The 475,920-nt window shown below is 46.1% G+C and overlaps 3 protein-coding genes across 5 annotated transcripts; 1 reads left to right on the top strand and 2 right to left on the bottom strand.

The window, feature by feature from the left end:
• Positions 1-5,266: 5,266 nt before the first annotated feature.
• Positions 5,267-428,308, bottom strand: MBP (myelin basic protein). 3 transcript variants are annotated; one of them, XM_082853265.1, is made up of 9 exons: positions 116,718-116,858; positions 92,660-92,735; positions 66,738-66,825; positions 39,717-40,138; positions 33,103-33,180; positions 16,078-16,185; positions 14,778-14,813; positions 11,068-11,187; positions 5,267-5,629 (listed from the first exon to the last, which is right to left on the bottom strand). In XM_082853265.1, the coding sequence occupies exons 2-9, from the start codon at positions 92,708-92,710 to the stop codon at positions 5,585-5,587; spliced, it is 948 nt and encodes a 315-aa protein (XP_082709391.1). In that variant the 5' UTR covers positions 92,711-92,735; positions 116,718-116,858; the 3' UTR covers positions 5,267-5,584. The 3 variants fall into 3 exon arrangements, with proteins under 3 accessions (XP_082709391.1, XP_082709390.1, XP_082709389.1); XM_082853264.1 differs by lacking the exons at positions 5,267-5,629; positions 11,068-11,187; positions 14,778-14,813; ... (1 more) ...; positions 33,103-33,180; positions 116,718-116,858 and adding an exon at positions 428,299-428,308 and having other exon boundaries at positions 35,810-40,138; XM_082853263.1 differs by lacking the exons at positions 5,267-5,629; positions 11,068-11,187; positions 14,778-14,813; ... (1 more) ...; positions 33,103-33,180; positions 116,718-116,858 and adding an exon at positions 98,123-98,142 and having other exon boundaries at positions 35,810-40,138.
• Positions 202,217-213,684, top strand: GALR1 (galanin receptor 1; the record flags this gene model as incomplete). The annotated part of the gene is made up of 3 exons (XM_082853792.1): positions 202,217-202,882; positions 206,359-206,424; positions 213,367-213,684. 3 exons carry the CDS (start codon positions 202,217-202,219, stop codon positions 213,682-213,684), a joined length of 1,050 nt encoding a protein of 349 aa, XP_082709918.1.
• Positions 332,883-333,961, bottom strand: LOC309970467 (RNA-binding motif protein, X-linked 2-like). Its single transcript, XM_082852890.1, has one exon. The coding sequence runs from the start codon at positions 333,947-333,949 to the stop codon at positions 332,966-332,968; it is 984 nt and encodes a 327-aa protein (XP_082709016.1). The 5' UTR covers positions 333,950-333,961; the 3' UTR covers positions 332,883-332,965.
• Positions 428,309-475,920: the final 47,612 nt, after the last annotated feature.

Genomic DNA, 475,920 nt, shown 5'->3' with positions numbered 1-475,920 from the left:
CGGCTTCAGGGGAAGAAATTCTTACGGATTAACTCGAAGTAGCTCATCTTGATGTGATCTCAGCCGGAGGTGGACGACAGGTGGCCATCTGCACCCTCATCACCACGCATTGTTTTCTAGGTTGTCTCTGAATTATCTTTCTCAAGTTTAATAATCCGAAATCTTTATCCTTCTTGTGTAAACTCTTCGAAGCAGTTTCAGATTTACAGAAAAGTTGTGAGAGTGGCACAGAGAAATCTTCATACTCTTCACCAAAGACCCCTTTCCGGTATTGCCGAACCTGTGAAGGATAAGATCTTTGTGCAGCAGACCCGGTGCAGGGTCGTGCCGGCACCTGCACCCTCTTCACCCGGGACGCCCCTCCCCATGTCGCCGTGGTTCCCGTTACCCTGACGTCTGAGAGCGAGTTCAGCAGCCGCCCCCGCCCTGCCGTGCCTTCCGGTTGGGCCGGGTCCTGCGTCACAGAGGTGGTGCTCTTCTCGGTGCGTCTTATCAAGGTGACACGCAGTGTCCACGTGTCCCATGACTGATGCTGTCGGTGTCAACCCTGTAACCATTTCCCCTCTGTAACCGGTGAGTATATGTGAGAGGCTCTGCGACCACGCGGCCAAGTGCCTCATCCCGCCGACAGCCTCTGTGTGGTACCCCGGCGTCTCCCTGCTTGCAGGTCCCTTCATTCCCTCTGTCATCAGTAGCTGGTATTCCACTTTGAGGACGGGCTTCCTGTTCTCCCTCGGTGGTTTATTCTTGTGTTTATGGTGGTTTGGGCTTGTGGCTTCCTGTTTTATTTAATGGCTGCATCCATCAGGATCCTTCCTTATTTTGACTCTCAAATAGTCCTGGATTTGGCCAGTAGGGGCTCCTTCAGGTAGCTTTGAGTCCTTTTGACATGCCCGCGTTACTCTGAGCGCTTTCTTACTTTCTGGCCCAATAAATTGTTCCCTTTCCCTGTCCCAGCGCTGGAACCAGCCATTTCTTCCCGAAGCCCTGGCTCCCTCTAGTGGAGCGTGGTATTCAGAAGCCAAGAGCTGAGTGGTGGGGGTGGGGGAGGGAGGGAGAGAGAGTGTGTGTATGTACGTGTGTGCGTGTGTGCGCGCGCGCACTCATCATCGATCTGAGACTTTTCACCCGTCTACACGTGAAACCATGGGGTCACATAGATGCTCCAACACTGCAGGCTTCATCCCCTCCCCCTCCAACAGTGAGAGCCCCGCCTCCGGACGCACAACCACCTCCTGCAGCTTGGCTGGCTCCTGGCTGCCTGCAGGCCCTGCCCTCGTTTCCTCCCTCCTCCGCGGGGGAAGCGAGCATCCACACGGACTCGCAAGCGCTCTGGGGTCCCCCCGCCTCGGTCACTGCAGCAGCCTGTGTTGCTTGTTTTGCTCTGAGGTTTGGCTGCCAAGGTGCAGAGACAGGCGTCCCCGAGGAGGGCAGGACGTTGCCCACCTGTGCAGCAGACCCGTTATCATAAGTGATTTTGCCATAATTCATGTTAAGGGAGGTGAACCGGTCACTGACCTCTGGGTCCAGTGGGTGTCTTCCACGGGCAACGTCCCCACCTCCCCGGGGGGCCTTCCTCAGAGGCCAGGTTCTGCCCCCCGAGGTGGGCGGGGCCTCCCAGGGCTACCGTGCTGCTGGTGCAGGTGCCATGGGCACAGCCGCCAACCCAGCGCCTCCCGGGCCACTAGGACACCCCCTCAGGGGCTGTTGTGCACCCTGTCAGTCGCTGTGCGCGCTCTGCTCCAAATCTCTCCTTAATTTAGCACCAGCATCTGGAGCTAGGCTGCGAGCAGCAGGGGCCCCAGCTGGTCTGGATGCGGTTGAAGGGCTGGTCATCTTAGGCGTGCTCTCGGGTCTTGACCGAGCAACGAGTTTCTGGAGTTGGTGAGGTTCAGGTGCTGGGCGAACCCGTGTTCTTTCACGGTGCGGGGGGGTAGTCGAGCTGAGAAGAGGCTGTGAGAGGAGGAGCTGTCACCCTCCCCCTGGGGACAAAGTTGAGATTGTCTGGGGGGCAAGGGAGAGCCCGACTGAAATCAGCATGTTTCTCGAAAGTTAGGTGGTTGATTCTGCTTCCAGGGCAAATGCTGTCAAAGGGCGTTGCTCCAGGGTCGTGCACTGGAGTGAACAGCCCGCGGTGGTTACCCGTCCCTCGGCTTCACCGGGCTGCGATTGCGCACCCCCTCCTTACGCCGCTTTGCCCAGGATTCCCTGACTCTTCGCTACTTACAAGAGAAAAATCGCCACAGAAAATGCACTGAGATGCTTCACTTCATGTTACCTTTTTGGGGAAAGAAGGCAGCGTACTCCCTGCAAAGTCCTGTGGTTTAATTAAAACTCTTGCCAGATGGGGGTCTAGGACATACTTGTCGCTGCACGAGAAACACACACCTGCTGTGGATTGACTGGTGCCCCTCCCCACACAAATCCATCTGTTGGAGCCTTCACTCCCAGTGTGACAGGACTTCTAGGAGCTAATTAGGGTTTAAGGGCGGTCTCAAGGGTGAGGACTGGTGCCCTCATAAGGAGCAACACCAGCAGTGTGTCACGTGCCCAGAGGAGGGGCCGCGGGGAACCAGCAGGCAGGTGGCGTCTGGAGGGCGGCCTCCCCAGAATCCCCCTGCCAGCACCTTGGCCGTGGGCTTCCAGCCTCCAGAACCCCGAGCAAAGAAAATATCTATTGTTTCAGCCGCCCAGTCCGTGGTATAGTGTTACGACAGCCCTAATAGACTCAATTAAAGGCTTGGCTCTTCTCGTTTTCAGATGCTACAAGAAGGCTTTTCTTTCCCTATTTCAGTGTTTTCCTCAGGCCCCAGTTCTCTTTCCTCCCAAAATCCCAATTCCAATTTACAGCCCGCACCCGATTTATGAAGCCAGCCCCACGGATTGAGCCGACATCCTCTCTGCTAACCTCTGACCTGCTCCCGACCTCAACCCTCCCTCCAGAGGTTGTTCCCGCCGGGCTGGGCACCCTGGACCAGCTCCTCGGACCATCCTCCGCCCAGATGGACAGGAGGCCACATACGTTTCTCGGTCTGGACCGAGTGGCGTGGAGGTGGCTGTGCAGATTGATACGATATCTTGGAAAGCGTGATCATTGTGGTTTCCTGTGCTGGTGGGAAGAGCCTTTCTCGGTTCAGTAGACCCTCCCGATACCTCTAGACCCTGCGAGCGATGGTCCTCGGGGTGAGCACAGTGAGATGAGGAAGAGTGTCCCGGCTGGGGTTCCAGCACCCACTTCTGTTGGAGCTCCGCCTGGTAAACTAATTTCCTTCAACTTGAGGGGGGTGATGCAGACCGCTTTGGATAAATGCTCAGTGAGAACACCCCTTCCATGGTTCATTTCCTATTTTGCGTCATTTTATTTTAGTATCACATTATCATGGTAAGCGCTGTGTTATTCTAGGACACCCCTTGGTTTACCACTTAATGCATTTTCTATATATGTAACATTAAAATAGACTTGCCAACTGGAAGAGCAGAATTGAAAAGATGTGATGTCTTTGCGTGCTTTTCCAAATCCCTTGGTCTGAAGGGGTTTGGGGGTTGGCATGGCTTGGAGTCTATCTACCCCGTGGATGGGGCCTCAGGCTACTGGGCGGGCCGGCTTTTATTGTCGGATTGGATGCGCACAGCACGCTTGAGCCTGGGTGCTCCCTGAGGACGGCCGGTGTCACCCTGCAATCGACGGGGAGGGCGCTTCCCTTGCTGGCATTTGTGAGTTTCTCAGGGCTGCTCCTGAGACGGAAGGGAACCAGTGGTTTGTTAAAAGCAAAACATAAGATTTCCGTTTACCTTTTTGAAAGATAATTCTTGTAACCAAAAGCAACTATACATAAAATTTCCAGTATCAGTTATCTTCGTCATCGTCTCTGCGTGGCAAAAGTCATTTTTCAAAGGTTCTTCAGTTCAAGTTAACGGGGACTGGTATGCTGGTAAGATAGTGAAATGTAAATATACTCTAAAGGATTGTTTAAAGATAAATTAAAAATTACTTTCCTTGTGAGTCAGAGACTCAGTGCCCTCACAGCGGCCCCTACTCCACTTTCTCTTATTGATACACAAACCATCTGATGATAACTCGCCTCCTCAAACAGGTGCCGAGAGGCAGCTCTGTCCTGTGACAGTGAGATGCCTACTCACATCAGCTCTGAGTTTTGCTCTACTTGGGCTCGCATTCCACAGACCAGAATAAAAGCCAAAGAAGACGGCCATGCAAATATCATTAAAAGTGTATTTTATTTCAATATTCAAGAACAGTGCATACTTTCCACGAGACCCAGGGTCACAGCTCTTGCTGTTGTGTGTAGCCACGAATGGAGGTCACTCAGTCAACAGTCAGCTCAAAGATGCAGTGTGTGTGTGTGTGTGTGTGTGTGTGTGTGTGTGTGTGTGTGTATAGCAATTTGGAGGTTTTGTTTCAGAAATTTTCTTCCTTTTTTTTTTTCTTATCCTCTCATCATTGAGGCTATATATTAATAGACATTATATTAAACCCACACGAAACATTCAAAATTAGAAGGGGATTAGAGTCGCGTTTGGGCGTTATGTTGACTAGGTCCTCATCTCCGTCCTAGGGGGGCTGACGCCAGTGTGCGGGGCTCCTTGGAGGGCTTGTGGGAGAGATGCTGAACTCAAAAGGCGAGAATCAGTAGGTTACGGGGAGCAGGGGGAGCGCAGGAGATGTCAGCTCGCGTTAGGAAACAGCGGGATTGGAGGACCTCTGCCCATCCCCACGTGCTCGGCCGGCGATTCGGGAAAGGCCAGCGTACTCGTCGTCAGTGGGTTTCCTGGAGGAAGCGGGCGGGACGGTTACGTTTCCGCGGGGGTGGGGGAGAGTTTAGTGTTTGCCGTGTGCACCGCCGTGCTGAACTACGCCACCTGTCACCTTCGCGCTCACGGTGACCAGCCTGCCACCGCGAGGCTCCCCGGAAACTCCTGCCACCGCTCCGAGCTGCGCCACCTCCCGGCCGGCCGCCGGGCTCGGGTGGAAACAGGTCGTGGCGAGGCCGCTCTGCTGCCCGCCGAGCCTGTGCCGTCGCCGCCCGGTTTCCCAGAAGAGCCCGGCCCGACTCTGCCCCCGCGCGCCCTCTCCGCCCGCGCCGATCCGGCTCATCCGGGTGTGTGAGCCGCGGCCACCACGCGGGACAGTCCCCGCTGCCCGCCCGCCTGTCACGTACCAAAGCGCCCGCCGCCAAGCCGCTCCGCGCCCAGCCGATTGGTTAGAAGGGGAAAGGCTTCGCGGGGTGAGCGGCGGAAAGAAACCAAAGGAAGCTCGGAGCCGCACGGTCTGCGCGCCCCGCGCGGTGGTCCCCAGGGCCGCGCCCCGGGCCATCGCGGGACGGGGGCCGGCGACGGGGGAGGGTCGCCGGCCCCGGCTCTCGGGGGACGTCACTGATCTCCAAGGGCGAGGGGACAGAGGGGCGGCCGGCCAGAAGCCGGCAGGCCGCGCGCGGGGCCTGCTGTGCGCTGTCGCCAAGGTTAGGGGGCAGCGGCTACGTTAGGGATCTACGGCTCGCGGTTAACTTCCAGGCAGTTGTGTTAAGAAGCTGGGGACGGACGGGATTCCGCGACACGGGGCAGGGCTTCAGCGTCTCGCCATTGGGGACCCCGAACGGCCGTCTCGTCCTCCCTGAGAAAAGGAAACAGAGGATTAGGAGGGCCGGGGCCGCCCGGCCGCCCTGCGTCCTTGCGGTCACTGGGTCGCCAGCCACGGGGCCTCTTCTGGGTCTGTTGCTGGAAATGATGCCGCACGGAGCAAGTCTTTGACCCCGTGTCTCCAGCATCCTTTAGCCCGTCGGACCTCCAAGTGCCTCAGGGCAAATAGGACGCAGAGAGTTGGGGGTCTCGTCTGAGAACGTTGCATTTTCCGGGCGTGAAAAGCGCAACTGATATATTACCAGGTTTTGAAGGAGCTCGTTTCCTCGGCCAAGATTCCCGGGGACTGGGGGAAGCGGCCCGTGAACGATGACAGGGACAGGCTCCTCTGTGGGAGCTGAGGTGCTGATGTGACGGGCACACCCTTGCTTGGGCTGCCAGGGAGGGGCCACTGCTCAGCTGGTCTCCCCGGGGACAGTCCCCTCCCATGAGCCCTCTTCTGCGTCACCAAGAAAACCAGCCTCCCAGAGGGGCCGGCCACTAACTCCGACCTCAGGGTCTTAAAACATGTGAATTGACATGTTTTCTGGACAAATACAATTTGCAATAAAAAAAAAAAAGAGTTGGCAGTCGTGGAGGTGGAGACGGCTGGGCGGGGACAACTGCTTCCAGGGAGCATGGCTGGGCATCGGCTCTGAGAAGGTGGCACTTGTCACCCCAGATGTCACTTAGATTAACTTGGAAAAGGGCGCTTTTTTTTTTGCCTTTGAATTTTCATTCAAATTTTAGTCTCTTTGGATTTCCCTTTTCTCTTAGGTTATGGATGAAAAATTGACCTCTCAAAGATTCCCTTGAGACTGTGAGCCCTCAGAGAGCAAGACAGACATGAAATACCCTGTTGACCAGATGACAGACGGGCACCTATTGACCTGACCTCGGCCATGCCTCCATCCCTCACGTTACCAGAAATAAGGTGACGGAAGCACGAGGGCCCCAGATCCTTATAATGAACGCAGTCAGCCAGAGAGATGGTAGTTCTGATTTCTTGGGGTTTTGCTTTTTCCAGAAACATCCCTATGTTGCTGAACAACTCACCAGAGGAATTTTATTTTCACAAGCGAGAAGGTTTGTGGAATTCTAACCTCTGAAGGTACCAGGAATCACCCAGAGACGCTCCCTCCCAGGGAAGGGGCTTTGTCACCTCTGCCTCAGGGCCACCCTCCTCAGCGGGGATTCGGGTCCGGTCCCGTGTGAGCCCGGCTCAGCTTTGCGTGCTCCGTCCTCAGAGCCGCTGCCGGAGAAGCCCTGATCCAGTCTGCCCTGGCCCACCGTGCCCTGAAATTCCCGCAGATCACCCTGTTAGGGCTCCCTCGAAAGTGTGATTTATTCCTACGCAGGAGCAGAGTCACGGCCCCATCTGACAAAGTACACCTGTGCTGAGACGGAGTCAGCTCCCTACGCCCTGGGCCAGACAGTTCACGGGAGACGCCACTGAATGTCCTCGGGGCTCCTTGTGAAATGATAAATGGCACATTTGGGGGGTTTATTTTCTATCATCGTGCCTACAATTTATTGAGCATCTCCCGCGAGCTAAATCCGTGACGTCTGTTTCCTCTTGTGAACGAGCAAGCCAACATGGAGGGAGGTGTTGTTAGCATCCCCCTTGCCTGGTCGAAGGAGCTGAAGCTCAGAGAGCAGAGAGCTTGAGTAATTTCCCCAAAGTCAGCCAGCCAAAGGGGTTAGAACCCCAGATGAGGAGGGAAATCGTCCTAACTGCAGACGTCTGGGTTCAGCCCTGGGACATTCTTGTTCAGAAGTCTTGGGAGACCCAGAAATGGTCTGGGCATTGCAGGCAACCTCCCGGCCAGGCTTGGGCCACTGGTGGAAACCCTGCAGTTCCGGGTTTAGACCCAGAGCTCCTCCGGGGTCTGTATCCTCGCCGTCTCGCTGCTATGTTTCAGAATCGAGACACGTATATCGTGATGGTCTCTGTTGCTTGGACGTTTAGGTAGAACTTATTTTCTTATCTGATTTGCCTCAGAATTGACATTTTGAAGAGTGGGTCCTGCCTCTGTTTTTTTGGCTTGTTTGTTTGCTTTTGTGTTTCTGTTTTTTGGCTGCGTTGGGTCTTCATTGCTCCGCAGGCTTTCTCTAGTTGCGGAGAGCAGGGGCTACTCTTAGTTGCGGTGCGCGGGCTTCTCGTTGCAATGTCTTCTCTTGTTGCGGAGCACGGGCTCTAGGTGCGCGGGCTTCAGTAGTTGTGGCATGTGGGCTCAGTAGTTGTGGCTTGCGGGCTCTAGAGCACAGGCTCAGTAGTTGTGGCGCATGGGCTTAGTTGCTCTGCAGCATGTGGGATCTTCCTGGACCGGGAATTGAATCTGTGTCCCCTGCATTGGCAGGCGGATTCTTAACCACTGCACCACCAGGGAAGTCCCTGCATTTTATCTGACATTAACCAACTTAGCCACGGTTTACCCACCACTCACTTCATGTATTTAAGGTTTTTCTTGAGGAGACTAAGGGTCCTCAAAGCTGAGTCCTGCTTCATATCACCCACGAGTGTCCAGCATCTTCCAGAATCTGGGTCATGGGGTCCATCTGTGCCGTGTGTATATCCCGACCACCAAATACACCACACATGGGACTCGATATTGAATTAAAGATTAGGTGACCAATCAATGAGTCTTTGGGTTCCTGACCAAATCTTTCCACCATAAATTGTAGAATCTCGACGTTTTAATGAACCAAGTAGGAAGCCCGCTTCTTCAGGTCAGAGGTCAGAGGTGATTCAGGTTGAGGGGCTGCTGTGCTTTGCTGGTGGTGACTGAGCCCTTGAGACGGGGCACACGGGGCTGTCAGATCTCCTGGTGACACGACCACACCACGTCTCACGGGACCTTCTCATGTTAAATCACGTTGTGACCTGCTGTGATCCCAGCAGGTGTTCCCCAGGAGACGCTCCCATTCTCATCCGAGCCCACGAACACCTGGGACAGGAGTCCGTGGAAACTCCCGCCTCCCCCAGGTGGCCGCGGGACTGAGGACACGGGGGGAGGAAGCTGCCACACGGGGTGAGAATTGGGCTGCGTCTGCCTGTGATGCTGACACCATGATGCTCGAGAACGCAGGACGGTCCAAAGTCCGGGGACCGAGCAGCTGGCTCCCCTCCTGCGGCCGGATCCCGGCTTTCCTTTATCCGCAGGGAGCATCTGATGGTGCTGAGGGCATCGTGGGTGTCGTGTCCTTACAACGCCGCTCCCGTCCGTAACAAATGGACTCTGTCTTTTCCTCACTGGCGTCCGTCTTCCGTATGACGTTTCTTCCAGCTGGAAGAGGAGTTGACTGGACCCTCTTAGCAGTCAGGGCTTTGGTCGTAGTTGGATGTCGGCAGGGAAGTGATGGCCTGTTTGGATGAAGAGTCAGCGGAAGTGATGGCTGGGCTGTTACTCTGACGAGAAAACATGGGACCCGAATATGGTGAAGTTTGTCCCTGCCCAGCTGCCCTGTGAACACGGTTCTGTGCCAGGGATGGCAAGTGCCCTCCTGGAGCCTCAGATCTGCGTGGACACGGCCCCAGTGGCACGGTAGGCTCGCCGTGGCTCCACGGGGTCATCCCAACTCCCAACTCCCTTCCAGGTTTAAGCCTGAAAAGCTGACACGTGGTTAGAACCTGGGCTCTGCCGTCAAAGCCCCAGATGGGCAGCCGCGGAAATCCACAGGGTCTTCCTTGCTCTCCAGTCCAGGAAGTGCAAAATCCGGTCCCGTTTTTGTTAGTTTTTGCCAGATGGTCTTTCAACATTAGAACATAAGTCACACCGTGTCACTAGATCCCGGGGACCTCCCCATTCAGGGCCAGGGTCAGAGCGCTCAGGAGGGTCCCGGGACCCTCTATGGGGGGAGCCCCTTACCCCTCCCACCGGTCACCCGGTGCCGCTGCCGCAGCCGCCTCCCTCCTCCGGGACCCGGCCAGGCCTCCCCATGCTCCGTCAGCGGTCAGCCGGGAGCCCTGTCCCCGTGCCAGGCCAGCCCCTGCCCCCCTTCGCGCCCCTGCGCCCGCCACCCGCTCCGCCGGGCCGTGTCTGGCGCCCCTTCTGGAATCCCGATGGCCTGGAGGGCACAGGGGGGCACGTTCGCGCTCAGCCCATCCCGCCTCCCCGCCAGCATGCACCCTGTGTTTTCTGTCGCCCGCCCGACAGGATGACACGGCTCCTTTAAGACGCGGCGGCCTGCGCGTAAGGCTTCGCCGGCACGTGACGACGCACCGAGCATGCGCTCAGCAAAGCCCGGCGCAGAACGCGCGGGGCCGCAGCGCTGCCGCCGGGCCGGGGCCCCCGGCGCCACGCCCGGAGCGAGCCCGTCACTGTGTTAGTCCCGAGGCCTCCGCCGCCGCCGCGAAGCCCCTTCCCAAGGCTCTCGGGGCCCCAAGCCTCAGGCGGTGGCGGCATGTTTCCGAGGCTGCGCCTCGTGCCCCAGGGTCTGTGACCTTCCTACGAGGAGCCGTCAGCGGGCCCGGGGCGCTCCTGCGACCGGCAGAGGCTGAGCGAACGGAGGCCACACACGTCTCTCCTGCCACCTGGAAGTCGCCTCGGCGTCGGGCGGCCCGCGGCGCAGGACGCCGGGGCGGAGCCCGCCGCCCTCAGCCCGTCTGCTCCAGGCCCAGCCCGGCTCCCGGCCCTCCCGTCTCCGGGCCGTCCGCGTCCTCACAGGTGAGCTTGGCCTCGGTCAGAAGGCAGCCCTGGACGTGGGCGCCCCCGACCTCCCCCGGGAGGGAGGCTCTGAGAGGCCTGGGGGGAAGGGCCACCGCCGGCCCCCGTCCGAGTCCAGAACCTTCCTTTCCCGCTTCCGTGCGGCTCAGGCCCGGGGTGATGGCGCCCGTCCCCCGTCGGAGCCCCTCCTGAGATGTCGGGTGCTCCGAGCGAGGCCGTCTTGTCGCCAGCGGGGGGTGGGGGGCCGGGCAGAGGGCGTTGTGCCCGCTCCACCGTCACAGCGGCTTCGGCCACGCGTCCGTCACCCCGTCGTCCGGAGGACAAGCCGAGCCTCAGGGAGCCCGGGGGCCCAGGTCACGCACTGACGGACGTGGCTCCGACGCCCGGGTTAACCGACGGGACGGGTGCCCGCGGTCCCCGGGGCCTCTCGGCCATCCAGCCGTCTTCCCCTCGTGTCCCCATGGCTGCCGCCGGTTCCCTCAGGGACGGAGGTGCTGCTGTCTGACCTTCCAGGCCCCCGCGCCTCCCGGGCCGGCTGTAACCATGGCGACCCCGGCGTCCGCAAGCTCCCCGAGGGGCCCCGGCCTGGCGCCCAGCGCCGCCCCTGTTCAGGCGGGCCCTGGAGGAGCGCTTGGGGGGGGGGGGCAGGGATGGCACGTGGGGCGCTGACTGCAGAGAAGCGGCGCAGGGACGAGCCAGAGGCCGGCAGTCCCAGCCCTGTCCCCGAACCTGCCCCCGCGCCGTCCGCCTTAAGAAGGTGCCTTACCAGCTTGAAGATTCTGGAAAGCGTGCCCTGGGCGTCATGCCCCTTGAGGCCCTTGTGACCCGATTTGTAGTCGGAAGCTCTGCCCCCGTAACCGAATCCTGGCTTCTGGCCCTCGGCTCCCTGCAAGAGAGGACGGCCGCTCTCAGTCTGTCCATGCGGCCTGGGCAGCACAGACCCTTCCCATCTGCTTCCCTGGAAGCATCAGCAGCCTTCAGACTTGGTGAAATTTGGGGGCTCCTACCTTTCTAACGTGCACAGACAAAATTCCCAATTCTCCAGCCTGGAGGAGCCTCTCCAGGACGACCAGGACCAGCTAGCTCCCCTGGCCGCGGCCTGGGTGCCCTGAGTGTGGACAGTGAACCGGGACCAGGGTCCTTCCAGGGGCTCTGGGCTGGGAGCCGGTCACCGTAGAGGGGAGGGGGCGGGTCCCGGCTGGGAAGCCCTGTCCCCCAGGCCGTGCACCTGGGCACAGCCCCAGAGCCAGCCACCTGGACGGGTCTCAGCAACCCCCCACCCTGGCTGTGTGACCTTGGGCAAGTGTTGGAACCTCTCTGAGCTTTGGTTTCCTCTTCTATAAAATGGGGATAATGGATGCTCTGCTCTGAGAATGGAGCCTGCGGCTCTGAACTTTCGAGCTTGCTGTTGTTATGGGGCGGGGGGTTCCCCTGGCAGCTCCCAGCCTGGTCTGCAGCTGCCCCAGGAGCCCCTCTCACTTCAGGGAAGATGGAGAAAAATTGCCTTCGTGACACGTAGCAATGACAAGTGATTACTGAAATGTAAGGATATGTGTGTCTCTAGGACCAGTCTGCATTCTAATGCGCTTTAGTTTCAAAGGGAAACTTCCACTGTGAACACAAGAAAGGAATGGGGGAAACTCTGATGCTCAGACATAAGGAATGTTAGCCTTTGGGGGTAACGGGTGTCCAGCCTGGGGTGCGACATTCCTCCAGGGGTGAACCACTCATCCTGTCTGCGTCACGGATCTTATGCAACGGACAGGCTCTGAGGTCTCACTTCAGGTTTCGCCAGCAAGAAGTAGGAAGCTCTCTGTCTGGCCTCTCCTGAGAATTCTATACACAAAATAAAACCGTCTCCTGATCGAGACCCCAGAACCCTTTGCCTCAGGCTGCAGCGCTTTCCAGTTTCACGAGGGTGCCTTAGGGCTGGAAGGAGCTTGGGAAACCATGGGATCGATCCCTCTGGTTTAGGCTCCAGAAGCTTCCAGATTCCTCCAGTCCACCCCTCTCGTGTTGGAACTGAAGCTGGACCAGGGCCATCTGTTCAGGCACACCCCCTGCCCTGCACCCCAAGCTGCTTCTCTTCAGCCCAGGTTTGGGAACAGACATTGGCCGCTCAGCTACTTTCACGTGAAGGTTTGGTTTCAAGGGTTATCAAGTGTGCAAGGGACAGGGGCAGCGAAGATCCAAGACCGCATACGAGCGGAGCCCAGAACTGCCCTGAATCGCAGAGGTTTCCATGGACACGCTCGCGGCATCATGGTCCAGGGTCGGGGGGTGGTTAAAGAGGACTGAGCCAAAGGACAGACACAGAAGTTGTCGAGATCCACGCCTTCCCGTGCAAGTGCTAAATCGTTCTCTTACTCTGCTGTTTTCTCCAAAAATAAAGAGCTTCTGAGAATTAAATTCAGGGATTGGTTTTCAGATTAATAATCTGCTTAAATTTTCTCCTTTCAAACTCTTGGTCACTTATATCTTTGGACAACCTAGAATTTACCAAAAAACATACAACATAGTTTAGAAAACTGGTGGGACTTTCAGGAACTCCAAACGGGAAGACAGTCGTGTGGCTCTAGGAAACCTACAAACCAGCTCACGGAATGCGGAGCAGGATTTTACTTTGGAAAAAAAGAGAAAATTAACAGACATTAGTGGGACCAAACACAGAGACGTGAGAGGCATGCAAAGGCCGTGCTGTTAGCTGCCGGGCTGAAGTGGCCTTTAAACGACTGGAAGAAACATGGTCTTTCCCCCTCCCATCACTCCACGTTCGCCGACGGCTTCGCCCTGGTTCACGCCTAGAAGGTTAGAGGCAGCTCAAGCGGTTACTAAAATCAGATTTCTGGGTCAAAAGTGGGTCCCATTCTTCAGCATCATCTTTGTCTCCTGCTGGCACAGAAAGTCAATCATTAATTGTCCCTGAGGGCTGGCCCGTGTCGATTCCCTACGTTATCATCACCTTTTGGCAAATTCATGAGGTCAGGAAAACGCTCACGCGTATTTGTATAAAACGTTCCAGCAAATATCTCAGTTCATACTTCAATGTAATGATGCGTTGGGGCAGTTTATGGAAGCCTCCCCTGCCTTTTCTCTGAGGGTGGCTCCCCCCTCCCTCCTCCCTTCCTTTTCTTTCTTTCTAAAGTCATTCATTGATTTCTATGATGCTTGTTAATTGGGTATCAAGGATATGTAGGCTCTGCACTAGCGATATATTGTGTCTCCAAGGACATTGGAGGATGTGTTTCTAAGGATACTGTGTCTCCCAGACAGACACAGTTCCTGGCCCATAGATTAGTGGTTCTCTTTTTATTCTGGAGATTTTATAAAGTAAGAACTCTATCTAATATTTGCTAGTAAGTATGGTCGATAGATTTAGTTAAAATATAGATAGGCATTTAAAGTTGGTTCAGACACAAAATTTTACTAGAAAGTGAACAAATCAGCCATTTAAAATCTTCATGGGTTAAACGAAGATTTTAATCTTCTTTAAAATCTTCTCAGAAACTCCTAAAAAGGTTTTTTCCTGGATGGCTTGATATCCAAGCTTTAGTTATGACTAAATCAAAACCCAAGCCAAAATCTTTTGGATCACTTAGGTTATAAACTGAATGACTGAATTTAGCATCTTTTTGTCTCGTGAGCAGAATCCTTTTTTTCTCCCCAAAATGTCAACATCTGGCAGGGGAGGGAGTGCGGGCTATTTGGACAGGCCCACACGCAGGCTGCAGGGACCCATTTTTCCTCATCTGCCCTTTTGGAAGGAAATCAGGAATTTTCTCATACGTGGAGTCACTCCTTCCCTGGGGAGGAGCCCAGGGGAGTCTCCTAGGAGCCCTTTGGTGCCTGGGCCCTGGGTCATGAAAACAGGAGTGTGAACCCAGCTGGAAGGAAGGACCGGCTGCGGCGGAAGCAGCGGGGGACAAGCTGGGTGGGATGGGAAGGAAGGTGGGCCCAGAGAGCAACTGAAGCAGAACAGAACAGAACAGCTGAGTGGCCGTGAGGAAGGAGAGGCAACGGGTAGACGTGCATTTGTCACCTACCCAGCTAAATCTGCTGAGGGACAGTCCTCGCCCCTGTGTGAGGAAAAGAAAAAGAGGGACATGGTGATCAGTGTGGGAAAAACGTTCTCTGCATGAAACAGGAAACACAGTCAGGACAACACAGTGCTGAGATGGCAAACAGGTTTTGGCACACGTGCCCTATCCTGAGGTTGGCTGTGGCCCCGGGGAGCTGCCCAGGGAGGATTTCAGATTGGGGTTGAGAGGGAAGGGAGCTGGGATGGTGAGCGCTGTCTGCACGGCAGCAGGCGGGAAGGGGTGTCACGTGCGGCTCAGCCTGTCCTGCATGGGCTCCACGTGACAAGACATTTTGGGGTGCAGTCAGGGAGCTCTGAGTCCAGCCCTCCTTTTGATCCGTTTAGGGATTTCAGGGAAGGGCTGTAAAGTGATGACTCAACACATTGGGAGGTCTTACCTTTCCTTGTGATGGAGGAGGTGTGCGAGGTGTCACCTGCAAAGACATGGGAGAATGGTGAGCGGGGGTGGGGTCCCTGCTTCACAGTAGCCCTGACCCTCCTCGTGAGAGCCTCCTGTTGTCACCATGTCACCTCGTGTTGTCACCTGGCTTGTTGCTAGTTCCCTGCTAGCTCCTGCTTGCTGGGAGGGTCTGGTATCTATTGGTATAAGAAGCCACCCACTCAGTCTCTGCCCGGCGTCCCCATTCTGTTTTAGTTGAGAGAGAAATATACGATTTGAGAATGTGAAAGTATCCAGTGCTACCTCGATCTTCCAGAGCACACAGAAAGTGTCTGAGAGGATGGGAAACACGCCAAAGGCTCTGCAGCCACAGAGGCGGTTCCTCTTGGCGTGTGCGCCCATGACACACCCCCTCTCGCAGGTGATGGAGACGGTGAGCGTCACCACCATCCTCTCTGGGGTGGGCAGTCAAGGGCCCCTGGTATTCGAGCCTCAAACAGGACACCCTCAGGTGTGCGACTCCTCAAGCCCCCTGATCAACATGAAAATACCACCTTAGATGCCTGCTGCCCAGAAAGTTTATAATTAGAGCCTGTGGGTTTGTTTTTAAGATGTTATTTTTTAGAGAAGTTTTAGGTTTCTAGAAAACTTGCACAGCAATTGCAGACAGTTCTCATGACCCCTCTGCCCTGTGCACAGCACCCCTGGCTCTCGTGTGGTCCACTTGTTACAACTGAGCCAATGTCAATACATTAACCAAGGTCTGTGGACTCTGTGTTGTACATTCTGTGGATTTTGACAAATGTATGAGGTGTCTCCGCTGTCACGGGATCATTCAGAGGAGACTCGCTGCCCCCAAATCCCGGGCACTCCTAGTCTATTCATCCCTCCTGTCCCCGCACCCCTGATCTTCTTACCGTCTCCAGAGTTTTGCAAAGCTTGTATTTTTGAACTAAGCATCTCCTACTAGCTTAGTCTCAAAAGGAGTGAGTTCTTCGGTAGAACTCAAAGTTTTAACACAAAGTTAAGCGGCAGATGCAGCTCAGACCTTGGGACCAGGTGCTGGCCCTGGGCTCCCGAGGCCAACCTCACCCTGAGGAAGTGGGAGGCGTCACCTGGGGATATACTCAGAGCCCCCATCATGGATTACAGCTGTGTCACATGGAGATATACTCAGACCCCTTGTGGATCAGAGCTCAGTGTCACCTGGGGACTTACTCGGGCCCTCGTGGACTGGGGCAGGGCCGGAAGCCCCTCACCCCTCTAATCAGTCCCCTCCCACCGTGGCTGCCACTCACGATGTTCTTGAAGAAGTGCACTACGGGGTTTTCATCTTGGGGCCGCCCGTGCTGCGCCTTCTGGGGCAGGGAGCCATAGTGGGTGGCTCTGGCCGCGTGGTGTCCATCCTGAAAGACAGGACGCGTGGTCTCAGGGCAGGCTGGACCCTCTGCTGTCTGGGGAAGCTGCCTCTGCTCCTCTGTGGATCCGGATACTTTTGGAGACCTGATGCTAGGAAGCTGCTGACGTCACAGGATGCAGCCAGGCGGGTGGGGTCTGGGCGGTGCTGTCCCCACGGGTCCCTCCTCGGCTGACCTCCTGGCCACTGCAAACGCCCCGTCGGGAGCCCTCCCGACGGGAAGGCCAAGCTCAGGGGGGAGCATCGCCAGCCTCCCCGGACGTGGGCTCCACCTTCAGAAGCGCTGACAGAGCCTGCGAGCTGGTGGTCCCAGGAGGAGGGGGCCTCGCCTGGAGCCCTGGCAGAGAGGACGGTGCTTGTGCACACCCCCTGCTATGGGAGTGTGGGAGGTCGTGAGAATGAGGGGATCAGGAAACGTCTGGAAGGTCAGAGGAATCCCCTGAAAGCCCGTCAGGTAAATGCGCCAAAGCCTCGTGCACACCTCCTCCATCACCAGCTCGGTGCCCTTACTGTTCAGAAGACACTGTTGCCACCGAAAGTCTAAATTGGGCTTCTCGGGAATTTAATGCATTTAATGGGCTTAGTTTCACTGGTGATACCTGCACCCCTGACTGGACTGTCACTGGAGTAACAAGTGCATCGTCCCTGGCACTAGTTATAGGTACACTGTACCTGGTACTAGTTACAGGTGCATTGTCCCCGGCACTAGTTACAGGTGCATTCTCATTGGTACTAGTTACAGGTGCATTATCTCTGGTACTAGTTACAGGTGCATTATCTGTGGTACTAGTTACAGGTGCATTATCTCTGGTACTAGTTACAGGTGCATTGTCCTTGGTACTAGTTACAGGTGCATTATCTCTGGTACTAGTTACAGGTGCATTATCTCTGGTACTAGTTACAGGTGCATTGTCCTTGGTACTAGTTACAGGTGCATTATCTCTGGTACTAGTTACAGGTGCATTATCTCTGGTACTAGTTACAGGTGCGTTATCTCTGGTACTAGTTACAGGTGCATTCTCCTTGGTACTAGTTACAGGTGCATTATCTCTGGTACTAGTTACAGGTGCATTATCTGTGGTACTAGTTACAGGTGCATTATCTCTGGTACTAGTTACAGGTGCATTGTCCTTGGTACTAGTTACAGGTGCATTGTCCTTGGTACTAGTTATAGGTGAATTCTCCTTGGTACTAGTTACAGGTGCATTGTCCCTGGTACTAGTTACAGGTGCATTGTCCTTGGTACTAGTTACAGGTGCATTATCTCTGGTACTAGTTACAGGTGCGTTATCTCTGGTACTAGTTACAGGTGCATTGTCCCTGGTACTAGTTACAGGTGCACTGTCCCTGATACTACTTACAGGTACATTGTCCCTGATACTCGTTACAGGTGCATTGTCCCTGATACTCGTTACAGGCACATTGTCCCTGATACTCGTTACAGGTGCATTATCTCTGGTACTAGTTACAGGTGCATTATCTCCGGTACTAGTTACAGGTGCATTGTCCCCAGTACTAGTTATAGGTGCATTGTCTCTGGTACTAGTTACAGGTGCATTACCTCCGGTACTAGTTACAGGTGCATTGTCCCTGGAACTAGTTACAGGTGCACTGTCCCTGATACTAATTACAGGTTCACTGTCCCTGATACTAGTTACAGGTGCATTATCTTTGGTACTAGTTACAGGTGCATTGTCCCTGGTACTAGTTACAGGTGCATTATCTCTGGTACTAGTTACAGGTGCATTATCTCTGGTACTAGTTACGGGTGCATTATCTCTGGTACTAGTTACGGGTGCATTGTCCCCGGTATTAGTTACAGGTGCATTATCTCTGGTACTAGTTACATGTGCATTGTCTCTGGTACTAGTTACAGGTGCATTGTCCCCGGTACTAGTTACTGTTAATGTCTATGCCTGTCTCCAGCTGGCGGTCCTCCTACCCCCATCCACCAGGGCTGAAGCCCTATGGTCACGCTGGCTCCTTCTCTGCTCTATTTCCCCCACTGACTCAGTTCACAAACCTTGTAGGTTTTTCTTTAAAATATTCCTTACATTTGTCCTCTGCCCACATTGACGTTAAGGCCAAGGCTGGGGTAGCCCTGTTCGGGCTCCTCCCTTTCCAGCCAAGACGGGTTTGCAAAGGATGCTCTCCTCCTGTCCTTCCCCACAACCGTTCCCTGCCCCTGTTTCACAAACTGAACATCTTTTCTCCAGCCGGGGGGCCCCCGAGACCTGGCACCACACGGCATGGCCTGGTTTTGTCCACTTGCTGAGACCTCGTCTTGGCTCTGAGTAGACCAGCCACCTCGATGTCCTTTGAACGAGGTGTCCACGTGCCCTCCACGCCTCCTGCTTCCCTGTGACTTTTCGTGCCCTGCTCAGCCTTCGAGCTCAAAGTCCATCCTTCTGCAGGTCCTGACTGGAGTCAAGGCCCCCTCCCACTTCCCTGTGGCTCTCTGCCTCTCCCAGGCTCTCCCCGCTGCCTGACACCCACCCTCCCGACGTCGCGGCCGCGCGTTCTGCTGCTGCAGTGCCCTTACTGCGGCCTCTGCTGGACACAGCTTTCTCAGCTCACCTGGGGCGACTCAGCACGTGATCTGCTTTCCGTGTGGCACATTCACAGCCTCCCAGAAGGGCAGAGGGTGAAGCGGAGGGCTGGTGGCCACGGGCTGAGTCTCCCTCTCCTCCACCAGGTCGGGGACCTCACAGGATTCTGGTTCCCCACAGAGGAAACCCGGGGGATTGAGTTATGATGTGGGTACGATGGCGTGGGCAGAAGCGGACGCCATGCGCATTTGAACTTGAAGACGTCAACCTCAAGGGGAAGCGCTGGAGCGTTTCAGGAACTGGTGACCCTCCCTCCCCCGTCCTTACTCTTATTCTCTCTGCTGGGGTTGCCAGAACATAAATAATCTGGTTCTCCTTGTGCTGTGTTGTCTCTCAGCCAGCGCCTTTCTGAGCTCACAGACCAATCAGATTCGCTCACCGCTGGCCCACCTTACACATGCTTCTCCAATAAAAGAGAGTATAAAACTAAGAATGAAAAAAGAAAACAGATGAGCTAGGAAACTGTTTAAATTACTTATTTTAAGAAAAAATATCTTTGTGTCTAATGTATCTGCCAAGTGAAGTTATTTATTAGGTTCCACCCTAATGGCCAAAAATAATTAAAGCAGCTCAGAACTTAGTACAATTTGCCCTGACTTTGGGTTTTTTTTTTGTTTTTGTTTTTTTTTTTTTGGCCGCACTGCACGGCATGTGGGATCTTAGTTCCCTGACCAGGGATCGAACCCACGCCCCCTGCAGTGGAAGTGCAGAGTCTTAACCACTGGAGAAGTCCCTTTACTTTTGTTTTTATATACCATTTTTCTGCAGGCTGTGTTGGATTTTGAGTCACAGAAACATCGTGCACTTTGATTCACCCATTCTGTGGTTAAACTAGAAAAGTTTCTTAAACTTTACAAAAAGGTTTTTAAATAAATGAACGTTCAGTCCTATATGCAGTTCTGATATTATTAAAACTTATTTATGCTCTGACATAGTTAATGAAATATTGTGTAGATAATAATAATGTTTCACATGTTTATCATGCGTACCAGCTTTGAACGCTAAAAGAAAGAGCATATATTTTGGTGATTTTTATAATGAATACATTGGTCGCCAATCTTTTGAGGGAAAAGTAATTTAAATCTTTTAAGGAACACATGAAGTTGGTAAGTTGTGTTCTACCTCTCAGAATCTGGGGTCAGAACTGTTCATGAAAAAGTCAATTAGTGTATTTATGGCCCTCGGCACAGAACTAAGCATGCAATGAGCATTAACTGTTGAATTAACGCATCGACAGTTTAGATCACTTTTAATACAGAGCCCAACACATGCAGTAGATCTTAAGTAAATAGAACAATCATCATGGAATCCTTTTGTAACATATGCATTGAAGAGTGACTGAACTAGGACTCTGACTTGGAATTTTGGCTATAAGTTGTCACAGATAATTTAATGTAGAGTTATAGCTATCTTGTTGTAGTTGTCTGTTGCTGAAAGAACGTTTAGTCAATCATATTTCTATATATTAGCAATGAACAGTTAAAAAACCCCAAATTTAAAAGCACCACCATATATAATAGCGTCAGAGAAACAAAATATTAGTTATAAACTTAGCAAAGCTTGTATAGGATCTTTATGCTAAAAACTAGAAAATGCTGGTGGAAGAAAATCAAAGAAGACTTAAGTGGAGAGACATACTATCTTCATGTGTCAGAAGACCATGAATAGTACAGATGGCAGTTCTTCCCAAACTGATCTACAGATGTAATACTCCGCCACTCAGAATCCTAGCAGGATTTTGTTTAGATATAGAAAAACTAACCTTGAAACTATATGTAACCAAAATAGCCAAACAACTGTGAAAAAGAAGAATAAAATCAGAGGAACCGCATCACTTGATTTAAAGATTTCCTATGTAGCTATAGGCAGTGTCGTACTGGAGAAGGTGTAGGTATATAGTTCAGTGGAACACAGTAGAGTCCAAAAGTAGACCCGCACAAATAGGACCAGGTGACTTTTGACAAAGGTGCAAAGACAACTCAATGGAGAAAGCACAGTCTTTTCAACATATGGTATTGGAACCACTGGACATCCACTATCCAAAAACATGAACCTCAATCCAAAGTCACACCCTATACAAAAATTAACCCCAAATGGATCATGGATCTCTATCTACACTGTAAAAGTACAGAGTTTTAGAAGAAAACAGGAGAAAATAGAAGAAAACCTTCATGACGTGAGGGTAGCCAATAAATTTATAGACCTGACACCAAAAGCATGATCCATAAAAGAAACAAAATTGATAAACTGAACCTGATCAATATTTAAAACCTTTGTTTTGCAAAAGACAGTTTAAGAGAATGAAAAGACAAACTACAGATGGAGAAAATATTTCCAATCATATATGTGACAAAAGACTTGAAACCACAAGTCCTTCTTGTAAAGAACTCTCAAAAACCAATGGTAAAAAAACAAGCCACCAGGTTAAAAAATTGGACAAAACACTTGACTAAACACTTGACTGCAGAGGATGAGGAGAACACAAATAAGCACATGAAAAGATGCCCAGCATCATTAGCTATTAGTAAGATGCAAATCAAAATCATCAGGAGACACCACTACACCCCTATTAGAATGGCTAAAATAAAGGATACTGACAATACTAAGTGCAGACTAGGATGCAGTTCAACTGGAACTCTCATGCTTTGCTGGTGGGAATGCAAAATGGTACCCTCACTCTGGAAAACAATTTGACAGTTATTATAAAGCTAACCATGTATCAATACTTACTATATGGCCCAGCAATCCCACTTCCTGCTTTGAATGATAAAAGAAAAACTACATATTTTTGGATGAGATTTTTGTAATGAATATATTGGTCTCCAATCTTTTGATGGAAATAATTTGAATCTTGAATGAAAACTTATGATCACACAAAAACCTCTACATGAATGTTTATAGCAGCTCAATTCGTAATCACCAACTCTGCAAACAACCCAAATGTTCGTCACTGAGTAAAGGGATCAACAGACTGTGGTATGTCCATGCAACAGAATACCATGCAGTAGTAAAAAGGAGCAACAACTCAGAGGCATCTCCAAGGCATTGTACTGAGTGAAAGAAGCCATTCCGAAAAGACTTCATACAGTATGATCTCATACATGTGACTTTCTTCAAAAGAGTACACTACAGGGAGGGTGACCAGAGCAGTGGTTGTCAGGGGTCAGGAATGGGGAAGGGAAGGGTGTGGTGTGAAGTGGGAGGGAGGTTTTGGGGTGATGTACCCTTACTGTGGTGGCAGCCACGTGAAACTACATGTGTGTTAAAATTCACAGATGTGTACACCAGAAACCCAATTTTACTGTATGTTAATTTATAAAATAAAATAAGTCCATTTAACACGATCTATCATTATTTGTCCCAAGGTTGGTGATGGCAACATTACGTCGTTCCATGAATTTACTGGTTGGAGATCTCCGCATAGGTGAGTCTGGCCTTCTCCCTACATCCATCTTATGTCTCCAGGTCTCCAGCTAGATTTTAAGTTTTTGGAGGAAAAAAGAAAAACTTCTACTTGATTCCCCAAAGCTTCTGGCTTTGGTTCAGCAAACAGAAGTGGACAAAGGAACAAAGAAACCCTCTTTCTACTGGGGCCTCCTGGAAAGAGCAAGCCTCTGGGGGGCTCTGGTCGTGACACAAAAACCCCTGCGAACCGAGCACGCCAAGCGCTGGGGCTTCTGTTTCCCCACATGTAAAAGCACGGGGTTGAAACCGAGACTCGCTGAGAGAGTTTTTAGCTCTCAGCTTCTACTAAGGGGCCACCTCTGAGTAGCAGGCAAGGAAAGAAAGGTAATTCTGCAGCTGGTTTATGTATTAGGGCGTTTCCTAAGACTCTAGGGCTGCTGCGTAATCTGTTTATTTATGTATCACTAAAAAGTTCTGTGGTGAGCACAGGAAGAAGAGCTAAGAAACGTGCCTCGGTTGCCATGGTGATGACACCTTTACACAGTGGCAGGGGAGGGGAGTGCTGTATCTGTCACCCTTAATTTTTTTTTTTATTGTGGTAAAACATACGTAACGTGAAACCTACCATTTTGCCGTCGTTAAGTGCACAGTTCAGTGGCCATAAGTATATTCACAATGTTGTGTATCCATTACACCATCCACCTCCAGAACTTTTCCATCTTCCCAAACTGAGACTGTACCCAGTAGACACAAACTCCCCATCCGCTGCTGCGGCCCCTGGAAAGCCCCATCCTACTCTCTCTATGAATCTGACGGCTCAGGGGACCCCATACAAGTGGAATCACACAGTGTTTGTCCGGTGGCAACTGGCTTCTTTCACTGGTGTAATGTCCTCAGGGTTCAGCCATGCTGTAGCTTGGGTCAGAATTTCCTTCCTGTTAAGGCCGGGCCATATCCCGCGTCGCCTGTGTAAGCCACATTTTGTTCACCCTTTCATCCACTGATGGACACTTGGGTTGTTTCCACCCTTTGGCTCTTGTGCTGAGTCACCTGCTCTGACTCGGACCCTGTGATGCTGATGTGGTCCGGCCTCCGACAGGTGGCTGAGGGGATGCAGGCTCCCAGCTTCCTCCCCACAATCTGAAGAGCATCCTTTATTCTTTGAAGGAACATGGGGTGGGGGGGTGGGTTGTGACTCTGAGGCCATATTGAAGGCCAGCCTGCGCTGAGGAAAGGGGTCCACACCCAACTTGAGGGGTGCCGGGCGGGGAGGCCCCGGCCGTGCAGGACATCTCTGCTGTCAATGCTCAGTTCACGGTCAGAGCAGGGCCAGCCTTTGTCTCCCGGGCAGCGGTGGGAGCCCCTGGCAGGAGTGGCAGGGTACTTAAAAACAGTGGGTTTGGGCTTATTTGTTATATTTCACAATTTATAGGGAGTGGGTACTTATTTCCATGCCTCACTGTAAACAAGGGGGTCCCTTTCTGTCCTGGAGGAAACAGTCTGGGGAGGGAACGGGCCGCAGGGGAAGGGGGATGACGGCGGGGCCGTCTGGGTGCGAAGGTGACCCCAGTGGGGGGAGGACGGGGCGCAGGTCCTCCTCCCTCCACCCCTGTGTCCCCAGCCTCTGCCCCCAGAGCCTGGGACACACAAGTTTCCCTTTAAGGAGCCCCCTGGACTCAGCTCCCTAACTCAGGAAGGGTTCGTGATTCTCCAATGCAGCCCTTCTTATCTGTGTGCAGAAAGGATAGAAGAACCATTCACATTTTACAGAAGAACTGTTCACATTTTACAGTTATTTGCCAGGAATGGTGTCTCTTTGTCCATGTCTATCCGGATCCAAGTAGCTCATCTATTTGTAAGTGATTAAAAGGCAAAGGAGGAATTCGAAGGTCAGTCCTACCGGAAAATCAGAACCGGACACCCCGAAGGTGGGGCGGGGCGGGTAGCGGTCGCCCCTCTCAGTGTGAGCAATCAGAAAAGGAAACGGGGCCGGAGACAGGGCCCCCGCCCCACGTGCCGGTCTAGACCTGAGGTTAGGACGTTAACACGCTATCTCCAAAATACGTGGAGCTGAATATTTGGGACAAGTGAAATTAGAAAATTAGTCCAGTTTTTTAAAAATGAAAACTCAAGTTGTTTAGAAAAATAGTGCTTATTACATAGGGATTTCAAATAACAAGAAGTCTGTAGAAGAAATCCTACCTGTTAGGGGTGACTTGGTTCACACTCTGATGAACCACATGGAGACCTGGCTGTCTGCACACGTGAACACGTGAGTCGTGTAGGGGCCTCGGCACGTGATCACAGCACTCGCAGGGTTAAGTGGCACTGATGTGTTACTCTTTTTTGGCATCGTGATTAACAAAACAACAATAAACTTCTTGGTGGCAAATAAAATAACATTATGCTAAAAAATTTAAACCCTACTGGAGGAAAGCCATGGGATAAAGGACAACCATTTCATGGATTTTTTAACATAAACTGCTTTTTCCATTAGCCTGTTTCATTGTACTGGTTTTGAAAAATTGGGATTCATTTTCCCTCCACTTGTGATAATGTCCTTCACCAGCAGGGGGGGCTCGTGCACTTGGCTTCCCGGCTGCTTTCCAGTCCCGTCTCCAGATAACGGGAAGGATTTTATAACTGTTTTTCCAACTTGCTGGAGAGCTGTGAGTCCTTAAACTTGCAAGTAATAACGGGGGATTGGTTTTTGCCTGACACATCTGAAGATCAGTGGTCATCAGATTGGGTAAAGTTTCATTCCCTTGACTAGCGGCTGTCTTACGAAAACGGGGATGAGGTATTTGCCAGCATCATCATTTGCATTTGCATTTGATTAGAAACAAACGGATATAGAGTCAGTCCCTCTCAGAAGAAAACGCTGCCTCTTGAAAAAATTAGTATTCACTGTGCCTGGGGTTTTGTGCTTAGGGGGGAAAAAAAGAGTTCTAGCGCTTGCTTTATTTCTTGTCTGTGAGAGGAATTTAAACTCTTTCCTGAATCCACCATCAGAATTCCAATGATGGAAATCAGAGTGAATCCATGGCTCTGGGACGTTTCCCGCCTCTGCGTCCACCCCTCCCGGGCTCTGCACCTGAAAGGCACCTGTGTGCTCCCTGTTGGACCCTATGAGCCCAGGCGGTCTCCCCTCTCTCTGCCCAGGCTTTAGTTTGCTTGCCTCTCTCCTCCAGATGAATGACATTGGATGAGTGCAAAGGAGGGACCAGGAGAATAACATCATTAGATACACAAGCGTAAGGAAAAGCATCTGAGGACCACCCAGGTGTAGACGCATGGCTTATAGTAGCTACACAGGAGACTACGAGCCTGTTATAGGACCAGCTCTCTCCCTGGTACTTTAAAACCCGGTGTGACGATTTGAGGTTCGTTACAAGATGAGAACATCTTTTAAATATCATAACTGTGTTCTGGCTTCCCTCAGATCATAGGCATTAACAGGAAGCATGTTCTCTTCCTGCGCTGTTACTCTGTCTTACTGTGTGCTAGTTTGGGAGAAACTGGTCCTTCAAAGACAATGTGTGTCTGATAACTAGTGTTGCTAATACATGCTCCGTCTTTTCTATGTGATATGAACAGACATGAGGTCTGTGTGGAGCTGCTATTTGGAAACTGCTGCCCTTTTTAAACTTGAAGTCGAGCATTTTCACAGAGGTGACTGACGCAGGTGCCCTCATGCCAGGACACCTCCACCCACCATCTGTCGGGGTCTGGGGCTACGGGTACCTCCGAGGTGCCCCAGGTCTGGCCCATCAGCAAACTCCTAACCCTGTGAAGGGAAACCTGAGGCGGCCAAGGCCCTGTGCAGCCCGCCTCACTCAGTGAGAGGTCCTGGTGCCGTGTCAGAATGACACAGCCGGAGTGGCCTCTCTGTGGATCTGTCTCGAATATGTCCGGATGGTCATATCCAGTGGCTAAAAGCACTGACTATTTTCTTACTGGTACTTTCTTAGTCAAGTCAATCATACAAGTTCCAGGAGCGCACGTTTCTCCCTGTGTCCCTAGAAGGATCCAATATAAAAAAAGGAGCAAAGAAAGTGGCTCTACTTGCTTTGAAAACACGGGGTGGACACATGATTATTTTCACCCCAGCTGGTCACAGACCAGAAATGTTGCTCTGTGTGGCCACCTCTTTTTGCAGATGTGGAAGTGGATACTCAGAGGGGTTAAGTGAAGAGCCTGTGGTCTCCTTTCGGCCCCAGCTCCATGTTTTAATCTGCTGCGTCATCCGAGATTCCTGTGGATTCCACGTGCACGAGAAGGAATGTCCCAAACCGAACCCTAGCAGCAGGTGGAGAAATCACGGGCCAGCCACGTGACCAAAGGGAAGGGAGAAGAACTTTTTCCAAGTTTGCAGACTTACCTCCTGTTAAGCTGTGAAGGCGTGGTGCGCTAGAAACAAAAATGTGCTCAGATATAAGAAAAACAAATTAGTGTCTCTCGGTGGCATCAATCAGAGATGTCGGTTAATATCTAGAGAACTGGAAAAGCTGTAATCACTGCTCTACTAGGAAACGAGTTCCTACTTATCTTGGTAAATACTGGTAACTAGATACAACAAATGTGCGGCACGTCTAGTGAGAGAGATGAGATTTTTCAGGTTCATTGTTATTTGGAAGGATGCAGTTCTACGTAATTAAAACGGGCTCGATCAGCTCCCACTTTCAATGGAAAAGTTATGCCTCAATCCAAGCAGACTGTACTGTCTGCAACGTTCTATTTTGTTCATGTGGTTAAAAGCATCCAACTAACCAGCCATCCAACGAGCAAACGTCTTTGATACTTAATCCTTCAATTTACACGTTGAACACGACAGAATTGTGCACATATCCGCCACGTGGCATTAAGGATACACGCCTTTAGTAGATGGTTTCACCAGTGCTCCAGAGACACGGGGAGCAGAGGAACTTGCATTCTCCTTTTTACCGCCAGAGAAATCTTTGATTTTGTGGCACCCTCAAGAAACCCAGATCCAGGCAGCTAAGCGGTTCATTTCTTTAACCTGTTTGGAACCACAGACCATAACGGTGTCGCTGTTTTTCTGAACTGCCGACAATAAGGGAGAACAGCAGAGTAAGACTTGGGATCAATAAAATGATTTGTTTCCTTGTGAAAGTGGTAAGGAAACCAAATATGCTTCTTGCGTATTGTTTTCTTTATATTTAAGAACCATGACACGTAGTTCACTGTGAAACGGATATACTTTTTCTGCCCTTTTCCTCTTGCTTCACACTTCTTTCGATGGTTTACAAAAATCCTTCACTGCCCTCAGAAATCTTGTTGCGGTGATTTGTCCTCCTTAAGGACTTACTGAAAGAGGCAGCAGCATATCTTGTGCTGAATGACTCTTATCCGTGGCTGCCCTGTCTGGCTGCCCTTCTAGCCCTTTGGAAGGACGGGTTGTGGCAGCTTTATGCCCCTGTGGCGACTGGCCCAGGTGCTGAGCTAGTTGCCAGTAAAGTAAGTACTCTGGACTAGAGCATGTGACCCAAAGGTCACAGGCCTGTGGAAGACATGACACATCTGGCTGGAAACTCTTCGAGCTATGAGTCTCCCCCTTTCAGAGCCGGTCTTGATGAACACGGCATGTTTTAATCCCCACACCCTGACCGCACGGTGCTCTCTGGCCGTTCCCAGAAATCACTGGATCACGAGGTTATCTTGGGCCTTCTGGGCACGCTCCTAGTTTTGTGTATATATGTTTTTCAGAGGAAGCAATTGCTCCATTTCTGGTCAAACAGCTTCTAATACGCCTCAAGAGAGAGCATTAGATTTTTTCTGGCAAGGTCAAGGCGTTTAGATTTTGCAATCTGGAGAGAATTCTTTTCTGTCTGAATGACCTACGCAGTTTTGCCCTACGTTTTTGCCCTTGGCAAGGTTAAGAATATGTTTGTTCCTGAATCATTGACTCGAAGGAGTTTAATTAAAGCCGTGGGCTTTTTCTTTCTTTAGAGAAAGCCATGCAGTATCAGCAGCGGGCTTTTCTCAGTTACGGGAGAGATTCACAGGCAGACCTTCGTTGAGGTGGAGATTTTCGGTGACCTGCTGCCTGTTCTGATGACACGTTTCTTCTCAGATACTGGCATGTGAGAAGGCTGGCGGGGCGCGGTCTGTGCGGAGGTGTGGGTCATCCCTGGTCCTCCACTCAGCTGGGGCTGTTGCCTGGCCCGTGGTTAGAGGGGCCGGTTTCCAAGCTGGAGAGTTGACCCTCTTAGCAGCCTGTGAAGCCGAAGGCAGCGGGCTGCGGGAAGCACGGCGGCTTCTGGTTTCCTCTGTGATGTTTCACCGGAAACGAGGAAAGCGAAGCCCCCGGCCTCCTCTGCACCGATGGCTTTGCCTCCACGGGACGGCCGTCCAAAGATCGGGGTCAGAGGCCTCCTGGCAAGGACAGAACGAAACCTGGGATGTGGTCATGAGGTCACCCTGGACACTGGCACACAGGAAGTCGGTGTCACATGTCACGGCCGGCGCGTCCGCTCCTTCAGTGAGCGTGTGGTGGCTGCGTGGCCCCCGAGGGGGGTTAAACTCGGGTGGAGCTCCGAGGCCTGGCCTCCACTGTCACCCCGGTGAGCGGGCCAGGATGGTGGAACAGGAGGCAGTGCAGTGGACAAGGGCCCGGCCAGAGCTGGGAGCTGCGGCCACGTCGGCGAGGACGCCGCAGACCGTTGTGTTCTCCACCCACAGCTCCGTCTTCTCGTCCAGACAGGATGCGCGGCTGCCCCTGGGCCGTCCCGCCAGGGACGTGAGGCTCCCTCTGCGGTGCCCAGGCCACCCTCCCTTGTCCCATAAGGCAGCTCCTCCCTCCTCGTCTCGGGCAGCCCTGGAGAGCTCATAGCCGGAGGCCTGGGGTCGTCGTCCCCGCAGGGAAGGCTCACCGCTATTTCCCGAACTCAGGGCGCCTGGGCTGGTGCTGAGAGTGACGCTCTTGAACGTGGGTTTGGAGGCCTCCATGTCTCCTTCCAAAACGGTGGGAGGACAGGTTCGATGTCGGCCTTAACCGCTCCGACTGTTTTCCTTGCTCCCAGGCACCCATTTTTAAAGGCCTCAATGTGTCCGAAGTACGCAGAAGACTTCCCGCGTAAACATCAAACAGCTCAGCAGAGGCGTAAGCCCGGATGCCTCGGCTTAGAATTCAGGAGTCTCCTCGCGCAGAGCGCTAGCAAGTGCTTTAAGGGATGCGGAGTCCGGAAGATGATTTTGGAAGAAAAGCCAAGTTGCAACAGTCTTTCCTGCAAGTGAAGGCTGCAGGCCCGGGCACAGCTGCCCTAGGGGGCAGCCCGTCGGGGGTGGGGGGAGTAGACCATGGTTCCCCAGGAGGGGCCCGGCCCCACGACTGCCAGTCGGCCTCCGCCCAGGTGGGCAGGGCCCCACTCGCTCTGCTCTGGGTCCCCATGGCCAGACCTCCAGGACCCATCAAAACCACCCAGCTCTGGTCAGAGCCATTTGCTTGGGCATCATGAAGCAATCTATTGAGAAAACCTGACGACTAAATACGGGGGAAGCCTCTGGAAGGCCTTCCATGTGAGTGATGCCTGGGGTCTGGGGGCTGTGCTTCCCGGGAGCAGAACAAGAGCCCACAAGTCTAAGGCACGGAGTCACCCTGAGCACCTCGGGGTTGGCGGGGCTGGGCTTACGGCAGGTCCCTGGAGACTTGAGGAAATAACCATGGAGTCTCAGTCTTCAGAGAGATGTTTGCAGTCGCCGACTCTGACCCCTTTGCTTTCTGGGTGAGGAAGCTGAGGCCTGAGAGCAGGAACCCAGGAGCTGACGGCCAGAGCTGGGGCGGCCTCGCAGGGTCCCTGTGGGAAGGAGGCCTGACGCACCCTTGATGCGCCGGCAGCTTCCGGATGTTTCTCTCCATCAGCACGGGGGCCCGGGGCGTCGGCAGGACAGACGGTTATTTCTGACGTTGGTGTGCTTTTCAGGCCAGGAAAGGAGGCTCAAAGCAGACACACGGAGGCTGGGCAGTGGACTCAGACCTCCCACGCGTGTTTCCATCCTTACCCTGTGCTTGTCCAGGTGCTAAGAGTCCGACTCCTTACCCCCCGAGCATCCTGGGGACGGTTGGTTGGGGGGTCACAGCGGGCAGGGCGGCTCTGGACAAACCTCTGGGCCCCTCCCGGGCCAGGCGTCCAGGCAGTGTCCTCTCCAGGCCGCGAGGACCGGTTCCCGGGGTTTGTGGGATGCAGGCAGAGGGGCTTAAGGAAGCCAGTGAGAGCTGCTGACGGGCGTGGGAACAGGGGCTTTCCCCTCTGTTCTTCCTGCATCTCCAGGGCCCAGACGTGCAGGTGTGGGTGGGACGGGGTTTACTCGGGCGAGGCACTTGCTCTGCGCTCCCCGCCCTGGGCACCTTTCCAGCTCCTTCCATCTGCAGGCGCCAGGCGCTCTGGGTCATGCATTTTCCAGAGGCCCAGCCTTGCGGAGCCAGGGTGACATGATGGAGAAACCAGAGGAAAGGCTCTGCCTGTCTCCCCACGGAGCTGTCTTCCCTGTTGTATATTTGCTCCTTGATTCTGCCTTGGAATTCGTGCTTTCCCAGCTTGCTTTTGGGTATCAAATATTATTTCATGCGTGGCCTCAGGCTTCCCACCTTCCATGGTCCTCTTCCAGCCCTCAGGGTCAGCCCTGTGTCAGAATCAAGAGAAGTGTTCAGGCTCCTGGAATCAAGGGATTCCTCGCAGGGGACCCAGTCCTGGAAGCGCAGCCACAGTGCTGAGCCCACTTGTTCCTTGACGTGTAGTAGGTGGGGCTCTCCCACCCTTCCTGGTGTGTTTGTTCGGAGAGACAGACAGAGAGAAGGAGGTCCGGGTGCAGGATGCCAGCCTGACATCGCTCACCGACTTTAAGTTTCTGAACCACAGGGGAAGAAGGAGGAAGCTTTCGGTCCCGAGCCGCCCGGTGGTCCTGCACCGCCATCCCCAGCCCCTGCGTCAGCCCTCCGGCCGTGGCCTCACCCCACAGCTCCTGTCCCCTCCGCAAGCCCACTCCACGTGCCCTTTGTCATATTTTCAAACCACTTCGTGCCACCTGGCCCTTCAGTGCTCTCCTGTGTCCGGGGCCGTTAACGCTCTGAGAAACATAAGCTCTTTCTTGAAATACTGAAGAATGCAGCGTGCCGGAGGAAGACACAGTGAACAGACAGCAAAGGCAAAGGCCGCGGACGCCCGGCCCCCATGCTGCGTCCCTGGGGCTGCTGTGTGGACCTCGTGCATTTCTGGCCAGTTGTGTACGTGCGGGCACAGAGGTCTGTCTGGGATGAAGCTGTGGAGGGCGGGGCTGCGGCCCTTTTTCCACCAACAGAGAAAAATCGTTCTGCTGTAAGTTTCCTAATATCCCCAAATGCCAAAGCCCTGGCCTCTGGCCCTCTCTGCCCTGCACTGCATCTGGGGTTTCTGGCAATGTCTCTGCCTCTTGGTGGAGCAGGGCTGCTTTCTGACGGCGACGTGTCCCATGGAGGAGAGGACAGGGGTCCCAGTGGCTTCAGGCACAAGGAGCATGTGGGTCCCCCCCTGCGTGCCCGCATCCCCGCTGCCAGAAAACAGGGAGCGTCTGCCCCAGCTCTCCGCACTCGGCCTGGGAGCCCAGGGCCCCCCAGAAGGCCTCTGGGGCCCAGCCCTGGCTTCCTCGAGGCTGAGTCTGGACCAGGCAAGGCCCGAGGGCCCCAGAGGTCATGTGCCTCCAGGGGGACGGGGCCCTCTCGACCTTCCCGGGGATGGGGCTGTTTGCTTTGAGGGCCACCGAGGGGCCCTCTGCACCGGTGAGCACGATGGTCACAACTGAAACGCGATTCCCGTGAAACCCGGGCTCGGCGGCAGCACCCCTCTAGCCCCACTGCAGCTGTCACCTGGAGATGCGCCCCTGCCCACCCGAGGGGGCTTGACGGCAAGCCCCTCCCGGCAGCCAGCAGCCAGCAGCCCCGGCACCGCTCCCGTGGCTGGGTCCTACGACGGGCTCGGGCCCTGGGCTCTGTGGCCGCTCTGCCAGCCTCCCCCGGACCGACGTCCGGGAGCCGACCCTTTACGTCGTATGGATCCGCTCCTCCCCTGGGACCAGCCGGTCCCGCAGGCCCCTGTGGTCACACCGTCCGGTGCGGGGCAGAGGGCTCCGCGGTGGGTCTCAGCTGCGGGCACAGCTCCCGGCTGCCCGGGTCCCGCTCCCCTGGCCCCCTCTGCTTCGTTTGAAGAGGAAGATCCCCAAGCGGGTCTCCTGGGGCCCCATCCTCACCCTCGGGGCTCAGTCAGAACTAGCTTTCCTGTCGCGTGCCACGTGGTTTCAACCTCCTGTGCTTTCCCGAGGTTGGTAAGGCCGGTCGATGCCCAGGCACAGCGCCTGCTGGGGTCCCAGAGCAGAGGTCGGGGCGGGGCTGTGCCCCCCCGCGAGCTGAGTCTGACCCGGGCTGATCGCGCGCCTCCCCCGGGGTCGCCCCAGCCCGCCGTCCACGTGAGGGGCAGCCGGGAAGGAGGTCCTCCCCCGGGGAAGCCCAGCTGGGCTGGCGCCTGGAAGAGCTCACTCACCTCGTACTCGGCGGGCGCTCCGTGTCCGCTAGGCGCCGGTTTTCGGAGGAGACGGGACCACAGGCGGGTCAAGGCCATGGCTGCCGGCCACCTTGGGGGCCAGGCTCGCTCCAGGAGCTTGTCCTCACCCTGGTCCCACCTCCGTCTGGGCGGGACCCCCAGTCGAGGCCGCGCATCCCTCGCGAGGACCCCCCCCCTTCCGTCTTTGCACATTTTCCTTTGCTCGCTTCCCCTCAGGAGCTGCCCTGCTCGGTCTGGCAAACGCGACTTTCCAAGGCTCCCGTGGGGGGGAGCGAGGCCCTGGCAGCGCCTGCGCCGTCCCCGCGGTATGGCCGCGGCCGCCGGGCGGAGCCGTCTTACCTGGTGCACGTTGCACAGCCCGGGCGGGCTGCGGGCATGAGGGGGCAGAGGGTTCCCGCTCTGCTTGAGCCACGGGACCTGCCAGAGGGACAGAGCGGCCACTGAGTCCATGTCCTCCAGCGGGTGAGCTCCTGGCGGCAGGGAGGAGGGCAGGCGAGCGGAGGGTGAAGATTAGAGGATGAGGCACGTGACGGTGATGGAGGATGGACCAGCCAGTGGCCGGGGCTCAGGGGACACGGGGAGGGCAGATATCAGGGGACAGCCCCTGAGGGCTCGGGGGCAGGAGGAGGGACGACAGAGAGAAAGGAGGAAGGAGAAAGGTTTAGGAAACAGTTATTTCCCGGAGTCTATTCTGGGGGCCTGTAGCTCATTATGTGACCAAATTTCCTTAAAAATGTTGCCAGCACCAGACATGTAAGATTTCCAAGGCAGCTTCATGTGAAGAGCTGAAAGGGCTTTTCCGAGTCTGTAATGGAATAGATTTTACACTCTGGGGTGTTTTATTTTATTTTATTTTTCTTTTAGAGCAAGTGTGTTAGCTTCTGCTCTGGGTTTACAAGTAGAAGTCTTTCCTGCTCTGTGCGGTTACCTGTGGCTCTCAGTTGGGTCCCCTCAGTCTGTTCCACAGTAGAAGGGAACCACTTCAAGAGCAACAGAGCGCTCAGAAGGCATCCTAGCTGACCACTGGGAGTTAGGCTTTCTCACGGCCGTTCTTCTTTGCTGTCGGTGGCATTTAGGAGCTTAATAGTAATATTAATAGGGACCTGAAGTTGCTTCATGAGCTGTGAACGAGCCTGAACTCTAGTGTTATAAATCTTCCTGAATAGTATTTGCTCCTAACTGAGCGTGCTTTCCCTGTTCTATCGGCTACGAGACAGTTTCTGCCGAATCAACCAACGTTGAGGGATGTGGTGGAGAGAATATTATTACAGGACCAACGTAAGGGGCCTGCAAGAAGTTCCTCTCTTTTGACCTGCCATAGCAAAATGGCAAGAGAGAAAGAGGGAGAGAGAGAGAAAGAGAGACAGAGACAGAGAGCCTCATAGGGGTCAAGAGGTGAAATCAGTGTAATAGGTTTCAAGGGATGTCTTATATTGGCTACAGGTGAAATGGAGTTTTAAAAACCAGGTTAATAGTTGGTTATGCATGGAAATAAGCAGTAGTTATGACACAGGAAAATATTATGCATTCTAGAAATATTACTGTAAAGTGAACACACTAGGGTTTCCAGAGGCAAATCCGTGGTGAGCGTGTACTTAGCTGTGCACCTCACAATCAATTGTCTCCGCTTGGGAGAGGCTATTTCAATACTAGCAAGAAGTACTGGCGACTTTGATGCATGGTATTGGGTACTTAAATAAGACCACTGAGTACCTGTTTAGAAGCACACCTCAGTGGATAAGCCTGTGGATTCTCTGCCTTGATGAGGCCAGGCTGTCCCCACTGAGGGTGAAAACCCTCAAAAATGGCCTGTGGTCCATGCCTACACTTGGTCCAAAGGCAAAGAATTTTCTAGTCCTCTATTTAAGACCACATCCCTTCTTAATGAAGAGGTCAACCTCTCTGCGACATTTTCAGGCAGCTCTGGGGGCTGGTGTTAAGGCCCCTCTACTGCCACCCCGGCTTCCTGGGCGCTGGCCACGCAGCCTGGGGCAGGGATGGCCCACGGCTCTGAGATGGGGTGGCCCCCTGGGCGACAGACTGGCCCACAGATGCCTCCTTGACGGCTTGCCTCTCCTGCGGCGGCAGGAGGACGGAAGACAGCTCTGTCTGTCTGTGTGAGAGCAGAGGAAGGTTCTCCACCTCGCGTCCAGACATGCTCAGGATCAAAGGGAGAGCATCTCCAGCAGAAGGAGTGGGGCACCCGCAGGGCAGGAGGAGAAAAGGCAGAAGGGCCTCTTCCGGAAGCCGCGTGTCACCCTGTCCGCCTTCTACTGTTTCTCATGAAGCAGGACGCTTCCCGAGTGCTTAAGAGTGTGGTGATGTCCATAATGGAAAAACTCTAAGATAACCTATCAAACCAGAGTGTGAGAAGAGATTTCTCCAATTCTGGGATGCTAAATCCATACTTAGTGATTTCCACGAGAGATCGAGGGAGTGTTTTCTTCCCCTAATGATGAGATATTTCCTCAGATGTCAAGCTAAGCTCTCCACCAACCGGTAGGAATTGCCTGTTCCTTCTACCAAAAGGAACATCAGCGATGATGGAAAGCAACACCATAACATGGAAGTGAGTTTAACAGGAGATGAGTTAGGACAGGGTCTGGTGGCAGGATACGGGCACAGACGAATGGGAGACAGATCGAAAATTAATCCCATGTCTTTGCACTTATTTCTAGTTCACCAGCAACCCCGAACTTACCCTCAATTTCACAAACTACCTGTCATCCTTAAAAGAACCAGCCTGCCTCTACGTTCAGATTCTCCACTGTTTCTTCTACCCCCTGGTATGTACCCTCCCAGGGAGCCCAGGCGGGGGCCGTCTTTCCTGTGCTCAATCACTCAGTAAATGCTATTGAGGGTCCCGTGTCCCAGGCACAGGGGAGAATACAGTCATTTCCCCCAACATGTACAGGACGGTGCTTTGAGAGAAACAGTAAAAGCCTCAGGCAGAACGAGAACAGTCCGCAGAAGGGTGTGCTCGGGCCCCCAGACTCACCTGTTGGTTGGCTGCTGTGTCAGAAGGTCATGAAAATACCAGTTAGTAAAGGGAGGGTCACCAAAAAAGACAACTTAAAAAAATCACATGCAATTAGTCTGTTAAAATGTTTAATAAATGCATAAAAAGGAAGAAATATATAAAAAGCAAAAGGTCATCACAAAATCAAATCGGAATACAATCACAGAAGGCAATCAGCATTAAATACATCAACATAATCTACAAACGTTTCACTCAGAGGACGCAGCCAAAGGCCGCCAACACAGGGACGCACCATTCCGATTTCTCTCTCGCCTGGTTAAAGACAGCGGAGGAGTGAGGCCACAGGAGGACACAGCAAAGCGCTGGGAGCCGATCAGTAATGGCTCCCTAACTGATCAGGGGAATGACACGTCAGAAGGAATTCCTGTAGGAAATCTCAACAAGTGTTTGGGCGCAGAAACACATATACCCAGCATACAGGGATCTTTCTCTAGAAAGACTCTTGGCAAACTGATGTACTGAGTGGCTGGGTCGTGGCCACGTAGACGCACGTTAGCTGAGATCCGTGTTTCGTGCTTCGCTGCATCGTGAGTGGACACACTCTCGGCTGAAATGAGCGAGTGCAGCTCCGCCGGCCCCCGACTTCAGGGCTAGGCTCACACGGGGGGGGGGGGCACCCTGCTCAGACACTGCCTGCCGTGTCCTTCCTGTCACCTCCAACTGTCACCCTCCCCGGGGGGTTACAGAATACATCTCTAACATTAGGGTGCCATGTTAACGGTGAGGAGTTCAGTTACCGTAGAACTAAAATGTGTTCAATGAAATTGAAATGCAGTGGAAAAAAAGGCAGGAAACAGAACATTGTGATTAATTTGCAAGACCACTTAGACCCCAGGGCACTGAATGACAGCAAGTGTTCTTATCCCACACAATCAAGGTTAGAGGCAGGGAGGTCATGCTGCATGCTGACGACAGACGGATGCTGAGAGCAGCAGGTTGTAAATGCAGCTCTGACTGCAGTCAACAGAGGAAAACAGGGATAACCACCAGTACAGAAACCTGCTGTCAAACACCTGTAGGAAAGTAGACTGATGCGGAGGACGGCGATACAGGCCTGTCCCCTTGCATCCCTACTGGGGGGTGTCCGGGTGTCACATCACTGCGGCCACCCTGGCTATTGCCCAAGCTAATGGGTCACGATGTTGCTGTTAAGCCTGAGGGTACAGCGCTGGCCCCGGAGCGGCGGGTCTGACGGGTGGGTAGGTGGGGCAGCTTAGGGGACCCCCTCCACTCGCTAAAACTGACCAAACGCAGTGGCATCTCCGTCCTGACCACCCGCCCATTCCTCACAGGGCCCCAGGTTCCAGGGACTTGGAAACCTGGTTCTTAAAGGCAACAACTCCGCCTTTCTTTCTTCCTGCCACAAAGGCGCGTGGTCTCGTGAATGCACTTTTCATGTACGGCTCTCTCAAAAGTATATGCCGCCTCAAGGAATTTGTGAGCGCTTTGCTCGAATGTCAACTCCCGGCCGCACAGAGGGTGGGTGTGCTGGTGCATTCCCAGGGCAGGGGGTGCTGCCGCTGCTCACCCAGGGGCCACCCCACGTGCCCTCGGAGGAGGGGGGCAGGCGACAAACAGCCCCTGTTCCGGGAGCCAAGGGCTCCCATCAGTTTCACACGCTTCGATCCAAAGGCCCTTTCTAGCACCTAATACAAGGAGGGCTCTCCTGATTTATAAACAGAGCAAAGCAAAAATAAGATCAAAACCAAAAAATAAGCCCACACCAATAAATACCGCAGGCTTCTAGGCCATTGCGGGTGTGTCACTGGGTGTAGAGTGTGTGATGCTTACACCTCCAGTGTTTAAAAGTGAACAAAGAGTCCACAGTAAGACAGATGAGCTGAGTAAGGCTGCCAGTGAGGCCCACTGCGCATTTCCAGCAAAGATACTCGACAGGAATGTATCCCTAGCCTGGGTTTGCAATAAGCAACTACGGGTATGATTTTGCATTCGAACTCTAATGGATTTCTTCGGCGTCAAAGGGCAAGGCTGCTCATTCGAAAATCTTCTTTACTCAACATCCAGTAGTGAACAGAATTGATACTTCAAAAGTTCTAAATCCATTATTTAAACATTGTTTTTATGTTTAAAAATCCTGTGAAAATGTTTTGATTTCTCTGAATCCTTGATAACCTAGCAAGACTAGTTTGTGAAGTGGATGCCTACTTCTGAGGCTGGAATCTTTTCTTTGAAAATGTTGAAGAATATCAGACTTGATGCAATCAAAGTTGTACTTTTACATAAAGGAAGAAAAACAGGTATGTCTAATATATATTCATTTGAGATGAGGTCACAACAGTCGACATAAACGCTTTCACGATTTTATTTTAACCCATTACCACCGAAATGAAGCTTGTTTTGCAATATATGCTATATCCAACTGCTTCATCTCTTCTGCACAGTTTAAATCTATTTTTCCTGTTCTTTGGGTTAAGCAGAATAGTTTAAGGTTTCAAAACTGTCGACGCAGCATGCATACGGGGTGCTTTGCATAATAACAAGACTTGATTAGGCAGTCAGGGTCTGGTGTGGTTTGATAGCCGTGCTTGATAAAGCATCTCGGATGGAAATCGGCATTAGAAATAGGTGAGAGGACCCACATTTCAGGGTGAGGGAAGACTGCCCCCAAGTACAGGACACTGAAGAAGCCAATCAGAAAATGAATTCTATAAGCACAAAAGGTACATGGAGTTATTCACAGGAAGTCCTGCCAAGTGTCACGTGACAGATCTCAGCTCCCAGCAGGTCCCCGAAAGCTCAGCGCTCCTTTAACACCACACAAAAGGCGCAGCTGACATCTGTGTTTATCTCCAACCATTTCAGGATCGTCACTAATTTTAAGAACTGTAGTTAGAGACTAAAGCAAATTCGAGAAACTCCTGCACTCCCAGTGCCCCAGTGTTGATGATGTTATAGGACCACGATGAAAGGGCCTCTGCTCCACACTCGACTCAAAGCCCCTTACAACTTCCCAAAGGCCTTTCAGAATAAGCACAGGGCACAGCCAGAAGCAAAGCTGCATCTTAGGTGTTTTGTGAGCACACCCAATAAACCAGGGGCTTTTTTGAAAAACCTCACTCCTTCCAAAATCACCCAGCTATCCAACACTCTAAACTCCAGGTGGCGCGCATGCGATGTGTTTGCTATCGGAATGCCACTTGGGGATTAGCTTTTCAATGAAGCGTCAGCCACAGATGATCTCTTCACAGTCTAGTCCAGAAGCCACTTTCACAAACCGGACCACAATAGGAGCAATTTTCTCCTGTGACACATTTTTATCTACAGAACATTTAAATAATGAAACTTCACAAATTCTACATTCAAATGAATGGAATAACAAACTAATACAGTTTTGATTCACAGACGCACTCATTTAATCCCTCACACTCATTTATTTCCCTAAACAACTCAGACAAAAGAGAACGTCTGCTCAAGGCGAATTTAAATTTCGAGTTTGTTCCAAAGTCCTCAATCACATCATTGTTGCAAAGCAACACGAAGCTAGCGGCACTGAGTCCAGGAAAGCGTTGGCAATAGCCCAATGTGGAGCCCCGAAGCGGGGGCAGCAGAAGCCACGTCAGCCCTAAAGCCCCCAAGCGTAAGACACAAAAGACCACCGTGCCCACGCCCACACCACCCTGGAGATGTGAATTCAGAGCGTCGTCCTTGCCCGGACCGCATCCTGACCGCATCCCTGGTGAGCAGGGGAGAGAGGGTGGAACAATGGAAAGCCGCGACCCAGGCCCCCCCCCAGGGACCCGTAAGCACCTCCAGCAAGGACAGCACGCTTCCCCAGACAGCACGGGGGCTGCACTCCCTCTGACGGCTGAGTTCACCTGCAGAGCCCCTTCCTGTTCCGCTTACACCACCTGGGAGGCACGACCTGCATGCGCCTCTACTCCTCAGAGCTCACCTTGCCTGAGCCCCGCTTGGGTGCACCCCTGTCCGCGCCAAAGAAGCGGCCGAGGGAGTCGAGGATGCCCGTGTCCCTGTGTCTGGGGAGGAAGCCGTGCCTGGCGTGGTCCATGGTGCTTGCCGAGGCCAGGTACTTCGATCTCTGGGAGGGTCTCTTCTGAGCCGCCATCACATCCAGGCCCTCGGGAGCAGCTGCGCTGTCTTCTTGGATGGTCTGGAGCTCGTCTGACTCTGAGGGCCGGTCTTTGAAGGTGTTGTCCTCCCTCCCTGGGGCATCTCGGGAAAAGAGGCGGATCAAATGGGGGCGGCCCCCGGGGTCAGCTGGGTTGGCATCCGGCCAGGCATTCTTTGGGCCCGCTGTGCGCTTGGAGTCTGTCACCGCTGTGTCCTGCAATGGGGTCCCATTGTTCTGGTCCACATCTGCAAACAACAGTGAGATATGAATACGGCTGTGCAAAGCGGGGCACGGACAATGCTGCTTTCTTCCCGGGCTGGGGAACCGGCCGTCTCCTATCAAATCCACAGGGTGCGCAGGCGCCAGGAGCTCCACGCGACCCCGGACTGCCTTGGGCAGAGCCCATCCGGCCCCAGCATCCTGGCGGCGGCTCTGTGTCTCAGAGGCCCTGGGAATTGTCTCAGGTGCTCCAGATCCGGCACTGGGCCTTCCCGGGCAAACAGGGCCAGGCACACAATCTCCCCTAGGTGCTGCCACGCCTGCCCTGGGGGGCTCCAGGGTTGCAGGTGCCTTGACGGCACGTTTGTCATCTAAAAGGCTACTGGTGCCTAAGCAAAGCGTGTTGGGAGCACTTATTTGACAAAAGGTATTTTTAGCATTCTTGCTAAAAGTGGAACTGCCCACACCTTTTGCAATTCATGCCTTAAAGAAATGGGGCATTTAGAACTCTTTAGTACCCAGAGTCCACAAGAGGCCTCTTGCGTGAGAGAGCGCTGCTTGTTCAGGACACTTTGGTTTGGCTTCTCCTCTGTAAGCAGCAGCAACCAGAAAGTTTAAGTGGAGACGGGGTAGTTCACGTGGCGCACCATCCTCCCTTAGCTTTTTACAAAAATACACAGGATTTCTCTCGAGAATGACAATCCCTCCATCTTGCTCTCAGTTACCACGGGTGGGTATAAATGAATGTCATGTAGTTAGGTTCTTCTCCAAAGTTTATTACTTACCTACGGCAAATGTGGCTTTACTCTCCATAACTATCCATCCATCAAACTGCCCAGAAATCTGTGTACTAGCATTTACCAGCAGCATCCGACCACCCATCCATCCATCCATCCATCCACTATCCACCCGTCCATCCACTTATCCACCCGACCATCTGCTAACCACCCTTCCATCCACTTATCCACCCGTCCATCCGCCCACCCAGCCACCCATCCTTACCAAGCACCTAGCAAGTGTCATGTCCCCTGCACTAGGCGAACAAGATGTGGTCGTTGTCGCATGAACACAGATGAAAACGAACGTTATGGGTTGAATAATGTGCCCCCCAAATGGTGTGTCTACATCCTCGTCCCCAGTACCTGTGAATGTGAACTTACTTGAGGGTTAGGTCTTTTGCAGATGTAATCCAGTTACGATGGGGTCTCACTAGAGTAGAGTGGGCCCCGACCCAATGACCAGTGTCCCTGTGAGAAGAGGGGGATTTGGACGCAGACACACACACACACAGAGGCCACGTGGCATGGAAGCAGACCGTGGCCTGGTGTGTGTACAAGACAGGGTTGCTGGGAACACGGGGAGGCGGGTGACCCGGGGCAGACCCTCCCCCCGAGTCTTCGGGGAGAGCACTGCCCTGCCCACACCTGGGAACCGAGAGGGTAGAAATTCCTATTGTTTTCAGCCACCCAGTTTGCGGTCATTTGTGTGGCTGCCACAGGACAGACACAATGCGTAGTTTCATGTTGAGTAATGGTGTGAAAGGAAACAGCAGGATAAGGGGCATCAGGAAGGCCCCCTGAGGGGACCGCTGGATGACACGGGAGTGTGGGCCAAGGACGGGGCTGGGGGTGGCGGGGTGGCCGGGGGGTGGGGGGACGGACTTCTGCAGAGAAGGACGCCCAGGACAGGGTTCTCGGGAACGAGCTTGGCCTGTTCCCTGGGGAGAAGCAGGAAGGCCTGGAGCCCGAGTGTGCAAGGCTTAAGGTGCTGAGCGGGAGGGGGGGTAGATGGGGAAGGGGGATGGTGGGGGGAGGGGGCGAGGGGATGATGGAGGAAAGGGGAGGGGATGGTGGAGGGAAGAGGTGAGAGGAGAAGGATTCAAGACAGGCCAGCCAGACTATGCAGGGCTTCAAGGCTTGAGGCAAAGGGTTTTCTTCGCAGAAAGTGCCCAGAGACGGCCAAGGATTGGGGTGTGGGTGGGACCAGACTTCAAGGGAGGAGAAGGCTCAGCCTGCAGGGGAGCACAGGTGCGGGTGAGTACAGGTGGGAGGGGCTATGGTCAAGGGAGAGATAGGGCGCAGGGCCAAGGTCATGTCCTTGGGGTGCCAGGAAGGAACGGCACGTGTCTGGGGGATGATTGCAACGAGGGTCTTTCCTTTTGTTACATGTATGCGGGGGAGTTTTTATATCTACAACCCCTACTTCCACAAATATATAAATAACAAAACCCGAGGGATTCCACACTCCTTTAACAAAGTCACAGGGGTCATGAGACTGTCCCGTGGGTGACACTCATCGTGCAGTCAGTATATTGACTTCTGTTTCCAAAGCAGAGTAACTGGCTATCAACGGGTATCATAAACGTTTGCCGGAGACCAAGTACCAGGCAAACAGCCAGACCCTGTGATCCCGGGGTCTTTTTTCTGCTGCTAAGAGGGTGCACACAGCTCTCAGGTGTGCGTAATGCCGGCCACGCTACAGGCCTTACAAAATATGCCACGTCTTTTATGACCACTGGTTACTTGAACCACATGAGAACACCGATATTTATCACATATCCAATCCCTCACTGTATCGCAGCAACGTGAAAAAGCACCATGAAGAATGCTCTGGCCGGCGCAAAGCTGTAGATTTTTGCAGGGATGCAATCCTGATTTATAGGTTGCAACAGAAAGAGCCTGATTTTCAAGCTGTGCTTTAGATTCTGTGGCTGACATAAATTAATGCAAATGTAAAGGGGAAACAGTCGCTATATTGTACATGATTAAATGCATTAACGAAACACAAGCGCCTCTGAATGCTAATATTTTTACAACAGTTGGCTTTTGTGTCTCTGAATATGGGTGTTTGTGAGGCACAGAGAAGGGCGTTTGTGTCCTGAAAGTAGCTTCTCCCAGGACGCAAGGAGCACAGGGAGAAGCTAAAATCTGTGGATCTGCAGCATTTTGGGTTAGGACAAGGGCAGTTTCAATTTGTCAATTAATAACAGCTTTAATCGAGTTAAAGCCCAGGGCAGAGTTCTCCTTTAGACTCTGTCTGGAGCAAAGCCTCTACTGCACAATGTGGGAGGCACAGGTCTGGCTCTACTGCCCAAACATGCACTTATAGTCCTCTATTACTCTACAAATTCTACAGGGAGTTGCACAAATGTCTTAAAAAAACCCACCTCCATCTAATGGCTAAAATGACCTCAGGAAACTTAGGGAAGTGCACTGGACTTCTGGGGGTGGAGACATTAAATCACGAATTGCTCCCTGGACCGTCTCTGAGGAGCAGAGGATGTTACCGGCTGGAGGGTGGCTTCTGGGGCCTTCAGAGACCCCCCCCCCCCCACAGAGCAGGATGGCGACCTTGGGGCGGTGTTTACTCTTTAGAGCAACTCACAGGTGTCACCACCCGAGGGAGGCTCCAGCCCAAGGTCTCGGCAGCATCACTTGGGCCTGTGGGTCCTCAGCGTCCCACCTGCCCAGAGACAGGGCTTGCAGGGCGTCACCGAGAAGGGCCCTGGAGGCTGAGCTTGACCCCCGAGCTCCGCAGCAAGGGCCCCGAGCCGCCTTTGGTATCTGCGGTCCTGAACGGGGAGGGACAGCCACGTGCTGGCCTCCGGCACCTCGAGCCCGTTTCAGCAGCACACGCAGGGATCAGGCGTGCTGGGTGCGCCCCAGGGCCACCCCTCCGGTAAATGCAGTGTCCGGTCACAGCCCACAAGGAAAGCTGAGCGCTCGCTGATGCTCTGGGCATACCAGCAACCCCGCGAGGCAGGTCGTTTTACAAGCCCTTTTACTCATGTGAGGAAACCGAGGCAGAGAAAAGTGAAACAGGACTCGACGGAGGCGGTGATGTTCATTCTGGGTCCCCAGCTGCCGTCTACGTTCTGCCGACTGCAGACCATCCCCAGCTCTGGGCGCCCCGCAAGCCTGCGCCAGCCCCTGCTGGCTTGAACTGGCACTAGGTCTTGCCTCCCAGGGTCACATGTAACTGCAGATGACCGATGGCTAAAACGTTTCTGTTTAACAGAGGGACTGACCGGGAGAGATGGAGGGACATCCTAGAGCGCTGCCATCCTGAGCCAAGAGCCCAGCCTGGGCCCTTCCTGCAAGACACAGGGCCCTGGAAGCCCCCCGCACTCTGCGGGGCTCCGTTCCCCCCCCTCCCCCTGACCTGCACGCATACATCTGCCCACAATTTACTACATCAGCTGCCCTTGGCAGAATATGTTAATGACTGTTAACACCCAAAAAAGCTGAGTTGAGGAAGCCTGAAAATCATCATTTTCTATGATTCCATATCATTTTTGCTATAACCAGAAAACGACACACATCACATATTCATATAAGATCATCTCAAATTGTGATGATGAAGTGAATCTTGTTCTATATTTAAATACGACTGTTTTTACCTAGACTGTGTGTCTTATGCTTTTTTCCATCACAGCCATGGAAATCATATTCCATCACCAACTTTCATCAAAACCACATGTATGCGTGCACGCGTGTGTGCGTACAGACGTGAGGACACACACAGATGCCGAGGCGCACCCCAGACCCAGAAAGTCAGAAACCATAGGATGGCCCCCTGTTCTGCATTTTTTTTTTTTTTTAACGGGCCGGGGTGGAGTGGGCAGTGAGTTATTCATTCTCCCAGTAACTAGGTTTGCCCTTTAACCGAGCAGTGTACGCGGTCAGTGACACCTCCTGTTCACCCAAGCTCAGAGCACGTAATTATCAGGGAAGTTCACTGTCAAAGATGCTGATGACCTGGAGCCCGTGGTGGTGTCGGGTGTCCTGTGGCCCTGAGTGCTCTCGTCGGGAAGCCGCGCCTGCGGGGACAGCACTTGTCCCGCTGGAACTCAGGGCTTTTCCCAGCTTTGCGCTGACCCGGGCGGGCAGCTCTGTTCCCACCACCATGGGAACATCCTGAGTCTATCGGGGGGGGGGTCAGCGTGAGCAGGGGCTGCGGCTTCACCTTCTGAGTTTGCCCGTTTCTCCAAATGCCACAGGCTCTCAGGTCAACAGGAATAGAAAGGATGTATTCAGTTTCTCAGAGCAGGGCTGTATCGCTCATCAAACCAGAACAGCACATAATACAGAAATCCCCTCCGTGAGTGTGTCAGTCTGTTAAAGTTAACAACAAAATGAAAACCTTCTATCAATAAGATAGAAGTGTTCTTCTCTTCACTACAATTAATTTAACATTTCTTCCTATGATTAGAGAGGGATCGATTGTAAGGGATCATCCTTCCATAAGGAATCGTCAGGGAAGTTCAATAAAATTTCATCTTCACGGCTGATCAGATCTTTAATGAGACTGGAAACGATAAAAATGATCATCTCTCACCCAATTAGAGGTTTTGCCAATAACAGACTTTAGAAATGTGTGGTAGAGGCTTAGCCCTCTGCAGATCATCACTGTGGGTTTATTTACAGGCATCATTCCCATCTCAACAGGAGGTTCCCAGACTTCACAGACCAGTAAAACAGTAAAAGTTAGGGGTGAGGTCTTCACACTGGCATATCCAGAGCTTCGAGAAGCTTTTATTTTATTTACAGCTAAGCTATAAAGAGAAAACAAGTAACTACCACGTACTAGCCTACATTTCACTAAAGAAAGAAAGGGAATTTGGGTATCAAAAGAACAGGAAAGGCATCATCTCAGAATAAAGGGCCGGGCCATGTCTTCAGGTCACTTTTTGACCCAAGAGGCTGCATCTGTCCACAGACGCCTCACAGGCCCACCTCGAGTGGAGGCTCTGGGTCCAGCGCTGCTGATGGCCTCCTGGGAGGGGCAGGGCTGGGACGCGCCAGGGTTCCAACAGACTCCCCCCGACCCGCGCAGAAGTCCCAAAACCCGAACACCACACCATGCTGCCTCTACTGAACCCCTCAGAGCTTCTTGCTTTGCCACCGACCTCTAACAACCTCCCACAGAGGCGCTTTCAGTATATATTATACATATACACTTCTCCCCCGCATGACATCCATTCAGATATTTTGATAGAAAATAAAATCTGTTTCTTCATTTTGAGGGATCAAACTCACTGGTTGTACCTACATTTTTTTGGCTTGGTTTTAAAAACAATTGTTTTTGGTGGCCTATCTAATTAGGTTTGTAGCCCAGACGATAATTTTAGTTGACTATTTTAAATTACAGAAAGAAAAAAAATCACCCAGAAACTAAAGTCACAATTGAACTGATTTGCTAGGTCTGTCCCCCATCACAGGGATTTTTCCTGGCTCAAAACCATGGACTTCCAGTTTACTGTCTCTGCCACTTCTTCCTGGTGGGTCTGACAAAGACAGTGTACCCGGCTACAGTCTCCTATAGACGCCCCATAGAAGCCCACCGCAAGTTGCTTCCTGGTTACCTTTTATAGGGCCTGAAGTAGAGACGACTGTCTAACGAACTGCTGGGGTTCGTACAGTTCACGTCCAAGCTGCCGGCACCAGGGCTCCTAGGAGCTCAGGCAGTGCTCAGGAGGTCACCGGGACCCCGCCGTCCCAATCCTTTCCCTGCTGTAACGTCGTGTGATACCCGAGGCAGAAATCACCCAGAGCCTGAGCACCCCAGCGACCTTGCATGGAATGGGGTGGTCACCCTCCTGGGTGGGGAGGGCACTGAGCCACAGTGGGGACGGGGCTCCGGGGCACTTGCGCACTTTCCGCTAGATGCACAGGGGCAGAAGTTAGGGCGGCTGTGAGCCCCGCTGCCCTGGCGCACTGCACAGCTTTCCCCCAAAGTGATTCGCAACCTGGTTTCCCAGCTTATAGTTGCTTTAGCAAGTATTACCCAAAGAGAACTCCGTAAGCCCGGAAGCACCAAAGGTGCTACTTTCATAACTGTTCATAGGAGTCCTTCGTTTCTAAGGAGCAGATGGAAGGAACTCTCACTGTGGAATCCACAAATGGGGAAATCTTCAGTGTTTTGATCTTCGATTTGCTGTTTTTAAACTCATGCTTTATAACTTATATTGTTCTTCCGCATTCTTCCCATCAGATGTCATCTTAAAGATCATTGAGACCATCGACACCACTGTAAAATTAGCACGACTGACACTACTTCAGGCCCTCTCTCACTGGGACCAGTTGACCTGGCAAATGTGTGACCCCAAGGTCAAGCCCTTCAGGGCGGGTGACCTGAATCAGAAGGGGAGAGGAAATCTGAGGTCACACGGCCTTCTTGAGAGTCAAGAAGAACTTAAGGGATACAGAGATGGTTGTAAGAACGAAAGAAAAGTTATCCAATACTTCAGCCCATTGCAGAAGAGGTCTTATTTCCAAAAAACCACGAGAAGGTGATTGGGTTTTCTACAGCTCAGGAACAAGGAGGCAGGAGCTCAGAACTCCAAACTGAAATAGACAACACAACTGTCCTCCAGTGGCCTTTGTAAATTTCGCTTCTCAGCTGGCTCCTGTGGTGGGGAGGTGGTTTGGATCTGCTGCTGCAGGATTCTTGCCTGAGGCAGCTTTGCGGACACGCAGTACCGCCGCAGAGCCTCCTGCCCTGCCCGTCCCTGCCTCGCCTGCCCTGCCCGTCCCCTCCCGGCCCATCAGTGACCACGCAGAACCTTGGCCTCCTTCTGCAGAAACAGGCTCCAGCTCCACCCACCCACCCCCCACCCCCACCCCCCACTGCCCGCCAAGCAGAGATTCTGTATCAGGGAAGCTACAGAAAAAGGAGGTGGACATCGTTTCATCTGGTAGGCCTGAGTCCTGGCCGGGATTCTCATTTTTGGTTGATGGTATGAAGTTGGTCGAGTTTCCACGTAACTTTTCTCTGGGCCTGTTGATACGTGTTACCTGACAGAAGAACATCTTGGGCCATCTCACGTGACCACCCACATAAGAAAGCACCGTGCCTGTCCCGTCTGTGGACCGTCAGCCCCTCTCCATCCTGCGGGTGGAGGTACCGCACCGGCCGCCAGGCATGGGGTCTGCTGGGCTCGGCCTGAACGCGCACCCAGCGTCCTTCCTCCCGAAGCAGCCCGCCCGGAAAGGCCAGGCATCGGCTGCGGGGAGCAGCCCGCAGGCTCTGCAGCGCCTGTCCTTCAAGGGGCTCCTTAAACCGACGGCCACAACCAGGCTGTGAGCTCAGGGCCTTGGGCAGAACCTAACGTTAACGCGACAGGGACAGGCGTGCGGTCCGGGGGGTGGGGTGGGGGGAAGGGCAGGAGGGAGCCGCCCCTTACAATCACCCGCTGCCCTTGGCCTGCGACCCTCTGAGCAGGGCCGGGCCCCTCTCTGCAGGGGAGCTGGCCACGCCCCTGGGCCCGTGGAGCCCTGGAATTTGCCAGTGTGGGCCAGGGGGAAGAGGACCCTCCTTGTGTGTGGAATACTTCTGTTCCTGGCACGCTGCACTCGGGGTCACCAGGGAGGGCGAAGGAACAAAAAGGCCCATGGTTGTGGCCTGTGGATCTGCTCCGGCAGAAATTCTGCATCTATGAGAGGTATGCGGCCGCCCGCAGCTGCCTGCAGACATTTCTTTAAAACTTTGCCACAAACGAATCTCGCCAACCCACACATCTCACACGAATGCCTCCTTTGTGGACCCAGAACATATAGTTTTTATTTGCTCTAAATAGCTGGCCCCTCAAACCCTCCCACAGCAGGGACGGGGTCACGGGCGAGGCAGCCCCGCGCAGAGCCAGAGCCGGAGCCGGAGCCGGAGGAGGGCACCCCTCCCCCCCGAGTCTGCACCTTCTCCATTGCACGACGGTACCCAGCTGGTGTCAAGGTGATGAGATTCCAAAGAGCCCGGTATTCACACGGTTCTGTTCCCTGTGCAGCCTCTGGGGATTCTCACAGTGACTCTGCACAGACTCGCAGAGGCTGCAGGATCCCCCCGAGAAGGTGGCATCACAGGCACCACTAACACTTGCTTTTCAGTGGGGAGCAAATAAGCTGAAACAGGTACTCCTACCTCTAGGCCAGTTTTACACAGTGGTGCTCAACCAATGCTGGTAGCGTTAAACTGAACTTGGACTACAGGACCAGAGTCTGCTGCAGTCACACCCAGCAGACTTTGATTTGGTTCTACCACCTGCTATGTGACCTTGACCACATGGTCCAATCTCTCAACGCCTTGGGTGCCTCATGGGCAAGGCTGAACGAACACGTGGAGCTCCCCCAGGTCACTGTTGTGACAAGCACTTGAGGTGCACGTAATAGAGTGTTCTTAGCACCGGGGTACAGTGAACATGCAGTGGGGGCTTTTGTTACTGTTGCTATTATGATGTTTATAAAACTAGTTTGGGAATACCTTGTGTAAGAACCCATACATTTTCCGTCCACCCCCCCATACACCTACCCATCCATCCATCCACCCACCCATCCATCCATCCAATATTCACTTCATGCCTGTGTAGGCAGAACTGTAAGAATGGGTCCCAATAGTCCTCACCCCTTGTTCCCTCTTCTCTCAGTGTGTGGAACCTGTGAATATGAGGAGGTATCACTTGTGATCGTGTTATGTCTTATGGCAAAAGGGAGACTCTCTGGGACTGTTTCACCAACCACAGGAGCCTCTGGAAGGCACGGTTTTCTCCAGCTGGTGGTCAGGGAGACTGTCATCCAGGTTTGAGAAAGATGGGAGCGTGCTGCTGTTTTTAGAAACGGAAGGACCATGCGCAGGGTCTGGAGACTGGCCTCTAGGAGCTGAGGGGACGGTACAGTCCACGGCTCACAATGCAAAAACTAATCGATACATTTGCTATCGTCTTAGTAACTGAGAACGTTATTTTTAGATCTTTTCTTGGGCACAGTTGCAGATCTGTCCTGCAGCACTGTCTGTCCCTGGAAGCCGCAGGAACAATGGTGTCAAATGTCTAGCAGCAGAGATGGGGGCCGCTTCACACAATGTCTGCTTTTCACAGGCGGCCTCCCAGCGCTGAGACAGTGCCCACGCAGTGCCAGTCCAGTACCAGCTAGTGTCAGCTACTGCTCTTTTTTAAGGATAAAAATAACTTGAAAACTCTGTAAGTGAAGAAATATTCAGTGAAATACTTAAAAAAAAACCCTCAGGCAGTAGAACATGATTGTTCAGCTTAAGAAAAGGTAACGTAACAATTAGATAAATGGAAATAAAGGAAACACTCCAAGCACCAATTATAGAAATGTTCTCAGGTAAACTCTCTTTATCTGCTGTTTTAACTGTTCCCAGATATATATTGCTTTAGTCAAGTGCCTGCTAATATTTTCATGATTTTTTTGGTTTATTTTCTTTTTTAGAAATCGTTCTGAGACCGTTTATCATGATCATATAATCAGACACCATTTACATTTTAGAAGGTATCCGACTGAAGAAATGGAAAATATTCCCTATCTTCTCATGCAGTAGAAGTAGACACTTTAAAAGACTGATTTATGAAATTTCTAACTTAAACACAATGGGTGCCTCTAATAATCTATTTTGAGGTTTTGTTGCATGAACCTTGAATAATCAGATAATTTCATAAGGAAACTATCAAACGTAGAAAGTCAGCATTTCCACATCATGAAAATAAATCCGTACACACATACATGGATGTGTGAATATTACAGAGTTCTCCAAAGTTGAAGAAGATCTGATCTCCTTGAGTCTCACTGTCACATTTTACATTTTTATCCCAGAGACAATTTGACATCATTTGCTACAGGTCCTGGTTTATTTCCGAGGGACCGTGGTTTGAGGAATCTGAAGGATGCAACTGCACGGTGTAACCTGCCAGGTGCTGGAGCAGGTCCTGGGCACTGAGGCGGTGTCGCTGCGTTGCTCACGTGTGATCACTCAAGGCCAACATCGCTCACAGCAGGGCTGGAGCAGGTTGCAAAGTCCCTTCTGGCCTGAAGGTCTACACATGTCGAAATGCAGGGCATGAAATGTCCTTAGACCGTGGTTGCTTGGGGATAAAGCTTTTAATCCCTGCGAACGCTCTTGCATTGTGATGCCCTGAGCTACTGCTCAGTGCCGTGGTGTGAGGGGTATTAGTTCATCCCAGGGCTTTCCAAGAGCACCGAGAGCACAGTGAGAAGGGATGTCGGTCCCGCGGAGGCGGATCTATCCACATGTGTCTAAAGCCCGTGTTCACGTGTGCCACCTGATGCCCAGACATTTGGGGCGGGAATCTCACAGGTCAGCCGGCCCAGCTTCCAAGGGCTCCCAGATCTGGATCCGGATCTCAGTCACTCTACCTGACCTTCCCTGACCCCAACTCCTACTACCATCGTGGCAGCCCGCTCGCATCAGGTGCGTCCGTATTTCTGCATCTTTGACTCTGCTGCTCTTCACCTCTGCCCTTGTGGCCAAGGAGACCCCACCTCCTTCAGGATGTGAGTCCCCTCCCTGGACGCTGGCAGCCGGGGCTGATCTCTAGATACCAACTGTACTTGCTATTCCATCCAGTTTCAAGTCGAGGTGACGGAAGGGTTTCAGGGTCTTAACGTTGACGACCCGCCTGTGACCTCCTCGGGACAAGGTGCCTCCCCCTGGGCCCTGTGGACGCTGAGCTGGGCCGATGCCCACGCAGACCAGCAGGGGGGCAGCTGAAGGAGGCAGGGAGGGAGGGAAGGTCCCGGACGGGGGTTCTGTGTGGCCTGAGAGCACGGGGGCTTGGCCACGACCCGGGAAAATGTCTGCAGAGGCAAGTGTGGGAGCCAGGGCCGCCCCTGCCATCCCACCTCCTCCAGGCCTGAGAGCCCTGTCTCGGACGTGCTGCATCCCGAGGGCTGTCCGCTCAGAGCCTCGAGGACGGGGTACCGTCCGCCGTGCTCAGGACCCTCGGTGCCTGCCCACTGCTGATGGGCCGAAGGCGAAACTCGCCCTGCGGGCAAACTCCCCTTTGGTGCTTTCCAAGTGTCAGCTCCACTGCTGCCCTGCCGCCCTGCCGCCCAGCCCTCAGGCCCAGGGACCCCACACAGCCTGCTGGCCCCAGGCAGCTCCGCGGGGACACGCAGTAACGGCCGCGCTGGTCTGACATTCTAGGGGCGGCTCAGGCCCCCTGGAGCCTCCAGAGGCCGGGCCCTGCTCAGGACTCTCACTGGCCGGTGGCCTCCGCACCGCCGGGCTGTGCTCACCTTCCCACCCGGTCTGCAGCTGACTGTCCCCAGTCTGTCCCCACCGAGGGGCAGTTCATTTACACCTTAGGGCACCCAGGGATGATGTGCCGTGTGAACAGACAAAACCAGATCCGTAAGGCTAAAATCAAGTTAAAAAGCAGAAGAAAAACATTTGTTAAAAACAATTGTGATTTTTTTCTTTTTCAATAAATTTACTTCTAGGAAATGGAAATGTCTGTTTCCTTAACAACGATGGTTAGGATGGCTGTAGGGCTCTTTGGTTGTCATCTTGTGTTCGTGTGTGTGCGTGTGCGTGTGTGTGTGTGTGCGCGCATGCGTGTGTGTGTGCAGGCACTCCCGCGGTTAAAGGCTGCCCTTTGCAACAAGACACCTCCGGATAGACGGATCAGTGGATGAATACGATCTTGATATATTATGACTGAGGTTTGCTTTCTAAGTAATCAGGTCATGCGTCTGGAGTTAATCTGCTTATTCTTTCCCATTAGAAAAGGAACATTGCGTTGGCTGGAGAAGGCGGATGACAGACAGTGACAAAGCAGCCTTTGAGAATGGCAAATGGACAGAGGGCACTGCCCTGGCCTCCCTAAGCTCCACGTAAATATCACAGACCACGGGTAATGCGACACTGATTACGAATTAGCACCACTGCTCCCTAATCTCCACGTAAATATCACAGACCACGGGGAATGCGACACTGATTACGAATTAGCACCACTGCTTGAGGACAGCCGCCCAGCAGACATTTTTAAAGGACAGGTTTCCTAACAGGAAGCGCCTGCAGCATCACCGCCGACCTCCGCAAAGCACCGCAGGTTAGAACGTTACCCCCAAGGGCTGGGATCACTGGTGATAAGTCATCACAAATTCCCACACTTTTCAGAACGTTCCATCTCCTGTACCAAAGGTATTTCCAAAGTTAAAAATTACTATTATGAATCTAACCTCTTTTTCCTTCTATTAGAAAAAGTGCTACTTAGTAGTGAGACTGCTTGAATAATGGCAAGTAGGCGACACACAGGAAGGAGAACCACGCCTCCCGCACGACCGTGAGACATGAAAGCGACCACACACTGGTTCTGAGGGAGCATTTCTCGGAACACACGGGGCAGGAAGGCACCATTTGAAAAATTCAGCTGCAGCGTTGAAGCCTGGGTCAGTGGCCAGCCTGTGAGTAGATCTGACGTCTGTGTCAGGGACGCACAGGAGGGAGAGTGTTTCACTGATGTAAGCTATTAACTGAATGTACAAAATACTTAATGATCTACACACCACACTGCAGGTTAACTACAGATAACAGTGTGTGTGTGTATCTGTGAAATATCACACTTTTATTTAGTGGTAATGTGGAAACCCATGGTCCCTTCGAGTCTTAGGAGCGTCAGAGATGTCTGCTAGTGAGGCTGGCATGACGGCTCCTTGGGAACATTCGCAGAGATGGAAACGTACCCCTGCACAAGCAAAACAGCCGGTTCTGCTAGAGCACTTCAGATCACCGCCCCCCTTTGTCCCCAACTGAGTGCGTCCTGCTCTGCAAACGTCCTGCATCCTGAGGAAAAGGCTCAGGATGAGGGTCAGAGGAACACGTGCTGGGCCTGCAGGGTCATCCTGTCAAACCCTTGCCTCTGAGCTCTCCCTAAAAGCCACGCTCCCCCGTGTACCGGGAGGCCGGGCGGAGCGGCTGGGGCAGGCCGACCCTCCACACGGTCCCCGGGGGAAGCCGAGACTTTCAATAACCGTCGGTCTTGTTCTGTGGTTCCTTCCAGTCTCGGGGCCTCTCTTTAGAATTCCCACCTTTCCTTCAGTTTAGGGAGAGGCAGCTTCTGGAAGATGGGAGTCGGGGGAGGGCTGCTTTAGTGCAGGTAAGTACGGGCTTGGGGACATGAACTTTCAAGGTAGGTCAGTGGACTCCGGTTTGATTGCTAATCCAGACCACAACGGTCTGCAGAGGCAGGAAAAGAAATCTCGGATGCAGCGAAATGCCGAGGGTCTCCCATGCCTCGGCCAGCAGCAAGCCTGCCTGCGTCACGGACTAAGTGAATCAGGCACTCGGATGGATTTCAGCTCTGGGGGGTGATGTTTACTAAACACCCAAATGCAAAGGACAGACATAAAACCGAAGGTCTAGGCAAACAGCCCTGCCCTCTGCAGCTCAACAGACAAAATAATGCCAGCCTGGCAGGCGTCTGCCCCCCGAAGCCCGGAGCACCGGGCTCCTGGTGGTACCACTCGCAGCAGCCAGGATGCGGAAGCAACGCGAACGGCCAGCAGTCGATGCGTGGACAAGCAAAACACGGACCACCGTAGGAAGGAACGAAGCACTGACACACACACACCACACAACGTGGATGGACCTCGAAAAGGCGGTGCTCGGTGAAAGAAGCCGGCCACCGAAGGCCACCTGTCACGTGTGGAGTCAGCAAATCCACAGACAGAGCGTGGCTTTGTGGTCGCTGGGGGCCGAGGGGGGTGGGCTGGAGGGCAGAGAAGGACCAACAAGGGGACAAGTTTTCTTATTTAGGTGAAAAAATGTTCTAATGTTAGATTACAGTGAGGGTCGCACAACTCCATGAAAAGACTAAAAACCATTCCTCTCTACACTTAAAACGGGTGAGCTTGACGGTATGTAAATTATACCTCAAAAAAGGTGTTAAAAATAAAAGCAATTAAGGAAGTCTTCATTTTACTCACGTGTTGCTTCAACAGAGCTTTTCAACCAAACAGAAAAGAAAGCAGAAGATGCAAGGGGATGTATTCAATCATATTTTTAAGGCAATTGGGAGAAGCAAAGAGACGTTTAATACTTAATGCCAAATGCCAGAGAATTAATGTATCTCTGATGATTACATATCAGAACATCTCAATGAATAATGTATATACGATGCCATAAAGGAATTAGGTGTATCACTCTCCAGAGGAAAATTCTGTGCAAACACTGCAATTATAGTGCTGATGAAAACAATGAACTGAAAAGCTGGAAGTCTAAAAATTAACTTTCTAACACGTGACCGTTAAGCAATGCCAGTACGAAATATGCCAGCCGCAAAGTGCAGAACTATAGATTAAGGGTCACAGGTGCCTCTTCTCTCTTTAAGCCCCTTTGACTCTGCACGTGGACCAGTGGCCCTTCCACGCGTGTCAGCGCCCCTGGGGGGACGTGCTATTTGCCTAAGAAGCTGATGTAAGTTTCGCTCGACGCTCTCTGGTTTCACAGCGTCGCTCACCTGGAAGAGTCCCTTGTGTGTCCTGCCTCCACAGTCGGGGGCTGACACATCAGTAAAGGAAAGACAGGGACAGAATCCTCGGAAACTTTGATTCCTGGTTAAGGAAGTGTGGGTGAAACACAGAGGCTCCACGCCAAGCGGAAGAAGACGGAAAGGAGGAAAAGGGAGCTTCATCCTTACGGACTCTTGTGTGAGGTCTTTTACTGGTACTTGTCTCTACTGGACCCCCTGCGCCCGCCCCCGGGCCCCGGCCCCCCATCGCTACATCACAGGCATCACAACCCCCATCTTACAGCTGTAAATGCCGAGGGTCAGCGAGGTCAAAACAAAAGCCACACATTTGCTAAGCAGTAGAGTCAGGATCCGAGCCCAGGTCAAGAGGGTTTCTCTGCTTGGCTCACTGCTGCACCCCTGCACTGAGACCTCGCCTGGCACATAGAAAATGGCTCAGTAAATATTTGTGGAATGAGTAATTCTTATTTCAAAAATAAGAAGACAGTCCCTGTGCCATGCCTTACGGAGATGGAGGGTTTAATAGTCTGGTGTCTGCTCAAACCCTAACAAAGCAAAGGCTGGTTTTCTTTTCTGTCTCTTGACGTTCCTGCAAGTTTCGAGGAAAGACCATGTGAGGTGGCTCAGCGGGGCCTGGGATGTGTTAGAGTTACTGTCACTGGGTAACTCGCGACCAAAGGACGCTCTCTTGTGTAGCCATGGAAACGAGTGCTGTTCTGCCCTCTTGCTAAGGGCAGGGTTTGTCCTTGTTGACGTTCTTTAGTGGAGTTAACAGCAGCAACGACGCGAGCGACAGACTTTGATGAGCAACAGTGTCTCCATCTTCCAGCTCCTCTCTTGGCCTCCAGAAGTTACACGTCCCCAAGGCACTACTGTCCCAGGGAGATACTTCCAGACTTGGGAGTTACTCACTGACATGGACCTGGGACAGGAGACTCCTCTCCTGCCTCAAGCATCGCGCTGAAGAGAGAAGCGGTGGCAAAAATAAAAGCGATTTGAAAACTGTAGATAATATTTTATAATTGGAAAGACACTGGCTTTCTGAAGCACAACGAGTTTTCACACGTCCGCTTGCACACTACCCCCTCTCTGAGCTGTGCTGAGTACTAGTCTCTGTTCAGAGGCAGCTGTCTTGGTCCTGGAACCCGGCTGCACATACACCTCCCAGTGTAAATGCTCCTGTTTGAATGGTTTAGAAATTCCAACGTAGGAGGAACTTACGCCAGTTCCGTACCGGATTTCAAGGGATGTCTCTGTGAGCGAGTCAGAGCGCAGCTGAGCATTCCAGGTGCCTGATCCTTTAAAGAGTAAGTGTGGAACCCACAGTGCTCCTGGGGTCAGTCACGCCCTTCACCGCCCAGGGGCCTGGGGCCACCTGCGACCCCGAGGCTCAGAGCCACACCCATGCCTCCCTCCCTCCCTGCACTGGTTTTGAAACTTTCCTTTTTGTTCTCCCGCTGCCCCCGGCCTGGCGTCCCACCCCTCATCATCTCAGGGGGTCCCTTCTTTAATTCAATGTCACTGAAGGTGAGTGAGAACGACGCTGAGGACCGGACAGCAGCCCCGAAAGCGCGAGGCAGACCCCCGGGGACCGGAGGGGCCAGGACCGGGAACTGCGGCCCCAGGCGATGCCGCACTCCCCACTCCCTGACGCCCACCCTCGGGAGATGGCTCCCCGGGTCCTCCTGAAGGCACACAGCCCTCATCTTCAGTTACAAGCGAACAACTGCCCACGAGGAAACTGCCAGGAAGATCCTGCCAACACCACCCCGCTGGGCGCGGCTGTCCCGACCTTCCGCATGTGGTCCCCACCGCGAGCCTGCAACCGAGCGGCGCGCCCACCCCGGGGCTCGGACGTGGGGCCGCCCCGCCCTCCCTCCCTCCGGTGCTGCCTTCCCCTGTGCGCGTGTGAGAGTGTGCCTGACCGAGTGTGCGTTAGCATGAGCGTGAGATGGAGTGTGTTTACGGGAATGAATGTGAGTGGACGTGGACGTGAGTCAGATTCCGTTTCTCTGTGGCTGGAACTGCAGTTGCTTTCCAGAAAGACCGTTCACAGGCCTACCCTGGAGGCCGTAAAGCACTGGGGCAGCTGCTGTGCAAGTGCGGCATCACGAGTCACGCATCACCTGGAGGCAAGGCTCCTGTCACCCTGTCCCACCACCTGCGGCAAATCAGATGCTGGTACAGAGTTGCCTTCCAGTTACGGGACCGCCGCTTATAACCCTGGGCCACAGTGTCTTTGGTTCTTATCAAACATTCCAGAGAGAGAAAGGAAACATTAAGACACGATTTTTTGAAGCAACTTAAATACAGAATTTCAGCTAGAGGCAATTTTCAAGTTAATTAAGATAGTGTACAAAATTCAACTATCCGGGTAGGGTCCTGGCTGTTAGAGAGACAGGAATGAAGGCAGAAGGAGTACCTTCCTACCTAAGTTTTTTTTTTTTTGCGGTACGCGGGCCTCTCACTGCTGTGGCCTCTCCCGTTGCGGAGCACAGGGTCCGGACGCTCAGGCTCAGCAGCCATGGCTCACGGGCCCAGCCGCTCCGCGGCATGTGGGATCTTCCCGGACCAGGGCACGAACCCGTGTCCCCTGCATCGGCAGGCGGACTCTCAACCACTGCGCCACCAGGGAAGCCCCTTACCTAAGTTTTATATAACTTGGAAAATGATTATATTGTAGCCTTGAAATAAAAACGGCCTGGATGCAAAAAGTCTGCTAACAAAACATTCCCATATTCATGTGCCTAAATCCCACCAATTTACCTGGAGTTCACCTGCTGGGGAATGACAGGAACACCTCTCTAATGACACCATGAGAGCTGCCCGACCGAGTCATGTCCAGGCTCTATTGTACAAGCCCACCTGCCAGCGTCGTCCCAGCTCAGGTACGGCTAGGTCACCTGCAGGAACAGGTGTGGGGCCGCGCCTCCACCCCTGGATCTGGGCTCGTACGGGGAGGGTGACACAGGACATGGAGCCTGGGCCGAACCCAGGGCCGGTTTCCCCTTAACCCTCAGGTGCCGAGGGGCAGGGCGGCCACCACGGTCCCCTCACCCTGGGAGACAGAGGTGAGCAGTGACGGCCAGTGACAGCCTTCCTGGTCTGTCACACCTAACATCCCCGGGGCAAACCGCACGTGGCCAGCAGGACTCAGCCATGCGGGTGTGGACGGGACAGGGCCAGTTCTGGTTCGATGGATAAGGGCTGGGGGAGGTGAGGGAGCGGCTCGCGCTTGGCCTGCGGCGCCCGTAGGACCAGAGCACGGCAAGAGGCCTCACGCGCCTTTCGGAAGACCTTCTTCAGTTAGACAGCGTTCACAGTAATGGCCTTGGTGGGAATGAGGGAAGGGGAGGCTCACCCTTCAAAGCTTCCTGAAGGACGCAGGCGCCCCTCCCCCACTGGAATAAGTCCAAGCAAGGCCACGGCCACCTCCTGAACCGGCCAAAGGAGGAGGGTCCGGCTGGGAAAGGTGCCTTCGACCTGCTCCGCCCTCGAGGCGGACTGTTCGGGTTTGCCGGGGCCACTGGCCGGGGACTCGGAGGTGACAGCGCCCCGGCCACACGCCAGCTCCCAGGGCCACGTTACAAATTCAGGCTGGCTTGAGGTGGAAATCGGAAACGGTCACTTTTCCTGATGGAAGCCAATATGGGTGCTTTCAAGCTGGGGACCCAAGACCAGCAGGCTCGCCTGTGGCAGTGGGTGAGGGGAAGGGTCCACGGGCGGGGTCCCGGGTGGGACACGGCGCCTTCTGCTGGCCAAGCCCGTCACAGCTGCGGTCTGTGCCATGCTACGGCCTGTGTTCCCCTTTTGTTCTGGAAATGGTTCTGTTGCCCTATTGTGACTCTGCTGGCCTCAAGTGGCTCTCAGCAGCACATTCCAGTTTGAAGGCCAGGACCAGTGGGGGACACGCCTGGACAGCCAGCTGTGGCCTCTGCGACTCTGATCGCCGGCGCCGGCTGATGCCCTCCCAGCTCGCCGTGCACTGGGAGCCTCACCCCCTCCCAGACCACAGCGTTCATCCCGGTCTTGGCGTTGCGGGTCCCCAGGGGACATGCTCAGCCGTCCCAGGAGACACCAGGCAGCCACCTGGACGCCGGGCTCCTCCCACCCGCCTGGCCCTCTTCCGTACACCTCTCGCTCAGCAGCGGCCCAGAGGCAGAACTTCTCAGGAAGAAAGAGCTCAGGCCTGAGGTCACACGATCCGGGGGGCGCTTCTGGTGAAAATCAGCAGTTTGCAAAGGTGTCTTAGTGAGAGGAGGGGACGGGCTGCAGGGGGAGGTGGCGTCCCACCCATCCCTCCATCATCGGCAGATGCTGACGAGCTCCTGCGAGGGCCTTGGATCGGGGCAGTCGGGGGGCAGACAACACGCAAGCTGCAGACGCCCGTTCGAGAGCCACGGCAGGTGGTGGAGCCGAGGCCTCCACTCCCCTCCTCTCGGTCCCTGGCAGCCAGACTGGGTCGTGCGATGGGGCCCGTGGAACCTCAGCGGATGTGATGGATGCTGTCCCCCGCAGGGGACGTGCCTCTGGCTCCCCACCCCGCAGATGGAAGCAGCCCGGGCTTCCGAGTCACTGCTGACAGGGGGCCTCCTGCCTGTCCTTGCTGGGGCGGGACACGGGCGAAGTTATGACATGGAGCTCTGAGGCCTGGGAGCCCGTGTGAGAGGTCGGCACAGCCTAACTGTCCCAATGCAGCTCTCTTCTAAGTGGGCTGGTCATTTGGGTGCGGCATCCCAGGAGGAGGGGACAGCCCGTGCAAAGGCCCTGCGCTCCAGGAACAGCGAGCAGGCGGGGGAGGAGACAAGAGAGGGTGCGAGGTGCCGTCAGACGGGTGCCGGCCTGCGGGGAGGGCGGGAAGGGCTCTGAGCAGGGGCGTTGAGAACAGACGGGCGGGCGCACGGGCAGCAGTCGGGATGGAAGCCGGGGCTCCTGAAGGAATCCAGGTGAGCCCTGATGGTGGCTTGGACCACACGACGTGGCAGGTGCCGGCTCAGTGAGCGAGGCGAGCTTGTTCAGGTGCTGGGACACAAGGGACCCGAGCACCACAGTGGCAACACCCCCCATCGTGTCCTCGTGGGAGAGGGGCCGGGAGACACTAGCGCTCAGATTCCTGAGACATCGGTAAGTTTTCACTGGGCCCTTCCCTTCTGCCGTTTCCCTCTGATGATCTATTTCACCTTCAGGAAAATGAGGCTCAGAGCAGAAAATCCAGAAAAAGAGGAAACCGGCACGCAGGTGCGCAGGTACGCACATTTAATTTAAACATTGTATGTAAAATCGAATACCGTATATGTATGTGGACTATTAAAGGTCACCGGGGGCTTCACTTGAGAGGCCGGGCCCTTGGGAGAAGGCAGCATTCCGGCAGGCACCCTCCGCCCCCGGCCGCGACGGAGGGGCTGAGGGCAACGCCGCCCGCCCCGCCCTGCACCTGCCCTGCTCACCTGCACCGCCATTCCCTGGACTGTTTAACTCCGATGCTCGCTCACGACAGCCCGGAGCTCAGCGGTACTGGGATCCCCACCCACACAGGGGAACCTGAAGCATGGAAAGAAAGGCTGAGGACCCGGCCCGGAAGTCTGGGTCCACACTCCCATTTACCAGATGATATGGCCTCACTCAAGAAACAAGATAATCCTAGATGCCAAGACATCTGTCCAGCAGCTCCTGCCGTGGTAGAGGCTGCCGAGTAGAGCCGACGTTCCGCTGGCCGTGAACACGCCTCGCCTCACCACGGGAGCATCACCTGAGCACCTCTGGGAGCAGGGGGGCTTCGGCCAGAAATACACACACTGAGAGCGGGAAGAGCGCGCCCCCAGAGGGCTGCCCGGGAACTACAAGCAGGCAGCACAAACAGGCAAACGCGTACTCGGAAGACACAAAGCATCATATTCATTCTCACTCAAACGCGCAGAGAAGTAATAACGCGTTACGATGTGTCACTGTTTTAACCTATCTGTCAAATGAGAGGCGTCTCTGTTCCCCAAGGACCATCCAGGACAAGCCACCGTTTTCCTGGTGGGGCTCAGAGCAGGGCCAGGGACGCTGGGCGGCAACCTTGCCTTTCGTGTCCCCAGGCCTCTGTCTTAACTGTCCTGGCTGTCAGACCCTCATCGACACAGTGACCGGGTGGACGAGATGGACTCTAATATTCCTTCGAGTTCTCAACTTGCGGTTTTGATTCTATGATTTTTATCCACCCCAAAGACGCCCTTATACAGCATCGATTCTATCACTTGTCTAGATAAGAATAAAAGACCTCAGGCAACAGCTGAATCGCAATTAGCAATACATTAAGGCTACCATCAAACATTCTCAGGAAAAAGGCTGTGCAATGATCATTTCTGAAGGGCATTGATCATATCTGGGGAGGGACAGTTAAACAGGAGTCTGCAGGGCAGGACAGAGTGGGTCCCTCGCCTACGTTCGTTACTGAGTTGAGATAGAATTTTACATCAGTAAAATTAAGTAGTAATGTAGTAATTAAGTAGTAATTAAGCAGTAATGACTGCTACTTACTGACTTTGTAACTTAATCCAATAATCAGAATATATTAAATAAAATATTACCTAAAATAACATCTCAAAGAGATTTCCTTGTGGAAGGTTCTTGGAAACAAGCAGACAAACAAAAAATGCACCTTCTTTTTCTTTTTTAAACGCTGCATGAAAATTCTCAGGGAAAAGACCTGTCTGTGGCCGAGTCTCTTCCAAACCTGGCCGAGCACTACCTCAGGCCACACACGCTCTCCCAGGCCCTCCCCATCGGAGGGGCGCCCACTCCCCCCCCCCCCCCCCCCCCGGGCGCTGAGCTGCCTGGGGTGTGGCGGGAATGAGACACAAGGCCCCAAGGAGAGAAGTGAGCCTTGAATGGGCTCCGAGCTGCAAGGAAGCTCATTATTTCAATTAAGCTCAGTTTATTTCAATTTGCACATGAAACGAATCACCAATATGCCCTAAAAACGCCTTGAGGTCCTTGACGACCACCTGATCATCTGTGATAAAAATTTAAGCAAGGAAAAATTCTGACAGTGTGTTAACTACAGCTTTGCTTCCTTTGAGGAGCACATGTAGGCACCTGTCTGGTAACAACAGCTGTCACGTGGCAGACGGGAGTGACACACAGGTGCCAGCTCCTTCATTTCTCACGGGCAGCTCTGTTATCACCCTACGTGCTGGGGAGGAAACCAAGACACAGAAAGATGAGGGAGTACACTGCCCCAAACCACAGAGCTAAAGCATGGGGGTAGGCGGAGGGAGGCTACGTCCTGTGTAAAAGGAAAAGCTGACGAGGTCTCACTTTCCATCGGGCAGCTGGGAAACTACAGGTTGAGGAAGTGCAACACAGCAACCGCTGTGCAGTCAACAAACGTACGTGCCGACTTACTTCATCTCTGCGTTATGTTTTTGTATTTTGTTTCTTTTTCTTATTGCAAGTTAACTCAAGCCTTGTGAAATAAAGACACACATATATGCACACATATATATATTTGTATCCACTTAAAAATATATAGTTATTAATAATATATATACTTTATAATTATATACTTAGACATACACGCAAACGTTTCTAATATGAATGCTTTCCCCCTAAACATTAAACATCGACAACTCTCTCTCCATTACCTGAGCAGTGAACTAGTGATTTTCACAGGATTTTGCCCTTCCCTGCAACGCGCACGTGGCTTAGCTGCGTAAAGTGCTCTGACCTGACGCGCGGCCGCGTTCTCACGATCCTATGACCCTGTGGAGCTGCACTAGCGTTCGCCCAACGTGACAGGCACTCACCCCTCTGCTCTGACTTTTGAGAGGAGGGTCGCATCTGGGAGGATCCACAGTTGCTCTGGAAAGAGCAGGGGTGCCCTCTCTTGGAGACCTCTCTACTTCGTGGGTACAGTTAGGGAGACCTAGGGCTTCTGCTCACCTCGGCTGAATTACCTGCCCCTGCTTTAGCTCTGGGGCACGGGGGTGGCGGCGAAGGCCCACCTTCCTTCCTACCTGGATTCCAAATGACAGGGCTAGCTTGTGCCACGTGTGTGGCCGTGAGGTTCCAAAAACAGCTCAGCAACTGTCCCACCACAAAACACCCTGCTTCCCCAAAGCCGAGACAGCACGTGGTTCTTGTGGGGCTCCCGAGCCCTAAGATGCTTCCTTCCTCTTTGGGTGACCAGGCAAAACTCCCCACGTGTAACGCCCCACCGTCAGGGAAGAAATTACAGGAGATTTACAAGTGCGCTCCAATGAGTTATTACTTGGATCTAAATCCTTCAGTGAAACTCTCCCAGAGAATGAAAAAGTAAATAGAACTCTTCAGCGCGTTGCCAAGTCAGTCCTAAGCGTTCACCACACACGGAGGAAGCTGCCCTGGTTTAAGTTGTGCAGCTCATGCATCAGACACGTGAGCCAGTGACTCAGGCGCCTGCGTGGGGGCAGCGCCGGCCAAGGAGCCTCTGGACTCCCGCGCAGGACACTCACAAAGCTGGCCTTCCCAACCTCCACCGAGCGTCCTGAAGACGCGGGTTAGGGGAAGGCTAAGGGCCTCCCCCACACCCCTCACCGGCCCCCAGTTCTGCTGACACATGGACAGAACGACGACCAGGAGCCTGAAGAGAATCGCTAAGTGGCTGCTGCGGACGCGTGGCTCAGGGACCATCACGAAAGCGTGGTTTCTTCTTAGATTCGGGGAATTTCTGTCTAGTCAGCGAAAGACCTTTTTTTTTTTTTTTGCGGTACGCAGGCCTCTCACTGCTGTGGCCTCTCCCGTTGCGGAGCACAGGCTCCGGATGCGCAGGCTCAGCGGCCATGGCTCACGGGCCCAGCCGCTCCGCGGCACGTGGGATCCTCCCGGACCGGGGCACGAACCCGCGTCCCCTGCATCGGCAGGCGGACTCTCAACCACTGCGCCACCAGGGAAGCCCAAGGGAAAAAGACCTTTTTGTAAAGTGGGAGGGAGCTGCTGATTTCACCTCGAGTGACATTTGTACACTTCAGGATTTAAAATCGTACATATTTCCTCCAAAAGTAGATTGTCAAGATGGATAGCCAAGATTATTTCAGCCTCTTTTCCCCCCATCACTCTGCACCTTTAGACTGGGGTGGCTTTGGACCCCAGGAAAGCATTAGGACTGGGAGACTATGAAGTTCAAAAGCAGACGCCCGACGGCTCTGTAGCGCCCACGTCCGTGTGACTCAGGACGGCAGAGCACAGAGCAGTGGAGCCCAGGAGGTGTCCTGGGTCCCCCTCACTCTCGGTCACGCTTCCCCTCTGCTGTGACTCAGCGGCGTCAGCTGCAATGCCCTGAAGGTGACAATTAGGGAACTACTCCCTAATCGCGCTGATGGGCTGAGAGCTTGGCCCGGGACCGGTACCTCCAATCAGCAGATACTCCAGCCTGTCTCCGCGGTCAAGGCACCACAAAGTCACAGCAGACAAGACAGGCAGAAGCTGGCTTGTGGCATTATTCTTCCGGTAAAAGGCAAATCTAACTTTGTGACAGGACTGAAATATTTGCATTTCCATTGGCTTTCACATTCAACTCCAGATAATAAAACAATTCTCCAAATTGAGTATGCATTTGAGAAGGTTCAAAAGGGCTGCCTTTTAAAGTTATCCAGGAATTACACCATGTTTATAACTTAAGGAAAAGACTTATTATAGATCTTTTTCACGCTATGTCATACAGGTATTATATACAGGCAATATATTGCGTTGTGTGTGTGTGTGTGTGTGTGTATCTGACAGTAAAAGACCGGCTGACGTTGTTTCAAATAATCCTAAAAGCGCTAAACCTGGGTAATGGTAAATACGTGCTTGCTTTAAAAATAAGTGAGCTGAGCCGAAAAGAAATTCTAAAACTTACTCTTATTCACATATAGAACCCAACTATGGACATTTCTACTCTGTCATTCTCTTTTATGTGTTTATACACATATGTAGTTAGAATACAGGCCTACAGACACCTTTATCTTAGAGGTTTACAGGCAGATTTAGCGTTAAAGTCACTGACAGTCAGACGTGCCTCCCTCTGTAGTCCAAAGGCCACACCCTACTCTCCAAGCCAGGATGCCATCCTCTACTCCTTCCTCTGCCCCTAAGGAGTGGAAACCCCACTACCTAGAGGCGCTGGACTGTGTTCAGGTCCAAAAACTCCCTATGGGAATCATCGTGGAGCAGGGCAGAATCCGGGAGAGAGTAACAAGTACTGGCCTCCTGTCTGATCTCCATTTAACTAATCCTCGGTGTTTTGTCTCTGGGCCTTTGGGTTACATTGATTTTCATGGAAGCCTGTGATACTGAAAAAGTGGGCAGCGGTACTTCTGTAATTACGTGTCCTGCTCAAGAAGGAAGGAATTATAGAGAAGGAAAGGATTTTTCAGAATGAGCGGGTAAATCAGGAACAAAGAAAATCGGGATGGATTTTCCTGCCTGACAAGGGAAGCGTAAAGAAACCCTTTCCAGAAACGAGCAGAGACCAGGCCAGGAAGACGGTGGGGAGGCCTTGTTCCTGGAGTGTCAGACCTGCAGGCTGGGCTGACTGTGGCTAAGGCTCATCTTAGCAGCTAGAACACCGGGCCCTCTTGTTTTGATAAAGGAGACCTCAGGATCTGGCTTTCAGCCCTCACACTCCAGGAATGTGAATACGTGGAGAAAAGAGCGATGCCCCCGGGGCAGGTCTGCCCGTGTTCCAGTTTGGCCTGTGATGCTGGGAAAGTAATCCACGGTCACTGTCACGCGGCAGAGGCGGACCCAACAGCGTTAATACAGGAATGGGTGGGAGCCTGCCCGTTCACTCCTGGGGTGAGAGGCAACCTCTATCTCTAGGGTGACGAAAATGTAAACTCTTACAGAAAACACATTTCCCAACACCTCCTGAGTCACTCTTTGTAGTTAAAATAAACACCACCGTATCCAGGCTCTGGGACTATTTCCCTTCCTTGTTAGCTATTTTTTTTTACCAGAACTGCTTGGCCTCCCAATGCCCACACCCAATTGATCAAGGAGATGACTAGAGAAATAGCATATAGCAAGGGAAACTCTGGGAAACTTCCGGTGTCTGTGGGTACAAAAAGGCATGCGAAACAAAACCAAAAGCAAAACAAGATGAGGACGGCTACCATGGGCGGCCAGGGCAGCCCCATCCGGGAGACGGATGGATGTTCCCAAGAGGCTGATGAAGCGGGCTCGGCCTCCAGGTTTCCACAGAGGCCGCATTTCTAATAATGAGAACAGATTCACGGATTACTCACGTAATTAAAAAAATTAAGACCTTCTCCAAATGAGAATGTGTTTGCACACGATTCTCATATGAAATCCCATCTTCTAATTTTTATATTACGTACCAAACACGTCACTGTCTTCTGAGGTCTCCCGGGAAAGGTTACGAAGGTTTCTCTTTTTTTCAGATTCTCCTCCGTTAGTTTCACCATCCTGGAAAAAACAACACAAAACAACCCTTTCTTAAGATATAGTGTCTTATCAACAAGAAGCTTTAATGCGTTTTTCTCTTGATACATTTTGGAGCCAATAAACACATTTTCATGTCTGTCTTCAAGGTATGAGATGGAATCTCAATTCAGGGTGTGTTTCCTGCGGAGGAGTCTGAATTCTGGTTTGTTTTCTCTGCCTGAGCACGCAAGCATTCCCTTGCTCCAGCGGATATGCCTTCATACAAAAGAAACTGAAGTTACTAGACTAAACGAGCTAAACATCATCCCATGTATTTCAGGAGCCTGTCCACTTGGTCGCTGTTCTGGGCTGTGAGTTTAAAGCACGGGATGAAACTGACACCAAACCTGACTCCCCTGAATTCCAACTTTGCTCAATGGTAGCCGGGCAGGACAGCCCTGGGGGAGAGCCCCTTGCAGGGGTAGGAACGGTGCAAACGTCCTCGGCCCACCTGGCCAGCTGAGGGGAGTAGCAGGCGCCATGCGGGCTGGGCTGGGCTGGGCACCCACCTCCGCCCTCGTTCCTCTGGGAATCTGCACCCTCAGAGGTGAGCTTTCTTCACTCCCTCCCACCCGACTCCCTTCTGCTTTTTTATGGAACCCCAGGGTGCTTTTTGAGTTTCAAACTGTAAGTGCACAGAGTAGATACGGTTCAGTTTCTACTCTAAATCAAGCTTATTTAATGATTTTCATATGGAACGCGTGCACCTGACATCAAATTCAGAGGGCACTGCGAGGGTCACGGTGAGAAGGGTGGGATCCCCAGGCACCTCCCCTGTGGATGTGCTTCCAGCTTCTGTCTTCCTCCAAAACAGTCTGGGCACAGTTCAGCCACTGCACAAGCTCACTCCCTTCTTCCTCCTTTTTACCTTTACGTAAATGCCAGCACACTCTGGACGCTGCTCTGCTCCTTCTTTGTCACTTAAGCAGGAGCCCTGGAGATCGTGTCCCCCAGGACACGCAGCACTGCCCACGCTGCCCTGGTCGACAGGGATCTGGCACCTCTCTCCATCTCTCTTGCCAGGTGACCAGGCTCCCGCTGGGGACCCTGTACCCCGCTGCCTCGTCTTCAGTTATGCCCAGTGCTGCCTTAAGCTTTGCTCGCCTACTCAACGTTGTACGAGATACATTTCTGGAGGCTGAACGAGTCACACCATAATCTTTTAAAGACAGTGCCTAACTTGGGGAGATCCGCAAGGGGGTCCGCCGCTCCGGACTCTGGTCTCCACGCTTACTTTGCGTCACTTTTTTTCAGACCAATCTCTCCGCCTGGACCACACCCTACCTCCTGACCTGGGGGTGGGGGTGGGGGTCCAGGCAGAGGTCAGAGCCTCTGGGAATTCTGACCTCACCCAGCCCCCAGCCCCGCCTCAGTGGCTTCCCTGCCCCCAGTCCCCTTCCTGTCCCCCAGCCATAGATCTGAGCTGGTCTCTACTGCAGACACCATCACAAACGCCCTGTCTGTGTATCACTCTGTCTCCCCACCACACTGTAAACTTCTTGAGAACGGGGACCTTGCCTGATAAATCTTTCTAGCCCCAAACCTGGCACAGTGCCTGGTATCTAGCAAGTGCTGGAGAGAAAACTTCAATTTTATGCTGTTTAAGAATAGTTTAAAATAGATAACTTCTGTTTCAGCAGAGGGAGCCAAAGGTGGTGTAGTATATAATTTTTCATGTCTACCTATTTATTTTTAGAGGAGACTAAAACTTGGAAGAGAAGGAATTTCTTGGTAGATTCTTTCATCATCATAAATTCCTATCATATGTGTTTGTTTCACATCTCCCTTCTAGGCTGGTGTCAGTATCATATCCTTCACTAACTACAAAATAATAAGCTTTATTGGAGAAGTAATTAATTAAATACAATTTAGCTGCCATCGTAAATCGCTGTGGATATGTTTTTTCACATTTTAAAATCAGGATTCTCCTTACAAATCGATAGCATCTTCTAACTAGAACTGGCAGTGTTTTCCTTCTCGGTGGTTATAGGGAAACAACGTGGAGTGTTCAGGGATGATGGTGCTTCAGGTGCAGAGGAAAAGCTAGATCTTTAAAGCAAATCACTTTGCTTTCAGTGAGTGGAGGTTGACAGCATGGTCACACAACTTCCCCATATCCACTGCTGAGGCTGGAATGGCATCACGGTGAAGAGACATCTTGCGTCTTACATCGCCGTGGCACTGGGACATAGGAAAGTGCAACAGGTGACAGAGAACCACATCCTTAAACTCTTCCAGAGCAACCTGGTGCCCGCCGACCCTGAGTGAACGCCATCTGCCAGGGACTCAGACGCTCAGGGAACAAAAGGGTCGACCCAGAGCTGGGGGGACCCAGAACCGGCTTCAAAGGCAGCTCCTGGACAGACGGTGGGAGGGGGCCCTTTCCGAGAGGAACCAATAAACCTTCTGTGCAGAACTTGAAAAAAAAAAAAGGCTGGAATGGCATCGTGGCGAAGAGACATCTTGCGTCTTACGCCCACGCCCTCCACAGCCTTCCGGGCTGAGGCGACAGCACATCCGCACGGTAAAGCGGCCATAGATGCAGCCCCGCGTAGTGATAAAGGCAGGACCACAAACCTCACCCGCTCCCATCTTCTCCCTTCTCAGTACCAAGCCTCTAGCTGAGTAAACATCTGTCCCCCACATCATGGTGCACGAGGCTGTGCGGAAAGTACATGGTTGCCCTGGGAAATTTACGGACTAATTTACGTCCAAATACAAAGCTTGTTTCTGAGACCTGATACTGTTGCTATTCCACGAATATAAAAAACATCCTTGGGACTTCCTTGGTGGCGCAGTGGTTAAGAATCCGCCTGCCAATGCAGGGGACACGGGTTCGAGCCCTGGTCTGGGAAGATCCCACATGCCGTGGAGCAACTAAGCCCGTGCACCACAACCACTGAGCCTGCGCTCTAGAGCCCACGAGCCACAACTACTGAGCCTGCGTGCCACAGTTACTGAAGCCCGTGCGCCTAGAGCCTGTGCTCCGCAACAAGAGAAGCCACCGCAATGAGAAGCCCGCGCACCGCAACGAAGAGTAGCCCCCGCTCGCTGTGACTAGAGAAAGCCCGCGCGCAGCAACGAAGACCCATAAATTTTTTTAAATCCTCATAAATAACACATTTTCAATAAGCAAAATGTCCAAAAGCAACACAAACAAAATCAAGGTGATGTGTGTCCAATGTAATGGAATTTTCATGATAACGAAATACGAGCGTCCTGTAAATTATAAAACGTAATAAAATCCTCAGACATACAAGACAGTCAGGCCTATGACCTGGACCCTCCCTGAGTGTCCTTGTCCCAGTGTGTTCTGATTTTTAAACTGTGTCCGTGACTATAAGTATCTGAGTGCATTTCAAGCCGTTATGATTTCTTCATAATATCTGTGCCCATAAACAAGAAGAAAAGACAACCCTCAGAATGGGAGAAAGTATTTACAAATGAAGCAACTAACAAAGGACTAATCTCCAAAACTTACAAGCAGCTCATGCAGCTCAATAACACACAAACAACCCAATCCAGGAATGGGCAGAAGACCTAAATAGACATTTCTCCACAGAAGATATACAGATTGCCAACAAACACATGAAAGAATGCTCAACATCACTAATCATCAGAGAAATGCAAATCAAAACTACAATGAGGCATCACCTCACACCGGTCAGAATGGCCATCTTCAAAAAATCTACAAACAACAAATGCTGGAGAGGGTGTGGAGGAAAGGGAACCCTCTTGCACTGTTGGTGGGAATGTGAATTGGTTCAGCCACTATGGAGAACAGTATGGAGGTTCCTTAAAAAACTAAAAATAGAACTACCATATGACCCAGCAATCCCACTACTGGGCACATACCCTGAGAAAACCATAATTCAAGAAGAGTCACATACCACAACGTTCACTGCAGTTCTATTTACAATAGCCAGGACATGGAAGCAACTGAAGTGTCCAGCAACCGATGAATGGATAAAGAAGATGTGGCACATATATACAATGGAATATTACTCAGCCATAAAAAGAAACGAAATTGAGTTATTTGTAGTGAGGTGGATGGACCTAGAGTCTGTCATACAGAGTGAAGTAAGTCAGAAAGAGAAAAACAAATACCGTATGCTAACACATATATATGGAATCTAAAAAAAAAGGTTCTGAAGAACCTAGAGACAGGACAGGAATAAAGACGCAGACGTAGAGAATGGACTTGAGGATATGGGGAGGGGGAAGGGTAAGCTGGGACGAAGTGAGAGAGTGGCATGGACATATATACACTACCAAACGTAAGGTAGATAGCTAGTGGGAAGCAGCCGCATAGCACAGGGAGATCAGCTCGGTGCTTTGTGACCACCTAGAGGGGTGGGGTAGGGAGGGTGGGAGGGAGGGAGACGCAAGAGGGAGGAGATATGGAGATATATGTATATGTATAGCTGACTCACTTTGTTATACAACAGAAACTAACACACCATTGTAAAGCAATCATACTCCAATAAAGATGTTAAAAAAAATATTTGTGCCTGTTTTCCTTTCCATCAGCCTAAATATATAAGAATCCACTTACTTCTCCCTATGAATTTTAGAGGTAAATACAACAAGCAAAACTCCCATAATTATTGATGTCGACTTTAAAATACTTCTTAGTATAAGTGAGCTTCATTATCCACCAGTATTTGGCAGAATATTAACTATGACTTAAGCAATTTGCTGCACTTTCTAACCATCTTGTCCAATTCTCTGGCAACAGACCCCATCATTCAGGTGTATCACTGCCATTTTTAGAGATTTTCTTCTACTTGGTACAGCTATTTACACACACACACACACACACACATGAGTACAGAGGACAATATGATCTTAATCAGCCTTGATTTTTTAAAACACTGAAGGTCTCAAGGTAGCAATTTTAGGAGGAATGGCCCAGAGGATAAGTTTCTAATCGTTGTAGAAACTTCTGAAAAATAAAAAGAAAGCTCTGGGAGAGGAAAAGAAAACACTGCAGGCACATTTCTAAAAAGTTAAAAAGTTTTCAAAAGTTCTGATTCAAACTAGAAAACACGTATCAGGAGAGGAAAGGTGTGAACCATTTAAAAAGTGACATTCTAAACTGAAAAAACAGTTACATGTTAGTATTTGAGACACGGTCCACCATAGGTTGCTTAACAAAAAGAAGAAGGAGAAGTGAGAACTGATTTAGAGAAGTTTGCCACACCTTAAAAAAAAGACATTTCGTGAGATGCCATAAAACTTGAGTGGGACATCCTGCGTTTAGACGCAGGGTCAGTCTTATCTGGTTCTATTTCCTTAATTGTATTCCCATTCACTCATTGATTCCCATGCGGACCTTGTAGTAGGAGCTGAGGATGCAGAGAGCCGTGGGGCCTCCTTGGGATGCTCACACGAAGTAAACACAATGGATGTTTCAGAAAGAAAATCAGAGAACCACCAAGCCAACCCCTAACAGATCAGTGCCATTTAAACCAGTACCGGGTGAGCCAGCTTCCTGAGCCGGCGTCACACTTACTTCTTCTGAGACACCCTAGGAAAAAAGTACATAGTGATTCACCGCTTTTAATTCTTAGGATATTTATTTAGCAAGATAAGCTGCACTGCTCACGGCCCTCTGTCCTCCCGCACTGTGCTCCTTCTGCATCTTATAAGTCCTTGACTGATGTCCTCTTAAAGAGGAAAGAAGAAACCCAGCGGAGCTTTCATTACGGCTTCACCAGTGACACATTCACCCATCACCCTCCCCAGCCACGTTTCAGCCTCACGGGCTTGCTTTACAGAACACAGGCTGGTCAGATGCTCTGGGTACCGGTCCCCGTCTGGCCTTATGACCCTCATCTAAGTGCCACGTAAGTCTGCTGTTTCTCAGGGCACCACACGTATCTTCAACCTGAGGTCACCGTGGAGGGGATGTTACTAAAAGACAAATATTTATTTTCCTTTATCTTCTGCCATATTCACGTAGCTGATAGATTTAATCCACCTAGAAGTTTGCTGAAAATGGTTTGGGGCACAGGATCAGCGGCCCACATGGTACACTGCACCAAACTGTTATCTGCACAAAAGCTTAAGAACTGGGTCTCTAGGCCCATTTCCTGGACTTGAATCCTGCTGCCCCACCTGCTAGCCGGGTAACTGTGGGAAAACAACTGAAGTTTCCTCTACTCCGTTTGCCGAAGTGTGAAATGAGCGGCATAACTCAGAGGTTCTTGCTGTCTGATTAGGACATTCCTGTGAATTGAAGATATTTTTAAGATTCTGGTTTCATCAGAAGAAAGGTAGACAAGCCTTCGCATAACGCTGGGGAGATAATTCCCAGAAGAAACGGAAGGAGCGACGGCAACAAGTGAGCATCTCTGGACATCTTTTGTGGACTCGTTGCTCTGATACACGCTTTGTGACACAGTCCTTCTTCCCACTCATTTCTCCCTGGAGGTGTCAACCCGGGGACTCAAGCAGAGGGTGGACAGCAGCTCCAGAGTCGGAAGGCAGAGTGTCCCCGATGGGAATGCTGACGGGCTGACTCGCATCCACGGTGCTGGAATGTCGCCCATCTCTGGTGTGGTCACCCCCTCGGCTCCCGGCACTGCCCATGGCTCCCGGGAGCTAGCATGGGCTCAGCCACTGGGGTCGCCGGGACACCCCAGTCCAGCGTCTTTCCAGGAAGGAGATAAGCCAGCGGGAGACCTGAGGTGTGGGCACCTGGGGTGGAGGCCGGGATGCTAACCGGTCAGTTCCTCGCTCTGGGAGCACTTTGTGCTTTCAAGGAAAATTGTGGAATCTCTCTAAGGGAAACTCTCTCTCTCTCTTTTGTTTTAAGAAGCAAGTCATTCCTTTCACGCTCAGAATAAATCCGGGCCCCATATGGGCTGGCTGTACGAGTTTAGCTTAAATTCCTACAGCACTGCTCTCTAATCACATCTCAGAGATCTCAGCTGCCACCGGAGGGGGAGCGGGAAGCAATGAGACTGTCCCCGCCAACAGCCCATCAGCCCACGGCCGTGCGGGTGCTTCAGGGACCAGTACGCATGCGGGGAGGATCGAATCTACTGGTATTTTCTGTGGCTGAAAAAAATCCTCCTGCATGTTCTTGTTATTTAAATCTGGTGATAAACTTTGTTTGAAACTGTTAAAGTACTAAAGTATCAACACCAGAAAAAATCGTGTGTGTGTGTGTGTGTGTGTGTGTACACGTGCGTATGTCTATGAGTGTGTGTGTGCCTGTGCGTATGTATGTGTAAGTGTGTACTGTTTGTACAAAGTAATAAGAAGTATATAAAAATAGCTCTTATTACTTTGCACTTATTGTTCAGCATTTTTGGTTTATTTCTTAAACAAGGATCACAGTTTTGCTCTTGGCTGGATCTGGACAAGTAACAGACGATACTAGCAAAACACTGAAAGCTTATGGGATCAATGCAAAGAATACGAAGAAACATGACAATCAGACTCACATAAACCGACTCATCTCAATGGCATGTCCCTTTTTATGCAGCATCAGAACAGGATGGAGACATTCAGGCAAAAGTGTGACCTTAGCCCATCTAGACCAGGGCTTCTCAACGCTACATTATTGGTATTTAGGGCTGGATAAGCCTCGTTGTGGGGCAGAGGCTGTCCTGCGTGTCATGGGACGTTTAGCTCCTTCTTTGTCCTCCACCCAGGAGACGCTAGTAGCCCCTGCAGTTGTGACAAGAAATGTCTCTAGACATTGACAAATGTCCGGAGGATGGGGGGGGGGTCCCCTGGTTGAGAGCCACTGGTCTAGACAAAGAGAAGCAACAGAGACGGGGTGAAAATCGTGAATCTGTTCACAAACATATAGGACGGTGATGAGTTTTTCATGAAGACATTCTGTGAGACATCAGAACTCCACTTTTAAAGAATAATTTGAAAGCAGGGCCACATGACAAGGATTAGAGAAGGACTGAGAATCAGACTTAACTTAGTCATTAAAGCAGGTGCTGCCTCGGCAACAGTTTCTTAGACGTGACACCAAAAGAAATCATGGATAAACTGGACTTCATCAAAATTTGAAACTTCTGGGCTGCAAACAGTGTGATCAAGAAAGTGAAACGAGGGCTTCCCTGGTGGCGCAGTGGTTGAGAGTCCACCTGCAGATGCAGGGGACACGGGTTTGTGCCCCGGTCCGGGAAGATCCCACATGCCGCGGAGCAGCTGGGCCCGTGAGCCATGGCCGCTGAGCCTGCGCGTCTGGAGCCTGTGCTCCGCGACGGGAGGGGCCACAACAGTGAGAGGCCCGCGTACCACACACAAAAAATAAATAAAGTGAAACGACAACCCAGAGAATAGGAGAAAATATTTGCAAATCATTTATCTGATAAGGGTCTAGTGTCCAGAATACATAAAGAGCTCCTACAACTAAACAACAAAAAGACAAATCACCCAATTAAAATAACTGGCCAAGGATCTGAACAGGCACTTCTAGAAAGAAGGCATATGAATGACCAATAAGCCCAGGAAAAGATGCCCATCATTGTTATCCATTAAGGAAATGCAAATCAAAACCCACACGACACTGCTGGATACAATAAAAAACCTGAAAACAAGAATTGCTGGGCGGATGTGGAGGCCCTCGTATGCTGTAGTGAAATGGTGCAGCTGCTGTGGAAGAGACTCCGATGGCCCCTCGGAAACAGAGTCGCCATTTGACCCTGCAGATGCAGCTTCAGTACATACCCAAGAGAAATGAAAACATACGTCCGTGCAAAAACTCATACACAAATGTTCACAGCAGCATGATCTGTGATACCAACAGGTGGAAACAACCCAAATGTCCACCAGCTAATGAACGGGTAAGTAAAACGTGGCATTTTCCTACAATGGAATGTTATTCAGCAGTAGAAAGTAATGAAGTATTGACATATTCTACAACACGGGTGAACCTTGAAAACATTATGTAAGTGAAAGAAGCCACACACACACACACACACACACACACCTGTTGTATGATTGCATATTTAAGAAATGTCCGGAAGAGACAAATCTGTAGAGACTGAAAGTACATTAGCGGTGGCCTGGCGTTGCGGGTAGGGTGGGGTGGGAGGATGGTTAGAAAGAGTAACTTGAATAGATTTATGACTAAAGTCAGTGAAAATGCTTCCCACTCAACACTGTGGACTCCAGAGGAAAAGAACCATGATGTTACAACTCTCAATGAGATGAGATTTCAAATCCAGGACTCCTTTTCTAGATTTGTCTGGAAAACACAGGAAGCATTTTTGATGATATGAGTATATGAAAATCCAGGATTTTTAAAATTCAGAAGGTATATAAGAGAAACGAAAACATATGTCCACACAAAAACTTGTCGATGAGTTTTTGCTTATAGCAGAGTTCTTTATAATAGCCAAAAGGCGGAAACAACCCAACTGCCCATCAACGGACGAATGGATACACAAAATGTGGCATATCCATACAAAGAGATACTACTGACGTTAAAAAAGAAGGAAGCACTGACACAGGCTACAACATGGACGACCACTGAAAACATTACGCTACGTGAAAGAAGCCAGACAGAAAAGACCACATGTGACATGACTACATTCACACAGAATGTCCGGAACAGGGAAATCTAGAGACAGAAAGTCGATGAGTGGTTGCTTAGGGCTGCGGGCTGGGAGGCTGGTCCCGGGGGCGCGGGTGACGGCAGAAGAGCGCAGTTCCTCTGTGAGGTGATGAAAATGTTCTAAAATTGATTGTTGTGACGGTTCCGCGTATCTATGACTAAACTGAAAAAGCACCAAATTGTACACGTTAAACGGGTGAACTGTACGGCATGAGAATCACACCTCAATAAAGACATTTTAAAAAACATAAATGCTCAGTTCGCAGGTAGTTAAAATGAAACGTTGTAGCGTCACTAAAGGGAGTTTAGAGCTACGTGCTCGAGGTGCTCGTGAAGCCGTTATCTTGGATTAGGAAATGGTCCTTTCACTACTTAGTTCAAAAGCCACACTCTCTGCAAGACCATTTGGCGGTGTAATTAAGATCGCAGTGTTCTTTAAATAATGAACGCAAAGAAAGGAGCTCAGGACTTTATTTCAACACTGGTCACAGCAAAGTTAAGTATTAACTAGTGTCACAGTAAAACTGTTTATCGAGACCTGTTATGTAACTGGACGTTCTAACATCTATTTTAGGAACACAAATATCCTATTTATTCCTGGAAGTTTCTGCTCCATCAGCTGTTTAAGTAGAACAAGAAGGACGGTGACAAAGGCAGGGCGTGGGGTGGTGGGAGAGAGGGAGGGAGGCTTTGTTCCGTGTATCTCTTTTACTAAAAAGAGTCTGATGGTCGTGTGAATGGCAAGTTTAAATAAAATGCACTTAAAGCTAATTCACAGAAGGGCATTCATTCAGTTCAAAAAGATATTCTACATTACTGAAAACAGAAGAAGGCAGTGGAGAACTCTGCTTAATTTGAAATTTCCTTTAGTTTTATAGAATGAAAACCTCTCCTACTAATCTCCCTGAACACATCACCCTACGCCTGCACATGGGTTTTAACCGCTTCCTGTGATGCAGACAGGGCGGAAGGGGCCAAAGTCTAGTAATGGAAGATGAATCTTTGCTCAAAGGAAAAACATGTTGATATATCAGAGTCTGACCATTTTTCTGAATATATACCTCAGCTCTGCCAATCTCTTCAACCTCCTCCGTTTCCTGTTTCACTGTAAAATGGGCATAATGATACCGTCTATCTCACGGGGTTATTCTGAACGAAATGGGTCCATACGTGTGCTGACTGTAACAGTGTCTGACCCTCAGCTAGCACCGTCCGTGCTGGACATCATCACGATTTATTTTACTCTTATGCGTCTTCTGATTACTTTCCACATTTTAGTAAAGGTGGAAATAAAATCTTCTTCAGTGAAAATCAGGTTTGAAGGTGCAGGTCAATGCAATCAGGTCGAGAAGTGAAAGAAAAAAGTGGTTTCACAGCAAACTCCGATTGCACCTGAGTTCTGGGTCCCTTGCTCGAAAGGAACAAACTCGTTTTGCAAAATGGAACTGTCACTTGCCTCTGCAGGTGCTTTTCTTCGTAGCTGAGTTCTGTACCTGTGACCACCTGCTCGGACTCGTTCCAGGAGCTAGAGAAACAGTCAGGCCAAAGCTGGTTTCCACCCGTTCAAGGTCGGGATGAGCCACTGGAACTTGATTAAGAGACCAAGGGCATCTCAAGAATGTCATACACGCAGTGCCGACAGATGCCGACCACCAAGACCAATACGATCAATTCCTCAGAAGCGTGCATGCGCCATTCTCTGCAAACGCACACGCAGGGGAAATTTGGTTTTTCAGGCCACAGACCTTCTCTTGTTCCATAATTGACAATAAAATCAAGTCAGAGTATAGTTAGGAGAAGATACAAAAAATATTTTGAAAAACCTCTTTATGGAAGGTCAGGTGGCAACTAAATTGTCCAGGAAAACGCAGATCGAATGGGTTTCCCTGTATATTAATGAAACCATCCTTCTGTTTTAAGTACCATAGGAATTGTGGCCTAAAGCACGCATGGTCAGCCTCCTGGCGTTTTAGAGCACGCTTATGTGCTCTAGAACAAAGTCATAAAATCGAAGATCGATTTTCCCTTAAACACTGGAGAACCGGCAAGAAGGCGAAAGACAGAATGTCCCTACGCAGAGTGAGTGACTAAAGATCTCGTATTCCGACAATGAAGCGAGAGGGGTCTCTTAGTAAGAACGGCTCACCAGAAAGCAGTATTATAAACTCCTGGACTGTATTCTACAAATACCACGTCATATTTCACCTTGAAAAACATTGCAATAAACCTCTTTTAAAAGGACTAAAATTGTCACAAAGTAGAATAGAATAAAATAAATATTTTCTGTGGGAAGCTCCCCACCAGCAGCGGGAAGCGGCAGGAAGGACTCCTCCCTGGAGCCTCCAGAGGGAGCACGGCCCAGCCGACACCTTGATTTTAGACATCTGGCCTCCAGAACGGTGAGAAAATGAGTTTCTGTTGCTTTAAGCCGCCCCGTGTGTGATGATCTGTCACGGCAACCACAGGAAGCCAGGACGATGCTCCTGGAAGCTGCACTATCTTTCAGGCTGGAAGGTACCAGCCCACCGTGCCTCTCAGGAATACTTTCCTTGTGGCCCGGGTGCAGCTTGGAGTCTAGCTGCGGCACCTGCCTGAAGCACCTACAGCAGGTGACTACCGGACCGGTCCAGGCCCTCATCCCTTCGCACCTGACCCTGGACACCGCCTGCAGGGCAACGTGATTCCCCAGGTGTGGGGGGCAGCTGCTTAGCTGGGTCTCTGGCGTCCACCCTACAGCCAGGTATTTCTTTCCAGACACAACAGCACGGCCAGCATGCTTCCAAACGTCGGTAGGCTTTCCTGAATACGGGCTGCAACTCTCCTGCAGCAGCTGAACACGAGGCAGTGCGTCCGGGTGGCCGTAGTGCTGTCCCACCGTCTCCCACCTCACGGGACGCTGCGGTGGCGGCTGGCCAAGAGGCCTTCGCCATTGCAAAGGAGGCTGCAGACATGGGGTCAGATCGTAAAGCTTGGCCTGCGCTTGCCTGAGGCTGAGATGAACCACTTCTCTCCTTTTCCAAAGAAGACCACCATATATCAGAGCAGGCATCCCTTGCCACCCTCGGCGATGGCCCCCTCTCCAGAGGACCATTTGCATCAGCTGACGAACACGCTCTTAAAACTCCACCATCAAAAGCAAAACGGCCCCGACTGGCTTCCACGCCCTTGCCAGCTGCGCCCTGGGTCCGGTTCCTTCTCCACACAGCTTCTCAAGGAGGTTTCCGGGCCACTGTTGCCAGTCTCCTTCCAATACTAATCGGGTCTCACTGCCACCATGCCACCAAAGCATCTCTGGTCCCGGGCAGCAGGGACCCCGGGCTGCTTCATCCAGTGGTTGACCCTCCATCCTTTTCTGACCTGGACTCAGTGCTATTTGACCGGTGAAATGCTTCTAACACTCCCTGCCGGACCCAGTGACTCATGTCCATCCCCCCACCTTGTGGCTGCCCCATCTTGGTCTCCCTTGCAGGTGCCACTCACCCTCCTGGTCCCAAATGTTGAAGTCCAGGGCTCAGCCTTGGATTCCTCTCTAAACCCGTCTCCTTAGCTGATCTGAGAGTTATGAATCTTGGACGTCTCTGCCGGCGCTTTTTGCAAGGTGAGCACCTAAGGGGCACCTCAAGCTCGCGGTGATTTTTCACCTGTTTCGCTAACCTACCCTGCCCATGCTTCCTCACCTGTGCACAGGTGTACCCCCGACGCCCAGGCCCCAACCCTTCATTCCCTTCTCTCTCTGACTCCCAGTTCATCGGCAAATCCTACCAGCTCTCGCTTCAAAGGTAACTGGAACTTGACCATTTCTCAAGGCATCTACCTTCGCCCCCAGCCGGGCACCGTCATCTCTCAGAAGGACAGTTCCCAGGGCTACCTGACAGCCAGCTAGGCCCTCCGCGATCTAGGCCTTTCCCTGCCTACCTGGCCTCCTATCTTACCCCCTCCAGCCCTGCCTCTCCGATGCAACAAGGCAGTGGCTGGCTCAGTTTCTGCACGTGTGAGATCCTCCACCTGGAACACCTGTCCCCAGAGAGCCGCGTGGCTCCCACCTTCCACTTTCCCAGCCTTTGCTCTATGTTGTCCCATCGCGGTGGCTCCCCGGCAGCCCTCACCCCTGCCCTCCTGAGCCCCCAACCCTACATATTTCTTCTGAGCCCTAACACCATCTAAAGTACCTAATTCCCACGTTGATTTCTTTATTATCTGTCTCCCCAGTGAAAATACCTGCCGGTGTGGGCAGTCACCGCCGCGGGGCCCTGGTGAGCAGATACGACCGATGGGACCTGCTTTCGACATTCTAGATACTTGCCTGGTTCCTGGGAGGCACCGGCGTTCCAGAAAAGCGACTTAATGCAGCTCTGCAACAGCAGAGTGTGAACGCACGCACGTCTGTGAGTAACCCAGGCTGCAGTCACCCTCGCTCGCCATGGGTAATTAACGTAACTACCAAATTGCCTTGTCTATTTACTGAGGGCTTGTGTTTGGTTACATATGACTTGTGCTAAAGCATAATTTAGGACGTATCGAATAACAGAGTCTGTTTTGCAAGTATCAAAAGCCACAGAAACAATAATGAATTTTATCGAGGCTTTTGTTTAACTGTATGATAATCAAATTAATGGGGGTACCAAATCTCAATTAGGAGAGTGGTGTGTTAGAATCATATAAGTGCAGAGCGTGGGCTGAGCCTGAGAACGTGTCCACACAGCTGCCGATGGGCATTTTGCAGGGCTGGAGGCTGGCGGGTGAGAAAAATGCCACACGTTCAAACACACACACACACACACACTGACAAACACAGAAAGATAAATTTTCACAAATGTATTCCAGCCTATAAAATCTCCCACTTCCGAATTTAAAGTTTTAAAACCATACTGCCTTAGGACTCCCCTGGTGGCGCAATGGTTAAGAATCCGCCTGCCAATGCAGGGGACACGGGTTCGAGCCCTGGTCCGGGAAGATCCCACATGCCACGGAGCAACTAAGCCCGTGCGCCACAACTACTGAGTCTCTGCTCTAGAGCCTGTGAGCCACAACTACTGAGTCCGCGAGCCACAACTACCGAAGACCACGTGCCTACAGCCCGTGCTCCGCAGCAAGAGAAGCCACCGCAATGAGAAGCCCGCACACTGCCACGAAGAGAAGCCCCCGCTCGCCGCAACTAGAGAAAGTGCACGTGCAGCAACGAAGACCCAACGCAGCCAAAAATAAATAATAAATAAATAAATAAAAGAAACCATTTTTAAAAAATGTTAAAAAAAACCATATTGCCTTAGTAATGAGTCAGAAAAGACAGGAAGCATCATTCTGAAACCTGGATTTTTAGGTTTTGTTTCATTTAAAACATTGTAAGAGGGTTTGAATAAATATAAAAAAAGTTCTTCCTTAATAACAAAACAAACACAGGGTTTTCATACGCAATGACACGCTTTTCACTCTCAGAGTCTGAAATAAACTTGTCTTCAAAGATAAAATTACATGGTGGCCTTTCTGAAATTACCTGGCAGCGGATGAGAAATGGCAGCTCAGGGAGGCTTCACGGGCACACCTAGTGGCAAGCCCCAAACCGACTGGAGATTAAAACAATCTACCACCGAAGCCCTTTCCCCAGCCCGTCAACTGAACCACCTACAGGAGGGCACTGCTCTCCACTCCCAGGAAATCTAACTCACCCACCCTCTGCAAAGGAGAGTTTCCATCTAAACACTTTCATTCAAGTCAGGAGGAATTCAAGAATACATATCTGCTGTGTCACCCCTGGAATCATGTTCTCAATCAAATGTAAACCCCAAACGGAGCCTGAAAACTATTTCACGTAACGCGTATCCATCGTGAGCTCAAACGCTTCCCCACCTTAAAAAAAACCTATTCAATGAAGTCAGCGCTGCCTCTGCTTGTTCTGTGCTGCGCATCTGATGACAGGCCAACATTTCTGGCCTCCCTTCCCCCATCCTGTCAGCTCTCATAAATGATTTAGCGTTACAGATGCAGGGACAGAGGAATTAGGGGCTATGACAGGGTGAGGGAAGGAATGCGGAAGGAACGGACGATAAACGGGTGTGTTCCAGGGTCACCGGGCTCCGGATTCCACGTGATCAGCTGCCCAAGGCCCAGGAACATGATCTTAAGGATAGAAGCCTTGTGTGGGGGTGGCCTGAATAGAGCCGTCTATTCAAGCCGTCCCCTCGGGGGCACGGTCCACTGTTGCTGTAGTTTTACCCAGAGAATGATTTTATTGTCACATCATTTATAAAGTTAATGACCAGTGTTAAACATATCACTTCTACTGAACGATCGTGGCCCAAAGTCAGCTGCTTGCAAGGTTGGTCACAGTTTCTGATAAAAACTAAGCTTGCGAACTAACTCGCAACCCTAATAAACCCTATAATAGGGTGAAAGGACACAGAAGGTGCGCATCTCATGGGGTCCGAGGCCCCTGGGGTGTACAAGCCCTGAACCCTAAGTCGGAGGCCTCGAGGTCCCCGCAGCCTGACTCCTGGGGCCCTTCCCTTAGCAGCTGAGCCGGGAGAGGCGCCCGAGCAGGGGTCCCCGAGGCCATCCCTAGGATGGGGAGGGGCTGGGCCTGGGCCAGGGACGGGGCCAGTTCCTAAATCACGTGCTGCCGCGTGGCCTGCCCGCTGGATTTATGCTGCCTGGGGCACCACTGCATCATCGCCCCATTATTTTTATTAAGGGTTGTTGAGGGCCCAGGGTCTGCTGGCTAATTACACCCGTCTTTACCACTCACTCACATGTGTGTCTGTGAGGCCTGTTGCCACCTGACTGACAGAGCTGTGAGTGTCCTCAGTCTATCAGAGGAAACAAAATGCTCACTCACAGACCTTAGAGATCAGAATCAAGCTAGGGTTGTGCTTTCCGTGCAAAACCGTGATGGGAGACTTGGTCGTTAGTACCTTCCAAGAGCAAATCAGTGCTGACTCAGAACATTCGCGAACCTGCTGTAAAGGCGGACTTAGGAAGACGGCGCTCGCCTGCGGGTGGGAGACGCTGCATCTCCAACACGGCAGTCTTCACCATCCCTCGGGGCACGGACAGCCCCCCTTCAGAGGCGGCCCTGGGGTCTTAAATACAAATGTGACTTCACAAACCAGCCTGGAATGAGATGTTTCATTTTATATCCTCGTGGCTCGACTCTCAAGTCAGGGACAGATCCCATGTTGATTTCTCCATGACCGTAATCAGAAGGCTACTGATTCTGGGAACCTCTCTAAAAGGATGCATTTTCTACACTATTTTATTTCTCTTTTTAGAAGCTTGCTGAAGTTCTTTTGGAGGCACTAAGCAAGGCAGGTGGGTAGGCATCTGTGTGTGCAGGAAACTCAGAGGCACTTAGATAAATGCATGCTGTTTGCAATGCGAGTTTCCCAACCCTGCAGCAGGTGGCCCCCTTCGGAGGGAGCCGTAAGTAAGCAATGGGGCCCGTGAGACCCTCCCAGCCAAGGGAGGTGAGTGAGGACAAGACCTGCCCCACCTGCTGGAGCTCACGGCTCACAGCGCTGTCCTCTGCAGTTGCTGGTATTTATAAGGGTGTGTTTCCAGAGGATTTCACCTTCTGAACTCGGTGCTCACTTTTGTACGCAATCATATGACTTTGAGAAAGACCCAGTTTTTGTCCTTAACGAGAATTGGGGCTGATGTCTCTCAGGCAGGGTTCTGGGGACCCCAGAACTAGGAGGACACGCCAAGCACCCAGTGGAACGGCATGTGCCTCAAAACACACGGCTATTTAAATCTGAAGTTTAAAGGTTTGGTTCCTCTGTTGTACCAATCACAGTAGCCATGTGTGTCACGTGACCGCCCTATTGGCCAGCAGGGGCACAGGGCAGAAGGTCCTGCTGGACGGGGCTGCAGCGGGGCGTCTGCAGTGAGCAGCAGACGCAAGGCAGCTATTGGTACAGTGCACCATCGGCCTATCGGAAGGTGGTTTAATGCTGTGCAGCTGAGGCGAAGGGGAATTCTTTATGGGTGTGTGCGAGAGATAGAGATGGAGATACAAACAGAGATGGAGAGACAGACAGACAGACAGACAAAGGACTCTGGGACTGTTGAAGACAGATACAAGGGAAAGACCGCCTGTACCTCGCACTCTAAGGCCTTACTTGATGCTGACTAGGTCTTTCCATGTATCTGACTAGATTGGTGAGTGTCTGCAGGGAAATACCGTCTACTTTTCAGCCCCCTAAACTTTGAAACGTATATTATGTGATTAACTTAACTACCTGAGTTCTCAAAAAAAATTGTTCATGGAACCGGCCTAAGAAAATGGAATTACGCATGTATGGGTCTTACAGTTGCCAACACACTGCAAAATCAAATCAGAAACGTGAACTTTCCAGGCGGACTCCCTGCTCGAAGACACGGCAGCCCCATCGAGCGGGCCTGGGTGACTGGGCGGAAGTGAGTTCCTTGGCAAACCCGCTTCCCACTCTGCGCAGTAGCCGTGGTGACGGCGGTCGGTTCTAACAAGGAACTGCAGGAGGAAGCGTGATGTGGGGCGAAAGCAACGCTGGATTTGGGGTTTGAAGGGCCCACCTGTGCCGTACGCAGCGCGGGGCGTGTGGACGACTCCCTGCCCTGGGCTGGGGCCCACAGGTGAAGGCTGCCAGCATCCACCCGGCCTGGAGCCGGCGGTGTCGGGGGCGCCCTGGACACCCGTATGGGCTGTGCAGTTAGGGTCCCCCAAACAGCAGCACTGGGGGCGGTGGGGGACAAGCACAGCCCTCACAGCACTTAATTTCCAGGTGGAAGAAGACAGGATGGCACGGAGCTGGCCGTGGTTTAAAGTAGAAAGACTCCTCCTTCCCGAGGCTGGCGTGAAAAGCACGGGGCCTCCTGAACAAGCGACACTGCTGACAACATGCCCCACTTGGGACAAGACGATGCAGGACTGCGGTTCTGCAGAGTCAATGAACCCCCGGGGGAACATGTCAGCCTGTCCCACAGCTGGGACGTCAGACGTTTTGAAGGAAACGTATTTTCCCGTCAAATCCATGCTGGTGGGCGGGGCTGAGCTGCTGAGCGCCTCTGTGTACACGTGCAAACTACACCTCTCATTTCTCAGAGCGTCGCCGGTACAGCATCCCAGCGGCTCATCAGACAGTGGGGTCCGTGATGATTAAATACGCGAACGGCTTCCCCAGGGGTGTGAGTATCCCTGGAGAGGCGGCCACACACCCTGGGCTTTGAAGAACAGCTGAGACAGCGCATCAATTTAATCGGAAACACAAAACAGACTAACAAGTCACTCCCCACCGTAAAATCAGACACGAGTCTACATTCTAAAACTGCTCTCAGACCTTGTTTTTCAGTGTGGTATCGTTTTTCTTAAGCTGATTAAATAGAAAACCCCAGAAACATGGCTGGGCGCCTTGGGAGAAACTTTGTAAGCCAGATGCCACTGCCAAGAAAAGTATAGAGATCCCACAGGTGAAAAGCAGGCTTTCAAAATGATTATTGTTAGATTTTCGAAAATTGTAATAGATCATCGCTTGATTTCACTCATTTTGGAAAATCTGTGGGGATGCCGATATAAACTACTCTTTGTTTCTTATGTTTCCTGGTAGTAATGCTTCTGACTAGCAATGGCCTCACTAGTTTCGTATGAAAACTTCTTGAAGTTCATTCCCATGTGGACTGAGGTCAGTGCTCAAACAAGAAAATTAAACAAAGCTGAAGAATTCAGGTGAGAAGAAATAGTTCAGGGACGCTGGAAATCCCACTCGCTCAAGGTCAGTAGAAAATTTGGAAGCAGGAGAGGCAGAGTCCCCAGGGACCGGCCCTGTTCCAGAACCTTCCACCGACACCTGCCAGGCAGCCCTAGTAAGCCCCAGGTGACAGGTGTTGAGGTGGATTCTGAAGGTCCTGGTCTGTAGGTGCTGGGAGCCCCGGTTCTCCACACTTGACGCTTGGGCGGGGCCTGAGGGTCCAGCGGGGCAGCCGTCAGCTCCGCCCGCCTCGGACCCCTCCCTCTCCCTGAACCCTTCCCACCTGCGGCTCTCCCGATTTTCCTCTTGCCTCTGATATCAGTCTCTGCCGGGGAATCTTTTTCCTCTGCACAACAAAAAATGGCACAAAAGCTCTTTCCCACAGGACGTTCACTGCTGCTCTGGGAGATGTTGTCAGAAATCACAGTGTTTAGGGCACCCACGGGTTCGGGAGGGAAGCCGCTTACAACTGCTGAGCACAGGCGACAGGCCTGGGGCCAGGGCCGTCCTGCTGAGCCAAAGTTATCTCTACGTAGCCAGAAGGTATTCTGACTTGTGCCAGTAAGTTCCAAGGCCGCCCAGCACGGTGTCAGAAATGGAAACACCAATGGAATGTCTAAGGGGCCACTGGCCCTGCCCTCAGCGACGCAAATTCATCAAAAAGGATGCCTCCTCCCAGCAATCACTGTGAGGGGACGCTTTGACTGACAGGCAGCGTCAGGCTGCGGAAATGGTGGGGCTGCTGCTTGGGGGACTCAGAATCCACAGCGCTTGGAGGGGCCGAAACTGGGAGAGATTTGCAGAAAGGGATGGTACAATGGGTGCCCCAGGTCAAATCCTGTTTGCAGTACTTAAACATTTTGCCTGTGTTTCCCTGAGCCCGAGGACACAGGGAAGGACCACTCCTGGGCTTTCCCTCTGCTCTTTGTAGCCTGTTCTCCACGCTGGTTAAAGGCCATCAGGCAGGCCAGGGCCCCCGGTCCCCATGGTTTCCCTCCTGTATCCCGTCATTGCGCTGGGCAGAGGGTCAGAGTTCTGCTGGTCTCTCCAGTCACACTGGGAGCTGTTCTGACAGAAGATGCACGCCCGTTTCTCTTAAAACAACAGCAAGAATAAGAGCATTAGGAACAGAAGCAGCAACGGCACACAGGACTTGCTGGGCACCAGGCAATGCTCTGTGTGTCACATCCTTCGGCTCACGTAACGTTCACCATCTTCTCATCTCCGTAACCAACGAGGGAACCGAAGCCCAGGGGCGTGAAGTAACTGCCCCAGGTCGCCTGACAGTTGGTGGGGAAGCCAGGCTTCCGTCACTGAGTCCAGCCCAGTCCTACGCAGGGGAGGTGCTTAATAGAAGTCTGCACCTGCCTATGGATGGGTGAATGGATGTAGGAATAAGTCAAGATTTGAGACACTTTCAGTGCTAAACAGCTAACTTACTTGTGAACTCTGAAGGGACAGAGTCCACACACGAGTTAGAACAGCCTGCCTCTTGTTAGAGAAAACTGGGGGCAACGCAAAGTGCCAAGTGTCCTCACGTGTCTGTGGCAGCACCACGACGCACCTGGTGCGGAGTCCGGGGCTGATCCCAGGTCGGACCCTTCAAGCTGCCCCAGAGGCTTGGGGGTGATTCAGGGGAGGGCAGACGAAGCCACGAGACCAGAGGCACTCCCGATGCCCTAAGCGGTCTCTGGATTCGGGCAGATTTAAAAAGGACGCTCCTGCTTTCTCCTCTGCACCGGACTTTCACTCATCACTGCCCTTGCTCTGCGGTTACTGGTCCAGCCAGGGGACAGAGGGCAGCCACTCATCCACACCCCTCCCCAGCCCCTCCCTCCCCCTCCGGCTTCTCCTCTTCAACCCCAGCTCCCTCCCTCCGAGGGCAAAATCAGACCCATCATCATCTCTCAACGGACAATACTGATCATTCACAATTTCTCTTTCCTCTTCATCAGGCAACGGATGAGATGCACGGTGGGCAGGGCGGGGGGCGTGAACTGGATGGAGGACACCATGAAGGTGTCCGGGACACTGCCTGGCGAGGCAGCAGGGCCCACAGGGATGGGCCTGGCTGTGGAGGCTGCCGTCCGGTCTGGAGCTGCCAGCCACATGTGGCCACTGAGTGCCAGAAGAGCGGCCAGGCCATGTTGGGATGTAAGCTAAATATACCCCCGAGTTTGAAGGTTCACTGAGACGGAAAGAACAGTAAAATACTTCACTGATAGTTGTCATACACTGACATGATATTTGGAGTATATTAAGTTAAAGAAAAGATATTAACGTGAATTTCTTCCTGTCTCTTTACTTTTTTATGTGGCTACTAGAACGTTTAAACGTCCTCCTGCGGCTCTCCTTCCATTTCTGCTGCCTGGTGCCGACCTAGAGGGACAGAGAGCCGCCCCACAGCCCAGCTCCTGCGTTCGCTCCCCACCTGGCCTTGGGCCAACCTCGCAGGCACTCTGAGAGTCCACCACGGGTAAAATGAAGATGATACTCAGAGGGTCAGAGCGTGGAGGAGGGCTGAACGCATGAGGGCAGCACATGGAGGACACAATCTCAAGGCCGCTGTGCCATGTGGACAGATGGTCACGGGCAACAGACGGGCATGGAAGGTTCTGGACAAGCCCCACGTCCTAGGGGCAGCGGGGGTGTTGGCTTATGAATCTGGGGCCTGGAAGGTTAAGGGGTCTGCGAGGGAGGCGTTAACAGGACAGCAGCGAATGCCGAAATCTCATGATGGGGAGAGGCCAGGGCAACGGCAGTGCCCACTGAGGGTGAGGGTCAGACTCTGGTGGCAATCACCAGGCAGGGCTGGGGTCACTCCTCTCTCTGGCCTCTCAAACCTCACAGTCACTTCTCGCCTGCATCAAATAACACGGACATTGTGGACTGACGCGTGTTCCCCAAGGAGCCACGTGTCGAAGTCCTAGCCCTCCAGGAACGCGGCATACGGCTGCATTTGAGGGTGGGGTCTCCACAAAGGTGATTAAGGTAAAATGAGGTCACGAGGATGGGCCCTAATCCTATAGGACTGGTGTCCTTATAAGAGGAGATCAGGACACAGACACACACAGAGGGACGACCACTTGAAGACACAGGGAGAAGACAGCCGTCTACACACCAAGGAGCAAGGCCTCAGGAGGACCCAGCCCTGCCGACACCTGGATCTCAGATTCCAGCCTCCAGGACTGAGAGCGAATACACGTCTGCCGTTCAGCCCCTAGGTGTGCGCTGCTTTGTCACAGCAGCCCGGGCAACCACACAGCCACGGCGTGGATGCCTGGAGCACGGCAGGCGCTAATAGCAGCTGGTGTGTCCAAAAGAGAATCACCAGAAAACCCCAACGAGCAAACCCATAGGTCAGAGACTGACAACAGTCAGAGCAACGCCGAACGAGACAGAGCCCAGCACAGCCTCAGTAAAGGGTGTGGGCACCGTCCTAAGGCCCAGCTGGTTCTCCTGCAGAAGAAGTGCTCCAGCTTCACTCCTGTGCAGACCTGGAAACGAACCCTCCCCTCCAGGAGCCAGAGGGGCCAAGCGTGTCATCCACCTGTGCAGGGTCCCCGGCTCCCAGGGCTGCCCGGGCACAGCCTGCCCAAGGGCGGGGCTCTTTGAGAACCATGTGTCCCGGGGACGTGGCAGCTGGTGTGTGTCCTTCCCCGGTTCTGCCTTGTGAAATTGTGAAAACGCACTGCCTGACACGGAGCTGGTAAGTTAGTGAGCGGGGCTTCCTGGAAACCAAATCCACCAGGATGCTCAGAAAAACAGGGAATCGGAGGCCAGCAGGGATTTCTTTGTCTGAGAAGGAGGGCTTCCCTGAAGGCCACTGGTTCCCCTTGTGGATGGGGCCTCCACCAGGCACACTCTGCTCTCTGACGGGGCCCCGAGGTCGGGCTCACAGCTGCATCACTGCCTGGACGTGCGTCTGTTTCCACATCAACACGCAAGGCTGGAACAGGAACAGAGACATGCCAGAGCTGTCCCTTCCATCACAGGCTCCTTCCTACATCGTGACACGCCTTCTTCGGGAGGAGAGAGAAGCCAGTGAGAGAGCAGTGGGGCGCCACGGGGAGGAACCTGGCAGCAGGCGGCTGTGCGCTCCTGGCCACCGCGGCTCCCTCCCCAGCTGGGCCGAGCGCGGGGGTGGGGTGGGGGGTGGGGGAGAGGGCGGCAGAGCAGGGGGTCACGACACAGGGCCACTGCCTCCTAACGTCCTCCGCGGGCCAGCGGGTTCCAGGAAGGCAGCAGGCGCGGGCGTGAGGACACGGGGCTGATGGGGGACGCGAGTGGAGAGCAGAGGAGGGCTCTGAGCCCCCTGTGCGGTACGGGGGGAGCCGCAAAGAGGCAGAGCTGGGGAGATGAGTGGGTGACCGGTCCCTGCAGCCCCCTGCCTGTTAGCAGGTCAGCAGTCAGCCCCCGGACACAGGCAAACGCTTTCTGTCCATTCCCTCGTAAGTGAAGAATAAGCTTCCCAGAATGACCACAGAAACGTGCAGATGCGAAACTACAGGGCACGAGCTCATGTGGTTTTTCTCTATTCTGGTTTCAGCTGACACTCCACGTAACACCACAGGGCAGGGGCCCCCAACCCCCCGGGGCCGCAGACCGGTACCTGTTTGCGCAGCCTGTTAGGAACCGGCCGTACAGCAGCAGGCGAGCGGCGGAGAGCGAGCGAAGCTTCATCTGCGCCTCCCCTTCGCTCGCATCACCGCCTGAACCCCCCCATTTCTCCCACCCGCCTCCGTGGAAAAATTGTCTTCCATGAAACTGGTCCCTGGGGCCAAAAAGGTTGCGGACCGCTGCCCCAGAGCACTCCCTCCACAAGGCCTCAGATATTTTCTGTCAAGTGACAAACAATTAAAAGAAGACAGCTGTTACTTGTAACAACTCCCTACAGGAACCAGTGGTCTTAAACGCCCAATTTCAAAGAAACATCAGCAGAATGTTAAAAATTAGCTTTCAGAAAACAGAAGCGTCACTGTGGCTGTACCACCGCTCAGGAATCTGACGTTGGTAAAAGTAAACCAGTGAGAACTACGTTTTGGTGCTTTACAACGTCCAACAACAAGAAAGACACTGCAAGCCACAGAGAGGTTTACAGAAGCAGACTTGCAAATCAGTCACTTAAATCAGCAGTGCCTTAAAATACCACGTGCTAACAGGATGGGGCTCTCTGAGAAGAGCTGTTTCTCCACTTTCACTCTCAGCTGAGACTCTATCCTCCTGGTGCAGATGCCACCAGACCCACGGTCTTTAGAGTAACTGAACACATTTACAGCTCAGAGTTACTAGTATCTTCACAGGGAGATTACCAGTAATACAATTCACGCTCGAGTTGTAGAAAACACTGCGTGATTCCCCATTCAGCATTCACTAGAACACTTTACACACTTAGAAAATTGGTCCTCCTTTCAACAATGAGAGAATTCCAAATCAATAATAACATTATAAAAAGGTAAACCCCTTCTAGTTGACCTTGGGCCTGACATCATTAGGAAAGAAACTCCGTAACATTGTTTTAGATAAAACAATGTTTTCTCAAAACACTTTGTAAGATAAGATATGAACAAAAACAGTATGTAATCACTCATTTACATGAATGGCTTGAAAGCAAATTATGGAAAATTACCCACCTGGCTGATATGCAAATTGAGTCTAAGTACAGATCAGAGAAGGGCTCATGGCTGCAAAGTTCATTATTATTAAATAAAACCCATAGCACAGAAGCTCAGCAAAGAGGTCCTGGGGCTCAAATGTAATGTCATTCAATCCGGTGGACATTTATGAAGCACTTCTGCGCGCATGTGGGCTGGTGGAGGTCCATCCTCAGCACTGTGACGTTCTGATGAACTGTCATTTGTCTTGAGTTAAAGGACCAAAGAACTGGAATAATTAACCTTTCCCCCCTACAAATTAGGGTGGATTCACAGTTCTGCGCACAGCATCAGGCCTATTGCCTCATAATCTGGAATGATTCTTCATGGGCAGAGAATGAGGCCAGCAGGTGCCCTGGTGACGGGCCATCGGTTTGAGCGGCTCAGGGGGAGACAGGCTGAGAACCACTTTCCCAGTCACCCTGGGGGAATCAAAGGTGACGCAGAGAATCATCGTCGAACAGGGGAAGCTGACGTCCGTGGAATAAGGTGGAAAGGGGCGAATGTGAGGCTAGAAACACCCGGAAGATTCATGCTGGGTCACTGGAGGGATCTGGATGACTTTTATTTGCGTTTTTCCCATTTGCTCTCCTGTATCTTCCAAGCTCCCTGTGATGAGGGTGGGGGCAGGGACGTTGGGCCGGTGGCACTGGCAAGGCCAGTCACAGTGAGACCGTAGTGGGCCTGGAGTCCTGGCCGAGGAGTTCGGGTCTTGGACTAGCATTCTAAGCCCTAGAAGTTTCTAAGGTAGGAGGATAAGAAGCCAACTGTTTTAGCGGAAAACCCTGGTAGCCACAGGGTACCTGAGGAGGGTTCGCGCGTTTGCAGGATTTTTGAGCCCGTTCACTTCTTACCTTATTTCCCTTCTCGGCACCTAAGTCTCGCTTCCCTGCGTGGTTCCCCATCCTGAGCCGTTGAGGTCTTCAGATGCTGAAAGACAAAGAGAGGCTGTTAGCCTTGAAACTGGTACTCTCAGAGTTTTCTACGCTAGTTTTCAATCAGCACCATCCCGTTCCACATGCGATACCCATTTCTGAGAAAAGAAAACGAAAGCCCCCAAACTCAAGAGGCACCCAAAGTCTCATGAGTGAGTGTCACTGTCCTCTGAGCCCTGGCAGAAAGCCAGAAAGCGGGACGGCTGCCCAAACCCGGATTCTGTCCAGTGACAACACTGTTCAGTGTGTTTCCTCATCCATAAAGAAGATGAACTCATCTCCAGAGATCTCACAGACTGTGCACAAGTCCAGATGGACGGACGGAGGTACACCTCATGTTCAGTAACAAGAGGCACAGAGATGCAGAAAAGTGCCGACGCGCCTCAAAATAAAAACAAGCCTGATGCTTCGGGAATCGTGTGAGCACAGAAACAGCAAGACCCGACCAAGGGTTGCTTATGGGACAAGCATTCCAAGAACCCGCGGCATTTGTAAGGAAGATAAAGCTGGATTTTAAAAAGCACATGTTCCTCATTTGTATTTTCTAACCCAAACTTTAGCAGCAAATTTATTTTTTTTCCTCCAGAAAGGCACAGAGCTGAAGAATTTAGCCAAACTCATTCCACACAGATTCCCTCATCCCACACACATCCCTGGACCTGCCTGAACCACAAGGACCACTTGCACCATCACCGTACACTTGTCAGCTGGCTCCAGGTGACCTGTCTTTAAGGGCCGTCGCAAAATTCAATCATCCACGATGTATCCTTCTCAAAGAACATGTGAGTAGTAGCTCCCTGCTGAACAAGGAGTGGCTCTCCTTGAAAGGCAACAAAATGAATCGTCTTCTAAAAATGGGAAGGGTTTCTAAAATATCACACATGCCTGACGAAAGGCAAGTTTTGTTTCCCCAAAGGCACTCCTTTCCAAAGAAGGAATTGCCCAGTATCTGAATTTCCCCAAAGTCTCCCATATCACGGGGTGACTCCTCGGTGATTATGAAGGATACCCATGCCCTTCCCCAGGCAAATTGGTGAGAAAGGGAGTGACGGTGTCTTAGAGCATCACCTCCAGTGTGTGGGGTAGAGTGAGCTGTTACCTGGTGGAGACCAAGCACCTGAGGAGTGGAAACCCTTCCCACCTTTGTATTTTGTAAATGGAAACTGGACCAGAGCCCCACGCAGAGGGAGATTTAGTTAAAAAGTGCTGCACTTCAAACGACTTGGATCGAAGTGGGGATTATGTGCTCTGGTGAATCAAAGACACGGTTCTAGTGGTGATAAAAACGCTGCTGACTTAGAAGAATCATGTGAATACATCATGTATCAGGACATGAAGGTGAAAATACCAATACTTTAACATGCATGCTTTTACAGGGTGACTATAGTTAACGATACTGTGTTGTACACCGGCAGGCCTCGTTTCCTAGTTAACGGTACTGTGTTGTACACCGGCAGACCTCGTTTCATAGTCAACGATACTGTGTAGTACACCGGCAGACCTCGTTTCACAGTTAACGGTACTGTATTGTACACCGGCAGACCTCGTTTCCTAGTTAACGGTACTGTATTGTACACCAGCAGACCTCATTTCCTAGTTAACGGTACTGTGTTGTACACCGGCAGACCTCGTTTCCTAGTTAACGGTACTGTATTTATACCGGCAGACCTCGTTTCACAGTTAACGGTACTGTGTTGTACACCGGCAGACCTCGTTTCACAGTTAACGGTACTGTGTTGTACACCGGCAGACCTCGTTTCACAGTTAACGGTACTGTGTTGTACACCGGCAGACCTCGTTTCACAGTTAACGGTACTGCGTTGTACACCGGCAGACCTCGTTTCCTAGTTAACGGTACTGTGTAGTACACCGGCAGACCTCGTTTCACAGTTAACGGTACTGTGTTGTACACCGGCAGACCTCGTTTTATTGTGCTTCACTTTATTGCTCTTTGTGGATATTGCATATTTTATAAATTGAAGGTCTGTGCAAACCCTGCATTGTCTGATGATGCTTAGCATTTTTTAGCAATGAAGCATTTTAAATTAAAAAATAAAATCTATGCTTAAAAAAATAATAAAATGGGGGCTTCCCTGGTGGCGCAGTGGTTGAGAGTCTGCCTGCTAATGCAGGGAACACGGGTTTGAGCCCTGGTCTGGGAGGATCCCACATGCCGCGGAGCAACTAGGCCCGTGAGCCACAACTACTGAGCCTGCACGTCTGGAGCCTGTGCTCTGCAACAAGAGAGGCCGCGATAGTGAGAGGCCCGCACACCGCGATGAAGAGTGGCCCCCGCTTGCCACAACTAGAGAAAGCCCTCGCACAGAAACGAAGACCCAACACAGCAAAAATAAATTAATTAATTAATAAACTCCTACCCCCAACATCTTCTAAAAATAAATCAATTAATTAAATTAAATTAAATGTATGCTTTTAAAAATGCAAGTCGACCTTTGCAGATAATATCAGTATTCAGTGCAATTCTATCATCCACCTTCCCAATTTACTTACATGGGACCACCCCCTAAAAAACCTCTTTGGGGTAACCTCACTGGGAAAATGGAGGTTTGGGGGCACATATGGTAGTTTACTTGATAAGAGTGGGCACAAAAGGGCAAAGAGGGGACTTGTTTTTGTCCTCTTGGGGTCTGAACTGCAGTTGGAGAACATGACTGCACGTTCTCTGTGCAGGACGACGGTCTGAACTCTGGGAGTAGAGGGGGTCACTCTGAACTGCGATCTCTCTGTGGTCCCATGCGGGGTTCTGAGGAAGTACTGATAACTTGCACTGCGTATGCAATACACAGAATAACAAGGCATCAAACATCCCTGTTTAAGAAATAAGAATTGGTGTATTTGGTTGGGGAAAGATAAATTAGGAGGTTGCGATTAGCATATACATACTACTATATCTAAAACAGATAACCAACAAGGATGTACTGTATAGCACAGGGAACTCTACTCAATATTTTGCAATAACCTATAAGGGAAAAGAATCTGGAAAGAAATATATGTACATATAAAACTGAATCACTGTGCTGTACATCTGAAACTAACACAACATATAAAAATAAAAGTTACCTCCAAAAAAAAAAAAAGAATTGGTGTATTTGAAACTAAACACAGGCAAAAATAGATAACTTCTTTTCAAGTTCACAGCTTGGACTCTTGGGGTTTTCCAGCCCCGACACAGAGAAGCGAACGCTACCATCTCTGTTCTCACCTGGACAGTATCTCAAGCCCAGCATCCCTTACCTCCTCCCGTTTCCATCTTATTCTCACCCTTCTCAGTCACCTCCCCCCCAGGTATTAGGCAAATCCCAACACAACGGTCCCCCCTTCCAGAAAACAAATCTCTAAGGATTTAACCTAAATCAAAATAGCGTGGGACGTGTGAATATTCGGGGGGTTGCTTGTGGACAAAAGGAGAGCTGATTTTGGAGCAAGGGCTTTGAGGCACAGCTGATCTAATCACAAGTTGCTTGCCCTGCTCCTTGGAGAGGGGACGCGTCTTCCAAGCCAGCGTGTTCTGATCAGAACTTTATCACGCCTCAAAGCGCAACTTGGGGGTATACTTGGGAAGACTGTTCATGAACTATTTTAATCACTATTAAAAAAACTCAAGACTACTGGACACAGAATAGATTGAAATAACAAAAGTCCGGGTCAGACTTTTGAGTGTGTACAGACTTTTTTCCCCTTCTGTCTCAGATTAACGGAATGAGAATTTATATGTGAGATTTCGAGTAGGCAGATTCTAGCCTTAAGTGCACAGTTTGCGCACCAGCAGGAAAAGAACGACAAGAAAATCAAAGTGACAATTCTCAGATTAGGGCCCCTCGTTAGAGGGATCATCAGTCCTTGAGGTGTGTGGCACAGTCCTGTGGTGAAAATGATGGGCAGTGGACTTGTCTGGGGGTAACTCTGCCCCATTCCGCCGTGGAGAGACGGGAGGGTTGCGTTACGGAAAGAAGGCTGCCCTGGCGGCTGGCCTCCATAGCGAGCTGAAAAGAACCTTCTGCAGACAGAAGAGTTGGACATTTGGAGGTCATCTTCATTTCATTTTTTGCAATTAGTCAAATAGAGAGAGCAAGAGGAACCTTCACGTGGAACGCTCCTGGAACTCAGGTTGACTCTGAAGCATCTCCAGGTTCTTAAGAAGCTTTTCGTGAAATAATAAGACAGGAGATTGGTGGAAGGGGAAGTGGAGGGCCAGGGCTGGGAGCCTTTAGGATAGATTAGGTTATATCGGGCCTGCCCCATACTCCTCAGGTTGAAATTCAATCCCAGATGTGATTTCGGAACAGCCATTGGGATTATTGAAAATTTCCATGTTTTCGTGACCATCCATACTTTGTGTTATTGGCGCGGGGCGGGGGGGGGCAGTAAAAATTAAGCACGTGAGTGCGGGTTAGTAACCCAGATTCACTGGAATGCAATCCAGTCTCAGCTGCTTGGATCTGTTTTCAACAATGTGCAGCTAAGACCACTCGTATCACTTTGGTGGACACTGTGAAGGAGTCACAGATAAAACCCACGTTGGGTGGAGAGGAGTGTGTGTGAATGGGGAAGCTGAAATGCTGGGGGCATGCAGGTGAAAACACCTTGCTCTGAGCATTTTAACCACCTGCTTTCTACTGGAAGTCCTGACATCTAGAGTGAACACGGCAGATGAGACCTCGGTCCCAATCCAGGCTCCTGTGGGGTGACCTGGGGCAAGTCACTCCACTTCTCTGAACCTCAGTTTCCTGTCAAGCGGAAGCAATAGAAGCTCCTTCACTGTGCTGGCTGCGGTGAGAACGAAGTAGGGGCTGGTCAGGGTTGGCTGGGGTCAGGGTTAGGGCCTGGGTTGGGGTCAGGGTTGGGGGTCAGGGTTGGGGTCAAGGTTGGGGCCAGGGTTGGGGTCAGTGTTGGGGTCAAGGTTGGGGTCAGGGGTTAGGATCAGGGTTGGGGGCAGGGTTGGGGTCAATGTTGGGGTCAGGGTGAGCTCTAGGGCTGACGGCTCCTGCCTCTCTCGTCCCTTGCACAGGGTGCCCAGGGTGGGTGGTGATCAGCTGAGAAAACATCTTCTAGCCGTCTAGCTATCTATGATTGCACACCTATTGCAGAGAACTTTACGTGGGTTCCCCTGTGTGTGGACATCTGCTCTTAAACTCCCAGGTCAAGAGAGGAGAAAGGGGTGAGCACACCGGTGCCTGAGAAGCCCAGAGGTGACGTCCTACACGAGCCCATAAGCAACCGCACAGGAAGCAGCGTGACTTCTCCTGTTTCCAGACTAGAGCGGGTGGGGGATGGGCGGCGAGAAGGGAAACGTGAGGCGGAGACTCGAGACCGTCGGAGGCTGCAGACACTAACAGGCTAAGCTGCCTATTCCTCCAGTACCTCCGGGTGCATTTTCACAGGCAACGGGATTCTCGTGACATCTCTGCCTCAGTAGGTTTACTGTGGGAGAGAGAAGGCCTCAATTCAAGTCTCCCTAGATAGAGCTGTGGCCCCCAGAGCATCCTACCGCCTCCCAAAACCCTCGGAAATGGGAGGGGATCACCGTGGGTAGTGCTGACCTCTGGGCTGGGAGGAGCATCAGGGCGGTAACCCGCGTGGTCCCACGCGTGGTCATACGCGTGATGGGGCGGGTTCATCACAGTGTCTGCACTCACTGATTAGGAACCAAGCTGTCTGGCTGTATTTATGTCCATGTTCTAAGAAACGGTCACAGGTGTACTTTTCTCACAGACTTATAGTTCTTCAGGCTTTGGTTTCATAAGATTCTGCAGATCGTACAAGAGTTTTGCTTTTTATTTTTCGTGCTCAGCGTCCGTGTTCCTAAAAGCAACCCTAAAATTAATGTTTTTATGGAGATACGGGGTTAGTTTTACAGTGATTTGCTTTATCCCTTGAGTTACGGAATTACAGGAATAACCCTGTATGCTTTATTCCCATTTTACAGTAGAGAAAGTAAAGTTTAGAAGACTCATCTAGGCATGAATATAACACTGCCTCTAGGAATATATCATAGGTAAAAATAGGGATCAGCTGGACGTTTTTTACATTATGAGTATGCCTTACGTGGAAACAAGTGTTCCAGTAGGTCTAAGATGTCACCCATTTCTAGATTATTAATCAACACGATAAAGAGAAGCCTTTGCTCTAACAAGCACCCTTGAGAAAACAGCTGCATTACAATAACTTATTCTTCATAAACATCTGTCCGTGGATACACAAGTTTAATAAGGAAAATGACAGCGACTCTCTTAATTTCCTGCCTCATGTCTTGCCATAACGGCTGGTGAAAAGTGTATGCAAGGAATTATTTGGGTTTTAATTCCATGCCTGCCAATTACTATTTACTGAAGAGCTTAGAAATTTAGTTCTCCAAGCTTCTGACTCCTCATCTGTAAAATCAGATGATAATACCTGCAGTGCATTCATTCATATTGAGGCGTTCAATAAGGTAACAGACTCGAAATCCCCCGGCCCTTGACAACCCGTCCACAACATAAGGGCCTTCTCTTCCCTTCCTTAGAGGACGGCTTGTATGTTACATAAGGCACCCACCGCAGAAGGAGACGAATAAGGAGTTAATTATGATCCCGAAGGGCTAATCGTCCACAGATATCACAACTGTCAACGTTCAACTTTCTTGTAATAAAAATGTTCAGTGAATATATTGCTTCATGATCAGCGGAGAGCCAGAGGGCAATCTGTCTTTCTCATCTGTCTCGGGTGCAATGTTTCATGTACAGTAGCTCAGAGTAATTTTTTTCTCTGTCCTGTTTGCACTTGTGTATGTGTGAATATTGACAGTACAAACACCAGCGGGATGGCATCTGTGGGGAGGGGCTGAGAAGGATCCAGGGGCTGAGGTCACCCTGGGTCACAGAGACGGGTCAGGTGAGAAACCTTAGGAGCATTGAGCCCATGGTTAGTGTTTTAACATCTACCCACTGAATCCATGTACAGTCATCCCAGCCAAGAGGTGGATTAATGTGTACTTTTGGCAGCAGAATTAAAATTCTGCTACTACCAGGGTGGTAACTTTTGCTTCTCTGCTTTTGCAAATCACTAAAGCGATGTTTTCAAAATTCCATGTACTTTGCCATTAACCCTTAACAGAGTCGTAGCTTTTTACCAGGCTTTAAAGGTAAATGAACTTCACTGTTATTACTTCTGTTACATTTTGTACTTAACCCCTTAGCTGGACCCAAATGGCTCTCAGCCTCTAGTTACTGGTGAATTACATGCTGAAGGGGCTCCGTGGGACCTTGGGGATGAAATATACCAACTGCCAGGGTCGGCTGAGGAACCACCAGGCACTTATGAGCATGGTTTATGTTTGGAGGTGGCCTAACCATACCTTCCAGAAGGATGAACAGTAAGACAGAGACGCTTGGGGATGTGCACCAGCCAGAAAGGGTTACTTTAACCTCTGAGCGGAGGGGAACCTGGAGAGTTTGACTGATCGAGGGAGTGAGACAGGGTGTCCCCGGAATGGAATAACTGAACAAGGTAATGAAACAGGAGATGGTGAACATTCCAAAGGGGCGCCCTCATTTCCTTCCTGGGAGCCACCAAATGCGAGACAGAATGAACCTGCCGCTGAGCTGCTGAAGGGCGCTACCTCCCCACCCCCAGACCAGCCGGGGAACCCACAACTGGCGGCCGATCGCTTCCTCCGGGCCGCCCTTCCGTGGCGGGTATGGTTTGTCACGGGGTGTGGCCCCTGCCCATCCTCCCCGCAGAGACCAAACTGATGCCACCAGCCCTAAAAGGCAGGCGGGGGTAGCACAGAGCTGGAAGGACAGACAGTGGGACTCTGCTGCTTTGACCTTTAAACAAAACCCAGAGAGCAAATGTGAAAGAGCAAGGAACTCGCATCTAAAAAAGGACCTGAGAGAGAAGCATGAGACTACATGAAAGACCGTCCCTTCAGCCTCCTCGCTCTGTTTCTCTCCCCCTTCCTCCCCCACCCGCCTCTATTCTTCTGCCTCTTTCTCCGCCAGGGCCCAAGCGTTTACGCCTGGTTTCTGTAGACAATCATTTTTATTTCTCAGGTCAAAAACGTTCTTGTAACACTCTGTGTTCAGAACATAGTAAACGGCTACCAACATCACCAAAACAACCACCCCCAAAATAAACACACACACACATACACGCACGTGCACAAGCCAAAAAGAAAGATTATTTTACGGCTGGAACAGGAGTGGGAAGCTCAGGAAGTCACACCGAGTTTCAGGAACGCGTGTGACAGCTGACCTCGGAGGTCCTCAGGCTCTCCCCAGGCTCCCTCCCGGCCTCGGGCTTACAGCACACAGACCACCCACGTCACACGCCACAGTTCACCGGTCGGTCGGTCGATACGGCCAACTCGACATTGAACCTGAAGAAAGAGCCTGATTTCCTGTCCCACCCAATGTACCTCACACACCTTATCGCAGTTCTCTGAAAGCAAACCATCCCTTCCCCACATGAGGACACAGTGCAGAGATGCTGGCTGCGATCCAGGAACTGGGTTCCCACCAGACACTGAATCTGCCGGCACCTGACCTTGGACTCGCGCCTCCAGAACTGTGAGGAATCAACGTCTGTCGTTTACAAGCCCGCGGTCGTGGGTTTCTGTTACAGCAGCCGGAGTGGCCTAAGACAGCTCATACTGCACTGAGAAGGACGGGGTGGAAGTTCACTTCAGAAGTCTATGTCTATCCTAGGAAAAGCTTCTCCAAGACAGTGAGGTGGGATCTGGCCCCCCAACAGTCCTCAGGACCCCAAGCTGCGCTGGTGTCCTGATGGCGTTTACAAACAGACCCAAACACCCAATCTGGACTCACACGGAAAGCGTCAGAAGAAATCAGCCTCTAGATTTTGGGGGCCGGGAATTTCTGCTTTGGGTTATCACATAATATTCATAAGCTAGTCATCACCATCCTTTGCTTTCCCCAGGCTTATCAGATTTACAGTGCAGAAGAACACTGCCTTAAAGTTCTCAGAAATCATTTAGAAAGAAAATTACAGAACTGCAGATGGATGGAGCTGGCTGGAGTCTGACTGTGGTCCCTTGAGCCCGGTCCTCGGGGCATCAGCTGGCTTTGCAGATAAAGCCATCACCAAAGGGGGCAGCAAATGATGTTCTGGAGTTCCAGTCCGGGCTTCACCTGCTTTGAGGGATGAATGAACACCCCCCTGCCTCTTTCCTCTCTGCGTTTCTATACATGCCTCCCCGGGGTCTCCATCATGTACCCTAGAACATCTGTAATTAGTCACGAAACCCACACCAGCTCTGTGCAGAAAACTCCAGAGAGTGGCTGGGAAGGTTAGTCTAAGAAAAGGACAGGGAAATAGTGGGATCTGAACCACCCTCAGAGCCCCGCTGGATTACGGGCATTACGGTAACTAAGGGCAGCTCTGTGGAAAGAGGTCAGGAGCAAACGCTGGATTGAGTCCAGGGCACATTTTTCAAACTCTTCTTCAGCACAAGTCATGAAACCAACTGAAGTTAGGTCTCAGAGATTTCGGACTCTGTGATGATTGTACCACATCACATGAGCCCACACGGAAATGACACCTGGGACCTTTTCTACCTTCATGAACAAAGGTGTGTTTTTGTTTTTGTTTTCACGGTACGCGGGCCTCTCACTGCCGTGGCCCCTCCTGCCGCGGAGCACAGGCCTCGGACGCGCAGGCTCAGCGGCCATGGCTCACGGGCCCAGCCGCTCCGCGGCATGTGGGATCCTCCCGGACCGGGGCACGAACCCGTGTCCTCTGCATCGGCAGGCGGACTCTCAACCACTGCGCCACCAGGGAAGCCCCAAATATGGTTTTTTAAAAAAGGGTGTGAGGGCTTCCCTGGTGGCACAGTGGTTAAGAATCAGCCTGCCAATGCAGGGGACATGGGTTCTAGCCCTGGTCTGGGAAGATCCCACATGCCATGGAGCAACTAAGCCCGTGTGCCACAACTACTGAGCCTATGTGCCACAACTACTGAGCCTGTGCTCTAGAGCCTGCGAGCCACAACTACTGAGCCTGCGCGCCTAGAGCCCGTGCTCCGCAACAAGAGAAGCCACCGCAATGAGAAGCCCCCGCTCGCTGCAACTACAGGAAGCCCACGCGCAGCAACGAAGACCCAACGCTGCCAAAAATAAATAAAATTTCTTGAAAAAAAGGGTGTGAAAATTTGTCCAGGTTTTAACCTACCTTCACGTTAAAATTTACTTTAATTTCTCATCCCACATTTTATTTTGGTGTTACTAATCCTATGTAAAAAATATCTGTGTAAATAGTGTTAGGACTACTATGTAATGTGGCTTTAAACGCGGCATTTCACTGCCTTTTCAGAAAGGCTGTCTGCCAGGTCAGCACCTCTATGTCCTCTTTCCTTTCACATAACAATTTCCAAACAACGTCTGAAATGAATCAGGCTAGCTTTTTTTTTTTTTTTGCTGAGCCACACAGCATGAGGGATCTTAGTTCCCCAACCGGGGAACAAACCCAGGCTCCTTGAAGTGGAAGGGCGGAGTCTTAACCACTGGACCGCCAAGGAAATTCCAGGCTAGCTTTTAATATCTGGTTTAAAGCCTTCTCTCTTCAAAAATAAGTCTTGGGGCTTCCCTGGTGGCGCAGTGGTTGAGAGTCCACCTGCCGATGCAGGGGACACGGGTTCGTGCCCCGGTCCGGGAAGATCCCACGTGCCGCGGAGCGGCTGGACCCGTGGGCCATGGCCGCTGAGCCTGCGCGTCCGGAGCCTGTGCTCTGCAACGGGAGAGGCCACAACAGTGAGAGGCCCGCGTACCGCAAAAAAAAAAAAAAATAAGTCTTGACATACAGAGATAATGACGGAATAAAAGAATCATCGTCTGCCTTTTAAAGGGACAGCACCTTCCCTAGAGCTGCATAAAACGATGCATCGAAGGCAGAGATGCTTAGGCCTGGCTCTGAAATACATTTTATCCTCTTTCTATTTCTAGGAAGACAATGGCAGCTGGGGATTCCACTTCATAAATCCCTGGTCTCAGCTAGGCCAAGGCTATCACGTTTTCAGACATCCGAAAGAACCAGAATGAAAACAACCAAAGCACGCCCTGCCCTCCTACCACATCAAGAGAAACCTAGTTCCTGAAATATGAGTCATTTTTGTTTATTTTGTTAAGTTCCTGCTTTATCTGGTCTTGTAAGGCAACACAGGGAGCTGAATAAATCATGTCCCACGTTCTCCTGGGTGCTGAAGAACAGACTTGGGCAAATGACTTCGGCAAAGTTCAGACTCTCAGGTCCATCAGCTGGATGGTGATGGTTAGGGTCAGTGGAAGCAGCCATCTGGGGGTGCAACACACACCCCCCCTGAGCACCACACAGATGACATGAGGCGAGTAAAACTTATTCACCTGTCCCAGAACGGAAGTGCGGAATGGAACATTTAACCACTGATAAACTGAACGTGATCAGAACCAGAGAACAGAGCTAGTGCTATGAAAAGCCATGTGGGGAAGGTGGGCATCCTGGAAACAGGGTGAGGGAACTGCCCTGAAGGAGCCATCCATCCTAACCCTAACCCCAGCCAGGAATTCTGGGAAGAGCCCAGAGAATTCCCAGACAGGCTGCAGGGGAGGCACAGGGCTGCTGGGGGGATTCGAAGCAGCTACTGAGTCCCCTCCCCTCTGCCAGCACAGCCCCCTCATCGGGAAACCTGAGTTTTGTTTATACGTCTAGCAGCGTGTTCAGCAAATGTTGGGCCTTGGGAAACCTATCTGTGGATCCCTGAGCTCCCTAATAATACTATACAGCACTTTCAGGGCCCCACACGCGTCTGTTTTATGTGGGTGCTTTGGAAAGGCACGGTGTGGCCTTCTGCCCATCCTAGAGAATGAGAGAATTTTAAAGAATCAATTGTGCGTTTGCTCTATTTGGGAAGCCTGCCACACAGCTCTGTGTTTTTTGCTTTCAAAGCAAGTTTAGCAAAAATGTTAGGTTCCAACTAACCAAGAAACCAGGATGGAGACGATGCATATCCCTAAATATTCCTTGTCAGATACGCTAGTGCTCACAGGCAGGAAAGAAAATGTCATCCTCTAAATGGAGTATCAAAAACAAACGATAATACAGTGTGAAGTAAGTCAGAAAGAGAAAAACAAATACCGTATGCTAACACATATATATGGAATCTAAAAAAAAAAAAGTTCTGAAGAACCTAGGGGCAGGACAGGAATAAAGACGCAGACGTAGAGAATGGACTTGAGGATATCGGGGGGGAAGGGTAAGCTGGGACGAAATGAGAGAGTGGCATGGACATATATACACTACCAAATATAAAGTAGATAGCTAGTGGGAAGCAGCCGCATAGCACAGGGAGATCAGCTCGGTGCTTTGTGACCACCTAGAGAGGTGGGATAGGGAGGGTGGGAGGGAGGGAGACGCAAGAGGGAGGAGATATGGGGATATACGTATATACATATAACTGATTCACTTTGTTATACAGCAGAAACTAACACACCATTGTAAAGCAATTATACTCCAATAAAGATGTTTAAAAAAAAAAATCCGCCTGCCAAATGCAGGGGACACGGGTTCGAGCCCTAGTCCGGGAAGATCCCACATGCCGCAGAACAACTAAGCCCCGTGCGCCACAACTACTGAACCTGCGCTCTAGAGCCCGCGAGCGACAACTACTGAAGCCAGCACACCTAGAGCCCGTGCTCCACAACAAGAGAAGCCACCGTAATGAGAAGGCTGTGCACCACAACGAAGAGTAGCCCCCGCTCACCGCAACTAGAGAAAGCCCGCGCGCAGCAACGAAGACCCAATGCAGCCAAACATAAAAATTAATTAAAAAATAAAAATAATAAAAAAATAAGAACATATCATCAGTATAGAACGTTATTTTCCGTGAGTCATTCTTCAAACATAAAGTCAGTTTATCAGTGAAGTATAGTTTCTTGATCGTGTTAAAGTGGATGTTTGTGAGCACGGGCAGGTGCATTCAGGTAAATCTGTGTCACCGAGACACACATCGGGCACTCGGCACGCATTTCTGTCTTTCACTGAGCAGTGGGCCTCACCACTTGGAGCTCACTAGACTACACACTCGTGGGCCTGGGCCCCGAGGGTGCGGTGTGGCGTCCAGAGCCCCGGGCCTAGGACTCTGCATTTTACGAGTATTCTGGACAACACGCATGCAGGTGGCTGGCAGACCACCGGGGGACCGTTAGGCGCCATCCCAGTCCACAGCCCCGTGGAAGGCTCGGAGCCAGGCACTGGCCACGGCAGACACTTCGCTGGGGCGCTGGGTATCCTGCCGCCCAGCCAATCCGGGCCCTGCAGCCGTCTGCACTGACTCGGGCAGGTATCCAGTCAGACTCCGTTTGGAGGTGGGCGCCGTCTAGCTTTCCCTCCTCGCTGGTTAGTCTGGTGGCTGGTGTAGGCGAGGCCGAGGAACGTTCTTGCACCTGGCTTTTTACTCCTGGGCTGCGGCGACAGAGGCTGCTAACTGCAGGGGCGGGTCGGATGCGGCCTGCGGGGAGATCCTCTGTCGCCTGACACCCCAAAAGGCGGGGCCGACACTTGTGGGCGCTGCTATCAGTGGTGAACAAGGCCAGCACAAGCGCTCTCTTTACTCGAAACATCGAGGATGCGGCCACCAGGCTCCCCACCCTCTGACAAAAATCAAACCCTCACCTGCTTCCACCCTCCTGCCCCCAGGTCCCATGAAACAAAGGGAAATCTGACTGCAGGAGTCACTCTCTGAAATAAACATTTCAGAAAACCAAATGACAGTGAGGCATGTCACCCCAGTGGCTCTGCCTGCCTCTCCAGCCATGACTCACAGGAAGCCGCAGTCCAGCCGGGGAGCCGCTGGTCATAGGGCCGGGCAGACCCCGGGGGGCCCCCGCGCTGAGCTGCAGCCCTCACCAGCGGGGACCCCGGGCTGCCACGGAACCCTCAGCACTCAGATGGCGCCTGCAGGGCGCAGGGCATGGCCTGGCACACCCGCGGGTCACTCAGAGCTGCCGTCAGCGTGGTCAGCACTGAATGCTGGCCACCGATCAGAGCAAAACCTGATGTAAAATGCAACCAAGTCAACTCACTTTCAGAAGAAGCGTCAACACCAGTCTCTGTTTTCTAGATGGTTTTAACCGTGGGGAGGCATAAACCAAACCCAAGCCTCATTACTACGTAGTCAGAATCAGCATGATGTTAAAAACCCGTGTGTTCAGTGAAACATACTGAATGGCTCCTGCAACTCTTTTTGCATTTCAAAATTTACAACACCTACCAAGGAAAACAACTGCCGAGGGGCTCTGAGCAGAAACTCATTTCCTGTAAAAAGCTGCGGTTTGGGGCCTCAGAGAAGCTCCCTCACACTCTGGAGGGCGTCACCCCCCTCGTCACCAGCTATCAGCCACTGACCCCTTTTCAAAACCAGCATCAGTTTTGATGTGCGGCATCACAACACCACTAAAAGAAACGCCGTTCTTGCATCTTTTCATACCAATTCTTTCCTTTAAAAAGGAGCTCATTTTAAAACAAAATCCCCTGGGCTTCCCTGGTGGCGCAGTGGTTAAGAATCCTCCTGCCAATGCAGGGCACACGGGTTCCAGCCCTGGTCCAGGAAGATCCCACATGCCGCGGAGCAAGTAAGCCTGTGCGTCACAACTACCGAGCCTGCGCTCTAGAGCCCGCGAGCCACAACTACTGAGCCCGTGTGCCACAACTACTGAAGCCCACACGCCTAGAGCCCATGCTCTGCAACAAGAGAAGCCACCGCAATGAGAAGCCCACGCACCGCAACAAAGGGTAGCCCCCGCTCGCCGCAACCAGAGAAAGCCCGCGCTCAGCAACGAGGACCCAGTGCAGCCAAAAATAAAAATAAAAATAATAATAATAAAAAGCCCCTGGTTTCTGATTGGTCCCCAGAACTCGTGACCAGCTTGGGGACAAGGCCTGGGGCTGGCCGGGGCCCAACGCCCCTCCCACCCGTGGGACACTGACTTGAGACAGTGCAGCCTGACACAGGTGTAGGGACGACTGCATTTGGAAATGTGCTCTGAGAGCTCAGGAGCACAGGGTGAGCGTCGCTGGCCGTCACACATGTCGCTGGACAGAGCAGAGGACGCCCTGGGCTTCACATGCCCCCCCAGATCTGCTGAGTGCCGAGAACTCACGTTTCCTCGCCTGTAACAGGGTGAGGATGTCGTTCGATTCAGAGGGTTGCTGGGGAACAGACCTTACCTGGCTCCCCAGCTGGCGGGGGCAGGAGGGCCTCCACCTTCTGGGCAGACTCTTACCCCAGGATGCTGACAGGGCCTGTCCAGACATCATCACTGCATTTATTCTGTGTTCCTTTAGAAAATGAGTCTGTCTGGAAACAGGCTCACAGACAGAAAACAAACTTACGGTTACCAAAGGGGAAAGAGGGTGGGGAGATAAATTAGGAGTTTAGGACGAGCAGATACACATGACTATATTTAAAATAGGTAAACAGCAAGGCCCTACTGTGTAGCACAGGGAACTCTCCTCAATATTTTTTAATAACCTATAAGGGAAAAGAATCTGAAAAAGAATATGTCTATATATGTATAACTGAATCACTTTGCTGTACACCAGAAACTAACACAACACTGTAAATCAACTCTACTTCAATTTAAAAAAAAGAAAGAAACTGAAAACCGTATAAAGAGAAAGAAAGAAAATAAGTCTGTCTGAGTGGTGGGAGAGATCAGTTAGGCTCCTTAGTGGGTTTTAGATACGTCATTATATACATATATATATGCACGTTTGAAACAACAGATATCACATGGAAATAAACTCCTGGGTTGAGAAGTTCAGAGGATTAAACCTCAGGCATAATTGCATTCAGCGAAGGAGGGGTAGTTCTTACTGTACAAGATGCTGCCCTAATGTGCAAGGCTGCCAACCCCACACCAGCCGTCACGTGTGGACTCCAGCCATGAGCACGTGGGGTGTGTGTGTGTGAGTGTGTCGGGGTGACCACCTTCCAGGCCCTCAGCTGCCTCTGTGACCTGTCTTTCCACACTCTGTACATTAGTCTCTAATATAGAACGAAGCATGAAATTTGGTTAATCACTTACTGTGAATAAAACCTCATTTTCCTTCTCTTACCTTGGAAAAAGGGTGAGCTGAATGTTAATCTCCTCACTCTTAAAGAAAGTGAAATAATTCTACAGGAAATCAATTACAGACCTTTGCTCGGCCACCGCAGCGTCCTTGCACTTGCCTGTAGCCAGTGGCCCCTGCAGACCAGTCGCTGGCCCGCAGACACTGGTGCCGACACCGCGAGTCTGGAGGGGGTGAATGGAAGGGAGCAGAGGGCCCCTGGGCCAGGGAGGCTGTCCGGTGCCCACGGGAGGGGGACCTGTGGACTTGCGGACGCATCCAGGGCCAGGGAGGAGCGAGAAGGAGGGCCCTGGTTTGCTGACCTCTATTTAAAACACGCTGGACGGTACTTAGAGGCCAAACTTATGCACATGAGGGACTCAGGAAAAATTCAGGCAGCAAAGAAGGAAAACCAGCTGGGTCCCAATGCGCTAGTTCCCCCTCACGTCCTTCATGTTTACGCAGATGTAAATGGTTCTTAAAAGAAAGACAGCTGATCGCAAGTTGAATTCACAGGCTGAAAGCAGGGCCAGGCGTGGCGCCCACCTTCCCCCTCCCCCCGCCCCCCGAAATCTCAGCCCGTGGCTGGTTCACAGGGCACAGCCCTTCTTTTAAGATCACCCTACTTAACTCCGCTTCTAGTTTTCCTTGTTTGTACCCCGTTTACAAATGATGATGGGGACAAGGGAAGTTCCCCAACTCTCTTTTGCTCTGCTCTTGCTTCTACCTAATTTTAGTAACTTCACCCCAACCTACGTCCAGGTTCTTCTTTGAGGCTATTAATCTCCCCAGCTTTTCCACCATTTCATCTGCTTTAGTGTCACACCCCCAAACTTGACATTGGCTTCTTTATTGTTAACATAAGTGATTCATTATTACAAACAAAAGGTACAGAAAAAAAGTACACAGCTGGCGTACCTTTTCCCTCAAAAAAAGTGACACATTCCTTTCTTCGTCTAAAATCTCAAAATGTTTCAGAAATAAAACAAATTCCCTTCCCTTCATACAAACCCATCCTTCCTTAGACACAGGTAAGCAGCTTCCTGAGGCTGATGGACAGCCCACTTTGCGTGATTTCTGTATTTATTTCATCTCTGTGTGATCACGACAGGTAGTGTGTTCTTTCGTGTATTTAAAATTTTTCAGTAAATAGGACGATACTGTATTTATTCATCTGTAACTTGGCTGCTTTCCATTCAATCTATTGCTTTGATTTTGACCTGTATTGAGACCTGACCCCACACCGCACAGAGCCTGGCAGAGCTCCACCTTGAACCTCAGCTCTCATTTTGGGAGCCGTCAACCAGCCAACCCTTTCCACATTTTGTTCACATTTTGTTTATTGAATCTCGATTCAATAAACATTTAAACCATTTGAAAAAAAATACGTGGGCACAGCTAAAATAGTGCTGAGAGGGAAATTTATAGGATTAAAATGGTGACATTGAAAAGAGGAAAGGTACTGAAATCAATAATCTAAGTTCTGGGCTTCCCTGGTGGCGCAGTGGTTGAGAGTCTGCCTGCCGATGCAGGGGACGCGAGTTCGTGCCCCGGTCCAGGAAGATCCCACATCCCGCGGAGCCTGTGCGTCCAGAGCCTGTGCTCCGCAACGCGAGAGGCCACAACAGTGAGAGGCCCGCGTACCGCAAAAAAAAAATAATAATAATCTAAGTTCTAACGGATGAAACTAAAAAACCAAACCAAACCAAAAAACCTAAATATATCCAAAGAAAGTAGAAGGAAGCAAAGAGTAAAGATAAGAACAGAAACCAATGAAACCAAAAACAGGAAAATAGAGAAAAATCAATTAAACAAAGAGCTAGTTCTCTGAAAAAAAAATCAGTAAAATGGATCATGCTCTAGCAAGATTCTCACATAAAAGGAGAGAAGACAGAAATCATCACTATCAGGACTAAAACTAGGGATATCGCTACAGATCCTGCGGCGTTAAAAGGATAATAAAGGATTCTGTGAACAGTAGTGCACTCATAAATTCTACGGTTGACAAGAAATGAACCAATTCTTCGAAATCCACAAACTACCAAGATTCAACCAAGATGAAATATATAACTTGAATAATCTTACAACTATTCATGAAACTGTATGTGTAATTAGAAAATGCCCCTCCAAAGAAATCTCCAGCCCCAGATGGTTTCACTGGAAATTTCTACCCAACATTTAAAGAAGAATTAATGCCATTTTTACATAAACCCTTTCAGAAATTAGAACAGGAGGGAACACTTCCCAGCTTATTTTTATGGGGCTCATATTACGCTGATATCAAAACCAGCAAAGACTGTACAAAGCATGAAAACCACAGACCAATCTCTCTCATGAACTTAGAAGCAAAAATCCTCAACAAGATACTAGCGAAGTGAATCCAGCAACATATAAAAAAATTATACACGTGACCAAGTGGAATTTATTTCAGACATGCAAGGGTGGTTCAACACCGACGTGAACATTAATCAGTTTAATCCATCATACTAACAGGTTAAAGAGGAAAACTCACAGGAGCCTGTCAACTGACTGAAAGAATATCTGACAAAATCCGAGACCCATGCATGACAAAACCTCTCAGCAAGTTAGGAACAGAGGGGAACTACCTCAATGTCATGAGGAACTTCTACAAAAACCCTAAATAAATAAAGCTACGTCATACTTAGTGGTGAAAAAGTGAATGCTTTACCCCTCTGATCAGGAACAAGGCAAGGATGTCCACTCCTGCAGCTCTTCTTCAACAGAGCACTGGAAGTTCCAGTGCAACACAACAAGAAAAAGAAACTAGAAAGGATAGAGGTTGGAAAGGAAGAAATAACACTTTCCCATTTACAGGTAACATGACGGTCTGCATGGATAGCACAAGGAATCTACCCCTGAAATCTAGACACTTAGTGAGGGAGTTGGGCAAGGTCTCAGGACACAAGGTCAGCACACAAAAATCATCCACATTTGTGTAAACTAACAACACACATGTAGAAACTGAAGTTAAAAACATGACAGTATTTAAAAATAACTCAAAAAAAGAGAAATATTTAGGTATACTCTTAAAAAAAAACCCAGATTCAGAATCTATACGCTGAAAATTACAAAATACTGATGAAAGAAACAAAAGCACATCTAAATAAACAGAGACAACCTGTGATCACAGCGTGGAAGACTCCACACGGTAAAACCGTTAATTTTCCCCAAGTCCATCTATAGATTTGATGAAATTCCTATAAAAATTCCACCAAGGGTTTTGTGGACACAAACAAGCTTATTCTAAAATGTATGGAATGGTGCAGGAGCCAGCACAGCTAACAGGATTTTGATAAAGAAAGAAGGGGAAGGACTCACGCTACCTGATGGTAAGGTTCACCCTCCAGCCACAGAAACCAGCACAGTGTGGTCCTGGTGCCGCAACAGACACCTCGATCAAGGGAACAGATCAGGGAAACCAGAAATAGACCCACACAAACATGGGGACACGATTTTTGACAAAGATGCAAAAGCAATTCTATGGGGGAAGGATCATCTTTTCAACAAACAGTCCTGGAGCAATTCGACATTCCTAGATAGGCACAAAAACCAAACCAAACCAAAACCCTCCACCTAGACCTCACTCCTTATACAAAATTAACTGGAAATGGACAACAGACTTCAGTGTAAAATGTAGAACCATAAAGCATGTAGGGGGAAAAAAAAAAGGAGAAAATCTTCCAGACTCAGGCTAGGTGACGGGTTCTTGCATTTCACACCCAAATCACAATCCATAAAAGGAAAACATTAATAAACTGGATCTCATCGAAATGACAAACTTTCTTCCTGCAGAAGACTCTGCAGAGGTAGAAGTCAAGCTAAACTGACAGTAACTGCAAACCACAACCAGGAGCCGTATTCAGAACATACAAGGAACTAACGAGACGGAACAACCCCATCAGAAAAAGGGCAAAGACGCGAACAGGCTGCTCGTTGAGAGGACGTGCAGAGGGCAGACGCACACACGGAAAGACGGGCATCATTATCCGTGAGAGAAACGCAGACTAAAATCACGGTGAAGTATCGCCGCACACCTGTTAGAGGCTCAAATAAAAAACAGTGACGGTGCCAAAGGCCGTCGTGGAGATCCTGGATCACTCACACCTGGCTGGTGGGATGCAAAACGGTGCAGCCGTTCTGGAAGAGGGGAGGGCAGTTTCTTGCGAAATGGAATACGTGTTTGCTATCTGACTCAGCAATGGCACTCTTGCTTGGGCATTTATCCCGGAGAAATGAAAACTGTGTTCACACAAAAACCTGTACGTGGACGGTCACAGCAGCTTTACTCAAATAGCCCCAAACTGGAAACCCTCAAAGGGCAAATGCTTAAAACCAAAACACTACGGGAGCAGGGTGGGCATCCATTCCACGGAATACTACTCATCAATAAAAAAAGAACAAGCTATCAGTATACTCCACGACTTGGAGAGATCTCAGGAGAATTGCAGTCAGTGAAAAAAGCCAATCACAAAAGATTGCATAACTCTACTTAAATAGCATTCTTGAAATGATGAAATTATAGAAAATGGGGAACGGATTAGTGGTTGCCAAGGGCATCGGGAGGGAGAAGGGGGAAGTTGGCTGTGGCCATAAAGGGCAGCCCTAGGGAATTTGTGATGGAGCTGTCCCTGCCTGAGGTGGGTGGTCACACGACTGTACATGTGTGATAAAATTACATAGAACTACACACAGACACACACACGTAAACTAGCGAAATCTGACATCTCAACACAGCTGATGGATTGTACCAATGTTAATCTCCTGGATGTGATACTGCCTATAGTTTTGCAAGATGTTCTGAAGCATGTATGGATCTCTCTCTATTATTTCTCACAATTGCATGTGAATCTACAATCATCTCAAAATAAAAAGTTTTAAAAAATTGCTTCCATGAGCAACCTTTGTATGTGCCCTATGCACTCAGACCAGGTTCTCCCTAGAGGGTGAACTTTGGAGTGAAATCACGAGGTCATAGGGAATGTCCGTCATCAGCTTTCCTGGATTCTTCTCTAAAGTGTCTGTTTTTATTTACACTCCTACTCACAATAATGTGAGTTCTCACTTCTCTACATCTTCCTCGGTACTTGGTATAGTCAGAATTTAAAATTTTTACCAGTATGATGGATACGAAAAATTATCCCATCTGATGTGATTTTTGACTCCCTGGGAACTAGTGGGTTAAACATCTTTTCATATTTTACTAGCCCATCTGGGTTTTCTCTTCTAGGCCAGGTTGTTCAGGCACATCTTTTTCTATTGGGCAGTTTGTTTTATATTGCTGAATTTTAGAATGTTTGATACATTCCAGATACCTCACCTAAGTCTGTTTATCCTCATTCTCTAGGCATCCATCTTTTTTTTTTTTTAATAATAGAGCCTCACACTTACTCAGAGGTGTTCACAGAGTCCAGATCCATATTTATGAATTTGTAGAAATTACTGACTCTGAGACTTTGCTAAAAGCTTCAGGATATGCACTGTTCCCTATTCCTGGTTGCAGCGTGAGCTCTGGATGTGGCCTCACCTCACGCCTGAGAGCTGCAGCCTCCTGTCTGGTCGGCCTCTCCAGCCCCAATTCCTTGCGATAAGTCACTCTTGTGCATCTCCCATTGATTCCGTGTCTCTGGCTAAAGCCTGACAGCTACATGTTTAGGTGGAGTTTGAATTCTGCTCATCTCTGCTGAATGGGACCACCAGGGTCTCCCTGTGTATAATTACTGTTGCTTTAAACTCACCTCCTGGGGCCCCAAACTCAGGCTGATTTAAGCTTCCTTCAGTGGCTCTCACGGACCAGTAGAAGTGTCTTCCTGCTTAATGACTACTTACTAAAAAGCGTACTGAGGAATTAAGAGAACGGTCTTTCCTTCTTTACTGTCAACTTTACTGAGGAAGTTAAGGAAAAGATGACTAACAGAGACCTGACAGCAGCCTTCGAGGCTAATCACCCTGAAGAGGAAGCATATTTTGTTGGGCGTGGCCGCTCATCAGCGGTGGAATTTTAACAGACAGAGAAGTGCAAGGTAGCCCTGTGGGTTTTTTAAGGCGTCCTACCTGCCCTGCAGGGCAGCAACAAAGGGCTGGTGGCAGGTTCCCAGAACTGAGTCCTGGGCACCCTGGGTGTCTCCATGCCTTGGTTTCCTAGTCAGTAAAAATGAGGGTACTGATAGGGTAGTTATATCAAATGAGGGGATCCCAGGGCACCCCGCCTATCAGTGAGGTGATGCATTGCCCTAAGAAGACAGCCTGGCAACTTGTAAGTGGTCAAAAATGCTACCTGGACACGTGGGTGGAAAAGGCACAGAGACGGTGGCTGACACTGTCAAATTTTTAAAGAATCTAAAGAGAAACTAAAAGTCAAACAACAAAAGGTTTCTAAAGTGGATTTGAACCAAACAGCTTTTGTTTAACCCTGAGTTAATAAAAGGAGTTATTTCAGAACAGGTAAACCGTTGGGAGTGACTGTTAGCCAACACCTTACAATAATTTTGAACTGGATTCCCTCCCTTCAGGTTTTGGTTTATCCCACTTAAAAAAAAATACGACTGATGAGCACTTCTCCTGGGTTGGGAGAAACACAGCTGTGAGGCTGCGGCCCACCTGCTGGTTCTTTGGGCCCATCCCTCCCTGAAGAGCTGCTCTGTCCCAGGCTCCCGCTGGCTCTGCACCTGGGTCACCTCGTCCGAGGAGGCCCCCAGCACTCAGAGGTGGTCCTGCCAGGGAGAAGGGGGGTCAGGACTGAGCCCGATTCAGGGGGGGTCCCAGACTTGTGGGTCACTCTGTAAACTATCTCCCTGAGCTGGGGGGCTAAAATCTTCTCCAAAACCCACAGGTCTTAAATAGGACGCACCCTAAAGTTCCCTCCACCTGAAAATCTCTCTTTCTAGGCCAGGTGTGGGTATCCCTGGCCAGAACAGCCAGGGGCACCCCTGCACCGTGTTTACACCTCTCCCAGCACATCCCGGCTGTGGCCCGTGCCTTCCACAGCTGCAGAGGCAAACTGAACAGACGTTGTCGATTCTCACGTTGTAGCATTTGGAAAACAGAGAACCAGGAACCAGAAAGCGCTTATTTCCTGCCAGACTCCTACTGAGATCACCAAAGAAACGCAAACGTGGTTCCCAGCCCCACTCTGCCTTCTGAAAGGAGGTGAAAGGAGACGCTAAAAGAAACGAGGCAGTGCCACCAGCAGCCCAAAGGACCCAGAGCCACTGAATGTCAGGGAATCGTGCAGATCACAGGGCACCCTAAGGGCCACCCAACCCGGCGCCGGGCCCAGGGGGCTTCGCGCCCGGGGGCGCCAGGCGCACAGGTGGGCGCAGGTGGGCGCAGGCGGCGCGGCCCGAGCCGGGACGGGCCCCCGGAAGGCGGAAGCCCGGAGAGTCGCCTGTCGCCGCCCTCGGCGCTCAAAAGGAAACTGGTCTTCGGCTCGAGGGGCGGGAGGGGACAGGGGGGGCGGCAGGAGTCGTCCGCTCGGCTCCAGGTGTGTCATTAAGAAGCACTTTAGGCTGGTGGGGACCCCTGCCTGGCCGAAAGCTCGCCAACAGCGCGCGTTCCCAGCCCGCCCGGGGCGGCCTCCTTGACCTCTGTCACCTCTCACCCGAAACTCTACCCTCACCCCCTCCCACGCTCTGCCCGCGACCCCGGCCGCCGGGCCCGGCCGAGCCCACACCTGGACACCCGTTGGGGACAGCCCCGCCGCTCTGGCTCGGCGTCTACACCCGCGCCCACCTCTCGCAGGGCGGCCGCCCGGCTGCCACCTGCCGCCACCTGCGCCGCCGCCCGGGGGAGCCCCGCGGCCGGGTCCCAGCTCCGAGGGCGCATAGGGGCCCTCCCGCCCCCGGCGAGGGTCACCCACCGTGCTGCGCTCGCCGCTCCCCGGCCGAGGGCGCCGCGGGGTCCAGGCCGCCTCCTCGCCGCGCGGGCCCCAAGCGCGCGGGGTCCCGGGGCGCCGGCGCCGCCTTCCGGGTCGGGCACGCGGGCCGCCGGGGCCGCAGGCTCGTCCTCGCTGGCGCGCGGCGGCGACTGACGGCGGCGGCTCCGAGCGCCGGGCGCGCCCGCCGCCCCGCCCCCGCCCCCCGGGCTTCCTGCGAGCCAGGTAAACACGGCCGGGCCGGGCTGAGCCGCCCCACCTGTTGCCCGCCGGCCGGGACCACCTCCGGGCGGCTCTGCCACGCGGGCTTGCTGCACTCACGGGCCCCGCGCGGGGGCAGCCCTTGGAGGCGGGCGCGGACTCCGGCCGGGGCTGAACTGCGGCTCTTTGAGCCTCTGCTCGCGGCTGAGCCTCCGAGTCACCCCGCCCGAGCGCGCAGGGAGGGAGCCCTGAGAGCAGCTGCTCCACAGCCCGCTCCACGGCCGCCAGCGCCGGCTCCAGGGGCCCCAGCAACGCCTGGCCCCTGGAGAGCACCCGGGGAGCTCTCGTGCATCCCAGCACCCGGACAGGTGCTCCGCTGGAGAACACAGGCTTCCCGAAGGAGGCCAGCGAAGAGCGCTCGCAAAGCAGACCAGAAGACGCGCATTTGGAAGGGCGGCCCTGGGGCCTGCGGCCTGAAGCATCTACTGGCTTGTGGTCAGTGTCATCCTCTTGGTCCGGAGGAAGCCTCTTGTTTGGACCTTAGTCACCTGCACACAGTCTGGTGGTCCTTTCCCCTGCATTCTCACCGTCCTCCTGATGGTGGAAAAGTAGGATGTTGAGGGGAGACACAGACCAGACCGAGACCCTGGCGTCCCCCATGGCTTAGATTCCAGGTCAGGGAATTGAATCTGACGCTTTCCCGGAGCCCTCAGGGACCCAACCTGGTTATTAGGGGGAGGGGAAGTGTGGTGCTTGGTGAGACCCAGCTCTGGTCCCCCCGGGCCGGCCAGAAGGGCCCCAGCTCCCAGTGTGGTGTCAGGGCTGTCTTCCCCAAGCATCCGCCCTCACAGGCCGGGCGTCTAGCAACCACGTTCCAATGCTGGTGATTCTAAGAGAAATGTGTCCACTGTCCCAGAAATATTTGATCCTTTCCTCAGAAAAGGTTGGCCAGGGGGTTTCAGGAATTAGAGAGGGGAGGTCAGCAGGGCTGCGGAGCAGGGATGCTGGCTGTGCCGAAGACAAAGTTTGCCTGTTCCCAGTTCTCCGTCCAAGCCTTCAGCCCACTTGCAGCAGAGGGTGGACGGGCGGGGCTAAGGGGGCCAGAGGAGCCCAAGGGTGTGCGGGGCAGTGACTCTGACCCGGGCCGCTTCCGGGTCCCCGACTCAAGTCACTCTTCCCCCCCAACCCCGATATTTCTTAAAGCTCAAGCCATAGTGCGTTCCATTTGGATGCCGGTTTTAGGATCACAAAGCACTTCTTCTCCCCGCAGATGTCTCCTTGCTTCTTCCTAGGGTCACTGGGATTTGGGAAGAAGGGCTCCTGCCCTGCAGACATCAGTGAAGACTGGATATTGGGGAGTCCAGGCCACAGGGAAGCAGCAGGGTTTGTCCCGCCTCATGCTGTGTAGAAACCTCGCATAAGCCAACAGCCGTCTCTGCAAATGTCAGGCTTGCCAAGCTCCAGTTAAGTGCTTTTTAAAGTATTTATAAGATCCCACCATGCCTATATTTGGGGGATATAATGCCCCCAAATGCATGGGAACTTCAAGGAAAATGTATATGAGGGAACGAGGAACACAATTTAATAAAGTGACAGATGGACTTCCCTGGTGGCACAGTGGTTAAGAATCTGCCTGCCAATGAGGGAACACGGGTTCAAGCCCTGGGCCGGGAAGATCCCACCTGCCGCGGAGCAACTAAGCCCGCGAGCCACAACTACTGAACCTGCACGCAGCAACAAAGACCCACCCAGCCAAAAATAAATACATTAAATTAATAAATAATTTATATAAAAAATTAAAAAAATAAAGTGACTGGTGGGCATTTGGAAGGTCCGTCATGCCAGGGAAAGGACCCAGGGAGTAGGAAAGCAAGCGCTTCCCTGGGAGGGGTGTCACGCTTCACATGAAGATGGCCTTGCATCTTTGAGCGCAATGACGGAGATTGATTTTATTCAAAATGGGTCTTTTGACAGGTAAAAGATAAATGATCCAAACTTCATTGTCTCTGATATTTCTAAGAAAAATATGGCCGTTCCCTCCACCTCTTACTGCTTTTCACGTAACGAGGGCAACAGCCTTCAGCATTTCGTGTCGTAGCGGGGAGCACAAAGTTTCCTGCATGATACACCTTCAGTTCGTTTTTTCAGTTCGTTTTTTCAGTCCTATTAAACTGCATATTACCCAAACTGAAGGAAGAGAGGAAGCTAAATAATTTCCAAGAGACCACACTGCATGCATTTTGAGTTTCTAAAGAATTTTCTTCATCGACAGATTTACCTTTGTAATTATATTTTTGCTTACAAAAGCCCTGAAATCACTTTCATCTCTGGTTTGTAATTAACAGTTTGCTGGTGATATCCACAAACTGTTAATCCACTTAATTTCCAGTTAATCCACTTAAATTCCAGTTAATAACTGGACAGGTTCTGCTGTGATCATGATTGCAAGAAATTAGGTGCATGAACTCCACAAAGTGCAACATAAAAAATTATGTAAACAAGGAAAGCGTTTGAGGGAGGCTTCTAGACTACAACCAGACACACACACATTCACACACACAACCACACACATACAACCACATACACACACACAAGCCACTTCTCACTTCACTTCTTTTTATCCAGGAAAAAAAAGAAAGGAAAGGAGATTTGTACACGTTTGACTGTGTGGGAAAAAACAAAAAAACTTTCACACATTTTCTACCATCAATTTTTTGACACTGCTGTTTACAGTGTCAAAAATACAGTGTCAAAATACAAACTGTTTTACAAAGGGTACACACACACACACATATAGTATTTTTCTTTAACCATAGCTCCCTAATTTTATTAATAAAAATAAAAGCAAACAGCTTTCCGTAAGATCCAAGTCACTCTTCAACTGCAGAAGTAGATTCTGGATTCAGTGTATTTTTGAAGGAACTCTGTACACGTTCAATAGATATCATCCTCCCACTCTAATTGCTTCTAGAATTTCTTCTCCCAGGGAGCTCTCAACCCTGAATGGCCTGTTGTCAACCCGCCTGGTGAGCTCGGGGGCTCATCTGCGCTGACAAGCAGAGGCTTGACGATCCTGGGTGTCGTGTGGCAGGTGTAGCTTCCACACGTGGCCCCAACGCCATCCCAATCCCACAAATCCCTCGTTCTCCTTCCTCTGTGCCTTCGAGGCCGGTGCCATGGAAAAGGAGGAGGTGAGTCTCTGCCCTTGAACCTGGGCACATCCCTGTGACGGCCCCAGCCGTGGAGTCAGGCCCTGGATTTCTGGGGCGAGGTCACAGCAGTGCCGAGCACATCTGCTTTCCTCTTCAGGGCCAGCGCCCTCGGAACCCAGCCACCGTCCTCTAAGGACAGCCTGTGCCAGCCCAGGAGACACCAGCGGCTTTCAGAAGGGACCCCGCCTGAGTCGCTGTGGCCTCTGGGTCCCCCCAGCTGAGGTCCCAGGCCTCACGGAGCAGGAATTGTCTGCCCTTCCTGTGTGCTCCCCGCACCCCTGACCCCCCGAATCTGCGAGCACGGTGACACGGTTGCGCGGTGACACAGGCCAAGGAGCCTGGGCCCCCGGGCCCAGAAGACATGGGGAGGACCCGGCCCTGGAGACTCGAGAGGGAGCGCGCCCGCCCCTTCATTCCGGACTTCAGCTCCAGGACAGCGACAGAGGCTCTTTCCGTTGTTTTGAGCCACCCGGTTTGTGGCACTTTGATACGGCTGCCCCTGGAAGCAAACTCATGGAGTCACAGAAGGAAAAATAGAGGACCAGCCGTTCGCGTAAAGAAACCTCACGTGAACGGGGACAGGACAATTTGATGATAGAAACGGTGGGGCGTGGGATGAAGGAGGGAAGGGGAGGCCAGAGGGAGGCACCCTGGGGCCTGATCTGGGACTTCGATCTGGGACCCCGGCCACCTGGGCCCCGAGAGTCTTCCCCACCTGCCGTCCTCCTGGTTCAGGCAGGTGGGCTGCAGCTTCAGGCCCCCAAGGCTGGGCCAGCCCCGGAGCATCTACCTGCGCACCTGGAAGGCCCAGCAGGCGGGTGGGCAGGGAGCCAGCCTGAGGTCCGAGAGGACCCGAGGGTCTCCCTGCTGTGCTTCTTGGGGTGCAGGGCCGCGGGGGAAGGGGGAGGGCAGGGGCACCAGCCCGGGCAAGCACGGAGGTGCGAGATGCTGAGGAGCTGCGGGTTTCAGGGGTGTGACCTTGTGGAGGGGCTGTGAGGCCAGGCTGCCCTGGAGCAAAGGGTTGAGGCCGAGGAAGCTTCAGGACGGTCATTCCACAGCTCTGCGGAGTGGATTCCCAGGAGAGATTGGGGCGGAGAGAACCCTCAGGAGAAGAATAGTGACCATAAAAGTGAGCTGACCGCTGGAGGCGTCACCTGCTTCCAGCAGCACTGAGGCAACTCCCTGCATCAGCCCTGGGTCCTCACGGCGCCTCTGGGATGAGATCCCCGATTCCCATGGTTCCCAGCGTCCGGGGCTGCCCGCGGCGCCCGCTGAAGGGGACACTGCTCGGGGGCCTGCGTCTCTGCTGTCAGGACCACCTGCCCGTCAAGCCCTGGGAAGGGGCCTGGCTGGTGGACCCGTGGTCCATACCTGCTGCCGTCGTCAGAAGGACTGGGGTCAGACTTCAGAGGCTGGTGGGCCGGCTGCAGAGCCCACGGGCTTCCCTCTTTGCTAAAGGCAGAGAGCAGGCAGTCCCTGCTGGACGGGGCGGGGGAGGGGGGCTGAGGAAGAGGGCGAGGTCCCGGTGACACTCAGACCCCTGGCAGGATGGCCGAGATGGGGAACATCGGAGGAAGAGCAGGTCTGATGGAGACACGGGGGAGGGTGGTTCTTGAAGGGCAGGCCGGATGCCGGGGTCCTGGCGGCTCAGATAACACACCCAAGTTCTCTCGCTCCCAGGCACGCAGGGTGTCACCTTACACACATTCCCAGCCGGGCTCACAGCCCTCCGTCTCCCAGCGGCTGGCCGTGGGCACTCTGTGAAGCCCCCTCTGCAGTGCCACGCCCCCCATGGGCTGGGACACGTCTCCTTGGGGTCCCGATGTCCCCATGATTGCCCCACTGCTGTGTGTGCTGGGGGGGTGGGGCACACCCAACAGAAAGACCACAGGAGGGAGGGCCTGCCTCTGTGTCAGTTAGTAACAAACAGCCAGTGTGAGTGGGCAAGTGCCAATAAGGGGGCCACAGGGGGTGGGGGACGCAGGGGACCGGGATAGGAAGTGCTGGATGGGGGGGCGGATTCTTTCAATCCAAATGGAAGGGAGTGAGGGAGCATATCTCGGGGTGTGGGGGTGGGGGAGTGCATTCTGGGACACATCAGTGGTAAGTGCAAAGGCCCCGGGGTGGCAGGTGCAAAGGCCCCAGGGTGGCAGGTGCAGACACCCTGGGGCGGCAGGTGCAAAGGCCCCAGGGTGGCAGGTGCAAAGGCCCCAGGGTGGCAGGCGCAGACACCCTGGGGCGGCAGGTGCAAAGGCCCTATGGTGGCAGGGATGCCTGTGTATTCAGAGAACCGTGGGAGCCACCGTGCTGGAGGGAGCGTGTTAAGAGGCAGGTCGGCTATTCGGGGCGGGGGTCACACAGAGGGCCTTGCCGTCCACTGCAGCTGCTCTGGGTCTTGCTTGGAGGGGGCTGAAGTTTGGGGATAGACTGGAGTAGGGAAAAGCAGAAGCAGGAAGTCAGTTAGAACCTGCTGCAGTGGTCCCGGGTGGAGGTGGAGCCGGTGCTGGGTGTTCGTACGGGTAAGAGCCAGGGTGGGCTGACAGATTACAGGCGGGGCGAGGGCCAGGGAGGAGGGTCCGAATGGCCCGGGCTCGGTCTGAGCAGCTGCAGGATGATGTCAGCACCAACGAGGGGGTCAGGAGCTCTCTTTTGCTCGTGCCTCTTAGGAGTCCAAGGGAGATGGGGTGCGTGTTTGATTCGGAGGTCCTGATGGGAGCTACAGTTTGGGGGAGTTGTCTCTTACATGGGCACCTTGTGAGTCTGGAGACCGGCTGAGGTCACTTGGGGAGTGAATCAACTGGAGAACAGAGCATCCGACAGCTCATCCCAACACTGAAGACCAGGCAGATGGGGGACCGGGGTGGGGGGCGCGAGAAGGGCGTGCAGAAGGGGCCTCTGGAGGAGAGATGGCCGAGGGCTGATGAGGTGACGGGCTTTTGTGCATGGACCAGACCGGGGTGTGGAGGGGGGACATCCTGACTGGAGTGGGGTGGCATCCCCTGCCCCAGGGAGTTTTTGTAAAGGGAGGAAAGAAAGGGTTCTATTTTAGGATGAGAGAAAGGACAGCATGTTTGAACGCTGGTTGGAATCTTCCAGACAGAAGGATCTGCTGTTCCCTGTGTTCACATTCGAAAGTGCTTCTTAAAGATAGTAAGTGTCTGAAATTAACATCCGCCCTTTAACCTTCTTTTTTGCTTGTGGGCACAAGGGTACCTCCAAGTTTGCTGGGGCGCAAAGCCTATAAAATTTGGGAGCCCTTTTTAAGAAACAGAACCCAGGACTATGAACGCACAGTGAGGTCCCAGTGTGGGAGGGACCTTGACCTTGAAGCTCATCAGCTCCCGGCCATCCGCCTCTGACAGCTCTGTGGTCCCGGCAGGTAAAGCACTGATGAAAAAAGTAGGGCCCGAAACCCTCCTGTTGCTCCCTCCTTGGCCGCACGTGTATGTCTCTCCCTGGACCCAGTGTCCAGGGTTCCTGTGACCTCACTCCTTACAGACCAAGTGACGTGGGACTGAGGGTTACGTGACACTTTACAAATTCCATCAGCCTTCAGGGAACACCGCCACTTCCAAGTATGTTTTATAAATCGTTCACCACCACCAGTTATGGGAAAAGGATTTTGTATTTGAAACTTTCGGCCAAGTCCTGCAAGGTAAGTGGAACCCAGGAGTTTTTACTGAATGAGGGTTTTTTCTGGCTTTCAACTCTGCCACCTCTTAAAGTACTTGATGCGAATTGGTGAAAGTGGAAGAGGACAGGCTGGTTCAGAGAATCTGCGTATCTGTGTTACTGCTTCTGGGACTGAACATTTAAATATAACTGTTCTCATGGCAACCAGAAACTACAACTTCAGAGTTTTGTTTGGTTAGGGAAATAGAATTTGCTTGTGTGTTTGCAGAAGTACCTGCAGCCAGGCTGTTAAAATAAATGTAAATGAGCATGGATTATATGGTATTATCAGTGATTTTTATCTCTCGGTGGTACAATATGTGAGCAGGTTTGCATAACTGTTACAGAGTCCTGGCACAATATATGAGCAGGTTTGCATAACTGTTACAGAGTCCAAGTTCCACTCTGCTCGCCGCACGACAGGCCAATGAATCAGAGACGAGGTGTTGAGGTCAGGAATACGACTTTGTTGAGGCCAGGAATACAAGCCGGCAGACCGAGAAGATGGCAGACTAGTGTCTCTGAAAAACCATCTTATGGGGGTCTGGGTGCCGGTTTCTTTTATAGAATCAGAGAGGGAAGTAGAGTAAAAAGAGAGAATAGAGAGGGAGAGACAGGGAGGAAGTAAAGTAAAAGGGCCACCAGTCTTGCAAAACATCTCCTGGAATGGCCAGCCTCCGGGAGGGGATGTGTTAATTTCTTCTTTCTTCCAGCCATTCACCAGTGGGTAGGGTTCCCTGAGGCAGGCCATTATGTACGATTGTAATAAAAAGAAGCAAGGAAAAGCAAAGGCTAAAGTCAAAGAAACAGATCCAACCTGGGGTCAGAATTGGCCCTTTCCTGTTACACTGCAGCCAGACATTGTTCAAGTGTCAACACACAGCTGGAGGAACTTAGCCGTATGTTTACCTTTAAAATGTCACAGATGGCCCATCACTGCCCTGTCTTCAACTCAGCCAAGTCCATCTTTAAAAGACCGTGTGTAATAAACATCCCACCCTGGACCAAATTAGTTACTAGATGCAAGTACAAGAAAACCAGCGTAAGCGGCGACTTAAGCAATAAAAGGATTCCACTGCATATGTTACTAGAAAGTTCAAAGGGAAAGGCAGCTTCAGGTACGGCTTGTTCTCGCAGCTCAGATGACCTGGTAAGGGTCCCCTTCACTCTCTCCGCTTTGCAGCTCTGCTACCTCAGGGCAATTTCATCCTTGGCAGGATTCTCTCATTTCCCCAAGGGCTAATGGCAACTCCTGCTTCTCATTTAGATTCAGTCTTCAAACTGAAGTCTGGGGCTTTAGTCCAGTGGGGCCAGCCGAGGCTGTGTGATCGCCTCTGGGACAACCATGAGGATGAGAACAGATCGAATCACTCTGGTTAGTTTGGGAAGGAGCTTCTAGCCCTGCCAGCAGCAGGGAGCAACTTCGAAGGTGGAGCTCATGTTTACATGTGGATACTCATGTGAGAATGATTTTTGTCACTGTGACATACGGAATAGAGGTTTATCATAGTGAAAGCATGGACACAGGAACCAGACAGCCTGGCTTTAACCTTGGCACTGCACCTTACCAGCTCTGTGACCCTGGTGAGTTGTTTAACCTCCATGGGCCTCACTTTCTCCGTTTGTGAAAGGGTGATAGTAATACTTCCTTATCTCAGAATTGTCCTGAGGGTTAAATGAGCTAGTGTGTGGGAGATTCTTCCACAGGGCCCGGTACATAGTAAAGACTAGGTACATGTTTGCTCTGTGTCTATGTGTTTTTCATATGTAAAAGGAGGTAAATACTATTCGTTTAAAGGGCATGGGATAATCACCAGCAGGGAAACAGATCATAGCCAAACAGAGGCCTTAAGGGAAGGGCCTTGTTAACCACGAATAAACATGAGTAGTAGAGACAGTAGCTACTTCTTATTACCTAGGGTGCGTGCAAAGGAGCACCAGAGCAGGTTTAAATAGAGCTTAGTCTCTAAAGCAGGTGGAACACTCTGCTTGAAACACTGCATACCATTTGCACATGAATTCAGAGCTGATGACATTTGAAATTACATGGATTTCAAGCGAAAGCAAAGCGATCCCTGTTTGCAGAGTTCCGGGAGCTTTTGCTCTGTGGGTCAGAACCACGTGATGAGTACAAATTCTTCCCTAAGCTGAGTCAGGGCCTCTGCTGGGCTGCCAGCGGCCCTTGGCCAGGTCATGGGCAGGTGGTTGATGTCACCTGCAGACGGAAGAGAAGGAGCTTGCGGCTCTCCTTCCCTTTTCCCGCACAGGCTGCCTCCAAGGTCACACACCTGACGTAGGACAAGGCCACTTGCTGCTTAGAAAGAAGCTACAGCCTTCACACTTAGTGGAGAGATGAAGCTGGCTACACCCCGCCTTCAAGTATTTTCTGGTCCCTTTTCCTTTCTCTCTCCATGCATCTCTCTCTGTGCCTACATAGCTGTGAATATAGCTACCCGCCTTACAAACGGGCCTGAGTGAGTGTGGAGCCCACGGGTGGGAACTGGGGGCGGTTCTTTGCTGCTGGCAGTGTCACCAGAGGCTGTCAGCTTAGGAGAAGGTGCCCTCCCCATCCTGAAGAGGTCAGAAGACAGTTACCCCGCAGCCAGGAGCAGCTTTAGAAGTGGAGAAGAGAAGCTTGGGTGCATCCTAGGGAACGTCCCAGCCTAGTCCGTGCTCCGCCCGGGGCCTCCAGGGTTCACCCAGCCGCTCATGACCTGACCCCCGACCGGGACGGGGGGACCTTGGCCTTAGAGTGGTTGGTAAGGCCAGTAACCTACATATGACTGATTAGAACTGATTAACTTCACATGACTCTTTTTTTGTGTGTGATATGCGGGCCTCTCACTGGAGTTGTGTTGATTAATCTACCCAAGAGTCCCGGATGAAAGTCTCACTCTGAAAACAGGTAAGTGCACTCATGGTGATTTTGGTAATAATCACAGAATGAATATTGCTAGAATGATCAACTAGCTTGAATTTGATATCCGTGGGCTCAGAGAAAACTAAAGTCACACATTCTATTAGAATACACGTGCCCCCAGCTTTGAGCACAGCCAGCAAAAGTCCAGACTGACCAAGAGAATTTTAAAAAATGACTCTTTTGAAATGAAAGGTCCCTTCATTCATTCTAAGTGAATTATGTGTAGTTCCAGCCTGGCTTTGTAAAATCATGGATACCGTGGATTTAAGCGCAGAGATCACAGTATCTTGTAACATGTCACACTGTAGGAGGTTAGGAAGGTGAGAACTCTATGAGGGGTAAGAGGCTGATGGAGAAACCACCTGTCAGATGTGTTGGTTTATCTTTATGAGAATATCTGGTGCTTCCATCTTCTAGAAAATGGAAGGTTAATCTCCTGGGAGACGATCCACAATTCCCCCTTTTCATTTAGAATGTTTACAGGCATTATTAGCTAAAGAGAAGTTATTGGCAGAGAGTAAAAGCTGTTTAGGCAGAGCTCTTCCAAAGAGTAAATGAGGCTGTTTCACTGGCGCATCTGAATTTAACTCCTGTGATCTAGATCGGGAAATGAGACAAATACGTGATAATCAAGGTGGCAGAAAAGCGTAATTCAGGCTGATGAAGTATTAGGCACGTATCCCCACTCTCCTTGGAAACATCAAGGAAAGTATATAAAGGTTAACCTGGCGCCCTTGTGATGTGTCTGTAGTATGTAAATTCCATTTGCGCGGCTCTAACTTCTCCAGCTAAAGCACACAGCACCAGTAACAGTGAATCAGAGCTTTCGAGTTCATCCTGGCAATGACAAAGGATCATTTAGAAGCTGTCCTTCTCCTTCTGGCCACTTGAGTCACTCAGGCAACTTGTTTACGACTCTGGGATCATGGCTTGAAAAAGCTGATTTAAGGCAGTAAATAATCTATTCGCTAAGATGATATATCTAAATATATTCACAGAGCTCTTATCCTTGCAAAAACCATCAGATGTGGCATGTAAATTAATCAGTATGATGGCATGGGAAGGTGTATTAGTCAGGGATCTCCAGAGAAACAGAGCCACGAGGAGAAGGAGATGTTTATCTATCAGCTGATCCGTCCGTCACCTATAAAGAGATTTCCTTCAAGGACTGGGTCACAAGACCGCGGGCACTGGTCAGTCTCCTGGTCAGCAGGCTGGAGCCAATGCTGAGGTCTCAAGGCAGAATTCCTTTTTCTCCAGTAAACCTCAGTGTTTGCTCCAAAGGCTTCTAACTGATTGGATGAGTTCCACCCATATCATCAAGGGTAATCTCCTTAAAGTCAACTGACTGAAGATATTAATCATGTCTACACAATATCTTTACAGCCACATCTAGGTTGGTGTTTGATGGAAAAACTGGATGCTCTAGCCTGGCCAAGGAGACATGTATTTACCCACTATGGAAGCACTGACTGTGTCTCAGAAGGAAACGTGAGGATTTGTGCAGACTTGACTAACGTGGATTTCCTAAAGTCATTGACTACGGTTATCCACGGTCCCTTTTTCCTTACAGCTTTTAGAGTCATAGTGCAATTTAATGCTTAACTTCTGTTGCCGGGGGACAAACGTACAAATGTTAAAATGTATTTTTCCTTTGTCTCCGACTCTCTATGAACTTTAAGGAAATAATTGCCTTTAGGATAGACATCTGGACGCTTTTAAAAAATACCATTTGGAAAAGCTGAAAGATAAAGTACCTGAAGAGGCCTCTAAGAAGTGCGTGCCTGACATACTGAGCGGGATGCGTTTTTTGTGCTAATGTGTGCCTCAGGACTTCTTTAAAATGCCAGATTATTCTTTTCTTGGAGGGATGCAATCCGTTCTCTGTTGACTATTATCAAACATATAGATAAAAGCAAAATTTCAAATGCTGTTCTACAAAAATTATTTAATCATCTCTGGCCTACTGTGGAAATTCATTTGAGATGTGTTGATGGGTAGCTCTGCGGCCCTGCTTCGGCAGATGCAATCACGGCCAGCTTTATGAGAAAGTCAGTGTACTCATCTGTGCGATATACACTTTCTTGACAACCAGAGTACAGCCAAGGTCAGCCTTTTATGAAGGCAGAATATGGTTTGAATTAGGGGGCACTGAGAGGTCCTCGCCTGCCTTCCCAATCACATCAATTTTCTACTGGCTGATGATGGAAATGCTAACATTCTAACGTTTTCACTTTATTTTAAAGTTTTGATTCATGATAAAATGCAAATACCACTGGGAGACGTAAATGAAATGGAAACTATCAACCATGCTCATTTTGGGTGACTGGGTTTCGGATCTTCCCTGATCTGATTTCACGAAGATGGAGGAAAGAGGGGGAGGTGAACCGGCTCTCGGTGAGTGTGTAGGCACGGAGACAGGCTTAAGGTGAGATCATTGTGCTACCTGCCATCTTCTCTTCTACTCCCAGTTATATCCAGAACAGACCTGACTGCAACTGTTTTTAAAAATGTAAAAACAGAAGGAAGTATTTCAGTATAAGTTATACGACGTTAAAGTGCTAACGGTTCAAAGCATAACTACAGGATGTAGAAAGGTCTGGAGATTGAGGGAGGGTATGTAGGGGGGCAGCGGGAATATCACGAAATAAGGCTGGTTAGGTAAGCAGAGGTAAGATCCTTAAAGTTTAGGGCTCTGAGGTTTACACTGAGGATAACCGCTAGCTATCAAAAAGTTACAGGTGAGGCAGTATCAGATCATATTTGCAGGAAAATATGTAATACCTTTTAAGTATTTACATAAATGATTGACGCAAACATCAATTTCTGGAATAACCCTTCTGGATACCTTGGTCTTACCAGGCTGCCTGATGCAGAGTGAAAGAAAAGAGAGACCCATTTTCAAGAAATATCCACTTCCCAGAGGTCCAGCTGTATTACAGACTTTGTTTCTAGTTAATTCCTTTGTGTCTGCTCAGAAAATCCAGTTTTACTTGAGCTGATTTGAGTGGCTTTCTAATTCTTGCAGCCCCAGCAATCCTTAATTAGTCAGAAAATGCCTGGAGAACGATTGCATGTGAAACAGGGAAATAAAAATATGAAGAATGGGAAAGTATTTACATAACCAGGACCACCATAAGGTTGCATTATTATTTGGAATTTTTTGTTAGTCTTATTTATTGATTGAAATTTCTCTTTCTTCGTTGTCATTTTTAAGAGAGTAGATAGAGTATTAATTTCATGTAGCGCTTTGCAAACACTCCATAAGTGCTTGTTGAATGAAATAACGGAACACATTTGAGTTACATTTTAGTAATTTTATATTTGGAAAGTGACTTATAAGAATGTGTTGCCTACGGTACTGAATTTGGAATACAGACAGAAAAATCATGAAAAGTTGGAATCTCACAGAAATAGGAGCATATCATAAAAGATTTCTGGATCTTTGAGTAGAATTTACAAAGCATGAAATCATGTTTAGTGGTTATAAGTTTTAATCTTTTTGAGGTTCAGTCTATTCTTATTAGAAATAAACTGAAAGCTATTACCATGGTCATTTAGTCTATTGACGATTGGAAGCCAAAAAAACAATGGAAAAACTGACTTTCTCCACGTCAATTATTTACATATTCGTACTGGGGGTGTGTTGGGGGGGAGATTAAAGTAACACGAGCAGTTGAAAAATTTAATGTAAAAATTACAGATGCCACCTTTGCAGTCGCTCAGGGAGATTATGTACAATATTCAAAAAGTTGTGTCATTGTTCAAAGTACTTTCGTAACAACTCATCATTTGGAAAGGCTGCCTAAAATAAGGTCTGAGTCATAGGATATATAGCAAAGAGTGTGGCTGCCAATAGCTCAGTGTTCACGGGCGCTCAGATGCGGAAGCACGGTTTCTCATTATCCGTTCTCAGCCTTAAGTGCCCCCGGGGCAGCCGCATTATCAGTTTCTGACATATCCTTCCAGAAATATATATGCCGTGACTGTGTGTCTCTGCATGCATTATTTATATACAGTGACATCATGTATATATTATATCTATATATCATGTATAAATACATTTCCCTTCCTTAACACCTATGGCATTACAAAAAGCTTATATCCATGACATAAAGTTTATAAACTGCTGCACACGTTGCTTTTTTTTCACACTTAGCAACATATTAGTGCTTGAGGAATATACTCCTTCCGCAACATCCACATAAAATTTTATTTTATGAATGAGGCATAATTTATCAGTCCCATAGTGAGAGGCATGCAGGTTATTTCCCATCTTTTGTAACGAATAAAGCTGAAATACCTTACACCTATGTCATTGACACACATGGAAATGTATCTGTGGGGGTAGTTGCTGGGTCAAAGGTCAGTGCTGGAGGAGGCCATCAGGTCACGGAGAAGACATGACTGCAGGCTGACCTCAGGCTGACCTGCCCGCCGGCCCCGGGCGATCCAAGGCCCCTCCCTTCTCCTCACCCCTCCCCTGTCCTCAGGATGTGGGTTCTGGCCACCGCGCCCAGCGTGGGGACCACTTTCAGGGATGCAGCTTCGGAGAGTGATGTGGTACTGAGATCACCCCCGCCTCCACCACCCACCCAGGCTGGGCCAGGACCCTGCTGAGGCCTCTGGATGAACTTGAAGACTCCGCGGGGGCGGGGCGGAAGCGGAAACCAGCTTGTAAATTCCTTGCTTCTCACACCTGCCGCCTACGGCCTGGGGCGCTGGCGTCTTTCCTCTGTGTCTCCTTGCCCTCCGTGTCCGTGCGGGTTTGCAAAACAACAGTACCTACGTTGTACGGATAAATATTGCCGAGTTGTCGGCTTAAGACGCCATCCCACTGTGTCATCCAACTTCTGACACGCTGACTTGAGAGGTGAAAGCAAGTTCTCAGCGCACTTTTCGTCACGTGTGAGTTGAGCTTCTCTTCACACTATTAACGCCTTTCACGTGAATTATCTGTTCGTGGCCTTTAACCATGTTTTCCTATGAGTTTATTGGCCTTTTTCTAGAAATTCTACATGAGGGAAATGAGCTATGTGTGATGTGAGTTGGAAAAAAACGGTTCTTTTTATCTTGTTGGGGGATTTACTCTTTTTAAACATTCATTAGTTGTGGTGTCTCATCTCTGACTGTTCTTGGAAGTGCGCGTCTTGGTCTTTAGAGGGACAGGCAAGACTGACGGAGCATCGATGCTGTTCTCAATGAAAAAGGACATGACTTTTTTTTTTTTTTGCGGTACGCGGGCCTCTCACTGTTGTGGCCCCTCCCGTTGCAGAGCACAGGCTCCGGACGCGCAGGCTCAGCGGCCACGGCTCACGGGCCCAGCCGCTCCGCGGCACGTGGGATCTTCCCGGACCGGGGCACGAACCCGTGTCCTCTGCATCGGCAGGCGGACTCTCAACCGCTGCGCCACCAGGGAAGCTCGGCATGAGTTTTTCGTTAGCTGTTTTTGAAGGTAATTCCCAAAGAGGAGCTTCAAAATGTTTGGACCCGTGTTCCACGCACGTAACTTCTCAAGGTTTGTGTAACTTCCCAAGGTGACCATTACGAAAGATGACACTTTTGTAGGTATAAACTCCATCCCGTTTGTTAAAAAAAATATTCTCCTGATTTTAGAGTCACCCCAGAGCTCGGCAGGATACTGAATACTTGTCCTCTATTGGATATTTGGTGGGCAAAGATTTCGTTCATCCTGTAGATGTGTTTTCATCCTCTGGATAGGGCCTCTTGCAGGGCAGAAGTCTTAAACTTCAGTGAAATTGCCAATTTATCACATTTCCCTTTCATGGATGATGCTTTTGGTATCAGTCTGCGAACTCTTTGCTTAACCCGAGATGCCCAAGGTTTTCTTTCATTTTTTCCCTAAAAGTTGTATAATTGTATGTTTAAGTCGGTGATCCAGGCAGGGGTGGGTGGTCCTTACCAGCTAAGGGTAGGAATGTCTTGGCCACTACTGGACTTCCTGGACAGCATCCCAGACAGGGTGTTGGGCCTTTGTCCCAGCCTGTGGAGCGCACATCTTGGCCCCCTACTTAGCCTTTGCCTGCATGGTTGTGAGGGGGGCGGGTGGAGGACACCAGTTTCTCTGGTTTTTAGTTGGACTGGAGCAGTTGTCTGTTGTCTGAAAGTTTTCTGCCTGCTTGGCTGCCCCTTCCCTGCCTTTGACCAGACAGAGCGGGCTTCCGCCGTTGTTGTTTTTTCTGTCTGCTTCCAGTGCCATTTCTCAGTTGTAGCTTCTTCAGTTCAAAGACAGGGACGCATGTGGCCGAAAGGGACCCCTGGGGCTCACACCGCCTTATTCCTTGGTTCCTGACCAATCTTCCTCTTTTCTCCTCCACTTAGAACCTTTTTGTTTTTGTTGTGTATATTCCATCCAGGATTTCTAGTTGTTCTTCTCTGGGGGTATAGGGAGACATGCTACTCCATTTTCCTGGAAGAGGAAGGTGACATAATATTTTAAAATTAAAATACTCTTCAATACAGAAATGTTTTATGATTTTTCAAGTCGTGCCAGTTTCCACATCTGCTTTCTAAATTTAGGAACATTTGAGACTCAGCAGGACCTCTGTGAAATCCGAACCCAAGGCCTTTCCAGTCTTTTTTTGCAAGTTTGCTTCCCGAATGCCCAGGCATATCCAGCTTCACCCCTGGGAATAACCTCCCTAATGACCTTTTTTTTCCGGATTCTAAAAAGCTCTGGCTACCTGGGAAACACGTATCCCATAGTTCCTGTCCGTTACCCAGGACTCGTAAAATGAAACAAGAAGGCAAGGGGTTTGAAAATAAAGACCGATCACTGGTGCTTCTGCCTATTCGACCCCTATTTAAGCCTTTGCTGGCAGCTGGGTTTACTCCTGTCCTCCGGTGAGGATTCCTGAATTTTTAAGGAAGCATCACTGTGACGTGGAGACATCTGTAGACAGTTTTTGATTCTGTATTTTTACATTCTCCCAAAATCGTGATTAATAAGGACATACAAACTGTCCGTCCTCACACCTTTACATCCTAAAGTGAGGGATAACACTAAGAGTAGGGTTGTAGAAAACTGAATGGTAAATTTGAACGAACCTGATCAATGCAGCTCAGTACTGCAGGTGGGGATCCGTCAGAACATCCAGGCAAGAGGCAAGAATTCTGAGCTCTCATTTTGCTACTTTGTAACTTGGATACATTATAGTCACCTGTTTCTAACTTATTTCCTCTGTTGCTTAAAAGTAAGGTGATAATATTCACAGCTTAATTATGTGACTCCTGAAGCAGAGATTTTTGGAAGTTCATTTATTTTAGGCGGTCCCAGCCACTAGCTGGTAAAGTTAAGGCCTTAAAAGTCACTTAACTTTTTCTAGGCCTCCGTTTCCCATCATTTAAATGGTAGGTTGAACTTGATTTTCTCTCCGCAAGGTCCTTCCCAGCTCTGATTCCCATGACTGTGCTGTTCGGAAGAAAGCAGTGTTTAAATGCAAGGCATTGCGATTACCACTTTCTTTTTTCGTTGTTTAATTATGGCTGTGTGAGAACATGCTTCCTCTTCTCAGGCAAGCCTTCTTCAAATGCAAATTTAAAAGTTACAGAATTACTTTCTTTAATCCTATGACTCCATACAAAGTAAGAATTAGGGAGGATTTTGAATCATATTGTGGATTTTGGGGTGCATTTTTAGCATGTCCTTTGCTCAGAAATAATCCTATTGATAGAAAGTAAGGCCCATCCAAACATGGCAGAAAGTAGTGCATTCAGATGACGTATTGTGTGACTACATTTCGGCCAGAATAAGTGATTCAAAAGTGAAGAATATGAATAGTATAAACTTGAAAAACTGTGAAAGTCATGGCACAAGGCCCATTTTTATTTTCATGGCACTAGACAAAATATATTTATAAATATTGCTATTGGCGAAAAATTTGTTAGATGTCTTTGCCAATAAATATTCAAAATATATAAAGAGAGTAGAGCATCCCACTTTCTAGACTTTGAAAGGCTGAAGGAAAAACTGATTTATCAATAATTATGTAAAATTGATAATGACAGGAGATTTTATTCCCATCTTGGAACCAAAACTGGTCTTGTTGAAATTGACCCTGTGCGACTCCAGGGTGCAAATCCTTTCCCTGTCCCCGTTTCTTGTTTGTAGGAAATAGGCTTCATTCAGCCTCCAAAGACCTTCCCTGAGTTCCAAAAGGCAGAGTCAAACTGTTGCTGGTCAGGGAAGGGAGGGGATGCAGAAAGAAAGGAGGAACAGTCTAGAAAAAGTAGTGCTGCCTTGGGACAGGGTCCTGGTTCCACGGGAAGGCATGTACGCAACAATATCTCTGAGTTCTTCCGCAGGAACTGAGGCTCCCACTCAGGTGGAGGAAGGTAACTGCCGGCTGAGCACAGGATTCCTGGAGCTCCGCCCTGTGACCTCACCACCAGCCAATCAGAAGGAAGTCACACGCCCTGCACAGCCCTCACCCCAAAGGGTTTTTTCAGCACGAGCCACCCTTTCTCTTTGCCTGGCCCCGCAATAAACCTTTCTCTGCTCCAGACTCTGATGCTGTGATTCGTTTGGCCTCACTGTGTGTGGGGCGCACGAACGAGTTCCGTAGCAAAATCAGCAAAGACCCCCTCAGCTCCGTGTCTCAGTCTTCACTTCCCTGGACTACAGGTAGCAGGTGACAGATTGGATCGCTGCACCTGTTGTGAAATAAGATTTGTATCTTATGGTGGGACGAGAAAAAATACAAGCGCAAAAACGGTCTCTGCCCTTTGGTCTCCTCTCTCCCCTCACTGTGCCTTGTGGGTCTGCACCGTGCATTGACCAGACCTCCCCCATCGGCAGAAACACCTGCTCAACTGTAAAGAACAACATTCTCCCAGCATCAACAAGATGACTCCTTAAAAGATAACGTTCCTTCTTATTGGGTCATTTGTAGAGACGTGGGTGGATCTAGAGACTGTCATATAGAGTGAAGTACGTCAGAAAGAGAAAAACAAATATCGTATGTTAATGCGTATATGTGGAACCTAGAAAAATGGTACAGATGAACCGGTGCGCAGGGCAGAAATAGAGACACAGATGTAGAGAACAAACGTATGGACACCAAGGGGGGAAAGTGGTGGTGGGGTGACGGTGGTGGTGGGATGAATTGCGAGACTGGGATCGACATATATACACTGATGTGTATAAAATAGATAACTAATAATAACCTGATGTATAAAAAAATAAATTAAATTAAATTAAAGAAAAAGATAATGTTCCTTCTTGATCTTGCAAGGGGTCATGATGACCCCACCCCTTTGTACTAGCAGATCTGGATTGTGTAAACTCTCAGTAATACGTCATTTAACATACAGCCTGTCTTGAAAAATATAACTGTGTTTTGACTTCTCATGGGCAGAGCAGTTCTCAGAGCGTTAGGAGATGCCGTTCCCTGGTTATAATCCTCGGTTTGGCTCGAATAAAATTTTCCATTTCTGTCAGAGATTGATTAATTTTTCATCCACACACCCTGATCGAATTGCTTTCCACGTTGATGATGTTAAACTTCATCTGAGCCCTGTTCTCCCAGATGGTGGTGATGCATTCTGGGAAATGGCTGAGCACATATTCTGAGAGATGAGACCAAACTCCACCTTCCCCAAGAATTCTCTCCTTTCAAGAAACTCCAGGTTTCCTCCCTCTTGCTTGAAACCTTCTTCATTCGTGCACTTATCTCTATCACAACGGCCTGAATAAAATCATCTACTAAATTGTCTGGTGCATTTTTGTCTTTCACAGCTGGTGTCTTGAATCGGATGGGTTGGACCTTGTCTTGGGATCTGCGTTTCCTCTATCTGGGTAACAAGGCTCTCGGACCCTCTGTGCTTTGTTCCTGCTGGGCCACCTGATGATGGTGAGTTTTACTCTTGGTCCTGTGCTCGGGACACTTGTTCATCGACAGCTTGCTGTGGGTTTGAGTTTGGTTCTTTTGCGTACTTGCTTGATTGTAGATGCTGAATTCTTTTGGTTCTGTGGCCTAACCACTTGGTGATCTCTTGGTCTGTTTGGTGCTCAAATTAAGAATGAAGAATTTCATGCCCAGTGGGAAGTGGTAAATTTTGTGTTTCTGTGTTTATGCTTGATCCATGGCTGCGGTTTTAGAGTTAAAACTGTCAGCCTTCCCTCTGTGTCTATATAGACTTATATGTCTAATTCAGAAAGGCCTTTATTTTTTATTGTGTAAGTATTGGTATTTTCTACCTACTGCGGGTATTACCAAATTAGATTATAAAGTTTCTTAATGAAGCTCTATCCTGATTAGTTTGCAGATAAATAAAAGCGCTTATATAAATTCAATTCAGTTTTTTAAATTCCTAGGAATTAAGTAAATTGAACCTGTAATGCTTTCAATGTGAAAAAAGTTATTCTTTTGGAAAATAATTTGAACATGTTTTAAGAATTCAAGCTCACATAATTTAGATAGGTCTTTGGCAAACAAGACTAGTTTAACACTAGTCGGTTTACTAGTGTTAATAAAAACAAACCGTGTGTTCTCTGAGTTACCAGTGTTCAGTAAATATATGTTGATTCTACTTGGGTATATTCTTCCTAAACCTGTACAGGACTTACTGAATAAGCTCGCCATTGCTTCTAGTAAATTTTTAAGGTTATGAAAAATGCAAAATTACACTTAACCAGAATTGAATAATTATTCTGACAAACTTTATTTCAATAGTAATTACGTTAACTTGAAGATAATGTCCAGAATTTTTTGTAACTTAAAAATCTAGAACTGATGTTAAATTGAGTTAACAGACATTCTTTATTTATTTAATGAAAAGTACTTTATTTATTTTTTAATTAATTTATTTATTTATTTATTTTTGGCTGTGTTGGGTCTTCGTTGCTGCGCGCGGGCTTTCTCTAGTTGTGGCTCGCAGGGGCTACTCTTCGTTGCGGTACACGGGTTTCTCAATGCAGTGGCTTCTCTTGTTGTGGAGCATGGGCTCTAGGCACGCCGGCTTCAGTAGTTGTGGCACACGGGCCCAGTAGTTGTGGCTCACGGGCTCTAGAGCACAGGCTCAGTAGTTGTGGCCCACGGGCTTAGTTGCTCCGTGGCATGTGAGATCTTCCTGGACCAGGGCTCAAACCTGTGAGCCCTGCATTGGCAGACGGATTCTTAACCACTGCGCCACCAGGGAAGTCCTGAAATGCAGTATTTAAATGACATCTATTTCTCCTTGCCCGACACCTCCAGAATTCTGAAACTCCTCTTGAGTCTTCTTATTTCACGGCAATGTAGTTATTTTCACAGGTTCAAAAGAGTCTGATCTCCTTGTTAAGAGGCCATAATTAGAAACACTGGTTATGCAATCAGGACTTGGCCTGGAATGTCCTATTTGAGAATGATGCTCGTTGAGTGACTTTTAAGGAGCTACGGGTGACTTTATATGGAGCTGGTGCTTACAAACTCCTTTAGGAAAAACTGTCTGGTTCTTAGCTTCCAGGGCTCCTAGCCTTACAAGTGAGTAAGGGTGGTCACGTCTTGACAGACTCAGGAATCTTAGGATCTTTTGGAGACCTCAGGAAGAGAGGGATTCACCCAACTCTACACATACTGCAGGTGAAATATGATGTCAAGTTCTTGTCTTGTCTTCTTCGTCTTAAGAGGATTTTATAATCCAATCTGAGATTCCTTATGAAAACTTTAAGCAAAGCAGTCTTAAGAAGACCTATGGTAAATTACAATTTTTGTAACACCTACGTATAAAATGAAGCCAAGTCCAATGAGACTAGCCTTAAGTTGTGAACAAGAATAGTCTTCTTTGAGTTTGCTTTTGACCAAAAGGCTGTAGAGAGAAATTTTATTTCAGTGGAAAATTGTGCCTCATCTATAGCACACCCTCCTGAGTCATCAGATTCCAGCCTTGTTCATTGTCTTCACACCATTTTACATATTTATAAATTGCAGGTAACTGATGGATATGCAAACTCTTTTTTCTTTTTTTCTTTGTGGCCACGCTGCGTGGTTTGCGGGATCTTAGTTCCCTGAGAGGGGATTGAACCCGTGCCCCCTGCAGTGGAAGCATGGAGTCCTAACCACTGGACTGCCAGGCCTGCAAACTCTTTCTTTCAGCTTGCCTCTCAGCTGAGTCTCCACAGGATCTGAAGAGGCCCTGAGAGCTGAGACCCAGTGACCTGAGATGAACTCAAGGGACTTAGCCTGCTGTGTTGCTGACCATCACTGGTGGGAAGTCTCGCCTGACAAGTTGCTGAATGGTCACTAAGGTAGTTCGGTGAGAAGCCCAGACCATGCATGCCCTCGATGTGAGCGGTGGCCAAGACCATGGATGACATCACCAAGAACGTGGACATTTTGGCTTCGAGAAACTCAGCCAGTGCTGCTGATGGAATGCAGGTTTTGTGGGCATCCAGGAGTGCATGGTAGAATGAGTGACTTCCTGTAGGCAGGGGACACAGGGCGAGGGCTTCTGTCTGGTTCCTGGATCATATGCCTGGTACCTGGAACAGCACCTAGCACAGGGCAGTCACTCAATAAATAATGGTTGAATAAATGATTGTCAGTACAACAAAATGAATCATTTTTGATAGTCTTGTCTGCTGGAACGTTTATTACCAAGTGGAAGAAGCTCAACTGGAACAAGATAAATGAAAAGGAGATTTAATGAGGCAATGAAATTTAATGAAATAATGAAATAATACAAGGGTGAATCTTTGCCATGGAACCCAGCGCAGCTGTAAGAAGGATGGGGATACAGAGCGGCCGCAGGCTCACCTGGGGCAGGAATTTGAGTGCTGTCGGACTCTCTCCCTCTGCTGCATCACATTGGCTCCCCCTTCACTCTGGCCACAGCTTTCTTCACTGGCTTCCGAGTTCCCTAGATTTTTGTTGCATGGGTAGTCAACAAAGAGAGGGCTCTTCCTACTTCACAGCCCGAGCCTAGATATTCCAGGGAATGGAGTCCCCTTCTACTAGCCAGGTTAGACACTAAAAACAATGCATGTAAACCACAGGCAGATGTTCTCTAAGTCACTGCTGGCGAGTGGTCAGTAATTTCATACGGCAACTTAGGTCTTTAGAAACCTGGGGGTTGCTCTTCTTGGTGGTGTCAACTCAAAAAACCAACAATCAATCCATAATAAGGAATAGAAAAGGGTTTTATTCAAGCCAGCCTGAGGAGTACAGCCTGGGAGGCGGCCTCTCAGCGGCTCTGAGGACCACTCACTGAAGCGTGGATCTCACCCAGTCTTACACCTTATCAGAATGAAGACTGTCAGACGCGGCAGGGGTGCATCCTTCAAGGGTGCAGAAGAGACAGATTTAGTACGAATATAGCAAGCCAGCAGCAGGACGCCGGTGTCTGGGAAGGGAACCTTGTCTTTGGGGCAGGAGTGTGAATGTGGGTGCCGCAGGAAGGGAGTTAATTCCCCTTATATTGGACATTTTTTCCCTAATGGTTAAGGCAGATGTGCTGTGTGCGTTTGACAGGCCCCGAGTCAGGCTGCTTGAGTTCACACAAAGCACAGCCTGAACCACGTATAAGCCAAAAGGACGTCCCCATGGCTCGACATGTGCACATTTTCTCCATCAGTGGCCCAAGGACAAGTCACGTGACCCAGAATAGGCTGCTCTCTGGGGACTCTCCTGAGGTCTTCCCTCTTCTGGATGAGACAGGGATGATATTTGGTTGGAAAGACTTTCTGGCCAAAACAAGCCCTGTCGTGCTGCATGGGCATACGACCAGTGTATGGGGACTCAAGTAGAATTTGTTCAAGCGTCGGGACAGAGCCCAAGGAAAACCCTGTCTGTGTTTGCAGACCCCCCTGTGGCCTACCTTATAGTTTGTATATTTTATTGGGATATAATTTTTATGCTGTAAGAGTCTTGCTTTTGAAGTGTACAGTTCAATGATTTTTAGTATATTTACTACCACTGTAATCCAATTTTAGAACATTTTCATTTTCCTAGGAAATAAAACCGTACCTATTAGCAATCACTGCCTATCTTCCCTCCCACCCCCAGCCCTAGGCAACCACTGATCTACTTCTATCTCTGCGGATTTGCCAGTTCTGGACATTTCATATAAATGGAATCATACAATCTGCGATCTTTTGTGACTGGTTTCTTTCACTTAGCTTAATATTTTTGAAGTTCGTTCCCCTTGTAGCATGAATTGGTACTTCATTCCTTTCTATTGCCCAACAGAATTCCATTGTATGGATAGACTGCCTTTTTAAAAATACATTCCTCAGTGGATGGACCTCTGGGTTATTTAACTTAATTGCATTTTTGGGGGGTTGACGAATTAATTTCATTTTTTCACTAAAATGGCATTTATCTCAAAACAAGTTCCTGCCTTTTTAGTAGATAGTTGTTTTACAGTCTGACCTAATTTACATTTACCTTGAAAATAATTCTTTCAAGGTTTTTTTTTCAATGTTGTCTCACCTCCGAAGAACTAACAGTAAATTTAGAGAGAAGAGGGAAAAGGTGAAAATTTTATCATTGTTTCTACATTAAAATTTTTGTTTTGCTATCTTAGTATACACTTGTTTTACTGTGAGCCACCTGAAAATATATATGTTTTTTCTTGAAGAGGAGATGTGTAAATAAGTAAAGATAGACCATCTTTGAAAGTGGGGAGTCATCTTTTTTGTGCTGTGCCCTAGTTTAGAGAATATGAATAGATTTTGTTTCAGGGGTATTTTGTGCCAATGTTTGAGCATCAAGACTTTAGATGTTTTGGGGTTTGTACAAAATGTTTGCGTTTCTAAAGCAAAATAATACAATTTAATACTTTTCTAAGAACTCCATTTATCAGTGAGCTAATTGCTAGCATTGTATAATAGTTTGTCTCAGACAGAGTGTGGATTCACCCTATAAACGTCTGGAAGAAATATTTTGAAAATATGCTGACTTAATTGCTTCCACGCAATTTTCCCTTAACATCATTACACGGAGAGGCAGAGGCAGAAATTGGCATTTATGCATGGATACCCATTTATAATTTCTCGTTTTGTGCATAATAATACAGGCCGTGATGTATTTTCTTGAACCTTAACAAGCCATACTTTTTTTTTTTTTTTTTTTTTTGTGCGGTGCGCGGGCCTCTCACTGCTGTGGCCTCTCCCGTTGTGGAGCACAGGCTCCAGACGCACAGGCTCAGCGGCCATGGCTCACGGGCCCAGCCGCTCCGCGGCATGTGGGATCTTCCCGGACCGGGGCACGAACCCGCGTCCCCTGCATCGGCAGGCGGACTCTCAACCACTGCGCCACCAGAGAAGCCCTGGAGTAGAATTCTTGAATTATTTTCGGTGTGTTTAGGAATCCATGCTGATGGATGTGGGGATGAGGGAGAGAGAGAATTGCAAATATTTCTGAATGTTTTTTCATCTAATTAGAGCAGCACACCTCTTTAATTCTCGTCCAGGTGTACGCAGCTTCATAAAAGGAATCGCGAGATGTGAGCTTTGAGCAGAGGGCTCCAATTCTTAAGTATGAGGATGTTAGCTTCAAGCCCACTTTGAAGAAGCCTCTTGTTAAGGGTTTTAGTTTTTATTATTTTATTTATTTTTTATTTTTGGCTGTGTTGGGTCTTCGTTGCTGCACGCGGGCTTTCTCTAGTTGCATCGAGCGGGGGCTACTCTTCCTTGCGGTGCGCGGGCTCCTCATTGTGGTGGCTTCTCTTGTTGCAGAGCATGGGCTCTAGGTGCGCGGGCTTTAGTAGTTGTGGCTTACGGGCTCTAGAGCGCAGGCTCAGTAGTTGTGGCACACGGGCTCAGCAGTTGTGGCACACTGGCTCAGTTGCTTCGCGGCATGTGGGATCTTCCCGGACCAGGACTCGAACCCATGTCCCCTGCACTGGCAGGCAGATTCTTAACCACTGAGCAACCAGGGAAGCCCCTAGTTAAGGATTTTAGATATAATTGTTTGATTATCTTTCATTTAAGTTGTCTTTGAGTAGTCCATTGTCTCTGGGCAGCGTATTAGATGCTTGTAACCCATCTCTTCTGTGACAGCTGATTTCAATGAAACCGTGACAGCTGCTTAGGCGGTGGGTACTTTGCACGATCACCACAGCTCAGGGATCGTACTCTTAATGGCTGAAGCGCTTTAGCTCACTTCACATCTCTGCTGGTTGCATTTACAGTGGAGATCAGCAAGGGTTAGTAATTGTCCTAAATCTATGTGGCCTAGCATTTATTAGTCTATTTATTTTAATTATAGTGCTCTACGTGTGTGGTTGTTAAAAGGTCCTCACTTTCAGCTTGAAAGTGATAGGACATGAGAGGAACAAGCTTGTAAGCCCCCAGTGAGGCTTTCGGCTTCCCCTCTTCAGAGCGGGCGTCAGCAGCGATGGTTATTAGTGGCTACTATCAGCTCCATCCTGGCTGGACACCACAGAGGAGGGTTCTGTTAATGAAATTCACAATTTGTAAAACACCCCTGAGTCATCCGTAGTGAGCTAAGTGTGGGAGCTGATTGACCAGCTAGGAAGTTATTGCGATCAAGACCTGGAATGTTGGCGGCTTGGCCTGGGAGGTTCACGAGGGACCCAGAGATATTCACATCATCCCAAGGTAGGGTACTAAGACTGGAAATAAAAGCTAAACACTTTCTAGGAAAAGCCAGTTATGAATCTAGTTATTGTCTATCATTAATTACTTGCACAAAAGGCAATAATTGCTAAGGTACTTTATTGCCTATTTGGAGCTAAATGTACCAAAAGGGAGATGCTTAACAGATGACAAAGTGAAGAAATTCCTGGCTTTTGAATCTGTGTAGATATATTGGGATGGAACAAACACCACACTAGCTCTGCACATCATAAAATGACACTCCGGTGTCAGTTACAAGAACCACGGTATCTATAAAACAAGGTATGTGCAAAGAGCGGAGTCGCTTCTGCTTTCCCAGGACTCAAGACATTCTTCAACTACACCCACGCCATAACTTCACCACAAGTAGACTGCTCGTAATAAGTTTTGGAGGATATTTTCCTTTCAAAAGCCTACGTTCTTAACGAGCCATTGTGCATAATGTTAGAATCTTTAGCTCTTTATTCTTGTCTGTATGTCCACCAACATGAAAGTGAAAGTCCTGGTGCGCTGAACCGTCTCTCACTGCTGATACCAAATTGTGATGAATTATCTCTGCGGAGTGTTGTGTTACCTTACTTGCTCACTAGACTGCACAGGGTACCAGTTGGCCCATCACAGTTGGTGTGGATAAAGGTAGCTAGTAGGCAAAATGAGAGAGGAATTCAAATCTTACGTGTAAGTTAACCATCCGCAGTTACACTTGTAAGTGGACAAAAGTAACTGTGCACGTACAAGGGTCCAGAGGCAGTCATCACTTCTCCTGCCCGGACAGACAGCACACCTGGAAATCATTACCTCGTGTACCAGCTGTCTCTAGCAGCATGGAATCCACTGCAGCGTTTAAAAAAATGACAGCAAAGAGCGTCTTACATACTGAGCTGCTTGGTGTAACAGACCAAGGCCTTTGGGCAGGGACAGAAATCCATTTCAAACTACTTGATAGTAGCGTAGACCTCAAAACGTTCTTAGTTCATTTAATTCCATCACAAACTAGACCGTTGTAGGTTCTTTCTAAATTCTCTGCAAAACGAAAATCCTTCCATAGGATTGGGTCTGACGTGGGACTAAACTCTTCTAAGTTGAATTTGAGGAATCTATAAGCAAAACCATTATGCAGTCATGACCAAAGCTCATTGATCACAAAAAATCATCGAGCTCCACGAGAACCTGAAGATTATTAGGGAAACCTGCAATAGATAGCTCCAGAAAATAATAATAACGATAGACACAAAGTAAGAAAAACACTATTAATAATTAAATAGCAACAATAATTATTATTCAGAAATCCACTCACTAGTTTCCCATTTCTCAATATGTCATTTCATGCTCAATGTTAAAATCCAGGCCTGCTGGTCTGTTAAAGAGATAATGTTCCACTAATGAGGTAATATTCCGTTGTCTTGGTCAAGTCCACACGGGTATTTGTGAGATGAACTAGAATGAATTTCAGCTGTTTCTCCATCTCATCTTGGCTCACTTTTTTTCTTTTTTGGCCTCGCTGCACGGCTTGTGGGGTCTTAGTTCCCGGACCAGGCATCAAATCCGTGCCCCGTGCAGTGGAAGTGCAGAGAGAGTCCCAACCACTGGACCTCCAGGGAATCCCTCTTAGCACGTTTATATCGTATACATGCACGTTTGCCAAGAACGCTGTTGCCGTTAGCAGCTTTCCTCTAAGGCCAATCTACATGTCATGGAAACTTCCAGAGATCCCACAATGAGGAAGAGAATCATTCTATTCCGGCTGGATGCTGGCTGCAGTGGAGTCATCTGGTTTGTTTCCATCACAGTGTAATGAAAGGGATACTTAACCCTGAGAGGGAATGGAGGAGGCGCTGTGTGTGAGCTGACGATTAGGGCAGGAGCTTAATATTAATCTTCTTCCATTATTTGAGATTCTGCAGCTGCTTCCCATAGAATTTGTTCTGAGGCTAGAGAGACTAGTAATTTCTCAACAGTAAATGACTGTCTTGTGAAGACAACCTTGCATGTATATATTATTTGACAGTGTTAAATATTATTTGTTGTTATATATTATTTGATGGTGTTTTCCAACTCCTGTATACAGTTTTTGAAGGGAAGACCCCCTAAATATATATAATAGCATATTATATATAATGTATGTAAATTATACAAATTATTGCAACTCCTCTTAAAGATATTTCTTACAATAATATACGGCATTGAATGCTTCTAAATGAATAGACTTTTATAAGCTAAAAATAATCATGTTCAATGAGTTTTTTTTTTTTTGAGGTACGCGGGCCTCTCCCGTTACGGAGCACAGGCTCCGGACGCGCAGGCTCAGCGGCCATGGCTCACGGGTCCAGCCGCTCCGCGGCATGTGGGATCCTCCCAGACCGAGGCACGAACCCGTGTCCCCTGCATCGGCTGGCGGACTCTCAACCACTGCGCCACCAGGGAAGCCCGAGTGTTTTCTTTAAAACGTGTAACCGATATCCTGCTGCAGGTGGTGACTTCGTTGTTTTAGCCTTTGGCAGCCAGCAGGATTCTCAGGATCCTGGGCTAGTGACACAGCTCCTCTGTGTCTGATTCCTCCTTTGAAGAGGAGAAGGTCAGCTCAGGTTCTCACTAAGACCCTCTCTACCATGTGTGGAGTGACTCTACCATGTACCTGTTGATTGATTAGCTGATTAATCAGGTTCAAGGGAACACTTGTGAGTTACATTGTTCAATTAGTGGACCTTAATACTACTTATATGAAATTACCACCCAATGTTCCCTGTCTCCAATCTCTTTTGAATTCTTAAAATTTTCTTCTTCGGAACATAAAATGTGCTTGCTCTTTTAGGATTATAATTCTCTCCTTGACTTCTACTCATAAAAAATTATTGAAGGAAGTCTTAGGAACTGTGCCGTTTTTTCAGATACTTCTGGAAAAGTGCAGGCGCTCTGTAGATGGTAATGCGTCAGCCTAATTACAATCCAGTAAAGGACAGTAGTCGCATGATAAATAACGTGCCTCCCCTGTTTTGACTGAGATTTGATTGTGTTGCATTGATTCAGTTAAGACGCCTGCCTGATCCCACAGACCACACGTCTACATGAAATGAGGTGGTGAGGGCTCAGGAGTCCAGCTCCAAAGCAGTAGGACCAGCAAAGGCAGCAGCAGGGGAGGGTCGGTGGCTGTCTTCCTGCAGCAGGTGGATTTCATCTGTGCGTTCCGAGGTCACATTCCCATGACCAAGACAGTCCTACCAGCAGGGCTGAGGGGACGCGGCGGCTGCACGTTGGTGCACGTGGGGCTCGTGTTTGCTGGGCTTTCTGCCAGTCTTCGTGACCACAGCACCTTAGTCTGGGATTGTAAAAATGGAGTGAAACCATTCCTTGTGGACATTGTTCTAGCTCCACACTCAACGTATCTTGGTTACCCATTTAACAGGTTCTGAGTTAGTGGTTTCTTTGACTCAGCTAGCTTCCTGTTTTGCAAATTCGTGTTGATCATGCTTTAGCTTAGCTTTCTAAACGTTGATGAGGACCCCCATCTCTTGCTGCAGTGAGGCTGCTCGATCTGCCCAGCTGTTTTAAGGGCTTAGAAAGTCTCTTTCTGAGGGCTATTCTCTTTCTGTCCAGTTTCTTGTCAATATAAACAACGAATTGACATCGCGTACAACTGTCTTTGTTTTCTATGTAATTTCTGTGGGATAGATTCTAAGAGATGTTTGGGTTGAAGAGTTTGTGTATTTTTGTTAAACATCTGTTGTCACATTGCTTTCGAAAAGAGCTACAAAGCTTCATGTTTCCTTTATAGCATATGAGGGTAACCCTTTCCAGAACAGGAGTTTTCTGAAGTCAGAACCTAAAACAATCTGCTGACATGTCCGTTGCCGGATTTGGCAGGAGCGACAGTGCTGTCGTTCGTGGCATTGAGACTCCTCTTGCCTCCCCAGGGGGAGGTTGGCGGAACAACACGAAATTCCTCCCCCGATGGTGAGAACATGTTTATGTCATCTTGCCTCTGCCTGATCTCTTAATCCTCCTTCCCCAGGCGCAGGCTGGGAACAGGCTGATGGTGGGCTGCCCATCAGCTTTGCTACATCTGGCAGGGCTCCTGGGTAAACTCATGAACCAGATCTCATCCTTCACCATGAGGCGCTCATTTCAGCTCACTTATGGAAGTTTAACACGAGTTTGAAGCTTGTCTTCTGTAGACCAGAGAAGTCAGGCAGCACAGCCCGACTCTGCGGCTTTAGACTTTGGAAATGAGATATAGGATGTGACTCTTCCTGTCATCTCGGGTTAAAGGTTTTGCAGTTATCTTAGATCTCCATGTCCAAAGTGACCCTGAAGATCTGAAAGTAAATGAAATAAAAGAAAAATCTCCGTGAGTTCTTCAGTCTAACGGCACAAAATCAGGAAGCACAGATTTAAAACTTCTGTGGCTGGTTAGTTGTATCAATCTCTCTTTGAAATACTGTAGCAGGTGAAGCCTGTAATAAGCAAGAGAATCTGAAAAGTTCTGTTCATTCTGTCAACCTCCCTCGTGGTCCAGTGGCTAAGACTCTGCGCTCCCAGTGCAGCGGGCCTGGGTTCAATCCCTGGTCAGGGAAGGAGATCCTGCATGCTGCGACTAAAAAAGGACCCGTGTGCCGCAGTGAAGACCTGGCATGGCCAAATAAATAAATGAATAAATAGTTAAAAAAAGAAAAAGCTCGATGTTAAAAGGAAAGCAAAACAAAGTGCCTTCAAAAAGAACAGTAAAGGGGACTCCTCTGGTGGCCCAGTGGTTAATACACTGTGCTTCCAATGCAGGGGATGTTCGATCCCTGGTCAGGGAACTAGATCCCACATGCCTGCCACAACTAAAAAGGTGCTGCATGCTGCAACGAAGATCCCGTGTGCTGCAACTAAGACCCGGCACAGCCTAAATAAGTAAATAAATAACAAACAAAAAAGAATAGTAAAGGATTGAGCCAACAGTTGAAAAAAACTCTAAACCTTAGCTATTCTATAACCCAGGATGGGTGGGAAGATGCTCCAGAAAAAGTCATGTTTGAAGCAGAGTCAGGAGGAATGGCCGGAGGCTGTTTAGTGGAGGGGGGTTGGGTGGGGGCATCCTAGGCCAACAGCAGCCCAGCCAAAGGCTTGGGGGTGAAAGAGCATGTGCAGGGAAGCGTAAGGTACTGGGGCTCCCAGGTGCACAGTAGGCTTGCAGACAGGCAAAGCCTGGCAACGGATAAATCCTGGGGAAGCCGTGCACTCACTCATCCGTCCAGCTACCCACTCCTTCAACAGGTATTTACCGATGGCTACCTGTGCAGAAACCCCTGCTAAGCGCTGAGGACACAAAGGTGACAGCGAGAGCACATGCAAGCCTGACATGTCTCTAGATGGGGGCGTGGGCGCTGGAGGCAGAAAGGCTGGCAGAGAGCCATGGCAACACATACGAAACTGTGATGACGTCAGGATGGGGGCTTATAGCCACTAAGGGACTGGAAATGCACATCAGAGGCACCGGGAGCTGATGGCGGGTTTTACAGCGTGAAATAAATTTGGGGTTCTACAAAAATTTCTTTGGCTGCTGTATATAGGTTGGGCCGGACTGGAGTCAGGGAGACGAAGTCAGGTCATTACAGTAGCCTGCCCTTATCCACAGGGGAGACGTTCCAAGACCCCCAGCGGGTGCCTGAAACCGTGGATACTACCAGACCCTGCGTACACTGTGTTTTTTTCCTGTACTAATGTGTGTAGACAGTGTGGATTAGCTGCACAAAGAGATGATTCACGTCCTGGGCAGGACGGAGTGGGACAGCTGGCGATGTCGCGACGCTACTCAGAACGGCCGGCAATTTAAAAGTTATGAATTGTTTATTTCTGGAATTTTCCATGTGATATTTTCAGATCTTGGCTGACTGAGGGTAACTGGAACAGTGGAAAGGGAAACCGTGGATAAGGGAGCCGGGAGGGGGGGCTACAGTATAATAGGCTGGCAAGTGCTGATGCGAGCCTGAAAACTGGCACAGCGCAAAGACAAGAGGAGCAGGAAAAGGCAAGCGATGGGAATGCGGGAGGGTGGGCAAAGGACGGTGAGAAACCAGGTGCGAGGCTGCAGGAGAGCGAGCTCCACGCTCTCTTATGTGGTGTAGCTGCTCGTGTGGTTGCCGAAGAAGGGGATTTGGGACCTGCAAGATCACAGCTCCGTGGCCCCCCCGAGTGGCCTGGGTCATCTCTGGGTTCCTTCTGAACCTTGTACCCTGTGCCCACCTGCCACAAAACCTACAAAACTTTATTACACACGTTCACTTACATATTCATGTCCCTCTAGTGAACAGAGAGTACTGGCACTGTCCTCATGGCTTTGCATCCCTAGCGAAGAGTGACGCACAGTACGTAATGAATAAATATTAAATACATTAACAAATTGCTTACCAAATCTCGTTTTGAATGAACTTTTGATATGTTTTTGAGTTCCTTAGAAATCTATGAATTTCTTTGACAGTATAATTTATTTTCTTTGATAAACAACACATAGTTAGATCTGTTTTTTCTTAACCCACTCTGACAATCCCTTTTAACTGGTATATTCAGACAATTCATATTTAAAGTGATTATTGATATAGTTAGATTAGTATCCACCAGGTTTGCAATTGCTTTTATTCATTGCATTTTTTCTTCACTTCTTTTCCCCGGTCTCTTTTTCTACTTTCACTTAAATTTTTAAGTTTTTGGCCATACCATATGGCTTTCCGATCTCAGTTCCCTGACCAGGGATTGAACCCGTGCCCTTGGCAGTGAGAGTGCAGAGTCCTAACCACTGGACCGCCAGGGAACTCCGCCCCACCCTTTTTTTTTTTTTTTAACCTTCCCTTGTTTTATTTTTTATTTTTTTAATTTTTTTATTTTTGCGGTACACGGGCCTCTCACTGTTGCGGCCCCTCCCGTTGCAGAGCACAGGCTCCGGACGCGCAGGCTCAGCGGCCATGGCTCACGGGCCCAGCAGCTCTGCGGCATGTGGGATCTTCCCGGACCGGGGCACGAACACGTGTCCCCTGCATTGGCAGGCGGACTGTCAACCACTGCGCCACCAGGGAAGCCCCTTCCCTTGTTTGAAATGAGCATTTTATATGACTCCATTTATCTCCTTTCTTAGCATATCAAATACATTCCTTTAAGAGTTTTTCTTGTTTAGTTGCTTTCCTAAAGTTTGCAGCATTTTTAACTACTCTAAGTCCATCTTCAAATAACAGGTGTAATGCAGATTCCTTGTGTCAGAATATTCTCAGTCTTCCCTCCCATCCCTGTGACTTGCTGTCACTTATTTCACCTGTCCGTGTGTCGTAATCACCCAATACAGTGTTGCTTTTATTATTTTAAATCAGCATTTATCTTTTAAATCAACTAAGAATAGGGAAAATAAAAGATTTTATTTTATCTTCATTTATTCTTTCTCTGATGCTCCAACTTTTTTTTTTTTTTTTGATATGTGTGTGTGTTTTTCTGACCTGTATCATTTCGTTCTACCTAAAGAACTTCTTTTAACTTCTTGCAGGACAGGTCACTGGAAACAAGTTCCCTCCATTTTTATTTGTCTTAGAAAGTCCTTATTTCTCCTTCATTTTGGGAGGATACTTTTTCTGGATATAGAATTCTAGGTTTGTAGGTTTTGTTTTTTTTCTTAAGGATTTAAAATATTTCATTCCACTCTCTTCTGCTTGCGCGGTTCCTGACAAGAATTCTGCTGTAATTCTTTTTTTTTTTTAACCAATGTTGACTTATTATTACAAAAGCACTACATGTCCATTGCAGAAAAATAAAAATGATACAGTTCAATAATGGAGATAATTAAAAAGTCCCATAACCGTACCACCCATTACAAAGTGGCCATTGTAAATATCTTTCTAGATCTTTTCTGTATGTCTGTCTAAATCTATCTACCATCTATAGATATGATTTTATATATAGTCTTGTAATGAGTGTGTGACTTTTTTAAATAGATCTTTATTGGAGTATAATTGTTTCACAATTCTGTGTTAGTTTCTGTTGCACAACAAAGCGAATCAGCCACATTCATATATATGTCCCCATATCCCCTCCCTCTTGAGCCTCCCTCCCACCCTCCCTATCCCACCCCTCTAGGTCATCGCAAAGCGCCGAGCTGATCTCCCGGTGCTATGCAGTTGCTTCCCACCAGCCAACTATTTTGCATTCGGTAGTGTATATATGTCAATGCTACGCTCACTTTGCCCCAGCTTCACCCTCCTCCCCCATGCCCTCAAGTCCACTCTCTATGTCTATGTCTTTATTCCTGCCCTGCACCTAGGTTCATCAGTACCATTTTTTTTTTTAGATTCCATATATATGTGTTAGCATACGGTATTTGTTTTTCTTTCTGACTTACTTCACTCTGTATGACAGACTCTGGGTCCATTCACCTCACTACAAATAGCTCAATTTCGTTTCTTTTTATGGCTGAGTAATATTCCATTGTATATATGTGCCACATTTTCTTTATCCATTCATCTGTCGATGGACACTTAGGTTGCTTCCATGTCCTGGCTATTGTAAATAGAGCTGTAGTGAACATTGTGGTGCATGTCTCTTTTTGAATTATGGTTTTCTCAGGGTATATGCCCAGTAGTAGGATTGCTGAGTCATAGGGTAGTTCTATTTTTAGTTTTCTAAGGAACCTCCATACTGTTCTGCACAGTGGCTGTATCAATTTACATTCCCACCAGCAGTGCAGGAGGGTTCCCTTTTCTCCACACCCTCTCCAGCATTTATTGTTTCTAGCTTTTTTGATGATGGCCGTTCTGACCGGCGTGAGGCGATACCTCACTGTAGCTTTGATTTGCATTTCTCTAATAATTAGCGATGTGGAGCATCTTTCCATGTGCCTCTTGGCCATCTGTCTGTCTTCCTTGGTGAAATGTCTATTTAAGTCTTCCACCCATTTTTTAACTGGATCGTCTGTTTTTTTGATGGGATTGTGGGATTGTGTTCTTGTCTTACTGGTTGCTGGGCCTGAGGCTTCCAACACTGGAGTTTGTAGGCTGTTGGGCAGAGCTGGGTCTTGGTGCTGAGATGAGGACCTCCGTGAGACCTCACTCAGATGAATATTCCCTGGGGTCTGAGGTTCTCTGTTAGTCCAGTGGTTCGGACTCGGAGCTCCCACTGCAGGAGCTTTCCCCCAACCCCAGGCTCATGAACCAAGATCCTGCAAGCTGCGTGGGGTGGCAGAACAAAAAGAACAATAACAAAGTAACAAATAAAATTAGACTAGGAAACTAACAGATATGTTAGAATGTAAAAATTAAAATATAGATGCATCAACAGCCGGGAGGTAGGAAGGTACATTAGTACCACAGTAGTAAAGAAGAGGAGGGAAAAGAAGAAAACAAAAACAAAAGAAGGGGGGAGGGCTTGGCTGTGGAGTGTGGGACCTAAGCAAGGGTGGGGTTTGGGCGGTGGGCGGGGCCAATGCTCAGGACCCACAGGGCTGGAAAAGGCCCTGGGGGCTGTGAGGGGTGGGGCTTAGGCTCAAGGAACAGAAGGGGCCCAGGCGGGATCCCCACCCTGGTCTCAGAGGGCAGGGGACCTCACCTGGGAGCTCAGCAGGCTTCCTGGGCCCGAGTGGGTGGGGCAAACCCCTCCTCTCCTTTCCTGCTCCTCCCACAGGGCCCCTCCCCCTGCCTGTCCTGATCTCCCCGGCCTCAGGGACCCCATCCTGTCTGGCCTCCACTTCTCCTCCCCCCTCAGTCCCCCTGTGTCCTACTGGTTCACTCTGGGCTTCCTCCCGTCTCCTTGGGTGTCAGAGTTCCCCCCCAGCAGCCGGCAGGCGTGCTAGCTTTGGGGAGATGCCAACTCCGTCTTCCCACACCGCCATCTTGACTCCGCCTCCCTGCTGTATTTCTTATCTCAGTTTCTCTGTCCATGAGATACATAAGACAGTTTTCCTCTGGCTTATTTCAAGATTGTCTCCTTTAAAAACAGTATGCCTCAGTGTAGGGGTGTGTGTGCGTGTGTGTGTGTGCGCGCGCGCGCGCGCGTGTCCTACTTGGTATTCTCTGTGTCCCTGGATCTTCAGTTTGGTGTTTGTAATTAATGCTGGGAACTTCATAAACATGGAGTTTGTCAGCAGTTTGAACCTCTGTTGCTCATGAGCTGGCACCAGCTGTAGCAGCCCGTGGCCCTAAGAGTCCTCTGTTCTCATCTGTTCATCCCTCCAGCCCCACCCCCAGCCCCAGCTTTGGCAACCACTGATCTTTTCACTCTGTCCATATTTGCCTTTTCTGGAATGTCGCATAATTGAAATCATACAATATGTAGGCTTCGCAGATTGGCTTCGTCCACTGAGTGATGTGCATCTAAGTTTCTTCTTCATGGCTTGATAGCTCATTTGTTTTTATTGCTGAATAATATTCCATTCTCTGGATGGACCACAGTTTATCCATTCACCTACCGAAGGGCATCTTGGTTGCTTCCAGCTTTTGGTGCTCAGTACTAAAGCTGCTATGAACAACCATTTATACAACACTTTACAGAGGACCCTCGTTCCTATTACCTTAGTGGTTACTTGAAGAATTTGAAGAATTAATTTGAAGAAAAATTTGAAGGTTAATTTGAAGAATTAATCATGTAACTTTCTTCCAGGAATACAGAGTAATGGGTGAAGCTTGGAGTAAACCAGGTCTTCTGACCCCCCCCCCAACCAAATTATAAAAATATAAAATAAAATTTGGGAGTGGGGTATGTACACATGATTATGGACACGTAATTAATAGGCAGAAAGATGACATAATTGAGATATTATGTGTAACTTTTAGCAGTTCAATTAATTCAGAAGAGTAATTCCCCCTATTTTTATACTTTCTTTTTGAACCAAATCTCTAGTCACTGTTTTCTTTGGAAAATATTTATTTTATAACTTCTAGTTCCTAAAATTAAAGTTTCTCATTCTAGGATTTCTTATAGGATACATTTAGTTTGCTCTAGAGGCAGTGTTGAAGCTACTGGAATTTAACTTTTAAAGAAATTAACAAGAGAATTCAAAAGTTGGACTTGATGAGTTTCTGCAGGCCCCTCCCATCCTTGTTTACTGACTAAGGTGTAGCCTTTGTGTGGACTGCGTGGGGCATGGGGACCCCAGCAGACGGTGGAACCATGTGGCCGTGGAGCAAGGGTGCCTCTCAGAACCATCAGTCAGGCTGATGTGCCCCGATTACCAGCACGTTTCAATACCATAGATTCTCCAACACTTTCTCTCTCTGCATGTTCTACCGAATAGGATATTTTAAAGCATTAAGTCTATATTGGCACATTCAACCACATGTTCAGTTCATTAGGTCGTTTGGGATTTTAGGTATTACCCAGAGAAGGAAGGAGGTCATGGTGAATTAGTCATGCAATCTTCGCCTTTGCCTAAGAAACAGACAAAAATATAGTGTCCATGGGAACAGGGGAGCAATGCTGCTTCTTTCCTTTGGTTCCTTTTCTATGCCATGCTTTTTCTTTAGCCCATGTATCATAGAAATGGCTTGAAAGTTTATAGGTTTAAACCAGGGCTTTTCAACTGTGGCATTATTGATATTTGGGCTAGATAATCCTTTGTTGGGCTGCAGGGAGAGTCTGTGCCCTGTGGGGTGTTTAGCTGCACCCTTGACTCTATGTAGGAGATGCCACTAGCCTCCCTTCCCGTGCAGCATCCCCTGGGAGGACAAAACCAGCCCCAGTTGAGAACCGCTAGTCTGAATATCTTCCCAGCAGTTTTGAAAAGAAAAATTAATCATCTACTCTTCCCAACTAGGTGTTTCTTAAGATCGCCAAACAAGGCACATGGAGTCTTTGTAATGGGAAACTATTGTGTGTGTTACCCTGTAACCAATGCCATTTCTGCACTGGTGAAATTTCTTCTCTGGTTAAATCTTCGGAGAATGTATTTTCTATCTTTTGGAAAGTGGGAGAGGGGTAGTTATTACCTGAGAGCTTTAGGAGTGGGTGGGGACCTATCTCAACCCTATGTCCTACCTGGCAGCCAACCACACTCCGAATTCTGAGTCTTCCTAAGGGTACCTCTCTGCAGACACTTGGCTCTTTGCTTTCTCTGTCTCCCAAATCTTCTACCGTTTCTGCACCCATGGCCTGTCTTTATATTTTGTGATTTGCAAGTACGGATGTCCCTAGTTTGGTTAAAAGTGGGGAAAATTTCTGAAAAGTCAGAAATGTGTTTATTTGCCAAACTAAACCTGGAAGTGCCTGGCCTGGTATATTTTCACTGATGAAGTCCAAGAACCAAACCCAAGAAAGGAGAAAACAGCAAAAGGCATCACAAGACATGAGCACTTGAGTCCAGAGCCCCGTCAGCTGCCTGAGTGTGCTTCCAAAATCATGCTTGCTTGTCCCTCCAAAGGAGTTTCTTATCATTTTAAAATGGAATCTCTGTTCTTAATTGGTTGAACTTAACTTTTGTTTGCTTGTTCAGAAGGTGCCTTTCCCAAATGGGAATCACTTTGTGAAATTCTTTTTTTTATTATTATTTACTTATTTATTATTTTTGGCTGCATTGGGTCTTCGTTGCTGGGCGCGGGCTTTCTCTAGTTGCGGCGAGCGGGGGCTACTCTTCATTGCGGTGCACGGGCTTCTCACTGCGGTGGCTCCTCTTGTTGCAGGGCACGGGCTCTAGGCGCAAGGGCTTCAGTAGTTGTGGCTCGTGGGCCCTAGAGCGCAGGCTCAGTACTTGTGGCGCACGGGCTTAGTTGCTCCACAGCATGTGGGATCTTCCCAGATCAGGGATTGAATCCGTGTCCCCTGCATTGGCAGGTGGATTCCTAGCCACTGCACCACCAGGGAAGTCCCTAGTGGAATTCTTATAGCTGTAAATATTGTTTCTTTTACTTTTAATTGAGGTATAGCTGATTTACAATATTATATACATTTCAGGTGTACAACAGTGATTTACAACCTTTGAAGTTTATATTCCATTTATTGTTACTAAAAATATTGGCTCTATTCCCTGTGCTGTACAGTAGAAATATTTTCCTGATACCATTTGTTCGAATCACAGAATCACAACGTCAGAGTTCATTATATTTGCAAGAAAGGGTTTCGTGGCTTATTGATGCGTGTTATACTTGTACCTGCAAGGAGAGAAGTGCTAGGTCTGGAGCAGTGCTAGTCGGCATGAAGGTGACATCGTGGGTACGAGGGACCCACGGCTGTGAAGTTTGCTCAAAGCCTCTTTCTTCTGGCTTCTTAAAAGCAGGGCCTGGGCTTCCCTGGTGGCGCAGTGGCTGAGAGTCCGCCTGCCGATGCAGGGGACACGGGTTCGTGCCCCGGTCTGGGAGGATCCCACATGCCGCGGAGCGGCTGGGCCCGTGAGCCATGGCCGCTGAGCCTGCGCGTCCGGAGCCTGTGGTGCGCAACGGGAGAGGCCACAGCAGTGAGAGGCCCGCGTACCGCAAAAAAAAAAAAAAAAAAAAAAAAAGAAGCAGGGCCTGGAACTGCTCCCCAACCCCCAACCCCCTTGTGGGAGGGGCTTTATGAACATCCTGCCTTAAGGGATGTGAGGTCCTTTTTTATTGGAGGAAAGATGGAGGTGATGCTGGGGGAAATCAGAGCCCAGGTGTGGGAAGCATCTCAGGACAAGTGTGGGGAGGGAAACTCCACAGACCGCACCACTAAGTCTGTGTCTGGCTGGGCTGTGATGTTTACCTGCCTGGTGGCCCTCAAAGGCGTCCTGACAAATGTATGACATCATCCCTGATTCCTGACTCTCACCTGAGAAACGGACAAGGGGGAAGGCCCCCCAGGTGCAGAGTGGAGGGGAGCGAGCCTCCCTCTCCCGGGACAGGGGCAGGGGCAGGGCTGGGCCCTCCCCCACTCCCCACTCCCCACCCCCTGGACTCTCTGTGGGCAGAGGCCTCACAACAGAGCCTGACACCAGCCACTCTAGGGGGCAGATTCTACGCCGGGGAAAATGGTCCTAAGAGCAAATTTGCTGTCACACCCCTCTGGCTACAGCACGGCTGACGTTCAGCGCCAGTCGCCTCTGGCGGGGACGGGGGCGAGTCCTGGACCTTGCTGGGTGGTAGCAACATCTGTGACCTCCAAGCAAGAGATGGCAGCACCCCCCTTCTCCCCCAGGGGTGATGACCGGAGTGGCTCCAGACGTGCTCTCCTTGCTGGCGTGTCTTAGTTCTCCCTGTCAGTCTCTGGTCTTCAGGAGTACTGCTCTGTCACCTGACGCGTCTGTTCCTTCTAGTCCAGTAGCATGGGGGTGGGACATGGCTCTACGGGCAGGATCCACTCTATCTGTGCACGGCATTCCAGAACCACCCAGGAGTCTTGTTCTGCTCACTTCCCAGAAGCCAGGGCTCTCTTGGGAGAGCAGAGTCAGTGTGAACCCCTGGCAGGTGCTCTGAGCGCTGAGTGGAGAAGGTTCTCCGCTTGCTGAAGCCCTTTGCGGTGGTTATGCTGACGTCCTCCGTGGGTCACCCACCACCTCTGGCTCATTGGTTTGTGGTCTGTGGATCGTTCTTCACCATCTGAGCTGCTGTTATCCTGACTCTCCGTGTGATGGGTGATTTGGGATCGAAGCTGGGACATCTGGGTCTTGCATGAGGAGACCCAGGTCCTAGTCGATCTTCCTTTGTAGCAGGCGGTCCCTCGTTGGGGTGGAGGGTTCCCGCTGGTCTGGCGGCACCGCGGGGTCCTCGTGGGAACACATGGAGGGGCTGCAAACTCCCTGGACCCGACCCTTCTCATACCTTCTCAGTGTGGGTGCTGTCGCCCCTCGGCCTCCTTGCCTCCCAACCAGCATGTAAGCTCCGCTCCCCGGGGCCTGCGGACATCAGAGAAGGGGTGCAAGCGGGCAGGGGGCCCAGCAGCCCACGTCCCACCACCTCCTCTGCCCGCCAATTCCCGGAGCGGGTTGGGGGCTGCCTACTCAGCCTCCCCTGGCTTTGTTTTCAGTACCGTGAAAGAAGCTGAATCCCCATCCCTGGAAGCCCTCTGGTCCAGCAGTGGGGTCTGCATCCAAGGCAACAGGAGACCTTCTCCCTGGACCCGGGACGTCTTCGCATTGAAACGGAAGGAAGGGTGTGCTCTCTTGCTCCCTGGGGCCTTTCATCTCTACTTCTTTTTGTGACTCTGAGGCCTGTGGTCCTTGGTATCTGGCTCCGTAACTACTGACATTAGTACAAAAGAGAACTTAAAGGTATTCGAGCCTAGGGTGGCCCTCGCCTGCCCTTGGCTGTGGCGTTAGTGGGGAGTGGGTCTGTGTGTGCTGTCCTGTAGGGGTTATTGCAGGACACAGCTAAGAAGCACACGCCTCCATCAGTTTCAGCCTTCAACACACAAAGCGCTCATGTGGGGCGTTCTGAACAGCGGTGTTCATTTTCCTTACTTGTAGCTTGACGTGAAATCCAAGGAGTGGACAGTGGCTGCGATTATTAATTTTATACGTCAGCTTGGCAGAGCCAAGGGATGGATGTCCAGACGTCTGGTTAAACGTTATTTCTGGGCGTGTGTGTGATGGTGTTTCTGGAGAGATTAGCGTTTGAAATAGTGGACTGGGCACTGTGGTTGGCCTTCCCTGGCGTGGGCAGGCGTCATCCGGTCTGCTGAGAGCCTGCCTAAGGGCAAAAGGCAGAGGGAGGGTGGATTTGCTCTGCCCTACTGGCTGAGCTGGGGTGTTGGTTCCCTACGGCTCTAGGGTCTCCAGCTCCCCGGCCTTCAGACTCTGCCACCGGCTCTGCTGGGCCTCCAGCTTGCATAATAGATAGTGTGAGCTGATGCCTTATCGTAAGCCTCTTTATAAACACACACACACACACACACGCACGCACACACGCACACGCGTGCACACACATCTCCTATTGGTTGTTTCTCTGGAAAACCCGAATATGATGGTTAAAAATGAAAAGGTTTATACTTGAGATGGAGGACCTTCACTGAAGGTGGACATCCCGCCTGAATGCCGTAGAGGGATCACTCTTGCTTTGCCACGGCTGCATCTTTCAGGTTCCGTTCCGCCTTAAAGATTCCACATTAAAACTAAGAAAGAGATAAACATCCTGGACGGCGTTGCCCACATGGAGAATCTCGGGGGAGAATAAGACTTAACATTTCCAATGGAAAAATTGTTTTGCTAGGCAACATCCCAACTACACTTGCCATTAGACCAGGAGAATATCGTGTATTACAAACTAATTTTGCACATGACATTTCGAAGATACCGTTTTAATTTAATTTAAACGCATTGTGACTCTCTGCATATGGCTTGTGAAAACAAAATTCAATCATGGCAGCTAGACAAATTAAAATGTTTCTGGTTGCACCCTGCAACCTTTGCTTCCTTGTTTCCTGAGAATGCCAGAGTCTTGCTTGTAGAGAGCAGAGGCCAGTATGTGCAATCATTTTGGAGGGTCTGAAATAATTTTCCTGTCCCTGTGAATTTCTGTTGAACCGTATCTTGAGCCGTGAAGTCACCTCTGTAACAGCCCTAGATCAGTTTGGATGTTGCCGTGGCCCTAACTGCCCCTGTAGGTTAACTATGTTGCCATCAAGTGGTGACGAGAAGACATAGTTAATTGATCTGAACTGTTTAGCTGAGTTGGATACTAGAAATCGTTATCAGTCTCCAAGGCCTTTATTAAGAAATTCACGTTTATTTAAAATTTGAACTCTAACTGGATATGTCACATCCTTCACATATCAAATAAGAAATCAAATAAGAAAAAACAGTCCGCTTTTCAAGGCTGTCCGATCTGAATCGCAATCTTGCAGAAGCTGACTTCCTTCTACTTGGTTTTCTAGCTTACTGGCTTAGTCTGTGCCTTCTTCGCTCGGGGGCTGTATTTCCTCTGCTTCTGGGTGTTTGCTTGGCCTTAGCTCATTAATCGGCTGGCTAAGTATTTTGCCCTACTTGGGGGATATCTTCCTTGTTTGTCAGTATTTGTTTTACTCAAGTTTTTGGTGCATTTTGGAGGTTGGGTGCAGGGAGAGAAACCAGGAGGAAAGGTGCCCAAAGCTCAGGTTTAATTTAGGTCAAAGACAAGGAGGCTGTTCTGGTTTTTTCCATCTCCTTAAAAGAGCCTTCCTTTCCTTCCTAGGTGTGACCGACCTCTCAAGGATTCGATGGTCTGCCTTCAAGCTATTTTCAAGTTTACCCTTCAAACTAACTGGAAAATTAGTGGTTTTTATTAAGGCAATAGAAAATCAGACGGAATTTTTAAGTACTTAAAAAGAAGTTGCTTCCATTGTCTATTTTAAATATTAAAAGTATGATAAAAATAAGCACAGTCATGGTGGAGAAAAGTCCAGAAACTTAAAGGTGGGGGATGGATGTTCCTGGCCTTGGCAACTCACTCTCCTGTATCTCCCCTAGGCTCGCCCCCGCCAGCCCTTCTGTGTATGTTTCAAACATCTCCAGTTATTCACAAAGATATTTATATAATAATTCCTTCTAACCTCCTTTTTTCTTTAAATCAAATCATCATATTATGTGCCCTCTCCTGCAACTTGGTTTCTTATCGTATTTCTTGGAAAACTTTACAAGCTGTTATTATAATTCTACTTCACTCTGTTGTAACTAAAAATATTTGGTCAAAGTAAATTTGCACCTGGTCACAAATAACATAGTACAAAAGGGCTTAAGGCAAAGTGTCACAATCATACTGCGTCTCCCCCATTCGCTAGCTTTGAACCACCGTTTCCAGTTCTATTGGAAAGTACCCCCATGCATTAGACAACATGTTTACATGTAGTTTTTATTTGTAGCATCAGACATTACCAACTCCCTGGTATGAAAGATTAATATTTGGCTCGCTTACACTCTCTTTATCTTAATACTTGATTACACTTCTTCCCTAAGATTTTAACATAAAAAAAATATATATTTTTTATAAATTAATTTATTTTTGGCTGCGTTGGGTCTTCGTTGCCGCTCGCGGGCTTCCTCTAGTTGCGGTGAGCAGGGGCTACTCTTTGTTGCAGTGCATGGGCTTCTCATTGTGGTGGCTTCTCTCATTGCAGAGCACGGGCTCTAGGCACGCAGGCTTCTGTAGTTGTGGCTCTTGGGCTCAGTAGTCGTGGCTCGCGGGCTCTAGAGCACAGGCTCAGTAGTTGTGGTGCAGGGACTCTAGAGCGCAAGCTTCAGTAGTTGTGGCACACAGGCTCAGTAGTTGTGGCACACAGGCTCAGTAGTTGTGGCTCGCGGGCTCTAGGCGTGCAGGCTCAGTAGTTGTGGCGCACGGGCTTAGTTGTTCCACGGCATGTGGGATCTTCCTGGACCAGGGCTCGAACCCGTGTCCCCTGCATTGGCAGGCGGATTCTTATCCACTGCACCACCAGGGAAGTCCCAACATAAAATATTTTTAAACTATTATTTCATGTCCAATCATTTTTTAAATAACAGCTTTATTGAGGTATAATTGATGCACCATAAAACATACCTTTTTAAAGGTTACAGTTCAGTGGTGCACTCACAGAGTTGAGCAACCATCACCACTATCTAGTTTCAGAACTTTCTCTTTGTGCCAGAAATAAACTCTGTATCCCCTTGCCCTTCCTCTGGCAACCACTAATCTGCTTTCTGTCTGTATGAATTTGCTTACGCTGGACATTTGATATGAATTGAATCATGCAGTAGGTGGACTGTGCGACGGGCAGCTTTTACAGCATAATGCTTTCAAGCTTCATCCCTTGTGTAGCATAATTAGTACTTCATTCCTTTTTTTCTCAGCTTCTTGATAATTTTTTTTAGTGCTTCAATCCTTTTTATGGCCAAATAATATTCCATTTAATGGATATACCAATTTTTAAAATCAGTTGACACTTGTTTTTTTTTACCCCCATTCTGGGTATTTTGAATAAGGCTAGTATGAATATTCACATACGTGATTTTTTTTTTGAGGATATAAGTTTTTCAATTCTTTTTTTTTTTTTGTGGTACGCGGGCCTCTCACTGCTGTGGCCTCTCCCGTTGCAGAACACAGGCTCCGGACGCGCAGGCTCAGCGGCCATGGCTCACAGGCCCAGCCGCTCTGCGGCATGTGGGATCTTCCCGGACTGGGGCACGAACCTGCGTCCCCTGCATTGGCAGGCGGACTCTCAACCACTGGCCACCAGGGAAGCCCTTTCAGTTCTTTGGGTATATACCTAAAAGTAGAATTGTTAGCTTTTATGGAAACTCTATATTTAACTCTTTGAGTTAAACTCAAATTGCCAAAACTATTTGGAAAACTGCTAAACTCTTTTCCCAAGTGGCTGCACCATTGTCATTCCCACCAGCCATGTGTGAAGGTTAGAGATCCTCCCCACCCTTGTTAGCACTTGTTGTCTGTCTTTTTTTTTTTTATAGCCATCCTAGTGTGTGAAGTGGTATCTCCTTATGGGTTTCATTTGCATTTCTCTGATAGCTAATGATATTGAGTTTCTTTCCATGATATTGTTAGCCATTTGCATATTTTCTTTGGAGAAATGTCTATTTAGATCTTTTCCCATTTTTAAAAACCATTTTTTTTGAACTGAATTATGATTGACTTACACAGCCACGGTTTTTTATTTATTTATTTGTTTATTGGCTGAACCCTGCGGCATGTGGGATCTTGGTTCCCCAATCAGGGATTGAACCCGTGCCCCCTGCACTGGGAGTGTGGAGTCTTATCCACTGGACCACCAGGGAAGTCCCCCTTTGCCTTTTTTTTTTTTAAAGAGATTTCTTTTTTTTTAAATTAATTATTTAATTAATTTTTGGCTGCGTTGGGTCTTCGTTGCTTAACGTGGTCTTTCTCTAGTTGCGGCGAGCGGGGGCTGCTCTTCGCTGCAGTGTGCGGGCTTCTCATTGCGGTGGCTTCTCTTGTTGTGGAGCCCGGGATCTAGGTGCTTGGGCTTCAATAGTTGTGGCGCTCTGGCACAGTAGTTGTGGCACACAGGCTTAGCTGCTCCATGGCATGTGGGGTCTTCCCCGACCAGGGCTCGAACCCATGTCCCCTGCATTGGCAGGCGGATTCTTCACCACTGAGCCACGAGGGAAGTCCCCCCATTTGCCCATGTTTGAACTGAGCTGTCTTTTCCCTGCTGAGTTGTAAGAGTTCTTTGTATCTTGTGGATGTTTGGCCTTCCTCAGGTATATGATTTGTCAATATTTTCTCCCATTGTATGGCTTGTCTTTTAACTTTCTTGGTGGTGTGTTTTCAAGCACAGAAGTTTTAAATTTTGAAGTCCAATGTGTCTGTTTCTTTGGTTGCTTGTGCTTTTGGTGTCATAGCTAAGAAACCACTGATAATCATGCAGATTTATGCGTGTGTTTTCCTCTAAGAGTTGTATAGTTTTAGCTCTTACATTTTGGTCTTAGTTCCATTTGAGTTAATTTCTGTATATGGTGTGAGGCAAGGGTCTGATTTCATTCTTTTGTAGGTGTCCCAGCACCTTTCGTTGAACAGACTCTTCTTTCCCCATTGAAACGTCTAGACACACTTGTTGTAAATCAATGGACCATAAATGTAAGTGTTTATTTCGGACTGTCAGTTCTATTCTATTGATCTGTCTGTCTGTTCTTATGCCATTTTCACTCAACAGTGTGTATTGGAGATGAGTCGTATATCAGGACGTGAAGACCTTCTTCATTCTCTTCTGTTGCTGCTATACCATGAGTTGAAATTTACTGAATATATATGATTTTAACTTGGCCCATTTTTTTCATTGACAACAAATTGTTTACAGTCTTTTTGCTGAAATTATTATACATGCACCTTTTAAATTGTGTATGTGCCCATATACCTCTAAGATAAAATTCTCTTAAGTAGAATTGCTTGTCTAACTAAGTTAACAAGTGGATTTGGCTGTTTTCTAGAGAGCTGGTGTGGACCTGGACGGCATTGTGTGAATTTGTCTCCAAATGAGCAGATGAATAAAATACTGTATTTTCTTAACTCTTTCCAAAGTGAGATCTTTTCATAAAAAGGAATACATTTCTTTATGGTCCCAGTTCACCTCCCATAGCGGAGGCGGGCTGTGTGTACAGTGGTCTGTCTCAATCCAAGTTTATGTTTGATTTTTTTCTCTTATGGACTGAAATGTGTCCTTTCCTAGTAACCTAATTTGCTTTCTTTCCCCATAAGTGAACGAGTGCAGTACCAGCCTGATGAAAACTCCCAGGATTCTCCTCCAGGCTTTAACGATTCACCCATAAAACGCTCACTGCTGCTCACAACTCCAGTTGACCATCTGTGTCACCATCTTCCCTCCCATCCCAGCAGGCTGAGCGCTTGACATGGTTTCTGTTCTTTGCTTCTCATAGCCATCTTCCAATTCTGGTGCTATCCTCATCACCAGTGCACAGATGAGGACACGAAAGCTTGGTGAGGTTCAGAATGTGTCCAAAAAGCAAACAGGCAGATCTGGTTTGTCTGATTCCAGAGTGCAGACGGATGACCCCTGCTCTCTGACGCCAGGGCTTGGAGGGGCTCTACGGTCTGCAGTCCTCCTCCGGGGCCATGGTTAGCCTGTGTCCCCCTGGCGCTGGGCCCATTCAGTGCACTGCCTCGTCTCTTTCTTCCATAACCCTATACACTCACCTCCCTGTCTGCTCCTTAAAGCACAAGTTGTGACAATTTTGCAAGTTAATTTCTCTTGAGAGAAATATTCAAAATTCAGTTCATCTCTAAGTATTTGCAAGCGAATCTCAGTGAAATCTCCAAGTTCATTTAGGTCCCGTCGGCTTCTTATGCAGCTTGTGAATTAGCTGTCCCCTTGGAGCAGTTTTCCTTCCTTTTGCTTATTAACTTCAGCTCATTAGCTTAAAGCTCACCCCAGCCATCTGCGGTCAGGAAGGAAAGTAAGTAAATTCGAATAAATCTTAGTTCCCTCTTAACTCCTGGTCGGAGGTCTTAAAGGGGTTACAGAAAGAGAAAAACAATGTCCTTCTTAGGGACTGATTGTAGGAATCCTGTAGTGTTTTATGAAATTTTTCGACAAAGATATCAAAAGGAGTAATACCACCCAAGTCTATGTACAGAACAGGACCGTGAGCCCAGGAGCAAGACAGGCTCTGACCAGAATAAATGATGCTGTGAACACAGGGAATCAGGAGAGGCTTGGTGTTAAAATTCATTGTACAAAGTTTCTGAACTATCGAGTAGCCTTCTTAAACTGGTGGGAAGAAAACAGACAGCAAAATCAGGAGAAAAGAGAGAATTCTTCCAAGGCAGGAAGCATGTATGACACGTTGGTGTGGATTTATGGCAGAACAGATCCTTTGAAAGTGTATTAACGAAACTGATATAACCTATGAATTTGAAACATATGAAATTGCCAATGTTCTACCATTTTTGAATGAAAAAAATCACACTTTTAAATGGTTTGATCTACCATTTCTTTAGAGTCTGGTACAAAATGGGCCACATGAAAAAAGCAGTTTCTTGAGCCCCAGCGACTTCAGCGATCAGAACGTCAAGGTGTTTGTGCCCCTGAAGCTTCATTTGACTGTTACGTCTGATGCCCACGTGCTCCACGGTCCAGAGGAGGTACTTATACTTCCAAAGGCTTCTGCCAAAGTTGGAAGCTGTATGATCTGCCCAGCGATGGCTCTGGCGTGGACGGCCACGCCTCTGTCACGACCACAGTGAGGTGGTCTGTACGATGCTGCTCTGACACCTACCCAAACCACAGCAGTGCTCCCTGCCGGACTCTCAGGGCCAAAGCTCTCTAGTTTACATGAAAGACACACTTGTCCATTCTTCCCAGAGTGCACCAGCCCCACCGCCAGACCCCCGTGTTGGACTGGAGAGCCTTCCGGTCACATGCCTGCCATTGTAGCCTCCCCCATGACCCCCTCCTCTGAGCTGTCTCCAGGTGACAGTGGTGAGGTCCTGTTTGTAGCCCTGTTGTACTTTCCTCTAGACAGATCTCTGTAAGAAGACCTGTGAATGCTGGCTTTCAAACACATAAGGATAGGAGGCCTTTTGTGATAGTAATACCTGGTCTCAAGACAGTAACTAAGACATGGTGACATTGGTGAAGGGTAGTCATACAGATCAGTGGAACAGAAATGAGTTCAGAAAAAGACCATATATGGTTAATTGATTTTGGGCAAAGTACCAAGCTAATCCAATATAGAGGAGATAGACTTCAGCAAATGGTGCTGGCTCAACTGGGCATCTCTAGATGAAAAATAAACCCCAGCCTATGTCTTGCACATATATATATACAAAAATTAACTTGAGGTGGACCATAAACCTTAATGTAAAACCTAAGACTAAAAAAAGCTCTGAAAGAAAACATAAGAGAAAATCTTTGTGACCTTTTGACAAGGGAGTCATTCCTAGATAAGATGCAGTAAACACAAACTATAAAAGAAAAGAATTGATAAATTGAATAAATGTCATCAAAAGTTAATGATCTTCAAGGACGTTCGTGGTGGCGCAGTGGTTAAGAATCTGTCTGCCGATGCAGGGGACACGGGTTCGAGCCCTGGTCTGGGAAGATCCCACATGCCTCGGAGCAACTAAGCCCGTGCGCCACAGCTACTGAGTCCACGTGCCACAACTACTGAGTCCATGTGCCACAACTACTGAAGCCGGCGCACCAAAAGCCCGTGCTCCTCAACTAGAGAAGCCACCGCAATGAGAAGCCTGTGCGCTGCAATGAAGGGTATCCCCCGCTCGCCACAACTAGAGAAAGCGCACGTGCAGCAACGAAGACCCAACACAGCCAAAAATAAATAAATAAATTTATGAAAACAAACAAACAAAAGAACAACCTAGTAATCAGAATGTGTAAAGAATGCCCACAACTCAAAAATATGAAAACAGGGCAGGGGGAAGGATTTGGACACTTGATCAAGAAAAACTATGACGACAAGCACATGAAAAGAGCCTCAAAGTCTTTAGTTATTGGAGAAATCAAAGTTGAAACCAAATGAATACAACACTGCACGTCAATGAGAATGTCTTAAAAATTTATTAAAAAACCCTGACAAGATTGTTGACAAGGATGGGGAACCACAGGACCCCTCGCACATGCTGGTGGGCAGCCACTCTGGGACACAGCTGGGCGGCTTCTTACAGAGTTAAACGTATGCTCACCACTCAACCATCAAGACAAGTCCCGGGTATTTACCTGGGATGAGTGGAAACATGTCCACATACAGACCCACAGATCAATGTCTGTGGCAGCTCTATCCACATAGGCCCAGACTGGAGTATCCCAGCTGTCCATGAGCCTGTGAAGAGACGAAGTGAGGTTTATTTGCACAACAAAACACGGCTCTGCGGGAAAAGGAACGGACTCCTGATGTGTGCAACCACATGGGTGAACCTCAGAATCATTGTGTGAAGTGAAAGGAGCTCGACTCAAAGGCTCTATATTGTGTGATTCCATTTATGTGACCTTCTGGAAAGACCAGACTATACGATTGGAATCAGATTACTGTGGGCCACGAGCTGGGCGTGCTGGGAGTGGTCGACTGCATGGGGGTAGAAGGGGACGTTTGGGGCGATGGAAATTGTCTCTCTTAAATGTGGTAGTGGTTTCACGACTGTATCTCTTCGGTCGAAGCTCATAGAACTGGACACTTAAAAAGGGTGAATTTTTCATCTATACGCCAATAAAACGTTTTTAAAAAGTTGATTTTTACTGTAAGTAATTATTTCCAATAACTCTGAATGAAAAAAAGAGACACAAGTGGAAAAACGGAAGGGATCTGTTTCTTGATTTCTTTCTTCTCTTCCAGCGAACTTACCCACCTTTCCCCCAGCTGTCGGCTTTGCGTAGTAAGTGACGTTGGGGGACCCTGGACCTTTCCTTCCCTCAAGCCAGTGGTTACTGACGCCACCGTTTCAATGTTAGTATGAGCCACTGAAGGTTTTCCCGGAGAAGAGCCCTCAACCACACAGCCTGTGCACGAGTAATAATTTAAACACTCAGGCTGTCTGGCCCCAGGGCACTGCCCAGGGCCACAGGTGACTTCCCTCCAGCTGAGAGCCGTGGGGTCTTCTCCCAGGTGCCTTACAAAGGGGTCAAAATTTAGTGTGCGCCCGGACGCAAGAGGCCAGGAGGCACTGCCCACAGAGCGGAGATGGGCTTCCAGGTGGCCTGCCATGTCTCGGAATGGTCTCGTTAGGGATCCTGCTACTTTAGAAATCTCAGAAAGCGTGCAAAACGTAACTCAGAGAGGACTGACGTTTTCTCTTAACTCAGAGAGGACTGACGTTTTCTCTTAACTCAGAGAGGACTGACGTCTTCTCTCCCCCTTCCTGGCTGCTGAGGAGTGATAGGTTTTCCAAACAAGCAACCTGTTTTTAGAAGGATATGCAGGAGAACTCAGTGCGATAATTAACCTAGTGGGATCTTTGTGGGATTCTGTTGACACTGAAAGGTTCTTCATGGACTTGAATTCCCTTCCTTCCTTGTTTCATTCAGTGTCTGTTGCACGAGTGCCAGACACCCTGTCAGGGCTGGAGACACAGCGCTGAGTGATTCCCTCCAGGCCCAGAGGTGCATTCAGCCCAGCAAATATGCAGGGAATCTGGGGTGACCGGCTCTGTGATAGGAAAGTGGAGACAGCGATGGGGCTCAGGGTTCAGCATGCCAGCACGGCAACGCCCCTCGCCATCCTGAATACTTCAGGCGGAAAGACTTGCAGAAATGGCAGAAGCAGGAAGGCCTCCCTGGGCCCCTCCTGCTCCCACCCTTCTTCCCTGCACCCGGCCCTAACAGGCTCCCGGGAGAGGTACCGGCCTCCCGACGCCCGGAGGACACGAGTGAGCAGATCCCCCGCCCACAGGCCTTGCCGAGCTCCGCGGGCAGCCCCTGCTCACAGCCCTCACCTGCCCTGGCCCTCCACGCGGTCGACCTGCCGGCGCACCTGACACTGAGCACTCGGGTCCGGCTGGTTCTCCAGGTCCTCGCTTCCTTCTGAGGCTCCCGGGGCAGGTAGAACTTACGGTTTGTTTTTCTTTCTTTCTTTGTTTCTTTCTTTCTTTCTTTCTTTCTTTCTTTCTGTATTATATGTTTTAATATTTTTATTGGAGGATAGTTGATTTACAATGTTGTGTTAGTTTCAGGTGTACAGCAAAGTGATAAACTTATCCTAAAGGTTAATGTTTTCTTCTGTTCGTGTGTTTTTGTCAGTTTAATTTTCAGACCAGCTGGGCCCCTTAAGAAGGGAAACAGCTTCTCCTTCTGGTGGCACCGAGAGTCTGACGTGGGCGCCAGGACCTAGGCTGACAGTGTGTCCTGGGCTTGATCTCTAGAAACTGAGACTTGAAGGGTGGCCAGCAATGCACAGGGTGAAGAGCCCGTCTGCACCGCCCTGGGAGCCGACACGTGCTGAGCTGCAGCAGCTGGGCAGGGGCACGTGGGCTGTTGCTTGGGTGCCGGTGTGTCTGTGTGTGTGTGTCTGTGTGAGTGTGTGAGTCTGTGTATGTGTCTGTGTCTATGTGTATGTGTCTGTGTGTGTTTCAGTGTGTATATGTGTGTCTGTGTTTGTGTCTATGTGTGTGTCTATGTGTGTCTATGTGTGTGTCTGTGTGTCTATGTGTATGTCTATGTCTGTGTGTCTATGTGTGTGTCTGTGTGTGTGTCTCTGTATGTATCTGTGTATGTGTCTCTGTGTGTCTGTGTGTGTGTGTCTCTGTGTGTGTGTGTGTCTCTGTGTGTGTCTCTGTGTGTGTGTCTGTGTGTCTGTATCTGTGTGTGTGTCTCTGTGTGTCTGTGTGTGTCTTGGTGTGTGTGTGTGTGTGTCTATGTGTGTGTATCTGTGTCTGTGTGTGTGTGTCTCTGTGTGTCTGTATCTGTGTGTGTGTGTCTGTGTGTGTGTTGGGGGGCGCTGTCCTGGGGTAGAAGCTGATGGAGACCAGTTGAGTGACGGGATGAAGATAAACAGATTTGGGAGAAACAGATTTGGGAGCGTCCTTGGGGACTTTGAGCTTCACCCTGAGGATAAGAGGATTAAATGCAAAGAAGGTTTTATATTTTCTTTTACAAAAATTATCTTTTAGGAAAATTCCTCTTACCTCAGGGGAGCCATTAGATATTTTCGAAAAGGGATAAAACTGAAAGCAAGAAAAGAAGGTTAGAGGCATATTTGGAAATAATGGAACTGAATTTCTTTGAAAATGTTTTTCACATCGTATTTTCCCCTGATTCACACTGGCTGCATCAGTTGTGAAAATTGACGGAGAACCATCCATGACGGAACCTTAGATGAAATTTCAGTCTGTGTAATTGCTCAGGCCAAACGGGACGATTTTACTGGACCCAGTTGTGAAGGGGGATCAGCCTTCCTGACGGGGTCCGTGCTGTTGAGCGCTTCCCCTGGGCTGGGAATCCTGCGCGCCTCTGCAAGTACTAATGGGTGAGACCAGCACCACAGATTTATTCATTTTAGACAAAAATCAATCATGGGCAAAGTCTGAAGAAACAAATCTTAATTTATCAGAGGTAGAAATATCCTCAGGGTATTCACATGCCCACCTTTGAAGAGAAAACCCAGGAAATTCCTGTTCAGTTTGGCAGTTTTTTTCTGGAAGCTATTGGGGAAGTTTTAGTTCTTTAACGAGAAGGCGTGTCGCAAGCACAGCAGAAAGATGGCCGGCGGGGTCTGGAGTCACCCGTCACCCAGCAGGAGCAAACGGCCCTGGGACGCCGGACGAACTGGAGTGAGGGGGTCAGATGGGTTTGATATTGGGAATATCATTTAAAAGGCCCTGAACGTTTAAAGAAAATGAGTTACCTTATACTTGAGTTATATATGAGTTATACTTATATATGAGTTACACTTATACCTTTTGACCTATCCCAGTGCGACGATGGAAATGTTGCTTTGAAAACATTACACTTGGGGACATCTTAAAGTCATAGAGTCTCAGAATTAATCATTAACAGGTCAGTAGTCCTTCTTAAGAAGGTTTTGTGATAGCTAGGTTTAGCAAACCGACTCAACTGTGTAAGCTGTAGCCAGGCGGAGTCCAGTAGAAAGTGGTGACAAGAGACGAACTCTCTTCAAAAAGTAAGGAGATGAAATAGTCCACTGGAGAGTGGACCTCTAACTGTGGTCCTGGCCTGGCAGCATCAGTCTCGCCTGCCTGGAAACACCGTAGAAACCTTGGGCCCAGCCTCCAAGCTGCTGAATCAGGACCCCGGGGGGTGGGACCAGCCCTCCAGGGGACTCTGGTCCCACCCAAGTTTGGGCTGAAAAGCACTGCGCTGTGCTTTGCAATTTCACATCCTTTGGCAAACTCTCTTTCAATCACCAACAATTATTTTCAGGATGATGCTATCGACCGAAGGTCCTTGTTCAGGGAGGACTGTGAACTACTTACAGCAAAGATTCTGTGTTAGTCGAATCTGAAAGGCATCGAGGAGAAGCTTAGGGCTTTAGTAAGTAGAACTGCAGAAAATCTATTATTTATGAAAAATACATTCAAGACTTGACCTTGTATTCAGCTGAACTCACTGCTTCGGCTGTATTCTGCTAGAGAATGATTCCCTGAAAAATGTGGTGATCTGGGGTCTTAATCACGGTGTAATTTCTGAGGTTGGTCAAAGGGTCTCATGGAAGTTGAGTCCGATGACTGAAAACATGGCCCCGGACCATTTGGTGTGCTGTCACGTACATTAGAACTGTCATGTAGAAGGCACTTTAATAGTTTACAAGGCAATTACATTCTATATGTCACCTTTTTCCAGCCTATTTGTAGTTGGAATTAATAAAAAATGATTTTTTAAAATTAATTAATTAATTAATTTTTGGCTGCATTGGGTCTTCTTTGCTGCGTGCAGGCTTTCTCTAGTTGCGGCAAGCAGGGGCTACTCTTCATTGCGGTGCACGGGCTTCTCATTGTGGTGGCTTCTCTTGTTGCGGAGCACGGGCTCTAGGCACGCGGGCTTCCGTAGTTGTGGCACGTGGGCTCAGTAGTTGTGGCTCGTGGGCTCTAGAGCGCAGGCTCAGTAGTTGTAGTGCACAGGCTTAAAGCCCTTACACAGACACCGCAACAAAGAGTAGCCCCCACTCACCACAACTAGAGAAAGCCTGTGCACAGCAACAAAGACCCAACGAAGCCAAAAAAAAAAAAAAAGTATACAGTAGTTCAATGCTTTCTAGTATATTGACAGGGTTGTGCAAGCGTCACCACAATCTAACTGGAGGATAGTTTCATTGCCCTGCAAAGAAACCGTATTCCTGTTAGTAGTGACTCCTCACTTCTCCCCAGACCCCTGCCCTCAGCCCTAGGCAGCCTCTAATCTACTTTCTGTCTTTACGATTTTCATATTCTCGACATTTCACGTACAATGTGTGCTTTTTTTGTGTCTGGCTTCTTTGACTTAGCATAACGTTTGCAAGGATCTTCAGTTTTGTAGCACACAGCAGTGCTTTGTTGTTTTTATGGCTGAAGAATATTCCACTATTTAGACAGACCACATTTTGTGTATCCACTCATTCCTTGATGGACACTGGATTTTTCCACGTTTTGGCTATGAATAACGCTATTATAAACATTTGTGTACAAGCTTTGGTGTGAATGTAGGCTTTTATTTTAATTGGATATGTGTCTAGGTGTGGAATCACTGGGTCATATGGAGACACGATGTTCAACCATTTGAGAGGATACTAGAATGTTATCCAAAGCAGCTGCACCTTCTTGCTTTCCCACCGGCGATGTATCCTCATATATTCGGATTCCTCCACATCCTGGCCAGCACTTGCTGCTGTGTCTTTTGATTTTAGCTATCATAGTGCGTGTGAAGTGGTATGTCTTTGTGGTTTCGATTTGCTTTCTCTGCTGGCAAATGATGTGAGCCTCTTTTTATGTGCTTATTGGCCATTTGTACGTCTTCTCTGGAGAAATATCTGTCCGCATCCTTTTCAACATGAAAGATTTTAGTATCTTTTTCGTGCCTAGCTGCCCTGCCTTCGATGTTGAAGAGCAGTGGTGAGAGTGGAATCCTTACCTCGTTCCTGAGCTTAGAGGAAAGGGTGTCAGTCTGTCACTGTTGCCCATGATGTTTGCTGTGGGTTTTTCTTTGATGTCCTGTATCAGGTTGAGGAAGGTTCTCTTCTATTCCTAGTTTGTCGAGTTTCTTTTTCTTTTTTAAATCGTTAAGGGATGCTGCATTTTGACAAATGCTTTTTCTGCCCCCTTCGCTGTCTGTGCATGAACTTAATAACAGATGTATGGTGACCAATCACGAACAGGGTTGGAAAGAAGTGACGTGACTGGTCACTGGCCGTGACGCACATCTTATTTACGTGGCAGTTTGTGGACTGAAGAGCAGTAGCAATGTTTGCACTTCATATAAGTACTCACAGTCTATCATCTGTGGTAACTGAAAATTGAACTGGGTTCTTGGGGTTGATGGTCAGTTTTATGTGTCAGGTTGGCTAGGCCCTGGTACCCAGATATTTGGTCCAACACCAATCTATACATGGTTGTGAAGATATTTTTTATTTGAGATTAACTTTTCCACCAGTTGACTTTGAGTAAAGCAGATTGCCCTCCACAGTGAGGGTGGGCCTCATCCAATCAGTTGAAGGTCTCAAGGGCAAAGACTGAGGCTCCCAGAGAAGAAGGGATTCTGCTGCAGGACTTGAGCTGCAATGTCTGCTCTTCCCTGACTCTCCAGCCTGCCCTGAAGAGTTTGGATTTGCCAACCCCCATGATCACATGACCAGGTCCTTAAAATAAAGCACATGTCTATTTTCCTCTCTCTTTCCCTCTCTGTCTTTATCCTTCTGTCTCTACAGCTGTACACAAACACACACATATATGTTCACATACTACTGGCTCTGTTTCTCTGAAGAACCCTGATGAATACCTTGGGGGCCGGTGTGTTTAACTAAAATGTGCATAGCAGAAGATGCAAAGCAAGGACTTCCTGAGTCATCTTTGATTTTCCTTATTTTTCCAAACTGGGGGAAACTTTCAGAGGCTTGCACTTGGCCTTCCCAGGCTGATGGCACTGACCCCACAGACAAAGGCACTGATGGAGGCCTCCACCTTTTGTGGGGGGACCCAGGGGACGCTCCACTTACCAACTTTGTAAGGGATGCTCAGTTGAGGTGGCAGGAACATCACCGTAAAGACCAGTGGTGCTGTTGTCAGCGCCCACGTGGAACCGAGTTCTCTGGCTGTAATGGGGGCGAAGGATCCCGACTCAGGACAAGCCAGGGGTGTGCTTGCTTGTCAGAGGCCAGGTGAGCACAGAGATCTCAACAAGAAGCAAGGCTGGAGTGGCAGCCAAAGGGCCCGACCGCAGGGAGTCTTATGAGCTGCTTTGTGTCATGATTGCCCTGACCCTTTTCCTTCACAAAATAAACTTCCCAATTAAGTAATTTTAATATTATTTGAACAACCTTTCCTGACTTTCAGGTAAGTATTTTTGATAGAAAGTTTTTTTCAGCGATTAATGTTGGCTTTCGGTTTTTAGAAACATCCAGGTCATCAGTAATAGAGCTGTTTCAGTAAGTTGTTTGCGTATCTCTAGAGATTTCTTCAGAATGAACTCAAGGGGGCGCAATGGAACCATGATGGGAAAAGGGCAAGCGGATGGTCTTGTCTGTGTGTTTTTGTGTGTAATAAAAGGCGTATTTTGGAAAATCAGAATTATCTTCTGCTGGCTTTATTGTATCAACTGTGGATGTGGGGGATTTTATCTGTTGAAGTTGGTGAGTTGTTTGTCAGATTAGGCAAAAGTTACTAAGTGACAAACGCTCTGATGAATAGCAATTGATTATATTTGTACGCAGAAAAATATTTTTAAATTACTGAATAATTGAAAATTTCCTGTTTTATCATTTAAAAAATGACAGAATATTCACTCAGTTAATGAAATCCCACAGTACACAATGTGTTTAGTGAAACCTTGAGGATTCCCTTCTGCCCGTCACTCTCTCCCCTTCCTGGAGTTTGGGGTGGGTTCTTCTAAGTTCACGTACGGACATCACTATATATCAATGCACGTAGAGATATTTATGTTCACACATTAAGTGTTTAAAAATATGTGACCAGGCACACATCCTGTTTTGTAATGTGATTTTTTTACTCCTAAGTATGTCTCTTGCTGTACTTCCCTGTTAGCAAAGGCTTAGATATGTCGTTCAGTATTTTTCAATGCACTTCACAGATATTATTCTTTCCAGTGGATGAATGGAAGGCCACAGAGTGCATGTATCATAATTAATTGTTCCAGTGTAATTTGGATGGGCACTTGGATAATCTCCAAGTTTCTTACTATTATATGATACAGTAGTGAGCACCCTTTCATATGAGGACAGTGACATTTCGTTATTTCTGTAGGAAAGACTCCTAAAAGAGGAACAGCCCACTTTTTTTTTTTTTTGCGGTACGCTGGCCTCTCACCGTTGTGGCCTCTCCCGTTGCGGAGCACAGGCTCCGGACGCGCAGACTCAGCGGCCACGGCTCACGGGCCCAGCCGGGATCCTCCCAGAGCGGGGCACGAATCTGTGTCCCCTGCATCGGCAGGCGGACTCTCAACCACTGCGCCACCAGGCAAGCCCGGAACAGCCCACTTTTAATCATTGCCCTCACTGTGGTTATTCATGTGGTTTATTTCAGAAAACATCATGGCCTTTCCTACAATTTACTCTTCCAGATGAATTGTTTTTGTCAAATTCCCCACCACCCTCTTACAACTGTAATTAAGTTTTCATTGAAAGTGCACTGAAGTTATAGATCAATTTTGGGGGGAATTACTATAGAATACTTAAATATTGTCTCCAGTTGTTTTTTTTTTTTTTTTGTCCGTACCATGTGGCATATGCAGAATCTTAGCCCTTGATCCTAGTTCCCCAACCGGGGATCGAACCCACGTTCCCCCTGCAATGGAAGTGCGGAGTCTTAACCACTGGACCGCCAGGGAATTCCCTCTTGTCTCCATTGTTGACTGTTGTCTGTTTACACGGTGGGTCTAGGCACTTTATTCTTTAGTTCATAGGAAAGTTAAGCTATGTTAGTCTTATGTTGAACTACTTTATTTTTTATTGAAGTATAGTTGATGTACAATATTGTATTAGTTTTAGGTATACAACACAGGGATTCAACATTTTTATAGATTGTACTCATTTAAAGTTGTTACAAAATAATGGCTCTATTTCCCTGTGCTGCACAGTGTATCCTTGGATTTTATACATAGTAGTTGGTATCTCCTAATCCTCTACCCCTATCCTGCCCCTCTCCCTTCCCTCTCCCCACTGGTAACGACTAGTTTGTTCTCTGTATCCGTGAGTCTCTTTCTGTTTTGTTATATATATTGGTTTGTTTTATTTTTTAGATTCTACGTATAAGTGATAATGTTGAACAACGTTATTGAACTCTTCAGTTTTAATAAATTTTTGCCTTCTCCACATGCTTAGACAATCACCCACATGTGCAAATGTGACAGTTTTGTGCTCCTTTCCAGTGTTTTTAGCTTTTTATTTCTTTTCTTGCCATATTCTGTTAGTGGCATACAAGATTAATGGCATATTCCGTTAACGGCAATGAGATTGTTTTATAGATTCTTTTCTGTCCAGATTCTGGTATTGCCTCTTTGTCCAGAAGAAATATTTCAGAAAGTTTTCTTTTTCCCTTTGTTCTGAAAGAGTTTAAATCACAAGAAAGAGAGTTGAGTTCCTTGGGACCTTGACAGACTTCATCTGATGCCTTAGTATTTTGCCCCATGTGACATACACTACTCAATTTTCTCCTTGTCATTATTAAACTTGTTTGTCAAATAACATAGAATGGCATATACATTTCTACTCAATATCCTTTCAAAACTAATATTTAGGTATCATTAAGTACAGTATTTCATAAATTATTTTAGTCCTAGAGAATCCAGTGAGGAAAAAATGGGCAAAAGTCTGGAAAATATAAAAGACGATAAAAGAGGGAGAGAGAAAATTAAATCCTGTAATTAAAAAAAAATTACAATAAGGAATTTTTAAAAAGAATGTGGATAAATCCTTGCCTTAAAAAAAAAGTCTCTTAAAAATGTTAAAACTGTGTATCTGAAGTGAAATTTTGAGTGTCAAGCAACAAAACAGACTTTTAGTAACTTTCTGAAGGTCTCTCAAATAATGAAGGGTAGAGATGGGTTTGAATCTAAAAGGTTGGATTCCAGATTCCAGGCTGTCACCTGCTGCAGGATCACATCAGGACGAATAATCTGTGGAGATGCAGGCCTTTCTCTGCAGGCTCGTGGTGGCAAAGCTGTGTCACTGCAGAGACAGTGTCCAAAGTGGCAACATCACCCCAAATCCCCCTCCAAGAAAAATGTTTCCATCAAGTGCTTAAAATTCTGCCATTGTAGAAGTTTAATTTTTTCCCGTGAATTTCTGGTTGCTTTTTTCTTTCTCACTGACAAGAGGAACACAGGCCTCTAACACAGAGTCCAGTGCATCCGGCATCTTATTTATACTGTGCATGGCTCTGTACCTTTTATTCCTGAATAACAGCCCTTTATAACGTCTTCAAGAAGTTATATAAAAAAGACTACAGTTTCTGAGTTATTCCACGCTCAAGATTGTCTTTATCCAGCCTTACCTGTGACTGATAACTTAGCCCGGTGCAGGGTAGGCTCAGCCCAGCCCCGTGTGTGCTGATGAAATTGTCAGTGCCAGGCCCTTTCTTGGTCACCTGTGGTCAGTTTTCTCTTTGGAAGCTGCCGTTTTCTCCTTCTAGTCTCAGAATTCTCAGGATGTGTCTAAGGATGAATCTTGAAAAACTCATCTTACTTGCCTTTGACGGGATCTTTCCAACCTGAACAGTTTTGCTCTTCAGATGTGCTGGGAAGGTCTTTTCCATTATTTCTTGGCAATCCCTTCACCTCTGTTATCTCTTTTGAGGTCCCCACCAGGCGGACACCGGAGGACAGAGATTCTACCTTTGTTTTCCCATTTTCTTTCTCTTCCTTCTTATTCTTTTGTTTTCTGTTTCACTCTGAGGCACCTCCTTGACTCTGTTTTGTAATGCTGCTACGCTTTTAAAGAGTTATCGGCATGTTTTAATGTCTGACAGCCTTTTCCTTCTCTGGTTGTTGTGCCTACGAGCACACTAATTCATTCTGTGAACGCAACATCCTCTTGCATCTCTTGGCGTATTAGTTAATTTTTTTTCTATTCCCTGAGTTATCTCAGCCTTCTTCCTGTGTCAGTGTTTATCGATCCTTCTCTCCCAGGTCACCCCTTTTCTTTACACGCCTGGTGGTCTTTGATGACCCACTTATAAGGGATTGATTTTCTAGACTGTGTGAGTCTGATACTGCAGAGCAGTGCCAAAGCCTCAATCTCATTATACACTTTTTCTCCTTAAACAAGTCGAGACGCACTCGGCCAGTGGGTGAGACTGCTTTGGGGGCCCTGCGCTCCATTACCATCACCAGGTGGGGTCACGTCTCCTTCCTGGCTTATCCCCATAGCTGCTATTCTGGTTCTTAATTGCTCTTAGCTGTTCCCTCTGAGATTTGCTGAGATGGACCATCTTCAAGCCCTGATTTCTGTGTCTTTCATACCCTGAGTGTGTGAAGATTTTGATGGTTCAAAGTTCCAGGTTGCTTGTCCACGAGTTACTTCAGAGCCTGGTGCCGCCCTTCTGAGGCGACTCCTGTCCTCCTGTCCAGTTGTAACACCTCACTCATCCATGTTCTGCTCCACTGTTTACCCCATTTCTTGTCTAGACCTTCAAGTCCGGATCTGCTGTACATGAATAGAGAAGACAGGGAGGGTTAATGGGTGGAAGCAGTGGTCAGAGCAGGCATTCAGGGTAAACCACTGCTCAGCACTTAAGGGACAGGGATGCCTGTCCAAATTTCTGGTCTGTGCCACCCCTGTTTCTTAATGCCAGGAGACGTGTGTTGGGATTTATAAAGGCTCCGCCAAGTCCACTTAATTTTTCTGGTAGTTGTATTTTTTGAGGGTGTTTCATGAGGTTTATTTTTGCTTATTGTCCTTTGTCTCCAGATTTTGATATTAATTTAGTCTTCATTTTTGGTGTTGTGAATAAGTTTTACACTCTGTAGCAACTTGGGAGAAACTTTATTTGAGGCTGCCAATGAGGCGAACGTTCCTTAATGCGCTAGAAAGTATTAGCTCCTCACTAAAAGCGCAAACTCTTGAATGTCAAGACTAATCATGTCATTAACTTAATAAAATTATTGTACAATTATTACAATCATGTCATCCACTTAATAAAATTATTACACTTAATTTCAGAACTTGTCCTGAAATTAAGATGCTACTGTTGCTGCTGTCAGCTCTGGCTTGTGAAAAACAATCTGTGAAGGAGAAAGGAAGGATCAGGTACAGATGAACTGAGGGGCAAGAAAGTAACACAATAGGGAGGCGTTATCTTCACGGCTCAAAAATCTTACAATCTTTGGGATTTGGCTTCGCCTGCAAAGTTTGTTTGTTTATTTATTTATTTTTATTGAAGTCTAGTTGAGTTACAATGTTGTGTTAGTTTCAGGTGTACAGCAAAGTGATTCAGTTATGTATATACTTATACACATATATGTGTGTGTCCACACACACACACACACGCATATATATCTATTCTTTTTCAGATTCTTTTCCATTACAGGTTATTGCAAGATGTTGACTATATTTCCCTGTGCTGTACAGTAGGTCCTTGTTGTTTATCTATTTTATATATAGTAGTGTGTGTTTGTGAATCCCAAACTCCTAATTTGTCCCTCCTCCTGTCCCTCTTTGGTAACCATAAGTTTGTTTTCTATGTCTGTGAGTCTGTTTCTGTTTAGTAAATAAGTTCATTTGTATCATTTTTTAAGATTCCATGTATAAGTGATATCGTTTAATATTTGTCTTTCCCTGTATGACTTACTTCAGTTAGTGTGATAATCTCTAGATCCATCTATGTTGCTGCAAATGCATTCTTTCATTCTTTTTTATGGCTGAGTAATATTCCACTGTATATATTTATATTTTATTAATAAACCACTTTCGTTTAACTTGAAAGAATTATCCCAAATTTGGGATACAGTACTCTCCATATATGAACTATGATGGTAAACTTTTTAATAATGTTAAAAAGCCAGTGTTAAAAAGCCAACATTCACCAATGTTTCGGGTGAAGAAGTGATTTATTGGATTACACTAAACCTATTGAAGGTTTTATTTTTTCTTACATCCATAAGACTAAGACTAACATCACAGAATAAGGCTGCTATAGATACTTTGAATAATATGAACATCTTTGAAGTATCTTCTCAATCAAGCAGTTGGAAAAATAAAGTTTGTTCCAGGGTGCAGATGGTAAAAACGTAGCTCTCAGGAGGCAATTTATATGTGTAGCCCTTTGAAAGAGCACTTATCTCTCTTCCTAAGTCCTGTTTCTTTTCCCCAGCTCTGGAGTATTCGGGAGCCACTGATTATTTTCAGTGACTTAACCGCTCTTAAAAACACACATATTTTAATTGGTCAATACTGGATTAATGTTACGTCAGTCACTATTAGTGTTATAGTCATTTAAACATTGCATTGTTTGATGCAGCTTATAAAAATACTAAGGCGATTCAATGAAACAGAAGAGAAGGTGACTCGGGGCTCTATTGCTCAATAGACTGTGAATTGATTTAACCTTACATATGATAAAATGACATCCATTTATTAGACTATCTTAAAATTATATGATTAATTATACTAACTAATAACAAAGATATGGCATGGAGAGTATAAGAAACACAACTAAAGTCATCTGTCATCTGCATAGGTAGTGGCCATGCTAAGACCAGACTCCAGCCTCCTGTGTGTGCTTGGCTGTGGAACAGCTCAAAACGGACAGACCCTGAGGGGGGTCCCTGGCTCACTTCCCCAGCTTTGTGTATTAGCCCATTTAATTTCCACAGTATCCTTTGAGCCGGGTATTATTACCAGTGCTGTCATAATCATCACCAACATCACCATCATTATCTGCTGTGGTTAAGATAAGAACATTAGGGCACAAAGGAATTAAGTTTCTTTTTTTCCTTCTGTTGGGGTGTTTTTTAAAAATTGCAGTATAGTTGATTTACAATATTATATTAGTTTCAGGTGTACAGCATAGTGATTCAGTATTTTTACAGATTATACTCCATTAAAAGTTATTACAAGATAATGACTATAATTCCCTGTGCTACACAATATATCCTTGTTGCTTATCTATTTTATACACAGTAGTTTGTATTTCTGAATCCTATACCCCTTCGCTCTCCCTTCGCTCTCCCTTCCCTCTCCCCTTTGGTAAACGCTAATTTGTTTTCTATATGTGTGAGTCTGTTTCTATTTTCCATATACATTTGTTTGTATTATTTTTTAGATTCCACATGTAGATGATCTCATGCAGTATGTGTCTTTCTCTGTCTGACTTAGTTCACTAGGCATAATCATGTCTAGGTCCTTCCATGTTGCTGCAAATGGCAGAATTTCATTCTTTTTTATGGCCGTTGAGGTTTTGTGTTCTTATCTCACCATGTCAACTTCACTCCCCTGGGCATAGATGATTGTGCCTATTAGCCAAATTGGAATTAAGTTTAATGTCACACTGTACTGAGTGGCAAAGCTGGGATTTTTTTTTAAAGATTTATTTATTTATTTGTTTATTTATTACATATATATTTTTGGTTGCATTGGGTCTTCATTGTGGTGCGCGGGCTTCTCATTGTGGTGGCTTCTCTTGTTGCGGAGCACGGGCTCTAGGCGTGCGGGCTTCAGTAGTTGTGGCTCACAGGCTCAGTAGTTGTGGCTCGCGGGCTCTAGAGCGCAGGCTCAGTAGTTGTGGCACGTGGGCCCAGCCGCTCCGCAGCATGTGAGATCCTCCCGGACCAGGGCTCGAACCCGGTCCCCTGCATTGGCAGGCGGATTCTTAACCACTGAGCCACCAGGGAAGTCCCAAAGCTGGGATTTGAACCTGGACAGTTTCAATCCCACACTCGTATTACTGTGTTATATAGAGATTTAAAGCTTCCTATTTAAGGCACTGTTCATTGACAACTTTCAATCATGTAATTAAGAAGTTTTTCTTCTAAGAGTATTTTATTTTATGCACCATTATAAATATCATTAGACCGAGATTTCAAATGGGTCCTTTCCCAAGTGACCAATAATCTGTGTGATGAAATTCTGATCAAATGACTTATTTCTCACATGTCCTCTCCTAGATGAGTCAAAATAGTCACAGAAGCTTTATGACCCCCATTGCAAACTGTGTTCATTTTCAAACTGAGCTCATTGCTGTAATTAAAGGAAGCCCCTGTCTTCCCTTGCCCAGTTCAAAAGGGCACTTCGACCATGTCAGGATTGCACGTTTGGACTTCCTGGACTCAATGGCTCTTAACTTCACAAAGTCATTGATATCCTTGAGCAGCATCTAATGAGGCTGGCACGTGGATTTTGAGCAATGTTTCGGGAGGTTCATGGATGCAAGATGCCCATCTGTGAAACCTGCCTGGAACCCACAGGACCACAGTCATGTGGTTGCAGACCTGACATCTGGGCTGGATGTTCCCTGAAGCCTTTGGCCCCCAGACTCTGTTAAACCTTCTGAACCTGCAAAAATGGCCTTGTAAGTGCTAGAGATCTCCCACCCCATGCTGCTGGAAGAAAAAACAGGGCCTCTCCTTTGCAGAACCCATCCCAGCTCTCCTCCTGCTGGGGTTGAGTGCTGCATGACCTATCTGGGGACACGCTATCCTAACAGAAGGAAAGAGACTTCAGCTCAAGGGAGCTGTATGATCTGCCCAGAATGCACTGGTGGGAGATGGGTGTGTACTTGTGGGATGGGATTCTGCAGCTGCCTGGATAGCGGGAAAATGACTGACTTGGGATCACACTCCCAGGACACGGGATTTAATACCATGGACAGCGGCCCACTCTGCAAGTCGAAATGGAACACTTATCGTGGTGGGGGAATTGAGGAACAGGCTCAGGGAGTGGTGCGGGCTGGGTGGACACCCTCTGTAGCCAGAATGTCCATGGGGTCCAGATGATACGTCCTTTTAAAATGTATTAAAATTTTTATGTCTGTGTTTATCAATAAACAGATCAGTATTTTTAAAATGTCAACTTGAATAATAATTTCATAAAATAATAAAACAACAAAACTGTAACTAGCTTCTAAATAAATCTCAGAACATTTCCTAGAAATAAGTGAGAAGAATTCAAACGGAAAGAAACAAAGGCTAATGGAAAGAACTAGTAAGTTTCTTAGCTTTTTGACTGATATACAAAAAAAGGTCAAGATATTAAAGGATTAAATAGGGCGATCATGGATACATCACAAACCAATGTGTGGATTCTCTCAGAGGAGATCTTATATCTAACCTAAGACAGAATAGGTTCCATAAAGCACGTCTCCCGTTGTTAATGAGTAGCAAGCACTCAGTAAGCTTTAATGATTGATCAGTGATTGTTTTAGCGAACAGCCAGCATCCAAAATGAATCATCTGGTCAGTCCGCATTTGACACAATGGACACAGTCCACAGTCCACAATGACACAATTAGGTCAGTTAGGTCCACTGACCTAATTTTAACAAAACTTAATTTTAACAAAATGTGAGTCTGAAGGTTTGGTCAGTCTCCATTACTGTTATTACGTCCTCTGTTAATTAATCACACCCTCTAGATAGGATCCTCGTAGAAACCCAAAGAGCTTACATTTCTGAAGTGACTTGACTTGCCAGATGTCACTCGGTTTAAGGGGGCATGATCCTGGCAAGACATGCAAAACAGGTGACATTCAGAGGTGTCGCAGGCACGAGGCTCCAAGTCCCGTATTAACCGATACTGAGATTTCAACAGCACTTTTGAAAAGACTTGATCGGAAAAGAACAAGTCATCTGATCCAAAGAACCAGGCTGTTATTCTTCACAGAATCTTCTGGAATGAGGAACTAGCAGAAGAGGACATTAAGCTAAATAAGGTTGATCTAAATGAATTAAGAGAAGAGTCATCATCATGTGAGCAAAAAAACCCAAAAAACATGGAGTAAGAACCCGGAAGCGGTGGGGCCGCAGCCCAGCCCCTCCTGCGCGAATCCCCTCCTCCAGGATTACAGGAGGCCTCGCCGAGTCCTTCTCCGTCTCGGAAGCCCTTCCTTCTTTGCAGTCTGCCAGTTCCTCCATTCCAGGCACCTTCCCAGGGTGACCTTGACCGTCTCTGTGATGATGCCCCCTGACACCACTTCCCACCACCCAACACAGAACTGCCTGGAATGTTCACTGCGCGCCCAGTAGCATCCGGCACTGAACGCACCCAACTCAGAACAATGGATTTTCTCCTTCAAATATGCTCCTTCTGGAGTCGTTTCTATCTCAGGACTTGACGTCACTGTCCAAATGCTTTAGGCCAAAACCTAGGAATTGTCCTGCTTTTCCTTCCCAATCCTATTCTAAATCTGACCATTTCTTGTCGTCTTTGTCCTTAAAATCTAATGCCAAGCTACCCTCAGGTCTCCTGGACAATCTCCTACCTGGGCGCCCCGCCCACTTCTGCCGCCTACAGCCCACTGTCCACAGAACCACTAGAACGTGCCTGTGAAGATAGGCATCATTTCCTGTTGCTCCCCTACTGCACCTTTTGCAAAAGCATCCCATTGCAACTAGAATAATGTCTGGAGCCTCACCAGGGCCTTGACACCCCCCGGGAACCTCCTCGGGTTTGCCTCGTGCTGGCCTCACTTCCCATCACTCGCTCTTGTTTGCTTCTGGAGGGCGTTCTGCGCCTTGCACGTGCCAGCTGTGGGTCAGGCCTCGGCCCTGTCTCCTGCTTGCTGTGTTCTTTCCAGACCTTTGTGTGGCTGTTGTCTTCTCCTCAGGCGGCTCTCAGATCACCTGTCACCTCCTCAGAGAGACTTCCCTGGTGTCCTACCTGCAGTAGAAGCCTCTCAACCCACTGATCACGGTCTGTGACCACTGTTCATATGCTAACTGTCTGTCGTCTCCCCTTAGAATACAAACCCCTTAGGGGCAGGGGCTTTATCATTTTAAATACTGTAGTTGCAATAATTAGGACACAGACAGACACATGCTAGGCACTCAGTAAATATTTCTTGTTCAATTGAGACAGAACCAGAGGGAACCTTGGATGTCATCTGATTGCTTCTTAATACAAGGCTGTATGAGGAGCTACATAGCCACTTACTGAGATAACATATTGGCCATTAAAACAGCAGGAAGTGAGTGTCAACATTATCAAGATGGAAATGGTGTTTGGTATCAGTATCATTTAAAAATCCTCACAACAGCAACTTGGAAATATCTTTATCTTAGATCTTATTGCTGTATAGACAAGGAACCAATGTAAATATCCATTGGCAGTAGACTAGACTAGTTAAATAAATTATGATAATTCATATAAAGGGTAAAGACACAGGTGAGAAGAATAAGGTAGATCTTCATTCGTTGATGTGAAAGATTTTCAAGAAATATTCAGAGAAAGAGAAGCAAAATCTAGCTTTTTTGTATATGCTATCTCCCCATTCATGTAAGTAAAATGTTTATGCTGTATATCTCTAGATATGCATATATATTTTTTTCTCAGAGGATACTTGTTAAATCGTTTCAGTGATTGTTTGGGGGGAAGTCAAAGACTAAAGGGCAGGAGGTTTTATATCCATTTTTTTTGTTCTTTTTACAGGTTGCCAATTTTTAAAGTTTATTTTCTTTTGCTTAAATATACGTACCATAAAATTTACCATGCTAAGAGTTTTAGGCGCACTGTCTCGTGGCATTCAGCACACTGGCAGTGCTGTGCAGCTGTCACCAATCTCCACTTCCAGAACTTTTGTGATGCCCCAAACTGAAAGTCTGTACCAATTAGACACTAATCACCCAGCCTTCTCTCCCTCCAGCCCCTGGTAACCTCTGATGTACTTTCTGTCTCTAGGAATTTGCCTGTTTTAGGTACATTCAATTTTATGCCTTTCATTATGACTTGAATTTTCTAACCATCTGCATGTGTTACTTTCATTTGTTGCAAAATGTCAATATGGATTATGAGGGCAACAGGCTTATAGGCCATTTTCAATTCTTACCTACGCTTTTCTGTTTTAAAATCATCCCAATAAATGTTCTTTTACATGATCTCCTGGAGAACAAGATAATTGAATATACCTGGGTCAGAGAATGAACCAATGTACCATTGCTTTCAAATAAAAAGAAGACACTCATTTCTGTGTAATTCCCAGTGATACTGTTACTTTATTAGGCAGGTTACTGGGCACATCATGGAAAGGGGTTATTATTGCATTAATATGCAACGATTAATTAAGTTAAACTTCAGTGTAACAAGCTGATTAGAACATTAGGCCATGAAACGTGAGAGATTTCTTCCACAGCTTTCAATGAAATTGTTAAACTACCTTAAGAAATTGAAAGACTTGATATACTAAATTAGAAGAAAATAATAGATAATTTTTGGTGGCATAATTGCCACTGGTTCTAAGTACCACATATAAAATCAGCACACTTCTAGGTATTTAATCTTAAGGAGATAAGCCATCACAAGAAATAATTTCTGTAAGCACAACTGTTCACTGTGACCTTGCGTTCCATATTTCATTATTATAAGCCATCTAAATATTTAACAATAGGAAGAGAACTAGGTAAACTGTTGTCTATCTACTTAGTGGATTAAAAATGAGAGCTGATAAGAACAATGTCAGGAATTCTTTCAGGATTGAGCAAATGAAAGCCGGGTGCATCGTTTTATGGATACTATATTTGTAATTATTCAAAAAAAAATCCACTGAAACTGACATTTGGTTAATCAACAGTTATTTAACCTAATTTCTTCCTGGCCTGTTGAAAATATGAACAATGCCGTCAATTGTCTGTATGTCCAAGTTCTCCGCTTTCTCTGTCTCTCTGTCTCTTTGTCTGTCTCTCGTGTGCTCCTTCTATGTCTAGGGTGATCCCTTCTCCCCTCTCTTTTTTGGTTTCTCATATTCTTATTCCTGGAATTTTAGGATTCCTCAAGGTTTGGTCATGCATCATCATTTCTCGTCACTCTGCACACGCTGTGTGGTCTGACCTCTGCCAGTTATGCTAATCAGGCTGGGCTGGCTGCAGTAACAAGCAGACCCTGATATGTCAATGACTCTATCAAATAGAGATCTGTTCTGGACTCAGTATTCTGAGTCTTCATTCGAGGGGGTGGGGCAGCTCTTCTCCTAGAGGTCTTTAGGGATGTAAGCCTTGGTTTCCTTGGAGGGACAGAGCAAAATTCCAATGGGTAACGGTTGAATAAAACTGAGTCTGTAGCTCACGGCACTCTGAGAAGTCAGACAGTGGAGGGGGGAGGGGGGAGGAGCTTGAGGGAAAGCAGAATCAGAGTTTCTTCCAGGATGACTTGGTCTTAGAGTATCTGTAGACTGAGGAAGTGGAAGCAAGCAGAGGTGGACCACTCCAGGACGAGTTGGCATCACTGATGAGGGATCTGCTGGTGGAGGAAGCAGGAGCTACAGGAACCAAGTGTCAGGTTAGCTTGGGAGAAGGGTGAGTGCCCACTGCCCTGACGGGACACAGATGCACTTGGAAGTGAAGTGGATGGGATAGGAGGACTGGTTTGTCTGCTCCATTGAGTCAAGTTTGTGCCCAGGGTTTCTGTGCTTTGCGTCCTGAGCTGGGAGTGGAGGTCGGGCATGTGGACGGGGTCAGTGGCTCATGGCAGCCCCCAAGCACACCTGGTCCATAAGCAGGTCCCGCTGTTTGGTGCTGAATCTGGAGTTCTGCTTTGATGACATTTTAAATGACTTTTCATTTGGAACATTTTGAGTGGTTTGCTTATAAAAGAGGAATTTCTACCTATAGTTTTCACTTTATTGAGTCCTATGAGATGAAACAGTGACACTTTTCCAGAAAAGAGCCATGGAAAATTTCCTTCATTCTTTTAGACTAGAAAGTATATGTTTACTTCCCTTGTCAATATGTGTGAGTCTGAGTTTGAGCTGATGAATGCGGGATGAGCAAAAACAACCTGGGCCATCCAAAGTACAAATGCGTTAACTCTCTCCTTCTCTCCTTTGTCTGTACCCCCTTGGAATCCCTGTCTCCATAATGGACCTTACCATCCTGTGAAGAATGGATTTTTGTCTTTTTCCCCCATGAGGCTGTGTGTTCCTTAGTATCACCCACATTGTTAACCGTTTCTCTTCCTGCTGCGCTCAGCCCGGGAGGGGGACTCACCACCTGCTCAGAGCTGAACACTGAGAGTGGGTCACGTTGGCCTCCTGGCCATACTCCTTTCCTACTTTGTAACAAAGAAACATTTTATTTGAGAAAAGTTTTTGATTTACAAATGTGCACAGAAAGTCCCGAGGGTTCCTGTGTACCCTACACCCCGTTCCTTCTGGTGTTGATATATTGCGGTATCACCGTGGTACACTTATCACGTTAATGGACCTGTGCTGATAGACCATTACTAACCACTCTCTGTACTGACTCTGGATTTCATTAGTTTTCCCCAGTGTCTCCTTTCTGTCTTAGGATTCCATGCAGGGACCACATGACATTTAACCTCATGTCTCTGTAGGCTTTTCTGGCAGTGCCGGAATTCTCACATTCTTCTTGTTTTTCATGTTTGACAGTTTTGAGGAGGACTGTTGGATATTTTGTAGAATGTCTGTCAACTTGAGTTGTTTTTGTTTGTTTTTTCCATGGTTGCACTGGGGAGACAGGTTTTGGGAAGAAGGCCTAGAGATGAAGTGTCTTTTTTTTTTTTTTTTTTTTTGTGGTACGCGGGCCTCTCACTGTTGTGGCCTCTCCCGTTGCGGATGGAGCACAGGCTCCGGACGCACAGGCTCAGCGGCCATGGCTCACGGGCCCAGCTGCTCCGCTGCATGTGGGATCTTCCCGGACCGGGGCACGAACCCGTGTCCCCTGCATCGGCAGGCGGACTCTCAACCACCGCGCCACCAGGGAAGCCCATTAGTGCCATTTTATCGCATCCTAATTAAGGGCGTATCCTTTCAACACGACGTCATGGTTTGTGTTGACCTTGGTCACTTGGCTGAGGGGGCGTCTGTCAGGTTTCTTCAGTGTAAAGTTACTCTACCGCCTTTCTGTACTGTGGTCTTTGGAGGGAAGAAGGAAGTTACTACAAAAGGCTGCATTTGAGGGGAGGGGAGCTGTATCCATCTCTTTGAGGGGGTAGAACGCACTTAAATATTTGGGATTCTTCTGTATGGGAACCGTCTGTCTTCCTTCCCATTTATTTAATCATGTATTTGCATCAGCATGGACTCTGGGATGCTTGTTTTATATTTTGGGTTACAATTCAGTTCCGAGTTGATTTTATTGCTTCCCCTTCTTCTTCCCCTGTCCCCCCGTCCTTCATCCTCTCCCTCCCCCCTCCTTCCTCCCCTCCCCCCTTTCTCTTTCTTTCTCTCCCGGATCCATTTAAAATGGATCCAGACCTCACACCCAGAGAATAACGTGACTGGTTAAAATTTCAAGCTACACTGCATGATGGGCAAGTTTCAGAGGCAAGGAACTTGCTTCCTGTCTTATCTGAAGGAAATTTTGTTCCACTTTGGCAGTTACTGTTAGGCACACTTTGTTGGGCTAGAGTGTAGTTTTCGACAGGTTTATTGCCAAAAGCTTGAGTGACAGTGAACAGTCTCTTTTTCTGGTTAATGCTTAACAGAACTCATTTTCAGGGCCCAGTTGGAAACAATCACGCAGGAAACATCTGATTTAAGGATTTAAGGGTTTAAGTGTAAGGTTTAAGGATTCCCTTGGTGAAGTTAACTTTCTACAGACCCTGGGGACAAAGTTGAAGGAACTTTCCCAGAGGCCCATATATACCTGTTTTCTGGGTCGTTAATTTCACTAAGTGGAGTCTGGCAGAGAGTCTGTCTGCTCTTAATGAGTGGGGTGTGTCTGTTCTGCACCCTGGAATCTCACACACAGCTACGACCTCTCTATCACATGCAGACTCGGGTTTTAGTCTCTCTTTGGAAACAAGGACCTCACCTTTACAGGTCGAGGTACTGAACTTGTGTTCCCACGTGCACCCCCTGCTAGGAGGCCTGCTGAGGGTGAGCTCTGTGTCCTGCTCATTTCCTTAGCCGTGCGCTTCTCTGCTGTCTTGCAGAGCTGGTGCTGGCCTCAGCACTCAATTGACTGGTACGCGCTGTCCAGGGTGGCAGTCGCATTCCGAGGAAAACTGCCGCCTCTGTTGCTGAATGTTACTCTGTGCCACACACAAGGGGTTTTATGTACATCATCTCCCGTAGTGATGGAAACAAACCTATTTTACAGATTCATTAACTGAGGCCTAGAAAAACTGAGTCCGTTGCTCTAGACCGCTCAGCGAGCTGCCGAATTCATGCTCTTTACTCCGCGCTTTAGCGACTCCATCATCTGTTCACATTTCCACAATTTCTTTTGTAAGTTACAGTCCTGTGTACATGCAATGATAATACAGGCACGCCTCAGAGATACCACCGCAATAGAGCAAATATCACAAGAAAGCGTGTCACATGAATGTTCTGGTGTCCCAGTGCATATAAAAGGTGTGTGTACACTATATATACGGTTGCCTGCTAAGTGCGCAAGAGCGTTATGTCTAAAAAATAACGCACATGCCTTAATTAAAATTTACCTTCATTGCTAAAAAATGCTAACCACCGTCTGAGTCTTCAGCAAGTGGCACTGTTTTGGCTGGTGGAGGGTCTTGCCTGGATGTTGCTGACTGATCAGGATGGTCGTGGCTGAAGGCTGGGCTGGGTGTGGCAATTTCTGAAAATCAGACAACAGTGAAGTTTGATGGACTCTCCTCCTTTTACAAACGATTTCTCTGCAGCAGGCAATGCTGTCTGACAGCATTTGATCCACAGAACTCCTTTCCAAATTGGAGTCAATCCTCTCAAGCCCTGCCACTGTTTTATCAACTAAGTTTGTGGAATATTCTAAATCCTTTGCTGTCATTTCAACAATCTTCACGGCATCTTCACCAGCAGAGACTCATCTCGGGAAATCACTTTGCTCGTCCATGAGAAGCAACTCCACATCCATTAAAGTTTTATCATGAGATGCAGCAATTCAGTCCCATCTTCAGGCTCCACTTCTAGTTCTAGTTCGCTCGCTGTTTCCACCACATCTGCAGTTCCTTCCTCCACTGAAGTCTTGAATCCCTCAAAGTCATCCATGAGGGTTGGAATCAACTTCTTCCAAACTCCTGTTAATGTTACTATTCGGACCTCTTCCCATGAATCACGAATGTTCTTAATAGTGAATCCTTTCCAGAAAGCTTTCAATTTATTTTGCCCAGATCCATCAGAAGAATTAGTATCCATGGCAGCTATAGCCTTACAAAATGTATGTCTTACATAATTATACTTGCAAGTTGAAATTACTCCTTGGTCCATGGGCTGCAGAATGGACGTTGTGTTAGAAGGCATGAAAATGACATTAATCTCACTGCACATCTGCATCAGAGCTCTTGGGTGACCATGTGCCTTGTCAGTGAGCAGTCATACTTCGAAAGGAGTCTTTTTTTCTGAGCAGTAGGTCTTAACAGTGGGCTTAAAATATTCAGTGAACCATGTCGTAAGTGGATGTGTGGTCATCAGGCTCTGTGGTTCCATTTGTAGAGCACAGGCAGAGTAGGTTGAGAATAATTCTTAAGGGTCCTGGGGTTACTGGAATGGCAAATGAGCACTGGCTTCAACTTCAAGTCACCAGCTGCAGTAGCCCCTAACAACAGAGTCAGCCTGGCCTTTGAAGCTAGGCACTGACATCTCCTCTCCAGCTGTGAAAGTCCCGGATTGCATCTGCTTCCAGTAGAAGGCTGTTTCATCTACACTGAAAAGCTGGCATGTGGTGTAGCCACCTTCCTGAATTATCTTAGCTAGATCTGGATAACATTTCACCATAGTCCCTGTAACTCAACATTCTTTATACCCATTCCATCCTTTAGGAAAATAAACTCATGACCGACAGATCCAACTTGGGCTGTTTGAAAGCTTTTCTTCGTTTATTCAACAAAGAGATCAGGAGAACACAAATTAGCAAGAGCTTGCGTGTATGAAATAGTCTCTCTTCTGTAGACTCTGCCCCTCTGCACTTTGGATCCGTCAACAGCCACAGCTACGTTGTAAACATTTGGCAGAGTACCAAAGCTCAGGCGCTTCCAGAAATCGTTACCCTGTGCCGAGTCCATGGCAGGCATAACCCGTCACCATCAGAGTGGGTGTCGTCGGTGCTCTCAGCTGACCCACTTCTCAAGGCGTGGACGGGCTCTCTGACCCCGACCCCTGACCCCTGACCCTGGAGTAGGTAAGTGTTAGAGAAACGGACGGAAATCCAGGCCAGGAGAGGACGTTTCTCCTCAGTGCTGGGGTGTCATGTTTTTCCTGATATGAAGGACAGAGTTCTCCCCAGTTGCTTTAACAAAATGCTTAGAAGAGAACAGAAAGGCTAAAGGAGTAGACTGATGAATACAACCGGATAGATGAAATCAATGACACCTTTTAAATGCCGAAATGCAGGGCTTCCCTGGTGGCGCAGTGGTTAAGAATCCGCCTGCCAAGGCAGGGGACACGGGTTCGAGCCCCAGTCTGGGAAGGTCCCACATGCCGCGGAACAACTAAGCCCGTGCACTACAACTACTGAGCCTGCGCTCTGGAGCCTGCGAGCCACAACTACTGAGCCCACGTGCCACAACTACTGAAGCCTGTGCGCCTAGAGCCCGTGCTGTGAAACGAGAAGACACCGCAGTGAGAAGCCCATGCACCGCAACGAAGAGTAGCCCCTGCTCGCCACAACTAGAGAAAGCCTGCACGCTGCAGTGGAGACCCAGTGCAGCCAAATATAAAAGAAATAAATTAAACAAAACAAAACAAAACACCATTCACTTTAAATACTGAAGTTCAAACTGACTTTAAAGAAGTGAATTAAAGAAATTCAACATGTATTTCAGGAAGAACAATGTCAAACATCATAAAGTATCAGTAATGTAAGTGGACGGTGAGTCATTTCCTCAGCGTAATTATAGCCAGAAAGCATTTGTTAGTTACAGTCAACCACAGGCTTCGTGGGCACATCCGTGATGCTGCAAAGATCAGCCCCCTCCTCCCTCCCCACCCAGGTGTGTTAGCAGCCGGGAGCCGGGAAGCAGCTCACTAAGGACACTCACAGTCACCTGAGTTATTTCGAGGGTATTTTGCTTGCTTTTGAGGAGGTTAAATGAGGAGTTTCAGGACGGCAGTAATGTCATTCAAGGATGCTTTGCTTTTTGCCTCACCTAAGTTTTCTGCGTCACAGGACCCAATCCCCTTTCACCCATCCCCTAGACATGCAAAATGACTTTCATTCCGAGACCCGTGCTTTTCTCATCTTCCATTTTCCGGCAGCATCTCGCACAGTGACTTGCATTTTACAGGAGACTTAGAAATGCAGCTTTCATTATGCGTTAAAGGACTTTGAAGATTTGTCCATTTGTAAACTTATGATTTGCACACTTTGGGGAGTGTGTATTTATTACAATTCAGTAAGAAATGTTTCTTAGAAAAAGCTGCACAGAGAGTAATCCTTTTTTTTTTTTTTTTTTAAGTTTTTGGCCTTAGTTCCCTGACCAGGGATTGGACCCATGCCTCCTGCATTGGAAGTGTGGAGTCTTAACTGCTGGACCGCCAGGGAAGCCCTGAGGGTGATCCTTTCGTGATGTAAATGTTCTACATTTCATTCCTAGAGGGAGGATCGTGTGATGGTTTAAGTGGTTTCCTTCAGGGAATGAATGAATCAATGCATTAAAGGAAGAAAAATTATTTACAAAGATGATTCTTAAATCAAATGTTGAGTGGCCTCTCACTATTCTTTGAGCCCAATTTTCTTAGAAATGTTAAGGGTAAACATAATGATTACCTTAAATGTGAATAAAGAGAAAGAAACAAAGAGATAAAAAATGTAAAAATTAGAAATTTTTAATCTGGAAAACAGACCAAAAATAACTGGTTTCAAGCATTGGTGCATTTAATTTATATCATCTTTTATATCCTTTTCTCTTTCATATATACCTTGTTTCTCAAATTGCGCATGAATATCTAAATAGTTGAGGTGTGTTATATACAATTCCCATGAAGCAGTGCTGTATCAGACTTTTGTCAGTTGGCAGAACCTGACCTAAAATCCACTTGAAAAAAACCAGGAGTTCATTATCTCATGTGACTGGGAAGTCTTCAGGCATGGCTGGATCCAGCAGCTGTAGAGCTGTGGTCTGGGCTCCTCTCTCTCCATCCCTGGGCTTTGCTTTCCTTCATATTATCTGTGGTCTCAAGGGGTTCACTTCCCACGGCAAGAAAGGCAGCTCTCACCCTATGTACATGTCACAGCTTAGAACCCCAGGGGAAGCACAGCCTCTGGAGTCTTCTGACGGGGCCAAGCGTGGACAGGTGCTCAGTTCTGGAGTCAGGTGAGGATGTCGAGGTATCAATCAGGATTACTATAGAGTGTGAAGGCAATGTTCCTAGCACCTGCCAGGGATGCTGGCAGATAAAGCCTGTATTCACGTCAGCGGGTTTCTACACGATGGGACCTCAGTGCACTATACTCTAGAGGGTGCTGTCACCCACTACAGCTGCCAGGACAGGCGCAGCCCAAATAATCAGTAACAGTGTAAAGATCAAGAAAATCATAGGTGGAGTGGAGCTGGTCCAGCCGAGGGCCCAGGTGGCGGGGCCTGGTGCCCGGGAGCAGTGGGCCTGGTGTCCGAGCCACTGTCGTCTCAGAAGCTGAGAGGAGGGTTGCACTAACTCTGCAGCCCAGAGGGGCTGCGGCCACCAGACAGCAGGTGGGACCGTTTCCGGCCTCTCCTGGGTCTCGGGGGGTGGAGGGGAGCAGACAGCTGTCCTGGGGAGTCCCGGCGTGAGCAGAAAGGGCGCCCAGGGCACACGAAGGTGGAGAAGGAGGTCGTGGCTGCAGGGGGGCTGCGGCCACCTTTCAGCAGACACGGCGCTGAGACAGGGCTTCCCTCCAGAAGCTGAGAGTAAATCCACGGAGGAGAGAAGCTCTATGGAGGAAGCGATCTGAATATTTAGCCAGAAGAGAGTCTGCGGGTTTAAGAGTGGGAAATGCGTGCTCTCGACACACAGAATCATGACTCACAGGTGCTTCGAGAAGAGACAGCAGAAGTGAGTCGCCCCAATGGGAGAGTCAAAGACACCCCAGGAAGAAGGCCGCAGGGTGGCTGGGCACGAGAGGTAAACGTTTTCCAGGTGTGACGAAAGGAGAGCTGGCATTCAGATGGACGGAGCGGCACGAAACAAGGCGAAGCGTCATGGAAAAGCACAGCGTGCAGGGGGAAAGCGTTAACGTGACTGGAGCCGCGAGCTCCCGGGAGGGCAGAGAGAGCTGAGAAGGGGCCGCAGAGACATCGGCTCCACTGTGGAAGGGCCCCCTGTGGCCAGGGCGCCTGGTGGGAGACCAATGAGGTGTGGACGCAGGACTGGCCGGATGGAGCCCCGTCTCAGGACGATAATCCCCGTGTTAAGCAGAATGGAGACCCGAGTTTGCACACCCACCTTCATGTCCTCTTTAAAAACTCAGGGTAATAATTCTGTCAATTGCTCACAAATCCCATCCCCCGTATGCTTCAGAGTGGCCCTCATGACATAGGACCAACACAGTGAAAGCCCATGGAAGTAAACGTGGAATCCTAGGGTGCCCTGTACTAGGCGGACATGTAACAGGAAGTACTTGGATGTGGACATGTTTTTTAAGATTTGTTTCTTCATGTTCCCAGGAAACTTTTCACATCTTTCTTTAAAGGTATTTTTCTAAATTTCTCTCCCCCCCGCAATATATTTATGATACAGCATTAAAGTTTACTTTAAAAAATCCTCCCGTCTGGGCTGTGCCGTCCTGGGTGAAAGTAATGGGGTCCCTGGCATCGCTGAAAGCTTTAGCTCTGGAAACCTTCCAGCCGCACACACGTGTTTCATGGACCAAAGCCTGAGGGAACTGGGTGGGACTCATTTCTTTTTTCTTTTTCTTTTTTTGCGGTACGCGGGCCTCTCACTGCTGTGGCCTCTCCCGTTGCGGAGCACAGGCTCCGGACGCGCAGGCTCAGCGGCCATGGCTCACGGGCCCAGCCGCTCCGCGGCACGTGGGATCCTCCCAGACCGGGGCACGGACCCGCGTCCCCTGCATCGGCAGGCGGACTCTCAGCCACTGCGCCACCAGGGAAGCCCCTGGGACTCATTTCCGTAGCTGAGAGCAGCGTAGACAGTCACAAGGTAAAGGCAGGTGGTGTGATCTTCCAACAGGGAGAGGAGGGGCAAAACCATTGAGGGGGCTATGTTCTAGTTGGGTGAGAATAGGATTGAGTTGACGCCCTGCATTCAATTTGTGCTTTTCCTGGAATTTCTTCTCTGTTCTTTCCGGAGGGGAAGGGCCGAAAAAGGACCATTCCAGGGCGCGGCGCTGGGCTTGCCACATTTGGGAGCGCCGCCTGAAGTTGGGCGCACAGCCTCCCGACGCCCTGCCGTTGGGCTGGTGGAGGCCGCAGCACTGCTAGGGTTGTATCAGTCCTCCTGTTTGCACTATTTCTTTTTGCGACCATGGCCCCGCCTTAAGTATTTCTAATTAAGAAACAAAACCTCAGGAAACCGAAACTTAACCAGCCGCTCTCGCTTCTGTAATTACGCCTGCTGACCACCCCCCCCCCCCCCCCCCGCGCAACCATCCAACCAATCGGCGACTAGTGTCTCTGTTTAAAAGTCAACCAATCGGCGACTAGTGTCTCTGTTTAAAAGTCAACCAATCGGCGACTAGTGTCTCTGTTTAAAAGTCAACCAATCGGCGACTAGTGTCTCTGTTTAAAAGTCAACCAATCGGCGACTAGTGTCTTTGTTTAAAAGTCAACCAATCGGCGACTAGTGTCTCTGTTTAAAAGTCAACCAATCGGCGACTATATTTGTACCGGTCTATAAAAGAGCTGTACTAAACTCCGCCAGGACCTCTTAGCGTCACCGGCAACGAGTGCGCGGAGGTCCAGGTTCGAACCTGCAATAAATGACCCTTGCCGTTTGGCTTTGACTCTCGACTCTGGTGGTCTTGTGGAGGGGCCTCGCGACCTTGGGCATTTCACCATCTGCCAGAAGAAAGGTCTGGAAAGCACTGGGCCAGCCTCAGGACCCGGAGGGAGGAAAGGGCTCCTCTGAGAACTTACGCCCACATCACCCGCCTCCCGTACGTGTGTTCTGAGGCTTAGCAAGCTGAGAACTTAACTTAAAAAATCCCCGGGTTGATGGAGCCACGGGGGCAAATGGCAGAAGCAAAGGCAGATACTTTTGTGAGAACGTCCTCTTAGTTCGCGTCTTGTAAAATTCCCAAGACGCATTCTGGCCAAGTAGAAATCGAAGGGATGGTGCTACACAAGCAACTGAGAAGAAGCCCCAGGAAACAGTGAGCAGCAGTGGGCCGCAAGGGGTTCGGAGTTTCCAGGACCTAAAACCAGCACATTGAAGACACCTGAAGGAATCAGAGAGGTCATTAGAAACATGCGCAATGAGAAAGAAAAAATTAATAAAACGAGTCCTGGTGAATTTGAAAAGAAAAAATCTATCACAGATCAAGAGAGAACAGTGAAACGGGGGCTGTAGAATTGAAGGAAAATCGACAAATTGGCCCAGAGTAAGGAATTAAAATTATGAAAAAGTGATTAAGAGACACCGAGGCAGATACTGTAGCGCACAGGGAACCATAGTCAACGTCCTGTGATGAACCATAATGGAAAAGAATATATATGTATATAACGGAATCACTTTGCTGTACAGCAGAAATTAACACAACATTGTAAATCAACTATACTTCAATAAAATTAAAAAAGAAAAAGAGACACTGAGGCAGAGAGTGAAAAGGCCTCACTCGTGTCTCTCAGAATTCCAGGACGAGAATGCCAGCAGTGGGGAAAGGCAATATTTAAAGAGAGGGCTTCCCCGGTGGCGCAGTGGTTAAGAATCCACCTGCCAGTGCAGGGGACACGGGTTCGATCCCTGGTCCAGGAAAATCCCATATGCCATGGAGCAGCTAAGCCCGTGTGCCACAACTACTGAGCCTGAGTGCCACAACTACTGAAGCCCGCGCGCCTAGAGCCCATGCTCTGCAACAAGAGGAGCCACCGAAATGAGAAGCCTGCGCACCGCAACAAAGAGTAGCCTCTGCTCGCCACAACTAGAGAAAGCCGTGTGCGGCAATGAAGACCCAATGCAGCCTATATATATATATATATATATATTTAAAGAGATAATGGCTGAGAATTTTCCAATATTGATGGAAAATATTAATCCTCAGCCTCAGAAGCTCAACAAACCTCAAGAAGGATGGAAAATGAAAACAATCAAACACAACGAAGTGAAATTATAAAACACCGAAGATAAAGATACTAAAAATTGAGAAAACAGTCAAATTATCTACAAAGGAGTGACGATAGCATGGCCTGACTTCTCAAGAGCAAACATAAAAGCTCTGGAAAGTTGAATAATGTCTTCAAGTCACTGAGAGCCAAGAGCTGTCCATCTGGTCGACCACCGGCTGATGGTTGAACTAACCACAGTTTTGGGAATAAATGAGCAATTTTTATTGTTGACACCTACTGAAGGAAAATTTGAAATAAATTCTTTAAGAAGAAGGAAAATGATCTCCCCCAAAGGCCTAAGAAGCAAACATGCCAAGCATGTCCCTCCCTGGTTGCTTTCCATCTCACTAGGATGCTCTACACTCAATATGCAAAAGGTGCTATGATCTGAATGACATATGTTCATATGTTGAAATCCTAAGTCCCAGCATGCTGGCATTAGGAGGTGAGGACTTTGGGAGGTGGTTAGGTTAGGAGGGTGGAACCCCAGGAATGAGATGAATGCCTTCATAAAAGAGACCCTGCAGAATTTCTCTGAACCTTCTCCATGTGGGGTCACAGCAAGAAGGCAGCCACCTATGAACCAGGAAGCAGACACCGACTCTGCGGGTGCCTGGATCTTGGGCTTCTAGCTTCCAGAACTGTGAAAAATAAGTTTCTGTTGCTTATAAGCCAGCTGGTCTATAGTATTTTGTTGTAGCCTCCCAAACAGACTAAGACAAAAGGCTTTCCCCTTTACCTCCTTCAGGTGCCCGCTTTCCCTGACTGCCGTATAATTACACTCTCCAGTCACTGTATCCTGTCCCGCCTTCTCCTCCTTCATGGTATTTATACGGCATATTATAGCTTTATTTATAATAGCTTCTTTCCATAATAAAAGATAAGAGCCATGAAATAAGGGACTTGGTTTGGTTCGTTGCTCTAGTTTCAGAACCTAAAATAATTTCAGGCACATAGCAGACACTCAAGGGCAACTAGTAAAAGGATCAAAACAGACCACATTCCTTCTCCTTCCAAAAAGAGGGAAACAGCCACCTTCCAATGCGACCCTCAAGATGTCAAAAAAGAGGGGGGAAAGAAGCCTGGAAATAAGAAACAAACAGGAGGCATAAAATGAATTGTCAAAAGTAAGGCCAAACAGATTAGACGTATAATTTATTATAACAATACATGTAAACAGACTAAACTCATCAGTTAAAAAATTAGAGATTGTCAAGTTGGATTTTAAAGTAATTCAGTTATGTGCTGTATCCAAGAGATAATCAGGAAGACATAGGAAGATTGCAAAAGATAGAACCGGCCAGTGAAATGCAAAGAATGTTGGTATATCTACAGTAATAAGAGACAAAGTACATCTTAAGGGAAATATAATCCTGACCATATAATATTCAAGTAAGGCAAAAGCCCCACAGTATATTATTTAAGAACATATGCATATGCCATAAATGTATAAATAAATGACTGACAGAGGATGCATTTAGGTTACCTGGAGATGGAGGGGGCAGTGGTGGAGGTTGTGATTGGGGAAATACGTTAAAGTGGTTTCAACTCTGCTGATAATTTCTTTTATTATTCTAAGCTGCATGGTGGGTACATGAGTATTTCATAAAGTTCTATCATATCTGTTCCATGTTGAAAATAGTTCATAATAAGAAAACTCTTACCGAAATCTAATTACAAACAACTTTTGATGCAACAGGCTGTCCAACACAGGGTACCCTGAAAGGGTAGGTCAGAGAGCCCCTTGGGAAGAAAAGCGACACCGATGGGCAGGACAATTGAATGAGCTTTCCAAGTATCCTCTTAGGGAAGGCAAGGGCGTTCTTGGGTCAGCCAGTTACTTAAACTCAATCTCATCCTCGGCAAATGTGTGTGGATATAACAAGGGAATTGTGAGTATTAAATGAAACGATGAATGCACGTAAAGTGCTTGGTACATAGTAGGTGTTCAGTGAACTGCATCAAAATCTTTCTGGAAATGAAGCAGAATAGAACTAGCAAGTTAGAGTCAAAGAGAAATTAGATACTACTTACTTCCCAAACTTCCCCAGGCAAAGTCAGCACCTGCCCCAGGGAACGCTGCATCCCGTTCATCTTTGTATTCCCAGCGCCCTCAAGCACTGTGTCTGGCGCATGATGGACACTCGGGAATCATCTGGAGAATGCTGAAAGGTACCAGGATTCTTATGGACAAATCATATAAACACTGCAAATAAAGGAATCAATTTCATCTCTCTAGTTGTGAACCAGCAAGATTATAAACAAGGATAATGTTTACTAACACTACTACAGTACACTTAAACAGCTCCTTTTTTTGTGTGGGGGGGCGGATCCACATTTTACAACAGTGGTATTAAACGTGTTCTTTTCACTTCACGAATATTTCACGTCTTCTGTTTATGTCACTCAGATTTGTAACATAAGGCAAAACTGATCTAAAGTTGGACGATGTAAGCACGACACCTTCCCCTTTCATCTTATCCACATTTATCAAGAAAACTCAAACAGGCCACTCGTTTTTCTTTCCTGCTTATTTGCTCCCTAGCAGCGGGCAGGGAGGGGCGGTTGGGATTAGGGACTTTACAAAAACTCCAGATTGCCTCAGGGCCAATCACCGACTTCTTGGGCTTTATTCCTGGGGTAGGGAGGGCTCTCCCCGACCGCCCCCCACCCCCACCCCCGGAGGGCTAGGATAAACGGCGCTGACAGATACCGAGGCCTGCGCGCCGCCGCCTCCCCGCCCAGCGCGCACGGAGCGCGCTTTGCTTCCCTTGCCGGGGCAGGGGCTGCACGCGGCGTTTGTCGCCTTCGCTGGACGCAGGCAGGTCCGCACCGCGCGGAGGAGAGCGCGCGCGGCCGATCGTGGCGAGGAGGTGGGCGGCGACCCATCCCATTGGGATTCGTCCAGTCTCTCCGCGCGGGGAGGCCCCCGGCGGGCGCGGATTTCCGCGGGGCTGAGTCCTGCCTACGTTTCAGTGGCGACGGAGTGGCCCCCTGCCAATGCCCACAAAGGCACAGAGCACTCTCCCGTTTGACCGAAAACCGCGAGGGGAGAGAGGCGCCGGCCGGTTGGGAGGCGAGGGCAGCCTTCTCCACGAACCGGGCGGTACGTGGCCGCGCGCCCGGCTGTGTCCCCAGAGCGCCGCGGGAAGGGAGAGGCTCAGAGCGACAGGTGCAGCCCGCAGCCACTCCCGGGACGTGGGAGACGACCTGCAGGGGCTCGGAGTCGGTAAGGCGCGGAGAGGGCTCTGTCCACCCCCAGGGCTGCACCGGCAGGTCCCTCCTCCCGGGTGCGGGCGGATCAGCGGGCGGTGGTGCCTGGGCAAGGGGAGCCCTGCGTTCTCCGGACAACCGGCCCGGTCTGGGAAGGTCCAGTTCCGGCTCCGGTCCGTGTCCTCTCTCGGGCAGCCCCGTCCAAAAAGACGGTGCCACTAGGCACGGGCGCCCGGGCGCGTGCCCATTAGGGAGGCTCAGGCTCAGAAACTCGCGCTCTGCGTGCCAGGGGCTGGGTACCCCGGCTCCCCGCGGCGCCTTCCTTCCCCGGCCAGCACCCTTCGCCGGCGCGACCCGGGCGCCCCCCGCGCGCCATGGAGCTGGCGGCCGGAAACCTCAGTGAGGGGAACGCGAGCGGGCCCGAGCCCCCCGCCCCGGACCCCAGGACTCTTTTCGGCATCGGCGTGGAGAACTTCATCACGCTGGTGGTGTTCGGCCTGATCTTCGCGCTCGGCGTGCTGGGCAACAGCCTGGTGATCACGGTGCTGGCGCGCAGCAAGCCGGGGAAGCCGCGCAGCACCACAAACCTGTTCATCCTCAACCTGAGCATCGCCGACCTGGCCTACCTGCTCTTCTGCATCCCCTTCCAGGCCACGGTGTACGCCCTGCCCACCTGGGTGCTGGGCGCCTTCATCTGCAAGTTCGTCCACTACTTCTTCACCGTGTCCATGCTGGTCAGCATCTTCACCCTGGCCGCGATGTCGGTGGACCGCTACGTGGCCATCGTGCACTCGCGGCGCTCCTCCGCCCTGCGGGTGTCCCGCAACGCGCTGCTGGGCGTGGGCGTCATCTGGGCGCTGTCCATCGCCATGGCCTCGCCGGTGGCCTACCACCAGCGCCTCTTCCACCGGGGTGTCAGCAACCAGACCTTCTGCTGGGAGCAGTGGTCCAGCCAGCGCCACAAGAAGGCCTACGTGGTGTGCACCTTCGTCTTCGGCTACCTGCTGCCACTCCTGTTCATCTGCTTCTGCTACGCCAAGGTGGGCCCCGAGGCGGCTCCTGCGTCCCTGCACCCCTTTCCGGGACCCGCAGCGGCCCCGCCGCTTTGCCCTCATTCCCCAGAATTTTCTGCGGGGACCGCGCGGTGACCCTTTCCTGCTCCCTCGGCCTCGGCTTGGGCTCGCGGGTCTGACGTTGCGCGGAAGTTACTCGGAGTTTGGGCAACGCCAGGGAAAGTTTGCAGCAGGTCACTTCCCCGGGCGCCCGTCCTCTCGCCCCGGCCCGGGGCCCTGAGGTTGTCCCGGCGGAAGGCGGCGTCAACGCCCACTTCTCAGTAGGGGAAAGCCGCGCCGCCCGTCAGCCCGCGGGAGGGCTGCCCCACGTGGCCGCAGGGTCACGGCGAGCGCTCCATCCTCCTGAGCGCACGCCTTTGCTAGGTGGAGGCTCCGCGCCCCTCCACAGCGCTCAGCAGGGCCTGATGGGGATATTTCCCTGCCCGCGGGGCGCACAGGGTCGGGGGGGCCGGCGGGGACCGGCTCTGTGAAGCCGCTGCTTCTGGCGACAGAGCTTTGACTTTCGTCTTATACACAAGTTGGGCGTTACAAATCCAAGTGGTTAGACAGTATTTCTTCACGGAGTCTTGAGGGAGTCTCCAGAGAACTTGGGGTGGATGGGCTTCCAGCTGCTGCTTCCCCGTTTGAGTCTTTTTAGGAAGGGGTAAGGAATATGAAGTGCCTCAGGGGGCAGGTCTAAAGCCCTATCGCTGAGAGACACACTGTTGACACACCTCTGGTCCCCTACCCCTGCACCTCCTTATTGGGAAAATGGCTGTTAACCTTCCTGGTGCCAGCCTCGCCCTCGTAGCTCAGCACAGTCACATTCTCTTTCATTAATAACACATGAGTCTGAAGATTTTATACTGATCTGAAAGTCTTGTTTATACTGGAGTAAAAGTGTATGCTGGATAGTTATGAGACGTGATTCACAGGGTGAGCTCCGCTCTCCCCGACACACCCTCCCCAGACCCATCACCATGAGAAAAATACTGCTGTAACCACATTCTGAAATTTCCACCATTTTCTCTTCATCTCCCTCTCCGTATCTCTCATTCTATTTCTCATAAGGCGGGGACTCTAGGACTCTGAATAATCAGATGAGGTAGAACGGCAGTCATTTCTTATATTCAATTCATAGAGCTTTTTGGGTTTTTTTTCCCCCCCAGCAGAAATCTTGACTAAAAGCCACCTGGTTTTGTTTGTCTCCTCCCCCCACATCATCTGTGTTGAGTTATGTCTGTTTTGAATGGTAATATTTCTGGATGTGATCTGAAAGAATGTCCTGCATCAAAGGGTTATATATAAAGAGATGTGGTAATTGGGGAAATTGGGAGGTCACTGCAGCTTAGCTCTTCAGTAAATGGCTGTTTTATTCATTTCATCTTCTGCAAACGCAAATCAAAGCTTGGTTTGCACAGCCCAGTGGTCTCCAGTGTGCGCTATCTCACTTAATCTGCAGGCCACCCAGTGGGTTGGAGCTATTGTGCATATTTTATTGACAAGGAAAGAGGGTTCTGGAGGAGTGAAGCAGCTGACCCAGATTATGAAGCTGGTAAAGGCTTCAGGGAGGATTTCAGTGCAGGGATTCCCAGTCCCCCAAGAGAGGCGCAATTGCTGAGGGCCTGTAGGGCATGGAACTTGGGACTAGAGTGATTCTTACAATATTTGCTTCTTCAATCATCATGACATGGATTAGACTTGAAGCACATTCTTCCTTCATTTCCCGAAAGTCTTTGGGGAACATAATTCAGGTCTCCTTAATGGAAACAACAAGGTAAATGTCTAGGAATAAATTAGGTTACATTTCTGTCATTTGAGAATTTATACAAGTCACATAGGGCAAAATTTAAAATTTTTCAAAAATTCAAAAAATATATGATCATTGGGATAGTTTTTATATGGAAATAGTTTGCTTTTAAGCATAACTGGAACTTTCTTTGGAATTCAAGGTGATATTTGCATATTTATTCCAAACATACTTGGGTGTTTTCTCCACTGACCACTCAGCAGCATTCCTTAGGCATTTTGCAGTTACCCAGATGTGATCCCCGAGTCTGTGGAAGGAATGAGTAACCCCCGGGGTAGTGTTATGAAGCAGGTAACATTTGACTTTTCCATATGGAGTCCTCTCCAGGTGGTCGTCTCTGATTTTGTTTTGCTGTGTCTCCTCTTGTCCCTTGCTTTCGGTCTTCTGGGAAGGCTGTCCCCAGAGAACCTCGCCAGGCCGGTCCTCGCCAGGCAGGGTCCTGTCCAGCCCTTTCCTTCCCCTGGAAAGTTCTCCTCATTTGTTCTTGCCAAAGCCTCTCTTCTATCTTTGCCTTAGATTTGATTTCTTATACCCCAGTCTCTGTTGGCAGGACAGTAAACTAACCCATTGTCAATGTGCAGAGAGTGATCCCAAATGTCCCTGTAGCAAGTGAAAGGCTTGTCTTGCAGAGGATGCTAAGCCTCTGTAGGAAGTGAGAAGTATCTCAGTAGAGCTGGGAATTTGGCGTCGGAAGTTCACGCCCCCCGTGATCGCTGCTTGACCTGCATAGGAATCGTGAGGGTGTGAATAAGTCCCCTGGGTTCCCAATCAGGGAAGGGCCGTCCAGAAGGGCTGCATCCCGCCAAACGGAGCAGGCTTTCACAGTAAGTCCAGTTCCATTAAATTACTTCCGTGCTGCGGCGCTTCAGGGGGACAGAGGGGTGGCTGGAACACTGCTTCCAGTTTTTGGAGAGACTCATCGAGTAACCGGTGGACAGTCTAAAGCCCTTAGTCACCCAGAGCTAATTTTCCTTAGATTTTTCACTCAGATGGGACATAAGAAAGAACTCAACACCAGTGTGGCATATGTACAGCCGTCTCGGCCCTGTTGTATAGCTTATGTTGTAAATTCTTACATAGAACCAAAGTGACTCACATCATTTCTCCTGAGTATTACATTGGCGAGAGAAGACAAAGCTAGTTTCTCTAAGGAAGGAAACCAGTGTCTCCCTGGAAGCCTTCCTGATGGGACATTGATTGTAGAACCTTGCTGAACGGTCTTCCAGTCATCAGTGATGCTGGAGGGCAATCTGTAGTTTTTCCGTGTATCTAGGATTTAACATACGACAGGGACCTGGGGATTGTTAAAAGGTAGAATCTTGGGGGAAGCCAAGGTGGAAGGGAGACCAACAAGGATGCACATATGGGTAGCGGTGTGGCTCTTTCTGGACGAAACCGCAGAGTTCCCTGCACCAGAACTCTCTGCCAGCAGGTGCTCCGGCCACAGATGGCACCTGGGCACCCCTCAGGGTTAGAGGAACAGGTGGCCTTGGCAGTTCTTAGTCATCATTACTCCACCACCTCATGTGAATTTCAGTTTGAATGACGTTGCAAATGACGGTGGTCCCATTTCAGAACGTCAAGAAGTGTTGCAAAATGGACAGTGATGTGTGGGGTCTGCGACAAACCGATTTGATTAGTCTCTGTTTTTCAGGTCCTTCATCATTTGCATAAAAAGTTGAAGAACGTGTCAAAGAAGTCAGAGGCATCGAAGAAAAAGGTAAAAATATTCGTGGACTTACAGCCTGTGCGCGTTTCTAGAGCTCAGTTGACGTATACTCTTAGCTCTCCTTGCGGCCACCCAGTGCCTGTGACGTTTTTGTTCCTGGGTCCAGAGATTTGAGATGAGCCTCTTACCACTAGGCAGAGGGTAGAAATGGGAAGTGAGCTGTTGAGGCTGGCCAGGTGACCGTGCTGCGCGAAAACGTGGATGGAAGTCTCGGGAGGGATGGAAGTCTTGGGAGGGATGGAAGTCTCGCGAGGAATGGAAGTCTCGCGAGGGATGGAAGTCTCGCGAGGGATGGAAGTCTCTCGGGACGGGGGGAAAGGTGCATTTTCTGGATTCTCAGCCTCTTGAGAAGGTATGTGCTAGGTTGGTTGGGACACAGTGTCGAGTGGCTGGATCCACACTTTGCATGAAACTGCCGTCATGTTATTGTGTATTGACGGTCTCTGATGTGATGCCAGGAGGCCCTGTCTTAATAATCTTTCGGGAGAGTGTTGTTACAGCCTCTCCCTGAAGCCTCAGAAGCAGATGCACTGTTCGTCTCTCTTCCTCCCAGACTTCTGCTGACTTTGGCCCCGAGGGGAGAGAACTAAAGATGGGAGGGGCCTCGGGGGATTTCAGCCCATTTTTAATTGTCTTTTTCATCCCGTGAATTCTGAATTCCAGAAGCTTCTCCTGAAGAGTATTACAGCATCTGACATCCTGCAGTTTATCACACTTCACATTTTGAGGAAAAACTGTTTTACAAATCAGGATTAATTTACCTCTTATTCAGATAATATCTATATCATGTCTGATTTTTAGAAAGTAGAATGAAAGTTGATGAGATTATTAGACCATATGATTAGGGAGGAGGAGATTATAACCAGAATCTTTACTGGCAAATATTACTCATAACATCTTAAAGTACCTTGTTTTTCCTTCTAAATATTTATTATGATCAAGGACACATAATTTGCAGAAATTATAGTTTAATCAGATTTGCTTTAAAAACTTCTGCATAAATAAAGTACAGCTCTTCCTGACTTTTCCTTGTTTATAAACAATAATGTGGCGAAAAACACACCTGTTCTCAGAGCCCGTGAAAAGAAATAGAGAGTTGGTTAAAAAGCACAGAATTTAGCTCGTATTTGAGGAGGTTAACACCCCTGGGGAGGGTGGGGGCTTGCTGGACTTCTGCAGAGGTTATGCCTTTGGAACGTGGTACCTGCTTATGATTGATGCCAAAGATTTTCTGCCTCTTGGCAGGAAGGAAATAAAACTTTTCTTCAGCATTGGCTGGATCTTACTTGCATGCTACAGTTAGTTTTAGTCTCTATATTTGAAAACTGTTGGAGAGAAATTGTGGAGGTTCCAGAGGAGAAAAAGTGATTAAAAGAATGAAAATAGGGCTTCCCTGGTGGCGCAGTGGTTGAGAGTCCGCCTGCTGATGCAGGGGACACGGGATCGTGCCCCGGTCCGGGAAGATCCCACGTGCCGCGGAGCGGCTGGGCCCGTGAGCCATGGCCGCTGAGCCTGCGCGTCCGGAGCCTGTGCTCCGCAACGGGAGAGGCCACAGCAGTGAGAGGCCCGCGTACCGCAAAAAAAAAAAAAAAAAAAAAAAAAGAATGAAAATAGATCTTGGAAGAAATGATTAGAAAAGCTTCTGTTTTACAGTAAAATGATCTAAAGATCAGTGATTAGTTTAACATTTACATCATTTGGTTTTATGTGTATACGTGTGTGCATGGGGGGTGTGTGTGTACATATATATGTGTGGGTATATATTATATGCGTATGTGTAAATGTAATTCTTACCACGGGAGAAGTTCTCAGCATTTGCAGGAGGGAAGCTTTTTTCTTCGATGCTCACAACCTCTGACCCTTAATAACCACTGAACAGATGGCAGATCTCTTTTGATATATTTAATTGCCTCTTTGTTTGCACAGAACAAATAGAGTGTGGTGCTGGGGCCTGTGTGTGTGTGTGCACCTGTGTCTAGGCAAGGGATAGCACACAGGTGCAGGGGTGGGGTGGGAAGAGGGAATGGGAGAGAGAGAGGAGAACAAGCAGACGGGAGACAGAGGGGGAAGAGCAGAGGGTCCAGGATGCAAAGCCAGCTTGACTGTCAACCCTGAAGGCGGAGACTGGATTGTCTCATGCTGATGCTTCCCCGGGTCTTCGCGCAGAAAAGTGTTCCTGGTGTGTATACATGTTCAGTTGCTGGCGGATGACGGGGTGATGCGATAAGATTTTGATAGTTCCTTCATTTCAGCTGCGCCCATTTCCAGCTCCCCTCTCAGTGGCTGAGTAGGGCACCTTCCTCTGTGCTGTATCCACCCACCTGGGGACCCCTTAGTGTTAAGGCTGGTAGCACTCACGGGGCAGAGAGTTGGGTCTTTCATCACAAATGTGCCGAACAGTTATCCTGCATGTTTGGAGGAAAATACAAAAGAAGAGTGTGATTTCCGTGGGCAGAATAGTAGTAATCATAGTACAGAGCCCTGTGCTTCATTAATGCCAGGCGCTACTGGACAGAAAGACACGTTTTCTGGCACAAGGCTGATTAGATACTAAAACGAGATTCTTAACCAATTTCCGCGAGACTTCCCAGTGGGACAGACCTCCCCACCGGCTGGTTCCTTCTAATAAGGAAGCAGATGCGAGGCCCTTTTGGTACCCTCTCAACCACGAGGTTCTTTCAGCAGCTGCTCTTTTTTTCCCCTTCTGGCTTGAAGTAATTCAGCAAGCTTTCTGGCCGTCATTTATACAATTCACAAAATGTTTTTCATCACTCTCATCTTTTAGTCACTTTTTTCTTCTCTGCCAAGTTCCATTAGACGGATTATGAATAAAATTCTTTGAAGAAAAAAATAACGGATGTCTCAGATGGCTTGAAAAGGAGCATCTCAGAGGAGGAGAAATTAGTATTTTCCAGATACTTTCAGAGTGAGGAGTAAAAAGAAGACAGGCTAATAAAACACCCAACCTCGAGTATAGGAATTAGTACAGAGATTTAGCACATGACCTTCAATGATACCTTCTTCTCTATCAGACGATGATATGGTGGTTCTGTACTCTGCACAGACACGTGGGGAGAGTAGGAGGTGCATCGGATGCACATCCATCTGTGATTGAGGCCAATGGTAACTGTAAGAAATGAAAATAGCCTCATTCCCCACAGAGGGGACTTGTCTCCTTACCTGCTGACATTTCAAAGGAGAAGAGAGGAAGCAGCTTTTGCGAATCCTACCGAGGAGACGGTGTGGGTCAGCCTAGGCGCTGTCAACATGGAGGAAATACTTTAGCCTTTCGCTTGGGGTGGATGAGATGATTTGCTTTTGTTGTGGCCTTTGTGGAATTCTTCACCGGTTCTTCAAACACCCGATTGAGATGTTTAGAAAGGCAGGTTCCTGGGCAGCTACCTAATCCCCGTGACCTATGGAAGCAGAGCCATCGGGCATGAGGCCCAGATACCAGAATTTTTGCAAAGCTCTGCCCTGCGTGATGATGGTGCGCTGATCTGCTGGAAACCCGGTTCGTGGTTGTTAGTACAACGCCTTATTTTGACCAGGTCTTGACTTGGAGCTGGCATATTCCAGGCGCCTGCTTTCTGAGTCGGGTGTTGGAAGCAGTGCTGGCTGCAGGCCCTGTTCTGCAGTGTGGACTTCTCTCCTGCATTCCCTCCCACGTCTTCTCAGTTCCCTGGACCCAGAGGCATCTGCAGCAAGCCTGTACTGCAAAGGAGACAGAGGAAGAAGCCGTGTACCGCCTCTGCCTACACGCAGGGATGCGCTCGCCTAACGTGATGCCATGGCCGTGTGGACGCCTGCAGGGCTGCGGAGCTGAGCGCCAGGGCCCGTGTGCAGGGTGCCCACTGCTGTACCAGCTCTGACGGGCTGAATGCCTGTGAAACAGGCGGGAAATAAGTAGTGAACCCTTGCTGACACTAAGCGGGGAGCACACACATTCTATTAAACTCTTTTGGGAACAGGCTTCGATAAATGATACAGTTTATATAAGTACCGATGGAGTATTCTTCCCTAATTTATATCGTAATTGTAATCCGGTCACATGTCAAAGCTACAGGTAGACCGAGAAAAAGAACCTCGTTCATGGTTCTGAAAAGACCAGTGGAACTGCTAAAAATAAAAGGTAGATTTTGAATGGACTTGGGTAAACAGACAGTAACAAACACCCCAAAGAAAACATACCATACTGCCCATTGCCCTACAATGATGCAAAGATACACTGTGGCTCTTGTCAGTAAGCTGCTGGGGTATATCTCTGCCCTAAGCTTGGTAAAGAACTTCCTAAAAGGAACAGTGAAACAGAATATCCAGAGAGTGTTTTGTGAAGCACAGAGATCTTCTTATTGTCTTAGAAAGAACAGACGATGTGTTCCGTTCTGTTTGCAGGTGGAATTATGTCTAGATGGTTTTTATCAAAGCGTCTGGGAATGTATCCCGCACACTAATGGGTAAACAGGTTGACAGCCGACAATCCCTTAATATACGTGAGCATGTTGCTGTTGGCTTTGTGCGTCATGTGGTCGGTGGCCTCAATCTGTATACCTGCCACCCTATAAAAACCTGTCATCAGGTTTGTACCTGAGTTGTTTGAAGCGTTGCAATGGACCAGGCCCAGTCAGGGAATCGTCAGGTTGGGTCACCCTCTTCACAGGCCAGGAAAGTGAAGCCCAGGGAGGTGACATCAGTTTTCAAAGGTCGGTAACCCGTTTGTGGCTGATGTCGGTCCTTGGCTTTTGCATGACCCGCGCACCTTCTGATGGTGAGCTTAGCTCTCATCTCCAGCCCCGCTGGCCACCGCGTTCGCCTTGACCTCGACCTGAGGTCTGAGTGTCTCCTCTCCCGTTTCTGCCTGGGCTTCCTGGCTTCCAGCCCGTGTCTTGGACAGACTTCCTCTCCGAGTCAGTCTGCTACCTCGTGCCCCTCCTGGAGGAGCCTTAATCCTTACCTTCGGGGTGTTGTTGTCCTTAAAAGCAGGATTCTAATTCATGGGGAGTAATAGGAACGTCATCTTGTCAGGTGGGAACATTCCTGCAGGGCCGGGGTCTGCGCTTCTCCCGGGGAAGCATGTGTGGGTCCACAGTGGTTCCCTAGTTGTGGAATCACTTTGCTCCACCCTGTGAGGTTGTAGGAGAAAGAAGCCTCCTTCCTTCTTTCTCTCTCCTTCCCCTCAACCTCCCCCCCGCACACTCGTGGATCCCAGTCGAGATCCCAGTCTCTCTAGAGGGGAAGGTGGACAGGGGACCACCAGGTAGTGCTTACAGTGGATTTAGGGTCGTGACTGGGAGGGGATGATGGGCACCCGCGCTCTCGTGCTCCGGGAGGTGTCCTGATGGTCACGTTTCCACTCTGCATGTTCAACACAGTCTTTTAGAGCATCACAGCCTGGGCTTGATCTGAGGAGGAAGAGAGGCTCCTGGATTCCCAACCTCAGGGAGAGACGGAAAGCATCTCTCTCTCTCTCTCTCTCTCTCTCTCTCTCTCTCTCTCTCTCTCTCTCTCTCTCTCTCTCTCTCTCTCTCTCGTGTCCTTAATATTCCTTTCACCTTCGAGGAGCAAACGCCCTAGAAGAGAATGGAGGGGGATGGGCGCTGGAGCAGGAGAGCGAGCCAGCAAACGTCCCCCCTGTGATTCAGTTACAGGACTGAGCCCACAGAGCTGCCCTAAGGCTCTGCGGTCCAGACAGCCCTGGGTGCTCAGAGACGGGGATGCGGCTGCCGTTACCAGTTAGACCTTGTGGGATGTTCTCTCCCCGAGCGCCCGCTGTTCAGAGCACGGTTTGGGATCACAGAGACCGGCCTCTAGCTGTAACTCTGCATCCCGCCGGGGGGCGGGGGGGCAGCAGGCCCTGTCTAGCCAGGCTAGGTCTCAGCGTCCTCATCTACGCCGCGGATCATCACGCAGTCTGCCCGGATTCGTGGCAGCGAGTGAAGAACGCAAAGCCAGCAGTCAGCTGAGGTCGCCGCTCGGTGCCCCCCACCCAGCCCTGGTTCTGCCGTCAGGCGGTTGAGCCCAGCTTACACGCTTTTAAGGAAGAAACCAGCGGATGGCTTTCTATTTTATACTTTAAAAATTGTTAATAGCCCACTGTCTTTTGTTCGAATCCCTAGAGATGGAGTTTTCAGTTAGTTGCACTGTTGGCTTTTCAACGTGTCCTGATTTGGTGATGATGGAGCACAGGAAAAGTGTCCCAAGACTTAACCCCAGCCCTTTACGTTTGCAGCCCGTGGCGGGCACTCAGAACAGATGCAGCGGGGAGACGGGGGCACGCGCGTGGTGCGTGGGAGGGAGGGCTCCTCTCGTGCCGAGGTTCTTGCCCAGGGAAGATCTTGTCCCATCATCTGCTCAGCAGAAACCTCAAAGGACGCGTGTGGACCCTGCCTCTGATTTCTAGGTGTTTCAGATTCAGGAGTGGCAGGGAAGGGTGGAGACACAAGCAAACAGGGAGACAGGCCCTGAAATGGCTCTCTGGACCCACTTCATGTGTTGGGGGTCTCTAAGTTTGTCCAAGTTCAACAAGGAGAAATAAACATCTCTTCTTGTCTGTTGAGGCAACTCTCGGAAGCAGCGTTCACGAGCTCAGCTGAGCTGCCTCCCTGGGCTCAGTCCCACTGTGTGCTGTGCAACGGGTTGTAAAGTTACCGTGTTCAGTCTGTGTGTTCCTGTTGCCATGACTCAAAGCGCGCTTCCTGTTATCCATATGCGTTTCACATACCTGCTAGAATTATTCCCTATGGAGGGTCAAGGCCGGTCCCGGGGAAGTTTTGAACAAAACTGCTGCGCGAAGTGAAGGTTAACACCTAAGGCAGATTTAGTACGTACTTGATCCTGTGAGAATACACAGAAAATTCTCTCAGGGCGTGCTGTAAGAGGCTGGGTTCCTTTCCTGCTGTAATCGATGCATCGCCTTTCTTTTCCTTCTCCTAGACTGCGCAGACGGTGCTGGTGGTGGTCGTGGTTTTCGGGGTCTCCTGGCTGCCTCACCATGTCATCCACCTCTGGGCTGAGTTTGGGGTCTTCCCACTGACGCCCACCTCCTTCTTCTTCCGGATCACCGCCCACTGCCTGGCGTACAGTAATTCCTCTGTGAATCCCATCATTTACGCGTTTCTCTCTGAAAATTTCAGGAAGGCTTATAAGCAGGTGTTCAAGTGCCACGTTCGCAATAAGTCACCTCTTAATGACACTAAAGAAAATAGAAGTCGAATAGACACCCCGCCATCAACCAATTGCACTCACGTGTGAAAAAAGATCAGCGTGTTCTTCGTGCGGCGTTTCCATACTTGTGGAGTAGACACGTAAAAAATACAATGAGGTGTTAAACAAGGCAGCAACTTGTTATCTTAACAACAATTCATATTATATTAATTAAATTCCACTTATGTTTAAAAAGTACTTTGATCTACCTGGAAAATCCCTAGGTCTAGTGAAGATTATTTCTAAATTTTATTTTATTTCTAAATTTGATTCCATAAGCGAAAGAGAATAAAATAGTTTTATACCTCTTAAGAAATGAAAGTTTAATAGAATTCCCTACATTTGTTCAGTTCTTTAGGATAAGGAATAAGGACCTAGAAAGATGGCCAGGAATATTTGTGATCTACATTTTGAAGCAAATTTATTTAGAAAACGTGTTTGTGCTTTAGTTCTTCAATTTTAAGATAAGGGGTAATATTAAAACTGTGTGTTTTAAAATATGATCATGGACACGTGAAAGTGTTCCCTGAGTTTTATTTTTGCGACCGTTTATATAGAGACACTGCTATTTGATGGAAATAAGTTTAGTGCACATGTCACATTTGCTCCCAGTTGTAAGTAGTGTACAGGGCTTCTGAGTTGTGCTCCGTCTGTCTGCAATCATGAGGTCCATTAAGTTTATCTCAGGAGGTCAGGAGGTGTTGCGGCCATGACCCTGGGTGTCAGCCATCGGGATGTCAATTAAAAGCTATCCTGTGAACTTAGTCTTTATTGAGTTGACTAAAAAAATCAGGGAAGTCACCACCTGCAACTATTCTAATAGTGGAAGCTGTGAATGAGATTCTGAGAATGAAATTGGACATTAAAAGTATATATATATATACACACATATATATATATATATATATATATATATATATATATATATGGCAAGGTACTAGCTATGCCTTGAATGTAATCTACCCCAAAGAGATAATTTTAAAAATGTCAGTGAAGATGATGTACAGAAAATAATTTACATAAATTCAGAAATTAGCAAGTCATATGAGATAATTGTCCTGCCATGTGGGGAAGGCATATACTAAATGTTTGGTTCGGATAAATTTTGAAGAAAACAAATCTTATGACTGGCTCTACCTAGGGATACCATATCTTGTACAAACAAATGCTTTTTTCATTAAATTTGTAATGATGTCTAATGCACATTTACCCCAAACATCATTCCCTCTGGAAATGTTCATTTGGGGTTCAAATCCTCATGACTTGAGTTTCAAATGTAGTTTTTGTGATGATTTCATATTTACAATGAGAAAATAGTATGAAAAGATTAAATGATCCTATATTAGAAAACAATTCTCAGACTGTAAGACTTCGATCTATTTTAGGATGATGCAAAAGCAAGAAGATTTTTTAAAAAAGAAATTTGTGTAATGTACACCTACCTGTGTCAAATCAGGACTTCATGTGAAATACCAAATTTTAGATCAAAAAACCCAACTCGATGTAATTCTTTGCACGTTAACTTCTCTAGTTCATGAATTTACTTTCAAAGTTATATTCCTCCAGAAAACGGTGTTTACCTTTGCAACGGTATAAATAGTTCTCTGGACGGAATAAGAGAAAATTGTCAGACAGGGTGGGAAAGCAAGCGCTTTCGTGTTTGATGGCCAGGGAAAAATTATGTATATGTGTATGTGAGTATTTTTAAGAACAACGTAAGTCCTTTGCACGGAAAATTTGTTTGCACTTTATTCAAATATAGCAGCAGATACATTTTATCCTGATGATGATACCTCATGTGCTTTGCGGAACTTGAAGCTGCCGTTGTAAATGCCGGGACAACTTCTGGGTGTGTGAACGCTCGCGGCTGCACAAAGAGCTGCCTCCTGGTTGCCTTTGGACTTGCGTGGATGACGGCGATTCCCTGCACCATGGCTGTTCTCTTGTTTTCCTCTTCTGTTTTCCACGCACTCAAATGAGGTATTAAAACAAGTACAGTAGCTAATGCTGCTCTTTTCTAAAAAGTGTTGAGAATGGGCTTCGACACGATGTATTTGCCCTTGTAATGCCTTGGTCCCTCGCAGATGACGTGATCACGGACTTGCAAAACCCAAGTGTGCCGAGTGTAAAAGCAGGTCGCTTCATTTTGTGGTCAGATAGGATATTCTTCCTGCCATCGTCATTTTAATCAATTCCTCTTGTTCAGAGTTGAGGTTATCTCTTCCTCTAATGGGTTTTGTTGCTGATGATAACGTAGGTCTGCAAAGATGTAAAACCCTGTAAAGTTTCCTGAGCGAGGGGTTGCAGAAGAACTTTTATTGCATCTGCCGACCAGCTGCTTCCTGGGGCTCCGATGTCCTCATGTGCAATTAAAGGGACCCGTTCAGAGGCCCCGCCCCTTCTTCACTGTATAACCCAGCCCCCTGCCTTACTCCCAGCAGCCAGGCTAAAGGAGAGACCCCCAGTGCGTCTTTCACGTCCGGCTGCTGGATAAACCTTGTTTTTCAGTGACTTTCAAAGAAAATTGATGCTTTCTCCTTAGATGTGGCTGCTTTAGTGCCCCAGGCCTTTTCCTTCCCCATGGGGCGGTGGCTCTGGAATATTTACAGAGTGGACAGGCATGCTGGCTGTTTCATATGCATAAGCAACAGTTTCGGTTCCCTGCTGGTGAAGATAGGGACTCCGATGAGGAGACTGTCTTGTCCTGTGTTCCCAGGAAGAGCGTAGATAGTCTCTGCTGTTCTGACCACGCATGTGCTCAGCAAGGTGAGGGCTGAGGCCGTTTTCTGAATATCGTAGGGAAATGCTTCTGCTGTAAATGGGATCGTTCTACCGCACACACCGGGAGTCAAACCATCGTCTTCCCCTCCTCCGGCTTTCCCAACCCCTGTGCTTCTCTCCTAACTTGCTTCTAGGCAGAGTTCCTCACTCTGACATATACCATAGTAAAATTCCTCCTTCACCGCAGGCGTACCAGCGGAGGGATGTCTGAACCGCGTGGGCCGTGCGCGGCTAAAAGCTTCTGGGACTCAACTTCCGGTTGGGATCCTGCGGATGACTGCATTTGCTCAGTGTCTCAGATGCATTGACATGGTGCAGAAATGATTCCAAGACGTTAGCTGAAACCCAAGGTCAGACTTCTGGGCGGGAGAGAATCCATTCCCTTTCCACAGATGCCACAGATAAGCTGTACGACCCCAAGTGCCTGTGTTCAAGCAGCCTTGCGTTGAGTAAAGCAATGTACTGTTCAGCTTCCTCGTGTTCTTGCTTAAAAAGTTATTAAACATGTATATAAACCACGTGGTCATGTAAGTTGAGTCAAGAGATCAAGGTGGCTCCTTCTGGAGACTTACCATCTAAAATTTGTCAATTTCCAACTGCACTGATTACAAATATCTTCCCGGTTTTAAATTTGTAAATGACTTTCTATTTAAGGTAATCATGTTCTTCTTGGCCATTAAAAGACGTTGCATGTTAGGTTATTTGTCAAGCAGATGTTAACGACTTGTTTGTCTGAGGACGTGTTGATTTTAAAAGTCTCTGTAGTCAGGGTAGGTGGCCTTAAATGCCGATGCTGATTTGTCTTGGAAAGAAAAAAATTGCAACATGGATTTAATTTGTGCTGTGTTTTAATATTTTCTCTTTTCGAAGTGGAAAATTGAGCCTGCAGAATGATTTTAAAAGCGTCAGCATCCCTGATGTGGGCTGTGTGTACGTCAGGCGAGCGTGTCTAGGGGAGCGAGCTGTGCGTCGTCTGCATCGCTCAGGATTCTGTTTCTTTACCCGCGAAAGCACCACAGATGGTCCAGATGGTGGTTTCTTTTCCTACGTGAGTGTGAGTGGCAGGTGCACGCACACCCGCCTCCTGCACCTGGGCTGCCACCCTGGGATTCGGAGGTGGGCAGGGGTGCTCAGTGTGGCAAGATCCTCAGGACGTTCACAGGCCCTGGGCACTGCCCCCCTCTGCTGGGTCCTGCACTCACGCTCAGGGCACCTCCTGCTGCCCTGAGAGTGCGGGTTCTGTCCTGGGGGCAGCAGTAGTGGTGGGGACATCTCAGGGATGGAGAGTGGGAGGGGAAGTTGGCGAGTAAGCACCCTACTTTTGTACACCTGGTGAAATACCCTCAGCTGGGCTTTCTCTCCCAGTCTGTTTGAACATTGGCCAAGTTTGCTGTATTCAGACAGTTGTGCGAAGAGCTGATCCTGTAGCTAAGGCTTTTGGTGTCACTTTGGAGTGGAGAGCCCCATCCTTTTCTGTCTTTTATTTTTAAATTGAAGTATAGTTGATTTGCAATGTTGTGTTAGTTTCTGGTGTACAGCAAAGCGATTCAGATATATATATATATATATATATATATATATATATATAGAGAGAGAGAGAGAGAGAGAGAGAGAGAGAGAGAGAGAGGGAGGGAGGGAGAGAGAGAGAGAGAGAGAGAGAGAGAGAGAGAGAGAGAGATGCTTTTCAGATTCTTTTCCATTATGGTTTATTACAAGATATTGAGTGTAGCTCCCTGTGCTATACAGTAGGACCTTGTTGTTTATCTGTTTTATATATAGTGGTATGTATATGTTAATCCCAAACTCCTAATTTATCCCTCCCCAGTTTCCCCTTTGGTAACCATACGTTTGTTTTCTCTGTCTGTGAGTCTGTCTCTGTTTCACAAATAAGCTCCTTTGTGTCATATTTGATTCCATATTTAAGTGATATCATATGATGTTCATCTTTCTCTGACTTACTTCACTTAGTATGATCATCTCTAGGTCCATCTGTGCTGCTGCAGATGGCATTATTTCATTCTTTTTATGGCTGAGTAATATTCCATTGTATATATGCACCACATCTTTTTTATCCATTCATCTGTCGATGGACATTTAAGTTGCTTCCATGTCTTGGCTATTGTGAATAGTGCTGCTGTGAACGTGGGGGTGCATGTATCTTTTCGAATTAGAGTTTTCTCTGGATATATGCCTAGGAGTGGAATTGCTAGATCATATGCAAGCCCCATCCTTTTTGCTGGGGAACAGTTTTCTGGAAATCTCAAGGTGTATTGCACAGCCCCCAATACTCAGCATTTAGAGAAGTCACAGGCCACTGGCTGCTGGAATAGATTAGAACTGGAATCCAGCATTCAGTTTCTTTAGACTTGTAGGTAGTGGTGATTTGTAAGGTAATTTAGAATTTGGGATGCGTTTTGTGGTCTGCTGTAGGTTTTCTTTGGGACACCATGTACTACAGAACCTTACTTCAGAAGATGGGATATTGCCTACTGAAATGGGAACTCTTTATGTGTTCTAAAGACCATAGTGTGTCCCTTAAGCTCATTTTCCCCATTTGATGAGCTTGTTTGGGGCAATCACGCTAACGTGCCCTACGGTGTATGGAAATGCGGGTGGTCCTGGTGCTGGCAGAGAAGGAGCTGAGCCTGACATGAGTGTCCTTCACGGTCTTTCAACATCAGAGCCAGTGGAGGACAGACCTCCAGGCCTGCAAAGGCAGTGAAGGCAAACCTGGTGGGAACAGTTTGTGTCTGTGTGGTGAGGGGCACCCGTGACCCACGGAGCTGATGTAGCAAAGGGAGCCTGGGGCTTGGTCACGACTGGGAGTAAGTGTCAGACTCTAGGAAAACATGTAAATTCCCTGCTTCTATGTGAGACGCGAGGAACAGGGAAGGCCTTCAGGACGGAGTGGGCTATGCCAGGGCCCTTAAAGGATCGCCGGATTGTTGGGGAAATCACGGAGCCTCATCCAAGTGTTGGCCACAGATCCTGTCCCTTGGAGCCCTGGGCCGTCTGCGGGTCCCCTTCAGGACCGCTGGCTGGGGAGGCGAGTCGGGACGGGGGCTGGCGGGGCGCAGGCTCCGGTCCCCCTCTTCTGTTCAGCCAGAGGCATTCTGCTCTAGTCTGCCTTCCACTTTCCATGTAACACTTCACCGAAAAGTAAAGACCACTCATCCAAGGACTCTGTCACCCATTGTCCGGGTTGACTCTTCCTGATGACCCCTTCATTCCCTGCTTCTACGACTCATAGACGGCCTTTTTCATTCTCCCTGCTGCTTCCTTAAGGTCGACCGTTGTTTCTATGCTTGAGATCTGAATTTTGTCATCTTTGAGGGGTTCGTGATTGGCCTGCGCCCTACGCATCCCATACTTTCATTTTTTTTTTTTTTTTTGCTGAGCTGATAACTTTTTCGTGATTACCCCGGCACCACTCCTCCCTTTAACAGTGAAGCGTCGGAAATGCAAGCGTTAAGAGCAAATCACTTTTCTAAGGGAGCGCAAATGACCAATTTCTGCACAGGGTCGGAAGGCAGTAGAGCAGGTCCACTGGCACAGTCCATCATGGGGCCCTCTTTGGGGGGTTGGCTCGGTGAGGCCGCACCTATACGAGCTCAGCTTCTGGGAGTGGCCCTGGTCACTGCTGAGAGGTCCTGACTCAGCGGACGGTGGGAGGGCTCAGGCGGCTGGGCTCTGCCTGTGGCTGCAGTGGGTCCGCTGGGCTCGCTTCATCAGGCTGAGCCGGTCCTCTTCCCCGACCTTCTCCAGCTGCTAATCACATCCATTTCTCTAAGGAGATTCCACCATCCCTGGGCTAAAACTTTCTGGTCTGTCGTGAGTGAAGATGAAGTATGGGTGGGACTTCGAGACACAGAAGAACCCTAAGTGGGAGACTCAGAATCAGAACATAAACAGGTGTCTTGTCCTTCACCTGGCATCGTAGGTACCGCTTGTTGATCAAGACCTCCATTTAGAAACAGCATAGATCCAAGGAAGCAGAGGTGGATGGGGGTCACGTTGATTTCCAGTGGAAATCTCCGCATCTTGTTACAGAGAAAACAAAATCGGCGCAAGCAGGCTGCTTTGGTACATTCTGTCAGTGCCACCTAGCTTTGACTATGAGAAAATATTGTTTAAAATGGAAGGTGTGTCATTTTTCTTCTAAAGAGGCTGTTGCTGGTACGTGGGACTGGCTAAAAACTCCATTGCAGCGCTGCAGCTCAGGTCAGCAAACATGACATGAGACCAGGGGTATCTCAGGCATCCCTGTCGTGTTTACCTTTGCAGCCTCACGGGCCCCCGCAGAGGAACCTCAGCCAGGAGACACTTAGTGAATGAGCAGACTCGTGGGTTCATGATGTTTTCAAAATAGGGCTAGCATGGATAAAGAGGTACACTTCATACTTCTCTCAGAATTAAATCTGCTTATAATTTAGGAATACTTATGAGCCAGCAGGGGATACATAAATGTTATTTTCCATATGTTGATTCTCCAAGAGATGTGTTTCGCTGCCGTGTATTTTATAACGATTGAAGATTTGACAACGGGGGATAGAAATCCAAAGATTTCCTGAATATGGTTGACCAGATCTTTTAATTTCTCACCTTAGGTCTGCCCAAGTGAGGAAGAGAGTTCTGGAACTTTCTAGAAAAGGTAGTGGACATGCGGGGGCTTGAGATTTGGTTGAACTCTGCTGGTAAACTGCTGTGGGAAATGCTGTCTTTGGTATCCTCACATGAAAGAAGAATATGGAGAGGTTGAGTGAGTCCCCAAACTGACGGCACACTCGGATGATCTGGGGAGATCCAGAAGGTGCAGATGCTCTGCTCTTAGCTGCGAGCCGTGGTTCTCAAACTTTGCCGAGCATCTGAAACTCGGATTCTGGGCGTCTGATTCAGTAGATTCAGGGTGGGGTCCCCAATCTACATACCTAACAAGCTCTGTGGTAGCATGGATGCTGCTGGTCTAGGGACCACATTTTCAGAACGACCACCTGATTTGATTGGTTGAGAGGTGGAGCACAGACAGTTCTTTAAGGCTTCCAGGTGGACCTCAGGTGTTGTGAGCCATCAGGTTGAGTAGATGGCTCTCTGTAAGTCTAAACCTCTGCAGTTCTGTGGGGAAAAAAAAGGCGCTTCTATGGGACCTAAATCATTCCGATTTTTATTGTTTACTTTGAACAAATTCATAAAATGTCTGTTCAACAATTACATGACCATAGCTATAGAAATTTGTCAGTTTTCAAGAGTGTGAAGGAGGTGGATAACTTACAGGTTTCAGAGGTTATCATCATTTTTCCTTCAAGAGAATGAAATAAAATAACTCGGTGGAAAAAAGCACCTGTAGGCTCACTTTGTTCCCCTAAAATATAGAGGCATAACTACAGTATTCAGAATCGTTACATGTGAATTTTTGAACTCAATGTTTAAATTAAATATGTGCATGTCTTTATGTCTAAGAGATAAATGTAGCTTACTCTGTGTTTACAGTTTTCAATTCAATATCGCCTGATGACATAGTAGTATATGGATAAGGAAGAAAATCTATGTATACTGTGTTTCTATTTACCAGTGTGATTGCTTAAACACTGCTACATAAATAATGCTGAGTGTGGGTCTTCTTACACCCGACGATGTTATAACTCTCCTCTAAAGTTTGTTTCTCTAAAATTTGTCTCACCATCTATAAATTTAGCATGAATATTATGTATAAACATAGCATGAATAACACTAAACTTGCAAAGCCAAAACCCCTATATAAAGAGGTGATGTTAATTTACTTTGTAGCAAATGTAGTCATTCTAAATCACCTCTGTGTTCTGCATGAAATGTAGCTGGAATCTATAATTTGGACCAATTTTCTTGAAGTGAAAATAAAAGTTGTTCCTCAAAGTGTTCTTATCTACAAGTATGTTATTTTCAAACGAAGCATAATTGCACCATTTTCTAAGGTATTTCCCTAAGTATAGGAACACAGTGCAAAGTTGTTGGATTAAATTCGTTTCACTCACACTGGGAGCTGTCATGGGAAATATGGGTGGATCCCGTCGGTGGAAAGCTGACACCTATGTTCGCAAATGTTTTCTCCTCCTTCTTCCTTCCTGTCCCATTCCTCCTTCTCTATTTTTAAAAAGAATACATGTCTATTGTTTTTATAAAAATGTCACAAAATTACAAAAATTAGAAAGAAATAAGCATTCATCCAAAATTTTATTATCAAAAAGGAGCCATTGCCAGTATCTTCTGAATATCAATCTAGACCTCTGTCCAATGAATATAAATATGAGTGGAAGTGATAGAGGGGAAAGAAGGAATTTTAGAAAAATTGCCTCATACAATGCATATTATTTATAAACAAAACTATTAACTTAAATTTTACTTGAATTTAATCCACAAAAAAACCCAAACGAGGTGAAATGGGAAGAACTGCTAAATTTTAAAAATAGTTGATTGTCATAAGTTACACACAATGATTGTGAAATGTTGAAGGGAATTGGAGTCATTATGTTTATAACTATAAACACATTTTAGGTTTAGACAGCATCTATTTTTTCATCTCATGGAAAATTAGCTTTCAAAAATCTTCATTCTAGGGCTTCCCTGGTGGCGCAGTGGTTGAGAGTCCACCTGCCGATGCAGGGGACACGGGTTCGTGCCCCGGTCCGGGAAGATCCCACATGCCGCGGAGCGGCTGGGCCCGTGAGCCATGGCCGCTGAGCCTGCGTGTCTGGAGCCTGTGCTCCGCAACGGGAGAGGCCACAACAGTGAGAGGCCCGCGTACAGCAAAAAAAAAAAATCCTTAATTCCTTGCCAACTGTTTTTTAAATACATCTATGTGAAATATGTACAATAAATGTGTTTACAGTGCATATTCACATACACACACAAAAAAGATATGTGCATTTTTTTATCTTTCCATTTTGTGCAAATTGTCTGTGCAGCCCTACAAGGTAGGGTCCATGTGGGCTGTGCCCTTCTGCCTTCTTAATGGGTCTTACTTTATTTTCTATTTGTGTATCTGCAAATACTTTGCCTACCTTGAAATTTTAAGAAAATGGAAAAGGACTTTACATTGCCATGTAGTCCAGACGCTCCAAGCTTCTTCTGCATAAAGATATCATCTGTCCTTTTAATGTGCAAATAATAATAGACTAAGCTCCTTCCTACTGGACCATAGGATGCCCAGGTCCTCCCTCCCTCCCTCCTTTCCTTCCTTCCTTCCTTCCTTCCTTCCTTCCTTCCTTCCTTCCTTCCTTCCTTCCTTCCTTTCTTCCTTCCTTCCTTCCATTCTCCCTCCCTCCCTCCTTTTCTTCCTTCCTTCCCTCTGTTTTTGTCTTTCTAACTAAATTTCCTTCACCAACGGGTTCTGGGAATTTTCTCCAGATAGCCTTAAATGCTCCAGAATCTGCTCATGTTACAGTGAGTCACCTAAGGCAGCTGACTGACGTGGGATGCCTCCTGTCTTTGGCCACCCAGATGGGTACCTCTGTTCCTGCTCTCCGGTCCAGGGCCTCACCCAGAGCATGCGCAGAGACGCTTATGGGAGTGAGAGCTGTAATAGCGCAGACGAGCATGCGCAGGACAAACAGATGATCGCAGAGAGGCACAGATGAGGGAACAGGGCACAGAGGGAAGAGGGGGGGATTCCTTCTCCTTGTCTGCAGCTGGCACTAACAGCGGCAGAATGACCGATTTTGAGCAACTTAAATCATTTTACTGCTCAAGAACCCAGTGCTCTGCCAGAGACTGAAGCCCAGTATTGTTTAGAAAATCTTTTTTTACTTTTGAATTTTGTTTACTTTTTTAGACAGCAGGTTCTTATTAGTTATCTGTCTTTTACGTATTAGTGTGTAGATGTCAATCCCAGACTCCCAGTCTTGACTGGTGATGGCTCTGTAAGAGCTTTGGAACCTCATTATGGTCAACAGCTAACGTGCCGTATTGTTCCTGGGGAGTTCAGAGAAGTCACCCTGTCTGCGGTACCCTCGCTGGGTCCTCCCTGGAGATCTGGATGGAAGGAGAGCGTGTCTGGAAGGTGGAAGGACTGTGCAGTCTGTCCCTCCTGCCGCCAGCTCCCCGGTGACATGGGCCGGTCACAGGGCAACTGTGAGCTTCACTTCTTCTACACAAGAAGGAGGGTATTCCCCAGACTCTCTCCAGCTTTAATGTTGGGGGCCTTTATTGTAATAACAATATAATTCTCGGAATAGGGGTGCCCTGATATTGCTTTATTATTGTTGACAAATGTACTTTAACACTTAATTTTGCTTTAATAACATGTAATCATTATTTGATGGTCTAAGACACAAAGAAAGACTTGGTTTCTACCAAGGCAAGAGCCGTAACTGGGCTTCTGAATTTCCTCCCAGTGGCACTCTGGAGTTTTAGATTTTCTGTTAATTTGATAGCAGCCCTGGTGAGTATCTGTATTTTTCTTTTTTTTTTTTATCATTCCCTTATTCATTTAAGAACTCATTCCTTGTACCCACAAGGCACACACCCACCTGATTACTTTATGAATAACAACTAAGTAAAATTGCAGACAAACCCCCTTGGACATGCTAGTTTGCATCATTTTGAAATTCTGATATATTTTCCCGATTCTTTTTTACATTTGCGCTTTTCGCAGTTACTCTGGGTGAGTGTTACTAGACTGTGTCCAGTATTCCTCAGGACTCTGCATGCTGTCACATATCAGCTCTACTTTATGGACAATAATACAATAACCCAAGTGAAACTCAATTACAAAATATTTGTGAGCAAAGCCTCCATTTGTCCCCAGCAGATTTCTGGGGCGTTTTAATTTTCTGGGATTTTTTTTAAGTCGTTTGTGTCCTCACTGAGCACCTTCTTAGCAGTAGGTGTAGGACCTTGTTCTCTAGTCATGCATACTTGGGGCCCTTTAGAATCCGCTTTTAAAAAATAAGTCGCAATATATAAGAAATAACATTTTTATCTATCTGAAAGTACTGTTTTTCATTTGAAGTTCAACTTCAGGGAATAAATCTCAAGAAAAAAAACCTTATGAAGTTGAACAAATATATTCACGGTAACACTGTAACAGGGAAAGCTTAGAAATCACCCCCAATGACGTATTTGGACAGGCCGTGTCCTGACAAGGCAGGGGACGGCCACAGCGTGCGCAGGTGACCACGTGGGCTGGGTCCTTCACTGAATGTGCGTCTGTGAAGTAAAGTGAACACAAAACAGAGCTTAGAGGGGTGTGCCTGCTCTGAGTGCAGCTCTGAATGTCTCACGTACAGAGGAACGGGAGGGGTTTATTTGGCAAAAATCGCCCATCCTCATTAGGAAATATTATTTATAAAAGGTGGAGGTAGTCAGAAAAATGACTCTGTGTTTGGCGTTCCAGCGACTGCATAAAGCAGGCCGTGGTCTCAATCCCACTCAAAGGAAAGACCAACCCATGGGCTGCTGCTGTGATCTCAGAATCTGGCTGTGTCTGCACACTCAGGAGAACTGCCTTTTTCCTAATCTCCTGCCCAGAACACTTAGCCAAAAGAAGAATCTTTTGTGACGCAAATTCAAATCTCAGTGTCCCTAAGTAAATGTTACTGGAACCAGTCATGTATGTCCATTGTCTGCTGGCGCTTCGGTGCCACGAGGCAGCATTGAGCAGTGTGACAGAGAGTGTAGGGCCTGCAAAGCCTAAACTCCTTACTATTAGGCTCTTTGCAGAAAATGTTTGCTGACCCCTGGTGTACACGGTTCTCCAGGAAGCGCTCAGGTGCCGGGTCCTCACCAAGGAAGGGTCGTGATACAGGTGTGAGTGATGCAGGTGCGAGTGAAGCAGCTGTGAGTGAAGCAGGTGCGAGTGAAGCAGCTGTGAGTGATGCAGCTGTGAGTGAGGGGCTGTTCCTTGACACCCACGAATGGTGCAGCGATTCTGGAGGAACACGGTTCATCTGAGCCGAGATCACGTCTCTGGATGCTATCCCAGGCTTCCCTTGGCTTCCCCGCAAAGGTCCTCAGGCTCTGGTCCAGCGAGGGAGCTTTCACGGTGCTGGTTTCTTTGGGTGCTTCTACATCGTTCCCGTCAGGCCCATGCATGTAATGGCTGGAGGCAGGGGACACGGGGCTTGTAAAACCCAGAAAGCCATTTATTGCTGTTAACTTGCCAGCAATCCTCTTGCATTTCTTAGAGGCCTAAGGGATGAAGCGTGTTTGCCAGGATACTAACTGTGAGAGTTACTTCCTAAAACATGGGTCCAGGATTAAAAACAAAGACAAAAACAAAAATCAAGCAAAACCTAAGAGCTTTGAATGCACCTGCATTTAGTACCCTCTCCTGGAGACGCAGGCTGTGTTAGGAGCCTGTTAGCCTCCTCAGACACTAGTAAAGAAACTGGGTTAGATTCAGCATCTTCCAGCCATCTGACCACAGAACTCTCCTCCCACCCCCAGCACTAACAGATCTTACCATTTCGGGGAACTAGCCCCTAGCAGGGCCACCGGTAAATGATGCTTTGGACTGACCTCAGCTTATTCCTGAGAGTAAACGATTCTTCCACGTCTAAAGAGAAACGTCACCTTCATATTAGATGCAATATCGCTTTCTTTGTTCCTGGGAGTATTTTCAACATTGAGACTGTAGTTGGAAATGTAAGTCACATTACATCCAAACAGCGTTCAATGGAAATGACTTTCACTTTCAAAGATTTCAATAATTGGAAGAATAAGAAAATATGCAATTCAAATAGAGTTCATTCTGTTCTATGTGCTGAGAATTGTGTCATATTATTTTCTCCTGTGGTTATTTCTAGTGACTTAATAAAATATGTCAATGGCTTTCATGTGATTATAGAAGTAAGAGAATTATAGGCAGAAATGCTTAAACAGGACAATTAAAAACTACCCATAATTACATTATCAGTGTTTGATAGTCTGCTTTTCTAGTTAATAGAAATTTTTGATCATTTTTTCTATGTCGTTAATGGATGTATACTGCATTGTTCCTTTGTATGGGTTTACCGTAATTAATGCAACCAATTGTTTCATATCTAGATTTCTTTTCTTTTGTAAATAAAAATACAGTGAAGTGCACTAAAACTAAATCTTTGATCAAATTTTTTTCACTTTATGATAAATATAGAAGTAATGGGGCCTATACTCATGCATATTAAAGTTTTAATGTATTTTTTCTTGTTCTCTTCAGTTTCACATTTACTTCTTTACTTTATTAGTTGATATTAATGACGGTAACGTCAGAACACCAGTCTGGTGTTTTTCGAACTTCCGATTGTTGAGATATTTTTCCCTTCGTGTTTTTACTCATTTTTATTCCTGTTGCGTGTGGCTCGAGAAACACAGCTTATACAATTTCTCTGTTCTGGAGTTTGTTGAGATTTTCTGTGTGGCCTGAGGGGCGGTGTCTGGGGAGGGAGGTCCAACGCTCTGGATCAAATCAGACTTCAGTGTAAATCAGGGGTTGGGGAGTGACTTACGTACGGGGCAGGACATGAAATCTCTGTCTTGACCACGTAGCTCGACTGCGCGAGAGTGAGTGCAATTTTGACAGCACATACGTGACACATGCCAGCGGCAGGAAGGCGGGGTGCGGCCCGGGGGCCGCAGCGTGCTGACCCCCACTACCTATATCCTCACCTTTATTTCGTCTACTCGACTGAGAGATGAATTTTACTGCTGTTGGGTTTCTTTCCTTTTCTTTTTTCTTTTATAGGAGAGAAAAAGAGAAAATCATGACTCTTTTATCCTGGTTATATCCTTATATTCTAACTTGGACATGGCATTTTTTTTCCAATAAGAATAACCTTTTGAAATACTGATGAATACACTGAATGTTGAATTCTGCATTTTCTTATATTAACGTTCCAAATTTCCTTCCTACTGGTTTACATTTACTGGTTTAACTTGCCTCTTCTTTTCAGTTTTAAACTCCCTATGTCTCTTATTTTAGTTTTGTGAGGTTTTTTAAACTTGAGACTTGGTGGATTTACTATATTGTATGAGTTTCAGGTGTACAGCGTAGTGATTCAACATTTTTATGGATTCTATTCCATTTATAGTTATTATAAAGTATTGGCTGTAGTGGCTTTGTGTCTTGAGGGCCCTGGGTAAGTGGATTTTGTGGAATTTTCATATGCTTGCTTTTCGTTGGAGACTTTTTTCTCCTAGTGCGTTTTTTCTAGTTCAAAATGTAATATAACTAATTCACATTGATTTGTAAATGATGGATCATCTTTTCTGTTTTGTTTTGCTTGTATCTCATGGCAGCTTCTTTGGCTGCCTTATTTCTTTTGCAATATGAAATGTGATTTCTTTCATTATTTTCCTTAGCAATGTGAGGGGCATATTCTGAATATCTCAGACAAGGCAGGGTGACTGCTCTGCTCATGTCTGCTGTCTGCACATTTCCCATTAGCAACCCTACTGCATGTCCTTTGTATCAGCCAGGCTGGTTAGTAGCCGTCTCGGGGCCGTCCCTGGTGGCCTGACCTGAGAGACTGGCTGAGGGGGTCAGGCTTTCTCTTGCATGAACTCGTACGAGGGATTTTAACTAAGAAATGCGGGGAGGGGTTGCAGCATCTCCAGACAGAGCTGGGGTGGGGAAGACCCCACCGCACGCCCATTACTCTCTCCCTCTAACCCGTGGCAACCGCTGGTCTGTTCTGGGTCCCTGCAGTTCTGCCCTTTTCAGCACGTCGCACAAATGGATTTGCAGGGTGCAGCCCTCGAGGTTTCTTTCACCTGGTGTAACAGGCAGAGGCTCATTCGTTACGTGGTTTGTTCCTGTTCCCGAGGAGGTGCCAGTGCTGGGTAAAGCACACCCCACCTTATTTTTCTATTCCCCTGGCGGGGAACATGGGGGTCTTTCTGGGGTTCGGAAATTATGAAATTGTAAACATTCACGTCTAGGTGTTTGTGTGAGCACTGGATTTTATTTCACATGGGTACATATTTACACAAGGGACTCGCTTGTATGATGAGTGTGTCTAACATTTAGGGAATTGTCAGCTGTTTATCACAGGGGCCGTGGCCGTGTTGGTAGCAACACGTGAGAAATCTGTTTCAGCATCCTCTCCAGGTCTTGACGTGTCGGGGTCTTTGCTTTCTAGCAGCTGTATGGTGGTATCTCGTGGTTTTTAATCTACATTTTCCTATGGATTACTGATGTTAGCATCTTTTCATTTTATCTTTTCGGTCATCCATATATATTCTGTGGTGACATGTCTGTCCAAATCTTTTGCCCATTTTTAAATCCTGGGTCGCTCTTTTTCACATTACTGATTTTGAGAGTTCTTTATTTATTCTGGAAACACTTCTCTTCGGATCTTTGACTTGTAGAGATTTTCTCTCAGCCTGGCTCTTATCTCGGCATTTTCTTGTAAGTGTCCTCAGAAGAGCAAATACATTGTAATTTGAAGCCCAAGGAAGGAACTCAGTTTACTGAGCTTGGAACTGGTGCATAATTACTCGCTTTAAGTATAGACCATTGTTCCTGACTTGTGCCTTTTCGTTCTAGCATTACAGTATTATTTTGTGTTAAATGTTTTCCCCTCTGGATCAAAAACATTTGGTTGTCTTTCAGCCTAATTTATGAACTTTCCATGGTTGCCGCAAGGAAAGGTATCCCCTGAACGTTCAGGACGAGGTACATTTCTATACTATAAATATATGCACATATATGCATGTGTCTGCATATATGTGCATATATTTGCATATTCTAACTCCGTGTCTCCACATGTTCTAGCTTTCAGGTGTACTCAGAGCTTTTCTGTATATTTAAATGATAATGTATTTTTTCTTCTACCCTTATCTGTGTTTACATTTACTTCTTCCCTTTATTTGTTGGTGTTAATTAGGATAATGTCAGGACAGGTTTGAGGGCATGGAGGTGGGCTTGCTTGATCATTTCTTTTGCTTTTGTTACTTGTTCTCTTTGGGGCCAGTTCTTTTTCTGTGTATGTGGGCTGTTGTGGTCGCTGTTACTGGTAGTTTGTACCTATTTGTTCCGTGATTGACTTTTCTGTCTAATTCGTATTTTAATGGACTATTTGTTTAAGTAAAGTGTGAAGAGAAACTTTTTTTGTGTCTCTTCAAAGCACTCAATACATTGTTCCTTCTACAGTAAAATCTCAGGACATGTTGGTTACTAATGGGTAAAAATAAATTGAACATTTCCCTGTTTTATAGACTGCACGATTTTGGGAAAAGAATGACTCCTTCAGAAACTTTTAGGTCATCATGTTTTATATTCTCAGTAAAGGAATTTTGTCATCAAGACTTTAAGTATTGTAATGAGAAACTGAAAATCATTCATGGGATTTTTAAAAGCAGAAATGAATTTTTCAAAAACTATCAAAGAGCATTTCCAACAATGCTTTATATGGCCATGTAGAAAAGACAGACAGACAGATACACATACACACACTATAGGGAGGTAGAACTCTATTATCAAATCCTCTGTTCCTTTAAAAGTGTAAAGAAGGAAAAATACCAGATAAAAGGGAAGTACACTTACTACTAACCTGGAAAACTCAAAACCAAATGCGACTTCTACCCAAAGGATCTAGAAAGGTTGGCTGGCATCTCAACACTCCCTTCTGAGCTGCCTTGTTGTTGCATTTCCTCCCATAATTTATACATAAATAGAAAGGAATTGTTTTACTGACTTGTACGATACTTGTGGTGTGTGGAATCTGCCCAAGTAAAGGTGTAATAAGTAAGCCTGGTTTCATTTTACACCCCAGAGGCTCTCTTCTCACCTACCAGATGCATTTTCTTTTGGATTTAGGTATTGATTGGATTTTATTGTCAAAAAGGTACCAGTTCTTATAAAGAAAAAATATGCATGCTGGATGTGGGAATTAGTTTGAACCTTATATCTGTTTGAGATCCACGGTTCTCAAAAGGTGGTCCCGGGAACAACAAAGGCAGCATCCTTGGACCTCTCCAGACCCCACCCCATTTGCTGGGCCAGCATCTCTGGGTGGGGTGGGCAGCCAGTGCTGTAACCTGCCCTCCAGGTGATGCTGATGTAGCTCACGCTGAGAGCCCTCGTGTGAAAAAACCAATCAGTCACCGACCGCCTGCGCGTAAAGCACGTGTCGCAGGGCCTGGCCCTTGGTATTGATACATTGTCTTCTCCAGCCTTCCTTCACTACTTCCTGTCCTTGGGTGAAATGGAATCTTCTGGACATTAAACATATGAAAAGTTTTACAACCTCTCCGGTAATCAGCAAATTTTAAAAGCAGTGGGATGCACTTTTCTTCTGTCAGGTTTTGATAAACATATGAGAAAACACACACACACTGTTTGTGGGAATAGAAACTGGTACGGTCTTTTGGAAGATTAACGTAACTCTGTTTATCAGCTCTGCAACCTCTACATCCTTTGACCCACCAACCGTGCTTTCAGGAAGCTCTCCTGCACACGTAGCCACAAGCCCAGAGAGATGCGCGCACACTGACCCTCACTGCAACTTTACTGTGACAGCAAAGCATTGGAAACGGCTTGAATGGAAAATTCTGAATATCAATATCTGTATAAAAACCTACGCACACGTAATGGCATATTTGGAAGTGCATATTGGAACTCTATTTGAGTTGGGAATATGCAGAAATGATGTATAAAGATAAGTTCTCAATAGACAACAGTGATTATCTCCAGGGTAGGGTCACGGAGATGAAAAGAAGGTAAATGGGGGCTTTGACTATTATTCTAAAATTCCTGTACTGTTTTTATTTTGTTTATTTATTTATTTATTTTTGGCTGCGTTGGGTCTTCGTTGCTGCGTGGGGGCTTTTCTCTAGTTGCGGCGAGCGGGGGCTACTCTTCATTGTGGCGCGGAGGCTTCTCACTGCAGTGGCTTCTCTTGTTGCGGAGCACGGTCTCTAGGCGCGAGGGCTTCAGTAGTTGTGGCATGCAGGCTCAGTAGTTGTGGCTCACGGGCTCTAGAGCACAGGCTCAGTATTTGTGGCACACGGGCTTAGTTGTTCCGTGGCATGTGGGATCTTCCCGGACCAGGGCTTGAACCCGTGTCCCCTGCATTGGCAGGCGGATTCTTAACCACTGCGCCACCAGGGAAGTCCTCCTGTACTGTTTTTAAACCACAAGAAGATATAAATTTTGTAATTTAAAAAGTCACAACTAAAATGAGAATGAAAAGAAATTTTTGGAGGCTGTATTTCAATCAGGATGACATGGCTTGGGCTCCCAATTAGAAAAAGGATGTGCAGACCCTGCACTGGTGGCTGTCAGGGGACAGAAGACCCTAGACGTCCTGATACAAAGGAAACGTGTGCAGCAGCCCTGGGGGCAGAGGATGGTCCCGGAGGAGAGGGCCAGGAGCCGCGCAGACACCCCGTGAGCTGGCCACCACTTTGCAGAGCCTCATTCTTGGCACTGAGTTCCAACACGGACCGTGCTGCTGGTGACACTCAGCCAGTGTCACTCCAGAGGGAACAGCGGGGCCAAAGTTGTGCAACATAGTCACCCTCAATCACTTCATCATTTAACTGGGGGGATGCATGTGTAAACACAGGCGAAATGAGTATAATGAAGCAGTCGGGCCCATGGGACCCCAGAGAAGTGACTTACCCTCCGTGTGACTTGTTACCTGTCAGACTTGTAACTTGGAGGCCGGAAGACAGAGGACGACTGGGAGGACGGAGAATAGAGTTTGGGAGATTCGTCAGCAGCTCTTGCAATAGTCCAACAAGACATGATTTTGGGAGGTGCTTGGAGGTAGAAGGAGGCAGCGTGCTGTCAGCACAGGGAGTAGTGATGCTTTCCGTGGAAGCAGATACTTTGTATGTGATTATATTAAAGATCTTAAAATAGGAAGATTATCCCAATCATCACGGGGACCCAGTGTAACCCCAAAAGGGCCCTTACGAAATGAACGCAGGAGGGGTAGAGTCAGAGGAGGGGAGGTGGTGATGGAAGCAGATGGAGAGAGGGTTTGGCAGGTGCTGCCGGGCTGGCTTTTTGGAGATGGAGGAAGACCGTCTCCATCTCTGTGGACCAAAGATGCAGGCAGCCTCTGGACCCCCGAAAGCACCAGAGGCTGCAGGAGTTGCCTGGCCTCCTACCCCTTCCCCTCAGCTCAGTGACAGTGATTCACTGGTGACAGTGTAGCCATAGTGTTCGGGGTAACTCATTACACAGTCATAGGTAACTCATGTGTGGCCTTCAGGATGTCAGAATCACATAAGCTTGGATGTGTTCTGTCCCGAGCGCCAGGCCACTGACGTCTTTACTGGAACTGCCCAGCAGCAAAGCATTCCTTTAGGGTGTGTACAGATCAAGGAGTGTCATACTCACTAATTCAGGAGTTAATATGCCCTGCATCGTCATTACCACTCTGAGTGCCTGTGTGTGTGAGTTAACCGGAGGTGGCTGTCCTCTGAAGACGTGCTGGAGGCTGGGGATGCGGCCTTTGAGGGAGGTGTGCGGGGAAGGACGCGTGACCACAGATTCGGGGAGGAGACCAGCAGGGTCGTCTGTAGAAGCAACCAGAGCACATCAGCAGGCACGGGGACCTTCTTAGTCACGGGGAGCTGACCTAAGCGCTCTTCACCCTAAGACCCCACTGAGCTCCAAGGACACGGTTCCTTGGAAGCAGGGCTGCACCCAGACCCTGTGTCCTACTTCTCGGTTCTGGTCCGACAGCACGGAGGGTGAGCCTGGCTTTCCGTCTTGTGCTCTGCTCTGGGCGAAACCTTTTTCTTTTCTCCTTATTGGTTTGGAGGCGATTGTTCCTCAGGGAACAAAGTGACCTCGTCAGTCAGGTGTGAAGAGACTAAATGCTGGACTTAGAAAGTGTGGCCCTGACTTACAGTGTGATGCCACAGTGCAGGCTTTTGTGTTTCCAGAAGGGGGAATGCAGCACATCCTGCCTTTCTGCTGGGCAGAGACAAAAGCCACGGCCTTCAGAGACTCTGGACTCCCCTGGCAGGGGAGCAGGGTTGCTCAGCACTTACTCAAGGCTTTAAAAGTCCTGGATTTTCTCCAGCCTGGACCGATGGACCAGCACAGGGAACTCTGCAATAACCTTTATGGGGAAAGAATCTGAGAAAGAATGGAGATATAGATATAGATATATATATACACATAACTGATTTACTGTGCTGTACACCTGAAACTAGCACACCATTGTCAATCCACTATACACCAATAAAAATTAAAAAACAAAAAAAACTGCTCTGCCCAGCCGGTGAGAACTTCCACCTTTATTTATTCTACATTCTACTTTCTAACAAGGAAGCGAACAGCTATTTCAGTGCCTTTAAACCACACGCAATCCATTTAGTCAGAACTGGCACACTGGGTTCTCAACGTGGCGAGCGTCCTAGCTGTGTCTTAGGTGAAGGTCTGAGTGCCTGATGGACGTGATTAAAATGATGTTATCAACGCAGTGAGAGCATCCGTCCTTAGCTGACGAATGTGATGAAATAACTCCTTGGTAAATCCTGTGATTAACCACAGACGGGCACCAGCAAACTGGAAGTGTATCCAATACACGCAAAAAATCACCGGTGAAAGGTTGGGACAGAGATTTTATTTCATAAAAGAGGCAGAGGAAGAGCGAGAGGAAATAACAAGAAGCAAGAAGCTGTAGAAAGTATGCAAAACACTTAGAAAATTGAAAACGAGACAATGTTTAGTTTCCAAATAACGCCAAGAACATAGCAGAATGCCATCAGACAGCACATGATTCTGCATTTTGTTTCCCTTCTTGAAAAAGATAAAATGTTGGTCTTCGGCTTAGATAAGCCGTGCACTTGGTGAGAGAATGAAGTAACTCGAATGCTCAGGGCTTTTGTCCAGAAGCCGGACTGCGTGGCCCAGTGGCCCAGTGATGCACTTGAGGGGTGGTGGAAAGAGAGGCAGGGGGGTGAGTTTCCAGGGCAGGTGTGATATCTGCAGGGCAGGGTGGGTTCGAGTCACCAGCGAGGAGCATCGCCAGCCCCAGGGCCCAGGGTTAACGCTGCTTCCGCAGGACAAAGTGCAGACCCTGGGGCAGCCATGACCTTCTGGTTGCAGCACTGACCTGGGGAACAGGTGGTCTCCTCGGAGGGAGCCTGGAGTCCCCTGTTCACCAAACATCAGCCCAGGAACACCCCCGAGAGGCTCTCCTGGAGTCCTGAGGTCTCCGGATTTCACAAGCTTCCTATTAAAATGCCAGTGATGCTCCGATCCCAGCCCCTGGGGGGCAGCTGCAGGGGACTCTGCTGTGGAAAATCTGATCACACCTCTGGAAGGCAAGATTGCCTGCTAACTTGGCCACAACTGCAATAATAACAATCTAAATCATTTATGGCCTCTCAGACACTTAATTTCGGTGGAACAGAATTAACTGAATTCTAGAGCTGGAAAGGATTTAAAGAGGCACCGATTTCCGAAGGTGCGTTTTGTATGTCGGGAAAGCAACGCCCGGTGACCGGGTCCAGCAGAGGTGTGGGGTTGGGAGCTGGCAGGGCAAGGATTCCCGGCCAGAGGGCAGAGCGTGCTGACACCCACAAGAACTGCCCTGAACCGCCTTAGGATTTCCTAGGTCCTGTGGTCCCGGCTGCAGGATCTGTTTGGATGGAATTTGGATTTCTTAATAGACAGCGGCGGCAGAAAGAGGATGTTTGTCTTTTAGATCAGGAGCTGAGATTCAGAGAGATTAAGTGACTCAACCATGGAAACAAAACAAAAAGCAAAAAGAAGTCCCTGAAACCACACTTGGCGCTTGGTCCAATGCACCTTTCCCTGCAAAATGTCTTTAACCACAGGGGCTTCAGTACTGGGGCCCTTCAGGAAGCCACGAACTAGTGGTTGGGTTCCTCAGGGTCCATACAGTTAGGGGGCCTCAGAAAGGGGGGTGTTTGGAGCAGATAGAAACTCAGAGGGTCAGCAGGACCGGGTCTCAGGGGCCCTTCCTTCTCCAAGGGGCTCTGGACCCAGCAGGGCTCTGCATGTATCTGGGGCGGGTGGTGTTTTCACACATTTCCTGCCAGGCTCTGTATCTCGGGGTGTCTGATCAGCGGCCCTGGAGCTGTCACGTCGGGTGGAGTCCCTGTGGCGAACACTCTGCCGGCATGAGCTGGAGACTCGCCGCCTGAACTGCACAGTCTGTGGGACCACATCTGCAGAAGCCTGTGGTGAGGCTAGAGGAGCAGGTCTTTGGGGGGGAATTTAATTAGGCCAAGAGGCATCAAGAGAAACCCGGGGTCCCTACCCTCCATCTCCTTCAGCGGGACTTGCAGGGGCGGGCAGGCACTGAGGGAGGGTCTGATGCCAGGGGAAGGACCAGCCCTGCGGGTGAGAAAGTGCCCTCGCTGGGGCACCTTCAGGTTCCCCGGGGCCAGGCTGTCTGGATTTGAGGTACCGGCAGATGACAGGTGTTTGGAAGGTCAGTCCTTGTGGATCCCGGGTTCTGCGGCTTTGATGGCCGCTCTTGTGGCAGGAAGGGAGCCCTGGCCGTGGGAAGCTGGGTGTCGGGTACCCACCTCTGCTGAGGAGGGGCTGGGTGTCAGTCAGAAGATGCTTCCAGAGTCCATTTAGAAAACCCTCTCATTGCACTGCTGTTACTTAGTTTTCAATACATGTATCCTGGACACTGGGAAGACCCTTTACAATAGCAGAGGTGCAGACAGAAAAGCTGCAGTTACTGGAGACATCTCATCAGGTTCGATATGGACTCTAAGTGTCAGAAAAGCAGATAAGCTTCTCCAAAGACCGCTCCCAGGAGACCGTCTCGGGCTGCTTTGCTAATGGACTGGCTGTGCCTGGCCTCGGTGACGGCAGCAGATAGAACTGGCAGGAGACGGACTCTTCATCTTGTGGAGAACCTGGTCATCTCACTGTTGCTTTGCTCATGCTTCCCTGGTGATGATCAACAAAATTCCTCAGATCCCGTCAGCCTGCATCACCCCGAAGCCCTAAAAGGTGGTGTCTGGAGAGGAGCCAGGTACAGGGTCCATCCCAGGATGTCTTCTGAAAGCTGTGCTGAGAAAGATGAGTGAGGGTAAACCTTTCACCTACGGCCTGGGATTGGGGGGCCATCAAAGGTAGCAACGCGTATCGGGTGCTTGCCGCGTGCAGGGTTGGCCCTCGACAGCCCTCAGATCATTTCACAAGGGCATCGCAATTCTGTGAGGCAGGCATGTTGATCCCCTTGTGCCAAAATTTGCCCCAAATCTCCCAGCTGGTAAATTACAGAGCTGAGATTTAAACACAGGCGGGCCTTCCCTGAGCCTATGCAATTTTAACCCTGCCACTCCAGGGACAAGCAGCTGTGGAGAGATTTTTTCCTGATCTTGATGATTTTACAGTAAAATAAGATCAGAAAAAATTCATTTAAAATTATAGACTTGTATTGGTCTGGGAGATCATGTCATAAACATACATAAGGAAGGGATTTCATTTCGGTAAAATGTAAGTTGAAAGGTTAAACTTTAACAAATATATATTTTGTCAGGGGCAACGTTTTAAGTATGGCAGACGTATCAGTGGAAGCAAACGATATCGGTATAGAGTGATCTGAAGGAGAAAGAGCCTTTCTGTTGAACTCCTATTAATTGCTGGGCCCTCAGGTGGGCGGCAGGCTGCTTCAGGGGAAGGAAGAGACGGTGCAAGAATTGAACAGTTCTGGAAAGATCCAAGATCCCTGCAAACCCACCTCAGGAAAAAGGATTCTTAAGTTTTCTTTAATGGTAATTTTTTTCAATGCCTGAATTCCTATGTTATATTTAAAAATACATACAGTGGAGGAATTTAGTTTGTGGGCGGTATTGTATCCTGGTGCTCAAGAGATGAAGGTTTTGGGCTTCCCTGGTGGCGCAGTGGTTGAGAGTCCGCCTGCCGATGCAGGGGACGCGGGTTCGTGCCCCGGTCCGGGAAGATCCCACGTGTCGCGGAGCGGCTGGGCCCGTGAGCCATGGCCGCTGAGCCTGTGCATCCGGAGCCTGTGCTCCGCAACGGGAGAGGCCACAACAGTGAGAGGCCCGCGTACCGAAAAAAAAAAAAAAATAGTGCCAAGATGCATAGACATCTCCATAGCCTTTGACTGAATAATTGCACTTCCAAAAACACAACTTAAGGAAATAATTCGAGATGCAGACAATAATTTATGCACGAAGATTTTTATTCCAGTGATACTAATTATATTGAAAACTTGTAACAATATAGCTAATAGTAGGGATTACTTAAATACAATACGTTTTGGGATATCCTTACAAGGGATTATTTATAACCAGTGAAAGAAAATTTTAAAATGTCTTGTGAAAAATTAAGTTCAAAAAAGAAAAAAAGTTGATGATATAGTATGATTCAGTTACATGTAAATATATGCATTTTAAAAAGTCTGAAGTAGAAATGTTGGCAACAGTTATCTCTAGGTTGTGGAATTATGGATGACTTTAATCTCTTATTTATACTTATTTACACATTTTCCCCAATGAATATGCATAAGGCTTATTTAAAATATGCATGTATTCTTAAATTATATAAACTTCCAATCCCATCCTCTTCTCAGAATTATTACTTTTACAGCTAAGTATGCATCCTCTCTCCCAACATTTTTTATGCAACTATGCACATTAAAAACAAAACCAAATAACTATAGTTTTGGTTACTTATTTTTTAATGTGGTTGACATCATGCTGTCTCACATCTCGTTTTCTCACATATCTTGGAGATATTTTCATGCCATGCCATGTAGCTGAACTTATTTTATCTTTTCTTTTTGACATGGCAAGCGTGATCTTTGCTTGTGAACAACTTAGCGTGATCCATTCATGCAGCTAAGATGTAAGTATGGTAAGTGTGACCTGTGACAGGATCTTTCCATACATCGAACTCAGGATATTTATGTGAAAGTCCATTTCTACGATCGTAAAATGTTGCTATGATTCAATTACAACCTACTGATCACCTACCGTGCGACAGTCAGTAAGACAGCTGATGGGATGAGAGACAAGCCGAGGACACGGGGTTGCAGAAATGTTCTCTCCCGACTTGTCCCTCATACAAACCAGAGCTCGTGGTGGGCACAGTTGGCCACTCTCTGTCTTTTGAAACTCGTCTCTTCCTTTGGCTTCCAGAACGTTATGTTTTCCTGGGTTTCTACTAATTCTCCAGTGGCCCTGTCCATTGCTCCTCTGATTCTTCCTTCCAAGACATCTTCAAATATTCGACCTCCTGAGGACTCACTGCTCGCCCACTCCCTCTCTCTGTGCTTGCCTCTGGGGTGACTCACCAATGCCATGGTTCTCAGTATCAGCTGTATCCTTAGGACCCCACTTACATGGCTCTGAACTTCAGATCCTTGTGTCCAACTGCCTGTTTCAGTTGCCACCTGGAAGACTTACCAGCATCTCAAACTTCACGCGTCCTTTGCTCACTTTTATTACCTTTCTGTCACAAACGTTGACAGCTTCTCATCGTCAGAAGTAGATGGAGCCTCTAGGTTCCTTCCAGAATTCTGCTGTTCTTTTAGTCTCGTTGACAAGGGTTTTCTTAAGATGAAAGTAGCCGTATTAGGGGCAGGATTTAGTGACTTCTTTTTTAAGATTTTTTTTTTGATGTGGACCATTTTTAAAGTCTTTATTGAATTTGTTACAATATTGCTTCTGTTTTATGTTTTGGTTTTTTGGCCCCAAGGCATGTGGGATCTTAGCTCCCCGACCAGAGATTGAACCCGCACCCCCTGCATTGGAGGGTGAAGTCTAAACCACTGGACCGCCAAGGAAGCCCCAGGATTTAGTTGCTTCTAATCAGGGCCAGAGGAGTGAATTTCCTGTGAGTGACAAATACTGGACGACAAGGAACCGTGAGCCCAGGGAGCTATTCTGCATGTGCAGCCTCCTGCCAGAGCGCTCCGTCCTATCTGCGCATGGGCGGAAGTGATTATGCAGTGTGTCTGTCCCATTCCTGAACCTTGAACACTCCTCAGCTTCACCCGTGAAAACTTACTTCTAACATTTATTGTGCTAATTCACAAACCCTGGTCAAACAGAGTGTTTGCAGGCTCTCCAGTGTGGTTTTGGAGTGTGTATTCTGGATTAGAATAACGCCAATATTTACTAACACTTCTAGGGTATGCAGATTAAAACTAAGACTCACATGCATATTTACCAAGCCATCTCTGCTAAGTATTTAAAAATAGGCTACAGCAATATGCCAAGACCATATTGCTTCCCTGCCCGTGTTCTCAGTAACTGTGCCGTTATCTACCCAGTTGCACATGCTGAGCTGGCATTATCCTTGCTAAGACCTCTTTTTCCCTCCACCCTGAGATGTTTAACCCGCAACTACGGTTGGTTATCTTCTACAGTATTTCCTGAACATTCCTCGGTATTCCACCTGCCTTGTTGTCAGCCTGGTCCAAGCTGTCCTCCCCAGAGACTGCAACAGCCCTACTTGTTCACGCCACCTGTTCTTCCATTTGTAATTCACGTGTGGAAATGGACACTTCATACCTTTTGGCCATTTTCAATATGTATTTTAGTAGGGGTTTTTAGGTTGTGTTTTATATTGATCTATTACCCGATATGTGTATAGTATCTATTTCCATCCATTCTATTCCTCATGTTGTAATTTTTTAGTGCCATCTCCTGTAGTAGAGAAGTTTTACATTTTTATATGGTTGAATCGGTCAGTCTTTTCTGTGTTGTTTTGCCCCGTGCTTTTATAGTTTGTTTTGCTTTTTTCACATTGAATTCCTTAATCCATTTATAATTGATCTCTAAGATGCTGCCACAAATGCAGTGCACCCCCAATGATTCTCAGTCTCTGAGTCCTTCTATTCTAAATTTTAGTTTACTGGGAGAGAACCTCTGATGGACTCAGTTTTGACGATCAAGTCAGTTGGAGAGGATACTGTAGCACAGATCACAGATGTGGTCAGCTGGTGTCCACTCTGTAGAGGGACATTGACAGTGAGTGAGGCAGCCACACCCCTTGCTATTTAAACTGAGCAGGGTCCCATGGGGCTCCTGGGCACAAAAACCTTTCTGTGTCCCCCATTTCTTTGATTACAGGAAATAGGCTTCATTCAGCCTCCAAGACCTTCCCTGAGCTCCAGGGAGGCAGGTTCAAAGAGTTGCTAATTAGGGAAGGGAGGGGATGCAGTCAAGAGAGACAATAGCGCAGCCTTGGGGAGGGTCCTGGTCCCCCCTCAAGGGATACACAGAACAATATCTTCGAGCTGTTTTGCAGCTGGAGGGGGTGGGAGAAGTTAACTGTTTGCTGCCCACAGGCACGCAGACCCGAGACTGGTGGAACCAGAAGGTTGATGATGCCAACTCCCAATTGCCTCACCACCAGCCGGTCAGGAGAATGTCCATGAGCTGACCACGCCCTCCTTGAACCATGGCTATAAAACTCCTCACTGCCCCCTCCAGGTCGGGGCACACAGTTTTGAGGGCATGAGCCCGCTGTGGTCCCCTTTGCCTGGCAAAGCAATAAAGCGATTCTTTTCTACTTCACCCAAAACTCTGTCTCTGAGATTTAGTTGGGTGTCGGGGGACAGAGGCAGGGTTCAGCTTCGCTATCCACTACAAGGGTGAACCTTCCATTTCTGACCATAATTATGGTGCATGTTATGCATTTCTTTCTCTTGTCTTTTCAAAAACTGAGAAAATACTCTTGATGAAGCAAAGGCAAAAGGATTCAAATTTCTATCATGTTTGTGCAAGAAAAGCTCAATTACCAATTGCTTTTCTCTGTTGTAATTACCCACGATTTGAATGTTACAGAAGTAGCCTAGAAGAAATATTTGAAGAGAGACTTTCTGTCCTGTGAGCGCTTACCATGACTATTTCTGTTAAATTTAGGAAGGAAGAATAAAGGTAATCTGAATCTAAAAACCTTGAAATCGTGGTGAGATGCTCTTTATTAAGCCAGAAGCATCAGGATGGAAAATAAGAAATCAGAGTCTTGGCCCCTTAGGTTCTCGCCCAAATTGAGTTTTTAACCTGCTGGGTGCATTTGACTGACTACTTCTCTGTTCTAGGATTTAGCAGGTTCTTTGGAAAAATTAGGCAGTTGGTCTGCAGGTCAGTAACGTTTTTAAGGCTCTAACATTCTATGATTTTATAGCTTTTCTACATTTTCCGTGGGTGACAGTGAAGAACTTCCATGTTCTTTGAGTTCCCACTCGTGGCCCGATGTTGGGCAGAGCAGAGGACGTCAGCTGGGATTTACCAAGAAGTCAGTGTAATAAACGTTTAGAACCTGATGTTCCAACAGAAATGAACTTGTTTCCTGGAATAACCTAGTCCAAATTATAAAGAAGATTCCAATCCCTTTTTTGGGTTTCGGGAACAGTGACTAGGGAGTATTTTGACACTTTTGCGTAACAGGCGTTTTATGGATTCAGAGAATCCTTTGAAAAAAGAATGTTGGCTGATTGCACCGCTGTTTCCCGGATCCTAAGCTTTCAAGAGGAAGATCACGTCTTTGTGTTATTTTAGGCGAAGCCACCAAATAACCTTTGACAGCATTGCCTCTCGCAGTGTGAACCTGGGCTTTTGAAACTTCTTGACGTTAAGATGGTGAAACCAAGGAGAAAATCTAAACTGAGTTTTATGAATCTTCCCTGTTGACTCGTGGGTCTCAGTTGGGGAAGATGCTGTTCAATTCTGTGTGACTTTAAGTCTGTCACATCGATGGAAATCATCCCAACTTATCATGATGCCTAGTAAATTAGTATTGATGGGATCGTAACAGACAAGAGCCAAATCTGACTCCATGTTGGATCTGTTTGTTTCACTTTAACCTTTGCTTTCCGCTGCTTTTGTTCACTAAAAGGATACTGTCTCTGCACAATGGCCTGCCTTGGGGAGACCTGCCCCTCTACCTGAATGTTAAACCAAAGTGCCTTTGTTCAGGGAAGCATCTGGACCCAGTCCACCTGCGGATGGCTGCAAAGAAGAAATGAACACATCCCCTCCCCAAGGCTGTGGCCGTTCCAGGGGACATTTGCAAATCTTGTGGCCTTTTTACTTTACTTCCTCATCTCCTCCCCGTCTCTGTTCTATAAAAGAAACCGGCATCCAAACCCCGAGAAGATGGTGTTTCAGAGATGCTAGTCTGCCGTCTTCTCGGTCTGCTGGCCTCAACACTTCATCTCCGATTCTATGGCCTGTCGTGTGGCAAGCAGAGCAAGCTTGGACTCCGTAACAGGATTAGGGGGAGGGGAGGAGAGAAAGGTAGAGAAGAGGAAACAAAGAAAGAGATGAAAGATGGACCTGATTTGATTTGCTTCTGTTCTGTCCTTTCAGTAAGAACTTAGGGGGCACGTCCTTTCCGTCTGTTTACCTATATCCCTCTGCTATGAAATGCTCTTTGTGGAGCAGGTGTTTCAAGTTCATTTTCCACAGCAGTGATGGAGCCGTCCACCTGGCTGACGACAGCTGTGGCTTTGCTCTGGGTCCAACCTGCAAACAAAACTACCTGTTCACTTTGTGGACTGGTCTCTGATTTTCATGGCATTTTTTAACCTCATCAATAGTACTAACCAGTTACAAATCCTACCTGTTACAGTTCCACTGAGGATTTCCATTATTTTCTTTTGAGGGTTTTAAAATCATTCCAAGAAATCCAGACAGCTGGGTGTTTTTTTTTTTTAATTTTCTTTTTTAAACAAGGCAAAAATATCCATTTTGTTCTGCATGGTGTTTGTAGATTAAATTGATGAAACCCCTGAAAGCTGACTTCATTGTGAATAAATCTAACATCATGATAAGAAATTGACCTTCAATATAAATTGCATTAGGACACATAATTTGGGACAATTTTACAGCCGGCCAATTATGTCTCTATCTAATCAAGGGCAGGTCATTGCTATGGAATAATAAACTATGTACTTCCAGGCCCTGAGTCCTAAGGTCAACTCTTAGAGCCTCAATAATCACACTGACTCAGTTTATTATAATTAGGTTCACTGTGAAGCCAGCTTTTCTCCAGATACACCTGTTTTGAATATTGAATATAGAGAACGTTTCTTCTCCTGTATTTCTTTTTGTATAAAAGCACCTCCACCTAGAATCCTTACAATGTCTACCTTTTCCCTGGTGTTGGCAGAGATTCCAGGTTACCTCTGTAGAAGCTTTCCACCTCCTGTCACAGTGTGTGGTGGAGATGTCTATATACCGTGAGGTTTATCAAGCTAGGGGGAAAGGATTCCAGAGTGTGAAGCTGTCGACTTCAATAATCTCCTAGCCTTTTCCAGACACCCATTTGTTTCACTTTCTCACAGTTTCTCCTTATTTCGTGGCTGTAAATGGCTGATGGAGCCCCGCTTACCGCTTTCCTGACAGGCCCTTGGCGACCTTCTACATTGTTGCCTGGTCTTTCGTTAGGCTGATTTCACTGCCCTGAAGCTTCTCCCCTCTTCATTCAAAGATAGATAAAAACCCAGCACTGTGGAATAGAAGCTCTTCTGCTTTATGTTTCAATCCAACAGGCCAGTGCTTAGAGACTATGGTGATGACATAAGGACATTATTTTTAGAATGACAATTTTAAACAGGCACGTGGGATTTCCGCCTGTTGAAGTTTCCGTATCTTTTGATTTCTTAGAATGTTACACATTTTACATGTCACATCTCCTTGCTTTGTCATAAGCTCATCTGTATCATTCAATCAGAGCCCTGTAGGAGGTGAACCTGAAGTCCTTGTAACATAAATTGAGGGTGATTAGTTTATTGAGAAAACCTAAAGGGAGGGAGCTGACTGTGGGAAACAGAGTTTGGGCGGGGCTGAGAGGACAGGGCTACACCGTGATGGAGGAGCCTTGGTTGTCACAAAAATTCAGTGAGGTCGGCCATGCCTACAAATGCTTCGCGCGGTAGAAGCTTTGTGGGGAAGGCGTGGAAAGGGATCCTTAGTCACACACGAAGTGAAGTGGTGCAGGACTGGGAAGGTTGTGTTCAGCAATGATGTGCGTGTATTAACTCAGCTTGGAGATGACGAAGGATGCTAGCCAACTGTGCTAGCATGCACCCATCAGAAACACCAGCTAGTTTGTCTGCCTTGGGGAAAAGGAGAGGAACACTGAGAAAGCCCCACAGCTCAGGTGCACACGCTCACCTACTTCTGAGGCTGGCCCAGAAGAGCAGAAATAGCCCACTTCTGAGGGGAGGACCACGAACCTGAGGACAGACCCTACTTGTGGAACAGGTGTGTCTGAGGCCAGCTGCAGGTGGACAAGGCCCTGAGGGAAACGCTCCAGGATTCTGGCCCCTCTAAGCACAAGGTGACACCAGCCCACTTGCTTTCCACATCCTCAGCAGCAGCAAAACTCTGACAGCATCATATCACTCTTAAATGAATCATTAGTCTCAATATTATGAGTGTAAAAGAACTGTATTTCAAGATTTTGAAATTCTTGTATGTACATAGGTATTAAAAGTACTCAGATATGAGATAGTCTCATCCACCAGAGGGCAGACAGCAGAAGCAAGAAGAACTACAGTCTTGCAGCCTTTGGAATGAAAACCACCTTCACAGAAAGGTAGACAAAATGAAAAGGCAGAGGGTCATGTACCAGATGAAGGAACAAGATAAAACCCCAGGAAAACAATTAAATGAAGTGGAGATAGGCAACTTTCCAGAAAAAGAATTCAGAATAATGATAGTGAAGATGATCCAGGACCTCGGAAGAAGAATGGAGGCAAAGATCGAGAAGATGCAAGAAATGTTTAACAAAGACCTAGAAGAATGAAAGAACAAACAATCAGAGATGAACAATACAATAACTGAAATGAAAAATACACTAGAAGGAATCAATAGCAAAATAACTGAGGCAGAAGAACGGATAAGTGACCTGGCAGACAGAATGGTGGACTTCACTGCCGCAGGACAGAATAAAGATAAAAGAATGAAAAGAAATGAAGACAGCCTAAGAGACCTCTGGGACAACATTAAATGCACCAACATTCACATTATAGGAGTCCCAGAAGAAGAAGAGAAAAAGAAAGGGACTGAGAAAATATTTGAAGAGATAATAGTTGAAAACTTCCCTAATACGGGAAAGGAAATAGTTAATCAAGTCCAGGAAGCAGAGAGAGTCCCATACAGGGTACATCCAAGGGGAAACATACCAAGACACATATTAATCAAACTATCAAAAATTAAATACAAAGAAAAATATTAAAAGTAGCAAGAGAAAAACAAAAAATAACACACAAGGGAATCCCCATAAGGTTAACAGCTGATCTTTCAGCAGAAACTATCCAAGCCAGAAGGGAGTGGCAGGACATATTTAAAGTGATGAAAGGGAAAAACCTACAACCAAGATTACTCTACCCAGCAAGGATCTCATTCAGATTTGATGGAGAAATTAAAACCTTTACAGACAAGCAAAAGCTAAGAGAATTCAGCACCACCAAACCAGCTTTACAACAAATGCTAAAGGAACTTCTCTAGGAAAGAAACGCAAGAGAAGGAAAAGACCTACAATAACGAACCCAAACAATTAAGAAAATGGTAATAGGAACATACATATCGATAATTACCTTAAATGTAAATGGATTAAGTGCTCCGACCAAAAGACACAGACTGGCTGAATGGATACAAAAACAAGACCCTTGTATATGCTGTCTACAAGAGACCCACTTCAGACCTAGAGACACATACAGGCTGAAAGTGAGGGGATGGAAAAAGATATTCCAGGCAAATGGAAATCAAAAGAAAGCTGGAGTAGCAATTCTCATATCAGACAAAATAGACTTTAAAACAAAGACTATTACAAGAGACAAAGAAGGACACTACATAATGATCAAGGGATCAATCCAAGAAGAAGATATAACAATTGTAAATATTTATGCACCCAACATAGGAGCACCTCAATATATAAGTCAAATACTAACAGCCATAAAAGGGGAAATCGACAGTAACACAATCATAGTAGGGGACTTTAACACCCCACTTCCACCAGTGGGTCATTTTGGGTCATTTGCAGAGATGTGGATGGACCTAGAGACTGTCATACAGGTGAAGTAAGTCAGAAAGAGAAACACGTATTGTATATTAATGCATATATGTGGAATCTATAAAAATGGTACAGATGAACGGGTTTGCAAGGCAGAAATAGACAGATGTAGAGAACAAACATACGGACAACAAGGGGGGAAAGCAGGGGGTGGTGGTGGTGGGATGAATTGGGAGATTGGGATCGACATGTATACACTAATATGTATAAAATAGATGACTAATAAGGACCTGCTGTATAAAAAATAAAATAAAATTCAAAAACAAGTACTCAAATATTATATTCTTGGGTTTTGACACACTCCAATTTCTCAGTAAATGTTTTTTTACTTTTGGAACTTAAAATCCTTTTTTCATTAGCTTTCCTTTTCTGAAAGTCCCAAATAAGCAAAATTTTTAAATGTCATGGACTTTCGCATATGAAAGGTCAGTCAAATATATTTATTAAATGAATGTCACAGGCATAATAATCTGCTCTTTTTCCTTTAATGAAAATGTCAACCCGCTTTGTGGTTATTCAGTAACTTAATGATAGATGTGTTCTTAATAATGGTGTGAGGGCTTCCCTGGTGGCGCAGTGGTTAAGAATCCGCCTGCCAATGCAGGGGACGTGGGTTCGACCTCTGGTCCTGGAAGATCCCACGTGCTCCATGCCATAGAGCAACTAAGCCCGTGCATCACAACTATGGAAGCCCACGTGCCACAACTACTGAAGCCCGTGTGCCTAGAGCCCGTGCTCTGCAACAAAAGAAGCCACCACAATGAGAAGCCTGTGTACCGCAACTAGAGAAAGCCTGCATGCAGCAATGAGGACCCAACGTAGCCAAAAATAAATGAATAAAATAAATTTATAAAAAAATAATAATGGTGTGATATGGTAGTTTAAAGGAAAAACAACCACATGGGTTTCACAAATTTGGCATAAAAGGGTAAAATGATTTACTCAAATTACCTCAGATTTCCTTTCCAGAAAGAAAATTGTGCCTTAGCCCAGTATCTATGCATATACCTAAAGTCTTCACTATCAGCGTAAAGCAGACGGTTTAGTTAACGGTACCACGTCCCCCAGCCCGTTTTTCCAAAGGCTTTAAAAACTAGAGCTGCATTTGGACTGTATCTGTGTCCTTGTCGCTCAATACTGAGATTATTTTATTGCGTGTTTACACGTAGGCTTTCTAAGCTGCATGACCTTTCTAATTACAACAATTATCTGCCCATAATTTAGGCCAAATTTGAAGTGCTGACAATTTCTAGAAAATGACTGGGAGGCAGCACATGAGCTGCACATGAGCTGGGATCTAAAAGCCCCCGAGCAAGTGAACTGTGTGATTTGGGCTGTTGTCTCCCATAGGAAAAAAAATCCTATCACGGTTAATCTCCTATCACGGTTAATCTCCTATCACGGTTAATCTCCTATCACGGTTAATCTCCCACAACATCCTTATTTTACCCATCCTGTACCTAGAGTGTGGCATGACCATTAAACTGGACTCCAGGATTTAATCATTCATATAATATGATGTCAATATTAAGCACGTTCACATATTTATTAATCATATCCAGTGCAGAGCTTTCTAGAGAGATGGCTGGACCACAAAACCACTAAGTCTCCAATGAATGGTCTTCGCTACTGCCAGCCCCTTGATTCTTACATGAGATCTGCCCAGAAGACCAGACACGGATAAAAATGCTGTTTTATCTGCTGGTTGGCCCTTTTGACCTGTTACTGGTTCAGTTCTTCGCACTGGTGAGCTGCGACGAACTGGTGTCATTAAGCCTTCTCTTCGTGCTCACAGGCAGTGTGTGTGGGCGGCCTGGATGTCTTCCTGAGAAGAACTCTTTCTCCAGGGGAGTCAGCAGCAGGCACAGGATAAGTACGCGCACGCATTTTATTTACTAGAAGGTGACTGTAATTCTTTTATACTGAACCACTTTTGGATCGACGGAAAGACAGACTATTTCTCCCTAAGACCTAAGGCGGTGAGACTAACGCCATTTTCACCAGAAGGCTGTCCCCTTCACGTCCACGCAGCTGTCATGGGGCTTCCTGGGGAGAGGAGGTCAACACTCCCTTCCACAAAGGGAGGCCCCGGGGTGGCCAACATCACACCGGTTGATTGAACTTAGAATGTGCTAAGAAAGATTCAGCGGGAAGGGAAACTCACAAAGCAGGACGTGCCGTGGACCATCATGGTTTCCCCCAGATCATTGTAATAATGGACAGCTTCACACGGCCATTCTTCCAACCCACGATCCGCATCGCTGCCCTGAGAGGTGTGAGGGTGAAGGTCCGGTTTCTCAGAGGCCGATATTCTCTCTAGTGTGCTGGTTCCCATGTTTTCAGCCATATAGGGGCATCTGAACGTCAAGGTCTGGAGATGTTCTTGATTGTTATGGCTGGGAGAAGGCAGCGCTACTGCAGGGAGTGGGTGGGACCCAGGGACGCGGCTCAGCATGCTGCGATGAGCAGAACGTCCCAACCACCCACCATCGTCCAGCCACGTGTCTGTGGTGCTGAGGCTGGGAAACGCTGCCATGTGCCGTACGCACACATCCTCTTCTACATCGTCTTATTTTGGAGGACGAGGCAAAGGCAGTGAAGTATTGGAGTTAAAAGTCAGAAATGTCAGTATTCAGATCTCTGGCGCACCACTTACTAGCCCTTTGATCTGTTGACTGAAGAAAAAAGCACCATGTGAGAAGTATGAGTTAAGTTTCGTTTGGGGCAAAATGACTCTAGCCCGGGAGACAGCGCCTCAGATGGCTCTGAGGACCTGCTCTGAAGACGTGGGGGGAAGGTCAGTATAGATGTGATTTCAGTGAAGGGGGGACGTGAGGTCAAGCTCACAGTTTGGCAGAATATTGCTTCCAGTCACAAGAAGCAGACGTCTCCGTCAAGGATTTTAGTGCTTCTCCAGATACCAGAAAATGCAAGAAACCGGGGTCATAAAATCTTCTCCTGGAAACACCTAACTCTCTGCAGCCCCGTTCTGCCGGTTTTCACAGAGCACAGAGGGCCTCATTCCTGATCTCTGCTCTGAACTCCTTTCAGGGGGTGTGGAAGGTCAGCGACGGCAGTGGCTGGTGACCTCACCCTTGTAGACGCAGGTGGTGAGTGACAATTTTCAGTTGGTCACGTGTGCCGGTCTCCTCCCCAAGCAGGGAAGGTTGATGGACACAGCAACTTCTGGATGGAGGGCGTTCAAGGCTGCCCTTGTAACTTCGCAGAGAAGCTCTAAATGCGACGGTAAAGATCCAGTCGCTGTGGGTGGAGGCGTGAAGGTGGGATTTTGGCATAAAAGCTCTGAGTTCCCTGTGAAATGCCCTATTTTATTTAAAATTTTTTTTGTCGTAGGGACTTGCCTTCTGTGCAGCCTCTCCTGTGCTGTCGGTGCGATGCTCGGACAGTGTTCTCCCACTTGACTCCAGGGTCTTTGCCGTCTTCCCTAGAAAGCCGGTTATGAGCTAAGGTGTCCGACTAGGGGCGAAGCCTGGGGGCTGGGGAAGGGCTGCGGCATGTGTTTCTCCTCCACGTCACTCACACCCCCCCCAAGCTCTTTTCCTTGGGGTCTCCTTACTGTGTGAGTGGAAAGTGCTTTGCACTGCCTTTGATGTGTTAGCCCAGGGATTCCAGGCAGAAAAGGCCCTTGTGGCTCCGTGGTCCCCAGCAAACAGCACTGGGCTCTGGGACCAGTAGATCCGCATATATCAGGTCACGAAAGGTGAGTTCACCTGCGGACAGGAAGCTGGCACAGTGCAGCATGTAGGGATGCGGGTGCAGGCCGGCTGCGAGGTTGAGTCCTGTTTTCACCACTTACCAGTGAACATGTGGCTTCACTGCTGTGGTTTGTAAAAGGTGACAGTGACAGTAACTACCCCGTAGGGTTGTGGTGAGGTTCCCGGGGCTGCACGTACAGAACACCTGGCTCAGAGCTGCCCGCAGTGAGATTTCTGCGTTTCATCTTTTGCTCTGCACCTTCTCCTCTAGGGCAGCCTCATCGATCTTATCGCCCAGTGACAGGTCTAGGGCTCTGGGCTCCAGGACTGTCACTGGTCCCCTCATTTTGTGTGCTTAACACTCTCCTCCCATCCCTGCAGCCTGTGGAGAGCGGAGGTCCTCTCCCCCTTCCTCCACTGGTCCAGGGGGAGGGGTGGCTTGAATCCCACCCCTTCTCAGCCTTGAGCCGTTTAATTTGGAGCAGAGTCTGTGGGAGGGGGTATTAGGGACAGAGGCTGGAGGCTAGTCCAAGCCTGGGAGACCCTCTGGCTGTCAAACGTCATGGGTGAATTAAATGACCAAAGAGTCGCTGTTTGTCTATAGACTTTCCTGTCTGTTCTCTGCAGGAGTGATAACCAAAAAGGTACAGAAAGTCTCCAGCTCTTGTCTTTCTCTTTAAAAAAAAAAAAGAAAAAGGAGACTTTTATTCATTCATAGATCTCTGTGCTGTGATCTGACGTATTTGCATGTGCCTTGTTACCTCCAGTGCTGCAAATGCCCCGTGATGTCATTAGCATCTGAGCCCTGATGACTTAACACAGCTTTGTGGGGGGATGCGGTGAGGACAGCTCTCAGCACAGCCAGGGTATGTGAGGGGGTCCGTTTCCCACAAGGAGCTGGAAGACCGTGGTTGGTTCGGGTCCAGGTATCACAGGCTGCTGGGGGAGCCCGTGGGCAATGGGCGCCTGGCAGGATAGCAGACGCGATGCCGCAGTTCTCAGAATCAGTCAAAAGAAGAAGATGCTCTCTTCTGAGAAATAAGAATTAGTGGGAGCCAGGAGTGTGGACCAAAGAGGCTTGTGTTTGCTGTTCTTGGATTTCAGCCGCAAACACTCGACGCGGGTGTGATGTTTCCGCTAATCGCCCCAGGACATTATTAATGAAAACACAAAGGACTCTGCCCACAAAGAAATCCTAATTTCTCCTCCTAGTTGAGACAGGAAGCAAGGAGGATTGAGATCATATTCCCTTTCCCGTGATGGTCTGGAGCAAGACATAAAAGTGGCTCACAGCGTTTGAAAAGCCAAGATGACAGATGACAGCTTCTCAAGACAGCGGTGCTGAGGGCCTGAGAAAGGTCAGCAAGGATGTGGGTGCCCAGTGCTCTGACCCACATGGGCGCATTTAATGTGAAGATGCTCTGAGAGGACGGTTTCTTAGATGAGCATCTTTTCCCGTGACTTGCCATGCAAGCCGAGTGCACCCCTCCAAGGCCAAGATACTCTCTATTTCCAAGTTAACAGTTTCCAGAGTCACAGAGTTCTCTCTCCTTGTTTATGGAATTGAATTCAACCAGAATCTAAGAAAGGCCGCTGTTCTCACACCCGGGCTCTGTCTCCCTCCTGAGCCCCCTCCAAACTCCCTAACCGTCACTCAAACCTTCCCCTTCATGCTCAGCAGAGGAATCCGTCTCCTGTTTCATTAATAAATTAAAAATATCACATAAGAGATATCTCAGCCTCTTTGCGGAACATCTATAAGCATCTTTTCTGTTTTGTTCACGGTGGGAAGTATCCCTCCCTCCATTCCGAGGGCATTTCGTCTTAGGGACGTCTGTCTCCTCTCCTTTTCTGTTAGCTCTTCGTCCGCATTTAAGCGCTTCCTGTACTTAAACAAAGTCCTCCTTTTACTTTTCTCGTCTTCTCAGCTCTCATTCTTTTTACCTTTTGTCTTTTTCCATTTCTTCAAACCAAAATATTGTCTGTAATCTGCATCATTTGCTCATCTCTCTGCCTCTCTCTGTGTCTGTCTCTCCCTCTCTCTCCCTCCTTCTCTCTCTCTCTTCTATGTTTGCTCCATTCTGTTTCATCCTTCATCCCTTCACTGCACCATCAAGGTGTTCAATACGTTTAGTATTTTAGGTAGAAGTGTGCTTGGGTTGTCCTGTGAGCAGATCCCTTCCCTCCTGGAATGTCCTCCTTTGCTTCCCTCACGCCCCCCTCTTCCAAGGCTGTGGATGGCGTGATGTGAGCCAGTGGCTGTGGGCTGTGCTCTGCCTCTCCAGTTGCTTCCTTGTCATGTGAGATCTCCTCCCCAGCAGTGGTCGCCTTCTCTACCTTCCTGCCCTTTCCCGTCTAGTCTACTTGCTCTGTAGCACCCGGGTGTCCATGTCTCTACCTTTGCCCGCCTCTCCTGAGCCCCTTACTCCACCAGCTTTCTCGACGTGACCTCCCCGTTTGGAGAATTCACTGACTCTGAAAATAAGCGCGATCATCATTCCTCTTGCAATCTCTCCCACACCCGGGACTCCGCGGTGAGCCCAGGCCCAGTCACTGGCGCGCCCTTCACCCAGCTCCTCCCGTGAGCACCCTTGGAACCGACTACCTGCCTGCCTAGCTGCGCGCTGTGCTGCGTCCACCCGGTTGCACTTGCCTTGCGCTTCTCCACCCTGGATCCTCATGCATCCTCTTCCCTACGTCTAAAAAGCTATTCTGTCTTATTTTTGCCTGGTTGACTTTTTGTTTGTTTGTTTTTTTAAGGTTTTTGCTTGTTTCAGTCTTTTTTTTTTAGTCATCAGTTTTATACACATCAGTGTCTACATGTCAATTCCAATCACCCAATTCATCCCACCACCCCCACCACCACCCCCGCCGCTTTCCCCCCTTGGTGTCCATACCTTTGTTGTCTACATCTGTGTCTCTATATCTGCCCTGCAAACCGGTTCATCTGTACCATTTTTCTAGGTTCCACATATATGCGTTAATATTTGATATTTGTTTTTCTCTTTCTGACTTACTTCACTCTGTATGACAGTCTCAAGATCCATCCACATCTCTATGAATGACCCAATTTCGTTCCCTTTTATGGCTGAGTAATATTCCATTGTATATATGTACCACATCTTCTTTATCCATTCGTCTGTCGATGGGCATTTAGGTTGCTTCCATGACCTGGCTATTGTAAATAGTGCTGCAGTGAACATTGGGGTGCATGTGTCTTTTTGAATTATTGTTTCCTCTGGGTATGTGCCCAGTAGTGGGATTGCTGGGTCATATGGTAATTCTATTTTTAGTTTTTTAAGGAACCTCCATACTGTTCTCCATAGTGGCTGTATCAATTTGCATTCCCACCAACAGTGCAAGAGGGTTCCCTTTTCTCCACACCCTCTCCAGCATTTGTTGTTTGTAGATTTTCTGATGATGCCCGTTCTAACTGGTGTGAGGTGATATCTCACTGTAATTTTGATTTGCATTTCTCTAATAATTAGTGATGTTGAGCAGCTTTTCATGTGCTTCTTGGCCATCTGTATGTCTTCTATGGAGAAATGTCTATTAAGTTCTTCTGCCCATTTTTGTATTGGGTTGTTTGTTTTTTTAATATTGAGTTGCATGAGCTGTTTATATATTTTGGAGATTAATCCTTTGTCCAGTGATTCATTTGCAAATATTTTCTCCCATTCTGAGGGTTGTCTTTTCTTGAATTTTTTTTTTTTTTTTTTTTTTGCGCTACGTGGGCCTCTCACTGTTGTGGCCTCTCCCGTTGCGGAGCACAAGCTCTGGACGCGCAGGCTCAGCGGCCATGGCTCACGGGCCCAGCCGCTCCGTGGCACGTGGGATCTTCCCGGACCGGGACACGAACCCGTGTCCCCTGCATCGGCAGGCGGCCTCTCAACCACTGCGCCACCAGGGAAGCCCCCTGAGGGTTGTCTTTTCATCTTGTTTGTTTATGGTTTCCTTTGCGGTGCAAAAGCTTTGAAGTTTCATTCGGTCCCATTTGTTTATTTTTGTTTTTATTTCCATTACTCTAGGAGGTGGATCTAAAAAGATCTTGCTGTGATTTATGTCAAAGAGTGTTCTTCCTATGTTTTCCTCTAAGAGTTTTATAGTGTCCAGTCTTACATTTAGGTCTCTAATCCATTTTGAGTTTATTTTTGTGTATGGTGTGAGGGAGTGTTCTAATTTCATTCTTTTTCATGTAGCTGTCCACTTTTCCCAGCACCACTTATTGAAGAGACTGTCTTTTCTCCATTGTATATCCTTGCCTCCTTTGTCATAGATTAGTTGACAATAGGTGCATAGGTTTATCTCTGGGCTTTCTATCTTGTTCCATTGATCTATGTTTCCGTTTGTGTGCCAGTACCATATTGTCTTGATTGTAGCTTTGTAGTATGGTCTGAAGTCAGGGATTCTGATTCCTCCAGCTCTGTTTTTTTTCCCTCAAGACTGCTTTGGCTATTCAGGGTCTTTTGTGTCTCCATACAAATTTTAAGATTTTTTGTTCCAGCTCCGTAAAAAATGCCATTGGTCATTTGATAGGGATTGCATTGAATCTGTAGATTGCTTTGGGTAGTACAGTCATTTTCACAATATTGATTCTTCTAATCCAAGAACATGATATATCTCTCCATCTGTTGGTATTATCTTTAATTTCTTTCATCAGTGTCTTATAGTTTTCTGCATACAGGTCTTTTGTCTCCTTAAGTAGATTTATTCCTAGGTATTTTATTCTTTTTTTGCAATAGTAAATGGGAGTGTTTCCTTAATTTCTCTTTCAGATTTTTCATCATTATTGTACAGGAATGCAAGAGATTTCTGTGCATTAATTTTGTATCTTGAAACTTTACCAAATTCATTGATTAGCTCTAGTAATTTTCTGGTGGCATCTTTAGGATTCTGTATGTATAGTATCATGTCATCTGCAAACAGTGACAGTTTTACTTCTTCTCTTCCAGTTTGTATTCCTTTTATTTCTTTTTCTTCTCTGATTGCCATGGCTAGGACTTCCAAAACTATGTTGAATAATAGTGGTGAGAGTGGACATCCTTGTCTTGTTCCTGATCTTAGAGGAAATGCTTTCAGTTTTTCACCATTGAGAATGATATTTGCTGTGGGTTTGTCATATATTTGCCTAGTTTACTTTTAATACATCTTCAGGTCTCAACTTAAAAAGTTACTCATAAAGCAAACCTTCCTGACCTTGAAGTTAAGTTTGAAAACAAAGTGATGCAGTTCCAACGTACTACCAGGTTCTCATCTGTAGCACTTGGACTTATAGTCATTGAATTCATATTTTATAATTATTTGCTTTATAGCTCTCTTGTCCCCAAACTATAAGTTTTATGAGGTTGTGATTACGTTTTTTGTCACCAACTTTTTCATAGTACCAGTGGTGCCGGGAATATTGGGGTCCGTCTCTCTGTATGTGTTTATTGACAACATTTTGATGCAGGTGTGGTTTTTTTTTTGTTTTGTTTTACTGAATATCTAGTTGTAGAATCCATAAAGGGTAAGTTTCAACATTAATTGGGGATCATTTTTTTCCTGGGCAGGTGTGGTGAAGAAATGGGGTTATTTTAGCACGTTTAAGAGCAGTTAAGATGATGGAGGAGACTGAGTTAGGAAGGTTGAGTGACAGCCGTGGGCTGAGAGCCTGAGAGAAACAGAAGGCTCAAAGTGCTGGGGACTTCGTAAGTAACGAAGATCAGAGAGGGTTACAAGAAAACAAAGTTATAGTCGAGAGTAAGCATTGGAGCTTAGCATTTTGGGGCATATTGGCAGGGGAAGGATGACCCGGGTTTGGGCAATGGGACTAGTAAAGTCTGATGGAGATGAAATTCTTTAAACTAACATAATCTGGGAATAGTGAGGCTTCACAGACCACTGAGATGTCCCCATTCATTACAGGAGTTGGGTACAGAAGGGTGTTTCAGTCTCCAGTGGATGGGGCATGAATGAAGTGAGTCTGAGGTGGGCTTGGTGTGGGTGGGAGGTTGGGAAAATGCGAGCTCCCTCCTTCTCCCATCGTCCTCTCTGACCTTGGGGGATGTAGGGTCTGGAAGGATTAGAAGCTTCCATGTCCAAAGGCTGTAAGGAAGTAAGGCTTCAGGTAAATGTCAGGTTTCAGCCTAGGCAAGAAATGGAGAGATTCTTCTGCAAAAGTTAGAGGACAAAAGTGGAGTTTGTTTACAATGTAAAGATGATACTGGGAGGTATCACTGGGGTGTGTGTGTTGATTTTGAGAAGAACCAGGAATGAGAAAGTACGGATCCACAGGATAAGAGGCTGGGGGATTATTTAAGGGGGAGTTCCCAATCTTCATGGACACAGAAATAGAGACGTGAGGGCTGGTCAGAGGTAAGGAGCTTCACATCCTTAACTCTGGCCGAGGGGCTGCATGTGTCTGCGTGACGGAGAATGCCAGCAAGTGTGATATCGGGAACCCAGAGGACCCCTCCCCAGATTAACAAGGGGCAGGAGGCTCCCGATGGGGCTGCAGCTCGGATGCTTTGGGGATGGCGGCAAGGGCTCTGGGCCAGGGGCGTGGGGACACCGGCGAGCGCTGTCTGGCCCGTGTTGGAGGGGGACACATCTGCTGAGCAAAGGCACACAGAGGAATCAGTTGCACAGGTGCTGTCAGGGCCCTAGTTTGACGGGGAGGGGAGAAGCTGGGTCTGACGTTGGAGAGCAGCTGAGCCAGCTTTCTCTCGGATGGACGCCCGTTGCACCTCAGGCACCTGTGCTGTGCTTCTTTCTGCTTCTGCCTGGTGCGTGCTCTGCATGGCACGTTGGGCTGCCTTCTGCGGATACAGAAAAATAATGAGAGCGATAAGATTCTTGCACTCGTTAATTAAGCTTACAGTGTAGAAGTGAAGAGAGACAGCAAGTCATTAATTATCCAGGCTGTGCTTTAATTAGAGCTGTGGTCTTCAAGCACCTCAGAATTGGGAACGAATTGTGTCAGTTTGCTAAGCTCTTAGACGGTCTTCTCCGTGAGGTCTTCTGAATCCATTCTTTGGTCTAAACTTTGAACTAGTCCCATAATATGCATTTGGCTTATTTATGAACTAAGCTCATTACTTAACTATGTTTCCTATTCATCATTTTTTTTCATCATCATGTGTATTAGACCACAAGTGTCCAAAGCTGGACAGTTACTAATTTAACTCTAGTCAGATCATGTTGGGTACAAATGAGTGTTTAATAAATTATTTTGGACTTATTTAGAATTTTTTTTTTTTTTTTTTTGTGGTACGCGGGCCTCTCACTGTTGTGGCCTCTCCCGTTGCGGAGCACAGGCTCCGGATGTGCAGGCTCAGCGGCCATGGCTCACGGGCCCAGCCGCTCCGCGGCATGTGGGATCTTCCCGGACCGGGGCACGAACCCGTGTCCCCTACATCGGCAGGCGGACTCTCAACCACTGCGCCACCAGGGAAGCCCGGACTCTCAACCGCTGCACCACCAGGGAAGCCCGGAAGCAGCTTTTAAAGTGGGTAGATGGGGGCTTCCCTGGTGGCGCAGTGGTTAAGAATCCGCCTGCCGATGCAGGGGACCCGGGTTTGAGCCCTGGTCCAGGAAGATCCCACATGCGGTGGAGCAACTAAGCCCATGCGCCATGACTATTGAGCCTGCACTCTAGAGCCTGTGAGCCACAACTACTGAGCCTGTGCTCTAGAGCCTGTGAGCCACAACTGCTGAAGCCCAAGCACCACAACTACTGAAGCCCATGCGCCTAGACCCCACGCTCCACAACAAGAGAAGCCACCGCAATGAGAAGTCCGCGCACCGCAACAAAGAGTAGCCCCTGCTCGCCACAACTAGAGAAAGCCCACGCGCAGCAAAAAAGATCCAACTTGGCCAATAAATCAAGATTAAATTAAATTAAATTAAATTAAAGTGGGTAGATGAATACAGTTTTATGGGGCTGCAGTCATAATCCCTGGGGCCTCCAGACCTGGGGATCTGGAGGTGTCCCCTCCAGACAGGAGGGGACAATTGCAAAAATTGAAGTTTTGATGGGTCCTGTTGGTTGATGCGTTGTTCGTATCTTTTCAGCACTCGTTGAATTTTTGTCCGGTAGTTCTATCAGTTACTGAGGGGTGGGAGGTTGCGGAAGTCCCCAAGTACAACTGTGGGTTTGTTTATTTCCGTTTGGCTCTACTGTTGCTCTACCAGCCATGAAGACCCAACATCGCCAATAAATAAATAAATAATTAATTAATAATTAAAAAATAAGTAAGCATTCATGTGGTAGCCCTGTCCTACTTGGAACGTTCAGGGACAATTTGGGTCTCAAGTAGAGGTTCTGTCCTGGCTTTCTGGGCTCTGTTACATCAACAGGCCTTCCTGGGTCACTTGCCTTAGGTCTTCAGATTCAGTAAATTAAGAACTAAATTTTGTTTAGTAAGGAGTTGAAAATCAGTATTTTTTTTCTCTTAGCAAACAGACTTGTCTGTTTTGGAGGTCATGCTTTTCTCCCCAAGTGTATCTGTTATGTTTTCTTTCTCTAGAGGCCCTTTGATGTTAAAAATGAGGGTTATTTAAGGCTCTTAAAATGTATTTTTAACATTGTCATCTGCATGTATCATTTTACTTAGTACCAGTAATTGTTCATTTGAACAACTTTTGCTCAATCTCAGTTAACTGAGACCTACTTTTTGGATATGACAATCACTGCAGATATCTCCATCTGAACACTCAAAGTACGGTTGGTTAGGCTTGACACTTTCAGTTGATTGCCCAAAAGGGACACATTAGCTTTGACCCACTGAAGCTCTTCTGTCATCCTCTGTAGTGAGCGTCACCCATTTTAAAGATGATTATCCATCATTGGGGATTTAATATGTGTTTACTGGGAAAGGGCAAAACTGTCTGGTCTGTTGGCAGAATCAACTGGACTTATGTAAAATTCCATGATGACACAGAGAATTCTGTAAAATACCTTGAGATTTGGTACTGTTTAAATAATTTCTGTCCTCTTGTGTATTTATTTTATGAATGTATTAAACCTAAATACTTCCTGTCTTTAGAATTATATTCTAATGCTCTTTGCTTTATTACTGCTTATTATAAAATTTCTATAATTGCACTAAATTTCATTTTAAAATTGATGTGACCATTATTATATAAACAATGAAGCCCTGGATGAACTAATGTATTCCCATCCCCCTTAAGAGTATTCAGTTCTCATCCTATTATTATTACTTCTAAGACAGTGCACTATTTTGTTATTGGGTAAAGGCACCGGGTCGATGTTCCTTGTTGCAGAATCAGAAAATGATTTCTGGAAGCAGCGTGTGTGTCCTCGAAGCCCTAAACCAGAGTCCTAGGAGAAAAGCACTCCCAGGATTGTCATATGGTCACTAGTTCACAACCTACTCCTCAAATCACCACCTGTCTTTGCAACAGCAAATTCCAGGTCAGGCCACCATGAATTGGCAAAAGAGAGGTAGTAAGAAAAGTTGCAGCTCACAGCTAATCAGGTTTTAATTAATCCAAGCGAAGTCTTATTTCCTAAAATGTTCTAGTTTATTAGATTTAGCTCTTCCCTGAAAAAATAATTAATCTGAGAAGTAACTGCCCTTATAGACCAATTGACTTAGGCTGTCTCCAACTAAAATTAATCAAAATGAACAGTGAGCCGCAGCAGTGGCAGAAAGATGGCTTGGTGATCTGGGCTGCATTGAGTCTTCATGTAATTCTATAATACACAGAGATGTTATAAATCACCTAAACTGTATTTATGACCAGAAACGTCATTAAGTCTTTTCATTTGTACTTGCACTAACTGGATAGTACACTTCCATGCAGGTATACAGTGGAGACAGAACATAATGCTTTTCCATTTGTGTCAGAATCAACTGTGCCAGCTATACTGAACACCATATCTCTTAAAAAAAAAAAAAAGAGCCGCTTTTCCCCTCTTACAGGCATTCTGTGTTTAAACATTTCCTTAAATATACTGATTGAGTCCTGGATTTGTTTCTGCTTCTTCCAATTATTTGGTGAAAATCCAAAACTCTGCAAGGATTAATCCATAAATCTGGCTATCCACGTTGCCAAAGCAAAGATGATGTTTGCATAATAATTCAGGGACTTATACAATTTTAAATGCCAGACCAGTAGATCTTATTTTAAAAACATCCAAGGGCTTTTGTGAGTTATCGAGCTTAGTTATAAAGGATGCCATAAAATGGGATTCATATATACTTTATAACTTATGTGATAAATGGACTAACATTGCTTAGCGTTTATTGGTTCTTTCAATATAATGAAATAGTGTGGTTCGACTACAATATGTCATTTTGCTGAGTCACATTGGTGCCCTGATCAGAGAGAATTGCTGGAAGTGTGAGAGGCAAATGGGAATTAAACCATTATTGTGGATTTTTTCACACAGGCTGATGGAAACTAAACTTGACGCGCTCAAAACAAAATTTATTTTCTCTCATTCTCACGTTCCATCCTGTTTCCTCCATGGAGTCCTGATTTAGGCGGGAGGCATCAAAATGGAAGTTAAAATTCCCAGGACAGAACCTAAAATGCACTTAATTTTTTTTTTTTTATTGTTAACCTACATTTAAACATTTTTAAAATTTCTAATAGACTTTATTTTTCAGAGCTGTTTTGCTTTTACTGACAAACTGTGCAGAAGGTGCCAAGTTCGCATGCTCACCCTCCCCTGTCCCCGCAGTTCATCCTATTATTAACATTTTGCCTGTGGAGACCGGAAGCCTGCGGAGAACTGCCAGGGGAGAGCCAGACTGAGATGCTAGCTCACGGCTCCTCGGAGGGCCGTGCGTGGTGGAACCCTGGTCCCTGCAGAGGCCATCAGCTCCTCAGCGCTCCCTGGGACTGTCCTTCTTCCTCCACTGCTTCCCCCTTTCTCAAATCCCACTCCTCCTGTTCTTTGCACGTGCGATTCTTCCTGCCTAGAACCCTGCACCCCTCTTCTCCTGCAGGGACCAGCCCCTCTCCAGCCCACACCCCTGGACAGACCACAGAAATGCAGGTCTCAGGTGAACGATGATTTCCGCAGGGAATGGTTTCCTGATGTCTTCTCAGCAGCGTCCCTCTGTTTCATGGTCTTGTGACAACTTGTACTTTTCCTTTGGAGAATTTATCACAATCCATGGAAACGGCCCGTGGGAGGGAGTCCTTCCTGTCTCCTGCTCTGTCCATCCTATCACAAAGCAGATGATCAATAATTATCTAACAAATGGGCAAACAGCCTTCAACCTGATTCCCTCCTGCCAGCCATGTCCTCAGCAGGACCACACTCTCTACCCTGGCCAGAACGGCGGGCTTAGGAGGCAGGTCTGTGCCCCTGCTCCCCTCGCTTGGATTCCTTGGGACATCTCTGCTGCCTTCTCCGTGAGAGGCCCGGTGGCTGTCACCGTCTCCCCCGAACCCCCCGCCCCTGGTGTCCCCACTCGACTGGGTGGACCTTCTCATGCATCTGCAGGGCGTTTCACTCCAGGTCTCTGGAAACTTAATTTCCAGGTGATCCTCTGTCGTTTGGCCTCTCTGTGCTGATTCTGTGCCCCAGACACTGGGGTTGGCTGGTGCCAGATGCTTTTAGAAAGGAGTTTACATATCTTATTTCATCCTCATAACAGCTCTATGTGCTGTGTCACAATCCCAATTTCCCTGAGAAAACCCCTGGGAACAGGAAAGTTCAGAAAGTTGAGGAAGGTCACTTTCTGGTTCCAGGCAGAGCTGAGATTTTAAATGAGCATCTGGACAGAGGAGAGGTAGCGGAGGAGATACCTCCACTTTTATTCCACAGGATGACTCCCCTTTAACCAGGGGTGCAAATGAGAACGGGTAAGTACTAGGATAATCATGACAAAGGCATAAGCAGAAAAATTTAAATTCCAAGCAAAAGCAGCTGAGGAAATTATTTTTTGAAGAAAAGAAGTTTATATTTCAGAAAACACTTATTTTTTAAAATAAATTATTTATTTTATTTATTTATTTTTGGCTGTACTGGGTCTTCGTTGCTGCATGGGCTTCCTCTAGTTGCAGCAAGCGGGGGCTACTCTTTGTTGCGGTGAGCGAGCTTCCCATTGCGGTGGCTTCTCTTGTTGCGGAGCACGAGCTCTAGGCGCACGGGCTTCAGCAGTTGTGGCACACGGGCTCAGCAGTTGTGGCTTGCGGGCTCTAGAGCACAGGCTCAGTAGTTGTGGCACACGGGCTTAGTTGCTCCGCAGCATGTGGGATCTTCCCGGACCAAGGCTCGAACCTGTGTCCCCTGCATTGGCAGGTGGATTCCTAGCCACTGTGCCACCAGGGAAGCCCCCAGAAAACACTTATTTGATAGAAGAATTATCCTGGGACCGTCAATTATGTCATGATAATTTCCCAAAGATAAGGTTGTTTATAACGTTGGTTTCCTAGTTGGACCTCACAGCCTTATAAGGTCTCGTCCTGATTTGTGACTTTACCAGACAAACCCAAATTTCCTCATTCTTTTCCCATTCTAAAAGCTAACAGCTAGCATATAGAATCCTAGTTTTCAGAGTGTATTCTCTAGATGTCGCTTAGGATGGAAAAACCTGTCAATATCATACGGCTGGTAAGGGCACTTAACGGAAAGGTGCAGATGGGAGCATTCTGTGCTGTTAATCAATAACTACACATGCAGAGAGATTCTTCTCTGAGCTATGGCTTTAAACTAAAAGAGAGATGCTAGCAGTGGTTACCGTGGTAACCAAAGTCACCTTTATCCCAAACTTCCCCCTGACTTCCTTTGTAAACAAATGGTTCTGGGTAAGATTTTTTCATTTAACTTAACTTTCAAGGAAATGTTAAGATTTAAAGGGCCCTGAAGTTTCTTTGGGTGGAAAAAAAGGTTCTGGAGACCAGGTAGAGGTGGCCCCTGTTTCTGACGGGAAGCTGGTATGGGTTCTTATTACTAGGGGTGCTGGCCCAGCAGCGTGGAGGAGACTGTCCAGAGCAGGCAGTCCAAGCTGCAAAGTGGACACACAACTGCAAAATCAGTGCAACAGCTGAAAATCAGTATTGCAACATGCAAACCCCGTGGTTAAACACCGCAAGTGTACACAAACCAAATTTCTGGTCGAGGAGAAAATCAGAGAAGTGATAATCTCCTATCTTTTCTAAAGGGTTTGAGTCCAGTGTCTGATTCCAAGACAATCTTGTCTTCTTTGGCATCATGTCATCTCCCTCAGGACATACAATTCAGTGCTTCCACAGAGAATCCTACAAGCTGAAGTGAATCACCACGCAGTTTCCCATAAACATTTAAAAAGTCATCATCTCCATTTTTAAATTTCCTTTCTTCCTCCCTTCCTTCCCCTCCCCTTCCTTCCTTCCTTCCTTCCAAGGGCTGTTTCTGGTGGCCTCCCTCTCCTTCAGTCCTCAGCTGACTTCACTGTTTCTGTGAAATCGTAGCTCCTACGATCACATGAACATATTTCTTTCTTTGTTATTTTTCCCCTTGACATTTAAAAAAGACTGGTGAGAACCTCGGTTGCTCCTTAGCCTTGATTTTAGCCGAGTTGCCAGATCTCTGGTGAAGGATTTGTCTTGCTGTGCTTTTCTCTGGGTTTCATGTTTCATTCGTCACCCTCAATCAACAGCTCAGAAGCAGACTGGACAGTCACGCCTCAGCCTGGGAGAGAAGGACCAGGACAGGTTTGGTGGAGACAGAGAGAAAGGGGGAATTCTGAGATCCTCTGCTTCTGACTTTCTCCGGAGAGTCCCGCAATTTCTTCACGCGTCTGCCTCGGGTCAGGAAGGTTAACTGTGAACAAAGGAACAAGGACGGGGCTCCAGCCTTCCCTCCAGCCTCTGCCCGTCGCCAGCCTGGCCCGGGGAGCCCGGGGGTGTGTGCACACAGAGGACGCCCCCCTCAGTGATGATCCCCACTTACCTTTACTGACAGCCGTTCTAGTCTTGGTTTGCATTTTTTAAAGCCTTGGTATAACAAGGAGTGGTGTCCTCATTTTAAATGAAACACAGATCACCTTACTGAACCCCTGGCACCCACCTACATGCCTTTCATTTGATTTAGTTAGATTTCTGCTTCGCGGAAAAGACTGACATTGTGAATTTGCCTGAAGAGGTAGAATAGTAACATCAGGACAGAGTAGGAACTGGCTCTGAATTAATTTTGAAATGTGCTGTCTTCATAAGCTGTTCTTAATTTATTTGAAAGGCTCTCATATTTTCAGGAGTATTTTATATTGAATAATGGAGTTACTAGGACAACATATGTCTTACGAGGATGTTCATTCTTCGGTTTTCAGCCATGTAAATGCAGACTGATCAATGATACCTTAATTTTTCAAAATGAATTTAAATTACATGAAATATACCAAACCGTTGATTATAAATCCTGAGATGAACTCCAGGGTAAATTTTCTTTTTCTTTTCTCTAGGCCTTTATATTACAATGATTTTTTAAAATCGAAGTATAATTAATTTCCAATATTGTGTTAGTTTCAGGTGTACAGCAAAGAAATTCAGTTATACATATATAGACATATTTTTTTCAGATTCTTTTCCCTTATAGGTTATTAAAAAATATTGAGTAGAGTTCCCTGTGCTATATAGTAGGTGCTTGTTGGTTATCTATTTTCTATGCAGTAGTGTGTATCCACTAATCCTAAACTCCTAATTTATACCCCTTCTTCCCCATTCAGTAACCATAAGTTTGTTTTCTATGTCTGTGGGTCTATTTCTGTTTTGTAAATAAGTTCATTTGTTGTAGAGTCCACATATAAGCAAAAGGATAGGATACTTGTCTTTTTCTGTCTGGCTTACTTTACTTAGTGTACGATCATCTCCAGGTCCATGCACGTTGCTGCAAGGAGATCACCATCAATTTTGAAGTCCTCTGACACTCTCCCTTCCTACGTAACCACAAGCCTAAACTATCTTCCTTTGGCTTTTCTTTACGGTATATGTAAACATATTTTTTAACAAAAAGAAACGAAAAAGCTAATTGTTAATTACTGTAGTTAATGCATTTTCTGCACACTGCGCTGCACCCCAGCTGGATGTGCCTTTCGTCCTGAGTTTTGCTCTGTGGGCTTCTCTGGGCCCACCTCCTGGTGCACGTGAGCATGTCTTTCTATATTTTGTACCTGGGAGTCGGGTCTCCGCTCACGGGCTGTGAACATTCGCAGCTTCACTGTACTAACCCACTGCTTTTACAGATCTGCACACCCACCAGATGTGAGCTTTGCTTTCTCCGTATTTCTCCCCATTTTAATTGCTGCCTATCTTTTCTTTTCTTTTTTTTTTTTTTTGCGATGCGCGGGCCTCTCACTGTCGTGGCCTCTCCCGTTGCGGAGTACAGGCTCCGGACGCGCAGGCCCAGCGGCCATGGCTCACGGGCCCAGCCGCTCCGTGGCATGTGGGATCTTCCCGGCCCGGGGCACGAACCCGTGTCTCCTGCATCGGCAGGCGGACTCTCAACCACTGCGCCACCAGGGAAGCCCTGCTGCCCATCTTTTTTGTTTTTTTTTTTTTTTTTTTTTTTGCGATACGCGGGCCTCTCACTGTTGTGGCCTCTCCCGCTGCGGAGCACAGGCTCCGGACGCGCAGGCTCAGCGGCCATGGCTCACGGGCCCAGCCGCTCCGCGGCATGTGGGATCTTCCCGGACCGGGGCACGAACCCGTGTCCCCTGCATCGGCAGGCGGACTCTCAACCACTGCGCCACCAGGGAAGCCCCTGCCCATCTTTTGAGTGGCAAACTGAGTTTGAAAATATTTAAAAAATTTTAAAACAGATACTACATTAGTAACACATTCATGTGACGCTTAGATCAAAATAGCATTCTGAAAAATATACTAAAAATTACTCGTTGTTTTTCTGGAACTTACATTAAACTTGGTATCTCGTATTTTATCTGACAATCCCAAATGCAAACGTTATCATATGCTGAATTTCTGACTGTGTTACCAAATCTCTGATCATTTCACATTTCCTATCCTGGTCCTTTGTTGGCCGTCTGCGTACCCAGCGGACACGTTTTCATCATCCTGCCATTTTATGTTCTATTTTAATGTCCGGTAGGAACAGTCACCCCTCAGCCTCCCACCCACACCCCCCGTGAGAGTTCTCCGGCTTTAACTGATTTATTTTTCCACATAAAGTGTAGAATCAGACATTAAAATAAAAACCTACAGGTACGTGTATTAGAATCTTGTTAAATGTATCCAATTATTCAGGAAGGACTGACCTTGTGATGATGTGGAATCTCACGTCTGAGAACAGGGTTTGTCCTTCTCTGTGTTTAGATCTACGTTCACGTCTTTGATGTTTTTCTAAACTTCTGTTAATGTGTTTCCCCCCCAGTTTTGGTTAGGATCCTCCTGAGGTACTTTTTCCTTTTCTTTTTTGCTGTTTTTGTCAGCAGCATTCTCTCTTCCATTGCACCTTCTATGATGCTACGGTTCTAATTGATTGTCCCAAGCGATAAATAAAGCGTATTGATTTCTGCCTTTTCCTTCTGTCCTGCAGCCTTACGGATGCACTTATTCTTTGTAGTTGTTTTTCAGTGGATTCTTTTGGATAGTGTTTGCATAAATATCATCTGCAAATGGGGGTATATTTACTTCTGATTTTTGTCCATCCACGTTCTTTCTATGCCTAATTGCTTTAGTAAATGCTTGCAGTAAATATTAATGGGGATGGTGGCTGCCCTTGCCTTTTTCCTGGGTTGAGTGGAAATATTTCCTTTGATGCCATGGGAAGTCTCTGGCTTTTAAGTTGTTGCATATATATATATAAAAGTGGAATTCAATAGTTCCTTTGATACTTAATTTTTTTAATCAAGAAATGTTGTGTTTTGTCAAAAGCCTTTTCAACCTCAACAGGGATGATCATATAATTTTTGTTCTTAGCTCTAATATGAGTGATGCAGCAGGATTGCTACTGCTCCTTGCATCCCTAGAATAAACTCCTTTTGATCAATTTTTTTTAAAGCACTTGAGGATGCTACTCGCCACTGTGACGGCAGGGTCCTGTGGACGGGTCAGCATCACAGCAGCACACACAGTTCAAGGGCTCCTGTGATGCCACTACTCCCCTGGGACTCTTAGAACCCTACCAGGTTCCAGAGGCCTCTGCCCTCTCTCATTTTCAGAAAGTGCGTTATTACTGCTGCTTTCTGGTAGCAGCCAAGGCCCACAGGCGTCTTCTATCCCCTCTTCCCTCTGGATCTTGACTCGATTAAGGGATCCCGTCCTCAGAGACTCCTTGGAGGTACCGCTCTCCGGGTGCGTGTGGTCTTGAGAATTTCGGAAATCCCCTGCCCCTTCTTGACCCCGTTGGAGTGTCCCCAGGCTTCCTTGGGGACTTATGAACATACACTTGGTCTCTTTGTTTTTGGTACCTCTTACGCGTATGTAATTTAGAGTTTACCTAAACTCTAACTCTAGAGTTAGAGAGTTTATGTCTTCTTAAGTTTCACGATGCCGGGTTGTTGGGTTTCCCCTGTGTCCTCCTTGCTGCTCTGTGAGGCGAGAGAAGTGAGCGGATTCTTCATGACGCCTCCCCTGTGTTTCTGGGGGAGCCAGTGAGACGGCGTTTCCAGGGAGGCCTCTCTGGCGACGTGTTGAGCGCCTGTGTCAGGGGGTGGGTGGAGGCTGCCGCATCCTCCCCAGGCTGGCGGGGGGCTGTTCAAGGATGCTGCCTGAGTGTGTGAGCCCTGGGAGAGGCTAGGACACTTCTGCCCTCCCTGAGAGTCCAGGAGAGGGGCCTGGGGGGAGACGGTGGGGCCAGCTGGCTCCCTGTGGGCAGGCGGGTCTGGCCCCTTTTCTGATCAGATTGACCCTCAGACGCACCTGCCTCGCGTGCTCAGCTCTCTTCTGGATTAAAATCCTGTAGCTGAGCGCTTAATCTTCATCGGTCACGCTCCCGAATCACAGCTGCCCAACCTGCCTGGCACTCCTGCTGCTTCGCTCCTACAATTTTGTGAGATCCGTTAATTCTGTTGCTCTGGTTTGTTTCAGAGAACTAGCTCCTCAAGTACTCATGAGGCAAATACCTACTTTTGGATGATTTGAAAGGGATTTGGGTTTTCCCCTTGGCTAGGCAAACACATTAAGTTGTATTTTTCTTATGAACGACTGAGACTTGGGTTCACGTGATGCTCTAGTTCTCATGGGCTGTGCGCTGCAGCTCACACACCACACACGCTGGTGACGACGCACAGTGTGGTCTAAATGTCAAAGTCATCCCGCCGGGGGTGTCAGGGACTCTCTCGTTACCGATTCCTGGCTGAACCCGTGAGAACAGTCCTTTTCAATCTGTGATTCCCAGTGTGTCGTTCAGCAGGGCTCGGAATATTGTCCTCATAACACGCCTCATTAGGGGTGAAGGGAACATTTTCATCTTCTCTGTACTATTGAGTGGGAGTTATTTATCGGCACAGTTTTTGTGTTAGATTCACCAAGATTCAGACTGCGCTGTGCGTGGAACTCAGGCAGAGGCAGGAGGAACAAGACAAGATGGTGCTTCTCTTTTTTTTCTGCATAAAGAGGTAATTTTATAAAATTTGAAGTGAGATTTTTGTTCATTGTCATTTGCCTCACTTTACAACATGGTGCCCATAGTAATAGGACAAGGTCGACTGCAAAGTGCATATTGGGCAAATTCCAGTGTTTCTAACAAGATCAAGATAACCTTTATGTACTTTTCCAGAAAATTTCCTGATTTCTTTAACTTAGATGTTCACATTATATGAGTTTTATTTCCGTTTATATTCAGTGTTATAGGGGAACCTCCATGTTACGTCACATGCTGTGTTAAGTGGCGCTAGGAAGAACGAATGCTCGTGTCTCCTGAGCGCTAAGCTGTCCCAGACACCAAATTAGATAAATCAGAGAAAGTGTACAGAAAACCTGAACATATGTGGTAACAAAGAGTCATCATTTGTACGTTATTACATGTTGACCTTTTAGATAATAAACATTTTATTTATCAAAGTATTTAAAAAATTTTTGGAAATATGAATTAATTCTTTTTACATAGTAAGATATACAGTTTGTATTAAAGATGTAATTAATAGTAATGGGATGAAAGGTCAAACTTAAACAATGATTCATAATAATAAAATACTTTTTAGTAACCTTGAAATAATACTTAATTGAGACATAGCTGTAAAACAGGAATCATGCACTTCTAGCTCACATGGCATTAAATGACCTTATAAGCTGGTGTTTCTGGAAGGGACCTAAGAGGTCCTCTAGCTCAAGAGTCTAGCTGATAAAGGAACACCAAGGTTCCTGGGAGCTCATCCATTCTCAGATAGAGCATCTCCAGTCACAGAGCCCTCCGTCACTGTCTTCAGAGCCAGCATGCTCTACTGACCGGCTCTAAGGTTGAGACAGTTATCACACCTCCTTGTAGTTTTGATTTGCACATGAGTCCATTTAAAAAGTTTATTTCTGGGCTTCCCTGGTGGCGCAGTGGTTGAAAGTCTGCCTGCCGATGCAGGGGACGCGGGTTCGTGCCCCGGTCCGGGAAGATCCCACATGCCGCGGAGCGGCTGGGCCCGTGAGCCATGGCCGCTGAGCCTGCGCGTCCGGAGCCTGTGCTCCGCAACGGGAGAGGCCACAACAGTGAGAGGCCCGCGTACCGCAAAAAAAAAAAAAAAAAAAAAAAAAAAAAAAAAGTTTATTTCTTATGTTGCCACTGATGCTAGCGCTTCTACGAGAGACCTTGTGAGTGCTCATAGAGGGCATTACCTAACCTCGCTCTGGGAACCAAAGAGCACCTTGCAGATACCGGCTCGTTTCATACACCTCCGAGGTCTGTGTTATTCCTATTTCAAAGGTCCAGACATAAATGATAGGAAATACATTCAGAGTTTCTTCACTTCACACTAAGAGTGAATGAGACCAGAACATCCAATGAAAAATGAAAGCACATTTTCCCCCAATTTCCGTAAACAACCCAGTTTACAGACTAGCACCGTCTGGGTTGTTCTAAAACCAGTATCCGTATTTGAAGTAAAGGAAGATGCTCAGCTTCCCTTCTTGCTGAACAAATCCTCAGTTATAACGACGGCTGAGAAACCTATTCATCTTTTTCTGAGCACCAGCTAAAGCAGGAACGCGAGGATGAATTCCAGAAGCAGTGCCTGAAGCATGCATCTGACAGCTGGTTTCACAAGTCCGCTGTCGTGATTTCCATCGTCAGGGTGAGGAGGGCTCCCCTCCTGCAAAGGGCAAGGGAGGAAACTAGGGTGGATCCAAGTTTGAAAGCAGAGGAAAGCTATTTAGCGATGTCTGTTCCCTTCGGAGATTCACAGAAGGTTAAAGTGTTGATGTTGTTAATACTTGAATTTATAAATAACTAGTCTGCACGCAGAGTTTGCTATGGGCACGGCTTTCAAGAGGACAGAGTGTGGCGTTCTGATTGCGCTTCCTGCTTTCCCTCCTTTCTTCCGCGCTCTGGTACCCTCGCATCCACAGCGCAGGGTCCCCCATGAGGCCTGTGGCAGGTCTTACTCCTCCCAGGCTCCATTCCCTGCTAATATGAAAATGGGTTTCGTTAGTCAAGGCCCTAGAATGTGTATCTGTAGACAGATGGGGAACTGTGCAGGGGACACCTTAAACCCACAGAGAAATTCTCGCAGTGGGATGTGGCCAGCACAGCACCCCAAATGGCGGGCAGGCTTTCTGAGCCCCAAGTGCTAATGACCGGCCGGCAGTTCTGAGCTGCCTCTTGTAATGCGTCCACGTCTGGTGCTGGCATCAGCACATGAAATTGAGCGCGACTCGAGTTTCAAATTTTCCTCACTCTTACTCATGCCCTGGGAACAAGAGAAAATGGATGTTTGCTTTCAGGATCTCATTACTTTCCTCATGTGTGCGTATGCTTTTAGACACGGGATTCTTTTTTTTTTTTTTTTTGAGGTTTCTTAACATTTATTTTTGCCTTTTAATTAATTAATTAATTTTTAATTGAAGTATAGGTGATTTACAGTGTTGTGTTCATTTCTGCTATATGGCAAAGGTATTCAGTTATACATCTATATACATGCTCTTTTATATTCTTTTCCATTATGGTTTATCACAGGATATTGAGTATAGGTCCCTGTGCTATACAGTAGGACCTTGTGGTTTATCCATCCTGTGTATACCAGTTTGCATCTGCTAACCCCAAACTCCCAATCCATCCCCCCCACCCCGGCAACCCCGAGTCTGTTCTCTATGTCTGTGAGTCTGTTTCTGTTTCGTAGATAAGTTCATTCGTTAGACACGGGATTCTGACGCGTCTTTGCAGACATTATGCCGTGAATGGGGTCGTAATCGGGAGCAGCAGGTAGAGGCACAGCCCTGGGAAGACTCGCTTGTCCCTTCTCCTCAAATTGCCGGCACCCCAAGAAGCCCCTCGTCTGGATGAACTTGAGTAGCTGACCATTTGTAACATCTCTAATGAATGTGTCAAGAACAGTAAAGCATATGTTTATCAGCCATGGCTGACCTCATCTCCTGACTGATATTAGGAAATCACCTTCAATCCCCATAGAGGTCCTAAGCATCTCTGAATACAAAGCCCTGATTACATAGATTCAGAGGGTCATATATTAAAGTGACTTTCAGACATTCTGGTGTCACAATTTCTCTGTCCTTTAAACTCTCAGGCCTACTCAGCTGACCAACCTATGAACTGAAAATGAAAAAGTTGAAGTTGAATTCTTGACTATCTACTCTATTTAATATCTGTATTTGGGCCTGTTTTTAAGGCCCTGTTTTGCAGGCTTATATAAGAACAGAAAAAGGGGTCTTTTATCCAAGGATCTTGTGGTATATTTGGGTAAATAAGGCATAAACTTATGAAACATTGAGAAGACGGGCCCTGTAAAGGAACATGCAATGACGAGGAAGACTCGGCACATGGAATGCAAGGGTTGAATTCAGACAGAGGCTGAAATGTTCTGTCCCTTGTTCTCCATCCTGACGGAGGAAGTCTCTCTCAGGCGGTGGGATGGACCAGGGGCTCGCAGGATGACGGAGGGAGGACCAGGACAGGGCAGACAGGTTGAAGGCCCGATGGTTCCACTTACCCAGCTCAGGACGTGTCCGGCTGTCTGGTCTAAGGGGACGCGTCTGAAACACTTTACAGGTGATCCTCTATTGATGCATCTACATCTATTATAAAACACAGAGCCGCGCGTAAGTGAGCACTTGAGCGAGGTGGGCCTGTTTTATCCAGCAGGGTGTGTCCTGTCTTTCTCAGCCCTTTCTAATTGTGAGTATAAAATCTGACGAACGGCCACAATTCAGGTTCTCTGTAGCCATACGGTTGGTCACCTGCGTAAATCTCTTCCCTTTGTGGATGGAAGCCCCCGCGTGCGGGTTGCAGAGTCAGGCTCCAACTTCTCCATGAGGACAATTGACAGAAATCTTCTGCCACGGAATCTACCTGTTCCCTCGCAGGGGTTGATTTATTCAAGAATTCGTTTGTTCTCTATGGACACACGGATGCTATCCGCTGGGTTATACTACAGTATGGCTGTATTCCAGGACTCCTTTATGTAATCATTGCTCTGATTGGCCTTGGCCCCTGCGAGCCCGTGCAGTTGGCCCCTGTGGCACACCTGTGGCACACCTGTGGCACACCTACCTTCACCGTATTCGGGAGTTTTGGCTTTGTCTGTTTGCTCATGTTTGTTGAGTACTTCCCGACTTCCTACAAGATACTTGTGGCTTATCCGGCCATTTCCTGCCCCGGTCCTAGAATCAGTCACTTCCGGCAGGAGTGCTAGCTCCTTCTATTGGAAAATGGTGTTAGAAACCAAGCCCTGGGTACCAGGTGTGCTCACTGGAGGTGTTGCTTCCAGAGTCCTTCTCAGCTGACACAGCAAGGGGAGACCTGCACGTAAACCAACCAGCATACACACGTACCTCTAACTATTTCTACTGGCTGCATCTGTATCTGTGTCAAGGTAAACGTGCTCCTTGAGGTCTCTGTGTCTAACCCAGCACCACACGGATAATTCTGGCCTCATCCCCTTGCTAATCTGTAACCTCCCTCTGACAGGGCAGGGAGAGTCCTGATTCCATCTCTGCCGTGTATTAACTCCCTTGTTCAGCCCCAGTGTGCACGCGTGGCTGGTTCAGAATTATTAACCTGCATCCCCATGGAAACCAGCTGTCAACTAGAGTCGGTGTCTGTGTGCAGAGCACTTATCTGTAGTCTTACGGACGCTGTTCATTTCCAAATCGACTTAGGTCAGCACTTTCCCCCAGTGCCTTCGGGGAGGCTGTTTCATACATTTGTGACACGTTTAGATTCTTTTCGCAACACCAAGCTGCCCTGATGACTTAAAGTGTGTTCTTCTAAACAAGTTGTAGTCTGGTCTTGTTTTCTCCACTTCTTCCTTCTCTAATGCTCTTTTTTTTTCTTTATGCAGATGCAAGTTTCTGACTGACAGTATTTTCCTTCTGTCTAAAGAACAGTCATTTCTTGGGGAAGCAGGTCTGCAGGCAATGATTTCCTTGTATTTGTTTCTTTTTGCGGGGTCAGAGAAAGTCTTTTCCCCTTCATTTTGAAGGATAGTTTTATTGCGCATAGAATTATAGGTTTGGCGTTTCTTTTTTTTCTTTCAACACTTTAAACATTTCACTCTACTGTCTCCTTACTCAGATAGTTTCTAATGAGAAGTCTAGTGTAATTTTTATCCTGTTTCCTCTAGAGTTGAGATTTGTCCTCCCTCTGTTTCAAGATTCTCTCTTTGTCTTCGGTTTTCTGCAATTTGAATACAATATGCCTATGTATGGAATCTAGAAAAATGGTACAGATGAACTGGTTTCCAAGGCAGAAATAGAGACACAGATGGAGAGAACAAACGTGTGGACACCAAGGGGGAAAGTGGTGGGGGGTGGGGGGTGGTGTGATGAATTGGGCGATTGGGATTGACATGTACACACTAAGATGAACAAAATAGGTAACTAATAAGAACCTGCTGTGTAGCACAGGGAACTCTGTTTCACTTCACTGTACAGAAGAAACTAACACAAGATTGTAAAACAACTGTATCCCAATTAAACAAAAAAGCATACAATATGCCTAGCGTGTGAGGTTTCTATGTGTCTGCTTTTAATCTTGCTTTGTGTTTCCCAGGATTCCTGGATCTGTGGTCTGGTGTTTGCTAGTAATTTTGGGAAGATTTTGGCCATTCTTCATTCAAACATTCCTTTGCTCAGTTCTCTCTTTCTTATTCTCTTGGTATCCCGACTCTGTCTGTCTCACATCCACAGGTCTTGTGTGTTCTGTGCTGTGTCTGTTATCTTTTTTGCTTTGTGGTTCAGTTTGGAGAGTGTCTCTCGCCCTCTCTGCGATCTTGCTGAGATGACCTCTGCTGTGTCGGTCTACTCACGAGCCCCCGAAGCTTTCTTCATTTCTCTCACTGAGTTTGGCTTCTCACGTTTTATTTTGCTTCTTCCCTAGAGCTCCACTTTCTCTGCTGACAGTACCCATCTGCTGTTGCCTGTGGTCTGCGTTTTCCATGAGAGCTCTTAACGTAGTAATCATAGTTCCTTTGAATTCCTTGTACCACAATTCCAACGCCTGTGCCATGTCTGAGTCTGGTTGTGACGTTCACTCATCTCTTGCCTCTTGGCATACCTTGTATTGTTTTGTGAAAGCCAGACGTGTTGTATTGTGTAATAAGAACTGAGTCAGACAGGCCTCAGTGTGAGGGTTTACGTTACTCTGTGGAGGAGTTCTGCGTCCTTGATGTTAGCTGTCACTCTAGGGATCAGACACCCCAGGGTCCCCCAGCTCCCCGTCTTTCCTGCCCTCTGGACTGCAGGGTCCTCCAAGCACTCCTCTTCAGGCAGAGTCTGAGTCCTGGGGTCTTTCAGCTGGGACCCACTCCCAGGAGCCCTGCTGGTGTGGAGGTAGGCGTGGCGTGTCCCATATCCGTCCAGTTACAGGTCCTGTTGGAGCCTGCTTCCTGGGGCCGTGGCTTTCACGAGTGTTTCTCCAAAGCTGCAGCGTTTTGTCCTCCTGCCCCAAGTGCATCCCTGGCTGCAGTGCTCCCAGCCTGTTCCCTTGACTCCCTCACCACGCTGACTGTGTTTAAGACACATACCTGTTCCCCTTTAGGAGAGACAGGAAGCCTAGGGGGCTCTGGGCGAGGGTATAAGGCTGACACTCTCCTCCCTGTGGAGTAGCTCTTGTGGTGGAGAAGGTTCTGGGCGTGATCCAGCATCACTGACCTTGCCCTCCCACTGCCAAGTGCAGGAGGGGATATTTACTGTGAAAACTTGGTGGGGTTCTGGGTGCAAAAGCACAGAAGGCCGAGGTCCCCTAGGTGTGCAGGCCCTCGGGCTTCCTGCTTCCATTCAGCGCCCTTTCACTCTCCAGCACTTCCTCAGAATGGCCATTTTATGCTGGCGCTCCAGAGGCTTCTGCTCTAGGCCAGCGCATCGCGGCTGCGGCGCCGGATGCGCCCGTCTCTCCGGATTTCCGGGCATGATTTGTCCTGACCTCGGTTCTTAGCTCCTAAGGAAAGGGTTTCAGTTTCTCCAGTTGTTTTCTTAGTGTCGGGCTGCGAGTGGAGACTGACAAGCTCTCTACATATCAGAGCTTCAGAATTCTTATTTAAGTTGTGTTTAGGTCTTGCTTTTAGAATTACGTTAGCCTTATAGAAGGAACAGAAAAAGTTCCCAATTTTTCCAAGAGATAAATCCAAGTTTGCTTTTGAAGTTGATCTTTAAACTTGAAGTTATGAGGTTATGACCTTCGAAATAATAACACAAGCTTTGGTTATTTGTTGTAATAACATATTCTGATCTGATGACAGGAACTCTAAAATAATCCCACAGTAGATTTAACTGAGGTTTTTTCAATCTACCCTGGATCTCATTTTGTGTTCTAATTTTCTGATAAAATTTTAAATTTTAAAATATTATTTTAAAATAAATTTATTTGTTTTTATGTTTGGCTGTGTTGGGTCTTTGTTGCTGGGCGCGGGCTTTCTCTAGTTGCAGCGAGCGGGGGCTACTCTTCATTGCGGTGCGCGGGCTTCTCGTTGTCATGGCTTCTCTTGTTGCCGAGCACGGGCTCTAGGCGTGCGGGCTTCAGTAGTTGTGGCTCGCGGGCTCTAGATTGCAGGCTCAGTAGTTGTGGCGCACGGGCTTAGTTGTTCCGTGGCACGTGAGATCTTCCCGGGCCAGGGATCGAACCTGTGTCCCCTGCATTGGCAGGCGTATTCTTAACCACTATGCCACCAGGGAAGCCCAAAACTTTTAAATTTTAAAATATTTGGGCCTAAATTCTAAATTGGATTACCAAACAGACTGTAGGAAAAACTCCAAGGTAATTTTGATAATTGATTCAGAGGAATGAAGCTTAACTTCCTGGAAGGACATCTTTCTGTTCATTTCATTTACAATCAATTCAATTAAAAAATACACTCATCTCTACGCTTGAATTATTAATGGAGTCATTTCTTTCATGTAGCTACTATGTGCTGGGCACTGAGGATACGAACATAATTAATATTGTTTTCCTGATCTAAATGAAGGGTAAAAAATAAGAGAGAGGGAGAGGGAGAATGTGAATTAAATTTAAAGTAGTCTGGTCGATGTTATAACTCAAGTACAGGCTTATCTGAAGAGAAGTCAAGACAGATTTTATTTTTTTATTTTAAATTTTTTTTAACGTCTTTATTGGGGTATAATTGCTTTACAATGGTGTGTTAGTTTCTGCTTTATAACAAAGTGAATCAGTTACACATACACGTATGTTCCCATATCTCTTCCCTCTTGCGTCTCCCTCCCTCCCTCCCTCCCTAAGACAGGTTTTAGATGGCAGCTCCATACTGAGCATTCAGGGACAACATCCTTGGAGTGGTTTTGCCGCGTATGACTAATAAAGGGATTTTTGTATAAGAAGGGGAAGGAAATGAAAAACAGAAAATACAGTTTTTACAGACCGGCATGAAACAGCATGATAAATGCGGAGCGTGTGGGTATCCTGGGGAGGCTGGAGCTGGGATTCATGGGAAACAGTGGAGGATGAGAGTGGGTAGGCTAAAAGGGGATTATATTATAAATATAATAATAAAGGATTTTTATGCCCCACCAAGTAATCTGAGTTCTGTCTCCTACACAGGAGAAAACAGGAAATCATGGATGTGCTTTAAATCAGAATAACCTAACCAGACTTGGAGGTTAGAAAGATTCCACCTGTAGTGGTGACAAAGATGGGCAGTTCATTTAGGGGGCGTGCATTTGGGAAATACTGAAGGCATGAGTCTGGTGATGCAAACACATACGAGTAGGGGATTTACAATCTTCATGAGCAGTTCTAATATGTCGGCAAATAAATTGACCACTGAGTAGCCTGCAACAAATGTTAAAGGAACAGGGGGAAAAGAGTGTCATCAGAGCACCGAAGTGTCACTCTGTTGGAAACCACGAAGGAGTCATGCAGAGACCCGTCTCGATGTAATAGAAACAAAGCCCTTTTTTTTTAAAGAGAAAAAGGACTCTGTCACCCCTCCTGTTTTGAGCATTCCTTCTACGGTTTCCACATTCCTATAAGGGCTCCATCCAGCGGGTGGGTCAGTAGAGATGGTCTGCAACCAAGGCTGCAGCGCCGGCTCTCCACTGGACCAGCTGGGCTTTCCTCACCGCACAGTGGTCTCAAGGCAATGTGTCAAGATGGACCTCCCAGGAGTGCAAATCTGGCCAGCCCCCGCCTTGAGGACCTCTGTCAACTAATCTGAAATTACTTCCAAGTGTTCTATTGTATTGTTACTTAAAGAAGCAAATAAGGGAAGATGATGGATAATTTTTGTGTGTGTGCAAGTGAGAAAGAAAGTAAGGAAAACTGTGCATGTGTTTCCCCATTTTTACAGAAGGAAGCACAGAAGAGACACAGCTGTAGGAATGAGATTGGTTTCCTACAGGGCAGTGAGTAGAAGGCGTGAGGGGAGTGATACTTCTCTGATTATACCTTTTATGGTTCTGACTTTTAGAACAATTTAATGATTCATATTCCCGAAAAATAAGTAAAATGAACAAGTGTGGAAGAAGAAGGAAAAACTCCAAAATACAACAGAAGGAAATAAGGTTTATGCTTTTCAAACGAATAACATTAACATACTGACGGGTGAGGGAGAAGAATGAATAAACTTTGGAACAAGCTGTTTTGGGACAGTGTTTGGACTCTATAAACACAGAAATGTGGCTTTTGGTAACTATGAAACTACTTTATGTGCTTTTTAGGTGTGAGAAAATAAATAGATGGAAGTCTTGTGGATAATGTGAGGAAGGTTTCTTCCTGGTGGAGAAGAGAGTTACAAATAAAGAAAAATGCAAAGCTGGAAGAAACCATCTGGCATTGGGATGGGAGCTATGGATGCAAAGAGAGTGAAAAAGGGATGGAGGGAGGAAGGGAGGTGGATAGGCATGAAAATAGCTGCAGACGTGTGTGTATCTATCTCTATCTATTTATATATATTTCCTATCTCTACTATATGGATCACATCTAGTACCCAGTTCTGATTTGTAAATGACATTGTCCAGTGAGAGTAACCAGGGCTCCTTAGAGATGTGGCTGGTACCACTACAGAGATAAGGAAAGTATGAGATGAGCCTGAACCACCTGTGACACCAGACAGTAAGGAAACAAATGATGCAGGAGTCCTGCTGGCCAGACTCTCACTGGCATGATTTGGAACAATTGGAGTGAGCAAAAAATAAATTATAGTAATAGGTTATAATAACTCCTTGAATAAAAGAAGCAATCACAAAGGCATATTGATATAAACAAATGAATAAATAAATGGCAGAGAAGGAGTAGTGTATTATTACAGCAGGAATCCAACTATAAAAAGCAGAAAGATGATGAAATTACAATACCATCATTTGGCAGCTACCATAGAAAAACTGTCTTAGGCAAGACCCACCAACCAACGGTTGTCAAAGTTATCGTGCAAGAATGGGGAGGAAAGCACGATATCTCTACAATCACAAAGTATCTTCTTCCAAGAATTTATTAGTTACCAAGGACAAAACGGTAACATTGTAGCAGACACTGTCTTGATCAAGTGATCATGTGATCAAATTAACTTCACCAGGAATGGTACAGGTTGAGACCATGTGCCTTCAGATGCAATGCACTGACGAGACCTCAGCACCTCCAAAAATGCACAACCTAGAGAGAGCACACACTGAACCAAAGCTTCCACATAACAGGTTTCTGCATTTCAGTAGCTGTAGTTTTATCAAGTTATATTGAGCTCAGTTTTCTTGGTATAAACAAAGCCTCGTCCCAGATTCTTTTAGCTGGACGTGCATTTTTCATTGATTTTTCAAAACACCGAGATCAGTGTTGATCTACCGAAAGTATCTCATAACCCTAAACTGAATACCATTCTTTCTAAATAAGACTAACCAGGATTAAGGACGGTACTGAGTAAAACAGATTAGTATATGGGAGACTAAATAAGCAAATTTGACATTATACAATACAGAACTCCAGAAAAACACTGAAAATCCTATTAAAGATCTAGAAGTTTGACATTATGTAAAAAAGAATCCTCATTCGGTTGTATAAATATCTATATTTTTGCATTTACTATGTTGCTGCTGCATCTTTAAAATCATACTTTGAACTATTTTTCTTCTCTCTTGCCTCTGATTTAGTTCCCCCTCAAAGCATCATGTGTTTTTAGTGAGAGTTGATGCCATGGGGATCAAAAAGGGTTTTCCATCACTGTGTTATAACCACATCTCTTAAATAGATGCAGAGAACACTTTCAAAAAAATGGGAAAAGTAGAAAGGTGTGGACATGGGTAACAAGAGTAGAGCTCAATGCCAAATATGAGAATTAAAAGTGTAACCTTTTTTTAAAAAAAAGAACGTTAATGTTCACTTTAAAAACATCATTAGAAAGACATGGTCGAATTGCTTCATGAAAACTCTCAGTTAAAATAAAGTGTAATAAAACTCATTGATTCTAATCTTAAATCCCAAAATAATATTTAAGCAAACACAATAATTTTGAAATGCCAGATTGTCTTGATGATAATAAGCGTAGAGCCTGAACGACATTTGGGTTATTTTCTATCCTATCTGACTGTGAGTCAGCAACTTGGGAGCAAACATCTTTCTATTCGTTTTCTATCATCTGAAAGTGAATCCCTTTGCTTGACAGACTTATCCCTATTCAATGTGAAAAACTCACCCATATTGATTTGTACACCCAGCTTTCCCTCCGAACGTGAAATTAGCATGGATTTCCTGTTTCCTCTCTGTCGGTGACCTAGTGAGGGGATGAATCAGCGTCAGGCCGGCCACTTAGTCCAGGCCACCTCGGAACAGTGATTAGAGGGAACAGGGAAGCGCACACAGCTACGCCTCCATTTTGGCGATAATCCCCGCTGTTTTCAATGAACTGGGACGGGAGCAATAACGCTCTCTTGAAAAAATGGTTCAGAACAGCCAAGACGGAAAGTACAGCACAAAAGATGTGGTTATCACCGCACAGAGCCTGGCCTCTGCAGCCAGAGAGAGATGGATTTGTGCCTTTATTTCACCACTCATTTTTCTGTATAACCTTGAAGATGTTCAACTTCCTTTCTCTTGAATGCACGGATCTATCAAACGTGGCTAGCAACTACTGTCCTTGGCAGGCTGTTTTGAGGACACGGGGCATCTGGCACATGGAAAGTGCTGTATATACTCTTGTAAAAAATACAAAGTGCAAGAGGGGATATGGGGGCATATGTGTATGTATAGCTGAGTCACTTTGTTATACAGCAGAAACTAACACAACATTGTAAGGCAATTATACTCCAATAAAGATGTAAAAAAAAATACAAAGGCTAAATATGTTCTATATATGTGGGCGTCTCCCTGTGTCCTGGGAGGGACGTGAGCTCTTGTGAGGATGTGTAAAGAAGCACATTAGCTTATAGATATGACAGAGTTAGGAGTGAAAACACAGGATGCTCACTTAAATTTGAATTTCAGGAAACAACGAGCAGAATTTTTTGTTTTTTAGTGTAGGTGCGTCCCATGCTGTGTTTGAGATATACTAAAAATTATTCATTGTTTTTCTGAGATTCAAATTTAACTGGGTGTTCTGTGTCTTATCCAGCAACCCTAGTGGAAGATCGAATGGAAAAACTTTTTTCTTTTTGGACTATTCTGTAGTCTTGCTCTTTTCTCAGTAATATCGTGCTGTATTTGACGAGGGCAGGCAGTGCTGCAAAACATGAACTGGATTGATGGTTTGAGCATAAAGTGTCTCTTAGTATTTGAATATTCCTTGTTTCTCATTTATAAAGTAGGAATGATAGTAACGCCTACTATACAGGTTTGTATATTATTACGATTAAGTCAATAAATCCAACAGACTTGGAAACGTGCAAGTACGTCAGAATTGCTCAAAATGTGAAGTACTACCCTCTTTCATCGATTTTAGTATGTTCACTCTTTTCACATTTTAAGATTCTTACAGTTTGGAATTAGCTTTCAACTGACGGCAGTTTACAGTTGCTGCTGGCTGACGGCACTCGTGATGCAGGCACAGGCACGAACTTGATCTGAGCTGTTCACACTGTCATGGCTTCGGTTGATTTATGTGCACTTTTTGAAAAAATGCTTCACTCCTTAGGAGAAAATGCACAGGCATAGCAGGGAATCTCAAAGAAACATGAAAAGAGAAGTTTTTCTCTTAGAAAGAAAGTCTCCCAGCCTCAGGGAAAGAGTAAGAAAGGTGAGACTCTCACCATTAATACTCTTCTGGAACCTACAGTGACGTGTATTAGTTCCTGGTGCATTTTCATGGACACAAGCCTGAACAGTAGAATAGGCTGTTTAAAGTAGAGTCCTTGAAAACAGGATATGATGAGGTATACACACCCATGTTTATCGCAGCGTTATTCACAATAGCCAAGATGTGGGAACAACCCAAATCCCCATCAACCAAAAGGTAGATAAAAAAGATGGAGTACATATACACGATGGAATACTATGCAGCCATGAGAAAGGAGGAAATCCTGCTTGCAATTACATGGATGGACCTTGAGGGGATTAGGCTAAGAGAAAGTCAAATACTGTATGAGGTCGCTTACGTGTGGAATCTAAAAAAGTCAAACATGTGAAACATTAGAGTAAAATGGTGATGCAGGCTGACACGAGGGGAGAGGAGAGCCAGGTGCCGGAGTCCAGAGGGGGTCAGGACCCAGCCCTGGAGGGGAGGCCGTGTGGAGGAGGGGAAGCAGCAAACAGCATCCACGTTCTTCACAAGCAACAAAGTCCATCGTGTTGACGTGAGCCGTGTGACCGAACGCATTTGTGTTGTACATAGATGCTCTCGCTGGACTTTCCAACAAGAGGAACACTTTGAGTATGTATGTACATGTGAGAGAAGGAAGAGAGATCGTTATTAAGCATCTGGTAAGGACCAGGTTGGCTCTTTTCACGTCTTTGCAGTTGAGGACTTCGACCCAGAAGGACTGAATGACTTCCCAGAGTTAACTCAGCTCCAGGAGCCAGTTCACTTACTCCTGAAAGCCGGTGCTCTCTTCAGTTGCCAAAAGAGGTGAGAAAAGACATCATAGCATGTAATAGTGGTAACACCTTCTATTGCTTATGAGAAAAAATAAGAACAGAGTAACAGATCTGATGGGGGGATGGAATGAGGACTAATTATGAGCTCGTTTTACGTCTTTGTTTTTCGAATTTATTCTTTTAGTTATAGCTGGTGAATTCGCTGTTCAAAGTGGCCCCCAAGCCTAGTGCTGAAGCGCGGTCTTGCATTCCAAAGCACAAGAAGGCTGTGATGCACCTCACGACGAAAATAAGTGTGTGAGATAAGCTTCCCTCAGACGTGAGTTACAGCGCTGCTGGCCGTGCCAGGTTCCACTCTCTGATGGCAAATCGCTTCATTCACTGACAGTGAACACGACATGAATTCGGGCCGCCCAGGGCTTAACGGAGAGGGGAAGCGTGATGAGATGCTGGAGGTCCTGATGCTGGAAAGAGGACCTTGCTGTGGGGCTGGGGTCCGCAGGGGGACTTAGCCCATATCACACAGAGAGGAAGGGGAGAAGGGCCTCCTGAACTTGGAGGTGGCCATGATTCACCAGCATCACAGGTGTGTGGAGAAGGGCAGGCAGCTCTGTGCGTCCAGGGCGGGGCCCAGGCTCAGTGAAGGGACCAAGCCTGAGCGGGCCCGGCTCAGACGGTGGACCTGCCGGAGAGTCTGAAATGGATTCTCTAGGTGACTGGGGTTATTGAAAGTTTTCGAGCAAGAAAGTGACATGATCCAGTGTGTATGTTAGTGAGATATTTCTGGTCGTAACATGGGAAAGAGATGGAAGAAGGCAAGATTGGCAACTGGGGACCTTTCACTGAATACGTCATGCAGGGGCGTGAACACCACGCAAGTGATGGCCAGAAAAGAGACCACAGCCTGGAGTAAGAATCCTAAAATTAGGTTTTCCTCTAAAATACGTACATTCGACGTGACTATTCGATAGCCTGTACAAATTCAGGAACCGTATCCAGCAGACTCAGCTTCGGGTAAGCTTCAGTACTGCTGGGAAGACTGTGAATCCTGCTTGCTTAAAATTCCTTTCTAATCGACAGACACGCTTTTGAAGTCAAAGTGAGCCTTGGACCGCACGGTGCCCCCTGCCCTCCCAGGTCCACACCGTAGTCCTGGTTACCTCTGAAGCTGCTCCCCACCCGGAACTCACATGCAGGTGTCCTGCTTTCTGACCGTCAGCCAGGTTTGCTCAAAAATCCAGCACGTGTACCTCTGTTCTTTTGCGTCATCGGGACTTAACATCCATTGACCTTCCTACCATTACCTTTCTGCAGAAGAGCCTGCCTTCATGAGTTCCCTCCACTGGCCCTCAAACTCTGCCTTTTACTGACAACATCTGAATCTCTCATCCCATGTTTTCACAGTCTCTCAGCACAACCCTAACTCTGGATGGATCCAGCAACCGGCCTGTGCTTGAGGGAAGTGGTTCTGTTCAGGTTCAAGGTGGAAGGGGCCTGGGAGCCTCTCTGGGGCCTCTTATAAGGACAAGAATCCATTCCCCAGGGCTCCGTGCTCATGACTGAGTCACCTCCCAAAGGCCCCACCTGATAAGACCATTGTTTGGGGGCTTAGGTTTCCCACCTGTCAATCTTGGAAGGACAATCAGGCTACAACCAGACTACAGGAATGTTCTTCTAAACAACCTGAATCTTATTGCACAACTGAGTTGTTCAAATCCCTCAAGTTATTATCATAGATAGATTATTGCAGATAATTTTCCCTACGTTCACATGCTTTCTCTTAGGTTCGTTGTATATAAATGTGTGTATGAGCGAGTGTCCCTGTGTGTATAGTAGATAGATATACATGTGCACATGTACATATATGTGCACATCTACATACACATGTATCATACAGCACGTAATACAGCAATAAATGATGAGTAAACAAGACGTTCTGTGGGCTGTGTCACAGCAAGTCATTCATAAGCGTGTGAATGAAATGTCTGTAAAAGCGTAAGTACAGGAATAGTTTGAAATTTGAAAATTTATGGGTCGTTAAAAATACATGAATAATGGTAGCTTACTTCGGGATGATTTAGTAAGCAGCCCTACAGCCTTAAATGCAAATTCCAAATATATTTCTTTGCACACGAATTTCATCATCCACCCATTTGTACGTTTACGTGAAGAAGTGGCTCAGGACCCACCTCAGAGTGATTCATTTCTGCCGTTGTTCCTATCCGAGCCTGATTTTATGTGAACCCGCCTGGAGGAGACCAGAATGACTTGTACCCGTTGGATGCCAGCTCTAGAGCTTGTTCACTACCAGGACGTGGTCGTTATGTTGCATCGGTTACTCTGTTCCGAGACGAATAATCACTAGCTTTGACTTGTCCTTTTTTGGCTGGCTTGGGGCAAAGCCCATCAAAGCAGGTACCATTTGCCCTGGGAGCTGTACCAGCCTCCAGCGACTGCAGGGGCACTAGACCCAGGGGAGCCACGTGAAATAACAGACTCCCTGTCAAATCAAGGTATGAAGGGAAGGAACCTAAGTCCTTCTGTCTCTCCCAAGTTTAGGCATGAGGATTAAAAATAGCACAATAGGGTGAGTTAGCAGTTGTCGCTTTGCTAACAGCCATGGTGCCGCAAAGTATGAAAAGAGGATAGCAGAGAAGAGAAAACCAGCAGAATAAAGGTAATTCTGTGCTGGGCACAGACATTCAATAGACCCTGCCTGTCACTGTGAGGACACGTGTTGCTAACGAGGGACTGAGTCACGGATGCTCTTAAGTGGTTCCTGATGAAGAAGACAGCCGAGTATGAAATAATTTTAGAGACGCTTCGGTCAGAAATTCTGGAGAAAAATAATTCTTGGTTATTCAGTGGGCATCACGCTAGTTTTCTATGCTGCAGTCACACATTGCCACAAACCTTATCTCACAGTTCCGTAGCTTGGAAGCCCGGGCTGTGCTCCTTTCTGCAGGGTCTGGGGGGCAATCTGCCCATTTCTGTTGCTGCAAATTGAGTCCCATGCAGCTGTAGGACGAAGGCCTGGTTCTTTGGTGGCTGGGGGCTGCCTTTGGCTTCTGGGGACAGAATCGCATTTTATGTTTTTCCTAAACTTCCTTTCCTTGGTCAGTTCGCTTTGGCTTCTGTCTTTTTTTTTTTTTGCGGTACGCAGGCCTCTCACTGTCGTGGCCTCTCCCGTTGCAGAGCACAGGCTCCGGACGCGCAGGCTCAGCGGCCATGGCTCACGGGCCCAGCCGCTCGGCGGCATGTGGGATCTTCCCGGACCGGGGCACGGACCCGTGTCCCCTGCATTGGCAGGCGGACTCCCAACCACTGCGCCACCAGGGAAGCCCTGGTTTCTGTCTTTAACATGGGCTCTTTTCTCAAATATCTGGTGGCATTTGACCGAAGGGTAACGAGATGCAAAGCCTAGGGAGCAAGGTGGGCGTGAGGGGGCGGCCTTCCCTCTGTCCTCACTTGGGTCGCCCACCTGCTGGCATCCATGTCTCTCCGGTGTCCTTGAGTGTCTCCAACAAAGAGCCCTCGGTCGCTTGCTGCGTTGCTGGGTGAGCCAGCGTCCCTCTCCTCGGTCCTCAAGCAGCCTGTTCTCCATCCTTGGCTCTGCTAAGCCTTTTGGTCTTCCACCCATCTTCTTTCTTCCTGCGTCTGGCACCTCTGTCATTAACGATGGTGTTTATGTTGGGTCCTAATTCTTTTTTATCTGTGGGAGAAAGGAAGGACTATAAAGATGTTTACTTCCGCATCGTGAAACCAACGCCACCTTCCTTTTACAGACTTCCGTTTCTACACACCCGCTTTGCACCCCAAATATTTGCAAATGATTTCACTCCCTCTGTCATTCAAAAACGTTTCTTTCCAGCTGGGAAAGTGTGAATTTGCTCTGAGGGATGGAAGGAGAGTGTGCCGATACGTTTTTGTTTATTTTATATGCCATACTCGGCTCTGCATTTGATAGGTATTTACTCATTTTCTCGTCAAAGAATTCCATGGAGTGAACATGGTCATCATCCCGCTTTGTAAATCAGAAAACTAAGGATTCAAAAGAAAAATAACGTCTCAGACATTATAAAAGCCACGTCATCACGCTGTCTCCAAACCTGCCTGATCCCCCCTCACGTTCCTGCTCGGCCCCACGTCCTTTACTTTCACCCTCCCCTAATTAAGGGCAAAGGGGAGAAAAGAACAAACACTGTGTGGACCGGCATTTGCCACCCTGTTACTGCTGTTCTTAACCAGCACTTTTGTCTCTCTCTGCCTAAATCACTAGCCCAAAGCCCCCCATTTTCAGCTCCCAGTTACTTACTGATTCATACTGGATCGTTACTGATAAAAGACCACCCTTTAATCAGTAAATGTTTATAGAACATTTATTACATGGAATGCGGAAGCAAGAACGATTCCTAGCTTCATGTAAAATTTTCATACAGGGATTTAGTACTAAGAAAATGCCAGTCCCTGCCAGGATTTGCCTCTAAACACATTTAAATTATGTACAGCGAGATAAGGTGCTTTGTCCAGTGCAGTTCAATTTTGTTACATTATAATCAACGGTTGTGTTTTGTGCGCACTTTATTCAACCAAGATGCATATTTAAGCTTCTGTTTAAGCTGCTTCCCCCGGTTCCTTTCCTGCTTCTTCTGCAAATTAAATTGTGGGCCTCTGGTTAATGAACAATTGTCTGATGCCAAAGAATACGTCCTTTGACATCCAATTAAAATCGACTTTCACACTGAACAAAGCTCGTTATGAAAATGAGTGCCTTTCTTCGCTCTGAATTACAGATTTTTATTAGGATAAATGTAAATTATTTAAATGAGAAAAAAACCTTAAAACTGTACAGTTAAGCAGTCAGGTGAGTCATTTCTTACCTGACTATAAAATATCTCTGTGAATTCTAATCAAATCAAACTGATTTAACTGAAACTATCTTGAGAATGAAATATATGTCTATTGCTTCATTCCTCATAAATTATCAGTATCTTTTCTCATAAATGATCAGCAGTGGGCCTGCTTCAAGTATCTCAGAATTAATGTCTTTGTTTGTGAGCTATTTTAGGATCACTTAAGTTTCAGCTCTAAAGATTAAAAATGATTAACTAAAAGTAATGTAATGAGACGCTACAGCAATTGACAAAACTCAGAAGTTGAGTTTTACTACAATAATTTCTTTTGGTAATTAAGCTTTTAAAATAATCCTTCTGAAAATGTAAAAATTTAAAAGATAATTTAATCTTTCTTCTTCCTTAAGGACAAAAGAATTTTTAAGGCGCACAATTAATATTTCTGTCAAAGCCGCATCATATTTTCTAACAGATGATAAATGCACTGTGATAAATTCTATATCTTTGCCAAAGAGCAGGCATTTAATAAATATTTGTTGAGTGGATAAGTTAACAAACAAATGAAATAAGGATCAAAATTTTTACTTCACCAGGAAATAGAACTTTGAAAAATATTTAGGTCTAATTCAAAGAATAGTCTTATTTTCGATTTTTTCTAATTTTTTGATGCTATAGATAATAATGGATAAATATTTATAGCTGTTTTGGGGATTAAAAAAAGCCTGAAACTAAAAGACATTTTTTAATATACAGTCATCTTTGTCTTATGTACTGTTCTTAGGGCAAAGCAGTACCATTATTGTTTCCATAGGAACAGTTAGTTTTTGAAAGCCAGAAAGAATGCGAAGAGAGGAGAGCACCTGAGGAAAAACAGTCATTCGAAACACACGTTCACACCTTCCCAGATACTGATTGGAACAGTCATTGCATTATTCATCTGCATGAGAAATAATATACTGAGAATACTCAAAAGAAAATTGCTCAGGGTTTTTTTTTTTTTTTTTTTCTAAATGTATTTTAGAGTTTTGCAGCTTCCATCTATTCCAGAAATGCCTGGTAAGGGTAGGGTTGATTAGGGAGTAGTGTCTGAACCTGGGGGCAGGAATCAAAATGGAGAATCAGGAGCTGTCGTGTTGTGTCTCTCCAGTTAATTGTCATACTCCTTCCTTCCGCGTGGCCTCTGGAAACGCCCACTGCTTGTCTTGCGTTAAGTTCATGCTGCTTCCTGGGGAAGACTGCTTGGCTGTTCGTACGGCGGTTTGACTTGATTCATGTATTATTTCTTAAAAGGCCACATATATCATGCATTCGTTAATTATGGAATAAATGGCGTTGACCCAGTTTGTATACATACATATTTCAGGCCTCAGCAGCCCATAAGGGGACAGGGTTTGCACCAAACTCTCCAGATGTTGCGACAAAACAGGGCCAACCTTCTGACTAATTGTAGCGTTCGCCTTGTCCGCTCACTGCTTTCACAATTTTTCAGAGAGAGATTGGCATCTTCTTACAGAACTTCTGAGAAAGAGATGAAGCTCTTTAGAGAAACTTCAGTTACAATGGTTTGGGGGGAAATAAAAGGGGCCATTGGCGGCTGTCTAAGGTCCCATGGCTATTGTCACAAATGACCACCCCGGGAGGCTTATCACAGCCAAGTGTGTTTTCTCAGAGTCCTGGAGGTCAGAAGCCTGATCAGGTTGTTGGTAGGGCCACACGCCCCCTGAAGACCCCAGGGAGACTCCTCCCTGCCGTGTCCAGCACCTGCTGGCTCCTGGAACCCTTGGCTTGTGGGAGCATCACTCCGAGCTCTGCCTCCTTCTTCCCCCTGCGTCCCTGCAGGTCTCCAATCTCCCTCTCCTGGTTAGGACACTGCCCATTGGATTTACGGCCCAACCATAACCAGCAGGCCCTCATCTTAGCTTGATTACAACTGCAAAGACCCTCATTCCCCATAAGGCCACCTTCACAGGGACCAGGGTTAGACTTGAATGTATCTTTTTTGGGGACACGATTCAAGCCACAAAGTGGTGGGTTCAGGTCATTGGTGGGAGATTGGCTAGAGAGTCTGACCCTAAAAAGGCTTGGAGAAGGAAGAGGTAAGGGTGAAGGTGAAGCGAGCAACCTCTTTGCTGTAGGAGGAACAGAGCATCTCCTGCGGACGTGAGTGATGTGGAGGGCGGCGTGAGCCCTGAGGAACACCTGTGCTGGCCATACCCCAAGGTTCTGACGGTTCTTCATTCCCGAACTGCCACGTAGGAAGAGAAGAAATCGTTTGCTCTTGTGAGTGGTGGAATGAATGAAGAAAAACTAAGTCAGCATTTATATTGCTCCATAAATTCTTATGATAATATCAACCGAAGTGGAATGCAGGTAAGGCCATACCAAGAGTGTACTCTTGTTTTTATTGCTGTCTTCAATGTGTCTGAATCAAAATCTTGAAGCAAGTCTGAAATTATTAACACTCTGCAGCCTAGGAGCCTGTGAGCTCCCCGTGGCCTGTCAAACCTTGTTTACTCGTCCCCGACTGCCTGTGACCCATCCTCGATGGCTTGGAATCCTATTCCTTGGGAAGTGAGGAAGAGAAGGAGATGGACTGAAAATCAGCCCTCCAAATGCTCAAAACCTAGGGGCAGGACAGGGATAAAGACGCAGATGTAGAGGATGTACTTGAGGACACGGGCAGGGGGAAGGGGAATCTGGGACAAAGTGAGAGAGTGGCATGGACATATATACACTACCAAATGTAAAATAGATAGCTAGTGGGAAGCGGCCACGTAGCACAGGGAGATCAGCTCGGTGCTGTGTGACCACCTAGAGGGGTGGGATAGGGACGGAGGGAGGGAGACGCAAGAGGGAGGAGATATGGGGATATATGTATATGTATAGCTGGTTCACTTTGTTACACAGAAGAACCTAACACACCATCATAAAGCGATTATGCTCCAATAAAGATGTTTAAAAAAAAAAAAGCTTGCACTCTCATCAGGAGTGGGTGAGAATTCCCTGTCTCCACATCCAGCCGATAGCTGGTAGGTAACAGAGCGTGTAAAGGTGCCTGTCAAATTTTACATTTAATTTGATTTTCTCTGATTAATTTGGAATTGTACATAAAAATATATTAATTGCCTTTAAGTCTGCTGAATGTCAGCTAAAATTGGCACGACTTTCTTTATATATTCTGATTATATATTAAAATATGCTATTAACATCCCTATTAATAGACTATTAATTATCCTTTATCTTATTTTAAGCTGTCATTGGTCACACAGAAAGTTTAAATTCTTTTTGATTAGTTTTAATTAAAAAAATGGGACTCTAATTTGTTGAATTTTAGAGAATGTTTTCATTATTATGACAAATTTTTGCATGTATATTGACATCCAGCTCCAATTAGACGCAGTGGGCACAGTGGGTGTGTCTATTTTATATAGTTCTCGTTATTTTAAGCATTTATATCACAGGAGATTTCACAATCCCCCATGTAGAAACCCCCATGTAGCTATTTTTTTCATCAATGGTCACATCATAACATATCAGGGTACATACTTACACTGATGTTACTGAGTCTGAATACCTCACTGAGTTAGTGTTTCTCACATTTTCTAACCACAAATTTACTCTTTTTCTCCCCCATGTCCATTTTGTAATCTTTGGAGGGAAACCATTATATGCAGTCCACACTTGTGGAGAATCCGGCTTCACCTCCTCGTGGGAGGAATGTCTGCCTGATTTATTTGGAATTCTTCCACATCTTAACAATATGGAGTCCTCTACTTCATGAGCCTGGAATAGCTCTCCACTTATTTAGATGGTTGACTACTTTCATCAGACTTTTGTAGTTTTCCACAAATAGATCCTGTACCTGCTCTGTTAGCTTTATATCTTTGTACTTCATTTTTTGGTGCTGTTGTTAATGACATCTCTAAAATTTTAAATTCTGATTTTTATTATTTTTGTGTATTTTTGGATATTTTTGTGATAGCTAAATATACTTAGACATTTTCTTTTCTTTTTCTTCTTTTTTGCTGTTATTCACCATTATGTCTTCTAGCCTATTTTCGTTCGTATATAGAAAGGCTATTTCTCTATGTCAATTTTATTTTATTTTTTTTTAATTGATAAGCTGGTCTTTATTAATTTTTTTGAAGTTTTGAATTTTATTTATTTTTTTATACAGCAGGTTCTTATTAGTTATCCATTTTATACATATTAGTGATAGATGTCAATCCCAATTTCCCAATTCATCTATGTCAATTTTAAAATATGCTACTTTGTGAAATTCTCTTATTTTTGTTAGGGTGTTTCCATAAGAAATGCAAGTTAGCTTATTTCTTCCTTTCTAATTGCTATGTCTCTGACTGCTTTTTCTTTTCTAACTGCCTTGTCTAACTTTCAAGGAAGCCTCAAGTTTTTTCTCATTAAGAGCAATATTGTCTTTGGGTTGAAGCATATTAAAAAAGTATTTCTATTCACTGAATATCTTTAAGATGAATACATGATGAATTTTGCCAACTGTCTTTTTTATATCTATGAAAATTATTTGATTTTCCCTTACCTCTGTTAATATGACGAATTTTGTTAATGGGCTTTCTAAAATGCTGAGCCACTTTGTATTTCTCGAATAAACCTCCTTGTTCCTGGTGTGTTTCTATTTCAGATTCTTGCATTGAGGTCTCATAAGTGAGGCTGCTCTGTGTTTTCCTTTGTGGTAAAACTGTTTTGTAAAAAAAGTCTTCTGGCCTGCTTTTATTGTCTCTAGAGACTCTTTTGTTCTTAAGTCTTTTTCTTATGATTTTGTATGAGAATTGACTGAGAATGTTTTCTTTTGACTATTTTTTAAGTAAAATTAATTTCCATTTTTCTGAGGGATCGAACCCTCAAAAACTCTAGGCTTGTTTTATTTATTTATTTTTTTGGCCCTTTTTATGTGGGTTTCAGCATGTGATATCAGATAGGGACTCATAATTTTTGAGATTTTTTTCTCCTCTCTTCTCCTTCCTTTTATCTAGACCTTCCCTGTCTCTGAACTTACTTTTATTGTAAGTGCAAGGTTTTGTCCTAGAAGGTGCCTTTGGCTTTTAGTTTTGATAATACCCGGGACTCTGAGCCCAAGACAATTTCAGTGCCATTAGAACTTCTGTTGCTCTGCTTCTATGTTCATTAAGAGTTTTGCATCTATCAAAATAGATAAATACAGTGGATATCACAAGTGGAATGACATGTATGAGTACTAAATACTCTGACAGCATAAATTTTTGAGATAAGCTAATATAGTAGAATGTTGTACCACATTGTGAATGAATGTGAAGTCACATAACACCAAGACGTTTTGTAAAGTCATGCTGTAAACAATGTAGCAAATGAAAGCACACTCATTTTTCTACAGATTTCTGTTAAAACTAAGAGACCCGGTGGAGACCAGGAACCGTAAACTCCTGCTGCCGTGCCCTGGCTTTGCGTCAGCTTCGTGGAGACCTGTGCTCTGTAAGCTGTGTATGCTGCACGTTCTTTTCTTGTTGTTGTCGTACTGGATTGTAATTAATACATGATGAAAGAATTTTCTAGAAGAGGAAGAAATCTGAGCCCCAAGTATAACACTTTGCAGGTAGAAAATTAAAACATGTATTTTCAAAATGTCTCCAGATGTAATGTCGTTGGCATCACATGAGAATGATTTGCCAGGTTTTTATCTAAGTCTTTGGAATTCATAGTTGCCTTCCCGTGAATCTGCAGTCCCCTTTGATTTACTTGGTCTGCCTCGAGTTCTTTGCTTGAAAGCCTTTAATCAGTGTTTAGAGAGGTCTCCATAAATAAAATGTTTAGCAGATCCAAGCACTTATGCAAATTAAAAATTTTTAAAATCATTAATATTAAATTATAACAGTCTTACCAAAATTTTCAAGATACGTGCACTTCAGCAGAAAATATGAAAACTTCACTGACCGACATGAGTTAGTCACTGAGTTGAGTCGGTCTGTACTTTATATAATATTTATTTTATTTATATATACCTTGAGAACTGGGATAAGAAAAGAGATTAACAGTATGTTTCTGTATGTTTAAAAATATTACACGGTACATGTCAAAGCTTTGAGTTATTATCTTTATAGGGTATTTGAGATGTGCTGGATTTTTATGGCGGACTCTTCAATATATTGATTTAATGCGTGTCATTCACAAGTTTTTACACGTTAATAGATAGTGATGTAGACAGATTGTAAACTTTTGATAGGTCAGTGAACTTTTAATCTGTTATCCAAACAAGGACACGTTTGAGAGTGAAAAGGAGGCAGATTTACAATTTCTTCCTACAACAGAGGTCAGACAGGTCCTCTGGCCAACCCAGGCTGTGTGGGCAGCCCACTCAGGGATCACACCTTCTTTCTTAAATTCCAAGTCAACCGACAGCTAGAGAGAGGGATAGATGACTTCTCTTTGTAATTCTCAAATTCTTCTTAGGAAACACCACAGCTGAGGCCGCAATAACTGTATCTTGTAACAATCGATTTGAGAGATAAAAATAATTCCCTTAAAAAGGACTCAAAAGTCAAACTAATAAAAACGTGAATGATTTACACAAAATAGGCACAACCCGAGACTTACAGTGCAGAGCTCTGGGGCTCTAGAGTCTGTGGTCCTCAGATCAATGGGTAACAGGTGCAGGTACGTGGGTGTGCAGGTGCAGGTACGCGGGTGTTGCCCTCTTTCATCACAGACTCTAGATCCTCAGTAAAAAGAGTCTTAAGGTGTTTTCCCCTTTAATTAGACTTCCTGGTGAGTCTTACTGAGTAATAGGCTCCACCATTAAGGAGTTGGGTCATTTTTTTTTTTAATGTAAAGTGATGTAAAATGAACTCTCAGTTGATTTAAACAAAAAATAATTGTCTTGGATCAAGAAGCTTCATGCCTGCTTTGCTCCAGAGCTAAAATGACGTCTTCCTGGCTCGGTTTCCCTCTCTGTCCTTCTGCTCTGCTTCCTGCCCTCTTGTGTCCATCCTCAGACAGGCAGGGAGTGCAGCATTCAACGGTCAGAGCAGCTCCCTCCAGCATCTGTTCAAGTTCAAGAATGTGGAGCAGAGAGTGCCCTTGTGCAGCAGAGTTCAAGCAAAGATGCGGGATTCAGCTTTGCTGGCGTTGATCGGCCTGGCTTGGTCATGGGCTGGGCTGTGAAGCAACTCCTGTGTAGGTCGTGGTCCCATGTGGACCCACAGAGCTTGGGTGGGTTAGCCACTGGCATGTGGGAGGGAAACGATCCTTCCAGGGAAACACAGAGAACGTTGACGGAAGTTAAAGCCGGGAAACCGAACACCGTCACATGTTCTCTACAGCAGGGACTTCTGTGTACAAACTTGACCCCCTGCAGGTGCCAAGTGGAGGAGAGTGGCGTCTACCGTGTGGCAAGGCCTGCTGTCAGCGCTTCCCATGTGTTCATCAAACAGCCTGTGAATCTGGCGCCGCTGCCAGCCCCACTTTATAGATGAGGAGACCTGGCTACAGAGAATCATCCGCTTACCCAAAGTCACAAAAGTGAGGACGAGAACCTGGAGGGGGATGGGTCCCATCCAGAGCCTGTACTGCCCCCACTGCCTTACTTGCTCAGAATAAATGCGGAACGGGGAGGAGAGGGACACGGGGAGACAGAAAGATCTAGGCTGGGAAGGTCTGCCAATCTGAGGGGACAGAGTGGAAATGGAATCTGCTTTCGTAACAATCTTAGATTTTTGTATTTTCCAACATGTTCAAGAGAATGAGCCTTGCTGTAGGAATTATTGGAAATAAAGTCTTAAAAATACCGTATCAGGTCTTACCGAAGGAAGCATATATGAAGAGTCTATCTATGAAAACACACCTAAACATGGAAAGTCAGTTATCTTCATTCTGCTGACCTGTCCGCAGTAAGTGATGGATTTTTCTCCTGGTGGTGGTGGTGGATTTGTCCTGGTCCTGATGAGCTGGTTACAGTTCCCTGGACCTCTCTGCAGCATCTGACAGGTGGCCTTGAAATTCCCTTAGCTCCTGGGGTCATACACATTCCAACTTTCTCTTTCATTTTTCTGGCCTTTTCTTCCTCTCATTTTTGTATTGGTTTCTTTTCTTCCCCGCACTCCAAGTGTGCCTGCCACGTGACTCCGTGTCCTGCGTTTCTTTGAGAGTCTTCTTTTCTCAATGATTACACCAGCTCTTATGGGTCCAAGCAGATCCTGGATCTATATCCATCCAGATTCTACCTCCCGTTCTCTCGCGATCTGTTAAACATTGCTACTTGAACGCACCATACTCGCCTCATAATTGAAAGCCAAATGGATTTTTTGTCTTCAAGCCAGCTGTTTCTCAAGACTCTGTCCCCAAACCTAAAAGCTCAGGAAACTGGGACTTCCCTGGCGGTCCAGTGGTTAAGACTTCACGCTTCCACTTCAGGGGGTGTGGGTTTGATCCCTTGTCCGGGAACTAAGATTCCACAAGCCGCACAGCCAAAAAAGTAAAAAAATAAAAGCTTAGGAAACCACCTGGGATTTCTCGTTCACCCCCTATAGCTCATCATTGTCATTACATCCTCACAGAGTTAGCTTAAAATTTAGTTCACTTTCAATGTTACATAATTTCCAATCATCCCATTATGGTCTAACTCTCCATTCCTTCAAACTTAGCTTATTAAACCCATTATTTCTGTCCAGTGTTTTTATTCCTCTCATCCAGTTTATACACTGTAATCTCATTTGTTTTCCTAAAATCTTTTCCTGAATCTCCCCTCTCTTCCCTATACATTTGACCAATACTTGTCCTTATAGAATAATCTCCAAACTCATCACATCCTGCCTGGTGCATGCAGTCTGGTCACAATCCATTCTAATAATTTTTTTAAAATTTATTTATTTAATTTATTTATTTTTGGCTGCGTTGGGTCTTCATTGCTGTGCGCGGGCTTTCTCTAGTTGCATCGAGCGGGGGCTACTCTTCATTGCGGTGTGCGGGCTTCTCATTGCGGTGGTTTCTCTTGTTGCAGAGCATGGGCTCTAGGTGCGCAGGCTTCTGTAGTTGCAGCATGTAGGCTTCAGTAGTTGTGGCTCGCGGGCTCTAGAGCACAGGCTCAGTAGTTGTGGTGCACGGGCTTAGCTGCTCCGCGACATGTGGGATCTTCCCGGACCAGGGCTCGAACCCGTGTCCCCTGCATTGGCAGGCGGATTCTTAACCACTGCACTGCCAGGGAAGTCCCCACAATCCATTCTAAATCTTCTCTTTTTCTCAAAACTTACCACTTGACCTCAATTCCCTTCCAAACATTCCAAGCCAAATGGCCATGGACTATTTCATATAGGTGATTCCTGTTTGTGTTTACTGTACCTTATCTCAACCTCTGGCTCTACACAAATCAGCCCTTTTCTCAGTGATAGTGGTCATTGCAACCTTCATGAAGAGAGCTGTGGATCCAGGAACAACCTGAGGACCTAGGAACGGCCGGGTCTCAGAACTAGTGGCCCTTCCGCATCCTCAAACCCAAGACGCGTGAGTAGCCGGGTGGACTCTCATCCCCATCCTCAAGGATGACTTTTCACACTCAAATAACACTTTACGGAGGCTTCAGAGCTTTCGCTTATCACAGTAACTAGACCAACCAATCGCAGGTCAGATCTGTGATGGGGTCATGATGTCGGATGGGGCTTCCTGAAACCGACAGTCTCATCTTTACCTTTCCTTCAAAGACTCAAATCCAGGCCTAACATTTCAGTAAAGCTTGACTCTGGTAACCCTACTTACAGTCATCCTTTTATCTCTGATCACCAACGTCCCGGCACAGATGCTCTATGTCCGACGTCCACTCTCTCTTCCCATCTTGTAAGCTCCTGGAGGACATTTCCTGTGCTCCTTTCTCTGCAGTCATGTGATACTGCCTGGTGGTTCCCATCAAGCACCCAAATAATACTTCCTGATTAAGTAATTTCGAACTCGCGGGTGGCGGTCGTCTTCATTGACTCTGCATCTCTGAAGTTTTAGCTTAACAACTCTGTGTCACTTCAGTGTATGTAGTGGGTGTCTTCTTCTCTGGCTTTTGCATCTGTAAACATTCCCTGGTGTTTGGTGTAATTGTACCGTCTATTACTGCACTCCATTTCTTTGTTCATCTGGAACGGGAGCTTTTCTTTTCCTTCCTGGAAGTAAATCCTTATAGTCCTTAGTAGAAAAAAAAATGAAAAAAATAGTTATGTCAAAAAAGGCAGAGTGGACACATTTGTGAACTGCAAGGGATGTGGGTTCCTTGCTTCTTCTGTCGCAAACTGGAGTGGTCCTAATGTCCCGTGTCCTCGGCCAAACGAATGGAAACACTATCATCAAAACCCAAACAGAGCCTTTATCCTGCTTGTGACCAAATGTTCTTTCTGAAATTGCTCTAGCATTTCATCACTGTGGTCATGGCTACATGAATATGTGTAGTTTATTATTTCAAAAGGGAAAATGCTTTTGGTCATCATGTCTTATCATTTACTTCACCCCAGTACAATTACAGCTGAAAAGGAAAATGTAAGTTGGCTCAAAGGAAAGTGGACGGTGTGAGTTTACTTTGATTCTGTCTCAGAAACTATGTGTGTATATTTAATTCTAATGGCTACTTACAGGTCCACACTTCCTTATCTGCAATTACAAAATCCACAAAGCTTTGACAAATGAAGTTTTTACAGTCAAATCTGTCCTAGACTCATGTGAGACCGGTTATAACCTGGACCCCATGTGTAGAGTGATTATGAGGTACTATCCCAGACCCTACTGATAAGTTATGTGATATGAAACAGTTCTTAACTCTGAAACACATCTGTTCCCACGTGACTTGGTCAAGGGATTGTGGACCTGTAATACATAAATATGGCTCGATAACTCAAAACTTACAGAATGCTATTAAATAGAAAAGAAAATATTCTGGTCTTCAACTCCAATCTACTTCTCAGAAGAAACGATCTTTAATTTGTCTTTTTACCACTGTAATTATAACTGCCATTAAAGCGTTTACACGCTTGATTCCAGATCTTATATAATGACTTACTGCTCTAAGAGATGAGGAAGGTAATGCACTATGTCTGCATCCAGTTACACCTTTAAATATTTATCTGTATTTCTGAGTCTCTTGAAGTAACCAGAAACTCTCCACATCCATAAGATAAAACAATTAGTGCCCTGTATACTTTATCCTTTACCTATTCTCCCTTGACTATCCTTATATAATGTCTGTCACTTGAATCCTTTTTTTAAAAATTATCAGTACCTTGACATTTTAATTTTTTCAGTAATTTTGTGCTTGCTTATAAATGATTTCTAAAATAGAAAATCAGTAATGGCATGAACACTCTTCTGAATATGTAGCAGTATTTAACGATTGAACTGTGTAAGGTCATGGCAGCCTTGGAAATTGCAACTCAACCAACTAGAGTCATTCCAGAACGTTTCAAGCATCAAGGCCAATGCAGTCTTTATTTCTCTCTCCTTTCTCTCCCTCCTCACCTACCTAACCTTCTATCAATTGACTGCCCCAAATTATAGCATTTCATATTGTTTCATTTCACTTATCTGTGGACCTTAATTTTCTTACAAAGAATTGTTGGGCATTTTCCCATTGTTTTCTACTTACTTTTCTATATAATTGAGAAAATCAATGTAAATAAGATAACCTTTTAAAAATATCATTTCATTGTTTGAATTGTTTAGTTTGGAATAATTACTCATCTGTAATCCAAAGGATTTATTTTTTGCTCTGTTTTTTTCAAAGCATGTTTGGTTTAAGGTCTCTGTTCCTTGGATCTCATGTCTACTTACTTGGATTACTGGGGGATGTTGAGTATGTACTGATTTTTTTTTTTATAACTACCAAATGTAAATGATCTAAGATCACTCATGTCTGAAATATACTTTATTGTCCTGTGGTAGTTTAGCTGGGCATCAAATTGTGGTTTCCAAATCCTTTTCCCCCATAACCTTAGGAAAAAAGTGCCAATTTCATTTTAAAATGTCTACAGTACATTCCCTACATTTGTCATTGTCTTTACAGAATAAAATGCGATTAGTAAAAGTTCGACTTGAGAATAAATAGTTCAGGAGATTAAAGCGTACCACTGCCTTTAGTAAGTCCTCCCAGAGTTTTTCCTGAGACTGAATCATTTTCTATTTCTTTTAGTTTCTTGTTTTTCCTCACTGAATTGCCATGTCCAACTCTCTAACAGCTAATGTACATCACCACATCAAAGTAAATTATTTAAATTACTTTTAGAGAAAGAGTATTTTTAAACTCTTTTCTCTATAGGTTTTATATTATTGTATTTTAGTGTTTTTTATTTAACCATTATTTTGTGGAAGTGAACAAAATCCAGGTGCTTCTTATGATGTACCCCATTAGGGATATGGTGTGGTTTGTCCCCTCCTCCTGGCCCAGGGCTCATTTACTTTTGGTCTTAGTAACTAAATTAAAAACAGGACAAAATTCCCTTGAAAAACCCTCTGTTAGACGTCTGTGTGTTTCAGAGAAGCTTCTCAGTTTGGGATTTGCAGAATATTATGATTAAATAAGGGGCAGGGTCCCTTCCTTCCCACTCTCTCCTGTTTCTCTCCTGCACACCATCACAGATCACACACACACACACACACACACACACACACACTCACCCACATCAAGCATTTGGAGCTACACTTCCTTCATCTTTTAAATAATCCTCCATCTAAATGCACAGTGTGTTACTTGCCAAAAAACCCAGCTGGTACGATTTTTTATTCTGAACTAATGGTTTTGACATTATATAGAAATTGCTAATCAGTTCACGTAAAATGTGTAAGTTTCAACTGTAATTTTAATTTTTGTTTCCATTGTTCTTGTTAGATTCAATACAGATAATTTCATAATGGGTTCTAAGCAATTGAATTACCTCTTTGTATATCATGGGATTTGAGATAAAGTGGCAACCAAAACCGCATATTGGAGACTCTCTCGTAGCTTAAAAGTCAGGCAGCTGCAATATGCCATTAAGGTTTTTGCTTTCTCCAGCCTTTGCCTTGTGTTATGTGATCCATCTTACAGGGCGGTTTTTAGGATAAAATGACAGCAGAGGTAAGAGCACTTAGAAACATCACCCGCAAAGAGCGATTATGACATCTGTTTTGAAGTTCTTTCGTGAGGCCTACATAGGGTAAAATTACCTATTTCCTGTCCTTGACACATAGGAAGTACTTAAATATTTTTTACCTTTTACGTCAGTTTCCTAATCAGTGCACATTTTGGTTATAGTTGTTATTATTATAATAATATGGGTTATAAGAAGCTTCTATACACAAAAAAATGATGTCCCTTTTGTAAAACAGGTTTTTAATGTTTGGAATGAAACGTGTTTTAATTAATATGAGTCACTGAGAGAAAACCCTAAGAAGCTTGGCCTTTAGGGTGGTGGTCTTTGCCGGTATTGGAATGCTAGGACCTTGTAGTGATTTGCCCAGAATCCAAGCGGGGCCCGGGGGACAGGTGCTGGCTGGCCTTGGGATCTCAGCTCAGGGGTAAACAGTCCCCCAGCTGGGCTCATAAGGGCCTCACGCAGACCTTCCCCGTCTGTGACAGCTGCTGCTGCTAAGTGCCTTCCACCCATTGCCAACGTTAGCAGAAATATTCACAGGCCTTTTTCCTTGGAAAACTGAACCACGGTGAGAACCCACCATAAACAAACAAACCAACCAACCACAGAACCTCTTAGTGCCCTTATACATCTCTGGCTTCTTTCCAGCATTTTCCTTTCACTTCTCATTTGTCACCTGCACTAACTCTGGGAACTGGAATCTACTCGTTCTCCCTTTCACAGCCGCTGATGGGCGGCCCTGCCCTGGGAGGGGCATGTGCACATGGCCCAGCAGTGTCAGCACCGGCGGGAACATCGAGTTCTCATCCAATGACGTGATTATTTGCAGAATAAGGTGTGTATCCCCACTGACGTGATTCCTTGCGGGGGGCGAGGGGCTTTTATTTGCAATTGAGCAGAACAGGAGACTCCCTCTGGGAGGGGACATGCGGGTATCCTCACTTTTTCCAGGTCTGTGTGGGGAGACACCCCATTCTCAGACTTCAGTCCTTCCTTCCTCTACCCTGTGAAATGAGGGGCAGCAACAGCAGTAAACATCTAACACCTGGATTAAAAGAAAAAGGTGTGGTTGATTCCCAGGGGCTTCACACACTTCATCGTCCTCTGATTCTACATCTGACTGAACTAGGTCCAGTGTTAGGGTACGTTTTATAGAGACACGGGGAAAGTCAGGGTGTAAGGGGCGTAAATGAATTGTCGGGGGAAAGCTCAGGGAGTGAATTAAGCAGACACGGAGTAGGTCCAGCACTTCTGACTCTGGGGCTCCCCTCTTCCCGCATCCTTGCACCCAGAAGACGAAATCTGCTTGGCTTACAAACCCGTGCAGGTCTCTGTGGTTTTTCAAAGGTGCCCAAACTCCTCAGACTTACCTAAATTCAAATTCAAGGTAACAGATTCCCTGAAGTTCCCCAGTGATGGCACATTCGATCGCCCCATATTTCTTCTCTTTATAGACCTCTTGAGGTCTTCATGTACCCGGCTAGTTATGAAAACCCTCACCAAATCACGTCCTCACCAGCCACAGAGCAGAGACTTGAAGGGAGGTGCTTGGCTCTGCCTGGTTTCCCTGGTAACAGGCATCTATAGCTCTCAGGTGACCCGCACGCTTCCATCATCTATTTCCCATCTATTTCGCTTACATCGTCTATTTCCCTTCTATATCGTTTAAAGGAAGGAGGCTCATGGTGAAGAAGAGATGCCGCGACCATTAAATCGTTAATCCTGTTTCACCCACTGGCGGTGGAGTGTTTGCTTTCTACTTTGCTGTGAGGGCAAAACAAATAAAGTTTCTGTTCAGAAACTCTAGCTAGAAAGAAGTCACCCTTAGGGGCTGCACTTACAATGGATTTAGTGTAATATCACTAGAATGTTTTATTTGAACGACTGGCTGAATAATGAAACCAGTAAGAGAAAATCTGAGTAAACGGAAAAGGATGGCTTTCTTCCTCTCTATGAAGAGGGTAAGTACCCAGTGGCTTCAATGAATCCGTAGGAACATCCTCCATTCTTTTCATGGAGCATTTTTTTCTCTCCATTTGGTTAACCAGGCTGAGTCACAGCAACCTATGAAGCCGATGCCTCTTCTGAAATTTCTAGATGGTTAGTGTTAGTTGTCTTAAACCTCTGGACCCCAGTTATTTTCCACCACAAAAGATAAAAGTAGGAATAATAATTGTTTTAGAAGCAACTTCTCCAACATTCACCCTGATAAGTGGTGGGCAATCCACCATCATAATTAGAAGTATTTAGCAAGTGTTTAAATGTGCATTCTACTATTACTCCAGAAAACTGGAGAGGGGTGTCTAGTCTTGTGATAGAGATCAGAAGACTAGATCAGAGATCTAGGGCAAGAGATCAGAAGGGAACTTCATCAATACAGATTGTATTGTCTGTATTACATTTATCACGCGGTAAATGCTTTTCAATTAATCGACAGTCTTGTATTGGGGCCTACTCTGTGCAAGACAAAATTCCAGATTTTGTATGTAAAGAAAGAAATTTGTCATGGCCTCTGCTCTCAGGAAGCTTATAGCTGACCCCCTTGGAACCAACTTCAGGAGAGAAGGACCCGCGGAAATCACAGTTGGGGTAGAGGGAGGGGAGTTCTTGGCCCTGCGGGTCCAGGCTGGGGGTGAGGGTGGGGAAAGGAAGTCATGAACACGGGAAGCCATCGATCACTCCGGGATTTCATCCACTAGGACGTTTTCTCATTCAACAAATACTTGCTCTTCACCTGCCGGGTTTTCAGCACTTTTTGGTCAATGCCTTCAAGATCACTCTCTAATTGATAAGCTTATAAACAATTCAATTTTTAAATAAGTTTAATTTTTTGAAACCATGTATGAGTAAAACTGTAAGTAGTGTGCAAATTCAGGATGTAAAGATCCCTGGGTTTGGGGTGAGAAATGGAATATTTCCTGCCATAGCAGTAAACAAAGGATGTCACCGGCATCAGCGCTTGCAGCCCTGCAACGTGAGCCCCGAGGAAACTCAGGAAGGAAAGAACACCTGCCATCAGCAGCCGTCAGACTGCGGCCACTCCCCACGGTGAGCCCTGAGGAAACTCAGGATGTGAAAACACAGGATACTGGCCCCAGGGAGCTGAGGTGCCCATCAAAGGAATGATTTCACTGAGCCCAGACTCTAGCATCTTCCCATACCTAGAAAAGCACTAAATCCCTTAACTTGGGATAGCTAGTTTTCTTTAATTAACAATAATCCTTTGATGTTCAAACTACATGCCGTTTGTTGCAAAACTCCTATATAACCTGTCTTCCCCTTCACCTCCTCGGAGCAGTTCTCTCAGGGTTACTAGAGATGCTGCCTCCCGGGCTTGAAGTCCTAAAAATCCCCACCGAATAAAACAGAACTCTCAACTTTTCGGTTGTGCATGTTTTTTAAGTCGACAGGGGACAGTCCACAAATTAATAAAATAATTGGTGCACTTTTCAAGGAATGGGCAGAAGTGAGCAGACAGAGAGTGTGGAATCAAAGCAGCGCCAGCCACCAGCGCAGAGAGAAATCATCGTGGGATCTCAACAGAGAGCAGTGACCTCATAGGACCCCGAGAGCGTCACCAGGAAGTGTAAGAGTGAGAAGTAAGGACGGAAAAGAAGCTTGATGCTGGATGGGGGAGGTCATTCCATCATCAAGATAGTTTGGAAATACTTTGTGAGAAATTGGTAAGTATTTGAAAAAGAAAAGAAATCCTGGTAGACTGTTCTATAGGCTTTAGCAGTGTTTTGTATTTGTGAGAGGAATGCCTGGCTGTGTCTGGGAATTGCCTCGGGTGTGCTAAATGACAGAGTCTGATTCAGTCGGTATATGTTCGGTCCAAGACTCTGGATTTCTAACAGCTCCCTGGGTGTATCCTCTGGGTCTCCTTACCTGAACTCCAGATGGAGTGGGCCGTCCTCAGGGCTGGATCCGCGGGGCAGAATCTTGACTCACAAGGAGGCAGAATGAAGTCTTGGGTAAACTCTGATCTCTGGCACAGACACAGGTGACGAAAGAAGGAAACTGGGTCACACTGACAGACGTGGCCCGGAAGAATGCCTCCTGGCTTTGGAAATAGAGAGGGTCCCTGCTGTTGTGTCCGCTCACCCTGCCACCATCCAGAGCTTGGGGTTCATCCCCATACTTGGGAGGGACACTTAGAGGAAGCAGAAGTAACACAGCTACAGTAGGGACCTGGGACAGCTGCCCAAACCAACCATCCCAGCCCTTCACTCGAAACGGAAACAGCCAGCCAGGACCACCACTCCACCCACTAAGCAGAAGCTTCCCTGCTTCCTCAGTAATCCCTCCACCCGCAGGTCTGCCTTCTCCACTGTTGCCAGAGCTTCTCACACACCAATTCAGCGAGTCTCTTCCAGCTTCCACGCCCTCGCTGGCTCCTTTCTGTCTAGAGGGCAAGGTCATCCTCCCTGACAGTATCCCGTGATCACCGTCCATCGCGACCCATCACACCATCCTCTCCTCCTGACCACTGAGCTCCTGGCCACAGCTTTCCGTGCCCTGTTTCACATGTTCTACTACCATAGACCTGCATTCATGACAAAACCTTCCCTCAGTTCCCCTTCCCTCCTGACCTCTCAAAACCGCCACATTTCTTTTCTGAAGGAAACCCCACACATGGATCAGGACCTGGTTCCCGTACCACCCTCTTGTAAAGTCTCCCCAGTCCAGGTCGAACCGCTTACACTGTTTGCCATCCCTCCATAACATTTTAATTTAATAAGATCTTCATTTTTTTGCACATTCAGAAAAAATTTTTAAATGCATTCAGGAGACTTTATAACACTTTCCAGTTTTTGGTATTTATTTCTCCCTCTTCTAGATGACGTAAATCTCTCTGAGGCAGAAAAGACTCAATTTATTATTATTATTATCATTTTAGCAGCAGTATTATGGTTAAGAGTTTGACATCTGAGAGGCTGAATTCAAAGCAAGGTTTATATCATTGGGAAAATTAATAAAGCCACTCGGAGCCTATTTCTTGAGTTTCCTGATCTGCAAAATGGAGTTCATAATAGGACTTATCCTCCAGGCTTCCATGAGGCTCACGTAAGTCTGTCTATAAATGACCTGCTACAGAGTAGCGTTAATAAATATTAACTGTTAGTATTAGGATCCCCAGTATCTGGTGTGGTGACCTATAGGTGCCCATGAGCTGTTATCTTAGATCAGTTGTGTGGAGCTGAGAATTCAGTGAAGTGCTGTGGTCACGTAGCCGTAGATTTGACGGTGGGTTATTACGGATGATGAATCAAAGCGCTGAAAGCCTCTTTTACAGTGTTAGGTATGTGTGGTTCTTTTCATTTTCTGATGTAAAATGGAAGGAAACAAAAAATAAGAAGAAAAGAATGATGAAGGGAATATTCTGGTAAACTAGTTTAGCTTAAAAGTCAGAGCTCTGGTTAACTGGTTACAGGAATCTGATACTTGAGCAAAGTCTAGTTTGGGAAGGAATTGTCCACTGAAGTTATCGTTAAATTGACCCAAAGTTAGGAGGATTCCAAGCTGAGGACTGCCATGTCTATAGCAATTTCATATTCCAGCACATGTGGGGAATAACCTATAGCATCTACGACAGAAAATATTTCAGGATGGGATCTGCATTGACGTACTAATACTGTGCCTGGGTCTGTAAGCAAGAGACATCCGCTGTGAAATTCGTGATAATCCTGAGCAGCGCTTCTCAAGCTGGTTGGTTTGGGGACCCCTTTTCACTCTTAAAAATCACTGTGGATCTCAAAGTAAATTTGTGCATATGAGTTAACATCAAAAATGACAAAGGCCCTCTAGGTAAATACCATCTACGGAGAAGAGATTAAGTAAGATATTTCTTTGCTCCAAACAGAACAAAAGTGTACTAGTTTACATTAGGTAAAATGAAACTTCGAACTGATTCTAAGATGGTCTTAGAGGAGAAGAAGTATTTTCCCTCAAAGAAGTCTGCACTGAACCTATTTTTCTTTTTATTTCTTTATTTGTGTTAAGACATTTTAAAATTTAAATAGGAATTTAACATATGCCTTAGAGAATGAGAAATAAGAATGTACATGCTTTGACTGGGTTGACCGTCTTACCGATGTCAGTGGTAGAAATGTACTAGATGGGATGCAGTTTAGCCGATGAAGCAACTGTCTTGGGAAGGACTACCGCCTGCGTGATGCCCCCAAACCCGTAGAACTGTGTGACTATGTCAGAGCTTCCCCTTTGGGTAGAATTCTTTCTCCTATACGGCAATGTGGCTTCCTCCCCTGAGCTGCCCACACCAGGAAAAAGAAAACATTTCGATTCATTTATCACTAAGGAAGTAAAGTCTGGTTGCTAGGCATGACTGTTGCCATGGCAGCCACGTTGAGAGGCTGCCTTAGTTATTAAGTTATATTTCCATCTGCAATTAACACTCTCAGCCACGTCTGACATTAGCTGAAAGAACAGCTTTGCTGCCGACCGGGATCTCTGATGTTCATGTGCTGTATTCGCTTTTTCCCTCCCTCTTCTCAATTTGGGACTCCTTGTTGATTAAAAACAACAATAGTTGTTAACTGAACCTTTAATCTATTTCCCTGTACAAAAAACGCATGTGTTTTTTTTTGTTTTTGCGGTACGCGGACCTCTCACTATTGTGGCGTCTCCCGTTGCGGAGCACAGGCTCCGGACGCGCAGGCTCAGCGGCCATGGCTCACGGGCCCAGCCGCTCCGCGGCATGTGGGATCCGCCCGGACCGGGGCATGAACCCGTGTCCCCTGCATCGGCAGGCGGACTCTCAACCCCTGCGCCACCAGGGAAGCCCTACTTTTTTTTTTTTTTTTTTTTTTAATATTTCAAAAATACTCATAGGTGGAAGCATCACTGTTCCTGATCAAAGTGGAGAATTGCACGCACGGAGATTGGGCTGATCTCCTGAAATGAAAGGCCGCTGTCGGCAGACAGAGATCCTCAAGACAAAGAAACATCTTCAGAATGGAGCTCTCCGCGACCACCTGCAGGACGGACGGCCGCACAGCCAAGGGAGTGTGAGAAACAGCCGCGGAGCCGTGACTACCTTGACCACCTTTAAAGGAAGATTGTTAAAAAATCATTTGTATAGACTGCGGTTTCTTTCCTTACACACGTGAGCATATATATGTGTATTCTTTACACATGTGCTAATAGTTATATTCAAACATGGTGTATATTCACATTTCAAGCAATTCATTATGAAAATTCTCAAAAAGACAAACTCATTTAACCAACTCTTTACCCTTATAAGTACCTTAGAATTTTTTCCAGTGGATTTTTACATTCTGAGGATCTCTCCTTTGGAATAATTGACTTGTAAGATATTGATTATATAAAAACGTCAGTAATTTCATCAAGCACTAAATTGTTATAATTCTATGAATAAATTATTTTGAAGAAAAATTGCTGAAGATTGCACAAAACGATGCTACTTAGTTTCCTTGTTACTTATTCAAATTGTGAAGACAAAACATAGGGGATGCACCGGGCTGATTCTGTCTCGTGGTCTGGCAGGACTTATGTTTTTTTCCCTTGTGGAAAGCATTTTACTTGCAGGATCTAACCCAGGTAAATGCAACATAAGCTAAAAGTCCATCTCACCGTGTGTCCTCTTGTGTGTGAATTACCGAGTGTGTCTATACATGCTTCTGGAGTCTAGGGCACTGCTGTCCAAACTTCTAGAGAATATCACGTGTGGCAAAGGTGACATTTTCAAACTTGGAACAAATCCAGGCCCATTCCCCTACTCTTCTGAAAGAAAGCAGCCATTAGCATCAGTTTTGCTGCAAAGTATTTGTCTAATAATTTATATACTTGATAGCTTATGACTAATAAGAGTTATTTTCTCATTTTGGGGTGGACTAAAGATAAAAATAAACTAAACTCATGGTGTAATTTCAATTGAGTTTTGAGTATTTGACGTGTTACATATTCATAACTTTCTATTATTTTGTACTTTTTTAGGTGACCTGCCCCCAAATTTAAATGTCTTGGGAAAGTTATTCCTCAAACCGAATATTAGGAACAACCACAATGATGATGATGATAATAAATATCAAATTGTCTAGTTAGAGAATAATTCGTACTCTCTCCCTTTTTCCTCTCAAAAGAAGTAATTGATCCAATATATAGAATTAATTCGAACTTTTTTCAAGTCCTTTTAAGGAAGTAAGGGAATCATAGAGTTTAGAATCAGAAAGACGTGGATATAAAGCCCAGCTTCATCACTTACAGGCCGTGTGAATTGGCTCATCTTAAACCTTCAGTGTAATTTTTTTCTATTTAAACGAATATTAGTAATAATATCAACATCATAAGGTTGTTGTGAAGATTAAATGAGAAAAATCATGGGCCTTATATTTTTAGAAAAGGAAGATAAAATTTTAATTTCTTTCTGTCTTTTCCTCTTGCCTTTCCTCAAAGCACTCAGATTCTCAAAATAATAATAATAATAACAGCAACATAACTATGAGGTCAACTACAGAGAACATTTCTGTGTAACTATCTTTTATTTCTTTTGGTGAAGTGATCTGAGTACCTAAACTGCTCACTGAGAATATAGCTGAATACAGCTAATTAGAGTTCATGAATGTGTACTTCCCTTTTCGCAGATTTAAAGATTATACAGGGCCAAGAGAGTTATTACAGAACCTTGAGAGAATGTTTAATATTACTCAAAAGAGAGTTTAATCAATCTGGCTGTGGGGATTGGAAGAAAGAAAAAACACGCCATTTTAGGAATGCAGACTATAGAATATTTTAAGTATAATTTATTAGAGACCAAATAACGAGCAGGGTAGCCTGATTACTCTGAGTGAGGTTGACGTAGCAGTAGGCAGGGTATCCATAGCATATGTTAATGGTGGGTTTCTATAGCTGTTGCTAAATATATATATCTTTTGCACGTTACACCAATCTGCAGCTCGTATGAATGCACAAGCTAACATTAACTAAGACCTCTTTCTATGATGTGTCAAGTACATGCAGATTGCTGGATGGAACCTTGACTGCAGTTTTTTCTTAACCAGATCGCTTTCTTCAGAACCGTCTGATGTGCTTGTTATAAACCTCAAAGCAGACCTGCTGACCCAGAATCCCCGGAGAGGGGCTAGCAATCTCCCACACATTTTCATGCCCTTAGAAGTCTGAGGAATATCTTCTGTTGGCTCTTCTCAGGTAAGCCTCTCAGGTAAGGGGGAGGTGGAATCTGCCCCCTGCAGGCAGGACGCTCAGCTAACACGGTGCCCAGGGGCAAGTCGGGGTCTACAGGCACCAAAGTGCAGGTAGGGTCTGCAAACGTGGATGACCTTGGCAGAGAGAGAGAGCGCTCTCCGAAGAAGGACTGGAGAGGGGTCTTTGTGGGGTACCCCGGGAACCCAGGTTTGGGTCCTGAAGAAGCTGGAGGCTTGAGCCGAGGAAAGAAAAAAACCGTTTCCAGATGCAGCTCAACGGGGGTGCTTTATGAACTGGGGGTTACGATTTGAGACTGAAACCAAGATCCAGTTTGTGCATGCTTACAGACTCTGTGTGTGGTCTTGATAATCACAATGAAAGATGTTTAAAAATAATCCTTCCCAGGTGGCACAGTGGTTGAGGGTCTGCCTGCCGATGCAGGGGACGCGGGTTCCTGCCCTGGTCCGGGAGGATCCTGCGTGCCGTGGAGCGGCTGGGCCCGTGAGTCATGGCCGCTGAGCCTGCGCGTCCGGAGCCTGTGCTCCGCGGCGGGAGAGGCCACAGCGGTGAGAGGCCACAGCGGTGAGAGGCCCGCGTACCGCGAAAAAAAAAAAAAAAACAACTTCCCATGCTGTATAATGGTGTGTGTGTGTGTGTGTACACAAGTATACATATATACATATAAGTTCACACACAGAAAACAATATGTGTGCTATTTAAGTATATATGTTTATATGTGTGTGTATATATATGTGTATATATATATATGGAATACTACTCAGCCATAAAAAAGAACAAAAATTCGCCATTTGCAGCAACATGGATGCACTTGGAGGGCATTAGGCTAGGCGAAATAAATCAGGCAGAGAAAGACAAATCTTGTATGATATCACTTATATGTGGAATCTAAAAAATACAATAAACAGATGTTCTTAACTCTTAATCACAGTTAAAAACGCCCTGTGTACTTCATTCTCTTCGTATTAGTCTTAGGTTTCTGCATTCCCACATTCAATTTTGATAATTATCCTCTTTATAAAAGAACAGATTGGTTTAAAATGGATTTACTTGTGTCTCTTGGAGAACACTTGTGCACATTAATGTTATTTCTTAATATTTTCATACAAGGAATCACTTTGAAATGAAAGTTGAGAGACGTAACAGTAGAAACATCTTTTAATCAACATCATCTCTATCTATATTCATTTATATAGTGAGACTCATCTGATTAGTCTGATCATTTCCACTTGTGGCTTGTTTGTACAGGGGACTAAATTCTGCACATAGAAAAGGAGCAATTAATTTGTCTTTCAACATCATTCTTTTTACGTGTGTTTCTTCAGAGTAGTTCAAACTGTTCCCGACATTATGGGATAATTGTCTTTAGGCCCATAATCTAGGTTTGCTCTTTGACCCCCCAGTGGATGCTAATGCTTGAGTTTTGAAATGCCGACTCTTCTCTTCTTTTACCATGAAAGCCTCGGGTTGCTGAACAAATGTTTTTGGAAAGTTTCCAGGAACAACTATGTTTTTCTGCTGTTGTGGCCCATATTGCTTTGCATCACGTTCTAGGATGTGGCCTCCGGCCGGCTTCAGACGCATTCGATAATTTCCATTCAAATGCAGACATGCATCCTGACAGCCTCCCATCCTGAAACACTGCAGTGTCCTCAGCTCCAAACTTGGAAATGACTCACTGCCAGCATCACACTGACAGACCCGGGGATGGCAAACGTTCCTCCACTTAAGATTCAGCACTTTAGCGGCGTTTTCATTTTCTTGATTTTCTTAGTGTTTCTCTGCAAAGAGCAGAAGCCCGCCCTAGTCCTTACGCAGTAGAGCACAACGTAAGCACAAATATCCTAACTGAATTCTGTCGACATTATCTGTGCTTGATTATTTTATCCATTATGCTGATTTAGTAAAGACTTCGAGCCGTGGGTTATATAAGCCTGAAAGCAGTAACTCTAGTGGTTAAGCAAGGACTGAAGTCGTTTATTTCCTTAGATGATGAACATCAAGGTCAGGAAGGAGAGGCTGTGGACCACCTGCCCAGATGCTTCATTCTAAATAGAAAATATTCGAATATTTTCAATACATTAGTGACAATAGTGAATTCTCACCTTATAAGTAGAAAGGAAAGGAGGTTGGTAATGGATGCATCTGTTTTTAGCAGTCAGAGAATGGATGGTTTTGTATTGTCTGCATGACTCTACGTACTTATTTTATGAGTCAAAATGCTCAGTTATGAATCAAAGCACTGTTGAAATGAACATACAGCCTTGTACCTGATCAGTTAACAATACACCACTCAACAAACTCAATCGACGAGATAAAAGAAACAATCATTTCCACTTACAAAACAAGAATAACAGCAACTAAAAATTCCTTGGCCACTGTTGGAGCTCAGGGCAGGCCACCCCCAAATATGCCAAGTGGTATACTGATTATTTTGGGTGAAAGCTTCTTGAGAAACAGCCGATACAGAAGGACACTCTGACCCTCCCCTCTGTCTCTCTGAAAACAGGAAATAACTCTCCCGTGTGAAAGGTACTCTCTCTCTAGCAGCAGGTAGGGAAGCATCCTTATTACCAGAGACGGGGGATGTCGGGCCAAGTCTCTACAAACAAAACTTGCTGCTTCTTTATTCATTTGCTACCCCAAGCCCACACTCTGTTTAGAGTCTTACTAATTAAACCCCCAAGCCGAAATTTCTTTGTTCCGTCAATTCCTCACACATTTCGTCTTTCTTTTTCAAAAAATGTATAAAAGCTGGCTGCTTCGGCCACATTTTAGTTGCTATTTATTGGAGATCTCCAGGCACACAGATTAAATTTGTTTTCTCCTGTTAATCTGTCTTGTGTCAATTTAATTATGAGAGAAGCCAGAAAAACCAAGGGGACCAGAGAGAGACGTTTCCCCTCCCCAATGCCACTTAAGACAGCAACGGCAATAAACTGATTTATGTAAAGCATCCTTTGGACACCAACTCTGTGTGTGCAGACGCCCTGTGGTAGGTTAGATTGACAATATTTGCAAGTGCTGCAGAGCAGCCCGATTTCTTAGAAAAGTCCTTAACAAGATGTTTTGGTAAATGTTAGCAAAGTAATAATTTCAAATAGAAATAGCAAATATTGTCAAGCCTAATTTTTTAGTACTTAACTGGTGTGAAGACTGTATCAAAAGTACAATTGAAAGTTCTTAGAATTATGCATGATTTGACCTTAAAAGTTGAAGGGACGCATTGCATCTTTGCATCCGGAGAATACGTGTGGTCCATTGGCATGTTTCAGGTCATATTTTGATGACTTCTGCTCTAAGGCACTGTTGCTGTGTGACCTTTCCGTTAGTTTGCAAAATCTGTGACAGCCTATTCGGATCTGCTCTTTTATGTCCACATATTTGATAGAAAAGAACACTTTGACCCAGACACTTAAAACTGGGGAAGAGGGCTTCCCTGGTGGCGCAGTGGTTGAGAGTCCGCCTGCCGATGCAGGGGACGCGGGTTCGTGACCCGGTCCGGGAAGATCCCACATGTCGCGGAGCGGCTGGGCCCGTGAGCCATGGCCGCTGAACCTGCGCGTCCGGAGCCTGTGCTCCGCAACGGGAGAGGCCACAACAGTGAGAGGCCTGCGTACCACGAAAAAAAAAAAAAAAAAAAGCCTTGGGGAGGGGACAGTTGATGTGAAAAGCGATACTTGCACAGCAGGGCAGGTGAGAGACCAGCAGAGGAAGTGAAGAGAGTGGGTGAGGTCAAGGAGCAAAGAACCTTATGACCGACTGTATTTGATCAGAGAGGCAGACAGATCCAAAGGGAAAAAACTGTCCCGAAGTGAAAACAAGCCACCCGTCTCCTCGACGCACCCCTTCCGCCGCAAAGTAGGAGAGAAACGCAGGGAAGACATAGACGGTGCGGACAACTCTTCCTGTACCGGAAGCCGACCAGGGCTGGGCTCCCGTCTTCTGCGCTCTGACTTGCGCTTATTAGTTAAGTAAGAGGTGCTCACAGCTGCTCCAGCGTGCGGCCAGGACCCGCCGGACACCACGCGCCCACCTCCTGCATCGTTCTTTCCTCTCCCCCAAAGAAGCCTACGCCGGAAGAAGAATGCTTCTCTCATAATTGTATGTCCTCCTAAAGTCTAAGAAAGTATGTGAGAATCTAATTACCCCTGAATGAACTACTCTTATTTAGGGAGAAAAATTGAATAGACTGGAACATTCTTTGGACGGAGTAATGTTGATAACTACAGGTAGTCTTGATTTATGACACACTTGGAACCAAAACATCCTTATTATTTCAAGATACACATGAATATATCTCTGCTTTTATTCTCTAGGAGGAAGAACAATGATAATGTACTAGGAACATTTTCATAAATAGTTTGATATCTCACCTACCTTTTAAATCCAAATCTTGAAGTCTACATAAACACAATAGAGTTTTATAAAGATGTTCATGTGGAAACAGTTCAGTGCATTTCTAATGGAGTGGAGTACATTCATCCCTTCCAAAGGCCTTGCAAGCTTTTTGTGCTGCAACACTTATTCAGTCATTAATTTACCAAGTAGCCACTGAGCTCCCCGTGGCTTGTTCCAAACACCCCGTGAATCATTTGTTCAACCGTAACATGTAGCCAATTTGTTCAGAAGTGTTGTAGGTATTCGCTCCATGTGGTATGTTGTGCTGAGTCATGGGCTATAAATTTTAATAGGACTCGGGTCCTGCCGTTAAGAAAGGAACAGTCTAGTCCATGTCTTATTTTATTCCTTTTCCTTGACTATCCCATGGCAAGTTGGAGGTAAATATGTTGAAAAGACATTCATTTCTCAGGACACAGAGAACTCCCCCCAAAAACCAATTAAGACTCAAGTTTAGCTTACAGGTGTATGTAGCCTCCGTGAGTCGGTAAAGACCCCCAAACCGTGACACCGAATCCTGGGAAATAAGGAAAAAGGGGTGAGGGCGCTGCTGTGTGTTCTCACCTCACCCTTTTATCCACGCGGCTGCTGCTGTTACTAGTACTAACACTTGAATGTTGGGGTCCCTACCTCGGGCGTTGGTGATAACATTGGCCCTTTCTTTAGGAAATTTACCCTGAATTACTCTGGGAATACATTTAGCAAAATAGAATATAAGAGGGACGATGCATGGCCAATTCAAAATTATATCCTGGAGAGGGAAAGACTAAGGAGCTAAACCTTTCCTCCATACTGGGTTGTTAGTGCAGCTGAGCACGTGGACCAAGGCCCCTTGCGCTCCTGCACCCATGTGTGCTCCGTATTTATGCTTCGCAGCCAGCCCACAGAATCATCCGTATCCACAGACACGTGTACACGCATGGGTTAGCGTCCACACACGCGCTCCACGGCCTGTCAGCTGAGAGGCCAAGAGGCCCTAGAAGCAAGACAATTGGCCCGAGAGGGCGAGGACCCCTGTGGTCCGCTCCCCAAAGCCCGTCACCCACGCCAACCATGAGAACTTCCGACAGATCCGAAGCCAGGGGTGTTCTGATCAGTTCCCAGAAATGTCAAGGTCTTAAAAGACAAGGAGAGTCTGAGAAACTGTCACAGCCCAGTGGAGCCTCAGGATGAGCCAGTGTGGTGCCCGGGGTGGGATCCTGAGACAGAAAGAGGATGTTAGGGGGAAGACTGAGGCGTATGCATGAAGTGTGGACTCTAATAAAAACGTGTCAGGGCTGGTCCATTAACTGTGCAAATGTACCATGGAATTAAGTTGTTAATAATAGAAGTTGGCTTGGGGTCTTGAGAATTCTATGCTGTCTTCACAATTTTTCTGTGAATATGTCTATTCTTAAATTTCAAAGTTTATTAAGAAATAAAAAATGTATCATGGTCATGATTTAAAATATTATGATCTGTTTAAGAAATATACTAAGTATTTATAAAGTAATATGATGTCGGGATCTGCTTTAAAATACATGAAGGGTGCTGTATGTAAGGATGATAAATGACACAAGAATAACAAAATGTATTGTTGAAGCTGAGTGATGGGGCTCCTTTAATTATCCTTTCCACTTTTGTGAAAAAGTATTAATATAGAAATACAAAAACGTTAAAAATGGAAAGGCAATTCCCGGAAGAAATATTGTAAATGACGAATAAGCATATGGAAAAATACCACCTCTCATAGAAAAATTGTGGAAACAATCCAAATGGCCCTTATTAGAGTGATTGAGACATCCATTACAGTAACACCATACTATTACATAATATATATGTGTGTGTGTGTGGATATATATAATAAAGGTATAAAGTATAAGGAAGATTGCATAAGTATATGCACTGACATGAAAAGATACAAAAAATATTTTAAGTGAAAAAGGCAAGATACAAAACAATTCTTAAAGTATGATGTATTATATTTCTAAATATATTTAAGAGAATATGCACCATAAAATATTTGTAATTGTAATACATCAAATTGTTACCAGTCTTTGGGATTAGGATTAGAAGGAATCAGGTTTTATTCATGATGAATTTGAGTTTCCATAAAATAAATGGAATTTCAAAGCTTAAGATGCAACACAATTAAAATACAAAAGAAGATTTGTTTATTGAAATATTATTTATCATAAAAATCTGCAGAGAACTAAGACATTTGACAAAAATGAAATGTGCAGCTAGTAGACGCCTGTGTATTAAACATGGGATGGAACTGTGAACAAGATAGACCCTGACCAGTGGCTGATCCGACAGTTTAGTGGAGAGATGGATATTCATAAAAGATACCCCTAGGTGTGCTTTGGTAAGTTATGTGCTACGAGGAAGAAATATGGGACAATGAGAGCATATGTCAGGGGAACGTGACCTTCTCTGGGAATAAAGGTCTTTTGTGAGGATGTGAAACTGAGCTGACACCCGATGTTCAGGCAGTACCTTCAGGCGATGTTTCTCGAAGTGTGGTTTCTGGAGCAGCAGCGACAGCAGAAGCATCTGGACAGGTTCCAGCGCCTGGAACTTGTTAAAATTGTAGACTCTCAGATCTGACCCCAGACTCATGGGATCTGCAACCCAGGACGGGGCCGCTGTCCTGTGTCCCACCATCCAGGGGATTCTGATGCGCGGCATGGTCTGAGAGCCACAGGCTTAGGAGAAGAGTCTAGGCCGAAGATAGACAGTGGTCCAGGCAGCAGGTGCATGCGATGCTAATGGTCAGATGGGACGGACAAGAATTAGAAAGGGACGGCAATAAACCCAGCTCTGCTGAAACAGAAAGAAGGACGACTCAGAGACTGGTTCTGGAGAAGATGGCGGGGCCATGTCCCTCAGGGACCCCAGGCCATGTTAAGCCCCGTGGGTTTTATTTTAAAAACAATAGGAGAGCTACGGGAGGGGGAACAGGTGGTGTGATTGTTGTTGGTGATGATGATATTTTTTAAAAAGGAATAGGTCAAAAACTATTAATTAAGAAGAAATATTGTTTTCGAATCTTAGTAATCTTGTGGCCTTTTATGACCACTGCACACGTAAAAAATCTTTAGTGTTTTGGTTGCACCTGTCTGTGAAGGTGGTCTAAAAGACCTGTGACGTGTACATTTTAGTTGAGCACATCTCTGCTTCCTGTTTCAGACTCTGAATAAAGAGGAGATGATTCATTTGACAGGATCTAGCAACAATCATCCTCTCAGTTTTGATTACTTATCATGAACTCTATTTTAATTTTTATTTTATTTCTTAAAATAAATTTATTTATTTATTTTTGGCTGCGCTGGGTCTTCATTGCGGCGTGCGGGCTTTCTCTAGTTGCATCGAGCGGGGGCTACTCCTCGTTGCGGTGCGCAGATTTCTCATTGTGGTGGCTTCTCTTGTTGTGAAGCACAGGCTCTAGGGGCACAGGCTTCAGTAGTTGTGGCACGTGGGCTCAGTAGCTGTGGCTCGTGGGCTCTAGAGAGTAGGATCAGTAGTTGTGGCGCACGGGCTTAGTTGCTCCGTAGCATGTGGGATCTTCCCGGACCAGGGCTCAAACCCATGTCCCCTGCATTGGCAGGCGGATTCTTAACCACTGCACCACTAGGGAAGCCCCTGAACTCATTTTATTTTTAAATGTTGAACACTAATCTGTCAGAAAGAGAATTAAAAAGAACTTTCTCATTAGATTTAAATCAGGCATTTAATTTCATCATGCCCTAGTTTTATAATTAAAGTGGTAAAAATCCCTGTGAAGAACACAAGAAAAAAAGTAAAGTCACTATTCAATTCACAGAAGCGTCTTTACACAGATAACCCTCCAAAGGGAAATATTAACTTCCATCATTACTCATTGACGTTAACGCATTGAATTCATGAGCATTTGGAAGTTTTCATTGTTATTTTAGTACCTCAGGGTATACATATTTCTTTCTTTCTTGGAATCCCTACAAACTATTTGAGCCAGAAAGGAAATTTCCCTTTACTCCCTACTAGTTTTACTCACCATCCTACCAAATACAGGGAAGGAAATACATCAAATAATTCAAAATTTGGCACTAATGCTATGTTATGTATCCAAAATTGGCAGAAACCTTGCATAAGATACTTTTTTTATTCAGTTGTGTTGAAACACAATTTTTAAACTGAAAGTGTGTTAGTCACAAACAGACATCCTTCAGAGCCTAAACGTATGTAACATAGAAGCCTTGGAGGAACGGCTGACCACCTGCCGTTACTTGCCGGTGGGGAAGCAGAGGTGGCGCGGGGCAAAAGCCCAGACAAAAGAGAGACACAAGCCGGAAGAGCAGTCTTCCTGAAAAGTCTCAAGAAAGGGGTGGCATCTCCTTTTGCCAAGAGGCAGTTTCAGAGCCTTGGTATTGGAGAAGCTCTGGGTCTCGCTCTACCAGGTGGGGCGAGTGCTGTCTCCCTCTGCTGGGGCCCAAAGTCAGAGTCCAGGTGCTGGGTGATTCCATTTCAGGTGAGAGCCGCTTCCTGGATTATAGTTGGCTGCCTTCTCTCTGGGGCTTCATATGGCCGAGAGAGAGAGAGAGAGAGAGAGAGAGAGAGAGAGAGAGAGAGAGAGAGAGAGAGAGAGAGACAAAAATCTGCAAGCTCGTTTTGCTCACCGCAGGACAGGCCAATGCATCGGAGATGAGGTGTTGAAGCAAGAAATACGGCTCTATTCAGAAAGCCGGCGGACCGAGAAGAGGGTGGACTGGTGTCTCTGAAAAACCATCTTATCGGGGTTGGGATGCCGGTTTCTTGTATAGCACAGAGACGGGTAGGAGATGAGGAAGCAAAGTAAAAAGGCCATATGTTTTGCAAATGTCCCCTGGAATGGCCAGCCTCGGGGAGGGGATGTGTTCATTTCTTCTATCCTGCAGCCAGCCACAGGTGGACAGGGTCCGGATGTACAAAGGCACTTTGGTTTAATATTCAGGCAGAGGGGCAGGGTTCCCTGAGGCAGGGCATTATGTATGATTATATAACAAAAGCAAGGAAAAACAAAGGTTAAAGTCAAAGACACAGATGAAACACAGAGTCCGATTTAGCTCTTTCCTGTTACATTACCTCCAAAACTCATCACGCTAATACATTTTTCCAGGTTTTTTGTTTGTTTGTTTTTACAATCTTGGACCAACATCTGTTAGGAGGGAGGCAGCCTGGAACGCTAAGCTGAGGACAGGGAAATGGTCCAGCCCCGAGCAGCTCCCCCTGCACAAGGACCTGTGGGTTAGGACAGGAAATACAGCACACGCGCCCTGCCAGTATTTGTAAGCCCTGATGTGTAGCATCCCTTTTGATCTTGACTGTGGGCATAGTTTAGAATGCACAGAATTATGTCAAATTCCTGAAACCTCAAATTCCTGTCCGGCTCTGCTCTCAATTGTCCGAAAATATTCAGAAGTCACCCAAACCAGACTCAGTTTCCTCACTAAGCATGATTTCCACACTTTCTGCTTTTCAGGGTACTTAGAAACTCTAAAAGAAGCCAGGCGTGAGCTACAGGTTGGAAAGAAGAAGGCACCATGTGAGTGAGGTAACCCCGTGGACCACAGGGTCCAACTCGTCAGCCAGCAGCTGTCCAACAGTGTATTTCGTTTTTCATATCCTTGGACAAAGAGAGCTGGGAGATGGATCTTCTGTAAGAATGTCCCTGACATCCTGACAAACCACTCCCGGACTTAGCCAGCCTTCCAGAAACTATATTTTCGTGGAGAACCTGATGGCCCTTTTATAAGGCTTTTCGTAATTGTAGGATCAAACCTCTTTTCACAGTTAGAAGTGGCAGAACTCACAGCTGAATTTCCTTCTCAGTGCAAATGTTTGAAGAGCTTAACTTATTCTTTTCCAAACGTAGGATATGACCATTTTTTGACCGGTGCCCAAATGTGCAACTTATAGCCTATTTTGCATAATATTTTAATGATTACTTATGTATTATATTTTCGTCCTTAGTGATGAAAGACTTAAGTTTGTTAGAAACTTCACAACTTTAAATTTGAAGTGCATCTGCAAGAAGAGAAATAGCAGCTAACCAAATAGCAATCTGAGGTTTGTTCCCATTCTTTTTTTAAAACACTTCTTAATGAATATTCAATGGCATACTCAATGCATATTACATGGCCGTTAATAAACAATTATCAACTCCACTATAATGTAACATGGGTACTTGCTAGAATTCTGCAAGAGGAAACAAAACATTCAAGAAAGTATTCAGAGCAAGATTCCCAAATTCAAGTGAGATTTGAAAACAGGTCCTTTATCGTGTTAAAGCAAAGTTGAACCCCGGGGCAATTTGACAGAATTGTTGAGGGCTGACTTTCTTACAGCCGGTGGCCAAACCTTGTTGAAAACTTTTCTGACAATTTGTTCCAGTAACTTCCTTGCCTTGAAAGTTGTCCAGGTTAAAGTTATTGCTATCAAAGAAGTTGACCAGAAAAACTCTAGAAATATTTAAGGTTACGATTAGATGCTCTTCCAAACTTTTCACACTGAGTTGTCTTTTCCATTTTATTTTGAGCTTTGGAAAATGTATTTAATAATTATTTTTGAAGTATACTGAAAAACACATATGGTAAGAAGCCTGAAGCTTTTCTGATGGTGAATTATTCCAAATATGCGACGACTGTATTTAACTTTCATACTCTGGCAAACCTATCTTCATGTATTAGCCCCCTAAAGAGGTAAAGCTTACTGTTGATTCCTTGGGAGAATAATAACAAAGTGGGGCACTGGATCGTGATGCAGACCAGTAATTGCATCATGTTTTCTTACTGGTCCTTTTCTTTAAAAAATAAGTAGTAGTTGATTTTCCTCTTTGGAAAATTCTATGTAACACAATACTCTCACTTTGTAAACTGCACGTGCTTCCTGGCCTTTTAAAAAATTCAGTGTTAGAATTATGCTTTCAAAGTTATTGACTGTCATGTTCTCCTAGAGAATTCTCAATTCACAAAGGCTTCATAGCTTTGTGTAACAAACTCAGTTACCTTTCTAGCTTTAAAGACTTTGAAGCCAATTGAGATGACAAATATAACTTTGAACCTTAGTAGCAGTGGCTGATGAGGCAGAAATAGAAATGAAGTGTCCCTCCCCCCAGAACAAATCACCCCTTGTAGTATTTGCTTTTCAGAAAAGAAGCCGCAGCGGATAACCCAGAGACAAAAGGACCCAGTTACCCGGCGGCCTGGCGCCAGCTGTGACTGTTTTGAAATAATGCAGGAAGAAGAAGAATGCAAGACTTTCACTACTTTGATCCTTATCATATACCCCGGACTGCGAACCCCACATATAAAATCTTCTCCGATTCCCGAAGGGGGCTGGCCCAGTTCTTAAGGCGCTAGCCGGCTGTGTCTTCCCTCCTGCCTGGAAGAAAAATAAAGCCATCTCTCTCTTCCTCCAAAATCTGTCTCCGTGTTTCTGTTCGGCATCTGTGCACAGAGAAGCCGAGATTTCGGCAATATGACTTCAAATGTTCACTTTTCTCTATTTGAATGGACCCAGGAAAAGTGGACTTGGCAAGTCTCTGTTTTGATGTTGCAGGTTCAGAAAGTTATAAGACTCAGATACGGTGTGCTTTCAGTGAAATGCAGCTAAGAATCACAGCTAAACACAGTATCAAGAGAGATGGGCTTAGAGAGACCAAGCTTGGGAGGGAAACATACCTGCACTAGAAAGGAAAGTGGTTTTCACCGTAAAACTGAAGATTCATCCTGGAATAACAAGATAATTATGAGATTCTTAGAGCTGATCATCCAGTTTGGTTTATTTATTATAAAATTCGCTTTTGTTTGTATTGTACCCATGATAAATGTTTCTTTTAAAAGATTCTACCTGATGTGAAGCCCCGCAGACTCCCCGCCTGTCCTAAGAGGTGTGGGTGTGTGTGAGGCCTCCCTAACCGTGGACGTGGACACTATCATGGACCCTCTATTCTCCGTGAACATGTGTAAGAAACGCAGCGTGTCTCTACCGTAGGAAAATCAAGAGCACTGGCTGAGCTCCAAGCGCTTCAGTGCTTAGAATGAGGCTTTCAGTCCAGGCTCATCCCTGGAGCTTCCACATTTTTCACGCTGGCTTTTTTCAGCTATGGGAGTGGATGTTACACCTTCACATTCCCCTCGATCCAAACCAGCAAAGCTGCAGCAAGAAGGCTATCGTGCCCACCCCAGCTCAGACAGCCCATGTGCTGCCCCCAACCGGGAAGGACCAGCACCTCCAGGTGGCCACAGCCATGGACCAGAGTCCCCACCTGAGAGGAAACGTAGCTGCCCCATCTGATCAGACCTCACGCTTACCTGTCCCCTACAGGTGCTCACCTGCTTCAGAGTCAGAGGTACCTTTGCCTCATAGCTTCTTATGGAACTAAACCCCTGGTTCCCAGAAAAGTATTGACTCTACATTGGCTGGGCTAGAAAATTACTGATGAGCTCTGGAAGAGGGTGGGCTTTGTAAAGGTGATGGAGGCATCCCAGAGGTCTCAGGAAAATGCAGTATGAAAACCTGTATCCTTTACATACGATTTGAAAACAAACATACTATTACATATTTGCACATGTGATAGAATATTTTTACAGTAAAGCACAGGAAGGATACATAACTTCAGAAAAGTAGTTAATAGGGGAAAAGAGGAGTACACAGATGTATTTGGGTCTTGGTTTGACAGTTAAGGGTTGATTTCTATAAAAAATAATAAAGAAATAGAGCAATATAGAGCAATGATAATTTTTATTACATTTGGGTAATAAGAACCCCAAAGTCTATTAATTTTGATTAGACTTTCAAAAAGTTTTAGTGCCTTAAAAAGACTAATCGAATTAGACAGTGCCAACTAGAAGACATTTTTTCCTTATTTGGGCAGCACTGCTTGAGGGTACTTTATAACAATACTCTGAATCTTCAGTTTTCCTGTCAAGTTAATCAAATAAATTGTGCTTCTGTTTTAAAATCTTAAAAATAAAACTAAAAGTGAACTTATTAAGGTGAATTCTGGGGCTCAGTGTTCCCCTCAAGGGGCTGGGCACCATCAGAACATGCCCTGTCCCACACTGGGCGTCACTTTGCATCTTTGGAGCAGCAGAAATGGCTGTTTCACACCTTTTTATGCAGGACGGTGCTTTGTTTCCATTGACCACCATGACATAGAACTCATTAGATGAAGGTCCAACACTTCCACAGATTTCACGCGGGATCGATGAATTACAAGTTATTTAATTACAATTAAATATACTTTGGTGGATCTGAGAGATTTTAAATTACATTTCATAAAACACATCGACAATTTTTATCCCATAAAAAAGTGAACACTTGATTTCCCATTATTGAAGGAAACACAAAATACTGGTTTTTTTAGAAGGTGGCCTAGTAAGAAACGTTGAGTCCATTTCACCATTTAGATAATTCATTTCTCCTGTTGGAATGCAGTTGATGGGAAGACAATCTCAGTCAGTCTGGGAACTAATGTCCATGGGTCACCTCCTTCATGTCAAGCCCGAGGTCCTGGAGACCCTGGAACAAGAAACTCAGAGCAGCACCCTCCCCGCTGCCCCAGAGGTCACATTTCCGGAGTTAAAAGATGGGAAGTGCAGGCTGAAATGAACGGGGCAGCTCCCACTGTGGTGAGGCTGCCAGCGGGCAGTAGGGCAGTGGTCCTAGAGCTCCAGTGAAAATCAGGGTTACTGGCGGGTCGTTGAGGCACGGAGCCTGGCCCTGCCCTCTGCTCACACCCAGAGATGAACGACACAGAGAGGCTTATATTCTAGTGGAAGGGACAGAAAATCAGCCAATGAACAGCCGTTCTTTCAAAAACACATACTTCTGTGTGCTCACCGCGAGCCTGGCACGACTGGGTGCCCTGACACATAAAGATCTTCCTTATTTTTCAGCATGTTTATTCTTCACTGTCTACATTGTTAGAATTTCTGCAGCCCTTCACAGAGCACCTGGATTAGATTTTAGGCCTTCAATGTTCAAAAAAAGCCTAGTTTATTGTTACATCCTTCTTGGGTCCTCTCTCTCCTGCTCTGACCATCCAGCCTCACATCCCCACACCTGGACGCAAGGCGGACACCCTCCAGCATAGGGGCTGAGGGATGGGCACCCCTCAGCAATGGAGCAGGAGCCCTTCGACTCCAGGGTTGTACACGCTTTCGCTCTTGATTTTTCTCCCGTGAAGATTTTTTTTGCTAGAAGTGCCTTTTTCTAAATGCCGAGGGAGGAAGAAAAAGGCAAGTCATGAAACTGTGCCGTGTCACGGAGGCTCACCCTTGTTCGGCTGACACCTGTTGAAACATCCTTCTTTGCTGACACATCCTTAAGAAAAAAAATTTGTTGAATGCATTGAAATTGGGAAATTTTTTTGATAAAGGAGAAATAATAATAAAAAAACCTATAGATGCTTTATAAGACCCAGCACAAACGCAACAAGGAGTTGCATTTGTACAACTCCTTGTACAAATTTGTACATTCTGTGCATTTTTCTCTTGGGGATTAATGGTGGGAAATACCATATAGTTGAACGTTTCCCAAGCTTCCAGAGGTAGCAATCACCTGGAAGAGCAATAGAAAAATAAAGATTCCCGGGCTTCCCTGGTGGCGCAGTGGTTGAGAGTCCGCCTGCCGATGCAGGGGACACGGGTTCGTGCCCCGGTCCGGGAAGATCCCACATGCTGCGGAGCGATGAGCCATGGCCGCCGAGCCTGCGCGTCCAGAGCCTGTGCTCTGCAACGGGAGAGGCCACAGTGAGAGGCCCGTGTACCAAAAACAAACAAAAAACAAACAAACAAAAATAAAGATTCTTGAGTGTGTCCCTTGGGGAGTCGAGTTCCATGATGTCTCTGGATACCCGCAGCATTTTCTTTGTGCCTCTTTTGAACCTATTTCCTTGTCTTCTTTTATGGGCCTGGGAAATTATGATTATACTCTTCTTAAAAAATAGAATGTCCATGCAGTAGGTAATCACGGGATAAATAAAGTCACCAACCCAAAGTGCAACGCCAGGGTGCTAGGGGTAAGTCTAGCCCTACCTTCCTTCTCAGTGATGAGCCGACGCCCTGCCGTGATGAGCTCAGGTATGGATGGACATGGGGGAGGAGGGTCTGAAAGGCGTGTGCACGTTTGGAAGCCATTTTCCACAATGTCAGCGTCACGTGCCTGGAACTCTCCAGAGGATGAAGAGATAGAATAAATCCAGAAGGCAGATTGGCAGCTCATAAAGCGTCGTGGAAGAAGGAAGACGTGTTAATGTCTGAAGGGAGATCTAGGCCACAGTGTTCCCAGACGGTCAATGGGCTGCATATCGCACTGTGGGTCTCAGCTTGAACATGATCCTTTGGGGGTACCCCGATGACTGTCACTGCATTAATGCTGGGCACAGCCTTTCTGGTTTCCAGGCTGCACATTTGAGGCTCCCAACACATTCTTGTGTTTCTGTCCAGGAGAAGGAATATTTCCAATCATCAAATTAAATCCAACAAGTATTTATTGAGGTCCAGTTACGTGTGAATCATTGTGCTGGGCTTGTAGACATGAGGAAAAGAGGCAGCCATATCCTGGTGGAGCTCACAGTTTAGTTCAGAAAATAAACTTCAGAATTTCCAGGAACTCAGATTGTTTGGGGCATGTATTTTGATTTGTACAATTATTTGTAGAACAACAGCAAAAGAAGAGATCCAACATGATATACCTTTATATTTATTTCCTACTGCCTTCACTGAAAGTGGGGTCCGGCTGCTCGCCGCTCAGAAGCCAATAAAGGGGCCAGTGGTGGAAAGGAAAGTTTGCTTTATTTCAGAGGCCGGCACCCTGGGTGGGGGGAGGGTGGACTCACGTGGAAAGGCCGACTCCCCGCGCACTGACGCACAGTGGGCAAGAGCTTCTATAGGCGGAGGGAGGGGCTACATACAGAGACAGCGCAGCCATCTTGAAATTTGTCGTCGGTGCTCTGACCAGCATCATCTTGATTGCTTTAAGTACAGTTAACCTTCAGTTTCAGGGTTGGTTTGTTCCCATTTCTTTGAGACCAGCTCGCAGAACTGTGGCAGCTTATGTCATGGCTGCGGTCTGGTCATCACGTAGTTTAACTTCTTCCACCTGGTGGGGCTTTCAGTATCTATAAAACAGCTCAAAGGACATGGCTCAGAATATTACCTAGAGCCCTTGAGGAGGAACTAAAGGTCCTTGACTTTGCTTAATGACTACACTATTATCATTTAGTCTTGCTGGACAGTTTTCCTTTGTTTCTGCATTTTCTCACTTCTCTGATTAAACTTATTCTTTGGCTAAAGTTTTTCCACAGACAAAAGGCAGGCTGAGGACATGGCGGGCAAGGACCAGAGGGTCCTGCTTCTTTTCAAGAGAAGAATGGCTACTTGTAGACTGTAGGCCTTTTCCTCAGTAAGAGGGTGACCACGATTAGAGAAACCAAACCAGGGTTATCACCCGGGAATGAGACAGCCGGGGTGGAAGTGGAGGCAGTGGCAGCTTGAAGGTGCCCTGGAAGCATTCAGAGGGGAGAATTTTGGGGAAAAGGTACATTTAGTAGGGAATCTGTGTTCTACAATATAATTCGTTGCCTCTTTGATCTCCCCTCTAGAATTGCTTGTAAAAGAATCATTTCTCAGTGATATCTTGTAGGAGTGGATTTTCTCGTTGAGGAGGAAGAGAATTGCTGAGCTCTGCTCCAAGGCAAGTGCGGGAAGAAAACCAGACGTTCTCACTTACATAGACACTCTCCGTATAAGTACCATCATTTGTTCCACTCGGAAATACATAAAAACATATGCAAAGGGATAAACTCCATGCCATCAGAAGGTCCAAAGTACGTTTCTAGAATTGGAGATTTTTGTACAAACTCTAATGGAATGATCAGTAATAGAACGAAGGCTCATTCCTCACGGAACAGCAAAATTCATTTCATCGGAGAAAAGAATTCCGGAGAGTTTCATTATAAATTTTCCTTTGTGCAAAGTTCTGTTTTCTGATGGACGTTGGCTGTGGGTCCCTACTTGAGGCTTGTTTAAAATCTGGTGTCTGGGTTCAGATACAGGCTCCAGTGTGGTCTTGGAAACAGCTCTCATAAGTTGTGCTTCTTCAGAGGCTGCGAGCCAGCGCTCTTTATAAATTAATTTAGAATACTTCCTTTTTCTGTTTTGCAAATCACCATGGTTAAAAATGGATTAAATGGATGTCATCAGGATACTCGAACGTTTAACCCGCTCTTGAACTGAGAGGGTGCTGTTACTTCTCCCATGCCCTCTGACACAACAGAAATTCCATAGAATGATCTATTTCACAAACAACAAAGTAGAGAGAAAGACGACTGAAAATCACCGACTTCAGTTTTGTCTAGATTTCTGACTCCAAATTGAATAAAAACAATGAGGCTTTGTAGAGTCAGTGAGTCCCTGAAGGCGGGGTGGGGAACTCCAGAAGCCCAGGAAAGCCCAGTACCCACCCCCGCCGGGAAAGCAGCTACCACCCACCCTGAGCCACACTGCCCCCTCCCACCCTCGAGAGACAGTCAAAAATACGGGTGGAGGTGAGCATTTTTTTTTTTTTTTTTGCTCCCTTCTTCTTCTGGGAGCTGGACACGCTCTCCTCTGGGAGCTTTTCGTCTGCGCCTGGAGGAGGCTCTGGCTCAGAGGCCCCTGCAGCTCCCAGACAGGGAGCGACAGGAGGGGACAGGGAAGCAGTGGACTCAGGGCACGTCCCCCCTCGGGTCTGAGTCCCCTAGGCTGCCTCTGGGGGGCGGGGGTTCCTGCACCAGCTGGTTGCGTTGCCCGCGGGGCTTTTCCTTGTAAGGAGGGAACCCGCGGGGACAGGGGGTACCTTTGGCAGAACTGGAAGTTCTCTCTTGATTTTGAAATTAAGAGGTTGAAAGCATCAGCAGGTACAGGAGCCAGAGAGGAGGGGGGACAAGACGGGAGGGTGGCCAAGGCCCCACGTACTGACCGGGGGACCCCGGGGCCGCCAGGGAAGCTGAGGGCCGCTGAGCATGGGGACCAGGTGTTATCGAGGACCCCAAGCTTCGCGGTGACGTCTTGGCCATTCAGGGCACACGGCCAAGAAGATCTGGACGGATCAGCCCAGGCTTGGAGTTCTGCCTGCTGCTCGTGATAACAGGCCCGCGGGGCCAGGGGTTGGTGCGAACAGCTGTATCTGGATTTTCACGGGGCAAATGTACAATCACCAGAGTGATGTGTACTGATTTCACTTTGGAGAATATTCATTTCAGCACCGTCTGCATTGATTTTTCTCCAGTCTTGATATTTAGAGCATACAAGGGCTGTTGGAACACACCTTTAGAGAAAGGCACTGTGAAATTGGGAAGGGGAAGCGTTCCGCAGGGATCTGGGAGAAGGAAGCAAAGCTAAGCCCAACGAAGGCCAGAGCCATGGCTCCCCCTGTCCCGGTCGGGTCCAGGATGGGTGGGAGGGTTAGCCCAGGCCAAGCGGGCAGGGACACAGGTGTGTGAGGCCCGGGCAGTTTACTCTGGGCATCTTCTTCTTCCTCCCGGGAGGACCTCGGCCTCCAGGACCCCGAGTCTCCCCCTGCATCTCCTGTTGGGCCTTCACGTAACAGGTGCTGCTACATCTTTGCTGAACTGAATTCCACTGGAGGAAGCTTCTGGAGAAATTTCCCAGAAACGAGAGAGGGGGCAAAGGGACGGACGTTTGACCAGAGAGGCACATTTTCAGGAAGGTTGTGGAAATGAACAAAGAACCTCAAGGAAGTCATCTTGCCCGTAAAATTCTGGGCGTACGGTTCATGCTCACCCAGTGCCTGCCACTCCTCCCTGAGGGCTGTGCTGCGAGCATCTCTAAAAGCATGAGAGCAAAGAGTAGGCTACTGCCTGATGTTTCCAAAGAGGCTCTTATTCCTTTCTGATTGGCTGTCTTAGTGCTTCTGTTTCTAAAACACTTACCATTTTTTGAGAATCCAATTTATTTTTTTCTGTGGAAACAAGCATATTCAAAAATTCTAATTACCTCTACTAAAGTGGCTAAAATTCCATTTAAGACCATAGTTTGCTTACCTAAATGCATGGGGTAAGCAGCGATTACATTTTATGTGAAGTAGCTGAACTTTTACATGCACAAAAGCATGTGGGATGGATAATCCTTCTCAGCGCCCTGAGGTTCCTCAAAGATGTGGAGCAGGAAAGCAGGTTGAAGAATCAAAACAGAAATGGCCCAGCTGGCTGATGTCTAGTGAATCCAGAGGACTGAATCTCGCGCGGTGGAACCCAGAAGTCAGGCGGAGCAGAGGAACGATTTCTCCCGCCCCCTCCCCCATTTATCTCCCGTCTGACCCTCCTGATTTAGAGCCAGGACTTAGGGGAGCACAGAACATAGGGTAGATGGAAACTGTCAGGCAGGGAGCCTCAACCAAGTCCCCATATGATGGAGAATTTCTCTCCACTGTGACACTGAGAAACGGCCTTGGCATGCAGGAAAGAGAAAAGACCACGGTGTCAAAATAAAACCTCCCGAGTAGTGTCTGAGATTTCAATTCTCAAATGCCCGAAGAATTAGTAATTGCTTTACTGTTGAGGAATGAGAGCTGACCAACACAGTTTAAGGTCACCGGGAAGCTCCGGGCATCTGAGGACAGTTGACTCATGCTCGCCAAGACCACAATTGCTTGGAAAATCATTTCACCCAATAACATCTGGCCTTTATGAATATGGATACATTATGTTTTTTAGTGCACTTTAATGCAGAAAATACACGAAAAGATTTGTACAACATTTCTGGTGTTTTGAACGAATTGGAAATTGAGTACTCATAAGGAACACGTTTTCCATCAGTTGTATATGTGTGACCTAATTTATAACAATAAGTACGATATCTATTTAGTCTATGAATATCTGATTAAGGTTAATATGGAAAGATACAGATTGACTCTTGTCCAGTTAGATCGGAGGGCACTGGGCTTCTCGGCAGATAAAGCCTTGCACACTGATACCCCACCTCTCAAACTGCATTTGCCGCCCCTGGGCTTGACCCGCGACGCTAATGAAGTTCTTGGCGAATGACAAAGCAAGCGAGCGATAGCGAAAGTGTTGGAACCAAAGTGATGCTGTTATGTCTTTTTCAGTATCTAATGTGCATGGCTTTGAGTGAAGACGACAAAGTGAACAGGGACACTGAACAATTCCCTCCTAAATGGCCTCCAAAAGTCCTTCGAAATTGTCAGAAGAAAATAATACATTTCTCAACAACCGCAGTAAAATGCAAGAAATTAAAAGACTTGAAATTCGCAGGAACGACCCACCCCAGTTTCCTACGGGTACCTTAAGAACGGAGGCCTCGCCACACAGAAAGTGCTGGTTTTCTCAGTTCATCTGAGGAACTGAAGTCTCTCCCCAGTCTTGTCCACTCCAGGGCATATTCAGTTTGAGGCTCCATTTCCAGCAAATTCCTCTGCCTGGTGAGCAGCAAGCACTTCTTCAGCCTGGGCCTTGGTTACTCTCATCTACCTGCTCGGCCTTCCCCCCAGGGCTGGACAGGAGCCTCTGCACCTGAAGGGTTTGTGCTGAAGCCTAGGTCGGTCAGCGTCCAGCCGCCCTGCAGTGCCGGGGGCGGGGCGGGGGGGGGGGCGTGAGGATGAGGGTGCGGGCAGTGGGGGGACGGGAAAGGAAGCACAGGAGAGAAGGAAGTGGTCCTGCTGCGGAGGATGAGGGAAAGCATCTCGGGTGTAGATTTCCTGTAAGTAGCACCGGTGATGCAGATGCATCAGATGCCATTTACCGAGGTCCAGGTACGCGTCGGGCACCGCCCTACCCTCCATATACATATGGCATCACTTCATCGTATCAACGAGCTTTTGAAGTATCTGCTCTTGTTGGAGCTGGAATTCACATTTGAGTTGGATGATGGAGAAAGCACATCCCAGACAAGGGGAGCTGAGAGCGCGGAAACGGAATTCAGCGCGTCCATTGTGGACACCTCAGACGGCAGATGTGACCGGAAGGCAAGAGTACTTTTTTATTAGAAAGTATAATAATGCTTAGGGCATTGGCAAATTAAAGGGGGAAAGACTGCACTTATACCTGAAGCATAGGTTCTAATGCAGCAGCCATTTCTAATAGAAACTCTTAAATAAAAGAGGAGTGGAGGGAACTTGCCTACGTGGGCTGAAGGCTAAGGTAAGTCACCGGTGATCATAACATGAGACCAGCAGTTCTCACCTTGGCTGCACATCTTCTGATCCCCCCGAGAGGCCACCCTCGGGCCAATTGCAATCAGGGTCTGTGGAGGTGGGAGCCAGGCATCCCCGTCGGCTGAAATCTCCTCACGTGATCGCTGTGTGCAGAGGAAACTGAGCAGGGATGGTCTGGTGTGTGTGTGTGTGTGTGGGGGGGGGTGAGTCCGAATGGCAGCAGCATCAAAACCGGGGGGCTTTTCAGTCTAGGGTGTGAGCCAAAGCCAGGGTCCCGAGTTCCCCACTGTGGGTCCGTGCAGGAGTCAAACCCAGGAGGTGGCCCAGGACATCCTGATTTGTGTTACTGGGTGTGAGTCAGTTGGCTGAGGGTTAGAAACACTCAGGCGGTTTTCATCCAGGGCTCTTGGGAGCATCACTGCAGGAACCACAGCAGGGAGGGATCCGGCCAAGTGGAAGGCTGGACCGTGGGCTCGGCACTTGGAAACGTGTCCCCTGTACAGAAAAAAACCCCCCAAAAATAAACAAACAAAAAAAACCCCCCCAAAACCCCCCCAAAAACCACAGTTCATTTCCAATTCTACCATGCAGCTGAACAGGCTGTGGCTTCACTGATGCGTGTGGTCACGAGGATTAGAGGACTCCCGGTCCCGGGAGTGCCGGGCTCTTTTATGCCTGTGGGATTTATCTTGACTCCTACTTCTACTTCTGTGACTACGCCCCTCAGAGCGCCCACTGTGCCGGCTGCAACGTGCGTGTGAGCTTCGACCTCCGTCTGTATGTCTGTTCCTGTCTTCTCGCTCTTCCCTCCTGCCTGATGACTTGTGTTCGTGCCTGGGCTTCTTCTTCCTCGGCTCCCGGTCTCGGTCCTCTGCTCCACCACGGCAGGTCGTCCTTATCTCAGGGGAGCTGGGCTGGGGCTTCCACACCTCCCTGGACTCCGACTTCTGACCCCTCTCTGAGTTCTTGCCACTGTGCTTTTTAGAGCCAAGGTCACCCTTTTCCTTTATCATCTTGCTTCTGGGCGATGAAGAGGAGGCTGGCTGCTCTGCCTGTACCTCCTGGTCAGTCTTCTCTTTTTCTTTCTTTCTTTTCTTGGTTTCCTTTCTGTCTTTTTTGTGTTTTCTGGTGGGTCTGTCATCTTCAGAGCCCTCAGATGAACTCAGTGAGGGAGTGTGCGCCCCGCAGCCCCTCTCACGCAGCTCTCTGGTCACATCGTCCATTTCTTCTGAGTCCGTAGGAGGCCGATAGCGAGACACATGATCCACTCGGATAGCTCTTCCTTTGATCTTGATCCCATTAAAATTGTCAACAGCCAGAACTGTGCTCCTCTGGTCTTCATAGCAGAGGAAACAGAATCCTTTGGATTTCCCAGTCTTCTTGTCCCGTACCAAATTAATGTTAACAATTTCGCCATATTGTGAGAACACACAGATGATGTCCCCTTCAGTCAGCTCGTAAGGAAGCCCTCCCGAGAAGATCCAGGCGCTGTCCTGGTACTCGGAGTGCCAAGACGCCTTCTCTGCTACCCCCAGCTGGAGATCACGCTCATTCAGCTTGGTGATCAGCTTAACTTTAGTTAAAGGGTTCATCTCTGCGGGTTCACGCTCAGAAGCTAGCAACCGACTTCGCGCCCAGAACCTAGCAACCGACTTCACGCTCAGAACCTAGCAACCGACTTCGCGCCCAGAACCTAGGAAGCGACTTCCGGGAGAAGCCGTAAGACGCATGCGCAGCCCCGGCGCCACGCGCCCATTGGTCTCCAAGGAGCTTGCGCCGTTGATGAGTTTACTCTTAAGGAATAGTGTACTTAAAGTCTTGTGTTTATTGGGAGTTGTTTTAGAAATCAAGTGGGGATGCTTTTTGAATTTGTATTGTGGTCTTTGCTTAGAATTATTATTTGATTTTCCAATGACTTTACATATAGATGCCTATTTCAGTACAGCTATTAAAATCTGCACTTTTTTGAATCTGTGATTTTCTGTGAGGTGGCCATAACAACAAGATTCTAACAAGAATAAGGTGCCCTGTCCCCTGATTTCCAATGAGGCTTGTGCTGTGGAGTTAAGGTGATACATACTCAAGACTGAAACCTATTTCCTGACCCCCTGTCTTTCTTCTGTCACCAGTTTCCCTTCCATTTTTCTTTATTATTTAGACTTTTGTAGTCAGGCTTCCACCTTGAGCTTGCTCTGTACTCCTGGGAATAAGATATCTGGGCGTGTTTGGAGTAATAATGGGCCCCAAATCTGTGACCCAGGAGGCTCCACAGAAGTTCACACCCAGCGTACAGCTTGGTCCAGGAACGTGGCTCCTGGTGCCACAGGGGAAGGGCTTAGACACACGTGTCCTGGGGAAATCGGGACTGCAAGATGAAAGGCTTCTACTCAAAACCTCCATCAGACTTGGGAGCACGAGGCAACCCTGCTCTCTGGCCAATATAACAGAGAAACTCATGCACTCACAGTTTTGCCACAGAGATTCTCAACCTGGCGTCCACAGGGGACCCCACCAGAGGTCTGTTCATAGAAGTTTAATGGGGTCTGGAGACTAGGATGGGAAAAATTATATCCTTCTTTTCAGCAGTTTCAACCTGAAATTTAGCATTTCCTTCCATTGTGAGCATAGGAAAAAAATCCCAGTATCATAAGCAGCACCTATAACTTTGTTCCTAAAGGAAATTGCAGGTACATTTCTACCCCATTCCAAGTGTTAAAGGTATTTTATAACAGAATATCATTTACCCTCTTACTTACTTCAAAGTCATGGTAGATGAGAAATGTACGGCTAGGTCTTATCCTGTAATGAAATCATCTGTTAGTATAAAACATTTTTCTTTATATGTGCATAGCCGTAGTTCAATATAATTGGCTTCTTTTGTAATGATGTGGATTTAAAAAAATATGTTTAAAAACATTATTCCTAGAAAGGGTGTACAGGCTTCACCAGATCTTCAAGGGGGCAGTTGTGCAAAAAGGTTCAGGACTCCATGGCAGCCCCAGGACCCTGAGCTCAGCTTTGTCACGTGTGTCTGCCAGTGGCCCTGGGAGCTCCACCCGCACCCACGCAACGCCGGCACCTCAGGCGTCTACACCAGCAATGTTGGAGACAACCCCGACTCCGGGGTCAGGAACTGGAAGAAGCCCCCTCATGGTAGCTGGAAACATCTGCTGCAATGTCAATAGATTGGGAACTTCATTAAGGTACCAGGTGATCAAGTTCCTCGACAACCCACATCAACAAAAAGTGGACAAAAGAGCCAGTTATCACACGTCTTTATGGACCTGTTGTTAACATTCAAGAGACATTACTTGGAAAGTTCGAGGTACATTCACAGAAAAGAGTTCAGCATGGAGCTGGGAGTCCCAGCTAAGTAAGAGATGCACGCCCAGTGAATTAATGCGTTTAGTGTAAAACACCTGGTGTCATGTGCTGTCTTTTCCATACTTGTGCTTTTTTATGTAATTGTAATGATCACAGGCATCTGATCTTAGCTTCTGAACTAGACCTTAGCAAGGTCCCATGTTAACATAGAACTTTATAACAACTATTCTTACTGGTTGCAATAATAATAATCAGTGGAAATAATTTTAACTATTCTTCTAATAGTGAACATTTTGGTTGATTTCAAGCTGCTGTCGCTAAAAATGATATTCATTTTTAAAATTGAAATACAGTTGATTTACAATATTTTGTTAGTTTCAGGTGTACAGCAAAGTGATTCAGTTTTTTTATATATATATTTTTTTCAGATTTTTGTCCATTATAGGTTATTATAAGCTGTTGAATATAGTTCCCTGTGCTATACAGTAGGTCCTTGTTGCTTATCTATTTTATGTACTGTAGCTTGTATCCATTAATCCCATACTCCTAATTTATCCCCCTCCCCTTTGGTAACCATAGGTTTGTTTTCTATATCTGTGAGTCTGTTTGTGTTTTGCGTATAGATTCAGTTGTATTATAAAAATGATATCCTTAAGAACATTTGTACACATTTTGGACGGTATGCAAATTATGAAACTGTTTTACACAAGGTGGTCCCAAATAACATTTTTGCCACCTTGGGGCAAAATGATTAGGGTCATTCCTGATGTAGTTTTTAATGAACTTCCTGGGTTTTCATTATTAAAGTGAAAAAAAGAATTCCTTGGCAGAAGAAATAAAAATCAAGGGAGTTATAAAAAGGAAGGCATCCTAATTACATCATAAATCTTCCTCGGCTCTCTGCCGGTTAGAGAGACCCTAAGACTGATCAGGTCTTTTGTTCTGCACAGATAGTTTCTAGAGATCTTGGGCCACATTCATAATCTCTCCCACTTGGCAGAAAGCAGCTGAGAACTCAGGGAAAGAACGTTTCATTAGGGCTGGAAAAGGGTCACCTCTTCGGAGGTTACAATAGACCAGGTAACCTAGCAAGTTTAAGGATTAGAGGCCACCTACACAGAATTTTTCAGTGGGAAAACGAGAAAGCAAGAGAGGAGGCCAGGGACAAAGAGACGCGCAAAGAGGTTTAAGAAACCAAATAGTGTGCTTTTATTTTTTTAGTAGTTAATTCTTTTTTTTTTAAACATCTTCATTGGAGTATAATTGCTTTACAGTGGTGTGTTGGTTTCTGCTTTATAACAGAGTGAATCAGTTATACATATACATAGGTTCCCATATCCCCTCCCTCTTGCATCTCCCTCCCTCCCACCCTCCCTATCCCACCCCTCCAGGTGGTCACAAAGCACCGAGCTGATCTCCCTGTGCTATGCGGCTGCTTCCCACTAGCTATCTATTTTACGTTTGGTAGTGCATATATGTCCATGCCTCTCTCTCGCCCTGTCACAGCTCACCCTTCCCCCTCTGCATACCCTCAAGTCCATGCTCTAGTAGGTCTGTGTCTTTATTCCCATCTTACCCCTAGGTTGCTCATGACTTTTTTTTTTTCTTAGATTCCATATATATGTGTTAGCATACGGTACTTGTTTTTCTCTTTCTGACTTACTTCACTCTGTATGACAGACTCCAGGTCCATCCACCTCACTACAAATAACTCAATTTCGTTTCTTTTTATGGCTGAGTAATATTCCATTGTATATATGTGCCACGTCTTCTTTATCCATTCATCCGATGATGGACACTTAGGTTGCTTCCATGTCCTGGCTGTTGTAACTAGAGCTGCAATGAACATTGTGGTACATGACTCTTTTTGAATTATGGTCAATATACTTTTAACGATTTGTTTTTCCTTGGATAAGTCAGGCTAAGGATACAGCAGTCACTTCTCTGGGCAAAGTTAGGTTCATGGAAGAGACAGACTGATGTAGAAAAGTTAGAATATAGGGTGTTAAGTCCTTTTACAGGGTAAGCGCTGGGCACGATGGCAACCTTGGCTGGCGACCCTGGCCGGTCCTGAGAGTCCAGGAGGAGAGGCTCCCTGGCAGGCAGGAGTGGGTGTTCGGGCCCCGGGACCAGGGAAGGATATGGTGTGCGGTGAGCCCTGAGTCAGGAGGGGCACACAGGGGCAGGTGGCGAAGACCTCGGAGGCTGACGGCGCAAGCAGAGGAGGGCGGGGCTTGCATTTTAGAGATACGGTTCGCGATGTACGGTGGACGCTGTATTCAGGAGCAGCTCGGGGGCTCTGCCGCAGCCATGGCTGCCCACGCGTAGGTTCCCAGCGGCGCCACGCGGAGGGCACGGTAACCATGTTCGGGGAGGGAGGGCTAAGCCGGGGGCTGGAAAGGGGCTCGGGGGCGGGAGGAGGCTCATCTAACTCCAGGAAGGGGGCCAAGCTCCGCGCCCCTCCATCCTGCCTCCGCCCGCGGCGGGATGACGGGCCCCCTGCTCGCCTCCTTTCACCGGGGCGGGGCCCGGCGGTGGGCCCCCTCCGGCCCCCGTGGACCGGGATGCGCGCCTGCGGGTTCGTCCTTGGCGCTTGCCTGCAGCCGGTGAGCCTTGCCAGACAGGCGTCCTGCTGCCGCGGGGACACTTTGCTCGGCCCTTCGTCTGGGAGCTGGGCACGCTCTCCTCTGGGAGCTTTTCGTCTGCGCCTGGAGGAGGCTCTGGCTCAGAGGCCCCTGCAGCTCCCAGACAGGGAGCGACAGGAGGGGACAGGGAAGCAGTGGACTCAGGGCACGTCCCCCCTCGGGTCTGAGTCCCCTAGGCTGCCTCTGGGGGGCGGGGGTTCCTGCACCAGCTGGTTGCGTTGCCCGCGGGGCTTTTCCTTGTAAGGAGGGAACCCGCGGGGACAGGGGGTACCTTTGGCAGAACTGGAAGTTCTCTCTTGATTTTGAAATTAAGAGGTTGAAAGCATCAGCAGGTACAGGAGCCAGAGAGGAGGGGGGACAAGACGGGAGGGTGGCCAAGGCCCCACGTACTGACCGGGGGACCCCGGGGCCGCCAGGGAAGCTGAGGGCCGCTGAGCATGGGGACCAGGTGTTATCGAGGACCCCAAGCTTCGCGGTGACGTCTTGGCCATTCAGGGCACACGGCCAAGAAGATCTGGACGGATCAGCCCAGGCTTGGAGTTCTGCCTGCTGCTCGTGATAACAGGCCCGCGGGGCCAGGGGTTGGTGAGAACAGCTGTATCTGGATTTTCACGGGGCAAATGTACAATCACCAGAGTGATGTGTACTGATTTCACTTTGGAGAATATTCATTTCAGCACCGTCTGCATTGATTTTTCTCCAGTCTTGATATTTAGAGCATACAAGGGCTGTTGGAACACACCTTTAGAGAAAGGCACTGTGAAATTGGAAAGGGGAAGCCTCAGAATCGACACTTTTTAAAAATCCAAAGCACGGGGCTTTCCTGGTGGCGCAGTGTTTGAGAGTCCGCCTGCCGATGCAGGCGATGCGGGTTCGTGCCCCGGTCCGGGAAGATCCCACATGCCGCGGAGCGGCTGGGCCCGTGAGCCATGGCCGCTGAGCCTGCGCGTCCGGAGCCTGTGCTCCGCAACGGGAGAGGCCACAACAGTGAGAGGCCCGCGTACCGCAAAAAACACAACAAAACAAAACAAAGCATGATAGCATTCTATTAGGAAGTTGTATTTCCAGTGAGAAAATTTTATTTCCATGTTAAATGAAATCAACGGAGACATTTTCCTAGAAAAGGAACACCTTTTCTGTGCTTTGTTATATATTATAGTCATAAAAGTTCAAAGAGTATTCAAGAACATTCCTGCTGATAAAAAGCTTATAGTTGAGTCTAAGAAGCAAAATATAAATCCATGATGAGTAAAATAACAAAATACCACAACATTCTTTCATAGACTCCCTGCCAGGTGAATCCCTTTGACATTAATTGCTTTAGCAGTTCATAAGGAAGGATTCTAGAAGGAAGTGGAATTTGAACTACACTTTGAGAGGCAGAGTTTAAGGAGACAGAGAGAAGTCAAGAGTATCCCAGGCAGGTGACGTGGCAGGTGTTAGAGGTGAGAAAGACCTGGGTGCAATTATAGGGAAGAAAGTGAACCTCTTTGGGATCAGGCCAGTAGGTCAAGCCAGGGCCAGAAAATGAACTCACTTGTCAGCTGATCTAAAGAAGTAGAAGGGAGTGTGGAAATTTGGAAAGAGCCTCCAAAACTCAAAATAATGACTTCCTGGGCAGGATCTGATATTGGCTAGACGTGTGGGTAACCAGTGGCAGATGAAAATTTTTAGTCTTAATCTCTTCCCCTGGTAGCGCGTATATAATAACACCCATCTACCTGTCCCCTCCCTCCCCGGTGTCTGTGACCCTGAAATGAGACAATGCCTGTGAAAGATGCTTTAGAAGCCCAATGTTGGCACATGTAACGTATCATATAGAAACTGAGACATCAATTAGATTTAGATCGGGGGCCTTAGCGTCTAAATCCGTGCTGAGTAGATACGTGTGGATTCCTTTTGGAAAGGCAGGAAGGAGTCAGGAAGCTCCTCTACTCTTCAGGAACTCATCATGGGAAGCAAACAGCCTTTTCAGCTTCATGGTGGATGCTCACAGTGCTACATGTGCCACTGCAAGAACCAAAGATGTGGAGATGAAGTTACGTGGGTGAAATATTGCCACTGGGGAGGCGTGAAAGCAGTTTGGAAGACTTCTGATTGCGTGTTTATACGTCTTGGCATGTGTACAAAATGAGACGCAGCATTAACCAGAGCTGGCAGGACCTGCTCCAATCCCACCCAATAACACGCTGCTTACGGGGAGGAGAATCTGAAATAATTCTCCCCCCTGTGGGAGTTTACAAACACGGTGACCAAAGGGGAAAGTTTGGGGCGGGGGGGGGGGATGAATTAGGAGCTTGGGATTAACATACACACGCTACTATACATAAGATAGGTCAACAAGGAGCTACTGTAGAACACAGGGAACTCTACTCTGTTATTCTGTAATAACCTAGAAGGGAAAAGAATCTGAAGAAAGCTAGATATATATGTATGTGTAACTGAATCACTGTGCTGTACACCTGAACCTAAGACAGCATGGTAAATCAACTATACTTCAATAAAAGAATAACATAAATTAAAATATATATTTCTAGAAATTTTTTTATGGAATCCAAAGATGGGTCGGCTTATGCATTTTGTTTCTGTTTTTGGACCTTAGAAACACAGAATCGAGGTAACCAGACTGCTCAGTCCATGACTGTTACTGTCCTACTTGCTTTGTTGTTCAAATTGTTGGCGCTAAGATTTCTTTCGGGTTCTCTCTCGGGGATCTTAGTTGCTTTAGAGGATTCCTGTTTTCTCCATTCATGCCTCCATCTGTGTTGGCTTACTCGCTGCGACGTGTTTGTGATGGCGGCTGTCAAGTCTTCATCAGATGACTGCAGCATCTCTGTTCCGATTGTTTCCTTTCATTCACCCTGAGATCTTCCTGCTTCTTGGTGTGATGAGTGATCACTGATGGAAAGCTGGGTATTTTTGGTGTTACGGAGTAAGAATCTGGGTCTCGTTTGTCTTATTTAAGCCTGTTCCAGCAGCTTCCTTGACACTCACTGGGCAGTGGGAGGGGGCCCCTGTCCTGTAACTGGGAGGCCGGGTGACAGTCGGGGTCCCACTCATCTTGGATGATTGGCAGGTTGGGGGGGTGGGGGGGGCTTTGTGCGGTGTGGTGGAGAAGTGGTTCTTGCCTGAAAGTGCTCTGCCTTGGGGCTCCTCCTTTCCTGGCCCTTCAACTAGAGAGAGGGCTTCTGCCGGGGTCTCTTGTTGGCACGCCTGGTTGCCTGTCTCTTCTGCCCCGAGTCTGGGAAGCACGGGGACTGCACTTGTTTCATTCCTTGGGTCCCCAGGAAGCCTCCCTTCTACTGAGCCTTCTCTTGCTTGTTTTATATATTATGGTCAAGGTTATTAGTTATACTTAATGGGTGGAAAAGAGGAAAAGTATGTTATTCCCTCTTCCCAGAAGGGAAATCCTTCTCACTTATTTTTTAAATTTCATTTTTACATTGTATTTCTATCCCTTAAACTGAATTGAAGTTCTAAGAGAATTATGGCAAAGGACCAGGAATGTCCAAATTGAATCTCAGCCCAATCGCGGCTTCAACCTGAGAGTGGGAATATAAACACCGAAGACGCCACTTCATTTGCTGCTGAGCTAATGCCCTGTAACCAAGGTAAATGTATGATTTATTATCCAAACGAAGGTAGCCAAACTGAGAGTAAAAAAAGTGCTAAAATTACACAATTTGAAGTATTCATTTAAGAAAGAAAACTATTGTATATTCATGTACATTGAAACAAAATCAGAAAATCTTCTTTATATTATCTGAATATTAAAAAACACTTAAGCAGAATTATTACTTTTATTACACAGTCACTTAATTTTAAAAGTCCTCGGCTGTATCCAAACTGATACTATGTCACTCATCGTTTCTAAAAACATACACTTTTTATAATTTCATCTTATAATTTCTTTCTGCATAAAATACCTGATTCCTTTTCAAAGTTACATACTGTGATTATGTGTTGACATTTTCAACACTTTCAATTGACAATGTGAAACATTACTTGTGATGTGGTTGCAGTGATACCAAAGCTGCTTAGAACAAAATATGCTAGAGCAGAACTTCCTCAATTTTATGTATTTTTATATTGAAATATGTAAATATTTTAGCTTGAATATTTGGTTGCCAAATATTTTGTCCCCATTAAAAGTACCTTTTGGGGCACTGATTTGTATGAGGCAGAATGCGTCCAATAACTTGCCTTAAGTTATAATTTTTTTAATGTTTTATTAAATGTTGGTATTTCAAAATCCTAGGCCTTCTCAATTTTATTCCACCTAATATAGAAGAGCCATATGTCAATTTAGTTTTTCCAAGTAACAATGAGGACTCTAGCAAAAGACTCTTTCTAGATCGGTCTGTTCCGAAGCATCATTACAGAGTATCAAAATAACTTTTGTCCAGTCGGAGCCATCATTGTTCAGTTTGCTGAGTCCCTCCTCAGTGACCGCAGGGATATCCTGCATCGTGGTTCAGTTTCCATGGAGAAATTCTTTGGCATCTCATTTCTTGAATACGGGACTAAAGGTTTCCAACTAATTTGAAAAATACGACAGCAACTTTTAGAGGACCCATTTCCAAAATGTTCAAAATCACCACAGGGCCCTTGGGTTGACTTACAAAGTATATTCTTCAAAAGCTCAAACGTTTCTGCAGTTTGTCTGATGATGAACCACAGCGCTTCTTTTTAAAGTCCACCTCGGCTTTGTCACCAAACTCTTCTGAACCAGTTTCTCTCTCTCTCTCTCTCTCTGTGTGTGTGTGTGTGTGTGTGTGTGTGTGTGAATTCTGACGACTGCAACTTGTTGGGACATGTTTGTGAATTGTCTGCCCCACAATTTCAAGTAAAATTCAAATCCATTGGTTTTATTTTAGCAAGAACACTGCATGGAGAAAGAGATAGAAAGATATAAAGATAGAGATAGCGACAGAGAGACACACAGAGAAAGATACAGGTAGAGATGGAGAGAGACAGAGACAGACAGACGGTGAGAGAGACAGAGAGAGACAAAGAAGGAGAAAGAAAGACTGAGAGAGACAGAAAAATACAGATAGAGACAGAGAGGCAGAGAGAGATGAAGAAGAGAGAAAGACTGAGACAGACAGAGAGAAAAATACAGATAGAGACAGAGAGGCAGAGACAGGAGACAGAAGCGGAGGCTCCTCCGTCGGAACATGGGGTCTGTAGAAGCTGGGGCTTCATTTTTCGTGACCTTTTCATCTGTGCCCTGAATAGGACCAGGCTCAGGGTAGGTCCTCAAGCAACATTTGTTAAACTTAATTTTATTGAATTCAGCTGAATTTTTTTTTTCTTAGAATGTACCTTTCTTTCCGTTCTGTTCACCTCTACTGTACTCTGTTTTTTAAATTTTCTGCCATGACTCTCTTTCTGATTGTTCCTGTCTTTTTCTGTCAGCTGGTGTGTGAGTGAGGGGCTGGGCAGTGTTGCCCATAAACCCCAGACGGGGTGGGTTTCTTGGGTTCTCCCCACCTTCCTCTGCCTGGTGGCCGTTGGAACCTCACATGTAGGTTAAAGGCAGAGATGTGTGGACACACAGTCCCCAGCCATGGTTCTCGGGATGCCCCTGTGCCCTGTCCTCCCACAATGCAACCTGGGGCTCTTACTCTGCTGTGGGCAGAATGACTGCTTCCCGCCTCTGATAGGAAACCCCAGGCCGACCCAGAGAGAGGGTTTGGTCTGGGAGATGCTGCGGGTCTTTCCTCCAGTCCCAGAAACGGTGGGTCTGGGAGGAGGGTATTATCACAGGGACTCTTTCAGCCTTGAGGGGCTGCCCCTGGGGCCTACCTAAGCTTTGGTGCGTGGAATTGTCTCGCTGGGTCTGGACAAACACAAATTGATACTGCTGATTTCCAGTAGTATTATAACTTTACATCCTTTCTGCATTTTCATGCGAATTCCATTGGGACGTTAGGAGAAGATGAAGCAGTAACAATTAATTATGCAACACAACTCAAAAGGTCCTAAAGTGATTTAAAATATTGGTTTAAACTACTCTATCCAAAAGAAGTCTTAAAATAGTCCCCTAGGGGCTTCCCTGGTGGCGCAGTGGTTAGGAATCTGCCTGCCAATGCAGGGGACATGGGTTTGAGCCCTGGTCCGGGAGGATCCCACATGCCATGGAGTAACTAAGCCCGTGAGCCACAGCTACTGAGCCCACGTGCCGCAACTAATGAAGCCCACACACCTGGAGCCTGTGCTCTGCAACAAGAGAAGCCACCGCAATGAGAAGCCAGAGCACTGCAACGAAGAGTAGCCCCCGCTTGTCGCAACTAGAGAAAGCCCGCGCACAGCAACGAAGACCCAACGCAGCCAAAATTAAATAAATAAATAAGCACAGACTCTTAAAAAAAAAAAGTATTCCCCTAATTTAATGACAATTCCATCCTTATAGATATAGATAAATGTATCTATCTACATTTATCTATATCTATGTGTATAGAAAGGCATACACATCAATATATGTGCATATAAGTGTGTATAGATACATATAAGTATCAACCTCTCTCTGTATGTACAAAGATAAACTTTTTTGGCAAACTAACTAGTAAACTCAATTTCCCAGTCATTTGTGTTTGAGATCACACCCTTCGCATATCAGAAACCTGCGGGACGCTCGGTGAAGCATCCGGAGAAGGCTGGTCCGTATCCCAGGCTGCCTCTGCCCCCTGCTGCTCTTCCCTGGAAAACATCCCTTTGTTCCGCTGCTGGTGAAGGGAAGAAACCCCAGGAGGAGGCCTCCGCATTCAAGCTTCCCGAAGAGCTAGATCCTTTGTGATGCATAGGACACAATTTGGCGAGAATTGGGAACTCAGTGGGGATTGGAGGCTTGTTTTTTTTTTTTACTTTTTATTAAAGAATTTTGAAAATGACTTTGGCTTATATTTGATTTCCACCCCACTTTTTTTTAATTTAGTTTTTTTAAATGTGTTAGTTTTTTTTAAGATTTATTTATTATTTATTTATTTATTTATTTTTTGGTTGCGTCGGGTCTTAGTGGCGGCCTGTGGGATCTTTGTTGAGGTGGGCGGGCTCTTCATTGTAGTGCGCCGGCTTCTCTAGTTGTGGCGCGCAGGCTCCAGAGTGCGTGGGCTGAGCGGGCTCTAGTTTAGGTGGGCGAGCTCAGTAGTTGTGGCGCTCAGGCTTAGTTGCCCCGCGGCACATGAGATCTTAGTTCCCTGACCAGGGATCGAACCTGCGTCCCTTGCATTGCAAGGCGGATTCTTTACCACTGGGCCACCAGGGAAGTCCCTTCCCTTTTTAATAAAAGAACTTGTATAGGAATTGGTTGCAAGAGACATATGATGCCATCGTTGGGAACCCGGGGCACCAGATGCTCCTGCCCGGGTCCCACCCCTTGGAGAAGATGCATAATCTCTCCGGCCTTGCTGCCCTGTCTATAAACTGGAGATGAGAATAAGAAGCCTTGTAGGGTTGCTGTGAGGATGGCATGTGATCAGGCATGTAACCAGCCATGAGGAATAAGTATGAGCTGCGATTCGTAATCTGTGTATTATTAGTTCCCGTCGTCACCACTTGGTCAGGCGGGGGGGCCTGGCAGGGAGGGGAGCAGCCTGAGCCCCATGGACAGTTAGGGATGCGTGAGCCCCTTCCAGCCAGGTGGGCTGGGGAGGGGGACAAACAAGGGCCTTCCTCTCCAGAAAGCTGTCCATGTGGTCTGGAAAATGCAGAGAGAGTCAAGATGAGTCACAAGGTAATGATGACGAAGATGAACCCAGCAGAGGTTTCAGGCTCTGTCTGTAGGTGCTGCCCACCTGTCCTGCCCTCTCGGAATCTACCCCGCATGAGAAGCGCCCTCCAAGCTCCTCACGCACGGAAGGCTTAAGGCCCATCAACAAGTGGTACGCTGTCAGGTGTGTGACACCTGCTCACAAAAGGATATTCTGATTGATTGTTTAAAACAAAACTAACCAACCTCCTTGCCCAGCCTCCTCCTGACTGAGCGCCACCCCTGGGTTACCTTGACGGAGGTACGTATGTTATCAGAAAAAGCACTCTGTGATCAGTTTCTAGGAACAGCTCGTGATTTTCCTCCTCTGAAAAGGTGACTGGACTCTACGTGGAGGATGCCACGTCCAAACGGTCTCAGCACAAGGATATTACAAAGAGAAACCTCAAGTAATGGCTTTAAGTAATTGCGGAGATCCAATGGAAGGTCAGGACCCCAGAACAGGGAAGAGAGCCCTGCAGGAAAGTGCCCAGGCTTTGCAGACGGGTCCTGGCCAGTCACAATCAGCCATGCTCTGACTACGTGGCCTTTGACCACACCTTGTCCTCTTTGAGATTCTTCATCAGGAAATTGGAGATAATAATATTTATTTCCGTCCAACAGAGCACCGGGAGAACACCACGGAGCCATTAACCTGATGTTTGTAAGGAATATTTTATCACGTAGAAAATGCTATTGGTAGATTTCGAGAGAATCAAAAGTACAGTAATATATACATTACTGTCTATTTATATTATATATATTATATATAACAAAATTTATATATTATATGTAATAAGATTCCAACAATGTAGAATACCACACTGAAGGGTAATAGAGCAGAAGTGAATTCAGTCATGGAACTATTAATAACTATCTTCTCTTTTTCAGTATTTTTATAAGGTATATTTTCAATGTTTTCTAATGTAAAATGAATATTCTTAGGACCCTTTCATGACCGATAACTTTAGAACCAGAAAACTACTTGATGAGCAGTTTCTAATCCTCCGTATCAGACCGTTTCCTTCCAGTAAAGCCCTAGTTTCTTCCCCTTATGGTCCAGGTATGATAGCATCCCTCATCCAGAGATTCCTCAGACTTGACTTTGTGTGTGAAACATAATTCCAAGGTGAACACAAGGATGCTGGGACAGGGCCTCCCTGACTGTCATGGTCACCTCCCATCAGTCCTCCAAAGATCAAGGTACGGGGGGGACACAGGTTCCCACTGCTCTTAGGCCCACTCTGCTTTGGGGGTGCCCCAGTTTTGTAGCTTGTAGGGCCTGTTCTCGTTTATTTTGACATTATATAGTCCGCTTTATAGAGGTTCGGCGGAGTTGATATTTATCCAGGCACAAACTCAAAACTGTCTGTTGTTAAGGGTTCGTCTTTTGTGCCCTGCCAAGGTCATTAACACAGAGTGTGTTGTCTAAACGGAGCCACGTGTTGGGACAATTCAGGTCTCCAATTCCCTTTCCATCAGCCTCTGAGCGATCACGGGGGCCTCTGAGATGGCTTGGAGCACATTCCAGACCCTACAGAACATACGATGGAGAGTTTCCTTCGTCCTCAGCAGCTTTTATTCATACTTGAAGGAAGGACTTGCTCCTCAGATACAGCAGCAGTGGCCACCGAACCCCTAAAACGGGCCAAGCCGTCCTGGATTTGAGGTGCTGCTCTGTCTGCGCGCACCTGCTTCCCGCACAGTCATCCTCGCGGACCTGTGTTACCCTTTTTCTTGCGGGGCTGGGGACGGTGTTCAGGACAGGGTTGTATGACTCAGATTATTCTCCTAATCACGGGCTCTGCATTCCTGCAAATCTATCGTTTCTGAAAACATACTTTCTAGACCTTCCAAAGCAGTCAGTGCCGTGGAACTCAGCCCACTTACGGAGGAAGAAAGTAATTTGGTGGAGAGTCTCTCTTTTTTTTTTTCTTTCCACTCTTTCATATTGAGGATTGCTTACAATAGAAAATTTTCCTATTTCATTTGGGGGATCAAAGGGGAATGAACCTAGGATAGGGGATTGGAGGAGGTGATGTTATCATCTGTCTTATTTTCTTGTCTCCTGCCGGTTGGACATGGATGGGGTGGATATTTTCATTTTGAAATAACTATGGACTTTTGCTCCTTTATCTGCAAGTTTTTTCCTTCCCCCTTCTTTCATTAATACCAAGTCATAAGACTGGTTTCTGAAGGAACATAATATACTCTTAGGAGGATAGAATGTTACATAAGGAAAGCACATCTAGGCTGAAAGAAGAGATGAAAGCGCCCCCTTCTGGCCGATTGGAGATAGCAAAAGTGGGTGGTGTGGCCGTGCGGAGTCATCTCCCTTCTCCGCACCAGGAAGGATTTAGGAAAAATCAAGACATACGTGTTGAAACCCACGAACATCACATGAAGGGCAGTTTGCCCAGGAAACATCTCAGGATGTCTCCAGACTCCTCGGGAAGCACTTTTTCTTTTCTGTGCAGTGGTCAGCTAGAGACGGGAGTGGGCGCTGAGCCCTGGGAGATGAACGTACAGGGGGCTAATGGGTCTCATGACATGCTTCTGGGTGCAGGGGTTGGGCACCCAAAGGGCATGAACCGAGGGGCTTCCTGTCCCACCGCAGGAAGAAGCATGGCCAAGACAAGATGCAGCAGGTAAAGGCGGTGGAGGGGACCGAGAGGCGAGCCTGTCCCACCGCAGGAAGAAGCATGGCCTGGAGTGAGGCAGCCCTGGAGGAGCTGAGGGTCTTCCTGCAGGGCGGGCAGTGCACCACAATGCCCAGCGTGGCTGAGGGGTCAGCGGACAAGTTCCCGAGACCAGGGAATCGAGAGCCAGTGGGGACCTGCCCTCCTGGCAATGGCTAACCTCAGGCACCATTTCTTCTTCCCCAGCTTTCCCTAGTGGACCCTGATCTTCAAGAGATGGAGGTTGGGATTCCTTCCTTATGATAATCTTTCTGCATAAGCCCCCAGGCCCCAGAATCATAGAGATGAAGAGGAATTGCCAGTGTGTTTCGTTCAAAGGCCACCGCAGCCTTGCTGCTCTGCGTCCGAGTAGAGCTGCAGCCTGGTGTCTGGACAGGTACCATCGCGCCCTCTGAATTTGGGCTCCCAGAAAACAGCCTCTGGGGCTTACTGAGGAAGGCGGCTCCTGTAGCCACCACCCCCGGCAGCTGGAGGAATTTGTGTTTGGTCCGAAATGAGAATCTGGGTGGTGATCACAGCACATTTTATCTGCAGAAACTATCAGAGATGAAGCCAGGCTCTTTGCAGCCTGATTTGCTCCCTACAGGAGGAAAATTGCTTCTTTTTCTTTCCTTTTTCTTACCAGCTTCTGTAGCCAGAGGAAACTGGGAGGGTGATCAGGTTGGTGTGGGCTATGGTTACAATATGTCACTGTAGTGGTTGGAGCCCCCCCTGTCTGATCAAGGCTCATACCTCTGTCTGAAGGCCTCTAATGGCATCCTAGACATATACACAGACACCTTTAAAAAACGTGCCTTCTTAGAAATGGTCTGAAAACCCACTTCTCAACATCTCCAAACCCAAGTTACAGCCCCTGAGAACATGCTTCCATCCCAAAGGCTCGCCTCTCGGTCCCCTCCACCGCCTTTACCTGCTGCATCTTGTCTTGGCCACCCCTGCAGCTCTTGCACGCATGCCCTCGGCCGTGTTCAGACACCCTCTCCATGTGCATCAGCCCATCTCTGAAACTGCTCCAGCGAACAGGATGGATTTCTCTCGGGGGCGGGTCATCTCCAGCTACGTGTGTGGTGTTGCGTCTCCTCTTGGCCACAGTCGGGGCACGTTCTCCATAGGATGTGGTGTCTTGTATTGGAAGGCCTTGCTTTCCAGCTCCAGGAATGAAGTCATCTTTTGGAGCAAGTGTTTGGTGGATCTGCTGGAGGTGCTGCGTCCCTTCCATCAGGAGGTAGGGATTCCAGGGCTTGTTTTCCTCTTCCTTCGTGATACTCACGGCCGTGGATGACCATTGCTAAGATCCACCGCGTCACTGGGGATTGAAGAATGGTGACAGTATGACTCTGTCCTTTATTCTCCCTTTATTATTAGCTGAAGTTACCCTATAAACAGCAACATTGCCGAATCAGCCATTTGGATACATCGAGGTCCAGTTTTCATAGTACGGGCAGAATGGATGCTCAATTCTCTTTCTTTATTTATTAGATTCCAAAAACTGCATTGGCTTCTAGCAATATCCAGAGGTGACTAAGGGGTTTTGTTTGTTTGATTTAGATATTTTGGGTGTGTTTCTGTCTACTGTAGGGATCTACATCCATTTGTCCCATCTCAGGCCATTGGGAATCTATTCAAGCTGGATTCTGGTTCATTGATACTACCCTAATGTCCCCAAATTATGGAAGAATAAGGTGTCTGGGCTAACGCTGCCCATCTCCCGTCCCAAACTGAGAATTATCCAAGTTTTAATAGGAAATGATATTTCAAACAACAATTTGGATGCTACAAGAACTTATTACAACTAGGTTGGTCAAGTTTCTCATTTGCTCAGTGGACAGAGGTAGGGTGTATCTATCTATCTATCTATCTATCTATCTATCTATCTATCTATCTATCTATCTATCTATGTATATATCTTTTCTTTCAGGATGAACTACAACCTAAGTATAAACTGAAGCTTTCAATTCAAATTTATCTACCTGCAGCAGCTGATCGTCCTTTCTCTGCTTCCCTCCCTCCCTCCCTCTCTCTTTCTCTCTCTCTCTCTCTCTCTCTCTCTCTCTCTCTCCCTGTACATGGGAAAGGAGAAGCCAGGTGGGCACCCGGTGAGAGGCACCTTCTACAATCCCGGGGAACAGCTCTCACCAGAAACCAACCTTGCCGGCACCTTGGTCCTGGGTTTCCAGGCTCTGGAACTGTGAGAAATTCACTTTCTGTTGTTTGAGGCACTCAGCATATGGTCTTTTGCTCCGGCAGCCAGAGCAGACTAAGATGCCTGCAAAGCCAAAAATACCTGCCGCCTGGTCCATTACAGAAAAAGCTTCCTGACTTCTCCTCTATAGAAATGAATACAACCTGGTCCAAAAACGTTTCCGCAGGCCACCTAAAGCCCGCCCCGTGATGCCTCTGGGCATCTGTAGCTCAGGTGAAGAATCCTGTTAGAAGTAGGGAAGAAAGGGCTTTTATTTTCCCTGGCATTCGTGATGACAGTGCTATGGAGTTATGCCATATTGTCCCCTGATAGCGGGGTGAGACACACCCCAAGTGCCCAAGTGCACGTTCACAGCTATTTTTCCCATGAGATCTGACCTACGTTTATACTTTACTATGAGTCAGTGCCATTTATTAAGAAGGTTTTCTGTGCTGTTGATGTAAATCCTATTATACATCCATAAATATGGATGAGTGTGAAGATAAATGTACCCTCCCACAGAGCTCACATCAATTCAAAACTTCATTGCTCTTGACGCCTTTGGAAATTCAAATTTATAATCCTAAATCACAAGAATTAAAATCTTCTTGATTAAATTGACACAAATACACAATACATGATTCTTGACTACATCTCCTGGCTGGCTTTATCTTCACGTCTAAAAGGATGTTTTGATTCTTAGCCACTGTATCCAGTACCCACTGCTGCACATGTGCGTTAGCAGACTTCCTTGGGTGCTCGCTGGGTTCATCAGCCATCACCCCATGGGGCTCAGATCCGGGTTAGACTCTGACGTTCACTCCAGCTCAAGCATCTGGGGGTCAGATGAGGGTCCCCTGGGCCCCAGAGGCCAGTACAGCATGCTCTCCTCCAGGTGAAGACAGAGGACAGAGGGAAGGGTCAACGGCACCCGTGCTTCTCCAGTCTTGGGGTCTTGTCTCTCCCAGGAACATGCTACTAGCCAAAGCAAATCACCGACCAAGTCCAAAGTTAAGAAATGGGGAAATACATTCCTCTTCTTCAGTGGGAGGAATTGCAAAGTCACACGTCATGGAGCATGGACGCTGGGAAACGTGGAGAATTGGGGCAGCGAACTCACCAACCGAAGCTACTAACCTACATCCGTCCTGTCCAGCGTGAGTGGAAAGCCAGTCCTTCCAGATAGAGCTGGTGTCAGCATGGTGGCCGGTGCAGGACCCTGCCCCGCTCTGGGGCCTGACTCGCCATCGGATCACTGGATGTTCACTGCACAATCAGCCTCTCTCTTTCTCATCCTCTTGCATCTTTCCCTATATTTCTCTGAAATAGTTACAAGCCAGAGTTATTACTGGTTTCATGTTGAGACACCTGTTAGGATCAAAGCAGATGAACTGGTCCCTTCTGAGAGACCTGAGAAGGTTCACCTGAATTTCATGATTTCATGATAACAGGAAGAATCTCTGTTTTAAGAACACTGTACGGTTCAGAACTGAACTTGAAGCACTTAAAGACTAGTTAATTGTTATTTTTATTTCTTCCAATTTTTTTTTAGTAAAAACAAATTTTTATGCGTTGTCTAAATGATCGAATAATTATTAAAACCATGTAATGTCTATATTTAATTAAGATCTACTTATATAATCATATCTTACATTTTTCCCATTTTTCATTGAAATTATGAACTGCTAGAGAAAAAGTGTGTATCCAAAGATAGGGCTGAACTGCTTTAAGCCTCCTTAAACTGTATCCAAGTACACAAGCGGCGCAGATAACGCCCTTGGCCTTTCATCCAGCTGCATTCAGTCTCCGAACATCACTCAGAGAAGGTAAGGCGGATCTTACAGACTATTGGGCAGTGAAGAAACAGGCGCATGGAAATGCCTGGTGAGGTTCACAGACTTTCACTGGTGCTGTCAGCACTGAAGCCCAGTCACCAGGGCAGGGGAGGAGACGGTTCTCTCCACCTGCTCTGTCTTCAAACAAGAAGGTCTGTGATTCTGTCTGCAGCCTCGTCCCGTTGTCCATGCCATCTGCCCTCCAACATCACTGCTCAACCCTTGCTGCACTTCCCACGTCTGTGTTCTTATTTCTATGAGCTTCCTCCGCAAACATGCTTCTCTGAAGATCAGCCCAATAAGGTTTTTCACTGACCTTTCCCAGACTGCCTCATGTCCAAATTGCTCTAACTGCCCACAGAGACTGGGGATTGAGTTTTCCCTCACCGACTACTCCCCTGGAGCTGGGAACGCGGGGCTTAGTTCCATGCACGTCCATCTCTCCCCAAGGCTGCGCGTCCTGGAAGGGTAGGAGCAAAGTAGACACTGTCCTTCACCTTCACGGGAGCAGAATATACGGCGTGGTGCTTCTCATGCCCAATATTCTCACAGTTACTTTTCAGTTTACATCAGGTTTACTCCGTCTGTAAGCCTGCTCTCAGCTCCCAGGGAGCAACCACACCTGGTCCCTTCTGCCCCATGGCCACCTGTCCTCGTGTCTTTGCTGTGTCTTCTTCTTTCTGATCAGTACCTGCCGAAGTGATTGAGTGCTTGGTACACTTCTCTTGGTACCTTGAAGGTACACTTGGTATCTTCTCTCTTCTTGGTGGGATCATCCAGCTACTTGATTTTAAGTATCACTTGTACATTACTTGACTCTGAAACGTATATGTCCAGAAAGGATCACCACTCAACCCTCATTCTCAAGGTTGCCAAGACACGACCGTTGAGGTCCCCCAACTGCACTGTCCGCGTGTCACCTTTCCCGTCCCGTTGAGTGGCAGCTCTGTGCACTGCCTTGCTTGGGCCATAAACAACCTTTGCTCTCTGTTTATCTTGCCTCGTGACCAATCTGTAGGCAGTTCCTTTTAGCTCTAACTTCACAGTATGCTCTGGTTCCCACTGATCGTTATCACCCTGACTGCAAACGAGGCACCGCCCCCTAAATCCCTACGCTTCCAGAGCAGCCCCACAACGCTTCTCCCTGCCTCCACTGGCGTCCTTCAGCTGCCTGCTTCAGAGGGACGGGGGCAGAGGAAGGCCGTGTGGGAAGTACAAGGATGCGTGGCTTCATGGGAATCGGCTTCAAGAGCCTCCACTAGCACAGAGCTTACCCTTTCTATTCGGTCTGCCTGAGTGTGTCCTCCGCGTGCCCTTCTCTGTCCCCGTTGCTTTTGCAATCACTCTTCTCTCGCTTCACAAAAGAAAACCCCAAGTCGCACCCACCCAGATCTCACTATCAAACATTAGCCCACCGTGAAAGCCTCGAGAAACCAGACAGAGGGACAATTCTGTGAGGAACTCTTCCTGGGGGAGATTCAAGAAGGCGGAAGTCAAAACTAGCTGGAGTGAGAGATCCTGAGACAAGCTTATTCAGCCCATGCTATAAGGTTTCAGCAAGGTTAGTGTGGTACCTATGGGGAGACTGATAGGTATGGCAATCTAGCTGTCAATTTATCTACCGAATCATCCATCCATCATAGAGCAAACTATTCTAGAATTATAATGCATGGGCTTCCCTGGTGGCGCAGTGGTTGAGAGTCCGCCAGCCGATGCAGGGGACACGGGTTCGTGCCCCGGTCTGGGAGGATCCCACGTGCCGCGGAGTGGCTGGGCCCGTGAGCCATGGCCGCTGAGCCTGCGCGTCCGGAGCCTGTGCTCCGCAACGGGAGAGGCCACAGCAGTGAGAGGCCCGCGTACCGCAAAAAACTTAAAAAAAAAAAAAAAAGAAAGAGTTCTAATCCAGAAGCAAGCAGGCAGCAATGTGAATACGTTCATCTGAACCAAGAAAACAAGGCAAGGCTTCCTCTTGTGAAATCAACAAAGACCACCCAAGTGAGAACAAGAGAAGGCCGCTCATTCAGAGCTTAAGTTAGCATCCGGGTTATGGAAATAAGGAAACTGGAGCAGAGTGAGGTCAAATACCCTGCTTCAGGCCGTGTAGCTGTAAGTGATAAAGCTGAGACTTGCACAGAAGTCCACTGGCCCCAAACATAGCACTTTACCCTTAATGACGGATCCCAAATGACCGTATTGCTGGTAAGGGTATGGAAGCCTAATTCACTCGCTAAATGCAGAAATTCAGTTTTGTTAGTGAATAAAACTCATTATCACAACATGAAGGAATCTATCAGAAAATAGTCTCGCCACAGGTTAACTTCACAACTACCCAGCCAAATACACTTTCAAGGGCCAGTTTCAAGGTTTTCATGGAGAGAATGACAGTTTTAGGGGAGAAGGCGCGAGGTCTGGGTGGGGACCATTGCTGCTGGACTGGTTCCCACGAGGAATTTCATGTCAGGACCTGCTGAAGATGGAGGAGGGGGCAGCACCCACTGACCCGGCAGCTGAGTCAAGTTTTATGGTGTGACGTTTGAACAACGAAGAGTAGAGAGAAGAAAATAACACAACCAGTCTACCTATCACTCAGCTTTAATCATTATCAATATTCTGTCAATATTATTTCATCTAAACCCTCATATTTTGAAACAAGATAGATGTTTACTTTTCTGAGCCATAAACATAGTCGTATGGTTTCTAGGACTAGTCTCAGCTTTACTGATGACCTATGTGCGTTGCAGACGCTAACACACTTTTATGTCTGTTGTCTTCTTATTTAGCTAGCAGACATCCACCCCAGCTGCAGTGATCTTTCCGGCAACCTTGCTGCCTTGAGTGGCCGTGTGACTAAGTGACTCTCGCTGGGGTCCGAGCAGTGATGTGGGCAATCTTGTCTTGCTCCTAAGAGATCTGGGCGTGTGTCCCCTCATCTTTTCTCTTTGTCGTGGACCAAGGAGCAGACTTTGTGCTGGCTCTGGACTTGGCCATGGGGCTGCCCCAGAAAGACACAGACACAGTTTACTGGCTGAATGACACAGACCAAATCCCTTTGTCTCTCTAATCCTTCACTTGTAAAATGGCAATCATAGTAACTCAATGTTTGACATCTTTTTTAAAAAAATAATTAATTAATTAATTTATTTATTTATGGCTGTGCTGGGTCTTTGTTGCTGTGTGTGGGCTTTCTCTAGTTGCGGTGAGCGGGGGGCTACTCTTGGTTGTGGTGCGTGGACTTCTCTTGTTGCGGAGCATGGGCTCTAGGCACGTGGGCTCAGTAGTTGTGGCTCACGGGCTCTAGTGCGCAGGCTCAGTAGTTGTGGCACACGGGCTTAGTTGCTCCGCGGCATGTGGGGTCTTCCAGGCCGGGGCTCGAACCCATGAACCCTGCATTGGCAGGTGGATTCTTAACTACTATGCCACCAGGGAAGCCCCCAGTGTTTGACATCTTTTAAAACTCGAAGTAGGTAGCCCGACAAGTGCCTGGAGGTAGCTGGCTCCTAATAGGCAATGAGCACTTTACCCCCAAATACTCCTAAATACCAGATAATAGGCAAAAGCTACTTCAAATGTGGCATAAAGATTGGGGCAATCGACAATCTCACACCCTGAGAAAACATCTCACTGGTGCTGAAAGGTTGGAATTCAAAGTTGTCTCACACATAAATCACGACAGCCATCCTTAGAGATTAAGTAAATGAATTTTTTAGTGACAAAGAGTGTAGCATGTGTATTAAATAAATAGTGAAGGAAAGGGCTTAGCACATTTCTTCTGAAAGCAAATGAAAAGTCATCTCCATTCATGTTTATCTGGGTGTTTTCATGACAAATGAATACAACCACACAGTATCGTGTTCTAAAGAAAACTGTAATGGCCTCTTGTTTAAGTAAGAATAACGTGCCCCAAGATTATTAATCTATTTCATCAGACGCAACAATTGGGCATTCAAGGACACATTCTTTAAACTTTATCTCCTTGTCTGTACTCCCCATCCATACAAAGTTTCAGAAGAAACACTTGAACAGATGGTCAAGACTCCATTAAAACCCAAAGAAGAAAAGAAAGAGAAACTCTATTTCAGCATTCCCTAAACTCTAAGACAGTGCTATTACCTGGAGGACAAAGTGATCAATCCAATCTGCTTTTCAATTACCACCCTTAAATAGCTGCGTTATAAATAATCTCCTCTGATCAGTGGCCCTAGAAGTGACTTAAATGACACTTACAGCCACATAGATGAGCTCATCTTTAAGAGAAGAGACACGGAACATGCATATGATACCTTCTTGTAAATATTTTTATTTTCTTAGGTGTTTTTTATACGTTATCTGAAGGGTTTCGTTTATCAGTAACTAGCGAGATTAAGTAAATGCATACTAATATTCTTATTTTTAAAGACAATTTAGTGTAAAAGCATAAATTAACCTGCAAAATTCTTTAACTTTTAAGGGCTTATTCTATATAACAGAGCCACATTTACTGTGTCAACTATCACAAAGTTAATCTCAAATATCATGATATTTTCTCAATACATTAATAATTAAAAAGTGTTCTCTACTTTTGCCCATGTAATTTGCATTACAATGAACAAAAAAGAGCAGAACTGAGATTGGTCAACTGAGTGAATGGTTAAAGTGAGAAATTATTTAATTTGCTAACATGGAATAAATGTGAAGGAAAAGAACTGTGTGTATCAAGAAAGCTTGTTGGATAAGATGGGTTATTTGGAGGATTTTTTTATGTCCTAAAAACAGCGCACCTTACAGAATGCCGGTGAGTCCCAGTTGTTAGGGACACAGTGATGAATGACAAGAAAATTTCTAAAGAGCTTACATTTTAATGTATTTAAATGATCAATTAAAAGATTCGGCTAGTGAGGTGCTATAACACAGCCGTAAGGGTAGAGGGTTACTTTAGGCTGAGTGATTAGGGAAATTGGTTCTGTGGGCAGATATCTGAGCCACGTCCTGAATGATATGATACAGGCAGCTAAGAGAAGATGGAGGGAAAGTGCTCCAAGGCAGCTCCCGAGACAGGACCGAGTGTGGAAGGCTCCATGGGTAACAGGACGGCCAGGTGGCTAGAGTGCAGTGACGGAGGGGAAGAGTGGCGTAACGTGGCCCTGAAGAGTCAGGCAGACTCCAGACTCACGCAGACCATGGAAAGGATTACATTTTTAAAAGGATGATGATGAAGGGGAGAGCCGATCTCTACTGAGGGTCAGCTCTGGGAAGGCCCTGGGCTGGGAGCCTTGCCAACTGGAAGACAGACACGTGGAGGCGTCTAACACAGAAGCAAGAAGCAAGTCTCACAAAGGTTAAGGAAGATGCCTAAGAACAAGTATTTAGATCTCCCTGTGAGAAAATACATAGAGCACAGGAGGGGAAAAAACAAGAAGTTACAAACAGTTTGCAGGACATATATTAAGTTAACCTTAAAAATGCATTCCAGGGCTTCCCTGGTGGCGCAGTGGCTGAGAGTCTGCCTGCCGATGTAGGGGACGCGGGTTCATGCCCCGGTCCGGGAAGATCCCACATGCCGCGGAGCGGCTGGGCCCGTGAGCCATGGCCGCTGAGCCTGCGCGTCCGGAGCCTGTGCTCCGCAACGGGAGAGGCCACAGCAGTGAGAGGCCCGCGTACCTCAAAAAAAAAAAAATGCATTCCAATATACATTGGGTGCAGACAAATACTGTTCGATTCCACTTATATGAGGTACCTAGAATAGTCAAATTCGCAGAGTCGGATAGGACGTTGGTAGATGCCAGGGGCTGGCGCGGGGCTGGGGGGTGGAGGGATGGAGGGAATGGGGAGTTCCTGTTTAATGTGGACAGAGTTTCAGTTTAGGAAAGTGAAAAGTTCAGGAGATGGAGGGTGGGGAGGGTTTCACAACAATGTGAATGTACTTAGTGCCAATGAGCTGTACAGTTAAATATGGTTAAAATAGTATGCTTTATATTATGTGACTTTTACCACAATAAAAAACGTTAAAAAAAAAAGGTTCCTACACACTAAATATTTTCATTTCATGTGGTGTTCATTGAGTAACAGAAAGCTTTCTTAGAGATGTCGGTTTCACAGACCTGGAATCTTCGGGCTGGTTCTTGGCCTGGGAAGAGTGTGGTGCTGACATTTACATCTTGTCACCTCCTGGTCTGGGGTCCAGGCTATCTCACTCTTGGGGCTGCACCTGCCCTTTGGCTCCCCCAGAGAAATAATCCAACACTGCCTGGTGTGTGTGTGTGTGGCGGGAGTTAAATTAATAATGCGTGAGCACGGGAATAAAGAAGACAAAGGAGGACTGTGAGGTGTGCCACGCAGAAACCTAACTGGGTGGAAATGTTTTGAATTTAAAATTTTCTGATTATCAAAAAAAAAATTCTAGTATCTATGTAAATAATGAGTATGCAGCCTTCTACCCTCTGCAATTAAGCACGTTTTACAACCTTTTCCTTATCTTTTTGTCCTGGTTCCTTTGACTGAGATGCCCTGACTTGGACCCTGGGCCTCCCCTGGGCGAGTTGCATGTTCTGAACTTTAGTTTGCTGTCTGTGGAAGGGGAGGAAGGAGCACCACTGACCTACAAGGATGCTCTGAGCCTTGTGGGAAACGTTACCGGGTTCACCTCAGCCCAGTGAGACCCACTCGGGTCTGGGATGTTTGTGTTTCTTCCGCAGTTGGCAACAAAGTTCCTCTGCTTTCCTGTGAGGAACTATTTCTGTTATGGGAGAGTAACTGTGATCTCGCTCTCAGATGCTTTTCCATAGCCAGCGATTAAGATGTGGTGATTAACGCATTCACTAAGCACTTTTTAATGGATATTCTCTATGTGAGTTGACATGTTGGGTGCTGAGGGACCTACGAAGAAAAATGAGAAATAGTCATCGGCCCCAAGGACCTAGTACTTCTTCTCTGGCAGCTGGGATCAGGCTGGAACTCGTTCGAATGCCAGAAAGTGAAGAAATGATCACTTGGGGTATTTCTCTCAACTCTATGAATCAAGCCCAAAGGACAACCTCGCCTCTGCCTTTCAGAATGAAGTGGAAACTCCTTTTCTTCTAAATGTGAAGTTGAATAAGAATTTGGAAGGAAGGAACGCTGATGCACACACGTCACAGTGATAAATGCACGGGCGGAACTGACTGTACAGGACGCATGACAAAGACAGCAGGGGCGCTTTTGTTGATAAAGATGGTTATTTTGCTCAGTCACAGCATGGAGTTATTTCTGGATATTGCCAAATCCTCGGGCAAACATAGAAATTTCCTTCTTATGTTTTTTATGTTCGGGGCGATTAGGAGCCACTTTCAGGGAAAGAAATTGCATGACTGACTTTGGATCCAGTTTTGCTGGACCTTCAGATTACTTTGAAGGCATCATTTATTTGACTTTATGAGATCTCGCTAAAGTCTACCTTTGCTTAGATCTGTCTAGTTAGAAGCAATTCTTTCCTGCCTGAGATTTACCCAAATGCAATTTACGTTTTGCTCATGGAACTTCAAAAAATTCATAAAAGATGATAAACATTGTAAATTTTTATTTGTAGTTAAAAATCAGAGCGTTTTATTAAGCTGGATTAATTAGGATTTGGGGCATCAATGTGAACCTGCTGCAGATGGAGAGCATGTGGATGGTCTCACAAAGTTCTCAGCGATTCTCTGTTTGATGAAGTGGTTGTAACTTTGCAGCATCTCTGGAAGGCTTATGGGCACTGGGATCTGACTGTAGTTACCCCCTCGTCCAGTCAGGACCCTTCTCAGGAGGGAGGCACTGTAGGCCAGTTAATCACGATGGAGCAGTTGATGGGGAACACCCAGAACCGGGGGCGGTCTAATCCCTGAAGGGAAACGGCCATAAGTAGGCATTTGTCTTAATAAGTGAAAAAAGGAATTAACTGAAGGAGCCATCACGACTGGAATTCTTGCCAAGGCCCCAGCCCTTGGCATCTGAGGGCGGTCGATACGGAGCTTGGTAGAGGCTGGACCAGCATTGCTGAGGGCCAGGAGATTGCTTGCTCTGGGAAAGGCCTAGAAGAGTCATCTCCAGGCTCCAATACATCTCACTGAGCGTAGACAGTGATACAAAAGGAAGACCAATTTGGAGAGTGGAGTATCATCTTTTTGAGCTTAGTGACGAGATGGGGAAAACAGATAATCCCCAAGAGAGTGTGGATTTCAGATCCAGAATATAAGGTCATGCATCGGTAACCTCTCCGTCATGATAAAGTATGTGGCAGTAGAAATGGGAAGAAAAAAACCCCAAAGTCTAGCCAGCCTGAGTAAGAAGACAGAGCCAGTTAGTATTCAGAAAGAATCAAGAAACCAAGGAGAGAATAACTGATGTTTCATATGAGAAAAAGGTGGTTAAGTTACTGGAGAAACTGAAGAGCCTCGTCTGTCTGAGTCTGTGCCGAGCTTAGGGAATAAAATGAACCTGCAGGTGTGCAGTTAATCGGATGTCATCAAAGTGTTCCCAAGACTTCATAGCGTTAAGTCGGGGCAGTGGGTGACGCCCTAGAGCAGAGACGCAGTTTGTGAGGGCAGGATTTCTGCATCTGTGTAGGACCCAAGCCTCGGTGTGGATGCACAGCCAGCAAGGGCTCAGAAGAACGAAAGGGAGGAAAGCGTAAGGAGTGGGCCTCAGGGTCACCTGTGTGGGTGAAGTAGACGCGGCCCCATCACCACTGACCTACCGTCTTCTTCGTTTTCTAGACTTTGAGCTCAGGGCAAGGCGCTGTTTTTTCTGGTTTGGCTCTCCTGCACCTGACACGGTGTCTGGCACCTAGCAGGTGCTTCAGTGAATCTTTTGTGGTTTCTGGACTATATTTCCAATGTCTAGATAGTCTCAGCTGCAACACTTTGAAGAGGAAGAGAAAGTCGCTAAAATTGCAGAAATTCTCTTTTGAGAAACGTCAGCGAGGAAACACATCCATCAGTGAGTGTCACAGGCCAGCACCCAGGCAGGTGGTGATGACAGTTTCCACTGTCCAGAGAGTAGCTTGAAACCTAACCCAGCTTGGGAAAAAGAAGCGCTCACCTTAAGAAACGACTGGACCAAACGATCAGCGTTCATGGGCAAACGCAGATTTGCAAAGGACATGCAGAAAATACAGAAATAAGTGCATAGACCAGCGGCAAAAGTATACAAATATATACACGAAAGGGCAGTGTCCCTAGTCTGAAGTTCTCGGGAGATGCTGGGAATGGACCCAGGCAGACCACCATGTCAGGAACATCAAAAAACCAGGAAAGTCACCCTCTAAGTGGCCTCATTCCCTCTGTAGTGGTCACCATAGCAGAAGGGAGTTCATCCATGAAAACACACAGAAGGTTTTTAGAAACGACAGAAATTGCGTACAAGAGGCCAAATCCCTGCATTTACATTCTCCAGGTGATTCATGATTCATGGCTGCTGAGGAGGCGGGCAGAATCTGGTCATTAATTTTGCAGCCTCCCGGGAGGGGTCTTTGCAGGAAGTCCCCAGCATCACGGGGAGTCAGTATCCTGGCCTCCAACCCGGTCCGGCCCCAGGGGCCCTGCTCAGCACAGGCCTGTCCGGCCCCAGAGGTCCTTCAGCATCTGCATATCCTCTTCTTCCCCATCTGCCCTCCCTTACGCTCAGCCTTCTTTCATCATGAATTTATCACAAATGGAATAAATGCTTGTTCTGTTAAACAAAAAAATCCAACAATAAAGAAACGAAAGCACAAAGGAGGCAGAATGGCACTCATCGGGCGGAGGCACTGAATAATTTGTAGATTAATCCTTCTGTAGTTTTCTACGTGTGCTCGTAATTAACAGATGCACTTAAATGGAATTGTATGACGTGGCCTCTCTCGCATTTCACCTGGGGCGCTCATTTCCTCACATCTGCCGTTCATCTACCTGCTGGCACAGTGCCTGGTCCGTGACAGACATTACGTTGTTGCAGTGGAGGGGGTGAACACGGTAACGAGTGACACGCATGTGTTAATGGGTGTGGCCGAAAATGCTACATTTTCACTAAACCTCCTTCCTCTTGGTCACAGAGCTGGACCCTCGCCAGGGCCCCTGGGCTGGCGGACAGGACCACGTAACTCAGTTCTGGACAAGGGAACGTGCCCTTTCAGTCTGGCCCCGAGGCTGCTGCACCCTCTCATCACAGCCCCTGCAGCCTCTCTTTCCTGACCTGCTGGATGCAAAGGATACAGGGGAGGACTTGGGGTGACCCAGTGGGAGTGGGTCACTAGGGAAAGGAGCCTGGAGCGGCTGGGTGGAGGGGAAAGGGCCCTCGTTCTCCCCTTTCCACCAACTCCGTTGATGGGTACGAACTAGAAATCGAGCTGTGTTAGGCTTAGCCACTGAGAACTGGGAAATTATTTTTACATCACAGAGCCCATCCTGACCGATACACATACAGTTCTAATTGTTCTCCAGATCGTTCATCATTAGGTACACATCCTGCCCAAAGGAAGTGAAACGAACAATTGCCTTACACTGTTGCCAAGGCTGCATATTATTAAACTTCAAAAACGTGCCGTCCTTGTAAAACCAGGGACCTCGCTGAGGCTTACCGTGGGCCTAGTGAGGGCTTATTTCAAGCATCGTTCCCCGTGTTTACCGGCCATTAGCAATTCTTCTGTGAGTTACCTGTTTGCATGTTCCAGGGCGGAGGCTGCCTGGGACGCTGGTGGGCTGGAGATGGAGGTCCCTGACACTGACTCTGCTGTCACCCCTCTGAGGACAGGCCCTTGCAGATGCTGCGCTGGTTTCATGGACCAGGAACGCGGCCCTTTGCACAGAAGTGGAGGGACTTCGAACAATCTTCCGGGTGGTCAGGAGAAGCTGAGAACACAGGGCAGGCATCTCTGTTCCACAGGACCCTGCTGAGGACCCCGAGGAAGTGGCCGTGGCCAGTGGCAGTTTTGCCAGGTGGAGAAATAAGGGGCAGGGGAGAAGCCAGCCAGACCCGCGCTGTCCGGCTCCCCCGCTCGGGCCCCGCGTGTCCTGCAGCTCAGCCGCAGATGCCAGGGCTCTCAGGTGAGTCTGTCCACATGTGCTTCATCCCACCTGGGCCTGATTGCTTTTCCTGTTGGACAGTTCATCTCTCCTTACTGATCATCAGTCATGTGCATCCATTATATATAATATAAATATATCTTCTGTATCTCTGTAATAATTAATATAAATAAAATATAAAATATTCTACAAGTATATAGTACATAAATATGATAAGTATGTATTTCTTTGTTACCAATAGCCTTTGTCTGTGCTATATACTGAATGTAATTGCACATCTGTCACTTGTCTTTTGACTGTTTCTAGTGCAGGTACTTGCATTTTTCTGTAAACGTATTACTGGTTTTCTTAGTGGAAAGCAAAGACGTTCTCTGTGGGTTAAGGCAACCATCAGTGAAGAAAGCCCGACCCGGGTCAGAAGTTCAGTTGTGAGGACCACGGTGTCCGTTGGAAGCGGATGCCGCCGGGCAGTGAGAGGGGAAGGAGGGGGGCGCTCAGGTGTGGGTCTGCAGCGGCTGCCGGGCTGGGACGGGATGTCCTGCCATGTGGCGTGTGGCCATCGGGTCACAAAGTCCCTCAGGCTTTGCGCGCTCTGCCCTGGTTTTCTTTGCCCACAAGGCCCGCTATTTTCAGGGAGATTCTGCAGATATCTCTGTGCTCTGTGCTCACTCGGGAAGGAGGGTTGTCACAGGTCCCTTCCTCTGGGGCAGAAAGTTGTTTCCAGCAGTTCCTGTTTCCCTACATTTTTAAGGCACTGCCCATCCCTGGACCTAGAGGAATTTTCCTATGCTCCCAACACCTCATGAACACAAAAAGGAAAATGGCTCTGGGGAGATGCTGTAGCTTCTTGGGAGAATGGTTAGCCGATGGTTTTAACCTCTGTGCCTTAAACCCTCCTTGGTCATCATTTTTGCACTTAAAAGGTTCCTCCCTTCCACTGAGGAATTAGAAATGATGCCCCCAAAAAGACAGAGAGAGAGAGTGAGAGAGAGAGAGAGAGAGAGAGAGAGAGAGAGAGAGAGAGAGAGAGATTGAGAGAGAGAGAGAGAGAGAGGGAGAGATGAGGTTTGTTCTAAGACAGCTGAGCTGAGGGAATCACAAAGGTTTTGCAGCCACATGAGCTGTGTGAATGGGGAAACAGCGCTCACCTCGCAGGATACTGTGCAGTTAATGGACGCAGGTCCAGCCTCCTGAGAGGGGGCAGAAGCAGATGCTCTGACATGGTAGCACTAGAATTGCTATGAATAGTTCACCTGAAACAGTTCTTATTCTAGTTGTGGAATACAATTTAATTTGTGAACACTATTGATGCTCAACTCCCTAAAATCCTGAAGTATATTCCTGAAGGATATGAATAGAAAAAAAGCAGAGAGATTGCCCCGATTAATAACATGCTCTGCGTCTGTCATTGGAGAAATGACCGTGGTCAGACTTTCAAGTGCCTTCCAAGTGGTCTTGGAAACTCACACATATAAAACAATGTTTCCATTGACTTTCTCTCCAAAACCATCTAGTGTAGCCTTCTTCATGGGTGTGTTCTGCTCCACAAGGGGTATTGGTTTTCAATGATTTTCTCTAACAAAGTTGAGAGGCTTTTTACTGTGGCTTAATGTGTATTTATCTTAGGTTATTCAGGTGTGTTTAATCCCTTTAACGGAGCCTGGAGAGAATTTGCTCTGTTCCAACAAACACCATCTAACACTGCAGGTCTGGTACTCATGTACTGGCCGGAAGTATAGGGGTGAGGTTTGAAGAGGCATCGGTCACAGGAGCATCCCTCGTCCGTTGTATTTCCCCTCCTGGATGGAGATGAGGGTCCAGGGCACGGTGGTTGGACAGGGTACACGGCCCTAAATGGAAGTTATCTAGATCTTGGCAATGCTGCTGCCACGTCCCCACACTTCATGGAGGGATCAGGGGTTCTTGTTCTTCCCTTTGCCTCACCCCCAACTCTATTTAATCCGCCAATAATTTCTAACAACCTGGTCCCCCAAATATGTGCCAGCCATTGAGGTGACTACATCGCCTCCTCCTTCCCCCGAGTTCAAGTCCCCGTGTCCACGGGTCCAAACCATGCTGAGCTCTGCCTGCAGCTGTGACCCGGGCAATCACGTCTCCGCTCAGCGACGAGGTCCCTTTCACAGCAAAACCCTTCATTTGTGCACTTGGACATTCCCGGAGACCCAAGCACTTCCCACCGCTTTTAGAACAAACTCCAAACAACTCCAAAGCTTGAGGTCCCCGAGATGCGCTGATGTCCTCGTGGACCCCCCACCCGCTTCCTCACTGACTCAGCCGCTCCGCTCCGGCTCCCGTTTTCCCAAACACACCCGAGCTCTTGCCAGGTCCCAGTGGTGACGCTTGTCTCCCCTGCCCAGGGCTCTGAGAGGGCCCTTTGCCTCCTTCCTGCCTCAACATCAATGGTTTTGTGCCATCTTTTCCTCTCGGGGGAGGGCACTGACCGCACAATGTAAAATAACCCACCCACCACTGACCCATCACCCTGTTCACCTTCTTCACAGCATCTAACAGTATCTGAAGCTCTGGTGCTCACGTATCAACTTGTGTTGCTATTTACTGTTCGTTTGTTTATTGTCATTCTTCGTTCCCCCAAATGGTTCCCGAGGTCTCCATAGGGAAGTACCTCTCCGGTTTAAAGCTTCTGTCTCAGCGCTTTGCCGTGTATTATACACCTAACACCAATTAATAAATACATGATATGTAAATGAATAACCGCTCAGCCTTGTCAGCCAGGGGGATTGCTTTCTTTGGGAAAGTTCAGACATTTCCAGGAATATATTATAATTGGGCTGAGAAATATTATATCAATTCAATACCATGAATAAGTAGGCAATATGCTTACTTACTCTGTGTTTATTTTGTACGGGCCAGAGTAGTAACCGTTCAAAATAGATTAGTAGCTTGTAGCCAGTGATGAAAGGAGATTCTTTCTGTCATTGACAGGATTCTTGAGAAGAAAATCAGTCCCAAGTCGTTTGTGTTTTAATTGTATTGGTGGCAGTATTTTCTCCACCTTCTACCTCTCTGAAATACACCATGTGCCCTGCATGGGAAGGTACCTAAGCATTAGCAAAACTATTTAGATCAGAGGGGAGACAGCTAAGTTTTCCCGAACTTCACTGGGAAAGGCTTCCTGTCTTCTGAAAAAGGAACATGTTGCAGAGTCATGAAAACAACGAGTCTTCTTCAGATTTTATCGGTCGTGTGTGATAGCAAAAGGAGTGGACAGGAGAACGTTCTGAGAAAGAAAATCTCGTGGCTGTTTCCATGGGAACTGACAGAGGTGCATTCTTGAATTCTTCTGGAGGAATAGCAATTGTAAGTAAACTGCCAATCTCCCAAGTTTATTTGAAGGTCATTTCTATAAGTCCCCAGTGAATGGCCCATGAGAGTGGCTCTCCGCATTGGCTGTGTCAACGGTGATCAATATCTTCTGTGAGGCAGCCTGACATGACCAGACGGGTGAGACCATCACTCGATAAGTTTTCAGAGGGAGACGTAATCCAAACCGGAGGGCGGAATTTTAAACCGATTAATGATTAAATATTTACTGGACTTTGTGTCCAATGGATCGACAAAAAATGTAAAAGAATAAGCTCTTCCCTGAATATATTACCTTTGCAGATGACAAGATTTTTAATGCACTTTCTGTGTTGGAACTTATTTATTTTAATTTAAAAAAGAACAGAATAAAATTCTGCTTGAGAGTGGTAGAACGTACTGTTGCCAAACATTCATGTGTCTTACTGAGAGAATTCTATGCACTCACCTGGTACTTTAATTAGATCTTTAATATGTATTTATAATAATTTATTCTCAGACTTTTTGATTTCTGTCACAATTCACTATATATAGGTATATATGTTCTTACATACCTCATGATAAACTGTGATACACACTGGCCATGTTGCACTGAAAAAAGAGAAAATTCCTGCACTCATGGGATAAACTTGAGTGGTTATATTTAATTAGTTATTTTTCTTATATATATCTTTATCTTTATTCCAAAAAACTCTATTTCTTTTCCATTAAAAAATGCCAGGACCTCCCTGGTGGCGCAGTGGTTGAGAGTCCGCCTGCTGATGCAGGGGACACGGGTTCGTGCCCCGGTCCGGGAAGATCCCACACGCCGCGGAGCGGCTGGGCCCGTGAGCCATGGCCGCTGAGCCTGCGCGTCCGGAGCCTGTGCTCTGCAACGGGAGACGCCACAACAGTGAGAGGCCTGCGTACCGCAAAAAAAAAAAAAAAAAAAGCTTTCTAGTAACAATACAAAATATTCATGATTTGTTAAATAAAAACATACAATTAATTTACTCTTTTATCTCAGAATCACAATATCATTAAGATATGTACATATTTGCACAGAAAAAAAAGGATTGGAAGAAATGAAAATGTTAATAATGGTTACTAATTGGGAGTGAAATTTCTGGCCATGTATTTTTCTTCTTTATGTCTTTCCAAATTTTCTAAGTTCTCTGAAATAAGCATATACTTACTTTATTATCAAAAATATTATTCATAAAAAGGACTTTTCTGTAACTTCAAATATTCCTTCCACAACAGAACATTTCATCAGCACAGACAGGCATTTAAAAATATTTAGTAATTGACATGAATACCCCTATATTACCCTGAATTTCTATAATATGCTTTAGACACTTACTGTGTTAACCTTTTTAAAAAAAATTTTGTGGTGCATTTGCCGGCAAGGTTCTGCACCTGCCATCAGCGTGTGAGAGACGTTAAGACTTTTACCCCACATCAAATTACATTAATTTAGTCTTTGCTTAGTGACATGTCTGCAAGAGCAGTGGGCTCAGTGTCATTTAAAAAGTAAATGAAGAGAAAACAAGAGAAGGATTCGCATCTGCTCTGGGGCTGTTTAGAAGGAAAGAGATGATTAATCAGAGCTTTCCACGGAGCGGATTTACTGGAAATAATAATGAAAACAAACTAGCCACGGGAGGCCCCGTTAGGCACCAATGTAACACTCACTGAGAAACTGCTTGCCAGAGGAAATTGACATGTTTACTGGGCATGTGTGTTTAGTCCTCCTGTAACTTGCAGTGAAGTTACCACCGACATCAAGCCGGGCCATTTCGGAGAGCCTCACACACACGCTTTCAATCGATTCGGATTTGTAGCTGATTTTGTTTAATCTGCAAACATCTGTACCTGACTTTGCTTCCAGCTTGGTGATTTTCCCATCACCACTGAAAATCTGTATTTAATTCTGAAAAAGCATCACTGCAGTTCTCCTGATAACATTTATTCCTACTCAATTTGGTTTATGGGACAGAACAAATAAAATTTTAACTCCTAATAAAAAGGTAAGAGAGTACAATCACAGAAAACTTCCAACTCTGCATAAAGTGCTAGCAGGCAGGACTGAAAGATTTAAGTGATCTGGGTTGTCTTTCAAATAGTTCAACATAGCATTTTCTGATATGCTTATTTCTTAAACCCTTAGCTATATCTTGGGTGGTTTTTATTCAGATCTCAAAGAAAGCTTTATGAAGATATTTAATCTATAAATTTTAGAATGTAATTTCCAATGATGCTAGACACACAAATGAATGTTCCTAAACACTCCAGGGAAGTAGGTTACTTTTGTCCATTTTATCAGCTTTGGATCATAATTAGAAAATATAAGGAAACGGTACACATTTTTTATTCTATTGAAGTTGTTTAGAAATGATTTTGATCTTATTCTTCCCCAAGTGTATGGGGTAACTGAAGTTTTGATGTTGTCCTCCACATATAAGTGGGTTCTGGTGCTTGGAACGTGGCCCAAACGCATACAGTAAACTCTGATTGTAGTGTCAGGTCACTTCCGCCTTTCCCCTGCTGAGCACCCTCCTACATCGCGCATTCCACTCTCTGCTGGAGTCCAGGTCCGAGGCAGAATAGAAACTGGAGGCTGAGGTTGGCACATGGCACCCGTGGGACTGACACTGATGGAACCCTTGTTCATGTGGGTGTGAGGGTGCCGGGTGGGGTGAACTCGAAGGGCTGGAAGCTGAGACACTTGAGTTTCGAGTATGCATTCGTTTCGATGTGCCAACGCTAATATTCTCTCCATTTAACGCTGATAACTAGACACTGATTGACTTGAACGCAGAGTTTCAACCTGCCCTCTATTTCCAAACTATCAACACTGCAGAGTTTCGCTACATTTTGAAGGGAAGCCGGACATTTCTAAAGCATTAGACACTGTGATCTTTGTTCTTTCTCATCAAAAGTTTAAATTCTTTCCTAAATGAAGAACGTTTTGAGATGATTAGCACAAAAATGGGTAAGCAACTTGACACGGGGAAGAATAATACCAGGGAGAAAATGATATTCAAACTCACTACTTTCACGGCACAGAAGCCTGCAGATCCCCCATTCGTTTCCCCAAGCTACAGATCCGACGACGCGTCCCGATGTGAGTACATTCTGGAACCAATTCAAGGAGCTCCAATGCATGTGCTTCCATTCTCCACACAAGGACGAGGCTTCTCTGCTACGTGTGTGAGCTCCTTGACGGCAGCTCTGCGTTGGTTTGTGACCTTAGGCAAATGGCATTTTTTTTCTATCGTAGATTTCTCATCTGTAAAACGATAATGCCGCGTTCCCTCACATCTACACACAAATGACTGTCTGAATGGCTCAAAGGCACCATTACACTAAGCAGTACCAAATGCTAAAAAGAAACAGGCAACCATTCAAAACAAAAATAAAACAACAACTTCAAGTCTCACCCGCAGTTGAGCTTTGAAAGGGTTTCTGATTCTGTCGCTTCCTTCCCAAACCATCACGCTGACAGAGTCAGTGGGAAAATGTGAGGAGATGTGATGTCCAGTTTCTCTTCAGTCTTTCAGGTGTGGGCCGGGCCTCCATGCAGGGCACACCCACCTGAGCGGCCAGTTCACCTGCCCTCCCAGGGCAGCTCTGGACCCCTGGGGCCAGGGCCCACCTCCTTCGCTTTTGGTGTAGTTCTCCGTGAAAATACCTGCCTATCTGTAGAGCGTGGTTCTTTATAAAGGCCACCAACGTCTTCACCTCCATGACCACGTACAGGGACATAACTGTGGAGAGGATGTAACTGAGAATGTGCAGCGTGCCTGTCTCCTGCTGTGTCTTCTGTCCCACTGTGGAAGGGAAGTCAACACAGAAACCTCGGGTGATGCAAAAACAGCTGACGGAGAAGAAGCCCCATGGGTGTCCAGGCTTCTTCTTAGGAAACCACTCCTGTCCTCACACACTTCCGTGGCCTCCGCTGTTGCCACAGTTCATGACCGATCAGGGGCCCACACCCATTTCCCAGGCGTCAGGGTAGGTCTGTCCCCAGCCCTCACCTTTGCCTCGTTGTCTGGTCCACAGCGACATTTTAAATATAGGAGCTGCCCCACTGTCGTCAGAAACTCACCTCCTCTCTCTAATTGCCTGTTTCTTTCTTTCTAATAGTTTCTAATATAAGGTAGTTCATTTCACATGTTAACTACCCATTTATGTCTTTAGGATGTCTGTTCTCAAACTTTGTCCCACTTAAGAAACACTTGGGGAACTTTTGGAAAAGGATGCTTGGCCCCAACTTGACCAACTGGTCAACCTGGGGGTGGAGCCCAGTGGTCTGGGGGGTGGAGCCCAGTGGATGGTGCCAGGAAAAGCCCCCTGGATGATTCTCAGGCGCATGAGGATTAGTGACCACACCTTCTAGCATTGCTTTACAAAGTGTGCAGCTTTGCGAGTCGTGTATATCAGATTCACCAGGAGAGTTCATTAAAAATGTCAATTCCAAGGTCACACCCAGGGCAGTCTGCATGATGACAAGTAGCCCAAGTGAAGCGGACCAAGCCCGTTTCAGGCGTCGGTAGAGCCTTAGTCCAGGCAGGGCTCTGTTCTCACCCAGGTTCGGGTCCTCTGCCAACCCTCATTCTGTATGATCTCCTGGAAATCTCTGTCTGCCAGGGCCAGAGCTCACCAAGCCACTGCGACTGTCTCTAGGCCTGGAGACAAGGCACGGTTCCCCAGAAGCTGCAGGAGGTCGAGGGTCCCAGGTCTCAACTAATTCCGTCCCAGCTGCCCAGAGAAGGGTGCTCAGGGCTCAGCACTCAGAGGATGGCTGGTCATTTCACTTCCACTAACTGTGTCCCTGGAACCTTCTGTTGAAAACACCTTCTTTGGTTGAGTGTATCTAAGTTCCTGCTGTGTAAGAGCACGTTTCCAGTGTGGGCGATTGTTGAGTTAGGAAGTGTGCACCATCAGAGGTAGGTAGCCTCATGTTCACTTTATCTTCTCAGGACCCAGTACCTGAATTTTAATCCCATCTCTACCGTTGACTGTACAGCACTTAGAACAAACCTGGGGCATGAGCAACACCTAACTGCAAATTATAATCATTGTCATTAACATCAGAACAGGAAAAAAGAATTCCCCGAATATTGGGTAGGGACCTCTTCTGAACACTGAGACTTGGAGACTAATCAGAACCTCCCGTGAAGGCGTCTACATCACGGATTCGTCTCAGCTGTGTGGATGTGAGTCTTTTCAGCTCTGAGTGACCCCGGGTTGCCATCCTCCACCGTGAGCGATCTCCCATTCTTATTCCGGTGCCTTCTGCAACTAAGATTGTCTCTACATGTGCATAAGCTCAGGAGGCCAGGTGGCCCTGGTGGACCAAAGCTCATCGTCTGCTGACTGAAGACCAACGTCTCTGAGTCACTGAGTTCTGCTGGTTCTGAGTCAACGCTTCTTTGTTAACCAATGACATAGCTTGGCCAGTGGAAAGATCTAGTGAGAATTCTACGTTTCTTTTACATTTTTTTTTAAACCTGACTAAAGATTAAAGGTGGATCGACAGAGACATAAGCTGCAAGCCTCGTGGCCTCTAAGCTTCAAGCCACCCTGGCCTAAGACCTGAGAATTCAGCCTCCTTGGCTTCCTGTCCCGGTCTGCTTCGGCGAGACCCGCAAAGCCAGGTTTCCCCATCTTCTCCTGCACATCCACTTCCAAATCTATGCGCGCTTCCTTATACATCTTTCCGTTGTGCTCTGTGGAGCACCATTCCATGGTAAACAGACTCTCTAATTACTTAAGAGGAATGCCAGCAACACGGAGAACGAGTGTACAAGTGCAATTGCTTATTTTGATAGGTAATGTGATTTCATGCAGACACTCATGGTAAATATTGCAAAGTTAGGAGATTAGTGGGTTTTAATCATTTAATTTGTTCCCAGATAATGGAAAATGAAGAAATAACAAACAACCATGTAGTCTGACTGGTGGCTTACCTATAATTTCTTGCTAAATAATTACGTTAGGGAAATTAACTGCAGCATAAATAATATTGAAGCTTTCTGGGAAAAGGCATCTTCAGTTCGGATCTGATCGCAAGCCTGAGTGGCCGCCTTTGCTCCAAAGCTGTGTGATTCTGCTGCCATCTGGTGGCTCAGGACACTTACAAAAGGCCCTTCTGGGTTTTACTGAGCTTCCAGAAAAATCTAATCCCACTCCCAAACCGTGTGGCCTTAATTTATTTTTCCAAGAATGTGAACATACAATGTATCATAAAATATCTTAAAAATCACACCTATATTGATTTTGCCTGCAATTTATTGATGATTGAGAAGGTACTTAGTATGTTTCTGTGGATTTACAATTGTCATTGTGAAAACCTAGCACCACAAAACAGGGTGAAACGTATTGTAAGAAAGTGACATTTGAAATATTTTTGATTAAATATAATCATGTATAAGCATCATATCGATAGACAATTTTTCCATTTTAATCAATTCTTTATTTTTTGAATTTGTTACAACGCATTGAAAATTTGAAAATATTTTCTTTTTTTCTTTGTTCTAGAAAATAAAAAAATTCTTTATATTCTTTATATTCTTTCACTGATGTAATGTATTGAAATATCTTTAATATAAAGTATGGTGCTTATTGAGTGCTTTAATACGTCTTAAACATTCTGGTTAAATATTGTAAAACATAAAAGGACTCATTAGACACAGTACATTTCCTTGCTGTGTAGAAATGAGGGATGAGGGGGGTCAGGGGACATTAGGGCACGTCTCAAGACAGAGCTGCTCAGGTGGGGCCCCCAGGAACCAGGAGGGGCCCTCGGCCGCAGAAGCAGGAGTAGGCGAGCCAGGGCTCAGGAGGACGGCGGTGCTGGACCTTGATGCTTGGAGCCGAGGGCCGGGCCGTCAGGAGAGGATGCCCAGGGGAGAGATGCCATGAGAACAGTCATGAAGATTGGACGGTTAGGGCGTAAAGAGGGGCTCAACACCGGGTGCGTGTGGGGAAGTCGCTGGGAGTAAAACTGGAAGGGCAGGTGGGGGCAACAGAGAGAGGAGCTCGAGAAGCCACCCCAAGAGTTCAGGCCACCAGGAGCTTCCGAGGTGAGACTGGGCTTCATTTGGACGGAGCGGAGCCAATTCACAAGCCGAGCATCCTGGGTGAGACAGCCCTGTTTAGCTGGGAAGGTTTTCCATGAGCGAGGGGATGCTCCAGTGGAGGAAAGCAGGAGAAATAAGAGGCCTTCCCTGCCCTCTGGGGCTCGCCTTCCCCGGGCACAGCTGTAATCAAGCACAGGAGCACCGGCGGGAGCTGGAACACGGGAGGGAGCAGGTGACTCCCTGGGGATGCTGGTCACACTTGCTAAGGGACGGGAGTTGGGCACGATTGTGGAAAATGAGAAGTATTTCAGGCACAGAGGCCAGGAGAAGGCGCTCCAGCCAGGGCCCAAGGCTCTGATCATCACGGAGTCCTCAAGCGGGAGCCAAGCAAGCGATCCTTGTTTTCAGAGCGTTCTCTGGGTGCTGCCCCAAACCACCCGACGCCAGCCCCCATCTGTGATGCGCCCCTCTGACACCCTTACTGGGACCCCTCATGGCTCTCAAGGTGCACTCGCCCCTTGTGGCAGTAAACCAATGACCTCAGCTTGATAACAGCTGGTGCGGTGGTCTGGTGGTCATTACACGTGAGAGCAGGGGAGGGACCCAGACCTGCAACCCCTGCAAAATCCCAGAGTTTCAGCGGCAAGTCAAACCACTGGATTAAACTTGGTGGGTATGAATATGCTTAGGAGGGACAGGAGGAAGTAACAGAGCTTGGAAAGTGTGGTGGCCACCAGCACGGATTGCTGCTGACGACAGAGATAAAGGCAGAAAAACACAAGACAGTCGGCCTGGACGAATGACCCAGCCGCCCAGCCGCCACCATTTCTCTCTGCATTTATTCTCTCTCCAGCCTTGACTGTCAATCATTCTCAGATTCGTATCTGGTAGCGACCTCTTCTCAGAGCTACAAAATGGGCATGTTGCACTATCTCGATGACGTTTCCACTTCCAAGACTCAAAACAACCCTTAGACGCAACACCTCTGAAGCTGAATTCCCCACCTTTCCACTTTATCTCAGTGACCGGCGCATCCGTCTGGACGGTTAGGAAGCACCCTTGAAACCTGCCCCGTGCCTACTCTCACACCCGGTCAGCCCCGATTTAGGCTAATTTTGCCTCCAACCGTGCAGGAGGGTTGCTGCAGCCTGCCCTGCTTCTCGCTGCACCCCTGATAGGTGTGCGTTGTGACCTATCAGTTTCCTTGGCAGAGCTCAGAGGCTGCCCCACCTTTCTTCCTACCCACCTCCAATCTGTTTTGCACTCTGCGGCCCTAGTGATCTCTATAAAATGAAATCGAATCGACTGCGTATCAGCCAGCATCCATTGCAAGGAACATAAACATCTAAGCTGAAAAAAGCTTGACATGGAGATTAAGGACTTTCAAGATGGTTGCAAGACCAGGAAAATGGATGTGAGGGCCACCGCACTGCAGCTGTGACCCAGATGCCTGAAAGCAGTGCCGCCCCACGGACCAAAATCAGGTCCCCAGGGCTGAGGGCTGCAGCAGGAGCCTGGGCGTCCGGTCACTGCAGGAGCTCCCCTCCCCCTCCCACACTCATGCATCACCTGGACACCTGGCTACAGGTGAGACTAGGAAATGTGACTTCCTGGCTCTCCATGCAGAGGAGAGCATGGAAGGGAGACACAAGGATGGTGATCATAGCCACACGTGACCCAGAACGAACTATTTGCTGCTCAAAGTAACTCCTGACTTCCTAGTAAAGGATAGGACTGTTTGGGGACATTTTAGGGACTTTGACCAGCTTACTGTCCTTGGTCTGGGCGTCTCCCTATGCTATGGCTCACCTGGGCTCTGGGGCCTCGGGCGGGCACATGCCTTGTGTTTCTCTCTGTGTCCCATTCCCAGTGACCTTCTTGCCCTGGGGCTGCTTCCAGAGCAGGTCTCTGGGGACAAGGTTCCTTCAGGTCTGGGGGAAGAGGGTCCTGGGTTTCTCCACCCAGACTGGACTGGGCGTTTCCCCATGTGGTGTGAGAGTGTGTTCCTTTCCCCGGGCACATCACCGCCGTTGTCACTTTACATTGCACTTAATTGTTTCGTATCTTTCTCCCACTAGTGAGAGGACGAGGGGAGGGGGGCAGCCTAGAGAACGCAGGCAGAGCCTTCCCGGTAGGAGAGGACATCGTGGAACAGGGAAAATAAGAGCCGTCCTTTGTGATGAGGCGAAGGTGGGCGCTGGGCGGGGGGATGAGACTGAAGAAGCAGCTGGGCTGATCCTGGAGCATCACGTGCTCAGTGCCGGGATACGTGGACCAAATGGTGAGAACACTGGGGAGTCCTAATGAAAACAGTAGGAAAACTTTGAAGTATTTGAACTGGGAGATGGCAAATTTAGGTGAGAAAAAGAATTCCAGCCACATCAATGAGGATAAATAAAATGGGGCACCATCGGTAGCTGGGCCATCAATTGACACTTTTTTGGACAGCGCAGAGGAGAATTATGAGACAAACGTAAAGACAGTGGCAGGGGCGGCAGGGCAGGGAGAAGGTGGGACAGTTTGGAAAGAATTTGGGGAAATAAAATAGGACTGAGTGACTGTAGAAAGTGAGGGAGATAGAGAGAAGTGAGCTAAAGGTCAGTTTCCTCTTTCAGTGACTAATACTTGATAACACAGTTGAGTGGCAGCTGGAACACGGAAAGAGGAGCATGCTGGGGAAAAATGTAGGGATGACATGCAAACTCCTCAGTGGATCTCTGGAAAACAAGTTTAGTCTTCATCACCTCTACATTGACCAAACTTCCAACAAGAGCTGCTAGTTATCAGGCACTTGGTGGCCAACATTCCTTAGCTTGTTCAATTTTTTATATTTTTAAATTTTTTTAAACATCTTTATTGGAGTATAATTGCTTTACAATGGTGTGTTAGTTTCTGCTTTATAACAAAGTGAATCAGTTATACATATACATATGTTCCCATATCTCTTCCCTCTTGCATCTCCCTCCCACCCTCCCTATCCCACCCCTCTAGGTGGTCACAAAGCACCGAGCTGATCTCCCTGTGCTATGTGGCTGCTTCCCACTAGCTATCTATTTTACATTTGGTAGTGTATATATGTCCATGCCACTCTCTCACTTCATCCCAGCTTACCCTTCCACCTCCCCGTGTCCTCAAGTCCATTCTCTATGTCTACGTCATTTTTCCTGTCCTGCCCCTAGGTTCTTCATGACCATTTTTTTTTTTTTTTAGTTTCCATATATATGTGTTAGCATACGGTATTTGTTTTTCTCTTTCTGACTTACTTCGCTCTGTATGACAGCCTCTGGGTCCATCCACCTCACTTAGCTCGTTCAACTGATGTGAGTATTGAAAAAAATTTAGTTCTAGAAACTCATGGCAAAATATTTCTGAAATCCAATATACTTAAATCTTACTTCCAACAATAACAATAATATCAGATATTCCCTGTGTTTCAGACAGCAGAGGATAGTGTAGGGAGGAGAGGAAGTGCTTTCATTAGTGCGTTTCTGAGAAACTCCAGCAGGACCTCAGATTAACATGGAGTGGGAAGTGGGTGGAGGCATATAGACGAAGCAGGTCAGGCTGTGAGTTGCTGACTGCTGAAGTTGCGTAAAGGGTCTGTGGCATTTGGGTCCACTCTGCATAGATTGGAAATTTCCCATGACAATGGGTTAAAAATAAAGACTTGAAAAAAAAAGTAGGGCAAAACTTGTGGCAGGAAATTCAAACATTTGTTAAATAATTTTAAAGGGTCAGAATACGTACTAGCCGGTAATGTAGGAGAGTTGCTTTATGTGTGCTCAGTGCCATTAATATCCTTTACCTGAAAAAAAACCAACAACTCATCAACAGAAATCTTACAACTTAAAGATATATAAGAAAACTGAAGATGTAAGATAGTTTTAAAAAGATCATTGCCATTATATGTCCATGTGCTTATCAACAGTATCTCATTCAAAATTAAACCTTTTTCCATATGTTTTGCCAAGATTGGCAAATATATTGTTGGTAAGGAAAGGGATGAAACCTCAGGCTAGTCACTTCTCCTGGAGCGGTCTCCCAAGCCCAGATTTTATATCCAGAGGAAATAAAATGGAGATTTCTAAAGCCTGGTAATTTTTCCTGAAGATTCAGTTTTGATGTCCTTGCTTCCACTAGAGGGCTCTGTGGATAAGGGAAAAACATTTAAATCACAGCTTTTGAAGCTGTTTAAAATGTATGCCATTTTATCAGTTATAATCTCTTGGTAGTTTTGGTCTGGTATTCAGAGATAACTTATTTGAATAGAGCGAAGAAGTAGAATAATATTAACACCTTCAGATGTTCTTTTTCTCTGATTATTGCCTCAGTGTCGAGAGTTGCTCTGAGAAATATTTGTACGACATAAATCCTTGTCTTTTTTTATTAGGAGTTATAGTTGGCACTAATCATTACTGGATGTGAAATTCTCTGACTAGCCAATGGTCTAGTCAATAATTCAGAAGTCTGCCTTCTCATAACTTAATACTACTCCAAGATTATTTTGAAAAAAAATTAATAACAGTATCATAACACAAAAGGATATGAGTTCCCAGATGGGATCTCACGCAGACAAATTTCAGCAGTTGTAAGACTCTTAATTCTCATCTAATTTTAAATGGCCGAAGTAAAACGTGATTTGAGGTTCACAGGTATTAACCTTTTACATAAACATCGGTCTATCCTTATAAACATCCATGCATTTGAAACAATCAGGACTTAAAATTTTTAGCTACAAGCTCCACAGAGGGAGGAGAGCACTCAATATCCAGTGCTACTACATGTATTATCTAAAACATTAAGTTTTAATAGAAAGGTATGAGACATGCAAAGAAACAGGGAGGTGTAACCTAGGACAAAACGTAGGTAATAGACACTGAGAGGAGGCTGATTTCAGATTTAAGGCACAAAGACTTCAAAGCAGGACTTATATGCAAAGAATTAAAGGAATCCATGATTAAAGTAAAAAAGTAAGGTATGACGACAAAGCTGAGAGTCGAGTGGAGAATATCAATGCGAAGAGAGAGAAATGATATAAAAGACAAACAGATGAAAATACTGGGCTTCAAAAGCATAACAGCTGAAAGTAAAAATTCACTAAGGGGGCTAATGATTGGATTTGAGCTAGAAAAAAAGAATCAGCAAACTTGAAGATAGATCAATAACTACTATTCAATCCAAAGAACAGAGAGGAGACATGAGCAGAGCAGCAGAGAAACGTGAGGCACCGTCACACACGCCAGGGTAAGTGTAATGGGGTGTCATGGGAGAGGAGATGGGAGCGCAACAATACTCAGAATAATGGCTGAACACTTCTTAACTTTGATGAAAAACATTAACCTACAGGAAGTGAATGAGCTGCACAAAGACACCTCGGAGTAAAAGTGCTGGAAGTCAAATACAAAGAGAAGATCTTGAAAGCAGCAAAGGAAAATGACTTGTCATATACAAGGGAACCCGGAGAAGATCAAGAGATGACTTCTTACCAGAAACGTCAGAGGTAAGAAAGCAATCGGTTGGAAGGACGGCTGAATAGGGAGTTCCTGACTTTGGTCCCCCTGACAGATGGAGCAACTTGTGGTTCTCAGTATATAAGAAGCGTTTGAGATGATGCCGGAATTAAGGGGTGAGGATGAAGCACACCACCCTGGACCACAAAAATTTGAGAAAACCATGTGAGAAGCGTAAAAGGAGCAGATTTGCTTTGAACACATCAGCCTTCCCCCAGGACGTGCACGGCCACCCTGAGGGGGCCCCCCGGGCCTGCAGCTTCTCCACTTGGAAAAGGAGGGCCAACCTGGACATCCAGATTCCCCAGTGTTACAGGACACCTCACAGGGTCACTGGGGAATCAGCTAGAGGAAGGATAGAGCTCACAACGTGAGTGCACAAATCCTTGTAGACCACGTTCCTGCGGGCAGAAGAGCCCCGGGGGATCCCAACCAGTGACCCCCGGTGGGCTGAGCCAGTGGCCATGTCTGCCCAGGGATCTAGGCAGGCAGTTCTACCGGGTGTGGCTCCCCTGCCAGTGGACCATCCTGGCTGTGCAGCCTGGACAGGGAAGCATGTTACTGGTCCTACCCGACTGCTGAGCATGGCCTCCAGCCTTGCCCAGCCAGAGAGCCTGGCCAGAGATGCCAGACAGCCGTGGAACACATCCTACGGCCACCAGGGCAGGGAAGCTGTCAGCAGCCCCACCCAACTTCTGAAAAAATCCTGGAGAGGAACCCACCAGAAATCCTGGAGCTGAGACATACCATGACTGAATGAAGACGACAGCAGAAAACTTCAGTAGCAGACTGAGCAGAAGAGAGAATCCGTGAAATCAAGGGCAGCTCGTTTGAAATTGTCAGAGGAGCAAAGAGGAAAAAGAATGAAAAAAAAATGAAGACAGCTTACGTGAATTACAGGACACAACTAAAAAAACAATCTACGCTACTGGCGTCCCAGACAGAGAAGAGGCATAGACAGGGGCGGAAAGCTCATTTAAAGAAATAATTGTGGAGAAATCATTGTGGAGAGATTTGGACATCCAAGCTCATGAAGCTTCCAGAACCTCAAAAACTCCTGTTAAACCCCAAAAGATCTACTTCTCCAAGACACATTCTAGTGAAACTGTCTAAAATCAAAGAACATTCATTTTAAAATCAACAGGTGAAAAATAAATTTCTCACCTACAAGGGAACCCCCATAACAATATTAGTGGATTCCTTGGCAGAAACCTTGCAGGCTAAGAGAGAGTGGGATTCTATGTCCAAATTGCTGAAAGAAATAAAGAAAAAAAGCTGTCAACTAAGAATACTTGAGCTGGCAGAGTTAATCCTTTGGAAATGAAGGAAAGTTGAAGACTTTTCCCAACAACCAGATCTGAGGGAGCTTCTCGCCACTAGACCTGCCTTACAAGAAACACGTGTAAAGGGGTTCTTCAAGCTGAAATGAAAAGGAGCTGCATAGTAACGTGGAAGCATATTAAACACAAAACATGCTGGTAAAAATAGTACATATTCAAATTTAGAATACTCCAAAACTGTAATACGGTGGTGTGTTAATCATTTATCTCTAGTGTAAAGGTTAAACAGTAAAAGTATTAAAAATAACTATAGCTGGGCTTCCTGGGTGGCGCAGTGGTTGAGGGTCCGCCTGCTGATGCAGGGGACACGGGTTCGTGCCCCGGTCCGGGAAGATCCCATATGCCGCGGAGCGGCTGGGCCCATGAGCCATGGCCGCTGAGCCTGCGCGTCCGGAGCCTGTGCTCCGCAACGGGAGAGGCCACAACAGTGAGAGGCCCGTGTACCACAAAAAAACAAACAACAAAAACACTATAGCTACAATAACTTTGTTATTGGATACCCAATATAAAAAGATGTAAATTGAGTCTGGTGTCAGATGAATGCATTATAGTCTGTTCTACCTATGGTGCATCTGCGTGCATTTGAATGATTTCAGGTTCTCCAAATCTCTGGGATCTTGTCAGCAAGATGCTGAAAATATTTATGTCTCACTTGTGGATCAGATGAAACGATGTTTATGAAATTTGTTTTTAAGTCTGGGTATAGAGTAAATAGAAATGTCCTTCTATTGCCATGTTGATTTCTTCAGACAAACTTCTCGCACTTTTCATCATTTGTGCTTGCGTGCTGACATTTCAATTTTTATAACTTTCACTTTCTCTCTTTCAGGCTTTCTTTCTCTGTCTCTTATAGGTTGTCTTCTCTTTCAGAGCCTTTGGACGTGGAGCCAACTAAATATTTTCTCCAGAAAATATCTTTTTACCATCTGCCTTCAGAAAAGTCTAATGTCCATGTATAGTGTTACATGCTGCATCCCTTGCATAACTAATGATCGGGAGACATAGTCAGTTTCTTCCAATCCTCTTGTGGCTATCAAGTAACCAAACACTTCTTAGTTATTATTTGTTCAAGAGTAACAACAGTCTTCTGTGTTATTGTTTTCTGAGAATTCCTGGTTATCTTAACTGCTCCATCAATCTGCTTTCCAATACTGTCCGAGTATTATTCCTCCATTCCTTCTGATTTCCGTCAAAAAATGCATATATCCAACAAACATTTGAATACTTCTGATGCGCCAGGAGCTTTGTGGGGAAATTCTGCCAGTATTTCATTTTCCCCTCAAGTGAAAAACAGTTGCTGTCGCTCCCATATGATTCAGAGGAGGAAGCTGGGGCTCTGAGAATCTTGGCGAGTTTCCTGGGGGTGGTCACGGAGAGACCAAGGACAGGAATCTGGTTATCTAATTCCAGGACCACTCTTTTCCCTCTTAGGATGTGGTCACACAGGAGGTGGAAAGTTAGCAGGAAAATGTAATATTTCTGACAGTAAAAAGTGACCAAAAGTAAATATAAAGGCTTATTTTCACGAAGGTCATATGCAATCCTTTAGCTCATGTGGAACTCAAAGATGATACAAATATTTTAACTCACCGGACATTATTGCCTTCTAAGTAAGATGGTGCATATCATCTGGTGACCAGATACTTAACATTGTCATTTCTTTGTTCGTTGCAGTAGGTATTATAGATCACTGGATCGCATGTAATTACCCATGAAATTGCCGGTGTTCTTTTATGACAGGTACTCAATAAAACCCCTTTGGTTGCCTAGAAGATGATTAACCTCTTCGTGGAACCACTTGAATGTAATATTTAATATATGTGACATAATATATAACTTTAATACATGACATTTAAAAACATTCTATTTGTAGGTCAAAGTTTGTCCAATAGGACCTCATGGACTAACTGCATTACTTGAAAATTTCAGGCCAAAATAAGATAGTTATCTAAGATCATACAGCTCTTGCCCACGGTATGGCATGGGTAGTCACACCACCCTCTACAAATGTTTGGTCCAGATCGTTTCCCATTTAATGAAGTTTGACAATTTGTGACAGGATAGAAAGGAAATTCATTATATTTAGTAATAGAAAACCCATTTCTCATTTTTCACGAGCCAAGCAGCTATGATGAAATTGCCTAAACCACTATATCACAATTCTCCACCTTTGTGGTTCTTAAGGTCACCCTCAAAGGTCTTCAATTTCCTTACGTTCACAGCCTGGCATCTGGTAATTTTCAGTATCAGAAAATATAAAGGAGCTATATATTTTTTTCTGAGGAGAAATATTTCTGATTTGAGAAGAAATAAATCTGTCAAGGGGAAAATATTAAAAATAAAAAGAGTGACTGTAATAATCACATTGGTGTCACAGGCAATTTTGCTTCTCCAACTCGGTGAAGGAAAGGTCCCTGCCTCCCAAAGAACTGTCAATGTAAGAGAAATGGATTCTTTATTTCAATAAGCACTGTGGTTTAAGGGTAATTTATGTATAAGGAAGGACAACAGCCTCAAGAATCAAATTTCCTTAAAATATTATTTTGTATTCGCTCTGCTACAAAGCTTAGTGAAATTGATAGATCAGAAGGAGGAATGACTAAATTTGCTTCTCCAAGTTATAATTTAACACACATTGTATGTGGCTCACATCGCTAGCCATTGTAAGTGGCTCACAACACTATGCATTTTGTATAGGAATGACACTTATAAAGTAATATTTCCTCAAATTAAATAATTCTTATAATTTTAATAGGAAAAGTAGAAGAAAAAATATTTGTTTCATCTCACTTATGAGGGGTAGCAAATCTTCTACTGTCTACATCCCATCCCCTGATATATGACAAATCTTGCCTCAGTCTCTATTATTTTCATCAACCATAAATAAAACACTACCCATCATTTGTTTTTAAGTGGACATCTCCCAAGAGAGGGTAGAAAGAATGCTCAAACATTTAAATAAGCAATTTAAATCCTTATTTCTTTCTAAAATGATCTGTGGCTATAGCTACCACCGTCTGTATTATTTTTAAAAAATAAAGAAGTAAGAATATATAAAACAACTAAATCAAAGGCTTCCTATTTACTCAGTTTCATACAGGAAATATTTATCACTCTCCCAATAGCAATTCTTCCCCTATCACATCCACTAACTCAGGACACATGTGCTGCATTTGCTGTTGCGAGCGTGTCATCAATCTGCAAGTGTATCTAGTGCTCGGCCACCTTCCTCGTCCACCTTCGGCTGATTACGCTGTTGTTTCTGAGGCGCCGGATCTGGCCTTGTCACTGTAGGATCACAGAGCTCTCTCTCTGCACATGTAATACTTTTCCGTGACAAATACCATTATGCAAAGTTATTGAAGACTGGTAAATACTTCACATAATACATTCACAAGAAAGTATTCGGCATTTTCCTACTTTTTGGAAAAAATCAACTTATAGAAAGGAAAAGAATAGGCATTTACCAAGTTTCAGATGCCTGATTCCACTTAGAGGATACGTAATTTTAATTCTAGAGCGGACAACATACAAAAAACAGCTTTATATAAAAGAAACTAACAGCTTTAAAAGGAAAAAAACCTCTTCAAACTTCATTTATGACCACTTCAGTTACTGTTGAAGTTAAATATTTGATTATGTTTTGGGTTTAGGGGGAGGATACATGGGATATTAATATATGTTAAACGTCCGTCTGTGGGTATAAGTGTCTATTTGAAGCACCCTCTGCTCCTTATTGATCTCAGGGGATTGGGACATGCACTAACTGTCTATGGTTTTCTGGTGTTGGTTTGACATCTTATCTTGTTTCTCAATATCTACTTCTATCAAAACATAGAACACGGAAATAGCTTCCACATTCTTATTTTTATAATGTTCTAATTCTGCACTATGTAAAATATTCAAGGTTTGCATTATTTTTTAACTTGCAACAGTTTGTTATTATTTTTCCCTAATATTAAATACCATGCGATATGCAAATTTTGCTTAAAGAGAATTGGTTACTTTCCCTTTCTCCCTTCCAACAGTTCATAATGACTACTCCAACTTTGTAAAGATAATACAATCATATCTTTTATATTTTGACATTTATTTTATTTATTTATTTTTGTCTGCGTCGGGTCTTCGTTGCTGAGCGCGGGCTTTCTCTAGTTTTGGCGAGCGGGGGCTACTCTTCGTTGTGGTGCGCGGGCTTCTTATTGCGGTGGCTTCTCTTGTTGTGGAGCATGGGCTCTAGGCATGCAAGCTTCAGTAGCTGTGGCACACGGGCTCAGTAGCTGTGGCTCGCGGGCTCTAGAGCGCAGGCTCAGTAGTTGTGGCACACGGGCTTAGTTGCTCCGCGGCATGTGGGATCTTCCCAGACCAGGGCTCGAACCCGTGTCCCCTGCATTGGCGGGAGGATTCTTAACCACTGCGCCACTGGGGAAGCCCCTATAGTCCTATCTTTTAATGAGACTAGAAAATTGTCAAAATCCCAAAGCAGAATCTTAAGAAATAGTTGCTCAGAGGAATGAAAAACGAACCAAAATTAGTGAGACGCAGAGAAGGACATATCTGTCTCTGCAAATGCTGGAGGGCGACACGATGTTTACAGAACAGGTGCCACACCTTGAAGCGGCAGAGCAGCCATCCGTGCCTGGAGGGGGACGTTGGTCTGAGGGCAGACAGTAGGTGAAGAGGTGTGACCTGGAGCAGTGAGTTCACATCCAGGGAAGACCACGTCTAAGCAGAGGAGGGGAAGGACCGCGTTCACTTGGCCACTCCTTCTCGGCTGGGCTGTGGGTCCAGTAAATACTCACATCCAAAGCCACTATGCCCACCGGCCACTCTGCTGCCTGCTGAGGACGCAACGAGCAAGGAACCAGAGTCTTCGTCCTCAAGGTGGCTGCCATTCTCAAAACTGAACTACTTTTTCATCAGTAAAGGAGCAGAGAGCTGTTGATACAAACTGAAAGCTTTGGTCCTCTTGTGAGGAGCTCTACCATCAATGGACAGTTTTCAAAAATGTTTCCTCAGGTGCTCCTAAGGCCGCGCAAAGAAAGTGATGCATTTTTCAAAAAAGAAAGAAAAAACTAAGAGAAATAAAAAATCACTCTTACAAACAGATAGGGTAGCGATGATAAGGAGAGACCTCATAACTGGCGAGCTTCTTAGCCAGGACATGTAGACACGCACTCAGTAAAGAGGCGTGAACAGTAGTTTTGCAAATAATAATTACTGAATCAAGAAACCAAGTTTGCTTGTAGGATGAACCACTACCAATGCCAGGCAAAATCTAATGTTTTCCCTCTGTTCCATTACTTTATCTTCCCTCTGTCACGTGAAATGTCTCAGGATAGATAGCAGAGAAAAGAAAGGACAGGGCTTCCCCGGTGGCGCAGTGGTTGGGAGTCCGCCTGCCGATGCAGGGGACGCGGGTTCGTGCCCCGGTCCGGGAGGATCCCACGTGCCGCGGAGCGGATGCGCCCGTGAGCCGTGGCCGCTGCGCCTGCGCGTCCGGAGCCTGTGCTCCGCAGCGGGAGAGGCCACGACAGTGAGAGGCCCGCGTACCGCAAAAAAAAAAAAAAAGAAAAGACAGAAATAACAATGTGTAATTCAGACTTTTTGATCCTATGGTTTTCAATGTAGAATTAACCTTAGATGATCTGAATCTCAAATTATTTCATATCTATATTATTTCTCAGTCATATCAAATAACAATGGTAAGGCCATACTAAAGAAAATTAAAAGCATTGTCTCTTACAAACTTAATTTATTGGTTAAAAATAAGTGCTGGTATCATTAATAATTATGTTTTCTTATTTAAAGAAGATATTAAAGAGCAGAAGCTTTGGAAGTCCAACAGTACAGGTTCATATCGCAGCTGCCGTTCGTTAGCTGTGGGGGATGCTGTGTTTAGAGGTGGGATAATAATTTTCACTTCACTGGATTGTGTGTGTGTGTGTGTGTGTGTGTGTGTGTGTGTATACATAATACTATATTTTATATAATTCCCTAGACAAGTCCAGTTGTACTATGAGAGTTTGTTTGATCTAAAGGAACTCAAGTTCAAGTTTCTCTCAAAACTTAACCTTAAAAACTAACTGAAGTTGGGCGTTTGCCATGTGCAGGCACCTATTCCAAGGCTGTCCACGTATTAACTCATTTAGTCCCACCCAGACCATGGGAATTAGCTACGCTACCAACCCCACCCAGAGATGAGAACTGAGACAGAGGTACAGTCACTCCCTAAGACCACAAAACCTCGGGTTTCTTTACCAGGCTAGTTGTCCTCAAACTATTGAATGACATGAAACACACACACACACACACACACACACACACACACACACACACACACACACAATTCTTCCATTTTCAAAGGGTCCAACATCACATTCAGAATGTGTTTGCTTCCTTTTGGGGATCATGAATGGTCTCTTTTCCTCCGTTCTCCTGGTGACACTAAACTTGACCCTCTGAGGGCAAGCCGTTCAGCCTGGTCTTCCACACGAGGCTGTATTTGACCTCGGACAAGGAGGTTTGGGTCCGTCCTGGAGCTGAGTGATGGAAGTTAAGTTCCCCCACGGGAATGGGAGTGAGAAGAGGTGTGGGCTCCCTCCAGCCGAGAAATAGATGCTGTAATCAGGTCTTCAAATCCATGGTAAGCCTACGTTAAAATAAACCATTTAATGCAATCCAGAATCTCTGTTAATTTGTAAGCTCTTGTCCCTTAAATTCACTGGTCCGTTCATCCATCAGGTCACATGGACAGAACATCCTTCAACTCCTTTGGCCAAGAGTAATCTCCTTCCCGGGACCTCAGGGACTCGATCGATTTCCCTCCACAGTTTTAGTTTCCCCTTTACATTCTGGCTATAGTGGCCATTTATTCAAACTAAAATCAGAGCCCTGAATTGGTCAAAGCTAAGAAAACTATCTAGGTTTAACTTTCCCTGGCCGTTTCTCACATTTATTGTTTTCATCTGTGGGGAGTAACTGCCCCTCCGCAGCCGGTGGATGTGCCCTTTCACCCCTGTTTCACCCTCTGTGGCCCCCTGTGTGCCACCATCGTGCCCAGCACTGTGCTTTGTCGTTTCTTTTCACTCTCATTCTCTGGCGATCTAAAATAATCCATTCCTTTTATGATGTCTTGGTGAATATCTCCTCCTTCCAATGACTTTTCTGCATGTTTAAGTGTTCTGAGGTTTACCTAAAACTCTCAAAGGGAAGAGGCCAAGATTCTCCATTTTTCCCCACACCTACCACCTAATACGGTCCTGGGATGTGAGTGTGAACATATAATAATAACAGTTGTTGGACCAATTCACGAGTGTGGCAGTTCCAGGATTTCCGTGTAGTTGTTCAACTAGATGGCTGGACAGCTTGCCTTGAAACTGTTTGTGTAGCGCTTATGTAAAAATAGTTTCTATATGGACAAGGGGCTGCTGAGGGAAATTGTGAGGCAGCTTTCCAACGACTGTCCTACTGACAGTTTTACGTTAGTTTAGAGCATACTTCGGAGCAGAAAGTGCCATATAAACGCACTTTATATAAAGGAGCCTTTTTTATAATTTTTTTATTTTTGCGGTACGCGGGCCTCTCACTGCTGTGGCCTCTCCCGTTGCGGAGCACAGGCTCCGGACGCGCAGGCTCAGCGGCCATGGCTCACGGGCCCAGCCGCTCCGCGGCACGTGGGATCCTCCCGGACCGGGGCACGAACCCGCGTCCCCTGCATCGGCAGGCGGACTCTCAACCACTGCGCCACCAGGAAGCCCTATACAAAGGATCTTGAAAAGAGATGCAGGGCTTACATGTGAGTGAATAGCCACGTGCTCCGTGATACCAAGAGATGCAACACGAGAAAGAAATGAATAATTCAGCTTTTGGAATCAGACTGGATGGCATTTCATGCCAATTCGGCATCCAACAGCTCTAAGAAACCAGGGACGCTCCTCTTTGAGTTTGGCTGATTTCCTGTGAAATGACACCCTGCACAGGGTTGCCATGGTGAGATACACACACAGTGCCTGGCATTACCAGGAAGTAAATACGGTAATACACGTCGCCTCCCCAGGCTGGCCCTCCCAACTCCGTGAGAGACCTTCCCAGATCGACCTGCTTGAAGCCAAACTATGTGGAGAGCAGCTTGGGTCACACAAAACACTCAGATACATTGGACGTGAGATAAGAAGGGTCTCGATGGATGTGAGCGCTGTATTCATTGTGGTGAAAACAAACTGATGAGAAAACAGAGGAGGGAGGGGTCACGGTGATCATGCAGCACCACCCCCATGGAGACCCATCCCAGCCTCGAACCTGCTACTCAGAGGTGCAGTGTGTCATAGTCACACATCTGGGCCCTAGAGCCAGACCCTTTGGGTTCAAGTTCAGCTTTGCAGTTTTTGACCTTTGACCTAAGATTGTAAGACTTTAGGGAAACTACCTAGATAGCTGGTGCCTCAGTTGCCTTATTTGAAAAGTGGTGGTGACAGCAAGGGTACAGTTTCACAGGGTTGTCGTGAAAGATAAGTGAGTTAATGTGCACAGAATAATGCTGTCTACATTCTCTCATTAGCATCGTAATCACAACAGCCTTTTATCTGTGTTCCTAGGAGCTCACCGACATACGCATAAAATTCCCCTCTGTGCGAGTTCCACGGGCCTCAGAACATCAGAGGGCCAACCTCCAAGAAAACTGACCACACCGTTTCCTCAGAAGAGAGGGCGCTAACTACACAGGCGTTTGCAACAATGGTTTATAAGTTGTGTCCTAAACATTTGTATCTCAGAATTAGGTCGCTTAGAAAGTGAGGGACAAGTCCAGTTGCACAGCAAGCCATGATTATCAGCCCCATTTAGCTCTTTTCCATGATTTTCATTACATTTTAGAAAACTCTGCAAGTTTATCTTCTGAAAACTGAGTTCCCTTCATTCAGACTGTCTGGCTTCCGACTCAGAAGCTGCCGCCTGAGTCCCGGAGGCCCAGAGGCCCAGGGGAGGCACAGCCACCCGGAGCCCCTTCCTGCCCCCGTCGGGCCGTCAGGCCAAGGACTTACTTTTGCAACAAGCCCCCTTCTCCCTGGCCCCTGGCTTGCCCGATGGATCCGGAAATCAAAGGTCGAGAGTTCAACTGAAGTTTGAAAACGTTTTCCTAGTGGAGTTTTTGTTTCTCATTCTCACCAGGGGGCTCAGTCCTGACTGAGGCCGCATGGAAATGGTGCGCTCCTAAGTTTTGTGCGCAAGGCCCTCGGGCAGACTCTTGTGAGAAGGCTGTCCTCATCCAGAGAAGGATGGGAGAGAATCCAGCTGGGCAAACGGATCTTGTCTTGAGGTGCCTTTTGCTCTCCTAGAAACACTCCCACCTTCCGTGATGTTCTGAGTCAATACTCATCACCGTATGAAGCTTCATCAAAATATTAACTTGCATCATTCCTACTGAAGGAAATACACTTACCTAAAATTTATTCTAGAATAATCCATTGCTGCAGAAGCCCATAATCATTTTAAAGGTAGAAAGGTATAATTAGCACACTAAGATAATCTTCCGGGAAAATGACAGCATATAATTTGAAATTGTTTTATTAACATGATGGGTTAGTAACCTATCAAATACAATGGCTTTTAATTATGTATCAGGTATTTTGAAACTATAACCGAAACTCTAGAGAAAAGCACTTAGCTTGTTCATGTTAAAAATAACACTAGCATTCATTGAATGGTAACCATAACAACCTTTCTTTTTATCGAAATAATAAGTAAATAATTTCCTAAGTGTGGAAAGAAAAAGGCATTGCACTTAGGAGATAAACACTGATTGACATTTTCATAAGTTGATGTTTAAACATTGTCAGTAGGATTAATTTTATGGCAGGAGTATATTTTCTCTTCTGTTTTTTTTTTTTTTTTTTTTTTTTTATGGTACGCGGGCCTCTCACCGCTGTGGCCTCTCCCGTTGCAGAGCACAGGCTCCGGACGCGCAGGCTCAGCGGCCATGGCTCACGGGCCCAGCCGCTCTGTGGCGTGTGGGATCTTCCTGGACTGGGGCACGAACCCGCGTCCCCTGCATTGGCAGGCAGACTCTCAACCACTGCGCCACCGGGGAAGCCCTCTCTTCTGTTTTTGTATTGGTATCAAGATTAAATTTTTTTTCTTTAGACTGAATAAATATTTGTAATCAAAATGTGTTCCTTAAATCTAGGTATTATTTTTAGCTACAAAAACAAACTTCAATTGGGCAACTTAGAGGAAAATAGCTCAGAATTATATTTGGTATCTTTAATAATAAAGTTTCGAATATTAACTCTTATACAATTAAAAGACTATTTATTCATTTATAACAGTAGATGACTAGTTCCATTTAAAGATACAGCTTGTATTTTTAATTATAAATTTAAGTAAAAAATAGTTCAAATTGGATAAAAGATTAAAAAGTCAAATTCTATACATGATAATGACAAAAAAAATCCTTCAATACGGTTTTAATATATTTTGTAGAATATTGCATAAAGGTTTTGGTTGACAGCATCAGTTTTTTGGAGGAGGACTGTAGATCACCTGATATTGAAATGCTGGGAAATTGCTGTGTCCTGATAGGGTCCTGGCACGTCCTAAATTCCACACCCAGTCAGTGGCTTATTCCTTTGATAAAATCACTGGCCGTACAAAACACCCCCCACTGTGAGGATGTGCGAAGCTGGAAGCCTCCTGGCTCACTCTCTACCTTCTTGCCTCTAAGGCTGAACTCTCTTCAGACCATGGCAATGCCCACTGGCTCCTGCATCTGGAACCTGGGCCTGGCTGGTGCGGACACTGGCCTCTCGCAGGGTCAGTCAGGGACTCAGGGGTCAGGCTGGACGGTGCCCAGGGCTCCCCTTTCCCCATCGGGATGCGGAGGATGCTGGCCACCGTCTGGGGCCGGGCCAGCCTGCGGTGGGCTGAGTCCTCTGGAGTTTTCTACGGGGCTGCTGGCTTCCTCACACCTCAGGGCCTGAGCTTCCTCACACCTCAGGGCCTCACACCTCAGGGCCTGAGCTCCAGGGAGGACAGCCCAGGACAGCCAGAGAGAAAAGGCAGTGCTTCTCCAAGCCGGCTGGGAAACCAGAAGAATCACTTCTGCTACCTCCTCCTGGTGAGAAGCAGACCTCCAGGCCCTCCTCTGCTCAGGACAGAAAGTTATACTTCACCTTCTCCCGGGAAGAGTGTCCGAGCACTCAGGGATGTGTGAATTCACCATAACGACATACTAATTATTATCTATTTTTCAGCATGTTCAACATTTCAGCTAATATGATAAAAAGGAAAGAGAAATTATAAGTAAATAGATTGGAATTGCATCATGTAATCTTTTGTTAATAAGACTTTACTCCTAGCAACTTTAAATAATTGAAATTCACATTGATTGAAATTAATGTCGTGGTGCAATTAAGCCACAAGATAACAAGACAAACGTAGATGAGGCTGGTGTATTCTTATGCAACGGCCGTCGCCAGTTAAGAAAAATAACTTTGTTCATAATAAAGATAAAATAAAGTAATTCTTAGGATCCTTAAAAGCATTCTTACCGTGATTGATAGAAAGAAATGAGTTTCATCTTTGTTAAAAAATCCAGACCTTATAAGTAAATATAAATATTTGTAAGTGTGTTTTGATGTAAGTATTTCTGTGTGCCTTCCTGCTTTGTTCAGCATCGATTCCGCCAGCAATAACTTCTCAGCTCTCCTTACCTGGACCATTCTGAACGTCCTAGGCCCCAGGAAGACTTCCTGGAATTGCTCCTGCAGCCCTCACATACGTGCCTCATAGCAAAACCTACCGTTTCCCAGCAGGGATGCAACGTCCTGATGGCGACAGCCAGGGTGTCCCGATCACGGCTGAATTGTTTTTGTGGTTATTTTCCCTTCTTCTCCCCCTTACCTAGGTTCCTTGCTGATTTCATGTTTTCTCCTATTCATACCGAAAATATCTTAAAGGATTTCAATCTTCAATAAAATAAAGTGGGGAGGATTCTGAGACAAGGTCATCTTCAAGGATGACACTTGGGTGGCTGCCTGCTTCCTGCTCTGTCAAGTTCACCTTCGTCATGTAAGCCCCAATACACATCTAGTGAATGTTTGATTTGGAAATAATTACAGATAGCAGAGATTTACAAAGACACAAATGGTATTCTAGTTAATTATTTTGTACTTGGAAGACCTTCCCATTGGTCTGAGAAGTCATCGAATCACTAAGTCTCCAAAGTTAGGAAGTTACCAGGCGAGGGAAGGTGAGGATGGATAGGACCTGCCACCTGCTGGCCTTCCTTGGTTGCTCTGGTCCATGGTTGTCATGGGGACCTGGGAGGCACAGATGCTGGAGCGACAATTTGAAATCTTCACTGAGGTAAAGCTGGGACCTGGAGCCCAAAGGCATCGGCCAGCAGGGTGTCAGGTGGCCCGGGCAAAAGGGGCATCTTGATCAATAGAGTGTAACATGCAGGTGTCACCTCTTCCCACAGGGGTCATTTGGTATCGAGAGAGGAACAATATGAGAAAAGAGACGCCAACAGCCCGACGTTTTTTACTTCAGTTATTTATTATTTTAATTCACTAATTTCTCATTAATGAGTGTGGTAAAGGTAATTGACATATGAGTGTTGAATCTAGTTATCACTAGATTCACTCAAATTGTGTATTATTTGTTGTGAACAAGCCACCCTTAAAATCTCTAATAACTGATTCAGGAAACTCAAATTTCAAAGAACAATTGATGCCACTGGCCCTTGATACAGGAAACCCAGCTGCCATTCAGGGCCCACTGAATTTCTTAGCCTTTAAACAACCCCCATGAGACCTACCTGATTAAGAGCTGTTTAATGCATTAAATTTGTATTTGAGGAAATAATTCATACATAGGAAGGCTTATGTTGGGAAATCGTTGAAGAATAATCGTCAAAATATAAGACCACTGGGATATCACAACCCCTAATGTTTTCTTTTTTTTTTTTTAACATATTTCCTTTTTTTAAAATTTAATTTTTATTTTATATTGAGGTATAGTTGATTTACAATGTCATGTTAGTTTCGGGTGTACAGCAAAGTGATTCAGTTATACATATACATATATCCTTTTTCAGATTCTTTTCCCATTTAGGTTATTACAGAATATTCCCTGCGCTTAAACAGTAGGTCCTTGTTGATTATCTATTTTATATATAGTAGTGCATATATGTTAATCCCAAACTCCCATTATGTTTTCATATTTGTTATATGTTATGGCAGATGATTTGTGACCCAGTGTGGTACTGAGTACACCATGGGCTGTTCATTAACGCGTCCAGAGTTAGATGACAGAGGTCTCTAAGTCCTGGAATACGTGTGCTATTTTTGCAACTTTGAACATCTTGACAGTCATGTGTGTATAATGTTAGTCCAAGCAGTGGATAAATGACATAGTTTTCAAAGTCTCCTTTATAAAAATTAAAAAAAATTATTTATTTTGTTTATTTTATGTTTGGCTGCATTGGGTCTTCGTTGCTGCGCACGGGCTTTCTCTAGTTGTGGCGAGCGGGGGCTACTCTTCCTTGCAGTGCGCAGGCTTCTCATCGCGGTGGCTTCTCTTGTTGCGGAGCACGGGCTCTAGGCGCATGGGCTTCAGTAGTTGTGGCACACGGGCTCAGCAGTTGTGGCTCGCAGGCTCTAGAGCACAGGCTCAGTAGTTGTGGTGCATGGGCTTCATTGCTCCGCGGCATGTGGGATCTCCCTGGACCAGGGCTTGGGCCCCTGTCCCCTGCATTGGCAGGTGGATTCTTAACCACTGCGCCACCAGGGATGCCCTCGATAGCTCCTTTTTAAAACAAATATATTACCGGACACCGGGACTCCTTTGTTCATTTACCATTTCACAAACAAAAACACAATAGCAATTTATAAATAGGGTTCATTAAAATATATCTGCTCTTTCTCCTCTTTCACTCCTTCAAAGAACATCATCCATTTTTGCTAAAAACACAAATAAAGCTGAATGTCCGTCCCAAACACTGTGAAAATCGTTCAGCTGTGTGGCAAGTGCGGGAAGTGCTTTTCCCCTTCCTCTCACCCTGCCTTATCGCAAGTGCAGAAGCACAGGGCTGCGATCATCAGCACAGTCCCAAGTTCCTGCAGCAGATAAACATGTTTTTCTGGAATCGACATCTGCTTTCTTCTGTAAGCTTTGCTGGGTCTCTTGGGGTCACAGGGAAGTGACCCCACACGTCCTGTGGCTGAGCTGGTGCCGGGGCTCCTGGGGCTGCATGAGTCTTGGCGAAGTTGTACTTCTCCTCGGTCACCTGCTTCTCCAGTGGCCACATCTTTTCATCCAAGCTCAGGTTCCACTCACTCAACAGCTAAACTTTAAAAATAACACTAAAAAAAGAAACTGCTCTAAAAAAGAGACAAAACTAATCTTTGGGGCTTCCTAAACTGATGACTTGACACTTTAGGTGACTAACAAACGTCCCTCATTTAAGGAAGAGTCTTCATAGCTCAGCTTCTCTGCTTCTGATGGACAGGAGAACAATCTCCTATATTTAAAAAATAAAAGCAGAGAAGAATGCCTTTTTAAGAAAGAAAACAATGCCTGTATTAATCTTAAAGCTGGTGTCAGTTGCTTCATGGACAGCGTTAAGTTAGAAATCACTAAAGAGGGACTTCCCTGGTGGTCCAGGGGCTAAGACTCCACGTTCCCAATGCAGGGGGCTCGAGTTCCATCCCTGGTCAGGGAACTAGATCCCACATGCATGCCGCACCTAAGAGTTTGCATGCCGCAATTAAAGAGCCCACCTGCCGCAACTAAGGAGCCCACCTGCCGCAAATAAGACCTGACCCAGCCAAATACATAAAATACTTAAAAAAAAAAAAGAAGTTACTAGAGAGATCTCATTTTTAAATCTACCTTATATTTTCAAGATGTTTTGTTATCAAATATAAACATCATATTTTAAAGGTAAACTTTTATTTGTCTGCAAGTATTTCCTAATATACTGTATGGTTAGAACCTTCTTTGAAAGGGAAAAATAACAAAAATCAGCTTATCTTTGAAAAGGGTCTTTCTTTCTTTCAAGATAATTGACATACACTATGGTGTAAGTTTAAGTTGTACAATGTGCAGATATGATGCATTAATATATAGAAATATGATCACACTTTAGCATTAGCTGACACATCTATCACATCATGTAATTACCATTTCTTTTTTGTAGTAGAAACAATTAAGATCGGATCTCTTAGCAAGTTGGAAGTTTATAATACAGGAGGAATAATGGGTTTTTCTTTAAATTGCCCTCTCATCGATTTTGAAGAATATGGAAATTTATGACCAAAGTATATGATAACATTGAAGCCAGACTGTCCCTTAAAATGTCTCCTAAGAACTGTATTGTGAACAATCAAGTATCCCCTTAGTAAGTAAAAATTATGAATGGTATTGGTGAAAAATCAGAATCTTAATTGGGAGATTGGGATCGACATATATACACTAATATGTATAAAATGGCTAACTAATAAGAACCTGCTGTATAAAAAAATAAATAAAATAAAATTCAAAAAAAATCAGAATCTTAAAAAATGTGCTGTTGACATATTCTCTAATTTTCCACATTGAACTAGTCTATATGATTTTAACCAATGCTGGCTGTCCGGGTGAGTTTTTCGGCATTGGTTACCTCGTCCACAGTCTTGATGGAGACAAAAGGGAGATTTCCTTTAAAACCAGAAAAGCTAGTCATCACAGCAGCTAGTTCTCAATCAAGTAATAAAAGCACGTATAAGCTAAACCCAGAGGGGACCAGTTACGGGTGCTGGTGTTGGGGGAACATCAGTTCACACTGGGCACCTTGTACAAAACTCCCACATGTCTACACAGCAAAGTAACGGACAGATACGAGCAGTCTCTCCACCTGTCCAAAGGTTTAATTCTTTTTTAAAAAAGTTTATTTTATATTGGAGTGTAGTTGATTTACAATGTTGTGTTAGTTTCAAGTGTGCAGCAAACTGATTCACTTATACATGTACATGCATCTATTCTTTTTCAGATTCTCTTACCATTTAGGTTATTACAGAATACTGAGTATAGTTCCCAGTAGGTCCTTGTCGGTTATCTATTTTCTATATAGTAGTGTGTATATGCTAATTCCAAACTCCTAATTTATCCCCCCCCATCCCCTTCGGTAACCATAAGTTTGTTTTCTACGTCTGTGGGTCTATTTCTGTTTTGTAAATAAGTTCTTTTGTATCATGTTTTAGATTCCACATATAAGTGATACCATATGGTATTTGTCTTTCTCTGTCTGACTTACTTCACTTAGTATAATAATCTCTAGGTCCATCCATGTTGCTACAAATGGCATCACTGCATTCTTTTTTTTTATGGCTGTCTGAGTAATATTCCATTGTACAGGTATACCACATTGTCTTTTGAGAAATATTTGGAGGGTGAAGACAGGGCCTTTAAGTTAATTAAAGTCGGAGTAAACAGAAGTGTTAAGACCTTATGTCACTTTAAATCTGGAAATAGAGAATGAACGCTTATGTCAGTAAGTCACGATCTATTTTCATAACAAACTCACGAATCATGACATCTTGTCTATATTGTGGATGAGGCGACAGGAGGCTGACTTTACTCCTCAGAAAACTAGATCATGTTTGTAAGCTGCTCAGTTTCTATAAGAGAAAGACTTCAGAAATAAGTTTTAATGTATTTTCCCAGTGTCTTACAACATATTTTAAAGAAAGCTTGGTGACATGTGGCTGTTTTTGTTTATTTGGTAGAATTAGTTGTCCTCCCATAGTTCTTTTTCTCTCCCTCTGTGGGCCCGCACGCGCACGCACACACATATACACTCACACTCACACTGGACTGTCATCTGCAATTTATATGAGATACGGTGGTGGATGAGCTAGTTATGAAACTCAGTCATGGTGCTGAGTGGCCTGGCCAGACCTGACTCTCCTTCAGGATATCAGCTCATGCACTCCCATAGCATCTTGTTAATAATTTTCAAGTATTTTCACAGACATCGGCTCATGTCAGCTTCAAAGCAACCTCCGGGCTGGATCATCTATTATCGTTCCTTTTCACAGATGCAAAACTGCAAAGCAGCAGGGTCACGTGGTACTCCTTCCTCCCTCCCCCTCACTAGGGTCCTGTGGCCACTGCAGGGCAACTTGGGCTCAGAAGCCTGGGCATCCGATGCCCTGTTGGTCCACCTGTGCAGAAGCCACATGCCGGCAGCATCTAGACACAAGTTTTCAACAAGAGCAGAGCACCCAGGTGCAGGGATAAAGGAAGAGATGCTCTGACTATCACCAGACTTGTCAATTTTGAGCGCTGTGCGAGATAAAGTCCTCTGCCCCCGCTTGGTACCCAGAACATCACAGAACTGTGTGGAAAGGTAGGAAGAAATACCAGAGTAGCACCTTCTGTTTTTCTGTGACCCAGCCTTCCCTCCCTCATGGGAATAACATTAATGAAACCATTCATTTAAATAAATCACCAGTCTTATCTACTTGTTCAATGCAAATTATTATTCGTTTGAGACAACAGGTAAGTGGTCTTGTCCAAAGTTGATTGTGTGCAGTAAATGCCACGTTAATATTAATAACTTCATAATAATGCAGTATTCATAGAATGTGTGAGAAGCTGGGAAATGCTCATTTGTAAATGATCTTTGACAAGGATGGGAAGGACCCAGGGAGCAAGCCTAATCCCAATTGTAATTATGTGGAGAAGAAGCAAGAGGAAATGACGTTCAGGATGCAGATCTACTTATCAACCTATGAGAGCGACAGCAGGGAACCATCTATGGAGGTGACTCTGGAATTGTCTCCAGACTGAGGTGAGGGTCCTGTCCTTAGTCACCATGCTCCGTAGCGTTTTCTTTCCAACTCTGCATCCTAGCATGTAGAAAACTCCGCATCTATTGCATTTCCTAGAGTTTAATTTTGTGTAATACTTTCAGGGAGGAAATGCAAATTCAAGGCTGCCTCGCGACTAGGTATCCAGGCCACTAGATGATCTGTGAAACGAGATGTAAGGATGACCTCCTCCCAGGCAAGAGAAGATGTCAAACGGCTGTGCTATCCAGTTTGGGCAGGTCCCCATGGGCAGACAGGGGGTCTTGAGAGCAGGTTCTTTTAGGTCTAAATGTCTACAGAAGGCAGGCAGAAAATGAAATGAGACAAGAAGCTTCTAGAGGAGAGGTACCACCACTCAAGATTTTTTTATTTTTATTGAATTATACTTCATTTATAATGTTGTGTTAGTTTCAGGTGTACAGCACAGTGATTCAGTTACATATATATCTATTCTTTTTCAGATTCTTTTCCCTTATATGTTATTATAAGATATTGGGTAAAGTTCCCTGTGCTATACAGTAGGTCCTTGTTTATCTATTTTATGGATATCTGACTCTACAAATCAACTGTGACTTGCAGAAATGAGGTCTAATGTTGCTAAATTACCTGACTTTTTTTCAAAGAATCCAGAAATCCAAATTGTCTTGCATAATCTCTCCCTTTTGAAAATATTGTTCCCACCTGTATTGGGATATATTTGACATAGAACATAGTGTAGGTGTAAGACGTGCATGCGGTGATTTTGTACAGTGCTTGATCCCCACAGTAAGGTTAGTTAACCCATCCATCACCTCACATGGTTGCAAGTTTTTTTTTTTTCTTATGGGGAGAATGTTTAAGGTCTACTCTCAGCAACTTTCAAATATATTTACAGTGTTGTTATAAATGCTATAAATTAGATGCTAATTTAATCATGCTATAAATTAGATCCCCAGGACTTATTTATCTTATAACTGGAAGTTTGTACTTTTTACCACTTTTACCCATTTTCCTCATCTCCAGCCTCTGGCAACCACCAACCTGTTCTCTGTTTCGATGAATTCACCTTTTTTTTCGATTCCACATAGAAGTGGGATCATATGTTGTTTGTCTTTCTCTGTCTGACTTACTTCACTTAGCATAATGCCCTCAAGGTCCATCTCTGTGTCCCAAATGACAAGATTTCTTTCTTTCTCACGGCTGAATAATATTCTGTCCTGTGTATGCATACATCATGTTTTCTTTCCATTCGTCAAAGGACACTTACATTGTTTTCATGTCTTGTCTACTGACATGGGGGGTGCAGATATCTCTTTTAAGATGGTGATTTTATTTCATTCAGATATATACCCATAAATGGGATTGTTGGACCAAAGAAAATCCTTAAAGCAGAAATTAAAAGATGATAATTTACATCACAAGAACGTAGGAATGTGTACAACTCGCTGGTGATGGTAAATACATAGTCAAAGTCAACTTTGCTAATTGTAGTGATGTCGTGTAATTTACTTACGACTCTACATTAAAAGCAAAAGTATTAAAAATAACCATAACTGTGTAATTTCTTGACACCAAACTATGGGCAATTGATTTTTAAAAAAATAGTCAGAACTATGCAGGCCAAACAAAATACTCTTGTGAGCTGACAGTTTTTAAACTTTTTTTTTTTTTAGCTCTTTTACACCATAAATCTGAACTCGTTAACGTAATCTCAGTCCACTTTAATTTTTTTCCACAAAGAAATATTTCGTGAGTTATGGGAATCTGCATTCTGAGCACACCTGAGTATATAATGAATAATTTTGCTGGTGATACACGGAGAGGAAAGAAAAGGAAGCAGTCGAATGTCATGGGAGATGTAGTGCAGGAGTCCTGGGAAAAGCTTTGCTCTTTCTGCGACAGCTGCTGGCTTGTCTGACTGTGCACCCACGCGGAGGGATCAAATGGGACAGTGACCGGCCGGGCGCTGCCGGGGCTCTTGCTTTGTTTCTTCTGCCCATCTTCATCTGTAGACACTGCTTTTTGGGCAAATACACTTTCTGTCTGTGTCTTTGATAAAGACATTGCCTTTTGCTCACTTAAAAAACCCCTTATTCTTGTCCTCAGCTCTGACTGTCAGCAAAGTGTCTGTAGGTGGTGCCCATGTGCGCAGACCCACAGAAGGATGCTGGCGAGAGGGGCTCCCACGTGCTTCACAACGTGGAGGACGAAGGAATTCGAGGCCCCTCCGTGTCCTGTAGATGGGAGGTCCCCATGCCACCCCCAGATTGGGAGCACGGGAACATTCGGATGATAACCCCATTCCACAGCAGGGTGTGCCGCATGGATTTGTGTGTGTAATGAAAGCTGTGTCTACGCAAGGCGTGGAGTCGGTCACTGTATTTCAATGACGAATTAAATGAGAGAAAAAAAGCAGTCAAATTGATTGACTGGCTTCCTCAGGACTACGTGTGAATTGACTGAATTCATTTAAAACGCTGCATTGAGAGCTCTGTGTAGACACCACCTGTGTCCAGTTTTGGTTTTTAACCTTTGGAGAGGTTGAGCTTCCCTAACTGCTCTAGAAAACTGAGAGCCTAGAACACACAGGGAACAGGGTCCTAAATTCTGAACTCTTAGCTCATGGGTGAAAACGGAGCAGAACAGGGAGAAGACATGCCCAGAGGAGCATCTTCCTTCAAGGTTCCTGGTTTAGCAAGAATGAGAAAAATCGGGTTCACTGGGAAAATGGTTTTTAACCTTTATTCTTAGCATAAATCAAGAGGCTCATTTTTCAGTCTATAGAATTCAATTAAAGGTCAGATCTGTAATGGCGATCCTAATTATTAATGCGTTGCTATTTTAATTATTAATAGGTTGAAATATTTGCATAATGGATAAAGAAATAGCCCAAGAACAACTTTGGTAGCATCTGAAGAGTCTTCAAAATATTTTATCAATATCCCTTTTGCTATGAGCTTATATAATTCATTTAAAACACAGACATTTATTTAAAATATTACAAGGGTAAAACTACTGTTACCACCATTCGATAATATGAACCAAACTATACTGATTATGGTCCTGAAATATTTGAAAGAGGTGATCTATATAGAAATCACCAGAGGAAAAATAGTAAAGAGAGTACTTATTATTTTGTACAATCCTAACATTAATTTCTAAAGAATAATTTGGGTTAAGGTATATTTTAACCACACCCAATGTTATTCTCCTTCATCCTGAAAATGTATTGAATCTAAACAACTTACTGGAGCAGAAACACGTCACAGATGTGAGGTTTTTAACTAAATGGTATTGGAATTAGCTTTCCTAAATGCAATTTATCAGAACCTAGAAATATCTGTTTCTGTTATCAATAATAAATCTCCTGACAAAATTAGGCAGCAAATAGATGATTGATGTTATAATGTTATCTATAAGTTAATTTAAACTTCAGCTCAAAGGAAAGAGGTTTCCTAGTTGTTTTTATAAAGTGAGGGTATTACATTAAAGTATAAATTTACTTTAAAATTTGAAGTGTCATTTAAAAAAATTATTATCAGTATAATTTGATTCATATAATTATAACTAAACTATGTAACCCCAAATATTGAGAGTAATTTTGTGTTATTTACATAAACATGTAAAAACTATTGGCTCTAGGAATCAACCAATCCTCCCTTTTTAAAGAAGAAGAGAGAACAAGAATATTTCAGCTTCAGAGAAATATTTTATCTAGGGATGTTTGAGGGCAGGATTAGTGATACTGACTGAAATGAACTTTTCAATAGCTAATGCGATATTTATTAGGATTCAGTTTAACCAATGTTAGTAATTACAAGAGACACAAAATTCACTATTAATTAGTTCATCATCAATTATTTACATACGCCTTTAAAGGACGGCCACTTTCAAGCCTGTTTTCTATGTTTGGTATGGATTTCATTCCTACATTTCTTCACTTCAATTCCTTTTCACCTGGCAAAACTTACCTTCCTTGTTTATTACAACTACTAGGTTGAAAGTGTTTCGTTCTGAAAATCGATATCAAACTATGAGTTCTTTATTTGGGGGAATATTATTCAAAATTTATGCAGAAGAGATTTTTTTTGAAAGAGAAAGAATTAGTTTTTTTTTTTTTTAATTCCAACAGCTCCTAGTTAAAAATATCTTATGATGAAAAGACAGTACATGATTTTAGGAGAAAGACTCATCAGCAAAGCTTCCCCTTTGGAAAAATATGACTTTAATAAGGAAGTAGCAGTTAGCACAATTAACTCATAACCTGGTGCTGAAGACCATATTTAGAGATTTTTCTTTCTTGTGAATTAACTAAACAAAAAAATAGGCTAGTGTGTACATCACGAGGGCATCTGTTTGATTTGACTGTGTTTATGCAGGCTTTTTTTCATTTTCCCCAGTTTTATTGGTATATAAGTGGCATATAACAATTTATTCATTTGTGTACAACACAATGATTTGATACATGTATATATTGTAAAATGATCACCACGATAAGTTTAGTTAAAATCCATCAGCTCTCATAGTTACGAAATTTTTTTCTTTTGATGAGAACTTCTAAGATGTGCTCTCTCCCCAACTTCTAAATACACAATAGGTTTTTGTGAACGATAGTTGCCATGCTGTGCATTACAGTCGCCAGGACTGATTCTTCTTATAACTGGGAGATTGTGCCTTTTGACCCCCTTCACCCATTCCTCCCACCATCCCCTACCCACCTCTGGCAGCCAGCTATTTGTCCTCTGTTTCTAGGATTTCGGTGTTCATTTTGTTTTGGTTTTGGTTTTTATTTTAGATTCCACATATAAGTGAGAACATACAGTATTTGTATTTCTCAGTTTGACTTATTTCACTTAGTATAATGCCCTCAATTTCCATCTACGTTTTTTGCAAATTGCAGAATTTCTTTCTTTATCATGGCTGAATGATATTCCAGTATTTATATCTATATCTAAACTATGCTAATATATAGATCTACTAGATAGATCTAATAATACCATCTATATATCTAGATATATCTACACCACATTCTTTTTGGTATCCATTCATCCACAAAGAGATGGACTCTTTTTTTTTTCCTCACATCTTTATTGGAGTATACATGCTTTACAATGTTGTGTCAGTTGCTTCTGTACAACAGAGTGAATCAGCTATACGTATACATATATCCCCATACCTCCTCCCTCTTGCATCTCCCTCCCACCCTCCATATCCCACCCCTCTAGGTCATCACAACACATCGAGTTGATCTCCTTGTGTTATGCAGCAGCTTCCCACTAACTATCTATTTTACATTTGGTAGAGGAAATATGTCCATGCTACTCTGTCACTTCGTCCCAGCTTACCCTTCCCCCTCCCCGTGTCCTCAAGTCCGTTCTCTATGTCTGCGTCTTTATTCCTGTCCTGCCCCTAGGTTCTTCAGTACCACTTTTTAAATTCCACGTATATGCGTTAGCATACGGTATTTGTTTTTCTCTTTCTGACTTACTTCACTCTGTATGACAGATTCTAGGTTGTCTCTGTGTCTTGGCTATTGTAAATAATGTTGCCATGATCACGGGGGTACACATGTCTCTTTGAGATAGCGATTTTGTTTCATTTGGGTAAATGACCAGAAGGGGAATTGCTGGATCAGATGGTAGTTCTATTTTTCATTTATTTCCACAGTGGCTGCACCAGTTGACATTCCCACCGACAGCTGTGCTTACATAGTTTAAATCTAGATCATCCTACTACCGCAACGGACCCTAGTATCTTCATTCCTCCGTCACCCACACATTCGCCCAGCATCTGCTTTATATACGCTCCAATTGATAACAAAGCCCTTGACAACAAATACACAGCAATGACAGCAACAGAATTAGATGCTACTGTGTCAAGTTTCAAGGACAAAATACAACAGGAGGGGAAAAGTTCATCGTTATGAATAGAAAATGTTAGGAATTAAAAGAAAATCTTTTTGTATTAGATTTTTGATTGAAATTGTTTATTTTCTTATTTATTTATTGAAAGAGGCCACTTAGACTTACTTATTTGGATAGGTTTTTATACTAATATATCACACTCAGGTATACATATATTGGAAAATGTAAGTGAAGTCAATTAGCATGTCTGTAATGATTCTTCCCCTTCTGACTAGTTCCATGTTTTCTATTTGACATTCACCAGGAAGGCTAGTCTTGAACCATTTCTTAAAAATGTGCCTCAGCAATGTCTCTCTGAACATGGCTTCAAAAGTCACCGATGTGTGTATATTCCTCTGTTGTTAAAATATAAAGAGACTTTATTTCAGATTGTCAACTTTGAATACTTGGAAAACAAGAGATCAAATCATCCTAAAGCAACAGTCTTTCACTGAGTTATTCCTTAATGGCATTTTCACCATGTTTTAAGATGAACCTTCCCACATATCACGAATATGCGATAACACGGCAACTGAGTGCTGTGACGAAGCTCCTTTTACATCACAGTTCGATTTTTGTCTACTCACTTTTTCTTATTCACAATAACCAAAATGCAGAGTGAATGGCTGTGTAATGCATATCTGTTATGATTCCAAGCAAGCCATTAGCTCTGGAGAAACGCTTGGCCTAAACCACTCAAGGGATCAGGTTCCCAGATTCCGTGGTGAGCAAAACCGCAGACCACAGGTGTCCTGAGATGCCAAAGGCTGTGAGGAGGTCAAGGTCAGGAAAAGAAGCAATAGGTCAGGAAGGAAAGAAACTCTTCTCCAAAGAGGAAGGTTTATTGATAGCAGTTCTTGGTTGGTTTAATAGCCGCTGTAAAACTCAGCACATTCAATTTAGTGTTGTTTGGAGGAAATGAGAAAATAATATGAAAAACACAAAACCAGAGGGTTTAGACTCTCAGATGGCAATGCAGTTTTATCAATCGTATGAATCAATGTAAACATGTTTACTTCACTTTTAAAAAGTCACTTCAAGGAATAAGGAAATGAAAGAGGGGCTCTCAAAATTGTCATCCCTTCTGTTACAGCAAAGCAACAAATTGACCTTCTCTCCATCCTAAGACACAATTCTACACATTTCAGATACCTGAGATCTGGATTTGCCTTAGAATCAAGGACACAATTATTGTCATATTTCCTCCCATCACAAATCCTATTATTCATTTATGACGCATCTTATACTCAATGGTTACTTAGATTCCAGGAAGAATGAAAAGAATGGACAGCTGCTGGTATTTGGGACCGTTAGCTTGTCTTTGATTAAGAGAGTATTATAGAGGTACGAAGCATTGAAAGCATTTTGCGTTCCTGATTGTGATGGAACACAGTTATTATTATTTGCTCTTATCACAGCCTGTTGGTTGCAAGGTGCAGAAACCCCAGCTGGCATTTAAAGCAAGAATGAACACAGCAGTGTGTTGGTAGACGTGGGGCAGCCTCTAGGGCCCTGAAAGAGGAAGCACAGTGGCCCATGGGCCTGGAAGGCAGGCTGCTGGTGCCTCTGTTTCTGGGCTCCTCCGTTCCCTCTCTGTATCCTTTTCTCTTTACCTTCTGCTTCTTTAAAAAAAAAAAAAAACTCAATGTCAACACGAGTCTTTTCTCTTTTCTCTGACTGAGGGTCCCTGTAACCTTCCTTCTTGTCACATAAAAGAATCAATGAAACCAGAGAGTATGGCTGGGATACGCAAGGATGGTGTGAAATATGATTATATGGAAGTTTGGAATTCAGAGAAACTTTGTAAACCACCTAGATAATGTCCCGTATGTTATAGTTGATGAGAAAAGACCCGGAATGCTTAAAAGAATAACCAAGATCTAGAAAACTGCTGTGACATCAGGTGACACTCAAACACTGTTACTGTCCCTACTGTCCCTGGTAAGGATGAATATTAACTTGAGGATGGAGAAAAAATGGTGAATTAAATAAATTCATCTTAATAACAAAACGTCAAGGAAAATAGTATCTGAATTAAGAGGTCTAAATGGCAGGATAGTTTCAAAAATAGCTGTTTGATTAGTTTCCAGTATAAACGGAAATCATGCAACCACATGTTATTTGGTAGTTAGTCAACGTTAGTAAATATTCAAAAATTAGTTAGTGGGCTTCCCTGGTGGCGCAGCGGTTGAGAGTCCGCCTGCCGATGTAGCGGACACGGGTTTGTGCCCCGGTCCGGGAAGATCTTACATGCCGCAGAGTGGCTAAGCCTGTGAGCCATGGCCGCTGAGCCTGCACGTGTGGAACCTGTGCTCCGCAATGGGAGAGGCCACAGCAGTGAGAGGCCCGCGTACCGCAAAAAAAAAAAAAAAAAATTAGTTAGTTTACACATTTTTATTCACTCTGCTTCTAAGCACTTTGGAGTACCTGAAAACAAAGTACTTTCGTATGTGTTATATGTCATAACATACACAGTTTAAAATACTAAAGGGCATTAAATATGAATATCAGCTTTGCTTAGTTAAGGGATGAGTAGACTCCAAATGAACGACACTCCATTTTGCTAAGGAAATGTGTTCGATAGTTCACCCTTCTCTGCTACAGCTCTTTCATCCGATGTAATATAAACGGAAACGGCATTCTTTCCTCTGTGTGTCCACGTTTACATGTGTGTGCAAATGTGTGCACGGCGTGAATTCTCACACAACTGCAGATTCACTCTTAAAATATTCCCGTGGACAGCTTAATGCTATGAATGCTATGGAAAACTGACCAAGTCACTCAACCTCTAGCTTCCCACTTGTAAACCGTCTCAGAGACCTGCTGAGAATACAGATGGTCAGTCGTGCTTCACAGCTGGAGCTCCTCGGAAGATAAGTATTAACTCAAGATACTTAGTGTGGAGCGTACTACCATTCATGATCCCACGCAGAATAATTTTTAAGGCAAAGAAGAAGGCATATTCGTGCATGTTCCATGAAGAGCTTGTGTCATGAACAAACTAAAATAGAGGTAACATCAGTGTCCAGGAAACACCTGAATATTCTAGAAAGCAACTTTATATAAAAAAAGAGTCAATGTTATTTCCACAGAAATTGATGTACAGGAAAAAATTAGAACGTTGTCAAGCTTTTATAGCCACTGGGATCACCACACACGTGTGTGAGTAGTTCAGGATTCTTAAAAAATGTCTGTGTGTTATGAACATTTTCATCTCAATAGAGCCAAAATAAAACACCTTGAAAAAAATAAAATTGGAAAAAAAATGAATTTGATATGTTAGAGAAAACTGTGTATTTAATGTAGCATATTGAGTAAATTTATTATGTTCCCCCAGACTAACCTCCATTTAATTAACTGATTACAATCAAAGTGGATTTTAAAGATAAATATTGACTTTTAAAAGTGACAAATTATATGATTTCATCTTTGAAAAAATATGTGGAAATCGAGATCAGTAATAAACCTATCAATAAGAGGAAAGAAGATTAAGAGCTCTTCAGTTAACTTCAGAACATTTTCCTATTTTATTTAAGCATTGGCACAGTCTCCTAAGAAAAACATTATTTGTAAAGAAAGAAAGCAAAACAATGAATAAAATAATAAATAAAAGGCATTTTTATTTAAAAATAAATTAAAAGGTTAAAAAGTGCCCTGAAATCTTTCATCATGTGCTTTACCTTATGTGATAAAATATGTTTAGAACTTCATCACTTAATAATAAAAAGGTATATTGTGTGAAGTAGTCAAAATATATCTCCTTAAAATATTTGTAAAATTGATTAGCTATGGCTTTTGTTGTGTACATTAAAGGGATTTAAAAACCTTTCCTTGCTTGAAGTTAGATAGAAATGAGGACACTTGTCAGACCAGCCTCAAAAGTGAAAATGGAATTCTAAGGTATTTTGGGAAATTAATTTATTTAAATACCATTATGCATTGAATAATGGGAAATGACTATCACATAGCAACATTTTTGGGAAGGTGTAAGAAGCAAATGATAGTTAACTTTTTTTTTCCATTTCTACATATAAACCAATTTAAAAAGTGTAGTTTTAACTGAAAGGGGAAAAATAAAACAATGCTATTTGGATTAAGAACTTCCTATATTACATTGCATTTTCTGGGAAAGACATTAGGCCCCTGATTCTTATTGAAATAAGATAAAATAAAACAAAATGAAAAGGAATGCCTCAAGGAAAGGCGATGGCTTTCATTGAATGAATTGTTGATGACTTGGCAAATGACATAAACACACCAACAAATAACTTCCAGAGTTAGCTCTCACCTGTCAATTAGTGTATTGTGGGTTGACCTAAAAAATGAAGAGTTCTAAAGCATATATTTTGGTATAAATTAAGGACATTAAATTACTGGGTTTAAGAAAAGTCATCCAAGTGTCCTGAAGGAACAGAAATCGAAGGAAATGGATCTGCATTTCCAAGAATAGAAACTGTTTCTCAAGAATGGAAAGATAGCAACATAGTACCCAGTCATAAGGAAAGACCTCTATAATTACAGATCCCAGAGCCAGGAAACTGACATAGTGTAATTAAGGACAGAATCATCTAACTCTTGCATAAAGTACACATTAATAGGGCCATGTCCCCAAAACACAGCTAAGATTGAAAGCCCCAGAGAAGGTCCATCAAGACAGTTATAGGAATCGCCAGGGAGAAGTTTCATTTAACTGGAAAACAAATAGCCTATGAAGGGAGGTGAAATGATTAAAATGTACATTTAGTTAAATGGAAACTTTCAAGTCACTCCCCAGATGATGAACAGAAACACAAAGACATCAACCTCTAAATATTAGTATTATCTAACAATATACATGAAATATGCATTAATGTTATTTCATCCTCTTGTTAGAAGCACACAGAACTCACTGTATCAATACTTCATGAGGAAAGTAAAGCAGGCCCCTGTCCCAAGGAAGACATCGTCAATGGAATTTTAAAGTCACAATTTCAATATAACAAACTTAGGACATGCATTTCAGTGTGAGAAATGAATCGTTTATAGGATAACTGACCACTCATATGCCTGCACCATTTCCTTAATCTGGAACATAGATCTTGACACGGATTTAATGTGATTGATGGGTCTAAGGACACATCAGACCCCATTAAGCTAATCAGGCCAGAGCTGCTCAGATCACGGTGGAGCGCCTGACTTGTCCAATATGCTACTTAAAGTAGTTTTTATTTAGCGAGTAGGAAAACGCTGTTTTCACAGTTAGGCAGTGTATTACGTAAAATTGTATTTTTGCCCTGGACTTGTGAATATTGTATTGTGACACTTTTTTTTTTTCCATCAGCAAGTTGAAAAAAGTTAATAATAAAAGAATTGTGTGTCCCCAAGATAGCTAAAAGGGCTCATCATGAATGACTTCCATTTTGAGCGGTAAAAATGCAATGATTTTACCAATAAAAAAACTGAAGTAAAAATAGTTTCTGGGGGTATCCTGCTGCCTTGAAGAAAGGTTTTATCTTTTCATAAATGTTATCGTTATTACATAGCTGACTCTCAACTTTCTTAAAATCAGTTGAGAAGTTGGTGAAACTGTAGGAACGCTCTGTACTTCTTAATTCATTGAGATACCAGCTCAAACCTTAAATCTGTATCCTTATGATGTGGGAGTTTTCCATTGTGTCTTTAGTCCTTTACCATATTTTCTGTAAACATGAACTGAATTGCTTTCATCCAAATTATTAAAAGCAATGTATGAGAATACTTTTTCTCAGAGAAAATAGGGTTAACTAAATTTAGGGAAAAACCTAGAGAATAGAGTCACAGTATCTTTAAAGGGACATCAATTTTGAAGCTGATCTTTGATGTTGTTTGGGGAAGAAAGTCATTGAATAATACGGACCTAAACCAAATTGAGGAAAACTAAAATAACGATAATAACTTACACTTAGTTGAAATCCTCGTTAACATAAGTGAAAGTTTGGAAAACGGAAACAAAGAAAACTCCCTCTAGCATGCCCTCTTCCTGCCTTATTAACGGCGTGAAGGTAGTGATTATGCCTGTGTAAACGTGTAAAATCCAGATCCTGTACCTCAAACACAGAGTCTCCCAGTAAAGATGAGAAAAAGAGACCCTGCCACCTGCAAGCATACTCGAGTCTGCACGTGGAAGCCTGCGAGGCTCGCTGAGACTCTCGTAGCAATCCCGATACAACTGGAAAAGATTCCACATTGACAGGCACTCACCCTGAGCGCTGGAGAGAACAACGAATGCATTTCCTCCAAGCATTTGTGAAAACATCTACACAATAAGAAACCAGACAATACAATCCAGGGTAGTGAGTAGTCTTCCTGCCATGGAAAGGGGAGTTTGGTGGTTAAAATGACGAATTAAAGAAAAAAAATCTTTGAACTAAATTAGACCTCAGGAAGGGGTTAAGAGGGACGTCTCTGGATAACAGGGCAAGGGTTTTAGGTCGGAATATGGACTAGACACTGAGAGTTAGACATTGGGCTGGTTTGATGAAACCTGTTCTGGAAACTCCTTGTTTAGAGTTTTTAAACAATGACATTACATTGAGCTGTGAGGGTTTAGCTATGACTCTGTCAAAGCAAAGGGCTAGAATAAAATAGTTTTTATTGCTGTGCTATGATGTTACCATTCCAAGTGTATGGAGGTTCCTGAGGGAACTACATGGTAGAGAGTCAGCTGTTGCGTTTCATCTCATCTGCTCATCAAGAATCTGAGAAAAAAAGCAAAAATAGTAGCAAAAGACACTTATAAATGACGTATGCTAGAAGGAGCATTTGTGGGATGAACAACGTAACGGTGATATGGAAATTAGTGCTGTGAGTTCCAATTGTGGGATCTGCAATCGACTTTTCTCATTGTGTGACGAGTCACATGAAGTCTGGTGTAATTTTACAAATTATTAAATGGTTGAGCTGGGGACATTCTAAGATAAATGGCCTCACAGGTCATTCTAAAATAAAACTAGTGAAATTGACTCACCGTAAAGCCTTAAAGTCATAATTAATTTAACTAACAAGGCCATACAATTCTGCTGTGGCATTAAACACAGAAGTACAACTAAAGAGCTGGCAGAAAAATAATCAGTGGAAACTTATAAAAATGGTGAGCATGGAAAAGGCATTGCATATGCAACGGAAGCAGTAAATGTTGAAAATGATGAGATTGTAACAAGTTTTATTCCATGAGTGGCTCTGGAATTTTAGCAAGTGCCGTTGAAGTGAACAAGGAAAGCGGCATAAACAAAGCACAGAAGTGGGAAGAGCTGAGAAAAGATGACCTGGACCCAAATTAACAAACTGACCATAAATGACACGTGTAGGCAGGAGGACAGATCCTGAGAGAGAAACATTTTAAAACTGGTATTTAACTGTCAAAGAGTAAAGTCACTTTAAATTGCACACAACCCAGAAACTACTTCGTTTGAGGAGCTAATTTTGCCTTTTGCTCCTCATGCGAGAAGGGATCACACATCTGGGAAGGAAAATGACATCGAGATTCACAGAGAGGCACCTGCTCATCACACGCTCTTGTAAGCAGATGTCCACTGATACATACATTTCAGGGAAAAAGGTCATTAAGGTCATAGAAACTCTGATAAATATGGTTTCTTGACCTTATCGCTGAGATCTTACAGGTGAAAAAATTGATTTCTTGACAAAAATTATTCCATCAGATCAGTTCAATCTGATCTGAACCTTCCAGTCTGGATTTACACATTCCCAGCCAACGTTTGCACTTGGGATCTGACTTTGAAGGGGAAGACCTAGTGTTGGTAGAGGAAAACACAGAATTCCTTCAGCACTGTCTCCCTGCAGGCTGAACAGATGTCATCAAGGTCCGTGCGACCGTAAGTGCAGGAGAGAGCTGGAAAACGAAGGGCTGCCTCTCAGCAAAGGGCTGGTTAGAAATTTAATTCCTGAGTGCAGCTTTGGAAGAAAACAGAATCCCTCAATCAGCGTACCTTATTACAAAAATTACTCCACGCAAGATAAGATTCAGTAATTCTGAAGGGTAAAGAGATGTTTACCAGAATCTCATTTATGTCTAAGTGCATGTGTGAGCTTTTGATGTGGGAAGGAGAGAATTCGTGAGTTGTGACCTTGCGTCTGGATTTGGTGTCAAAGGTGAAGTTGGATGTATGTGGGCAAGATAAATATATCTAAAGGAATCATACTGTTCTCTTAAAACACATAAACAAACACTTTGCTACATTAACAAGGGTAGTGCAAATTTTTGAAAATAAGTGTACGGTGGTCCCCCTTATCCATGGTTTTGCTCTGTGCGGTTTCAGTTACCTGAGGTCAACCTCAGTCCAAAAATATGAAATGGAAAATTCCAGAAATAAACAGTTCATCCATTTTAAATGGTATGATGTTATGAGTAGCGTGATGAAATCTCACAGTCCTTCTCTGTCCCACTTGGGTCAGGAATCCACCCTTTACCCACCCTGTATATGCTACCCTCCTGTTAGTATAGGAGAAAACATAGCATATATAGGATTTGGTACTGTCTGTGGTTTCGAGCATCTGCCGGGGGTCTTGGAATGTGTCCTCCATGGATAAGCGGGAACTACTGTAATGTATAGTATCATAGAAGTAGAATTTAGATATGAATAGAAACTGTGATATTTTTATCTGTGATATTTACCCCAAGGTCCTCATACAGATACAGTCTCTAACAAACAAGAGCTAAAAGCTGTAACTGCGCTATTATACAAGGTCCTCACAGAACCTTAAGAGTGTATTGTTTAGCGGTACTTAAAGGAAGTTAGACTCTAGTCTGTAAGACAAGAAAAAGTCACATACAGAGAACATGCAGGTGCACAGGCCAAGTATATTACATCAGATTGACTGGGATTTCCCCGGTGGCACAGTGGTTAAGAATCTGCCTGCCAATGCAGGGGACACGGGTTCGAGCTTTTGTCCGGGAAGATCCCACTTGCCTTGGAGCAACTAAACCCGTGCACCACAACTACTGAGCCTGCGTGCCACAACTACTGAAGCCCGCCTGCGTGCCGCAACAAGAGAAGCCAGCGCAATGAGAAGCCCGCACACCACAACAGAGTAGCCCCCGCTCACCGCAACTAGAGGAAGCCCGCACGCAGCAACAAAGACCCAGCGCAGCCAAAATAAATTAAAAAAATAAATTTATTAAAAAAACCCAAATCGACGGTTCTTGTGTTGCATGGAAGAGTTAGTTTGAGGATTTTCACAGTACTCAGAAAATATTTGTTCAACCTATTCTTACTAAATAACTTTCAGGTGTCAGCGAGGATGCATAACACACAGGATCCTGCCCCCCTCTGCTCTAAAGGTCACAGTTTCCGGGTGAGAATGGAAACTGGACTGGATGGTGGCAGAGCAGTGGTGTAGACGTGGAGATGCTCTTCTGCTCCACTGGTTTGAAGGCTGCAGAGGAGAGCCGGCAGCTAGAAAGGGTGTGGTGTCCACGAGGACGGCAGCACGGGAGGAGGGCTGCCTGACCTTACAGGACAGCGGGAGTGGCTGCTCTGGGCAAGAAACACAAAGCACAGACAGTGGAGTCCGGAGAAGGAACGTTAGCATACAGGGAGGAGCTGGAGAGAGCCCACTGGAGAGGGAGGTCCTCAGTGCACAGCGAAACTATGTCGGGAACGTGTTTCTAGTAAGAGAGAGAGAGCGTTCCAGACAGAGTAATCCCTCCCAGGACAAAGGGCTGCATTTGGAGGAGACCAGCAAGGACTGCTGCCCTGAGATCTTCGTGTCACACATAGAGCAATACTGCTTGACTCTGGTTAACTAAAGATGCGTATTGTAAAATCTAGTCAACTTTTAAATCTTTAAAGAAAGAAGTATAATTAATGTCAGTGTTGGAGATAAAATGGAATCATAACAAACGATTAGTTAACCCAAGCAAAGGCAGAAAAAGGGGAAAAGAATAAAATGACGGATGAAACAGAGAAGCAACAGCAAGATGATAGATTTTAATCACACTGTATCATTAATCACAGCGGAGGGAACATCTCATCATAACTGTTAACAGGCTGAGATCATCAGCGTGTACGAAAAGGCAAAACCTGGCTACTGGCTTCCACAGGAAACTCACTTGAGATACAAGGACAAAAATAGGTTAAGAGTAAGGGGGTGAGGAAAAACGGGTTGTGTGAACACCAGTAAAGGTGGGAGTGGGGATGTTAATGTCAGCATAGATTTGGGAACAAGGAATATTCTCAGGGACAAGAGAGGACAGTGTTGGGTCCCCAGGAAGACAGAATGTGAGCATACATGCCGGTCAGCACCAGGACTGGACTGCTGCCCCCCGGAGCCCCTCACTGCCCCGTCCTGACCCTGCATGGAGGGCCGGGCTGCTCCCCCAACCCCCAGAACTCTGTCCTTTGCTTCCGAGCACCTATCTCATTGGGCAATTATACATCGTGGGGGAGATTATTACGTAGTTATACTTTTCGTTCATGCTTTCTTAAGCTATTAGCAGGATGACATCAACTCACCTACTGATCACACACTTAACGCGTGTTTTAAATGTGCTTCGTACATGGGAAGGCGTTGGTGGAGAATCAAGGTGTTTAAAACCAGCAGGAATACACGCACTGTCCTTAAAGAACTACATGCTGGTGAGAGAGGTGAGAAATTCTAGGAGAGTGTGAAACTGCCTCTAGGGAAGCCCAGGGGCCAGCGGGCCCAGGAGGAGAGCTCTGGCAGCGGGGAGGGGCCGGCGGGCTCCCCAGGAGAGGAATGGGGGGGCAAGTTGAAGCCGGTGAGGTCCCCCGTGGACTGGGACAGAAAGCAGGGCCTGAGCAGAGACACCGCAGGAGAGCTGGGTAAGGAAAGAACGTGGAGTCTGGAATCAGATTTGGGAAAAAGGAAAGGAGCTGGGACTTACTGAGAACTTTCTGTGTTTCCTGGACTTTGCTCTCTGGTTGCAAATCATAATGGACTCATCGTGGGAACGTCTATCATTGCCGCACATGGACAGTGGCTGCTGCATCAGACCTCACGTACCAGGCATGAAGGGTCACCCCTCTTCCGGGCAAGGGGGCTCACGGTAGCTGCCACCCAGGGTTAGTGAGGGCGTCAGTCTCAGAAGCCAGGGATGTGAACATGCCTCGGGCGCTGGGAAGTGACGTGCAGCCCTGGTCAGTCTTGTTTCATGTATCAAATCCATCTTGGGCCCATCGACAATGGTAGTGCGTCTGGATCCAAATCACGGACAGGGGTGCCTCCCTTCACTGGAGATGCCTGGACAACCTCAGAATTTTCAGAGCTGAATAAAGAAACTCCACATGTTTTAGCAGAACTTCAGAAGATTGAAGTTCTGGGCTCGTTTTTTCATTTAGCTAATATATACTGAGAGAGATTCTGGGCAAGAAATTCCCTAAACTCCCCCCGTGCAAATCTGAACACAAGTCTCTTTAAATATGGTTCTTTTCTAGTGTTTTCTTCTCATTCTCTGAGCTGGATCCTAAAAGTCACCCATCTCATCTCCTCTTAGCAATAAGGCGCCCAGAATTCTGGTGGCCTGAGAAACCCTCAGTTCTCACCCTGAAGCAGTTGTCTTTGTATATCATTTTGTATGGATTGCAGAGAAAAAGGCAAGGTTTTTACAGAAATGTGATAATCAGTAAGATTTTTGAAACATAAATCCATTTGTAATGTGCGATATCCCTAGTCAGTAGTAATTTCTTTCTTTTGTCGTTTTTCAAAAGTTTGTTTGTGTTTCATGGGTCAACATGAATCACATTTTAAATATTTGCCCCGGCACCGTTTATTGAATTAACCTTACTTTATATAACATACAAGAATAATTCCTTTGCTGAAAGCATTATCTCAATACAATTGTGATAAGACTGAAAGACAATAGTCTCTGTGTAGGTGTTCAAAGCACTTAGTACATGTAAGAGAAAAGAAGACGAGTGCAACCTCTATATACAGAGAGAACAAAGAACTCAGAGGAAAATCTGTGCAGAGAAAACAAAGCTTAGAGCCAACGGGAGGACCAGCTCTGTCACCTGTGTGTCGGGGACCCTGGGCTGCACTTCTAGGAACATCCACCAGAGGGCACTGGGCCCAAGAGCAGAGAAGACAACATTCTAAACCAGAGCACAGGTGAATACTGAGCATCGTTCATACTTATCTTTACCAGGGAGCAGATTTACCACAGATAATTTCTTTATTTGTTTTTATTTTTTTATTTTTTTGTACGCGGGCCTGTCACCATTGTGGCCTCTCCCGTTGCGGAGCACAGGCTCCGGACGCGCAGGCTCAGCGGCCATGGCTCACGGGCCCAGCCGCTCCGCGGCATGTGGGATCCTCCCGGACCGGGGCACGAACCCGAGTCCCCTGCATTGGCAGGCGGACTCTCAACCACTGCGCCACCAGGGAAGCCCCTCTTTATTCTTTTTTTTTCAAGATGCTTTAAGAGGGGCCACTAAATACCAGCTTCGATTGTTTTAGATGATTGCATTTGGGGGGAAAGCTATATTTGCATTTTGAGATATAAACTTATTTTGGTATGCACTGATTCCTATAAAGAGGAAAAGAAACACAAACTGTATCTTCCCAGGAACGGTTGTATACGTGTGTTGATGCAGGCTTATAAATGTTGTTTTCCCACTCCTGAGTCACCTAAATGGAAATGCAGAAGGAAACAAAGGAATGCACAGGCCTCATAAAGCGGCCCAGGGGCACCTTGCAATCAGCCCACAAATAGCTCGGCAAGGGCCCTGGCACCTTTGTCCCCAATACTTCATTCCGCTGTTTGGGGCTGGGCTGCTAGACCGCTCACAGTGGGGAGGGAGGGGGAATTAGGAAAGCTGATGAATGCTCACTTCATTTTCCCAGTGGTCTGGCACAAAGTTATTATTTAATATTTATCGCTGGTGTTCCTGTAATTGTCAAACCCTGCAGAAAGAGCCCAATGTGAGCTGGCCCTCCTGAGCCCAGCTGTGCAGCCCTGGCCGTAATGCAGACCCCGGGGAGGTGGATCCGCCCGCTGCAGCTCTCAGGCTGCTGGGCTGATTCCTGTGCACGTGAGGAGTCCATTTCCAAAGCATCTTCCCTGGGTGAGGCTGACCCAAAACCTGGAAAACGGACCAAACAGCAGCACCGATTCAGAGGGGAGGTGAGACTAGACGGGCAGAAACCCCCTGTGCCCCGTGGATGCCGAATCAGGTAGGGCACTTGCAAGAGGGATTTTCAACTTGACGTTTTTTTTCTTATTCAAAGCAATGCTTACTCACTGTGAAAGACCTGGACACAGAGACGAGCCAAAGGAAGAAAATAGAAGCCACAGAGGGTTTCAGCCCTCAGAGGTAACCGTCCTGAAATGCGTTCAAAGTTCGTCTATTAGTCAGATTTTTCTTTTAAGTGGACTTCATTTATCTAACAACATGGATGATATTTTCATGGCAGACAGGCGCCAATAAAGAAATCCCCGCTCTCCACACAAATGCTGGAGATGGAAGGCAGACGTCTGATGTGGAGGAGGGAGCTTCAGCCCTCGCCTCAAAGACAAGGGTCTGCAGCCTGGCCTCTCTGTTCCCGGCTCCTGCCCCTCATTCGGGGCGAGCTTTCTAATGCTCTTCCTCTGCACATGGGAGATGAGTTATTTCCGTATCACAGGGCTTTTCTGTTTTCTTTCCCTTTCCTTCCTCGCTTCCTTCCTTCCTTCCTCGCTTCCTTCCTTCCTTCCTTCCTCGCTTCCTTCCTTCCTTCCTTCCTTCCTCGCTTCCTTCCTTCCTTCCTTCCTCGCTTCCTTCCTTCCTTCCTTCCTTCTTTCCCTCCCTCCTTCTCTCCTTCCCTCCTTCCCTCCTAGCTTCCTTCCTTCCCTCCTTCCTTCCCTCCCTCCCTCCCTCCCTCCTTCCTCCCTTCCTTCCTTCTTTCTTGACTGAGCGCGCAGCCTTCGGGGTCTTAGTTCCCCAACCCTCTCCCTCGGCAGTGAACGTGCTGAGTCCTAACCACTGGACCGCCAGAGAATTCCCAGCAGCACTTTTAAGTGGATTGAGACACAGCTGATATGAAGCGCGGCAACAGCATGGTTACAACACATTATTATCACATGGTTTTTGTCACTAAATTCAGATGCTCTGTTTCTTCCTATGGGACATACAGGGTAAATTTCAGACCTAACCTAAAAAACAAAAACAAATGACTTTCTAATAAATTAAAGCTATGTCATAAATATCTCTTTCACAGTGGACATATAGGGGAAGAAGTTTCCTGACAAACTTGAGGTTAAAACCTGCCAATATAGCACAAGAATAGAGAAGAGAGTAGCCTCTGCAGTGATAGTTACCTTATTCGTTACTTGTTTTAATGGGCTCTCGGGGGACATTTTATCTGCAATAGGTAACAGTTCACGTAGCTCCTGTTACAGAATTTCAAGCAAGGTCACCCTATGGAAATGTAAACTTTATGGGGTGTTGGCAGGGATACCCTCTTGATTTTATGCTTCCTTCATTCCACCGGACGAGACCTTAAAACCACATGTGAAGAGAACTTTACAAACCCACACAAGTGGAAGAAACAAGCAAGAATCTCAGCGTAAACACTGGAAAAAAGAGAAAGCTGAGGCTGTGAGAGCTGTGACTCAGGAAGGTTTAGGACCCCTGCCCTGGGGTGAGCAATGTCACCCTAAGTTCACGTTCACCCGGAACCCTGGAACGGGAACTTATGTGGAAACAGGGTCTTGGCAGATGCGAGGCAGTTAAGGTGAGGTCACCGTGGATTGCGGTGGGCTCTAATGCAACGGCTCATGTCCCCGTAATAGGAGAGGACACACACAAACACACACTGAGCAGGGTGCAGGCCAGGGAACGATGGGGGCAGGAACTTGCAGGGATGCATCCACAAGCAGAGGACACCTAGAGCCACCTGCAGCTAGAAGAGAAATGTAACAGATGTTTCCTCAGAGCCTCCAAAGGGAACCAGCCCTTGGACTCCTTGAAGTGGGTCTTCTGGCCTCCTGAGCTGTGGAGGATAGATTTCTGCTGTTCTAAGCCCCTCAGTTGGTGGGGTTTGCTACAGGGCGGCAGGAATCCAGGGCAAACGCCACCGCTACTCACCCAAGAGGGAGTGGAAGCACATCTGTCTACACCTGCGGGTAGGAGGCCACTCATCGCCCCGGGAACTGGAGAAGATGAATTCAGTGTCTTCCACATAGAAGATGTTTCAGCAATTGTCTGCAGTTGAATGCTGTTTGAAGAGGATCCTCCATAACCAACGGGCTCTTAAAAACACCCAACAAATTGGTTGCTATGAGTCTTTGGAGAAGTCAACGTGGACGGATCCTGGGAATTCCAGGAGCAGAAATGTGCTTGGGAGGAGAAGCAGCCAGGAAACTGGGAGGTCCACTGGGAGCCGGTGGGGTCAGCATTTCTTTGTGGGCAAAATAGAGTCACTTGGAATTGCTAGACTTTGTGTCTTGAAAAATGCTGCCATGTCCTCCTGGTGCACGTGGAGTGGAGCCCCCTTGACTTTGACTGAGGGATGATGGTGTTTATGATATGACAGCGTATCCTGTAATTAATTCATTTTTGCTCTTTTATTCTTTGTAATAAAGTTATTTTGAAAATGACCTCCTGTCCCTGCTATACTAAGAAAAAGGAAGTCTTTTCACCCCGTATTCAGATGAGAGTTGAAAGAGCAGTGCTCAGAGAGTTGGGCTCAGAGGAGACCATGGGTGGATGTGGAGGGGAGGGGAGCAGAGGTCAGGGTGGAGAGACGTCCCCTCCGTCCTCGTTCTGTATCCTCCTCCGCACATCCTCACTCACGTAACTGCTGTTACTTGAGTTTTCTTACCTGTGAGTGGAGAATAAAACACAACCCTTCTGAAATGCAGCAGCGTGTGCTTTCTTATAATTAGGAAGGATAGACGAAAACACCTGTGTAGCTAGTAGCTACCTGTGTCTTAAAACTCGTGTTAATATGAACATCGAAGGTAAGTAGCTAATTGAATTCCTGCATTCTACAAAAATTAAGAAAATGAGAGTGAGTTCTTTGGTTTTGGGTTCGTGGAAAGATGAGAGCATGTCTGGCAGCCTATAGATGCAGAAATTCCTCTGTAAAATTAGTAGGTGAGGTTGCATTAATAAAACTCTCTATTTTTTAAGGGAAAAAATAGGACATTTTATTTATGAGAGGTATGTAAAAGAATAAGTGGAGAAACAGCAGTAGCAAGTAAAGAATAAACATAAATGATATTTAATTCTTGGCCACCTGACACCTAAGATAATAGAGAGAAATACTGATAAGTGCCCTGTGGGAATATTTGGGAAACGCTGGAGGAAACGGTTCAATCATAATTGAAGTATGCATTTTAGATGGTTTGGATTGTTTTGCTGTTAATAACTAGTGTGCATTTTTAGCTTCTTCGGGACAGTAGCGGATACATTTTCCTAGGATGAGCTTTCAGGACCTTTGTTTGAGGCTTTGTCTGAGGTCGTTTGATCTCTCAACTTGATTTTTGGGTACCGTGTCATTTCTTCCCCTATCTTGCTGAAGCTGGGAACGCCCTTCCAGCTTTCAGCCAGAAGGACTTCCGTCCCCTGCAGAGCCCCTGGGGAGGTGCTGGGCGGGGCCTTCTTCCAGCCTGTGGGCAGACAGACAGACAGACATTTCATGGTGGTGATCCACAATGCGACTTCACCAAGTGTCCCCACTTCTTCCAAGTTCTAATCAAAATTCCTCAAGCACGAAGCTAATATTAGCACCAATTCATAGCAAAGCTTCTTATGAGATGACCAAGGACAGATTTCAACGGATTCGTGTGGCTTGTTTTGTTTCGACTCACAATTCATGCCTGTTCTTTGCTCTCAGGCTGTTAACCTCACCTGTGTTTTGTTCAACAGTAAAGGAGCACAGCCCAGCAGGATCCCCGGTGGACACTGGGTGCCCTGGAGCCCAGCGGCCTCCAACCAGCCCACTGAATTGCCTACAGGTGACCAACACACATACGCTGGCACGTGTGCACGGACAGTGCACTTAGCTGTCTGAGTGTTTGTACACACGTGGTTAACGGGCTAGAAAGGGCATCAGGCAAACAGCTGCTGCACCTCCCTCCCGCCCCAGGTTAGCCTGAAACTGCTCCTTCTAGAAGGGTCTCTGTGCCCCTGGAGGCCCTCAGGCTGTGGAGGCTCAGGTGACCAGGTACACCTGAGCGCGTCCCACTCACTGAGACCGTGCTCACCTTTCACAGCATCTTCACGTGGCAGGGTGCACTTCTCTACGCGTTCATTTTTTCTTCTCCTGGAGGGGCTCACAAGCCTGTACTCTCTCCATTCACTCCTCCAAGAACACTGGAGGCTGTGGCTATAATTAAATAAGTCCATTTGACAACTGAGTAGGATAACAGCCCCGACTCCTTACTTCGCCCAGGAGGGAAGTGAGGTCCAGAGGGGCAGAGAGAGTTTTCTTGGCAGGACCGATCACGAAGCTGGGCCGTAGCTCTGATCAGGTAATGTGCCCTCCCTCCCAGGAAAGACGAGTGAAGGAAGTGACTGACTGCATTTCCATCCTGGCTTTCCTGTTCATAAACCCGGCGTCAGGGCCCTTTCCAGGACCACTGAGCAAAAATATTGGAAGCTTCAAAGTAAAATAAATATATACATTTAAAATGGAAAGGTAAAGCTGCTATGGCCAAGAAGTGCAACGAAATCGCACTAGAAGCAAAATTGCAGTTTTTTTCCAAAACCTATCTAACCATCTTTTTTTTTAAATTAATTTATTTTATTTTATTTATTTTATTTTTGGCCATGTTGGGGCTTCGTTGCTGCACGTGGGCTTTTCTCTGGTTGCGGAGAGTGGGGCCAACTCCTCGTTGCGGTGCACGGGCTTCTCATTGCGGTGGCTTCTCTTGTTGCGTAGCACATACTCTAGGCACGTGGGCTTCAGTAGTTGTGGCACACAGGCTCAGTAGTTGTGGCTCGCAGGCTCTAGAGCCCAGGCTCAGTAGTTGTGGTGCATGGGCTTAGTTGTTCCACGGCATGTGGGATCTCCCTGGACCAGGGCTCGAACCCGTGTCCCCTGCATTGGCAGGCAGATTCTTAACCACGGATTCAGCACCACCAGGGAAGCTCTAACCATCTTTATAATCAATCTTTACCTCAAAATGCTCTTTTTTTCTGTCAACTTCAGAAAAAGCACATTTAAAAAAAATTTCGGAGTGACCTTTCCCAATCTGTAACCTCCTCGGTGGCATCCCCGGCGGGGGCAGAGGTGCTAGTATTTCTGAGAAGGCTGATGGAAGGAGCACAGTCTATACGTTAGGAGGATCTCTTTCTCCACAATAAAAGGACTTCATCTCACAGCCCAGGAACGACGGTAAACACGTGGTTAAGGAACCCTCTATTACAACATACCTCCTCCCAAACCACAAAGGTGGCGGCGGGCTCATCCCTGTACCACCCGGCTGCAAACGTGCGCGCAGACATTCCCCGAGGCGAGGCACCCATCTCTGCACGTTTGGTGGATCGCGCGCCCGAGATGCTTGGCCACCTGTAGCACCCACCTCCCTGGTGACCATCTCACTGGGCGTCAGGGCCTGGGAGCCCCTTGCCTTACCTCCTACTTTGGCCCTGATCCTTGCTTTAATGCACTTGTTCTGCATTGATAATATGGACGAGCGAGGAAGAGGTTGGTTACCTTCCTTCGTTTTGCGTTGGCCATTATTTCAGATTGCATGTTGGGCATTTTTAAATTAGACTTGCTTGCTGTGAGCAAAAAGAAAGATGTACCGTGTGATGCCAACTACTTTAAACTACTAATAATAATACAGGCAATGATAAAATCGGCTTGTTACAGCCCCAAAGATTCATATCTCAAATGATCCCAGACAGTGGCTACTTCATGTCCGAATCAGGGTCGTGGAACTGTTTACTTCACAGGACATTGGACGTGGTCTGTGACATCGGGAAACCTCATATATGTTTGCAAATGGAGATGGTCCAGGGCACTCATCCTCCGTGTAACTCAATTCACATCACCCATTATGTGAATGAGATGTGAAAAATAATTTCCTGTATCTCGGAGTATCGCAGCTCTAAGTGGATTGCTGGCTCTGGCCCATGGAAAATAACAAAGTGATAGCGCCCACAGGACCGCCCCAGGCAGAGGTACCCCCTCCAAGCTTGGTGGAGAGCTGCTACCGTGTGATTCAAGGGAAACCACCGTCCTGCTTTAGTGAGACAAAAAGACAAAATGCAATGACCCCCAGTTACAATACTGTGTTTGCAGAGCTAGCTTTTAGCTCTTCAAAATTACGCCCCCTAATTAGAGGCATGTGCTCCGTAAGTTATCTTCTGGCCATAAATTATAATCCATATTCGTAGCCACATGAATTTCACCTTCTCTGGAGCAGCCCTTATGCAAACAGTAATAGTCGGTGTGTCATTAGAGCATACCGCCAATTAATTCTCAGAATGGTCAATGGGAAGAATGTCCTTTCCCCCATATCTGGTTTATTTATGTGCTCCCATTAATTATGCCTAATTTTCTGTTAGCACTTCTTTTCCTAATGTAATTCAATTTAAGCATATCTTTCTAGAGACTTATTAATAGGTAGGGTCATTTATATTGTGTAGCACAAATATTTTATAATCCACTAATCTTGACAAAAAGGCAATGCCTTCCTGATAAAAAATGCATGAGAAGTAATGGTTCCCTATTAATAACTTATTAGGTCAGATCACACAGTTTGAGGTGTCTATTACACTTTAATTTTATCAGATTTCTTCCTCTGGAATTTGTCACACTTTCTTTATCTTTCGATTTCGATTGTTTTTCGTATCACCCTGCCTTGGCCACCCCAAACAGTCCTCCTCTGTGGCTTTGCAATCTCAGAGGCGGGTAAGGATCCACAGGGCTGTGCCAGAGGGAGTCAGGGAGAGGGAACGACCCCATTTGTCTTAAAGGGCCCTCTCTTCCTTATGAGACATGTTAATAATCAATGGATCCTGAGTTATCTTTGGTTTACACACCCTTTCAAACATCTGATGTTAGCAACCAACCTTCCCTCAGAGAATACATACTTACACAGAAAATTAAAATCTAATTTCAGAGGATTTATAGAAATCTTAGAATTAATCCATACATTTTTAGGGGTCATAGAGACACGGTTGAGGACCTTTAGCTAAAATTACCATGTTAATTATATCTAGATACTTTGGCTAATAACATGAGCTGAATAGATATGATTTTTAAAAATCCTGTCCGTCATCGCCAAAGTATGATGTAACGGTATTTGATTTGCCCTTCTAAATTCTTCCACCTAGACTTAAAACATTTCCGTGGAATGGCAAAGTCTTTCCCGATGTCCTGGGGTGGGGCTCTCTGCGTTCAGGTAACTACATCGGGAGAGAAAGGGGAAATGTCTGCAGGAAAATAGTGACCAATTTTCTTAGGCAAGATGTTAGACTTCTGTCTTCTCATCTGTAAAGTGAGAGGATGAACAGTTATTTAAAATGCCCCTTCCAATGCTGATAAAATTATATGAATGTGCAAAAGCAAAAAAAAAAAAAAAAAGTCACGATTAGGGTACATGAGTAGAAATAATTTATGGTGAAGAAGTGATGCAAGTCGTCTTCGGAGAGAAGCCAGGAGGGTGGCCACTGGGTGAGCAGGTTTCTGATGGTCTGAGTTCCCACTGGAGCCTTAAACACTATTTGTACCCAGTTCTGTTACATTGTGGGTAGAAAGCCTGTGTGTACTAGCCCAGCAGTCAGTTATTTAAAAATACAATGTAAATGCAAAATTATCATCTGGATAAGATGTGGTCCAGGTTACTTTGCTGACAACAAGATTCCTCACTAGCAAGTGAACGGCCGAGGAACTGCTTTCGAAGATACTTGGGTGGGGCTACTAGCAAATTAAGTGACCTTTGAGGCTTCCATAAAAAAGATGAAAAAGACCAGCAGCCAAATTAGATTAAAATGACAATATCAACCCTTACATATAATTAATAGCTATTTGAGTAACACTATTAATTTGGAGGAATACATTTATTAAACACTTCCTTAGGAAAATGGATTCAACTTATGCCATTACTAAATTAGGTTTGATGTCTTAAAAGTCAGCAGCAAACTTTACCCTAAGATTAAATTCTCCATCCTCTAAATATATTTTATTTTTGCCTGTTTGAAAAACATTTTTCTAAAATGTTTATTATTTATGTTTTTACTACAGAAAGTCCCCTACATATGAATGAGTCCTGTTCCGAGAGTGCATTCGTAAGTCCAATTTGTTTGTAAGTCCAACAAAGTTAGCCTAGGTACCCAACTAACACAATAGGCTATACAGTACTGTACTGTAATAGGTTTATAATACTTTTCACACAAATAATACATAAAAAACAAACACAAAAAAATACAGTCCCTTGAAAAGTACAGTAGTACAGCACAACAGCTGGCATACAGGGGTTGGCATCGAGTGAACAGGCAAGAGGTTACTGACTGGAGGAGGGAGAGGAGGTGGGAGATGGTAGAGCTGAAGGATCCTTAGCAACAGGGGATGGAGGGTGAGCTGCAATTTCACTCACGCCTGATGTTGATGGAACGCACGTTCACATCTTTGAAAGTTCGCAACTTGAAGGTTAGTATGAAGGGGACTTACTGTATTAATATCAGCATTTATCTATAAATCTCATGGTGTCCTGAAGATTCATTTGAATAAAAGAAAGTTGGACAATATTATATTAGGCAATATAATATTATTCATTATATATGAATTAATCTTGTGTGTGTGTGTGTGAATTTTTTCCCCCAAACACTTCCTAAGTTCATCATTTGGACAAAGGCACCTGGGTTGACATACTTACTAAAATGTAATTCCTTTGGATTCTACTCGTAATTATTTATAGCAGACATTTACTCAACGTGCAAGCTCTGGGCCAGGTTTAGGCGATAAGGATGCAGACAAAAGTAAGTTAACACAAGTTCTTACTCCTGAGCAAAGGGAAAACACATAATATATATTAAAGTTCCTACTTGTAACATTGATTCAACTCTTCACAACTCTATGAGCGATAATCAGATGACTGTAGACTTGGAAAGAGAACACTCTGGGTTAAATCATTTACTCAACTTCATACAGATGATAAATAACAAAGCCAGAATTTGAACGCAGCTTGCCCTGATTTCATAATCCTACACTCTTTTATTAAATATAATAATAGAGTAGCTATAAAGGCAATAATACACAACTAGATGACAAAAGGGCAGTTTAGATAATTGCTTTAATAGATTATCAGGAGAAACCTCTGTGGGCTGAAATGGACAGGACCTGTTGCATGGAGAAGCCTGAGGCTGGGGGAAGCATCCAGCAGGCGACGAAGATTTCATGGAGCAAAATAAGGAGACAGGCCTGCACCAGGTAGATTCTGGGAAGTAAACGGCTTTGTCAGGAAGAAGCTGGAAATGTTTGCCGAGGGTCGTGAGTACTAAGCTGAGAGATGCATACGTTTTTACCTGCAAGAACTTAGCCCTGCAGGGTTTTTCTGAGCCAGATTATTAAACCATTATTATACCATTTAATAATTATTAAACCGTTATTGTACACAAAGGGAGATTCATTTCCGGTGATCTTCAGAATGAACTAGGAAGACAGTGAAGATGCTGTCCCAGCAGCAGAGGTGGGATTTACAACGGGCTGGTTGGCTGCCCCCAGTACTCTGGAAAGGAAGTGTCCGTGGAAACCTTGGGAAGAAACAGTCCACCTGGTGATAAGTTGGGGAAGAAGGGTGTGGCAAAGAAAGGAATCAAAGCTGTCGGGGGATCGGGGCCCGTATGACCAATGGGGAGGTGAGACCTGAGGTCAAGGTTGGGATGGAGACGTCAGCTTGACATGTAGAGTTTGTGAGCCTCATGGGAGGTCCTCTTGCTGAAGCTTCTCTCTTCCAGGTCTAGAAAGTTGTTAGAATGGGAACCTTGATCTGGGGCTCAACTGCACTGAGGTGATGGTTTAAACCTTCAGAATAAACTATTTCCCTCCTACAAAGTGAGAGAGAAGAACATGATTTTTGAGGAATGTAATTGCTGAAGACTTAAAGCAGGAAGGGAAGAAAGCTTGGGAGCAGTTGGGCGCAGAGACCTCAAGCACGAGAGCATCTCGGGGTGGAGAGGCCTGTGGCGGGGGGATGCCCCCGGGTGTGTCAAGGGCTCAAAGGAGTCACCAGATCACAGGATCCAGAAGGACTGTTGCTGTGCTCACTGCATGATCTCTGGTGACCTCGGGGAGGAAACTTTAAGAGAAGACCAAGAGCCAGCTGGCTTGAAGTTAAGGATCGTTGGCTGGTGGCCATGGCCCTTTTGCGTAAGACAACTGTCTGTCAAAGGAGAGAGTATCCAGTAGCAGCAAGGATCAGTGGGGACAGGAAATGCATTTTCTCTCTCCTGCCCTCTCCCCCACCAGTCCAGTCTGGAAGATGTAGAGATTTGAAGTCAAACACGAAGTGAGAAAGGTGAGGAATGATTGGAGATGGAGACACTCACCATCGTGCAGTTAAGGAAAGAGCAAAAGCAAGCCAAGGAGACGGTACGTTTGTGAGTTTCTTAGCCTAATAAAGACAATCGTTCTTCAGTGAGGCTGAGAGAAGGATGAAACAACCTGGGCGGTGCCTGGATTTACTTTGACAGGAGTTGGGATAATCTGGGGGCTCAGCCTGGCTTCCTGGCCAACTGGGTGGTGGACGGATTCCCAGCGAGGAAGTGGGTTTGGGGGGACATCAATCCCTGATCGCCGTTCAGCAAAGACCTACCGTGCACCGGGAAGGGGCCTCGCAGCTGGGGAGCTAGGAAGGCTTCCTGGGGCTGGAGAGCTCTGCAGAGGAGCATCGGAGGACCGCTGTGCACAGTGCATGGGGCAGCTGGTTTTTAGTGCCATGTAGTCCTGGTCAGAGTGGAGAAGTGAGAGGCTAAGCGCTGGCCGACTGTTAGGGCATTGATTGAATAAACAGGACAAAAGTCAAGTGGGCCCCAGAGTCAGGACGTTCTCTGGGACATCATTTAAGTAGTTGATTACAGCATCTGATTGGTGAAGAATCTATTACTTTTCAGGAGTGCTTTAGAGTATAAAGCACTTATATATCCTTTACCTCAGAAAGTCAAATGTACCTATAAAGAGGCTAATAGGCTGGGTGAAGTGAGCGGGTTAGGTAATTTGAGATCCCAGCGAAACAGTTCGTAAGAGGAATCAATTAAGGCTGTGGTTGGAGATGGGAAGCATTGAGCTTGAGAGGGCCGGCACGCTGATCAATCCAGTTTAGGACCCAGCAGGTGGACAGGCCAGGGCTGGGGTCTTAGGGGTCCTGTTGCGGGGAGTCTGCCTGCAGCTGGGAAGGGTTAACCCAGCTCGCTGCGGGCAAATGCCTTCTGAAGTGTGAGCAGGGAGACACCTGAACCTGCGTAAGGCCCAACCCGGGCCTCATCAGACCTTGACTATGAGGGTGGGTGTGAATGTGAAGAAAGCCTTGAGGGAAGAATCCAGGGGGGCAGACGGGAAGGGGCATCGGGGTGGAGGTGGAGAGAGTCCATCACTAACACCCCCCAGCCTGGGTACATCTGAGGGACACTTGAGCAGTCCCGGGGCCAGACCCAGAACCAGGAGGGAGCTGCCCGGCCTATGACCCTATGAGCACCCGCTGGGGTGTGTGTCACCCTCAGGGAGTGCCCTGAGCGCAGGGGGCCGGGCACTAGCTGAGGGAAGTCCCCGCAGTGACCCCTAGAGGGAGTGATGGGGGGATGAGAAATGGGGCAGGTGCTGGGCCCCCCGAGGGACCCTGAGGCAGTGGAAGAGGCGGCAGGGACTTTACTCAGACACTGAACTCATCTACACACAACACTAAACCTAGAGGAACTGCAGTTTGAAACTGGCGAAAATGTGTACGTCAGTCTTGTTTTCCATCACTCTTGTTCACATTTGTGGTCTGAACGGAGATGTGCTATGGTTTACTTCTTTGAATCCTTTTAAATAATGATCATGTTGTAGGAGCACAAACGAAATGGTGAGTGATGTGGAAAACAGAAAACCTTCTCTGGAAGGCTCCACCTCCATTTCTAAAAGGAGTGTGGCCTGGGGTTGGCAGGAGACTTCCTTACGTCCTTCAGAAAAGTCTTCCAACTGAAGGTCATTGTGATTTTCCAAACCCATAAATATTTTTATTCAGATTAAGAATCATAAAAATATAATCCGCGATTCCTGTTTAAGGACAAAAGAACGAAACTTTCCTTTCTCATTAGGAATCTCATTCTGGGCTTTTTTTTTTTTTTTAATAATATATATATATTATATATATAATATATATATATTTAAATTAAAGTTTACTCATTCCAGATTATTTTTTATTTTTAATGAAAATTTAAGAACATGGATTTAAAATATGAAAATGACTTCCTCAAATGTTACGGGGCTCTGTCATTTTTCTAATAATTTTTACAAGATTAATAACTTTATCAGATTAATTTCATCCTGTAAAAGGGTATTGCCAATTTCCACTAAAGGGATTCTAAACTCAAAAGTATGCACCCGTGAACTATGAAATACAGTTTTAAAATGTAGGGCAAATTATTGCCCGAGAAAGCTCTGTGGGCTGCAGCATGGCTCACCCACTCCGCTTTCCCAGCGTACAGCTCACTGTATGGAAATTCTCCTTGATAACCTGCTGTTCATTATTAAATTTCAAGCATGTTGTTTAGGCAAGTATGTTACATCAACATGATTTTGTTCCCTCCTTGACTCCCTGACCCCCTCCACTCCATCTAGATACCAACTCCAGCAAGAAGGACCTGACAGCCATCAGAATATCCTTCTGTCAAACACCAACTCTTCCTCCCTATTGTAAGAATATCAAACAGAAAATGTAAACAACATTCTGGAAATGATGGTACAAAATGGCCCTCCTACGACACTGTAGGTGGAACAAAAGCCCCTTTCTGGCATTTGTAGCATCAGCAGCTGCAGGCTGATGCATTTGGCTTTCTGTTAAACAGAGGCTGGAGTGTAAAAATAGACACTGGCATTGATTGGAAGCTTACGCCTGTTGCAGTTCTACAGATTTAGAAAGTTCACTAATCGCTATCAATTAAAACCTCTGCCTTGTTGGTGCATGAATTATTCACAATAGTGCACACCATCTCAGGGCTTTTAGAAATATTTATTGCAGCCAAATGCAGAAATAGTGAAATTCAACCTGAGAAAGATAAAGAATGTGTTTTAACTTGTAAATACAGTGAAAGTAGCCATTTTAGCCTAATTATTGGAATATACATTTGGCAATCCACGATAGGTGTACGCTATACAGATATTTCTGATCCCTGATAGACTTATAACAAATTTTGATCAGTTTCTTTTAGACTTTACTTTAAAAACATCTAAGAAATATTACCTAAATTAAAAAGCCATCTAGTCCAGCCGTAAATATGCAAATATTGACATACACATATACAAATACACAGGAACATGATGATATCAGTGGCTGCCCACTTGTGAATTCTGAAGTCTGCCTCTTCCACTAAAAATTAGCATCAGAAATGTCAAAACAAACCAGTTGCTCTTTCGGAATCGAAGTCATATTGTTACATTTGTATTTGTTCTCAAACCTGTTGGCTGCTTTGGGTCACCATTTTGTAAAGTATCACTTGTTTTCTCTTGAGCTCTTCCCCCAGCATCACCACCGAGTCCTTCTTGGGGACTGGCTGTGAGTCTGTCCCACAGTGGCACCATCAGGGGAAACGGGTTCAGGGTGGCTGCTCCGTTACCTTGTACCTGTTTTACAATAGGAAACTCAGATCTTGCCATTTCCTTAACCTTCACACCCACCGGCATCAGTGAAGTGGCTAAAAATTGCTCTAAAAGGGGAAAGGCAATTGGAAGAGCGCATTCAACAATGATAATAACGCTGTCATTAAAGATTGATGAGAACTTTCAATTAGACCCCATTCCCAATCTGGAGCCGCTCAAGCCAGCTCTGCCTACTATGATCTAAAGCTTTGCAATAAAGATAAAAGGTCATTACAATCTATTGAATTCAATCATGACAAGTACATTTACCTGACGGCAGCATGTATTACATACAAAAAACTAAATTAAAATAACATTATGGGCTGACTCAAATCCACATGAAAAAGGAAATTTAGAATGAAGGACAGATCAAATCTCAGGCTAAGAATAATTTGATTTGTAGTCCCTTTTTGTTGCAGAAAAATACTCTGTTGCCCATCCTGATTGACGCTGCCACTCTGGAGAAAGAGCACGCTTTCTTAGTAACGGATGCTTCAATAGAACAATTATAATATCTGGTCACTAACAATAGACTGAAAGACATACCATTTATGAAAACAATTCAGTAATTCTTAGGTAAGAATAAATAGACATATAATTGTGCAAATATATGGTGAACATTATTATTTTGTAAATTTTAAGAATAGTGTTGAAACATATAAATATAAGATATTTTATAGACATATTACTAATGATTTTGATGCCTTACATATTGTATTTTTGACTGGAAAATTAAACATATTTATGTTGAAAAATGTAGCCCACATGTAAGAAGATATATTTTAGCACAAATATATGTATTTCTACATAAATCTGTATGGCCACTGAAAGATATATTTTCTATCCTAATACCATTTACATCCATTCTATTTCTTAAGACCCCCAAATCTAAGTTATCAATAATTGATATGTTTTTGAACTTTGTCACTAACTGCACACTACTTAAAAAGTTAATGAATGAGGTTCTTGACTACAGACAGTGGAAAGTTCTTTACCGAAATAAATTCTAAAACGTGAGGAAAGAGCAGCTCAGTAATAAAATGTATCACTGTTTTTTAAAAGCAGGTTTAGGGGATCTTTTCTACATAATAACATAAATTACTGTCCCTCTTTGTTAAATACTATTTAAAAATCTTTACTTTTCTGACTATAAACAGAATAATCAGGGTCATCTGATCTGTAGTCACAGATGAGTCTTGAACAATGTAACCAGCTTTTGAAAAACAAAAGATTCCAGCACTACTGATAAAATTCAAATACCTATGCTTAACTGTTTTTCAAGCCCAAAACACTTTTTAACTAACTTGGCGGTGGATGACGAAGAAAATCGCTAAAATGATTTCCTAAGCATACTCTACATTAAAGCAATAATTTATTTCTGTCCTAATTAAGGACAGAAATAAATTATTATCTTTACTCACAGCTTCTGTTCTAAGTTTCTGCCTGAAGCAGTGGAGGGTAGAACTCTTGAGTACTGAATTCCCCTAGAAATCTCTTCTGCTGCAATTTTAGTAGCAACCGATGTTTTCTCTGTTTTGGCTTATACAGTTTTCATTCAAGAAAATGTTACTATTCTATGTGCATAGACAAGAAATAGTTTAACCCATTCAAATGTTGCCTTTCTTAGCAGCTAATACATACAAGGGAAGGTGTCCTCGTCACCCTGTTGGTCTTCTCTCAGTTGAAAGCAAAGCAAGTGCACACGTGAACGTGTGTGGGTGTGTGCATCCGTGTCTTTGGACTTTAAATATTCCTTTTATATGAGAAATTCGTCTTTCTGAAAACACATTATTGACTCTGTGTAGTGATTTCTACCACGTGGTGGCAGCGTTGCACCGATGTAGAAAGCTGGGCTGTGACTTTCTTTTGAAATGGCAGAAATGGAAGTCAGTTTGGATTTCTCAGACAGCATCATTTGTACGTACAGGGCAATGCTATAAAAATGGTGCAGAACTAAATCCACAGTATTTTTTATAACATAAATGTAGTCATTAAAATATGATTTAACTCAGGAGTCTTATTCCTAATAATTAAAGTAAATTTGTAGCATATGAGTTATGCTATTAACAAAAAAATCACAATTTTATTCATATCCATCTCTTTTTACTCATGGATTATTTTTTTGTATTTTGAACACCTCATTGGTGTGCAAACAGGATAGAAATATATGAGCCCTCCCATCTTTATCATTTAGTAATTCTGAGGGCTAAAGTCACATAACCAACATAGAGTTTCAATAATATTGAATGTGCATTTTGAAAATCCCCGACCTCAATTTTGCTGCCTTATGGGAATAGTATATATTGTCTGGGAATTAGTTCTATATTAAAGAATAAAATAAATGTTCATAAAAATTTAAAGGTGCACATCCTACAAGTAAAAGTGAAGTTTTATTATGTAAACTGTAATGCTTAAGTTGCCTGTTGAAATAGAGGACTTTGGTTAAAGATGTTCTATGCTTCATGACATAAGTTGACAATAAATGCCTCTGAGAGTTTTCTTCAATGTATGATTTATGTTCTTTAGATGTAATTGAAGGCAAGATAGTTATTACGAAAATAGTCAGTACAATATTATGAGGATATTTGGACTGTACATATTTATTTTCACAAAAATTTTTCTCAGTGTCAGTTCCAATTGCCCATTATAAATAATTAAAGCCAAATGGAAATTATTTTTCACCTAAAGCAAACTCACTGGTCCAATGATGACATCCATACAAGACACGTAAGTGGCCTGGGTGTAATAATAAGGGCAGATTATCCCAGTCTATTTCAGTTCCTTTTCAGAACACATCTTTAGACCACCTGAGAGGCAGGTACTGAGATGCTGGTGGGACCAGAGCCACAGCGTCTTCCTGCAGCAGCTCCCATGCACCCCTCACCTTCGTCCTCCTTCCCTCTCCTACGCAGTTATCTGCTTTTCCAGTTTCTTGGTAAAAGGGAATGGAGAAACAGAAAATTCTTCAAAGCAAAAGTCTTCAAACAATGTCTTGTCCTGAATAAGCCCGATGACAGTGAAAGGCATTGTACGGCAGTAAAGTGATCCAGAGTTCCGAAATCATTCCAGCCTTTTGATCTCTAGAATATCTTGCATTTTTACTCTGTCTCAATGGTTTCATCTGAAAGGGACATTTATTCATGGATTCACTGTTTCTTTCAAAAATACATATTGGGTACCATATGTTAACCAGATATAATTCTAGTCAAAAGGGAATAAGGTTTGGCTCCTTTGAAAAGTAACAGTAATTTGTGCTTCAATGGGATATTATAATGTTTTGAGCATTAAAATGATATAAAGTATAAAATAATTTGAAGAAAACAGAAGAATCTTGAGTCAGCTTCTGTTATAAAAAATACTCTTACAAATTCTAAGTCCTTGATGACCTTACTGGGGTTTATAACTAAGCAAAATAATTTTGAGAGTAACTTAAAGTGATTTCCTATGGGATTGAACTGTATAGAAATGCAAGCCATAGGGACAAAGTGCTGGTTAGGGGTGCAGAAAATCAGATCAAGTGCAGAAACGCTTCTGTTCTTGTTGTTTTAGTCTCTGTTGCTAGACACAGTGGTTGGCAGACAGGAAGGGGCAATACACACAAAGGAAGAGTGGAGGTGAGGGATGCCGCGCGCGGTCAGGCTCTCACCTGGGCCACGAGGGTGACGGCCTCCATAGCTGCGTGGGGCCTCACCACGCTGTGCAATCCTTGCTCAGGTGGCCCTTGACTCCAGCTGGCTGTTTCCACCGTGGAGGTTCTCTCCCTGTATGGCGGAATTAGGTGAGCTAAACCATTAGTACAGGCAGTCACTTTAACTGCAGAGTTAACTGATGTGGCATTTTTGAGAAAAAGCAGGTGGCTCTGAAATGTTCTCAATTTCACGTGAACTTTGCATCGTGCTTTTGGCTGTGGAGTCACCACCGGGCTGCAGAATTCTCCGATGCATTTGGATTGGTCGCATGTGTCACCTGCCATGTGAATGACTTCCATCTTGAGTGGCCTGAAGAACAAAATTATTGGTTATAATAATTATTATAATAATTACTGGTTATAATAATTATTGGTTTTAATAATATAATAACAACCATGCTTGACAGTTTTTTTTTTTTTTTTTTTTTTTTTTTGCGGTACGCGGGCCTCTCACTGCTGTGGCCTCTGCCGCCGCGGAGCACAGGTTCCGGACGCGCAGGCTTAGCGGCCATGGCTCACAGGCCCAGCCGCTCCGCGGCACGTGGGATCTTCCCGGACCGGGGCACGAACCCGTGTCCCCTGCATCGGCAGGCAGATTCTCAACCACTGAGCCACCAGGGAAGCCCCGTGCTTAACACTTTTTCATACTCTTTTGGCTACGTGACGACTCTTATACCTGTGAGATGTGCAAATGCGTATTTGTTAGCCTGTGTAAAAAGTAAGTAAAAGGTGTATAAATAAAAATCAGTCGTGTTTACATAATGAGAATAATATATTATATATCCAGGTATGTACAATATATAATAGGTTATATACACATATATGCATATATATGTCTATCATGACATGCATGTGCACACTTTTATAGAATATACTCTGTATATAGTATATATACATTGACGTAACTATATCCATACAAATCCATGTGCATATGTATACATTTATATACACACAGTATATAACACATTATATATATATATGTACATAACACAGAATATGTTGTATAATATAATACATTTTAATAATGCAATTGCATTAAGGAAGAGGAGTACAGTAACATGAAGTTTGTAATATTTGGAGAGAGGATATAAAGATTCACTTATCCATTTGTTTATTCAACAAGAGTCTATATCGAGTGCCTACCCTTTTGTGGTCCTTGTGTTAGAGGCTGGAGGTAAAATAATGAACAGACATGGTCTCTGAACTCATGGAATTGAAAACTGAAAGAAACAAATAATGATCAAATAAGTTCACAAAAAAGCCTTGAATTATATTTTTGATAAGTACTACAATATATCCAATATGTGGATGAGAATTTTTTCAGGTTTGTAACATATTGGAAACCTAAATAGTTATAGGCAATTTCCTTTCTTTGTTAAATACTTTGCATTACATTTTTACGAAGAAGCACCTGGATTAGCTCAGTTAAAAAAAAAAAAAGGCAACATTTGTAACAAAAGTAAGCAATTGCAATTTTAATTTTTCTGCTTATCTGATGCAGCATCTGGATAAAATTCTGAAGTTTCAGTCAGATTAGAAAGATATTAGGTGGACTAGAGTTTAAGTAGTGTCACACTGGGTATTTTGACATTGCATTGTTAACATCGATTATATATAAAATAGTTTAAACAATCATATTTTATTAAACCCGCTATGTTCCTTCTCTTTCCCTTACTAAAATCTTTTCCTGTTTTCTTTTTTATTTCCTTCCTTCCTACCTGTGTTGACCAGAATAAAGATCTTATGCAGAGATAGGACATTTAGGGACTTAATCTTCACAAGTACTTAGCATTAAAATCATGCTGACCCGAATTCTAAATTATTGTTCTCTCTCCTGACACACTGAATTCCCTTTTGAGAACTATTTTTTCGGTAGTGTGTTGTTCCTTGTGTCCAGATCCTTAATTGCATGACCCTCAGGAGAATGATATACAGTATATTTAAAGATCACAAGTTGTTGTAAATCTGGGGCACAGTGACGTGGTTTATAAGGCAAATTACACTCCACTGGAGTCCTCTACAGTGAATAAGATCGCTCTTTTTGTTGACTCCTTTTGGCCACAGTAGGCGATGAAGAAAAAATGCGTTGACAAAAAACAAGCAAAGATGAAATAAAAGAAGTTCCAGGATTCAGAGACACAGGCATCTTCCTTTGATTTTGGTGAATTTACATAGGAAATAAGAAGGCTCTTAACTGAGATTTCAACTACAAATTGTCCTCTTGACCTCTTACCTCTTCTGAGGAGGATGGAGCAAAAGTGAAGCACTTACTATACATGGTATTTGTGTTTCCTAAAGGGTTTAGCAATCTCCCTCCATCCCTGGTGGCTCTGATGGGGTGGGCACTGCCCTTTCACTGCCTAACATCCATCCCCAACTCCCCCTCCCGTCCAGACCACTATTTATCGATCATAGAGCCTTGATTTGTTTTTTCAAATATTAGGTCTCAAAAGCAAATTTTACGGCCACTGGAAAACCCTGGGCATATTTATTTTTTCTATCCCAGTGTTGCATTCTTTTCCATGAACGCCTTACAGGGACCAGTCGTGATCAACACAAATTCAGGACCTGAAACTGATAATTGCCCACATGTGGACCCATAACTTTGTAGATTATGTACAAACTATTTAATCATCCTCTGATCTCCATTTGTCACAGTGTGTTCTGCTAGACTGAAAACTAACAGAAGAATTTCTCGTGTACAAGGCAAGCAGCGTGGTCGCCCCCAGATCCTAAAATACATGCCAATCTCAGCCTTGACACTCAGGTATTATCTGCTGTTTCTGGATTGTTCACATTTTTTCTCTATTATATCTTGGGATTTCTGGGCTATACATGTTTAAAATTTATTTCCATCATTAGTATATATCCTACAGGAGATTTTGCTTCATGTTACCTATCCGAAAAAAAACCCATTTTGTGGATTTTCTATTTTGAGACCAATAAATGCATTTTGTCTTAAAAAGCTTACTTCATTTTAAAAGATTTGAAACAATTCCATGGAGTTTTTGTCAACAGGTATTTTAAAATCTGGCTTATGAAATCAGAGAGATAAAACAGGATATTAACATTTAATGGTAATTAATATTTTAACTGTGAAAGAGGCAATTAGAAGTTGAAGAAAACAGGTAAATTCATATTGTTCCTATTCTATTCATTTGATAAAAAGGGGCAAAGGGAGATAATTTTGATTAACTGAAATGGTAATGGCAACATTGATCTTTTTTTTTTTAACATCTTTATTGGAGTATAATTGCTTTGGCAACATTGATTCTTTAAAAAGTATGTTCATATAAAATAAGCAATGAGTGTGCAGGAGGCTAGTGGCATTAAAACCTCAGTCATCTTTACTTCATTAGTAACATGTTCTACAAAATTTCTTCATTTCTGTGAATTTTCCATTTCAACTCAAAACGAAAAGTTCAATGATAATTGACAGCTTCAGTAAACAATGGACAGGAGATTTCAGAACTCAATCGATACTAACAGTCCCCTCCCTCAGTTTTCCTGGAACCCCTGTAGAATAACTGATACAATTAATCACTGATGGGCCATCACATGCTTTTATGAGGGACCAGGACCTCCAGCACTCAGCAGCATTTCTCAGGGCGTGTGTGTTTACGTTATGAGCTAAATAATACCTCGTCCAGCTAACTGCTAGCTACCAATTCAACAGTTTTCCCTGCATTTCGCTTCTGATTCCACTGATTCAGGTAACACCCCGAGACTGAAATTATTATGGGTTAGCTCTGGTTGTTTAACCTCAATTCCCATTTTTTGGGGAGAGGCGATTTGGATGCTGTTGTGACTGAGGGTCTGTCTGGCACCGTGAGATGAGCGGGTGTGTGGATAGCATTTCTCTGACACCCATCCTGGTGCCCCAAGGTTCTCAGAGCCACCTGGTCCATAAGTGCCCACCCTCCACGGCCCCACTTTTCGGTAATGTAATGTAAACCTAAAATCATCAGAGCCCCTGAAAACTCTGGGAGTAAACCAGACGCCCTAGGCAGGCCAGAATTCCTGACTGCAAATACTCAACCAAGAATTAGACATTCTGAGCTTTGATAAGGGCTTGGGTCACTTTTCTGTGCGCGTAGATCGCATTTAGCGCTGCCTCTTGTGCTTTGCATCCTACAGCCAGCCACACCTAGCAACCTGGCTTGTAGGGAAAAGGGAGCAAAAGTCGCCCCCTCGTGGTCAGTCTCTGTTGCTTATATAAGTACACTTAAATGTATGGCTTCCACGTCGCTTAAAAAATTATCTTCATGGCCTTCCCTGGTGGCGCAGTGGTTGAGAGTCTGCCTGCCGATGCAGAGGATGCGGGTTCGTGTCCCGGTCCGGGAAGATCCCACATGCCACGGAGTGGCTGGGCCCGTGAGCCATGGCCACTGAGCCTGCGCGTCCGGAGCCTGTGCTCCGCAACGGGAGAGGCCACAACAGTGAGAGGCCCGCGTACCGCAAAGAAAAAAAAAAAATTCTCTTCATTGCTCTCCGTATAAAAGATCGAATACCTATAAGATACAGTTCACGTTCACTACGGTACATTAAAGAGCTTAGAAAGCAGCAGTGTTTTGACTAATATCAATTAAAACATGAAAATAAATGTATGCATTTTTGCAGTACAAATTTTAGAGGGCAATATCCTTTTAGAAATAAGTAGTTTACATCTAGGGTTGGCATACACCTGGCCTCCAGTTCCAGAATACCTGGGAGGAGGTGTGTAACCCATGACCCCTACCTGCGTCACTGACAGCCTGTGTGTCCAGATGCAAAGGGAAGTAGCGTTACCTTCAAGGAAGTGCATCTGTGGGTTACTGTACACTCACCCCACACTGAGGCCACCAGCACTTTAATCCCAACAGGAACACATCTCATCACTTTATTAATGTTAGCCAAAAATGTTTTGGGGCAAAATTCATGACACTATTTCTTTACGACAAGGCATCCACCCTTTTATTCCATCAGCAGCAACAAAACCGCCTCTTCCTCAGAAACAGTGCGTCCGTCTGAGTCTGATCAGGAGACAGAATCCCCACAGCGATTCATGGGAAAGTTTACCGCAAAGGATGATGAACTATAGCGGGCGGTTAGAGAGGGGAGGGGTGAGCTAGTACACAGAAGGGAGGACCGTGAGAATGTGCAGAGGGCAGACACAGGAGCAACCACCATCCCGGGGCCGAGGCAGCTGCATCCAGACATTGGAAGGAGGCATTGTGGTGCTGTGCTGGTGGAACCTTCCAGAAATTTACCTTCCAGACATGGATGGAAAGCTGCCCTCCAGAAGGTGCGGGAAACCCACCCTCTCGAGGGCCGGGCAGGGGCCCGTCCAGGGGAAGGGTCTCTGCAGAGGCGCTCCACTACCAGGCTCAGTCTGTGCAGTGCCAGGGGAAGCTGCTGGCGCTCCGCGCTGCTGCCCACAGGGAGGAACAGGCCGGGACCAGGAAGGCGATGCCTGCAGTGTCTCGCCACCAGCCTCCACGGACGAGGCTGAGCCTTGTGCCAGCTGCCGAAGGGCCACCAGGCAAGGGGCCCAGCGCCATTTACACAGAGCAGCCAGTGAAAGTGGATTTGGAGCACAGAGAAAGAAACCTGACAACTGGCATCAACGAGAAATACAAAATGCTTGCCACTTTTTCTCTCCAAGCCTTTCCCTATAATAATGTACTTAGTGTATTGACAACAGTGTTTAGTGGGCACCTACTACGTGCCATGCACACAGATGGGCATCGAGGCTCCTGCCCTGGGAAGCCGACGGTCTGTGCGGGGCCGCAGACCTGAGCACGCAAGCCCGTTCCTCACTGTGCTGGTGCCAGCGGTGGTCTGTCCCTCCGAGGGGAGAGGGAGGCGTAGGCATGGAAAAGGAGGGAAGGGTTCTGTGAGAGAGCTGCGTCTGAGCTGCGACAGGAAGAAGACCAGGGTGTAAGCGGGCAGAGGGTGGGGAAAAGGCCACGGGAACTGCCCAGAGTCCAGGAGCCGGTCGATGGACGCTAAGACCTGTGGCCATTGGGGCAGCTGGGCCACGTGTGATGGGAAAGGCCAGGGGCAGGTGATCCTCTGAGGCCTGAGGCCCGCTGTCCAGCACAGACCCTGCTGAGCTACCGACAGGCCTCCACAGCAGATGCTCTTCACAGCTCTTTGTTCCTGGGCCTGAAGCTTCTATGCTGAAGAGACGGGAAGAAGGGGCGCCGCGAACGTTCTCCTTGACGTATTTCTTTTCTTCTTCGCTCTGCTCTGGGGCTGGTCTGTTACCGGTGGCCTCAGTTCATTTGCCAGTTGCTGTGAGTGCGGCCAGCACGTCCTACTTCCTCCAGTTCGAAGAGCTCACAGGATCAATCCTCAGCCCCTTGGACCTCCGTGCTTGAGTGAAAGGCTGGGTTCTACACGACTGTAATTGCTAAAGGCTTACAGGATTAAATCAGTGTGTGTGTGTATCTCTATATATCTATACACGTATATGTGAGTGCACGTGTATATATATTAACCAGTCCCGCTTAATAGGTTAAGGAATTAGGGTACCTTTTCTATTTTATTACAGAAATGCTCATCATCCAGCTGTTGACCTTTTCTGGGGAAATGGACATTGTCAACATACACTGCGTGTGTGCCCGTCCTTTACCAAGGTGAAGCTCTATCTCAGCACTCTCCCACAGAACTTTCTGCAACAAAGAAAATGTTCTACCTCTGCACTGCCCAGTGCTACCTAGGGTCTCGTACTACTTTCCAAAGTAAATAATCGGTATATAAGTTTTGTCTTGTCTATTAATTCTTCCTAGGCCCCCTGAAGGCATTGTCCCAGAAGACGGTGTGGAGCCTTGCATGTAATGAGCGTGCAGTCACCATTCATGGAATTGAAAACCATGACCAGCAGGTCGATTCTCCATATTTATTTGAATCTGAGAATATAGATTTTTTGAGTGTGTTTTCTTAAGAAGTCCCCATTTTCTTATTTTTTCAATCATTCATTCAAGAGCTATGTTATTGGGTGCCTCTTTTGTTTCCAGAACTAGGTTACGTCTTAGATTTCTATATAAAGAAAATCCTCTGGAATTCTCTGGAAGTCCAGTGGTTAAGATTCCATGCTTCCACTGCAAGGGGCAGAGGTTCAATCCCTAATCAGGGAGCTAAGATCCTGCAAGCCACATGGCGCGACCAAAAAAAGAAAAGAGAAGAAAAGAAAAGGAAATCCTCTTAAATTTATTTCTGATTTTGAAAGATAGAAACAGATAGAAATATATATGTATGTCATTAGTTAATGAGGTTTCTTTGTTAGTTTTGGCCATGAAAACTATGCTGATCTCTTAAAAAAACGAAGGGATAGACAACTACTCTAATTGGGTGTGGATAAGAATAATGTTATGTTAATCTCTCAGCAGCTGAAATGTGTGGTTTCGCTTCTTACCATCTTCAGGACTACTGTTGATCTCTGACTGGGTCTCAGTCTTCCTACCCTTGGAAATCTTTGGCCCTGCACATCGGCATTGGTCACTAGTGTGTCTGCCCTTGAGATTCAAATTCCAGAGCTTCTGAAAGTTTTGTTCTTCCTTCACATTTGACTTAGTAGAATAACTTGGACAAGATTTGTTTGCTCTTCTTGTAATTAGCTTCTTAAACACGGTGTCATTTGCTCCGAATGAGCCCTTGAGAGTCCATGTTGATGACTGTCTTGTGGTCAGCATCAGGGAACGCAGCCCATGCTGAGTCCATTTTGGTGTTCACTACTGGAAATCTGTTTCGGAACTGGGAGTAAGCATTAAGGACCTGGGTCTTCTACTTAAACGAAAAGTGAGAATATTACTGACTATTCTAAGTTAAGTACTCTGCAGAATTAAAATAGCACATGCAACTGATTTCCTTGGCGGGTAGAGTCATTGGGTTTATAGCACCCAGAGAAGTAAAGCAACGTGGCTTCTTCCGCAACAGTGGAGGCCGTGCTGGGCTCCCCGGTACGTCTCCTGGGGGCGCATCAGGAAATCAATCACGTTCCTGCCTAGGCTGGAACTTCTCACCAGGGGCTCCTTTAGCAGAGAAAATGAGCGTTTTCTTTCTTCTGTGTAGAGGTGTAAATTTAAAAAATATGATGACCTGAACTCTCCATTTGGTCATGCACAGGAGGAACAAACTTAAGGGTGATCCACATAGGGTCTGTTAAATATAATGAAGGACACAAGACCCCAGCTAAATCTGTTTTCTGCTTCACCAAAATTTGTTTCCATTTAACGTTCTTATTGGCTGTACCTTTGTAAAATCCTTGTTTTAAGCTATTTTATCTTTTTTCCTTGTCATTTCCTAGTATTTTAATCATCGGAAATTAGATAGGAATACTTCTGTAAACATACAGATTTAATCTGAGACAACTCCTATATGTTCTATCTGTCTATCTATATCTCTATCTGAATCCATACCTCAGTACATCTATGTATCTAGATCTAGGTCTAGATCTCTATCTCTATCTCTAAACATATTCTGGCTTTAGTAGTGAAATTAAAGTTGACACAGGGCATCTGATAAATTTTGTGAACTCTTTTATTAAATTCACATGGAGGCCCACAAATTCATTGTTTCATGAGATGCAGTATCATCTTACTATATATTCTCGTAAAATTAGTTCCCGCTTAGATCCAGCTTAAGTCTTCATTTTTGAGTTATCGGTGTTTTGTTTTTTGGTCTCAATTTCAGTTTTCGTCAGCTCGGGTGTGTCTGCGTTCCCCATTCTTAGGTAACCACAACGTGATCCCCAAAACTAACTGAAGAAAAGCCTTCTGTTTCAGGAAGGGAGACATATTTCTCCCACTGTCCTGGGTAGGTTGTGAACTGCAGCCACAGGAAAGGGAGGGAACAAACTGGCTTTTCCAAACACTTGCTCAGCCCAGGCGGTGTGCTGGTGCCAGGGTGCATCACGTCTCTCCCCATCGCCGACCCGTGGCTCACGGAGTGTTAGGTGCCCTCCACCTGGCGCATCTACGGCTTTATTCACACTGCAGCATGCCCTGTGCCAGCAGGTCATTCCACTACTCCTTCCATGTTTGTCTTCAGTCTGCATTTTAATTCGCTTCGCTTTCCTCACTAGTGACCTCACCAGTGATGCAGGATTGATACTACTGATACTCACACATGATTCTATTTTCAAAGAACTCACCGCCTCTTCAGGGAGTGGGCAGGTGAGATGGAATGTGGATACCATCTAGTCCATGAGAAGCCAAGGGATGACAACGCTTCCAGCTTGAAACCTGCATGAAAGAGGTGGAGATGGTGCCACATCCGAAAGGAAAACTGTGAATTAATCACTTGAAGATGGGAGATGGTGGGGAAGATAGTAGAGATAGAGAGGTACCCTCACAGTATCCAAATTATACACATGGGAGTGAAGAAATCCTGGTGTGTCAAGAAATTACAAAGAGGTTAAGGCTGTTGCCATGTGAAGTGAAGGTGAAAGTGGGCAAAGATGTGAGGTTGGAGTGGAGCAGGACGGATCACATGTGATCCTGACTGTGGGTGTGAGCTTGACTCGCGCAGGACAGCTGGGCAGTGAGGTGGCATATTCGTACCTGGGGGGATTCTCCTGGCTATCTGTGGCTGTTTCGGGAATCCCCAAGTTGATAATGGCTTAAACTGGGATGGCGCTCTAGGGAGAGAAAAAACAAGACAGACCGATTGAAAATTCAGGAAGTAAAACCTGGAGGACTCAGCTATTAATTGCCTCCAGGGGATGAAATATTCATGACAAATGGCAGTTTTCAAGTTTGAGAAAATAGGTTGATCACAGAGGCCGACAAAGAAGAGTGGAGCTGGGGAGAAGACCAATGGAGAGGATAACCAGCTCATAAAAGGGGAAACAGGTTCAGCTTGAATTTGTTGAGTCTGAAGTAGTTGTAAAATCCAGGTGACCGTGACAACCCATGAAACAGGTGGAGGAGTCTGATGCTTGGAGGAGGGTCTGGGCTGAGTCTGTGGGCAATCACCGAACTGGAGAAGGCAGAGCCCATGAGAGAGGGTGAGCCCATGAGCTCACGCAAGGAAGAGCATACAACAGCAGGAGTTCAAGGGACAGGAGAGCTGATGTGTGGAGAACCAGTGGACCATGGTGGACTCAAGGTCAAGAAAGTGGAGTTACAATGCAAGGTGACCAATATCATCAAACCATGGACAGTGATGTAATACAATCCCAGGAAATGATATTTCAGAGTTAACTGTCAGTTAACTGTCAGAGTTAACAGTTAATTAACAGTTAATTAACATGGGGGTAATTGATCACCATGGTGGCAATGACTTCAGTCAAGTGGTGAATTGAAAGTATGTTACTGGATCCTGAGAAGCAAATGAGCAGCCTAGAGAGCTGGTGAGAGGTCAGCCTTGGAGAAATTTGGATGGAAAATGAGGAGAGAGGTTGGTAGACACAGTACGGTGCACAGTGCAGCAGGGTTTTCTTTGGGAAGAGGTGGGAGAGCTGTCAGCACATAGGCTGAAGTTAAGAAACCAGGGGGAAGGCAATGATAACTATGAGAGTTATCTCTTGATAACTATGAGAGTTCTAGAGAGATTGCTTTCAGGACCTGGGTTTGGAAGAGAGGGGATAAAGGGCACAGGGTAAGGGTCAGGCTTGCAGTGAGAGTAATGCAAGGAGGACCACTCTGATACAGGTCCCTCTGTGGGTGGCAGCTTGAATGGATGACTGCCTAATGGCATCATTTCCCTCAATTAAGTAAGAGGTGAATAGTTTACTGAACATGAGTGATGGGGAGGTTGTGTAGGGGCTTCTGGAGAGTTTTGAAATTTTGGATTAATCCTGAGAGAGACTGAGCTAGCTAGCCAAGCATGGACCCTGAAAGAATTAAGATAAAATTGAAAGCTTATTGATGTGGGTGAACCAATTCATAGGTGGTACAGACTGTATATGGTTCCAAATGATGTGCTGCATGAGGGTACTCCATTGTGGGGACAGAATTGGGGTCCCTCTAGAAGAGGCCATGCCCTAATCCCTGTGTGATGAGGTACTATGCCCATGAGCAGGTCACCTTATGAGAAAAAAGGGACTTTGCAGACACAGTTGAGGTGGTTATCAGTTAACCTTAAAATAGGAGATTATCCTGGATTACGTGGGTGAGCTGAGTGTAACCACACAAGCCCATAAAGTTGAGACAGAGAAGAAAGTCGCAGAGACTTGAAGTAGGAGGCAAATTTGGCACTGCCTTCAAGGTGGAGGAGACCACAAACCAAGGAATGCAGGAGGCTCTAGGAGTTGAAGACGAGCCCGGTGGACCAGAGTCCACATCCACACAGGAGCAAGCTCTGCCCACAAGCTGAGCCCGGAAGTAGATTTTCCCTCAGAGACTCCAGACTCCAGGCCAAGGGAGACCCTGAGCGGAGAATCTGCCTCTCCGCCCTGGACTGCGGACACACAGAAACTGCAAGACGATCAGTGGATGTGGCTCTGCATGGCTCTGTTGGTGCTGATTTGTTACACAGGCGCTAGAAAACTAACACATATTTTCGTGGAAATTAGCGACTCTTACGTTAATCTTGTGTTGGAGTTTTTCTGGGTGGGTCCAACGAATAGACAGGTTCAAACAACTTGAAAGTGCAGTTGAGTGAGGTACGGATACCCAGCCTGTGGTCTGGGTTATGTAGCAAAGAGAGATACGGTGTCCTGGGAAGTTGGAGAAACTAGATATCCCAGGATGGCTGGACATCTGTTTTAGTGGAGTCCAGGTAGTCGTTCTGTTTTAATTCGTCCACTCCCCTAAAGCCAGCTCCTATCTGAAAACCTTCACTGACTCAATTTTCACCAAATCCTGTCTTCATTATTCAGTCACTGAAGAATTTTCAGTATTGGCTTTTAAGCTACAATATCTTATAGACAGTATGCTTACCATTCCCCTGGCCAAGCCAGCTGCAGTAGGTAGAACAATTGTTCCTAATTCTTTACTCCTTTCTAACGTATTGTGTGGGTCAAAATGATGGCCTTGGTCCCGTGGCGGCAGAATGCATTTCAGGCTGAGTCACGTGACTTGCTCTGGCCCTCGGGCACTGGCAGATTTAGACGCACAAGCAGAGCTTTGAAATGTGTCTCCACGGTTGGGCTGCCTTCTGTGAACTTCTGCTTTAGCGATGAGAAGTCAAGTCTTGTGCAGCCACTGCCACCCCGTCTAAACACTGGGTCCAGGGTCAGACTCGTGAAGGGAGCCACCCTAGCTGACTGTCGGATGGGCGAGCACGCAACGAGTGCTGAGAAGTGCGTGCCGCTGAAATTTGGTTGTTTCATAGCAAAGCTGCCTGATCCACTGAAAACACTTCCTGGACCTTCCTTTATTTTTACTTTTGCTTGTGACATCCCCACCCTCCTGCTCTGGTCTGAATGTTTGTGTCCCCCATAATTCATATTCATTCATCCCCAGTGTGATGGTGTTGGAGCTGGTGCCTTTGGCGGGTGCTCAGGTCCTATAAAGCAACCCCAGAGCAAAAAAGGGGGTCGTCCACCAACCAGGAAGCAGGCTCTCGCCAACACCGACTCTTCAGGCACCTTGATCTTGGACTTTCCAGCCTCCAGAACCATGAGGCAGTTGACGATGAGCTACCCAGTTTATAGTATTTTGTTACAGCAGCCCAAACAGACTGACACCCCTTCTGTGCGTAGAATAGTTTTTAGCTAGAAAAATCTGGCCATCTTTCACGTACAGATCACAGCTCTTATCACGCTCCTGAAAGCCATTTTATCACCAGAAGCCAAAGAAAATGCTTCCGACTGCATATTTTGTTTCTCCAGTAAAATTAATCCTTATTCATTATCTCATTTGACCATGAGACCGATTCTACAGGGATAAGTGGGATAGATAACATTAGCTCCACTTTGTAAATAATGAGAAAATTAGCGCTCACAGAGGGTGAGTCACTAAATCTTATTGACGCAACCAATGAGGGGCACAGGTAGAGTTTCAGTCCAGAACCGGGAGGCTTCTCTCTGCGCTCTCGCACACACTTTGGAGTCTGATCCAGATCATGAACTGCTACAAGACTCAGTCTAAACAAGCTTTCTTCTCATCGTATCGGGCACAGGGCTCTTCCCAGAGCAGATGCTGATTAGGTGTCCATTTACTGAAATAACGTGAATGAAAGTTAATTTAATTAGACGCAGATAGCTCAGTGGAGGGCTTTTATCTACACAACGTGGGCTCTAGGACCCGGGCTTTTCTACCCATGCCTGTGCAGACTGAACCTTGATTTTTTTCCTTCCTCAGGGGACCCCACCCAACCTTCCCTAAAAAGAGCTTGCTTTGGGTTTCCATGAAGTTGTGTTATTCCCAACAAGGAAGGGGTTGAGGTTGTGTGACTTCTCTCGACCTGTTTTCCACACTCTATTAACTGCATGGCTTCATCATAATCAGTCACTGATGCGTCCTGTCTTGTGAATTTCTATCTTTACAACACATGCTCAGGGGGTGCCCAATAGCTATTACCTGTTGGCTGACAGATTGACCCCCTGACTGACTAACTGTGAATCCTGAGTTCTGGGGCCACAAGGACATTTTCCCTATGATATGTGGAGCTGTGTTAGAAAAGAAACTGGGAGTCACCTGTGCCAGCACTAAATGGTAACGGTGCTCATTGATGTTACACCTATTTATGCCACTGAAGTGTTTTATTTTGTCCTTAGATTTTTTAATTTATTGTTTTATTGAGATATAGTTCATATAGCATAAAATTCACCCATTTAAAGTGTGCCGTTTGGTGGTTGTCAGTATATTCAGAGTTTTGCAGTCATTGCCACTATCTAATTCCAAAACATTGTCATCACCTCCCGTCACCCCCAACAAGAAACCACTTTATCTGTTAATTATCAATCTCCCTTCTCCCCTCCTCATTGTCACAGGCAACCACTATTCCACTTTCTGTCTTTGGCATTTGCCTACTCTGGACATTACCTGTAAAGGCAACCATACCGTATGTGGTTTCGTCTGATTCTTCTCACTTAGCGTAATGTTTTCAAGGTTCACCCACATTGTAACATGTATCAGTACTTCATTCCTTTTTATTGTTGAAAAGATATTCCGTTGTATACAGAAACCACATTTTGTTTATCCATTCATTGGTGGATGGACGTTTGGGTCTCTACTTTGAGACCATGATAAATAATGCTGCTATGAATATTGGTGTACAAGGTTTTGTGTGAACTTATGTTTTCATTTCTCTTGGGTAGATACGTAGGAGCGGAATGGCTGGGTCACATGGTAACTCTGTGTTTAATATTTTGAGGAACTTCCAAACTGCTTTTCAAAGTAGCGGCGCTGTGTTCTACGATTCTTCGTTTCCGCCAGCAATGTGCGACGGTCCTCAACTGCTTTTATCTTTGGTTTCGTTGACTTCTTTTGGCAGTCAAATGCTTTAACTGTTGAGTTAATCTGACTGAGAAGTGTCTTTCCTAAAAATAGTGATGGAGAAAATAAGCCACGTAAATTCTCCAAGAGCCCATTTGAATCTCATAGTGGTGATTAGATTCATTCATTTATCTCACGAGTGTGGGGTAAATGCATGAATGGCAAAGAGTGAGAGAACCTTTAAAACCCACATGTCCATTTGGCTGTTCTGTTCTAGTTCTCAATGTAGTTCTCTTGGGTTCTGAAATAATTCATATGGCAGGTGGGATATGCAGGTCTGATTGCAAGAAGCTTTATGTAATGATTCCTTTTCCTAAAAGAAAAATCCAAGAAAAGCCATGAGAGTCATTCTTGTGGGTCTTTTGATGTTCCAGAAACTATGTTTGAAAACTGATTAAACTGCCCTTGTTAATTAGAGAATCACTTCCCTGAGGACACAGAGGAAGTGACAACGTACCCCAACCTCACACCTACCACTGTTCTTACATCACTGACATCTGAAAAATAAGAAAGACTGCTGAGCCAAACTGCTAGGTATGAAAAGAAGAAAACCTTCTAGAGATTCCACGATAGGATCCTTTGTTGGCAAATCACTTAGTAAGTATATAATTTAAAAGACCATCTACTATATTTCTTATATAAATCACATTTTAAGCTATTCTCTCCTCTACGTTCCTAACTTTCAGAGTTTCACATTCAAGAGGATGTGAATACATTTCACGTTGCAGGAGAAATGTGACAATGGTGTCAAATTTATATTAGTCCAGTAGGATGCAATTTAGCCATTGGTGGTTAAAAAAAAAAAAAAAAGAAGAGAGGAGGTATGTGTGTAACAGAGGCATTTTAATACTGAAAAGAAGTAATCTCGAGGAATAAAAAAGGCAGACATGCAAACGTCCTTGAGATGGGTCTATAGGACCTGATAGGTTACTCCACTGAATTCATGAAATCCACACTGGTGAGAAACCTAAACAAAGGGTCATCCAGTTCAATTTCCCTTGAAAAGATTCCTAAGGATGTAATGACATTTGAAAGCACATCAGGATCCATCAGGATCAAAGGTTTCCATCAGGGGGAAACGTTAGAATTGCTCCCTATGTAACTGTTAGTAATGCTGTTCCCACCTTCCATCCTGTCTCCTAGGGAATGTTGTGTCTTTTTTCCCCACCTGTTCTCCTCTTTAACTTCTCCTTCTACGGGGTGCCTCCTTGGACGCCATTTAACTGAACCACTGTTGATCAACAACATCGAATTCCTTCACATTAGCTTGGCTTTCAGACGGAAGGGTTCTTCCTGAAATGGCTGATCCAGTTTCTCACCCTCTTCTTTTTTCTTCTTTTCTTTTTTTCTTGCAGGCACACAGAATGCAAAAGGAACAAGTTTTGCTGTATTTGCCTGCCATAGGACGCGTTCGTTTCTATTCCTTGTGGACGGCTGGCAGCACTCCCTGTGCAATTGAAGAGAGAACAGCAACTCACAAAGAAAGCAGAATTCTTTTCAAGAGCGTGGGGAAGGAGCTTACAAATCGCTCTATCAAGCCCCGCACCATCCTGGCGGGTTCTTCTTCCCTCGGAGGAGATGGGAAGGTAACCTTTGATATAATACTTTCTTAAAAATCCTGAGTGAATAAAGGAGTCCTTGAGAGAAAGTTCCCAGATATGGATTACCTATAAAAAGAATAAAAGGAATGAACATTGAAGATTTTTCATCACCGTAAACAAATAATTTGTGATCCCTCTGCACTCAAACCACAAATAGGACCAAGAATTAGAAGTGCCCCTAGCTGACCGGCATATACATATATCATCGGTCCAGTGTAATGAAGATTACCTGATAAAGATCACAATATGACAGCTTTCCTTTTGCACTGGCCGCTGAACAGCCAGAAACGGTTTTCTGCGGCCGGCCAGCTATCGATCCAGCCCTTTCTTGTCAGTGATGCAGTTAATGGGAATTCCACAGGCAAATAAAAGCTACATTTTGTCTTCATTTTCATCTGAAATATGAGCTGGTCCTTTGTACTCTAGACAGTCATTTATTACTCATTTTCCTTTATTGATGTTTATGAGCTGAAGCATAAAATTATTCTCAAATGTACTTTAATTGAGGCAGCAGTTAACACGGGAACCGTGATTACCGATGCACCGTCAGAGGCATGGAGTCCATGAATCAAGGTTTGCTTTTCATTGGTCTTGGAGGCAGCACAGGGTAGAGAGTATCCTTAAAAAGCAACTGGGCTGGAGCTGCAGGAATATGTCGATTTATCTTCATAGGTGGTGAGGGGAAAGCAAGGGCCCCATCCTTAGCAGCAGCCGCAGAGGGGTTCTTGTACTTGACATTCAAGGGCTGGCTTTCCTAGCATAGGGGAAACGTCTCCTAAATCATTTTATCATTTTAAAAATAGTTGGAGCAAATCTTTCTTTTGAAAATATTCGAGCTACATTATTAGCCCTCCAAAGCATCGGTGATGGTACCGCTGGACACACAGTCCGCGGCCATACACAGCACCTGGCAGCCCAGTAACTCAATTCATTCGCAAAATGGGAAGAACAATCAATACCGTGGAGAGGTATTTTTTTATATGCAGTTATTAACTCATAAGCTACAGTATATCTCATCTCATTTCGACAACAGCTGAGGTCTCCATCTTCCCCTGGAGACCCCTGCAGGTCCCATTATGAGAATCATAAATAATATGTGCTAATGAGATATGAATTGATTATGTTGGAAAAGCTGACATTTTCATCCATCATTCTAAATGATGTTTAACAATGGATTACCAGCCAGTAATTCCTCTGATATGAGATTAAATAAAATAGCCGGCTGTTTCAGCAGGCTAGCTCAAGGAGATGGCAATAAATCTGCTCAATTACTGTATTACCAATCCGTTTTTCACTGCTAAGGATATTATTATTTCATTTAGACTTGTTCATGCATCATAGATTATTTTATTTCAGGCAGTCAGTGGGAGAAACCGCAGCGTTTTCTCCATAGAGCCGCTGAGCGGTGGCCATGGCGGAGTACAGTAACTGCCCCTCCATGGGCCCCAAACACCCCCAGGAGAGGTTGCCCAGCTGCCCCGGGCCGCAGCAGGCTGCGTGCAAGCCGCACTTTAGAAAGACGCATTTTGCTTTCAACCTAATTTTCTTTACTTATCTGAAAAGTCTCAACCAAAGGATACTGCCTCAGAAACCGATCGATCGAAACGAGATTATTAGATCCTCTAAGATGATTTGGTCTTCATCTCAATCCTGTAGTAGATTGAGAATTAGATCACAGAGACCATTCTTTGGCTGCGCAAATTAGATTACCAGCCCCTGCAATACAAAGGTGGCCATTCTCCCTCGTGCCAAACACACAAACAACTTACACACTTTATTGATGAGTAAACGGGGTGCGCAGGAAGCACCCCCCTGGCGTCCCTGGTATCACTCATCATCTCTAAGAGTCTGAGTAAAGTTTGGGGCCTGAGCCCAACGACTGTCTGTGATAGAAAAAGAAAAGCGGGATGGGTTGCCTTAAAATGAAGCGTTTGTTACTTCCTGGCCTCCTTCCCATAATCAACTATGTATTAATTGGTTTACTGAAGAGCATATGGGCATGGGCTCCAGACCTAGGTCCCATGCCCAGCAGTGCACATGTAAGAGGGACACGGAGGACGTCCACACCGGCCCCATCAACACCTCCACGCACAGCCGGGTCCCCGCCCACCTGCCCTTGCTCCACGGCCTTCCTTGTCCCCCGCAGGTGTCCAGCAGCAGGTGGCCCTGAGTGGCCTCTGAGGCCCTCACACCTCTTGCCTCTAGGGCTCTTGGTTGACACAGAGGCATGAGATGGGCCACCAGCACACGCAGCCCAGAAGTACCAGGGGGTTCATGTCACAGTGACAAGCCGCTGACCGGAGCTGGTCGGATTCTCTTCTCTTCTTACCCCAGACGGACAGCTTGGAGGAGGTCCTTCCTCCGTCTCTCCAGGAGACGGTCCAGCAAACCTAAGTAGTGACCACACCAAGCAGGGGCCGCTGGGAAATGCACGCTTCTGCCACCGCACTGCTGTCTGCCCCACCTCACTGCTGTCCCACCGCACTGCTGTCTTCGCTCACTCCTGTTCCCTGGGACTGCGGCCCTAAAGGACTCACAGGAGTGAGGAAGCCTTTGCTCTGGCTCTGGTTTCTGGGGAACACAGGCTAAAACACCGTGTGACCCTGGAAAGAAGACCTCAAAGGAGGATTGTGGGTCTGAGCTATTCCGTGTCCAGCAGCGATGGAGAACCTGCTGCTGGTGGTAAGTAGGTGGTGGTACCTTCCATATGGAGCCGCTTGACCATTTCTAAGGATGCTTCTGTGGCAAGTCAGGATAAAACACAAGACGGTGAGATGCTTGGCTATGTGGTAGCTATGGTTCTTGCATGGGATAGGTCACTGATAATTATCGGATTAAGGATTGTGGAATGGACAGCCTTTGGATGTCTTGGCAAATGGAAACAAGAGGCTCAAAGGAGCCCAATCCCACTCAGACACTACGAAAACCAGAGGCCTCCATGGCAGAATTCCAGGAAAGCCCATCTCCAGCTGAGAGCTGCCTTTCCCTGCCCGAGGACCCGGCAGAGGCCTCACCCATGCAGGTGTCTCACAGAAGAGCCTTGTTCTCCTCCACCTCTGCCGGTTTGCTCAGCCACGGTCTCCAGACCCCCAGGGAGGAGGTCATGTCTCAGCACAGTCTGTGCTGGGAAGTGTTGCCCCAGCTCCACGTTGAACAACTCACGTGCTGAAGGATTGAGCCTACAAACAAGATGCTCCCACATGGTATGGAGTCGGTCCCAGCACTGGCTCAGGTTTCTTAAGAGAATGGTAGTCAGCTTCGTTCCAATCAGTGCATACATGACTAACTACAGAATACTGTTCCCATCAAAATGTAGCAACATGGTGTTGGTAAGTGCAAAAAAAAAAAAAAAAAGGAAAATTGTATGGGATTGCATAGCTGTCTTTGGCAATAAGAACGTTCTTAGTCTTATTCTGTAAAGTTCATAGCAAGGGAGAAATGGGGCATTAACCCTGCTAGTCACATGGACTTCAGGATCCCAAAGCATTAACTTACCTTGACACAGGTATCAAATTATGGCATGGATGGAATGGGATCTCAGAGCGTTAATCTATGTTGAGCGAGTCATCTCAAGTATCAATAACTTATTAAGAATTATGTTATCATTACATATCTTTTATTAAGATGAGCAGGAATTCCTATAAACATAAGCCGGTGAACATCAGCTTGAGAGGCAAATTCGTGAATGAAATGCATAGAACATAGCTTGTCCTAGGAGGATGAGAAAGAGCCTTTGTCCTGGAGGAAAATCTTGCAGTCAAGTCCCAAGGTATTTCTTGAAGTCTATAAAAAAATAGACAACCATAGTTTCTAATCTTCTCCTCAGTAGAGAGAACTGGTATAATCTAGGGACAACATCTTCCTTCTAGAGTCTAATGTACTAGAGTATAAGTGATAAGACATGATTACTAATATAAAATTCTACTTGAAGTCAGTTTATTGGTTCTGGCAAGTGGACTCATTGTAGGCAACGAAGAGAAAGGGGAGGAAAACTTTGTAGCTATTGTTTAGTGAAATGAACACGGAAAAGAGATTTTTACCAAAATTGGGTACCTGAATCCAGAGCAACCTGTGAGGTTGCACTGTTGCAGAGAGCTAATGGGTGGCAGTCATTAGTTTCACCATTTTAACAAATGTTCTTGTTATTTTTGATGGTGATAAGTACTGTGTGTTAACCATGAGCTAAGTGCCAACATTGTAACAAGTAACAAGGAAATCTAAACGTGCTGTAATGTACTGACTCAAGAATGTGTTTCACATGAGTCAGTGAAGAAAAGACATAATTTTTCATATCAGCTTTTTTCAGAGATATCTGTGCTAATTAAACAACAAATAGTCACCTTCAGAAATAAATGGATGTTGGCTTATCATTTTTTAAACCCACAAAACCCCACATGCACTATATATGTCTAAAAAATATACCTGAGAATGTTGAGACTAAAATGAGATAAATTTTATGCTCAAAAATTATCATTTGTACAGACATAGATGTTATATAGATCCAACATAGATATAAATCCAATTGTATCATTTTATATTGCCACAGCACTTGAAGAGATCTAATCTTTCAAATGATGGAATAATATGGTAATAATCACAATCAAATCAATGGATAATTTTACTGAATTTCACACTATAAAGTAGCCACTATTACTACCCCAATTTAAAATATAGAAACCCCTGAGGCTAAGAGAATTTCAGTAATTTAAGATCACACATGTACTTGGTGGTGGAGATAAAATTGAAATTCTTGTGTTTCAGACTCAAAAGTCTATTGCTTAACAACTAGTGTCTATAAGCTATTAGTTTTGGTAAATCTCTGTTTCCACTCAGTCTCAGTCTCTGACTTTATCTCAATTCACCCCAAAATCAAATAGTTCAAACCAAAGCAAACCACAGAGAGCTCATTTAAATCTTTGGGCAAATTGACTGTAGAAATCAATGCAGCCAAAGGGATTGAACACTGACTGTATTTCAGGTACTCTCCTAGGTGCAGAAGGCAAAGAGAGGTGAGTGGAGGTGCCCAGTCCTGAGGAGATCAGATGGGAGGAGGACATCTGATGGACACGGGATGAGAAGGGACCACTACAGCGGGGTTCAAGGGAGCTGAGGGCTAGAAGAGCACAGCTCTCATCCCATCCTGGTGTGGTTGGAGGTGTCTTCCTTACCTTCCACCCTTGGGGGCTAGCAAGGTGCAGGAGGAGAGAGAGGAGAGGAATAATGTTGTAGATAAAAGGGAAACAATGAAGCTTTCTGGAAACTGAAACTGTTCGTATGTAGAGGAGACACAGGTCTATACTGGGGTAAGCATCATTCTTTCTGTACCGTTTAGGTAATCCTGGTGGAGCAAAGAGAAAATAAATATTAACAAGCTTTTCTGGATTTTATAGTCTGTTTTGAGTTGCTTTTGTATTAAATGTATAATAGATTTAGGTCAAGGTTCATATTTTTGCCCATAGCCATCAAATTTCTCCAACACCATTCATTTAGAGGTTATCTTTTCTCCTTTGAATCATTTTTCTGTCTTTGTCAAAAATCAGTTGGGCATATTTGCATGGTTTTACTTCTGGGCTCCCTATTTTATTCCATTGATCTATGCATCTATCTTTGAGCCACACTGTCTTGATTAATTCAGCTATAAAGACAGCCTTAATATAGAGAAGAATCCCTGTCACTTTATGGTTCCTTTGAATAATTATTTTGGCTATTCTAGGGCTTTTTCTTTGCATATAAATGTTTAAATAAGCTTGTATATATATATAAATTACATTTCTGTGATTTTGTTAGCAATTGCATTAAACTTAATAGATCAGTTTGGGGACAATTGATATTTTTGGTTTGTGGAAATGTCCAATGTATGAACACAATATATCTTTGTTTATTTAGGGCTTCCTTTAAAAAAAAACAGTATTATGTAAATTTTTGGATACAGATCTGGTCCATGTTTTGATAGTTTTAAACTTAAGTACTTCATTTCCTTTGGAGTGCTTTTAAATAGTATCACAAGTTCAATTTTGGTTTCTGCATGTTAATTGTTAGTATAGAGAAACGCAATTGATATCTTATATTGAATTTGTATTTCCCAACCTTGCTGAACTCACTTATTAGTCCTGGATGGTTTGTTGTAAATGATTAGGTTTGTTGTATTAATTGTAAATTCCCTGGAATTTTATGCATAGGAGATCATGTTTTATGTAAATAGGGATAGTTGTATATCTTCCTTTCCAATTTGTAGACCTCTTATTTATTTTTCTTATCTTATTGTACTGGCTAAAACTTCCAGAACTCTGTTGAAAAGCCATTGTGAGAGCAAACATTTTTGTTTTGTTCCCAATCTTAGAGTGAAGGTATTCAGTCTTCCACCATTAGGTAGGACATTTGCAATAGGTTTTTTGTAGATGCTCTTTATCAAGTTGAAGAAGTTCCTTCTATGCCTAGTAAGCTGATATTTTAAAAAAATCATCAAGAACTGTTGAATTTTGTTAAATACATTTTCTGCTTCACATAATATGATTATACTCTTTTTCTTCATTAGTTTTATGTTAGATTACACTAATGACTGTCAATTGAACCAGGCTTCCTTGCATCCTTAGAACGAGTCCTATCTATTTATGGTACATTATAGTTCATTCACATTGCTGAATTCAATCAGCTAATATTTTGTTGAGGAATTCTGTAACTAACTTCATGAGATATATTTGTCTAAAGTTTTCTTTTTTTGTACTGCCTATATATGTATAATTTTTTCTAGCAAGAAGATAATGGCCTTATAAAATGAGTTGGGAAATGCCCCTCCTAGTCTGTTTTTGGCAGATTGTGTAAAATTGCTGTTAATTCTTTATTTGGTAAAGATATCCAGTGTAACCATATGGGCGTGGAGATTTCTTTCTTGGTTGTAGGTCTGTTCTGGCCTGTTTCTCTTGGAGTGAGCTTTGGCAGTTTGTGGTTGAGGAAGATTTGTTGCTGAATTTATGAACATAAAGCTGTTCATAGTAATCCCTTGTTATCCTTTTATTGGTTGAAGGATCTGTAGCAGTATCTTTTACTCCACTCCTGATATCGGTAGTTTGTGTCTTTTCTCCTTTTATTTTTGTCAGCCTTGCTAGAGATTAATTGATTTCATTGATATTTTATGTTTATCAAAGAATCAGCTTTTTGTTTCAATGGTTTCTCTATTACTTCTGTTTTTAGTTTTATTAATATCTATTTTTATCTTTATCACATTCTGTGATGCTCTGTGATTCTGCACTTTGTCATCTCTTATTATTATTACTTACTTACTATTATTACTTACTTACTATCTTACTTACTATTACTTACTTACTATTTAGACCATCTAGTGAGCTTTCATTTTGATTACTATATTTTTCAATTCCATAATTTCCATATGGGTCCTCTTTTTAAATTGTATTTATTTGCTATAATTTTTTACTTTTTAATATGATTGAAGACAATTATGTGTTTAACAATTTTATGATGACTGTTTAAAGTTTTGTTGGATGATTCCAGCATATGAATCACCTCAATGTTGGGGGTCATCTGATTTTCTTATCTCATTGGAGTTGTATTTTTCCTGTTTCTTCGTATCACTGGTGATTTTTCAATAGCTTAAATAGTTTAGATATTACATTAGGAGATTTTTGATTCTATTTAAGTCTTCTGTTTTGCAGTACTCTATTTGGGTTTAGGGTGTAGGTCCTGGATAATTTTTACGATCTGTAGTTCCAGTGACAATTTAGTATTATTTTCAGAGCTCTTTAAACGTTATTGTGGTCAGCTTCATTCTCCTGGTGACACTGAAGCTCTAGAAACCCTGTCAATGCTGCCATTGGGTCTGACGTCAAAGAACACCAGACCTGGGTTGCTTTCTGCCACTGGGTGGAGGGCCCAGTTGGTGGCACAGGGGCCAGCAGATGAGGTCACTGTTGCCCTGGGTATGGGGGATAGGTCTCCACTGGACCCTGCTGACCCTGGCCCTGGGGATTTGGGGGCAGCTTAGGGCTCCCTGGCTGGGTTCTTCTAACTCTGCCGCTGACCCTGTGTGATGGTGGTGGCCTGGCTCATGCCACCGCCCTGGTGGGCATCAGATTCCTGCTGTGCTGCCCCTTGCCCAACTCTTGGACAGAGAGGGGCTCTCCTGGTTTTGTTATTTGCTCGTTTTTCTCTATCAGTTCACGATTCTGGGTTGCAGGCCGCTCCAGTACCCACTTCAGAAAAAAAATAAAAGCCCCCAAAAACCTAAAAACAGCATCCAGTAAACCCCCTGCTCTGTCCTTCCTCAGATCTTGAGGCCTCTGTCAGTCCATCTTCTCCCTACCTTTCAGAGTCCTGATTTGCTGAGGACTTCTTCCTGAGGTACTCACAGTGTTTAGAGGAGGGCAGGGAAAGACGAGTCTCTTCCATCTTGTCTCAGCACATAGGCTTTTCGCCTTTAAGTTCAGAACGTTCTTCCTTCATCCTGAATTTCTGTTCTGTTCTGTTTTGTTTTTTGTATCAGAAGTCAAGAAGCTTTTAACACCTTGTAAATGGTCCCAACTTCAGGGAGGATAGTGAGTTCCGAATTCTCGTGTCCTCAGTTCTCTGCTGTAGCGTGGAAGGTGGGTGAAAACGAGGCAAGGACAGAAGCCCAGCTCCACTGGCTGGCCCACATTCAAGCTGACTGGAGAAGAAGCCAGAGATGTAGCCCAGAGACCCCGGAGCAGAGGCAAGGGGCTTGGGGGAGTCCACCAGAGCTCGCATGTCCCCTCTGACATAGGCATGCAGTTCTCTTTGGTAGGAAACTTAGCAATTTTTTAATATTACGTGAGCTAAAAGTATCTGCTTTTCAGAGCCCCCGGGGCAACAGATTAAAAAATAACGATATGAAGTAATAAAACTGAAACCACCATGAAATTGTCATGGCTGGCTGCCAAAAATCAACATGTACCCCTGACTAAAACTTAATCAGTGACAGAGTTATTGGGATTAAAATAAAGCCAATACTTCTGCAGTGAGCCTAACCGGTCAGGATGCCAATAAACTATATTTAGATGACGGCGTCATTTACCACCTACTTTAAGTAGTCTGACAGCTCCAGCAACTGCTAGTTCATTTTTCTGAGACAATTTTTCTTGGCAAGCTTCATCACATTATTTTTATTTTATTTTTATGACCGCACAACTCACCCTAAGCCCTGTGGGCTGCTGAGTACCTGATTGATGGGAGCAGTGGTGCCCAGGGCAGCAGGGTTAAATTTCCTCATTAACTTCTCCTTAGGTCAAGACATGGCACTGAGTTTAGGGGTCAGTGCGAGGGCCTTATTGTTAGAAAACAGTAGCTTTTGGCCTGAAATCTACGAGAACTTATCCAAGTATAGTGACTTTCTTAAAAAAAAAGTCATTCCCGAAGTTAGGAAGAGAGGACATCCAGACCCTATTCACCTGCAGGGCTAAGGGGAGGAAAAGTAAAGTCCAAGGTCAGAAACCCTGAAGCCACATTTATGAGCAGTTAATGCAGAATTAAATATTGGTTTTCCAGATTTAAGAATTGGAAAATGCCATGACTTGGATACTCAAAAGAAACGAAAAGGCTAGCTGACCCATTTTAGTCCCAAATCCAAATGAGTAAAATTTCTGGTTCATATTGACATGCTACTGCAGAACGTATTAACTACCCAGGCTGCTGGATGTCATGGGCTATTCCAAGCAGATGAATACGCAGCCAGCAGATAGCAAGGGGAAAATGCACTTACGTTCCCTATAAATAAAAATAAAGAGTGAAAACTAAGCGACAAACATGTGGATCAGAGTTTCTCTAGGAATTAGTTCTTCATGAGTTTTATTGAACCGAAAGGAAGCATGTAGATACATTTCATATTCTGACTTTTTTTCCTTGTAGTCAGTGTTTGGTTTCCCAAAGTTGCAGGGGTCATCCAATATTTATGAAAATGTCTTTAGTCTCAAATTTGGCAAACCAATATTCACCTTGTATCTTAAAGTTTGAAAATAATTGTTTACTCCCACTTCAAGTGGTCTTTAGAGTTATGTGATGCAGTCTACATGGACCTTTCAGTTCAATAAACATCAACATCCCACATTTCTCTTTTGAGGCTGTGGCTTTGAGAAAACTAAGGTTTCTGAAAATCTGGACTTCACACAGCACACAATTTCCTCTCCAAAAGTATGAGGACCTTTAAAACTAGAAAAGGAAAGCAGTCTCAAAATCTGCATTGCGCCTGGTAAGTCAGTGTTCTTCAGCCCACCTAGATAATTGAATAGGTGTCTGCCACTGAACTGCTCCAGTGCTCCAACCTAACTGGGACTCTGTTTATTTCCCCTGTCTATAAATTAATTTGGGTGGAACTTGACAAGTTAAAGTGTTACCAGCTGTAAGATTATGCCAGCTCACCACACCAAGACCACAGCCAAACTGAAAAGAACACACATGCATTGGGCAATTTCGTCTGTCGTAAACATGGTCCTGAATCTTTCCGGCGTGCCAAAAAGGAGAGATTGAACGAGTTACTGTGAGCTGTTGTAGATGAAAATTGGTTCTCGGGTAACTACAAATATGCAGAAAATAGGGAGAAATCAGAAAGGCAGTTAACTCGAATGGTCCTAAGTGTCCAAAAATCAAAACTGAACTCCACGTACATTCAGAAGCGGTGAAAAACAGAGGCTTAGATGTCTCTCCATCACCTCCTAGGTGTCTATTCCATTTTTTTTGAAGAGTTTTATCATGAGTAGGTGCTCAATTTTGTCACATCCGTTTTCTTCGTCAATTGACGTTATCATGTCATTTTTCTTCTTTAACCTGTTAATATGGTGAATTACATTGATTGATAGTCATACATTGAAACTACTTCCTTGCATCTTTTGATATGTACTCATGGTATATAATTGTTTTTAATGTATTGCTGAATTCTTTTTGATAATGTTTTGTTAAGAGTTGCTTCATTTTATGAGTATTGTAGTTTCCTTCCTTCCTTCCATCTTTGTTTTGGTATCAAGGTAACACCAGCCTCATAAAATGAATTTGGGTCTCTCCTACCTCTTCCAGTTCTTGGAAGACATTGTGTAGAACTCGTGTTAAAATTCTCCTGTGGTACCCTCTTGGTCTGGAGATTTCTCTTTTTGGGAGCTTGTAGATTATGAATTCATTTTCCTTAATAAATGTAGGGTTATTCAAATGATTTATTTCATATTTGGTGAGTTGTGGTAGCTTGTATTGTTTGAGAAATTGGTCCATGTCATCTAAGTTGTCACAACCTGACAGGGATGTAGGTTATCACTCTGCCCTTGGCCTTCCCTGAGAACACCACACAAGGGAGTTGGAGTGCCTTGTTGCAGCCCAGGAGGTGGAAGTCCGGGCTGCCCCTCAACCTGGCTGGCAGGAGCTGTGTCAGGCTTCGGTCTTCCTGTGGGGTTGGCTGCAATGGCACAGTTCTTGTCTAAATGGTTTCTGTTCAGCTAGGCTGCCTCTTTCCTGGTGCTTTGGCCAGAGATTTATTAATTCACTTATTTTTAATTTAAAAAAAATTTTTGCACATTTGTGGCGTTTCCAGGTGACAACTTGTCCACCAACCATTCTGGGACATAGGAAGCAGCACACAGATCATATTTTAACTATTGTACTTGTCTGTTCCTACCTGTCTTACTTCATCCCACCTTTCCAGGATAAACTCTTTAATAGCAAACTCAGTCTCACTTACAACCAGGTCCAAAAATATCCAGCTATAGCTACACGTGATGGAAATAGGTCCAGCCTCAAGAACTTGGAAGATTTGAAAACAATCCCGGCTGCTTCTCCACAAGTTTGATAATGTCAGAAACCCGCTGTGTTTTATCTTGCTGCCTCCCTCCCCTGCTCCCAGCTACAATTATGCCCTTGAGAAGCCAGGTTGCTTATTTGGTTCTTTTCTGCCTGGGTTTTGGGCAGATACTGGGTATTGTCCCTCTTGCCTGGTCCAGGGCATCGGAGTCGGACTGTCTGTCTCACACCTGTTAAGGATGCTCAGCTCACCTCTCTTCATCTGTCTGCCCCTGGTTTCTTACAGCTTCAGCTCCACTGGCCCTGGAGTTGAGCCACCTTCTCTCCCAGCGTGGAGTGTTCCTACCGCTGCTGAGCGTGGGTGCTAATTACCCAGGTGCCTGCTATTAAAGGAACTCCAGTGGAAATTTCTTTTTACTATATCAAATGAAGCAAACCTTTTTCCAGCTTTGCCTGTCATTCCCTGTTAAATTCATTTTGTAAGTGTGCATAACATAGTGGGTTCGTAAAGTGTGCTCCCCTGACAATTTTGGCTAAAAGTTGAAGGTGAGGGGCGGCGCCCTGGAGAAGTGTCCTCCTTATTTCCCTTCCTCTCGTGGCTTTTCCTGATCTGTGGTTCCTGCACGGATCACACAGGAGAGGCACCCGAGAGGTCGTTTGAGCGACGCCAAGCCCACTCCCTCCCTGACAAGTAAATCAGAATCTCTTGGTGGTGGCATCTGGCACAGGACGAAATCCTTTCTATCAACCCATAGCTTAGAAATGGAGACCTATTTCTGCCTTTTGCCGATGAATTAGTAGGATTTCAGATACTCCTGGACTTTTGATAGGATTTGGCATTTCAACAACTAAAATACAAAAAACATCTTGATGGTATGTGTCTAAGGTTATTGCTACATTATTTGGTCTTATTTAGACTCAACAACAAGACAGTGAAAAAGCAACGCTCTTATTCCTATGGGAAACTCAGTTGGGCCCGTGTTCTGCTGAGTCCTGGTGCCTTTGCATTAGGCAACTGGGGGTTTCTGGTCAGGTGAAGTGGTCCATCCTGCAGACACCCCTACTCCTAGACTTTTTATTTTTTTTGGCTGCGTTGGGTCTTCGTTGCTGCGCGCGTGTTTTTCTCTAGTTGCTGCGAGCAGGGGTTCCTCTTCTTTGCAGTGTGCAGGCTTCTCACTGCGGTGGCTTCTCTTGTTGCAGAGCACGGGCTCTAGGCGCGGGGGCTTCAGTAGTTGCGGCACGTGGGCTCAGTAGTTGTGGTTTGCGGGCTGTAGAGCACAGGCTCAGTAGTTGTGGCGCACGGGCTTAGTTGCTCCGTGGCATGTGGGATCTTCCTGGACCAGGTTTCGAACCTGTGTCCCCTGCATTGGCAGGCGGATTCTTAACCACTGCACCACCAGGGAAAACCTCCCCTCCTAGACTTTTTATTTTAAAGAACCAGGTGGGTGGGAGGGTTGTTGTAGAGGGCAGGGAATCAACCCCATGAGACCCCGAGAACAGAGAGGTCGCTGCTTTCCACAAATGTGAACCCTGGATCTACCCACTTTGGTACCTGAGAGGACATGCTAGGGCTGAATTTTGCACAGAGGAAATTGGCACCATTAGCAGAGATTTCTGTCTTGCATATAGCACAGAGAGGCCTGGAATTCAGTGACTCATCCTAGAAAACCTGGAGGTCCTTCATCATTCCTTGCAAGGACTGAGCCTCTGGAATTAGATTCCTGGTGAATGGCTGGGCTTCTACTGGGTCTTGCTGAATAGAGGCTCAGAATCAAAGTTCTTGTGACTTCTACAAATAAAGAACAATTCCCTTATCACCTTAACATCGCACACCTCATACCTCTTAGTCTAAGGCCTGTGTGACCAAGGAAGCATGGGGTGAACTGGGGTGCTGACCTGCACCCTCACCTAGACACTCGCCCTTTGTTTTCCTCATCTTTTCAGGTGCCCTGGGCAGGATAGGGGCTCCCCTGTGTTGCTGCTAAGAAACCTGACCTGTCACTTCCCATCAGGCAGATACGCACCTGAGGTTCCTGGGTCTCCAGCAGGTGAGATCTGAACGGTGCTCTCCCGACGTGAGTTGGCTCGGAGTAAAGGATGACACTGCTCTGGACGTGTCTATAGCCTCCTTCTCTTCCCGAGCCCTAGACTGATTCCATGAGCCGCCATCAGTCCCCCACTGACATTTAGCAGGGAAGGTTGAAGGTTAAAAGCATCAACTGCTAGAGGCAGTCCTGACATTTTACTAATGGTGGTGATTTGTTTCTTATGCATAATCTGTAGGGTCTCTTGATATCAGGTTTGGTATTTATATTTTAATGAAAAGATTTAAGATGTGAAAGTGTTAAATTGGTCCGAAGGTCCTTTCAATCTGTTAGAGCCCGCCCCACCTTTGGGCCACTGTGATGGAGCCTGGGAGGCAGGGTCCCCAAGCTGGGATGAGACACAGGAGCAGTGCCTTTACTTACATCATTGGTGGGCGGGTGGGAGGTGAAAGGAGGCTCTCAAATGTCATCCAGATAGAAGCTTATTGTTTTTCCACCACTTCCTGTGGTTTTTGTTTTAGTTTTAGTTTTTTTTTTTTTTTGCGGTACTCGGGCCTCTCACTGCTGTGGCCTCTCCTGTTGCGGATCACAGGCTCCGGACACGCAGGCTCAGCGACCATGGCCCACGGGCCCAGCCGCTCCGCGGCATGTGGGATCTTCCCAGACCGGGGCACGAACCCGCGTTCCCTGCATCGGCAGGCGGACTCCCAAACACTGCGCCACCAGGGAAGCCCCCTGTGGTTTTAATTAAAACCCAAAACCTTTTGTTCATCTATTTAAACAAAAACAACAAAATAAAAAGAGAAAGAAAATTTGGGCTCCTGATTTTGATGGGGCCGTACCTTCTCCTAGGCTGCCCGTCATTCATGCTCGCTTTGGGGTCGGTTGGGATAAATGAAAATGCACACACGCACGCGCGCACACACACACACACACACGCTCAGGATGAAAAAAACAACAAAACCAAGTGCGTAATGACTGAGCCCCTATTTGGGTTCCCGTTTCTGTCGGTGACAACACAGTCGCTGCTGAGCATGACAGCCAACGCGTGCGCTTGACACCTGCTGCAAACCCCCGTCTACCTTTACCGCTGTTTCTGTAAACACACGTGAATAGCAGTCCTCTCGTGCCTTAAGCTGAGCAACAGTTGCTTTTCTTGGAGGCCGGCCAGCTGCTAATGGAAGTTCACTCCCGGCGCACAGTTGCGCTTTTTGTGCCCGCAGCCTGGCCCATGGCTCTGTCCTGTTACGCACTCTCCCATGGGCATCCGTAGGGGTTAATGACTTTTCCTTATGAGAGACTGGAAGATTTTCATTGAGAAAGTGGACAAAAATAGCGAATATTGCAATAAGCCGAGGATTCCTCATCGTTCATTTATTCACGTAGTAGTTATTGAGCACCTCCTGTGTGTAAAGCAATTCTATGGTCTTGGGACACATTATAGGACGGCTCACCCCCTGGCCCGAGCTTGTGTTCCAGGGGATGGGCGGGCATAGTGCAACGAGCAGTTAGCATGGTAAGGCGATGCTGGGCCATGGACGTAAAGTGCTGCGGAAACAAGCAAGTGGACAGTAAGATTGGAGAGGCCCACAGCTGGAAGCTGAAGTACTTCAATACTGTCCAGGTTGTTGGGATAATCTTCCACTTCCTGCCACGTCCAGGAAGAGTCACTTTTGTCCAGTTCCCTTGCAAGCCTGGGATGAGCGTCATGGCAGGTGAGGCAAGTCTGTTTGTTCCATCTGGTTAACCTGGTTGTTGATTTTCCCTATTCTTCATTCCTCTAACTTTATAGAATCAAATGCTGCTCCCAAAGAAGGCTAATTTAAAGAGCAAACCCACCTGAAAAAGTAAAAATCAATTCCCCTGTTCACACAGGGAACCCTAGGGAATCGACCCTTACGGATCTTGGACATTGCTGTACTGGTTTTTGAAATGTGTTCTAATGGGCAAAGATCCATGGTTTTCTCTCAGGAATGAATTAATATAAGGTCTAAGTAGCTAGAAGTTTATAGACTGTTTCTCTACTGGAAACAGGGCCGAAGTCACCGGGAGAGCTTCTGTCCTGATACGTACCACGCAGCCCAATGCGCTGTCTGCTCCTTCTTTCCTAAGAAGCACCGAGAAGGACAGGAAGCACAGCCAGTGACGACGCCTTCTGGTGCCAAAAGCCAATCCAGAGAATACGCTGTAAACGTTCAGAATGGGTTACGTAGGTTTAATTCATTCTTGAAAACTTCTGAGGGGAAGAGCCTGGGAAGTGCTTGGTTTTCTCCTACTGCCTTGTTCAGTATGCCGACTTGTTTGCCTTAATTGCCTATTTCCTTGCAAGAAACTGCTGTACAAGCTGTTCTTTATTAAACTTTATATATGTATATATTTTCCTTTTTATGGTCCTAACTCAGGACTTACCACTTGACCCTTGACTTTAAGGTCAGTCTTCTCAGAGACCTAGTCACCTTTATCCTCTATGTCCACTTTGCATATCATTGCAAGATAATCCATTGACCTTAAAAATTCAATACTTTCACTATATTGTTTGCCTTCTTTGAGTGGCGGGGGATTCTGTAACATCCACATTTCAAAAAGGGTGATTCGGGATATTTTGAGGAGAGTATGACTGCAATTGTGTGTGTGTGTGTGTTCTGAAAATTTTATCATACTCATTTCGAAATAAATACTTATTAGTTGATAAAACTATTCTGAAGGGACTATTTCTGAAAAGGAGATTATCAAAGGACAGTTTTTGAGTTTGTTTCCCATACTGTTCAGAGAAGAAGAGATCCTGACCAGGGCTGTTTTAGAATTTGGTCCCTTTGACAAGTGCACTCCCAAAGCGTACATAGATACACTGGGTCTCTTTTCTTTCTATTTCTCTATCTTTATTGATCATTAATACACATATCAAAAAGATATCATGAAAGAAAATATACCATGCAGTTGCGGTACACGGGCCTCTCACTGCTGTGGCCTCTCCCGTTGCAGAGCACGGGCTCCGGACGCGCAGGCTCAGCGCCCGTGGCTCATGGGCCCAGCCACTCCACGGCACGTGGGATCTTCCTGGACCGGGGCACGAACCCGTGTCCCCAGCATCGGCAGGCGGACTCTCAACCACTGCGCCACCAGGGAAGCCCTACCATGCAGTTTTTAGTGCCTACTTCTTCATTGTGAGTTTCAAGTCACTTAAATGTTATTTCAAGTAATTTAAATGTTAATTTTTAAGTAACTGTGTTTCATAGTTTGAATTTTATTTGTTTTATAATTATTCAAATATATTAGTTTAAAGAAAAACACTCATTTAACAAATGTATCTTGACATATTTGAAACAAAAAAGTTTGTTTCAAGCACTATATTGCCTGCTAAGGATACAAAGACTAATATGACATGATAGCTGTTTTACCAACTGCATTATCTAGTAGAGAAAACACAGATGCAAATAAAGAGATACATGAGACTTATAAATTTATAAATAGACACACAAAGAGGGTATGGTAACCATTGTATCTGCATGATCACTGAGCATAAAATAATCTGCTATTCCATGCATGAAAATAATGCACTGATTTGTTCATTAACAATATAGTGACTTGTCATCTAAAGATATACAAATATGTAAATGAACATCTTAAATTTTAAAAATATGAGTGCCTTTACAGAAGAATTCCACTTCTAGGAATTCATCTTAAGGACATAATCAGAGATATTAAATATATATATATATATTATATATACCACATATACATACATATATATATATACATAAACACATAGTGAATCAAAACTCTATTTAAGACAAATAAAAACTCTGAATCACCTAAAAGTCTAATTAAGTGGAATTTTTTTTAAACTATAATTATGATGAACGATTATGTAGCCATAAAGAATCATTTGTAGAGAACTTTTGACTGGCCTGTGAAAATGATCCCAATATATTATATGTCTTAAAAAGATTGTAAAATACTATTTATTGGTATTTTAAAAGAAATATTGTTTTTCTATTACCTAAGAGTGCATTACTCAAATTTACAAGTAAAATCATTTGATCATGTTAATTGATGCACAAAAAGCTTTAGACAAAATTCCACATCCATTTGTGATTAAAAATTCTCAGAAAAATAGGAATAGAGGAAGATCTTCACCAATTTGGTAGAGACATCTACAAAATGTCTACAGCTAACATTACACGTATGTTAAGAGATTTACTGCTTTGCCCTACAACTGGGAAAAGGTCGGGAATGTCCACTCTTACTACTGCTATTCCACATGGTGCTAGAAGTTCTATCCATGGAGGTGATAAAAGGCATTCTTATCAGAAAGAAATCAAGATAACTGCCCCTATTTGTAGGTTTCATAATTGTCTATTTAGAAAATTCCAAAGATCTAAAATAACTCTTAGAAGTAATAAGTGAGTTTTGCAAAGTTGCAAGATACAAGGTAAACATACAAAAATCAATTGTATATATATATAGCAATGAACATGTGGACATCAAAATTAAAAATAAAATAGCATTCACATCAGTCAAAAAATGAGAAATATTTAGGTGTAAATTCAACAAAAGCAAGTGCAGGATTTGTAGGCCCCAAACTTAAAAAAAACCCCACATAAATAAATGGAGAAACTTACTGTGTTCATGGGTTGGAAGATGCAATGTAGCAAATATGTCAATACCTTTCAAACTGATACACAAGTTTAATAGAATTCTTACCAAAATTCCAGCAAGAACTTTTGTAGATATAGACAAGATTATTCTAGAATTTACAGGGAAAGGCAGAAGAACTAGAGAAGCTGAAATAATTTTGAAGAAAAAAAAAGAATAAGGCAAGAGAGTTTCTATACCCAATTTCCTAATTTCAAGACTTACGATATAGTCACAAAATCAAGACTGGGGTGTATCTGCAAAGAAATAGGCACATAAATGTCAGCTGAACATAATAAAGGACAAAGAAATAGAAGCTCACAAATATGCCGACTGATGTCTGACAAAGACACACAAGAAACTCAATGGAGGCAAGGTGGGCTGTTTAACAAATGGTACTGGAGCAGCTGGACCACAGGCAACACTAAATCTCAGCCGAAGTCCTGCACCTCATGCAACAATGAACGCAGAACGAATACTGTCCTTAAATGTAAAACGTAATACGATAAAACTTTTAGAATAAAAGAGGCAAAATGTCTTCAGGATCTAGGGCTAAGCAACAAATTCTTAGACTTGACACCAACGTATGGTCCATAAGAGAAAAAAATGATAAATTGGACTTCATAAAAATTTTTAAAATTTTTGCTCGGCAGAAGAAAATTTACCTTTAAAAATCTACATTAAAAAATCTAACAAAACATATATCCATTAATACAGGAGGCTGACAATGTACCAAGGAATGAGTACATTCATTTGCTACTGGAGAGAATTTTAGTCGTTACTCTGTAACCATTCTTAAGGGGAATTTGGTAATATATATATATATATATATATATATATATATATATAAAAATAAGAATGGTTACAGATATATATATATATCTATATATATATATCTATATATATATATAGATATCTATCTATCTATCTATCTATCTATCTATATATATATATATCAGTGCCTTAAAAATATTTATTGTACAGAACAGTGACCTACTTAAACTGGCTGAAGTAAATGGGGTTTGTTGCAAAGGCAGTCTAATATGATTGAAGCGATGGTTTTAATCATAACAGCAACTAATCGTTACTGAATACTTATTAGGTACATAGCCTACTACTGTCTTCAGCATTAACTCATTGACTCCTAATTTTAAAAAATGATCAGACAGTTACTATACCTATTTAGATTTTACAGATTAGAATACAAAGTCACTTACTCATATTCACACAGCTACTAAATCTTTCATGTATCCAGGAGTAATAATAGGACACTGTATTTCATTGTAACTCTTCTATTTGAACTCTTGATCCCATAAGTCCTGATTCCTCTGGAAGATAAATAATCATCTTCTGATTTGCTGTTTCTTCAGTTAACCCTTCTCTCTAATTCTGGGATGGTCAGTTTCTTCTAAGGTTACAGACATGTTGGAATTTCCCTTATCACAGCCTGTTGCTGTATCTCACAATCACATCATTTAAATATGTCTGTAATAAAACTCAACCTAGTTTACCCCAAACCAGCTCCACCTCTTGATTTATTAGTACAGTTGCCTTTTTCTTCTGGGCTTACAAATGGAAAGGTAGTTTTGATTTTCCCCTTATTTTTTCACCCACATCGAGTCAGTCACCATATTCACCCATTTCTTCTTTTATTGTCTTTCCACCTCTTCTCTTTTCCGTTTCTAATCTGACGGAATCAACATGGGCTCTTGCCAGTTCACATGGCCACCAAGCTGGTACCCGACTTCTATACCTTCTCACCTTTTATTGATGAACACAAAACTTCCAAATGCATTTAACTAAAATTCTACTCTTACAGTTCAAATGACTGCCAAAATAGTGGGGAAAATGTGCAAACTCATACTCTTTACCTGGCTTTACTAAGTCATTTGATCTCAAATTTTTCTTCCAATACTTTTCTTTCTAAAAGTGTCAATGGAGTCAAATGCGATTTTTCTGACGTCACTGAATGCATCCCCATCTCTATTGCTTTGACTCACAATCATTAGAAATACCACTAACCATTTAGCGCTCAGCGTTTGTCAGGAGCTGTAGATACAGAGATGAACAGAATAGACAAGATTACCAGGTTTATGGAGCTTACACTTCAGTAAGACAACACAGACTTTAAAAATGACAATTCAAATAAATAATTGCTATGAAGAAAAAGTGGTAGTCCAGAAAGCTCTCTTCTGGCAAATATATAAAGGTAGCATTGAAATATGAGTGACTGTCCCCTAAGTAAAAGTCACATCAAAGATCATAAGATGAGCTTAGAGAACACTGAAAGCGCATCTGTATACCTTGATTTTGGTGAGCAAAGGTGGGTTTGGGTAGACAGTGCAAGATGAGCAGGGAGAATAAGGCTCTTTAGGGCTAAGGATTTTCAGTTTTGTCTTAAGTGCAAGGGAAATCCGAGGAATGTAACAAGGTTTACTTTACCATGTGTATTGGGACTAGCCTGGAGGGAGATGGTCAAGGAGTGGGGATTACATCTGGGAGATTTTTTCACTAGTCCAGATGAGATATGGGGTTACAATCTAAGGGGAAATACAATCTAATGGGTAATTACCGTTGTCAAGATGGTATAGGAATGAATATAGGATCCCACAAAGAACGGATATCGGGTTGATCTAAATTACACTGGAGATTAAGAAACAGCTTTCCTACAGAAGTGATGTTTAATCTGAGACCTAAATAATGAGCCAAAATTAGCAAAGAAAAGATAGAACCACCATAAGGATATAAGATTGAACAGGTTCCGGCTCTTTTAAAGCACTGAATAAAGCCCTGTGTGGCTGAAATGTGTAAAACAAATAGGAGAAAGGTAGGCTTGAGGTAGTAAAGGTACATGAATTAGATAACAGCAAGTCTTTTTGACATGTCAAGGCATTTGGGTATTATCCTGGGGGCAAAAGGCAGCTACTGGATGGTTTTAGGCAGGTTGTGGTGTAGCATCTGAGCTTGAAAGACCACTCTGGCTGCTGCTCGCAGGCTTAATTGTAGAGAATCAGGAGGAGATGGAAGGAAGACATCAAGGGCACTGCTGCAGCCTGAGTGCAGATGATGCCTCGGACTAGTCATTGGGAGCTGGAGTGGGGCTCAGTGGTCAGAATTCAGAGACAGTCAGGTGGCAGAATCAACACGATTTGGGGACTGACGGGGCTAGATAGTCAGGGGAGGGTTCCTTTAAGAGTAACTTCAAAAAACCTGACTATGTGATGGTGTGAGTTATTAAAATGGGAAAGGTTCAGAGCAGACACGTCTTACAGAAAAGGAGAGTAAATTTCTCACGTTAATTTTTAACTTTTTAAAAATAACACAAGTAAACAGTTTAATGGAGAAGAACTCAACACCAAGTCCAGAAATAGAACATCTGGCATCTTTGAACGCCTCTGTGTCCTGTTTCTTCTCTTTGTTACCCCCTGAGAAAACCATCATCTGGGATTTCTTGTTAGAATATTTTTTAATATCTTCATGGCTTTTCTACAAAAGATTGCTTTTTTTTTTAACCTTTATGTATATAACATCATAACATAGGTCTTTCTCCTCCTATGGCCTTCTTTTTTTTTGCTCAGTATTACCCTTTTGGAATTCATCTGTGGGAACATATGTAAACAATCATTTTCACTGTGTACGGTGTGTTCGGCGTTGCATTCTAGGAATTTACGATTGACTTATCTGTTGTGCAGCTGGACATTTGCAATGTTTACAGATTTCTACTCTCTCAAAGAATGCTGCTTTGAGCATGTTTCCTGGTTGACAGGTGCCAAAGCTTCTCTAAAGTATAAACTTTTAAAAGGGGAATGACTGAGTCATAGGGCAGGCCTAACTTCAAATTTGGTGGAAAATAAGCATCTCCCAAACATTTGTGCATAATTTACACTGAGATCAGCAATATGTGCTTTCCACTGAATCGCGTGGATACTTGATATTTTCTGATGCATAATTTTGGGGAGAAGTGAAATGTAATTTTACATTTTTTCCATTTCCTGATTTGTAAAAGAAATCAGGGCTTCCCTAGTGGTGCAGTGGTTGAGGGTCCGCCTGCCGATGCAGGGGACACGGGTTCGTGCCCCGGTCCGGGAGGATCCCACATGCCGCGGAGCGGCTGGGCCCGTGAGCCATGGGCGCTAAGCCTTCGCGTCCGGAGTCTGTGCTCCGCAACGGGAGAAGGCATAGCAGTGAGAGGGCTGCGTACTGAAAAAAAAAAAAAAGTAAAAGAGCCCTTTTTATATGCTTAATGGGCATTTGTGTTTATTATTATGTGAATTTTCTGTTTGTATTTTTGTCCATTTTTCAACTGAAAAACTTTTAAGTTTTCTTATTGATACACAGAAGTTCTGTATATATTCTGGAATCACATCCTTTGTCTGTTCTATATACAACACACAACATATCTTTCTGTAGTTTGGGTCTTGTTTTTTCTCATTCACTTTATAGGTGTCTTTTGCTGATTGGGTGGGTTCTTCATTTTATGTAGGCAAATTTCTCATTTTTTTTCTTTTATGATTTGCATTTGAGTTGTCTTGATTCAAGAACTCCTCCCCCCAAATTGATCTCAAATATTTTATCTCAAAGGTTTAGAGTTTGTCTTTCACATTTGAATACTTAATCCATGTGGAAATTATATTTGCTTAAGGTGTGAAGTAGTAATCTAATTCCAGTTTTCTTCTATATGGCTAACCAATTTTCTCATCACATTGTATGTACTACCTATCTTTTTCCCGATAGTACACAATACCATGTCTTTTTTAAATGAATATTATGAATATCTTTATTCCTTTATTAATACATATAAATTTTAGAATTGGCTTGTTAAGTTTCAATCTCTAAAAGTTGAAATATTTATCTGAATGGCATTGACTCTATAAGTAAATCTGAGAAACACTGAGTTCTTTACGATGATAATTTATTCTGTGGTAAGCCTCTTCATTTACTTGTCTTTTAAATGCTTCTCAATTAAATTCGACAGGTTGCTATATCAGAGTATTGTAAGTTTTTAATTATATTTATTCTTATGTATTTTATTTTGTAGCCATTGTGTATAGTTATTATATTTTCTATTTGCTTCTATAATATGAAAATGCAATTGACAGTTCCATATTAGTGTTATTCTACCATCATTGTTAAGCTGTTTCATTTATTTTAATGACTAATCCATAGAATATTTTGGTTTTATTATGGAAGAGGATAGAAATTTAATTATTTTTCAATATTATAATTTTACTTATTTTCTTCTCTTATTGCATTGGAAAGAACCCCTGTAAATATTGAATAAAAGTCTTAATAGTTGTCTTCATTGTTTTATTTTTGATTCTAGAGAGAATGATTTTAGCAATGCTTTTTCACAATTATAAACGTTTTATTAGTTTATGAAATTTTTCTTATATTTCTAGTTTGCTAATTTTTTAAAAAAACATGAATGGATGTGAGTTTCATCAATATTTTGTTCTGTATTTTGGAGATTCTCATTATAGAGATTATTTTTGTCCTTATCTACTACAGTCCATTGATTTAGTGAATGACATTAACGTATTTGCTCTTATTGAACGAACCTGGCATTCATGAAATAAACTCAACCTTATCATTATGATCTTTTTAATATATTGCCAGACTAGATTTTCCAATATATTTCTTAGAATTTTTGTCTCTTTTCTTGAGAAAAAGTTGGCTATTTTTCAAGTGGGTCACTTATTTTTTATTCTTGATTTGTCTCTATTTGATATTGATCACACAGTTAGTTTTAACATCATAAAAATGAGTTTGGAAATATCTTATTTCTTATTCCTTGAAAGATTTTGTGTGAGCTTGGGATTATCTCTGATAGAACTAACTTGTAAAACTGTTTCTTCCCGAGGTCTTCTTAAAGGAAAGAATTTAAACTACTGATTCAATTTCTTTTATCTTTATAAGACCACCCATGCATTTTATTTTCTCCTGAGGCACTTTTGGCAAGTTATACATCTTGAAGAGATTTCTCCATCTCATTAATGACATGAGTTATTGTATTATTAAATTCTGTACTTTATAATTTCATTTATGTTTCCTTTAGGTTTATTCAGAAATTCCTTTTATAACATCTTACATTGAACACAAGTTTTGTTAAGTGATATTTTTCTTACAATTCATTTCTAAGTATTTCCTATTAACCACCCTAATTTCACTCTAATTTGTATTTTGACCACAATTCATTTCAGCGCTTGTGTGTGCCAGCACCTGATCTCACTTTCTTCTCTGTATCTGCACTTTTGTATTATTTCTGGCCTCTGAAGATTTCCCGTTTTAGTCA

The sequence above is a fragment of the Leucopleurus acutus genome (assembly GCF_964270905.1).
Source record: "Leucopleurus acutus genome assembly, chromosome: 13".
Lineage (NCBI taxonomy): Eukaryota > Metazoa > Chordata > Mammalia > Artiodactyla > Delphinidae > Leucopleurus > Leucopleurus acutus.
This window is presented reverse-complemented; position numbering and strand designations above follow the sequence as displayed.

What these genes read in the sequence shown, in the direction of transcription:
- LOC309970467 (XM_082852890.1), bottom strand. Translation starts at nt 333,949, where the DNA reads ATGAACCCTTTAACTAAAGTTAAGCTGATCACCAAGCTGAATGAGCGT.
- MBP (XM_082853265.1), bottom strand. Translation starts at nt 92,710, where the DNA reads ATGGGGAACCACGCAGGGAAGCGAGACTTAGGTGCCGAGAAGGGAAAT. An exon ending in CTCCTCCATCACAAGGAAAG is followed by an intron (nt 11,188 to 14,777) that starts GTAAGACCTCCC and finishes CCTCTCTTGCAG; the next exon opens with GGAGCCGAGGGCCAGAAGCC. An exon ending in TTTCCAGAATCTTCAAGCTG is followed by an intron (nt 5,630 to 11,067) that starts GTAAGGCACCTT and finishes TCCTTTTCTCAG; the next exon opens with GGAGGACGAGACGGCCGTTC.